Source organism: Oryzias latipes, chromosome 7 (genome assembly GCF_002234675.1).
Source record: "Oryzias latipes chromosome 7, ASM223467v1".
NCBI classification, from domain to species: domain Eukaryota; kingdom Metazoa; phylum Chordata; class Actinopteri; order Beloniformes; family Adrianichthyidae; genus Oryzias; species Oryzias latipes.
In genome coordinates this window covers 10971612-11544308 of record NC_019865.2, presented here as the reverse complement: position 1 = coordinate 11544308, position 572697 = coordinate 10971612, and the positions used below count along the sequence as shown (strand labels likewise).

General features: G+C 38.9%; 27 protein-coding genes, 2 long non-coding RNA genes and 1 other non-coding gene across 64 annotated transcripts; 17 read left to right on the top strand and 13 right to left on the bottom strand.

The window, feature by feature from the left end:
• Nucleotides 1–288: 288 nt before the first annotated feature.
• Nucleotides 289–4191, top strand: LOC101161606 (prostaglandin E synthase 3). Its single transcript, XM_004085123.4, has 8 exons — nucleotides 289–473; nucleotides 1278–1391; nucleotides 1508–1577; nucleotides 1655–1753; nucleotides 2006–2095; nucleotides 2189–2245; nucleotides 2392–2419; nucleotides 3348–4191. Coding segments are annotated over exons 1-8 (480 nt in total). The 5' UTR covers nucleotides 289–471; the 3' UTR covers nucleotides 3368–4191.
• Nucleotides 4192–6421: 2230 nt separating this feature from the next.
• Nucleotides 6422–9760, top strand: LOC101161368 (lens fiber major intrinsic protein). The gene is made up of 4 exons (XM_004085122.3): nucleotides 6422–7133; nucleotides 7393–7557; nucleotides 7665–7745; nucleotides 7839–9760. The coding sequence occupies exons 1-4, from the start codon at nucleotides 6774–6776 to the stop codon at nucleotides 8022–8024; spliced, it is 792 nt and encodes a 263-aa protein (XP_004085170.1). The 5' UTR covers nucleotides 6422–6773; the 3' UTR covers nucleotides 8025–9760.
• A 526-nt stretch (nucleotides 9761–10286) lies between these two features.
• LOC101162184 (signal transducer and activator of transcription 5B-like) lies at nucleotides 10287–45048 on the bottom strand. Its single transcript, XM_023956571.1, has 20 exons — nucleotides 44520–45048; nucleotides 31246–31393; nucleotides 29653–29794; nucleotides 28809–28889; nucleotides 27828–27987; nucleotides 26796–26896; nucleotides 23282–23430; nucleotides 22392–22508; nucleotides 22122–22289; nucleotides 16807–16894; nucleotides 16603–16725; nucleotides 15946–16038; nucleotides 15038–15241; nucleotides 14876–14970; nucleotides 14654–14787; nucleotides 13712–13861; nucleotides 13510–13570; nucleotides 12101–12181; nucleotides 11897–11947; nucleotides 10287–11795 (listed from the first exon to the last, which is right to left on the bottom strand). Exons 2-20 carry the CDS (start codon nucleotides 31377–31379, stop codon nucleotides 11756–11758), a joined length of 2172 nt encoding a protein of 723 aa, XP_023812339.1. The 5' UTR covers nucleotides 31380–31393; nucleotides 44520–45048; the 3' UTR covers nucleotides 10287–11755.
• On the top strand, nucleotides 36651–38141 carry LOC111947654. Its single transcript, XR_002873522.1, has 2 exons — nucleotides 36651–37066; nucleotides 37425–38141. It is a non-coding gene; the product is annotated as an uncharacterized LOC111947654 (long non-coding RNA).
• A 9712-nt stretch (nucleotides 45049–54760) lies between the features above and the next one.
• fignl2 (fidgetin like 2) lies at nucleotides 54761–70382 on the bottom strand. Of its 4 annotated transcripts, XM_020704627.2 has the most exons (5): nucleotides 70261–70367; nucleotides 69260–69310; nucleotides 68980–69120; nucleotides 63754–63807; nucleotides 54761–59771 (listed from the first exon to the last, which is right to left on the bottom strand). In XM_020704627.2, the coding sequence occupies exons 3-5, from the start codon at nucleotides 69002–69004 to the stop codon at nucleotides 57727–57729; spliced, it is 2124 nt and encodes a 707-aa protein (XP_020560286.1). In that variant the 5' UTR covers nucleotides 69005–69120; nucleotides 69260–69310; nucleotides 70261–70367; the 3' UTR covers nucleotides 54761–57726. The 4 variants fall into 4 exon arrangements, with proteins under 4 accessions (XP_020560286.1, XP_011475348.1, XP_004070474.1 ...); XM_011477046.3 differs by lacking the exon at nucleotides 69260–69310 and having other exon boundaries at nucleotides 70261–70382; XM_004070426.4 differs by lacking the exons at nucleotides 63754–63807; nucleotides 69260–69310 and having other exon boundaries at nucleotides 70261–70382.
• A 44525-nt stretch (nucleotides 70383–114907) lies between these two features.
• LOC110015303 lies at nucleotides 114908–116591 on the top strand. Its single transcript, XR_002873481.1, has 3 exons — nucleotides 114908–114998; nucleotides 115239–115391; nucleotides 115499–116591. It is a non-coding gene; the product is annotated as an uncharacterized LOC110015303 (long non-coding RNA).
• A 1680-nt stretch (nucleotides 116592–118271) lies between these two features.
• LOC101168288 (sodium channel protein type 8 subunit alpha) lies at nucleotides 118272–163365 on the bottom strand. Of its 5 annotated transcripts, none has more exons than XM_023956567.1 (27): nucleotides 163165–163365; nucleotides 160466–160799; nucleotides 157032–157150; nucleotides 155643–155732; nucleotides 154766–154894; nucleotides 153409–153500; nucleotides 149427–149648; nucleotides 149195–149258; nucleotides 148919–149060; nucleotides 146670–146876; nucleotides 146301–146582; nucleotides 145436–145750; nucleotides 143871–144006; nucleotides 143409–143647; nucleotides 139020–139193; nucleotides 138478–138834; nucleotides 137913–138386; nucleotides 137188–137305; nucleotides 136405–136559; nucleotides 135295–135468; nucleotides 131135–131257; nucleotides 124913–125197; nucleotides 124493–124546; nucleotides 124036–124173; nucleotides 123833–123937; nucleotides 123446–123716; nucleotides 118272–123364 (listed from the first exon to the last, which is right to left on the bottom strand). In XM_023956567.1, the coding sequence occupies exons 2-27, from the start codon at nucleotides 160742–160744 to the stop codon at nucleotides 122205–122207; spliced, it is 5904 nt and encodes a 1967-aa protein (XP_023812335.1). In that variant the 5' UTR covers nucleotides 160745–160799; nucleotides 163165–163365; the 3' UTR covers nucleotides 118272–122204. The 5 variants fall into 5 exon arrangements, with proteins under 5 accessions (XP_023812335.1, XP_023812337.1, XP_023812333.1 ...); XM_023956569.1 differs by having other exon boundaries at nucleotides 145469–145750; nucleotides 163165–163364; XM_023956565.1 differs by lacking the exon at nucleotides 153409–153500 and adding an exon at nucleotides 153112–153203 and having other exon boundaries at nucleotides 163165–163364.
• A 471-nt stretch (nucleotides 163366–163836) lies between these two features.
• Nucleotides 163837–168062, top strand: LOC101163815 (transmembrane protease serine 11D). Of its 3 annotated transcripts, XM_020704625.1 has the most exons (6): nucleotides 163855–163982; nucleotides 164986–165074; nucleotides 166201–166286; nucleotides 166378–166478; nucleotides 167551–167693; nucleotides 167795–168062. In XM_020704625.1, exons 1-6 carry the CDS (start codon nucleotides 163913–163915, stop codon nucleotides 168044–168046), a joined length of 741 nt encoding a protein of 246 aa, XP_020560284.1. In that variant the 5' UTR covers nucleotides 163855–163912; the 3' UTR covers nucleotides 168047–168062. The 3 variants fall into 3 exon arrangements, with proteins under 3 accessions (XP_020560283.1, XP_020560284.1, XP_004070473.3); XM_004070425.4 differs by having other exon boundaries at nucleotides 164986–165169; nucleotides 166201–166478; XM_020704624.1 differs by lacking the exon at nucleotides 164986–165074 and having other exon boundaries at nucleotides 163837–163982; nucleotides 166201–166478.
• An 803-nt stretch (nucleotides 168063–168865) lies between these two features.
• LOC101163572 (disco-interacting protein 2 homolog B-A) lies at nucleotides 168866–216845 on the bottom strand. 4 transcript variants are annotated; one of them, XM_020704621.2, is made up of 40 exons: nucleotides 216580–216845; nucleotides 195490–195561; nucleotides 192318–192473; nucleotides 192094–192219; nucleotides 191243–191473; nucleotides 191028–191156; nucleotides 190727–190738; nucleotides 190255–190374; nucleotides 189794–189991; nucleotides 189609–189700; nucleotides 189419–189529; nucleotides 189068–189191; nucleotides 188809–188918; nucleotides 188066–188168; nucleotides 187892–187956; nucleotides 184168–184261; nucleotides 183899–184018; nucleotides 183714–183828; nucleotides 183424–183563; nucleotides 183157–183293; nucleotides 182787–182867; nucleotides 182192–182319; nucleotides 181992–182106; nucleotides 181584–181785; nucleotides 180247–180359; nucleotides 179299–179322; nucleotides 178175–178255; nucleotides 177933–178056; nucleotides 177673–177794; nucleotides 177264–177375; nucleotides 176796–176905; nucleotides 175713–175843; nucleotides 175457–175625; nucleotides 174927–175097; nucleotides 174719–174780; nucleotides 174535–174592; nucleotides 174382–174456; nucleotides 174011–174185; nucleotides 172896–173019; nucleotides 168866–172819 (listed from the first exon to the last, which is right to left on the bottom strand). In XM_020704621.2, the coding sequence occupies exons 1-40, from the start codon at nucleotides 216662–216664 to the stop codon at nucleotides 172567–172569; spliced, it is 4770 nt and encodes a 1589-aa protein (XP_020560280.1). In that variant the 5' UTR covers nucleotides 216665–216845; the 3' UTR covers nucleotides 168866–172566. The 4 variants fall into 4 exon arrangements, with proteins under 4 accessions (XP_020560280.1, XP_020560281.1, XP_011475347.1 ...); XM_020704622.2 differs by lacking the exon at nucleotides 190727–190738; XM_011477045.3 differs by lacking the exon at nucleotides 179299–179322 and having other exon boundaries at nucleotides 172567–172819.
• Nucleotides 216846–218865: 2020 nt separating this feature from the next.
• atf7 (activating transcription factor 7) lies at nucleotides 218866–236915 on the bottom strand. Its single transcript, XM_011477044.3, has 12 exons — nucleotides 236844–236915; nucleotides 228978–229049; nucleotides 226832–226928; nucleotides 226570–226682; nucleotides 226057–226224; nucleotides 225833–225981; nucleotides 224583–224670; nucleotides 224376–224495; nucleotides 223534–223683; nucleotides 223155–223343; nucleotides 222787–222892; nucleotides 218866–221606 (listed from the first exon to the last, which is right to left on the bottom strand). Exons 2-12 carry the CDS (start codon nucleotides 229023–229025, stop codon nucleotides 221374–221376), a joined length of 1461 nt encoding a protein of 486 aa, XP_011475346.1. The 5' UTR covers nucleotides 229026–229049; nucleotides 236844–236915; the 3' UTR covers nucleotides 218866–221373.
• A 2194-nt stretch (nucleotides 236916–239109) lies between these two features.
• Nucleotides 239110–244248, bottom strand: asb8 (ankyrin repeat and SOCS box containing 8). Of its 3 annotated transcripts, none has more exons than XM_011477043.3 (4): nucleotides 244143–244248; nucleotides 242514–242690; nucleotides 242318–242422; nucleotides 239110–241233 (listed from the first exon to the last, which is right to left on the bottom strand). In XM_011477043.3, the coding sequence occupies exons 2-4, from the start codon at nucleotides 242640–242642 to the stop codon at nucleotides 240598–240600; spliced, it is 870 nt and encodes a 289-aa protein (XP_011475345.1). In that variant the 5' UTR covers nucleotides 242643–242690; nucleotides 244143–244248; the 3' UTR covers nucleotides 239110–240597. The 3 variants fall into 3 exon arrangements, with proteins under 3 accessions (XP_011475345.1, XP_004070471.1, XP_020560279.1); XM_004070423.4 differs by lacking the exon at nucleotides 244143–244248 and adding an exon at nucleotides 243959–244078; XM_020704620.2 differs by lacking the exon at nucleotides 244143–244248 and having other exon boundaries at nucleotides 242326–242422; nucleotides 242514–242663.
• Nucleotides 244249–245240: 992 nt separating this feature from the next.
• larp4 (La ribonucleoprotein domain family member 4) lies at nucleotides 245241–260068 on the bottom strand. Of its 4 annotated transcripts, none has more exons than XM_020704619.2 (17): nucleotides 259527–260068; nucleotides 256827–256944; nucleotides 256510–256662; nucleotides 255371–255449; nucleotides 255116–255252; nucleotides 254928–255031; nucleotides 252808–252918; nucleotides 252650–252703; nucleotides 252355–252564; nucleotides 251258–251361; nucleotides 250991–251032; nucleotides 249479–249691; nucleotides 248703–248757; nucleotides 248439–248594; nucleotides 248224–248363; nucleotides 247930–248125; nucleotides 245241–247774 (listed from the first exon to the last, which is right to left on the bottom strand). In XM_020704619.2, the coding sequence occupies exons 1-17, from the start codon at nucleotides 259641–259643 to the stop codon at nucleotides 247382–247384; spliced, it is 2382 nt and encodes a 793-aa protein (XP_020560278.1). In that variant the 5' UTR covers nucleotides 259644–260068; the 3' UTR covers nucleotides 245241–247381. The 4 variants fall into 4 exon arrangements, with proteins under 4 accessions (XP_020560278.1, XP_011475342.1, XP_011475343.1 ...); XM_011477040.3 differs by having other exon boundaries at nucleotides 248439–248597; nucleotides 259527–260067; XM_011477041.3 differs by having other exon boundaries at nucleotides 247930–248122; nucleotides 248439–248597; nucleotides 259527–260067.
• A 1258-nt stretch (nucleotides 260069–261326) lies between these two features.
• LOC101163079 (ATP-dependent 6-phosphofructokinase, muscle type) lies at nucleotides 261327–271375 on the bottom strand. The gene is made up of 22 exons (XM_004070422.4): nucleotides 271195–271375; nucleotides 270238–270311; nucleotides 270029–270106; nucleotides 268279–268468; nucleotides 267991–268156; nucleotides 267758–267802; nucleotides 267353–267461; nucleotides 267168–267263; nucleotides 267010–267102; nucleotides 266793–266918; nucleotides 266618–266682; nucleotides 266272–266335; nucleotides 266020–266166; nucleotides 265538–265608; nucleotides 265367–265454; nucleotides 265058–265210; nucleotides 264811–264975; nucleotides 264553–264614; nucleotides 262610–262721; nucleotides 262410–262509; nucleotides 261757–261862; nucleotides 261327–261665 (listed from the first exon to the last, which is right to left on the bottom strand). The coding sequence occupies exons 1-22, from the start codon at nucleotides 271283–271285 to the stop codon at nucleotides 261524–261526; spliced, it is 2343 nt and encodes a 780-aa protein (XP_004070470.1). The 5' UTR covers nucleotides 271286–271375; the 3' UTR covers nucleotides 261327–261523.
• Nucleotides 271376–272832: 1457 nt separating this feature from the next.
• LOC101162837 lies at nucleotides 272833–279143 on the bottom strand. Of its 6 annotated transcripts, none has more exons than XM_020704617.2 (14): nucleotides 279028–279136; nucleotides 278598–278671; nucleotides 278214–278445; nucleotides 277646–278120; nucleotides 277323–277441; nucleotides 277179–277230; nucleotides 276563–276711; nucleotides 276400–276454; nucleotides 276204–276283; nucleotides 276045–276122; nucleotides 275016–275129; nucleotides 274651–274936; nucleotides 274371–274573; nucleotides 272833–273028 (listed from the first exon to the last, which is right to left on the bottom strand). In XM_020704617.2, the coding sequence occupies exons 2-14, from the start codon at nucleotides 278657–278659 to the stop codon at nucleotides 272960–272962; spliced, it is 1974 nt and encodes a 657-aa protein (XP_020560276.1). In that variant the 5' UTR covers nucleotides 278660–278671; nucleotides 279028–279136; the 3' UTR covers nucleotides 272833–272959. The 6 variants fall into 6 exon arrangements, with proteins under 6 accessions (XP_020560276.1, XP_011475341.1, XP_023812329.1 ...); XM_011477039.3 differs by having other exon boundaries at nucleotides 272858–273028; nucleotides 279057–279143; XM_023956561.1 differs by having other exon boundaries at nucleotides 272858–273028; nucleotides 277856–278120; nucleotides 279057–279143.
• Nucleotides 279144–280100: 957 nt separating this feature from the next.
• def6 (DEF6, guanine nucleotide exchange factor) lies at nucleotides 280101–289535 on the top strand. Its single transcript, XM_004070420.4, has 11 exons — nucleotides 280101–280289; nucleotides 282595–282735; nucleotides 282831–283016; nucleotides 283621–283848; nucleotides 283946–284092; nucleotides 285870–285978; nucleotides 286057–286355; nucleotides 286431–286597; nucleotides 286885–287083; nucleotides 288248–288338; nucleotides 288670–289535. The coding sequence occupies exons 1-11, from the start codon at nucleotides 280194–280196 to the stop codon at nucleotides 288864–288866; spliced, it is 1860 nt and encodes a 619-aa protein (XP_004070468.1). The 5' UTR covers nucleotides 280101–280193; the 3' UTR covers nucleotides 288867–289535.
• Nucleotides 289536–292657: 3122 nt separating this feature from the next.
• ppard (peroxisome proliferator activated receptor delta) lies at nucleotides 292658–303628 on the top strand. Of its 4 annotated transcripts, none has more exons than XM_023956217.1 (8): nucleotides 292658–293037; nucleotides 294539–294921; nucleotides 295024–295175; nucleotides 295282–295420; nucleotides 296527–296729; nucleotides 297319–297525; nucleotides 297768–298011; nucleotides 302334–302822. In XM_023956217.1, the coding sequence occupies exons 2-8, from the start codon at nucleotides 294561–294563 to the stop codon at nucleotides 302579–302581; spliced, it is 1554 nt and encodes a 517-aa protein (XP_023811985.1). In that variant the 5' UTR covers nucleotides 292658–293037; nucleotides 294539–294560; the 3' UTR covers nucleotides 302582–302822.
• LOC110015347 (E3 ubiquitin-protein ligase makorin-1) lies at nucleotides 302857–308312 on the top strand. Of its 2 annotated transcripts, none has more exons than XM_020704615.2 (8): nucleotides 302857–304402; nucleotides 305216–305344; nucleotides 305423–305667; nucleotides 305742–305812; nucleotides 305891–306141; nucleotides 306211–306318; nucleotides 307309–307408; nucleotides 307505–308312. In XM_020704615.2, the coding sequence occupies exons 1-8, from the start codon at nucleotides 304371–304373 to the stop codon at nucleotides 307634–307636; spliced, it is 1068 nt and encodes a 355-aa protein (XP_020560274.1). In that variant the 5' UTR covers nucleotides 302857–304370; the 3' UTR covers nucleotides 307637–308312. The 2 variants fall into 2 exon arrangements, with proteins under 2 accessions (XP_020560274.1, XP_020560275.1); XM_020704616.2 differs by having other exon boundaries at nucleotides 304203–304402; nucleotides 305742–305809.
• A 406-nt stretch (nucleotides 308313–308718) lies between these two features.
• Nucleotides 308719–312656, top strand: fance (Fanconi anemia complementation group E). 2 transcript variants are annotated; one of them, XM_004070417.4, is made up of 10 exons: nucleotides 308724–309056; nucleotides 309597–310149; nucleotides 310221–310268; nucleotides 310356–310412; nucleotides 310486–310629; nucleotides 310702–310825; nucleotides 311802–311877; nucleotides 311950–312016; nucleotides 312112–312237; nucleotides 312341–312656. In XM_004070417.4, the coding sequence occupies exons 1-10, from the start codon at nucleotides 308839–308841 to the stop codon at nucleotides 312437–312439; spliced, it is 1512 nt and encodes a 503-aa protein (XP_004070465.1). In that variant the 5' UTR covers nucleotides 308724–308838; the 3' UTR covers nucleotides 312440–312656. The 2 variants fall into 2 exon arrangements, with proteins under 2 accessions (XP_011475340.1, XP_004070465.1); XM_011477038.3 differs by lacking the exon at nucleotides 312341–312656 and having other exon boundaries at nucleotides 308719–309056; nucleotides 311802–311869; nucleotides 312112–312226.
• Nucleotides 312657–314736: 2080 nt separating this feature from the next.
• On the top strand, nucleotides 314737–317508 carry rpl10a (ribosomal protein L10a). The gene is made up of 6 exons (XM_004070416.4): nucleotides 314737–314829; nucleotides 316098–316169; nucleotides 316249–316329; nucleotides 316825–316973; nucleotides 317052–317224; nucleotides 317293–317508. The coding sequence occupies exons 1-6, from the start codon at nucleotides 314825–314827 to the stop codon at nucleotides 317461–317463; spliced, it is 651 nt and encodes a 216-aa protein (XP_004070464.1). The 5' UTR covers nucleotides 314737–314824; the 3' UTR covers nucleotides 317464–317508.
• A 1344-nt stretch (nucleotides 317509–318852) lies between these two features.
• Nucleotides 318853–322813, top strand: LOC105354359 (protein MRVI1-like). Its single transcript, XM_011477037.3, has 13 exons — nucleotides 318853–319580; nucleotides 319659–319722; nucleotides 319794–319866; nucleotides 319946–319973; nucleotides 320077–320217; nucleotides 320687–320818; nucleotides 320927–321086; nucleotides 321157–321194; nucleotides 321268–321318; nucleotides 321392–321504; nucleotides 321584–321706; nucleotides 322183–322296; nucleotides 322370–322813. The coding sequence occupies exons 1-13, from the start codon at nucleotides 319569–319571 to the stop codon at nucleotides 322512–322514; spliced, it is 1194 nt and encodes a 397-aa protein (XP_011475339.1). The 5' UTR covers nucleotides 318853–319568; the 3' UTR covers nucleotides 322515–322813.
• On the bottom strand, nucleotides 322652–330955 carry c7h1orf106 (chromosome 7 C1orf106 homolog). Its single transcript, XM_023956559.1, has 10 exons — nucleotides 330642–330955; nucleotides 327118–327206; nucleotides 325651–325784; nucleotides 325409–325531; nucleotides 325093–325327; nucleotides 324958–325011; nucleotides 324407–324632; nucleotides 324077–324226; nucleotides 323372–323996; nucleotides 322652–323302 (listed from the first exon to the last, which is right to left on the bottom strand). Exons 2-10 carry the CDS (start codon nucleotides 327179–327181, stop codon nucleotides 323210–323212), a joined length of 1704 nt encoding a protein of 567 aa, XP_023812327.1. The 5' UTR covers nucleotides 327182–327206; nucleotides 330642–330955; the 3' UTR covers nucleotides 322652–323209.
• Nucleotides 330956–331398: 443 nt separating this feature from the next.
• On the bottom strand, nucleotides 331399–334851 carry LOC101161402 (protein FAM107B-like). 3 transcript variants are annotated; one of them, XM_020704614.2, is made up of 5 exons: nucleotides 334525–334851; nucleotides 333382–333409; nucleotides 332902–333052; nucleotides 332649–332798; nucleotides 331399–332529 (listed from the first exon to the last, which is right to left on the bottom strand). In XM_020704614.2, the coding sequence occupies exons 1-5, from the start codon at nucleotides 334546–334548 to the stop codon at nucleotides 332454–332456; spliced, it is 429 nt and encodes a 142-aa protein (XP_020560273.1). In that variant the 5' UTR covers nucleotides 334549–334851; the 3' UTR covers nucleotides 331399–332453. The 3 variants fall into 3 exon arrangements, with proteins under 3 accessions (XP_020560273.1, XP_020560272.1, XP_004070463.1); XM_020704613.2 differs by having other exon boundaries at nucleotides 332654–332798; nucleotides 334525–334823; XM_004070415.4 differs by having other exon boundaries at nucleotides 332654–332798; nucleotides 332902–333010; nucleotides 334525–334815.
• A 1935-nt stretch (nucleotides 334852–336786) lies between these two features.
• LOC111947703 lies at nucleotides 336787–337105 on the top strand. Its single transcript, XR_002873595.1, has one exon.
• A 2843-nt stretch (nucleotides 337106–339948) lies between these two features.
• On the top strand, nucleotides 339949–357903 carry smc5 (structural maintenance of chromosomes 5). The gene is made up of 24 exons (XM_011477036.3): nucleotides 339949–340151; nucleotides 341099–341240; nucleotides 342269–342321; nucleotides 342477–342639; nucleotides 342719–342853; nucleotides 342966–343106; nucleotides 343200–343361; nucleotides 346469–346540; nucleotides 347267–347522; nucleotides 347645–347799; nucleotides 347965–348078; nucleotides 348229–348323; nucleotides 353334–353466; nucleotides 353777–353950; nucleotides 354097–354266; nucleotides 354353–354476; nucleotides 354580–354702; nucleotides 354809–354934; nucleotides 355061–355156; nucleotides 355235–355339; nucleotides 355424–355543; nucleotides 355690–355869; nucleotides 357384–357479; nucleotides 357594–357903. Exons 1-24 carry the CDS (start codon nucleotides 340003–340005, stop codon nucleotides 357726–357728), a joined length of 3219 nt encoding a protein of 1072 aa, XP_011475338.2. The 5' UTR covers nucleotides 339949–340002; the 3' UTR covers nucleotides 357729–357903.
• A 3191-nt stretch (nucleotides 357904–361094) lies between these two features.
• Nucleotides 361095–373477, top strand: kiaa1324 (KIAA1324 ortholog). Its single transcript, XM_023956558.1, has 22 exons — nucleotides 361095–361236; nucleotides 363177–363297; nucleotides 363366–363546; nucleotides 363629–363776; nucleotides 363852–363932; nucleotides 364015–364120; nucleotides 364208–364357; nucleotides 364576–364664; nucleotides 364777–364954; nucleotides 365358–365489; nucleotides 365706–365796; nucleotides 365944–366049; nucleotides 366193–366330; nucleotides 367055–367318; nucleotides 368647–368823; nucleotides 368904–369054; nucleotides 370242–370335; nucleotides 370433–370534; nucleotides 370655–370781; nucleotides 371113–371291; nucleotides 372532–372697; nucleotides 372796–373477. The coding sequence occupies exons 1-22, from the start codon at nucleotides 361135–361137 to the stop codon at nucleotides 372883–372885; spliced, it is 2973 nt and encodes a 990-aa protein (XP_023812326.1). The 5' UTR covers nucleotides 361095–361134; the 3' UTR covers nucleotides 372886–373477.
• A 779-nt stretch (nucleotides 373478–374256) lies between these two features.
• LOC101160731 (mitogen-activated protein kinase 14A) lies at nucleotides 374257–392254 on the top strand. 2 transcript variants are annotated; one of them, XM_023956557.1, is made up of 12 exons: nucleotides 374257–374630; nucleotides 376833–376962; nucleotides 377078–377136; nucleotides 381389–381500; nucleotides 383111–383140; nucleotides 383380–383427; nucleotides 383542–383656; nucleotides 383745–383816; nucleotides 385123–385202; nucleotides 386438–386516; nucleotides 386636–386809; nucleotides 391088–392254. In XM_023956557.1, the coding sequence occupies exons 1-12, from the start codon at nucleotides 374512–374514 to the stop codon at nucleotides 391150–391152; spliced, it is 1083 nt and encodes a 360-aa protein (XP_023812325.1). In that variant the 5' UTR covers nucleotides 374257–374511; the 3' UTR covers nucleotides 391153–392254. The 2 variants fall into 2 exon arrangements, with proteins under 2 accessions (XP_023812325.1, XP_004070460.1); XM_004070412.4 differs by lacking the exon at nucleotides 385123–385202 and adding an exon at nucleotides 384675–384754 and having other exon boundaries at nucleotides 374258–374630; nucleotides 391088–392132.
• A 432-nt stretch (nucleotides 392255–392686) lies between these two features.
• On the top strand, nucleotides 392687–406989 carry srpk1 (SRSF protein kinase 1). 3 transcript variants are annotated; one of them, XM_004070684.4, is made up of 16 exons: nucleotides 392687–392785; nucleotides 393373–393427; nucleotides 394996–395123; nucleotides 395241–395349; nucleotides 395499–395586; nucleotides 396263–396350; nucleotides 396767–396873; nucleotides 397677–397842; nucleotides 397926–397951; nucleotides 398043–398265; nucleotides 399721–400098; nucleotides 400246–400346; nucleotides 400611–400718; nucleotides 401600–401669; nucleotides 404025–404117; nucleotides 405647–406989. In XM_004070684.4, exons 1-16 carry the CDS (start codon nucleotides 392773–392775, stop codon nucleotides 405829–405831), a joined length of 1938 nt encoding a protein of 645 aa, XP_004070732.1. In that variant the 5' UTR covers nucleotides 392687–392772; the 3' UTR covers nucleotides 405832–406989. The 3 variants fall into 3 exon arrangements, with proteins under 3 accessions (XP_004070732.1, XP_011475336.1, XP_020560268.1); XM_011477034.3 differs by lacking the exon at nucleotides 404025–404117 and adding an exon at nucleotides 402682–402774; XM_020704609.2 differs by lacking the exons at nucleotides 392687–392785; nucleotides 404025–404117 and adding exons at nucleotides 392835–393081; nucleotides 402682–402774.
• On the bottom strand, nucleotides 406259–409097 carry lhfpl5 (LHFPL tetraspan subfamily member 5). The gene is made up of 2 exons (XM_020704610.2): nucleotides 408470–409097; nucleotides 406259–407542 (listed from the first exon to the last, which is right to left on the bottom strand). Exons 1-2 carry the CDS (start codon nucleotides 408876–408878, stop codon nucleotides 407091–407093), a joined length of 861 nt encoding a protein of 286 aa, XP_020560269.1. The 5' UTR covers nucleotides 408879–409097; the 3' UTR covers nucleotides 406259–407090.
• Nucleotides 409098–430811: 21714 nt separating this feature from the next.
• Nucleotides 430812–525272, top strand: LOC101166794 (copine-5). 2 transcript variants are annotated; one of them, XM_020704604.2, is made up of 21 exons: nucleotides 430813–431476; nucleotides 446595–446635; nucleotides 447445–447491; nucleotides 461889–461992; nucleotides 463023–463062; nucleotides 464651–464665; nucleotides 464819–464895; nucleotides 480679–480742; nucleotides 486681–486784; nucleotides 487985–488089; nucleotides 490552–490593; nucleotides 490738–490813; nucleotides 493573–493626; nucleotides 494155–494216; nucleotides 510663–510709; nucleotides 511835–512016; nucleotides 514191–514318; nucleotides 516817–516919; nucleotides 520485–520542; nucleotides 521078–521151; nucleotides 522094–525272. In XM_020704604.2, the coding sequence occupies exons 1-21, from the start codon at nucleotides 431367–431369 to the stop codon at nucleotides 522280–522282; spliced, it is 1722 nt and encodes a 573-aa protein (XP_020560263.1). In that variant the 5' UTR covers nucleotides 430813–431366; the 3' UTR covers nucleotides 522283–525272. The 2 variants fall into 2 exon arrangements, with proteins under 2 accessions (XP_004070731.1, XP_020560263.1); XM_004070683.4 differs by lacking the exon at nucleotides 464651–464665 and having other exon boundaries at nucleotides 430812–431476.
• Nucleotides 525273–544270: 18998 nt separating this feature from the next.
• Nucleotides 544271–550386, bottom strand: dclre1b (DNA cross-link repair 1B). 2 transcript variants are annotated; one of them, XM_011477032.3, is made up of 5 exons: nucleotides 550300–550386; nucleotides 549823–550111; nucleotides 549159–549324; nucleotides 548539–548721; nucleotides 544271–546582 (listed from the first exon to the last, which is right to left on the bottom strand). In XM_011477032.3, the coding sequence occupies exons 2-5, from the start codon at nucleotides 550018–550020 to the stop codon at nucleotides 545381–545383; spliced, it is 1749 nt and encodes a 582-aa protein (XP_011475334.1). In that variant the 5' UTR covers nucleotides 550021–550111; nucleotides 550300–550386; the 3' UTR covers nucleotides 544271–545380. The 2 variants fall into 2 exon arrangements, with proteins under 2 accessions (XP_011475334.1, XP_004070730.1); XM_004070682.4 differs by having other exon boundaries at nucleotides 549823–550320.
• Nucleotides 550387–572697: the final 22311 nt, after the last annotated feature.

The window sequence follows — 572697 nt, the reverse complement described above, 5'->3', positions numbered from 1 at the left end:
ATGAAAAAATAGCATTCAAAAACATAAATCAACATGGTAAATTACAAAAACATCACGATATCAAAACTTCATACTTCCATAAATCTAAAGCAATCTAATTTTATTTATTTATTTATTTGTTTTCGATTAAAATCACATTTCAGCTGTTCAGATTGCTTGTCTTTGAATAATTATCGATTATACATTTGGCTGTAGTTATAGAATGGCACTAATGGGGGCGCTGTTCAGTTAAAAGCACTGGGAACGTTCGCATTCTAGAATCATCCACTGTACCCACGTACCAGCCAGGAGGGCGACGTGTAACGTCACAAGGAAGTGTGGAAAACACGCGATGTTTGGAGAAATACCAGCGCTTATGTGGTTAACCCTGAGTTAAGTCTCAGTTACCATTTTTGCCGGGCTTTATTAATAGTTAACACAGTAATTTATTTTGGGTTACGACGAGTGAGACCAATTACCTAAACGGTGAAAATGTAAGTTTTGATTTCAGTGTGTTTGGCTTGTTAAATCGGTAGTTAATACGCGTCAAGTCTTGAAGTGGGATATACCAACTAGCTAACATGAGCGAAGTAAGCTAGCACACGAGTTAGCCTCAGTTCAGCTACTTTAGTGAAAGGTTAACCTAAAAGACAGCGTGTGTAGTTCAAATCCCCACACTTGTTTTATTTTTTTATTTTGCATGAATGGCAGCCTTTATTTCTTTAAAGTAACCCCCTTTGTTTCCGTTTTAAAATTAGCGTAGTAATTGTTAGCCGCTAAGCTAATATTAACCAACATGACTAGTAGGATAAAGTTAGCATTGTAAGGCATGGTGTCCTGCTCGCCTCGCTAGTGTGATAAGATTAATTCGTCTCACATTATGGTCGTTCTGGTTCATTTTCTTATGTTTATTATAAAGCCATTAATGTATATCTGTTTCATCCGTCAAATATTTTTTCTCTTTAAGTTATTCAGTTATGCATAACCGATACAAAAGTAGCAGGTAAATCGCCTTAGTACGTTCTTTGATTGTGACTTAAAAGTTCCACAGTTTGAAGACCTAGTATTTAAATAAATGATGATGCAGAGTGCATAGGTGTACACTCTTTAAAAAAAAAATAGAGGAAATATTTGGACTTTTAATTGTCTTTTGGGCTGGCTTTTGCACCAGACTCTGTCAATTTTGTTCATGTGCTGCAACTTTCTAATACCGTATTTTGAATCATAATATTGAAATCCTCTATGTGAACCTAGTTATGTTGTTAGGATTCATAAATCATTGTACATCTTGTTTCCAGGCATCATGCAGCTGCTAAATGGTATGACAGACGAGACTCTGTGTTTGTAGAGTTCTGTGTGGAAGACAGTAAAGATGTGCAAGTAAAATTTGCCAAGACTAAAGTTGATTTTAGGTAAGTTTTTCTCCTGACCTTGTTTCCTACAGATATTGTAAGAAAAGCCTTTAGCCGAATGCCCATAATGATAACTGGTTGCTGTAATTGTGACCTTTTGTCTTCCTATTCTGTAGCTGTACTAGTGGAACCGATAATATCACACATCAAAATACAGTGGAGCTTTTCGGAGTGATTGTTCCAGAGGTCAGTTTGTCTCCTGCAGGTGATATTTTTCTGTTGGTTCTGATCTAAACTGTCATTAAATTATTTTTAACACACAGGAATCCAAATACAGACGCACCGATAGATCTGTGTTGTGTTGTCTACGAAAAGAAGAGGTTGGGAAGTCATGGCCAAGGCTCACCAAAGACAAAGCAAAAGTAAGCTAAAATTTTAAGAAACCCTCATGTCTGTCCATAGGCATTTTAAATCTGACCAACTAAACAGTAACATCTGTTTTTAAATCGGAAAACAATAAGTTTTGAGTCGTTTTATGGGTCATATTATTGCATTGTAAGAAGACTGACCAAATGGTCAACTAAAGACAATATTTGTACCATAAATTACATTAGAGTTGTCAGGTTTAGAGGTGGAATTATATTTTAAATAAACTGTTTTTTTGCTTTTTCAAGTGCAACTGGCTAAGTGTGGATTTCATTAACTGGAAAGACTGGGAAGAGGACTCGGATGAAGATTTGTCAAGTTTTGACAAATTCTCAGATGTAAGTGTATTGATGTTTTAATAGTATTATAAATTATGTGCAGATATATTGTGTTTAACAAAACCATGTACTTTTGTGGGTTTTTTTTCCCAGATGATGAACACCATGGGTGGGGATGATCTACCTGATTTAGATGGAGCAGAGGAAGAGGTATCCCTTTGAAGATCAATCAGTTCCTCTGTTAAATTCAGCATTGGGTTAATTTTGGTATTTGGTTTTGTCTTGGATCAGGCAAACTTTGACCTTTTGTGTTGTTTAAAAACTGTTGGGTTTTTTGTTTTGTTTTTGTCTTTCAGCATGATTCAGCAGACAGTGATGATGAAAGTAAGTAAAGCATTAAAAGTAACTTTATTTTTAAATCATGTAGTCACTTGCTGAAGTGGCAAAAGTTTTAACGTTACAAGAAGTGCAATAAGAGATTACTTAAAAATTATAATTGTTCAAGTATAACATTTAAGGGAAAGTTATGGTTGCCCCAAAACTAGTAGTTCACTTGCCATAACTACCAGAAGTTCTATCTTTGGCTAAAAGACGCTTGCTTTTTCTCCTTTAGTATAACTTCTAATCTGAACATTATAATGCACAGTGCTAAAAAAGTGATTCGAAACTCTTTATTAAAGGTAAATTGATCTAAAATCCTGTGTAATAATGAAAGACTGAATGTTAGACATGGTTTACATCTGTAGCAGTTGGAAAAACTTGATCATAGTAGATAAACTAGAAGCGTTTGTCAAAACAGCTTTAGGGAAAATGCGTCATGCAGTTAAATTTACTCTACCAGGTTCTGCCTTTATATGATTGGCACAAACCGAAAACTAATAAAAATAATGCCAGTGACAAGTATTGTCTTTATCGTACTTCTTTTAATTTTCTTTGCTATTTATAAATCATGCAAAGCTTTATTTAAAAAAATGAACAAGTTATTGCCAATTGTCTGATAAAAGAGGCAATATTTGCCCTTATTCTGTTGTGTAATATTACAAATTGAATAGTATTTACAATAACACACTAACTCTAAAACCATACCAGAAAATGGGGTTTTAATGGTCACTGTTTTGTTGGTTATCATTGTAAAATGTTTCACAGGTCGACAGTACCGTTTCTTGAAATAAACATGGGTTGATATGCCTGCAAAAATGATTCAGGGCCTTACATTTGAATACTTGAATCATATTGTTTAAGCTTTCAGATATACATATCAATCTTTTGCTATTCTACCTGATGCATTTATTGTCTTTGGTTTCTCTCCTAGAAATGCCAGACCTTGAATAGACAAACATGGAGGTGATCTCAGCGCAAGTGAATTTGTTGGGGAGTGTAGACCTGACTTGTAGCCACTTTGAAGAATTTCTCCACGCAGTTCCAAAGTGAAACACCTCAAGGGAGTAACGGAGAGTGACTATTGGATACAGACTTGCACAGACATCCATAGAAACATACAACGCTGTGCTCTGCTGTTTGTTCTGCATGGACGGTTATGTTCAAATGAAAATGTTATTGTTCCTTGACTCGAATGACTTTACTGGGATGTGCTGATGTCTTACACCTCACTGTTTTTGTTTGCTTTTTCAATGTCAGGTGATGTAATAAATGTTGTGATTTCTAATGAAAAAGAAAACCACACTCAATGACCTTTTTTCCAAAAAAAATGTTTTTAGATCCCTAAATTCCATCCCTAAATGTTTGTTTTTGTATACTGCACTTGTTTTAATTTAAAGGGGACAATTTTTCTTTCAGCAAACTTTTTGGTGTATCCTGAACATCAGATAGTAATTAACTTCATTTTCAGTAATAAGTATTCTTGTCAAATTAACCTGTTTGGTTTTGGCAGTACATTCTTTTTTGGCATATTCCCTCCTCACCCCGGCAACCACAATTCAAATTACAACACAATGGATTCGATAAAGACTTTCCTTATTCCTAATAAAAGTGAGAACTTGTAGAAAATATCAAGGCGTACCCATACGGCTAATAAATGTTTGTCACCAGATTTATGCTGTGGATGCTTGTGTGTTTGATTCAAAGTGTCGGAAACACTTCTGTTGTTTGCAGTGAGACTGAGAACAGATTTCTAATAAACTTTACCATTAAAGAAACTTCTAGTTTGTTCTTTTTCATCTCAAAATTCAAATTCTTTCTTTGAATCTGAACTTTTTAACAGAACTGCATTTTAAGTTCAAGTTGAGAAGCTGGTAACTTTGACAATGCCTGAGGTCTGCGTAGAGTGCAGGCTTTGTAATCTGTCATGTTTTAAAACATTTTGAAGCTTTTTATTAATAGACTTTAGTAAAGTTGTGCTGAAGGATATTAGGTCTGACATGGAAATGATGTGAAATGTCTGGATCTCTGCTGATCTGAGGGCTTCTTGTCAGTGTAGGGTTTTTCAGAAGCGTCTCATTTCTTCTATGCTTTCACAGGGAGCATAAAAGGGAAATAAAACCCTGAAATTCCCCTTTGATTCATGCAACCTCTGTAATCGAACTCAGAACATGCAACATTTTCACATAATGGCCGCTTTAATTGAAACCTCTTGTGTAATGAGCATCACAACTCTGCATCGTCTTCACGGTTATGAGATCGGGTGTCAAAGCTAGTCACAAAAGATGAACTAAATTAGCACATTCATTTTGCATTTTAATGCACATTTGAAGTTATTAAGAGTTTTTAGCCAGAATTTAGTTCTGTACACTTAGACATCCAGAATTGCCAAAATAAATTGTTCCTAAATTGATAAATTATTGGTGTAAAATTGCCAAAATGAAAAAATGAAAAAAAAAAAAACAGTGAAAACTTTACCCATTTTCTCAGTAAAACATTTCTACTTCAATAGGAAGTCTTGTACCCCCTTGTGTTCTGCAGTGCATGTTTTCAGCATGTGCAAGAACATCTAATCCACGGGGAGATGCTTAGAGCCTGCATGTTATGAATGTGTCAGCAGTCTGGATTTAGATAGCAGGAAAACCCGAAGCAAGCAGCTTTTTAACACCCATCTCTGTCAAACTAAATTGTAGGCTTATATGTACAATAGATGGCTTTTGAAGTCACGAGGACGGCATAATGCTCGTCACAATAGAGACGCACCAACGGCCGAACTAATAGTGTTCAAATCACATCAATAAAGTTAGTTTTGTCAGTAAAGTTTTGTCTCCAGAAATTTACTTTTAAAGAGATAAATAAGTTAGATAAAAAAGGTTAAAACCTTTTGTAAATTACAGATCTTGTTTTTCTTTAACTTTTGCTTTCACTTTAGCACTCCTGACCTTTTTTTTTTCTTTTTTTTTTTTTTTTTTTGCATGAAGCAAAAAAATAGATGTTGATCCTGCCAGATAAAAAAAAAGGGAAATGACAGATTCAACATTGACAGCAAGTTCACAGATCATAGAAACTAACAGAAACAGTAACCGCCATCGCTTTTGTTTCAGTGCATGAAAAGACCAAAGCTGGTGAGCTCAGCATAAACCTTTCAGAGAGCTGTGGCAATCCCTGTGGCTGCTCCTGTCAGCATGATGCTCCAGTGCCGTTGCTCAATGCCAGGCCTGCTCTCCCATCTTCCTCTGTAACCGTGGGCTTTCCACTGCATTATTCCTGCCAAGCCTCCAAACCCACCCAGAATGTACAGTATCTATCCTGTACTCCCTGTTTGTCACAACCTAAGCACAAGAGGAGTAGCTCAGATAGAAGAGCTTTAAAGATCAGGGGGTTTGATTTAGGAAAATGCTAATTATGAATCACAATCGATGGAATAGGACAAACGGGAGTGTTTTGGCGTCATTGGTATCTGTGGGAAAGTTTGTTGTGTCTCACTTTAATCTGCACACGATCTGTCAACCACATGCTACAGTTTTTTTTCTCCTCAACAGAAGGAAACATAGAACTGTCTAAAAGGGGAAGTTTCATTTTCAGACCTGTTTCCTTTTGATGACTAAACAAGATTCTCAGTTCCCTAACCTGTTACATCTCCCCACAGAAATTCAACAAGAATTAAAGGAAAAAATATTTTTCAAAATATATTTAAACAATACTACGGAGGAAAATGCAACTAAAGCTAATGTCTCTATCCATAATTTTTGTTTTGCTTTTTCACTGTTGCTCTTTTCGAGTGGACCAAAGGAACAATTTGAAGGTTTATCTCACAATTCTGTTGCTTTTTTGCTTCCACAGCACATTTGTCTTTATTTAATACTCTTTTAAACACAGAGAGAGGTGAAGGCAGGAGAAGGGTTAAATTACTTTGTTTTGATTTGATGCATTGTGCACTGACCCCACCCCTGGGCTCTGTGGCACCATAGTGGTTCTGGGGTGTTATAAAAAGGCCTTTGAGCCCCCTCTGCTCTGATAAAGAGGCTGAATGTCTGCAGGACATGCTAAACATTTGTTTATTCATGTTCCTTGACTGAAAAACCAGCGTGGCTGACACATAGATGCACAGAGACTGGCGTTCTGCTCCACGCAGGAGCTTTCTATGACAGAAATCACAGAGTTTTAGGCTTGTTGAGCAGCTTTATGTTTTAACATTAAGCTTTAGACAAATTGTTTGAGTTGATTTTATGTTATTTGCTTTGTAGAAAAAGTTATTTGGTGGGGAAACGCCTCCTCCTTGTAGTTGCTACCTTCTTTTTTCTGTCCATTTTCTTTTTACCCTCCATTTTGTAGAAGTAACTTTTGACCTTGTGCCGCAATGTGGGAGTTCAGGTCAATGTCCTTCTGGCGGGCAGTGTTTGCGGAGTTCTACGGCACCATGTTCTTTGTATTCTTTGGGCTGGGGGCAGCTCTCCGCTGGACCACAGGGCCCCATAACGTTCTTCATGTCGCCTTTTGCTTTGGGCTGGCAGCCGCCACCTTCATCCAGTCCATCGGTCACATCAGCGGAGGACACATCAACCCAGCCGTGACCTTTGCCTATCTGATCGGATCGCAGATGTCCCTTTTCCGTGCTTTCTTCTACATTGTGGCCCAGTGTCTCGGTGCACTGGCTGGTGCCGCTGTGCTGTACGGAGTCACGCCGAACAACATGAGGGGAAACCTGGCACTGAACACAGTAAGACAGATTAACTTAATCTATCCAATATTAGAATCTTACAATTGTCTTGTATTAATGTCTGTGCAACTTAGTGTCTTTGTAAAGTTAGTTGCCAATAAGTTAAGTAATTTATATAAATATGGTGGGAGAGGCAGTGAATAAACTCTGAAAAGCAGAATGAAAACGCTGCTGGAAAAACAGCATTTCAACTCTCCGATCCAAGTCTGTGAATTTACGAGCTCCCCCTTTTCCCTCTGATTTCTCTTTTTCATCCCAGCTGCAGCCAGGTGTCAGCCTGGGCATGGCTACAACAATAGAGATTTTTCTGACGCTCCAGCTGGTTGTCTGCGTCTTTGCTGTGACAGATGAGAGGCGCAATGGGCGCCTCGGCTCAGCAGCTCTGGCAATTGGCTTCTCTGTACTTATAGGGCATCTTCTTGGGGTAAGAGACAATCAAAGTGCAGAAATTTGGAGCTATTCTTGTTTTATGTGCAGTTGTCATCAATTCTTTTTGCCTTTTCCCAAAAATGTCCTCATTCTACTACTCAGATGTACTATACTGGAGCTGGAATGAACCCGGCGAGGTCTTTTGCCCCTGCTGTTCTGATTAGGAATTTTGTTAACCACTGGGTAAGATCTGCTATTTTACACTAAATATAAGCAGAAATCATCAATAAACTGTTGTCATGGAGTAAACATGTCACTGCCCCCTATCTTCTTCAGGTATACTGGGTGGGACCAATGATTGGTGCTGCTATAGGGGCCCTGCTGTATGACTTTTTGCTGTTCCCACGCATGCGTGGCCTCGCTGAGAGACTCGCCACCCTGAAGGGTGCCCAACCCGCAGAGCCTGAGGGCCAGCAGGAAACCAGAGGAGAGCCCATTGAGCTGAAAACACAGGCTCTATAAGCCCACAGGAGGTTTTCTGACACCCCATCCTGCACCCATCATCTCTCCTTCTGCACCCTCAGTTCTTCGCCCATCCTCGTGCCTTACACAGTTTTCACACACATACCTTCCTCCCATTCCTCACACTAACACAGATCTCAATCATCTTTGCTCTTCTACTTTTTTCTGGACCTGCAGTAATGGGATGCCCATCTTTCTTTAAATTCCTCGTTACACAGTCTCCTCTCAACCTGTAAATGGAGGATGAGGTTGAAGAAACTTGCCACTGAGGAATGCATGCTGGGAACTCTGACGTAGGGAGTCGATCACTCCAGGCTGACCAGGTGGCTAAAACTGTACAGGACGGGGCCAATCCTCCCATCGCTCCTTCCCTTTATCTTTCTCTTTATGTTTTTTTTCTTCTATTTTGTAGTCTGCTGGGAGTGAAGCTACATTAGAACAGTGGACTTCTGCATGCTTTTCCATTTTGATCCCGTGTGATCTCTCCAACTTTGTGTTTCATGACCTTTGGGTAAATTTCGTGTGTCGGTTTTGTATTTTACAGGGATTCATTTAGCTTGTATCTTTTTCTTTAGGTTTAAGTGAGCATGCATGCGCGTTTGATGGAGAGTGAGAGCAGCTGAGTGTGCCTGCATGTCTGCGCGGCTGGGTGACTGAATACTTTTTATTTTATTTTATTGATGATTTTTAAATTTAATCATTGCATTGCCACAATCTTTTTTTTTTTACTTTTTGTTTTAGTTATTTTGCAAGCTTCTTTAGTAAAATATTCTCATGTGTTCTTAACCTCACTGGACATGTAAAAGCTCAATGCAAAAAAGAAAGAAAAAAAAGTTTTTATGTTTGAAATAAGCCCACTTTTGTTTCTTATAGAAAGAATTTTAGCCGTCATACTAATACCAGGTCAAGAAGATCCCTTCATACCAGTTTTGAACGCACTACTGCTTGGCTTCTTTCAGAGTGTAGTTTAGTTTTTTTCATAAATGCAATAAGGTGACAAAATGGGATGGAAATCTCTCCTCTGGATTTGGGCTCTTAATGACCACTTGTGCTGAATTTGTCTCTTTTTCTGTTGCGATCTTTACATAACTCAAAAGTAACTCCCCTTCTTGTCATTGCGTTCACCGTCTCTGTTCAGTTTGTCCTTCTTTTGTACCCTCCTACTGAAATCTTCCAGCAAAAGCTGCTTGCCGGTAATCACACAACCTGCTGCTGCGTGTACAAGTAAAAGGGTTGGAGATTTCATCTTTGCTTTTCACATTAAAAAAAGACTAAATGGGCTCTTGCCTTGCAATATGAAGAGTAAAGGATTCTCTAGTAGGGCTAAATAATATTAATTAGATATTAATATTTGAAATTAGAAAACAAACACACATCAGATCTATTCTGAGTTCAGTATTCCATTGTCATTGTTGAAAGTTGTATCATTGCACCCAAACATCTGTTATAAGTGGGAATCTGTAGTTTATATCCATATTTTGATAACTTTTCAAGTATTTTTGTTAGATTGTGATTTTGAAAAAATTCCAACTTTTCTTTTTTTTCCATCAAAGCTTTAGAGCAGCAAGTTCATGTACAGGTGTGTAATAGCTGGTTTGCTTTTCTTTCTGCGTGCCTGACATGGAAAAAAAGCTGTTTAAAGAAACAATGTTTCCTCGCTGGATTGTGTTGTTTGACATGACTGAAGAGTCTCTTTACTTCAACTCGAGGTTAAAAATAAAAGAGTGCAAAAGGTGTGTTGGCTTCTTCCTGGCATTAGCTAACAGCTGATGCATTTTTTTCCCCGAGTTGTTGCTTTAAGGTCAAAGATGATTTTCAATGCAAAACATTTCCAGCTTCAAGATTTGAGGTCAGGGTTTGGTGGCTAAATTCCTTGGAGCGTTTACTCTTGTGAGGAGGTCTTTCCCCATCAGTCTACATATCCAAAATGTAACTTTAAGCTCCATCTCTTCCTTTTGCTGTCCTTTAGGCAGCCTTGTTGTGCTGTTATGAAGGAACATTTCCCTTCTGTTGGAATAACCATATTAAGGCAAACAAAAAAACGGTTACTTTTTTTAATCTCCACAGAGGCGGTTTATAAACCAGAATTATAAGCTGATTCTCATTCTTTTATCTCTGCATCTTTCAGTGTGACTTCCTCAGATTTGGATTTTAAAATGTTTTTGAAAAGCTTTTGATGTACTTGTTTTCAAAATAAAATTTTGACTGTGGATATTTATTAACTGGATGTAAAAGGGTAGTATATGATGCAATCCATGAGAATGTCTTGCCTGACAGGTTTAATAGATTGCTGAAAGGATTATGTAAGTAATGCCAGTCACATTTATATGCCTTCATGCACCTCACAGATGCTCCAAAACATTTTACAGTCACTTTAAAGATATAAGGGGTTTACACATCAATGTGCATGAAGTGCACTGACCAATTTAACATATCATATGACTAGCTGGATCATTTACAGAAATAAAAAAATTGTGCTGATTAGATTTCATTTTTTGGTTGTTTAAAATGTGTATAAAGTGCACCACAACCTGGATAAGAGTGGATTTTATATTCACAACCCAAAAACTAACATTTCCATAAACCAATCTGAATTTTTTTGTTTTTTGCATCGCGGTTAATTGTTACATTTTTTGTGGTACTGTAGTAACATAGCAGTTACTTATCATGAACTGACAAAAACCAAACAAAGCATGCATGCAATATAGAACATTCCACAAGCTGCGACACTGTTAACATGCACAGCACTGTAGGTGGTGCAAAGCCACTGTTTTTTGTACATGACAAAAAAAAATCTGCTTTTCTTATGTATTCAGATGCAGATGATCAAGTCAACTAAAGGTAAAGAACATTTATTCCACTTAATAACAAATAGCATAATATCCCTGTACACCCATCTAAGAATGAAGCTTTGAGCATGTACACTGACTTGATTTTTGAGCTAATTTTGTCTTTCACATATCCTTTTTCAGTCTTTTGTTTGTGTTTGTGGTAAAGATCATTAGAGTGAAAATAAAAACCTTAACAAGTGACATTTTACTTATAGGAATACAACAGAAACAACAGGAAAAAATAAACCTAGGATAATCACGTAGAGACAAAATATGATAAAACAAAATAAAGGAGTTTTTATTCTGACCCATTCCAACATCTGTGCTACACTTGCTTCTTACTGAAATAAAACTGTCCATCACTGTTGTGTTTTTTTCCCCAGACAAAAGTGATGCAAAAATCCCTTTGTTCCCAAGGGTTGCAACATGCCACATTAATGAAGAAACCAAATTTACCATTAAATTTTGGTCGACTGGCATGACTGAACTTAAGTATGACTGAACATACAACAAGCTCTTTATGTAGAAAGGAAAATTTTAAAATCAAAAAAGTACCAGGAAAACACAACTGTACCTTACTACCCAGAAACAACGAAGACAAAACATGTATGCAGAAGACGTTCCCGAATGCGGTACAGTATTGTATTTGTTTAACTGAATACAAGTTAAAAGAAAATGATTAAAATTGTCCCCACTCTGTTGTCTAAAGACCTTGTCTTCAAAGGCCACATCATAAGTGCACAGTAAGGTGTCTTTGAAATTATTTCCTGCATTCATGTTGCACCATCTTACTGTATTCAGACCCAGAAAGCTTGTTTTTTGTTTTTGTGTTTTTTAAAACAGATCAAGCTCTAGATGTAAGTTGTCCACAGTCCAGACTTGAGGAGATCAGCCTCCTGTTTAGTCTTCCAACATATCCATTGTAGCGCCATTTGGAGGGCTAGAAGAAAAAACACATTCATCACATTCATAGGGTCAGGACTAAACTTTCAAATATGACAATTAACTTTCTTGCACAAATATTCAGAGAAAAAAACTTACACGCTCAGCACAAATTCCTCAAAATCTTGATACAGTGGGTCCAAATCTGGTCTAAAAGAAACAAAAAGGATCACACTGTTGCCAAAAACACCTTTTAAGATGAACTAAAGCATGTTCAAATGACCAGATGTGGGCTTAATAATTCCCAATTGACAATTCACAGCATTGAATAATGACAGAAAAAAAGGTAGAGTCAAGACTTACAAGTCAAGAATGGGTTCAGGATCTGTAATTATTGGAGTAACCGGATTAATCGGAAAAAGGGGAGGGGCAGCAGTTGCTTCCCTGCAATACATAAAAATGTGGAAAAAATAGAAATAATTAAGTGAGATAAAAAGAAAGACCAAATTTATTATATTTTCCAGGTTTCCACATGATGCACAGAAGGCTGACATTCACACATTGGAAGGGGTGGAAATTGAAAATGATCTACCTGTAAATATCTGGGTGTGTGGGTTGATGAAAAGCTGCCATTTACCGCTCACATTGACTATTGTTAACAAAGTGAAAGGCACTCCTGGGTTTCTATTATGCTGCATTCACATCAGACGCAATTAGCGTAGATTTTCCATGTTTAGTCAACGTACAGATGCGATCTGAGGTCCTGCTGGGTGATTTGGGCCTCGGCAGTGGCGCAGCGAAATCAGGGACTCAGCTTTGGGTATGTGACATTTTCAGTGACTCGATCAAAGGGTAGAAAAATTAATCTAATATGGCTGCTCAAGGAGAGGATTTCCATCCTGAACGCCAATCCATTTTCTTAACCCGCTGGGGCTGTGGGGTTGCTGGAGACTGTCCCAGTTACTGTTGGGCAAAGGCGGGATACACACTGGACAGGTCACCAACAATCGAGCCCGTTACAACCGTACCCGCGGGAGGGCCAGCAGGAGTGAGGTGCACCAGTAGAGACTTTGAAGGATCTAGTGAACCCAGACATGGCCACGTGCTTGCCGGCGCCTCTGCAGAGCTCCTCAAACATATCAACCCAAACTACTCGCTCAACATCATCCATGTTTTCCATAATGTGGAAATGAATGAAGTCCAGAAAAATGTTGGTAGTTGCTCTGTGGCCGGGGTGTCAAGGCGTGAATTTGATGCGCAAATCATGTCTGGTATGAATGCAGCATAACAGAAACAAATCTTGTCTGAACACAGAGTGTGAGGAATAGGCTTGTTCAGTGCACCTTCCTCACAATTTATGGACTATAGAGACATTCCTTATATGAACGTTGACTCTTCAGCTTTCCCTGGTCTGGACACAGTTTATCACAGTGGCCTGCGTTTTATCACAAACCTCTCTTACACAAACTATCACTGCAAATTGTATTCTCTGCTCTTTTGGTCTTCATTCAAAGTCAGGCAACAGAGACACTGGCTAATCTTCACCTAAAAGGCGATTCTTGGTAAACTGCCTGTTGTTCACCCTCTTCACTGGATAATTTTAAAACAATTAAATTCATCCTTTAAAATTGATCAAAAAAGGTATTACAGATTATTTTACAGTTTTTTGGACCCACGTGACAATATCACACACATCACAACACATTTAGCAAGTTGTGACTGTTAATTGATGAACTTAAAATTTATTTTTTATATTATACATTGCTACTTACGAGCCAACTTTAGTATGAAGAGTTGCAGGCAGGTAGCCATCAGAAGGAGGTACAAGAGGCCCTGGTGAAATACATGCAAATAAACAGTTAAATCATACAGTTTTTGGGAAAATTATAAATGTAAAATGTAGCTATTTAGTGTCAATTAATACAATTTCAAACTAAATCATATACACATAATGTCTTACATGCAAGGTCTCACCTGTGTAGAACTTTCCGAAAGCCTCATCCTTCCCTACATTAGGGTACAGGTATAAAATCTCATTGATGTCCCTGATGCGGTCAGCAAGGCTCCGGATCTCAAGATCCTTTTTGCTGAAAGGCTGGATATTTTGGACTTTCTGTCCACCGGCTAGAAGTAAAAACAAATTGAAAATCAAATGAAAAAACAGGAAGAGGTCTGCTGTAAATTCCTCACACGACCTCAACACTAAACAGGTGGTAATGGACATAAGAGATTCTATTTTTTCTCTTCTTCTCAAAGGGCTGTCCTAGAGAAAACAGTTGGAGGAACAAGAAAAAAAGATAATGGGAAGTTCATACTTTTTCTTAGAAATTGGACTTTAATTCCAAAGTGTAAGTATTTTTGACCTCAGAATATTGAATTTCTTAGGTTCTTGAAACATTTAGAATATTTTGTATATATTGCTGAATTTAAAGCTAAAAGATTTAGACCAGATCTTTAAACAGATCCACTCTGAAAATGGTGTGTTCAGTTTTTTAAATATGTTGTTGTGACATTTTTCTCATGATGGAACCACAACTCAGAGGCCAATTTCTAATGAATACTGCTGATCTGCAGAAACTGTCTTAGAAGACGACACAGGTTTTTAGATTTTGGCTAAAAACAGCATAATCATAAATAAAAGACCACTGGGAATGCTATAAAGTAGATTAAAAACGATTGGATTGGTAATACTCTAAAACTAAAAGGCTAAACAAGGCTAAACAAAAAAGTTTGATGGTGTAATTTTTTTGGATGACTAACTTATCAATTCATTTCATTCTCACATATTTTTTTAAGTGATTACGTTTTGTTTTCTTTTCTTTAAAACATCTTTAAAACATCTGATATGTAAAACATTTTTAGGTCAGCACAGCCCAGACTGCGGAGAAAGTCATAGAACTAGTTTTCAGTCCTTACTTTCACAGGCAGAAACATAAGCGATGGTGATGCCTCCAATCTCAGAGTCACTGAAGCGAAGCAGGAATGTTCCATTGGGGCGGTCAGCAAGTATCATGTGTAAATGGTGCTTCCCAATGAAACCAAATATCAGCCTAGAAAAACAAACATCATAGAAAACAGTTCTTATTGACTCTCACAAGATTCAAGTTCTATTTTTAAAAAGTAAGGACTAACTCCCACCCTTCACTCCAGTAGGGCCTCAGATGTTTCTTTGACAGCTCAGTCACTCCTTCAAACCACTGCCAGAAAGTGAATGATCTACCAGGAAGAACCTCCTATAAATGGATAGACTATAAGTTTTGACTTTCACAGTTTGTTTATGCCAGAGAAAATATTTCATACCTTGTTGAACTGGGCCCAAGAAACCATCATTTCACTAAAGTCTCCATTAAAATCCGGTTTGTCAAATATCTTCTGGGCCAGAAAGTGCTGGTTAAACTTGTCCAGATTGTGCTGTGTGTTGACCTCTGAGGTAAATTTACAGTTGAGTGTTTGGCACATTTCTCTCCAGGAGACGGAGTCTGGCACTGCAAAAGGCACTCGGTCCTAAAAATGACAATGTCACAACATTACATTTGCTTATTTAAATAGCAATAGAAAGATTGAAAGCTACACTGAAAAAAAAACAGACAGGAAAAAATAAAACTAAATTACAACAAAAAAAAAAAATTGAGATGAAGAGGATTATTTTAAGGTAGCATGAAAATGTGAACACATTTGTGCATAAATGATGACGATCCAAAAACTAAAACTGTAGTAAAAGAAAAAAAAAAGGAAAGATTTAAAGTTAATAGTTTTGTAAGGAATGGAGAAAAATGAAGATTAAAAATTAATTAAAATAATTTAAAAAATACAATAAATGAAATGCACTCAAAGAACATAAACTAAGACGTAAAATCAAGGTAAAAAAAAAAAAACTGAACAAATTGCGTTTTTAGCCTTCCCTATATAAATCTCCGCAATTAATGATTTCCTCAAATGAGCTCTCTTTGTGGGTTCTAGGAATTAAGAAGTACACTTGCCCTAAAAGATCAAATGGTTTCTGTAAATTTTACTTTTTATTTTGTTACAATGAAACAGGAAATCAATGGCTGTGAAGGGTTTCAGACATATTTGAAATTTAGGCTGGCCATTTTAATTCCTAGACATTAAAGAAATAAAGTGAAAATAATCTTGCTGTGCTCAAAAAAGGGAAGAGACCTCACGTGTAAATAAAAAAACATGTAAATAAAAAATAAATCAAACCATACCGGTCTGGCAAATGCACAGTCCCACAGAATGGTGGCCAGAGCGTTACTATCTTGACTGCCATGAACAGTGATGACCACTGGCAGAGAGATCATCTGCAGTGAAAAATACAAAAAGTTGATGTCTTTAAACAAAATTACAAGAAATTTTAAAAGACAACAATGACGCAAATAATTGTTAACACTTTACAATAGGAGGCCCTTAATGAGTGTTAAATAATGCTCAATTAACACAATTAAGCATAAATTAACTATTTAAGTGTTAAAAGACACAATTACGTATTACTTTGTTATTCTGATCATTTACAACCAACTGTTAATATGCTGCTGTTTTCAATAGTCCTCTATGACAAACTTGAAGCCTTAAAACATATTTAGGCAGGGCTGCACAATATGAGAAAAAATTTGCAATGTGCAATCAAAGACTAATATGAGCAACAATTAAGGAAAGTATAGTTCTACTTTTTTTTTATATATATATAATGGTTTCTCTGTCTAAGCATGTGTGTAAAAATTTAAGGTAACCATTTGCTATATTCCATCTTTTGCATATATTGCAAAGGCTGATTTTGCGATGACGATACATTTGCAATTTATTGTGCAGGCCTACCACTAAGTGCCAGGATGTAGTTTGAGACTAAACCACATTTGGAGCCAAACCTGTATCTGGTATGAAGTATCGCAGCCAACGTAGGTGATCTCAGTGGAGAACAGGATTGCAAATTTCTCCTCTGTCACAGATTCAGATCCCTTTCTGTCTGCTCGCTTTATTTTCCTGACAGACTGTTGAACCAAAGGTTAAAGTGAAATTTAACAGGTAGTCAAAAGAAATGTCAAGTTTGGAAGTGACAACAGAGCACTTACCATGTTTCTAAAGGTGGCACATGTTGTTTTGTTGCCTGGGTGTTTCTCCAGGATGGACTGGTTGTTGATTAGTTCTGCAACAGTGTCACTGCAGGTAACATGCTTTGTTATTTTCTCTTTTAAAACCTTGTTTTCAGTTAGTCACATTATGCATATATACAGAAACTTTACTGCCGACGCATTCTGTCTAAGGTGGTCTTCTGAATGTTCATAGGAATACAAGCCATAAAGAACCATTAAAAAAAGGCTTTAACAGCAAACTCTAGAGAAGTCCAGATCAAAGAATAGACATAGCTTGGATAAAATGGTATTTAGTCGGTGATCTCCTGACTTTCTGAAAGTCAGGTTCATAATAACATAAATTTGTTGGCATTAACAATTAAAGCCCTAAAGAAGAATCCTGTTCAGACAGACAAGCAAACATGTCAGTGACTTATTTACATTAATAAGAGCATGTCAAAATATTCATGAAAACAGCATTTGGTGTCCTTAAAGAAAATTGTGTTTTAGGTGTTAACATGCTAACATGTTTTAGTGGCAATTTTCTCATGATGTAGGACAAACAAAAAAGAAAGTTAAACTTAAAATTGCTGTGATATAGAAATTGCAATGGGAAGGCCAAACTCTCCCTGCTCCGCTCCATTCTGAAATAGCCGCTTGTAGACAAATAGATCCATTAACTTCTTTGTTTTCCTCATCAGAGCTAGCATCTGGCTCAAAACTGTACGCCTGGATAGCTTCAGTACTGCTCTTCATTTGTGTTGCACCGCTATAGTTAGCTTGGGGTTGTGAGGGGCTGTATGTTAGCGGGAGAGAGCATGAACAAAGGGATTATGGGAAATAAGCAGAGGCTTACTCTGCGCCAACAGTCCCGGTGTGGGTACCAGATGTTCTCGGGTTGCCGGATATTCTCGGGGTCCTTCGGGGTCCTTCGACCAATGATTATGAGGTTCCATTTGTGCCAAAAATCTGTTTTTGTGTCCACTGTCTATGTCTTTGGTCGTCTCACTTTGTCGTCAGGACTTAGCAACCGTTGCTACTGTCGTTAGCTACTGTCGATAGCTATTGTCGTTAGCTACTGTCGTTAGCTACGGTGTTTGCTACTGTCGTTAGCTACGACGTTTCCCCGTGTTTTGTCGTGAGATGTTCTCGTTTTTCAAATTTTGCCAAAGTCGTCAGAAAAGTCCTTTGTAAGGCCGGTAAATTTTTTCCTGTACTACCACGGAACGAAAAAGAAATGTTTATCAAAGCAGACGTCAGGGTTAACCATGACAACACGTTTTTAAGATGAACTTTATTTTGATATTCCCTCAAACGCGTATTGCCAGAAAGGGGGGGGGGGGGCATGCATACAACGCTTGAAACGAAAACAAAGTGGCGCATTACCACACCACCTGATCTGGAGGCGAACTACTTCTATTTAACGCGGAGAATGACACATAATAAATATGAAAATTTTACCAAGACTATTTATGAATGTGCTGTGTTCTGATCATGAAAAACGTGGTTGATTTATTAATAATAAAATTACAAACACATTGGTGTTGATTTAATGTATTTGTTCAGAAATAAACCCTCAAGTCATTAGTCCATGGCAATATTTATTTTTTTGCCGCTGAACGATTTACGGGGGCCTTGCAAGGAGGCCTTTAAAATGTCTTTGATGAGTTACCTTCTCAAATTTTAGTGGGTCGAGTCACTAATTATGAATATAACAGTCGAAAACTGTTTGGTTTTTGAGCTTTTCTTTTTAATCTATTTATGTGACCATGAGATGGCGCACTCGGGACCACATAAGGCTCTTATTAGCCCGTCTGATCCTCGTTTATCCATCAGATTTGTAACAACATATTTTATAAAGATCAGTCATTTTTCAAAATAATTTGAAATAATAGTTTCATCACAAGATTAAATTAAAGCCATACTCTAAATAACTTTAAACGGGAACGTGAAACCGTTGTACGCTGCACCCCCCCCCCCCCCCCCTTTCTGGCAGTGCGCGTTTGCAGGATTGTCAATAAAGGTTTTTTTTTTTTTAAGTGTTTTGTTCCGTGATAATACGGGAAACAATTTATCGACCGTACAAAAGACTTCTCTGACGACTTTTGCAAAATTTGAAATACAGCAAGATCTAAGGACACGACATGGTGAAAGAACGTAGCAAACGACACTAGCAACGGTTGCTAAGGATCTTCCTGACGACACGTGAAACGACGTAGCAGACGACACTAGCAACGGTTGCTAAGGATCTTCCTGACGACACGTGAAACGACGTAGCTAACGACACTAGCAACGGTTGCTAAGGATCTTCCTGACGACATGGTGAGACGACGTAGCAAACGACACTAGCAACGGTTGCTAAGGATCTTCCTGACGCCGTAGTTAGACGACATGGGATAAGGACAATGACAAAGATAAAGTTTAAGGATAAAGCAAGCATATACATCACAAAGTTAATACAAAGTAATAATCAAAGAATCATGGGCATGCAGAAGATATTGCTTAGTCGTTCAATAGACATAGACAATGAGCCCAAAGCATAGACAGTGGACGCAAAAACACGATCAGTAGACATAGACAATGGTCCAAAGACATAACAGTAGACGCAAAAACACATTTTGATATTTTTGGCACAAATGGAACCTCATAAATGATGACGTCACACTATTTGATTGGCTGTAAGTTGCCACGTATGAGGTTCCATTTGTGCCAAAAATATCAAAATGTGTTTTTGCGTCTACTGTTATGTCTTTGGTCCATTGTCTATGTCCACTGATCGTGTTTTTGCGTCCACTGTCTATGCTTTGGGCTCATTGTCTATGTCTATTGAACGAGTTCATTTTACATTGGTTTATGTCTATGTATTACTAAGCAATATCTTCTGCATGCCCATGATTCTTTGATTATTACTTTGTATTAACTTTGTGATGTATATGCTTGCTTTATCCTTAAACTTTATCTTTGTCATTGTCCTTATCCCATGTCGTCTAACTACGGCGTCAGGAAGATCCTTAGCAACCGTTGCTAGTGTCGTTTGCTACGTCGTCTCGCCATGTCGTCAGGAAGATCCTTAGCAACCGTTGCTAGTGTCGTTAGCTACGTCGTTTCACGTGTCGTCAGGAAGATCCTTAGCAACCGTTGCTAGTGTCGTTTGCTACGTTCTTTCACCATGTCGTGTCCTTAGATCTTGCTGTATTTCAAATTTTGCAAAGGTCGTCAGAGAAGTCTTTTGTACGGTCGATAAATTGTTTCCCGTATTATCACGGAACAAAACACTTTAAAAAAAAAAAAAACTTTATTGACAATCCTGCAAACGCGCACTGCCAGAAAGGGGGGGGGGGGGTGCAGCGTACAACGGTTTCACGTTCCCGTTTAAAGTTATTTAGAGTATGGCTTTAATTTAATCTTGTGATGAAACTATTATTTCAAATTATTTTGAAAAATGACTGATCTTTATAAAATATGTTGTTACAAATCTGATGGATAAACGAGGATCAGACGGGCTAATAAGAGCCTTATGTGGTCCCGAGTGCGCCATCTCATGGTCACATAAATAGATTAAAAAGAAAAGCTCAAAAACCAGTCAGTTTTCGACTGTTATATTCATAATTAGTGACTCGACCCACTAAAATTTGAGAAGGTAACTCATCAAAGATATTTTAAAGGCCTCCTTGCAAGGCCCCCGTAAATCGTTCAGCGGCAAAAAAATAAATATTGCCATGGACTAATGACTTGAGGGTTTATTTCTGAACAAATACATTAAATCAACACCAATGTGTTTGTAATTTTATTATTAATAAATCAACCACGTTTTTCATGATCAGAACACAGCACATTCATAAATAGTCTTGGTAAAATGTTCATATTTATTATGTGTCATTCTCCGCGTTAAATAGAAGTAGTTCGCCTCCAGATCAGGTGGTGGCGGTAATGCGCCACTTTGTTTTCGTTTCAAGCGTTGTATGCAAGCCCCCCCCCCCCCCCCCCCCCCTTTCTGGCAATACGCGTTTGAGGGAATATCAAAATAAAGTTCATCTTAAAAACGTGTTGTCATGGTTAACCCTGACGTCTGCTTTGATAAACATTTCTTTTTCGTTCCGTGGTAGCACAGGAAAAAATTTACCGGCCTTACAAAGGACTTTTCTGACGACTTTGGCAAAATTTGAAAAACGAGAACATCTAACGACAAAACACGGGGAAACGTCGTAGCTAACGACAGCAGCAAACACCCTAGCTAACGACAGTAGCTAACGACAATAGCTATCGACAGTAGCTATCGACAGTAGCTATCGACAGTAGCAACAGTTGCTAAGTCCTGACGACAAAGTGAGACGACCAAAGACATAGACAGTGGACACAAAAACAGATTTTTGGCACAAATGGAACCTCATAGCCACGACCAATGAGTTAACGTCGCTAAGTTTTTTTTAAACTTTATTGACAATTGCGGTATCATACATTAACAATGACATTAACGTTAACAACGAACAATAACAATGTAATGAATATTGCTTCGAAGATCAGTCACCATTGCCAAACATAACATATTAACATAGAAAATAAAGAATAGAGGGGGAAAAAAGAAACTATGAACATAACACACAAATAAATAAAAACATAAGTAAAATAAAATAAAGGAACATAGAAAAAATCTAAATAGTCTAATACTAGTTAAGTTAGGGGTACTCTTGAAGTTTGTAATTCGGAACAAAACTAAGCAATTTCAAGCCATTCTTCTTTTTCATATAATGAAGTGATTGAAAGTAAAAACAGAGCTCTTTATTAAATGTTATAAAAAGTGGTTTGGTCTTCAAAACTTGACCTCACCAAGATGGCGGTGCTCTCCTCCCATGAGGAACCACGTGATGTCTCCTCTAGTGAAATAACTCATTGGAAGGACCCCGAAGGACCCCGAGAACATCCGGCAACCCGAGAACATCCGGTACCCACACCGGCCACAACTCACATGTGAGTTTTTACTGAACCACTGCAACTCTGCAGAACTTATGTCCTGTTAAACAACATCTTTAATTTTAACTTTGCCTAAATCCTAACTAAAAGACAACTGGGAATGCTTTTTCAATAGATCAAAAATTATTGGAGTGGGACTGTAATTGTTGACTTTTTTACAATAAAAGGTTAACAAAATAAATAATAGTTAGTATCTGTGAAGTATTTTTTGTTCATCAAAGGATTTTTTTTAAGATGGATTTACGTGTCTTCATTTGCAAGCTAACCACAATAATTAATCTCTGTGTTCAAACGATAATAATTATTAAAAGCCATAAATCAGAAAAATTCATGTTCTGCCTTACCTGTGTAAATTTCCCAGATTTTTGGCTTGTAGCTCATTGACAATTTGCGCTTTTATCACAACAGGCTTTCCGGGCATCACCTTCTCCCCCAACAGACATCTCACAGTGGTGGAGAATTTGGACTGAGTCTTAATGACCTGAGGAGGTTGTTTTTCCACAACCAGAGAGCTGACAGAGTTTCATTGATGAGAAAAGACTTTCTCCAAAAGGCAGAGTCATGAGTGTGGAAACTTTTATTTTAAGTTTTCAGTGAGCGTGAGTCTATATTACCTGTCAATCAGAGAATGCAGAAGAGTTTCCAGCTGTAACTTGCAGGCTGGAATTGGTGTTCCAACCAGCATATACTCTTGTCTCAGTCTCTCATTAATCCCGAGTAGCTGCTCAGACCTAATTAAGAGTAAAAAGCAAAAAGACGTACAGAATACGACAATTAGAATCTATCAAATGTTACTACGCTGACACTATTTGAAAAAAGCAAAAAAGTAATAAGTACAGATTAGTAGTTTGAATAATGAATACTTGAGTGTTGTTAAAACAACTGTTTAAACTGTCTAACAGTGTCTCCACTTTCTGAGGATTCTCAGGAAGACCCATCGGGAGCTGCTGACTGTCTTCTATCGCTGCTCCATTGAAAGTGAGCTGACATATTGCATCTCCGGGTGGTTCTCCAGCTGCACCACAGCACACAAAAAGGCACTGCAGAGGGTCATTAACACCGCCCGAAAAATCCCTTCCCTCCCTGAAGGACCTCTACAACACCCGCCGTCTAAAGAGGGCATGCAGCCTCTTGAGGGATTGGACACACCCAGGACACCGGGTCTGATTCAGAGTGCTGCGAGCACGGACAGACTAAGGGACAGTTAGTTAATTGACGCAAAACACTAACACCCGGTCATTTGTAACAATTTGTTTTTTTAGATGAATTTTTAGTTACTTCTTTTTCTTTTCTGTAAATGCACTGATATGGGACAGATTCTCAATGTCATACTTTGTACAAAGTTTCACTGTGCAGTGACAATTAAGATGTATCTTTATCTTTATAAACTAAACTTTAGGAGAACATAAGCAAGGAATCTTAAGCAAAGAAAATTACTTGCATTGAATAAAATAACAATTAACTATGTGAAAACAGTAAAACAGCAGTAAGAGGTACATCTCACCACATCTGTAGGGGAAGCAGGTTAGAATCAAAGGGAAATCCTATCACTGCCTTGTGCTGTGAATACTTCCACTCCTGTAAGCTTCCTAAATAGTCCCTTTGGCAATTTTGTAGATCAGACACACATGAATCCAGGCACCTGGCACGTCTCTGCAATGACAAGCATCAAGACACATTACACACATTAGTAGAAACGACAGAAGAATTTACTGGATAAGAATAGTTATGTATAATTCCAGATCATAAAAAGAATAAAAGGAAAAGTATACTACAATGCAATTATTCTATTTAAAAAAATATGCATGCATTTTAATACAAGTAGTGCCTTTCTGATTAAGATTTAGTATTTACCGTATTTTTCGTAATATAAGTTGTAGTTTTTTGCATAGATTGGACAAGGGTGCGACTTATACTCAGGAGAGCCCTATGGCCGCATTTACACTGCATGGTTCAAGTGACCCAATTCCGATTTTTTCCTCTCATGTGGCACAGATCGGATATGACCGGTGAACGTGTAAGCAGGACAAAAGCGCGTGGATTCCGATTTTCTCAGATCGGATACAGGCCTCATTCATATGTGGAAATAAATCGGATATGAATCGGATACGTGCATTTGTGTGTGCCATGTAAGCGAGAGAGCACATAAGGATAAGCTGACTATCCGTTCTTTTTCCTCTCCTGCGCATCCCCGTCCAGCCTCATCCAGGAGCGCCCAAGGCAACACCTCCTTTCGTCGCTGCGTTGCCTCCATGACAACCGCAGTCACACACAAAAAAAAAAACAGAACAAAAGGGGAGGGTTTCACCATGCTAAACGTTTGCAGTTTGGACCAACACGCATCTTCAAAATGTGCTTTTATTACAATTATTATTGTTATTAAGGGCCTTCTCGCACATAATTTTTTAAATCTGTGCGGTCAGGGCTCAGGTCCGCGGAAGGCGGAAATGCTGCTACGTTACGGTTACGTAGTCCTCAGAACGTCTACGTTTGATAGTTTCAGCATTGTATAGTGTGAATGCAAAAATCGGATACGGGTCACTTTTAAAAGATGGTGTAAGCGGGTCATCAAAAAAATCGGATGTAGTCAGAAAATCGGATTTGGGCATCAAGACCTGGGGCCTCATTTATAAAACTTTGCGTAGGATTTGCGTCAAAAGTGGCGTACGGATGAAACATAGGACGTGCGTACGCACAGAAATATTCGGATTTATAAAACCGTGCGCACGCACATCCTACGCATATTTCCCTTAATAAATCACAACCAATTCTAAATGCAGCGCAGCTTTTGCGGCTTCATGAAACGCCCATAGTTGCCCATAAATAGTCCGTGAAACGCCCACAAATGAATATTCATTGATTGCGAAACCATGGCAAACACAGAGAAGAAATGAAAAAAACGTTACTTCACTCAATGTGAAGTAGAATTTATCGTTGGCGAGGTGGAAAAGAGGAGAAAAGTGTTGTTTGGAGGGCACAGTGTGGGCATTACTAATGGCAAAAAGGCACGTGAGTGGCAAACGGTGGCAGATGCCGTAAATGCTGTAGCCTCACAACCTCGGACCGTGGTTAAATAAAAAAGAAATGGTCGGACATCAAAGTCGAGGCAAAAAAACGTCTGGCGCTGCATCGCCAGAGTGTGTCTGCCACGGGGGGGACACCGGAGCTGACCCCTCTTGATGAGAGACAAGCGGCAAGAATTGGGGAATCCCTTAGTGGAGTGGTGACTGAGGCGCAGGGGGACGCCGACGCGCCAGATGCACCGGGTGACACACCCCCAAAAGCCTGCAGAGGTCCAACAGGACGGCTCGAGGAAGTCGGAACCGGCTCATAAGCCAGTCGTCCTCGTTTGCCAGCACGTCTTCTTGCTGTCTAAAGATGCGTTCACTCCGAATCCTTCCATTTGACACATCTTCTAAGAGCGCAAGATCAGCCATTGTGCGTCATTACGCATTGTGATGGGGCATTTTATTTCCATCCATTTAATTGCATCTGACAAGCTACAGATGTAGCTTGTCAGATGCAATTAAAGGTAATAATCGACGTGGAAATGGGAAATTGTTCAGCGCAAATGTAATTTCTTGTTGTTTTCTGAATGGTTGAGACTCACGCCATACATTGTTTTATCAAAAATAAAACAAACTAAAGGCATATGCATGAATACCATAATTCTGTAGCTTATGAAGACATGTTTTACTATGTAAACAACTTTCCCTAGTGGACAATTAATGCATCTCTCTCTATCTATTCATCTGTCTGTCTGATTGCACCTATATCTGCTCCGCCAGACGGACACATTGACGGGAATATCAGTTTTGTACATTATTTCGTTCTGTTAACTATATTATTTATGAGGATGAATTGCACAAAATGCCAATATTGCAGAACATATTTCACTTTTCTTTTTGCAAATAAGTGTTCATTTGAATTTATGTTGTAATTTTCGTTTGAATTTTTTTGTTTGTTTCACTGCTGATCGATCAAACGGGTGTTCATGTAGGCTGTTAATTGTAAGACTTGCTTTGTGAAGTCTTCATGTTATTTATGAGAGGCAGTATTGTCATTTTCACTTTCACGTGTTTGTTCCATCTGCCGACGGTGTCGCCGTTTCTCATTTCACCCGTTTTTGTGCGTACGCCTGGGTCAGAGCTTGCGTGAAGGACCGCACATTTTCCCGTCAAGTTTGCTTTTTATTAATCTCAACTATTGCGTAGAGTGGCGTACGCCTTCTTTTGTGCGTACGCAACGTTTATAAATGAGGCCCCTGCAGTGTAAATGCGGCCTATATGTGATTTTTTATAAAAACACAAATAGGCTCAAATATTTGTTATTGCTCTTTAGCAGTTTTTCCCACTAACAACCACTAAAGGGGACTGTAGGCATGTGTATCAGTATTTACTGACAGCAAAACCAAAGAAGTGCTGTCCAAAACAAACATGGAGGAGAATCTGATTGTTCTCCTCCTAAACTTTGTTTCTCTTGTTTTTATTTTTTCTTTCCTTGGGTTAATGCGGGACAGCAAGTCGTCAAACTGGGATACAAGGACATGGTGGTACCTCCTTAAAAAAACAACCAAAAAAATGGAATGATGTCATGAACCCCGACATGGAGACATGCTTAGGGTGGCAGTGGCTCACGTGGTTGAGCAGGTCAGCCAATTATTGAAGGATCAGCGGATTGATCCCACTCCCCCCCCCAGTCAACTGTTGTGTCCTCGGGCAAGACACTTCACCCTCCCTGCCTCCAGTGTGGCTCCACTGGTGTGTGAATGTGTATGAATGTCATGGTGATGGTCAGAGCGGCCTTAGACGCTACGGTCTCGCCACTGTCAGTTTGCCCCTGGGCAGCTGTAGCTACAGCAGTAGAACACTTTTGAGACAATTTTTAAAGGATTTATGAGTAGCATAAAAGCCACACCTGTTCCACACAGCTAAAACTGCTGTTTTTTTAAATTTGTTGTGAAAAAATTCTCTTATTTTTTCAGAAATCTGAATAAATAGTGGTAGACAGATGCTCACTGTTATCAATTGATCTATGTCATACTCCAGCTTCATGATGTGCTGTTTGACTATCACCGACTTCTTGATGTCCTCCGGGTCTCCTTTCTCTCGAATCTTTTCTGTTAAAGAAAACAGAAAGATTGTTGCATGTTAGTTAGCGTTTAATGTTGCATTTCCTGAAATCAAAAAGAAAACTTCTGGCATTTTTGTAAAGGTTTCTTTTGGGGGGGGGGGGGGGGGGGGGGGGAATAAAAAAAACAACATTTTTCTTTGGTTTGTTGCACAAGGGTGAGAGGTATTTTTAAAAGGATTTTTTTTAAGTTTACTAATTACTAATAAATACCATGAACAATTAGTCCAGTGAAACTTCCAGAAACCTCTGTAAACAAAATAAGCAATGTCCAAACATAAAGGAGTTAAATAACAAATATAGAAATATGATTATTGATAGATATGTACATATCATCAATAAACTGTAATATATCTGTAAATATTTATAAATATAAATTTGAATCGTGTGGGGGTGCATTTGGGAGCGTTTGGATTAAGATTTAAAAGCAACCCAATGAGTGTTTTTACAGGAGAATGTGTGTTTCCATGTGTTTATGTCTTTCTGTGTACATTTATATACAGTGAGGTCAATAAGTATTTGATCACCCTGTGATTTAGCAAGTTCTCCCACTTAGAAAACATGGAGGGGTCTAAAATTTTCCTCATAGGGCATTTCCACAGTGAGAGACAGAATCTGAAGAAACATTCAGAAATCACGCTGTACGATTTTTTAAAAACAATTTGCTGGTGCATAAATGCACCAAAATGCTACAAAATACACATTGAATATCCTAACTTTATCACGCGCATGCTCCTTTTTCAAACAGAGTCTTTTGGAACAAGGCCAAGTAACATTGGTGTCTCCCTTTTAGAGTCAGGGAACTGAATTGGCCAGCCTGCTGTCCAGATCCTTTACTTTTGGAGAATATTCTGTGCATCATTAAATGCAAATTATTTAAAAAACAACCAAGTTTGAAACAAGAAATGGAGTAGATTTACTTTCTATGGTTTCGAGGTTTTGTCTCTCCCAGTTGAGCTCCTCTTGATGCTGATGTGTTGCCTGTCTGAGGTTCATGAGCTCGGACACCTTGTGTTCCAGGAATGTAATGTCTTTATTGTTGTAGGTCTGAACTTGAAAGGTGAAATTTGAAGGATCTGCCTAAAAACATATAGCAGAAATAAATTAGTTTTATAAACATCATCATGCTGGTTAGTCTTGTTTTTCCACTTCAAGTTTCTTTTTTCTTTCAAGAAAGTGTGTGAAAGGCAGACATCAATGTAAACATGACTATTTCGTTTGTAGCATAGCAATAAAAGTGTTGGGCGGAGCATTTTAACAACTAAAGCATTTCTTACTTTTTATTAATAACAGAAAGATATATAATGCATGAAATCATAAGCAGAATCGAAACGCAGAAATGAAGCAAATTCCTGTTTGCATTTAAATCACCTGTTTAGGAAGGCTGACGCAGAAAAGTTGCAGTACTTATAAATGTGGGCAGGGTCACAGTGACAGCGCTGAGTGAATGGACCCTTAACTTATGGCCCCATAGGGGAAAAAAGCTCATTGTAAGAACAGATTGTCATTCAAGCCCAATTTTTTTTTTTCAAATCCCAAAAATGCAAACAGATAAAGCATTTATTGCTGTCAACCCCCCCCCCCCCCCCCCCCCTGTGAATATTCAGTTTAAGAGATTTTAAATTTGCAGATTAAAAAAATGATACTCTCTTTATACTTTTAGAAAGCCAAGCCAGGAAAAAATATATTCCTAGATTTTTTAAACAAGCAGGAACACCAAAGTAAAAAAAATCAAAATTACCTTTTGCTCATAAATAATCAAGTATGAACACATATGTGCAAAACATGGATTTGCCAACTTGATTGTGGGTATTTACTGTTTGTAAAAAACGCTTGGAATCCTGACAATCATGTGTTTCTTTACCATAAAAACACAAAACAAAATGTTAAAAGAAGCTTACCGAATTGATCAATTCTCTCTCTTTCCTCAGTGTGTCCCTCACCAGTACTACAAACTGGAGAGCATTGGACGAATAGTTACCCTGAAATAGAAAAACACAACATATTTTAAATATCACCTGATTAACACAACATTATTCACTTTTTCAGAGCTGGTCGGTTCAATTCAGAATTTTAAGAAGTACATTCAAAAATATTTAATTCGTTGTTCGTGGTCTGATTTAGTTTCCTCTGTAGTTTTTGTACTTTTTTGACCACCGTGCTAATACTACAGGAGTTCAAACATTCTGATTTCATCCTTCTTAATGTAATTTTTTTGTATTTGTCTCTTTGTGTTCAGTTAGTTAAACTCAAAATGGCATTTACAAACATCTGCATAGATTCTGTCCCAAAACATGGCCTACACCCAAACATTTAAATAGGGATACAATGGAGCGTTTGTACTTGTACCAGTGCGGCCCACACCCAAGGCAAACACTCATTTTATAGTCAGTTGTGTATAAATATTAGATTTTTTTTCCTTTCAATATTCATCCTGATTAATCCTAAATAAATCAGGATGCTATTGGTTAGAAATGAACAAACAGGTAATCCGTTTGTTCAATGTTTGGATTAAAGACCGCAACTTTTCCCATATTTTCCTCATTACTGTTGTAGAATTTATGCAAATCCTCCTTGTATCCGCCATTTCTCCATATGTAGCAGCATTTTCTATATAATTGAAATCCCAGTTTGTTTGTTTTTTGTTCTGTTTCTGAGGGAAGGAAGTACAATTCAACAGCAAACCTCAAGCTGACACAGGGATAACAGTAAAAGTGTCTAATTCTAGAAACTCTAGAAACGTACCATATGCCTGGCAACCTGTATCAGCTTTATCCTTTCCACCACATTGAGTAGATGAGCAATATTCTGAAACTCCCTCCTGGTTTGGTCCATAAGCTCACGGGCATTATTCTCCAGCTCCGGCCTTGTCAATGAGTAGTCCTCCCTGCGTTCACACACGTGTTCACACAAACACACACATATTTAAACATATGTAGATCTGGAAATACGAATGCTTAAAATAGGTTTTATATTTCAAAAGCAATAGTCCACACGTTAAAAAATGACATCTTTTTCAAAAGTTATTTACAAGTGTGGATAGGAGGAACAGCTGTTCGGGGAACAGCTTTTTCCCAGAAGCTGTGAGACTGCTAAACTCTGAAAGAGCTTTGTAGCTTTAATGTTTACCCTCTAGATGTCTAAAAGCCTTTCTCCAGAGCATTCACCCCTGATCTTGCCATAAATATGGACATTAAGGGGGTTTGAGTGTTTTTGGCTTTTGTTAATTTTTAATTCCTTGCCCAAAAGTGAAACGTAAAGCACTTTCCAAACATTCATTTAATTTTAAATTACGGTAAATGAATCAATAAATGGTAGCTGGCATTTTTGCAAAAAGGTTTTTAACAAACTCAATATGATGTGTTTTTAATAAACCATCTCCAAATTGCAAATCTTGTACACTTTTTTTCCCCACTGACTAGGGAAATCTAAGCCGGCACATTGGTAATAATTAGAGATTTTGAATTTTGGTTTGATAAATATAGTCATTTTTTTTAAATTGTTATACAACTGCGAATATGCAAATAGAAAAATTAAACAAATTCTGTGTTTTGTTTTTTTGACAAGAATTTATTTAAAAAAACAAGAAATAAACGTTTTTTTTGGTATTTTATCCAGTGTAAAAAAAACGACTAGCGCTATCTTTTTATATTTGCTTTCATATAAAAAGAACATTAAACCCTTTTTTTATATCGTCTTGGGTCAGTTATGATCAATCTTATAAAAAAAAATTTCAAAATCTGCTTAATTGGTTGAGCAGACATTTATTGGGTTGAAAAGCAAATTTTTTTTTAAAATGAAATGAACATGTAATGCAGATAAAGGATTTGTAGTTCCTGCTGTTGGCCCTGAAATCTTCTTTCTTTTCCTTTTCTAAAATGAGCCCAGTAGCTTTATATGTTTCTTGTTTTCCTGTCTATGTGAAATGAGCCTTCTCTAAGAAACCCACAACGTTTCTTCTCATTGTTGACAAGTCACTTCCTCTTCATGGAGTACAGTTTCGAGTTGCATTTCCTGATACAGCAACAGTGTTCAGCAACAGTGATTTCTCTCAAGGATTTTAAAGCCAGTGTGGTTATATTAATCATGTTGACATCAGTTCATTAGTTCATAAGGCTGTTCAAGGCTCTGCATGCGGTTTTGGATTTTGCCTCAAACATGAATTTGTTAAATCTCGGAAAACATTGTAAAGCACTGTGCACTACATGAGATTGGACCTTAGTGTTAGATTGACATTTTTTATTTAAAAACGGGCAATTAAAAAAATATGGTAATACACACACACATACACACACATATACATTTGTTTAAATATGCATGCAAAGATGTTTGTCTTACCATCTCTGGTTCTCAATCCATTCAGCAGCGTAAAACCGGGCCTCAATGGGGAAAGTGTTTGGCGGATACAGTGAGTGGACTGTATCGCTTGGCAGGACGTGTATAATTTGTGCAATTTTTGCCCACTGAGCCATGATGTTGTAAAGAGCTGTAAACAAAACACAGACTTTTGTCAGTTTTGCAGACAAAGAAAATTATGCTTCAGTCATTTTATGTTTATTTAAGCCAGTACCACACCTAGGGATACTACATGGTGGTGTACATCAAAATATATTGCTGGATTGGCCGTCACGTGTCATATGACGTGACACATGTGCGCCATTGCTATGCATTGAGTCTTGCCGCATGACGCAAACAGGTATGCAATGAATCATAAAAGGGGGTGCAATGTTTAGCAATCAACGACAAAAACTATGACAAGAAATAATCCAATCGAGAGGAGTCACCTTTCACAGGTTAGTGATCACATTTCAATAGAGAGAAATCCAGCTGGGAACTCTGAAGTGGGTGCTAGTTTGGTTCATCAATGTATATTTTTATTCATATTTAGTATCTCAAAATTTGACAAACTTGCTGTTTAAGATTGTAATGCAGGAGTAATATTCATTACTTTTACAAAAGGCTTTTTAACTGAAGTCTGTCTATTAGACAAGTTTACAGCTAGGCTAAACTCTAATAACTAAGCAATACCACTTTACTGGTAATTTACACACCTGTATCAAAGATAAAATTGCAGTTAACGGACTAGTTAATGGAAAATCGTTAATTCATTTATTTTGTTTGATTAATATATAAAGAGATTAAATTTACCTATGTTTGTTGGTTAAAACACATAATTGCATTTTATAAAAATATCCTCAAATGTTCTACAGATTCATCACAGCCCAAACTTACTATAAAACTCCATAAGATGCAATATTTTCATAAACTCATTAACTGGATTGTTTTGATAAGTGAGTCAACATTGGACCAAAAATTGAAAGAAAATAAAAAAGTTTTCCATGCTTATTTTTCTAGCATCTTATGAGGTTCTGCAATCGTTTGTTTTATAAATTGCAGTGTTTATTCTATTTTTATAGGTTGGATTGTAAAGAATCGTTCCAGAGAATTATCATGTGAGACGTGTATATGTTCTGGCAAGTGCTCCATCTCATAGATTTCCAGAGGCCCTTCCCACTCAAAGATCGTGGCAGACTCCAGCAACCATCAGATACAGTAATTGCCATCCTGTTTTCAGCAGAACATCACCTACGACGTGCATCATATTAGACATTTACACACATCAATGCTGCAAAAGCACACACAGCTTCAACAGTACACCTGTGAAGGAATGGCCAGGAGAGAAACCCTGTAGCAGACAGGACACAACGCAGATCCACAATATAGCCAAAGTTTAATGTCTCGAGAGGACAAAACAAAAAAAAAAAAAACAGGTCAGGTACAAAGACGCTTAGGCACAGAGCACAGAAAAGCCACACCTAAAATAGGGACCTAATGAGGATTTCATGCAGCTGTGACTCTCACAGGAGGCCTCAGAGTGGAGAAGGCCTCCAGGAGAAGCCACAGCCTGTCACATTTTATGACAACACCAAGCTAATTATTTTAAAAGGCCTAATAAAACATCTGATTTGAATGTAATTGTTAATTGTAACGGAGATATATTTGTATTTGTATGTAATGCAATAATAATAAAAGATGGTAGTTTCGTATTAATTTTACTATGAAAGAGTATTACAAGGTGTTGATTACCTAGTTTTATTTGGATGCGTGGTAGAGGGAGTTTTCTTTTTCTTTTTTTAATAAGAAAAGGGCCTTGTTGCTCAACTTTGCCAAGTTTATCACCCATTCATCCTACTACATTTCAACAACCTCCCTCCTTTCAAAATCAATAATTTTCCAAGCTTTCGAGCAATTCTTTGGAAAAATTGTTAAGAAATAAGGGAGCAAGCCTTATTTTTTTGGTCGTTTCCTGCCTGTCCCAAACAGGAACAGTATGTTCTGTTGACATGACTCAATGCATAGTAATGGTGCCAGTGCGCGCACGTCAATGAGTGTAGCAGCAAATAGCCAAAGGCCATTCAAGGAAAATATATGTATTAATGTCATTAATTTGTAGTATAACTAGTTTGAAAGAGTTAAGCCAGCAAACTATTGCTTTCCACTCTTAATTTATAATTATCCTCCATAACTGATTCACATATAAAAACATATTTTACTCTTCTTCCTCCCTAAAAAATGTCGGTAACGCTTTCTTTTACAGTACAGTACTTACAGTGTACCGTCCTTTTGCCCTTGGGGTAGTTATGCTGCATTCAAGTGCGCTGGGAATTTGCAACTATGCTCGCCCAACCTACTTAACAAAAACACACACTAAATATTTAGCCTTGTTGTTTTACATATTTTCCTGACATTATATATTAAAACAAGTTCACGTTTAGAACAATATTTAAAAAAAGTTAAGTTTTGAATAGTTTATTATCATGTTTAAATGAGGATAATAATTGATTAGTTTCAAGCATTACAGTCAAAGCAATAAAGAATTCACAGAGATTTATCAAACTCATTACAGAAATGATTAAATAAGTAAAATATACTTTGTACTTTATAAAAGTCTTTATGCTTTTTATGTTCATTTGACCTTGTATTGTGATTTTTCTTGCAGTTACAAACCCTGAAGAAGTCCGGCACCGTTACCAAACTCTGCTGAAGGAATTTTGACGGACAAAAAGCACGACCCTCAGGCCAATAATGTGTTTTTTGGAATGCTGTTGAGAACTTAAAACAAATTTCATTGTGATGACATTTTGTATGCTGCAGAAGTGTATAATTAAAGATTGTTGTTTTCACTGCTGTCTTGTTTCTCTTTAATTTGTCTCATGTTACAAGAAGTAATCAGGCCAGAATATGTTGTTACAATGCAGTTACTTTACCCTTACCAACAAGTTAGCATTGTGTCGTTTGGTGAGGTCAGAAGACCAAGTGTCTATGTACACTGTATAGGAAGGTAATACGTGAACATACCCAGCATTTACTACTGAAAGTACCATGTAGTTGAGTGGAAATAGGGCTGACATTCTTTTACAGCCCAGTTTCAGTGTACTTAAGGGGTAAGTACCAAGTAATATTCAAGTGAACATACCCAGTGGTCCCCACCTGCCTGAAAACCGCCACCATCATTCCAATACCCAAATCATCCACAGTGACAGGTCTGAATGACTATCGGCCGGTTGCCCTGACACCGATAGTCATGAAATGTTTCGAAAAACTGGTCATGACACGCATCACAGAATCCATCGATATCACCAAGGACCGGCACCAATATGCATACAGGTCAAACCGATCCACAGAGGACGCCATCTCCTCTGTGGTCCACACAACCCTCACCCACCTAGAGAACAAGAACGCATACGTTCGCCTGCTCTTCGTGGACTTCACATCAGCTTTTAACACCATCATCCCGCATACCCTCACCCAGAAACTACACACACTAGGACTGAACCCCACTCTGTGCAACTGGGTCTTGGACTTCCTGACAGACAGACCACAGTCTGTAAAAATCCGCAACGTCTCCTCCTCCCCGATCACCCTCAGCACGGGCTCCCCCCAGGGCTGTGTGCTGAGCCCCCTCCTGTTCACCCTGCTCACGCACGACTGCACAGCGAGTCACCCTAGCTGTTTGATCGTGAAGTTTGCAGATGACACAGCTGTGGTTGGACGCATCTCCAACAACGATGAGTCCGACTACAGGCAGGAGGTGGAACATCTGGAGAGCTGGTGCAGAGACAACAACCTCTGCATCAATGGGAAGAAGACCAAGGAGATGATCATGGATTTCAGGAAGGACAGATGCCCCCCTCCCCCCATTCACATCGGAGGGGACGCGGTGGAAGTGGTTTCCAGCTTCAGGTACCTGGGCGTGCACATCTCCAGCGACCTCACCTGGAGCACCAACACCTCCTGCCTGGTCAAGAAGGCACACCAGCGCCTTTATTTCCTGAGGAGGCTCAGGCGTGCTGGGATGGGGATCTCAGTGCTGACCTCCTTCTACAGGTGTGTGGTGGAGAGCGTCATGACCTCCTGCATCACTGTCTGGCACGGCAGCTGCTCTGCAGCAGAGAGGAAAGCTCTGGAAAGAGTGACAAAAGCTGCACAGAGGACTGTGAGCTGCAGCCTGCCGTCCACCACTGACATCTATAAGACCAGATGCAGGAAACGGGCCTCCCGCATCCAGAAAGACCCCACTCACCCCTCACACCCTCTGTTCTCCCTGCTCCCCTCAGGGAGGAGACTGAGGAGCATAAAGAGCAGGACCACCAGACTGAGGAACAGTTTCTTTCCTGAAGCAGTCAGACTGCTGAACTCCGGTTGATCACTGCACCCCCCCCCCCCCCCCCACTCTCCATGGACAACAAGCTAATTCCCAAGTGCAATATCACAGGGCTGTGCAATACTTAACATAACATACTGTGCAATTGAAAAATACTTCTGTGCAATACTCCGTAACAGTCTGATATCACATTGATATTATTATTGATACTATATTTATTTATGTCTGAATGTAAACGGCTGGCCCGGGACCAGAGAGCCTAATTTCGTTTTATCATGATAAAATGACAATAAAGTTTCCTGATCCTGATCCAGTATTTAGTAATGAAAGTACCATGTAGTTGAGTGGAAATAGGGCTGACTTTCTTTTACAGTACAGTTTCAGTGTACTTAAGGGGTAGTTTCTGTGGTAAATTTATGGTAAATACTATTAAACATACGAGTGCAGACTTAAATTCAAGGTTCTTTATTTGTACTTACCTTGCACATACATGTGGTAAGGACCATAAAAGACACCTTTGCACAACATGTAAATACCCAGTAAGAATATTATAAATACCCAGTATGTACCACATAGGTATGAACCAAATAGTACCACATAAATACACAGTATGTACAGAGTAGACACAAAAAAGTACCATGTAAGTACTCAGTAAATTCCATCAAAAGTACCACTTAAGTACCCAGTAGTTACACAATAAGTACCATGTAAGTACCACTTAAGTACACTGTAAGTACTGTACTGTAAAAGAAAGCGTTACCAAAATGTCTTTTGATGTTTTTCTGTTGTGTGATGTTTTAGTTTCCAGTGCTTCATCTCCCATCCAACATCACAGACAGACGGATCATCTAAACTAGACCTTTCCCCAAATATTCATGCAATTTTGATTTAAACTTACTAGTCTGTGTTTCTTTTATCTGCATCTTTATAAAAATTTACAAAATACAAAAAAAGAAAATGGTTTAAAAGTATTTATCATTAAAAAGCTAATTTTATTCATGCATGCAAGAAAATGAAAAAGGTTGAACCAACAAAATGAACAGATGATTTGCTCATTTCTTGTTACTTAAATGCTCTTGTAACCCCCGTTACAAATACACTCAGTAATAATAGAGCATTTTACAATGATATAAAAAGGTCAATAAATATTAATAAACAACATGATAAAAACAGCTAAAAGTTGTGAGGATAAAAATATAAATAGTATTAACATTAATAATTTATAGGTTTTATTACTATTTTTGTTTAAAAAGAGAAATTGTTTTTGTTGTCGATAAAGTTTAAAGTTTTTCAAGAGCCCTCCCCAACCTGTGCGTTGCGTAGCGGAGAGATAGGCCTGTTTAGGGCAGAGACAGCAAGCACGCGCAGCAGAGTAGCCATTAGCTGAAAAACTACGGTGAAAAACTAAAATAACGGTGCAAACCTGTTGTCAAGCCAGACCGGAAGAGGGGTGTGAGCCAAATAAGATTTTATGCCATTACCAGACGAGTTTTGGTGAGTTTTGTTTTGTATTTTGCCTACTTTTGTGGCGTGGGTTTTGCCGTGATGAGGCGAGCCCAGTTGAGACCAATTTAAGTTGTGAAAAGATGACAAAACAGTACTTTTGAGATATTTATAATTTTCTTTGACACTTCGAAACATGAATGTATTTTATTTGATGTATTTTGGGTATATTTTGTGTGAAAAGAAGCTAATTTTGCAAGTAGAGTTGGATGTATGAAAAAGAAAAAAGAGCAGCCGCCATTTTAAGTTTCTAAAGAGTCACGTAGCCTTCTAGTGCGGCTCCGCTTTCATTTTGGAGTGGTTTTATTTTGCATATGGACTAAAATTATTTTTATGGCCTGTCCTGCAGGCCAGGTTTTTGAGTCCCCCCGAGAGTAATTGGGAGACGGTTCCGGACCGGATCGTTCTGGACTTCTCCTGATCCATGGATGGCGAGCCTACCCAAGGAGCACGATAATCCGGACTGCCTGTAGAGCATCACGTGGTCCTTTACTTTTCCTCACTACTACAAAATCTCTGCCAAGGTCGCGGTAGGAGATTGAACACTAACTGTGGATCCAATATACTTTAAAGGAGCACTACCAAAACTGGATACGTCTGCTAACAAACTTTAAAGGATTTTGCTAAGCAATTGGACATTTAGAAAAACAGTTCTTTGTTTGCTTTGCATATTGAATTGTCTTTTGTTTGATATCTGATATTTTGTAACTTTAAAGGATACTTTTGGTGTAAATTTAAAGTGACAAAACTGATTTACAAAAAAGTGAAAAGGGTAATTATAGTGAACTCAAAAGAAAGCTTAAACTAAATTTAAGTTAAATAAATTTAGTTCTGTAACTAAAATCCCTTTAAAACAAATGACCGGTCATCTTTAATTAAAATAGATTGAAACTGAAATTAACTTGAACAAAACCTTTTATTTGAACTTTAACAGAAAAAGTAAAGGAAGAAACAACATAAAGGGTGTTGAAAAGGTGTCTTAACATTACTTAAGAACCAAATTTGTATGTTTATTGTTGTTTGTCAATTGTTCAGTAAACTGCCGGCTTTTTCCATTCTACCTTTTTATTGACTCTTGGCTCTTTTATTCAATACACACCACTCCGTGCGAACCTATATTTGGTCCAGTAGCCTGACTACCTCTGCCTAATAGCATAGGTGCTACACTCTGCTCAACCATTTGTTGGAGAATATTGCTCATCAATGTAATTTTAAAAAATGAATACACGTAAAAAAACTGAAAGAAATGAAATACATACTTTGTCATTATTGCTAAACAGGTTCTAAACTCGAAAAAAAGTTCTATCCCTTTACACTGAGGTTTTTAAACAGTTAAGAGGAAATGACACTACGTGGCAAGTCTCCACTGAAAGTAATTTCACATGTTTATTTGTCAACATCAGACAGAAAGATAGCATTGAAATGACAGATTAATTGACAGTACAAATGAAAAGTGTGACTGTGGCCGTCTGGAAGTGGAAGCAGAAAATTAGTTCTAAAGAGCTGCAGGCTTTTTTTTTTTTTTTTTAAAAAAACAACCAGGGGGAGTTTCAAAAGGCATGATTGTTGCAAGTTCTCTTTTGATCATTTTTAAATGCATTTATTTAAACTCTCACAACAGAAACTAGAACCTTCCTTGAATGTAAAAGCGTATGTTTTGGTCCCATGAAATGGAGAAACTGTTTCTTTCTAGAGAAATATTCCACTGCTTGAGTTTTTAATCAACTCCAAGGTCATCTGGACCCGACGGGTATATGCAATTGCTCCAGCCACTCTGAAACAGCAGAGTGGACAGGTGGAGCTAGTATGCTCATTATCATGGCACTTGGCTGCACTTGCCTCGCTGATGCTAAAGTACTTTCAGAAGTTTCAATATAGTCAGTCCCATTAGCTGTCACACATCTAGGTATGTATATTAAAGCAGGTATGCTCTCTGCATCTCACCCATCCCTTGGGTGAGCAATAAGCTCCAGGTTGGCTACCCTGGCCATCTCGACCCAAAGGCTCTGCTCCCAGCTTTATCATATTATCATATCGCATTATTAATTAACATTCTGCTTGAATCTTTGTGAACGCTTACCTCAAATGCAGTATCAACGTTTAAACATAGAAGCTTTTGGCTTTTCTATTAACATTTTATTTTCAGTTGAAAGATAATGTGTTTATTGCCATCCAAGGTTCAAGGACTTAACCTTTAAAAGACATAATAAAGTCATGATATGTATGTCATAACATTCCTTATGCAAGGCTGTGCAACTCCATGAACACATGGAAAGATGTAGGGTTTTGTGGGCACATGTCTAGACTGCTGAGTCAGTTTTCTTAGCCAACAGCTGGATCCGCCCCTCACCTCAGGAGAAAACTTAAGTGTTTTATCAGTTTTTCTTGCATGTTAACACTGAAATGCTGGTCGTTTATAGATTTTACAGCATTAGGCGTTTTACAAAACTATGCTTATGTTCTTTTAATAAGAGCTCTGTCTGCTGTAGTCAACTGTCCATTCAGTCATGATATTATTACATGAAAAAAGGAAAACTTCACATAATTCATCATCATCATCTCCTGCAGAGGTACGAGGTCCTGTCCCTATCTGTGGAACCATATACAGTGTATCACTGGACTGCCTGCCCCCTGCCCCCTCGTGTTCCAAATAGGAAGTACCAAGAAGCTAAAATCCCATAGACCTCTATTTAGAAATAAACAGTTATTACTCAGTCATTCTGAGTAATAACCATTCCTACTCTGACACCTTTTTTTTCACCTTTTCATGCTAATCCTACGTTTTTCGTTATATTTTTTCTTTATCGCAAGTCATTCAAGCTATAAACTAACCAATCTGATGCCTCAGTAAAAGCATGTGGTGCCCCCTGGTCCCCCACCTCAAACATTTGATTGACAGATTCTCAGTGGAAGGGGTGTGGACTTCGAACAAGCTTACTCGTAATAGAAACGTGACTCGGATCGACTTGGACCAATGACTGTCGACTGGCTCCAAATGTTGGCGCCAGTTATGAGGAAAATGGTGTCTGTATTAGCTTCATTTCCCTGGAGCTGGAGGTAAGGCATTTTCTATGGATGACGCCACACCATCTTTATTTACAGTCTTTGCATAGAACCGAGAACTTGAGCCGTTTTTTTTACATTGCATCACATAATTACACAAAATCATGTCTGCATGACAAGACAGAGAGAAAGGCCTAGTCTTTTACAAAAAACAAAAAAGGGTAAACTATTTAAATCAAAGGAGGTTAACATGGTCCTATATATTCTTTTCATTTTCATGGAAACATAAAAACAGTGAACATGTTTGCACACTACACTAAAATTGTTGCAAAAATAATCCAGTTTATTAGTACTTAAGTATTTGTTACTTTTTCAAATTCTCACGTCTGTGAACTAACTAATAAAAACGCTCAACAAGTTTTGTTTTGTGTAAGATTGGTGCCGTAACATGCTTTGAATAAATGCACAGGGACAAATATATTTGCAAACCTATAGCAGATCTCACAAAAAGTGTCTTTGTGCTGCATTCCTGTTGCTCTGCAGAGCTTCAGTTTGCTGGTGTTTGTAAAGTAGGCCTTTTTTTATTGTAACCTATGTTTAACAGCCGTGCCCCATTCAGTATTAATATAATATATGTCCAAAAATATCTGTAGGTGGCTTATTATGGCTGTGTTTCTGTTAAGACTGGTCTGTTCACTTTTGAAAAGTAAAATGCAGAGTAAAAAATGTTGAATTAGCAGATGTTGAGAAAAAAGGAATAATTTCATTCTAGAAATTGCTCTTCAAAAGCTGGAGATCAATGGCTTTTTCAGTAGTCCTGCACTTAGGTTCACACTGCTAACCGGTAACATTAGGAGTACGGTAACAACGTGTTTGCATTACAAGCAGTTAGAAAGCAGAGTTTCTGTGAAACAGAACTGCTTAGCTGAGAACTTTCTTGCTGAGAACTGAAAACTTTCAGCAACGCATGATACCAGTTTAGTGGTTGTAGAACCAGATCTGTCAAGTTGTATCTTTGATTTTAATCTTTTGTCATTAAGTGACTTAAATGTCTGAGGGTCACACAGCATTAACCTCTTTAGACCTGACGTCTACATACGAGGACATCACATTGTGGGTTTTAGTTCACTGTAGTTAATTCTGATTACCTGCGGCCCTGTGACTATGAAAGAAAAAAGGCATATCAAGACTTTATTTACTTATCAGTTTTATTCAAGAATAACTATGAAAAGGCTGAATGACGTCACTGCAAATTGCCCTCCACAAGTCTTGATTAGCCAGTTTTCACTGTTTATGTTGGAGGTGTTCTCTATAAAAAAAAAAAAAACAGAAGAGCATTGTTCAATTCTTGTCGTTCTAAGTCACCTGACTTCCAAAGAAAACTCATGATTACTCACAATTGAAGAAAGCTCTCATTTATAATGGCAGTAACAAGCTTAACATATCACAAAATTATGACTTTAACCTTAAACAAGAAAATCATCCAGATGAACGTGAACGTATTTCCTCCTCGTCTCTGTCTGTGGAGCTGATGCAGCAAATGCTTAATTCCTATAAAATTAGATAACAGTGAATGTGTAAATGTTTGCCAATGGTCTACTTATTTTTGTATAGTTTTCTAAAGGTGTAACATGTATTCGCAACAATTTGAGCAGCTGGAGAAAATTAAGAGGAGAAAAGAAGTAAAGGAAGACTATTTGTTGACTTTGGCTTTATGGTGTACCACAATGGCTTTGCAGAAAAGCTGGTTTTTATGTGCTAACAATTTAACTGCCAGAGGAGCTGAAGGGTTTCTTTTTTTTTCTCTCATACAGCAAACACATTCCTTGTCTCCTAAAGTCAATGATAACACAGAGCCTTTTTAAAACCAAAGAAGCGTCAGGATTCCTATTAGTGCTTTTTCATTCCACTCAGTTTAAGGTGTTTGACCCCACCCAAGAGTAATCAATGTAACAATAAATGTTTGAAATTAAAATCTGGAAAAAGTTTATGAACATTAGTGATGCAGCACACATGGTACTGTTTTAAATTTAGATAAAACATCTACAAGTCATGTTGTTCACCTGAGGCTGCATTTCTGTATTTATTTTTTTTGTCGCTGCACGGTTAAGTCTTACATGTCTGCAGCAATAACCCAGAGGCCTGTCAACATTTGTTTTCCCAGCCATGTATCCTCACAAAAAAAACAACCAAATAAGAAACCCACAATTTTCCACACATTCTGTCTCCTTCTCCGTCTTCTATTCTGAACAACTCAAGCGTTGCATGCCAAACAAAATGTTCTTAACTTCCTTTTAAGACTCAATACTTACATAGTTCTTATTGAAACAAAAACATGTAAGCAACTTATTTGAAAAAATGTATTTACAAACAAAATTGATAACATTTTCTGTAATGCAAGATGTGTAGCATTAATAACCTTATCACTATAATAAAGCAAAGGTCTTTCATGGTTCAGACATCTGTCACTTTTCTCACAAGTCTCACTGCAGCTTCATCTCAACTTACCTGTAACATGACCGCAGGAACACTGGTTTCATTTAAACTTGCACTCAGTTTTCCAAAGGTTTATGAGACTTCCCTTAAGATACAGCAGTTAAAACAAAGCTTTGACAGTAACAAAAATCCCTTTTTGACATGTTAAAAAGCTGCACGGCCCCTTATATAGCTATGTGGGTTTAGTGTTCTTGTAGTGTTGCAGAATGCTTTATACAGCTTTTACTACAGTGACCCTGAACTCCATGTCACACCAACAAATCATTGCAAAAACAGCAAAATAAAAAAGTATTTAAAAAAACATGTACAATGTCCCATAGAACGAACCTTTTCCAGTTTCTGCAAAAAAATAAAAATAAATAAACATTTTGGAAATCAAGTAATTTCCAGGAATTAAATGAGAAGTTAAAAAATGAAACACGAAACCAGAAAAGATAGGTACATCACTGATTGGATGATGACATTTTTCCATTTTATCAGAACGTTGTTTGGCATGAAATGAAAGTAAAAATTCTCTGTACTAATCAACCTTTTTAGTAAGCTGATATTAAAGATGCATTTGAAAGAGCTCAAAGTTAAAATTAACATCATCCAATCAGCAATGTCCTATAGTTCCTACCTTTTCTGGTTTCTTATTGTGTTTTGTCTTTGACGTTTTGTTTTAATTTCAGGTCATTACTTTTGTTTTCTAAAGTGCTTCATTTTTATTTTATTTTATTTATTTGGAATTTTGTTTTGTTTTTTAATTTTTGCTTTGTTCTGCAATATATTTTTGACTTGAGTGATTTGTTGGTGTGATTTATTCTTAAGGGCCACCGTACTTTACTGTACTTTACATGTTCTTCTGTTTCAAATTAGTTCTCCACATTGTAAATTAAGGCACCAAAACATTTTTAGGGAGAGAAAAAATTCCTGAGCTAATCTTTGTTTTTAACAAATAATTAATTAATAATGATGTATTTTATTAGACTGAAAGACTGTTTTTTTATTTGAATGTTATATTTTAAGTGACAAAGGATTGACCTTTTGACCCCTCCCTGATGGTTTTCTGCAGACACTCCACACCAGACACCTCACATTACCTACAATAATTCTCTGTATAACATACATTGTTGTTATTGATCCTTCAATAAATGTTGTCGATTTTATAACTTGTTTTTTCTTCATTTTGGTTAGCTCAATCTCCTCTCAAATAAAAGGCAGCGACACAACAGAGAGTTTGTTAAATGTCCAAAACCTGGATGTGATTGAACTAGATTAGGAGAGACAGCAGAGAGACACTTCCTCCTTCCTCTTCATGGTGGGTGAGAAGAGCAGCTGCCATGGGAACTCAGTGGCTCTTTCCACAACCACTTCGGAAGCTTATTATAAACAATTATTGTGCACTGAAAGCTGCTGGAAGGGTGGAGGATTTTAAAAAGTGCATCTTCTCTTATCCACCCCCACCCCCCAATCTCTGTTTGTGATCTGGGCGTGTTTTGGCCATGGTGTTGCTGCATTTCATGATGTTGCCAATATAAGTGAATGAGAGGCTTTCATAACTCTGATGAAGGGAGTGACACGCAGAAAGCTGGCACAAGTGTACACGGAGTTTGTTTACCAAAAAGTGCGACAACCTATCGGGCGCAACCACGCAAAAATCGGGATTTTGTTGTGCGTTAAATTATAAATGAAGATTAAAGCTGCATTCATGTGGAACAAATGGGTATAAATGGTTTGACGTGAGGCCAATATTCATTACGTTCCAAATACGATCATAATAAATGTATTATATTTACTTTGAGTTTAAAATATGGATTTGAGAAAAATGAAACTAAACGTGGCAAAAAAAGAGGGTGGGTGTTTGAGGCCCACGTGAAAACCTTATTTTTACAGCTTTGGAGAAACGCAGCCTCTCTGTTCATCACCTCTGTTCCACATAAAAAAAATAACCCTAAGAACTTACCTTTTTCCAAACACGGACTTAAAGCGTTCAAAGTGTCCAATCGCCTCTTCCTCTTCAGGTTTTTGGTTCTCTGCCTGCGCGAAGAGCCTACTACTGAAGACGTCCTGCCTCCATCTCTCACTTTTTACGCAGTTCTCCTCAAAGCTGAACTCTTATGTCGGGGGGGAAAAAACGTCCACAGTCCACGAGCTGTTCTCTGCTTTTACTTTTTGTGAAGACGCTGGGCTCGGCTCACTTCCCCGTTACGCGATGTGCCATGAGCAGCAGGAGCCGCGCATCATGTTATTTCCTGCCTTCAAGTCCACACATGACTGAGGCGCCGTGGGTCGTACCCAAACATCAGGGCGCTGTGTGGTAACAGTGAAACAGTGTGACGGCAGAAGTTTGCAGCTGGAGTCGCATTAAGGCGTATTTTTGACCCGATTGTCCAACCAGAACTATAAATCGTCTAAAAATATTTAACTGTGGGAATAGGAAGCCGCTCGTTTGGGCTATGAAATCTTGAAGTTGCTCTCTACTTTGGGAACAATGAGTTCAGATGAATGCCTTGGGCTGGTAGACTTCCACGGAACAGGTCGTGGGCGGAGCAATGATGAGTCATTTTACTAGACGCAGTGAGTTCCAGTAAAACACATGATAGCATATCTGCGCAGACCAGTGCCTTCAGCAGAGACGCGCACAAACGGCACCGGAGCCGAGGGCCACGCAACCAGCGTAAAACAGCGTTTAACTGCTGCAACTTTTGCAACCCTGCTGCGCCACGGTTCTCTGAGATTACGCAAAGAGATTCAAGAAGGAACCAATATGATCATAGTTTAATTAACACGAAAATGCAGGATGAAAGCCTGAAAAGAATTGCGCTGAAAAACAGCACATTATGGCACAATACATACTCTTTTTGACCATAATAAAAATACTAGGCTGTAAAGATGAATCCACTCAATGAATTTGATCCATGAATGCATTCATCAATCTGTCTGTAGGAAGTTAATCAAATTGAAATTCAAAAGGAAATTAATTGATTATATTGGAAAATGCCATTTGGATTGAGGCATGGTAGGTTTTCCTTACTCTAAAGTAAAAACGACCAAGTGCATCACAGTAGACAACACTCACATGATGGCAGCAAAAAATGATCAAGTCATCATTCCAGTCCAATGTGTGGAAACACTTTGAATTTTGCAAAGACCTGACCATACAGTTCATACAATTTTGATGTGGAAAAACAACAGGAAACTAAGTGTCAATGGATTTGCCATTATTTCTTTTTTACTTGTTGGTTGGTACACATATTTAATGTATACTTAATCATCTTGCAAGAAATACAAGAATTCTGGAAAACTTCACCTGCACTGTGCGCAGGTATGTATCTCTGAGTCACACTGGTTGAATTTTTGGCTAAAGATATCCTGGATCCATTTTAGAGCAGTGAATCGTTTTAGCAGCCACAAGATGTGAATCGAATCTTTGTAAAATTGTTCCCCCCCTCCCTATAAAAAATGTGCTTCATTTTACATGTATTTTGCCTTCATTTGACAGTTTTTCCTTACTTTTGATTACATTTTTTAATTCAAGCTGAATTTAGTAGAAATCTCCCGGCGTCTCATTAACTTAACATTCCACAACTGAATAAATATTTACATGTTACCTAAAGACACCTTCAGCTGCCTGATGACATCTGTGTTCACAAATATTTACTTTGGTTTATAACAGCCAGCATTTTTCTTTAACATTCAACCACAAAAACAAAAAGAAAGCCTGAGATTAACTAAAGCTTTTCTTTGTTCTTCTGCAAACTCAGTTAAACCCAAAGCAAAAAGCTGAAGCTTTGATCCATGTTACAATGTTTGGGTTGTGGATGAATGGTGTGCGTGTTGTGGTTGTTCTGTGCAGTCCACAGAAGACTGCAAAATTGTCTTTGAGAGGCCAAACATGTAAGAAGGAACCTTCAGAAAAGCATGTCTACAGCTCACAAACAGCTCATCTTTCCTTTCTCTTCAATTTCTCTGAACCTGTCTAACACTAGGCCACACCTGCAGGTGATAACTTTCAACAAAAATAAGACATTTTTAAAATACCATTTGATAATTTACTGTTAATCTATTTCCTCAAACAAAAATAATCACCTTCACTTAAAGACCCACCTGCAACACCGGCTGCCACAAGATCAATACAGGTTTCCCTTAACAGTGAGTATAAAACTTTTCAAGTCCGACCCCAATCATCTTTTGATCTATTCTAAAAGCCTTCCCAGTGGTCTTTTAGTTATAAACACATTGTGGTTTTTGTACCCCCCCCCCCCCCCCAAATAAAAAAAGTGTTTTTTTGGGCACAGTTTCTGCAAAGCAGCAGGGGTTTATTGGAAATGTGAGTCTTGGCCGCAAATGTGGGCACTGAGTAAGCCTGCCTCATTTTCCTCATCATCTGTTTATAGCAACCCTCATAGTTTTTTTTTATGTTTATAACATTTAAAAAGTCAGTACTATTGAGGCAAAACTCCTACAGGACCCTCGACTGGATTAAGGCTATGCATTAATTAAAGTTAGGGTTATAGTTGTGTTGCAAAAAAAAAGACTTAAATTTTGTATGTTTGTACTGTAGTGTTTTACTGACATCAGGTTTCTGTTTGTGCCAATGAGTTCCCAATAACCAGCAGGCAAACGCAGTCAAAACAAGGACCGAAAACCAGAAGATCATGTCTGGATATGACGCTCGGTGATGCAAGCAGAGTGACACAAACAATAGTTTTGCACTGAGTGAGGGTCAGTGCAGTTGTTAAGTAGACAGTAGCCGCGTTTACATGGGCAAAAGTAATCGGAATGAACGCCTGATCGGAAAGAAAATGCGTCATGTAAACGCGCCGTTCGGAATACTCTGCCCCGATCAGACTCATTCGGATCAGAATTTCTTTCCGATCGAGATAGGTGGGTTATATCGATCGTTTATCCGATCGTGGAGCATGTAAACGGTCATTCCGATCGTGTGTCACTGCTGCTCTGGTTTACGTCATGCATAGAAGGTGTTTCGCTGTGAGAAAGCTTTGGAGCTCATACGGGACCGACCAGCTGCTCTGCGGACGCCCCGTGAAAAGCGCCGCTCCGCTCTCGCCCCGCTGGCTCTCCCCTCTCTTACACCCCTCACGGGGGAGATTCGGAGGAGGAGCGCTTCGTGCCCCCTGACGCTCACTCGGTCCACTGGCACCCGAGTGAGCAGAGCAGCTGGATTAATAATTTTGTGTCGGGGGGGGGGGCTTTTTTACGTGTGCGTTTTGTTGTTTTCTTATGTGTGGGAGAATTCAGACTGCGAGCCGTCCCGCCGCTCTGGGTTAGCGGCTGCAGGACTCAGGAGGAACCGTGTTCGAACAGAGCTCGGGCCGCTAGCTCACAGAGTGGCTTTGGGGCGGTCTGTGTGAACTTTCAGAGCAGAAATAAATGTCGCTCAGTCCTTAGAAAGCTGCAGATTGCTGCGTTTCTTGCACGGTCCTGGATTTTGTGTCCATCCATCAGGCTAATGATGTTAGCCCGTGTTAGTCTGTCCTAAGCTTTCGTCCAGCTTAATTCTTCCACAAAAAAAGCACTGACCACACAGATTAAATATAACGATGAGCGAACAGGCAATTCATAATATTCATGACATTAATAAAAGCACGTTTGGAAGATCGTCTCGTATGTTACCGAGCTGCTGCATAAATGTCTGTGGAAGCGGTTTGTTTACAACGGGACCTATATCCGCATCCGGGTGATTTTTACACTACTGCGCATGCCCAAATGATTCATTCCGAACGAGAGTGTGAGCCATGGGAACGTTTGTTCTAATCGGAAAAAGGTTTTCTGTGCCCATGTGCACGGGTGAATTTTAACCCGACCATTGATCCGATCAATATATTCTGCCCATGTAACCGCGGCTAGTGAGTGATTGCAAATGAAAGTCAGGTGTGTGGCATACAGAAACTATGCGCTGGGGTTGCTGGGAGATGAAGTGCATTTAGAACTCTGGAGACGGTTCCCGCTGATGACCAGAGGGGGAGACAGAGTTCTGACAGCAGGACATGAATTTGGGCGGGTTTGGGGTCTGTTTAGAAGTTTTTATTCCTCATTAAAATACTTTTCGGCAAGTGATGTGAAATCAGGGGAGGCACATGAGACAGTACTAAACACGTCATCGTCCTCACCATCATGAGCAACATAAATAAAATAAATATGTATCCACTAATCTGTTCTATAAATGCAATTTATCTGTATCATTTCAATCCTTATTTTCCATCAAATCTGTGTATGTTGCATATTTCTTGTTCAGTTATGGTGCAGGCTTCAAGTGTGAAGCAGCACACAAAACGCAGCCTCACGGCAGATCTCGTGATCCTATGTAAACTGAGTTGAATTCATGCCTTTAGTTTACTCAGTGTATGCTGATAATGTAATGCTTTATTGTTTTCTAATACACTGTTGACACTTTCTACACCCTTCTATACCCTTACTTTCCATTTAATAGTAAATATATTTCATCATCATCCTTCATTTATAAAGCACCTTCCACCACCAGCCACAGAGGCACAAAGTGCTGTACACAGGGAGAACAAAACATTGTACAATCATAAAGCATAAAAGAATAAAAAGCATTAAACCAAATTCAAACAGAGTTTAAAACCAGCATAGTAACAGGGCTTGGCTGATGCTAAAGCGCTGAAATGGAAGAACAATTGTTTTTTAAAACCCTCTAGTTGCGTGACCTCTATAATTGTTGTTGGCAACTGATTCCATAGTTTAGGAGACAACACAACAAAAGCACGCCCCCCCCTGAAACGTATGTTTGGTTCTGGGAACCATTAACTCAAACTGGTCAGTGGAGTGTAAGGACTTTAGGGAGGAATATTTTAAAAGCAGACTGAAGAGGTAAGAAGGTGTTGTACCTACCAGGGCTCAACGGTAAGGATCAGGGTTTTAATAAAAAGCAAATATTGCACTGGCAGCCAGTTCAAAGAGAACAAGATCGGCGTTATGTGGTCAAACTTCTTTGCCCCACAAATAAATCTGGCTGCTACATTTTGGACCAGCTGCAGCCCGGCGATTGAAGCCTTGCCCAGCATTCAAAGAACTGCAATAATTTGGTCTGGACAACACAAAGGCATGGGTGACCATTTCAAGGTTAATTTTTGATATAAAAGACTTAATCCTATCCAAATGTCGCATCTGAAAAAAGAAGGACACAGCATAAAAGTCGCAGCGTTTATTTGGAGGTCGAGCTTCAGACCTGCATTAAGTTTCACACCCAGGTTCGTGATCACAGACTGTTCAAAAGGGGCAAGAGAAAGGAGATCAAGAAAATGATCTTTTTGACCACTAGGGGTAAACACAATTACCTCAGTTTTCATTTGGGCCAACAAAGTTGGCTGGCATTTGAGGTGTAACTTCCGCAAGGCCGACAATTATTGTGTTAATAGTTGGGTCGGATCCCTTAGAGGTGTCAACAATAGTGAAGGTGATACCACTGTAGCTTGTTGTGAGCAAAAATAGCGACAGTCAATTAAGAGGCATAACAGGTTTCATAAAAAAGACTTTGCATCATAAACATCAAGGCTGCAGGCCTCTGGCGGGTTGAACAGGAAATAGGCTTTAGAAAATGAATAGATGTTGCAACAACATCCATCTTTTCTGTTTTAGACTACAACAGGATTTCTGTGTGGCAAAGTAAAGGTAATATTTGTTGAAAATGGTTTTATGTTGCTTTTTTTCTTTTGTTATTGGTAAGAGATACTGTCATGACCCAGCTGATAACTCAAATTCAATGTAGCAGGGAAACAAGAGCCAAGCAGCTAAATAAATTGATACATTGGAGAACTGTCTGTGCCCCATACACCGCCCAGTTCCAGAGAAGGAGAAGACCATGGAGAAGCAGATTAAATCATCTCCTTTCTAGCACCAACCCACTGCTTATTGTACGCACCACAAACAGCCAAAAGGTATTGGATCTACCTTCTGTTCACAGCCCCCTCACTCATGGTGAGGAAATTTACACCCAAGATTCCCCAGAAATTTTCTTTTCTGCAAAAAATAATTGAGAAGCACTGGCCTAAGCAAAGGAGAGTGTTATCCCATATACGACCACCAGATGTCAGTGTTGATCAGCCTATGTGACCTAATCGACCATCATTTCTGTAGCTCCACCTTTTTTTAACATGGTTTTATTTTTCCAGGATGTTTTTTTAACAATCTAGACTTTTAAAAACATTTCATAACATCGTTTATATTCGTTATTATATTTCATTCAGTTATTCATAAAATCACTTGGAACTTTTTAACACTTCTGCAAAAATGTCCAAGTAGAAATGAAATACCCCCAAAAATATCCTCAAATATGTAGCATTTTATGCCCATATTGATTTTTTTTTTTTTGTAACAATGTTTCATTTTTTGGATTCTCCACGTGGATTGGCCATATAAGTAAAAATTGTAGGTTTTGCACAGAACCCGTTCTGCTTGTTCAGGGGTCTGTTTGAAATTAGCTGTTATCATAGCAGCACCACACATGATAATCCACAGACTACCCATCAAGAAGTAAATCTAACTTTGAAGATGAATTGCTTGTTACCCTTTTTGATCTTAGCTGGACAGCATGTGTCTGCTGCTGCACTCAATGGGACACCTACACTTTAATTACTTGTGGGCATCTGTTAATTCTCCTGTCTATCTATTTACTGTTTGTTTATTTTATGATCACATTTAAGCCATCTGAGACGGGGCAGGCCAAGCCATTCTGCAAGGACATTCCACCTGTCAGATCCAATTTCCCGTGAGTTTTGAGGGACTGAAGCAGAAACAATGAAGCTCAGTTTTGTTTTTCTATTTGTTCCCTCCCAGGGCGTTTTTATTGTGCTTTTGACTTTTTTTGTTGCTTTATGAAAATGTTACAAATATGTTTTTTTATTTATCGAACACAAAAAAGACTAACTTAAAACGATATTTTTTATATTTAAGATTTTGGCTATTTTCTCAAAAGCAGAAAACATATATTTACGACACAAAAGAGCGTGTTTCTGCATTCAGTCAGCAGCAGTGGCTCCTTCTGTCATATTACCCCTCTTTCAAGGACAGAAGTTGCAGACGAATATGGAAAGCGTTTTGACTGAGTGATGTAATGTCTGACAGGAGTTTAAAACCTAACATACTATTCAAAAAAACAATTTTTTTCCATAGGAATTCTCTTCATTGGTCACAATTTGGTCAAAACCGGAATCCTTATTATGGAGTTTAAATTGGTTTTTGCTGCATTTCCACTCCATACTGCCCTGTCACCAGTACGGACCCACACCGAAGGTTTTCAACATCTGGAACCAATACAGATGTGCTGGCTATCTGTAGGACCAGGGGATTGGAGGTTGTAGGCTGAGTAAGGGGAGGGTGAGGGGCTGGGCTGGTTGCTACTTTGGCCCTGGGGGTCTGTGTGTCCCTGACTTCAAAATAAACTTGATTGCTAACAGCTGGCAGTCCTAACTCACCCAGTGTCAGAGCTCTCCTCTGATGTCAACCTTGTCAGTATCAAGGCCCACACAATGGAAGGCCAAAGGTAGCGACGAGGACTGTGTCGGCACTGGAATGAGATTCAGAGGGTGACCTTTTTCTCTATGAAGGTTGTTACCATAAATAACTTCTAAGATATTGTTGAGGCACCTCTGAATGAAGCACTCACTATTGAAGTGCAGCACCAAGATCAAATATTTAAACTGAATGACTGTTTATCACGTTGATAAGTGTTCTGCTGCTTTCAATAAGGTATTTTATGCTGGCTGATAGTGTTTTTAAAACCTGGTACAAAGCCAGCTGTTCTTCTATGTTTTTTTAAACAAACAGTCTATGCAAAAAAAGCCAAAAACCCTTTGAGCAGTAAGAGTAAAATCTTCAATAAATGATCTCACAAAATTGTAAGACATTAAAAAGTACACAAGTGAACATGCAGCTATTAGTGGAACTTGGCACAAAAATGGAAAAAAAGCAGCATGAAACAGGATGATGATATGTTTACTAAAGGGACACGGAGACAAGCAGCAGGTGAAGTAATTACAGCCTGAGTCAGGTGTGAACAGCTGACAGGACAAACGTCAACAAGGGGCAAAGTGAAAGAAGGTGAACATCAGCTGAAATGACTAAAGAGAGAAATGTAAACCACACAAAAAAATATAAAAAACATGAAAAAAGCAATAAGGAATCATTAGTGGAGAAAATTACAAAAATAAATTAAACAGGTTAAAGTTTGAGACAGTTTAGGGACTCCTTATTTTCTAGGTGGCAACAAAAATAAATGACTGCAGTTCAGTTTCACCCATCAGGATGTTGTCAGACCTGCAGAGTCTTTCTTAAAGTTTTTTTCTAGTAATCATAAGTTTACTTTTTGGTATTGTCTATGACGTTTTGATACTAAGCAGTTTCAAAATATGTCCACAAACTTCTAAATTAATATACTCTATGAAGAATATTGAATTGCTGTTGTTCTTTAAAAAAAACAACTGTGTCTATGTGTTTCCCTCTGTTAAATATTGTATATTTGAGTTTTATTCAAAATCATTAACAGTTGTGGATCTGTTGACTTGCTGACTTGTTAGAATTTGGCGCACACACGTTGATCCTAACAGTGAGCTGTATTGGAAAAGGCATTCTGCATGATGGGACACTATTCTGTAATCCTTGTGAGAAGTTGCTGCTTTAAAAGGGAAACCTTAGCCTGGGACACTGATGATAAAAGACCTCTGTAGATACATTTCCCATCTGGAACCCCTGATCAGTCTTGCTAAACCTTTATCAAGCCTCAGCCCAGAGCTGAAGATGGACCTCACTACATGTGTCTGTGGGGTCAGTGGGTGGTCTGTGGCTTCAGGTGGGGTCATGGATTCATTATCAACCCCACGTCTGTCAAAGTCAGCAAAGAATTGGTAAAGCATGTCTGCTAAATTGCTGTTGTTCTCTCCAGGTGGTTCCTTGTTGGGGCTGGAGTTGGTTGAATGTCTTGCTTTACATGTTTTGGATTTTCATTTAAATTGACAGTCTCAGCCTTATTCTCGATTCTCTTGGGTCTATCTATCTATCTATCTATCTATCTATCTATCTATCTATCTATGCCCCCCATTTTTACATTTAGTCTTCTTTTTAGATTTTCGTAGTATCAGCCACAGCAGTTAATATAAGAAAAAAAAACTTTTAATAAATTTCTAAAGAAAGTATAGGTCCTAAGGTCACAGAAGTAAAACACATAACAATTGAAGCATTTTGCTTTGTCACTGATGCTATAAAGTAAGAGTTAATAGATTTCTTACATTGCAATAATGAATACAATAACATTTTGTTTTTCAATCTGTAACTGTGGTTGATAAGTAGTCCAGCTTTCATCCATTTCTGTGCCACAAATCTGAGTTCTTCTGCTGATTTTCACCGTAAAATATTAATACGATTATATAATCTATTTATATAATCTTATATAAATGAGATTATCAAAAAGCGAAGGTACAAATGGGTATTATTTGACAGCCTGCAATGAAAAAGCTTTAGTATTAACATTCAGGATTATTTTTCTTTAAAAATCATCAAACTGCTAAGATATCAGAGGAGCAAAAACATTACAACCTAAAAATGCACTTCTTTATTAAGATTTACAGTTCATGTCAGTTGTTTTTGAAGTTTTTGAAAAATGTGCAGAAAGGACTGAAATAGCAGCGAGCAGCAGCAGACTGTTGTTTACTGACAGTGACAGCGATGAAGGACCTCTGCGCTCCAGTGCTCCTGCAGCCTCAGGGGTGTGCTAGTGCAGCTTCTGTTGCAGGTCCGGATGCTTCAGCACACAAATGCGCATTTAATTGCGTAGTTTAAAAAGTATTTCCAAACGTGCACAAAACCATCTTCGTCTTTTTTTTCATGTTCAAATAGTGTTTTGCCTCTTTCTTATTTTTCAGTCCTCAGGGAGATATTAAAAAATGTAAAATACAAGCTCAGCTTTAACAGCATCAAAGTGAATCCAGTAAAACTTGCTTTTAGACTTGTTTCATCTGCTGATCATATAGTTTAGCCCATTAAATGTCAGATAAACCAAAACATATTGATTATATCTGGTTAGTTGCACAATAAAAGCAGTCTCATTCGTTTAAGTGGTTGAGACAAATGATACCACAAAGCAAGGCAACAAATACAAAAATTTGACCAAATATCATCTCAGTGTCAGCCCTAGTAACCATGCAAAGAAAGTAAAAGAAGCAGTTGCAATGCAATATTGACCAATTTTGTTTAATATTGTGTGATACTCTTCTTTTAAAATACAGTCTTTTCTGAGGTAGACTATTACAGTTCAGGAACATTATTATTATCCATTTTAAATCAGACATCAAAAAAGACATGAAATAAATACTTTCATGTACAATATGCCACAAAAATGAGGTAGAAATGGTTAAAGGAAAATGTACAAGAACCAAAAACAGACCTACTGTGGTAACAGATCAGCAAAATAAAAGCTTCTTTTGTTGGACAAACTGAGATGAGAAAAAAGTTATGATGGATAAATTTGCCACAGCTCAAAGTCTACATTGTTTTGATTTTGTAAAAAAAAAAAAAACATAATCTGTTATATTTGGGTGTTACTGTCAGTTGTGGGGGTTGGTCTGTAATCTGTAAATGTGTTCTCAATTTCGGAGAGAGCGATCAGCATGCACGCTGGGGGTCACTGATTGATCTTGCTGTATGGCATGGCCGAAGCAACCAGCTGGTAAGGGAAGGCTGCGCTGCGATATAGGATTGCCGGACATCAATCAGCCCACTTCCACTCCAAAGGAATCGGTAAAAGGGGAAAAAGAAAGAGGGGGTGGGGAGAAGATACAGCGCCACATGGTAACTGAGGCCAGTGGCCAGGGGCAATCCAATCTAATGAGATTGCATTGGGGAGAGAGGAAAAGAGAAAAAGACTGATGAGGCTGGGCGGAAGGGATAGACAGATGGAGGAAAGAATGGTCGGAAATATTACATCATGGCGTTTGTACCTTTTTAGGGCCGTGGCAACAGCAAACACAAGTACTCTGTGCCGGTAAAACCAGTGACTGGGGTTTTCCTGCTCGTTAAAACTGAACCAAGCAGCAGCTGCAGAAGATGACATATTTCTGGATTGTCAACTTGTTGGCTATGTCGTCAATGTGCACCCACAGGCAGCGTTAATGTAGGTATAACAACGCAGATATCACAAGAACTACAGTTGATGTCTATTTTGGTGTAATTTTGTGCTTAAATCATCCAGTGGAAGTCCACGAGTACAACTGTGTGTGACATATTTTTAAATAACATTTTGCCAATAAGTCTTAGGAGAGCAGACATGTTTGTACAGGACAAGTAAACACCAGAAAAATAAACATTTACGAGATGAGTAAGCAGTTTGTCCAACAAAAAAGTATATTTTGCATTTCCTACATTGCTTTTCATAAAGACAACCAATACTTCACCATAATCTACAATAAAGGGCAAAGGAACAGAAAAAATGTATTTATATATTCATACATAATAATACATGGATCTATGGCATCAAATATCCTTTAAAATACCTGAATTACATTCAATGTTAACTCTTTGTAGCATATTCAAGTTTCTCTCTTGAGGTACGAGCCCAGCTGCAGTGGGTATCACAAGACTGTCAGTTATTCCCTTGCTGCCTATCTCGCTCTGCACCACTCTCTTCTAAGACCCTAAGATTACATACATTCTTTATTTCATATTTCTGAGGTAAAGAAATTCTTCCTGAGCATTTCAAATGAGACTACATACTAGAAAACAAAAAAGAAGTGAAAGGAGAAAACATTTTGTGGGAGGAGCTGCAAGTGTTGACGCTGACTTTTGCTTTTGTTTCTCAGGAAAGCTGACGGGGATGGGGAATGTCAAAAATAAAGCCCATTGAACGTGAAGTGTAAGTGCAAGGCTGTTGGTGAGACAAGTTTTTATAACCAAACTACGTTCACACCGGGCATGTGTGGTGTGTTCAAGTATGGGCATTCTAGAACACGCTTAGTGTTCATCGTTGACTTTCGCTACCTGATACTACCGCATTTACCTACAGTTGGAAGAGGCTTGGTGCAAAACGTCGAAGTGGTGTAAATCTCGTGAATCTCGCTCCAGGCTTTTTCTTTCACAGTTCTGTTCCTGTAAATGAAAGACTTGGTGTCATATAATTCCTTGCCGAATTATAAATTTCCTCCACGATCAATTTTCAAATGGTTTTAAAAAATATGTCTCTCATAAGTAACTACCAAATCTAAGTCCCTGATTGGTCAAAGTTCAATTGGTTTACCTTTCAATGCAGGTTCAAAGTACAATGCAGGTACTTAGAGCTCAAACACGGAGCTAATAACATGAATGCATGAGCACAAGAGTTTTCAGTGCGGAAGCCCAAAACACCCACATGCATAAACTTTTCATTCAAAGCTGTTGATCAGACACGCATTTCTGAGCCCAGAGTGAACGTAGCATAATTAAAAATGTATGTAAAATTAACTGAAAACTAGAATGGAGCTCAATGAGGATTTTAATATTATGCACTTGCTTAATTGAGATATTGAGGAGCAGTAGTATTGGGATTTGGTGAGAAGCTATTAAGAAAACTGTGATTTGGAGGCCCGCTTGCTCTTGAAAAACTAAACAGTACTTCAGATTTTGCATTTGGCTCCAAAGGTTTTTGGTAAAAATTTGATAGTGTTTCTCATCCAAAGCCCTTTAATCTGAACGGTTAGTCACAAACCAGGGACTAAACATGGTATCAGGATAACAAATACGTAGACTGGTGATTTAAAGGATCCTAAAAGCAACAGGAAGTTGGATTTTTTAACACATATTATCCATAATCCTTGATCCACATACCACGCAACCAATATTTGATTTTGTCCTAGACTGAGGCTGAACAGGATCTTTGTGGGTACCCAGACATTTTTACCGACATGAATCCCACTCAACAAAGAATACTATCCATTATCTTTGGGAAATTTATATTGCAAGTTTTTTGAGTGGGAAAAAAAAGTACATTGTGGCAAATTTCTGCCAGTAAAACAACTCTGTCAGCACTCCCATATCACAGAGCTTTTCTGTGGTTTTTGGCTGCATATTCTGCAATATAAAACAACCATAAAACATTCCCGGGTTTACTATGTAAAAGCAAAGACAGGGTCCTGGTACAGTCTGAGTAGACTGACTGGCTGCTTTCAGTGGCTATACATTTTGCTCCACTCTATACAACTGTCTAATTCTTTTGAGGTGATATCTGGCCGCACCTTACGGAAGGCATTCTCAAAGTCTGTGAAGTCTGGGGGTTTTGGGGAGGTGGTGAGGCTGCGGAGGCCTCTCGTCGGGGAGGAAGCCGACGTGAGCGCCTGCTGGCTGAGCTGCAACAGTTCCCACACTGAGAAGCCCTCTGTGCGCTGCAGCACAGTGCTCAGCTCTCTCTCGTTCAAGCTCAGGCCTTGGGGGTTCAGCGCCTGCAGCAACACCTGTCGGCGCATACCCACATCCGGCAGGCCAACGTGGTATCTTTTTGCGAAGCTTCGATGTATCGCATCTTGCAGTAGATCTGGCCTTCCAGTAGCACAAACAAGAATCAACAGACCAGTGGTGCCTATCTGAGCTTTCTCCAGCATTGTCAGCAATACCTGCCTCAGCTCCTCCTCCTCCTCCATGGCTTCCACTTGACTGAGCAGCACCACTGATGGCTGCTGCGCCTCTGCCACCTGCAGCAGAGAATGTAGTATATGTTCTGCCTCATGCTTCCCTTTAGAGGCCAGCATGGCTCCACTCACACGGTAAAATGAGGCACCCAACTGTGAGGCTAGTGAACGAGTCAGAGTTGTTTTACCCCCTCCTCTGGGGCCGAACAGCAGGACGGTTTTTGGTGGCTGCAGTACTGGACTAGGCCTCAGCACAGGCCACAGCAGGTCCTCCTCCAGGGCAGCTTTAACATGGCTTAGCCCAACCAGCTCGCCCCAGCCCAGTGCCGGACTGGGGTCCAGTAACTCCCCACGAACAAACTCCAGCAGACGAGGATCTGGACTTTTCAAGGTATCCACAGTCGGGGTACATAATGAAGGGCGTTTGAGTGCTTGAGAGCGGTGCTGCTGTTGGGTGAAGGCCTGTTCTGCCACAACATTATCCCCTGTGATGCCTGCTGGAGGACTGTACTCACCTCCTGCCCCAAACTGAGGAGAAACAAGGGGCTGGGAGGAGGGTTTGCTGGGTTTGAAGCTTTGGGAGTCTGTGCTGCTTGAACCGCTAAAGCCGTTCCCTCTGCAATCTCCTTTATCATTCACACTGTAGGGGGAGTGCCCTCCGGCCTTTAAGGGGTCATAGCTGTATTTCCTGTACCGGGACCTGTCCCCGCTGTCTTCCTCTTCCACAGTCATCTCAAATGCTTTTCTCTTCAATGTTCCTCCAGACTCAGAAGCACTCAGGTTGGTGCTCTGATAACTATAAGTGCCTCCTACCAATGTGGGCCTTGGGGGAACAGGGGTAGGGGCTGGCAGACTGGATGGAAGATAAGTTGCAGAGGGGTGGCTGTAACTTGCGCCAAGGCTTGTTTGGGGAGGGTATGTGCTAGGAGAGTAGTTGTAGACCGGTGTGGAAGGGCTGTAGCTAGGCACCAGGGTGGGTGTGGATTGCAGAGTGTGAAGGGACGCAGGGGGAAGTGCTGTATTGGGTTGCGAACAGAAACCGGATGTGAGGTAGGTACCATTGTAACTGGAGGGATACTCGCTGGAACCACTGCAAGAGCTGCTGCCACTGTAGCCAGAGTCCGATAGGTTACTGTTCACTACTGACACACTGCTAACACCAGGTTGACCTGCAGATGTGGCTACAGTCTTGGAGCCTGAGAGGCTCTCATGGCTTCCTGGGGGAATCAATGAATAGGAGGCATCAGTGCTGTGCGTGAGTGGCCAAGGCTCCAGCTCAGTCTTCTGGCCGTTTAGACCCCCGAAGGCCCCTGGCTCTGTGTAAGTGCTCACAGCAGGAGTCCGGTCATACGGTGAGTCGAGCACGCCTGCGTACTTCTCGGCGTAGCGCTTTAACAGGTTGGAGGCTGTAAGGGCAGATATGTCATCATTGGCCCAGGCATAATTGTAGGAGCTGCGATTTCGCCCAGAGAACAGTTCAGACTTGTGGGCTGGAGAGGAGGTGGTGGAGGATACGTCCAGGTGCTGCTCAGGCCACTGGCTGAGGGGCTGGGCATGCTCTGGGTTCCAGTGCATCTTTAACAGACCTGGAAAAAAAACACAGAAGAAATTAAGTTACTGTATTTTTCTTGTGAAAAGTGTGTCAAAAAGTTAAGCAAACCCTTCTGTCTTCTACTTTATTTTTTTAGTTAGTTTTGATGCAAAAACTTCTCTAAAGCTACGTTCACACTGGGTATGTGACACGCGTTCAAGAATATGCTAAATGAGCATTCTTAAACATGCATTTAGCCTATGGGGTTCACACTGGACAAGTAGGGGGGGACTTCTTTTTTTCTTGGTCCAGGCTTTTTCTTTCAAAGTTCTATTCCAATATTTGAAAGGATTGGTGACAAATGGTTAGGACTTCCTTATATTGAAAGGAGCACCATCCATATGTCACCACCAAACCAGAGACCCTGATTGCTCAAAGTTTGACCCGGTTTAACTACAATGTGCATTATCTAGCTGCTCGTTTTTTATGTAGAGCCAAAAGCGGTCGAAGAAAATGCTAGTTGTGAGTATGAGAGTTTTGAAGACGCATTTACGCACGCTTACATAGACTTTTTATTGAAAGTGGTCCTTTGAACTCTGTGCCAAGGGCAGTAAGAACATTGCTTCTGTGTTTGGCAACCAGAGTCATTGGAGTTCGTAAACATCACAAATTTAACATAAAACCACTTTGTTACAAAAAAATAAAAAATATAAGGCAAAATTTCAGCCTTTACACTTGTGGCAGCCTTTATAAGGCACGTGACATCATTTATGTATTCCAAACAAATAATTTTCCATTTTTTTGTGTATATTCTGTCACTTCATGAACTATTCTCTTCAGGTGGTTAAAAAGATTGTCAATCACAGCAACAGAAGAGAGTCAAGTTTCCCAAAGTCGGACAAAAAAACAAAGAAAGCTGCAAAAATAAGAGTGAAAGCAGATCAGGGGGACGTGTGTTGTTTTGTAGTTTCCTAGCTTGTGTTGGCACAGCGATAAGGTCCCTCTAGTAGGAGCATCTGCTGTTCTCCCAGAGGAGCTATTGTTATCTCCCTCTACATGTTGCACTGAATGCCTGGTTTCTCCGCCCTCCACCCCCATCAAACACCCACCCACCGTACACCAGTGCTCCAAAGGTCCCGTGACTTGCTGGACACAGCAAGGGAGGGAGAAGCAAATTGTGTGTGTAGGTGTGTGTGTGTGTGTGTGTGTGTGCAGACAGTGGTGTGGTGAGAGGGCAAGAACAAGGGGGGGACTGGAAATGCAGCATAGTGAGCTATTCATCAGCACAATCTCCTATGGAACATTGGGAAAATGGAATGTCTGTTCATCTGGCTGAGTTCAGCACTGCTCCAGGTCTGATTGATCATCACCAACTTATCAGGACAGAAAACAGATTTCAAAAAAGAAAATACTTCACAAATCTGTTTGTTCCTCCATGATTGTTCATCCAAAGATCTTATTTTCCAGTAAAAGTGCATTTCATAAAGTCTTCAAATACATATTTATGTATTGCACTTTATTACAGTTATGGAGGCCTCTATTTTCCAAAAAACAATGCTTCTTTCCCAGGCATTAGCTTGACATTCCACACATAGCTCGGCATTATTGAACTGTCATGACTTACCCTGAGGTGAAGACTACTCCAGCCAGTAACATGGAGGTAAAAAGGAATATAGCAAAAGCCGTCATTGCTTTCTCTCCGTCAGCAGACGCCTGATGATTCATTATTCATGGCTGTCTGTGTGTGTGGAGCCAGGATTCTTATTGCCATTTAAATCAAATATCCGCTGCCTAAAATTGTGCTGTGCCTCTCACGCTCTCTGGCTCACTCCTAAACTTTGGCTTCTTTCTTTCCAAACCTCCTCGTGTGTGTTTTCAGATTACATCTGTTGTTTATTCAGTCAGATGAGACCAGCAGACCAGATGGCCTCTGGATTATCATGTCCTTCATATTAAAATGCGCTGCTTTAAATTCCCAGTGGCTAAACCAGTTCAAGAATTTCCCTAAGTTTGAACCAGCCCACACAGTCACATGCACACACCAATTAACATTCTCACATCTTTTTCGTTTGCAGCTTTACAAACACGCTAAAGACACACCCAGATTAACACATATTTTTTGTGGTGTGACTTGCAGGTCTTTGTCCGGGCTGCAGAAACCATATATGTCCTGCAGGCCCTTCCCATCTGCAGCCCAACCAGTTTGTGAGCAGCTCCAATAATGGGGCCTGTGTGTGACAGAGATGGATGAGAGCCCAGGGGAGCTCATAAAACCTGCAGTTGGGAGGGAAGGATGGAACAAGGCAGGGATGGAGGGAAGGAGAGGAAAGAGAGGACAGCAGGCACCCCGTCCTTCCTGAGCAGACTGGTGCAGACATTAGAGGACTCTGTGAGGCAGGTTAACTGCTGTCCACTCCATCAGAGAAACACTAATTCAGAAGGGCAAACTATCCCCCAGACCAATGTAATGATCAGCTGTCCATACATGAAGAGCCAATTCACTGCTAAACCTGAAGTTATAGCTTTTGAGGCCTTTTAAATACGGGCCAAAACGGATTATTCCTGGGAATGTTCAGAAGAGTAAGTGATGAAGCGCTTTTGATTCCTGATAAAAACAGCAGCATTGCAGCAGAGCTCCAAATAATTAGATCTTGCCTTCTGTTGTTTGTTGGTTTTTAGAGCAGTAGCACTCTGCAATAAACTGAGCAAGCTGTTATCTACAATTCTGCCTAAGTCAGAGTCATCATGTGGATTAATTCACTGAAGGGACAGGAAGAAAGCTAAGATTAGAAGCAGGAAATCAGGACAATGTGAGTGTGCTGTGGCTAATGCTGAACACATCATATCTACCACTATATATGCTTTAGTTAAACGCTAAATTGTAAATCGTTCCAGACGGAAAGACAATAAAAGCACCAAATCCAAGAACTTTGCAATCCAATTATAACAGAAGCAATGCTTCGTGATAAAATTTCTAGATTTCTTTCCCTCTCAGTACCGTGACATTTTACTTTCCTGCAACTGTCCTTTAAAGTCCATCATGTTTTATAACAGAATACAGATTTTTAACATTTTAAAATTTGAAAATCATTGTCTTTAGTTTAGTTTCTTTGTAACTTCTTGTCGGCGATAGTTACTGAACAGAAAGTGGTCTGCAAATAAATTAATTTCAGGTCATCCATTCTGGAAATCTGCAGCAAATTTCATTGTGAACAAAAATGCGTCCAAGTTTTACTCTTTGTGTTTCTGTGTTTTCACGTGCACAGGAGAGACAGATGTTCTTCTACTGACCACCTTACAGTCTGTGCGGCCATTGTAGTGGACACCCATCCACCAGACGTGCGCTGCTCGGTCAATCCAGTTGGCCCTGAGACAAAGCCTAAAGGATCCTATTGTCAGGGGCCTGTCTAATTATGGAAATCTTATTAATCTATTCAGCAGCAGTCCAGTGCCAGCTTTTGTGTCAGCCTGGGATTTATTGAGGGACCTGTGTGAGCTGCATCCCATTGTAGGAGTGTGTGATGAAGACCGTGGCACAGCTTCCTTCACCAGCTTTTCTTCAAAGAGGCTTTAAATTTAAATTTTGTTCAATTATATCTTGTAGGGGAATCTGAGTCCTGCTCTAAATTGCTCATTTCTGTTCCCTAAAAAGGCTTTACTGCTTGAATGAAACTCAAACAACTTTTGGCCCATAAAGGCTGGTATTACTGTTCTCTGTGTTGTGGTTTCCTATAAAAGAAATACTAGTGGGTGAGGTGAAACATTATCCTGGCAGGAAACCCTGAGATGGAAGACTCCAGAGCTGTTTCACAGCTCCCTTGAGGTTGCTTTCCCTTTCTCTCTTCCCGGCACTTTTGTTTTTCCTGCCCTAAGGAACAAAACGGACACGGATGCAACAAGCCTTCAGGGACGATGTGCTATTAAACCCTGCCGATTGGGACGGTGGGCTGCTTGTAAACAAGAGCAATGTGGATCAATCCAACCATGGTTAAGCTTTAACCTCTTCTACCTTCAGAAAGAAAAATACAAAAACTCACTCTGTGTCGTTAATGTCTGCACAGAAACCAATCGGGAACTGCACAGATGTAGATCTGAAACACAGGTAAAACTTTGTTTCCATCCAATAACATGAATGCAAAATTATTCAGAAAAAATGGCTACAAATGGCTGAAGAAAATTCAAGAAAAACATCTAGAATGCCTTCAGTTGAAAATCATGTGAGGCCACTCCACTCATTCAACAGGATTTTAAACAGGAAACAACCTTTTTGTTGTTTTGAGTGCCGGCCAACAGAACTGAAGACGGGACAGTATGAAGGGATTTTTTTTAAGAATGTCACTCCGGCTGTTGGGACTGTCCATCGGTAGCAGAATTTAGACACTTCAGGAATAACCACTTTAACGAAAAACACCCATAAGCATTGGGGTTAAAAGACGAAACAGACGGCAAAACAGGCTGCAGAATGGGGAGATATGAGGTTAAGGTGGCAGGGGATAGCCAAAATGGTTAATTTGGTAATCAGCCCATCAGTCACGTTTACAAGTGAGCAAACAGTTACTGAATGAAGCTTAATGGTTCTGTGTACACGGAGCAAATTGTGGCTGCGTCAGTTTCCAAGAAAACCAAGCCAATCATTTCCAAGTTGTGAGAAAGACTGAATCTTTATTTATTCTAAAAAGGTAAACTGTCAGATTTGTTGGGGTAAATTGAGTGTATTGTACATAAGATTTCAGCTTTATGTTTACAACCACCAAAATTATGAATTTATTTTTGGTTTTCTACTGGAGATGAAAAGTTGTTGTGTTGCACCCCCAAAGTGCTTCTCAGTGTGTGTCTACAAACAACAAACTGCATGTATGCTCTGTTAATGGTGTATAATGGCCTGTTAACTGGTATAGAAGAGGCACAAAAGAGCCCTTTGAGAAAATTGCTTTATGAGCGTAGATCATTTCACAAAAAACAGATTTTTATTCATGTTTGTATCTTTCTTTCTGCCATCTTTAAATGACAACCGTCCAGCTGGGTTTTTCTCATCAACCAGCGTGCTCACATCAGTGGAAAACTTTGGTTTCTTCCAATTAATGGGGAAAAATATGAATCTAGAAAATATAAAACTTTGCTGTTGACATTTATCGGCACAAGGGCATTGAATCCTTCCCTCTTATGTTCACCATGATTTATGACAGTAATCAAACAGGACATTCTTTCTGGACTGTATGCCACTGTATACTTTAAGATGGTTGTAAAAACATCTGTGAGCAGCCAAACACATTTTACAGCAAGGCTGGCAGATATAACAAGCACATTCCCTACTTTTAGCACAAAACACACATTTTAGTTTAGCTTTCACACAATTTAAATGTTCCCATTTAGTAGATCCTATCAGTTATACTCAATGTTTGTTTTATACATGAACATTTTTACTGTTTTGATGTATATTTTCCCCCTGCAGATGCAAAAAAAGTGTACAGTCAAGAAGACAGGAATGATGAGCACACTGGACCACAGGGATCATCTTCTATCAGCCATGTAGAATTTGCCATCGCTAAGCAACATTATTATAAATCTGCATTAGTCATGGGTCTGCTACCCCTCAAAGGAAAAACAATACCACGCTCCCCATCCTTCTTACTGGCTCATCTGGTCTCTCTTTCATGGCCCTAAAACGATGTAATAACAGAAGAGTGCAGGAGTTGTGCTGAAGAGTTTTCACACCTGCTGCCCGGAGCACGAGCAGACACAGCTCTTTCAAAAATGCTTCGACGGTCCAGTCCCGGGGGAAACCAGCCCATCTCCTGCAGTGGCATTGAGAGATGTCCTCTGTGTGTGTGTCTTCCTCTGCCTGCCTCTCTACCTCTGCTTTTTTCCTGTGGATAGAGCAATCTGTACTCCATGTATCACAACGACAGTTAGACTTATTCTATGTTTTGTCTCATCCTCCTCAGGGAATGTTTTAGGCCAGCTGTCAGAAAGGTTTATGTCTGCGCATGGAGCTAAAGCTATTCAACCAAAAAGACAAGCTCACAAAACTGCACAGGATTTCAAAATGACATTTCATATGATGTATGAACGCCATAAATTTGATTATGCAGCCAAGTAATTTTGCTGAACAAATAATCAGCTTCACTGCAGCTTATCAATTTGTAGACAAAGCTGCAAAACACGTCTTGTCATTTGTTAAACAGATTAGTCTTGAGCTTTGAGAGCACAAACATAAAGTTTGATCTGAGTCTTTTCTGGGCACTCTCTAAAACTAAAGAGCCTCCGGAATAATTGCTGGATGCGTCACTTCGTGCTCGTAATTTTAGAAACAACTACCCATCCCCCGTTCCTGCCTTCGCACATCCACAAATGGCAGAAGCCTGTCCGGCCCCTGAGCCGCCCCCCTTCCCTTTAAGAAAAACAGGGTCCCTATTTTCTGTGACTGCAGGCTGGCTTTGGGTCATTGTGTCCACTAATATATCAAAGAACAGCTGTCCTAAGGCTCTGTGATGACCAATCACTCCTTCCATCTGTCTCATCTAACAAATCTCTCCCTCTTTGCCTTTATCTTCTGTCTCTATTTCTGCATTTCTCTACCATACTTCCACCCGGTAGGTTTCTAAAGCTTTCCCCAATCTTGACCAAGTCTTAGGTTTAACAGACTTTTTTTCAGTTTGTCTGTTCATTTGTTTAGCAACTGCATGTGTAAATTGGAGAAAGTACATTACAAACAAAGACTCAAAAATGTCTCTCCAAATGTACCACTACACACACCTAATAGCATTAAAGTATTTCTCAAGTGCACTCATTTACTAATTAGTGTTGCTTGTGTGAAAAACATGGTAAAGCTGGATTGTGCTGCTTCAGGAATCCAGTGAAGTGCTGCCATCTAAATGAGCCTCACCACCCTGCCTCTTAATTGGACGCTTAATGGGAACGGAGGTCTTTTTAATGAGCTGATAAACCCCTTTGAGAGGCAGAGCGGTTGGGCCGTGGACACACACCGGGGTCTGAGTGCTCAACCTTTTTCTCTTGTGGACACATGCAAACACACATTTATGTCCACACACACACACACACACACACTGGAGGTTAATTAGAACCCATTCACGCCCACACTAATGATCCCAGTTCTTATTCACATGCGCTTTAGCGGGCTGTGTGTTTACTCAAGGACCACACAAGGCCCTACACCGCGCCACTTATACCACTCTGCCAACAATAGTGGTAGATGCTGCCACAGCTCTACAGTCTGCTCCTTTAAGGCCAGAATGAAAATCTATTTTTTCTCTACACAAACTGCTTCATGACTTAGCAGAGCCGTTTTATAAAGACACTCACACAAAACAGGAGGAGAGAAAGGAGAGGGGTCAGTCAGAGGAGAGCCATAAAAACTGCCAGATCTGGACTCTTGTGTGTAGTAGTTCTGTGTGAGTATGTGTGTATGTGTGCTGTTTTGAAAGAAAAGGTATCGTTACACCGACGGGGGCCCCCCCAGCAACAAGAGTTAGGGCACTCTTGGGCTGGCGGCCTGGGACTGATTTAAGAGTGTGTTTGAAGTGCAGATTACAGATTCTTTGCACCAAATCCCTCCAGGAGTATTCATGGCCCTTGGAATCTTTCTCAGGTTTCTTCTCAGCTCCGGCCACAGCCCCTCACCTCAGCTTGAGGTACTCCGGACTGACCAGAGACCGTAAGCAAGGCTGGACATGCCAAGGAATAATGAGAAAGAATTGCTGAATCAGGACTACAGGCAACAGAGCATGCCAAAGGAGAATCTTCCAGGTGAAAACAGGAACGTGTTTCTGATCTGATTCTCCAAACATCTTCATAACAGTCCATCCACATGAGAAAAACGTCTCAGTCTGTCAAAAATTAGCAAGCAGGAATTCTCCCATGGAGGATTCCAACATGAAGGTGGGAATCTTCACATGTCCAGCACATAGGCTGAGTCCTTCACGGCTGGGCTGCACTCGTTAGACTCATGACTACAGTCTTTAACTAGAGGACAGTGAGTTGTAGTGTCACCAGTAAGCAAGTTTGTGTGTCACTAGTCTGAGAATCAACAGCCTGCCTGCCTCACACTACTGTGTGTACTCGGACTGTCTGCAAACACACACTAGCAGGTTATTCTGAAATGCTCCAAGCCCTATAAAACCTCTGCAAAAACAGAGTAACACTGTACACAAAGAACGAGAAACCGCTGAACACAGAGAACCGGCGCTGCCGGTCCTGATCTCACAAGATAATCACTGACAAAGGCTAGTTTGTAGTGTTCTGAAAGATTTCCATTAAGGGCCGTTGAAGGCATTCTAACTATTCCTCCACTGGTTTGTGACATTCTTAGACGTGCAGTCCACTACTCCAGCAGCACCAATCGCTTCCATTTAGAATGGACCAGCAGGGAGCAGGGAGCTGATGGAACAACTCACTGGCCTTACAGGGAGGAAGCACGTGCATGCAGGTTCTTTCAAAATAAAGATTGCCACAATTAATTTAATGACCAAAAACATTTTGGACAATCAAATTTAGGGAAAACCCCAAACAGTAGAAAAAAGTTTCGTGATAGCAGGTTCTTAAAACACCAGTGATGACTTTGAAACTCAAGTTTTTATCATGTACTGCTCAGCAACTGCAATAATACAATTAAATGTTAGTAATACATTCCTAATAATCCCGAAATATGCATTTAACTTACTTTCTTAATATTTCTTGCAACTGTCATCCCAATAATGCTCCTTTGAGATTAGTTAAAGAGTTGGGGAAAAAAAGATTCTTGAAGCAGGGGCCACAGAGGCAACCCCATGCTGGCCTGCAAACAATGCTGTTTTGGTGAGCTAGAACACTGGACCCCAATGAAAGCTGGTGGGAGGGAGCATAGGCAGGCGTCCAGCACTGGAAATGTCAGTTATTAGGTCAACTTTGCAGAGAACAGAAGAAGAAAGGAAGGATTTGGGCAGTCCTTTGCTGCCTTGCTCATAGACATGACGCTGGCATTGTTGAGTCCTTCAATCCTGTTCTGTTGCTTTTCTGGCCTGCATTTGTGTTTGTTACCTAAACACACGGACAACACCAATGACTTTGGCAATTCCACTCTGTTGCAGAAGAAGCTGTCAAACTTAAGGTAGTTTTTTAGTTACCGTTGCAACTTTCATTCTGTTTACAAATTACAAAACATCCTTTTCTGCTTATTTTTGCAATGGGGGCTTATTGATTCAGGCAAAGTCCAAGTGAGAGTCTGTGGTGTGTGCTGCAGAAAAACACAGATGTGTTTTACTCACTATAAGGGACAATAGGACTCAGCATTCTGCGGAGCTGGTCTCAGTAAGGAGGAATGCTGCTTCATGAACGCCAGCTAAGATCAGCGCAGGTCCGACTGTAGTCCATCACTGGCATGAGCTTGCATGGACAACATAACAGCCCTGAGACGGAGGAAAGAAGACAGAAGAAGTTGAAGCAGTTACTGGATGCTGCACAACATTTAGACCAGCACATGTCAGCCGGTCACCTCAGACAAGCTCAGAGCAGATCAGAACCAGTGTCAGAGAGTTGCAGACCAACCTGAGAGCCACATCAGAGTAGCAAAAAACGGAATTCAGTCACGCACGCAGCCTGCCAAATTCAAACACACAAGGGCATTCATTAGAAGCAGGCATTAAGCTGATTGTGAAGCCACGTCCAGCTCCTAAAGAGGGCTTTCTAAATCTGCCTCACAAAAAGACCCATGCATACCACTGCTCTGTGAGCTGCTGCAATAAAGACTGCATTCTTATGACACCAAATACTTTTAAAGGTGTGCATGCAAAATGCAAAAGTTCATCTAACAACTACAAATTATTCTATAACAGGCAGATGCATCATGCAATTTTTTAGTGAAGAAAATACTACTTTTCAAAACAAACCTATTTTTGAGGGCAATGAAAAAAATTGAATTCTGATTCGAGCAGGAGATGTCTCATTTTAATGATGTGTGAAATAAATATTTGTCAAATCTTTCCGATTTTGTTAAATACCACTACAAAAACATTAATTCACAGTGTTCACGCATTAAAAGGTCAGATTTTTCCAAATGATTTGGACTATTGTTATGCTCCACCACCAAGCAAGGTAAAAAATACAATTTGTCAATTATTATCAAACTTTTTAATACCACAGATGTTCTTCAATCAGATGACCATTAAAGGTCTGCTTGGGACAAGCTGCCAATTTGCATTGTAGCATGCAGATGAAGACAACATTACGCAATGACCACACGGTCGTCTCTGCGCACCAACAGGCTTCATGTTTACCACTCACCCTCCACCCTTACTCCGAACTGACAGGCAACTTTAAACAGCAGAATAACAACCCCAACTCCTGAGGGGGAATAAGCCCACTGTTTCCAGTGAAAACGGGCCATTAGATCCGGATCACAGTTCGGAAATGTTTAGTGGTCGGTGGCCAGAGAGGAGCGCCGCTCTCTGACGCGCTCCGTTCCGGTCATTCTCCAACTTCAGCCGCGCCAGGTCAGGCATCGGGGAGTGCAGTGACAGCAGAGCCGCGCGCGCACGCAGCAGCCTTACCTGTTCATGCCTGCATGTCCTCCATCTGATCTGAAAGCGCGAGGATAATCCCTGGAGCAGAAGAGACCCGTGCGCGCACTGCTTTGCTTTTTTCCACATATGGGACACAATTCTGCTCTCCCTCCCTCCTTCTCCCCCCCCAACCTGACCAGTGACAACAGAGTGAGCACTCAGCTCCCCTCCCCCATGGATCTCCCATCCCCCTCTCTCTCCCTCCCCTCCCTCCTCCTCCTCTCTTTATGTTAAAAATATTTAAGTAGGAAAAGGGAGAGGGCGTAAAGAGAGGGTGGGGGGACTGACCAATCATCCTGTGCAGAAAAGAGAGGAGGGCTTTTTTTTTAATGCCTGGACTCAGTGCAGACGGAGTTCTGGTTGAGAGCAAAGGACCAGTGCAAGTTTGGTTTGGCCTGGGAGGATTAAAATAGATAAACAGAGCACAGATTGAGGTGAAGACACAGAAAAATCTAATTTCTCTTATGGCTGCATGAAACCGCGGACCAGGTTGCCTGTAAAAACATGATCAATCTGCAGTTTGTTTCAAATTGGAAAGTAATTATAATGCCTAACAAACTACCAAGAAAAATGTCACCATACCAGTCATATTTCCCTGTTAGTCAACTCACCTCCATTTAGGAGTCTTTCAAAAAAAATGTTTGACAGATAACCGCTTTTTTGCACTTTAAAAACAGGTTTTTGCATTTAAAAACAATTCTTGGTTTCTTCATATTTTCATGCAAGTTCTGTCGAGCTCATTCAGTCTTCTGCAAAGGTCCAAAAGAACCATTTAATATGCTGGCCCTAGGAGCAAAACACACAAACAAATCCCTCAAAACTAAAACAAATTAAAGACCAATTTCAATGAAAATTGTGTTTTTCTGGTTTTTCATATGTTGCATGCCTGAGTATTTCATTATTCCAATAGTGAATCAGGAGCATACAAGAAAAAAAATCTAAATTGCTTGTAGTTGTCACATAGAAACGACAATTGTGCCACAACCAATCGACTCGGCTCCGTTCTGATGCATCCACTTGCTTCAGAATAGATCCATCTACATCTCTATTTTCTTCATCAGAACTGGTAACTGGTTTATAGTTAAAATGAACAGCTGGATAGCTCCTATAGTGCTCACAATTTTTGTTGTACCTGTAATGTTACGGGCCGTACACACCGGGACGAATATCGGTGCACGTTATTCGCCAGCGTTTTTCAACACGTTTTTTGTGTTCACACCCAAGCGATTTTCGCTGACGATGAGCCGAGTGAACATGCAAATTCATTCCCTGACATTAGATGGCGCTTAATGTAGAAGAGAAATACCCCTGTACACAAGGTGGCGCTGCTTCTTAAACTCGCTTTTCACTCAGAAGAAGAGTGCAAGTATTTACGCGATTGTCAGAATCATACAAAGAAAACATGAATGTTTCAAGCACCAGTAGCACCTGCTCCAGTACCAACGAGACCATCAACTCTACATCCATCTTGCCATGCATCTTCTTCGTCTTATTTCTTCAAGGCAGTGTAGACGCTAGTTGGCGTCTATCTTCTCCGCCGTTACGTATGTGTGCTCAGCAAGACAGTTTTGTGTTTGAGTGTTCTACTGTAACTTCAGAAGCTCCAGACACATGTGCAAAAGCTCCATTCTCATTGGTGGTATAGTTTTTGACGCGGCGCGTCAAACCAAAAAAACGAACCCGAGGCGTTTTTAAAAAAATCACGCTTTTTCGCGTCGGTGTGCACACTCACATTGGTGCCCTTTGTTTAGTCACGAGGCGTTAAACGTCGGCGAATATCGCGCGCGAAATTCGTCCAGGTTTGGGGTTGTGAGGGGCTGTAAGCAAGCAGGAGTGCATGTAAACAGGCAAGGGTAAGTCTGGGCGGGCTTTCTTCATACCGACAGCTCTGCCTACAAGTCAGAGGCAAATTTCTAATGACCTCCTGCCGCTCTGCAGAAACTACGTACTAGAAAGCAACGCAGCACAATGGCTAAAAACTGCATAATAATAATTAAAAGACCACTGAGAACACTTTCACAAAAGAGGATCAGAGAGGAATTTTAAGAGTTTTTGTAAATTAAAAAAAATCCTTGTTTTTGAAATAACCACTCTAGTTTTTGGCGTTAAAAAACACTTTTTTCATTTTTTTTCACAAATTTTCACGGACGTTTTGTGCAGCTCATTCCAACTTCTGCAAAAGTACAACAGAACCATTTGTTACAGACACCCTGAGAACCACCCAGAGAAATCCAATTTGGCAAATGTTGAAGTGGTTCTGATGTTCATAAAAAAACACCACCAGTGTTTCAAAAATATGAAAGATATTAAGAGGCCATCCTTCCCAGATATGATGATGTGTCTGCCTTTAGCACCTCTCAAGTCTTAAGGCCCGTTCACACCGGGACGAGTTTAACGCCTCGTGACTAAACAAAGGGCACCAATGAGAGTGTGCACACCGACGCGAAAAAACGCCACGCGTCAAAGCGTCAAAAAAAAAAAAACGCCTCGGGTTCGTTTTTTTTTTTTTTTTTTTTTTTTTTTTTTTTTTTAACTTGTCGTGTCCAACAGCTAGGCAAACAGATGAGAGCTGAGGGCCTCTTGTGTTGGACATATTTTATTTTAACAAGAGGGGTTATTAATCTTCAGACAAACCAAAGGTATGTCTGAATAAACCCCTTTTGTAATTGAGGCCAAACTTTATTAATTTCAATCATGTTTGAATATCTTTGGTGTTGGACCGGACGGAAAAGGAAAGAGGGGAAGAAGAGAGAGGGACGTTAGAGAGAGGGGGGGGTAGGAGGGTGATAATAGGAGGGGAAGGGGGGTAAGACCATGAAGCAGCATAGAGCAGACAGGTTTACTGGTTGTTTATCACTACGGTAAGGTTCAAATGTAGTACAAAAAGGGCGGGGCCTGTTCACACACACTCAAATATTATCAACACACCTGCTAGCTGCAAAAATGTCCACATGTCAACATGTACACAAAACAGATAGTGTTCACGAACGTGTGAAATCTTTCATTCATTCAATCATGCAAACTATTAGTGCAAAGGTGAGCTAATACCTGTCCTCAAGTGAGTGTTTATGTTCTTCTAAAATGGATGGTGGAATGTGAAAAGAAGGAGGAGAAGCGCCCAGCCACCCCCACACCCAGACCCCCGCCGCAGCAGCAGCGGCAGCCGCAGCCGGAATTCCCCCAACGCCATACGGGAACAGGCAGGGAACAACCGCCCCCCGGGCGACCAAGACCGCCACCCAGGCCAGGGCCAGCAGGACCGCCGCGAGGCCCCCAGAGCCAGAGAGCAGGGAGGCGCGGAGGGAAAGAGAGCGCCCCCCCAGCCCAGCCAGGAAAGCAGCCCCCCCGCCGCGCCGGAAGAGCCCAACGCAGGGCCCCACCGGAGAGGGACGCCCACAGCCCCAGACGAGCACCCCACCACCACCCAGGAGTTCCGGGCATCCCCCCGCCCCGACCCCAGGTACGAGCCAGGTACCCAAGGGAGACCCGCTCCGCACTCCAGGCAGCCACCCACCCGGCCCACGGTTGGTCCAGGTAGGAGCAAGGCAGGGGCCCGCCGCCCCCGCCGGGGAGGGGGGAACCCCGGGGAAAAAAGGGCGGCCCACAAGGGGTGTTATAAATATGGCCCGACCAGGCTCGGCCATGTTGGAAGTTTGGCGGGGCCCAGCGCCCAGGGGCAAGGACCAGGACCCACCCCCCAGGGACACGAACACCCCCGGCTCAGGTGTAATATGAACCCCCTCACCGTGCGGAGAGAGCACCGCCGGGCCCAGGGAGCCGGCACCCAAGGGACACGGCCGCCATCGCCAATGGGCCCGCACCCCCCCACCAGGGAAGGGGTAGGGGACAGATGGACCCAGGTCCTACCTTCCTTGTAAAATGTGTGTGCGTGTATGGGTGTTTGAGAGGGTGTTTGTGTGCATGTGTGTGTGTTTATGTTTGAATGTATATATTGAAGGGGGAGGGGTGTGTGTACTAAGGGGGGTGCAGTTAAAATTGGCGAGTAGGGCACTAAGGGGACATCTCCTGATTACTCACAGTGATGTCCCCTCACCCTCCACACCAAGGGGCCCTAAATGTCTAAGGTGCGGTTAAAATTGGCGGGTAGGGTGCCAGGAGGACATCTGCTGCTTGCTTGCAGTGATGTCCAAGCACCCCCCCTACCATGGACCCTACATGTCTAAGGTGCAAATAAAACCGAAAGAGGGGGGGCCCACTCCATACGGCAACTATAGAAGGGGGGCCACTGCCAAGTAGCCCCCCCCCAAGGCGCATCGCAGGCTAGACCCCCCACCCCCTCACCCAAATATGAGGTTATATGAGGAAGGGGGTAAGTTGGGGACAGCTGGTAGACTGTCCCCCGGTGGTCAAACAGCCGTCCCCCAGCCCCCCCCCCCCCCCCCCCCCCCCCAGCAAAGGGGCCAGGGCCACCCAGCCCAGGGGCCCCACCCCCGGAGGCGCCAACACCCCAGGCCCGGCACCACCCACCCCACACAGAGAGAGAGAGGAGCCAGAAAGCGTCGCCCCCCCCCCCCACGGAGCAAGCCCAGGCTTGCTCCGTGGAATCCAGGAATCAGGAATCCCTGAAATTCTATGACACCAAGTCTTTCAAGTCACCAAGTCTTTCATATATCAGAATAGAGCTGTGAGAATAAAAGCCTGCAGCTTTGTGAGATTTGCAAGATTTGCACCGCTTTGACATTTCGCAGCAAGTCTCTTTCAACTGTAGGTGGCAGACAAGCTCTAGTAAACAGTAGCTAAAGAAAAAAAAAGATCCTCTATGCTCGTCCAGTTTCAACACCCTGGGCTATCCTAGGCACTTTAACATTGGGAGTTGGGTCATCTAGACCCACTAGACAGTGCGCTGAACCTTTTTTCTTCAATGATTTGTGATCTTCACTGGTGTCCATGGATTACATGAAATCTTTCCACCTTTATCCACCTTTGTCATGGTAGGGAGAACACGTCAATGTAAGGGTGGGGTCATCTAAGATAGCAGAAGGTTAAAGAAAGCGGCAGTTCCTTTTTTGCTTAATTTTGTTGTAATTTCCAGAAATTACGTTTGTTTTCCAAAAAAGTTTTATTTTCATTTCATTTTAATTTTGTGAAGTTCCGCTTTTGTTTCTGACATTTTGTTTTGATTTTTAAAATATGACATGGTTTTTATTATTTGTTTTAATTGTTGTTGTGAACTTTAATATGTTATTTGCATTGAGTGATTTGTTGGTGTCATTTGGATTTCACGGCCACCGTAAGATGGTTTTATGTCAGAAAGTATCTTAAGCTTCAGATCAGATCAATTTTACAAAACAGAGAACCAGTTTGATGCAGGATTGCACTTAAAGCAATGTTCCTCCAGTTTTAACAAGTAGGAAAATGTTGTTTAGGTTACTTATGAACTAGCCCAAGGCTTTCAGATTCCTTTATAGGCATGATTTCTTTAACAAAAACTAAACAAATGACACAAAATGGGATTTAAAAAAAGTCAAAATATTTTTCTAATAGGGTTCTTAGAACAAGAGTTTTTAATTTCTTCAGATTCTCAATTTAGCATCAAAATAATGTTAAGCAAAAAAATGTTTTTAAAATACCAAAAATATTTATTTTTCTTAGATTAGTCGTAATTTAAACCGGAGTTTTTGCACAAATTTTAAGCCAAAACATCAAAGAAATTTATGACAATTTTCTTTTGCAACAAATGAAAAACCATTTTGACTACTCCGGGAAAAATGTGAGCATCTGAAATTATGGGTAAGAAACAAGCAGCAGAAGCCAAAACTTTACAGGAGGTTCATTAAAATATACCCCCACTTACACTCTTTAAAATGTAATTTCCATGTGCTTTAAAGTGACAATTGACACCAATCTTTTTTATTTATTTTTTTAATCGGTGTCTTGATTTTTCCCAGCCAAGTGACAATAAGTGTTTTGTTTTTTTCTACAGTTTGTTGCAGCTTTTTTAAAGTGAAAAATCTCAATCTCATCCCTGCTCAGACCCTCCACGAAGGAGGGTCCGGGCCCAGTTCAGTTTAGTCTGTTTAGTTAGTTCAATTTAGAATTTTCCCAATAACTCTGTGTATTCATGATCCTCATGATTTTATTTTTACTTCACAATTACCGGTACAAATTGAGACGTGTTGTTGTGCTTTTGACTATATAAATACAATTTAATTGAATTGAATTGAAAACATATTTTTAACATGAATCCATTGTAGAGTATTTTAAAGAGAAATGTTGGCAAATCTGTAAAGAATCCTAAGACTGTAAAGAAGATATATATTGTGAACCAGGACAAGATTGTCACTTACAATGACAAACAAAATCAGTGTTACAAAGGCCTTGCAAAGTCTGTTTTTGACTTCACAGAAATGCAGCCTCTATAGTGAAGCTGCACAGAAGAGGGAGGATAAACATTTAAAGCTACTTTGAGTTACCAAAATGACAAATGAATAAAAATAAGACTAAAGAAAAGTTAAGTTAAAAACAGAAGAAGGGTAAAAGAAAAAAATTAGAAATTAAAGGTCTTTGTACCATTAAGTGAATCAAATTGTTGCTATATGACAGCAGATCTTGTATTTACGTCACCCTTAGGTTGTAGAATCCTCATGATTATTTGCTCTTTCGGTTTCATTTACTGGCTTTTGACACGCAGCTGTCAGGCTGTTTTAAGCTCCACACTGTGGGCCAAATGGCTCAGTCATCTCCTCCTGTTACACAGAGCCAGTTATCGAGTCAGGCTTCCATTTTGCCCTGTCACACAAGTATACCAATTACATACACACAAGCTAAATATACGCAAAGATGTTAGACACTCAGCGTCAGCCGGCTGGCTGGAAATAGAGTGATCAAATGTCAGGTCTCCAGAGCATTTCCCTCACTTTTTCACATGACACCAGTGCAGAGTTAGCCAAGTGCAATGTTGATTTTATTTAGTATTATCACTAGTTTTATAAGCATCATTAACAAGCATGACATAGGAACCATCTCAGTAACAGAAATTGCAAAAAATATTACCAGAAAAAAGGATTACAATGTATAAAGTTCTATGTATAAAATTTAAATAACACAATCAATCCATTCAACAGACATAAAAAGCAGCTAGCCTTATGTAAAAACAATAAGGTAACACAGACTACTACTTTATTAGTTTTGAGTAATTTTAAAATCCGTCACATCTGTTTTTGTCATACGAGTTTAATATTTTCCCAAAATTTCAATTAAATATTTTTGATTAATTTGTTTATTAAAAATTAATGAACTAAATATGAAGTAGGATGCAAATAATGTGTTTAATCTGATGGAAGACATGTGGTTTGAGCTATTTTAGGAAATGCTCCAATAGTCAGTGACATGGCTTAAAACAGAATGTAGGGCAATAAAGCCACTGAAGGAAATTCCACAACTCATTAGCGAAGATAGAAAACTTAACACACCCAGTGAGTCCCAGTTCAGAACCACAATTAGAATCCTTGATGTTTTCCCTAATATGGGATCTTCAACAGATTCGCTAATGGCGTCTCTGTGGGGGGGTTAGATGAGGGCACGGTTGAGTAGGGATGTTGAAAGCAGACAACTGGCGCTCTCTCTATCACTCTTTTGCCTTATTAGTGCTGAGGCAGCAGTGTGTGGACGCAGGCAGCATGCTGAGCCCAGCACTACTGCAGCACAAAGACCTCAGGGCCTCAGGAGTCAAAGAGAGCCGAAAACTAAGAAAAACAAGAGTGAAAGACAGTTTCAATGATCTCGTTCTGCCAGAACAGCCAACTTCTTATATCACAAGTGAGTCTGACAGGCTGTAATCTACTTACAATCATAAATGAAAATGTGCCTGAACACCGGTGACAGGCCAGGTCCTCAAAGATGATTTAATGCAGGGCGTACCTGGGCAAAAGAGGCTCAGGGGCAACATCGGTACATTAGGGTTTACAGTCAACAAAAGACATGGGAAGCAGACAAACGAGCTACAATAGCTGAAAAATGTCCCTTAAAAAGAGTTCAGGTCAACACAGTGATGTTTAATCTGATATTCTAGTTTATGTAAGCTCAACAGCTCCATTCAGCGGCCTGTTTGCCTGTGTTTTGCAATGATTAATCAGGGTTGTGATGATGTTTGCATCAGGCAAAATGAAAAAAACAGGTAGTGAAGTAGTTTTAGATTCCCACTACAATCATCATTTGATCTATTTTCAAAGCGTTCCCAGGGGTCTTTTAGTTATGATTATGCTGTTTTTTGCTAAAACCAAAAAATTCAGTAGCGTTTTCTGGGACATAGTTTCTTCAGAGCGGCAGTAGTTTATTAGAAATTCACCTCTGAGTTGTGGGCGGGACTTTTGGTGGGGAGTAGGCCTGCCCTCATTTTCCAACATCACTTAGTTTATATTCTCTCCCGCTAACATATAGCCCCCCCCAACCCCAACACAAGATTGGCAGTGAGTGCAACAAAAATGGCGAGAAATATCTGAGCCATCAAGCCAATCAATTTTTGAACCAGATGCCAGCTCAAACGAGAAAAACAAATATATACATGTATGTGGTCGGCTACAAGTAGATGGGTCAGAATGGAGTAGAGCAGGGAGGTTGTGGCCCTCCGATTGTAGTTCACCCAACAACTACGAGGTCTTTCAAACTGTATTTTTTTTAATTTTCTTTATTAGCTAAATAAAGAAATACTCAGAAACACAGTTTTAATCTTAGCTTTGTTTATGAATATCCTCCATCAGGAGAAAAATGTCAAAGTTAAAATACCCAAAACACGATTTTCATGGAGTGGGTCTTTAAGCTACAGGATAAAGACAGATGAGAGCTCCTGCATGCAGTCATAGTTTGATAAGTCAGGAACTTCATACTGTGATTGTTGATTAAACTGTTTTTAACAGTTTAACTTAAACACTCAAAACTCCCTCAAAAAAGGATTTAACCAAAGCAAAAGCTGAACAATCAATCTAAAATGTGTTTGGATCATCCCACTCATCTTCTGTTGTGTCGTCGCCCCATTCTCATGTATTCCCAGGGGAATCACTGGAAACTGCCAGATTGCATTTGAATCCAGTTTCATTCATGACATGGAACATTAAATCATGAAGCTCTAACTACAAACTACAAAACCTGAGATAAGAACAATAATCGTATTTAGAATTTTCATTTCAAGAAAAAGAAAATTCTAGTTTTTTCGAGCTAAAAACATTTTACCAGTAAAAAACTTTCTTGACAAGAATATTTTTCTTTCAAGACGAAGTAAGACAGTTTTTGTTGAAACACAGGTCTTTTTTATTTGTATTTTCTTAAGATTCAGTTACTGCAGTATAGGAGAAGTAGTGGACTTTTTGCTCAGACAACAGTCTTCATGAAAAACATTGTGAAAATCTAACCTGTTAAATTAAAGCCTCCACTTTTTAGAAGGCCAGGAGATGCTGGACAAACTTTACTGGCTTTGAACAGCATCTAGATGACTTTTTTTTACTGATAGAGAAGATTGAAAAAGAAGTGACTTTTTCACATAGCTGACTTAGATAAAAAATGGGAATTTCAACTTAATTTCACATTTGCAAACATGAACTAAATTTATGACATCTATAAAAATACATTATAATTGTAATACTGTTCATTTTAATTATATTTACCGGTATGTCTAATTTATTGTTTTAACTGTGTGTTTTTTATTGTGGTGGTGCCTTTCGGCACAGGTCTCCCTTGAAAAAGAGATTTTATCTCAAAGGGACTTCCTGGTAAAATAAAGGTTAAATACAAATAACATAAATAAAAACATAAAAAAGTATGGTAAATTATCTTGTGAGATGGTGCATCCAAAGACAATTTGGTCTTTATTTTTAAATTAGACGACTATAAATAGAGCAAACATCAGGGTTGAGAGTTTATATTCAACAGGACATACAATCACTTTAATTAGCCAAAGGTTTTGCATTTGTTTCTATCCATGATTGGACGTTTTTTTTTGTCGCGTTAATCATTTCCAGGCATCCAAGACGTTGTCTAATTTACCCCGAGGAGGGATTGCTGGGGCTTCGGCCAAAATTAGGGGCAGCAAGAGAAATTTTACCCCAGGTCCAGTTGTCTTAAAAAGGACTGACTGAGCAGTGGAGGAGGGACAAAGATTATGTGTGTGAGAGAGAGAGAGACAGGCAGGGAGGTTGGTGTGGGTCAGCGGGATTATTAGTGGGAGGTTCAGCTGTTTATTATTCCAATTCTATCTCTAACAGCTGAAAATTGGAGAATTAGGTGGCAGCCCTGAGCAACCTGGGGGATCAATGCGGAAGGGTTAAACCCTGTGGCAGTTCTCCTCACTTTGACAGCACTCTGAGATCCTGACACAGCAGAAGCACTCACACACCACAGAGGTCATTCATAAAACTTAACAGACACATCAGATTTACCGCTCTGAAGTGATAAGACACTTACAGACTTCACAGGTCACTGAACAGCTTCACACTTTGAATTTGGGTGAGCCTTTGAAAAACATAAGGGTATGTTGGTGGTTGCTAAAAGCTTCAACGTTGAAGCTGGAGCCACTGCACAAGTGTGTGAGCCAAAATCACAAAACTCATGCAACTCCTTATGAAGCATTGACAAAGTAACCTCTAGTTTTTAAAATGTTTAGGGAAAGTAGTTTTTGAACCATCAACAGTTTTTATACTTGCTGAGACACTGGGTTGTTGACTCAGAATCCATGTGGAATTCATGTGGACTTTCTCCATTTCATGCATGAATGGCATGAACATAGAATGTCAGCGGGTCTGTGGATATGTTCACGCATGCTGGTAATCTGGAAAAGGACAAACAGCGCGGAGAAGTGGGAAAGCTGACCTTTCCACATCATCCAGGCATGCGACTTGAAGGCATGGAAACAGAAGTTTGGACACACAGAGGTCAGATTTAGACTTTGAATAAACTCATCTTGGAGTTTTTGATGATAACCTGACAATGCTGAACAGGCATGTTTTAGTGTCCCCTGCAGGCTCAAGCAGCTGAGACAGGATCATATTTAATAAAGATGTAAGACGTAAAACTACTTTAAAAATAACTCACTTAAAGAACCACTCCAATGAAAATAGTGTTTTTGGTTTTTTAACATGTTCTTGTGGCATTTTTTCATAATATAAGAAGAATATTAAGCTTGTAATTGCATCTCTTAGTATTTCTTTATTCAAATCGTGGCGAATCAGGAGCGGATGAAAAAGAGCAGTTGGAAAAAGCTTGTAGCTGTGTCGTACAAACTACAATCGGCAGACCACAAGCTCCCTGCTCCACTCCATTCTGATGCATCCACTTATAGACAACTAGATCCATGTCAGTCTTTGTTTTTCCTCGTCTGAGCTGACATCTGGCTCAAAACTGTATGAACTACTGCCATTCTGCAGAAACTATGTCCTAAGAACAACACATTTTTTTCGGCTATAAACTGCATATTCATAATTCAAAGACAACTGGGAACACTTTGAAAATAGATCAAAAAATGATCGGAGTGGGACTTTACATCAGTCCTTATTGAATCAGTTCTGTGCAGGATGTTTGGAACCATCATGTCCATCATCAAGATAAGATCTCTGTGTTTAGCCCTATTTCAATGTTTACATCAAACAAAATGAGACAAAATATATAAACACACAGCATTACTAGAAATCATGTATATCCTGATTCAGCAACACACTACTGAGATCTTATTTTAAAGTCTACAATAGATTATAAGCACCTTGTAACTCCTTTTTACTTTTATTTTGTTTCCGGGTTGTGCTTTCAAGGTTGATTTGCACCCAGCACTCTTCCCCATGTTGTTTTGAAACTCTTCACAGCACGGAAAATGTCTGATGACCTCACTGCTCAAAGGACATGCAAAATGGAAAAAACTGTATATTTTTAGTTTCGTTAAAGAAACTTCTAAAATCTTTGACCTAGGAGATTGTGGTCATAATTTTACCTTTAAATATAAGTGTGTGTGTGTCTGTGTTTTGGGAAACACAATCTCCATTTTCACCTTGAAAATACAAAGACACGCTTTAACAAAATTAGGAAATTATTTACATAAATCTGTAATGAGATATGAAAAGGGCAGCGTTTCTCTGTGTACCACGAAGCTGGTCAAAAAATGATGTGCGGCAAAACAGAGAGCTGCTTACAAAGCTAATTTGCCCACTAATGTTATAAGTCACTGTCATTAATTTACAAAATGCTTACTTAATGAAGGCTATTGCCTTAAATAAGGGCACGCATGTGTTCAGTATAATTAAATCAGCTTGAAACTGCAACATTTCAATAGTATTTGAAGTATTTTTTTAGCATATTTAAACTTTTAGCTATAAAAGAAAAGGATTAATCACACACAAAATAATGGCATTTACGAAGAGTCCACGTGTGTCAAACTGACAAAAGAATGAAAAGATGTTTTAAGAGCATCCCTAATTTCATCATCTTTTTCTTAAAAAATAATACATGCACATGTCACCAGAGCAAAGTGGGTGACGTGTAATAATTTATTGGCTCCATCAAAACACGAAGAGGTCAATTACAGCGTCCCAATCAATAAATCTGAATGCCCATTTATTACATCATAAAATAAATGTCTTAAATTTTTTAAAAGGAAATGTACATTAGGATTTGACTAGGTTTAAAACTGAGGAAACATCATCAGAACACATTGCAGTGCAAACATAACATGATTTCAGACTGCAGCAGTAATGTGTAAAAAACTACACCTAAGGAGGGAAGACAAAGCAAGGCAACGATCATAAAGAGGAATTTATTTTTACTCATCAGTTTTTGGCAGGAACATAAAGACATCTTCCAACAACTTACTTTATTATAACGGAAAAAATATTTTTCAAAAGTGGAAAAACAAACATATTAATCTAGTTATTTAGGTATAAATCCAGACTAAGATTTTATTTTTACAGAATAGAGAATGAACAAATGTCAACAAATTTACAAACTGATTTCATACTCAACAGGCCTTTTAAAACAAATTAAAAATTGAAGTTCATGACAACACATGTATTTTTGTGTTTGTTTGTTTGTTCACCACAAAACATTCTTTTAACTACTTTATGTTTTTTGTTCTGTGTTTTTGTACATGAAGCATGAAGGATGCAGCAGGACAAATGTTCACCAAGATGAACTCCAAAGAACAGAATTTCCATGAACATAGTTTAGAGAAATGTTCTTTCATTTATATCACTCTGTTCAACATGACAAGCAGTCTCAGCAAATCTAAGGGTGTATTCAGACTGTGAAAACCGTTTGGTCCGGATCGGGTCCTGAACCTTGGGTTTGGTCATCTGCTGCTCCATTCCTACTGTGTTGTTCTGTTCCAAGGACAGATTGTATTCAGACTAAGGAATCTCAGGGCAAACTGAAGCTCAGTCAGATTGAAAACAAACTGTGACAGAGGGCGGTTCCTGGTCTAGGACCAGGGTCCTCTTGGGTGTTTTCAGACTGAAAATATTTTCAGATCATTGGGGGAAATTAACTCTAGTTGGCGCAACCCTTGTGATATCCTAGGCACTTTACCATTGGGAGGTGGGTCATCTAGACCCACTAGACAGTGCGCTGAACCTTTTTTCTTCAATGATTTGTGATCTTCACTGGTGTCCATGGATTACATGAAATCTTTCCACCTTTATCCACCTTTGTCAGGGTAGGGAGAACACGTCAATGTAAGGGTGGGGTCATCTAAGATAGCACTTAAAATGGACCAAATGTGTCCAGTCAGAATACACCGTAAATACAGACATTGCAGCGTAAGGGTGTTAAAAAAAAGTGCTTTACCTGACATTGACAGAGATGTTTAAAATGTTTAAAAATGAACAAACCTCGACAGGACTTCCATATCTTAGACTGAAGTCTAAACTGTGCTGGGCTGTCTGAAACTTTGTTCTCTTATATTATTTGAAAGATTTAATTTACAGAATCTGAAAAAAATAAAAAATAAAAGTGTACATTTTTTACTATATTTGTTATTTGTATTTTGTTTTATAAAAATACAGTTGAACTTTTTACATGACATATCATTTTAGTTTGTTTGACTTTACAGCTGTTTGGCCAGGTATGCTATGAAAATATTATTTAACTTGATCTCACTGTTTTCCTTTTCTTATTGATAATGACCAATGGGATGAAAGTCTGACCAGTGCTTTTTTTGTTAATGAAAATGTCTTGAACTAGATGGTAAAACTAAAAAAGACTGCTGACATGCAGCTTTACTCAAACAGCGAGTAAGGAAGTGTTAAAAATGTCTTTATCATAAAAGCACAATATAATCACACGGAGAAGCCAACGCCGGTGTGCTGCTCCCTGCTGAGTTTGCCACGCACACAAAGACTAATCACTCAAGCCCAGCCAGCCAGCACATGTGCATTACATTAGATTTCAGTGCGTTTAGCTAAACCTTTTTGTTCAAAGTGACATCCAGGTTTATTGCAACTGGGGGCAAAGTGGGCTTGGGTGTCCCAAGAACACATTAACTGTCAAACCAGGGAGTTGAGAAGGAACTGACTTTTGGCTGTTCGACCCACTGAAATTTTTTAATTGTGGTTGTGTTGTTTTAACATTATGACTGTTTATCACTGGCTTGGAAAAAAAGGACAAACTGTCAGGTTTTTGAGTTTGAACTTGTTGCCACTTTGTCATTGCTTACAAAAGAAATTTAAACAGAAAACACCTTCTGGCAATTAAAACTTGCTTCAGATGCTTTTTTTCCCTTTAATTACATATTTGTGCAGATGGACACATGAAATGCTAATCAGTTCTAACACAGCAAATGGGATTTCCATGAGCATGGTCAGCTGTTTTTGCCTACAACTTCATATTATACTCTTTTAAACTGGCAAAAACAAGTAATGCCCTAATCCAGCAGCTGGGGCTGATTTCACTTTGAATCTTGACTGATAACTTAGTGGCCGGGATAGGCTCCGGCAACCCCGTGACCCCGAAAGGGAATAAACGGTTAAGAAGATGAATGAATCTTGACTGATAGTAACTCAATCTTTGGACCGTTTTTGTGCAGTTTTTTTAACCAAACTTATTGTTTGTGAGCCACACAGAAAATATGTACTTTTATACACTAAAGGGACTATTCCCAATTCTTAAGGTTTCAGTTTACTGACATTCCTTCTTACAAATGTTTTGTGGAATGATTATTCCAATGAATAAATTGGGTTTAGGAAGTCATGATAAACTTTGGTTTTAGATGGAAACCAAAATTTATTTTCAGTTTTCATTCAAAGTTTATCATGACCAAATTACTCATGATAAACTTTGACTTCATCACGACTTCCTCTGCTGACTTTACATCCTTTGGTGGAGGAAAAGGCACAAAATTAAAATATACATGGATAAAAATAAGAAGGTTTTTACCATAAGGGTGACTTAATACAGCATATTTCCGAAAGCCTGTGTGACTGTAAAACGTGGAAAAATTAAAAATAAGCTTAACACAGAGAAAAAGAGTCATCAGAAAAAGTAAAATATAATTATGAAGATAATTCTTTATATATAGCTTTGACATTTTCTTTAAATTAGTCTTTTTAGCTCAGATGTGGCATAAGCTGTAGGAAAGGAAATTGGTTTCCCCATGATGTGATTGTCACAGATCCCATAGTTCTCATTGGTCCATTGGGCCTTCTATTTTCTCCTTCATCAACAGAAGTTAGGGAGCTAATGGCTATTCTCCACTCCTTATTAAACCTTTTCACTCAGTCCTAACTCATGCCCACCGTTCAAGGAACCAAGGGCAACAGAGCAGGGTAGGACTCACCAGGGTGTCTTTTTTTAAAGTGGCCAGCCCGTTAGGGAAGACCTGGATAAATAAGGAGCCTGTAAAAGCTGCCTGTTGTCCTCCTAATCCTAGCTATGGTCCTGTCACCATTGACAACGCTAACCTAAACAATGGTCTCTTTCATGATTCGCTGTCTTTACCGACATAGTGACACAGTGACAATAGAAGAAGACACTTAAGGAATGGGCAAAGTTTGCCTGCGATTGCACATGTGACTCCCCCACAATTGAAACGGGAGGCAGATTTCAAACAGCTGCACAAAACAAGAAACAGATATCAGAAAATGGTCGTGAAATCCAACTGTCGTGGCTTTAATAATGAATTCAAGAAACAGACGATTAAGGGGGGGGGGGGGGGGGGGCACTTGTGGCAGACCAAAAAGGAAAGCTGGGCTTCAGCATCTGGTCCAACAAAAAAATAATTTCCCTCCTATGAGATCACTTTTTCTCACCTTGCTTTTTACTCTTCTTTCAACACATTTGCTGACCAACAGAAAAGGAAGATGAATGCTTTTACTTTAGATGCCAAGCCCCCCCCCCCCCCCCTCCCTTTTTTCTCATCTTCTTCAATCCCGATTTCACATTAAAGTTGTAATAGAATACAACCCTGCAAGGCACAATTCCCACGCAGGTTGGCCATGTTATATGAATGAGGTTCGGTAAAATGCCAATATTTATGCACATACATTCCCATTTTGAGGCTTTCTCATTATGGCATCTTCTTCCAGACCAAAACCAATGCAGCTGTCATTTATTACATGGAATTATTCTAAGTAATACACACACCAGCATGCACACACTGTTTCTGCAGCATTTTCATATCGACAGCTGAATGCAGAATCATTACAATACTGATCAACCGAGGAAAGTTGTCCCACATTTGTGTTGCTTAGCACTAAATGCACAGACCTGCACAAATCTGGAGGGATTATTTCACTTTTGAATCAAATAAGATTGCATTATTTATACCAATTTAGACTAAAAGAATTTAAGATTCTGTCTTAACCTTGTTACTAGAGACAAATATACTCTCTGTCTATTCAGTAAAATGGACACAACAGAGAAAATGCAAAGTTTTGGCTTACAGAAAAACACGTTTTATAAAGCCAGACAAAAAAAGTACTTTTTTTGGGTGCCTTGCAGCTTTTTCAAAAGCCATCGACTAGTTTAAAATAATAAATAATCACAGCTATACAAAGGACAACCGTGAATAAAAATTGACATATTATAAAGAAAGTGATGAAATAAAAACAAACAAACGGCTTGGTTTTCTGTTACTCTATGTTAACTACACAGGTATGTACGCACACCATCCACCCACCAAGGTATTGAAAAAACATTTTTTGAGGTCATCTGTCAAAGAACCAGGCTGTGACCATTTGGCATCCAGAAGAGGTGTCTCTGAAGGACACCATCCCTCCAATCCTGTGCTCTAACTCAATAGCTCTGACAGGCCAGTGGTATCCCGGTGTGTGCCAGCTCAGTAATCTCTGTGTAATTGAGTTCCCAATCAGCCTTTCATCAATAATGCATCTGGGTCGAACAGTAGAAGGGGAGACCACCCCATTGTGGTCCGGTCCCTGACGGAAGGAGACAGGACCTTGCTCCAACTGAGTCCATAGAGATCGGTTTAGCACTGGAGCTGGTTTCAGTTCCTCCTCAAGCATGAGCTTTCTTTCCTACTGTGACTGGAGAGATGCCTGAAGGTTTGCAGTGTTGATAGTTAAAACAATCACTTAGATAAAAAACAATTTTTAAAGTTCAATTAAACATAGTTACACCAATTCATCCCATTGAGACAAGCCTTAAGAAAAGGTGACATGACTAATAGCAGACACACTGAGACACACAAGGAACACTGGGGGTTAAAGTGGATCTTCTTCAAAATAAAGCCTGTCCATTAAAAAAAAAAACACCTTCAGTGTTTTCCTACATTCACTTTTCAACAGTTATATGAGCATCCTCCTCAATTAGTGACTAAGATATGCTCCTCCAAGGTTAAACTGTACAGCTGTGTGAATGATTTTCAATTACACAGCCACTGAAGCCTCCAACAGCTCTGTGGCTTCAGTGGGTCATTCATAACACCCACTTATAGGCCATCGCACATATCCCACTCCAAATGCATGGTAGTATTTGCTTTATTAAGTATTATTTATACAGTACTTGATTTGATTTTATGGCATGAATGCATGTATTATTGAAAAGATGCTGAATATTTTCCAACACTTTGACATAATATATTGTTATACACAGGAATCCATTTTGTAGAATTAATTGAGCTCAGTCAATTGGTTTAAAAATGCATCAAAAATCCTTTACAATGATCTACAGCATCCTACATCTTGGTTACATCATGTTGTGTTGTCCCTTTACCCTTGGGTCTGCCAGATTAATGGCTCATTAAAGTACCTATTACATTAAGCTGGCCCATTCAGCGAGTGCATGCTGCACACTCCTGAGCAAATAAATCACTTCATGAAAATATGAATCAATCTCAATAAGGGACTGAACATAACCTGTCAGATGTTAGTCCATGACAAAGGTTTACACAGAGAGCAGCAAATTAATGTCACTCAAAACGGACATACTAATAGCTTTGCAAGTATTGAGTTCATTGGCTCATCAAAGCTTTGAGTCTACGGAACTCAGGGAAAGTGGACAATCCTGGTAAATAAATGGTATCCATCAATTTTAACAACCAAAATGCTGTGTCTGTCACTGAGACAACTTAATGGCTTTTCACTCCTCGCGTTGAGTGAAAGTCACTAAATTCCTCCAAACCACGCTGCTTGCCCAAACATTTCAGAAAATGAATTGTGCCCCGTTTAATAGCGTTACACTGTAAGTTCAGGAAAATTCTGTGAATTGCAGTCATGGGAAAGCTATAGAGTTCCTTCTCACCAGGACACACAACAACAGTGTTTCCAGCTGGAGGTTAATTCAATCCCAGTGTGTTCCATTTTAAGGCTGCTGTCAGGCTCAGGTCTGCAGTGTGACATTGTGAGCGAGAGGTAATTACATTTTGGTCCAGTTCGGCAACTCAGCGTCTATTCAGAGCGTACGGTCAGTGCCCTCCTCCTACAGACCACTACCACCAAAGGGGTGTCCGTCTCTGGGCACAGAGCTGCAGACAAAAACTGCACTGCAACATTCCCAACGCATCGCTCAGGTTTAATCGTTCTTTTGAAAAACAAGTTCAAAAAAGCTTGTTTTTCTCTTAGAATCTTCCATCATCCACACAAAAAGTGCTTTGCTAGTTTTTTATATATATAAAGCAAATGTACAAAAAAATTAAAAGCTATTTCATGATAATGATGCCTTCAAGATAGAGCAGCCTTCAGGCAGCCATGTTTAAATTTTGTTTTTGGTGTTTTCAACGTGTTCTTGCAGCCTTTTTCTAATGATGGAGAACATAAATAAATCAAATTAGGATTAAAATTGTGTTTCTGAATATTTCTTTATTTAAAATAGGATAAATCAGGGGCAGGCGTAAAAAGCAGTTGAAAAAAGCTTGAAGCTGTGACATACTAACGACAATTGGCAGGCCACAAGCTCCCTGCTCCGCTCCATTCTGAATTCTGATGCATCCATTTGCATATAAACAGATCCATGAACGTCTTTGTTTTCCTTGTTCGAGCTGGTATCTGGCTCAAAACTGCACAGCTTTATAGTTTTGATATTGCTCACCATTTCGTGTTACACCGCTAAGTTTAGGTTGGGGCTGTGAGGGGCTGTAAGCTAGCGGGAGAGAGTGTAAACAAAGGGATGATGGAAAAAGGGTGCAGACTTAGTCCCCACCAATGGTCCCACCCACAACTCAGAACTGAATTTCTACAGATTTTGCCTAAAAAAAGCATAATCATAACTAAAAGTCCACTGGGAATACTTTGAAAATCGATCAAAATATGATCAGAGTGGGACTTGAAAACATCAAGTGAGCAAATCTATATCAACATAAGTAATATTGTACAGAAACTTCTGTCTCTTCAGTCTGTTATCTTTTTTCTAAAGACCGTTTTTACAAATAAAAATCATTGAAGTCAACAACAAGAAATCCAAGTTTTTGTAGTTTTCCCCAGTTTCTGTCACTCCACCTAACTTTGTGGCACATTTTACAGCATTGCTGATATTCATATGTGCTCATGTTGTACTTGTCCACTTTGTACTATTGATCAGGCTCTGGTGAAACTTGTGACTAAAGCTTAGTCCTATCCCAGCAGAATAAATCACAGTATTGACCCCGTGGTTATCAATAAAGGTAATGACAAACATCTGGCCCCACCTTTAATGGAATCGACAGAGCCTTCCTGGCAGCGGCCCAGCATTGGCCATACATAGATTACCTTGATCTTTCCTGTGGGAACCCACTCTTAATATGCAAATGAAACAGGAGAAAAGCAATCGCCGTCAAAGCTAAGCAGTGCTGCTATTGAGCTGGGAGCTGAAAATCTCCATAAACACTGTAGGAAATACCTTTGAATGTCTGCTGACAAAAAGATTGTTGAGACTGACAAAGATTTATTCTGTCAAGGAGCTGTGGCACATAGTATCTGTGTCAATTGAGGAATAAGTGAGGAGATCAAATCAATTGTAGCTCCTCTGAGATCCAGAGGTGCTGAGCTGGACTCCTGGAGGCTCGAGCCTGCAACGACAGCAGTCCTGTGAAAGACTTGGGTGTGTCGGGCTGTGATTCAAACCATGCCTTCTTATTTCAAGGCCATGGAAGTATGATGCTGATACACAATCATAAAAAACTGATCAACTCTGACAGGACTGTGGCTTTCACATGTTGGATTACTTTGTTTTTCACAAAAAATTGGGTCAAAATAAAATGATTAAGACTATGGCTCTGTCCAAATTCCCTCACTACTCCCTAAAGAATATATAGTGCGGGACTATCCAGTGCCTAGATTTTAAAGTAATTTGGACACATGTTCACTATTTTTTCCTTTTCTAATTGATTGGTAAAATGACGTCACTATGGTGGCCCAGATGTGTAAATCCCATAAAAAAAAATCAATCAACGCAAAGACTTATTAAAGATCACAACAACAATTTAAAAAGCAAAACAAATAATAAAAAAGCAAAATTTTATTTTAGTAATCAAAACAACATTCCAGAAACCAAAACACAATTCCAAAAATACATAAAAATGAAATGTTTTGCAAAACTAAAGTCATTTTCAGAAATAAAAATGAAATGTTAAAAAAGCAAACAATGGAATTCTGTCTTAGTTTCTGAAATGTAATTTTTGTTTTTTCATTATTTGTTCTGCTTTTTTAATTGGCATTGCGATCTTTAAAAATGTTTTTGCATCAATGGATTTGCAACGATTTGCTGAATGATTTGCCCTTCAGGGCCACCCTCCATACATCACCTAATTCCTGAAGTAAAAACCTAATATGAAAACTTCATGAAAACTATTTAAACATCTTCTGTGTTCTGATAAGTGTTTTTAGAATAAATCATCCAAGTTGTTATTTGCATAGATTTGTTTTAAATGTGCTCAAATGCAATGCATTATGGTCTATATTCGTGAGTATCGATGAACACCATAGTTTTCTTTCCATAGACACCTCTGTAAAAGTTTCCAGTGCACTGGATTTGGGAATTGTAGATTTGGACACCCCAACGCAACACCCCCTACATAGTGCACTAAGTAGTGAGTAGTGAACGAATTCAGACATAACCTGAAACTCTGGTCTTTGCCGCACATGAAAAGATAAAAACCCTAAACAGATTAAATAAGATAGTAATGTTTTGCATCAATTGTTGAATTCATTATGGTAGTAAATTTGTGCTCCTCTGTAAAACACTGCAGAAACCAGGCATGCTAATAAATATTTTTCTTCATTACCTCATGATTTGGTGTGCTAAATAACAAAAAGTTACACACAGATGTAGAGCTTTTTGTAAATGAAAATGGCTTCAACTTTATGGATTTGACACAAGGGGAAAAAGACAGCGTGCCTTAAAACACATGAAGGACACTGAACAATCACCAACTGGATCTTAACTGAAGTTAAGATGAGACACGAGCCAGTGAAATTTTATCAAGCGCTCATAAAATTCAGTCATGTGTCCCCAGGTTTCCATCATCATTTCAGTATGGTCCCCACCTCATTTAGCAGATGTGCAGCAGCCAAATGGATGAGTGACTAATAAAAAAAAAGGATGCAAACAAAAATGTGAAGGTTTACTGGAAGAATTTTATCACAGGAGGATGTGGTGTGTGGGTGCAATCACATGTGATGAAGAGCTGTGTTGGTGTAAAGGAGACACATTGACGACACTCTCTTTTACTCTGAAAGACGACAACAACAAAGCCTCAGAGGGAGTCACCAGGAAAGAGGATGAGAACTTTGAACGCAAGCAATTCCAAAATCTATAGTGACTGTTTAATTAATAAAAAAGAAAAATACACTGGCAGAACATCTGTGAAGTACAGTGCTGAACCCCAGAAGACTGATTTAATATAAATCATGACACACTATTTATTTGTGGGCATTTTGACCAAATAATTTCACAAACACCTTTGCCAACAACAAACAAAGTTGTATAAATAATTTAAATAAATGCTAACATTAAGTTATTGAGAATGTATGTGCATAGTTATTGACTAAAATATTATTTATAAAACTTTTTAAAACAACAGGAATCAGGGAAATGAAACAAAGATTGGGTTGCATCGTAAAAACAGATTTCTATTTTCTATTTTCATTTCTGTTTTTTAATCGGTGGGAAACAGTTTCCCACCGATTGTTTCCTCCTATTTGAAAAACAAAATATTTTGAAGTAAATGTCTAAAATGCTTTACTCCTTTGTTTCATAAGTACTGTTCATTTGTCCTGCAGGCCCAACGTTCAGAGCTAGTTTCATAGTAAACATGTTTTCTTCAGAATTGCACATAAACCCATCCTACTCCACACCTTCCCGCTTCTTGTCAATCCTGTTACTGCAAGGATTTGTTCTGTTGGCCTTATAAAGGATCGGTCCTGCAAGAGAAAGAATCCACTTGATTAGCTAGACAGCAGTTTAATGGGATTGTCAGACGGTCCACTATAAATCAGCTTTTGTGATTAAATGGGGGGCTGCTGTAAAAGTTGCCTGTCCTCAAATCAATAACTATTGAATGTTTTCGTTTTGTTCGAGGAAAAGCATAAAATAAAAACAATATACAGAAATGGGGGGGGGGGGGGGGTGAAAGAAGAAATAAACAAAGCGAAATCTTCAGTGGGTTAATGACCCCGCCTGCATATGGAGTTGAAAAGCAGTGCTGGTTATACGCTTACTGGCAGGGTGAGGGAAAGAGCAGGGAGCCACTCAGCCTGGAGACAGAAAGGGGAGAGAAAGAAGATTTGTCTGTGGAGTTAAGAACAAAGCATCAGGGAATAATTTCGACATTAAGTAAGAGCAAATGGACTTAAGCAGAAGCGGATGTGCAGCCATAATTGGACAGATACTGTAAAAGCTTCAGAAGGAACCGCAGACAACACTGTGCTTGCTTACATGAGGGAAAACAAACAAAACTGTCACAATTGAAATGCGTCTCTCATTATGAGCTGAGAGAAAGCTGGATTTTGAATTTGAGCTTAGGGTCCCACTCCGATCATTTTTTGATCTATTGCAAAAGCATTCTCAGTGGTGTTGTAATTATGATGATTCTGTTTTTAGCCAAAATTCAAAAAACTGTTGTTTTCAAGGACATAGTTTCTGCAGAACAGCAGGAGTTCAATAAAAATTCACCTCCGATTTGTGGGTGGGACTGCTGGCATGGAGTGAGCCTGTCTTCCTTTCCCATCATCCCCCTGTTCACACTCTCTTCCGCTAGCTTACAGCCCCTCACAACCCCAACCTAACCTTAGTGGTGCAACAACATTGGCGAGCAATATTAGACCAGTCCAGCCGTACTGTTTTGATCCCGATGCCAGCTCAGACGAGGAAAACAAAGATGTACATGGATCTACTCATCTACAAATGGTTGCATTAGAATGGAGCACAGCAGGGAGTTTGTGGCCAGCCCAGCATATATTCTGCGTTACAAGTAAACTGTTTATCAAACATTTTTTGGTTTGCTACTGATTTACAATGATTTGAATAAAAAAATACTCAGACAGAAATGTAATTTTAAGTTCAATTTTATTTTCTATGCATGTCCTCTATCATCAGAAAAATGCCAAACGAACATGTTAAAAATATCAAAAACACAATTTTCATTGTAGCAGGTCTTTAAAAATTAGGATGGAAGCAAGCAGTGGCAAAGCTAGAATGTTACGCAGGAGGGGGGGACAGGAGACTTTAGAAGAGTGGCAGAACCGTTGTTCCTCTCAGCTCATGTGCAGTAACAGCGCAATTACACCGACTGGGCGAAACTCGGAATTCTTCAGATCCAATTAATACATTTACCCATTAATACTATCAATCCATGGCATTTAGATCTGTCAAGACTGTTTTCTTGAAACATGAGCTTTTCAAAAATAAGAATTTCCTCTTGTCATTGCATGGAAACATTGTATTGATGATTTCTTGATCTTTGTCAATTCACATCCAAATGACAAAAATCTGTTGCAGTCAATTGACCATCAACAAGACTTGGATTTTCTACATGAACATCAACCAATAAGCATCACTGAGACAGTGGTGTTTATGGTTTGCTGCCCCGTTAAACAGGGAGTGTTTTGAATAAAGAGCTGAAAGAAATTTGAATATTTTGGAGAACGCTGAGAGCCATTTCTTCTCCAGAAACAGAGGTTATCCATTAGAACAGTCCGACAACAAATCAAATCCACATGTGCGCCCAACAATCTCGTGCAGCTCTGGCGTAAACCTGGCGGCCAGCTGTGCATCTGTGGCCCTGCTCTGTATCTTGGGTGCTGCATGCAGTGCTGAGCTCTGACTCACCCCTCCACTTCACACATCACATCAGATCAGAGGGTTAGGAGAGCGTTCCAGGTCCTACCAGCCCGCTCTACATTCCTGCTGCTTTGATACTAAGCGGGCTCCCCCATGTCTGTCCATCATCATTGCCCCCCCACACCACCACCACCACCAAACCTTCTTTAATCCCCCCCAAGCTCTCACATACACACACACCTCTGCTCCCAATCCTCCCCCAGCTTGGAGGAATTCCCCAGCTTTCTGGACAATGTTTCATTTTTTTTCACAGGCCACATCTTTGATAGCTTAATGGCCCCCACAAAAGGAAAACAACAGAGTGAAGAGATGGAGAGTCTTCTGGAGTGTTTGTGGGAGTCTGTTTAGCGCACGGACACAGTGAAAGAAGCAACGGTCTGAGTAGAAAAGGAAATTAATGAAACGTTTTCATCTGAGCTCCTAAAATGCAGCTGTCACAGCTGCAGTTCAGAACACAGGGACAAGAAACATTTTAAGCATTGATCAATAAAGAGGAAAAAAGCCTTTCACACAGTGAAGAAATATGCATGAAGATGCACTGAATTTTGTGTCCCTGTTCACCTCAATGAGCCAGCAGCTCTGCTTTTTGTCACCACCTTTCATTCTGACGACAACACAAAAGTGCAGGCTGTGTATGTGGCCCTCTGCACTTTGAAGGTCTGTTCATTTTCTACAATGAAGACTTGGGACAATTAGAAGGTCAGTGAAACCACAGATTTCCCACCTGACAACCTCTGAATTTAAGTTTTTCCCCTTACATAAACGAGCAGAGATGAGGATTTTTCCTCATTCTACACTCATAAAAAAGCAGCTGCCTTTGCATAAACACACAACAGTCTTCAAACGGAAAACTTGAGCTAAAAAAAACACTTCTGTACTATTTGTTGGTAGGATTACTTTAACTTCACCTGTTAAAAACAAAGGAAAAAAACAAGTCCAGATGAGGGCTATGAAAACAGACTTTGACGGCATCCACAATGTTGCACAATGGAGCTTTGAAACTGAGTTGAAACAGAAAATAAAGCATTTCTCACATTTAATGTCGGGTATTTCCAACATTGCGTGAATATTTTTCAAAGTCACAGAATTGTTGCCAAACCAGCTTCTGTGCTTGCAGGCAGTTCGAAAAGGTGTTTGACAGCACAACAGCTGCAAGTTTTTAAAACATTTTTTTTTAAAGATAGTCCATTTCTAACCTGTTATTTACATCCTTGTCATGGCTACTCATCTGTCATTAAAGATCACGCGATCAGAGGATCAGGATGCCAGTGGAGCAACTTTTCCATCAACCTTCTGACAATGCCATCATTTCAGAACTGAAATCATTGTTTTTCAGGTCTCCAAAGAATTATTTTTGGCGAGGAAAGCTTAGTCGTCTGGGGACTAAGCAAAAAATGCAATGTGAAAGAATGATCCTAATTAATAACAGTTAGTTATTTGGCAGACACTTATTTAAAGAAACTTTCCAAAATAGGTGCATAACGAGCAAAACTGCGTCAGACATTTCAGAAGAAGGTGTGTGAAGCTGCACGAGTAAACCTGAGTAATTAATCCGTCAACCAAATCAGTCTTTACATTAAACAATCTGTATGACCATGTTCGTTTTTCATCAAATCAATTAATCCGTTTATGCTTTTTTAGGCAAAAATCTGCTTTTGGTTAGTTTTAATTAAAATAATTTCATGCAACATAATGAAAGCTCCATGCTTGTTTGGTTTATTTAACTAAAAACAGATATTCTCAACCAGACTAAATTGGATTTGGATGGAAAAATGAAAAATAAATTGATATTTGAGCTAATTGTCTTGAACTGCGTTTGGTGAAAGTGTAAATTTGTAAATGGATATAATTTGATTCAGTATTTTGACATTAACACTAAGCCCCAAAAAGACGAGCTTTTATTTTTTGTATCTCAAATCTGAGTTTGACCTTTGACACCTGGATAACCCATTGCAATCAAATTACAACGAAGCAAACAAAGACATTTTCGCTAAGGTGATGAATAAGCGACTGGGGATTCAACTACATAAACTTGAATCATCACTTTAGGAGTCTGCTAAAACTGAAGTCAGCTTTCTTTGATGAAGCACGTTTATCAAAGAAAATAAACCCTTTTGAGAAGGTTATGTTGAGCTGTGCAGTAAGCGTGGAGCAGCAGCATCCAGACCAAGGTGTCCCTAGGAAATGTATTTAGAGGCGATCTATTGCTGACCACTGACCTTCAGGTGTCATTCGAGAGAGAAGCCCATGATGCTGCTTTTATGGTTACCCCACACCCACTGTTTCTGTCCGCCTCTTGCTGTAATAACACGGCTTATGGTCATTTGAAGTTATTGGACGGTTTTGTGACGACAGCAGTCTTTGACTGTTCACAGAGTCAGATGGCCAGTGAAGAGACGGCTAACCCTGAGAGCCAGACTGTGAGCTCCACCATGTAGGAGAAGAACGAGGTAAAGATTATGGAGGATGAGGAGAGAGTGAGGGTTAATCTCAGGTGCTGTGTGCAGGTTTTAATAAAGATGGTCAGTAAGGTTGTGATATGGGATAATTGCTTCTGCAGTTGTCACAGATGGTGCTGGTTGATCTGTTAGCTAAGGGCTGGCCACAGCTCTGTCAAGGACATTTTTACTGCTCTGATCTCCTTATCTCAGCTTCCCAATGTCAATGAGTACGAGCACTGTGGAGGTCCCACTTTACGGTTGTCCGTTCCTTGTATTTTATTTGCTTTGCAACTTGGACTTCATGAAAGCTTAATAAAAAATATATATACATATATTATTAAAGTGTGCATTATCAGCTCAAAAGCAGAGGCTATTTAGGTCTAAAGCAGTGCCACAGGCCAATTAAATGCAGAACAGAATTTGTGTCTTTTAGCAAAAATGTAATTAATACTACTATTCAATTACTTTACCATAGTAAAATGTTTTCTATTGTTTATCTGTGTTTTACAGAAAGAGTTTCATATTTATGGTTACAATGCTAGGAGCTTTATTTGACCCGGATTTATCATTTAAGCTTGTTTAAAATGCTGCAGCTAGATTTACAGCAGTAACTAGCAGAAGAGATCACATCACTCCTGTGTTAGTTTCACTTCACTGGCTCCCAGTTGAATCTAGAATTAGGTTCAAAATCCTCCTGCTAACCTATTAGGCCTTTAATGGTATGATCCCATCCTATATTAAAGATCTCACAGCAACTTACCAACCAAACTGAACACGTCACTCTCAAAATGCAGGTCTACTCCACAGTTGGAGGTAGAGCGTTTAGCCACCAAGCCCTGTTCTATGGAATAAGCTCCCAGCTCATGTAAGAGAGGCCGACACAGTTTTTGCATTCAAAGTCAGGCTTAAAACATTCCTCTTTGGACAGGCTTATTGCCAGACTAGCTCATAATCAGAGAATATTTAACTTATTGCTCCCCCTACCTCACCTACTGTAAGGAAGTTTGGGAGAATAATTATAATTTCCATTACATCCATTATGAATATTTCTCCTCAGAGAGAAGATTGTTTTATAACATAAAATATTCCCCCTGCTTAGATTAATACTATATTTTATTATTATTGTTGTGCTAAAATGTAATTTGTCTATTATTGTTGTTATTATTGTCATCCCCCTCCCCCCATGAGGGAACGAGAGTGATTCCAGATTCCAGTTGGCTCATCTTGGCTCCTGTCCTTGGTCATGGACCTCGTCCCCCGCCCCCAGCCGTCCCCCAACCCCATCTGCATGAAGCCAATCTGCTACACCACATGTGTCAAAATCAAGGCCCGCGGGCCAAATGTGGCCCTCCATGTCATTTTATGTGGCCCGCGAGAGCATAAAACTTTTTAATTTCTTGGGATTAAAAATAATAATTGGTGTAGTTATTCATATCTTGGGGGAATCAGACTTAAACTATTGGATTGGGCAACTATACATTAGGCCTTAAACACTGTCTATATAACTTAACTTGACAGAATCAAATTTAAAAGAATTTATGCTAAAGTAACAGGCAAACATATGTTTTCTATGCAACAGTAATTGTCACTTTGAAATTTTTTAGTAAAGAAATAATGAGTTTTTTAACATTAAGGAGTAGTTACATTTATTTTTCATTACATTTAGTAAGATGTATAAGTTATATCTGGCCCTTTGAGGACAACCGCCATGCTGAAGTGGCCCTCGGTGAAAATGAATTTGACACCCCTGTGCTACACTATTCAAACGTGTAGTTGTAGAGTTAGATGAGATAATTCTTCTGTAAGAGTTCTGGTACATCGTCTGTCCGTCCTGGGAGAGGACCCCTCCTTCATGTGGACATCCCTGAGGTTTCTTCTAATTTTCCCCCTGGAATCTGTTTTTTAGGAGTCTTTCCTAACCGAGAATGGGGGTCTAAGGGCACGGATGCCCAGTTTAGTATAGTATATAGTATATAGTATATAGTATATAGTTTATAGTGTTTAGTTTAGTTTGGTTTAGTAATCAGCTATTGTATTTTATGACTGATTTTATGTTTGTACAATTAATGAAGCCCGTTAAGACAACTGTGTGGTGATTGGGCTATATAAATAAAACTGAATTGAATTTATTAACATGTTAAACAGAAAACCGAAAGACAAAAATAAAAAAATATATATAACCTGTGTTAAAACAATCTAGCAAATGTTTAATGGGGTTTCAAACCCATTTCATACAAAAATACACAAAATAAATGAATGAATGAATGAATGAATGAATGAATGAATGAATGAATGAATGAATGAATGAATGAATGAATGAATGAATCTTTTTTTGTCAATAGCACTTTACAACTCCAAAGGGTTTTAAAATAAGAAGAGAGACAAAAATAATTTTAAAATGGGAGGATAAGAGCAGAACTGTATTTAAAAAAACATAAAATTACAAAAAGCAATAAGTAACAAAAAAGACTGATAAGAATTTAATTTTCAATTCAATTTTCAATAGTTAATATAGGATGTTATGATGGTGTTAGTTTGTAATTAGTTTTAGTTTCACTCCATTTATTAATTAAGCTTCACATTTCAGAACTTCAGCATTCATTTGTTGAGGGGGAGCCAGTTTAGCTCGTGCTGGTTTGCGGCGCCTTCCGTCCGTGAAACCCGGGTTCGACTCCAGGCTGCTCCCTGTTCCCTTCTCTACCTCTGCCGGTTCTAAGCCCGGTTAGAGAAGGTTGCGTCAGGAAGGGCATCCGGCGTAAAACATTGCCAAATTTGCCATGCGACTTGTTCGCTGTGGCGACCCCAGATGGGAGAAGCCGAAAGTGGAAGAAGAAAAAGCGCCACTAACTACAGAGTATTGAAGTTTTTAGTTGACGTTTAAAACTGTTTAGGTCTGATGTTGTGCAGTTCTGCAGGAATTTCATTCCATAATTTCATTCCATAACGGTCAATCCAGTGTTTCTCTGATGTGACCTGCATGGGGACATGAAGCAAATTCTGGTTGGCAGACCTTAATGCTCTAAAACTTAAAACAAAACAAAAAACCTTCTATTTAAAGTTTTAAAGAAAAAAAAAGCAATTATGCAAAACAAATCTACATGAATGTCTAAAATCATTTGAGACAACCCCCAAAAAGCCTTATGATTTCCAGATTAAATCACATTTGAAAAAAAAAACTATTTTAGTCAATTGCAGGTTCCAACAAGCAAGTTTTATTGGACAGGGTTCACTTTTGCAACAAAAACAAACTTCTGTCTGGTTTCAGAGTATTTTTTTTGTCTCTCTGGTCAGGTTTAAAACATATATGAGTTCATTTTTAACTATTTATTACTTGGATTATGTCTTGCTTTGAAATTTCCTACAAACAGAAGCATGGTCTTTACTGTTGGATGTCAGCTCTGCATGTGTTCCAACATCTGTCAGGCCACTTGCACATTTTTGAAGGCTAAGTGAAGACGGTGACCACCACAGAATCAAACAACACAGTACAAACTCCTGGTTTACATGAGCCCACTACTTAACGTTTCTTCAATAAAGGCTTCAGACAAAATCTTACAACTTTAATTTTCCAAAAACATTTATAATCTATTTGTTCCTTTTGATCCATGATTTAAAGGTTGTCAATCTCACGTGGTAAATAAATGTGATGAAAGAATCATGAAGGTCCCAAAAAATCCTTTTCCTGGACACTAAGAAGAACTGCTACTTTCAAATATTTAAAAAAATTGCTACGTTTTTGCAAATGCAAATTAACTCAGTCCATGACAACAATAAATATATAGACATGCAGAAACTCAAAAGATGCATGAGTGACAGAGAGCAGCAGCAGAATGATAGAGGTCTGTGTTTGCCTCTCATCAGAGCTATTCCATCGGCTGCCCTGTCAGAACACGCCCTGATGGTCTCTCAAGGCAGAGAATAGGCTGTCATAACATCACGCCTGGAGGGGCCATCGGATCAGCTAGACAGCACCGAGAGGTGTTAGACACACACACACACAGGGCCTGTCAGCATGCGAATCTCTGTGGTTATAGCCATGGAGTATGGAGTACAACCATGCTGACAGACAACCATCATTCAGGGGCCTGAGTCTGTTTCTGTGGTTTTTTTCCCCCCTCTTTCCCTCTTTTGTTTTCCTCCTGGCTCTGAGAGAGGGCCAGCAAAGAGGGGAGCACCTCTGACAGCTCTACTTAAATATTTATGCTGACTGTGAAAACACAAGAATGTTATCTCCAACAACTGACTCAGCCACTCACACAAAGAATTTGCTTCTTACATCCCTCCTCATTTTTCTTGAACTAGTTAAGAAGGAATGGAGAAAGGAAACTAGGATGGGATGACTACAAATGTGAGCCGCGCCTTTCACCGGATCTGTGAAATGCTGACTGTAATGAAACGACTGCAAATGTGTCACAACACCCATAAAACTTTTATAATATACCTTCCAGACTCCACCCACAAACAAACACACCCACAATGATCTATACATTTCACATAATTTAGATATAAGCTGTTAAACTTGTTGGAGCGTGCCGCACCCTCCAACCAGATTCTGGATGAAGCCATGCTGTTCGCAGCTGTCACATCTCAGGCAAAGCACTTCCCACTGAAGGTGCCAGTGACTGGATCACCTTTTAACTTTGATTTCCAATCCCTCAGCAGATACAGGCAATTAGCTGTCGTGACACGACACTAGTCCTGCCACTGCCCTGCTGCTCTCCCAACCAATCCCACCTTTACAGCTTCTGCACACACCCGATCCAGATAATCAGAAGAAAGGAACAGCAAGGACACCTGGAAAACAAGAGAAAAAGTCCTTGAGGCCTGGGATTGTCCATCTCTGCTATTAGGCCAGAAGAAACAAACAAGAATCAAAAAGTGATAAATTCCCACTCTAATAATCTTTTGATCTATTTTAAAGCATTCCCACTAGTCTTTTGATTATGATTATGCTGTTTTTAGCTAAAATCAAAACCCCATATGGTTTTGTAGGACATAGTTTCTGCAGAGCAGTTTATTAGAAATTCACCTCCGAGTTGTGGCGCAGAGTAAGCCTGCCCGCGCTTCCCATCATCACGTTTACACGCTCTCCCCATGCTTACAGTCCCTCATACCCCTAGCCTAACATTACCAGAGTAGGGAGCTTTAGACCTTTCGATTGCTGCACCTAGGTCACTGCAACAAGTTTTTTTTAACCGTCATTTTTTCATCTTCTCCTGATTCACAATGATTTGAATGAAGAAAAACTGAAAAAACAATTTTAATCTTGATTTCCTTTATAGAAGTCCTCCATGAGAAAATGCCACAAGAACATGTTAAAAACACCATAACACGCTTTTCCTCAGAGTAGGTCTTGAAAAGCTGAATGTTGCCTATGACGCAGAGGGTTTGTGTATGAAAGTTTTTGCTTTGTCATTCTGTCACACACTGACGAGCCAAGAGTCCTGAAGAAAACGTCTACGGCTGACAAAAATAATAAATTGCAATCTGACCAATCAATTGAAGACAAGCTGAACCCTCTTAAGTCCTTAAGTATGAGAGGCTTTAGAAAAAAAAATCAATTTGCAATTTACATCAGACTGTTAAGAGAACAGACAGAATCAAGCTTAGTCACACTGAGCTTTGGCTTGAACACAATCATAGATTTAGACTTCACGTGTCACATGGCAAAAGTAATTGCACCGGGGTTGAGTAAGTGATGATGACACTAACTTCAACAGTTTGAAATCCTGGAGGCATGACCACAAAGTTGTAACTCATTAAGATTAGGAGAAATTGAACGTAAATGAGATGAAAGATCCTGATATTTCTTGAGCTTTGGAGTATTTTGTTGATGCAACTGAGCTCATGTGTGGTGAAATCGGAGCTCACGTAAGGCCATCTGAGGAGTGAACAGGGAGGTTTTCTGTATGTAGACGATGACGAGCATTGACCAAACAATTTCCCTCCTGAGTCAGTCTAACTCCCAAAGCAAAAAGCTCAAGTAAAAAGGTTTCAACATATTCACGCAAACACACAGTGCAGAGCTTGAGCAGAAAGTTATCAGGACAACAGTGGCAGAAGGAGGTGAATGAACAGTCATGGTTTCAACTTTGTTTTGTTTTCTAGTGGACACTGAAAGAGACGGCTGAAAAAAGAGCAGGATTGAAGGGTTAAACGCTGGCAAAAGTGGGGAAGGGACAAAAGACCTATTGTACGGGACAGAAGTGTCCCCGGAAAGGAGGGGAGAGAAAAGAAAGACATCCATGGCTGGTCCTCTGGACCCATTGTAGGCAAAGGGGAGTGCAGCCACGCATGACAGATGTCCCTGGCCATTGTTTCCCCCGCAGCCTCCCATGTGCGTCCTTCTCTCGCTCTGGAATTCCATGAGACGACCACCGTCTGTGAAAGTTTTTCATCACGTTTCATTTCTCTACAACAGCCGTCCTCAATGGTGCCTGTGTACCACGACACTCTGCGATTTTCATGAAGGGGTCTCGCCGCAGTCCCCATGGTTTTACTTCCCATCAGCCTTTTACAGACTAGACTCACCAACATTTATAAACATTTGTGCACATGCTGAACTGCAGTTGAATGCTGCACGCTAAGGTAACACCCCTCTTCCATTGGACTTGAAGCAGTGATGTAGTAACAGACACTAAAGCTTCAACTCAAGGGCTTTTTGCAACAAAAAGAAAAGCAGTAAGCTATTTTTTTCAAAGAATTAGCTTTTTACGTATTCAGCAGCTCACCATGTGGCAGACCCACAGAGGCGGCTCGTCGGGCTGTCAGTCACAGCAACATTGTGCGAGTGTGAAGTGAAGGCAACAATGGCCCTGTCTGGTTAATGGGTGAGAGAAATCCTTCATTTCTACATCTTACTACCACAGTTTCTATTATCTGTCCTTTTTTTCCCATCTTGGGCTCAACCACATTCTACCAACACTCGTTCAGTCAGAGTCCAATCAGTTTCCCCACCCCCGCCCGCCCATGGGCCTTCAATTTAAACACACACACACACACACACACACACACACACACACACACCGTCACATTCCAATGCATAAGCATGAGAGAGAGAGACGAGCGCGGTGGAAAATCTGTTTGAAAGCAATGAATGTTTACCAGGTGGATCAATGACCGGCTGTTAAATCATTTGCTGAATTCTAAGAGCGCTGGGATGGAGCTGCTGCACCAGGAATACTCTGTCTGAAGCCCAGCTACCTCCACCCTAAACTAAAACCTGCATCAGCACAAACAACTCCAACAGCACACCAGGAAAGACAAATCCACATCAGAAACAATGCATGAGTGTCTCTGGCCATCTTAGAAACTGTTCAGAGTCTGAACTTTTGAAATTTTGTTTTGTTAGAAGAAAATTTAAATAACTTATTGACATTCCTTAAGTGCTATGACAAGTGTAAACTCAGTAATGTTTTCCTACTTTTATAAAAATGTGAATTAAAGCATTCCACTTTTAAACTAATTTCTTAGACATTAAGAACATTAGCACCAACCAGAAAAAAAGGTTTACATGGTCATAAATACATTGCAAATCATTAGGTAATAAAATGTTTTGTAACTGCGATTAATTTTAAAATAAAGTAGGTGCTTTTTGACCAGTTTAGTCCTGAAAATGGGATGCCAGCTTAAAGTCCTACTCCAATCATCTTTTGATCCATTTAAAAAGCGTTCCCAGTGGTATTTTAATATGATTATGTTATTTATAGCAAAAATTTTAAATAAAAATAAAACAAAACTGTTGTTTTTTTTGGTAATAGTTTCTGCAGAGCAGCAGAAGTTGATCAGAAAGTAGCCTCAGAGTTGTGCCCTTGGCCTGGAGAAAGCCCACCCTCCCTTCCCATCCTCCCTTTGTTTACTCTTCTTCTGCTAGCTTACAGCCCCTCACAATCCCAACCTAAAATTACCGGTGTACCAAAAATGGTAAGAAATATCAAAAATATCCAGCTGTACCAATTTGAGCACGATGTCAGCTCAGACAAAGAAAATGAAGATGCACACGGATCTATTTGTCTGCAATTGGATGCATCAGAATGGAGCCGAGCAGGGAGCTTGTGGCCCACAGAATGTAGTTTGTACGTAACAACTGACGTCTTTTTCAAATAACTTTTTTTCCTCTGCTCCTGATTCATCACAATTTGAATAAAGAACTACTCAGAAATGTAATTTCCATCTTAAATGTTCAATATTTGTCCGCCATCATGAGAAAAATACTACAACATGTAAAAAAAAAATTCCTCAGAGTGGGTCTTTAAATTTAACCAAAATGCAACGTTTTGTAATTTGTTTTTTTTATATTTATTTTTTATCGTAAAGCACCAAATGACAACCAAGGTTGTGTAAAAATACAAGAAAAAAGCAAGAAACATCAACAAGATGTTGGAAACCGTCACAGTAGTTGGTGCTGAAAGCTCAGACATAAACCTGGGATTCAAACAATGATCATTTATTCTTTATGCACAATCATTACACAAACCCGAATGAGTAAGAGGAGGTCTGTAAAAAAAAACAACATGTAAATAAGAGCATGCACACTGTCCCATGTTCCAATGTTGTGTTCATGCCACCCAGCAGCCCTGCACTGTTGAAGCAGAGCAGTGCTGTTTCCCTGACCGTGGGTAAGCTGGGCACTCCTACTCTCCAAACCACAAGAGGCAATTATGAGAAACCTTCGATGCAAAAGCTTTAAAGACGAGTGGATAATCTTCTTGACTGGATTTAGGACTAATCTGCCATTTCTGTTCCCCAAACCAAATCACAATGGGATACATATAGGGCTTATGCTCCCATATGATGATTTTGAAAACACAGACACAACAGTGCCTCACGGGGTTACAAAGGGACAACTCTAAAGGGTTTAGGAAAATATTATGTAATAATATTGGGAAAAGTACATTTTGTTTTTTGTTTTTTTGATTTAGCTGACATTGATCATGTCTTAGTTTGGTGATATTCTATTCCAAATATTTCTTTGGGACACATGAAATCCATAAAATCTTTCTGCAGCTTCTCTTCCAATGAAAGAATTGAATCAGTTAGTTCAAAAGAGGCCCAAGTCCAAGAGGTTTGTTTTTCCAGGAAATGAATTTAATTGCATAGCTTAAAGGGAGGCTACACCAAATGATTAATACTTTACCCAGATTTAGCACCAGTTCATAGCTTACAAATGTTATAATTAGAAGCACCTCACTTTTATAATATCAGACGACTAGCAAACCACAGTCTCTGGACTTGGGCCCTTCTTGAATTAAACAGGGGCGCTGCCATATTGGATAACTAGTGCTGCCATCTATGGGATAAAGCAAAACCCATGCAAGAGAGGCCCAAGTCCAGGAATTTTGCACTTAATGCATTTTAAATGTCATGCATGGTCAATTATTACAACAGACTTTTTTGCAACATATAACATCTCTGTTTTGAAAAATTGTGGACTTGGGCCCCTTTTGAACAAACTGATTCAATTGTCCAGAAACAAGCATCTAGTAAACGGAGGCGGGGATGTTTTGACACCTGAAGCCGCTGCATTACCATATTTTTCTGTCTTTAGCAATAAGTCCTATCATTGGTAGGAAATGCGAGAACAAGTCACACCTTTCTTGCTGCAACATGTAGCATTTACGCTGTCATCCTGAGGTTTGTGTCCATCTCAAAAGAAAGCAGGGACAAACCCACAGAGCTAATGACAGGGAGCAAACACCAACTCAAAGATTATGCCTGGACGTCTGTCAGCAGGAGCTGCAAGGCTCTGAAAGCACTTTGTCCACATGCAGAGAAATATGTGTTACAAGCCCACATTTACACACCTGTGAAACACACACACACACACACACTATGGGAGATGGTGTGTGTTCTGATACAGGTGGCTGTCAGTTTAAACCTCACGCTCTAACAGCACTACCTCCTCATTCCATTGCCACTCCTCTCTGCCACACACTTACAATCCCATTACCTTTTACAGATTAGCTCTGGCCTGAGCCAGAACCTGCCCACACACACACAAACATATCGATCCGACATCTGAACCAGCTAAGACCAGAAGCATCTGATTCACAGCCACAACATAATTAGAGCTGGAAATATAGTTCAAGTCTGAAAAGAAAAAAAAATCAAACCATTAACCATGAGGTCACCATGTCTACAAACCTCAAACATGTAAACAGCAAGTATTGTAGATTTTTAACCACAACTCCCTCCAGAGTATAAACCCACGCAGCCAAAAAATGCAAAATAAAGCTCCACTTTAGGGAGAAATTTGTTTAGCAAAATACAGGAACAAGAACAAACATTTTATCTTTAAGGGAAACCATAATAAAAGAATAGATAACAATAATAGACCGTAACTACCGTAACACACTGATGCTTATTTAGCTTCATAAAACATAGGAGGACTGGTTATGTGTATAATTGTTCGACATATGAGCAGTTACACACATTACCATAGCAGAAAGAACAAGCTAACAAGTCAACTGAACTCTTTATATCAGTTCAAATAATTAAATCTGTGAATTCTTCATCATCTGTGTCGCTTTAGAACAATTCTGTTAAGCCTGGCATAATGCTACATTCACACCTGGCTCGGAAATGCTCACTCGAGCGACCCCTTTCATGAAAAGTCTATGTAAAGGCACGTCTACGTGTTTCTGGCTTACGGGTTCAAAACCTCCGTGTTAACATGTCACTATAAAGTCGGTTTTTGGGCTCTACATACAAAAAGCGCAGCAATTGAGCACACGTTAAAATTTAAACCTCTTAAATTTTGACCAATCAGGTACTGGGATTTTGTAGGGACATGTAGGTAGCTTCTTTTTCAAAACACAGACGTGCCAACCTGTTGGAAATCAAACGTGGAGGAGAAATGAAGAGTTGTAGTTTGTACAGGGAGCTACAAACAACAGGAATTTGACAACACCAAGTCTTTCAGATTTCGGAATAGATCTGTGAAAGAAAGAGCCTGGAGCAAGATTCACAAGATTTGCAGCGCATCAACATTTTGCACCAAGCCTCTTCTAGGTGCACCTGGTAACGATACAATATTCAATCTGGTAGCGATGGGACAGTGTGAACACCATATGCTAAAACCACGTTCAAGGATGTCCGTTAAGCACGTTCTTGAATGCACCATGCATGCTTGATGTGTAGCATCTGACTGAGCAGTCCTTTGTTGCTGTCAGTATTTATTGTTATTTATTAATTTATTTTTTCAAATTACATACAAGTCGCACCCGTGGCAAGACTATCCAAAATTGTGACTAATACTTTATTTAAAAATAACTTTATTAAAAATAAGAAAAAAAGGGGAAAACCCAAGCAGGATGAAAATGCCTAATCATTTTGCTGCCAAAAAATAAATGAACTAACTCCTTCATTTCAAAGGAATAAACTGCATTTAGACCACCTTTGTTCAGTGATGTTTTTCTGACTATGAATGCCAAAGCTTTGTACTTCTCATTTCCAAACAGACCACAAGCAAATAAAAATCCCCATTTATCCTCAACTCAGTAAAGTCTCACACATATTCTAAGCTGCAGAACTTTGCAGAGCTTTCCTTTGTTTTTCTGCTCCCTGCCCCCACCACCAGACTCTCCGTCCTCTTCGGCCCATGCCCAAGCATCCATGCCCCGAGTACGCTCGCTGGAGCACAAGGCTTTGCAAGACAGAGGCCCATTCAAGAGGCTGCCCCCAGATGCTTACCAAACAGTCCTCCAGGCTACAGCAGGGAGCAGAGGGAACCGAGAGGGGAGATAGGAATCTGATAGCCCGTCATTAACAGCCCAAATAAATGAAAGAAAAGTCTCACACTAAACCACTGCTCTCACCCTCATAGTTTATTGTTGGAAACGTTTCTGTTTTGTCTCCTGTGGGGTTTTATAGACATGTTTCAACTGAGATGGAAAGGTTTTGCTGCAGCTAAACTTTCTAATGTGTAGCATCCTGTTATTCACAGGGAAACCCCAAGTGAGAAATTATGTGTGTGGAGGCCCCTCAATGTACCTCAGAAAAAGGATGTGGAACCTGTCTACACTAAAAATGATGTCCTAACATAAAGGAATTTAGGAGACAAAAATGGAAATATGATCATTGATAGATATGTACAAATACATAAATAAATTGTGTTACAGTTGTAAATATTAATGAATATAAATGTAAATTGTGTGGGAATGCATTTGATTCTAAGATGTAACCCTTGTGCTATCCTAGGCACTTTAGCATTGGGAGTTGGGTCATCTAGACCCACTAGACAGTGCTCTGAACCTTTTTTCTTCAACGGTTTGTGATCTTCACTGGTGTCAATGGATTACATAAAATCTTTCCACCTTTATCCACCTTTGTCATGGTAGGGAGAACACGTCAATGTGAGGGTGGGGTCAGATAAGATAGCACAAGGGTTAAAAGAAACCAAATGACATTTTATAGATGAGAATGAGTGTCGGATGTTTCCATGTGTACATTTACCAATACGTGTAAATATGTAACTGATTGTGCACTCGTTAAAGAGGGAACAGGACTATAACAGATAGTGAGTGTGGTAATAACTTTGGTCGAGGGCCCAGCAGTCTTTACTTCCTCTCAATCCCGATGAGATATTTGTTGTAATTTTAAATTTTGCCCTACATTTCCTTTTAAAGTATGTCTGAAATAAAGTACTATCATTAAACTCTTTGTTATATAAAATTTAATGTCAGAATGAATTTTCTTTTCATTATCTTACTTGGCATATACAGTAAAACATAACAGGAAAGGCTTCTTAAAATTAATAAATATATAAATTAAATTATATTCTTTGCCAAATATATTTTCTCTTTATGGCCTGGAAGTGTCACAGTGGAAAGAGATCAATGAAATATTAATACAGCAATCAGCATCAAGAAGCAGCATAGGAGGGATGGAAGCGAAACCCTCTGATCCCTCAACTAGATACCTCAGTTTGTCTCGTATCCCTTTTTTTTATTGAATGTACAAAGATTTGTATTCAAAGCAGTAGAAGCATGCAGGGAATGCAAGTTTATCTACAAATTGAACACATTCCCTAGGAAAACTAATCTCTGTGCCTTACCAGCATGCAAGAGATGAGATGATCACATTTGCTTTTTCAAAAAAGTCCTCAACTCATTTTTTCATCAAATATATGATTTACCATAGTTCATGTTCTATACAAACCAGGACTCATTGCAAATGCACAAACATAAAATGGCACAGTTGGAAAGGGAGGACCCAAAATGATTTCGATTGTACCAAAAACAAGTGAGTCTGCATTTTTTTTTAATTAAAAGCTCACTCTCATGTTGCGTTTTAAAATCTAAGGAGCTAAATTAAGCCTTGTTAAAATGCCAGTTTGTTAAAATATAACATTTTAAAAATGTAAATCCTGCCCTGGAGAAGGTCAAGAAGGGTCACTGTTGAGCTGACGGGGGCTCTTCAGCATGAAAGAGCAGGAAATTTGATTGAATCTTTAGTCGAGCCTGACATCTGGTGGTCAATGCTTACAAGTTCAAGTAAAACATCTCTGAAGACCAATCCACAACAAAAATGTGATTATATTTATCTGCTCAAACAGTTTTACAGTGTTTGGGTTTCTTTATCTTCTTGCCTTTGTTGGACGTTTACATATAAAATCTGACCTCAAAAATGGAAAATTCATTATTTAGAGTCAACAGGGAAATGTGAACTTAGGGAACATCCACTCTGGGTATGAAAACATTGTTAATTGTAATACTGTAAACACATTAATTCTGACTTTTGAGAATTATAGCAATAATTTTATTAACTCATCCAGTGTCAAAAGCTCATTTTATCGTCATAAAACTAGGAAAGGTTCTCACTGGCAAACAGATAGAGACAAGCATTGATGTTCATTCACACCAGCAGGCAGGTCTGATCTTTCAGAGCATGAGCATGTTAGGGAGAAATGTGAAAAACGTGAACTTCTGCTTTAGTATCATTTGTTTCAGACCACAACCCGGAAGAGGATGGATGGATGGATGGATGGATGGATGGATGGATTTATTTCAGAAGCACAACAAAGCCAGAGAAATGTATTTCTTCAATTTCAATGTGGAAAAAGTCACAGAAAACAAAGTGTATTGATGACAAAACAAGTTTAAGGTCATATTATGATTCTTTTTGTCTAAAAAAAAAGAGCTTACATTTAACATTCAGCCCAGCTGTTACACATTTCTCAGGATCAATGGCAACTAGACACCACAAATATTTTGAAACGCAGGCTGTCATTCTGTAAGGTTTCAACCCTAAACAGTCCAAACACTGGCGGAAGAGTTACAGAATCTTAATTACAGTCTTCCAATTTTGTTTTTATCTGCTTTCACTTCACCTTTACCATCTGGTAATTTAATAATAGTAAAAAGCTACTATTCAATTAATTGCAGAAATAGAAAAAAAGATAATAGAATAGTAAAAATTGGTTTGAGCTCAGCAACTAGTTTTTATGTGAAAAGAAAATGTAGGTTTTATGGTACAGATTAAGCAAATTAAAACACACTTAATTTTGATGGGATATTTATTCTTTTTTATTTAAAAGCTTTATTTCAAGCAATCAAGTAAAAATAATACACAAAAACAATATAATCAGTGGTTATACATTCATACACTGCTGTATTAAACTTTGGATAATTAGAAATAAAATTAATTATTGCTTGAAAGGGAGTGGAAGGGAGTGAATTTATATAATCCCACCCCGTTCTACCGTAACTATTTTATTACAAGATTTATCATTATCCGGTTCCTAACTTTTAATCAGACAGAATTAAGAATCCTCAGGTATCAATAAAGCACATGACAAAGATGAATTACTGAATCATTATGTAAAAATAGACATGACTATTTTAGAAATCAACATAACAATTGCAGATCAGTTACCTAAAATATTGGCAGATTATATTCATTAGAAAAATCATGTACATAATTAAAAAATAATACTATATCAGTACAAATTGAAAGCGTTTGTAAAACAAAGTTCCTTGGAGTCATTATTGACTATCTACTTAGTTGGAAACAATGTTGAATAGTTGAATATATAATAATAAAAAAATCTAATCTGTTATCAGGATAATCCACAAAACCAAAGGGAGGTAAAACATTCCTGCACTTTTTATATTCAACCTTATTTCTACCACATTTCCAACATTGTAGTGGAATATGGGAAAATATATGAAAAACACAATCGATGCAGTCTTTAAAATTAAAATAAGAGTATTAAAAAATGTATAAAGTTGGTTTTCGTGACCTACAAATGCACCATTTAAAGAACTCAGCTCCATTAAAATTTGTCGAGTTATTTCTCTTCCTTTTCAATGCTGCCCAACTCTAATGGCTCAGGAGACAGAGGACGCTGGACAACTCCACTCATTTTAACTTTTTTTTATTTTCAACAAAGAATGGATGAGAGCTTGATAACCTTGAAATAAAACAGAAAATAATTAAACAGATATCATAAATGTTTGTCAGAATTGTACTGTTATTTTAAATTTTTGCAAATATTGTGCCATTTAACTATTTCACTTGTTGAATAATGTTCCCACAAATATCAGACTATAAATGAAATTGAAATAAACATACCAATGGCGTCACCGAAGTCATCCAAGCATTGAAATGTTTGTTGCTCAGCTCACCATGAATGCCAGACAAATCCCCCACCTGCACACTGTCACCTATTTAAATACCTCTTCCCATCTACCTGCCTGGTAGATTAGGATTCACGTTTTCCTTATACTGCCCCCTGCAGCTATGGAGTTGATCCTACCTGGAACAATCCTCCAAATCAATGTTCAGGAGCAAAATAAAGAAAATAGACAATAGGGCAGAATACACATTATTAACACCTCCCACTTGACCTCCTAGTTATTAAACTCAAAGGAGGTCACAACTATCTCAGGTCCTGGTTACAAACTTTTTCTGCTCTTCAACAGGAAGCAACACTATCACCCGTCTAACATCTCTATGCAAGACTGTAGCAGGGAAAGACGCTTTTCTGGATGCATTTGACAGCTGGTTTGAAACTGTCTGCTTATGCGGGGCTGGATAGCTAGGGAAGGTTTTCACAATTACATCTCTTACAATTCCCTTTTCATCGGCATTAACCTTGATTACTCTGCACAACTTATACTGACTCCTGCATTTTGGTCAGCAAGCCAAATCACATCTCCAACACTCACAATTCGATGCTGGTTCAATTGTGGATACTGTGCGTGTAAGAATGCTGGGATTTTTATTCTGCGCCTTTAAAAGTAGTTAGCCCTCAGATCACACCAATTTTTTTAAAAGAAAGGAGGAAGATTAGAACGTGAGAGGTATTTTTAGATTTGATTCATGCAGAGCAAGAACAAATGTAAATTGGAGATGTCCTTCTGTTTTTAGAACAAAACTTTGGAATTGTTTTGTTGAAGATCTAAAATTAGTTAATACTGTAAAAAAAATTGGATTACTGTTAAAATATCAAAATACTGGCCAATACTAGTGAAATTTATTTATGTATTAGTGAACGTGTATGCATGAAATTGCATGTGTAAATATATCATTTATCTATGCACATGTGTACATTATATACAGTTCACATGTATGTATGTAAGTTTTTATTATTTTATTTTTTCATTTTAACCTGCTATGAGATTTATTTAGGCTCTTTGCACCTGCTGATCTGACCAGGAACTGTTCTGCACACAGAAAAATATTCTAGTATTCTGTCAAACAGACACATTTTAGCATGAATGGGGAAGTAATGGCACAATAATGCCACACATGCCTGCAAAAATTGTATTTGGAAGACAAAATTTATTTTGTTGCAGCGTCCTAATCAAAATCTAAACTTCAGGCCTTTTGAAATTGTGTTCTTGCCAGACAAATGTTAACCTAAGAACAGAAAATTCAATAGAAAAAAAAAATGAAAATGAACGTGATGTTTTCCACATGATGTGATGTCACAGAAAATGACAGTCTAAATCTTCTGAGTAGTGGTGACGTTCAGAAGTTTTCCAACTCTTTGAAATTCGGTAAAAGGTAAGTCACCTTTCGTCACTGAAAGACAAGCATTTTCAGAAGTGAGTAACAGTTTAAGAGTCACAGTTTTGGCATCAGAATGACGACTCCTCACACCTGCTGCTGTCTGAGTAAGTGTGAGGGGGCTCCTACCTTTGACTTTTGAAGAGAATAACGACCAGTCCGGCTCACACCGCTGCAGTAATGAGAGAAAGGGTCATCAGCTGCAGGAGCTAACCTGTGTCAGAGGAGGTCCCTGCTGTCTTTATAAAGACTCAGAGAAAAGCATTTTCTGCAGATTTTTCCACTCACAGCTCATCTCAGGGTGTCATTTTAAAGTGTTTGGAGACTTGATACACTGCATGTGCACCAGAACTGCCAACAGCGGAGAGAGGGGTTAAGTTTTCCACAGGTACGTTCAATATTTAATCCCAGACTTTTGTTTGACTTCTTCATTTGAAATGACAGATTAAATGTTGTCTTCATGGTCTTGTGACTAGGTGATCTGAAGATGAAGATGATCATGTGGTGTACACTGCTTCTATTTCTTTGTTCAAGCACAAAAGAGATGGTTTTGGATCAAACCCAGCCGTCCAGGTATTGTTCTTTTTCATTCATTTTTTAAATAAAATTATTTAATTTTCTGCATGACGGAGCAGAGAAGAAATAAAAAACTTCCGTGAAACTCCCTTCTTCCTATCTAGTTTTATTAGTGGATTTTTTTTCTTAATCTGTAATAAATAATAGTTTGATTGTCATTTCATGTGGTGTTGAACAATGTGCTCAGCATTTAAAGCTGTTCAACTATTCACTGCTAAACACAGCTTTCTCCTTTAGGGGTCTGAGAGTAGAGATGAAAAACAAACAAAACATCTTCCGGAACCTCAAAAGACACACAGACGGGATGTTCACCAGTGACTTGACCAACTATCTTGATAAAATGAAAGCTAAAAATTTTGTGGAGTGGCTGGCCGCTATCAAACAGCAAGAGTAAGCACAGAAAGAAATGTTGTACTTAATCCAAAAAGAGGCTGGAATGGAGGACTAAAAAGTTGAAGTTACATTTTCATTTTTTCACTTTTTTTTTTATTTTACAGATGCCAGGAGAAAGGAATCGAAACTGCAGAGAATGTATAACGATGATTCAACTAACATGATTTTCCCCCAAAATCCACATGTTTAACTTTCAATTGAATATGGAATTGTTTTAAATGTGGGAATAATTTGTTTTGGAGGTCGCTACTATAATCACCATAATTTGACCTTTAAGCAAACACACACAATGGTAATGCAATAAAATGAAAGTTTTTTTTGCTTGTTTGTTATATCTTCTTTCCTTAATGTTGAAATAAATGATTATTTGCACTGAAAAGGATCACCTTTAAATATCATTTTATTGTCATTTCTCTTGCTGTGGCACAGATTTTTGTATGCAATAAAAAAATTTATTGAAACATGTGCTGTGAATGTATAATTCGGACCACATGTGGGCGCTGTTGCTTTGCTTATTCTAGTGATACACAATGAGTAATACATTATTTGAAGACGTAAAGCAGATTATGGGTGAAAATATGATTTGTTTGTTTTAAAATATAATTTGAAGTCCAAATTAAAATTCAATGTTTGAAATTGACCCTCAGAGAGAAGGTTATATCGTTTGTTTGTTTGTTAAAGAGTCTGTGCATTTGGGATTTCTGGATTATTTTTCATTTTGAAAAGAAAGCTAAAAAAACAACAAACAAGAAGAAGGACTGAAAGCTATTAAGCCTCTGACTATGATGGAGAACTACCTTGCTCTCCCTCCTCTGTCACTCTCTGGGGAAAGAAAGGAAACAGTGGAGGAAGGAAACAAACAGTAAACACTAAAAACTCCCAGAATTCAAGAGGGCTGAACAGATAGTTGACTCCCCATCCTTGTGGCTACAATTTCAGCTTATTTTTGTTTTTACAAGGCTGTTGAAAAACAGAACAGAAAGAAATTGATAGTAAAATATAGAAAAAGGTAGAATGGAGATCGATTGTAGAGAAATATTGGAGAACTATGCATGTTTTTTCTCGAATCTGCTTGTTTTGGCCTAAATAAGTCAGATAAATTGCCTCATAGTGGCTCTAAATGTTATCCTCATAGAAACAACATGCTAAGTGGCAGCTCATTTCAGGGAGGAGGGAGGAGGTGGTGGAGAAAAGCTCACAGAGGAGGAGGAGATTGACAGGCGTGTGTAGGTGTGGCACTTTAAAATTTCATTTCTGCACGCTGGATGTATTTTTAGTTCATGTCTTTGTTTTGTTATTTTCGTGTTGAATTCTACTTCCGTTCAGCGACGTCCCGCTGAAGCCCCACCCAGAGTTCTCTGAGTTGTTCCCAGGATGGTCGCCCTTCTGCTTCCTCCTCCAGCACCAAGGACAGCTCCTCTGCGCGGGGATCAGCGCTGCTCCCGGGGTTCGATCCCGCAGCGACACAAATACGGCTTCTTTCTGCACCCGTAAAAGACACAGGCACCCAACTCACCGAGGCTGGTGGCCAAACTGGGAGTATGCTGCTGACTCAGCCTCGACTGCTGCATTAATTTATCTGCACTGCAGTGCTCAAATACCCCCCCTCCCTCCCTGTCTGAACTCCCTTTCTCTCTTCCTCAAAGACAACCACTGCAATCCCACACAAACATCCTGCTTTTACATTCGAGACAGAGGCTCCATAATCTAGAAGGAGTGCCCATATGTGTGGAAAAACCATAACAGGGAGTTTTAGGGGGGTGGGGGTTATAAGGATATTAAAGGAGAAAGACACTGAGGGGTGCGGGGGCTGGACTCAGAGCTGAAGCGTCCACGTGATTTCTGGGAGATACAAGCCAGGAAAACCGTTTATTTTAAGGTCACAATAAAAGAATGAAAAACATGAGAATGAAATACAAACTGCACTATAGCTGTGTTTGTCTGAAATCATCATCCATTCTTCTCAAAATATGTATTTCACTTGAAGACAAACTCCAGTTAAAGTAGTGTTTTTGTTGTTTTTTAACCTTTTTTTGTTGCATTTTTAACATGGATATTTATAAACAAAATTACAGCTTAAACTACATCTCTGAGTATTTCTCTATTCAAATCATTGTGAATGAGGAAAAAGCGAAAAAATGCCGTTTGAAAATGCTTGGAGTTGTTACAGACACCTACAATCAGCAGGCCACAGGCTTCCTTTTCCGCTCCATTCTGATGCCATTTGCAGACAAACAAATCCATTTATATCTTCGTTTTCCTCATTTAATTACGCTGTAATCAGGCTCAAAGCAGCTGGGTAGCTCCCATATTGCTCGCCATTTTTGTTGCACCAGTAATGTTAAATTTGGGTTGAGAGGCTGGCCCAACCACCCCCAACTCAGAAGCGAAGCTCTGCTGAACTCCTGCAGCTCTGCAGAGACTATGCCCAAGAAAACAGTATAATAGTAATAAAAGACCACAGGGAACAATTTGAAAATACATCAAAAAATGAGTGGAGTGAAACTTTTGAAATTATTTGTTTCCTATTGTGTTACATTTGGGAAACTGGTTGCATCTTTCCTAAAAACCGTCCAGACAGCCGGGTCCTCTGCACACATAATGAGAAGCACTAACTTCATAGTGGGCCTCTAATCGTGGTATCTTTTAGTGCACATGGACTGGATAGAGTAATGATGGAGCCACACACTCTCATGCCTGTGAGCAGAATTACACTCAGAGCTCTTAACAAATTAAATAAGTCCACTACATTTGAAAGTCTTCCTTTCAAAACCACTCTGCTCCATTTCACAGGATGTTTTCTGAATCCAGCACCACAGAAAGCAAAGAAAACACTTTTATTTTGGCTTCATTTAGAAACATAAAACGGCACACAGGTTGTAACTGGAAGGCTGCTTTATTAGTAATAAAAATTTTCGTGCTCAAATGAAGACAATCTTTCATGTATTCTAAACCAAGAGTCCAAGTGGTTGTGCAACACACCATCATATTGTACTGTATATCCCCTTTCATCGCATGTGTCAAATGATAGCGGTTTGAAAAGCAATTTTTTAAATTTTAGCAAAGAAAAAAAAAACGGACATGATAAAACATGCTTTTCAAAAAAAGGAAAAAAGTTTGCATTAATTATACAAAAATAAATTTCAGATGGAAACAGAAATTTTGCAGAAATCAAATTAAAATATAAAAGGCAAGCTGCTATTTCACAAGCCAAGTGGGTGGCACACAAAGCACTAAGAACAGTACAGTTTTGAGCTAGCTGTTTTTTCTGTCAACATCACACACGGTTGAGTACTAAAATGAAGTTGGGTGTCTGGACAATCCATCAGCAGTATTTCTAAAACGACATCCCTGATAAATTTTGTTCTTCACCATGAATCCCCGCCCTCTGCGGTCCAAAAACAGGGTTTTTATTATTCAGCATGGAGATTGACATCCAAATTTCCAGGAAAAGGAGGAAAAAAGGCACATGCCATTGAGTGGATCACTAGAAAAAAAAAACATTCAAGAAAAGATTTGTGAGGATGACAACATGATTGAATGTGAGCTGAGCTGTAATGGCACTGATGTGTGGATATGGGGGTTGGGAGTCCCTGGGGCAGGTATCATTTGGATGGAGCGGTGAGCCACACCAGCTGACATTCTTCTGGAAGAGGTCACCAGTCGGGATGGTGGGCAGTGTACAGAGTCGCTTTGCGTTTGTGACTTGTGGGTGTGTCCTGCATACTCGGGAGGTGAGTAAAATGATAGTTTGGTGAGAGATGTGCTGGTAACTTTGTCCTTTCAGTCATGATCAGGCTACATCCAGTAACATTGCAAATGAGCTATTTCCAAACATAGAAGAGTGCTGGAAACAACCAGTATTAGACATCCACTGAACGTGTTGCACATAAATCAAAAGTGACAGTGTTCTTCTGCTTTACGTATATACATATTGACATATATGTATACATGTATATATCTTTTGTATTATATAATATCTATATTTCATTCAGTTTTCGTCAACAAAGTGAAAAGTGTCTCAAAAAATCCAAAAAGTAACGAATGTGACAAAGGGAATCGCTGGAAGCCATTCTATAATATTGTTATAGTTCATCTGTTGATTATTGGTAGCAACATTTTTAAAATTCCATATTTACAAAAAAAACACAACAAAGCATGCTGATCAAATAAAACAATATAATACAATATTTATAGAATCTCTCAAAAAGTTCATTCTTTTTCAGCGATTGTGCCATTTACATCATAGCCTGCACTGTACATTTATGTGAGTTTTTTTCCCTTTTTTTATTTTTTATGTTTTTGGTTGTTTTTTTTCAAGTGAATGTTATATTTCTAAAATGCGTCATCCAAAATGAAAAATGAGTCAGTTAGAAGAAGACAGGAATCATTCCTCTGGTGGTTCTGGTCAGGAATGTGTTTTGGTTTCAGGTGCAGCAACCAAACTGATTCAGAGGCCTCATACTGTAAACAGAACTCAGTCTTAGTTCAGGGGGTTCTGGTACAGGCAGTGTTAAACACACCAAATGGCAGAAGAGGTGTGACGATGGACGCCAAATTTATCTGTGGTCATCCAGTAATAACAGGCCCGTCCCTACTGCAGGGATCTTTTTTTTTTTATATAAATGGCAGAACATCTAGAGTGGCAGTTGTGTCTCATTAATCACTTGTCAAAGACTCGGTTTGTTTTTCTATTTATGAAAAAAAGAACTTTTTGCAGCTAATTTTTAATAACATATAGCTGCTTTAATGTGAGGTCTGCTGATGATTTTTTTCGGCAGGTGTTAGCTTTTTGAACCACAATCTGAAGCTTTTTTTTATACATAAAGGAGGTGATAACACTTGGAAGCCTGCAAGTGTGTGAAGGATGGTGCAAACCTGGGTCCATGATCACACAGTGTTTAAGAGGTCCCACAAAAGCACACAGATACACCGACGACAATGGGACTTTCAGCACTCTGACTCAGACCAAAGCACTGTTCGTAATCGTTTCTATTTTTGTCATTATGGCAGTTTGACAGAATCCCAAAGAGAAGGCTTCTGTTGATGTATTGGTCCACATTTGTTTCTTTTCTCCAAGAAAAAAACAGACAGAAGCCATGTGGCTACACTCTAAACCAGCCTTTCTGTCATTCCACCTTCACTTCATGCGAGGTACAATAAGGCATGTCCTTGTGGTAGTTCTCTGCTAACTCTGCTGAATGACATGCGTCAGTCTCACTGATCATGAACCTTTTTTAAATTGTTGCATCACCAAGACATCGGTGAAGGAGTTAAGAGATTCTTCTCTAAATTAACGGCCTAAGGTACTAAATCTTGGGGAAATCATAAAAATACAAAAAAAAAAAAAAATTTATGATATGACTTCAGTCTGTTTTTAAATGAAAAAAATCCCTTCCTTCACAAACACCAAGGAGGAAAACAGGGAACATTAGAGCCACATCTTTGTCCTATGTGCAGGAACTCCAGCAGGACCACTGAGCACATTGGACCCTTACCAGTACCAGATATGGATTCCTTGGCGTGAAAATATCTCCTGACCTTGTTGCTGAGACAGGGACCTCGAGTGCATAAGAAAACTGGCAGTCCCTAGTTTGGTTCAGGCGCACAGGCATGACCTTCCAAAACTGTGCACCCTCAACATGAGGATTTTACCCCTTTCACTTATTCTGGCACTCAGCACTCTTTCTATACTGCCGACGTTGAAGAGCAGCAAAAAAAAACAACGTGTTTTTAGTTAATCTGACTGTGATTGTGCATTTCAATATTTCCTTTCATCCAGTTTAATTATGCGCCGATTCAATAGACAAAATTCTAAAGGAACGAGATCAGTAAAAATATCAAATCCCTAATTTTTCCAAATATCATAATCCAAAATCTTTTTTTTTTTACGGTTCTGTAATTTCACCAGTGGACAGTCTCAAAACCTGTAGTCGAGCCACTGCAGTGGTCTGAGAATAAGTGTCTTGTGGATTATGATTAATCATGCATGATTCCTGATCACAACATGCCTTCATGCAAGTCATTTCTATGCATTTAACAAGCACAATAATTATTATTTATCAGGAACTCTGCCTGAGAAGTTTCCATCAGCCCAAATCAAAACATTGATTGATGACACATACCCCCTTCACCGTGAAAGCCCAAGTAGAAAATGTCTTTTTTTCTGGGGTAGTGTAGCAAAAACAAAAAGAATGACAGACTATAGTGACATGGGCTGAATGCTATCTTTTTTGCTGCTCAAATAATGTAACGATGCAGGTAAACTCTGCACAAACAGACAAGACCACTCTACAGTTCTGAGATTCTCCTTCCCTCTCTGGTTTGTTCCTCGTTGCTAAGCTTCATTAATGTTGGGTTCTTTCTTGCTGAAGGTGGTGAACGTTGATCTACAGACCATCATTTAGACTGCTAAGCCAGTTCTGTTGAGATCTGCGTGATCCAGCCCTGCAGCTCTTGCAAGATTGGCTGCAGGGTTCCACACGTGGTGATGGCAGGTACTTTACAATGGTCCAATCATATAGCAGTGTTTTCTGTGGCATTTGGTCCCCGAAAAGTGTGTGAACACACAGCAAGTCATGGTTTAGTATCGATTTCTCTTGGTTTCTATTAAGCAAACGTTTTTTTCAGTAAACTGACGCATTTAGTTGAACTGTCCTTGAGAAAATCGAAAAACACATAGCTTCCTTACTATTTTGAGTTTGAAAACGTTTTAGTGTGTTTGTTTGTTTTTTCCTCCAAATGAGTTTTCTACATTTGTTGGGTGCTTTCCCTCAGAGTCTCATCTCATGGTTTTGGAGTCACTGAATCCTAACATTTGGATTCCCACTCGTCTTTTTGGTTTTTGTCCTTCTCTTTCTTGGCCCACTCCTCTTTGCTTTTGTCCTGCTTCTCCTTGTCCGGTTTGGTCACACTGTCGTAGGATGGGAGAGATGCTGTGGACGGTGTGCTCTCCTTCTTGTCTTGGTTGGTCCCACCATTTTCCAGCATATTGTTAGATAAAATGTGGCGCTTAAAGATGATGCCACGCCTGATAAGGTGGGCACGGTAGGCATTCTGTATGATTTTGGCAGAGACATCCTCCTGTTTGCGCCGGAGGGTGGTGGTGATAGGTTCATACGACACTTTGGAGGGGTTTGCTGCCACAAAACGCTCTTCCATCTGGCCCCTCAGCATGTCCAACTCACCACTATCACCCAGCACACGCTTTGTGAAAGCGAACAGGATGTCCAGGCAGTGAATGCGATCACCACTCACCATGGGCATGTCCATGGCAATTAGTTCTATGGTGTTGGGCTTTGGCACACGAAGTGGGTGCTCCAAAGCATCAGCAAAGTCAGACAGCTTGGCAAATGTGATGAATTGAGAGGCAGTGGGGTCAAACTTCTCCCAGATCTCATAGAAAGTCTCAAAGTCATCCTCACTTAGTGGGTCAGCACTTTCCTCTGTGGCCACACTGAAGTTCTCCAAGATGATGGCAATGTACATGTTAACCACAATCAGGAAAGAAATGATGATATACATGACGAAAAAGAAGATTCCCACTGAAGGGTTCCCACAGTCACCCTTCACCGTAGTACCAGGGTTCTCCAGGTTGGGATCGCAGTCTGGCGGGTAGTTGAGGATTGGCAGCAGCAAACCGTCCCAGCCGGCCGACGTGGTGATCATGAACAGGATGATCATGCTGTTGCCAAAGGTCTCAAAGTTGTACATGTCATCAATACCTGCGCTATGCTTTACATAGCCGAAGTTAGACATCCCAAAGATGGAGAAGATGAACATGACCAGAAAGAGCAGCAGGCCAATGTTGAACAGAGCTGGCAGTGACATCATCAAGGCAAAGAGTAAAGTCCGGATGCCTTTGGCTCCTTTGATCAGACGAAGGATTCGGCCGATACGAGCCAATCGGATCACTCTGAACAGGGTTGGTGACACAAAGTACTTCTCAATTAGGTCAGCCAGAAACATGCCTATAGGAAGGAAGGACAGGATAACATGTATTTACTTGGCAGAGAAAACATGATCTAATCAATCGCTCCTTCTCCACTCACCAACAATGGAAAGGATCACCACCACCACATCAAATATGTTCCATCCATTGGTAAAGTAATAGTGCCGCAGAGCAAAGAGCTTCAGCAAAAACTCTGTAGTGAAGACGACGATAAAGATAAAGTTGACCCAGTAGAGGACATTTTCTGTTTCATCGGACTGGTCATCTGTTTCCACCATCATAGTGACCATGTTGAGGCAAATCAGGATCATAATGGAGATGTCAAAGACCTGCTGCGTCACAAAGTCAAACACCATTCCCTGAATCTTGTTCTGCAAGGTGAAAAATAAAACACATGGTGGAATAAAAAGTTATAGAGACCCTAATTTTCACAATAATATCCACACTTGGACGAAAGCAGTGAGTAGGACAAAAAGAAAAAGAGGACCTGTGGCCGTGGGATAGGTTTTTGTGGTTTTTTAGATCCAAGTTTTTTCATAGCGTTGTAGTACTTCTTCTGTTCCTCTGTCATGAAGATATCCTGACCACCAAAGTAAAGGGACAAAGACAAACCTGGTTACAATCCGCTTCAAAATATAAAAAGGATATGACAAAAATCTGCGTGTGGGGGGGAAAGCGTAGGTCTCTTATCTTTTTCTTCTGCTGGTTGAAGTTGTCGATGATCACACCAATGAAGAGGTTTAGAGTAAAGAAGGACCCAAATATAATAAAGACCACAAAGTAGATATACATGTAGATGTTGATTTCATATTTGGGTTGCTGTTCCACCTTAAAGGAAGGAAATATATGCATAATTAAAGTTTGATTTAACAAAAGTAATTTCAAGAAATCTTTTTGCATGGATGTAAATGTACTTTTCACACCCTTGTCAATTGGCAGGCTTAGTTTGTCAATAAGAAAACACCGGAGCTCACCGAGATAATTGGGACTAATGACTGAAATATATATTATACTAATTCAAAGCAATTTGCTTAATCCAAGGCGAATAAGATGTGTATATCAAAATAATCATTTTCTCTCAAAGGCCATTTCTTGTAATCTGACACAAAGAGACACAGTTAGTATTTCAATAAAGTAGTCTAAATACCCCTCTGGAATCCACTGCAGCATACATGATGTCCATCCAGCCTTTGAAGGTGGCCTTTCAAAAGAAACATACATTTATGAAAACATTTACACACATTTATAAAGCAATAGAGAGAAAAAGCTGTAACAAGTTTTATCCTCAGAGTAGTCAAACCGAAATTGATGAATGTCCTGAGATGCAACTGGTGCATGGAAAGGAATAAGTGTGTATGAAAGAAATATGGACAAGCACATTTACACAAAAAATCAACACACAGAATGCATTTGCTATACAGCTGTGAAAGCAAAAAACAAATGACATTAACAAAAAGCCCAAGAAAAAGGACATTTAAGAGTAAAAAAGAAACGTTATGCAGAGTAAAATAAGAGAAGAGAATGAGTTAGAGAGAAACAGGACACAAAGGAGGAGTGACTCTCTCACCACTTGCAAAAGAGCAAGGTAGCCGGCGCCCACATTGTCAAAGTTGATCTTGACGTTCCTCCACCTGATATCAGTGTTGTTTTCTTCCATGACTCCAATACATTGTGACTTGTTGTTGACTATCTCAATATCCAGGTATTCCTCTGACGTATCATTGAAACAGTACCCGTACTTGCCCGCAAACATGTTGACCCCCATGATGCTGAAAATCAGCCAAAAGATGAGGCAAACCAGCAACACATTCATAATGGAAGGGATGGCACCAACCAAGGCGTTGACTACCACCTAGACCAGACCAGGAGAGAGAGGATATAAGATGTGTGAGAACCACAAAAAAACACCTGTTCACCCCACCCCCCCCTCCCCTCAGATAAGACACTGCATACTGTTATGGCATTACACTTGACGCAGCCAAAATGACTATTTAGTGCAGCTAGCTTGAATAGCACTTTAAATAAACAAGTAAAAAGGTGCAAAGTGAAGTATGGGCAACTGAAGGCAAGGAGAGTTGCATCAGCCTGAGACTAATTAGAGCAGCAGTGAAGTGAATCTGAGATGTTCTTTGATCCATAGAAGAATGCAGCTGGAACTGCATTAGAGACACTCAGGCACACATTTTTATACACACAAAGGCAACACAGACAGGCAGTAACAAACTGCACCAATCTGCATAAAAGTGGACAGGGAATTGGTGAGGTCTAATGTCTAAATTGTATTTTTAAGGCATCTCTTGTGCCACATGGTCTTATAGTTTTAGTTCAATAATCTCTACACCACCCAAGTAAATCTGTTGTGAAACTCATGACGCATGTCCAAAGATGTTGTAAAATAAATCCTATATGTAAAGCACGAAATTGCATGTTTGTGTGAAGACAAACCGTCTGTGTGCCATTTAAGGCGCTATACAAATAATATGTATTATTATTATTTTACTGCATGTATTTATATGATTTCCTGTTGAATTATACATTCAACACAATGCCAATTGCTTTTTCTACTGTTTGTTTTGTAACTTCATTCACATGCACAATCAATCATATCACTTCCCAGTATACAACTGCTGCAGATCTTGAACAGCTAATCTTCAGATGGATTGTTCATATTTCCACATACAGTACAAAAACTTTAAGTTTATTCTGTATTATTAAATCAACTTCACTTTTCAAATTTTGTCATTCCCAATAATAGTTTTTACACATGAAAATTAACATTTTTTTTTCTTGGATATATACTAATTAACCTAAAATTAAAAGATTATTCTAGTGAAAAATAGATTTGCACTTATTATAACTCAAAGTATAGCCATCAATATATTTATACTGCAAAAAAAATGTTTGAACTGTAAACTGATACCTAATTAAGTGTTTGCCATAGCACTATGAAGTGTCAACTCAAACCACCCCAACTTAGACAATGAAAGTTTATAAAATTCCTCCTCTCCATTCACAGTTCAAGTTAAACAAAAAAATTCCCACATCCACCCAAAAGTCTTTTAATGCAATGCAACTTAGATTTACCTGCAGATCTATTAGCTCAGCACATAATGCGCCGCTCACTACAAGTGTTAGGCAAGCTGACCAGCAGACAGCTGAACATGCACGTCTTTGGCAGACTTGTTTTGTGGAGCCATATTCCCCCCTCATTACAAACAGGCAGGGATTCCAGAGCAGCATTCTCTCAGCATGTGCATGAACCTCACAGACCGTTAAACATAAAATCAATGTGTAAAACCTACAGAATAAAAAACAAAAAAGGAAAAAAGAAATATCCAAAAAGTACATTCAGATTTTTCACACTGATGCTAGTGCACTTGCTGAGAAAATGGCTCTTTCTCTGATCTGATGCACAATTTAACTGCTTTCAAAATTTCAAGTGTAAAGAAATAAACCATGCTGTCTAGAAAGCATTCTCGAAAAGAGGGAAAATGGCTTTCAAAAATGCATATAGTGCATTGGCAGTTTTAATACATGCGTGTTACATGATTTGTGCAATCTCAAGAAACCGCTCAAATCAATATATAAATAAATTGAGAAATTTGTGGATAGAGAGATAGCAGGCAGCAGAAGAGTTATAGTTTTTGTAAATAGTTGACATGACACCATTACCTGATTGGTATGTTAGGCCTAAATAAATCTACTGGGATTCTAAGGACTCACACACTTGGACAAAAGCTTTATAGAATGTATATTATTTAATACTACTGCTGAAATTCTTTTTCATATATCTCAGTTTTGCTTGGTCTGTCAGCAAAAAAGGAAAAGGCTGAAAATTGGTGCTGGCGTTTTTTTATTGGAACACACTAAAACTGAAGGTATAGGGATGCGCCATGAGAACAAAAATACTCTAAAAACATCAAAGCACAAACTCAGAACAGCCTTTAATGCTTGTCGACTTGGTCAGATTTAAGGTGCACAACTCTGAACAGGTAAGCAGAATTTGAACTATGCCACTTTAGTTCCTGCCCTTCTCAGCAAATGTAAACAACACGTTGTAATAATTCTGATGCCATCTCTCTTTTCATATATTTCTCCACTCATTTATTTATTGTTTTGACTTGATTTTACCATTTCAACTTAAAACAAAAATGATAGGCTAGTTAATGAACCTATGAATCGCATTTTTATAAAAAGAAAAAGAAAAATTAAAAACGGATACAGCAGTCTCAATTTTGTTCAAAAGGCATTACTGGGCCACCTTCACCTCTCTTACCCACAATTATAAAAGACAGAGCACACTGTTAACTAATTAAATGTGAAACTTTAAAATACAAATTATGGTCCTAGTCAGGTGACAAAATTAGACCACCTAAGATAAATGCCACTAGAAATATTAAAGTAGGTTAATGGATATTTGACGAACATTAAAAATGCAGAAGCAGTGTGTAAACTAAATTATTCCCTTTAGCAAAAAATTAAAGAGGGTAACAAGCAATGAGGTGTCTTCAAATAAATCTACTTGAAAGACATCACTAAGTCCGTCATATTTTGAGTCAAATTTTTGTAGTGTCAAGGTCAAGTGGCTCTGAACTCCAGACATGGGAGTGACATTTGCTTAAGTAACTTTTATTTTAAAATAGTATCCTTAGGGTAGTCATTTCTACTTTTACATGAGTAAATTCAGAATGAAGAACCAATTCTCTTGTTCAGCTATATTGGGTTACATTTGTCTAATCATTTTTATGTTTGTCTTATTTATTCTCCTTATTAGTGAAAGCCTTAGTGTTGTCAAAAAAAACTTTATCCTTGCATGATTCCATAGGTTTAGGCAATAAATCAGTTGCTACACACAAACTAGTGCTTATCACTTAAGTAATACCATCACCATTCAGTTAGTTTTTTTAAAATTTATTTAGATAACTAGTTTTTATTGTTCTAGATTAAAATTCATTTAATTATGCTTTAAATTGAGTATATTTTATGTCTATTCTACACACCTGTGCTCAAAACATAATGAAACACTGCAAAGCAGGGCTAAAAGGGTTAAGAGGAAATCCATGAACAACTACTAGAAGGCTGCAGTGTGGATTTACTGTGCCTACAATGCCTCACATTTACAACAAGAAAGAAACAAGTAAAAGATTCAGCTAGGTATTTTTATCAGGGTTTTGGATGTTATCTAATAAGTGAAAAAAAATTACATATGCACATTGCTCAAGTCTTTACAGGTTTCGTGTCTCTTTGGAATGAGTCTCAGGTGAAATCTTGAGTCTCTGTCTAATTGAGGCACAATTCAAGTTAAAACCAGGAGCTCTTGTTACCACTCAGTAAAATAGGAACTGTTCTGTTTTTTCTGTGTTCCAGAGGCAAATGTGAGATTTAAGCATAACAAAGTTGAGTGAAATTCATTTATAACAAAGAACAAAAGCAATCTAGAAAACCTTTGGTAGGCGAGTAATAAAACTAAGAGTTTTACAGTAACCTATTTGCAGGATAGACTTCTACCAGAACATTATGCTTCTGAAACCAAAGCTAAGTTGTCCCTAAACTGATCGTCTTGATGGCTCTTCATTCATCAACAAACAAAACAAAAACCAACAGATCATTTAAACTTAATCTTTGTGCATTAAATGATTACTGTGAGTTTAGTCATTTTAATCACGAGGCGCTTTGTTTTTATTGCACTACTTCTGCATTTAGTGAGAGTTTCGTGAAATAAAAATTTGCAAAGATTTTTCACCATAGCTTGTATTTCAGTCATTTTGAGACCTGATCAGGACCATTTTTAAAATATTGTTTTGTTCTTTTCCTGAACATCCTCTGCATTTCTAGAATGTGTACCTGCTTTTGTAAATGAATGGTTACATTCACCAGAACTTTTTCATGGCATTAATAGTCAATCTAGGCAAATGTGCCTAACTTACCAACCCCAAAAATGACAAAACAATAATTGAAAAAAATTCTAAACTTGAACATTTAAAGGAAACAAAAGTTGTGATCTCAGCCATAATACATATCCAGGGCCTAAAGACACTGATGTCTGCTCATGTGCAACAGCATCATATTTTAGTCACTGGATATCCAGCATGAATGAGATTTCCACTAAGCCAAATGGAAAAAATGTTATCTGGTACAAAGCAATCAGCCCTCTAGATGATGTTTTCAGTCATTCTGTCATTTTTGGGAAAAGAAAAAGGTTTTCTATAGCTGAGAGTTTGTGAGCTGCAGTGCTAGTCAAGCTACGGGCCACCACCCACCCAGAACTTCAAGTCAGTGCATTACATGGCCCACTGTTGTCTCCCACTTTTACCTTCTGCGGTAGATAAAAGGCAACAGAAAGCCGGGCCTGCTGTATGGGCGACAGTATGTGGTGCCATGACATGACAGCCGGAATGCTTTGTGTGAAATGGCAGCCTATTATATATTTGCTAAGCTTCTGCCTGCAGCCCTTAAAGGAAAGTAATCAAATCAGGGCCTGGGGGGGGGGGTTATGAAAATGTAAAAACATTTACAAAAAAAGTCTGCTTCCAGAATGAACTGATAGCAGATGAGTTGGTTTATTGGAATCCTTAGCCTGATCGTGACAAAAGCTTAACAAATACTTTAACCCAAAGCCACAACACTGCTATAGTGTGTGGTTATGCCTCAGTCCCTGATGCAGACAGATCCTGGACAAACAAGAGAGTGTGTTGACCCTTCAACGGTCCAGACCAGCTGAACAGAGTCGAGGTGAAGTGAGTAGTGGAGGGATAAGGGGATGTGAAGGTAAAGCAAAGAGAGGAAGGGTGGGAGGTGCACATTAATGCGCACGTGGGGCAGGGTGGGGGCAGTTTGGTGGAGAAGAGAATTTTGAATTTTAGGAGATCAGTTTAAGAGGATTAGAAAATGGGGGCAAGAGGTCAGAAGGATTAGAAAGAGAAAGAGACACAGGAAACTTGGGGTGACAACAACCAGGTGCAACCTAATGCTACCACAAGTCACAGAGGCAACCAATCAGATGTCCATAATTTAAGATGAGGAGGCTCAAGCAACCACAGTAACAGCGGCAGCAAATCATTTTGGCTCTCTTAATAGGATTTCGTCATGGTGGTTTGCTAACCGACCCGCCTGGAGAGTTTTGATGTGACCAACCATGCAGTGGTTTAGGTGTCCTGCAGTTCCCTGGTTCCTGCTGGTTGTTCTCAATGCCAGATGCATTGTGGGATGAGGTGAACTGGGGAGGGAGGAGGTTATGAGAACAGGGGGGGGGGGGCATGTGGAGGGGAGGGGGGGCTCTCATTGAAAGCAGTGGTTGATTGGACTGTTTTGAATGCTCTATGAAATGGCGTGTATAATTTGGTTAGCTTTGTCCAATTTCCCAATCACTTTAGCCAATCAAGAAGAAACCAATAAACTTGTTAACAGTTACTTTGTGATGAGGCAGCTTTGTAGTACATGTTTCTTTGTCTTTGATTAACATTTAATCAATTTGAAAGTGAACTTTAGTGTCTCTTTAAGAAATTCAATTGAAATGCTTGATACTCTGCCGGCAATGCAACTTTGATGTCACTTTTTTCCCAGTCTCCCAGCTGCATCATGACTTGTTCTTTAGTTCTAACAAAAGCATGGTACAGGTTTGCGCATGTAAAGATTTTTTTTGGGGGGAGGCTTTCACTTAATGACTTAAAATCAATCCCCCATTAACATTTTTTTTTTAGTTGTCTTTCTTTTCAAATCAGTTCTAGCATGCTTTAAAAACTGTTGAATGGGCATGCGGAAGGATCAGCTGCTTAGCTTTGGATCTTACCCTCATCCCTTCAAAACGTGACAAGGCTCTGAGGGGTCTCAAGGCCCTTAGTGTCCTGAGTGATTTAATGGGCCCTAGATCGGAGTAGCCCAGCGCATTAGCTACAAGGCTGACTATAGACACCTACACAAAAACAGAGAAGCAAAAGAGGTTCCAAACTGTTAGAGGTGAGAAGATTCACTACGGAAGAGAGACGGCCCTGGTATAGACGAAGAGTTGCTTGACATACACACATAAATCTTTGCATGTATATGCATGTATAATATTGCATTTATACATGTATATACACTGAGAGAGAAGGTCATTGTTTAGTATAGGTTTTATGTGCGTAGTATTTTTTAGTTGCAGTAGGTCAGAGGGATTGTTTGTCTGTTATTATGGGGCAGCTGACAAGACGTGAAAAGTCCATTGTACCTGCAAAAAAATTTGAGGTTGAGAAAAAGAGAGAATATAAAGACATGAGACCCAAAGAGAGAGTAAATTAGGCAGAAGAGAGTGCTACATGATTTAGATACATGTGAAAGGATTGGAAGAGCAAAGGAGGAGGATTTGGGTAGGAGGGAAGGAGATAGGTTATCCTGTGGAATCTGATAAAAACCCAACAGACTTGAGAGCCTTACCCTTGGCCCCTCTAACACTGTCTCTCCATGTCGCTCTTGGGCTGAAGCATAAAATCCCATATAATTTAAGACAGACAAACTAATGGAACCTAAGAGAAAGAATACAAGTAAACATGTGCAATTGTGTCATTTTGCCATTTCTTTGTCAGACATCAAAATCAACTTGTTACACAATGTTTAAGGTCAAGTAGGAGAGCCACAGTCACATGGACCACACACAAGAAAACAGGGATGAGGTTAAGGGCATTTAGTTATTGGCACTGGATGGCACTGAAAGGACAAAAAATACACAGAGTACAGTCAGGTTACACACGATTAACAATGGTTAACAATCACGGCACATAATCTGAAAAACTGGTGCAGCCCCTCATCATGTCCAGCAGCACCCAAAAATGTTATAACGGCAGCCAAGTAACACTCGACTGTAGGTTATTGTGGCGTGTCTTTCTTAAACTGTTATCTCAAGAACTTAGTTCTAAGTTTGTCTAATTTTTAAAACTATTACTTAAATTAGAAAGAAGTTAGCCAAGGTGACAAGGGTGTCAGTTCAAGGCTGTTTAGCTGATACAGGTTTCACACTACTGCACTGTTTACCATAAAGGAAATGGACAGTGGGCTGTGTGGTCAATAGGCCATACTGATGTTCTTTGAGGAATAGTCAAGGACTGTTTAAGCCTAATGAAATCTTTGTGAGATAACATTAAAAACTACACAGGAATGCATTTTGTTAAAGGAAAACACAAACAGCTAACGGGCTCAAATCTCAGGAAGGGAACACTCTGGATGGTGTTATGGACCTTTCTGTAATTTCCTTGGTCTGGATGCTGGAGGTACTGAAACAGGGGGAGTGCCAGTTTATTACAAATAAGGAAAATATCAACAATAAACACATGTGAAAGCACCTTCAACCAGCCACTGACATCAACTGGTCAAATTCACCGCAAAAGGTACACAACATCCAAAGCTTACCGAACCATGAAGGAAGGTCTGTACCAGGCAAAATCTTCATTTTGACTCATAAAAATGGAAAACGAATCACAAAGAATTCTGAAGCAGAAAAAAATACTGATTTGGAATCCGTTGTAAAATGATTGTCTAAATACTGGGCATGAGTCAGAGGATGTGTGGATATTTCACTGACTTTTGTTTCTTTACTCTTTGAAAGAGTTTCTCTGAAATTGTTAAACCTAATTCACTAACAAATTGGTTTCAATTTTTAAACACAGTAAAATAAAGATTTTGCCTTGATCTAAACTCAAATGTTTGGGGTAATTGTCACCTTTAGCCTGACCCTTTGGAGGGACCCCCTTTGGGGTGCCTGGCCTCTGCCCCCCGTAGGGCCAGGTAGCAGCCTCAGTGTGTCAACGTCCCTCTCACAGAGCTCTGCAACGCAAGGCCAATGACATCTGTGGCTGTGATCCCATGATGACGACAGCACAAGCCAAACAGAAAAAAAACAAACTAAAAACAAAGCAAAAAACACAACAAAACAATGACAATAATCTGAGAGGAAAAGAAAGATGAATGAAGTGTGAAGTCCTCAGACTTGATGCTTACCTAAACTAAACACTCCATCCTAAACTGAACTTCTTTTTTAACATGAAGGATTCTGAAGCATTTAAATACCCAGTATTTCACTGGTTTCTAAATACCTGGTTGATGTTGGAATGATGCTATTGCCCTAGCATGCTGCTTAAGTACTGAACTTTGCTTACTATCTCCTGACATGATAAACACATGATAAAATACAAACAAAGTTTTGTTTTGGAATTAAAGGAAACACAAATCAAGCAGAAAACAGAAAGACGCAGTGACAGGGAAATGAGGAGGAACAAACTCAGACGAGGTGTCACACTCAGAAAAATACAAGCCGGTCTAATGATGGTGCCCCCACCCCCAACCATTTTTTAATCCCACAATGCAGAACAGCGGAGGAACAGTCAGGCCAGAGCACAGCCCAGGCTCATTGAGGATCTTTAGTTTTAATGAAGGGGGAGAGCTAGTGAAGACCAAACTTACCACAGGCTGCCTGTCACCCACCATCATTACATCTCAGCACACTGTTACCACATTCCTCGGGTTACATTTCCAACACTTTCAAGATGGCAATGATGAAGGAGGGGTAAAGAGGGACGGAGGGATATCAGTCATTATAATGTGCTCACAGCTTGGGAGGCAGGTTTGCCAGCACTGCCCCAAGTGTTCGGCTAGACAGCACATCAACAGGTAGGAATTCTGCAGTTGCAATAACCATGATCAGAACAGTATGGGATTAATATATTCATATAGAAATATTCAAATTCAAGTTGCAAGGATGCTGTACTGCTAGAAATGTATTAACATTGGCAATGATTCTGCATTTAAGAGTTATTTTAACAAGAAAAAGTCACTAAACTCTGTGTTTAGTATCTTTTGAATGCTATAAAAGCAATATTGAGGAAGGAGGAGCTTAAACTGAACCAACATGGGGTCTTCTAGCCATTGATAGGAAGGGGTCCACTCACAGACATTGGCTGAGGTGTTGCACACTGCGGAGAAGTGGTTAGTTTCAAGAGAAGGTCAGAAATCAGGGAATGTCTTATCCTATTCACTGGAGCCAGTCAGTGCATATATGAAGGTGATGTTGATCCAGTGTTTGGAAGATCTTTTAGGTCTATATGAGTCAAGCAAAATCAAAGGCTCTGAAAATGTATACATTTTAAAGTTTCTTTTTACTTATATGTATTTGGACAGAGTCCCAACAGTTGTCTCAGTCCCATCTCTGTCGGCCGGTGTTGAAGTAAAATAATACTAATGTTTTCACATGACACAGCCTGTGCCATGTGAGGCAGTAAGAGAGTAAGATAAGACATCCTTGTTCTGGACTTTCCGTCTTGACTGACCCAAGGAGCAGAACAGTACAGTACACAGAAAGAGAGGACAGAGGAACATATCAAACATTTTACAGGTTGGATCCACAGGCAGAAACACATCTGGTACAAATTATTGTTCTGAGTATTTCATCAGTATGGTACGTTAACCAATAACTTTGTCCTATATGGCTTTAAATGCTCTGGGTTCAGTTTTGAATAATGTAATACCATTTTATCTTAAATAAATTGAAATCTAAAAGTGGAGAAACAGAAACAATCCGTTTCCAAGCATCTGATGGTACTTTAGGAACTGTTGCTAAATATAGTTGCATTAGGTGACAAAGATATGCAAGGACTTGATATGAACAGAGAGTAATACATCTTGTAATGATAACAGCCCTTGGAGTTCAGTAAATAAAACAAAAGCTCTGTTTTAAAGATCAAACCTTCTCACCTAATGCAACCCATTATTTATATATCCTGACTTTTAAATCCTTAACACATCCAATAGACAACATGTAAAGAAAACTCAAATATAGAATTAAAAAATTCATGAAAACATAGCTTGGAGGTTTATACTTTATAATGAAGTAAACAATTATTCAAATTGCTGTTGGAGCAGGATGTGTTGAGGACTACATAACTACTCTAGTTCTTTACATGTGGAACAAACAAGAGCTTGACTTACATCCACAATGAAGAAGTCCAGCCAACACCAGGCGTTGGTGAAGTACTTGACAAAACCATACGCAACCCACTTCAGCAACATCTCCAGGATAAAGATGTAGGTGAAGACCCTGTCAGCATACTCCAAAATGATTTTAATGGTCTTCCTCTGCTCAACATACACATCTTCAAAAGCCTGCGGAGGGACAAAGCACAGGCCATTTACAAAAAGCGAGCAAATTCCACAAAGCAATTTATGATCCCACAAATTAAATCACACTGAGCACAGGAGGTAGCTGACCAGTAGCAGTGACTTATGGATGCAGCTGTTCTCATAATAAGTTTAAATTAACAACTTCTAATAACAAAAAATACATCAGTTACTGCTCTTATTAAGGAAGAGTGAGATATTCTATAAAACATGCTTTCATTTACTTCTACGAATAAACCAATTCTTTAATCAATGGTACAGCCTGTTAAAGACCAACTTCAACCATCTATTGAGCTATTTTAAAAGCTTTCCTAGTGGTCTCTTGATCATGAAATAGCAGTTTTTAAACCAAAATGTAAAAAATTGTGTTGTTTCTTTGGAACATAGTTTCTACACAGCGTCAGTAGAAATTCACCACTGAGTTGTGAGCGGGACCGCTGGGGCAGAGAAACCCAGCCCCCCCACCCCCTTCCCTGTTGCTGAGGGCTCAAGGCAGGGAGCTTGTGGCCCGCCCAGCATTTATTTTCTACTTAACAAATAAGCTCTTCTCAAATGGCATTTTTGTCTGCTGCTGATTCACAATCATTTGAATAAAGAAATACACACAGAAATGCATTTTGAGCTAAATTTTCTTAATATTTGTCTTTCATCATGAGAAAATGCCAAAAGAACATGTTAAAAACACCAGAGCCCAATTAAATCACCAGCATCCAGGTCCTCTTCAAACTCAACAGACGGCCTCATTGATTCATCTCTTTTATCACACAAGATCTCTGAAACCTCTTTAACTTTAAAATGTTATGATACATATAACTTAGTGAGGAAAGAAAATAAACCCAACTATTAACTAAGATTTAAACATGCTATTGCTGCAAAATCTGCTTCTAGACAGACTGCCAAAACAAACACAGTTACTCTTACCAGAGCTCCGCTACTGAGGAGGATCATGAAGATGATCATGGTCTCAAACCAGTTGTGTTCCACAATCAAGTAGCAAGTTTTTCTCAGGAACCACCAGGTCTTCCCCCAGCCAATAGTAATGTCTACATCACAGCACTTATATTTGGCAACACAAGCTAAAGAAAGAGAGGGAAATAAATACGATTCAGAAACACAACATTACCTATAACCTTAGTCCCTGTTTTAAATCTAAATGGTTGTTGCATGTATCTATTTTTCTAACTAATTAGTCAACAGGATTGTGTATTTTGGTTACTAGTACTCTTTAAAATCTTACATTTATTTGGTTGCAGAACGTATGACTAAGTGGGTTTCTAATATCAAAGGAAATATCCAAAGCTCAGGGAAAGTGATGTTACATATAGATTTTGTTAGTTAGCTAGTTTTCTTTCTAGTATTCTCATTCCTCATAATTCAATTTCATATGCTACTGGAGAAAAAAAACCCTGTTAGACAGAAACTATGCGTTTTTAAAATTTTTAAAGATATTAAGTTAAATAAAAGACTTATATTTTCCTTTAATTAAGGAATTTAAGCTGTTTTATTTATTGGATAAAAAATATATTAAAAATACTTGGATTTTATTGTAATTGTATAACATTAGATGTGCAGCCAGTCTCACAAACAGCTTCCATGCATTAGTGATCCTACATGAAGAAATAATTGTGTTATTTCCACACAGCCCAAAGGAGTCTGGGTGTTATGGGGTGGAGGTAATCAATCCAGCTGGAGGAGTGGACTCACCATCTGTCCAACATGGTTCTGGTTCCATGTATTCCTCCACTGCCTCCACTACCACCACTTCTTCCACATCTGGCTTGATGTCAATGGTGCTACCCTCAGAAGAACTGGTTTCATCCAACTGTTCAGAGGCAGATGAATGAGTGAACATGCAGGATACACATTAGCACACATTGCATGAACAGTCAGGCAGAAAGTTACAGTTTAATAGTTGACCTTAAATCATCATGTCCTCTGGGACCAGTAAGGAAACATACGATTCATGTTATTTTCTAATGGTATTTGCTGGGACTTTCAGTGGGAAAAAAAAGTTTGCGCCAAAAACTGTTCTTACTCTGATGTACTTTACAGCAATCACAAGTATCATATTACATGTACATGATGGCTGAAATGGAATATCAAATGACAGATCATTTGCACTAGAAGTCTACTAAATGCATTTCATCAGAAAGCATACAGTATGTCAGTGGGCATTCATTCTTCCAGCCAGTCTGAATGATTTAAGTATCTCTACAGGGTAATGGAGATACATTAGTATCCAAGCATGCCAGAGAAAAAAACACACATGCATAGTTTTACTGTTTGGAAAGAAACTGCAGAGTGTCAGGGAATTACAAACAGAATCAAAATGGAACAAAAACTTTGAGGTAAGTGCTAAGTGGTGATAAAGTCAGAGTGAATTGTACATAATGTATTTTTATGTCGGCTGAAAATTTGTCATGTCTGACCTCTTTGCTGTTCTCAATGTCAGATTCACTGCTGAAGTCTTCTGTGTTGAGGTTCTCGAAGTCAGATTCTCCCACGGCTATGGGCACGCAGACCGTCAGGTTTGGGTTGTGGATGAATGACATGTGGTCCTCATCAATCATATACTTGCCCACACTGCTACCAATACCACTGGTTGTGCCGTTGCCGTTTTTGGCATAGTCTAGGTCACGGTTGATGTCTACCCCAGTGTGATTAGCAATGCAATTTGGCTTTTCTTTATACATGTCGTCTAAAGGCTTCTGCTCATCTTCCATTGGAGATCTTCTTAGAAGACTTGCCACCAGGATGCGCATCTTCGCCTTTATCCAAGCAATGCCCTTCTTGATGCGCATGACGGAAATCTGAAGGTTGTTGGGCTCACCATCGTCATCAGTTGCAGCCAAGTTGTCAGCGCTGAATGAGCTCAGCAGCAAGGCAAGGAACAAGTTCAACACCTTCAAATACACAAACAAAAGATTTATAACTTTTTAACTGCGAATTCTTCAAGATTTAACATTCTACTAGCTTCCCAGCTTGGACACTTACCACAAGGTTGCCAATGACCATAACCATCATGAAGACAATAAGACACATTGCTTGGCCAGCAACCTCCATACAGTCCCACATGGTCTCAATCCATTCACCGCACAACACCCGGAAGACGATCAGGAATGAGTGGAAGAAGTCATTCATGTGCCAGCGGGGTAGCACACAGTTCTCATTGATTTTACAAACACAGTCTTTGTAGCTCTTTCCAAAAAGCTGCATGCCCACTACAGCAAAGATGAAGACAATGATGGCCAGCACCAGAGTCAAGTTTCCCAAGGCGCCCACAGAGTTACCAATGATCTTGATCAGCATGTTGAGGGTGGGCCATGACTTAGCCAGCTTGAACACCCTCAGCTAAAGAGATGAGTGAAAAAATAGAGGTGACATGGTTAATCACCAAACGTTCTCTTAACTGTTCTATGTTTGAGATATAATTTGATTTTGAAAACTGTTTTAACAAAAGCTCAATTAACTTTGACTTAAAGATACAAGATGTGCATATTTATTTGTTCTGAAAAACAGACTACACAAATACTTGCCAATCGGAATGATCGCAGAACAGAAAGGCCCTCAACATCAGCCAGAGCCAGCTCCACCAAACTCAGCGTCACAATAAATCCATCAAAACAGTTCCATGCTTCCTGGAAGTAATAGTAGGGATCCATGGCCACAAGCTTGAGAAACATCTCACCCGCAAAGATCCCAGTGAACACCTGGAGACAGAGATTATCCAAAAATATTGGTTTACCCACAACAACATGCTGCACAGGATGCCCAGTCTGAAATGTGGCAGTGAAAAAACACAGACCCATGTTAAAGAAAGAAATCTTGTTAAGTGATATCTTCATTCAGTAAGATCTGAAGAGAATTAATATATAGTATGTTGTCCCTGCCCTGCCTATGCAGCTATTAAGCTGCCATGTTTCATCATGTTGCTTTAGTTTAGGCTTGTGCTTTCTTTGCATATTTCTTACTCATGCTAACTGTACAATATGAATGTAACTGTCTTCTCAGACTCCTAATACTGGCATGTCCAAAGTTAGGCTAGTGGGCTAAATGCGACTCGCATTAAAAATAATATTCTTGTCATAAAATCAATATCATGCAGCGTCAAACCCTTTCTAAGAACTGTGTATTATTTCTTGATTGTGATTTGCTACAGTAGGGTTTAACATTAAATCGATTTCTATTCCTAGGATCGAACGACATGGATTTGTTTGAGAAAGAATCAGATCAAATCGACCAATACCATTAAGAAATGTTTCAAAATGAGATAAACCAAAAATCGAATTGAAATAGGAAAATACCATATGTATTGAGACACTGTATGTTTATTTTACTATAATTTTAAAAAATAAAAATAAAGAAGTGCATCACAGTAAACAACACAAATGTGATGGCAGCAAAAAGCCATCGCAAATTGTTAGGAGACATCTTCTCTAAAGAAAATAGGTACTAGTCTTCTTTACAATTTGTATTAAAAGGTTACTTTAATTTATATTTCACCTGTTGTGTGTCTGTTTTTGTAGCAATTTGACTAAGGTAGCAGATCCAACAAACTTCTTTGTGTAGTAGAGACAACAGGTATCAAGAACTAATATTAAGTGGCAGCGGTTTTTAATGTTCTTTAAGGGTTTTCATATTAGCTCGTGCTGGTTTGCGGCGCCTTCCATCCGTGAAACCCGAGTTCGACTCCGGGCTGCTCCCTGTTCCCTTCTCTACCTCTGCCGGTTCCAAGCCCGGTTTGAGAAGGTTGCGTCAGGAAGGGCATCCGGCGTAAAACATTGCCAAATCTACCATGCGACTTGTTCGCTGTGGCGACCCCTGATGGGAGAAGCCGAAAGTGGAAGGAAGGGTTTTCATATTTGCTTGATATCACACTTTAACTGCTTTATCCTATAATGCTTCTTTTGTCAGTTTGTTTTTCATAGGATTGATTCAATGGGGGACATCTAAGAATATAAGATATAGTAAACTTGAATGCTGCAGCATGCTGTCAGAGACTAAATTTGAAATTGGAAGTTTGTTTGTGTCTCTTTATAATTATGCAACATTTGCAACAACCAAAAAATGCATATGTGAGGGCAAAAACGGAGCTAAACATGCGGTTGCATAAATGAGAAATCACATCTTTACCAATGTAAAATTGCTTGTTTGCTGTTTTTTTTAAATTTATCTCTGGATTTACCTCTGGATCTCCCCAGACAGTTTTTAAGAGCATACTACGGTAACTTGTGGATCCCCATACTAACTTCTGTAGTTGAACTGAATGGTCACTGTGTGGAGAACGCTCAGATTAATGTTTATTTCTTCTCTGACAGAATTGCCATATAGATTTTAACATTGGGATAATCTAGGTCAAAATCACCAATCAGTGGTAATCTGATATATCCCCAGGATCAAAATATTTCTTTTAAGATGAAAATGTGGGGTTAATTATTAATTAGAGAAGACAATAGCAAATTCCAGAGGTCCTGACACTAACGCCAATGAAACCTTGTGGGATCAGTTTCTTTAATGTGTTGAGAATGACCAAAGGTTTACTCACAATGACAAATACAGTTTGAAAGGATCTAATCTGATAACATTATGTTTCTTTGGACTCAATGATGAAATATTTTTATACTTTTTTTTTCCAGGACAAAAGGCATTTATTGTATGTTGTATGCCATTAAAATTCCAAACTATAAACTATACTAAAAAAAACAAAATCATTCATTGCAAATTGCATGCTGGTGTTTTACTTCTCACCTTTGTAAGTTCAAAAACATATTTTTCTAAATTCACTGTAGTACTTGTGGGACATTCATTGTATTATAAACTAAATAAATAAAATAAAATAATGCATTATTCTGTTTAAATAGGTATAAAATTCTTATCAGAGACCATATGTAACAAATGCTCCAGTACTAGTACAGACAAGGGGGGTCATTGTGCTCTAGCCTGCAAAGATCCCTAATAATTTATGTTATTATAAAAAAATAAGTAGATAGTCACAGTAATATATACTGTTACATAAACAAGCCTTCAGCTCACATGCAGATCAGTTTTATTATGGTACTAGGACATTTTACTGAAGTCCAAGTCCACTACCTCGTGGTAGAGTGTCCGCCCTGTGACTTGAAGGTCATGAGATCAAATCCAGGCCATGTCATTCCAAAGGCTCTAAAAATGGGACCCATTGCCTCCCTGCTTGACACTCAGCATTGAGTGGTTGGATTGGGGGGGGTTAACCACCAAATGGTTCCTGAGCGTCCCAGGGGATTGGTGAAATGTGGAGAACAAATTTCACATACCTAGTTGTGTGACAGATAATGGGACTAAAATGTTAAACTTAAGTCCACTCTGATTTTGGCAATTTTTCCACAGCTCTGAATTTAAAGGGGTCTCTATCATACAAAATCATTTTTTTTGAGCTTTTAAGTGTATTATAATGTTCATTCCTCTCTAGAAACCACCCCAAAGCAGTATTTGGATCCATTTACGCATTTCTGAGCATTCCTCTTAAAACCTGCACTCTGAGCACCAGCCCCTCCCAATCCATGAAAACAAGCCGGTTCTCACATTTTGACGTAGACCAGTGAGAACAGCCCCTTCCAGGAAGAGTCAGAGTTAGTTGATTTAATATAGAATGTAAACATGGCTAAAACCAAACTTTGCCTGTGTCAAGACAATTTTACTATATGACTGTGTCAATTTTTCAGGGAAACCGACATGAATGTTAAGTTACCACATACTCAAGTTACTACATACTTGTTTACTTTATTGCGAGATAAGTTTTTAACAAACTAAAAATCATTTTCTTGAGATAAGTTATTATCTAGTTGTTGAAATGAACTGAAAAAAATATTAGATACAGTTGTTCTCCTTTGATAAAAATGATTAAACAGAAATAAATCTTTTGATATAACAAACTGATGAATTGTGTTACATTCGTCTATGCAAAAGACTAAATTGCATTGATATCAATTCTTTTTAACTTGTGTAAAAGTAAAAAAAATAACAAACCTCTATGAATATTTTTATCTGTGCTAAGTCTTCTATTGTTAAAAAAGTACATGTATGTTTATTATTTTGATAAAAGGTAAAACAAGCAAAAACAAAAGCATTTAGATCTTAGAAATGACTGTGCCAGGAATAAACAAGTAACTTTAAAAACCCACTCAGATGAAAATCAGGTTCTTAGTATATTTAAAATGTTTCTGTTGCATTCTTCTAGTGATGGTGGACATATGTAAAAAAAAAAAAAAATTTAGCTTAAAGCAGCATTTCTGAGTATTTCTTTATTCTAATTATTGAGAAACAGAAGCCGTCTTTTTTTGGATAAAATTTGCATAGTCATAATTTATAAAACTGTGGGAATGCTTTTACAATAGATCAAAAGATGATCGGAGTGGAACTTTAAGTTAGTTGGAAGCAACTTTCACCACACCTGATAGCTCAGCTTTGGAGTCCTGAAATTTACAATCTGTCTGCAAATTTTCAGGCATCTAACTAGACCTCTTTTTTAAACATGGAGCTGATATTCTTTATGCTTTAAAAACAAATGAAACAAAGAAATCACATTTTGGAAAGAGAGTGTGTTGTGAATTTTAAGCCAGAATTCAGGCACCATTTTAAAGATGTTTATTGATGATGAAGTATTAACACAGGCCTCCCTCCACTCAGCCAATCAGCAGAGAAGAAAGCTGGTTCCTGAAGCTGCACTCATGCAGGGAAAGAAAGGGAAAATGTGTGTATGCGGGGGAAATAAAACACTTTAAGTCCCTTTCAAGTCTGAAAAGGAGATGAAAGTGCTGTCAATGATTGTCCAAAAATAACATCCCTTTTCTGAGCTCAAAGGAAACAGAACAATTCTTCAGGTGTAAATCTGATTTGGCTGTAAAAAAAAAAAAAAGGTAACAGAAAAAATGAAAAGTACCACTCACCAGATTACCCACAGAGAGCATATTTTCAAAGTCAGTAGTCATGGGGTAATGCTCCATTGCCATGAAGAGGGTGTTGAGGACAATACAGATAGTGATGGCCAGGTCCACGAAAGGATCCATGACTATGAGGTTTACAATCTCCTTGATCTTAATCCACAAGGGGCAGCATTCCCAGATCAGGAATGTGTTAGAAAATTTATACCAGCATGGCGGACACTTTCGCTGAGACTCCTCCAGCTCTGAAGACACAACGCGGATCACACATCAAGACCAAACATAAGTGTGTGCAAAGGCATAGTGCATGCAATGCCTTATATGATAGAAAACTTGTATGCATTGTATGTATCTGGTACCATTGGATATGCAAAGCAGATAAGCAGGAAATTCATGTCAAGCTATTCAAACAATGAGAGCAGCCCTAGTTTAAGAATAATGAGAGCAGGTGGGTAAAAGTGGCAGTACCCTCCACTAGTGTGTTGGTAATGACGCTCATGACACTGTTGGCCCGCTCTTTCCGCCCAAAGGAGGTATTGAGCTGGTCCACAGACACCATCAGGGAGCCCGACAGCTTCTTCTTCACCTCAACCTCAGTAGTTGGCTGTCAGGAGGAGAGGAAGAATCAAGCACCCATGGAGAGGACATGAACACCATCCCACATACCCACCGGTGGCTGGCGGAGGGAAGTGCACCACAGCATTGGCAGGCTAAGTAATAGAGGATCCGATTTTGGGGGAAGTTTCACTCTTTTTGATATCAATGCTGGTTTGAAGGATAATTTGTATTTTTCGTGAGTGTGTGTGTGATGTAAATGCATGCAGATATCAGCCAAAGTGTGAGCAGTGATCTAGGGCTATTTGACCTAATTGTTTTTGAATATAAATGCTCATCCCAATTTGATAAGAAATGGGCTGGAATTTATTGTGTGAGTAGAACTGTTTCTGCATGAATGCATTATTGGTCATGTCATGCAAGAATGGAAGCTTTGTTGCCATTGCAATATAATCATTAGGTTGTTTTTTTATTGTTTCCCAAATCTGGCCATTTTAGTGTCACTTGCAAATAAATTCTAACATACCCTCCTTCTTTGAAACCATATAACTTATATTGCAACCACCAAGTAAAGAGAATTGTGAAGAGATCATATCGAGGCACGTAGTTCAGATCCATCCAATTGTCATGCATGTGCATGCTCCAAGTCAAAGAAAAGAAGAGGAAAATTACAGTCAACATACCCACTGTCTATGTCATGCTCATTCTAATCTGGAGTTCAAATCTACCATGCTAACTAGAGTAAGACAAGACTAATTTACTACTGTTGACCAGGGACAGTTGAAAGACAGTGAAAGGTAAGGACAGACAAGGACAGCAGCCCTCTTTTGTGTCTCAAAACATTTCAAGATGGCCTTACAGGATGGTTTGTGTGTTACTTTAATATCTGCTCTGATATGCTCTCAGAGGGAACTGACAAAAGCAGTTTGTTTCCTCCTCCTTCTACTGCAGATCTACCCACACACAGCAGAGGACCTGAACGCCTGGAGGAATACATCTCCACGCCGGAGCCTGTTGGCTCATCATTACCAACTGTTTGACAGCAAAGTCGTGTGTTAAAAAGAAAAATTGATCAATCTGTTGAATATTTTTTCTAAATCTAATATCTCAGTGATAGAGCAGCAGATTGAAAAAACATGTTGCTGATAAACGTATGATGGGTTAAATTGATATTTACATATTCAACACTGATCCCTTTATTCAACCAACAAAACTGACTGGAATTCACTAACAGAACCAGCTCTAGTGACCTATGAAAAACAGCTAAATTCCTACGCTATGGTTTAATCTAACTTCTCCATCCTTTGCCTACTGTTGGAAGGCAGCATTCACTGCGAGGGCTGGGGGAGGGGTGGCACGAGCGCTTAGCCAAGAGATACATACGGACTTGCAAAGATGACAGAACAGAGGAAAGAGCCAGAGAGAAACGGACGAGAGGGGGCCCATGCCTAGATAGGTCTACTCACTGACTTCCTTACACTGTCATCAGTAGCTGCCTTATCTATTTTCACCTCAGGCAGAAGTCGTCCACCGGGCCCAGTGCCGATAAGTGACACCACTCCGTTGCAGTCCACTGTGCTGTTCCTCTTTCCATGGAAGCCAGTGTAGCTGTTCCGTCGGTAGGGGCTAAACAGGGAACCACGCCGCTCTTCGCATTCTTCAACCGTGCTGTGTTCATCGTCTGCAAATTCGTTCTCCGAGCCCACATCCTTGCTTCGGCCCTTGAAACTAAAGATGCTGCTCTTGCTGTTGTGGCGGGAGAGGAATGGGGAGCCAGGAATGCTAAGGAGGGACTGGAGAAAAGAGACAAAAGTACTTGAGGGGAGGCGTTCACCTGTCTGATGCACTTTTCCTCTTACAAAATGACAAACAAATAGTCTAAAACCATAAGGTGTTTGTCATCAGTTCTTGAAGTTAAAATAAAATGCAGGATATAGGAGCTCAAGCTTGACTCAAACAAACCTGCAGGATTGCTCTATCTTAAATATTTATATTTTTACTGTAAATAATTCAAAGCTTGGACATGTCCTTCAATATCTTCAGCCACTGTGTTCTCCTCTGTGTGTGCATTTTGCAAAACTGCACAGTAAGTTCTAAATGTTCACTTTTTCTTGACTGGATCTTCTGTTGAAGGTTATTTTGTTCTTTTTTGTCAACAAGAAATATCAAACATTCTATATACAGGGGTCACATCGCTGTATTACAATCACCTTTTGCAGTTTCACAGATTTTTTGGTTTAACCTATCATGCTTTTTTTTAACAGTGCATTGTGTTCTGAAACCTGATTGGCTGTGGACCATTGTCAATCAATCTCCTCCACAAATCAAGAATTATTTTCCTACCTGGTTCATGATGGAAGACTTTCGACCCAGGCGATTGTCAGGAAAACGGAAGCGGCTCCTTTTGCTTCCATCATCAGACTCGGATTTGACAAACTTCTCGCTGTCCCCCTTCTCCTTCTCCTGCTCTTTCTGTCGCCACTTCTTCTTACGGTTTCGCCGTTCTTTGGCACTCTTAGAACTAAGTTTTGACATCTCTGACGAACTGCAAGACAGATGCCCCCCTCCATCGTCCTCTACTGCATCCTCTGACACTGTACCAGCAGATGTTGCCATGGCAGCAGCCTACAAAGAAAACAGAACCTGAGTGAAGCCTGAAAAATGAGAAACACAAGTCAGTAATCACTTTGGTTTCCAAAACAGAGTGTGAACCTGGGCATCCTCTTGATTTTTCTTTAGCTGCTCCAGCATAGCCTTGAACTCTTCCTCTTTCTGCAGGGCCTCTTCCATGGTGGCCTGGTTCTGCTCCTCATAAGCCATGGCTACAACAGCCAGAATTAGGTTGACTAGGTAGAATGAGCCCACAAAGATCACCAAGACGAAGAAGATCATGTAGGTCTTCCCTGCTGCCCTCAAAGTCTGGAAAGAGAAGCCGGAGCACCAAAGGAGGGAGACAATTTAGCTCACTGCAAAACCTAACAAGCAGCATCATCAGTGGATTTACGCTGCATCTCTTTTCTGAACTTCAGATGAAAAACGTGACTTTGTGTGGAATTACTTAAAATAATGTGGCAAAGTAAATGAATAACTCCATGCCTAAAAACAAGAAAACTCAATGATTTAAATAATCTAGTAGTTGACAAATATAACCTAAAACAAAAAACTAAATTTGGTTTTTATGATTAAAGGTTTCTTTTTACTTTATTTATACCATGGTGCGGGTTGAGTACTCAATTCTGATTGGCTGCTGGGTGTGGATTAAAGTGATAATCTACAGGGCTAATGCAGGCCTAAAAAAGAAGTTCCAGTCACATTACTTAAATGTTTTAGATCACTACACTGGATTCTTTAAAACTAAATTTAGCTTTATCATCTGGTCAAAAACAAGCGGTAAGAGGGAGACTTTCTGTCTGATCTGATGCTTTATTTAATCCATCGTGGCGATCAGCATATGTATCTCTTTTCTTTGCCTCTACAGTCGAGGTCGGTGCTGGTTCAGCGGCGTGTTGTCATGTTACCGTGACGATCATCAGATCGCCCAAAATCTCTGTCTGAAACGTTAATATTTTATCCTTTCTGTCTTATACTAATCCTGTATTTCAAAAACATTGAAATATAAACAATCAAAAACATAACCTAAATTAAGAATGTGAATTTAAACAGTAAAACTAAAATAAGGGCAATCCACAACTCTGTCTAAAACAGCACAAAGATAAGCAGCAAGATGACGGTCAAGTCATTCCTTTTGACTACACAAATGTACACCACAGGTGGGAGTTATCAGTCCATAGGAGCATGTGGCTGAAAACAGTAAACTGAAGACATGGGAGTGTCAATTTATGAAAGTAAAACTCAAACACTGTGTAGCTCTACAAACACAGGTCTGGCTATCAACAGTATGTCAAATGTCTATGAGAGTCAGAACAGATTAGCCTCCAGACCACTAGATAATTAGGAATTAATAATTATTGAAAATCCAGACGCTTTTGTTTCTGGTTTTAGCACTGATTTTAATTTTTTATACCTTTTGGGAAAGATCATAATGACTTGTTTTTCCAGGTCTACTTTGACCATACAAACAAGTTCTTCCACTACATGATTTCAATGATCAAATACAGGAATCTCTTAAAGGGGCTGTGGATCTAAACACTGATAAAATGTGTGCATGTGTCCAAGACTGCTGTGCTTTAATAAATAGTTGAAGAACTGTGATGTTTCCACTTGAGCAAATGCATAACACTTCTTTCCAACTGTCAAAGAAAATAACCTTTGTAGTGGTTTTTGTTATTAGAAGAAAAAAGAATAGAGAATCTGAGAAGCATTAACTGTTGAAACTAACTTTTTTAACATGCATTAGTTTTAATTTTTACAGCTCTGCACATGCAGTTAAGCCCGAAATTATTCATATCTGCCGCAAATTATGACTAAATGTTACTTTTATGCAAAGTTGCAATTTCTTTTGCTTGGAAATGACATAGGAGTCTCCCATATGGACATAGGGTGATGTAGAAGAGGCATCATTGCAAAAAATATAAATAGTTTTTCTTTACATTTAAACAGGTGACATGTCCAAACTTTTCCGGGGGGATGAATAATTGACAGTTATTTTTAAGTACACCTGTCACTTAAGGGTTTATCCACAATTGGTAAGAATTATTTAAATGATGACTTTGGAATTGAACTTTTCTCATGCACTTCTTTTCTAAGTTTTGTTTGTAGTGAATCTGCTCTTAAAACAAAGGCAGCAGAATAGAATTACGTGTGCACTATGACAGTATTGACTGTTAACTGCTAAACCATACATTTTTATTTATACTAGTCATTGTCATGAACACATACAAGCTTATATTACCAGGATGTTGACTATTAACCAGCACACACAAATCCTAAGAAAACTGTAGGTACCAAATGCATGTTTTAAATGGTTAAAGAAGCCGGGCTTGTTGACATTTCTGCTTTACCAGCATATAAAGGTTTTCCCAGAAGTCCTGTGTCATGAGTCGGAACAAAGCAAGGAAGGCCCAGCCAAAGCTGTCAAAGCTGGTGTAGCCATAGTTTGGATTCCTCCCAGCTTTCATGCATGTGTAGCCCTCAGGGCAGCGGCTACAAGGGGAAGACAGACAGGGAGAAAAACACCATATAAGTACTTTAGACATATAAACGCCATCTAACTAGTCTTTAAGCAAACTAAAAGGCTTTTATTTTATAATCAATGCATTTGGGGAGAGGCGGCTCACCCAGAGTCTGAGCTGTTTCCACAGAGTAGGGGGTCGAGCTGACCATGCAGTTTGTAAAAATTGGCTGCAGAAAATTAATAATAATTTAACAATCATCCCATTAATATTCTTTCAAAGGTTTTTGTTATAAAATCTAAATGTCTTTTAAAAACATTTTTTTTTCTATCCCTATATATTTTTGCTTGTATAACACATTTATATTTTGCATTTGAATGTATCAATCTGTACTTACTATCGTTATTGATGTACTCATCCCAGTCAAAGCCCTTGCTGCCATTGTTCAGGTACGTTTCATTCAAATTAATTGGCCAGAATACACACTTTTGGCGCAGGTTGCCCATGAAGAGCTGGAGACCAATTAGGGCAAAGACACTCAAGCAGAAGACAGTCAGGATCATCACATCCGAAAGCTTCTTCACAGACTGGATCAGGGCACCAACGATGGTCTTTAGGCCTGGTCACACACGTACACGCACATAAACAGAATCAAGGAGGTCACAGGCTCTTCTTAACTATTAAATAAATAATACTCATCCATACATTAATACTGAGAAACAATCGATTTATTTCACATTAAGCAACAATTAACTGACTTTGAACTGGAATGTACTAGAAAAAATGTATAGTCTTAAATCAGATTTCACATATATTTGAGTGTTTTTTCTTATGAAAAAGGTCAAATTCCTCTGAATTATGATTACTATTGTTGTATTTTTGGGGGTTTGTGTAGTCATATTTTTAGCACAAAACCAACAAATTATTTACAAAGCATCTCCAGAAACAACTAACAGAAAATACTTTGAAGCCTTCCCACTCTTTTTCGATATTATTCACATTAAACTTAAATGAGGAAAGTTTACATCAGAGGCCTGAATGACTGAATCTGTGCAAAAAGAGGGGGAAGACTATGGAAAAGTGGGAGGAAATCTATAAAGAAGAGAGCACAGCAGCACGACAAGGGGCCATGAGAGGGACAGAGGCACAGGCAAGGGGACTGAAAAATACATGCAGGTCATTTAAACTCCAAGGCTGAACAGGAGCAATTCAATGCCAGAGCCTTTGCAGGCACTTTCTTGAACTGTCTTGTTTAAGGCGCCAATAGGAAAGCACTGACAGCTCCTACCACGACCCTGCTAACTGTCTCTTTCCAGGGTTTCCTAAATACACAGCAACTTTACCTTGAAAGCAAAAAAATATAATCCTCTGGAAGAATTTGTATGGGTCACATGGGAATTCAAATGTAAAGGAAGGATGACCCTTTTTTTCTGCTCAACCTCTACAAATACAATGAGCTTTATCAGACCATCCAGCATCTTTAAGAGACTTTAATTTAGGATCAAATTCAGTTTTCTATTTTAAAGATATTTCAGTTATTTTGCTTTGATAATTCCCCTATAAAAATGTTTTTTCTTTATTAAACATTGGTTAAAAAATACCATAAAAATTTAATTCACAAAAAAAAAAAACGTCCTTTTGACCAAGTAAATTAGGCCCTATACAATATTTAAACTAGAACCCATATCATCATCATAGTTTACATTTGAATCTTTAAAATGGTTTTTAATACTTTGGAGTTTAGAGAAAAAGATCTAGGCAACCTGGTGCCTCCAACTGCTAACAGCTTTCCACTGTCTGGACTCAGAACTGTCCAATGATAAGGTCTTCCTGACGCATTTCCCTCTGAAAATAGCGACACACTGCTGCCACGTAGCAGAGAATAACAACAAGTGGCACTGACATTTCCTGACTTCGGGGCTTTTGTATCGACACTGACAGTGGAAGCATATACTGTGATCAAAAAAACTGTTACCAAGAAGGAGGGTCTAAGGGCATGGATGCCCAGTTTAGCTTAGTCTGGGTAGTTTAGTTTAGCCATTACCTATCGAATTTTATCACTTCATTTTTATTATGATTTCATGTTCATTATGATTTCATGTTATTATACAATTACCAGTATACCAACTACTGTTGTAATATTGGGCTATATAAATAAATTTGAATTGAATTGAATTAAAAGAGATCAGACAGAAAGGTTTTTAGGGAACATGGCTACTGAGTGCTCATGACTCAGCAATGAAATTATTAAGACTATCAACGCCAAAAGTAAATACGTGTAAAGGTTTGATTCAGTGTCCTTCACATTAGTGACACCTTCCTCTATAAGCTGCTTTCTTTAGTTGGAATTTTTGTATCAATTGTTATATTGTAAAGCAAATATTTATAGGTATTTAAAGCTATGCAATGATGAAAGACTAGCAACCTGTCCAGGCTGTACCCCAACTTTACCCAGCAGCAGCTGGGATAGGCTCCAGCGACCCAGTTACCCCTTTTTAAGCCAGTTCAGAAAATGGAGGAATAGAACTGTAATTGGGTTTACAAAATCTTTCTTCTGCCGCTTTTGTTCTAAAACTTAATTTCAGTTAAAAGTTCATTATAGTGTAGATTTTTGTTTTTCTCATCAAGAAACATCTTGAAGAAGCTCTAATAATCCTTTGGTGTTGGTCTGACAGGCACATGTGTCCAATGCTGCTCCCTGTAGTGATTCTCATCACTTCTGAATAGGACTTTTTGTCAGACATCCCAGTCCCACCATAAACTGTAAAATATTTTGTTTAAAGTAGATATCTATGGGAGAAATACCATGTCAAGGATTTTTTGGAAGAAATAACCTACACAGACAGACCAGGTTTAAATGTTGTTCTTATAAGTGTGTTTTAAAAAACTTTTTTTTTTGTTTAGAGTTGAATATGCTTCATGCTTTTTATGTTTTCTATTGATCTCCAAAAGGAACAGTCTTTGGTAAATTAATAACCAGCAGCTTACCAAGGCTCCATATTTTTGCCTAAATCTAAAGTAAATTTTTGGCAGACAAACAATGAGCTCTGTTTATAGAACCTATTCAGCTTATTGAAACTGGCCGCACAACAGCAACAGAGTTTTGTTTGAACAGAGCAGATTGGTGTTTGCAGTCTTTAGGCTGAGCTAACGTGGCTATTCAACACCTTCACTGAACAAAATATTCAACTGCGACTTAAAGACACCCCCATGATTCCAAATATGAGCTCTTCGTGAATAAAGACTTTCATCTGATGTAGCAAAAAATGTGGCATCAGTTCATGGAAGTCAACTGTAGCTGCTATTTGCATAAATGCAACATCTGTTTGACATTACTGATCAACAAATGTTTGCATCCACACTTTATGCTGTGTCAACACATTTTCTAAGACATTTGTCATTCTGTTAGGTCACAGAAAAAGAAAAAAAAGAAAAAAAAAATAATCAGTCAAACTGAAAAAGGGGGGCAAATCAAACTTTCAATGCCATTTGTCAGCCAAGCTCTTAATAGGCTATAATTATAAAAGCAAGTGACCGAAAGCATCATGCAGCATAAGAGATATGTTCACAAGCTAGGCTTGGCAGTCTTCATATGTTTATAGATATTATTTTACTATTCCTCTAACAGAAATCCTGGTTTTCCAAATTCAGTCTCTTAGATAACATGGGCAACAATAATAAAGCATCAATAGGGATTGATAAGAAATCCAGATGCTGATTTAATTTTTATATTTATGGGATTTTTATTTATGTGATATTTTATTTATGGAAATTTGAGTATTACTAAAGCTAATAAAATAATTGTTTTAATACTTGATGTTAACAGAGACACAGTTGCTGACAAACCTTATAATAAGAATGCTACAGCTTAAGAAGAAAGGTAGATAGGCCTAAAGGAGACTGCAAAGCCTATCAAAAATGTATTAGTACCATTTTTGATATTTGTTGTAGGTAAATCAAATCAAAAAATGGTTTTCTCCAATTTTTTTCTTACTACTCAAATCATAACTGTAATCATAATATTAGTGAAGTAGAAAAGAAAGGGTGAGAGGATCAGCCTTAGTGTTTAAACTGAGTCTCACCTGGAATGACAGAGATAGTTTTCAATGCTCGGAGAACTCTGAACGTTCTCAGCGCAGATACATTGCCCAGGTCCACAAACTCTGTTATATATCTGAAATAGGGGAAGGATCACACACAGAACAAACACGATGACAAAAACCACACACGCCAAGAGCACAACACCACCGAACCGGGAGGAGACGACGCCACTCACAGAGCCTGTCCACGGAGGAGAAGGGTGGAAGGTAAAAGGAAAGAAAGACACGCACACCTAACACCGACCCCGCCCCACCGCCCCCCACCCCATCCTGTCTTACCTGGAATTACAGAAATAGTTTTCAATGCCCTCAACACCCTGAACGTGCGCAGAGCTGAGACATTGCCTAGGTTTACAAACTCTGTTATATACCTGCAGGATCAGACCACAGTTACAACAGCTCATTATTCACAGACAAATGCTGAGAATGTGAGTTTACAAGCAAACAGGCTTTGTGATAAATCAATAAACACCAACATGATGGTTTTGCGAGAAACTAATCACTGGGAGCGGGTCTCCAGGTCTGTAAGAAGACAGACATATCAGCATTAACTACTTGATGTTATGCAAAGAACAGGGGGTAGCTGGGGCTTCAACCTGGAAGTTGCAGACTCCAGAGAGTTGGAAGGTGAGAGAGAAGCACATGGAGATGGGGAAAAAAAATCTGATAAATGACACTGTGGTGGGGGGGTGACAAAGAGGGGGGGAGGTAGAGGCTGGTCTCAATTCCAGAGAAGAATCAGAAGAGTTTTAAATCAATGGAGGAGATGTGACATTCAGACAGAAAGATCATCAGCAAACTTTCACTAAAACATCCACTTCTTTGCCCATTCTCCTTTTTAGAGTTTTTAAAGACCCACTCTGTTTAAAATTGTGTTTTTGCTGTTTTTTAACATTTTATTGTGTCACTCTTCAAATGATGAAGGACATATATTGAGAAAATTAAGCTCAACATTGCATTTCTGAGTATTTCTTTATTTAAATAGTTATAAATCAGCAGCCGATGAAAAAAAAAATGCCATTTAAAAAAGATTGTATTTGTTACATAGAAAATACAGTCATAAGTTCCTTCTGCTCTGCTCCATGCTGATGCATACTTGTAGATGACTGGATCCATGTACGTCTTTGTTTTCCTCGTTTGGGCTGGCATTTGGTTCTAAACTGTACGGCTGGATCTCTCTGATATTGCTCACATTTTTGTTGCACCGGTAATGTTAGGTTGGGGGTGTGAGGGGCTGTAAGCTAGCAGGAGAGAGTATGCAAACAAAAAAAGTTCTCTACAATGGGGAGGGGAAGGGGGGCGGGATTGCTCTACGCAAACGGTCCCGGCCACAACTCAGAAGCAAATTTGTAATGAATGACTGCCGTTCTACAGAAACAATGTTCTACAAAAAACGACTTTTTTTTTTTGGTTCTAAATCATAATTAAATGACTACTGGAAATGGTTTTAAAGTAGATAAAAAGATGACTGGAGTGGGTCTTTAAGAACTTTTTCTATTTCACTTTAGAATCTGTTTCTAGCTCAATGCACTGAAACATCGACCTTTATGCCCATCCATCACTGTCGCGTTCACTGACTCTTTCATTTAATTCTATTTGGACATATACAGCTGGTTTAACCAAGAAAAGAACTTACGCCATTGAAATGACCATGAAATCCAGCCAGTTCCAGGGATCTCTTAGGAATGTAAAATCATCTATACAGAATCCACGGGCAGTGATTTTTACAAGAGACTCAAATGTATAAATTCCTGTGAATGTGTACCTGGAAGACAGAGAGCGGTGAGAGAATCAGCTTATGTTCATTAACTGCTGCAACACTTACAGAAATTACATGCTAATAGCAATAAAATGCATAAATGGCCAAGCAAAATAAAATAAAAAAAACATGTTAATTACTTAATAATTGATGATTTTCATATAATTAAACTGCACTAATAATGAGCGTCTATTCAAACTGATGGAAAAGAATCCGAATAGCACATTTAATCAGAAGCCAAAGTAGGCATCAACATGTTTTAATTTAAATGTCAACATGATAACAGTCCCTAACTGTCAAAACTAATAAGCTTATGTCGTCTAGGAGCTAAATTGGATTTAGTACATGATAAAAAACTGATATGGGGGTTGAAATGAAGACATTTTGAAAAACGTCTATATGGAGCAGCTACATTCTCTGAATAGTACAACTTTCTCCCAATTACTTTTGCTAATCCTTTTTATTTTTTTCTAAAAAAAAAAAAGATGTTTATTCCAATTTGTTAATTCTAGTATTATCAGAGTCCTCCACACTGAAGTTTTTAGTCAACGTTTCTTTGTGGTCCTATTTTTAAAAGTGCTGTTGTTTCAGAAATCTTTGAGCAGTAATTTCAATAAAACAATCATCGTTATTCTAATTACACTTTAGACAACATTTATATCTGCACCATAAATATATCAAAATGGGGAAACAGATGCTGAAATGAATAGCATGATTTTTCTGACATAAGTGAGAATAATAAATGAATACTTACTCTACTTGTTTTGACCATTCGGGGGGATCACTAAAGGTCATGAATATACAGTTGGTCAAAATAGTACACATAATGATCATGCTGAAAAGAGTGGGAAGTAAGTTAAGGAAAATATGACAAATATCTCAAAGATAATGTCAAATCCTAACAACAAAAGCTCTACAGTGTGAATTCCTGTATTATGGTTCATTTAGCTATAAAAGCCTTTAACCTGCAGAAAGCTCTCACCACAAGAAGCGTATGCGTGCGTCCCACCAGGGCCATTATTTCACACATAAAATATTCAGACGGTGTGGTAAGGCTAGGGTATAATGCAGACAATGTTTTATAGATGCAAAAAGGAAAAAACTTGCAGAAAATGTTGAGTCATCCAAATTTCTGATGCAAACATTGAGCATTTAAATGTATTTAGGTATCCAGTTCCTCTTAAGTACGCTGTTATTGTGACTCTGTGTCACAATAAAACACTACTTGTTTACATTATTTGTGGCTGACAGTTACTGTACATAGAAATACATTTTATTTGATCATTTTTTCAACAGTAAAAGTATTTTCTTTTACTAACTCTTACTAACTAACTAAAAAGTAGGATTTCAAATCACAAATTTCGTCATAAATGCACAATAGAATAGAAAGTCTTCTGTGCTGACGTGACCCATCAGTGAAGGCTTGTTTTGCAGCCTGTACATAGAAATATTTAAAGAATAGACACATATTTGCAGCGTTTGTTTGTTCTCTGATGGATGCTCTCTTGGGCTGATCCTAAAAATACAAAGAACATATGCTCTAAATTCAATAAGGATCTTTTCAAATTACTTTAACCTTTTGTCTTCTTTGGAAGCACCTTTGCAACTCTTGTCAAGTTGCATGGTATGTGATGACAGACTTTGACAGAGTCACGCAGCCTTTGACGAGTTACTTTGTGAATGTACTTGTCTTTTCTTTAAATAAAAATATATTGCGTCTGTGTTATGAAATCATAAATATTTTTCTCTGTGTGGTCAAATGTAGATTCGCCCACCATGTGGGTGCTGTGCACATTCTTAAAAATTCTTTATCTCCTCCTAAATCTTCTCTTACAGCTCTAATAAAAAAGGGGTGCAGCCTCTCAGTCTGGGTACCTGGCTGGATTGCACTAATAATGGGGGTTCTGAGAGCTTGCTTTACTGTTAGGCATGACTCATCATTTGTTGCCGGCCTTTTCCTTGCAGTAATAAAATGGCTACTGCTGGGTACATGAAAACATTTGGATGTTCCACCCTGAACCTCTAAAGCAGTGACAGCCACTAGAAAGATCAGCATAAAGACAGAACATATCATCATGAATAATGCACGGGAACAGGAAATCCTCTTGTAGCTGCTGCTAACAGGACCCATTTCAAAGGATATGAATGTATCAAAATTTTAATAGCTAGTTGCCTAATCGGATTGAAAGGACTTATGAAGTACAAGGCAGGTGTGGCACTAAAACGGAAGATTGTCTTCCCTCTATTTAGCACTATAAATGTCTGTGGAGAGAAGAAGAGGAGAAAGAGAAGAATTATTCAGTTGTCAGACCAAAAAAAGCCACAAAATTTGTCAAAACATTTGTGCCTTTTTGCTCAAAAGTCTTATCTTTATGTAGAATACTTGCTAACAAGTGAGAACATCTGCCCATTTCACCCAATGAAATCAACCTGACCCATCACATCAGGATGTTTCTGATGCTTTCGTTTTGGTTCCAGTCTCTCAGAGCCGTTCTAACCAACACCACCGCAGATTCGGAGGAAGGGAACGAGCCAGAGGAAAACGCCAGCCCCTTTCAGTAACCTCATAATTGTTTAAATAAAACATGCCGATGAAACTTTAATGAAACTGTGCATTTGCACAAGTGATATGGACGTGTGTGCTTTTAACAAGGCACCCTTCACTACATTAAGCCCTGCAGAGCCACCAACAGGGGAGTCAGGAGGGAATGGAAGGAGGAGGAAAGAGGAAAAGCAGGAGGTTCGGGCGCCATTCTCCCAAATAGGTAGTAAAATGTGGCAAAAATGAGGGGCATGAGAACATAAAGATTGTGTCCTCACACTAATGAGATATAGCTGACTCACAATCTTAATGTGATAGAAAAACAAGATCCATTTCAGATTAATAAAGTGATATAAATCATTAGAAAAAAATGATTACAATGACAGATCTGTCAGTAGACCAATTCTGAGAAAAAACGTCATGATCAGATAAAATGATACAAGCAAGCACCAAAACACCGAGAAACCTGACCCTAAGATGCGTGCAGAAGGCACAAAAATGATCTGCCTGTCCCGCCATCCATTTAATCTAAAAAAACACACCCAAAAAAAGCTGCTTTACATGTCTATTTTTTATAACGCATGACTTGACTGCTGCAAAGCTACTGAAAATTTCATAATCAAGAGCTGAGCAAACGAGGAGAGCAGGGAAAAGGAGACGCTGAGAGAAACAGGGGAGATGCAGAGCAAGTGAAGCAGGCGAGCAGGCAGCAACTGTGGCAGCAGCAGCAGGCGGAGCAGAAGCAGGGCGGAGGGAGCCGGGGAGCCGGTGCAGAAGATGCTGGAGAGGGGGATGGGAGGGGGGGGCCGGAGAGCTCTGAGGCTTGGAGCGGCAGAGAAGCAGCATGTGCATCAGTGAGGGTCGTCTCAAACGTTTAGTGAGCCCTCTCCTCGCAACCCCCCCCCGCAGTTAACCGTAGATGGACTGCATTTAATGGCTCCGTTCCTTGACACTCACTCCCTCAGTCAACCCTGCTAACCAGCAAATGCACGTCTCCCTTTCTTGGCCATTTTACAATACTGCAAGCATATTTTATCCTAAATTAATGTCTGCTTTTTCATACTTAAACAAATGCTAACTCGAGACACCCTGAGTGACTGCTAACTGCAACAACAGAGCAAGAATATGTCCCCCATTTCATCCATGCCCTAACGTCATTTCATAGCCCGTCCATGTTCTGCCTCTCCTTGAAAATAGGGTTTTGATGGCCTCGTGGCCAGGGAGGCACAGCTCCAAGCGCCAGCTCGAAGGGGAGAACAGGCGCTGCGTCATCAGCCAGCCGGTCTTCCAACCCCTCTGTCTGAATGTTGGAATTTGAAAAGATAAGAAAAGAACACCCCCCCCCCCCCTTTCAGACCTTTTTCCCCACCTTCCTGCAAAGAAGTAGAGCCTGTCAGCTGTCAGTGACAAAGACACCCACATCTACCATCAAGGTCACCACCTGATCTGACGTCAGTGCTGCTGAGATCCCTAGCAACTTCTGCTCCCCTTGGCATTGGAATGAGAGTAGATTGAAGGCCATAAATAGACTCAGCTGAAGACAATAGCTGACAGATCCTCGAAAAAACATGAACCCGAAAGGATTGGTTTGCATGGCAATGTAGCCTTATGGAAACGTAATGAACATCAGCAGTCCCACAAATTCTGGACATGTTTGTCACGTGCCATCAGAGGCATGTCTCCTCCTTGTGTGCTGGACTGGTAGGTTACATAAGAGCAGCGTTTACTCTGAGGTACATGACAGAGACAGACGGAGAAGGCGATACAGACATACAGCACACTTAACACTTAATACCAGCACTCAACACTAACATTGGTCTCTAATCACATGATTACATCCTTTATTTTCAAGTAGATTTTACAAAACAACACACATTCATTCTTAGACTTATTGATTACTTTATTTCTGATTGTGGCCCACATTTTTTCCATAAGTCTCTTAAAAATAGACAGGAAACATATTAGCACGGTGGATTTCAAACGTACAACTGTCCACTTTCCATCTTACGACAAGATCAGTCATTTTAAGGAATAATGACGACAACATTCTAGAATGACAATAACAGAGATTTTAAAATAGACTCTTCAATTTCAGGAAGCTTAGTTTCTTCAGGATCTTTGCTTTAATCTTTTTTAGCTCATGGAAGAAATATCTCCCTTATTTTTGCAAACTTCCTTCAGAGACATGCTATTACAGGCAAAGCATGAAACAAATATGATCTCCTCTGTCATTCATGGTTTCCTGATGATATTCAGAGCTCCTCAAGGTCACACCTGGCTGTCCTCACATAGAGATTCAGAAAAGACAGGAAGTCCAAAGAGAGACACGACCCTTTTATGACAACCACGGTCCTCCTTGCTGCTGCTGCTGCTTCTCTTGTCTGCCACAGATTAGGTTTTGAACAATTAAGAAAATCAACCATGTGGAACAATAGTCTTTCCACGGTAACTGCCTCTAACCTTTCCCTAAAGTCCTCCAAACACATAAGAGACACTGCAACAACCCCTTTCACATCATCTCTCACGTTCCCTGAAGGTCCTCAAAGAATAAAACCATCATAATTAGGAGATGCCATCTAATTATAATATTCAAATAACTGCAAACATCTTCTACCTGGAAGTCAACCAGCTCAAACTAAATGTCTTCCCTTTTTTCTGACTACGTATGACTCACTGTGACGTTATGAAGCCTTTAATCAAGAGACCTCTGCGTGAAACTGACATTTATGGTTTACTGGAACGATCAAACTGGACTGCTGATCAATCTAATCAAATGAGGATCACAAGAACATCCGGTTACAGTTGATAAAGAAGCTGCTAAATTATAACTGGTTCTGTATAAGTTGGAAAGTTCCTTGATCCGAAACTTTCTAATTTGTTATAGGCACGAAGCAACAGATCCAACATGCTAAATTGTAGATAAATTTGTTTCTTGCAAACCTTTTAAACTTATTGGTTTCCTCCTTCAGAAAATTTTACGTGTATCAAACAGTGTTTGGATAAAATACTCAACCTAGTGTCTTTTTAAAACTCACTTTTTGAGTATGCATGTAGAAGGGATCCAAATCATCCAGTGGTACCGCCACCATTCCTTTAGGGATGTCTCCATAGATGTAGGGAAGGCTCTTCCCAGCCTCCAGGTCGCTGTTGGGTCTCGGCTTGTTCTCGTCATCATCATCTCTGTAGCTGCTGTCCTGCTTGGGCGGCTTCCTGTTTTTCTCCTCTTTGATGCGCTGCTCAAGGAAAACCAAAGATTCCTTGGTAAACCTCTTGAAGCTATCAGGTCCTGGCGGTGCGAGAAGGGGTGCAGCCATGTTTTCATCCTGCAGCTACTTGGTCATTAGGTTTGTACCATCCACAGAAGCAGTTCTGCAAGAAGCAGCAGAAATACATAATGAAATATCACTTTGCAGTTCATGTTTACCTCTAAAAGTATAAACTTAAACCCAATTGTGGGACAAATAAACCATTGCATCCCTACTGCAAACCGTATGTTTATGTTAAAAGCGTCTTGTGCTAAATTTAAGAAGGATTTATTATTTAATGTTTTATTACATTACACCCGGCTTGGTTTAAGCCGACTGAAAGGTTTCTTTTTATTGTTACTCCGTTTAAAAAAAGGAATTTTCTAAACTTTTAGTTTTTTGTTGATGTTGCTGTTTTGCAATACACAAAAATCATATATTGAAACAAAACTGTGAGCCAAAAATCAAGGTTTGAACTGAACTGTGGGGAAAGTGAATCATTGCATTGCTACAAACTAATCAATGCAAACCAAATTTGAAAATTTGTGACATTCAGATGTAAGACATTAGTACAAGTAATGAACATAATTTAAATAATTGTGCCTTGTTTAAAAAAACACATTTTTCCGATGCTTTTAGTCAGTAAAGGGTTGTCAGAAGCAGGAGAAAAATGTGACCAATTATGGTCATTTATAAAGAGAGACTAAAAGGAAGCTCTCCAATGAATACTTGTTTAAGTTTCCACTCTTTTTTTTTTACAGTAACAGAAAAAGCCTTTTAAACAAAAGAAAACTGTAAAGCTGCAGAGGTGGAACCATGTAAGCAAAAGAACATGTCAATTGATGGGGAAAAGAGCTGAGCCATGCCTAGAAATAAACGTTGGAGTTTTGTGTTCTTTAAACCCATTTTCTTTCCACAAGCACCTTTATTTTCCACTCATTGGAGATGAAGAGGAACTAGGTGGACCTGAATCACCAGGCCCGTCGCTCCCCTCCTCCCCTGTTGCATAACACCCTGTAATTGCAAGTGCTCGACGTGTGAAGCTGATATCACCCAGGAAAGACTCCGTGTGTGCACGAACGCACGCGCAAACACTCCCAAACACGCGCAGAAAACATGCCCTCTGCGAGCCAGGACGCGCGCTTTAAAATGGACACAGGAACCTTCTGCTGCACTGCTGACGCTGTCCGCTTCAGCACCGCGCAGAGCACGTGCGTGCCCGCGTGAATGCGTGCGCACAGGGGGAGAAATCCAAAGCACTTTCTCCTTAGAAAAGTAGTCATGCTTAGGCTTGGCGCCGAACGGTATAGAGTTCAGGCCATCCGTTTATATTTCAAACCCTAATCGTGATTACAGCAGTCATCATGCAGTGTCTCTTCTGCAGGATGGATCTAAGTTTCATTCGGATCAAACCAATCAGGTTTACACTGTGGTAAACATGCAAACACATTTAGGGAGGGAAAAGATGACAGCGACAGTGGGGTTTATGTGTCCCATGATTAAAGCCCATGAAAGGAAAACGAAACGTCCTGTTCCGCCTTCCTTGGTGAGGATCTGTTGGTTATGCTGCGCAGAGAAGTGGCCTGTTCCAACCAATTTGGCCAAAGCATCACTGCTGCAGTGGGTGGTTCACTCCATGGTGAAAATGTTTACGCTTTCAACAGAGATTTATCGACGTTTTATGGTCAACATCGACTATTCTCAATAGTAAGTGCTATATGGGGATTTTTTTCCCCCCTGTAAATTCCGGTGCGTCTTTGCTCGTGCGGGATCTGCACCACACCCGTGAAGAAGCCATGAACGCAGGCAAATCAATGTGTGTGCAAAAATACAAGCCCGGCTATGAATCTATGTAGCACAGGTTAATATAGATGTTTTTTTTTAAATTAGCACATGCAGCCGCAACAACTAGGAGGATTGATGGCGCTGTCAAGATCACCTGGAGGAAAGCAAATGTGATGAAGATCATGGATACTCACACGGCGTCAGCCCATTTATGAAGCCTTGCGTTTGCACTTCATTATTCCCGAATAAAATCCAACCAAAAAAATCAAACTGATGATAAACCAGTCGAGTTTTTTTTGCGGGGGGAGGTAGGTAGGTGGGTGGGTGGGGGCGAGTTCCAGGTCTGGAACAGACAGACGTCGGCGCACTGCCTGGACCCTTTAATGTTGCGTTTTACTCCCCAATCTAAGCTCGCGGGACTCAAAGCCTCCCGATCATAAAATCCTTGCACTCGACATAAACGGGTTGGTAAATTAAGAATCCACCCCCCCACGGGCAATTCCGTTCAGGAGATGCTCGGGGAGCGCAGACACCCGGTGCAATCCCGCTCAAGGAAAATGAGAGAAAAGAGAGAGAGGGGAGGGGGGGCAGTTCTGCGACATTTAGGCTACACAAAATCCCGGCTAAACACCCCCCACCCCCACTACCGACCACTGGCGTACCCTCGCGCTTTCCACAAACGTCTAGAAATGAAGGGTACTCACTTTGTTGGTCTTACAGTAATTCCTGGGGGCAGTCATAGGACTGCAGATGTGGAGAAGATTGGGGAGAAACTGCGGTTGTCGCCATATTGTTGCTGCTGTCTTCCCCTTCAGTGCGCGCAGCTTCCCTGCATAATTGATGACTCTCGGCAGAATCAATGTGAGGGAGTGTCTGCAAGTGGGTTTTTTTCGTGAATTAGAAAAAAATGAAATCGGCCTGAAAGCAAAACGAGTTCCTCCAGGACGGGGCTCGGGATATAAGATCAAAAAGAGAGAGAGAGAGAGAGAGGGGGGGGGGGGGGTCCCCAATAAACGCGTTCTGGCCGCGTTTAGTTTAGTGACCGGATCTAACGGGAGCCAGTGGTTTACCAGAAAACAGCTAACATAGGCAACAAAAAATATATAATAATAATACATGTATACAAACAACAAATTATGGCAAATTATGTAAAAACAACAGCGGGTATCAAGTCGACAAAATAGGAGGATGCAATTCAAGAAAACCTTTTTTAAAATCCACAAAACTTCATAAATTAACCGATAAATTTGGATTAATTGACAAAATGTTGTTTTTAGTCTATATACCAACTAAAATGTCGACGTAATTACTTTTTCATCGATTATTTTTAAGGGGAATAATATTCGTTAGCTATTTTAAACTCGGCGGAAAAAAACTAGCTTGACCTGCGAATGACGTCACTAGCCGGAAGTTTTGTTTGTTTTAAACGTGTTCAAAAAAGTTTCAAAGTAAATGGAGTTCAACGCTGTCGTGATGTTTCTGAGCGTGTGGTGTGTTACTGCGCCAGCCTCTACACAACACAGTAAGTGTCTCAGTGGACGGGGGGCAACAGTTGCTGTACATTAATGATTATTAAGTTATTTTTCTACTTTCATATTTGACAGTAACCCCTTAGAAATAGAACACTAACGGTCTGTTAATATAAACAATACTTTGCCATTGAACTTTATGGACATTTGCTTAACATTTTTTGAGTTTTTATCTTAAATAATTTCTAATATTGGATTCGATTGGATCATAATTGATATTGGAATTGGTTTATTTCAAGTTATCCAAACAAAAGTAAAACTAAAGAAGACAAACAGAAAAATATATCTAAAAATTAGGATGAAGAGAAGAGTCGGGAATTGATTGATTGGAAAATATTTATCATCCTACACATACATTCACATACACATTAATATAAATTAATTCTAATTTCCCTTAACCATAAATAGACAATTCATTGAGTTTATGACACATTTAAACCATGAAATATTAAGTTTGTCAGTTGTTTTTATGTGTATATGCATATTTTATGTGTATTAGCACAACAAGAACATGTGTGTGTGTTTTCTTTCAAAAGTACAATTGTTATTTAAGTATACAGAAGTTTGCCTATTAATTTGGGCTACATATTGAAAGTATTTTTTAAATTACTTTAAATAATAACAAAGTGTCCAGGATACACATTTGAATTGATACGCCATCCTATGATTGTTATTTCATTTTAGAACCCTAATAAAGAAAAGCAACTAAATGTTTGTGCACCTCATTTGGTAATTTGAGAATGTTTTGATAGAAAATTATTCTTCTGACATTTGCAACTGACAAAAAAACGCGTTTAAACTTATTGGGTTGTTTTCTGTTTTCTGTTTTGATTCCATGAAAAAACTTTATAGTAAAAAATCTACACTAAATCTAAACAAAAAACAAATGACAGAATGACACCAATTAAAGGTTAAGTTTAAATTAAGGTGTAAATCTTTAGCCGCCACTTCAAAATTCCTACAAAAAGCCTGACATGTTTGTTTGCTCCTGTCCAGGTTGTGGACAGCGACCCCTTGTCGGACCCCCTGGCATGTCCCGCATAGTGGGTGGTCGAGAGGCTGTAGAGGGGGCATGGCCTTGGCAGGTCAGCATCCAGATAAATTCAAAGCATCACTGCGGCGGAACAATCCTTGACTCCCACTGGGTGCTCACAGCGTCACATTGCTTCAGCAAATACCTGTAAGAATAAGAAGCCCACCTGCCTCTCGTACTCGCAAATAGCAATTTTGTGCATGTCACTTTTTTCAGTACACAATTTTTGACAAACTAGAAAAAAGACAGCAGCAGAACTTGTGCAGTCAGCTCATCTAAAGTGTGCGCGAGCATCTGTGCAGTCAGAATTATAACCAGATTTAACTTTTAAATTCAGATTTTGTGTTTCACATACATGTAAATATAGTAAAATATATAGTAAAAAGACCCAATCCGGTCATCTTTTGATCTATTTTAAAAGCATTTCGAGTTGTCTTTTAATTATGATTGTGCTGTTTATAGGTAAAATTAAAAAATTAAAAAAAATAATTTTCTAGGACATAATTTCTGCAGAATGGCAGAAGTTCATTAGAAATTTCCCTCCGAGTTGTGGGCAGGTTCGTTGTGTTCAGTAAGTTTACGTCCATTTCCCATCATCCCTTTATTTACCCTCTCTCCCATTGGCTTGCAGCCCCCCATACTGTACCTCAACCTAACACTACCATTACAAAAAATGGCAAACAATATCAGAGCTATCCAGCCGTACATTCTAAGCCAGATACCAGTTTGGACGAGGAAAACAAGACATGTAGATCTAGTCGTCTGCAAGTGGATGCATCAGAATGGAGCTCCTGATTCACAACAATTTGAACAAAGAATTACTCAGAAACTCGACTTTGAGCTATATTTTCTTTCTATATTTTCTCCATTATGAGAAAAATGCTACAAGAACATGTTTAAAACACAATAAACACAATTTCTTTTTATAAAAGTTTGCCTTTTATCCCAAAAAAGTGTAAAAGTGTACATGTGCAAAGTGAAGATAGTCTGTATGAGTCGTTTAGAGTAGTGCAGTTTTCTGTTCAGAAACAGCTGAGGTAAAATGGCGTGTTGTGATGAGGTAAGGATGTTGCAAATTGTGGGGCATCTGGATTGAAATCTCTCAGATGTGAGGTTTGTTTAGGTTTTCTGGGTAAGTGGAGAGAAAGCCAGAATTCAACGGACTCTTCTGTGTTCAGACAGATCTTCAGAAGTCATGTTCGTGTGGTGGCAGGACTACGTGTGTGGTCAGATCCAGGAGCTCATTCTCAGATCCGCTACATCAGTGAGATGAAAATGCACGAGGACTATGATGACTTCACATCTGACAGCGATATTATGCTGCTTCGTCTCCGCTCTCCCTTCAACTTTACCAGCCACGTCCAGCCCGCCTGCACTCCTTACAGTGTGACCCATGAGTTCGTCCTCAACTTCACCCACTGCTTCATTACTGGGTGGGGGAGCTCTTACTACAAAGGTTGGTGCAAGTGACCACTGATTCTGCTGTATCTCATGCATACGGATAGAGGAATCACAACTTTGTGACCCCAGCAATCATTTTAAAGGGACAGCCAAGGCAGGAAGGGTTAAGGGCTATACCATGTATTTACTGGGAAAACATTTAGCAGAAATATGAAGAGAAAAAAGTATTTTATGAAGCCTTAATCACTGTTAAATTATTGATATCCTATTTTTTTCCCAAGTAAAATATCAGTTAAAGTGTTTTTCTTCCAGATACAGAGCATCTGGCCCAAACATGATTTATTCATGACGCAATAACATAGAAAGGCTGTCATCTTGATGGTTCATTTTAGAAGGACAACCCCTGTTAGTAATTCATGACTTTTACCAACAGTTTTAGTCATGTAGAAATCCATCACAGCAAGGACTGCCTGCCTGGCTAGTCGTTCTGACACATGAGATTGATTTAGAATAAATTAAGTCAAATATTTAAAACATGTATAAAATGAAGTGTCTTAAATGAAAAGTAATTAATCATAATCACTCAGTTATTGATTCCTCTCTGTTTACACCCCCTTACGCTAGTTTACAGCCCCCCACACAATCCCAATCTAACATTAGCAGTACAACAAAAATGGCGAGCAATATTGAAGCTATCCAGCGCAGTTTAGAGCCATTTTTCCATCAGCTCTTATTGCTTGCCATTTTTGTTGCACTAATAATGTTCGCTAGGGTGTGTGGGGCTGTAAGCCAGTGGGAGAACATAAACAGACAGCTCTCAGCAATAAAGAAGGAAAGAGGGGCGGGGTTGATCCATGCTTACAGTCCTGCCCACAACTCAGAGACATATTTCTACCACTACTGCCGCTCTGCAGAAACTATCTCCTAAAAAACCATAGGTATATAAAATTTCGTCTCAAAACTGCATAATCATACTTAAAACCACTGGAACACTTTTAAAACTGATCAAAAGATTAGCTAAATGGGTCTTTAAGCACAATTTGAGCAGTCCTGTAAGGTTTTTTTCTGTGTTTCATAAAGCTTCGGAAGTCAAACTAATTGATCAGAGCTCTTGTTTCTGGACTCAGGCAGACTGATGAACAATCTGCAGGAGGCTGAGGTGGAGCTTATTGAACGACGAAGGTGCAACCAGTTCACATGGTATGACGGCTTCATTACTGAAAACATGCTCTGTGCGGGCCTGGAAAGTGGAGCCGCAGATTCCTGCCAGGTACACACATCCTTTTCCGTTTTTTTGGGGTTTTGAGAAAGCCTTTTACACCTGCACCGTTTAATGCCAGTAACAGGCTGCTGATGCTTGTGCCTGTTCAGGGTGACAGTGGAGGAGCCCTGCAGTGTTACAGTGAGAGTGATGACAGGTTTTATGTGGTGGGAGTGACAAGTTTTGGAGAGGAGTGTGGACTTCCTCGCAGACCTGGGGTGTACTCGCGAATCAGCAGGTTTGCGGACTGGCTCAAGGCGGTTCAGGCACAGGCAGCTGCTGCAACTGCACACAGACTGAGAGTAGCACTGATCTCACCTCTGCTGAGCACAGTTCTGATGCTGCTTTCAAATCAGCAATAAAGAACTGAAGACCAGATGGTTGAACGCTGTTGTTTTCCACACAACCATACATTTATAGTTTATGCAAATGTCTATTCTTTGATCACGTATGTGAAGATTCACAGTCTACCAGGTCATGCTATGACAGGACTCTTTTCTTCAGAGGTCATAGACTTTAAGGCCCTACTCCAATCATATTTACATCTATTCTAAAAGCAATCCCCAGTGGTCTTTTAACAAGGATTATACCATTTTTAGCCAAAATTTAAAAAAGAAAACTGTCATTTTCTAGGAAATAGTTTCTGCAGAGCGCCAGAAGTTCACCTTTGAGTTGTGGGCGGGACTGTTGGCGTAGCCTGCCCATACTTCTAGACATTCATTTGTTTAAACTTTCTCCAGCTAGCCTACAGGCCTTCCCAACCTCTTAAACTTAAAAGTTGAAGTATTATTCTTAACCTATGCTTTCAATGAGAACAGTAGAAAAGAAAGCTGGGGTTATTTTGTCAGCAAAAGTAAACAAATGGTTGTATCCACCATGTTCTTTGCAACAATAAATGTTTTTAAAGAAAGCACAGTAATTATTCACTGATGTGAGAAATAGCCTCTTTGTGTGTGTGTGTGTGTGTGTGTGTGTGTGTGTTTTAGTGGTATAGTCCATGTGAGATCTTTATGTTGTGATGAGTAACTACTTTTTCAGTTTTTCAAACAATCGGTGTCAAAGAAGAAACTGATCTGTGACACTACCAAAATGATGTTGCATTTTTTTGGAGATGAAGTTCAAACACTGCCCCCTGGTGGAAAGAGGCATCAGGTTCAGAGGAAGAAAAGAAAAAGCAGAAATTCTGACAAAGGATTTCTTTTTATTTGACATAACATTTGACATTAGTTGACACATCCAATGACAGTGTGACAGTGTTGTCGTCAAGACAGGATATCGCACCATTGTCGAGTCCAGAGTGACTTTGTTGCAGTTTGGAGATGCATAGCGAACAGACAGTTGCAGAGGTATAAACTGTGGCCCTTGAGTTATTGTGTCTGTGAGAAAGCTTCCTTCGTCATTACCTCACATTTACGGGTATTTTTGTGCTTAGAAAACAGCAGAGGTTTGAAGGTTTCTCACATCACAAGTTCAAAACTGAAGTTAAAGGTAGGATATGTTTGGTTGTCACGGTTTCCTGCTCAAGAGACTTTTTACCATATAAGGCTGATTAGGAGTTATTTAAGATTCAAGGGGATGAGAATCGAGGAAAAGAATTCTTTTCACACAAAACAAAAGCCATCCAGGAAGAAACCTTTTCTGTAGATGACATTGGAGGACAAAATCTGTCAACAGTCCATTATTGAATAGCACCAATGTCTGTTAAAAAAGGCTCAAAAGCCAAGATGAAATTAGAAAACTTTATTAAAAGTGAAGTGAAACGGTAGCGACAAAGCAATTACCACACGGCTAACTTACTGGCTCGCATACAAGTCCTCAGTGTTTTCCACTGAACGACAAACGGCTTCCAAATGAAGCCAGCCGTTTGCCAGAGTTGTGCAGCTCCAAATGCAAATTACATCAGGAAAATATTGATGAGAATCCTATAAAATATATTAAATACTAATCCTGCATGGGGAGAATACAATACAGTGGAGGCGACATAAAAAACGGGAAGTAATACAAAAAGAAAAAAGGGTCTTGATATTTTCTGGTTCTTACAAAACACAAAGCTCGTTTCACCATAAAAAGCCAAATGTCTGTCAAACTGAGAGCCTGCATGCCCACATGTATTCCCTTATGGACACACACATACATAAAATGATTTGGAGAAAGTGCAAATTGATTTTGCCCCACTAACCTCTTTAGCAAAAGGATGCGGAAAATAAACATGCAAAAAAATTGTGTCAAGTATGAAAAATCTGTCAAGTTTTTATCTATAGACTCCATTTCCATGTACAGTCACACTAGTAATACAGTATTTACATTGTTTTACCCTCATTTCTTTTATTGTACTGCCTTTTCAAGTGGATTTGAGTTTTTTTTCTACTTCACAGGTTTCTCATCGATTGTTCCTCGTGTATCTTTTTGTTTTCAGTGTTAGATATCCAGAAGGACACGGAAAATGTTCAAATCAAAAACATGAGACAACTTAAAACTTAAACGTAAGACACATTTTGAATCTTAGGTTTAAAGTTGAGTTTGAACTTTGTGTTTAATTTCTCAAACATTCAAAGTGAAGAGTTTGAAATGGCAATATAAGTTCCACAAGTTAAATAAGGCAAAGTTCTCTCCTCACTTATTTAATTTCTTTTTTTTTTTTTTTAATCAACAGATCATAACCATGAATGTCTTCAAGGTGAAAGGCACTGACCTGCCTTCTTTTGATACGAGTACTGCAAAGTTATGAAACTTAACAATAGAAACTCTGTACAGTCTGAAATCTAGCAGGTTTTTTTTTTTGAAGATGGTCAATCATAAAGAAACTTCAGGTCCACATACTTCTACTTTGTCCTTTGAAGATATTCACAGATTTATGCTGAATTTGTGCTAACCTTTATGTTCACGAACATCAACATGGAATGCCAGCGGCGCTGACAGGTTGTGCCTCTCATAAAAGTCCGATGCAGTTACAGAGGTGTGCATAGGATCTGCAGGAGAAGAAACGCCTACGAAATGTTTCTCATAACCAACAAGGATGGTTTACTGACACACAGTGCCGCTTTGAATGCGTCTCCAGAAATGTAGGGCCGTTTACGTTGATCCATCTGAATGTTAAAACGGGGAAAATTACGTGATCATGATGCTTGTTTTTGACATCTAAAACAAGGAACAGTCCAGCTGCAAACTGTTTGCACTTTCAAGGTTTATGATCTCTAACAAGCAACTATGTGTTTTCAGAATGATGGTCACACAGAGACTAATCTGACACTGGAATATGACGAAAACAGATTTTCTTTGGTCCTCTTTACACCTGATATTAACATGCATCTTCAGTGATTCCAATGTTACCGTGCAGTTCAGGTCTGCAGATAGGATCCCATCAAAATGTGAATGAGGTGGAGTTAGCAGATGCTGGATGACTCATTTACATAAAACCTAACGCTCTCTAAGAACTAATGCTGTAAACACAATAAAACTAAAACTTTGAGTTTTAGTCCCCCCAAAACAAGCTGCTGGTTCTTAAATCTTCTCTTACAGCAGTTTTTTTTTTCTACACAATAAATACTTTACCTGGTGAATTGATGGGGTTTCTTACTTATCTGCTGCCTAATAAATAATGCAGTAGAGCCTCACGCAGAGGACTTAAATTAGACATGTAACTATTAGAAACCATAGTATCACATTTTAGGGATTTATCAAAAGAAGTGTGCAAACCCACTGATGCAGACATGTTTGTTGAATTGGTGTGCATAAAGTTTTTCTCTTTGAATAGAATCACAGAGGAGCATGTTGATGTCCAGGTGTAACCAGAGGCTTTAACCAGCTGGGTTGATTAGAACATTTTTAAAAATTAAAACGTAGAAACTTGCAAAATGTCCATTAAAAAGAAAAACTGCCCTAATTACCATCGTCCAGGTGGGTCAAATTACACCAGGTATTCATTTCTGACTAGCCAACAGCTGATCCAGTGCTGCAACCAATTCATACTGATGTTTTTTCCCCATTTGTTTCTTCTTATTAGCTTACTAGTAGAAATCAATTGCACTCTCAATTAGTAACATGCACACCTGCAGATCCTCGTATGATAAAGTTATTATCACTACCACAATCATACATTCTAACTAACTCAGCAACTTCTATTTGCACCAAAAACAAGGAATCCGTTTTGTCTTTACTCTCTAGGTTTGGATGTGCTTGAGTCCCACAGCAAGTAAGGATTATTTTTTTTAAGATTGTTTCTCAAAAGTGTGAATGTTGACACCAAGTCTTCTGACAATTACAGTATCTGACTGGAGGTGAGAACCACTGTGCACCTGGTAGGAAGATAAAGTCAGGACCGCCACTGTGGGCCTGTGGTCGCTGGTGGCACTTTAATACTGATGTGGATTTCCTTTTGTGAAAGCAGCAGAGGAGGTGGGAGGGATGAGAGGGGCAGAGGGTGGAATCGGATGGACGAGGGCATTAAGTGCAAGGGAAGCAAGAAGTTCCAGTGCGCAACCCTGCCCTTCAGAACTGAAATGAAACTAAAAACACTAAGTTATTGGGGTCAGGATGAAGAAAAGGGGATTTAGGGGGGGTTTCCTTTTGGAAAAACAAGTCTTTAAAAACATGCTCAGGACAGCTGATGTAGAAGTGGAATGGATTTCTTCAACTTGCAGGTTTTGTCTAATCTCAAGCCGTTATAGAGCCTGGAGTGCAGCAATCGAGTGGGTGGAAGCAAAGAAGGAACAATTTTTGAGAGGGAAGCATGTCGTGAAAGTCCTCACATTCCAACGCGGTGTGGTCTCACCGTGTGTTGGAGGCGTAACATCAGCGGTGTGACTCTTCAGACCCCCGTGCCTCTCCCCTCGTCTGTTTTCAGAGCTCGGCTCAGCTTTCTGCATCAGTTTCTGAAATGTGTTCACATGTTGTAGGCCACGTAAATGGGGTCCAGTTGGTCCGCCAGGAAGGAGTCTCGCAGGTGCATTCTCTGCTTCTCCCCCCTGGAGTTGATGGGGATCACACCGGGGTCCACGATGACCACCACCCCCACAATGAGATGGTGCTCCTCCAGGACCACGTTGGTTACAAGCGGCACCAGGTCCAACGCTTCCTGCTCTGACCCACTCAGCTCTGCCACCACCACCAGCAGGTTGGTCCATGTAAACACAGCACTGCAGGGAAGAAGTGTCTGGTCAGGCTCACTGTTTGAATGAAGTGAGAGAGAGAGAAAAAGGAGAAGACTCTGACCTCTCAGCAATGCTGCGGTGGGCTCGGGACACAGAAGTCTCAATATCAATGGGGTGGTAACGCAAACCCCTCAACTCCAACGTTTCATCCAGAGAGCCCACCACAAACAAGGCATCATGGCGATCTGGAGCAGGAGAGAGAACAGGTTTTACTACAGTGAGGAGAGTAGTGAAAATTTACATAACTACTGATCCCATTAAAAGGCTGCTCTTTACACCTTTATGTTCATTTTATAGGAAAAAGCAAGGGAAGAAAGATCAGCTGTTTTTATTCCCATTTCATAAAATTTAGGGAAGAAAATTCATGGAATCATATTAGCATACAAGACAGCTTCTACCCCCTTTTAGCATCATGCTTCCCCTGCACTACTGCACCTGAACCCAGTTATTTACATCAAACCTACTATATTAAAGTTCCACTCCAATCGTCTTTGTAAAAAGTGTTCCCAGTGGTCTTTTAATTATGATGATGCCATTTTTAGCCAAAATCCAAAAGCCTGTGTCGTTTTCTAGGACACACTTTCTGCAGAGCTGCAACAATTTATTAGAAATTTAACTTTAATTGTAAGCAGAACTGTTGGCCATGAGTAAGTCCTTCCACACTTCCCATCATTCATCTGTTTACGTGCTCCCCCGCTAGCTTACAGCCCCTCACACCTCAAGATAACATTACCAGTGTAACAGAAATGGCGACACTGCAGCTATCCAGCCGTACAGTTTTGAGCCAGATGTCAGCTCAGACAAGGAAAACAAAGACGTACATGGATCTATTTGTCTGCAAGAGAATCATCCATCAGAATGGAGCAGAGCAGAGAGCTTGTGGGCCGCCGACTGGAACTTTTACGACACATTTACAAGCTTTTGCCAACAGCCTATTCTCATGTGTTCTGATTCACAGGGATTTGACCGAAGAAATACTCAGAACTGCAATTTTAAGCTTAATTTTCATTTTATATATGTATATGTGTGTCCTCCGTCCTTAGAACAATACCACAAGAACATATTGAAAAACAAAGTTTTCATCAGAGTGGGTTCTTCATATTTATGAATTTGCTTATTTAATAAAGTTTTGATTAGTTGCAGTTTGAGCTCAGCATCCACTGAGCATGCTCCTACCTCCACTTGCATCCAGCAGCTCCGTTCTCTTGATGAAGCCCAGATACCCGGTTCTGGCCCACAGAGTCTGGGGATCTCCAAAGCTGAGTTTGGTATTGAAGTGGTCCGCCTGCAGGCTCTCCTCCCCATAGATGGTGTAGTAGCCGCTGGCGTTGTGAGGGGAGTTCACCCAGATCTGAATGAAAACGCAATTGAATGTTTTTCAAAATCTCATTTCCTTTTCTTAGACCAATGAAGAAAAGGAGAAAATGACAAAAGTTTTTAAATAAACAGAAATAATAAGAACTTTCCGGATTTAGCCTCAACTGGTAAAAGGAAGGGCATAAAGCTAACTCTGAACAGTAACAGCGTGATCCGGTGTCTCCACTCACCTCCCCCAGGTGTGAATCTCCCAGTGGACCTTTGGTTTCTGGGTTGACTATGATGACCCTGACTCCAGGCAGAATCTAAGAGAACAAAATCGGATGAGATCTTATTCTAAAGTTCAACCCAAACACTTTAACAAATTACAAAGTGATTCTTACAGTGCCTGACTCCATAAGTGGAATACTCTGTGGTGCCCCCCTTTCCACTAGCCTCACCCTGAGGGAAGACAAACACAACATATTGCTATCAAGGCGACCAGTTTGATCTGAGTGAAGAATATTTTTCTTTTGACCAGTCAAACCATGTAACAAGCACCTGTGCTCGTTCAGCTTTTGTTCATACCTGTCATGACGCAAGGACTTCATATCCACATAGACAGTGGAGGGGTCCGGTCCAGCTGTGCCCTGGAAGACCAGACAGGAAACATTAGAATGAAAAAGTAACTTAGAGCTGCTCCACTAATTTTGAACCTTAACAGGTTTCAGTTAAAGCATTTGTGTGGAAACAAAGCAAACACTTGGGTGACGGTTCACCGCCGTCTTAAACTAACCTGCAGGCAGATGGCCAGGTTGACCCTGGAGCCGAAGGCGGTGCTGACCGCCCGCGGCGACAAGCCGAGATCTTTAAAGAGTTTGGAGAAAGACTGAGAAAGAGCCAGGCGAGGTCGCTCCTCTGCGATGACCACGCAGCTCCGTACGCAGGACAGATTCAGACCTCGTGTCTGCAGACAAACAGCCAACTATTTGGTGAAACTGGACCTCACAGGAGAATTAAAGGACCTGGCTAAATGCACATTTTGATTCAAAATGCTTTATACCCATTCATTAATTACACTTAATATGGGCTGATGTTTTTTTAATGTTGTTTGAGTTTAATGTTTAAGGTTCTGAGGAAAAAAGCCAATGTCTTAAATGATTTTACCACATAATCTTACTTAAAGAATCCTTGGCAAAGCATCAAACAGGTTCTCATTATTCATGTTTTAATAAGTCTTTTGAAAAACAAAATCCCAAAGCAGCTTCTGAAGCTAATTTTAGACAGAGAACCACATGTGGCAGACTGTGTAAGAGCAACTCTGACCTTGAGCATCTCCGTCTGGGTACCCAGGCCTTTAGTGCAGAGCTCCATGACCGAATAGGAGCAGAAGGTGTCTCTGATCTTGTACTGACTGAGCGTGCTCAACCACACCGCCAGCGAGCTCTCCAGCTCCATGGGAGGAATAAGGATGGACTGGTGACCTGAGTAGACACTGAACACAAACAGAAACACCCACAAATATTTACAGGAGCCACAAGTTATAAGGAAAACTCTTTTTATTTTTTTTGTGATGAGCTACCTAGAGAGGCACCACAGGACAAAGCCCAGGCCACAGTAGGGGTCCAAGCAGATGGCTATTTGACGTGATGAGTAAAGCTCACACTGCAGCTTAATGGAGCGGCAGAGAGTGCTGACGGCTGCATGAGACATCTGAAGAGAACACAAAGCACGACAAGAATGAGCTGTTTAACCCTTTTTAAGTACAGATGACTAAATCTCTTTGGCTACACCACCCTCTCTCTCTCTTGTTGTAAATAAATATTTAGGCCATCTGACAAACAGCTAGAAGGTAAGATTTGGGTCCGGCAACAGGATAGTGACCTAAGCAAATCCAATGGCTAAAAAGTAAAGGGACAATGGTTTAAAAATGACCCGTTCAAAAAAAAATTTAAAAAAATAAGCCTTTCATACATAAAGAAATAATCTTGCTTTTGCCTGGTTTTCACATTTTATCTGCCCAGAACACTCAATAAAACATTCAAATTCTAACAAAAATGACCTCCATTAATATAACAAACTTAAATATGTTTTTGTTTCGGAAAAAGGCCTTTTGAGTTACATATTAAAGTGGGCAGCTGTTTTTGACTGTTTTGGTCATTTTTGAGCCTTGGAAGCAAGAAAAAAAATGTTTTTAATCAGAATTAGGAAATTAGGAACCCCATAAATTTATTTATTACAAAGACGTACTTTAAAATTGACAGTTTGCATTTTGAGTTTTACAAAATAACAGGCAAATATTTGTTGAGATTTATTTTTTATCAGCTAATTCCAGAAATCTCTTATCGTTGGAAAAATTTCATTTTAACTTTTGTCAAAATAGTTGGATGGAATTAATACACACAGTAACACACACAAAACTGTTTAAAAAGGTTTTGGCAATGTGCAAAAAAAAAAGTCAACTGTTAAAAAAACAAATTTAAATACTAAACCGTAGATGAACTGTACGGCAGCAGGGGCCTTTTTAAAAGACGTCATTCAATATGAAAGATTTCCCTTTAACTGCCTGATTTAGCCAAAATAAAAAACCTGTGTCATCAACTCTGAGTTTGATATTTTAAGGAGTTCTGGGTAAACAATGGGATACGCTAGCTTCATAATTTACCTTGACTCCAGTCAGCATCCCTGTAGTGGAAACGCTGAAATCCAAGTAGGCCAGCATCTCTGCTGTGGGGGGTTTGTAGATTTGCGGGGGCCTTTTCCTGGGGAGATCATCTGGGAAAACAGTCAAGAACAATCTTCTTAAAACAATTATAATCCAATAACTTCCTTTCAGGAGGATTTTGAACTTAGTGACTGTGATGGGAAGGATGACCAAAACTAAAACACTATAATAAAATCATAAACCCCACCATCACATTATTTACTAATAGATACGTGTTCTTATCTATTCACTAATAGATAAGTGTTGCTTTCTTACTTTCTAAAAGACCTGAGACACCTAGTGGCCCAAAACATAAACTTTTCAGAGGTAAACTGGCTGATATTTAGATTTAGATTCTTCGGAACAAGAATGTATTTGACAGTTCACTTCTTACAAAGAACTTGCCTAGTTTTCTAAAAGCAGCGGTACCTGTGTCTATGATTGTTGGCCACGTCTTGACGTTGACGCTGGCAGCTGCCTCTCTGGACCTGAGGATCCTCATGAGAGGCTGAGTAGTGAGGATGCAGGCTGCTTTACTCACCTGCAACACAAATATCTTCTTAACAACCATGCACTGACTTGGCAGGTATTACCACAAACTACCTTCAATAGCTTAACAGTGAGCCAACATTAAAAAGCTATATATGACATAAGACGAGGTAATTAGATTGAATTCATTTTAAATGAATTCTCGGTTGGGCTCTCGGAAAAATCGGATCCATCAGCCAGCTAGCTATGATGACGAAAAACCTTGGTTTAAAGCACTGTAGAGGAATTTATGTGATACTTTTAGATCACACAAATACTTTTACTTTCTTTCTATGCATGGTGAACTCACATCGATGATCATTCGAACAGTGGGAAGAGTAGCAGCCAGATTCTGAGGGTGGGGCGGCCTCACTGTCACAGGGATGACCCCAGCATAGAGGCAGCCATAGAAGGCAGCTATCAGGTCAATACCTGAGGTTAGAAGACACACACAAAAAAAACATTAGAAATATAAAATATATAACATAAAATGAACATTATTTAGCAAATTCTTCTCTTTTTAATAGAAATAAATGAGAAAAATATAGTTTAGCAAATGTGTGCGCTTACCTGGGGGATAAAGCAGCACCACGTTGTCTCCTGTGTTAAGACCTCCTCTTTCCATCAGGGTTGCTGTGATTTTCTCAGCTCTCTTGTGAAGCTGTGCGCAGGTGGCTGTGCACACTGGCACCCCCTACAGGAAATTAAGTGGAGGTACAGACCAATTTATCCAAAACCAAGTCAGAATTGCAACGGCATTGACTTAGAAACGTTTACAGAATAAAAATGAATCTGAGAGGCTGAGTCTGTACCTTGGCATTAAGCAGCACATAAAGGACATGATCGGGATCAGTTTGGGCTCGCCATTGCAGCGCTTCAGACAGGAACTGGTGCTGAAGAAGCAAAGGAATGAGATGAGTCATAAATATTTAATACATTTTTGATTGAAAGGCTGATTTCTAAACAAGAGTTTGAGTAAAACACTTAAAACAAAAACAGTAAAAAAACATTTTTTATAGAAAACCTCAACTACATTAAATAAACGCCAAAATGACAATTTCAGACAAATAGAGAAAAGGGGAAAAACATTTTACAGCATGTCAAAAATATTCCAGGATGTCTTTCATATCTCACACAAATACATAGAAGATCACAAAAGAGCAGAGAACAGAGAGACCCAGAGAATCAATTCAAGAGTCATGGAGGGATATTTGTAACTGGAAAAAAGGGCATTGAAGCCTCTGTTTAAAGCCAACAAGAGCAAAGAGTCAAGAAAACTTTAGGGAGCTGCAGAATTTATCATTTGATGCATAATACCAAGATTATTTAAATATAAATGCTTCAGAGGAATATAGTTTTGAAGTATAAAATGTATTTGTTTTCTTAAAAAATGGGGGGCAGAAAGTAGAGAAAACAGGACAGAATATGTAAGCCGACAGTTTCTTTACAGGCAGAAAACAGGTGAACATCAGGCAGTAAAGAAAAAGAAAAAGAAAAAGAAAAAGAAAAAGAAAAAGAAAAAGAAGAAGAAGGGATAGATGAAGGAAGAGCAGCCTTGCTGACACATTTGAAAGCACAAGTCAGTTATCCTCCGTTTCTCCCACTCGCTCAGCCAAACATGTGGTGCTCTGAATCAGGGGGGGGGATCACAAAGGTGACACTCTTGACCGCTCATCAAGCCATGCTACAGGAGGAAGAATCACAGCAAAGACAGCAGGCAGAGGTGCACACGAGTAGAAAAATGCTCTTTTTTTCAGTCCTGCCAGTTACGTTTTGCCTAATTTGTCCATCAGGCTTGGTTCATGTGAACAGTACATGTGTGGACCCCTGCTGTCAAAGGAGCCGCCCTCAACAGTCATCTCGCCATACGCTGCAGAAGCACATGTGACCGACGGAAGCGGCATAAGCACAGGTAGGGGCCAAACTTTAGCCTTACCATCATGGTGGGCCACATACAGAGCTAAAGCCCAAATCAAGTAGAACAACAAGAGAGTTTTCAGAAGACATCAGCATGCATGGAAGCTTCACACCATGTCTAACTTAGCAAACACACTCAAAGCATTAAAACTGACCAGTTTATTTAAAGACCCACTCTGATGATGATCCTGTTTTTGGGGTTCTTAACACGTTCTTGTAGCATTTTTAGATAATGGAAGACATATATAAAGAAAATTAAGCTTAAATGGGCATTTCGAAGTATTTCTTTATTCAAATCGTTGTGAGTCAGGAGCGGATGAAAAAAATGCAGTAGGAAAAAGATTGTAGCAGTGACATAGACGCAACAGTCGGCAGACCACAAGCTTTCTGCTCCGCTCCATTCTGATGCATCCAACTGTAGCCGGGTTTCCTTCACACCAACAGTCCCGCCCACAACTCAGAGGGGAATTTCTAATGAACTGCTGCTCTGCAGAAACAATGTCCTTTTTGGTTTGCCTAAAAATGACATAATCGTGAGTAAAAACTATTGGGAACGCTTTTACAATAGATCCAAAGATAATCGGAGAGGGTCTTTAAACAGATCAGCGTATTTAGGAGGTTTAAAACTGTAGTTATCTCTCTTACTGTTTTGTTTATTCGCACATTAGCTTCATTTCATTATAAAACACAATTTTAACGTACTTTTTAATTAAGCTTAAGAAGAAAGTAAAGTATTCCTCTGCTCTAGTGATCCCTCCAGATTAACTATAAAGACCAAAAATTGGCCTAATAAAAACAACAACAATATAAAAGTAAATCAGAACAGTTTTAAAGGGTCAATGTCTTTGTTGAAAATTCTTAATCTTACAAAATTAACTGTTGAACAAGTCAATCTTACTAAAATGATGGATCATTTTCCTGTTCAAAGGCGCCACATCCTCTGATTAGACACAATGCAGTGTGGTACCTTTCGAATCAGATCCTGGTCTTCCACCGTACCCAGCTCTCTGCCGATCGCCTGGGCGATCCTCTTTCCTGCCACCAAGTTCCCCACCAGCATGGAAGCAGGGCCGACATCCACTGAGCAGGAAAAAAAAAAAAGATTACAAATAATGCAATTTAGTGAAGAAAATAAACACCCTCAGTTCTTTTTAACAAACTGAGCCTTTGCTGTGTTTTTGTTTAGGATCATCAAAAGTGAATAGAAGAATATAAAGAGCAATTCTTAAGTTTTTTCTTTTTATCTAATAAAGCAGTGCTCTCCAACCCTGGAACACTGTCCAGCAGGTTTTCCATGTTGCCCTGCTAATGCGCACCTGATTCAGCTCATCTTCAGGCTCTGCAGCAGCCTGGCAATGACAGTCATCAAAAGGAGGTGTGTTTGGGCAGGGTCGCATTGAAAAAATGCAGGACAGTGTAGCAGAGGACCAGGGTTGGGAAACACTAATAAAGAATAAACTGCAGCAGTTTGGTATACAAATGAGTTGTCGCACAAAAATAATATTCCTGCCATAAATCTCACAAGATGCCTTTCAGAGCAGAGAGTGTGTGTGTATGTGCATGTGTGTGTGGGTGTGCGTGGGTGTGTGTGTGATGAGCCTGAGACAACCATTGTTCATTAACAATGCAGTTCCATCACATATTTAAAAATATATTTAATAAAAAATCCCTCAATATTTGACATTAAAAATAAATCTTTTCACATAACATCACAGACTTTTTGAACAACATAGCCAAACACTCAGAGAAGGTGACACTAGAACAACGTTTATACCTCAAAACCCAGAAAAGTTCCGTTCTTATTCTGTACTGAAGGACAACAGCTGAAAGTGATGCTACTTAGGAGGCTTTCAAAAGACTCATTTAGTAATCTGGAATCAAGGTTTGTGTCTTTGTCAAAACATTTTGTTTTTGGAGCAAAACCTGGTTCAACACAAGCATGAGGGAAACAGAAAGCACCTGTGAGGTTTCATCAGGCTTCATTACATCAGACTTTAGGTTGAACTTTTTCCTCTTAAACCGGTTTAACAAGGTTACCCGAGTAAACACACCGTTCAGAACAAAACCTTCGTTGTTCCCAACGGCAAAACAATCTGAGCAGACACTCCACCTCACTCTGAAGGTTTCCAGATGTTCGGACAGCTCAACAGCTGCTTGGGCAACGATAACTGGAGCTTGCAGCTATATATTATATGTATTTTTTAAATTGATTTTTTTCCCGTTTTTCCCTCAACTTTATTGATATTTTAATATTTAAAGCGAAAGAAAAATGCTGCTGCAGATTTTGTATTTATCAGGGCTTACCTGGTTGTTTCTGGCGGGGTTTGGGCATGTTTGTGACACAGGTGTGTGGGCACATTAAAATGTTGCAGGGGTGCAAATTTCCATCCAAAAAGTTCTGCTTGGTTTCATAAATCTGGATTCCTCCCAGGGGAGTCTTTGGGAGGGTGTTGGCTGGGACAAGAGCAAGGCAGTAAAGGCCAACCTGGTGGATGCTGTCAATGGCCTTTCAGAGGAAATAGTACATATAATATATAAATACATGGAAGCTAAATAAACAGAACAACACATTCTTTTTTTTACTATTTTACTTTACATTTGCATGAGATATATAATAAACTGGAATAAAAAAATATTCCAAAACTCAAACATGAGATCCAAACTGTGCTTTGATTGACTAAAAAGAAGGCTTTTCTAAATAATTTCACTTACCTGGAGAACTCGACTCATCCACTGGAAGCTGTCTTCCTCGCTAGCGTCAGGCCTCTGCTCTGCCACAATCACTATCCTCTCATCATAAAACACTGTCACTGAGAAGACAGCAATCCTGCAAAGATTGAATGGATTTTACTCACTGGCGACTAAAATTTTTATTTTATTTTAAGGAGTGCCTTCCTTTGACCGTTTCATACCTTCCTCTGTAAACTGTTTTCACAGGCTCTACTGCCAAAGCTGTGGCCACCAGGTCATCTGCACTATGGCGGCGCCCACTTACAGTCAGCAGGCCTTCGTTTTTCCCAACAACAAATACAAGGCTTCCCTGTGGAGGAAAAATCAAGTGAGACTCCCCAAAGTTTGCATGCATCTAGTATTTAAAAAAAAAAAACTTTTTGTACCAAGTGATTCTTATTTTTTTGTCTTTAAGTTAGAAAAAATTAGCAAAGCAAATTGTATAATGTGATCTAAATAAAGAGATGAAAATCTTTTAACATCTGCAATTGCTTCTTATTTTCAAAAAGCATTTATCTGAACTTGCTTGAAAAAAAATCTGCAAAAAAACATTGACTAGATTTTCTTGTTGAAATTTCTCAAACTGAAGCTTTTTCCCCAAATATGTAAAGAAATAATGTAACTCTTACTGTAGCTACTACATTTCTAACTATTTTCTGCACGTGTGTATATTTCTGTCATTTTACCTGAAGATTATTTGACCTGAAAGTCTCTTTAGGATGATCTGAAACTACTAACACCAAAAAAAGAAAGGAATGAGTAACCAGGTCTTCTTACCGGTCCCACAAATCCGAGCAAACCCGTCCGAGTAAAGGGAACTTCACCAATAGGTGCTCCCGCCTGGTTCACAGGAATCACCTTCAGAAAAAGTTATTCAGTTTAGTAAAATTACGCTGATTGGATATTTATAGAATAGTTCATTACCTAAAAATGTTGACAGGTTAAAAGACTATAAGATGATGAACAGGGACAACGTTCTTTCAGTGTCTAAAATAAATATGTCAGAGAATAATCGGCATGTGAAATGAGCGGAGTCACTAAGATAGTCTAATAACAAAAAACAGATTCTGATTCAAAATGTAGTATGCATTGTTCTTTTAGAAGAAAATAGACTAGGAAGTGATGTACACATTAAACATCAGCGAACCTCAAAAGTGTTTTTAGTGACACCAGGAAGGCCGTAGTACATGGTGCCTCCAGCACGAGAGTTGATCACAATCTCTCCAATCTCATCTGTCTTGCAGAGCTGCGGAGAGCCGTCTGGTTTCACAATGCACATCAGAGCTGGAACAGACGATTATTGTTACACATGTGAGGGAAAACATTTGTCTAGCATTATTTAAGAAACAGGGCTGCTACTACATGGCAACACAAAAAAAGAAAAGAAAAGAGAATGAAAGCTTTGGCGTCTAACCTCCAGGCATAATATGGCCCACATCCTGCACTGTCAGAGCAGAGTTCTTGTCTTCTGTGTTGACCCTGATCACCCCATGACTCAGGCCTCCCATAGACAGGATGGCCCTCGCTGGCAGGGGAGCTCCCCGTGCACCAGGTCTGCAAAGCCAAAGTAAACAGTTACAAACTGTCAGGAAAAGTTCAAATTAATTGGACCCGATAATCTGGTGTCCATTATGTCAAATATTTTTCGCCGTTTGGAAGGCTGGAAGCCTCCTCCCAAAACAAGCATTCATTTAGATATGGTACCTGCGTATTGCCACGGTCAGGGCCTCGGGGGAGGTGGCACACGGACAAAAGACTTCAGGCTTGAGGCCAAGAGGTTGGAAAACATTCAAGAAGGCGTCACAAGATGACACAGACCCTTAAAAAACAGAAATAATGAGTAAAAACATTCAAAATAACAATTAAAACAGTCAAAAAGTTTTACTCACATGGGTTAGCTCCATCCGCCACTATAAGCATGCGAATAGAGGACAAGTTGGAGTCTTTTTGGTCCTTGTTGGCCATCATGGCCCAGTGGAGATCACGGCACTTCACCAAGGCTACACGTGCTATCAAACGGCAAAGCAGCATGTTAAACATGTGAACATGTTTGAAATGTGGTGTGGCTCATAAACATTTCAATTCATTCTCACTTTTAACTGAAACTTAAAAGGCAAAAAAGATCAAGCAGTAAAAAGAAAAGGGTAGTAAGTCAAACCTTTGTGAATGTGAACCCTCTGCACCCAAGACATGGGACAGGCCTTCATGACAGCGTACGGCACAGCGATGGTGTGAATTCTGTTCATTACACTCTACATACAAAAAAAAAGACATCAAATCGTTTTGTAAGAGGCATATTGAGTCATTTATTCTGTGAGTGTCGCTATGTCATCTTTGATAGATACATGTTGATCAGCTGACTTCAGACAGGTGTGCTTCTGCCAGAAGGGCAAAAGGTTTTTGCAGTAAAGAAAAGGCTGTTGCAGTAAGAAATGGATGAATGAAAGTAGATTCCGGGTCGATCATATCAATAAAATTATCTGTGACTTGAATCGGGGTGCATTTTACTCGACTGTATAGGAAAACCACAGTTCGGTCCGCTCAGCCAGGTCAATCTGGCGTCACACACCAGTAGCTTCAAGACTTAGCTCCAACAGGGCTCCAGACTGCGACTAAATGGTCGCATTTTGCGATCAAAATTTGAGAGTGTGCGACTGAATTTTACATCCAGTTGCACATGAGCTACCAGTAAATTTGCCTCCCCCACCCTTCGTATTTTTTATACATTAAACATGGAAGGGGCACGTCAATGATCAATGAAATGAGAGATGAAATCATCAATGAGACACAAGTGCACACGCACGCAGACAGACACACACACTCGCACACATACTCATGAGACGCGAGCACACACGAGCACACGCTCGCGTTTCATTGAGTGATGTCTGTCTGTAAGGCGGCCACTGCGTGTGAGAAGAATAGGGAAAGTCACTATAAGTGGCTAAATGCGTGGAAAGGGGAGGGGCCTAGAGATAATCGAGCGCACATAAACATCTGTGGGAAGGAAACGGAGACAAATATCATCACAACCTGATATGTGCGTCTGAGCTATGAGGAACCGAACTATTGATTCATTCTTCCGACCTGCGGCTAGTGTACCAGTGCCAGACTCTACAGCAGGGGTCTCAAACTCGCGAAGCAAACCACGGTTCTCATGCCCAGCTGTTACGGCAGCACATCGCTCCCGCGGGAGATGGTCAGCTGAGGAGCATAAATGTCCCACACCTACATGCGTGACAGCTAACGGGGCTCTGACATTAAACACGTGTGAGCGACAACACGATTTCGTCTAAGACACACTTAAAACACGTGGGGAAAATGCAACGATAGACGTGTTTGAGATGAACCAGCGCCGCGCCTGGATCGTTGGGGAGACCAGACCGGGGGGGGGGGGGGGGGGGGGGGGGGGGGGGCATGAAGGCGCAGCTAAAGCGAGACTGAAGGAGAACAGGAAGTTGTTGTCCTTAAAATTCAATTTAGTTTTAATATGCCTCTCTCCCTAAGTATGATCTGTGATATTACATCTTTTATATTTTTTTAAATGTTTTGTAATGGATGTAGCCTTTTTTTAATCAGTTGGTATTTTAAATTATTTTAATTGATCACTGAACTACAAAAACCCATCACGACACATGTCCCATAATGCATTGTTTTGTAGTCTGTGGGGCAGCTTTCAGTCAGTTTTTCCAGCTGTGTTCGCTCAGGTTGGCGCCTTGCTCCCACCCCTTTCACCCCTTTTGATTGACAGGAGATGATGGAGCAAAAACAAAAATATACGTCTCACACCAGGTGATCTGTGCAGCGTTGCGTCCATCTGGGTGATCTCAAATAGGCTCCGTGCACGAAAGTAAGGAGTTCTACTTCCGCCGCCTTGAGTGTGAGGCCGACCATTTCCGGCTTGCGACTTCTATAGCAGCGACACAGCAGATTTTGATTGCGAAAGATGGTATATTTCACCCGTTTTCTACAAACAAGGTCTCCCGAAAATCGACGTGAACGACATCTACGGGATTGTCGACCAGTGCGTGGTTACGGGCAAAATATCGTGTCGAAAATACCGAAAAGGAAATGTGTCCCGTTGTAAACAAACCTTTGCTGTCACATTTATGCAGCAGCTCGGTAACATACGAGGCGATCTTCCAAACGTGCTTTTATTAATTTTATGATTATGAAGTGCCTGTTCGCTCTCATTTTATATTTAATCCTTGTGGTCAGTGCTTTTTTTGTGGAAGAAGAACAGAACTGAAGAACAACCCAGTTAGGAGAGGCTAACAACAACACGGGCTAACAACATACATCAGCCTTTATTTGTCGGGGCACAATTAGAAGCACAATTCCATGTGTCGTGATTTTTTGAACAGTTTCTAAGGACTGAGCAGCATTTCTGCTCTGAAAAGCTCACACACTGCCCCGTGACGGCTGTGTAAGCTGGCCGCTCGAGCTCTGCTCTGTCCTCGCGAGTCTGGCAGCCGCTAACCCAGAGCGGCGGCTCGGCTCGCAGTCCGAATTCTCACACATAACAAAACGCACACGTAACAAAGCACCCTCCCCTCAAACACATTAATAAATCCAGCTGCTCTGCTCATTCAGAGAGGTTCACTCGGTCCACTGGCTCCGGAGCCCGAACGCAGAGCTCGGATGCCGGGTCCAGACGTCAGTGAGCACGCACCCCCCCCCCCCGCATCTCCCTCGTGAGGGGTGAAAGAGACGGGAGACCCAGCGGGGCGAGAGCTGAGCGGGGCTTTACGCGGGGCGTCCGCAGAGCCGCTGGTCGGTCCCGTATGAGCTCACAAGCTTTCTCTCAGCGAAACACCGTCTATGCATGACGTAACCCAGATCAATAGTGACACACGATCGGAATGACCGTTTACAGGAACAACGATCGGTATACCCAGCTATCTCGATCGGAAAGAAATTTTGATCCGAACGAGTCTGACCGGGGCAAAGTATTCCGAACGGCGTGTTTACATGACGCATTTTCTTTCCGATTGCTGCAAATACGAAACACGACTCGTCTTGCTTGGGGTGAAGTCCTCCCGCCGTGTTCACCATCCATTCGGCTCTCACCGACACATCTACTGGAAAGCTATGAAAGCTTATATTAGTACTGTTGTACTTTGACAAATTCGCACACGGGTACACAACAGTGTTGTGATGTCATTGTCACGCGTTGAAACACCAAACGCCTCTCTTTTACCCGAAATCCGCTCCTTTTTACTCAAAACTAGCAACTCAACAAAACTCCCCACAACAATAACACGACCAACAGGAAGTTGTCGGCCTCACACTCGAAACACGGAAGTTAACCGGAAGTTCTGTCGTGCACGTAGTCTATTATTGTGCATCTTGGCTGCACCTATTTGGTGTCGCCAACATGAATTTCCATCCCCTAATGTTTACATACATTTAAGTATTGTTTGAAACTGTGAAATGACCGAGAGGTTACTACGGTAATCACTTTGTTACTAAGCACTTTTTGTTTATTCTAAATGTATGGTATTTTGTTTACTATTTGTACTGTGATGACAGCGATGGTGCTGTCAGTTTACCTTGTTGTTGCATCTTCAAAAGTGCAGAATAAAATGTGACACTGAATTTGAAACAACACATTGTAATTTCTGCATATATTATTAAAGTATTTATTAGTAATACAGTGGAAATTAGTAGATCAGGTTAGCATGTTGATTTTCAGTATGCGCCCCTAAAATTTTCAGTTGGGGGCCACAGTGCTCCTAGTGAAAAAATTTAGTCTGGAGCCCTGTCCAATAATTAGTAGTCAAAAACCTAAAGCGCAGGCCTCTAAATTGTTATAAAATTACAATTTCCATTTTTAAAACAAAGATTACTTTTGAACATTTATCAAAATTGGTTTCCATTCTTACCGTTAGGACCCCGTGCCATAAACCCATGTCCTTCTTGCAGTCCAACACATTGACCAGATTCTCCCCTGCAACAGGAAACACAACCGTGTGAATGTCCTGCCCTCGTTTCAACATCATCCCATCACAGTCAAAAGAGCAGAAGGCAGAGAGGTGCTGGTGTGTTTTTTTATTGACCTTCACTGTAGTTGCAGGCTTGAGTCAGTGCTTGACAGTGGGTCAACATAGAGATTTTGGACACAGCCACTCCCATCACGGTTCCCTCCTTACTCGTTTTGTACTTCACGGGAAACGGGCAGATACACAGATGTCAACGGGACAGAAAAACACATGTTCTTCCAACAACAGCTGAAGGCGTTTTTAGTTTAACAAAATATCCCTTTATTTTTCTGCTCTACAAACTTAGTTTGTTTCACAAATAAAAAAAGATAGCCAATTGAATTTAACCCCATATTAACCCACAAATGCATCAAACCACTTCAGCTCTAAAATTACCTTCATTTAGCATTTAGCATTTACATGACAGCAAAAACATAAGTCATTTCTTTTCATAGATGGAAATAAATCCAGGTGTCAAGGGGTTAAATACATTTGACTCTTAATAAATCTTGATTTATTTGCCAATGTCATTTTGAAATACTAGTGGTTTCAACATCACAGAAGTGGAACTTCCTTTTAAAATGACTGCATTCTTAAAAAAATGACAATATTTCTTTTCTCTAGAAAAAAATTTGATTAGATAAAGATTTGAACAGAGTTTTTTTTATCATGCAAGTAAAAATCCTTTCAATTAGGTTCTATTTTTTTTTAAATCAAACCCTTTGGGCTTTAAATAACTAATATAAAGCCAGAATTTACCAATATGAAAAACAACTGCAGTTAAAAACTACTTAAACTTGAAACGTAACTAATGTAAATACCTCTATGTAGGCAGTATCTGTGTTGGCAGTGGGGATGTGAGGCTGCCAGTCTTTGGAGGGCTTGGTCAGGTATTTTGTGTCAGTCACAACCCATTTCATTCTCGGCCATCCTGGAACAAAACAAATACACTAATGAACAAAAATGTAAACTTGAAGTTCAAGTTTTAGATTTGGTGAGCAGAAAATGTTCTTTTCACAATAATTGTTCAAGATAATCAGAAAGGAAAAAGATTTAAAAAATCTAAAGAAGCTTGCTGACCTTTGAACTGTATGATCTCTCCATTCTGTGTCTTTGGCAGCCCCTTAAGGCAAACTTCACTGGTCAGAGCCAAACTAACACCACAACTACCCAATAAGAAGCCAATCTGCTGACTGCCTGCATCCTGAGGACAGACAGAAGGTTTAGGAGAATGAAATATATCAGTAGACGTGCAAAACCAATTTTAAAACCATTTAGATTAGATTTGCTTTTACTGTCATTATCCATTGTATTTTTTGTTGGTTCATGAAAATCCTATCCAATGAAATGTAATATAAGAAAGTTTGAATTCTTTAATAACCATTAATGTACTAAGGATATCCAGTTATTGTCAAGGTTGAATCTCCTCACCTGCCGTGACAGTGGGACCTCAATGGGCACAGGGATGACCTCTGCTAACAAACAACCATAGAATGCAATCCAAAACATGCCAGGATCACTGTTTGGATAGACCAAGGCCACCTACAAGACAGAAATCCTTGTTTCGGTGTTTCTAAACACATCATACATTACTCATACATCAAGAGTCTCAAACTCTTACTCGATCTCCAGGTTGTAGGACGGGCTCAGCCTTGGTGCCCAGTTTATTCAATAGCGTGTAAGCCAACTTTAGACTTCGACTCCACAGTTTTCCTGCAGACACGAGGAAAGAACAGCTCTTCTATGGTACTGATGGTGTTTTACCACAAAATGAAATGAGACGTCGTGTTTCTATACATTGCTCACCATATGTGAGGGTGTAGAGGGGTTTGCCAGTAATATCCAGGGCAGTTAGGGCCGGGCTCTTTGCTTGGGTGGCCCCCCATCGGGCAAGGGCTGCCTGCAGGGCGGGAGGCCAGTTACTGACCACCCCAAGGGGCTCCCCCTTCACCGGTATGATTTGACGTCCTTCTGGTTTTGGGGTGTTGGGGTCTAGCTGAGGAACTACGCATGAAAAAGACTGAGATCAGCAGTGAATCTAATCTCATCAGTCATCCATGAGTAGTTTATTGGACTTGTCTTTTTGTTTTTTTTGCCTGCCATTAAATAAGATAAACACAGTTCATATTCCGTTTGCTTTGTTAGCATCTTTGTAAGCAAAACATGAGTATCAGCAACGACCTAAATACCAGAATGGACAAAACAAAGAATGCCGGTAGCACATTGGGAAATTACGGCTCAAGGATGACAGATCTAAGAGGGCTAACCTTCAACAATTTCCTCAGAGTCGTCGAGGAAGAATTCACTGAGTGGTGGTCTTTTGGGCCGTTTGAGTGTGTTCAGCAGCTGCTGGATCTTGGTGGACACCCTGCTGCTGACAGGCACGCCTGGACAAACACCAACAGCAGACACTGACATAAACATCCACAAAAAAACACACACAAAAATACTGGCGCACACACATCATCACTACTCCAGCACAAACCTCAGCGCTCTCACACACTCTCACAAAGACTGAATCATACGCGCTAGCACAGTCAGGAACGAGATCAGCAACAGGAAGGAGTCGAAAGGGGAAATTGGATAAGAGGACACAGACTGCGATGTTCAGGAAAAATCAAACAGAAGTTTTCTAGAGCTAAGCCTACGACACCAAACAAACAGAGAAAGAGGCTCTAAAGCAAGCTGCTGTGGGGGCTCTCCAGCACCCCTCCCATGCCCAGATTCGATGTATATTACCTTTTCTCTTTCCTTTTTTTTAAATGAAAGGCAAGACAGGGACAGGTTTAATGGACCCAAAAGAAAAAACACAAAATATCTCATTAGCAGTAATCACCACAGGGAAATGACGAAAAAAAGTGCATTTTTCTCTGATTTCTGCTCATTGGATCAGGTTTGTCACTGCAGTGCTGTTGAACAGAAGATAAATCCACAACAAGTAAAACATGCAAATAACTTGACCTCTAAATAAGAAGGAAGAACCAGACACTAGTAACATGTAGCCTCTATATTTTTACACATTTAGCCTTTGTAGCTTTACCATCAGCGGTATCCAGCATGCTAGAGCGGCTCTGACCGCGGCTCATTCCTCTGACTGGGGGAGGAATGTCCACTCTGGTTCCTCTTTCTTGTGGAGTTGAGGATGTCACATCAGGGGGAACGCTATTTTCTGTTAGACGGGATACAGCATCAAGATAAAACTTCACAATATTACTTGGACTTATTAGGAAAGAGTGAGATTCAGTCAATCATTACCCATGCGTGTGTGTGCCAGCACGTCAGCTAACAAGGAAACAGCAGGCTGAGGTTGGGGCTGGGTCTTGGGCTCTCCATGGGAGAGGGTGGACGACGCTGAAGAGGATGTGGACGAACTCTGGACGGAGCGGCTGATCCAGTATTCAGGGCTCTGGAGGCTCTGCGCTAGTGCTGCACTGAGAGCTGCTTTTCTGCGAAGTGAACCCTCATCCTCTGATGCAGAGGACGTGTCTGAAAAAGATGGCCGGCCTGAATTTAGAATTCTGACTCTGAAAATCCTTTCGGCTGAAATGATTTGACAGATTTTTATGCTCATGACCCATTTCTAATGAAAACAGTGTTTTTAACATTCTTGTAGCAGTTTTGTGATGACATATATAAAGAAAATTAAGCTCAAAGTCACATTTCTGAGTATTTCTTTATTCAAATCGTTGTGAATCAGGAGCAGATAAAACTCTTCCATTGGAAAAAGAGCGTATTTGTGATGCAGAAAATAAGCTTCCTGCTCTGAGCCCTCAGCAGAGGGGAAGTGGGGGCGGGATTGGTCTTTCCCGGCGGTCCCGCCCACAACTCAGAGGCAAATTTCAAATAAACTACTGCTGTTCTGCAAAAACAATGTCCTTATAAACAACAAAAGTTTTGGGAATGTTGGCTTAAAACCGCATAATAATGATTAAAAACCACTGGGAACACTTTTACAATAGATCAAAAGATGATCAGTGGGTCTTCACGTGTCCATTATTGCTCACTTATATCCATTTTGCAGGAACTCTTGAGCTGAATAAAGAGAATGTTTTGTCCTTTTGGGTCTCATTATTATCATTCCATTCAGCAGAAGATCTAAAGTTTACCTGGAGGTGTGCAGTTTTCTATGGGAGACTGGACAAATGCTGAGCGTCTCTTGGTTGGCATGGGTAATGCCATTTTCTCTTCTTTGTGTTTGGCGAGGGCTGCTTGTACAGCTTCTGTATGAATGTCTATTTTAACACCAGGAATAGACACAAAGTTACTTAGGGTTAGGATTTTTAGACTTTGTGGTTGTGTGTCTATAGAGCGCATTATAGCATTACCACACCTGATCTATATCTCTCATCCCTGGCCCCTCCACTGCGGTGTGAACGATGGTTTCTGGTAGGTGTAGAGGTGGAGGGCCCCGGGGCCTCTGGGCTTGGGGTGAGTGCGGCACTACGACTTGGGGTAAGCTGTACGTCTGGTAGAGAAAGATCAACATCTGGAGAGAAAAAAAGATGCGAAAAGGTGCGTACAAGCTTAGAAAAGCACAAAATGTGAGAAAAACGTCGCTTTACAGAATGACATCATTCATGGAACTACATGGAAGTGTAGAGTTTACACAATTCTCAGAAAATCCTTAAATTGCATCTAACTGCAGATCTTCCTGAACCTACACGTTTGTTAAAGTGGGTTATATTCAAGCGAGTTTTATTTTAGTCAAGTGTCTTTTCTCCCTGAGGCGTGTGGAGTCCCTGTAGATGAGATGGCTTTGAGGCATGGAGGGATCTGAGCAGATGAGTGCAGGCAGAACATTACCTGGAGGGTTTTAACACTTAGGAGTTGACAGACACCCCAGGGTCAAAAACCAAGAAATGTAAAGAGCATTTCTGGACATTGGAAGCAGCGCTGACGGTCCAATTCAATTCAACTGGTGTTTAAAATGAGGCCTTCACACTGTATTCCAGAAGTGGCTTTATTTATTATGTTTTTGCTTTACCTCCAAGACTTGTGATAAATCATTTAAGTCTTTTTTTCGTGCACTTACCTGTAGATTGCCGGCCTGAGGCACATTTGTTTCTGAAAATAACTAAATGACGCTTCCAAGTAAAAAGTGTGGAATCACCCTTTATCCCACTAAAAAAACAAAGTCTTCACATCAGTACATTTTATGTTGGATGTTTCTGGTTGAATTCAAGGCAGATTTTGTGGGATGAGTGAAGCCGAGGGGGTTAATGGTGAAGAGTTTTACAAGATGAGATATTTAAGAGAAGCAAGCAGGTGCAGCCTTTGACACACAAAAACTCTGTGGTGGAGCTGGTTTATCAGCTGTATGGTGTGGACAAGAGAGGAGATCCCCAAAGCTGAAGGTGATTACCGTCCTGTGGTCATCGTCACAGATAGAAACTAAAAGTCCAGCAGGCAGACTAAAAGGTCAACGCTGCCTTCAGGTGGACAAAATCAGGAAGAGCCTAAAAGTGCAAAGCCTGTGGTGCGGCTGTGTGTGCATATGTTTTTTTTTTATGTGGCAGGAAAATGCCTGCATTGTATGTTTATAATTGTGAACATGCTTATCCCTTCCTCTTATTTTTAACCTTTTGGGAATAGCTACAGTGGCCCTGAAGTGCAAATCTCATCAACACATCTCTCAACGCAAAAACATTTTAAAGATCATGGCAACTAAAAAGGCAAAACGAAAAATTACCAAAGAAAATGTTACATTTTAGAAATCCAAACCACTTCTGGAAACCAAAACCTAGTTCCAAAGGAAACAAAACACAATTCTAAAAAAAAAAAAAACAAATTAAAAAGGAAACATTTGGAAAAACAAAATTAATTTCCAGAAAACAAAATGAAATGTCAAAAAATAAAATAAATAAGCAACTGCAAAAGGTAAGTATTATAGGACATCACGGATGGGACGAGGATGTTTGTTCCCCTTTTCATCTGGAGGTTTTTTGGCTGGTAATATCTTCCAACAGAAGGTATTTCCTAAAGCTTCAGGCCAAAGGTTTGGTCCTTGCTTATCCAGCTCTTTATCACAATTTGGGCAAAACATCTTTCTGCTTTCCTTCTTCAAAACTTAAAACGTCATCATCCAATCAGTGATGTCCCATAATATCTAGTTTTTCACGTTTCTTTGTCTAATTTTATAAGATTTAGTTTTTAATTTAGGAAATTGCTTTGGTTTTTTCGAAATGTTTTTCCTTTTTTTTTTTTTTTTTTTTACATTTTGTTTTCTGAAAATTTGTTCCGATTTCAAAATGTCATGTTTTTTTAAAATTATTTTTTGTTTTTTTATTGTTGTTGTGATCTTTAATATGTTTTTGCATTAAGTGATTTGCACTTCAGGGCCACCGTACATAGCAAACAGAAATGCCTGAGAAATTGGCAGCAATTTAATGTTATAACTACCATTTGACTTTGTTGTTTGCAAAATGTTTACTTGTTTTAAATTACATTATATACTTTTATTTTAAGCTTAAAAAAAAGAGTTCATGAAAGATTTTAGTGATTTTCCCAATAAACAAAAACAATTCACTGAGATTGTTTTAATGTGGTTTTAGGTTCATTGTGTTAATACCACATTAGAACAGAACAAAAACCTGTAGAGTCACATAGGTTATGTTGTGCTGAGAAAAGTTATACCAATGAGGCCACAGTAACAGTTTTTAAGGTGAAAATAAAACCTAAAAATAGACACCAACAGCCAAATATATCCTTAAGTCCCTGGAGCTGAGCAGTCTACGCTGACATTTTCACATTCAAGGAATGCAGCTTTTGACAACAGAAAGGAAAACAGAAAGCAGGTAACTGTCCTCCACCATGACAAATATCCTACAAACCCTGCTGTTGCCTTTAGTTGTAATCATGCAATCGTCATGTGGTAGCACAGTCAGAAATAGGCCAAGGTCAAAGCAGAAGAAAAGGAAGTTTTAGAGTTGTTCTTTAGAAAATGGTCTGCAGTGACGCATGGAGATTGTTTTTTGTCACGCTGCTGTTAGTGTGGTGCAACGCAAAAAAGCAGAACCCCATTGTGCCAGGAAGATGATTAGGGACAAAAACACCTGGTTCTAAACCAGTTTAGAAGAGACCAGCTACAAATCGAACAAGTAAACATAAAGACTGTATACTTTTTAAAGAAAAAAAACTAAGCTCAGTACGTTTTCAAAATCAAAAAGAGAAATTGGAAAAGGACATTGGAGTTTCATTGTTAAAACTCACCTTGTATGCAATTCACGTTTTGTCCACTAGAGGGCCACAGCAAGCCAGAAAATAGGAATTTTTGCCCTGTACAGTACCTTTTTGTAAAGCTTTGTTCTCCAACACATGATAACTTCTAGTTTACTTGATTTATTAGATATATCAAACTAGTCATAGATAAGTATTTATAACTTTTCTTTTGTTGAGCAACTTTTTAGAATTTTAGTTGCAACTTAAGGAATAAGGTGAAGCAGGAAGAACTGCAGGACCATAAGGTCCAGAAGATGTAGAGAGAGCAGAAAAGCTGGTCTTACTTGGCAAAAGGGAGATGTAGGAGGCCAACAGCTTGGCTCTCTTCTTCTCATAGCCCTTCTGCGTGATGTCACCTAGGAGAAAGGACAGCAACACCACACTGTTATGTTAGTCATAATTACCACACAAACACCAGCAGACAGCGGTGCACTCACACGGCTCTGCTCTGACGAACACACTCTCTGCTTGGCTAATATCTTCGAGAGAAATGAGTCACATTCATAATCCTCTTTGAAATAAATCTTTCGAGCTCCACATTTTATCATATAATCTAATTAGAAGTACTGAGGAAGCTAATGCAATTGTTTAGCCTTCGCTAAGGAACGTGATTATAAAAACATAAACCTTCCCTGATTATGAAACCCAAGGAGTTTCTTCAGCTGTGTGTGTGTGTGTGTGTGTATATATGACTGAATATATTCAGGAGCTGCTATCTATTTTCTCCAGCTCTACTCTCTTTTTCCATCAAACAGCCCTTCCTCTTTTGGCCTTGGAATGGGGGGGGGGCTTGCAGGCATGAAAAAGTCCACCCGTCGGCTACCCCTAAAACACACATTCTGCTTGTGTAGCAAACATCCATACATGACACACCCTAAACAGTTAACTAGCATTCACACACACTCCCCTTTTACAAACAAATCAGCTTAATACTTCAATCTTCCACACGGTTAAACGGTTTTCTTAGAAACCACTGATGACAAGCTATGCAGTTGGTCAAAGGCCCGGCATGGCTTCAATCGTTTGTCACCTATGAAACGTTGAGCAGTGAAGAGGAGACCCTCGTCCAACACAGCAAGTGGAGAAAGAGCAGAATCTATTTTAAAGAGGGTAGAGGTCAAAGTTAGAGTTCAAGCGAGAAGTGACAAACTGCTGTGAACAGCTGGACTCTCATCAAAGGCAAAAAAACCAACACAGATTTGAACAGAGGTGAAACAATTGGAGAGGATGAATGCCGAAGTTCAGCAGGCAGAAATGGAGGGAGTTCGCCTGCATAAACTGACACTGGGTTAGGAGTCCAAGATAGTGTTTGTTGCGTCTCAGAGCTTTCTCACACTCCGGTCACCCATCTACTAGTGTGGGATTTGCCTGGATAAACAAAAGAATGAGAGGGGAAGCTCCTCCTGCTTGAAGTTTGCAGAGCGAGGGATTTTCTAAAGGCTTTATAACTTTGAAGCTATAAAGTATGGAGAACAAAAATGAGCATTCACAGAGAACGTAGAAGAAACAAAAGAACTGAGGCAAAAGTGGGGTATGAACTGTAAAATGCCCTTGTAAAAAATGTTTCAAATCAAGCCGGTTGACAGAAGTGGACTGAAGCATCATTGTTGCAGTAGGAAGGGTTAGGGCAAGCCCGGGTTTGCTGGGCTGTGGGGGAGGAAGAGGAGCATGGAAGGGGAAAAGAGAGGGTGGTCATTAACACAGACAGAAGACAGTTTGTGTGTTGGCACAAAAACAGGCACTGGTTGGCACAATCAAACTGTCTCTGTAGCTGACAGCGGCCATAATGAGGCTGAATGACCCCAGACTGAAAGACGTATTGAAACAGCTGGTGCAAAACTGAAGGAAAGTTTCATGTTTAACTGGAAGAATGCAGTGTTTTGGATATGTGCATGAGCAAAACAGTACAGTAACTGTGTGTGCATGTAATCTGAGGTCAGGGGACAGGATATGAGCATTACCCCACCCTGTGAGTGCACTGCCAAAACCTTTTCCCTGTGTCTATCTAGACAGAGGAATGTGCTGATTGGAAAACACCGCGTTAATAAAGAGGGCCAACTGGCCAAAAGAGTGGAGTGACAGGCCAAGAAAAATCCCCCAAGGTGCAGAAAGCCTGTCCGTTTGTAGCTGTGTGCAAATCTAAGTGTGCAGAGGTTACAAGGTGAAAAAAGACTCAATAAAAGATAAGAAATCATTAAACACAGCAGCATTACAGTCTTACCTCCATGACATTTGTATTTTGAATGAAAAATGTTTTGCTACATAATCATTTCTAACTTTTTCTCTGTTTTACACCAAATACTTTTCTGAGTATCAAGTTTGGGATTTTGTTTTAACGATCTAATGCAAAAACCTACGGTGGCCGACAGGGCTCACACTACATACAAATGGAAAAACGCAACGGCATTACCCGAAGCGCGACGAAATTACCCGAAGCACAACGGCATTAAGAGACAGCGCAGCGGCATTACCCGAAGCACGACGACATAACCGCAGCATTAGCATTAAGCTCAGCACAACGGAAGTGAGGACTTTTTTTTCCGGGGGAAAAATAAAAGCCTGGCAGATTCAAACTATTCGGTACGACAGAATTTTAGGGCCACCAAAAAAAGTAAAATTATGAAATTTTAAACCGTAAATTTATGAGAAAAAAATTGTATTTTTACAAGATTAAAGTGGAAGTGAGCATACAGGGCAGCAGCAGCAACAAGTGAACGCTGCAAAGCAGCAGAGCAGACCGACTAAACTTAGTTGAACAGGTGAGCTGAATGTTTATTGATAACGTTCCAAATGTCTGGAAGTTTAGTTGCTTGATTTTTGATTTATTAATGTTTTATTTTTTGATGGGTGGTTTGCAGGATCTCTGCAGGCGATGAAGCTTACGGCGACAGTTATGGAGTGTGCGCGCGCTGTGTGTGTGCGTGGGTGCGTGTGTGTGTGTTGGAGACCCCGCGTGCATGTGTGAGAGCACGGGCGAAAGAGGGGGGTGAGAGCGCGGAGCGGGAGAGTTTGCGTCTATATTGTGTGATCGAGGACTGAGAACCTTAATAAAAAGATGGTGTCCCTCCCCAGAAGAAGTATTTTGTCTTATTAACTCGCTCTAGAGGCTGAGGATCCGAACGGGAAAGTGAACCCCAAACGAGGATCCGTCTTCGGCCCTGGAGAAAATCTCCCCTGCGTTTCCGACCACAGTCAGAAAGAAAAAAAGAGAAGTCATCGCGCAGGTTCAACAGTGTCCCTGCAGCTGTCCACCTGAATTCTTTCTTCCTCCATTAAAGATCAGATCTCTACGTTTGTGTGACACTTCTACGTGATATTTGGACAAGATTAGGGTGTATTCTTACTAGATTACTTACAAATACGTTTGTCTAAAAAAATAAATGTACTCAGCTCTCCACAGTGACATCTGTATCTAACGCTCTTTGTCTTTTTTTTTATTAAGACTTTTAAGTCGTAAATTTACTAGGAAAAAACTCGTAAATTTACAACTTTTTATCTCGTGAATTTACGATTTAAAACATTTACAAGAAAAAAGTCATCGATTATGTGGAGCCTTTTCTGAAGTTTTTTTCCCGGATAGGTTTAAAAAAAACAATGAGATTCTGAACCTTTTGGCGACTCAAAATCAGATAATTTTCAGTGTAAACCGGTTTTCCGGAGTTCGGTGTCAGTAAAGCGGAGTTTCATATATAAAATAAGGAGCTCAGAGACACATTTGGGTGTAGAGAACCGCTGCAGCCTTTATTTTCCTTTTCATTCACATAACCTGAAGTTCATCTGTCACCTTACGACATGAACCTGTCATCCGAACACCAATGCAGAAGTAAACAGTCTTACATACGCCCCCTCCTGCAGATGAAATGTCCCGTTATAACATATAACAATAAAGAGGAATGATCTTTAATGGAGGAAGAAAGAATTCAGGTGGACAGCTGCAGGGACACTGTTGAACCTGCGCGATGACTTCTCTTTTTTTCTTTCTGACTGTGGTCGGAAACGCAGGGGAGATTTTCTCCAGGGCCGAAGACGGATCCTCGTTTGGGGTTCACTTTCCCGTTCGGATCCTCAGCCTCTAGAGCGAGTTAATAAGACAAAATACTTCTTCTGGGGAGGGACACCATCTTTTTATTAAGGTTCTCAGTCTCGATCACACAATATAGACGCAAACTCTCCCGCTCCGCGCTCTCACCCCCCTCTTTCGCCCGTGCTCTCACACATGCACGCGGGGTCTCCAACACACACACACGCACCCACGCACACACACAGCGCGCGCACACTCCATAACTGTCGCCGTAAGCTTCATCGCCTGCAGAGATCCTGCAAACCACCCATCAAAAAATAAAACATTAATAAATCAAAAATCAAGCAACTAAACTTCCAGACATTTGGAACGTTATCAATAAACATTCAGCTCACCTGTTCAACTAAGTTTAGTCGGTCTGCTCTGCTGCTTTGCAGCGTTCACTTGTTGCTGCTGCTGCCCTGTATGCTCACTTCCACTTTAATCTTGTAAAAATACAATTTTTTTCTCATAAATTTACGGTTTAAAATTTCATAATTTTACTTTTTTTGGTGGCCCTAAAATTCTGTCGTACCGAATAGTTTGAATCTGCCAGGCTTTTATTTTTCCCCCAGAAAAAAAAGTCCTCACTTCCGTTGTGCTGAGCTTAATGCTAATGCTGCGGTTATGTCGTCGTGCTTCGGGTAATGCCGCTGCGCTGTCTCTTAATGCCGTTGTGCTTCGGGTAATTTCGTCGCTCTTCGGGTAATGCCGTTGCGTTTTTCCATTTGTATGTAGTGTGAGCCCTGTCGGCCACCGTAAAAACCAAAAGAATAATAAACCCAACAGGACTTTAGACAAATAAAGTAACCCAGAATCATAAAGAGATGTTTTGACTGGAAAGTTGAGTTGTATTCCTAAATCTAACCTAAAGTTGGCTTTCAAAATGGTTTCAGGGTTAAGTAGAATGTATTCATGTCAAGCAGTTTCTAACTTTATAACCCTGGAAACAGGGCCACTTATGGGCAATAACTTTAAACACCCACTTCAATGAAAATTGTGTTTTTTGGTGATGTGAAAATGTTTTTGTAGCATTTTTATAATTAGGAACGACATATATAAAGAAAATCAAGCTTAAAATTGCCATCCATCTGGTTCCGCTCACTGAGGTCTTTGTTGCGGGGGCAAGCAAAGATACACTTCCTCCAGCGTGTTCTGGGTCCTCCCTGGAACACCCCAGAACACCTCCCCAGGGAGGCGACCAGGAGGCATCCAGACCAGATGTCCAAGCCACCTCAACTGGCTCCTATTGATTTGGAGGAGCAGCAGCTCTACTCCGAGCTCTCTCTCACTGATCAAGCTTCTCAGCCTATTGCTATTTCACCTTGATCTACCACAACGCCCCCCCCCACCACCCCCCCCCCCCCCGAAACTCTAAGCAACTGAACGACTGCTGCTCTGCAGAAACTATGTCTGAGAAAACAATAGGGCTAGCATCACCAATAACTTCCAGAATCGATTTGATTCAATTCACCAGAGCATGGATCGGTTTGATTCACAATTTTAAATTATATTTTGAATTTACAGTCTGGAAAAAGAAATATATAAAAGATTGATCTCTACTTTTATGGGTCGAGTATTGATTTATTAAGCTCGGTTCAATTAATTGATTCTATAAACCCAGTCCTAAAAAAACAATGCAGGTTTTTACGATTTTGGCTCAAAATGGCATAGTGATAACTAAAAGACCACTGGGAACACTTTGAAAATAGATCAAAATGTGATAGGAGCTGGTCTTTAAGATCGCTGATAAAGTATCTTTATGTATAGGATACAGATTACAATATTTAGAAAAAAGGGAATTAAAAATTGAATTAGATGTTTGCATTTCACAGCAAAACCCAAAAAGTCAATGTTCTAACTACTCTAACATGATTTCTTTTACATACTAAAGTGGATGAACTGTCCATTTTTATAAACAGATTCCTTTGTTTCTTTAAAAAACAAAAAACAATATTGAGTAAAACAAGGAGACAGAAAAAGCTGGGACATGTCATGGTTGCTTTAGGAGGCAAGCGAGTGTCAGGACAACACACACACCAACACACTATACAACCAATGGTGCTGGTCATTGGAAAGTACAACACTGCTGCCACGTTTATGCCGTTTGAGAACTATAGGAATCCATCCAGCCCTCACATAATTGTCAATACAAAAATACAAAAAGTCCGTTTTTTTCTTTCCTGTTGAGGGTCATGTGACGGTATGAAGTCATCCAAACGTATATCAGGAAGTTAAAGTCAGGAGTCATGCTGCCACTTTGAGTCATGACAAAAAGTAACTTAAATCTTAGAAAATTGGTCACACACAAGGCTACTCATTCTTGAGGATTACGTATCAAATTTTAATACGATACTGGAGTGTTAGACTTTTTTTTTTCTTGTCTCTGGAGTTTATTTTTAATTTCAGATCACAATACATTTTGCAAACAAAAATATATACAGGAAATGTTAATATATACAAATGAAAATTAGGTTTGTTGTTCATAAAAGGTTTTCACATACAAATTAAAGGAGGACACAAAAAGGCAGAAAGAAAACTGTAGTCACCTCCCTTTTTGCATGTGCATTTATACAACCCCCATCTTTCACAGCTAGTAATTACACAGTGCAGTTTATCAAGTGACACAACTGCCACCCACAATTTCCGTCTCACGCTGAATAAGTTCTGCTGTCTGCTCACATCTGGGCAGACGGGCCTTGAACACAGAGGTGTATGTTTGGTCAAGCACCTGCAGTCGTACCAATACATGCACAAATACACACCCATCGACAAAACTAGTTCAGCAACTGCCAAAACAAAAAAACATTTTAAGTTTCCTCACTCGCATGGTCATCACAAAACCGTGAGACATCTGCACTCCAGTCTGCTTTAAACACTTCAAACCACTGAGGTCTTTACAAGAAAATGATAGTGACAAAACACAGCCCAACCATGAAAAAGCCACACGCATAGTGCTACAGTACACACAGCGGCAGAAAGGAGGAACTAACGTCACCCACAAGATCTTATTTATAGAGAGCAGAAACACAGCAACAATGGGCAGGCAGTGCTGGGAATGAAGGTAAACGGCTTTTTGCAAGAAATGCAAATAAAGAGACAGACACCGATGCTTTTAAAGGCTCTCTGTGATTGGGTAAAGCAAATGTAAGTGGGAGAGTATGCATCTTTGAAAAAAACGGACTAGTTTAAAACTAAAACTAAATAAGTATTTCTTTTTGCACAGGAAAGCCTAATTTGTTTGCACTGAAGTATTAAGAATACACCTTTAAGGAGGTTGAATGATAAAAAAAAAAAAGGGAAAAATAATGATTATTGTATTTCTGGTAAAGAAATAATTTGAGATTATAAACAATATTACTCTCAAACATTTTAAAGCTTTTTTGTGGACATTTTAACAGTATAGAGCATGGATGGCAGCTCAAGAGACAAATAATTTTCCCATTAGGCCAAAACCTTGTTTTTGTCTAAATGAGGTTTCAAGTATAGGTTCATAAACCATCTACATCCTCTAACAATGCTTTGACATTTAAAACTAGTCTCAAAGTTCTACTGAAAAACCAGCAAGGCCCCATGTGGGATTTTTTAAAGTATCTCTGAACAGACGTTTTCATATTTCAATTGCCCCAAAACAGCAGCAAACACAAATACAAACTCTCTCCTATTCACCACTGTTCAGTAATATTTCAAAAAGACACAGCGGTGTAACATACGTGGGAAGAACCGTCACGCCATCCTATAATGGTGCAATACACAAAATACAACAAAGCAAGAAAAAAGCAACAGGGCGGCTGTGTGAATCTGAGAACGGCACAGATATGAAAAACACAAAGATCTGAAGGTCTATGGAGAAGAAAACGTTTCTGTCGAATAAACTGTAGGTTAGGTCTGTAAATCAGCATATCATCCTCCTCAGGGGGGATACCTCGCAATTTGAGAAATTCAACTGGATTCACCAGAGCCTGGTCAATTCAATTTAATTCAATTCAATTTAGAATTTACACAGTTTACACCTTTAGACATATTTGCATAGAAATACAGTGAGGTCAATAAGTATTTGATCACCCTGTGATTTAGCAAGTTCTCCCACTTAGAAAACATGGAGGGGTCTAAAATTTTCCTCATAGGTGCATTTCCACAGCGAGAGACAAAATCTGAAGAAACATACAGAAATCACGTTGTACAATTTTTTAAAACAATTTATTTGTGTATTACTGTGACAAATGGCGACTGGAGTGATGGATTAATGATCAGCTTGGAGAAGCTTCTCTGCAGTCACTATTCGACTGAGGGTAGAAACGCTCACAGAGGAAGCTTTTAATTTCGTTTTATGAAACGCCGTCATCTTTCCATCCGGGCGAGTATTATGGTGTCGCAGCGACTTCCAACGGATTAGAATGAAAAGATGTTCATCTTCCGCTCATGCTGCAGTAAAAAGATTGCCGACAAACACCTCCAGCCCAGCCACATCACCAACATGGACGAGGTGCCGCTGACTTTCGACATCCCGGTGCGTCACACTGTCCAGAAGCACGGGAGCAGCGTGGTAGGATACGCACAACGGGGCACAGCTTTTATTGTTGTGGAAGGCAGTGCCGGGGGAGAGTTACGGCCCAATTTGTGAATGAATTGTAGAAGCTTGGGCTAACGTGTCTGCTTGCACTGCTTTCAAGGGGCTGAAAAGCCGGCATCATTAATGAGGAGCCGCGCGGCAACAAGACGGACTCTGACAACGACTAAATGGAACCTGCCGTGTTTGATAGAAATTTAGCCCAGCTGTTCATTTCAGATACAAAAGATGAAGACTTTGATGGATTTTTGGATGCTGATTGATGATTGAAAAAATGAAAAATAAATCCCGACCAACTTAATTTTGCTCCCGCTACCTTTTTTAAACCACACTAGCATGCTTGTTTTACTGGAATGTGTTAACATGCCCGCGCCCCAACACCGGTGCGCCTTTTGTATGTAATAAATACCGAAAAATCACCCATAACTGAGACTGCGCCCCATAACCCAGTGCGCTCTATGGTCGTGAAAATACGGAAAGCTTGGATCGATTCAGATCGATTAATCGATTTTATCAACCCAGACCTAGCTTATACCAACTAATATTTCAGAAACTTTAACAATTATGAGTTTAAGCCCAATAAACAAATGTTCTCATAAAATACTGGAATATCCTATTGGAAGTGACAGTCAATTTTAAAATTTAAGCAGCACCAAGTCAAGGACATCATGTCAGGGTCACAGGAAAGGTCACTCACACAAAAATTAAACACAATCAACCGTAAACTACCTTTCGGGAAAAACATGTACTCTATACAATATTTCTACTTTTGAGGGTAAATATTTATAAATCGATACAAACATTTATGCTATTATTATACTTTGATTTTATGACAACAATGGCTGACCACAGCCTTTACAAAACAGGTTGTCAAAAAACAACCTGTCAGTTTACCCGTCCCCAACTTTTTGCTGCCAACATTTATACTTTTTTAAATAAAAAGCAATAATGTTTATTTTCTTTCATCAAAACAATGTACAGACAGCTACCACTCCTTATCGTCAACATAACTGCAGAGAGGGATCTGTTCATGAAAGCCTAACCACATGATTCGAAATGCCCATAGCTGTTTAAGTCAGGGGTTTGCCTTCTGGGTTCCAACAAAATGTCATAGCTCTCTTTTCGCTTTTGCACCTTGAAAAGGATTAAGCAGAGTTGCTGTTTGGTTTCTTCTACTTCCATCTGATTTACATGAACATTCAAAGAGTGTTAAATACCATTAAAGGGAGGGAAGCTGACTGAAACAGATGTAAGTTGAACTAAACACACAGTGCTAATGTGGAAACTGATAAGGCTTCAGCCTAAATGTACAGCGTAAGTTCATCAGTGGCTTGTTAAGGAGGATAAATACATTTAAATTCAATGAGCAATAGTTAATAGTTTACCGGAAATTCTTGTAGACTTTGTTGTAGACTCCAGAATGATTAACAAAATCAATATTATAATATCACAACAAATCCATTAGAGGCATTCAAGACACACAATCTGTTTGGTCTAAAGCTAACAGAGCACAGCTCTCTGCCTGCATTTCCCTCTGCAGAACTGTCAGCTTCCACTCGCAATCATTAAACAGCCTGTCGTTGGAAGAGCGCCCTTTCACTTCTATGAAAATAAAGGCTTTGCTTATATGAGTCACTCAACAAGGTAAGCCACCGGTGGCATGTGTCACTTCCCATGGAAGAGGTGCAATGTTAAGAGTACAATAATTATAATCCTCAGATTAAACGTAAAACCACAGACATCTGCTTTCCTCCTTAAGTGAAACCTTGAGTTTATCAAAGCTTTTCCTTTAAAGACACACTCCGATGAAAATTGTGTTTTTTACATGTTTTTGTGGCATTTTTCTGATAAGGGACATCTATATTAAAAAAAATAAGCTTTAAATTGCATTTCTAAGCATTTCATAATTTGAATTTTTGTGAAACAGATGAAAAAAATGCAGTTTGAAAAAGCTTGTATTTGTCACATTGCAAATATGCTAGGCAGGCCACAAGTTAGCTGCTCCACTTTATTCCCATGCGTCCAGTTGTAGATGACTAGGTCTATATGTGTGCTGTGTGGGAATGGGACTTTAACAACGTCTTACAGATACATAAGCAACAAAACTGGTCAATGAAAATAAAATCTTGACATTGGAAACTTGGAATTTTAGTAGATGTACTGCAATTTCATCTTACCCATAGTGTGATATGCAAAGAAACGCGTCCTTTTCATACAGCTCAGTTTTGTAAAGGCTAACTCATTTTAGGAAAATGTACTTAGACAACAAAGTTTCTTTTTAATTAGGCTAGACTTAAATGCAAGACTTCATAAATACCAGTAACTTCCCAGCAGTGTTGCTATAACTAAGAAACATCAGGAACATTATAAACATGAAGCTCTGACTAATCTAAAGGAGTAAAAGGTTTTCTGCAATTCTAGCATGTCTTTCTTGGATTTTTTTCAAGACAAACCCATAAACATTGATGTAAAATGTTGGTTCAACACTCAGAATGATTCAGAATGACTCACATCATGTTTGTAGGCAATCCTTTGACATTACCTTTACATGACTCAAGTGAACAAATGAAACCACGGCAGTTCTCTACAAGGAGAATCTAAATATTAATCAAATTCTGAGGACAAGAAATACACTAACTTGCATACAGCCCAGTGCTGCAGCCACACCCATTGAATGTGCTTTCAAGGCCTTTGTTCTACTTCTTTCTTTGGGGAGTTGAGTTAAAGGGGTCCATGACTACAAGCCGAGCTCTAACACAATGTGTCTGAGGGGCCAAGAAGGGAGAAACACATCAGCCTGTTGAGGAGGGTTTCCTGAGGACTTTTATTCACTGGGAAATTCTGATAACTCACTGGCTCTCTGCAAGACTGAGGAAGGGAACTTTTCAAATGCAAGGCACTTTGCCAAAATAAAACACCTAGAAAAGAAAATGGTTCACCGAGCAACACAGAGAAAATAGCTGACCTTTAGGAAACTTTGATTGTACGCTTGCAGCAGAAATGCTTTTGCCGTGATCTCTGGTTTCCCATCAGCCTTTCCCGTGACGCAAGCTTCAATTTGCACATACAGAAAGTGACCAGCAGCTGACAAAATACCTCCAATTCTTTACACCCACTTAAAAGGCTGCAGTGGTCAGCAGTGGGCTATCAGCTGAAGAGCGCATGACCTAGGTGGTCTAAATACCAGTACGTTGTTACAATGTTTATAAAAAAACCACATAGGTTTGCAGTTCTTGTCATGTTTAAAAAAAAAAAAAACAGTCCACTTTAGGCAGACAACATGGAACCTTATGTCCCCTCAGACAGAATATCACTGTGGTTCTTTATAAAACCTCTGATCTGATGACTGAAAAGACAATCCTGGACAGGGGTGTCCCAACCTTTTGCTAAAAGAGGGACAGATTTGAGGTGAGGCGAAAATAAGTAAGTGCCAAACAATTCTTATTTTTTTTTGCAATGGGATACTTTTCATGTCTTTACATGGAGCAGAATTTTATCCAATTAAATTAATGAACTTACTGTGAATTACATTTTTGAAGACCAGAAATAAAATAAATTAAAAGGTCTGTCTGAAAAAAAATCTTTTATTAATATTACATCTGAGTTTATATGAAATATTACACATCAGTCACTTCTAAATTTCTAACATGAAACTTCTAAATGTAAATCACGTGGAGAGGAAACTAAACCAAATAGTGATGTTATTCAGAAGTACAAACCCCTGTGGCTTTGATGACAAAAAAAGTCTGTTTTTCTCGTTTGGCCCTTAAAGCTCTAAAGGTCAAGTAGCCACAGGCTTATAACGGCTTATACCATAATCTAGCCAATCACAATCAAGACATTGTAGCTCTGTGTGTGGGTCCTGCATATTATTGATTTTAGGCCGGTAGAAATTTGAACATGGGCTGCATTCGGCCAACAGGCCGGACTTTGGACATGCCAGGTCTAAAGGATTCATTCATTAATCTTCTAAACCAGTTTAGTCCATTTAGGGGTTGCGAGGCTACTGGAGCCTATCCCGGCGACCTGTGGACGAAGGCAGGTGACCTTCTGGACAGGTTGCCAGTCTGTTGCAGGGCCACAAACCACACACCCATGCACTCACATTCACACCTTTTCCCCCCCAATTAAACCTATGTAGCATGTTTTTTGGACGGTGGGAGGACACCGGAGTCCCCGGAGAAAACCTACGCATGAACAGGGAGAACATGCAAACTCCACACAGAAAAGTTCCCCATTGGTGTTCTGTTTCAGGTCCCCCAGCCAGGACTTGCTGCGAGGCAAGAGCGCCAACCACCGCGCCCCTGTGCAGCCAGATGGTCTAAAACATCCGATTACAATAAGCAGAAGTACCTTATGAAGCAACATACCAAAGGTTCAAAAGATTTCTTTAAAAAAAAATGAAATCATTTAACCGTAACTGACAATGGTGTCTGAACTTTTATTTTTATTAAAAAATGCTCTTATTAGATTTGTTTCACTAAGAGTTCCTTTAAGGATTTAAGACAAAAACTGTTTATCCAAACTTCATAGTGCCCTCTAGAGAAGTCTGCACATCAAGCCAACTTACCAAGTGATGAGCTAAAAGATTATGACTGGTGTTGAGGATTGTTGCCATGCAGTGAATCGGAAAAAAGAAATTAAAAACAAAAAACAGAAAAAGACCTACAACGCTCTCTGATTTCATTCTCTAACATCTGGCACACTTCTTACACATTTCTCAGCAGGTCAAACAGCAAACTGACCGAAGGAGGACAGCTCCAAACAGGCTGGAGTGTGTTACATGTACCCTAGGGTAACACTGACCTATATGTAAGAACAAGCCTGTCAGTCAGTGAGGTCTTTGTCAAATACGCACAAAGGCATCACAGTTCATCTGAAATGATTATTGAACTTTTGTTTGAAGGAGATATTAGCTTTCTTTTTCTTATGCATGGGAGCAAATTGATCTTACTAGCTATGTCTATTTATATGCCTAACAGCATTCTTGTGTGTTAGTATAGTTATGTGATCCCCTGGAAAATGAATATAGACTGCTGGTAGATTAAAACAGCACTGCTTCAAATCTCTAAAAGGCAATTCTATGTTAAAATGTGCTGTTTAGAAACACCCTTTCCATGATTCAATTCACTTCTATATGCTTCTTTATTACTTCTTCAAAAGTAAATTTGATTTCAAATCATTTCAATGTCACCCATCAGAAAGTGAAATGAGGTGAAATGTCATCCCTGAGGATGAAAACTGTGTCTAGACAAACATGCCTGATCATCAGTCAGAGACATGATGCTTCAGAGGGCAGAACAGGTGGATGAGAGTTTGACATCATCAAATCTGGAGCCATTTGGTGCCTTTTGATGACTAAAAGCTGTGATCCGTCTTCCACCGTTGATGGATTAAACAGGTTCTCTCACTTTGCAGTGGATGGATTTGTCCTGAAGCGGGGAACACGCCTCATTCAGTGACTCAGAGGTGAATACGGGATCCATGCAAGCCTCGACTATAAACATGTCTTTTTTTTTTTGTTAAACATTGATTTTTAACAAGAGCATGAACTTGACATCAGTTACTAAACCATGGCCTTTTAAGTATTGAGACAACTATTCTTGTAGAGAAGAACATTAAAAATCATGTTTTCATTTTTCAGAACACAATAGAGCTGCCAAATTTCTAAACCAATTGAAATTCCATTCCTAAGTTCAAATCACTTCACATCACTACTGATAAACTGAAAGATGGTGGACTTTGAATCTATTACACAATGTTTGGTGCAGATTTAGTTATACGTTCCTGGGATCTTGCTATGCAACACAATTTTTGTTTAAAAAAAATAGCCTCTACTTAATAACATTCATGACTAATGAATTCAAAACTGGACAAATCATCACCAATCAAACTTGACTGCTGTTTAAAAAACAACAACATGAGTTTCCTACAAATGTGGTTAATAATATAAACATAAAAGAAAAGAAAAAAGGACTCAAATGCAAACTCAGCTTTAAATTTTGAAGGAAAAGAAACACGTTTAAAAAAAACAACATAAAAAATGGACCTGTGCTTTCTCAAAACATAAAAGAACAAATACTTGAAAGATAAATGAAAATCCAAGATCCAAGAATCCAAGAAATGTCGAATATCTAAACTGTGTCATTTGCTTCACCTATAAGTTAAATTGATTTCCATCTAAACAAGTACAATCTGCTTCTCTTTAAAAAAGATGATTGCAACTCTAGTAGTAGTTGGTCAACTTCTTATATCTTTTCCAAGTATCTTTGCCCTTCCTGGTTACCTAGATCAGGTGTGGCAAGTTAACCAGAAACTGCAAGGACAAAGATGTTTGGAACAGAAGACAGCTGTTAGACTATGTCTGCTTATTCTTTAGAGCTAAGCTGCATTTAAAAACAAATAATGGTAACAATTAGCCTCATCAGTAAGTGAAGATTACAGTCACCTACACTGGCTTCACATTGGGGTGAAGAGAGCACCGAATAGGTTGTGTTTGCCTCATTGGTAGAGAAAGTGGCTGCTTCAAATTGTAATTTACAGTCATTTTTGAAGCATTTCTTGAAATTCATAAACACCTGTGCACAACAAATCAGAGGAGTAAAGGAAAAAACAGCCAAGTGCGCCGCCTACAAGTTATCTGATCTCCTATTAATAAAAAAAAAATTAATTACATAATAGACATACAGCTAAAATCAAATCTGAAATATTTCGGTCCATAATTTGATGGTAAATGGTATATACTTTTACAGCGCTTACCTACCTTCTTAGATGGTCTAAAGCGCGTTGCAGTCATAGTCCCTTTCACCCACGCATACACATTCACACACTGATGGTGGAACCAATCTATAACCACCAGGAGCAGTGTCTTGCCCAAGGACACTTGGACTCACGAGTGGGCAAGGCAGGAATGGAACCTGCAATCTTTTGATCAGAAGTCAACCGCTCTGGTCCATGTCCACCACATCTAGGAACCGACCATTAGTCATGTCCCTAACTTAAATCTTGAAAATCTAAGTGTTACCAACAGTTATTTACAAAAAATGAGATCAGAGAACAAAAGTGAGTTAGAAAATGTGGTCTGGCTGTCTCCAGTTGTCTTATTTGCTTGACTATTTCATTTTTCTCCTTCTTTGTTGCTTTTTCACCCCGACAACAAAAACTACAGTCCAGAAAAGCTTCCCAGTTTTTAATGCTTTCCTTGGTTTGCTTTTACCTCCACATCTTTTTGGAAAAACAACTTGATGGAATGAACAGCTGAGAGAATATCATTTGTGTTATCTAAAGCTTCTTACTGCAACATTGCAGAACAGCACTCTGAAGCTTGTTACGCGCCTGTCCTGTTTATTAACTGTAATCTATCTCCTGTTACTTCTGCTGCAGTTTCATTCATATGAGCGTAATTCTCAAATGTGGATGAGACTTTTCTAGTGTTTTTTTTTTCCATGATATAGACAGAGGAACGCCATCTAAACATGTCATCAGGCTTTATCCTACTTACATTTGCTGACGACTGAGGTCAAGAAAAAGGACGACTAAAAGCGTCCAGGTCCACATTAGAGCTGTCATGCTCTACTGCAGACCCTTACCCTCCACAAACACATACATGCAGGCTACTTCTGCTGCATCTAAATGAGGGATCTTGCAAAGAAGCCACTGACAGTCACAAGGAGTATCTCTACAAACAGCAACAGTACTATATGTGAAAATAGACTGAAGTGCTCCAGCCTTCTCTTCTATTTATCTTTATTTTTATTTCTTCATCCTCAAGACTTGGATCTCGGATTGGAAGTAAATGCCAAATAAATGTATTTCACCAAGTATATTAAACAAAATCTGTGCAGAATTAACTAATATGGTAGGATCTCAACCAAGTATGTTTGGAACAAAAACTCTCAAGTCCAACCAAGTACTCACAAATGTAGAGAAGAAATCCCAAGCAAAGGTTAATAATCGTCATCTTCTCATGTGTGACTGATCACCTGCCCCTGCTGCCTTTTCATTCCAACATGCAAACAAAGACTGGGTTAGCTAAATAGCAGCACATCTCCTGGCCACTGTGGCTCAGACCCGTTGAATGGTCCTCATTGTGTCCCAATGTGTTTTTTACTGGCCATTTTGCAGGACTCTTCTCTTACCCAACCAATGCAGAAACAGACATTTCCACCTGGTTTGTCAGACAAACAGATAAATAAATAGATAAAAGAGGCAATGGAGGCACGGATCCATCAGTAAAAAGACATGGACTGTTTGCACTAAAAGCCTAAAGTACAAAGCAAAAACAATTTTCTTGTTTTTCACTGCACTCAATGCTTCACAGAAGAAATAAAAAGAACTGAACTGACAAGCCAGGTTCTCTTACAGGCAGATAACTCAGGAACATGTCGAACAAGAAGATCAAAACTAATTTGCTTTAAAAATAAAAACATTTATACCTAAATGGCCACATATTTTTCAGCCACATCTTTAAATATTTATTTAAAGTAGTTTCAAGGATGTCAAGTGACTCCAATATACATCTTGTGTTGTATGCTCCTTATAGGCGTCTGAGCGTTTTCTGAAACCACAACAAAGTTTTGCAATTCCAAGCAATTTCCATTCTGGACACCAATTGAATTAAGTAGAAACAGTATTCTTATTAAAGGTGGTATAAAACTTATTTTAAGTTTCAAAGTCATTAAACTTAGAAAACCTAAAGTAACATAACAGACAGGTGATGGATGTCAGTCCCGTCAAAATCCTAATTCCTTCAGAACCACTGTACGGCAAAACGCAGGACTCCCATTAAATCATTTAGTTGTTTTTTGTGCTTTCCAGAGAGGACTAAGGTTACAAACATGATGTATTTAGCAAAAACTGTATAGATGCTTGCAAGTTTGTGCATACCAGCTTATGTTATAGGTGTAATAAAATATTTAATTTAATAATAATTTTTTGAAGAAAACCACAACACTTAGATTTTCAGGGAAGACCCTCCTTTTAGGTCCCAATCTGAAGATAATGAAGTGTTTGCTGTCAGAGCCGCCCCCCCCCCAAGGTTGTGGAGTGACCTTCCTGCTTCTTCTTAGGTCACCTCAGTTGTTATGCAACACTCTTTAATTATTTCTTCTTCTAAAAAAACTAAAAAATAAACATTTAAAAGTTTGTTTTTTATTCTTTTTTATTTTTCAGATTTTCTGTTGTTGCGATTGGTTTACTGTACCGTTGTTCAAAAGCTTAGATCAACCGACGTGGTCGATTTTTCTCATGAAGCATTTTTGTAAGACGGGCTTCATAAATACAGAGCGTATATAAATAAAGTTACCACAGACAGCTCATGAGAGTTTACTGCGTAAAGCTAAACGAACAACAAAAAAACATCTCTGACTTTCCATTTCTGAGACAGAGAGGGTTGCCCTTCTGTGGGGATCTGAGTGATGGAAAGGGTCTCAATCTGAAATGTTCTAAAATAGCTTAATAAATGTTTAAAACACGAGTTCTGTTATAAAGTTGTTTAACTTAGTTTTTTTTTTCTTTTAGAAAAACAGCTGATTATATCAGAGAGCAAATGAAAACAATATTTAAACAAACTTATGTTGAGCTATTATTGTATGACAGAGCTGTTAAACTGGACAACTGTCCTCAGCTCCTTATATATGAACAAGAGAGAAATAAACTTACCAGAATAAGACATTTCATTGTAGTGAAAGATGCTAACTTTTCCCCTACTTACAGTTTTTTCAACCCTGCCCTGTCCACTCTTATGTAAGCTACAATGTAAATGGAATTTTCAATAAGGATGGGCTATATGTCGGTGCCAGTATCGGCTGATATTTGCACAATTTCGGTTTATCGGTCTAATATTAAAGACATCTACTGATATTGTTTTCAGATACACTTTGTTTTTTTAATGTTCCTGGCAATGGGAAGCTCATGGTATGTTTACAGTCATAGTCTGTAATTGACTGTTTCCAGATATATTTTAGTTTTGAGTGGGATTCATGTTCTTCCTGATGGATCCCTGGCAATGGGAAGCTTATGGTTTATACTCATGTTCAATAGTCAATAATTGGTCTAAATGTTTCAAAGAAATACTTGTTCCTTTGAGTTTTTTGCTATAGGTCAAACACAATGTAATTGAATAGCAAAAAGAAAAGTTTTGCATTTCTTAAAAAGAAACACAAAGTAAATGTAAACATTGTGTTATTCCATGCACTTAAATTTAAGTATCGGCAAATACAAAATTACAAAATACAAAACAGTTGCAGGGAAAATATCGGTTATCGGTATCGGCCTGAAAAAAATTATATTTAGCCGTCTCTAATTTTACACTGTTACATAAAAATATAGTTCAAAAGGTCATCCATCTGCTGTCATTATGATACGGTTTACTGTAAATATCAGGCTTTCATGTCAGTTCAAATGTTATCAGGTCTGAGTTTTACAGTTCCGTAACATCATCTTCCACTTCCATGTCAAAGTCTGGTCAGAAACAATGAGCAGGGCCTTTACAGCTTTAACTGAACATTTTGAAGACTCCTCTAAGGCCACTTGGAGGAGGTGAATGCCCATTTCACAGCCACACTGACAAAGGGAGCAGCGAGCCTCAAACACTGGTGTCAATCAAGCAGTGAATGAACTTTCCTCCAGCTAGACCATTTCAAATGTGTACTTAACCGTGCTGCTCTTGGGCCAGCAGTCAATATTTGAGTACACATTTAGTGTTCTGTGATCATATAAGACCCGAGGACCTTTGAGTTTGCAAGAACTGCTTCCCACTTTCTATACAAATTGTGGGATTGGAACCGGTGGAGGTGAGCAGGCCTGACATCACTGTTGTTGTGGGTTGGAAATTTAACAAAGACAGCTAAAGCAAATGAAAGCATAAATATAATTTTTAAATAACATTTTAGAAACTCCAAGCAAATTTTAAATTGGTACTAAAAGTTACGTTTAAGATCCTTTAAGAAACCTGAATGTAAAGGAATGTTTACCAACACATCTGTATTTAGCAAAAAATGTTATTTCTGTATTTGATCCAGGCAGCCGTGGTGCGGAAGAGCGGTCAACCTCTGTTCTGAAGGTCACAGGCTTGGTTCCCGCTCTGCCCACCCATGTGCAAAGTGCTCTTCAGCAAGACACCAAATCCCATATTACATCTGGTAGTCATAGGTTGCCACCAATGTTTAGCAGCAGAGCTGCCACGAGTGTGTGATTGTGTGTGATTGTGCGTGTGAGAGTAAAGGTAGTAAAGCACTATACAGGTTTACGCCATTTACCATCCAATGTATTCCCCAAGAAATTTGTATATTTTTCAAGTTTGCATATAAAAAATTGACCAAAAATGTTTCCCAAATCCGAACATGTTCAGTCTCTTTGGGATTAACCATTTCAAATGAGACGTTCAACATATGAGAACGTATGACACAATGTATACTTCTGTTAATACACAAAAGCAAAAAGGGGAACGGTTTTATAGATGAAGTATACCAAACTTGGCATATCCCCAAAAAATATCATTTTGTTTGTCATTATGTTTTTCTAATTTATTCCAGTTGATCATTTCAAAAACTGGTTTGTCTGTCTGCAACTTAATTAACCTAAACTGCTCTGTTGGTTTGTGCATTTCACATTTAGGACAAATCTAACTCCCAACTCAAAAAATATAGTGTAAACGTTTGTTTTAGAGTCAAGATTAACAGTATTTTTATTTATCTAAACTGACAAAAACATTCAGAATAATGCATCTTATAACATAAAATAAACAAATCTGATTCCAAACTACTGATCATTAAATGATTGACCTATTTCCAAAACAGTAAGTAGACATTCTGCTATAAACCGTTTTGAAAGGGACTTTTGTTACATTGCTGACGTTCTTAGAGTGCTTCCTTCTAAAGAATGAAGACAATATTTACCTGCTGGTATAGAAAACAATATGCATATGCATTTACACATAAAATAAACTAATCTGGTTTGACACAACTGATCATAGAAAGACTGAACTGAGATTGCCTGGGGCCATGAAACCAGGCTAAACCAGAACCTAAACCAAAGAAAAAGCACATCGAATTGTGGTTCGAAAGTTAGATAAACATATAATTGTGGTAATGATAGGCTCCCTCTCAAGTTTATAGGACGTTTTGATTACAACGTCAGTGTATTTCACAACACTGCGTGAGAAGCTGGATCTCCGTGTTGCACCTTAGCACAGATGACTGTAGGCCTGAAGTAGTTTCATGTCAACACTCGTCACAATGACTCACACTTTTACAGCAACACAACATGTCTAAAGCGGAAACTTAGGCACAGACACGCCGTGTCAGCAGCTAGTAATGGCCAACACAACGGTTACTTCTCTCTCTAACGTAAACACAAGTCCTGATGAAGACCTTTTCGCCTTTTGGTCATCCGAGCAGCAAGTTAAGAAGCTCCACGCGAGATTAAATCAATAAAAAAAAGTACATTAGGTTTGGCTCCATACTTGTAGAAGAAAACCCGTTGTTTGATTGAGAAATCACAAGGTTGAAAGCTACTCTCTTTCATGCCCTGCTAGCTCACATGCCCACATCCTGTTAGCAGAAACAAGCTAGCTGGCACAGCCTATTTTTCTAAAGGGGGGTCTCTGTCAACCAACACAAAAAAGGAGACGATTAACTAGTGAAATCATCGTTGCTCGTCTGTCCAAACATCTCAGACATTCGCAGCTAGCAGGAAAAAAAATCTTCACTAGCATCCCAGCCAACCCCCCTCCCCTTTCTTTACCTTCAGACAGCTCCAGATCCAACTCCGCCAACTGGTCTCTAACCTCCTTTGGCAGGGCGGACAAATCCACCCCGCGGTCTGCCATGACTTCGCTGAGATACGCCCGGACGGGCTTGTTGGAAAGAAACCGTTGTGTTGCAGGGAAATGTACAAAAGAAAAATAAAGCCCCTCCCTCAAGACACAAAACAAGCATCAGAACGGGAGAGACGGTCCATCCGTGAGACTGGCCCTTCCGCCATAATGGTGGAAACTCACCAAAGGCAATGTGAGGTCACGTGACCGCCTCTACCTCGCCTTCCTCTTAGCGTGACCACATCGAAAGTAGCGCTCCCCCTGGCGGCGAAATCGCAAAACGCACTACATTTAACAGGTAAAGGAAAATAAACTCTTACTTTAATAATGATTTTCTATTTATTTATTTAAATACTTAATAAGCAATGAAGAGGCTTAAAAACCTCCACCTCCTTGGGAAGTCGTCATATCCCAATCTATCCCACCATCTCCATTCACAGTTTGGTTTGCTACAGTGCAGGGGCAGGAGACATCCGGAACCATATTATAGCAGACATGTACTCTCTCAGTCTCTCCCCTCAGACAAAACACAAGTAAGTTTTTTTTTCTCTCTTTGTAGGCTAGATCTAGAAGATCTTTAGAAGATCTAGTCAGCAATGTTTTTCTGAAGTAAACCGATAGCCATGACAAACGGAGATCCCCAGGGTTCATTCCTGGGACAACTGCTATTCAACCTTTACATGTCTCTTCGTATCAAATCATAGAAAGAATTTTTCCCAACGTACTGATGCCGAAGAATTACATAAACAATTTCCTTGGATTCACGATCATAGTCAAGATCATAACTAAAATAGACTTTTAGTACCTCAAATGGCAAAACACAGATGTCTTTAGTCCAGATAGGATTTAAGGAAACTACTTTATAATTTTATCTTCAGCGAGTGGGATTATTGCAACAGTCCTTTCGCCAGTTTGGTCTTCCAAAAACACTAATTGCAGTTCGTGTAGATTGCTGCCAAAAAAATGTAAACTAGTACCAGGAGAACTGAACACGTCTCTCCCATTCTTAAACTCTCTCAAACGTAACCAGGCAAAAATCTGCAGGACACTAAGGGTTGTATATAAATTACTAAATGGTTTTGAAGTTAAAACTACACGTTTGATTTCCTTCCAATTTACATGAACCCAGCATGACTCTGAAAGGAAAAAGTAAGATAAGACCTCAGATTAGAAGCGGACAGCGTGAAGCTGCTTTTAGCTACTACACTGCTCACAGACTAAATCAGCTTTTCTGTGACCTTAAATGTGCCAATTTTAGTCTAAGCAGAAACTATACTGATTTTCTGCTTCAGTGTCGGATGGGTTTCCATGTTTTAACGTCCGTCTATGTGCAGCCGCTTCTACTTTTTATTATTTTATGTTTTAAGAGAGAACAGACCTTAAAATATTTAACTGTTAGGCATTTAGTTAATTCTTTATTAAATTTGATTTACAAGAAAAGGCGTGGGCCTTTTTCTTTCTTTTTTAAACTAGAAATAATAAGTAGTAAACATGACACTCAAGGTGCTATGATTAGCCCATAAAAAGCCAAGGTGAACTTTTGTTATTGACCAAATACTTTTGTCTGTCCCATTATACAAAACATTCTTTAAAAATCATTCAGTGTAATTTCCTGGATTCTTTCTTACATCTTGTCTCTCACAGTTAAAGTGCATGCACATCGCAGACCTCTCTCATCTTTTCAAGTGTGACAACTTGCAGAATCTGTGACTGGCTGGTGTTTACCCGCAGTACATGGAGGTGGCCTCGTTAGTGTTTGATCATTTTTTGTCACAAAACCATGTGGCAAGGTTTCTACTTATACTCTTAATGAAGACTTTTCTTGTTTGGCAAATCTTTATAAACCTGTTCCCTATAAGTACTTTCTGCAACTACTACTGCAGCTTCAGCAGTTTGAACCACCGCTACATGAAACTTTATCATGTTTTCTTGCCACGAAGCCAAAAAAGCAGACTAAGGACATTCCTAAATTCAGGTAGTGTAGAAAACTGTGAAACACATTTAAAGAGGTTCAAACTATGATCAGGAACCTTCTTGCAAGGTACTTAAAAGTCTTTCTATGAAATGGCTAAAAAACACACTAAACCATAGTTTGATAGCATTTAAAGCAAGCCTGAAAAGGATTTTTTAAATAAAAACATTAAAAATTATTCTAAAATGTCTCTAAAAACTTGCTTTTGTCATTGAGAGTGCAGTTAAAACAAAGCAACATGTTTTCCATCAAGATGTAGTTTCTTTAATTAAAACTGCAGCATTGTAAATGTTCATTGTATTTCACTTGAACATGCATGGAAAAGTAAATGTATTCATATAGTACATATATGTACAGTACACAGTACTCTGAAGTCAAACAAGTAAGGGGAGTGTGAAAAATTGTTGATTTGTTATGAGCAGCAACTTTTACATTTTGTAGCATTTTTCATTGACCTGCTCTTTTAAGGTCTGGCCTGAAATGAATATTGCCCATCCACCAATTATAAAATAAGTTAAGCAAGGCAGCAAGTTGAAATTCATCATATTAAAAGGTGTGATCTGATTATATTTTTATAAAAGGTACATATTTTTTTCTTCAGAGAAAACAAACAAACATCTAATAGAAAAAAAAAACTCTGTTACAGAGATTAGTTTATGTTCTTCAGTACAGTTAAAACTCTATGAGAAAGATATATGACAGTTGAAGAAGCGCAGAAAGACAAAAAAAAAAAAGACATACAAAGGTGCCTATGACAGAATTACACAAATACGTAAATGTTGAATATAAATTGAACTCTCATTCCATATGAGCAATAGTTTATATGGGACTGCCAGCTAAATATAGTGCCAGCAAAGTACAACAAAATGCTGGGGTCACCGCTGGGACTTTACAGTTAGAGATCGAGTTGAAGGTATTTAAGCTGCTAAACAAATGTCCAAATATGAAGACGGTACAAAACAAAGTGAAAAAGACTAGGATACATCCGAAACAGAGCAAGAGGGCAGGGAAGCTGCAACATAATCATACAGCTCTCTTTGCTTTAGTGCACACAGACATAACCTCCCGACAATAGACAATGTTCTACTTTAGCAATTACAAATTGCAAATATGGGATCATATTTGATAAAGGTATGCCATAAATGTTCAGGAAAAACAAAATCTAACCACTTGCCTCAACAACAACAAAAAACAACACTATAATATCCGGGTTTTTTTTATATCAGTAAATCTTATTAAAATCTGCTACAAGTATTTTTGTCCTTTCATTTTTTTTAAATCTAGAAAATGTTTTTTCCTCTGTTTCTCCACCAGGTGACAGACAAGGACTGTGTTAAAAATACAGAGTTGAGGAATCCTTTCTGAGAATTTTGTCTTTTGCTTCCTTACAGCTAAAAAAAAAGACAAAAATTATATTTTCAAAGTTTTTTGTATTCAAATATAGTAATTATTTATTAACGACCGCTGTCATTTTTAAGGCAAAAAAAAATATTTGAGGAAAAAAAAAATCAAATTTATGTGTGACAATCTCACAGTGCAAGGTAGAGGCAGTTTTGTATTGCTGTGTGACCGTGTTATTATAACCACTGAATGACCAGTTCATAGCCACTACTGTCCCACAACACAGAAGCGGTGCTCTTTGGAGATCTGTTCTGGTGTCAATATGGCTTTTTTTGGTTTAGTTTTTGTAAAGAGTGAAACCAAGAGGCTCATTCTAGTGAAGCAGCAAAGACGTGCAGCCATCCTGAGACAGGTTAACAGTTACTGTTATATGAAGACCAGCTCAACAGAGAAACACAATTGTGAGAATTGAAAAAGACAAACAAACAGCTGAACAGCGTGCCCAGTTTTTGTTTAGGCTACTAGTTAGAGATGGATGAGTCGCATTTCCCCTTAGGTTTGGTTAAAAATAGCGATTTGAAGTCACAATCAAACGCACTTTAAAATCGGTGGGCTGAACAGAACACCCGATTAGAAAAGAGCCATGCCGAGCACCCAGACAGAAAAGCGTCAGATTGAGAGAAGGTATATTGCCAAGTTCTGGTGCACATAAATATACAATCACACACACACACACATACACACACACAGTTGTTAAAACATTTTATCCTAAATGGTTGTAAATGAGGTAAGCTTTCCATCATGAAGTGTAACCATTCGTAAGAAGCCAAAATGGGTATAAGAGTTGAGCATCTCGTGCACTCAAGCATCCTTCATCCACAGACATACAGAAATGTTTCTGAGAGTCCGGACACTTTGTGGCTGTCATCATGGCTAAACAGTTCAGGAGCACAAGGCACTATTCCCTGCTTAAAACAGTATGGGTGTCGCTTCAGCTTTGAGCTGACCAGGGTTGGTTATGTAACATGTTTCAAGCTGTGCAAAAGCAGAATTTGTGTTTGAATGGGAAGTTTATCACGGCAAATAACTTGACGCAATCCCTTAATGAGGAGTCATTCCACAAGGGAGGTTTGGAGAGGGAAGGAGGAAGGCTCAGGGCACGGATACTGGAGTCCAGCCCCTGTAGTCTGTGGCAAAATGAACAGGAAGGTCTCTTTTAAAGTCTCAGTCCATTACCAGAAGGCTGCTGCTGAGCTCCAGGCTACAGCACAACGGCTCCGCAGGAGGGATGAACAGAGGGAAGAATGACAAGGGGAATAGTGGGATGTGAAATTTGGACTTAAATCTGGGGGGAGTCTTTTCTACCGGTGACTGACGAACACAGCATTGGCCACTGTGGCAGTGCTCATCATCTGGCGGCAGACTGCGACTGTGCAGCCATAATTACATGAGAGGGTCCACTCTCAACCCTCTGTTGTTGACCCATTCCTGCCAAAACAGACATTGCCATGGCTTCAGCTGCTGCCCTTGAGCTCAGGCCGTTTTGCCCTGCAGAGGGGCTGGGTGCCAAAGAACTGTGCTGAATCACTGGGGCTGGGGATCCAGTAGGCTCTGAAGTGTCTCTTATGCCATCTTCTGCAGCTATAATGAGAGAAAAAGAACATAAAAATACATTCATTCCATTCTAGTAATTATGGTCCAATGGTAAAATGAACATTTGCTAATTCAGTATTGATTATTTTACCCTTAAAAAATGAAAATGGGAAAACGTCATTTTGATTTTGAACAGAACAATGAGTAAAGCCTTTACTTGAAATATTTTACAAGTTGGTCCACAGTTACCAGGAGACTGAAAAACTGACCACTGAGAACAACAAAGACAGGTGAATGAACACAACAACTACACAAAAGTGTAACTCATCAAAATGTATTACGCTTAAATCTACAAAGCTTATCGAACATCTTCCTTTTCCAGTTTTTGGGATGTGAATTCATGCAGCTAGTAGGAAAGAATGCAGCAAAATGTTCATGTATTCCAGTTTCTTTAGGAGTAATGAGGAGCAGAGACGTGAGCCTTCGGTGATTCACACAAATGATGGAGCTGTAGAGTGCATTCAGACAGGTTACAGTACAGTTTGCCAACCTTTTATTTAGCTTCCATTGAAAACTATACATTGTTTTGCCAGTTTTCGAGTAGTCTTGAGCAATAAGTTTGAAGCTTTTGCCTGTTTTGTCATTAAGTTTTAGGTGCCGTCCTTGTACTTCATCATTTTCAGAGGATTCAAAAATACTCTCATCGTTCCACTATATATTCCACAGACGTAAGAAGGAGAAATGTTTTAGATAAAAAAACAAGCAAACTGGAAATGAACATCAGGAAAACTGAAAGATTCCAAGAAAGTTTGGCTTGTTGGAAAAAAACCTGTTCTTCTTGACTTTTTCATCAGTGTGCAATGGTGTGTTGTAGGGACAAACACCTCATCAGAACCTGCTATTGCAGTAAAAACTGCTTGAAGGCAGCAACACAATCGTATAAATAAACGTTTATCAGATTAAAAACTTTAGGGGCAAACAGGAATCCTTGTGTGCAGAAGGAATTACACAATGACTTTTACGCATGCACTACTCCATTGCTTCCGTGCTCCCATCAGCAGTGAGAATACACCCGGAAAAAATCCACAAAGTTATGTTTGGCCTTCAGAGCCCTCAGAACTGTTTGGTCTCGCTCTGCCTCATAACAAAATTCCTGGTCAAGCCTCCTCTCGCTCTAAATTTAACCATCCGAGTAGAAAGATGTGCAGTGTATGAGCGGGGGGCTCACCTAAGTAGGCATTCTTCTTTTGCAGGGTGGTTACAGGACAGTCCTTGTGTGCCAGCAACAGCTGCTTCAAATGAGCCACCTCGTTCCGTAACAGAGAAACCTCATTCTGAGAAGAAGATACAGGAGGATGATCAAATATTTATACTTCCTAGAATGTTTCGAAGTGTATAACAAATAGTCAAGTAACTCAGGAGGCCTTGCCATACGATTTTACAGGACTGACTCTAAATAAGATACAAATCTTTAAAATCCCACAGAACCTTCATTTAGCTTTATCTGGAAACATCTCTTAAACTTCCAAAACTAGTTGGAAGTTTGTGAGATGTGAGACTGCATTGATCTCTGTCACCCACTCCAAGCCCACTCACCGACAGCGAGACGTTTAGAGTGCTGAGCTCCTCTGCCTTCTTCTCCAGGGAACTGACCCACAGTTTGCGTTTCTGTCTGCAGCGAGACGCCGCCGCCCTGTTCCTCTCCAGGAAGCGCTGCCTTCGCTCATCTGGATCATCATCCGCTGTCCGCCGTCGACGCCCACCTGTGGGCTGTGCTGGAGATACCTGGAGAGAAGAGGGCATGGGTTCAACAGGAAACAATGAGGCGTAGGAGGCGGGTGAAGGAGAAACTAGAAAGAAAAGGGAAGCATGAGTCATTGTTTGATTAGTTATTAGTTGTTAAAGCCACCTCAGTACAAGAAATCTTCCAGGAAGTTCAATGTTTATTTTGGCAAACGAACACAATTTTTTGTACCTGAGGTTGTGCAGGAGATGGAGCATCAGGGTGTTGAACCAGCAGCTGGCTTTGCTCCATCTTTTGAGGTACCATGGCACTGTTACCCATTGCCATGACGCCCATATTTTGTCCTAAAGGGCTTTGCTGGGACAGCGCAGCCTTTAAACGCTACAGAAAAACCAATAAAAGATCAATACCTAAAATAACAATTAAAGTATCATTCAAATTCTTAACCAACAGTTTAAAAAAAGTGTTAAAAAAAGAAAAGTAAGCATTTATTAAAGCTCCTTTTAGACTAAAAACTTTTCTTACTATGTTGCAGTTCCAGTTTAGCAAACTCATGTGACATTGTAATCATTCTCCATCTTTTTGTATCTATGTCAGTTCTGGAGGCTTTACTTGTCCCGGAACAAACTTTCTGATGATTCTGCTAAAAAAGTTATGATGCTGCTTTGTAAAAGAGAATTATTCAGCAGGAAATAGATGAGCGATAACATCTCACGGTGGAAGTGAAGCCATGAAACCTCGGAATCTTCAACCAGTGCCTCTAGCGATTTTTTTGGTTTAAGGAGGTATCGACCAAAGCAGATCGTCGGCTGGTTTTATTACTATAAACAGTGACTACACTCATTCAGAGTGATCTGAAATATAGCAGGAAACCCATTTTCCTTTTTTGTGTGTTTAGCTCTATGTATGCATTGTGGTTTAATAAAAAGCAGAGCAGAAAAGAAAAAAAACGGGTTACTGCAGTCATGTCATATGATGAACAAACTAAGCCAGAGCAGACAAAGTTCTGAAGGCAAACGGAGACGAAAAGAACGAATAAAAAGATAAAAATAGACAGCTAATCTAATGCTGACCATCTTGGCCTCTGAGTGGTTGCTGTAGCCAGAGGGGGAGTTCGAGCCGCTGCTGCTGCCTCCCAGAGGGGGACCAGGGATACCGGGAATGTTGGGCACCATACACATTGGTCGGGCCAGCTGGATGCATAAATAAATACATACAGGTTCAAACCTAAACAACTTTTTGAAATAAGAAGTTGAGTTGCAGCACACTGCAGGCCTTACGTTAATGACAGAGGGCACAGGTCCAGGGAGCACAGGCACTGCCTGACCGCCGGGCAGCATCATCATTGGGTAATGACTAGTCGGCGAGCTGGCAAACAGAAGACCAGCGGCGGATTACTCACATTTGAATCCATTTGCAACAAAAACCCTGAAACACACCAGCTTTAATAACAGTTTGGAAATATATTGTAGGTGAATCTGAAACATCTACGAGTCTTCATCTAAAAACGATCACTGCTGCGTCTTTTTGCACTTTCTGAGAAGAGAGTAGTGTTTGGAGTGTCTATACTACAAGCATGTGTTGATGTTTCAACACAGCCACACAAGAGGAACCAGCAGTTACGTAACAACGAACAATATTGTTGGTTAAACCTATCAAAGGTAACTTTGATAAATTTAGCAAACCACTGTAAAATGCTGCTGGTGTTCTAACTGCTGTAGTCATATTAAAAAAAAAAAAACCTGGTTAAACCTGGAGAAAACCAGAGTTCTGATGGATCAAACAGAAAGACGCCAAACATTTAGTTGTTTCAGCCCAATGCATTATCATTTTTACCACTGTTGTCTCTAACACAAAACCTGATAAAATACGTATAACATCTTTTGGCAAAACAATAATGAAAAGAACTTGTAAACAACAGCTGATATACTGAACTTTGAAAAAAATAAATAAAAACTGAACAACAAATGCAGGCATCTTGCTGATTACTCCTTTAAGGTTGTGGTTTAATTCCTGAAGGAAAAAAAAAACTTTTTTTAAACAGTGGTGATGAAACGGGATCTGATTGGTTATCTTTACTACGGCCAACACAGAGCTGAGGCCTTTTCTTCCTGAGCCTGATAAGGATTTTGTTGTTACCCGAGTATTTTATCTCTGGATACTGTAACTTACAGCAAGCCCTCAGCTGATCAGTTTTTTTTCAAAAAGGCTTTCCGACTGCCGATTTATGCCCTCGACTAGACGCCATCGTAGACACTGTCTGCTTTTGAAGCTGATTGTGGTTCTGCTTATTTTTGGGAGAGGAAAGAAAATGTGCTAAATTTCAAAAATAAATGTTCCTTAAATACAGCAAATGTTAAGTCTGAGACGTTTATTTCGTCCTGATGCTGTTCCTGTTTGCTGGAACAGGAACAGCTGATGCTGTTTGCTCTTGGAGGCAACCATCTACAGATGCTTTATGTGTTAAAACCCAACAGACATGCCGAAGAGAGAATTTGACGCAGGTCCAATGACCAATGATATAACTCACCCCAAAGTGCGATTTGAAGGTGGCGCCTGTGTAATGACAGAAGTCGGTGACGGCATGGTGGGCTGAAGAGCATCAAAGCCTAAGTGTAGTGGAAGAGAACCTGGTCGCACAATGGCTGGGGTGGGGGCCGAATTCCTCGGTGGCATGTCCTGAGAGATAAGTGTTGGTTACACAGGTAAAGAAACTTCTTGTTGGTTCATCCAAAAGTGACATTTGTTAATTACCTTTCCCGTCACTATAGGGTCTTGGCTGCTGTCTGACATCCCAGATATCGATTCGGGGCTTCCTGGAGGCGAGGAATCGACCTCCACAGGCGCCTCCTCCTCCTTCACCTTCACATCTGACGGCGTCTGCAGGCTCATGTCCAAAGCCACGGAGTTGGCAGCTGGAAGCTGGACAAAAGACAACATAAACCTTTTTCAAGAACAAACTGCCATTTATCAGGATAACACAACAGTCCCCATCTTTATTTCAACACTCAGTTATTTTAATATAGTCATTTTTACAAGTTGCAGCAATTGCTGAAATTCTCATCTGGTATTAGGTGTGCAAGGCAGGAATTTCAAGCTGTAGTTTTTATTTTATTAAATCAGCACTTTGGGTAAGAAAAGAGGGAAGTAAGAGAAGTCCCATCTATAGAGCAAAAGCAGAAAACTTCCCTGGTTTCTGAAAACATTCATACACTCAAATATGCTTATGAACACAATGTTATCACCCCACCCCCCGAGCTTTCTTACAGAGTTCTTTGCCCTCTTTTCGTCATCGTCTTGGTCAAAAGAGCTGGCCAGCTCATTAAACAGACCAACTTCCTCACAGTTCTTAAGGAAGCGAGTGGGTGTGGGTGTCTGGTCTGAGGAGGAGAACAAAGCCATGACAACAAGAAGATGAAAATCTAAAGCGCACTTGTTTCACACTCTGCCTTCAGAGTAAAAAGCCATGTAGCTGATACTAGGGTATGATGGGAGGGAGCATCCACCAGCATGGCCAAGTGAACAGTACCTGCTATAATGACAGAGTCTGTCCTGGCTGGTCCAAATTTTAATGTCATCTCATGTTTGTGTTTGTGTACTGCCAAGTGGTCCTCATTGGTAAACCTCTGGAGAAAAGCAACAACATAAAGAACGTGTCATTGTTTAGCCAACAGGTACTGTATGCATAGCATCAACTCATATTAAAAAAGGAAACCTAATAAAACTGCAAAATAAAAAACCAAACAACACAAAAAAAGGTGTTTTCTTGAATTTGCTGATTATTGCCCTTGTGGATACATTCTGAATTTGTGTTGATCATTAAACTAGCATTAAATTACAAAATAATGAATACTGGCTATCAAATAACTCACCAACAACCCTGTAAGGATGTTTTTTAAATGCAGATTCACTTTAATCATTATTAATGTGAGACTCTATACAGCTATTGAAAAACACTAAAGAACACAAAACAAAACAAAAAAGGCCTTGACCGCCATTTTTCTCAAACATTTTTGGTGAGAAGCTGAAATGTGATTTCCTCAGAGATTTATTAGCAATAAAGCGCGACTCTGGCATCAGCCTTTTCACCATTCACAGCAGCCTATTTTAGTCAGGAGAGTGAAGTGGAAACAGTCAAGTGTCAGGAGCCTTATTTTTAGCATCGGCGAAAAAAGAACCCCATCACTAATACAACTACATGTGGCGTCTGTCTCTTTCTTCTGATCAAAGCAACTAGATCTTGTGAAGGAAACTATCTCTAACTAATCTCCCCTTCTCAGATAATGGTAGCTAAGATTACACAACCACCAACGGTAAATACTGGGCATCATATTTATGGGGGGCTGCTGTTGTTGACTTGGTATAAGGAAAATCCCCAGCAGAGTCAATCATTCTGTTCTATTGTGGGCATTATTTAGACTTATCTGGTAGGCAACCATTGCCTTTAAAGGGCAACGGGGAAAGTTAATATTTTTGAAATGGTGCTATTTAAGGGATGTGAGAGGCAACCAGAACACGTTATAACATTTTGCTGTTATTTTTAATCTATTGTGCTAAAGATTGTTTTTTTTAAAACATCGACTAAACATTTTTTTTTAAAAAAAAAGCGTTGAGGTTTTTTTTTTTAAATAATAGTCTAATAATAGTGTAATTACAGAAGATTTTTCGCAAAGAACTTAGAAAAAAATAATAAAATAATGAAAAGGTACGTTGCCAAAAAGGTGGCAAAAGTTTGCATTTCACAAAGGAAGGCGATCTGCTGTTTGAGGAACAGCCAGAGTAAAGTTTAGTGCAACACTACAACAACCGACATGTTTAGTTTGACACTCAAACAACACAACCCACAAGCCCCCAGCTGCACGCCCGACTCTCACCAACCTCACTTTGTTCTGAAAAACTCTCATCCTGCTGCTTGAGATGTTGACTAAATGAATAATGGAAGCTACACTTTAAAAATGTATCAAAAATATAAATGTATACACATCACAGGAGAGAAAACGCAGAAACCTTTTGACTCCTTCAAGTTCAGAGGAGAAAATAAACTCATTTTATTTATCAATCGTGCATCTTTGAAAACTTTACATGACTTTTGTTCAGTTACCACCCAAAATACAACAGATCAATTTTAGTCCAAAAATGTTGAAAGTAAAAAAACTCCAGTGTGTGCTCCCAAAAGGACGACAAGCATCAGAGCCAAGCGTGCAAAACATCAGGGATGGAATTTCCTGTGTTGCACGATTGTAAGTGCTAAATGATACATTTTGAAATAATTTCTTCTCTTCCGTTCAATCTCTTCTTCATATGGCATGTAAGCGGCATACGAGTGCTCTAATAGGTTTTTAGCTGAGTCACGGCTGCAGCTGAAACTTGTATCTGCAAGCGCCACAAGTCAGCAATGACAGGTTGAAACAAAAACTGCTCTGATTACTCACTGGAGCTTTCAGTGAGTCACTGCTCAAGGAGACATCATTTACATGTAAATCCTGTCTACTACTCTGGTATCTCACAAAAAGGTATTTAAACTTAACTTAACATCTTGTTAGGAACAGATTTACTACATATTTGAGAGGCGTAATGATTTTACCAGTAGAGAAGCTTGAGAAAGAACAAAAAAAGAATAAATCAACATGCATGCAACTAAAAAGCCCTAGAGAAGGTGAAGGACTCCGACTCACCTGTCCACAACCAGGAGCGCCGCACACGAAAGGCTTCTCATCTCCCATTTTTGCAAAGACCTTGCAATGTAACTGTGGCGGAAGAGAAGAGTAGAACATGGTTTGAGCTGGAGAGGTGGCAAATGCCCAAAACAACAAAACAGGGATGCTGCGGCTTGTAGTCTTCAGTCTGAGCAGGAAGCTGTGTGCTATTTAAAAATAACCCTGGCACAGAGGAAAACATGCACAGTGGTGGCGAGAAGAAGTTTCCCTGGGGATACTTCCTTCAGACACGGGGGGGCCCTCTGTTGTCCAATTAGAAGCTACGTATGGCAGAAGTCACCCGCTACCATTCACTAAAACCCATCTTATTTACCCAGTTCACTTTCGATACCTTCTTCTCTCTCCCACTCCACACCTCTCCATCGGTTTGCAGTCTTCCACTGTGCAGCCCTTCTTTAGCCCCTCCTGCTATGATTCTGCTCCTTCTCTCAGCTGACTGTTTCACTGTTTCAGGCTTATCTGCCTCGTTGGAGGAGCCTGATCTCACCCATATGATCATAAAGCAGTACCACCTAACTAAAAAGAAAAGAAAAAAAAAACATTTTCTTGAATCTTACTTTAAAGTCCAAACTTGGACTTTCAAAAATAAGTCATCCAAAGATAAAAAAAAAAAAACTGGTGGAAAAGTAAAAAGAAAAAAGTAGAAAAGAACTAAATGGAAATATGGACACAAAATAAAAATTGCACTAAAGATAAACAGCATAAAAGCAGCATAAAGATGATAACATATGCAAATGACTCACTCTGTCTGTTATCATGTGAACACAAATGAATCACGTTTGGGAAATTGAAATGGCTGCTGAAGAACAAGTCAGCGTTGGGGATCTTTTGGTTTTGATTCTTCCTCTCTCCTTACTCATCCAGATGCCCCCCCCCCCTTAATCACACCTGTGTGCTCCCTTTGTCCCGTGCCACTTCATGGGTTTTAGCCTGGTTCCAACACGCAGAATTCTTTCAGACAACCACATTCACACAGCGCCACTACCACGATTTGTCTGCTAATATGAAACGCTCAAAACCCAACAAACACACCAAACAGCGTCCTGTTGACAGCTAACTGAATTTATCAACTACACGCTTGCCTTTGTTTTCATCCAAACCACACATTGGCAGTAAAAAAAGCCGCTCAATTCCACAAATAATTCAGCGAGATATTACAATTTGAACACTCTACAAACTTGCCACAGTTTATTAAAACATACTTTTTAATATGATGAAGCTCAATTAAAACATGTGCAAAAGGTGGACGATGCTCTGGTGATTCTAGACTATGAAACTTGTGGTTTTGACTATAATTTATCTCCTGTTTGTCAGCTATTTTTTGAATAATCAGTCAAACAACTACGGTATTTTCTGGAGTACAAGTTGTAAGACCCAAAAACTGCCATGATCAAAAGAATAAATTGAACAAAAAAAACTCTATAAGAGTAGGAATTCTGCTTTTTAAAGTCTGTGATTTTACTTAAAGAGAACACATTGAGAACACAGTAAAATAACTTGGTGTAAAAAAATTCTCTCCATTATGTAATATTAAAGAGGAAACATGGCTGTTCTATGCAAATGATACTCAGAGGCTGTAGTCAGAGACCAGCGATCTTTGACACTGTGGGTTTGTAAAAGTTAGCTTTCAGATGTCAAAAGGGAATTACAGCAGCAGGAAATACGGCCAATCTTACATTCATTAAAGGCAAATATTTGGGCTTCTTTTTCCAGAAAATGAGGAGTCAGGTGTTAAAGGCTGTAAACGAAAAGAATAAAGAAAAATAAAGGTCAAGTTCTTCAGAAGAGCCACAAAAGTATTGAGTAACTTCATCAAGTCATGTAGTGTTAAAGAAGTTGAACAAGTTAAGTGTTTGGCTGCTGACCAACCCTGTGGCATGTTCCGAACCAACAGACAAAGCCAACATGCTAAGCCTGTTCCATCTGGGGACCTCAACTACTGCAGCAGAAATGACAACAAAGACTGATTTTTGCCGTCCTTGGGTAAGTCCACCGTGTTTTTGACAGACTGCTGGCGAAAATATACATAGTTCAAACTTGAGGAAGAATGTGGTTTCAGGTACTGACATCAGAAGCTGCTGCTGCAGATTCCCAGCTCAGCCATCTCACCTGCCTCCTTCAGAACACAGTGTCTGCTTGGCTTACGTTACAGAAACTCAATACTGTACATCCGTTTAACAAAATGCATTCTAAATGCGAAGATGCTTTTATTTATCAAATAGTGAAGAAATTCTTATGACAAAACTGCAAACTGTAGAAATAACATTTTAATGCACTTGTTTTATAATAATTGGGGTTGGCTAATTATCAGATAGTCCTACGTTTCCTTCAGAGATTTTTATTGGAACTTAACCATCAATTGTGTTTATTTCTATGATATTGCATAGTAATGTGTTTGTGTGTGTCATGTGACCCTGCGACAGACTGGCGACCTTCGCCCAAAAGTAGCTGGGATTGGCTCCAGCAGCACCGTGACCCCCAAAGGGATTCAGCGGGTTTAGAAAATAGATAAATAATTATAAAATGATGGACATAAAAGGATCACTTTGCTGATATAAAATAGGGCAAGGTTTAAAAAAAAATTAAATATCAAATTGATCTTTTTTTCAGACAAGAAATATTGATTCATCAAATGTATGAATTGATTACTTTCTAAGCCTTTTTTTAAATGAAAAAACTTCTTTAGTTTGTGTTTTCTTGCAAAAAGATATAATTTAATTTAAGAGTCCCCCATTTCATCATTAATTACGTAAAATATGTTTTTCATAACCAAATAAACTATGTTTAAAAAGAACTAATTATAAAAAGGCTAGATTTCTATCTAGATAACTCATCCAATTGAACTGTAAACTTGCAAACAAATAGGTCTATTATCTTGACTGTGATCCGCAGCCATAATCTGAAAGCAAATCAAACCTTTTGTTAAACTGAGTTTTTTGTCTTCTTGTCTTGTTGATGACCCATAGCAGAAATGACAGAGAATGACTTTCTTCTTCAGTTTGTTACAACCCAAAAAGTACTTTCACTAGGCTTTCTCCACCCGCTGCACAGCTGGACAAAAGTACATGTTAAGACAAAGCGGAAAGTCTGCAAAAGTAAGTCATTAAAGTTAAATCAAGGACTTGCTGAAGAAGGGGGAGAAAGCGGGTGTGGTGGGGGTAAACATGAATGTTTTACTACTCTCGGCGGGCCAGATGTGACGTCTTCCATCTGTTACGCAATGCTGTTGCACAGACAGCCCAGCAATCACCAACATGACTCAAGCGTGTCGTGTTTGAAAGCAAAAAGTGTTGAATGAATAGAAACCTCTCTGGTGCATTTAGATTCTAAACAAGAAAGTTTGACATTTTGGAGAAGAAATGCCCAACAAGAAATAATACCTAACCGTCAGAATCCTTTTGTCTTCCACCTCCATAACTTGAACTTTCATCATGGAAACCCTTTCAAAAGTTCAATACCCCTGCAAAAGGTGGGGTTAAATGATATTACCGACTCCTCCCACACTAACCTCTCACTTCACACCACTCCTGAAGGGGACAGATCATTTATTTCTTTGGCCAGAAGTAAATGTCTGAAAGTTTTCCCAGTGTTGAAGTCAGTCCACCCCCCCTTTCTTGTTTAGCTAAGCCAACGCGTGATTACTGAAGCCTTGTCCTTTTACATGACACTTTGTTATTACACAACTTCCTAATGGACCTGCATCTTGCATCTGTCAAGTTTAAAGAAGAAAAGTCTGCCTCCCATTTGGAGATCAGCAGAACAGTGCAACTTGCAGGCCTCCCAAACTCTGAGCAAAGGCAACAGGTTAGTGGCAGGAGCCTCACACAGTCCTCCAAATCCACTGGGTCTATTTGTGCAGACGTGTGTCCGCGAAGAAGATACTCCATCTAGCTCGTTATACCAAGGGTGTGGACTGAGAGGGAAAATAGACACATCTGGCATCAGGGTAGGAACAGATTTCAAGAGTTTACATCTTACTAAGGATTTCCTAAACATTAACTCAGCTGGCTGGCACCAACATCCAACGAATAGCTTGATTTGTTTGTACGTTCTCCCATATTCTGCAGATGAAAAGGGCCTTAAAAACACGTTTAAAAAGTCCAAAGCAGTGTTTGTAGGGGGTTAAACAGAAAAATCCTTAAAACTACTTCTGAAAATCCAGCAACACCAAAAACTCAATTCAAAGCTTATTCACAGACACGCTGCCCTCAATTTCCATTCTGGACTGTCAGGTGTATCACACTGGCAGTAATCTCTGGGAGTAATTTAAGAATTGAGGTGTCAAACTTCGCTGTACCATATTAAATCCTCCATGCTAACTTATCAAGATTGTTACATAAGTTCACATGCACATGAGCAATAATAAACCACATCATTGTATTTCTCCACACTTTGACCCGTGATGCCACCAAAGCACTCAAAGTCAGTTGATTTCTCTTCAAATGACTGAGATTCTGCCACAGTGCCACCATTAACTAGGATTTCTCAGACTCAGCAGGTGTAAGGGAACAAGTCCCAGCTATAATCAGCCACAGCCACGCAGTGTTTGATGCAGCTTGCTAGGAAACTGACTAAACAAACTGTATTAATAGCCCCCAGTGCAGTCGTGACGCTGGAATCTCAGGCTTAAATTGCCAGCAAGTAGGGGAGACCCCACGAAAAGGAAAACTAGACGGACAGGACAGACAAAATGTGATTAACAAAAAAAATGTTTAAACATGGCGTTCACTGTCATTTCGACTTTAGTGGACCTTCATCCTTTTCCTATCAAATATAAAATATGACCATGTTGGTGAAGAATCCAGTTTTTGTAGCAAACTCTACACAAGTAGATGCATTAATATGCTTTTAGAACTTTGCATCTGAACAGCAACTCTGCTGTGCAGCAGAATGTAATATGTGCTTTACGTCTATTTAAATAAAACACTATAAAACTTCATAGACAAAAATAAATAAACCAAAACTACAAACCCATTATTTATTCAAACAAATTCCATTTTTCTTTTTAAAGTGCCACTATGATTATCTAATGATCATTATAAAAGCGTTCCCGGTGGTCTTCTAATTATAATTATGACTTTTTTAGGCAAAAAAAACCCCCAAAAAACTGCTGTAGCTTTCTAGAACCAAGTTTCAGCAGAGCAGCAGGAGTTCATCAGAAATGTGTCTCCGAGATGTGAGCGGGACTGTTGGCGCAAAGTAAACTTATGCTCATCCCTTTGTTTACACTCTCTCTCCTGCTAGCTTACAGCCCCTCACTACCCCAACCTAACATTAGCAGTGCAACAAAATCAGTGAGCAATATCGGAGCTATCCAGCCGTACAGTTTTGAGCCAGATGCGAGCTCCGACGAGGAAAACAAAGACGTTCGTGGATCTATTGGTCTCCAAGTGGATGCATCGGAATGGAGCAGAGAAGGAAGCTTGTGGCTGGCGATTGAAGATTCTACGTCACAACTACAAGGTTTTACCGGCAACATTTTTCCGTCTGCTCCTGATTCACCGCCATTTTAATAGAGAACTACTCAGAAATGATATTTTAAGCTGAATTTTCTTTATATACGTCCTCCATCATGGGAAAATGCTAATAGAACACATCACACCAAAAACATGATTTTCATTGGAGTGGGTCTTGTTCCTCAACTAAAGCATTACCTATTTGTTGCATAACCTGTATATAGGGTTGTAACGCTGAAACAATGAAACAATTTATCCAACCAAATCGATCCATCTGAGGAAAGTTTTTAATGGCATCGAATCAACCTATACCATTGAAAAAAAACTTTTCAAAATAAAATAAATTGATTAGAATTGATATTGGAAAATACCACTTGGATTTAGACATGGTAGGAATATTTTACTACAATGTAAAAACGACCAAGTGACATCACAGCAGACAACATACGTGATGGAAGCAAAAAAGATCAATCCATCATTACAGTCAATTGTGTGAATTTTGCAAAGAAATGTGAACGCAGTGTGGTAAAATGTTCTAATAATGTTTATAATAATAATATTTATATAATGATGTCATTCAGATGCAGCTCCTGCAGTATAGAAGTTAACGATCGCATACAAAAAAAGAGTCATGAATCTAGACACAGAGACATGCTTATCGATGCTTATGTAGAGCTCTTTAAAATAAATAAACTTAATCTCTCAAAAATCATCTGTATCTCTCGTGCATTATAAACAAGATATACAGTCAAAGCCTTCACATAGTGATGAGTCTAGAAACTTCAGACAGTAGTTTCTCCACATGCAATAGGAGCATCTGGTTTATAAACACATTTTTGGACAAGCACTGACCATTAAATTTGACGCGCGTCAAAAAAAGCAGCGGAGGTGAAATTGACAAATTCGGTGTGAATGCAGATTGGCAAATTTGTTCCTAAAAGTTGGACTTTCCTCTTAAAGTTTGACTTATACTCCAGAGCAACTTATATATGCTTTTTGTTTTCTTTATTGTGCATGTTTTGACTCCAGAAAATACAGTGATTCTTTAATTACAATTTAATTTACACTTGATTATCTTGCAAGAAAGACATGGAATCTGGAAAACTTTGCCTGCACTGTCACACACATTGAGGTTTTGGCTAAAGATGTCCTGGATCAATTTTCGGTCAGTGAATTGGATTGTTTAAATTAACCAATATCAACAATGAATCGTATCGTCAAATCATGATATGAATGGAACTGTTGCTTAAATGAATTGTTACACCCCATAGGTGTTTATAAATACAGCTAGTGCCCTGGAAAAAGGGAACACGTTATAGGTAACATAAATGTGATTTTTTTTTTGTTCCAGGCAGCTGAAGGCCTGTCACTTGCTTTAAACCTGTCATTTGTCAGAGAGGGTCAGGATGTCTGGCTGGACAGGAACTTTCTCTGGTGTCACACTTCTCCAACCCTGGAATGTAGTACAACTCTGCCAAATACACAACCTACATTCCGAGTGAAGGTGTTGACATGAACAGGGATATATAGATCGCCCGTTGAGCTCCGATTGCATTACTACGGATATTTATACTATTTTGGAAACTTTGAGATCTTCTAATTTCTGAGTATTTGTTGCAATATTTGTATTGTTTCCCCTAAAATCCAAAAAGTTGGAGGGTTGCAGGACAGATGTGGACATTCGCATCAACAACACAAGTGCTCGTTCTTTTTTAAATTCTTCCAGACAACGCTAACTGAGGTGAAGAGTTTTCTTTTTTTAGGCTCCATTACCTTCTGGGCGCAGACTTGGTCCTGCCTTTTCCCGTAACAAGACCGCCTTTACTTCGCAACAATTGGCCCACGCCGCGTCAATCAGCGAGAAGTCGCGCGCGTGCAGCTACTGACGCTGTCAATAACAGTCGTCGGAGAATTCTCATTGGTCGAAACAACGAAATCAACTTTTTGGATCCACGCAAAACTAATGGCTAACTGCTGTTGCTAGCGTTCACAACAGGCCGAAAGCACATTAAAAATGGGTAATAACAGCACAACAAACGATGTCTGCGCTATCAACAAACACACGCACACAAAAGTGTAGCTATGACACAAGTTTACCAGGACATTTGAAGTTTGTGTTGGGTGAGTCAAGTCACTCTCTGTCGTAAACGGATAGCAGTTAGTTAGCGGACTGACAATTCAGAAGCGAGAGAGTTAGTTGGTCCGAATGAAACGTTGTAGGTGCCAACAGTTTGACAATCACACAGAGGTCCAATTCCACAGTAACAAGCAAAGCTACGAGTCAAACTAACGCCAACTTTGTGATAACTTGCCCCGGCAAACTCATCTTTAATGTTTTTAGGCGTAAATAAAGTGTTTACAAACTCACCCTTGCGCCCCTCTCTCTGACTCCCCTCTCTCTCCTCTCTTGGAATTTGACACTCCCCTTGACGGACAGTTATCGCGAGATTTCACTCGGGTTCCAGTTTAGTGATTTTTTTTTTTTTTTTTTTTTTTTTATTGAACTTTTCAAAGACAAAAATACAAACTCCCGCAGAGGATGAACACACCACAAAATACAAAAACACTAAGGGGGTAAAAAAATACTCTCAGTCATAAACATAAAGTGTTAAAAACACTTACAAAAAATAAAATAATAAATAACAGGAGCCAAATGATAACACAGGATGGAAACTAGAATAAAAGCCACAAGGAAATTTGTTTAGATATTTTTTTAACACCTACTGAGGATTGTAATCTTTTCAGTGAGGAATAATATAATTTAAAATCGTTAATAAAACCTGGGAAGGAGGGCTTGGAACCTCTCCACTTGCAACAGTGGATGTGGTATTTTCCTAAAAGTAAGATGATATTAATGATATTTGAGAAAGAATCATCAATATTTTCCATAAACAGCAAGACATCAGAAATACCAAAAGGGGGAATGTTAAGTTTTAAATTAATCCAATTCCTTATTTGAGTCCAGAATTCCTTAGAGTAATCGCATGAAAAAAACAAATGTTCCAGCGTTTCCTCATTGGAGTTACAAAAAATGCAAGATTCCACGTCAAATTTAAATCTGCTTCGAAGAAAATCGGAGACAGGATAATATTTATTTATTATTTTGAAATGAGTTTCTTTTATTTTGGGCAGAACAGGCCATTTAATGTACTTTGAGTGTGCTTTAACTAACAGAGATTGGCTGTTGGAATAAGAGAATGATCTAAAAGAGGCTCGATTATGGACATGATAAATTCTATCTTTTAAACAGTTGTTCAAAAGATTGTTATTTAGTTACAAATCTAAGAAATTACATCCATTTATCTGTAATTTTGGTAATGAGATAATTGTTCTATGAGGAGTGAAAACAGTGTTCTTTATTAAATGAATCAAAGCAGCAGGAATAGCTCGACATACTTTTTTAAATTCTTTAAGGCTGCAGGTGAGACTGTATTTATCTATAAACGAAGAAAAAGTCAATAAATTACCGTCATTGTCAGTTAAATCTGTAACAAAGAGAATGTTCCTGTCAAACCAATCCTGTTTGAATATAGATTTCCTACCAACTAATACTGTTCTGTTATTCCATAATGTTGATCCATGAGGGGTAAAATTGTGATTAAATATCATTTTCCAAAACTGAAGAACCTGTTTATGGAAGTTGGACAAAATGAATGGAATCTTATTTACTTCAAAATCACATTTCAAAAGGAAGTCTATGCCTCCTAAATGTTTAAAGATGGACCTTGGAATATGAAACCACATGGAGTTACTATCAACCAGAAGAGCTTTTAAAAAATTAATTCTGAAAGTACCGACCATAGCTTCAAAATCTAGAGCCTTGATGCCACCATTATCATAACTTTTGACCAGTTGGGAACGTTTGATATCCAGTTTAGTGATACAATGCATTTATGCTGAGAAAACTGCGGATTAGCACAGTTAGAAAATGTCTTACATACAAAATGTATATCTAAAAGGCAGCAAAAAAATAATAATTTATGGCTACAAAAAGAAATAAATGAATTTCAAATGAGTGAATAAAAAAAGATGTGAGGACAACATTAGTTCCAGCTGTTGGATTCCAGTGGGAAAATATTGAAGAATTGGAACTTGAAAAATAAATTTCAATTACATTTTAAAAGTAGTTTTCTAAAGTAATCAAAGTGATTTCTTAAACTTTATTACATATGTTTAAGGCAGTGATACAAATCTTTTAGCTGTGAGTATTCTACCTTTAATTGTAAGGATTTCCAACTATTTTTTTTTTCATTTTGAAACAAAAAAAAGGAGGGGGGGGACTAAAGTTTTACAACCTGCTGATGTACGAAACGATTTTAATCACTGTTGATTTGTAAACGGAAACCCAACTTTTTGCCCTCCAAACGCAACTTAAATTGATTAAAATGTATATTTAAAAAATATATGCCTTTTAATTGACAACTCAATGGTCAGTTTATGTGGAACTGATTCGCATGTAAGAACACAACTTCTATTTTATTTTATTATTCTGCTTGGGCATTTTGAATATTGACAGATGTTTCTCAATGTAAAAATTTCCTTTTTTAAGCAGATTTCTTTAGAGTTAGACGCATAATCTTTCTACCAAATTCACCCAATGCATTGATCAAAAGTTCCTGGACTTTCCTCATCTCATTTGGCCACTTCTTTTATTTATTTAACATTTAAACATGTGAACAAAAATTATTTTGACCTTTGCACAAGATACAGCATGAAGATGATGTCTGAACAAAAACAAAACATCCCCCAAGCATAATTGTTAAAAACGAATAAATAAGTTCCTTAAAACATTGCATTTATTAGTCCAAGCAAAATATTTTTAATAGAGCATTGTAAAATAAAATAAAAAAAATTTCTGGGCTTTCTTTAAAAAAAAAAATTTTAAATGAGAAAAAAAAGATATAATATTGCACAATTTCAAACAATTGTAAATTCTCATGCAGTTTAAAAAACAAGGATAGAGAGCCCCCTACTGGGTGAATTGAGAATGAAGACGCTGAGATGCAAAGACATGAAGAAATGTATTTTAAAATAATCACAATTTGCAAGCTTATGTCTCTTTCAAGCACAGTTAGTGGGCATGCCATTCTGTGGTTATTACATATAAATTCATATTTAACACAAAGCACTTTCCATTTTTGAACATTGAGTTTTTTTCAGACCTAACACATTTTTTTCACCTTAATGATAAAGCAAAATAAAAACACCATAAGCCCTCCCAGCAACCACAATCCCACATTTTCATTAAACATAACTTCAGATGTGACTTATACGTCACAGACATGTCACTTTCATCAGTGATGGAAATTTTCAGAAGACTGACTGGCACATTTTGCTAAACTAAATAGATTAATTGGCAAATTGTCTTTACTTAAAATTAATTAATATTGCTTATTATCCCTAATCCCTCCCCCGTCCTTTTTTTGTACTTTGACATCTTTTACTTACTTGACGTATTATAAAAAGTATTTTTCTTACATTGTTTTGTTCACACCACTAGAGAAATGACAAAACTTAAACCAAAATGTTAGTCAGCCTGCATCTTGTTGGCAATTTTTCTTAAGTACGACCTTAAGTAAAACATCAAACTGGCTTCCATAACCACCTTTCAACCCATAGGTTTTAGATTTCTGTTCCAATTCCCCTATTCCAAAGCAAGGACATTTTTACAATTGACAAATGTATATTTTAACTGACAATTGGGGTAACAAACTGGTGTTTAGTAAAGTTTTGGTTTCACATGATTTTGTCCTATGGAGCTGGAGTTTTGGACCCGTCTTGCCTCATCCGGACGTCCTCCTATAGCGAAGCTGAACAGTTCCTTTATGGTCATACGTCCCTTAAAAAGAGTGTCACAGTGGATAGTACAAAGCTATCCACCCAGGATTATTATTCGCAACACTGATCAAAAATGCTCACATGTGCAACTACTTAATCAGTGACAAAATAACTAAGGGAGTCTTTTGATTCTTCCCACATGAATAGATTACAAAATAATGTAATAAACGGGGGCACTGCCAGACAAAATCCTATAATTTAGTTATTTGCTTTTTGATAAAGCTGAGTGATGAGTCGTCCAGTCATTGACCACTTAATCTCAGAGCACCAATGAGATTTAATTGTCAATCTCTCAAAAGTAGATATTCCTTGATGGTCTCTGGTAGAGGAAGCTCTTTCACAGCAGTAGGGAGGAACTGTGCGCCCAGACTCTGGCGTACAGCACAGCGTGCCAGAGAACGAAGCGTTGGAACTTGAGCCACCATGTTGGACAGCCTAGCTAGCAGCTGGGGATCTTTACTTAGCTCCCTGGGTAGGGTGCCATCAGCTCGTCGGATCTCAAAACGCCCTGCTGCTCGACACAACAGCTCCAAGCACTCTTCCTCCTGCTCAGTGCCCAGACCTCTGGCCAGGAGGGCAACCAGTCGCGAGATAGGGGTCTGACCCTTCAAGTTGGTCACATGGATCTGAGCTCCGTAGTCTAAAAGTACCTTGACACTCTCAAGGTTGCCTTTCATTGCTGCCCAGCTCAAAGGCGTGTCGTTGTTGTAGTCACGAGCATTTGGACAGGCCCCGCTTTCCAGCAGTGCCCGCACGCACTCAGGGTTATCTTTAAATGCGGCCCAGTGAAGTGGAGTGTCCTTGTTCCCGTCCAGAGCATTTGGCTGAGCCCCATACTCCAACAGCAGCTCAACACAGTTTTCATCCTTCTCTGCAGCATAGTGCAGTGCTGTGCGGTTATAGCCATCCAAAGCATTCACCTGATGAAACACACTGTTAGATACACCCTACTAAAGGAAATGAACAACTTTTATCACATATTGTTTGGGATTTCTGTCTAACTGCAAAACAAAGAGAAAATGATAAAATATCCACAAAATTTTATATTTAAAAAAATTCACATAACATATTTTCAACCAGAAATCAATCTAGGGAAGATTGATTCGGGTTTCCACAAAATTACAATTACAATAATGTCAAAAAAGGTTTTCTAAAATGAACAAAAGTAATTGATGTATTTGTACCTACTTAAACTTTTAGATGTTTAGGATAACATGTTGCAAAGCAAAATTGTTGACAAACTCATCTATAACTTAAAAAAAGTCTGAAATAAATTTATGGATTCAGATTTCTAGAATAAATAACTTGCCAAAATAATCTGTAAAAAGAAAAACAGTAGTTTTCTTTCAAATGTCGACATTTAGCTAAAACATTTTTATATTTTCTTCAGAATGAAGTCTATTTATCTTACCATAAACATTCCATCTCTTATCAGCAAAAAACAGGCAGTTAGAAAACGTTCTGCCGTTTTTATATCTGATGTATTGGTGGCTGGTGAAATAGGTCTGTTTTAACACAGGATTCCCTTATGGCTTCCCTGTGAACCTTCTGCTAGTCTGACACTGGTTTGTGAGCATGGTTTTATCAGGTCACTACCATTTTTGACACTGTGGATTTCTGTATAACCAATGATAAAAGCTTTTTGATACATAGGATTCATTATTTGGATTAGAATTAAAACTGTATAAAAAGCAGTGGGCCGAAAGATTTGTAACCTCCTGTGGGCTTAAGAATTTCTAATAATAGGGTGTTTTGCCATAAAATGCAGCATTATGGCAGGTGAACAAGTGGTCAATATAAACAGTTAAAAATACTTGCCTAATATCAGAGGTTAGATTAGAACAAGAACGCTAGGAAAAGCTTGCAACTTATTAGCCAACACAAATTTCCCTGCTATGCTTGCAAACCCTTTGCAAAAATAGTATGGCATTGTTTAAGGCTAAAAATGAAGAATATCATAAAGAATGTGTATAAGAAACTCCTTTTTTTCCATTTTTACTATACCTCTGCACCTTTGTCCAAAAGCAGCTCCACACAGTCAGCATCAGCAACCATACAGGCACAGTGAAGCGGCTTGAGGGTGCCATGCATCCGGTTCACATCCGCCCCCTTATGCACACAGAGGATGTCGTTTTTAGGGATTGCATTCAATACACTGTTACTTCCAAATATTTCTGGGTGCTGAACTGAGCGGGTGTACCTTACGAATAAGATCCTCCACATTGTCGTGGGGGAAAGAGCGGATGGCGGCAATGGTGCGGATCAGTCTCTCAGACAAGGAGTATTTACTTTGAATGCTCTGCATGATGTACCACATAGTAGAGCTCATATGTGACAGAGGACCATGGCACCAGTGACAGGTTGTCACTGCAGCACACTAAAAGAGTTTCAAGATGTGGTTAAAGGTGGTAAACATAACTGACTGAAACTCATTTTAAAACATTTGTTGTGACAGTTTTATATAAATATTTGACATCTATTTGGCTGTAGCTTAGCTGAGAAACAGTTCAGATTTAAAGTCCAAGTCCAATCATCTTTTGATCTATTGTAAAAGCATTTCCACCAAACTTTCTTTGAATTATGATTGCTGTTTTATATATATATGGGGCTCAGTCAGTGCAGAGCAGCGGTGGTTCATCAGGTATTCACCTCTGAGTTGTGGGTGGGACCAATGGCGTGGTGTAAGCCTGCCCACACATCCTATTATCCCTTTGTTTACAGTCTCTCCTGCTACCTTAGAGCCTCTCACACCCCCAACCTAACATTACCGGTGCTTACAGTTTTGAGCCAGATGCCAGCTCGAATGAAGAAAACAAAGACGTTAATGGATCCACTCATCTACAAATGGATGCATCAGAATCGAGCGGAGCAGGAAACCTGTGACTCACCACTGCAGCGCTGATATTACATCTAAAAGTGCAACGGCCTTTTTCGTCTTCTCTTGATTCACAACGATTTGAATAAATACTCAGAAATGCTATTTTAAGCTTAATTTGGTTTATACATATCCTCCATCATAAGAAAAATGCCACAAGAATGTGTTTAAAAAAACTATTTTCATTGAAGTGGGTCTTTATAACGCTTATCTTTTGATGATATCCATCTGAACATATACTTAAATGGAGTACGTTATTAATTTAGCATTCAAATAGGCTGGTCTCAAATGGTAAAGTGGTGTCAAAAGCACATTCACTTACAGGTCATTAACTGGTTTTGACAAATTTATCTAATCTTACTGAACGTCATATTTTCTGAAAACTAGGTGTCAGTAATTATTAAGAAGCAGAAAATAACAAGCAATTTACAAGCTAGTAGTGTCAGTGCCACACACCAAACGGCTAATTGTTACAATATACTAATATTGCACACATATATTTCGTATTAGTCTAAACAAAAGAAAAAAAAACAAAAAGTGTCACAGCCAGACTCTTCACTGAGGGTCTGGATATGATAGCTAAATAAATGCATAGAAGCAGGTTCAGAGCTAGCTAGTCGCAAGCTAGCGTTAGCATCAAAAATGCAAACAACAATCGAGAGCTGTAAGCGTAAAAAAATCTAGTGACAATACTTTTGACACTCGTGAGTACTTTTTGAAAATATTTTCACACTTGCTATTAACGAAATGCATCTAATACCATAGCATACCGTTTAAAAGATCTAGACGTGTATGTCTGCCAGGCTATCGTACGGAATGTCGGCTGAGCGCTTCCACATAAACACGGAGCGTCATGACGTCACAGGACAGGGTTAACGGACGCTTTTGTTTTGAAAATGGAGATTTTTGTCAACACGGCGGAGCAAAACTGGAATTCTCACACCGGGTACTTACCCTGTTCAAAAGGGTTTGACGTGTGTCGGCTCTGCTCAAGTGGCACGAATGCCTTAAATACAAGAGACGGCATGTTCTAAATGCAGACGAGACAGCCGACTCGCGTGGAAATAATCTAAACTAAAGGGTACAATTATCGCTTGCAGTTGCAGTAAGCCGATCTACAACCACAGCCTATAAAAGGCCACACAAGTAGTTATTCTATATAGAACAATGATTAATATTTGGAAAATTAGCTATTCATTAGAAAACAAAACTACTTAGTCTACATTTACGCCAAGAACCCAACGAGAGCCTCAAAGTCCCACGTTACATTGAAAAATACAGCCATGTTTTTGTGGCTATTCATTTATAAAATGTAACTTAATTATTTATAATTAGTAAACCATAACATTACATTTTTCTATAAAACATATTTAACTTTCCCCTTTGACAGCGGCACGTGCAAGTTCCTTTCAAAAAACTGTCAAATGTGATCCTTCTGCTGCAGATTTACTTGAAGTTAAAATGCAAAAAAAAAAAAAAAGTTGCATTTTTTTTTATCACAATGTTAGAAAAAAAGGTCTGTGTGTACCGACATCAGTTTTCTCCATTTAATATAACATAAAAGAGTACAACATTGGTGTAGAATCACTTATCTGTATACATTTACATGTATACAGTAAACAAACTACTAGACACTTTTATTCAACAAAATAAAAATGATAAAACACTGACTGCGGGTTGATTCTTTTAACATTTTTTTTCTAAAGGTACATTCTAAATATAAATACCTGATCAACTAAAACAAATTACCCAAAACTCAAAACCCATTACTCATTTAAATAACTAGCATTTTATTTAAAACCCAAAGAGCTTCAATAAAGGAATGAATAAAAGGAATGAACATTTGGCTTTGGATTTTTTTTTTTACATATAGGAAAATTTAGATCTGAAGATGTCAGGCTAGTTTCAGTTAAAAAGAAAAGCATTCAATTTCTAGAAGAAAAAAAACACTTCAGCATTTTTTTAAAGTCTTCTGCAAGAAAAACAAGAATAAAATCCTTTCAATGTATATAGAAAACTGAGAGTAAGCAAAACAAATATTGAGACAAGACAGCCAAATCAAAATAATTTATTTTGGTGACAATTCATACAGTTCTAAGATTGCGTCTCCAACACTTGGTTGATCCAGTACTACATTTCCTGATGCCACCCAAACCAAATCAACAGAAGAGAACCCAAACATATTGCAGTGGGGGAAGCAATTCTTGTAATTATTTGCAAGCCTGTCAACATCAACCATAAGCTTCTAAAATTATTTCACATTAATGTTGAGTATATCTTTTTTTTTCCTTTTGAAAAACAAGTTAGTGCATTTCTTTAATTATACTAAACCACTAGCTGCTCATACTCATTAATGAAAATAAAACAGAAAAAAAAGCCCCAGTGATTGGATACACATTTACTGCATTATTAAACCCAAAGTCAATTCATCAAGTATTTTCTCATAGCTGACATGTCAATCAGTATGTAAAAATCATACACAGGATTTTATTTTGCCAATGCAATTTCACACAACGTTGGGGAAACCAGCCTACCAAGATTGGGAGAAAAGCGTTATGCATTAGAATTAAAATAAATACATTTTTAAAACCAATACATACAGTGAGTCAGACTTCAAATTCTAAGTCAATTGTTTTTTTTTTTTCAAAATTAAAAAAAGAAAAAGAAAATAAACCAAGCAAAAACCACCCTAAAACAATTCACAAACAATCTGATGTTTACCTGGTCTCAAAAGGCGTTTTTTTGCAAATTCAGAACTCTAACAATTACATTCTCCCACACATTTCTAGTGACGGGTTATTATCATACAGCATAGGCTACTACACTTCTACAGCTTCTCAAAAATCCAGTTTCACTGAGCAAAAAATTTCCCCAAAGATTAGATTATTTAGCATACCTCAAAGAAAAAAAACAAAAGCGCTCTATGATCCCAGGCGGCTGGCACATTCCTTAGAACGAGACGTTTTTTTCTCTCTCAACCTGCCCGCCTGATTTGCTGTTTATCATTTTTGAACTAAGAACTCTTCGGTTGGTTTTTTGGCAGGAGCCAGTTATGAACAGTTCACAGATATAAGCATAACCTGGATATCCTGTGATGATATACAAAAGTGAGACCTTTTCTGAACCATCACTCAAACCAAAACGATCCAATCTTAGCATCAACCTACACATTTTTAATCATTAAACATAATTCTACTATCCAAACATGTAAACAAGAGAACCTGACTGATTATCAAACATGAACAAAATTCTGAATCCGATGCAGTGGTTAGACCCGAAGCAGTTCTGATAAACATAAAACGGAACATGAAAAACTTTGGACCAGGAGAAAAAGGTTCACAGTGGCGAACAGGCCAGTGAGCCCCAAACAAAAAAAAAAAAAAAAAAAGAAAAACAAAAAAATCAGATTCCAACAAAAAACACACGGAGGACCCTGGGGCTTTGTTTCTGCCGTCTAACCTGATCACATTTGAGCATATTATAGATCAAAACACCACTGTCAAAGGCTTTTCCCCCCCTATAAGGGCCGATGTCCAGATCCAGGACAATGCCTCAGAATCTCTGCTGTAAAAATCAAAATCAACTTCAGTGCAACAGCACATTGTAGCACTTCAATCATTTTGCTTAACAATCGATGCATACAGACATCAGTCAACTCTTCAGTCACACTCGCAAATTTAGGCTAAAAAAAAAAAAAAGAAAGAAAAATCTTGATGTCTTGTTACGTTAGTGATATCTTTGTTTATGTACATGACATATATGCATGGTCTTGTCATTTTAGTGCATATTGTTCTTGCAGACCAACATCTATTTATTAAAAAATAAAAAAGGTAGAGGGCCATTCACTTGGCCCAGTATCCCACCTTTCCCATTCGGAGCATAAATGACCCATCTCTTCAAAACCCACTTAAATTCCTTTAAGCATAATTCTGGAGGCAAACGGGATGCGCGTTTCCTTTAAACTGCTTGTCAACGCTTCTCAGGTTTCATTTTTGCTCCTAAAATCCTGGATGCCGCAGTCACTTTGAAAGCTTTTCTTTGGATAAGTTCCAGGTGGAAAGGTGGCTACCACAATGTTGTTGCTTTTGTTATTCATTTTTCTAGAATTACATATATATTTATATATATATCCATGTATATATATACATATATATATATACACTCGTACAACTTTTTTTTCAATTAACCAGTTTTTACTTTGGCGATACCGGTGGGATGTTCTGCTCTTTGCCAGTGTGCCTGTGGCTCCCATGAGGGGAGCCACGACGGGCTGGAGGCGGGCGCCGCTGGTCCCGGAACTTAAGGCCTCCCGTGCCCCTGGGACCATTGCTGCGGTAGTAACCTTGAGAGTCACGTTCGCGTGGTTGTCTGCTCTCTTTGCATTCCCATCCCCCCTCCCTGTCCGGAGCCTTCTCCTGCTTGTCCACGGGGTTACTGCTGGAGCCGGGCTCGTCGGCCTTGTTGACACGCAACTCACGCAACGGCTGACCTGAAGCGGTGCCAGAGGAAGATGGAGCAGGGGCTGCAGGGGGCGGGTCCTTGGGCGGCCGCTGGCACACTTCAGCGTAGCTGAGTTTCCGGGGTTCCTAAGGCAAGGTGTTTTAGGGGGAAAAATAAACACATTTTAGTTCAATATTATTCATATTTTACAGAGCTTCTGCAACCTTCAACACTTAAAGAGCCATTTGGACCAATTTCTCACTAACTGAGACCCAATAGGAGACCAGGTAACCAGACTTACCTGTGCAGGTGGGACAGGTGCAGGAGACGGAGTGTTGGTCGTCCCTGACGTGGGAGTCGCAGACGGCTGAGCTCTGGAGTTCAGCCCAGGCTGCGTGGAGGAGGGCTTGAAAGGAGCCTGAACAGATGTGCGTGCAGCTGCTTTGGAAACCGTGAGCTCTGCTCGCTCAGCCTTCATCTCATGACTAGTGACACTGCTGGAAGAGACATTTTTAAATACAATTAGACAGACGAATCACAGCATTTCAATGCCACACAAAAAAAAAAAAAACCTGAATTATTAGGACAAACATACGTGGGTGCTGGCGGTCCAGGTGCTTGGATGGCAGATTTTGGAGCCGCCAGGGCAGGACTTGAGCAAGCCACAGCTTCTTCTGTGCCTGGGACGTGGCTTGAAGTTGCGCTTACAGTCGTTTCTTTATTGGTTTGTTCTGCCTAGAAAAGATGGAATAATTACACTTTTGTAGTCCTAACCCAGACAGCTGTTCATCCGCCAACTAAATTTCTTACCTTGTCCCGGTACAAACCACGTACAACATCCGACATTCGGTTTTCTAGCACTGGCTCCCCCTGCGTGCTGACAACACAGCCAGGAAGAGGGGGGAAGTTGGTGGCAGCCAAGTCAAACTTGGGTGGAGATACTTTCACTTCAGCTAAGGGAGCGGGCTTCTGGGAAAAAAAGAAAGCCAAATTTGAAGATTAACCAAATGTGATAAGGATTTAGTAATTTTAAATAAACCATAACCTTTATACTGGTGTAACATTCATATTTACCATGATGCGCTCATCCTCTCGCCTCCTGCGTGGTCCTCTGTAGGTTGTACTCCGTCTGAAACGTACAAAAAAAATCTGTCAGGGATTCTGGATCAGCAGTTTTACACACAAAGAAAAGATAACATTATTGCAGATTCCTGAATTTCTTTTTTTTTTTTTTAGCATTTCTATGGTTCTGTTTTAGAATATTGATGCATCTGCTTATTCCTCATGCACTTTAAAGTCCTGGGAAAACACAGAGTTTCAAAGAAATATCCCTACAGTGTCAGAGCATCATTTTGTTTCATTTTATTTAGTATTAAAATCAAAAGCCTTTAAAAACCCACTCAGATCTTTTAGCATTTTTCTGATGGACAAAAAAAAAATTAAGCTTAAAATTGCATTTCTGAGTATTTCTTTATTCTGATCGTAGTGAATCAGGAGCAGACGAGAAAAAAAAAACACGTTTGCAAAAACTTGTACCTGTGACGTAGAAAATGAGCTGTAAGCTAGCAGGAGGGCACATGGGTGATAGGAAGTGGAGGCGGGCTTGCTCAGCACCAAAAGTCCGGCTCAATAATCGGGCAAGTTTCTAATGAACTACTGCCGCTCTGCAGAAACTGTGTCCTAGAAAAGGACGTATTTGATTTTGGCTAAAAACGCCATAATCATAATTAAGAGACCACTGGCAACACTTTTACAATAAACGAAAAAATGATTGGAGTGGGACTGTAAGAGCAGCCAAGATGAAAGACCAGACATATTGATGGGATTTACAACAGGCAAACAAAGTTTACCTTCCACGTCCGGCACCCCCACTGTCGTCACTGGGATCCAGGGACGCGACGGGATGCAGGAATGCAGAGCTGAGCTCTGTGGCGGTAATGACTGGGTTGGTGGCGACAGCAGCAGCAGGAGCAGGGGACTGTGTGCTGCGCAGAGCAGTCACAGTGTCGGGCGTTAAGGATGCTGGGCACACCTCGCTCCTCATCTGGGGCTTCATGTGGCTTCTAGTTCAATAGGCAGAGACAACAGCAGACATGTTCACATTTCATTTAAAAAATTAAGACCTGAGGACAATGTGGCTCCCGGTGTTTCCCATTGAAGATGAAGCAACTTCAACACGAGTTACACTTTTTACATTAGCAAAAAGCTTCAGAAACTGAATACAATTTTCCAATAATTCTTTTTAATTTACAAAGAGTAAACACCCTGGCCTTTTATTGACTTAAATAATGTTTTAACTTTTTGACAGCCATACATTTACTTAGACATGATAACAATAGTTGTGTGTTGTTTTTTTCTAAATAAAAGTACAACTTTAGGTGAAAACTAATGTAAAAAGTTTAAAAAAAATAAATCAAAAACCCTTATAAAAGCCCCACCTGACAACAGGGCTAACGGTAAATAAATCGAATGCACCCAAGGTGTCCAGAGTGGTGATTGAACAGAAAGGCACCCAGTGTATACATTTAAAGGAAACACCAGAAAAAAATCTTTGACACTGCGTACAAAAAAAAGACAGCATGCTGTGTCCTCATAATCAACACAGGCATGCAGAGGATTCAGAGAGGACATCTGAGCCCACGTTTGAAGCAGTGGAGACTGCAATTATAAACCTTAGGACTGCACAATGTTCAAGTAGGGCCTGGCCAAGTTTCAGACAAAATCCAGTTAAAGATTTACAGGTTTGTGTTCTTCAAATCAATCTTTGACCCTCAGATCTCATAATCTGAACGCTCATTGGGATGGAAGTGGAGCGACTGACTTTGGAAAGACAGAGAGACAGAGAGCAAAGATTAGAGGAGGAAAAGAGGAGAGCCAAAGCCAATTACTTCAAACCCATTTTCCCTCTATGCGCATCATGATCTCATCATCGGGTCTGTCTGGCATATTTTTTAGGTTTTCCCTGACTGCAAAAGCAAGTCATCGGTCGCTCGAGTGCCCCTTTTAGTCTGACGCATTTCTCCATCACTGCAAATAAACCACAAGGTGTTCAGTTTTTACGGTTAATAATGAAAAAAATGGAGAGAACAAACATCATGGATGGTTAGTAGTGATGGGAAGAACTGGCTAAGATGGAGAAAGCAAAACAAAAAGATGTCTTTAGAGCTGAAAAAGCCTTGACTGGTAAAGGGAAACTACTCTGAATAAAACAGCAGCAAACTTGTATTAAATGCATTAAGCAAAGAGTTTGTTAAATGGAACCAAACAAATCTCACTGGCAAAGTTTTGATTTAGTCATTTAGCTGCTGATTATGTTCAGAGATGGGAAGCGATGATCTGATTGTGCAGTAAAGTAGTGGTACCTGAAGGCATTTATAACATTCTTTCTTGAATAAAGAGGGACGCTGTGGGGACAGTAAGAAAACACGGAGTGAAATGCAGTTCTGGGGTGGCGGGGGTTACTTTATCTCAAGGTTGAGGATGAGCTCAAATCCACAGTTCAACTTCATGCAAACAGTGACACAGGCGGTAAATAATATTCTGCGATTGACTATGCTTATGTCAACAGCAGGCTCTGGTTCAAGTCTAAACCACAAAAAGTCAAATCAAAGAAACCCGGAGGAACGTACCGATTTCTGTTGAAAGGACGAGTGATGTTGAGAGAAGTGGAGCTCGGTTTATAGTGTCCAGGAGAGCTGAATCCATTAACAAAGCTGCTGTTGGGGAACGGTGCCTGCTCAAGGACAAAAAGACAACAATCATGTATTATTTTAGACTAGTGCCGCCTTTTACTTTCTGAATCCAACAAGTGTCTTTTTACTTTTTCTGGATAAAATGATGCAGATCTGGAGCTGATAGATACAAAACATATGAATTATGTAAGTTAACACTTTCTTATTAAACCCATTAAAAGACCCATTCCAATGAAAACTGTGTTTTTGCTGTTTTTAACATGCTCTTGTGGCATTTTTTCATGAAAGAAAATGATGCTCAAGACTGCCTTTCTGGGTATTTCTATATTCTGATAGTTGTGAATCAAGCGCAAGGGAGCCAGTTTAGCTCGTGCTGGTTTGCGGCGACTTCCGTCCGTGAAATCCAGGTTCGACTCCGGGCTGCTCCCTGTTCCCTTCTCTACCTCTGCCGGTTCCAAGCCCGGTTTGAGAAGGTTGCGTCAGGAAGGGCATCCGGCATAAAACATTGCCAAATTTACCATGCGACCTGTTCGCTGTGGCGACCCCTGATGGGAGAAGCCGAAAGTGGAAGTGTGAATCAAGCGCAAACAAAAAACTATTTGAAAAAGAGCATAATTGTGACATAGAAAACACTGGGTGGGCCACATGCTCCCAGCTCTCAGTAATAAGAAAGGGGGGGTAAATTTCTAATGAACTCCTGCCGCTCTGCAGAAACTGTCCCACAAAACGGCCCAATCACAATCAAAAGACCACTTGGACCAGTTTTAGAATAGATCAAAAAATGATTGAAGTGGGTCATTAAAATGGTTGACTTCCCAGCTAATGACCAAATTAAAAGGCAAAGAAGCAATTTTAATAAAATAAAATTCTGAGAATATCTGCAAAAAAAAAAACACCCTGAGACTTAAAAACCCAATTAAATGCAGAAAAAGTTCTTAATTACTATTAAAAAATAGATGGCATATAGAAAGGCATTGTTCCAAATAGAAATCCATATGCATGTGCATCTATTTTGTGTCCATCGTCATTCTTACCAAAGGAGTTTCAAAGTAAGGTGCAGGTGAAGGTGTCCAGGTAGGGGGCACGATGCCATAGACGGGGTACTGCTGCTGGGGGTACACGGGCTGCATGTACAGCGGAGTGCTGTACTGGGACTGGCTCTGTGACTGCTGAGTATACAGGCTGCTGTCCATGCTACGGTAGCCATTCTTTGCGAAAAAAGTGTTGATGGCCTTTATCCTGGCCTTTAAATAAGGAAGAAAGAAAAAATAGACGGTAAGAATTTAAGAAAATACAGAATTTAAAACAGATGGATGAAATCTAGCTCACCATGATAGGCTTTCCCTGAAATGTCTTGACTTCCTCTCTTAGGTATTTGTATGCCTAGAAAAACAAAAACGGGTCATTGTTGATTAGTCACAGTGATGCACGTTCAAAGTAAACACTCAATAGCAATGAAGGAGAAGGTGACGTTTTATTAGTGCTACCTGTTGAGCGTCGGTGTCCGACTGGAATGTGATGTACCAGTTGTTGTTGTGTGCAAACTCAACACTTATCACCTTCGGACAGTTGTCGTTTTTGAACAATGATTCCACTTCCTGTGCATGACACATAAAGAACCATTTGACTTCAGGTAAAAACGGCCATTTATGAGGATTTCTACCTAAAGACACCTTTTAGTGCTTGGCCATCAACAAATGCTCTAAACATAATATAGTTATTACAATACTTGAACATGTAAACAGAAAGGTTTGTGTGTATGCAACAAATTAACTAGATTTGATACCATTAACGACCCACTCTGATCATCTCTTGATCTATTTCTGTGACCTTTTAATTATAGTTATGCCATTTTTAGCCAAAAATCAATAAACATGTCGTTTTCTAAGACAGTTTCAGCAGAGCAGCAGGTGTTTGTTAGAAATTCACCTCCGAGTTGTGGAGCAACCCTGCCCCCTTTTCCTCTCCCTGTTGCTGAAAGATCTCCATCCCGCTAGCTTACTGTCTCTCACATCACTAACCAAACATTACTGGTGCAGCTAAAATGGCGAGCAGTAATGAAGCTACCGTATTTTCCGGACTATAAGTCGCACCGGAGTATAAGTCGCACCAGCCCAAAAATGCATTATAAAGTAGAAAAAAACACAGATAAGTCGCACTGGACTATAAGTCGCATTTTAACTTTCACAACCTTATATGACACAATCATAGCAGACTGTTTATCTAATAATTTCACAGTAATTTTTTCTCAAACTTATTTATTTATTCTTTTCATGAAGCATCATTGGCTAACTAATACTCTGTTTTCATCCTGTATTTGTAGAAACAGTTTTCACTTTTATTGCATTTCTGAATCTATGAAATCATTGGAAAATAGAATATTATGTTGTTAGCCTTCAAGATCTTACTGTAAAAAAAAGTTTGCTGATTCTCTGAGTCACTTAACATACTCTTAACACTTAACATACCTCATACATCAAATTAACCCAGAAACATCATCTCTGTTCCTCACAAATGAACATAACAGGAGGGTTAACAATGTATTTATTTCAATTTATTTCTAATATAAGTCGCTGCGGAGTATAAGTCGCACCCCTTGCCAAACTATGAAAAAAAGTGCGACTTATAGTCCGGAAAATACGGTATACAGGAGTACAGTTTTGACTGATACGGATCTATTTGTCTGCAAATGGATGCATCAGAATGGAGTGGAGCAGGGTGCTTGTGGCCTGCCCACTGTATTTTCTACATAACAAATACACACTTCTTCGAACGGCATTTTTTTCTGGCAACTTGATTCACAACAATTCGAAAGAAACATTCAGAAATTTAATTTTTGGCTTAATGTTCTTTATAGATTTCCCCCATCAGAAAAATGACATCGGGCGGCCGTGGTGCAGTGGTAGGGCAGTCGACCCATGATCTTAAGATTACAGGTTCAATTCCCGCCTTGCACACCCATGAGTCGAAGTGTCCTTGGGCAAGGCACTGAACCCCACCTTGCCTCTGGCGCCAGTGTTCGGCAGCGGGACCGCCACCAGTGTGTGAATGTGTGTGTTACTGGGTGAATGGGTCTGTGACTGTATAGCGCCTTTGGGCCTTGTAGGTAGAAAAGCGCCACATAAGTATACGCCATTTACCATTGTCTACTGGTTTGAGGCATAGATGAAATGGTTAAATAAGAAAAGGTTTGAGTTAATATATTGCGAAATCCGTTAAAATCATTTTTGACAAAGGTATCGTTCAGAAACTGGTGTCAAATTTATTTTTTTATTTTTTCCAATTAAAATCTATTAATAACAGCCAGCCCTATGAACAGTCAGAGTTTTTAACCTTTAGTTAGCAGACATTCAATTATTCCAACAAGGTCAGGGCAACCAACTGCTGTTACCAAAATAAACTGGAAGAAAAACAGCATGCAGTCTAAAAGCCATAATGAGACAGCCAAAGTGCAGAAGGGTACAGTGTAGTTCCACGAAACAACATGGTTGTTGCTAAGATTGAATAAACATAAATTCAATGTCTTGTTTTTTAAAATATGCAGATACAAATCTTATAAATTTGTACCAACTTTCAAAATTAAGCTCCAACACTCAGTGCGCATTACCTCAACAGGCGTGGTTTCAGGGACTTCTCTCAGGATGATGATGCACCGCCTGTGGTTAGGACGTACTTTCTCCCCCTTCTCATCGACCTGCACCATGGGGGAGGCTGAGGGGTAAAAGCATAAGCATAAACAAGGATGTATAAAAATAGTACTATTCAGTGGTGCCCGCATGTAAAGCTTTAACTTACATCTCAGCACATCCAGGATCAAGTCTATGTCGGTTGTGAGGACTTTGATGCCCTCCATGCTGGCTATAGTCCAAATGGGGACAAACTGATCACTGTCCATCTGGGACATGAGGTACAAATCCTTAGAGAGGTTCTCTCTGAGGCGTAAAAGCAAAAAAAAAAAAAAAAAAACATCAGCTTAATTCATGTGGTTGAATTATCAAATGTGCTGTCCACATTATACATCTAAAAAAGTTTCTCACATTTGATTCTTACCTTGAGAAATAAAACTCCAGCTCTTTCTTCAAAGACTCTCGTAGATTTTCAGAGGAGACGGGTTCTTCACTTTTATAATCTACAGTCAAGAAAATGTGATGTAATAAGTTAAAAACTATATATTACACCGATACCTTTATAATTATTCTAAAAGCAGTTAAGCACGGATTTTATTTAAACCAATCTCAGTGGATGCTATCTTCTCAGTGGCTCAACAGAGGAGGCTAAAAGTAACAAACAAAAAAATTCATTTTAATATCTAATTAGGTTTTGTTAACAGAGAGGACCCAAACTGCCTTGAAACAAGTCATTCAGTCATTAAACAGCTGCTGCTGGTAACATTTCCCTTTATTAAAATGTTCGTGTACTGCTTGTGCCTTTTTTAACACTTACTTGGTGAGTTTTTAAATCTAAACCTAAGGGGAAAAAACGGAATGCAACCAAGAAAAAATATATTTTCATTTAATTTAGGAATCTCAATATATGAATGTGTTTGATGGTGTATTTTATAATGTACATTTAAAAAAAAACGGAAATAAACAATATGTTTGATTTGAACAAAAAAAGTTAAAACACACTTAACTTGGTTGTGTAACAGTTTGGGTTCAATGACAGGATTTTAGAAAATATAGTAAAACAAAAGTAATGCCTCAAATAAAGTAACTTATTTAGAAGCTTTTGGATGCGCCTTTTTGGAAAAGACAAACCTCAAAAGGAACAAGAACAGTTTTCTAATTAATTTCTTTGTAAGGATTTATATTTAATGAATAAGTTTCACTAAGTTTAAACCGTCAGTCATTTGTCCATTTAAACCTGACAAATGCCTAGAAGTACAAGAGTTGTCGTGTATGAAAAAGAAAAAGAGATTTTAAAAACTTAGATCAAAGTTTGCCTTCAAAGTGAAAACCTAACTGATCAATTATGCATTACTTAACTTTAGTAACCAGTTTGATTTGAAAGGATAACAGAATCAAAGACAATCAGAAGTCAGAACATGTGATCAGGTCAAAATCAGGTGATCACATTTGAAAATTCTTACAGTAAACGAAGTTGACCCTTTGAAACAGCAATAGTTTGACACAATTCAAATTCACTAAAACAAAACAATGTACTGTTCAGGTGCACGTTATGAGACCAACCTGAAGTTGTGGACTCGTCAGGGGAAAAGCCCAACTCTTGAGGGTCCAGTCCATTCACAGCAACCTCAGCCGTCACCGTGGAGCCGCCATCTTCTGGGGCCATAAATCCCTCCGTGTACTGCTTGCACCCACCAGGTGAAGGCTCAGAATAACCTTTAAACAAAGTTACATACAGTTTTAAAAAAAAACACAGGAGGTTAAAAAAAGACAACAGAGGTCTTACAGTAACAAATATTTCAAAGCTCATACAATACCATAAAAAACCCTACAAACTGACTTAAAACTGTGTCTTGCAGTTGACGGAAAAGATTTCTCACCCTCATTAATATCAGAAGTGGGCCAATCTGGGCCACTGTTAACAGCCTCACTGGGGGGCACAGGCATCTCCTGCCAAACTTTGGCATTTGGGTTCAAACCGGCACCCTTCGAGGTGACCTTCAACAAAAGAAAAAAAAAAAACACAGCATCAGACAAGAAACAACTCCTATCTGTGCTGATAGCACAGAGACGCTCACATTCCAGGATGAAAAAGCAGTTTGATAAAAACACAAACAGTCTGAAAAGGTGCAGCAATCATTTGGGAGAAGGTTTCAAGTTTCATTTGGGTCTAAGGTGGATCAGTTCTAAGACAAAAAAAACATTTCTTCCTCATTCAACAAATTTCAAGAACCAGGAACTGAGAATTTTAACAATGATGCTATGCAGAAAGTGAATGATATTAATAATTTGAAATAACACTTTTAGGATGAAAATATGAGATGCAACAACTTTTCTGCATGCTTGGCTTTTGCTTTATCATGTCTGTTGACAGAAAAGCACTGGCTTTATAATACCAGATAAAAGAAAGAGAAAAAAACAGACATATGAAGCCAGATGGCAGCATTTTAACTTTTTAAAATAAAGCAAAAACCACATATGTTTATTTTAAAACCTAAACTTTAAATCCCTTTTAGAATTAAGAATTGTAAAAGGTACAATCCATCCAACGTACCATATTGTGCTAACTAGTCACAAATCTGCAATGAATTCTAACCTAAAATAGGTCACAGATGATATTGCAGCACACACATATGATCTGAACCGAATATATTTTTAGTGGCTTTACATATAGAATGTATGGGTGTATAAATAATGTATGGTAAAGTTGTGCAAGGTACCATAGTTTTTGGAGTACAAGTCACATTTTGTTGTAGTTGTATACTTTGGCCAGGTTTGTGACTTATACACAAACAACTTTTATATTCTGGTGCAACTTGGAAAAAAAAAAGAAAACAACAACAGCTAGAGGGCACTGTAGGTGCGTGCATCCGTATTTACTGCTGACAGCAATATAGAACAAGAAGCACTGCTTAGTCTTATGCCGGGCTTGGCGGTGTTGTTCCGAAGTGACAAAGAGGAGGAATGTAAAAGAGTTTATGGTTGCCTTAATAATTGTTTATATGTTGCACCAACATACTGGTTTCCTCCCATGTTTCATGAAGCTAAATAAGCAATAATGTACCAAGATAGTACAGCTTGCATAAATGCAGTCTATTATTGTTATCTACTCTGTTATGATTTGACTTTCGAGATGGAATGTAACCTTCATCTTCTTCCCATATTGTTTAATAAAGTGCAACATATATGATTTATTTTCTTTATTATTACTTTACGTTTCTAGGCTGCTGTTATTTATACTCTGGAGATTTTCTTTCTGCTTTTTCTTTTATTTTTAGGGAACTCAGAAAAAAAGGCTTATGAATAAAATAGGACTTTAAAAAGCAGCAAAGTGAAAAAATAGACATTTGGAGGACAAAAAGTATTTTAAGTTGCAAAGAAATACTTAAAATGCAAAAAGAAATCATGCAAGACTATTATTTTTGACCATTGCAGCCTACAACACAAACAACCAGTTAAAGTGGGTCGACTTACAAACTATTAACTATTCAAACCATTCAACTATTCATCTTAGATGAATAGTTTGTACACCATTTTAAACCATGTAAATATAAATACTCAGCATTTTATTATTTTCCACAATTGCCGACTATTATTTTTTCGCCCTTTTAAAATGGAAGAATCAAATTATTATTATTACTTTGGGTTATAGCCATTTTTGACCTAATGAGTAATGGTTGACTGTTTCCCAGTAACCTTGAAACGCCAGTAACTGTCACATTTAGCAGCTTCCTATTTTGACAATGTCACTGCCACCTGCCAATGACCCAGCGCCCTCACGCTGAAACCGTCCAAAACTAAACAGCTTCTATCAGCCTCAAGTTACTTCCAAGGACCCGCCAGCAGGAAGTGATGCATCCAGCTGATGGGCTTCAGAGTCATTCATATAAGCATGAACATGTGTATTCGCCGTGTAATTTGACACATGACAGCAAAGCACGCATGAGTCCAGCAGGCCGTGATGAACCAAGTAGTGTCAGCTGACTGCTTTGCAAGGCACAGGGCAGGCCAGATATTTGCAACGCATGCGCCTGCGAAGTTGGCTGTCGTCGAGATTAGCTAACATAACCTTACAGTAGTTCCACATCATTCATTCGACTGGTAAAAAGAAGGCCCCAGTAAATGAAAGCGGTTGAAAACGTGTCATGACCCTCACTATACGGAGGCACATAAATTATTCTACAGCTGTAACGAAGCTTATCTATTCAAGCTAATGATTACTCAGCAAACTAATGAACGTGCTGGCTAGCAGGGGCAGAGCCAATGCTAACGACCAGTGGGCAAACATACCTGCTTAAACAGGCTGCTAGCGTTAAGTGCCACCGTGGTTAGCCTTTTTGGACTGTTGTCATAACACAAACAACATGTGATTAAGCTTAGTCACTGTGCGATAACGCAAAACCTCAGAAAACCATGGTCAAGCTGAAAGCTATAAATCAACAGTTTTTTTTCGTTTGAGTTTTGTTGCTGCCTAATAAATTTCACTCATCCGCAGAGGGGGTTGAACTGCGCAAACAGGTATTCGCTGAGCATAAGTCACTTAGCTAGCTAACTAGCTAGCAACATAAGGCCTCACTTACCATGCCGCCTGTCCCTCCCTCGCTCCCCAACGGAGCCTCGTCCTTCGCACCGGTCTTCGGTCCGGGATCAGCCTCCTCCTGCAGCAGCGGCGGCTCTCCGCTCTGGTCTGAACTCATCAGCCGCTCCTCACTCACTTCCACCCCGTCGTGTTCTCCCAACCCCGCCTGCCACCACCTCTTTCAAACACCGGCTGTGTTCAGCAGTCAGTTGGCTTGTCTACTACTCGGTGGGATCGGTCGGCAGCACACTTACCTAGCTTCCTCGCTAGCTAGCCGCCTAGCGACCTAGCGCGCTATGAACTAACGACGCGCTAACGACAGTTAGCTCAATGAATCAAGTGCTCAACGAGATACTAATGCTCTAAGCGATGCCAAACCATGTCTCTACTCAGATAACAGACACCGCTTGCGTTTCACCGAGCATTATACTGCACACCGGCTGCGTGAGGCGCATTCCTAACCGGGCGACCAGAGCGGACACTGGGGACAAGCACCTTTCCTCAGCGCAGGCACACACGTCCGCCGACGTCCCGAGTGTCACCGCGAATTCTCTGTGACCTTTGAGGTTCCATTTCCGGTTCCACTTCCTGTAGTTTTTACCTAATTGATGTCTTTTTTAATTCACGATTTTATCTCTCTGCCAAAAAATCAGCAAAGAAGGCTTCAATAATTTAAGATAATATTTTCATTTCATTTTAAAACGAAATGTTACTTATGTCTTTTTTTTAAATAATCACCATAAGTGTTTTCTGAAGGCCATTCCACATCACATTAATAAAGTAGTTTTATTTAAAAAAAAAAGAAACACAAAAGTCATGTTTTTTTTGCTTTGTTGTAATTTTCCTTTTTGTTTCAAATGAGATGAAGCAATAATGAAAGGAGGCTAGTGATGTAATCAGTTCCACTTTTATGAAACACCTCAGATGTAATCAGGAACAAATGATATAGAGATAGAGGAAAAAAACATTCGCAATTTGAAGGATTCCTGAGCTACTGACAATAAATAGTTTTAAATATTTATTCTCTGCAACAAATATGATTGGAGATAAATAAGAAGTTCACCTGCCATTTTTGATGCAATAATTTTGGAAGTTTTTGACTTACAAGTGTTGGTTATTATTAAAAATGTCTGTCTTGTTCTCCTTCTGACCGACACTGAGGTGAAGGTTTAATGCTGTGAGGGGAGACGGGATTATATCTTTGATGGCTTAGAATTTATCTCCTCATCCTAACTTCTGTTTACAAAATCCACAGAAGAATCCTCTCCCTGTTAACGGGTGAAAAGGGGAGTCTTACACAAAGTGTCAGTTGTGTCTGAAATTCTCCAGGGAAACAGATTTTTTGAAACATGTCCTAAGAGAGAAAATAAAGGCCAGTTTGCAACTTTACAACCAAACTTCACATTACAAAAACCAGAAAAAAAAACTTTACATTTTAGATTGATCTCAATTTACACGGTTTTAAGGGCACAACAATGGTCTTAAAAGTTCCTTCTTAATACAAAGGGTTTATGATTGTTAAAAAATATACAATATTTAAATTCTTGTGTGTAACAAGGATCCTAAAATTTGATCAGTACTGCAAAAATCTGCAGGCTGTTTTTTTTTATATGAAAGAGAACAAGATATCAGGTAAACATGATGGATAACACTTAACAATTTCTGCAGACCCTAGTTCTTATTTGGCCTTTTTTTTAAAATAATTTCTTACCCAAAATGAATTGGAACATTTTCTGAGATCACGGTTGACTTGTTTGAAATTGTTTTCATTTTTTGTGTGCAAAAAATATAAAAAATAACCACACATAATAACCAAATTTATTGACAGCAAACAGTATTTTCCTAATTAATATTTCATTACTTTTTTCCTGCCAGTTGGTCCTGTTTTTGATAATTATTTTGCTAATTCTACTGGATGGAAAAGAGTGACAGCACAAGAAAAGAGTGTTTTAGATACTTTTATCATTTATATGGAGAGGTTTTGCTCAGCTATGGGCTCTATTTCTTCAAAGAACCCGTCTTGTTGACCACGTGCTCCAAGTTAGCATGTTCAGATGTGTCCAGTTTGATGTCATATTTGGCTAGGATCTTCATGATGGGTCTGATTTTTAGCCACCACTGTGTCTTTGGGATCCGGTGCCTGCAGAGAAAAACAAAAGAGCGCACGAAAAATCATAATTGACCTGAAATTCTCCCTGGAGAATTCTATTATTTGAAGCTGTTCATCTTACTCAAAATCTGTGTCTGCTTTTAGGTCAGCAAGAGGCTGGAAGTTGAGAGCCCTCTTCCTCATGCCCAAAACACAGGCGGAGTCTGGTGTGTTGGCAAAGATACGACCTAGCAGAACAAATGTGTGAGCAGTGATGTCACATTGCTGCACACACATCAACATAGCTATGTAAAAATAGAAAAAAAGCAACAGTGGAACAGTGCCAGCCATTATGTCTATCAGATGAAATGATAACCACGTCTGTGAGAAAAGTTATTTTATACAGCACTTTTCCCCAGTCACAAAGGGATGAACAACACAAACCCCATAATAGAGAAAAAAAGAAAATTTAATAAAGATAAAGGCAAAACTATAAATACATATAAACATAAAGAGCACTCTGGAGTTTGGGAGCCTTCAGCTTGAAATCCTCAATTCCTTCTAACTTTAAAATGTGTGTGAAGGACAACCAAAAAAAAAAAACATCTTCAGAAAGTTTGTGGGGTCTAAGAATCTCAGTAAGAGGGACCTGCACATGTTAACTTCTAAAATTAAAACGTTATATTTGAAACAATGCGCTGGTAGACAGTGGAGCTCTGCTAAATCTGGAGTAATGCTTGTTGCTCTTTTGCAGGTTAAAGACGTGCAGCAGATGCATTTGACATGTGACCATACCATGCCTGTAGCACTCCTTGAGCTTCTCAGTCAACCATAAAACAGACTTGGCACCCATCTTTGTGGCAAAGTTCCTGTCGAAGGGTGTTGGAGTACCACCCTTCAGTCAGCCAAGCACACGCAGGTTAACACAAATGCAATCTTGAAAAAACTAGATGAAGAAATGTTGAGTGGATTAGAGCAGAAAATGGAGATCCTACCTGCTGCATGTGTCCCAGGACATTTTTACGGCAGTCAAAGACGCCTTTGCCTTCCTCTGAGTAAAGGCTGAAGATGAAGTCAGTCGTGTAGTTGGAATTGCAGTTTTCATTCCTTTTTCAAGAACAGTCATATATTATTCAGGTGTCACATTACTGGAAAATCTGACACAATTATAAAGATCCCAGGCAAGTTTCAATAGTAGGAAATAATGAGGTTTTCCAATTAAACACTGAGCAAAAAAAACTGAAGCAGCAAAGCAAAGTTTAGTCTATGGTGTTTATGGTCTTTTCTTGTTTTCCAAGTGTTATTAAAAATGCAAAAATTTTATTATCAGTAATCTGTTGTTTGTTCATTTTTCCTTCTTGAAAAAAATAAGGAATGTTGTCATTTGATCGTCCTAATGTCATCCTGGCGACAGTGGCTCAGGTGGTTGAGCGGGTCGTCCAATGATCGAAGGGTTGGCGGTTCGATTCCCCGCTCCCACCAGCCAAATGTCGTTGTGTCCTTGGGCATGACACTTCACCCTCCTTGCCTCCAGTGTGGCTCCACTGGTGTGTGAATGTGTATGAATGATCCCGGTGATGGTCAGAGGGGCCGTAGGCGCGAAATGGCAGCCACGCCTCTGTCAGTCTGCCCCAGGGCAGCTGTGGCTACAACCATAGCTTACCATCACCAAGTATGAATGAGGAGTGAATGAATAATGGCCACAATGTAAGTGCTTTGAGCGTCTGGAAAAGCGCAGATAAATCCAAGATTAAAAAAAAAATCCTGATAAAAAAAAAACTCCACTTCATGCCACAGAAATGTTTATTCTGGTTGTCAATAGTTTAATGCTAGTGATGACGACTGATAAGAAAATATGCAATAGTCTGATAAATTAAACAAGTTTTAAAAATGAATCACAATGTGGAATTTCATTAAAGCATTAGGGAATAGCAAATGTGTCATGATGTGTTGTTTGTTAGGGAGGGAGCATCCCCTTGTGCGATTACATTTTTTTAATATTCTTTCAATCGAGGTGAGTAAATTGATGATGCTGTAGAGCAAATTTCATTAGGCACTGTATTTATGACACACTCATTCACTAAAAAATGTTCTTTTAAAACTTGGAGGTGACAGATTCAATCAGCTTTTAATTAGGAAAAAAAAATTGTTTTCATAAAAAAAAAATTCACAGTCTGCCATTTCCAAATGCAGATGTTTATGTGAACATAAACAACTTTGGAGTAGATGCACTTTTCCTCCTTCACTGCCTGGGATTTTTGAGTCAGTTGTTGAACCGAATTTTTGCTAGACCGTTTGAGTTCTTTCCTTTAGCAAAAGAAAATCTTAACTGTTTTTTTGTGCACAAAAAAACACCTTAAACATAGGCTGCACATGTCCTATGCAGAAGACTAGAAAAACCCAAAGATGACAGTGAAACTAGTCTTTGACAGATTCAAGTAAAAGACAAACTGATAATATGAAAAGAATCAAAGCGGATTCAGTTTAATTTCTGTTTACTTTGTTTAGGGTTAGTTTTCTCTTTGGTGACACCTTCTTCCTCAGCACAATGCTGTTATTGTAGCTTTGAACAGGAGCAAAATAGTTATTATCAAACTGTCAGAGATGTAAGAGGACTCATCCTTGTCGTTTATGTGGCACATAAACGGCATAAATGTGACAGAACTCCTCCAATGTAGTTCATATTTTTGAGGCATGTCAAATTTAGATAAAACATTTTTTTGTCTTGCAGTACCAGAATTGATTAAAATGCAAGTTTTTTTCATATGCTGTCGTCAGATGGTAACATTTATTTTGAAATCAAAGTTATGGGTCTACTGCAGCGCTGAAAATCAGTCCTTTAACTGGCATCATGGATTCTCACAAGTTTGTCTTTCAGGTATTATAAACACTCAATCTGTTTTATAGTATTTTATTTTATTTTTTCAACAAAACCCACCTGAGAATCAGTCCTCTCTTTACAGTCGTCTTCATCTTTTCCAAAAGATGCTCCACATTTGCCTGTGGGCCAATTTCACAGCGTGCATACTCAAAACATGTTACTTAAAGTGATCTGCTGAAAACAAGCATTACACAGACCCCCAGCATAAGTTCATTGCATGATTGTTCCCTTGTTTTTTTGAGCCAATTGTACAAATTTAGACCATTTAGTCTTAGATAAAATACAATTCTAACGGAATCACAGCACTCTGCTCACCTCCAGATCTCTGATGGTAAATTTCTCCTCAAAGATGTAGGCAGCATCAGCCCCTGCGGCCAGACCTGCCATGGTGGCCAAGTAACCACAATATCCACCCATCGTCTCAACGATGAAGACTCTGCGCTTTGTACCAGCCGCAGACTGCTTGATTCTGTCACATGTCTGCAAAAAAGTGCAACAAAATACAACATCATCAGCTTGTAAGGTATGTGTGAAGGTGGGAATTTCCTTTAAAGAAACTAACAGATGTTATGGTGTTGAGGGCAGTGTCAGCGCCGATGCTGAAGTCGGATCCTGGGACGTTGTTGGAGACCGTAGCAGGGATGACCACGATGGGAATACACACCTCCTCGTATTTCTCTCTTGCCTGAACCAACTCCAGGCCTCCAACATAGGCCTACAACATCCATGGAAAAAGGCAGGCAGAGACTTTGTTTATAGAAATAAAGAAAGGGTGTTAAACTTTCATTGTACTATGTCCTCTGAGACAGTTGTTTACAAAACCTACAACTTGGATAAAATATCAAACCAAAACAAAAAACTGCAGTCTTACTTCAAATCCACCAATGATCACCAAAGCATGAATGTTGTATTTAGCAATGTTCAGGCTGACTTCTTCCATCATTTTTCCTGGAAGAGTTCTTAAGGAAGCCCAGAGACACAAAATTAGACCTTTTGTGTTTGTATATTTTATATTTGACTGGAAATTACTGTTTTTTTTTACCTTTTAGTGCCAAGCATTGAACCGCCCATCCCAGTCCAGCCGGACACTGAAGTCCATGTGATAGGTTCAATCTGCAGAATCAAAAATAACTTGTAAAAACTGTAAACACTAAAGCACCACATTTGTATCTAAAATGTAAAAAACACATTTTTACTGTGTTTTCTCCTAATAGTTTTTTTTAACAGGTCCCTCAACTCAGATCATGTTCTAACACATGTAATGTATAACTAATGAAAGAAAGCAATTTCCTATTTATTGTCTGCAGTGTAACACATAATCCCTGCTTGCATGCATTGCAGACAAAATAGAATTTACAAGAATCAAAAAAAAGGTAGCTTGGCAGCCATCTTTCAAGAGTCTAAACACAGAGTTTGAAGAGACCTTCAATTAAAGTAGCATTTACAACTGCCATCACACATTTCTTTCTTCATAATTTTTTCTGATATAACCATCATTTTTGCAAAATGATGGAGTGCAGTCACCTGTCCATGTGCCAGTCCATCAAAACCATCATGGACAGCTAGCATGGAGTGACCCTGGATGATTCCCATCTTCACAGCTGAGCGGACCGCAGCGTTCATGCCAGCGCAGGGAGCTCCAATGTTCATAACCGCCACATTGATGTTGCTCTGCCATCAGTAAAGACAACTGAGGACTCATTTGAAAGCTTAAAATGCTCATCTCAGGTGTTTTTTTTCTTCTGAAAAAGCAATGATAAAACGGAAGATGCAAACCTTGACATCTGGGGGATTTATGTGAGCCAGAAGCTTGTATGTGTTCCAGTTATTCTCAAAACTCCTGCACATCACACATGAATGAGCAGAACAGGTTAAAATGAACATTAGTTTTCTTCTGTGTATATGGAAAGTATACACACATATTTCAAATTTGTCTTATATTTTGATGGCAACTACCTGATCAATCTCAAAATCTGTGTTTTTTTTTATTCTTTCACTTGGTCTGCAAATACTATTAATAAAAAGTAGCTGATCCATGCAACAACAAAAATAAAACGGCTTCAAATTTCACTCATGGAGCATTAAATTAATAGAATAAAACACTTTAGATAACAATCCCTACCTCCCTCTGAGCTTGATGGCGTCTTCAAATTTGCCTTGAGCCATGGCGGCCGTCACGTCTTTTGTCTACCAGACAAAATGTTTTTTAAATTGTGAAGCAGAGAAAATAATGTTTAACTCTAACGTCTTAGCACTGAAAGACTCAAAGCATAAAGTGGGAAAATATAGGGACATACCACTTGCACACACTCCATAAGAGGTAATCTGACTGCTTGGTTTCCAGACAGGCTGACCACACAGGCAGGAGTGTCTGGAGTGGCCTCCAGCAAGGCCATCACTGCCTCTACTCCCATCCTGCTGCCCTGCAGGGCGCAGATACACACAGGTCGCAAGGTACGTGGAGCAACAAGGAAAAAAACAGGCAGCAAATTTGACATCTTCTGAGATGATTACCAAGATTCTGTCAAAGGCAGAGGGTGTTCCACCTCTCTGTACATGTCCAAGAACAGTTGTACGCGTGTCGAAGCCAAGCCTGTCTGTCACCAACTAGAAGGGAAGAAGAACAGGTTAGAAATGTGTCTGTGTGGCAACAATTCAACAGGAAAACAAACCTTTTTGATTTGGTCAGAAGTGATGGGTTTGCCATCTCTAGAAATGGCCCCCTCAGCGACGATGATCACATTCAAACGAGAACCTCGACTCCTTTGCTAGAATTAACCAAAAGGCGTAAGATTTTCCACTAGTGTGTCTATAGAGTAAGTTCAGGAAGTCCATATGTGAATAGAAGCAAACCCACATCCATCAGCCTCCTGCACAAATGGTCCTCCCAGCCCTCATCGGGAGGCATCTCCGGAATGAAAACCCAGTCTGCACCACAGGCCAGAGCTGATACAAGAGCCAGGTAACTGCAGGAGTGAACAGATGCTAATTTAACTCGGTAAACCTCTGTGTGCCTTCTTGTCACCAGCCATGGATACATTCATGATTATTGTGACACACAAGCCTATAGTTCTGAAAAGTTCACAATCAGGCTTAGATTTTTAAACAAATAAGTCAAACTTTCTTCCAATCAATTCCCTCCCCTCTAATCAACTCCCCTATTGGAGAATAGACTGGCCGTAATCGCTAACAAAGCTAAAACACACATTATTTGGAGCAGTGACATACCTGCATGTACATACATTGAACACATAGAACTCACCCACAGTGTCTGCCCATCACTTCCAGGATGAATGTTCTCTGGTGGCTGTCAGTGAACACAGCTTTCAGTTATAAAGTTATAAGGTTTATCAGTGATCTATAAAGCAATTAATTCAATAAAGACCCTGAGCAGCAATTTGGTTTTTAACAGAAATGTTGTGCATCTCATTTTTAAAATTTACTCCCTTTGCAGCAAACTTTGTGTGTCAGATTGGTTGTGCGTCGCTGTCACACCTTTGTGCAGTTGTGGTGATAGCATCGACCACCTCAATGATGCGATGAAGGGCGGAGTCAGTGCCAATGGTCATGTCAGTACCACAAAAGTCATTGTCTATAGAACCAACCATGCCGACAATGTTCAGGTGGGAAGATTTCTTGGCTTCTTCTGCTGATATTTTACCTACAAGTTTAAAAAACAGTATAAAATGTAAAAATGGAACTCTATTACTGCTAGTTAACATCTGGTTTCTGATGGGAGGTAGAAGAAATGTAAAGGTAGTATTCTGCAATCTGATTGTTTACCAGCTCGGACAAGGTCAGCCAGCAGGCCGCTCCATTCCGTCCTGAACTCATTGGCTCCTGTCAGACTGCCGTCTCCTCCAATCACACACAGATTGGTAATGCCCAGCTTCACCAGGTTGCAGGCTGCTTTCATGCGACCCTCCCTGGTTCGGAAGTCTTTGCAGCGAGCGCTGCCGATGACAGTGCCACCCTTACATAGGAATGCAGAGAGGGGGAAGAATTGGTTTCTGCTGAGCAAACATTTTTTCTGTTTGAACCAACTAAAGATTATCAATCAAAGAATAGAATTCCTCATAAAACTGCAGGAACTCATCAACAATCCTTTTTGAATCTAGTCCTGTGCCATCTGTCCATAATCAACCCTGATTTCTATAACAGCTCTCTTTCTAATCTCTATTTATCTCTATGTCTATTTATACAACACAAGTGAAGGGAAATGTAAAACACTTGTTTTTGTGTGTTTTTTTTGCCTTCGTACCTTTACTTTCAAGTCAATATTAAATGTCATAACCAAAAAAAGAGCATCCATTTATCAGTTGGATAAAAGCTGTAAACAGCAAGAATAACAAAACAAACTAAAGTTGTGGTTTTAACTAAAGTTATTTGTGTAAACAGCTTAAAAATAACACTATAACCTACAGTCTGCTCTCCTCATGTAATCCCCCCACCTTTTTTCCTATCATTGTACCTGTACTTGTTGCAATGACAATAAAGACTAATTCTATTTTTGTTTTCTAACTATAAAAGTGCAACACCAAGAATTTGTGACAATATTAAAACATAAAAATAAACGGTTTGGTTCTTGTCTACATGGACGACTATAAAGAAGTCAATACTTCCTTTCTGACTGAGCATTATAACTCTTGTTTTGTTTTCTGCTCTTAGCTCTTTACTGTTTCATTCCACAGCACTGAAAAACTCTACTCTGTCCCTATTGGGGTCACACTAGATATAATCTCACTAAAGAAATGGTTGAAGAATAACTTTGATGAAAATCTGCTTTTTGTGTCTTAAATATGTTTTTGCAGCATTTTTTTCATGATGGAGGATGTATATAAAGAAAATAAGCTTAGAGTTGCATTTCTGAGTATTTATTTATTGAAATTGTGAAACAGGAGCAGACAAAAAAATGCTGAAAAAGCTTGTAGGTGTGACATCGAACCTATAATGGCACACCGCAAGCTGCTTGCTTTGCTCCATTCCAATGCATCCTTCCACAGACAACTAGATCAACGTACATCTTCCTTTTCCTCATCTGAGCTGCATCTGGCTCAAAAACTGTACGGCTGGATAACTGCAATAGTGCTCGCCATAGCTGCACCTCTACTGTTAGTTTGGGGTTGTGAGGGGCTGTGAAGGAGTGTAAACAAAAGGATGACTGGAAACGGAGGCCGTCGCTCTGAAGAGCATAACAGATTTTTTGATTTTGCCTAAAAATGGCATAATCATAAATAAAAGACCACTGGGGACACTTTTATAGATCAAAATATGACCAGAGTGGGACTTTCAATTATGTAAATATAAAAATTTGAGATTGGCGTTTTTGCTCAAATAGCACTGTTTTTTTGTTTTTTTTTATTTTTAGATGAATTGGGTGCATTGGTGAGATAAACATTCCGGATTTTGGGTTTGTGTCTTATGTAACGCCAGGACCAGACCCAATGGATTCCTACAATTTTGGGGAGTAATTTTATTTACTGTATGTATAAATTTTCTAAAAACGTCCTTTGATCAGAACCTCATCACTCACCAGCTGCAGCATCATAGAAACACTCTCCCAAGAGGCCGAGCAGATATTTTCTCCTCCATCCACAAGACCCTGGTACCCCTACAGCATAAATACACAACTGTTTGCCCAAATTCTTCCACACACACAAATGACACACTTCATGAGGGCTGTAAAGCCTTTTATGAGATATTAAGATGGGCAGAGAGCAGTCATCTGCACCCAGCCCCTACCTCATGAACAAAGTAGACTTTAGCTCCGGTGTAAAGACCGACTCTGACTGTTGCTCTGACTGCAGCATTCATACCTATGAGAAACAAACTGCGATGACGGCTCCATTTTAGACAAGTCAAGCCTGATTGTCTTTGAAACGTGCTGTCAGACAGCTGCAAACTGTCAGACCCCATCTTAACCTTTTAAGAAGCTTGGCCTACGTGTTGGCTTCAGATAAGACATAAATAGCCGTGTGGAAAAAGACAGGAGCAGGGTTTAGGGTTCTGTATGTCTCGTGTATGTTCTTGCCCCCTGATGCCAGTACAGTAAAGGCCACTGTGAGAGTTTCTGTTGTGACGAGCCGGCATGCTGCGGCTCTTGTTTCAGACAGCAGCTGTGTATTTGTGAGCGCTTCTTCTGCCCATACCAGAAAAAGGTCATCATCACTAAAATTAGCCCCAAAGAAGAAAAATAAGGCACACAAGAAGCCGATCAACAGAGAGGGCTGAAGGCTGGTTTGGAAAGGAAGCTTTAACGGCCCTGTAAATAAAATAAAAAAATTGACTTTTTTTTTTAATGAGCTAAGCATCATGCAGCGTTATCCGAGCTAAGCAGAAACGTAAACATATTTTAAAAAATACTTTTATTTTGAAATGTCCTTGTCTAAAGTCACTTTTTAGACTTTTTTTTGCTGAAGATTTCTAACAACAAGCATGCATTGCCCACTGATGTTCCAGTAAAGCCAGATTGTCATTTGTTTGCATGCTCATGACTTATTCAGGATTACTCTGAACTGCTCTGACGTCTGTGCCTCCTGATCTTCAGGTGTTGTGAATGCAAAAAGAAACTTTAGTGACCCAACTAAACAATCCTGGTTTGCAATCCGGCAACAAAGAAAAAGATGCTTCCAAATACTATTTTCCCTTTTTGCAAAATACAGGAAAATTTTAAATTGAAAATGTTTCCCTTCTGCTCACCTTGGGCATCTCCACCTGAAGTCAGCACAGCAATGGACTTTCCTAGGCCCATCTTTGTGGGATCCCTGGTGGGATGAAGAACCTTGGACATGTTTAGACGAGGCAAATATCTGACGAGGGGGAAAAGCCAGAAGACCAGGGTGCTGTTACCTCAAGCTAGGCTCCGTAAGAGTTGAAGGAGAAGGCTTATAGACTAGTGTCCCTGCTGTCTCCTCCCACCAAGACCTCCACTCATTCACCTCTACTAAATATATCAGGATCAGTGGCCACCTGTGGTAAATAGAACCAGAACACACTGCACTCTGTGATGATGAAGCATGAAACAGAAATGCACCTTTGATTATTTTATTTCCTCTCAATACATTTCTGCAATATAAATAAATGTGAAATCCAAGTTGCTATACTTGCAAACTGCAGGCCAGAGAGCACCTTTTTAAAACAACTTCCAGCCTTAAAGTGAGAGATAATTAGAAAAACTCGGTGACCTTTCAGAGCATACCTGTTGTGTAAATCTGATAGAAAAACATCAAATGAGCTCAGAGTCTTAAATATCAGGACAGTTTTCATGAGGACCAAATCAGACAAGAAATAAAACTGTACTTGTATGATTATATTGAAAAACCAATTTTATTGTACCTTACCTGAATATTGAGGTGAACTTGGATAGTTTGGAAGATCTTGGTGCAACTATTGCAAACCAGATGTGTGGGTGGATCCAAAAATTCAGACCAGAGAACGTAATCCTCCCGCTGACTTTCCCGTCTGTCCTTGTCCTCTGGTGGCAGCAGTGGATGATTTTCTCTCTTCTGTCCAAAGCGGTGGAATAAACTTGGATTCCCTACAACGAATTCAGGATGTCTGCATTTGTTCCCAAAATGTGACCAGTGATATTTGCACTGTCTCAGATGGAAAGGCGACTGTTGTAGTGATGAAAAAAAAAGAAGCAAACCAACATTTCCAAAAGTACACAGTCACTGATAAAAATGCTTTGTTTTATCTGTTGCTCTGCAACAGACTGGTGACCTGCTCAGGGTGGGTTCAAAACAATTTGTCAATATTTGGGCTAAAGAGATGCTGGAAATTATTCAGTAAGTCGTTTCCTCCCAGTATAAACATGTTCAGTGAGTTTAAAAGAATTTCCTCTTTGGTGCACAGAGCATAAAAATAAAAGTTTCATTTAAAATCAAATACCTGGCTTTGGCATGATTTGACACGGTGGTCCAGCTTCTACAGCTTCCAGAAAATAAAAGGCCTGAACCCTGCATGGCTTAAAGATGATCTGAGGTATGCAAGACAACCTTCTGTATTTTGTGTCATGCAACATCCCCTCAGCAGTCTTTTATTTCAGAAGACCCCAGGACTAAACTCACCAGTACACATCATTTCTTACGGATTGTCTCAACAAAATTCTACTTTGGCCATTCAATAATGAGTTATATCAACAGAAATCTGAATGGCTTGACCTAAAATGAGTGGAGAGATGAACCACGCTGGTACCTTGACACCTCCAAACAACCACAGTGAGGGAATCTTTAAGCAATAAAATTAATGTTGTAGAAACTGTCTGATTATGATCAGGCAAAGTCAAAAAAAATAAACAGACTAAAACAGCTGGGAGAAATAAGGAATTCACACACATCAGTGGCACACATTTATTACAAACTTTAAACTGTACAAATTCTCATTTATTTCTATTATTTAATAACCAAAATATTATACATGTAGGCTTTTTTAAAAGTACAAATAACAAATTGTGTTTTAATCATCATTCGTTCAGCGGAGAGCAGCATTGAGATGAAATGTACAATGGATCCAAGCGTATTGGAAGAAATTCCTGCAAAGCAAAAGAAGAAAAAGCGTGATTACATGAATGCACGTTTGTGGACAGACAACTTTTTGGTACACACTCGGGTGACAGATACACTCCCACTCAGGCTATTCCCAGTGTTTTTTTGTTTTGTTTTTTAAATCATGATTGTAATGTTGTCAGCCTAAATCCAAAAACTTGTCTTTTTCTAGGACATAGTTTCTGCAGAGCGGAAGGAAGTCTCTAGAAATTTGCCTCGAGTTGTGGGCAGGACTGTTGGCATGGAGCAACCCCAACCCCCTTTCCCTTCCCAAACCCATTGTGTAGCAGAGCAGTGAGCTTTTGGCCCGCAGATTTTCTTCGTCACAAATATCTTTTTCAATATATCCGTTTCAAACGTCATTTTTTCTTCTGCTCCTGATTCACAACAATTTAAACAAAGAAAAACTAAGAAATGCAATTTTGAGCTTAACTTTCTTTATTTCTGTCCTCCATTATCAGAAAAATGGTACAGGAACATGCTTAAAACATTTAAAAAATTGGATTCTCATCGGAGTGGGTCTTTAAGATTGTAATTTCAGATTAGGTTTTAGCATTTGTTAAAAAAATAGGATTAAAAAATAAAAAGAATACTAAAACAAGGACAGATTGAGTGTATGTTATGATTTACATTAACTAGCACATCTTGTTTTTTTGGGGTGTGTGGAATTTAAGTCCCTTGCTTAAGAATGAAAACTATTGTGATATGTTGGGAATGACAGGTTTAGGCATTGGTAACATTCATAGACCTATGTAGACTAGACAGGTGATCTTTGGCGTTACCCATTGGATTCTGCAGGACAAAACTTATGAGGAAGTGGGCCAGGCACGTAAACCGGAGTAATCCCCCCCACAAATTGTAATGAATAAAAAAAAGGAAAAACCAAACAAAAACAATTCACATCAAAACTATCCTTTACTACATTTACATATGTAGAAACAGATAACTCAAGTTTTTTACCGAGGTGGTTGATAAGAAACTGCTCCCTTTAGGGCCCGCCTTTTGGGGTCTTTTGAGGAATTACAACGTTTAGCACTTTCTAATTTGTGTCAAACACTGGGACGGAAGGTGGGGGCTTTTTAAAAAATAAAAATCAAAGATTCAAAACCTTAGATGTTTTTATGCCTTTGCAAAAGATTTAGGCATTGGGTGAGAGTGAATGTTAATCTAGATCATAATTTATCCACAGAAATATTAAATAATAGAAGGAAATATAAAAACTAAGGGTTTAGTAAAACAACCGTTTTCTTTTATATAAAAATGAGAAACAATGGTCACATGAGATTAACTTCAGTAAGATTCAGCTGTTGCAGTCTGTTGCGTACTCACAGTGGATTCTTTAAAGTGCAAGAGCACGGCCAAGGGGTTTTCACAGCGAGGCCGAGGTGGAGGACACCCGTTGTTGGATGGGAGAGACAAAGAGATGAAGAAGGCAACCTCCTCATCCAATCGCAGCTCCTCCAGAGGAGGAAACCGCTTACGCAGCAATGCCACTGCAGAACTCCGAGAACAAGGTTTCTGTGCAATCAGGTCTGTGACCAAGAAGGAGAGAGGATATTTAAAAAGGTGACAAATCAAGAAGAACTGCAGAAAGTGAGGTCAGAGGTACCTTTCTGCATACGCTGAGCAGAGGGGATGATATGATGAATAGGTTCAGGCCCCACTGACGGTTCACTGTGTTCTTCTGGCTCATTCTGTGGTTCTAAAACTGGACCCTGCTGATCCTTCTGATCCCAGCTTTCAGTGTCGTCAAAACGTGAGACTCTGAACAGCTTTTTACCAGTTGACATAAAAATGACAGACTCCCTGGGCGGTTCTGGCAGGAGCGTCTCCCGCGTCTCTTCTTCCTCATTGCTGGCTCCTCTTGTTAGCTTTTCTTCAAAGAGAACTTTTTTCTGACAAAATAAAAGTGGTTTTAATTCTAGACGCTTAAAATAAAAATAGGCCAACTGAGTGACAAATTTGATTCCTTACAGATGAGGCTTGAATGGGGAGCTGCTTTTCACCGGTTTTTGCATCTAGGACTTCGGTCTCCACATTTACAGTTTGGACATCTTCAGCATCACAAAATAATCTTTGGACAATTTCCTGCAAAAAAATAACAACCGTCGTTATTATAACCAAGACTTTTTTTTCTGGTTGGAAAAGTAGTGAAAAAAAAAATAAAACATTCTAAACTTGAATATGTTACTCATTGCTGTTACTTTTTTTTTTTAAGAGTGCTATATAAATGAACTTTTCTCTTCCCTTCTGACACTGTTGGCCATTTTCCTGCAAACTATTTTATCCTAGTAAAGATTTCAAGCCTTATTTTTAGACATTCAAGATGTTTTACCAGGTTTGACTTTGTTTTAACTTATCTTTGCTCTACACCTTACCAAGTTTTTTCTCAAAATCACTACGGTTTCTTTTTTTCTATCTCATTAGGAGCTGGGATTTAGTAAAAAGGAAATTATTTTTTAAAAGAAGCCAAAATCCTACATACTCTTGACAATAGAAAAATTATTTCATACTCTGATATTATTTTAAAGCTTCATAAATGGTCATAATTTAGACTGACATTCATGTTTATTATTTTGCAAACAAAAAGTTCTAAAATAAGTACTGGTTTTCAGATTTATGAGAATTTGTTAATATTTTGTTCATATTTTGTTTTGAAAGTCATTTCCATTTCTTACACTGGTTTTTTGTCACTGTAATCAATATGAACTATGACTAGATACAGAACACCTCAAAAAATACAAACCATTTGCTTAGAACTTGCAAAGAATTCCTTATTATTGGGCTGTATGACATTCAATTTAAAATAATTCAATCTAACATTTAGCTAGTTGTTCATTATTGAATGCTTGTGTGGAACACCTCGTTTCTAAATGTTGATCTCTTGTTATAAGATTTTTTGTTAAGGACAAGGTACTTATTAATGCATGGAAGATCGACTTTACTACCTTCTAGAGATTTGTTTTTCTTATTTTTAGTGTTCTTTCCCTGTTTTTAGGCTACCTCTTTTTGCAGTTTGCTTTTGCAGCTCTCAAATCCAGGAGTTTTGTGCAGTGAGCGCTGGGCTGACGGATGCCACTTCTGAAAACAGAACCAAAGTAAGACTGAAGCAGTAGCTCTGAGAAACAAAGTGCAGCTTTTTAGAAGTGCAATAATACAAACCATAGCAGACATGGGTTGATAGGAGGGGTTGGGGACTCTCTGTGGAGTCCATTTTGTCTGTGGAGTCTTTTTGAGTGCAGCTGCAAAGAATATACATGTATATTTAGAAAAAAAAAGAAAAGAAAAAAAAGAGTTGGATAATTTTTAAAATGAAAAAGGCCAATTATATTTATTTGCAAAGCCAGCTACATCTCACCCACTGGACCTCCAGTTATCTCTACAGGGGTTTTTCCAACTGGTACCCTCTGGGCCTTAAAAAAAAAAAAAGCAATGCTGGATCAGAACTTTCCTCAGTAACTCAGAACCTTTCTGTAAACTTAGAAACAGAAAAAAGGGGGAAAAACATCATTCTGTCATACTGTATAAATAGATGTCCCTCTGCCAGGAGGACAGACTGAATTTCTAGGTGTGGCACCCACGGGCGCCCCAGCCGTCACACCGTCAGTCAGTAGGATGCATTGCAGTCCAGCAGTATCTGGTGAGAAATGCCCTGGCCTCACTAACCCTGCTGGAGCACACATGCAGGTTAGGCAAGGAGTCGGTTATTTACAATACATTTACATCAAAACGGCAAAACTAAATGTTAAAAATCATTTGAGGGCAAAACACTTTCTGCATGTCTGATCACTTATCTACACCGTAAACATCAGCATTTTCAATAAAGTTGCCAAACCAAAAAATATTTTTTAAGCAATAGTTTCAGACAGGAAAAAACTAGTTTCAGTTCCAGCTCTGCAAATTAGGTCAATCTCCATCATTCCAACCAATCAAATATTTCTCATGAATACTTAAAATATTTTTTACTTTCAATGTTGCCATCAACCTTCTTAACCATTCAAGAAGTTGTTTTGGCAGTTTGAATTTTGCCATTTCTAAAACAGACCGAGTCTAGGCATAAAGTCTGATTACTCATTTGTGTAACACAGTGAACCAACTGCAGCTGTTCATTTTCATCTTCTTCAGTGTAACGCAGACCTGATGAAGGCGCAGGTTTTTGTTTACTCTTCAGGACGGACACCCGCTGAGGCTGCAAATGTCAGAAATTAAGAAACATTTCCAGTCAAAAAGGAACTATTAGGTGTTCTTTTGTTTGCATTGCTGGGATTCAAATGAACTCACCTGATAGCTGTAAGGTCTGGATTGCAGACTTGAAGGCGCCCGACTGGAAACATCTATCCCCTCATTTCGAAGGATGCTGAGCAGAGCTGAAGGATCTGACTGAAAGTTGTCCTTTTTTTCTAAAATATATGCAATACCATTAGAAAACATGATGGAGTAATAAATAAGGTTCTTTGTCAACAGGCAGAAAGGAGCATAAAAATAAAACATAACCTATTCTTGTTCACCAGTACCAATTTACAGTCTACAAAAGTAGCATGGTTCGAGCAGATGAATACAAATATGCAATCCTAATTGTATGATCAGCATACAGTCATCCTCACCGTTTGGAGGTTTCTGCATGACTATGGGTTCAGAATTCTGAACGGTTTGTGAATTTGTGGACGTTTCTTTGAGACTGAGCAGTTTCATGTTTCCCAACCTCAACTCTGCACTAAGAGCAGACTGAACAGACGGACAGTCTGCCTTCCCACTCGTGGAGCTAGAAGAAACGTTGGCGAAGGCAACCACTTTTTTCAATGTGTTGGACGGACCCGACTGTCCAGGCAGGTGAGATTCTTTTTTGGCAGCTTTCCCATGATACTTCCGCACATCTTCAGTGGAATCCCAGGTGCTGCTCAGTGCAGCTCGATGTTTAGTGTGTTTGACATTCAATATTCTGCTTTCAGGCTTGTTAGCATGAGTCTTTGTTGAAGCAGCCACAGAAAGTTGACTTTTGCTTTCAATTTTTGTGTTTTTTGGCTGAGACAAATTGAATGGTATGGGCCGGGTACATGGCTTTTTCTTCTTAGCTTTCCCCTTGAAAGAGAGATAAAAAAATATATTACAAACTAAGGTGTGTATTGTAAGTGATAAAGTTTAATTACCATAGAAGAGGATGTAGTTACTTACAGCTAAAGGTTTTTCTTCCCACCTGTGGTGGGACTGCTTGAAGTGTGAAGGCATCTGAAGACGGAGGGACTTGGCCAATACAGGAAGCTTGCTTATACCTGCCTGTACAGGTGCTTTTTGACCCGATTCTGACGGATCTTTGTTCTCAGTATCTTTGTTTAAAAGATGGGAGGGCGCCAGAGGTTTATTGAGCTTCTGGTCCACCTGTCTTTTGTTATGTTCATTCTTTACTCTATGAAGAAACAATAAAAATAAAATAGATCCTGTAAAAACACTAATAAGGTTCTGTCTAGGCTAAGACAGATGTGTATACTCCTCATCAGATAACTGAAGAGCTCAGAGAATGATGTTTGGTGGGTTTGGGAAACTAGATAATTATCTTACCTTTCAAAGTCACTGCGGATTTTGTTTTGACTTTGCTGTCCAAGGACAGGAGAAAAATCCATGATGATGAACACCTGAAAGCATTAAAGGGCATATCATATGGGCAGAGCAATGAGGCAAAAACACAACACAGACAAACAAGGCAGGCGTACAAACAAACATTCGGTAACGTTAATTCAACAACGTCATTACTTTAGAGCTTAAGATAATAAACGGGACAGCAAACAAATCTATAAACTCGATTCCGCCAAACAAAAAACGTAGGATACTCATTTTTAAACACATGATTGGATAAAAGCGTAATAGCCGAGTAACAGTCCGAGGCTAGTATTGACTCTTGCTAATATAGACACAAACTTTTCAGAACACAACGGGGGCTCTTAACTTCAAAAATATTTAGCTACAACTTAAAGTACTTTAACGCAGTTACCTTCAATTAAAGTTGAGATTTAAAGATACCTCGTTCAACTCGTTCTTGCCACAAAAGTGACACCAACTTCCGGAATTTTCAGAAGTTTTAAAAAATGCGCCCTGTCATTGGTCACATTATGAAGCTATTTCAACCAATCGTAGCTCATTCTGGTTGAGATTCTGGTCTTAGCCAATCAACAACGAGTTTCCATAAACAGCTCCATGGTAACCGTGAACACGTTTTTTTGTGTTTCTGTTCGTTTGTTCAAAGGTTTTTTTTATTATTCGCACACAGATGAGTAAAACATATTAGTTTTCAAACAAAATGTTTGCAATGTGTTTTCAAAAAATAAGAAAATAGAAGGAGAGAAAGAATTTACTCTAAAAAACCTTGGCGGCAAAAACAATTACGCCCATATCAGTAGTGAGTAAATGGTAATTATATTGTTCCCTAAAGTTTAAATACATTGTAAAAACAAAAAATTAACAGACTGTTGGTCAAAAACTAAAATTTCTGTTTTTTTAGAAGTCAAAATGCGTTGCTTCCTCTTTTGAGTATGTAGTCACTTAAAATTACAAACTAAGTGGCAAGTATGACCCCCCCCCCCCCCCCCCCCAAAAAAAACATAACCAAAAAAATGCATTAGTTACACGAACAGATAAATAATCTAACAGTTTTATTGCCTTTTTATTCCATTTTCAGAAAAGATGATATAAAACACATCTTTGGATAAAAAAAAAAAAGATAGGGCTCATTTAAAAAACAACATTTAGAAATGAAAGACTTTCTTACAATGATGAAACCATTAAGAACCAAATATGTTTTTCTTTGCAAACATGCTACTTCATCACAATAATGTATAGCTAAAAACCTACGCGGCATATTTATTGATCAACTTATTCATTTATATATGTGTTGTAAAATTTGCTGTGAGTGTTTTTGTTTTTCCTGTTTTCCAAACCTGGGAGCGTCCATGAATGAGCAAAACCAGAAAAAGTGTCTCCTTATCAGTAACTGCTGACTGCCAGCAGGTGTCGCTGCCAGCTGGGCAATAAATCTAATATCCAATTGCAGACAGGGCAGAGCATGTGTGCGTCTTGCCGTCACCCTGGGGCCCGTGTCAACAGCAGAGGGAGGAAGAAGAGTCACAGAGGAGGAAATCAGAAAATAACGCTGCTGCAGACATGGACCTGCGCTCTGAGCTGCTTAAGTCCATCTGGTATGGTTTCTCAGCTCTGGATCTGGAGAAGAGTGGGAAGGTGTCAAAGTCCCAGCTGAAGGTGAGTGAAGGACCCTCTACTTGAAAAGATGGAGTCAGAGATGACACTTCTGTTCCAGTCAGACTTTTACTTGTGATGCGGCATTTCCTTTCTGCATTTTGATTCAGTTTTACGCGCAATGTCTAAGAAAAATCCAACAATTTGATGTGTTCATCCAACCAATAAATACTTTATGGTTTACTCTATGTATTTTTTAACCTCTTCAGGAGATTATTGCATAAACAGTTTTTTTTGGTAATTAAATTTTAGTGTGAATCTGTTTAACTTTACAAACCACAACAACAAGGAACACATTTCTTCCTTATACTTGGGGTTAAATGCTTACACTGCTGAAAAAAAGCACAATATCCGCCTCTGTCTAGCAAGACCGAGAGTGACAGTTTGCTCTCGTCTGTACAAGAATGGGAGCCCTCATCTCCAGGCTGTGCTCACATTGGTCCTCGATGTGCCATCTTGTAGTGCAAAGAGACCTCTGGCACTGGAGAGCAGCCTGTTGAATAGAGTGTGCTCACAGCATGTGCGTCAAAAGACCATTGTTACAGAGGGAGCCAGGACAAAGTGGAAACATGGTTGTTGGCTCTTGCCGCAGGCCTGCAACAAAGCCAATGTAGTCTTTTTTTAAATTTTTTGTTGATCTCGCTGTTATGTCACATGTTCTTAACTTGACTCCCTTTCCAGCCACCGCCATGCTGCTACAATGTTCTGGCTGGTACCTCTGGGTCACACCAAGTCGGCCTCATGACTGAGCTTATCCCCGCTGAGCACTTGTTTCATTCCCTTGTGTGCAGGTGCTGCGTTCTCTAGAGGCACTCGGGCACAAAAAAGCAGCCTGTGTGCTGCAGCTTCAAAAAGTGACAGATGTAGAGAGCACAGGGGATGGGAGACAGGATGTGGTTATGGCTCAATATGCAGAGTAGGTGCCTGATAAGTTGCTGCAGATATTAAGATGTTGCACCGTCTCAGGAAAAGTATGTTTAAGAAAAAAAGGAAAGGTATTTAAAAAAGCTACTAAAATCTGAATGAATCTCCAAAATTGAACCCAAACATCAAAGACATGCTAACTTAGTATAACAGAGTAAAAATATTATTTTACAAAAATGTTTTGCATAAAATACCTGAGAGACTACATGTTGCTAAACCATGTAAAAATTGTAAAAAACGAAAATAGAAGTGTTGCTACTTACAAAAAGTTGCAGGTTATGACACTTTCTGCTGCAGATAGTGATAGAAAACAATGTCATTTCTGACAAATCTGAGAAATACATTCATTTTAATTCCCTTTCCAATGGAATTGATGCAGTCTTTTACTCAATTTTGCTGACCATTGGCACTTCTCTGAAAGTTTTACATATCGTTTTGTATAAATTGGATGAATACAAGCAATACCTGCTCCCAGTTACAGAAGCCAAAACTGTACTATAGTGTGGCAACCAGCTGCCCAACACAGCAACCGTCCTCTTGTGCCCACAGAAATTCACAATAATAGGAAACGATGTGGTTTGTTGCTCAACAAGATGATGACTTTTAATTTATAAATACTCACGTAATCATAATTTGCAAAGGCTTTTCACTTGTGGTTGGTAGCAAGCTAATTTTTAACAAATGAAAACCTTAAAGAAAAATCATTAAAACTGTGAAACTGGCATTTATAAACCCTAACAAAAGCCCTTAACTGTATTTGTTTCATGTAATAATGACTCTAGATGACAATAGAACAGTTGTTTAACTGTCCTTCCTATTGAATTTGTTGAACGTATGACTTTAAAAATACATTGAATGCATTAAGAAGTTACAACAAAAATCATGGCAATAACCTTTTTATAACTATAAGGTTAAAGTCACATTAGATTTCTGGTTGTGTGAAATTTGTTCTCCGCATTTGACTCATCCCCTGTAGGAGGTGAGCTGCACACCCAGCCGTGCTCAGGACACATTTGATGGTTTAATCCCCCACAATCAAACACCTTATTGCTGGGTGTAAATCAGGGAAGCATTGCGTCCCATTTTTAGGAGTCTTTGGTTTGATAACATGGATTTTAACCCCTGACCTTACAGTCTCATAAAGTCTTTATAATAGCATGCAAAAGACGTGAATCTTATACAGATAAAATCTCCTTTTAACGTTGATTTTGTTATCTTTTGGTTGCAATGCAAGATTAAATCTGACAGTGATTATAACTTAAAATCTTTAACATGTGGACATTGCATTTTAAAAATCACCAAGATCATTTAAATGTATTTACCTTTCTGGAGGAATTCTAACTTTCCCTTTGTATGTACTTTTCCCATATTGCTGTGCTTTTAGGTTTTGTCTCACAACCTTTGCACAGTCCTGAGTATCCCACATGATCCCGTTGCCTTAGAGGAGCACTTCAGAGATGATGATGACGGTCCAGTTTCCAGTCAGGGTTATATGCCTTACCTCAACAAGTACATCCTGGATAAGGTGATTTAAGGAAAAACCTTTTCTTCTTTCTGCCTCTGAAACTTCAGAGTAATGCTTTGTAAGCTGTTTTAATTCCTTAATTATTTTTGCTGTAGGTTGTGGAGGGGTCTTTTCAAAAGGAAAACGTGGATGAGCTCTGTTGGACTCTTACAGCAAAGAAAAACTATCAGCCCAAAAAAAATAGCTCCTTTGTTCTGCCAGATAAAGATGCTTTTCGGCTGTGGTGCCTTTTTAATTTTCTCTCTGAAGACAAATACCCGTTAGTAATGGTTCCTGATGAGGTGAGTTGGACTCAATTCTGAGTGTATTGACACAATTTTACTTTTATACAGTTTTATTTGGTGATTTTTCCTGACGCCTTAACTTTTCGTCACCTAAAATAACCAGGCCAGCGTGCTCCACCAGTAAACTTAGCTCATTGTCAGGATGGAACAAAGTGCTCTTTTCATACGCTGCTGTGGGCTTGTTTCTCATTTGCAAGCTCTCGATTTGGTTTCCTGTTGTGTAGTTTTCACCAATGCTGCCAGGAGAGAGCCCTACATTATACAGGTTGCATGGTTTCCCTTATAAAAATAGATGTATATTTGTATTTTGGTGTATTTTTAACATAGTAAACAAATAAAAGTGTAGTGTGACTTCTTCTTACTAATGCAAGTTTAACAAAAAAGTGATTTGTTGTTTGCTTTAAAATAAAAATAAAAGAGATATTTAAATTTATAATTTTAAGCCACTCTTCCTTTGAGCATTTATCTGGAGAAACATAAATAACATGCATGTCAGAAATAGCTTCAGAGACTGAAGTAAAAAGAAAAAAGGTTACTTCCTCTCTGCTCGTACAACAAATTTGGCTTAAGAAATGTTAAGTCTCACTCCTTCCCCTTGCAGGTGGAATATCTCCTGAAAAAGATGTGCACAGCCATGAGCATCGAGTTCTGTGGTGTGGAGTTAGAAGACTTCTTCTCTCAGGACTCAGTGCAACAAAGCGGCATAACTGTCTGGACTTTTCTGGAAATGATGAACTCTGGAAAGATAACTCGTGGTATTGAAATGGGTATTATCAGCATGGCTATAGAGGAGGTGTACAGGGAAATAGTCGGCGATGTTCTCAAAGAGGTGGGAAACCATTAAGTTTGCAAATTCATTTCTAGCAGATTCTTTGTGTATTGATGACAGCGTGTGTGTGTGTCGGTGTTGATTTGGATACATACAGGGTTATTTGTGGAAAAAAGGGCAACTGAGACGAAACTGGAAGGAACGCTGGTTCACCCTTAGACCCAGCAACTTGTCCTACTATACCGGAGAGGACCGCAAGGATTGTCAAGGCAATATCGCCCTGGATGGGAACTGCTGCGTGGAGGTAAGCTGGTCATGATTCAATTCATACTAAATAAGACGTTTCTTGTAAATCGTGAAAAATACAAAACTCATTCCCTAAAAAGGTTTTAAAGGAGTGACTTTTGGCAGGTGGGCGGGGATTCCTCCAATGTCTCACTTGATGAACTCAAGACGGTTCAATACTAACATGCTAACAGGAACTCACTCATTATTCATCTTTGTGTTTCAGTTTAAAAAGACATCAATAAAATTGCAGTAATAATCACTTTAGCTTAACAATCCTTTACATTCATTTAAGAGGGAGACTAAATTTACTTTATGATGTTACATCCATCCATTTTCTATACCTGCTTATTCCTGGGGATGCTGCACTGCAAAAACAGGCGCCTTAGAAACAAGTCACAAGTCAAGTCATTTTCTTTAAGTAAGCAAATAAATAAATAAAAGTGGGGTAAGAAAAATGGTCTTCTTATATTAAGAAAAAAATATTGGTCACTAAGACATTTTTTTTTTAATTGAAATTTTTTTGCTTTTGAAAAACTTACTTGATAAGATCATTTTTCTTGCAAAACATAATGTAAGACATCTTTTTTCTTGAAATAAATGTCTTTTTACTTTTTTAAGAATCAGTTTTTGCATTGTGGAGCATTTTTTCAACTTCCTTTGGGGCAAAGGTGGGGAACCCCCTGCATATAGTTCAACAGTCCCTGCCAGGACCACGGAAATTTAGAAATGACGTATTTAGCTAACAAGCATGTTTTGTGATTGTGGGAGGAGCTTGAGTGTGTGGAGATAACATGTGGAGAACACGTTAAATTCCACGCAGTAAAGATTTGAACCAGAGCCTTCTCCCTGTGAAGCAAGAATGCTTCATATACACCTTCCAGTCCCAAATGTAGACACCCAAGGGCCAATGTTGCTTTTGATTTATCAAGAGTTTCTGCACTTCTCTGCACTTACTTACTAAACCTGTATTGAGTTTGGTCCTGTAGCAGCACAGTTACAAGTAATGGTTCCAGCTGAACACAAATGATTTATTTCATCCAGATGTGCTAATTTGCAAGTCCCATTACTTCAATCTCTGATGTTACTGTACTTTTTCATTCAGCCTACACAAATTAGTTCAATTTTAAGATATTTTTTTTCCACTGTTCTTTATGTCTTTTTAATGCATGCTGTCTAAAACTGACTTGTTCTGTACACACAGAAAAGTTGAAAGATTTAAATCGAACACCCTCACTAACACCCTACATGAGCTGTCAATTCTGCTCCCTAAATACAGGAATTTCCTCTAATTCTTTGCACTTCTTTAACTTTAGTGGTTTGCTAGAAAAAAATAAAAAACACCGGTAATCTGAAACTTAATGTTGAAATGTGCTACTCTTATCACTTCCTGTATTTTATACTTGGACGTAGTTAATAAATTCACAGATAAAGGATTACCTTAAATTTTGCATGTGTTTATGTAAATTAAATAATACTGTTTTGTCAAGATAAAAAAACCCGTTTTTTTAGACAAAAACTCAACCCTTTTGTGACCAAATGTAATTACTTCTTTATTGCTAAATGATTAAACTACCTGCAGAATACAGGAAATGCTTTAGTTACATTTGTAAACATCAGATTTTGAAAAATTGTCACCTCAGAAAAAGAAAAATGCATCACATTTACAATTCTTAAAAGTATTTTGTTGCCGGGTTCTTACTTCTGTATGCAGATATGGATGAAACGAATGTAAATTTAATTTAAGGATGATGCATATGTCATGAACATATGCTGCTTTTTACTCGTTCGATCAGGTGCTGCCAGACCGGGATGGAAAGAGGTGCATGTTTTGTCTAAAAACACTCTCCAAGACTTATGAAATGAGCGCTTCAGACACCAAACAACGACAGGAATGGACAGCAGGTGAGAGGAGAATAATGCTCAAACCAGTCTTTAATGTTGCATTTTTTCTTTGAGAAATTAACATAAACGTTTCCTCAGCTATTCAGACAGCCATCCGGCTGCATGTGGAAGGGAAAAAGTCTTTGCACAAAGACCTCAAGCAGAAGCGAAGGGAACAACGGGAGCAGCGTGAAAAGAGAAAGCAAGCCAAGGAGGAGGAGCTGCAGCGGCTTCGGGCTTTGCAGGAAGAACGGGAACGCAAACTTGCAGAGCTGGAACTCCTAAAGGAGGCCCAGAAGCAGGCCCAGAGTCTCCTGGAAAAAGATGAACAACGGAGGCGCCAGCAGCATGAACAGCTCCAGCAAGCTCTTGAAGTTCAGCTTCGAGAGGCGGAGGAGGTGAGCGTGGAGGCAAAGAAATGATAAAACCAAGCAATAAAGCAAACAGTTAAGCCTTTTTCTGTGCGTTTTCAGGCCAGAGTCAGCATGCAGGCAGAAATGGCACTGAAGGAGGAGGAAGCAGAAAGGCAGCGGAAGAGGATCCAGGAACTAGAAGAGATGCAGAAACGTTTGGAGGAGGCTCTGCAGCAGGAGATCAAAGCTAGGCTAGATGAGGAGGCTTTTCGCTACGCTCAGGCTGGGTAAATGTTTCACATTACTTTAAAAGGAACACGATTTCCAGCAGAATAGCGTGTCAGGCTGACAGTCAAACTGCACTTTTGTGTGCAGAAAGGAGATATCAACTGATCTTGTGCTGTGTTCCTGAGGAAGTTGAACAGAGGAAGTTGTATAGTGTTGATGCTGTGACACAGACCCATCTGACAGTTTTTTCAGCTAAAATAAATGAACCGATAAACAGATCAAAGATGGAAACGGATGACAAGACAGATGATCCTCTTTTAAGAAGCGTTAACTTGTGTTGCTTCAGGTTGCTGGCTGAGGAGGAGGACAAGATGAAGGCCCTGATGTCCCTTCAAGAGGAGCAGGAAGAATACATTTTGAAAACAGAAAGGGAGAAGCAGGAGCTTAAGCAGGAAATGGAGGCCAAATCTCGATCTCTGGAGGAGGCGCAGAGGCAGCTGGAGGAGGTCCGCGCAAATCGGCACAGGGTCGACCAGGACGTAGTGGTACGTTTATATAGAAAGACAACAGAGGGGGTGGGGTGGGGGGGGCATGGATTCCAGTAGGATGGAATGCTAGCAAAGCAATTTAAGTAAAAACACAAAATAGATCAATAGGAATAAATGCACATCAATTGAGTTGTTAAGCAAATGCTTTTATAGAGAGTGACTTACCTGTGAGGATTTGCTTCTGATCAGCTAAATGCATACGTCTATGAGTAAAAAGGGGTAACACCTGGAATATTTCTGTGCCAGCCAATTTATGCAAACTTTTAACCCTGACAACATGATTTTAGTTTATAATTTACTTTGTCATTTATTGTGACAGTTAAAACACAGCTGAAAGACAGAACTCTTTGTATTAATAGACTTCATGACTGACTATGTTTAAAAGACATAGATTTCTGTCAGGACAAAATTACAACAGTTTTTAACGTTCTTTTAGAGTTTAGCTTTATTAATTTTACCCTTAACTTTGTTTTTTGGTTGACCCAACGTGTTATTTTTGAAAATGTGCTCTGGTTTACACAACTCCAGCTATCTTTTGACCTATTTTCAAAATGTTTCCAGTGGTCTTTCAATTATGTTTTAGCCAAAACTTTAAAAAAAACTGTGTCATTTTCTAGGAGATAGTTTCTGCAGAGCAGATGGAATTCATCAGAAATGTGTCCTTTGAGTTGTGGGCGGGACTGTTGGCGCACAGTAAGCCCGCCCCCACATCCTGACATCCTTCTGTTTACATGCTCTCCCACTAGCCAAAATAACATTAACAATGCAACAAAGATGGTGAGCAATGTTGGAGCAATCCAGACGGACAGATTTGAGCGAGATTCCAGCTCGGGAGAAAACAGATGTACATAGATGTATTTGTCTGCAAGTGAATGCATCAGAATGCAGAAGTGCAGGGAGCATTTTTCAGCTGCAAATTTTTGTCTGTGCCTGATCCATAACCAATTAAAAACATGAAATACTTGGAAATACAATTTTAAGTTTAATTTTCTTAATATATGTCCTCTACCATCAGAAAATGCTACAAGAACTTGTTAAAACCATGATTTTCATTGGAGCGGGTCTTTAAGAAAGAGGCCCAGCGAAGCTTTTTGCAATTTTGCATATGTTTGTTCTTTGCAAAGAAAACATTTAATCCAGGCTCTTTTTCTTCTCTTCCAGGCCGCCCAAAGAAAGCTTCGGCAGGCAAGTACCAATGTTAAACACTGGAATGTCCAGATGAACAGACTGATGCGGCCAATCGGGCCTGGTGGTAAGAGCCTAATTCATATGAAAGAGTGACACAGTCAGGCAAAAAGAAGGGATGCAGTTTGCATAAACTACTTTACATTTTGTATTTGGTTAACCTATAGAAAAACTCTGAAAATTCTCAGAATGGTCTGATGACAAAACCTAGTGAGGCTGCAATTAGTATCTTATGCTCAAACACGTCATTTTTTAGCTTTAAATAGAATTGAAGATGCTTTTTCCATATTAGACAATTTCTATATTAAAACCGTTCTTGCGTGACACATAAATAAAATGTCAACTTTTTAATGCCTAAATTGTTTTTTTAATGTTCTTTCTTTTTGTTCCCCTTGCAGAGAAGCGACCATCTTTGGGATCCTCTTACTCAAGCTTTCAAATTCCAACGCAGAGAGATCCTGGGCTTCGTCTTAGAAGGAGGTCCGATTCAGAGAACCAGGACGAGGAACGCAAGGAAAATGTTGAGAAAAGAGCTGGGAATGATTTAGAAAAACGGAATTCGCATTGCTCGAACGGAGACATGAACATCCCCTGAAAGATGACTCAGATAGGCCGCTCGCTTTGCCCCGGATGAGGTTTTTTTTTCAACAGGAAGGCCAAGAGACAGTTGTCTTAACACGTGACTGTTTTGAAAGCAGTGGGATGTCTACTTGAAACTAAATTTACAACTCCGCCTTTTCATGTTGAATTTACTGACCACTTCACATTAACAAACATCACTTTCAGACATTTTATAGACCATTTGCAGGTTTCCTGCTAAATGAATACTTTGATTACTCGCTGTGTGGCTGTTTTTCTTTTTTAACAAAAGTAAATACTGCTGTGGACAAAAGAACAGTATTTTGCTCCAGTTGGGGAAATACTGATGCCTGGTTTCTTATGCATATAGTATTTAGAGTTGTGGTTGTAGCTTTGTGATGAGCGTTAACTCAGTATCAGTTGTTTTTCCACCGTTTTACTCCTCACAAACAGGAAAGAGAAAGCTAGAGGGGAGATAACTTCCTGTCAGTAGGTCACATGACTTTATTGTAAATAAAAAGTGAATTGATGCTAAAACTGTACTTAATTGCCATGACTGAGTTAATTATGTGCTGTGTGAAATGTAACATTTTACTGAAATAGTATTAGGACACAATGAAAAAAAGTATTTTTCTAATGTACTTAAAAACTGATGAAATAAAAGTCAGCTGAAGTCACAGTTGAAGACGTTTCCTGTCACATGAGTCAATGTGTAACTTGCACTTAAGTTTTAGTTTGAGTCTGATACTCTTGTGGGAGTCGGCACCACTGACTCATTTGAACCAAATACAACCGAGGCAAACAGAGACATCACTTGACAATCTGTGCAAATTACATGCTGCCTGAACTTATTTTGAATTCATTAAATAAGTCTTTGTTTGAAGAGTATAGAAGCCTGTTTCTGTCGTTCTCAAGGAAAAAGAAAACTCTGTTAACTTCAAATTATATCTTTAACATCTTAAAGTTACAACTTAACCCTTTGATACCCATGAATGCATCAAATCATTTCAGCTCCTCCTTTCTCTTTCGGCTTTTCCCATCAGGGGTCGCCACAGCGAATCATCGTAAGCCTAGGTAAGCTCCTAAATTACCTTAAAAGCAAAAACACAAGTGATTTTTTTTCATCATTGGAAATAAATGCATGGGGTCAGTGGGTGAGAGTGGCAGAGACAAGCCTCCATGAGGTTTTTTTGTCTTTTTTTCTCAGTGACTTAGTTCTGTTTAATGCAACTCCCTGTAAATAACTGCAATTCAATTATACATGCGGACTTTAGGCAGATACTTGTTTTTTTACAAAAACTAAAAGAAAAAGTAGTCAGACTCCTATTTGTTAAAAACTGACACTCTAGGGGTGTATGATGATTAAAAAACTAGCTAAATATATATTTTTTAAGTAGTGAGGATATTTTTAAACCTAGGATTTTAAACAGATCATCACAATCGTGGGTTTGTGTGTAACTTTTTTGTTGATATTGCTGGCAGTGATTAAACATAAAGAGGTCCTGTTAACGCAGTGTACTTTCAGCAAACTCACTAAACCAGCATTAATAAAAAAAAGAAATCTCTTAGATCCTAGTTTTTAGCTGCATATTGGCCTGGCTGTAACTCCTGGAACAAAGTGTTCTGAGACATGCCAGAGTCCTGCAGAAGAAAAAGAAAATCTCCCTCACTCTGAAAGCAAAAGTTCACATTTCATTTGTCACACACAGACGTAGAAGACACTCTTCAAAGTTATAATCTAAAAAGATGCTTTTTTTGCCCTCATCAGTCTGCAAACATTCATCAACAGATGTCCACAATTTTGAGTTAAACACTTGGTGCAACATGTCGGAAAATGCTTGGAACTGGCTGTGACAGTTTGAGTAATTGAAAAGATTATGAAAACTTTTTTGTGTGTGTTTTACGGCTGCAAAGTTTGCAAAACCTTTACAGGAATAAGCTCCTATCACTGCAAAATATGTTTTATTGGAATCAGAATTGGTTTACTTCAAATAATCAAAACTAACAGAAAACTAAAGAAAACAAATCTTTCTCAAGGTTGGACGTGCTTTTTGATCAGAGATACTCTTCTGCAGACCTCAGTTGTAACCAGTGGTTATTTGAGTTACTGTTGCCTTTCTATCAGTTGGAGCCAGTCTGCTCATTCTCCTCAGACCTCTGACACCAACAAAACATTTCCACCCACAGAACTGCTGCTCACTGGATATTTTCTCTTTTTCAGACCATTCTCTGTAAACCCTAGAGATGGTTGTGGGTGAAATTCCCTCCAACTATTCTGAAATACTCACCAACAACCATGCCAAAGTCACTTAAATCACCTTTCTTCTCCTTTGTGATGCTCAGTTTGAACTGCAGCAGAGCATCTTGACCATGTCTACATGCCTAAATGTCTAGAGTTGCTGCCATGTCATTGGCTGATTAGAAAGTTTACATCCATACACATGTAAATGAAGCCATTATTATTACTCCTAATCATAAATAGACATATTTGCATATTGGCGAAGCTGGAATTCTTTATATGTGGGGTTGGAAGGGGGACATAGGACTTTGGAAGGGGGACAAATGAGAACAGCAAAATGGAAGGCCAATTCCAATGAAAGGACTGTTTTTCAAACAGTTTTATTATTGAGGAGTTCTCCAAAAATAAGAATTTCCTTTTGACATAGCAAAGAAACAGCTGAGATTTAGAGTAAGGCCAGGGTGCTGACGTCCCAGATTGGCCGGCGTACACAATACAGAGGTGTAGCAAATAATTTGAGGGGCTCAAGATTTTATCCAAAAAATATTGCTTTTGTTATTTTTTAATACTTAAACGGTCTATTCCATGCTATTCTTAAGCTTTTTTTAAATAGTAAACTATACCCGCACACTAAAAAAAATATTTTTATTAAATACTATTAGATTTTCTGAGTTCTTTTCAAGCCCCGAAGTAAGATTCCTCACTCTCTGAGGCGCCGGCTTTCGCTCCAGGTGGGTGGTGCCCATTTCATGATGTTAACTTAGAGCCGGCCTCTGCAGCGTGTCTGTCCAAACTTTTGCAAAGATGGATGTATATTTGTGCTTTTTTTTTTTAACCAAACACCGCTATTTCAGTGGAGAAAGTGTGTGAGTGTGTGTTAGCCTGGGGGCGGTTCTGGCAGTGCAAACTCTTCCTGGAAGGGGCTGTTCTCGCTGTCAGCTCGGTAGACCCCACTCGTTTCCGTGGATTGGGAAGGGATGGTGCTCACAGCACAGGCTTTTAGAGGAATACTCAGAAATGTGTGAAAGGATCAAAATACCACTTTGGGGTTTTTCTTTATTAGAGGAATGAATAATATAATACACTTAAAAGCTCATAAGATGGAATTTGCATGATATAGGCCCTTTAAAGAAGTTAATAGTGATGGTTTCTTAATATTTGTCAATTATGATACTAATATTGACTTAAAAATTGGAGGGGGAAAGCTTTTCACTGGGGGGCTGCTGCCCCCCCCCCCCTTACCCCCTTGTAGCTCCGGCTGTGTATTTGCACTTACAGTACACAACACATTGAATCCAATAATAGTTAAATTTGTTAAATAGAATTAATTATATGAATTATTTAACTCAGATACGAGTTAATGCATGTATAATAACTGTGAAAACTTTAGATCCAGTTGGATATATTACCTCTTTAAATAATTTCCCATTTAGCAAAACTGTTTGTTGAATTTTTGATTCATTCCTATGGCTAAAGCCTCTCCACTGTGAGGGTCCTGTGGGGGTCCGCGGGTGTTTTTTTCTGGGGGATGTGAACGTCTGCGTCCTGACATGTGACAAGGAAGAAGGAGGCGGGGGAGGAGGCAGTCAGTCAGCGAAGCAAATCAAAGGAAAGCATTAGGCAAAGTTAAAGCTAAGCCAGGGACTGTGGCAGAGACAGGGAGCTCGACTTTGCGTTTTTCGTGTGTGATAATATAAAAAACAAACCAGCTTTGTTTTCCTCACCACTAAAGATGGGCTGTTTAAAAGCCCGCGTGAAGGCCTAAATGTTGAAGTTTTGGTTACTTAGCATTCTGACGTCGTTAGCCCTCGTTTCTCGCCTCCCCCGCTGGTGTTTTAGTTTGTCAACAGCAGAATAAACCCGGACTGGACTCTCTCTCTTTTTTTTTTGCCACCTCTTAATTCTATGTCCTCGTAACGTAAACTTGTGTGAGCTCGCGGCAGGGAAGGTAAGCTAACTGTAGCTAGCTGTTTAAACACACACACACGCACGGGAATGTTGGTTAGCTACGCTACAGCTATACTCAGTCAACATCAAGGTTAGTAGCCAACTAGCTCAGCTGAGTTAGCTGACTGAGCCGAAGCTCTTCGACTAGTTTGGGTTGTCTGGCCCAACAAAGTTCGTACAATTTGAAAGATAAAAGTGTTTGACGGCAGCTTTTTCTGTGACTCGGTGTTATTTTTCCCCCCGTTTCTCGAGCGCTTGGATCCAGTTTAAGTCATGTAAAAGTGTCACACAATGATCCCCAGAGTTAGTTAGCAGACACTTCCGAGAACCAGCGTGACAGGTTGATGGCTCGACCTGTTTCAACAGCCAGACCAGGGTTTTATTGTTTAAAATAATTGGAGGGGAAGCTAAGTCTGCATTGCGTACTACCTTTAGACACTGCAGTGAGGTCACTCGCGTTGAAAGTTCATTCTAAGCATTTGCTGTTTGTGCAAGCTATTAACTACATGCAGTACTGGGTTTATCCACCAGGTGGTAAAAATATGACTGCCTCCCCTAGCAATCAGTGTTGCACAGTGTGTACATAGTTCAGGCACCCTTTCCCCTCCAATCAAGGACCAAATACACAGTCACGAATCTGATGTAAAAAAAAAGGTGTTGCTCAGAAAAATCAGATCTATTTAAATAAATTTTCTCTAGATATTTAGTTCTGGACTGTTATTTGGAAGTCTTTGCTTTATAACTTGGAGCTGAGATTTAAATAATTAGATTTTGCAAAGAAAATAAAAGCACAAATAGGCGATTGTGAGAATGAGCAAACACAATGGTTGTTTTGCATCAAAAAAAGCTTTATTTTTAGTTTCCTTTTATAGTATAAAATGATATACTCAAAATTTTGTGTAGATGTAAAAAAAAAAAAAAAACTTCAATCGATATGAGATTTTTTTGCACATACTTTATCAAGATGGTATACTTTAGTATTTTCTCAAAATGAGGCCTTTCAGAGTGTTGACTGTTTGGGGCTTTTTGTCTCCTTCAGCTGCTCCACACATCCTGGTAATCCAGACATGAATGCTGTCCACGTGTATCATGTTGTAAGCTTATTATTATCCAGGACGTTCATTGGGTGTTCCAACAAAGTAGCTGCTATTGACCGACTCAGAGGCGCAGAAAGATTATTCAGTATTCTCTTTTTAGTCATAACCAAGCTAGTCCAAAAATAAGTTACCCAATATGTTTTCACCAGAAAACCTTACTGCCTACACAAAAACGCTGCTCGTATGAATAACGGACTTTCATGGAATTGTTTTGACTATGCTGCATGTTTTGATAGGCTGGAGTCAGACGTTAACCACCCACGCCAGTTTGTTCAGTGAAAATTCATATACAGAGCCCTTTGAGGACACTAAAAGTTCAGGCTGCTTTTGCATTTGGTCAAAATACTAACAAATGTCTTTTTTTAAATAAAATCACAGTATATTTAAGATTTTATTTTTCCTCAGAAGGTGACGCTATGATGGCTACATGACAGGAGCTGAGTCAGCTTCAACAGGAACCATGGACGGGTTTCAGCATTCTGCGGCTAAACAGCCTGAAGGAGTAAATGGCTATTTCGAGCCCGCGTCCCCCCAGGACACGGCCGATGTTCGGTGGAAACACCCAGAGGGAGAGTCTGCGGGCTCTGACAGCTGTGGGGAGACAAGTGGATTTGAGCTGACAGACGTGCAGGAGTTAAAAACCAGGGAAAGTGATGACGAGGAGGGGAACGAGGAAGCACCTCCTTCTAAAAGCCCTAAAAGGGACCCGAAGAAAAGAGAGGGGGAATGCCAAGATCAGGAGAATAATCAAAATAAACAAAACAACAATGCATCCTCTAGCTACACAGGTAAAAGAAACTGACTTTGTGACTAGAAATAGAGTCCTCAGATTTTTACATAAACTCTTAAAGCATACTTACTGACATGTGTGTTGTTATTTTCCCATGTAGACTTGTCCCATACGTCATCGCCCTCGCTGTCAGAACAGCTGCGTCTTGGCAGAGAAGACAATGCAGGCTCTGGCATCAGCGTGGAGTGTAAGGTCTGTGGGGACAAGGCCTCGGGCTTCCACTACGGCGTCCATGCTTGCGAGGGTTGTAAGGTAAGATAGATTCTGTTTCACTGCAGAACATCTCAGCTTAAGACAGAAAAAAAAGTTGTTTTCTAATACAAGTTGTTGAAGTAGCTTTGCTTTGTTTGGAAAACAGGGCTTTTTCCGGCGGACCGTACGAATGAAACTGGAATATGAGCGCTGTGAGCGTTCATGCAAGATTCAGAAGAAAAATCGTAACAAGTGCCAATATTGTCGCTTCCAGAAGTGCCTGTCTTTGGGAATGTCCCACGATGGTGAGATTAACCGCTTCCCCAATTACAAAAAAAAAAGACAATACATTGTTGCATCCTTTATCGCGGGAACACGTTCTAAAAATAGCCCACAATATGTGAAATCTGCACAGTAGTCATCTTTGTTTTGCAGTAATTATAGATGTTTTAAGGCAGTTTAAACCCCTCACTACACAAACAGACATAAATATTTTCACGCTTTCCTCTTTTGTTAAACTCTCAAAGTTCAAACCTTTCCAGTATGATGGAATGAAAACAACGATCTGCTCTTCTTTGAAGATCTATGTAAATGTGGCAAACTGAGCGCATTCTGTACAGGAGACAGAGGAAATTGATTGACAGGGTCTACAGCCAATCAGGATGCAGAACACAATGCGCTGTTACAGGGGAAAAAAACACGCAAAGTCGCACAGAAAGAAATCTGCACGACCGCGAAAGATGATCCACAATAGAACGAGGGAACACATTAAGTATGAAGCTGTTTTTAATTCTAATTTAAAAGCTTTTGGTCATTATTATTACAAAAAGCAAAGTCTATTTCTGAATGTGGGTCATTTTCAACAGTTCCCTTTAAAACAGAGTAGGGCAGGTTTATTTGAATGGTATAGTTTAAAAACAAAGTAATTTAAAGGGCTAAACATGAGCAAAAAGACAAATGAGAAGCATAAAAATCCCAGTTCAAACAGTAAAATCAAAAATTATTAAGTATGTTTAAAAATATTAAGTATCTTTAAAACAAGATTAGAAATGTGCAGATTAAAGACTGCCAACTGTCATAGAAAGAAAGGTTTTTAGGCTGGACTCGAACATTTTCTGACTCAAGGTTTGTCTAACATCATAAATAAGGAAGACTGCTCCAGATTGAAACATTGCTTTACCATATTTAGTCCTGAATCTGAACAGGTTCTGAAGTTAAAGTCAGTTCCTCTTAGGTAACAGAGCTTCTCAGAATCCCAGCTGGTTCATGTAGGACCAACATGTCAGATGAAAACCTCTTAACCATGAAAAGAACAAGCACAAGCAGTCTACTTTTTAACAACAAAATAAGACATCCTTGGTCAAATGTTTTTTAGGTCTAATCTGAAACACCTTTTTGTGCATTTTTGCAGCAATCCGATATGGGCGTATGCCTGAGGCGGAGAGGAAGAAGCTGGTGGCGGGCCTGCTTGCGGAGGAAATGAACCTCAGCAAACCAGGTGGCTCAGACCTGAAGACCTTGGCCAAACAAGTCAACACTGCCTACCAAAAGAATCTCAGCATGACCAAGAAGAAGGCTCGCAGCATCCTGACGGGCAAAACCAGCAGCACCTCAGTATGTGATCCAGACTTGGATGGAATCTGACCTTGTGTATATATAACAAACGCAATTCAGTAACGGCAAAATATTCCTTTGACGTTTTTCTTTATTTTTTTTTCCAATCTTTTGTTTACAGTGCAGTGTTTTATTACTGCATGACTGCACATTAGAAGAAAATCAAGTGGTACATAATGTCACAACATTGTGAATACTTTTACACCTGCAATATCTGAGTTTTAATTGACTTTTTCTATATTTTCAGAAGAATGTCTTAACTTTAAAGAAAAGCAGATCTTTCTTCTGAACGTATATAAAAATCTCAAAACAAGATGTGTAATCTAAGATGTATGTGATGTTTTATAGATGTAAGAATCAAAATCTAAAAGTATACAGATAATACAACACACAAAAGGTGTAGAGTAAAAGTTTTAAGTAATGCACAGAGTATTTTTTTATGGTAGTGCAGAAGTATTTAAGAAATCTCTGGTAGATAAAAAAAACTAAAACTGAAGTCTATTGTTTAGTATGGAACATTTTTGGCTCTTTGAAATGGCGCTACCTACTGTATGTTTATTTTTCTGTCTCTCTGTTTCTCTCCCATCAGCCTTTTGTAATCTACGATGTGGAAACTCTATGGAAAGCAGAAAGTGGTTTAGTTTGGAGTCAGTTAGTTCCAGGTGCACCTCTGACCAAGGAGATTGGAGTTCATGTGTTCTACCGGTGTCAGTGCACCACGGTGGAGACCGTGCGGGAGCTCACTGAGTTTGCCAAGTGCATTCCTGGGTTTGTGGACCTCTATCTTAATGACCAGGTAAGGCGCTTTGTTGAGCGAAAAATGTTTTTCTAAATCACTTTCCTAGACCTTTTTACTTCAGCACAGTGCTTTTAGCTCATCAACTTGATTTTTTTTCTTTCTTCAAATATCAGAGCGTAATTGGGTCACTTAAATCCTGTCCTGGAGTTATCAAACATGTAGAACTTGCTGGGCTGGGATTCCTGTGGACCAGGATTGATCAAAGCAATGGCTGATACCATCATCTGTGCTCTCTGCAGGTGACTCTGCTCAAATACGGTGTTCACGAGGCTATTTTTGCCATGCTGCCATCTCTCATGAACAAAGATGGACTTCTGGTTGCTAATGGTAAAGGCTTTGTCACAAGAGAGTTTCTGCGTAGCTTAAGGAAGCCCTTCAGTGAAATCATGGAGCCCAAGTTCGAGTTTGCTGTCAAGTTCAACGCTCTGGAGTTGGATGACAGTGACCTGGCCTTGTTTGTTGCTGCCATCATTCTCTGTGGAGGTGAGAGGGATGTCTTTGGTCGCGTTACATTTCACAACACTTCTGCTGACATTTTTGTTCGTATCTTATGGTTGATGTGATCTTAGATGCCAACTCTGGTGTAATTTGTTTGAGTTTATTAACCCCTGACAAGCATTTATATTATTAAAATAAGTAAGTAAGTGCCAATAAATCTTCTACTTTTTGACTCAGTTAAAAACAACAGTTTGTAGGATCAACTGGTTTTCTCAGTTTGTTTTGTTTCAGTGGTTCACTGCAAACAAGTTTTCGTTGTTGGCAGTTTTACAAGTTTTAGACAAAGCTGAATGTGTGACTCTCCCCTGCTATGCTGGTTCACCTTAGCCCTGTTTTGTTATAGGACTAAAGGCCAGTTGCTGTTTCCAGAACCGACAAATAGCCTGATTGCTAATGATTACTTTCCCATCTGACTTCCTCAAACTGCCTCTTAGATTTACACATGTTGCTATTGAAGTGTCGGGATTCTCTTGCTCCTTTTTTTTTGTAGCAAACAATATTAGGTCAACGGGAGGTCAGCAGAGTTTGCTGATTTCAGAGCATGCTCTCCGGGATTACAATGCAAAATCAAGTTTACTAGTTAATTTTATAATCTGAACTGGTTGTTAAAAATGTCACGCTCTCCACTTTAAATCAAGCATTGAAGCTCTTGTTACTATCCCCATGGGACTTTTTGTTTTTAAGAGTTTATTCAGACTGGACACATTTGGTCCACTTTAAGGGAACCACAGTTTGTTTCCCCTGATAATCCGGAACAAATTTCTAGTCTGAAAACATCCAACTGGACTCGGCACCAGGAACCGCCCTGCAGCACGTCTGTCTTTCTTTTGTTGTTTTGACCCCCCTCGTAGTTCCTGGCCAATGACTGACAAGATCTGTTTTTTTTAAACTTGTCCTGTCCAACACCTGAGCAAACAGATAAGAGCTGAAGGCTGTTTGTGCTGGACAGATTTTACTATTACACTAAGGGGTTGTGCATCTTCTGATAGCCAACGTGTACATTTGTGAGTGTGTGTGTGTGTGTGTATATATATATATATATATATATATATATATATATATATATATATATATATATATATATATATATATATATATATATATATATATTCCTATTTTTTTTTGTAACCCTTGTGCTATCCTAGGCACTTTAACATTGGGAGTTGGGTCATCTAGACCCACTAGACAGTGCTCTGAACCTTTTTTCTTCAATGATTTATGATCTTCACTGGTGTCCATATGAGCCTTTTACAACGATTACTTATGAGTCCACTTTCTTCTGAGGAAAAAAAAATGTTCATCATTCATTCATTCATTCATTCATTTTCTATACCGTTTTTCCCTTTCGGGGTCACGGGGCTGCTGGAGCCTATCCCGGCCACTTGTCGGCGAAGGCAGGGGACACCCTGGACAGGTCGCCAGTCTGTCGCAGGGTAGAGTGTCCACAATTACACACCCATTTGCTCTCACACGTACACCTATGGACAATTTAGATTAACCAATTAACCTATGAAGCATGTTTTTGGACAGTGGGAGGAAGCCGGAGTCCCCGGAGGGAACCCACGCATGCACGGGGAAAACATGCAAACTCCACACAGATAGGTCCCCCATTGATGTTCTGGTTCATGTCCCCCAGCTTGAACCAGGGGCCTTCTTGCTGTGAGGCAAGAGCGCTAACCACTGCGCCACCGTGTAGCCCCAAAAAAATAAATAAAATAGAATGTTGATGGGTTAATAAAAAAAATGCATTTAAATAACTTTTTTTGGCAAAAATTGTTATGACACAATGCATTGTGGTCTATATTTGCCAAACTAGTGAGCATCGATGCACACTGGTTTTTCGCAGAGAAATTTCTAGGGCACTCGATTTTGGAATTGTAGATTCGGACAGCACTACAAAAGGGCGAATGCGCTATATTGTGCACTATGTAGTGAGTAGGGAAGGAATTTGGACAGAACCTAAAATAAGCGGAAGATATCTGATGCGTCCATCAATAAGCCTGTTGGTTAGGAGCGAGGGATAAAGCAGACAGGGAGCAGTGTGACAGTGTGAAAGTGCAGGTGGGGGTGCAGAGGAAAGCACCCCCACCATGGATCCAGGACCCAGGAGCCCCCCCATCATTAGGGGGACCAGATCCTCCCCAGCCCGATCGGCCAAACCAGGAGAGAAGGGGCAGGAGACACACGGACCCCGGAGTACCACCGCCAAAAGGACCCATGCAGCCCGAGCGAGGGAGGCCCCATACCCACCCGGCCAGGTGCAAAGAAGGGCCCCCCTGCGGGGGTCCCCTGGCACTACTGAGCACGGGTAACCCTGGCGTCTGGGCCCCAAGGCCACAGAGCAGGTGCGCTCAGCCGTACTGGATGGCAGCTATTGGGGCCACTATGCCCTGGACACAGAAACGTTAACTAAAGATGGATCCAGGACCCAGGAGCCCCCCACCAACCTGCCGGAATCTCGTCACTGCAGGCCAGAGCAGGCCCAGGCGCCTGACCCGGGCGGACCAACTCGGCCAGGCTTGCGGTGCTGGGGGTGGGCGGGTGGTTACTATGTGGTGACGGGGGACAGGGGGGGGCAACCAGAAGAATGTGTGTGAGTGTGAGAGTACATGGGTTGGGACAGGTCTGGGGGCCACCTCACCTCTGCAGGATGGGGAGGGCACCATGTGTGTGGGGGGGGGGGGGGGGGGGTAGGGGTGTAGCTGTGGTTGTGACTGGTGAGATCTTTAGTCACATGGTTTTGTTTACAAGCTTTGGTCCGTAACAGAATGAACCGCTTGATGCCAGTCTGAATACAGACCAAATGCAAGGTTTGGGACTCGATCCAGAACAAAGGATTTTCCCCAGTCTCAAAACCCCCTAAATATAGAGGAAAAAGTGAATTATTGAGGATTTTCAGGGCGTATTTGTTTTATTTTCAGCTTTAATTCCATTCTTTCTTGTCTGATTATATTTCTGAATTTCAGTTCAGGTGTTTTCTCATACTGAGCTGTTGGCTTTTCAAATTCATCATCCAAACTGGACACTTAAGTTTAACATGTGGTTTGTATTTGACTTCAACTTCATTTAGAAATCATACTCAATGTTTATATATTTTCACTTCAGGCTCAAATATTTCACAAATTCAGTTCATGTAGTTACTCACACACAAATATATGGGCGGCAGTGGCTCAGGCGGTTGAGCAGGTTGTCCAATGATCGTAGGGTCGGCGGTTCGATCCCCGCTCCTCCTAGCCAACCGTTGTTGCAAGACACTTCACCCTCCTTGCCTCCAGCACAGCTCCACTGGTGCGTGAATGTGTATGAATGTCCCGGTGATGGTCAGAGGGGCTATAGGCGCGAACTGGCAGCCACGCCTCTGTCAGTCTGCCCCAGGGCAACTGTGGGGCAACTGTAGCTTACCATCACCAAGCATGAATGAGGAGTGAATGAAAAATGGACACAATGTAAGCGCTTTGAGTGTCTGGAAAAGCACAGATAAATCTAATCCATTATTATTACATATTTTTTTGTTGTTGTTGTGTTTCCCTTTTAAGGCTCATATTTGATAGCTGACATACTTTACCATAATTATTCATTATGTTGGCAGTTTCAAGGACATTTACTGTTTTAAATGAAGTCAAAAATGTTTAAATAACACTAACAGATTTTTATTTTAACTACCTGATTCTGCTGTGTTGAGATGAGCTGCTTTTAAAGGTAAAAGACAAAGTACTAGACAATATTGCCGTTCTTCCAAGTCTTGATTTCTTGTTTTTTTGTTTTGTTTTCTTTTAATTTAATGAATAAAACTATTTATCCCATCTTTTTTCAGCAAAAAACATATTCTGTTTTTAATGTTCTTAGGTTCCAATAGAACATAAGCTGATCCAGAATGTTTTAGTAAAATATCATCTGGACCATAAAACGTCTTTATGTGGCCATTAAAAAAAAACTTGATTAATACAGCACTTTTACCATCTTATGTCTGATGGTTTGTTCATTTATTTGTTATGACAGTGCTGCCTGTCTTTATAAACCACTGATTTTAAGTGTAAACTCCAATTCAGAATTTCAGTGCTGCTCTGCATTTGGTTTTAGTTTTTGTACTGTTTATTCAAGACAACATCATCTTGAGCAATGAAGGAACACATACTTATATTATTTGATCTTTCTTAATGCTTCATTTAAAAAAACAGTCTGCCTAAATTGTTATGTATTATTGGAAAAAGTGTTGGTGTTGTGTTATAACTAATGGTTGTCCTGCTTTTCGCTGAAGATCCTCTTTAATCCCTTTGTCTCAACTCTTCTTTTGGTGTTTTTCACAGATCGTCCCGGGCTAATGAATGTGAAGCAGGTGGAACAGAGTCAGGATAACATTCTCCAGGCCCTGGACCTCCACCTCCAAGCAAACCATTCTGACTCTCTCTACCTCTTTCCCAAGCTTCTTCAGAAGATGGCTGACCTCCGACAGTTGGTTACAGAAAACGCTCAGCTTGTCCAAAAGATTAAAAAAACTGAATCGGAGACCTCGCTCCACCCTCTACTACAGGAGATCTACAAAGACATGTATTAAATATCTCCAGCACAAACTAATTTCAGCAATACTGTTACAGACTGAATCTAAAGGTATAATTCTACACTGCATCTGGGTTAGGCACTCTTCCAAGTATGGGCATGGTTTTTAACACAGATGAAGCAAATTATCCTGGCAGGGCTAGCAATCACAACGTCAGTGTTACCTTCAGAAAAAGCAATGGGAGCATGTGTTTGTGTGTGTGTGTGTGTGTGTGTGTGTGTGTGTGTGTGTGTGTGTGTGTGTGTGTGTGTGTGTGGGTGTGTGTGTGTGTGTGTGTGTGTGTGTGTGTGTGTGTGTGTGAGAGAGAGAGAGAGTGAGGAGCATCTGGAATCATTTCCAGCAAGCCTTAGTTTCCCACAACGGTCACTTAACAGGAAGAGTGATATGTTTTCTTGCTGAAGCTTCTCTTGTTTCATCCACATAGCAAAGCTGGCCCCAGAGCAGCTTTGTAGAGAGAATGTCTTCTCAGCTGTGTGTTCTGCGGCAAATGGAAAACATGATCAGGTTCCTTTACCTATGGCTTCAAGTAGTTCAAATGAAACACATGTCAATTTATTTCTTGCACAAGTGATTGTAATTGTTTCAAGACTTCATGGCGCTGAAGATGCACAGATTTATTTGTTTACATCGTCATCTCTCTCATCAATGACCACCACTTTGCCATTTGGTTTCAAGAACACAAACTGGGCTGGCTCCAGCATTGTAGAGCTCTCTGGGTGCAAATGTCAGTGCAATACCTTTTCCATTTGTCAATAAATATAAGATGCAAATTATTTAGATTTTTTTTTTCAAGCCTATTTAAGTATGGAGTTGTTTTTTTACTTATGTTCTCTCAAACTGACACTATTGTCAAATGAACTTTGGAAAACAAAACTGAACAGCTTGTTTGATTTGACTTAATTTTTGTATTTTAAGCAAAATCTAGTCGTTACTAATTATCATGAATGTTTAAATATAAAATGAAAAAGCAAACTGTGCTCCAAGCATGTGTATTTAATGTTAAACAGCTACCTAAACCAACAAGCAATCAAAAAAAAAAAAAAATTCCCAAAGGGACGTCTGGACTCTTCAGTACGTTAAACCTTTTCCATGATCTTGACAACAATCTAAACAGCTGTGATTTAACTTAAGGCTGTTAGTCTTTTTTGTGTTTGATTTGTAGAAAAACATTCATGTTGATAGATTTTGAAGGGTTATCTTTTTTGTAGAATAGACATCTGTTATAAATATACCTTTGTTGTGCAAAAGGTAAATGGTGCCTGCTTTAAAAGAAAATATTGTGTTTGAAAATACATCTTTCAATGCCCCTTCCTTTCCCCCCGCTATATTTTGAAATTATTTTTCTACAGGACTTGATATATTTCAAAAATTCATATTGAGCATCAAGGACTGTAGTGAGCTTTGCTTGTATGGAAACCTGTAAAACGAAGATTTAAAAAAAAAAAGTTAAGTTTGACATTTGCAACCAAAAAACATTCATTCTTGGGAGTGAAAACGTATTTCTCTGACATGTAAACTATGTGAATTCTGATACGTCTTCCATGTAGCCCTCATTAGAAAGATTACATCCCTTTATGTAAAATGCAGTTTTTGTTTTTATTTGGAGTATGACTGTAAAACGTCCTTGTATGACTGACAGCTGTGTGGGCCAATAGGATCTTACGCTTGTTACGTTAAAGCGGAAGTGTTGTGACGTCGCGTTGATTGGTCAGCAAATCCAGCTGACTGTTATTTAGGAAGGACTGGGAGGAAGTTTTAGTTTGGCGGCTAGCTCAAAACAGGGAGGATGGAGTCGGCTCGAAATGGTGCCGTTTGTAGGTAAGCAAGCTAGCGAGTTGTGATGGAGGAGACATTTTTCGAAAAGACAGCAACACTTTTGAACTTTTTACGTTCTGTTAGCTTGTTTTATGTTGGCAAATCTCATACCCAATGGCAGTTGGTGTCCAGAGCAGATGCACAGCAGCATGAAAACAAAAAAATACAATTAACAATATAAAGATACGATCTTCGCTATTAGCTGTCTTTTAGGTGAAAGCATTTTTCAAATTGGTATTCAAACACGTAATTAATGAAGATATTGGGATACAAACCCCAGTTTGTATATTAGTTTTATTTAAATTAATTTTTGCGTGAATTGGTGTAAGGATAAAACAAACAAACAAAAAAATAAGTTACTTGAAATATTAAATGGCTTGGAGAAATCCTTGGTTTGCGAACTTGTTTCTCCCCCTAAAATGTAAACAAACACGAACGCATTGGAATGTTTTTACGTCGGTTGATGAGGACCATCATGCATTGCGGCATTCATTCCTTTGAAATTAACAATACGGGACAATCGTGGCCTAGTGGTTGCTCACGTGGAGCCTTGGCTAGAAAGTTGGTGGTTCAAGTTCCATTCGCAACCGGACTGAATCAGAAAATTTCTGCACATCACTTTGTTTTGGGTGGAGCTGATCAGTGGCTATAAGTTGATATGGAGTGAAGCTGAGCAGCTTCCAGCTGTAAATGTGAACAGACTGGTATTAACTAATGTGTCATCCTCAGTCATTGGGCTTTCCTTGTCAAAGAATGAATGTCAAAAATATGAGGCCTGGTTTAACTTTTTTTTTTTTTAAATGTAAATTCCTTTAGACATTTCCTTAAAGGCACCTGTCGCTATGGGCCAAGATGCATCTACCGTCACGAATGGCCAGTCATGCCACCATCCCAGATATGCAGGTATTTTCAGAAAGGCAACTGCTGGTATGGTGACCGATGCAGGTAAACAGAATCTTTTTTCTCTCTCTCATATAAATAACAAATAGAACTACTTGTCTTATTCATTTTTTTTGCTTTTAGGTATCTCCATGTACTTCTGCCCAACATGGACCCAACTTTAACATCTAGAAGGAGTTCAGTGCCGGCCGTCTCCTCCTCCTCCAGTGTTGCTTCCGCTTCACTTGAACGAAGTGGGTCGGAACCAGCACTCCCACAGAACGCTGCTTCCATGCAGGAATTCAGCGCGCCTGAGTCAACGTCTAATCTCTCAAACCGTCAGCCTATTCACCGCTTACCAGAAAATATATCAGAGGAGCAGTCACACGGTGAATTTTTAAAAAATGTTTATTTTCTGCACACTTTTTTTAAATTGAAAACATGCTTTTTATTTGTTTTGCAGAAACCGGTTTTGCGATTACTCAGAGCTCAGAAGTTTCACATGCAAGTGCAAGTCATGGCAGGGCTAAGGTTGTAAGTTTGTTCAACTCACAGGTCATGGTTACTTGTATGTTTGTCCCTAAAGAGTTTCTGCTGATTTCTTGTGTTCAGGTAGAAGAGTCGTCTCAGGAGCAACTCAATGAGGCTGCTGGCACCTCCAGTGACAGTAGTGAAGTGGAGGAAATTGAGGCCATTCTGCAGAGTAAAGACATGACTTGTGGCATCTGTATGGATAAGGTGTATGAGAGAACGGATGCAAGAGAACGTGTTTTTGGCATCTTGCCAAACTGCAATCATTCCTTCTGTCTGCAATGCATCTTGACTTGGAGGAAAACAAAAGGATTTGGGTCGGATGTTGTAAGGTAGGTTTAAGTTTGGAAATTACTTAACCTATCATCATCTGTCTTTATCTCTATTGTCTTGTTTTTCAGGGCATGCCCACAGTGCAGAGTAAAGTCTGCTTTTTATGTGCCAAACAAATACTGGGTTGAAGGACAAGCAAAGGAAAGTGTTATTTCTGCATTTAAGAAGAAGTGCAGGTGAGGATACATGTTGGTGAAGCTCTGGCAGTTTTTTTTTTTTTTTCGCTTAACATTCCCCCACCCCTACATAAAAATGAGTGGAATTCATCTCATTTGTCAATTTATATTTTTAGCATGTCAAAACAAATATACCAACATACCCTGTTTTGGATTTTGTACAACTAAAGTCAGAGATTTTTACAAGAAATTCCTGTCCATCTGTTTACACTCTTCTCCAGCGTATTACAGCCTCACATCCCCAACCTAACATTTTTTTAATGATCTCTTTCTTTCATCCAAATTTGATCACTAAAAAAAAAAATATATATATATATATATATATATATATATATATATATATATATATATATATATATATATATATATATATATATATATATATATATATATATATATATATATATATATATATATATATATACACACACACACACACACACATTTTTTTATTTTATTTTTTTTTTAACTTTGCATGTACAATTGAAGTCTTGTACAAAATGTGTAACTCATTGGCTGTGTCCGAAATCCTTCACTACTCGCTATATAGTGTGACCTGCAATTTGTAGTGCTGTCTGAATCTACAATTTCAAAATTGGGTATTCCAGAAGTCTCTGCGATAGACCAGTGTAGTCATATATAGACCACAATGCATTGTGCTTGAAAGATTCTTGCGAAAAATTCAATTTCGATGTTTTGTTTTGTTTTTTAAATAAACAAAGGTTTTCATCTTCAGAACTCAATGGATTCAATGGTCGTCGCAAAATGCTCTTATTGGATTTTTTTTCCCCCATGATATCATATTCGCTGTTTGGAAAAAAAAAAAAGGAAGTGAGCATGGTGTCCAAATTGCTATTAAAATCCAGGGCACTAGATAATCCTGCACTATAGTTTTTGAGTAGTTGGGGATTAGGGTGGGAATTCAGACAGCCATAGATTCTTCCTTGGAGCTTTTAATGATTTCATCTTTTTTTTTCGGTGGGGATCCAGTAAGAAAAGATGCTGCTTCTATGACCGATACGGATACTGTCCCTTCAAAACGGAGTGCCTTTATCGGCATGTTAAAAAATCAAATCCTCTCCCATTTTTGGTAAGTGCGTTGGTAATCCCATTGTAGTTGTATCACTCTGGATGTTGATTTAATATTGCCGTTACTTTCTCCTTCATTCTTTTCTCTCACCTATAGTATCTGTCTGACGATGAAGATGATGACGGTCAAGATCTCCTAAGTCTTTTCATAATGATGTCCCTTCTTGGTGCTGATGAGGATTCAGATGATGACTTTCCGTTTTACGTGACTGGAGAGTTTGGGTTTTGAAGATCTTGGCTGTGTCGATCTTTATTTCGTAGGAACTTGTGCTAAAACACAAGAAGTTTCTAGAATATCAGGGATGTTTGTTGTTCTGGGTTCTTAGTGTTTGAGGGTTTTTGATAGTCTCAAACAGCAGCAAGATATTCTAATCGCCTTTCTTTTGACCAGATTTCAAACGTTTCAACTGCAGTTTAACTGTTCTGTGACTCTACTCAATAGTCAATTCTTCACACCTTTGAATCTTGTATTTTTGTTTAGTTTTCTTTTTTTTAATCCCTGATCTTGTTGGTCTGTTTTTTTTCTAAGTGCAGTTAATTTTGCTTTCCTACATCTTTAGTCCTACAGGCATATTGCAGCCCCCCCCTGCTCTCTCCGCCATGTTAGTATGAATTTGTGACCCACTTGGTTGGATATTTTTTTTAAATATGCTGAGGTTGTTTTAATTGCCTAAAGGAAACTGTGTACTGTATCCACTTGGATGTCAATATAGAATATGTGGTTGAAGTGATTACAGTGACTTGTAAAGTTTCGGAAGAAGCGTAAAATTATTTTAATTCCTTTTTTAACCAGTTGTACTTGTACACAAAAAATAAAAGTTTTCACACTGTGTCTCACTTAAAAGATGTTGAGCTTCTTATTTCCACAGCTGTCTCAGGGGACAAAGTATGAGTAACTTAATTTATTTTTTGTAAGAACACTTGTGATAAAGTAATTTAGTGTAGAAAATGTAGTTTTAAGAATATTGTACACTCTTGGGGAGGTTGGTGGTTGCAGGCTCACATCTCTACAGAACCTGTAGACATCCATGACCCAGGGGCCTGCAGTTCGGAATCAGGCCGACTTCGCTCACCTGGGGTGGTCAATGCAGACTAGAATCTCCAATAAGAACAATCCCACCACCATAGCGCACACATCAACAGATATTACTCTATGTCCATCTGACTTAATTTATTTGGGTGACTTGGTGTTTAATTACTTTTCCGCTTAAATATATCACCGCAAAAAACCTCCTTGCTGGTGAAGGTGACGTCGCCAATAATGGCAATAAATGTCAGGAAAGGTTTTTGCAACGCGTTTTTTTGTCAGTAGGGGGCAGTGTGCGCTCACGGTTGGTTGAGTCTGCGACATTAAAACGCGAAGAAATTCCGAAAGTGGCGGTTCTCGCAGGCACTAAGCCCTTAACGTAACGACGGGATAAAACGAGTACTATGAGACCAGACCCTGCGATGCTTCTAGATGGTTTTGACGGACAGTCGAAGCTGCTGCTTCGGGCGCTGATGTCCGGTACGTCGGGGACTCGCAGGGCGCTGACTGTATTTCAAAGACTTCGGCGGGCGAGCTCCAACTTCTCTTTAGGAAGCTTCGTGGAAACTCTATGTCGAGACAAAATAAGCTGTTTGGAAGATGAGTCTGGGCAACTTGAAATGTAAGTGCGCAGATTTGACTTTCTATTCTGCGAAAAATTAGTTATTTTCCCATTGACACTTGTGGAGATGCGCGTTTTCTATTTGTCAAATGTCAATTCTTTATGCTTTTGGATTTGAATGTTTCAATTAAAAAAATGTGTAATTTTAAAAGTTGACTTGCTTTAAAAAAATGGTGTGGAGGTGCGCCATCCGTTCGGTGTGAGTTGGAGTTCTACGGTTTCCATGGAAACGGTAGTAATTCATCCAGGGATTCTGAGGTGGTTTGTTCAGATCTCAGATCACTTTGATTTAAAAATACAACTTTTGAAAATTTTATTTAGTTTTTTAGTTTGAATTTCATCTTTTGCTTGTATTTTAATTCTATACTATACTATACTATATTATACTATACTATACTATACTATACTATACTGCATTATGCTCAGATTTGAAGCACAAAAAGCTCTAATACCTATTCTATTCTATTCTATTCTATTCTATTGTATACAAAGTTTCAATCAAATTTTGATACCTAATCTTTTTCTTTTCTTTTTTTTTAGTAAACCAATTGTGTGGCTGTTTCCAACATCCTTCAGACAAAACTTGCTGTCTTTTCTTTATTTGGTTCAACCTCATCTTCCCGAGAGCGCCGTCCTCCCTTTGCTAAAATGCCTCGTCCAGGAAACTGGCACCAGCCCGTGGGTCACTGCCCTGGTGAAACAGCTGGAAGTCAGGTCTGGGACTCACCGGGAACAGCCTCTGTGCACCAATAGATGCACTCAAAGGCTGAAGGAACTCTCAAAACGCTTGGTGGGTTCTGGTGAGGTCAGAGGTTGGGCCACATACTTTAGCAGTCCAAGAACAAGTTCAGAACTGAAGGATGTGCCTGATGTATCTGAGCTGGGGACTCAAAGGAAAAGAAGGGGCAGTTTCATCCATCTGGACTCAGACAGTGAAGAAACACAACAACACAGTAAACGAAGAAAAACGGAGGATGAGTGTGCTGATAAAGGAGAGGGTGTAAAAGCAATGATGCCAGTTGTGACTGAAAGTGTTCCCGCTTTAATTCCTCCACCAGAAAAGGCCTGTGAGGCTCTACCCGAAGACATGAAGGTCAGTAAAGTTTTCTGGACTGCAGGTTTACGAGGTTTCAGCGACAAACCTGCTGTTTTCTGTTCATTCAGGTCTCATATCTCCAAATAAAAGAGTTACTACAAAGCCAGGCAGATGTGGTAGGACATTCTATTTCTTCTAGATGGAACAGTAAAGTCTGGGTGTCCCTGCCTGCTTCGCCTCTGTAATGTTGTTTATTCTCCCAGTGGGACCAAAATGCAACAAATTTATTCAAAGTTCTGAACAACTGTGACCTTCGCCAAGTGAGTCGTCACAGCAAAACACCTTTTCTTTGACCATGCGGTTGTCACCTCACATGCTACTACCTCTGTTCAGGTTGAGGTGTTTTGTACCAGACTGAAGTTTCCTGAGTTACCTGAACACATCCTACCTAAGCTGTGCGGCAGCCTTTTGTCGCTCTCTCCTGACCTGAGCTACAGCACCGCAACTTCCCTCATCAGGCATCTTCTGCTGGAGAAGGTACGAGGCCAAAGGTCCTAAGGTTGCAAACTTGCTTTGTGTTTGGTACTGATGTTTACCGTCACTTCACAGGTCCTTGCGCTGTCAGAACCAGCCTCTAGATGTTTGGTAATGGCGGTCACCTCACTTTGTGACCGCTACCCCAGATCCACGTGCCATGCTTTGATTGGACCAGTGCTTGATGATAAAAACATAGGTGAGACATAAATGCTGTTACTCTGTTGCAAAAACGGTGATAATATTCTATCATTCATGTTCGGTGGAACTTGTAAAATTGTTTCAAAGCAACAATAATGCTTTTTAAAAAGAAAATCACAATACAATACATTACAATACATTAATACAAATTCCTAACCCCTCAAATGATCCCTCTGCAAAATGGAAAAAAACGGTACACAAAGCTTCACACTACACTTTAACTCTATTTATTACTGTGGTTCCTGTATTTTATTATTGTGTCTTGTATTTTTTAAATGTCTGCATGCCTTGTGCTGCTTTTTGATGTTTCGTTTTTATTTTGTTATTGCCCTTTGCACTGCTGCTGTTGGAACAATCTAACTGCTGCTGGCAATAAAGTCTATTCTATTCTAATCTATTCTAGACTCCGTCCTACAAGCTCCCATTGAAAACTTTCACACCAGTTCAGAACACCATCTTCACCAAAGACTGTCATCACTAACTCATCCACTTACTGTTCTCAGCACTGTTGTCCCTTTAAACTGCCACTTTAACCATGTCATTGCTCTTTTGCACTGTTTAGATTACTTATTCTTCTTATTTTTACTGTCATTTGATCTATTTCGTTTATGTTGTTTATTTATTATTTTATATTTGCACTGTGGGGTGAGAGATCAGCAATTTCATCTGTGCTGTATGTCTTGTGCATGCAGCACACTTGACAATAAAGCTGACTTTGACTTTGACTAATATGAATAAGATGGTTTTAGCCCTCAGTTTATTTCCAACTAAAAAAATTGAATAAAAAAATAGTTATGTCTTTTCTTTTATGTTGATGCTAAATTGAAGTAATTTTGGAGCAGATGTGGTTTGATGCATATTTTCATCAGTAGGTATAAAACGTTTAAATCAAAACAACTTTTACTGGAAATTTGGTTCCATATGTGTCTCTAAAATCATCTGATCTGCTTGTGTGAACTTGGCTTTGTGTTCAGGGAGCCCACAGGTGGAGCTGCTGAACAGACTGATAGAGGGCTGTCTTGAATCTCACTACAAACTGCTGGTGCTTCAGTAAGATAGAGATGGCATACTTACATGAAATTTAAAGAAATACATTTGATTAAATGTACCATTATATTTCAGGTTGACATTCAAGGTTGAATGGAGTGAGGCGGTGCTCTCCATTATCCACAGCTTGCTAGATTCTGAGGTAACCAGATTTTCTTTCTTCAAAAAGCAGAAAAAGTTTGCTTCTTACATTATTTACTAATCTCACTTTTACTTTTGATGTTGTGTTCCCCCCAGCCTTTCCTAAATGCAGACGTTTTCACACAGTTCACTGAACAGCTCGTCACTCAGGGTCCTTCATTCACCAAGTCTGTGAAGTTTGCAAAAATGATGTTCACAGCTCTTACCAAATATGGCAGTCTTGTAAGCTTGTTAGATTTTTCTCCTTGTATGACATCAAAACATAAAAGGAAAATTAATTTTTTTAATTGATTCTCTGTGTGTAAAAAGTATAATGTTCTTCCAGGTGAATGCTGCGCATAAACACTCCCTGTCTGCTTGCCTGATGTCAAATGAGACGTTCCTGAAGAAATCTCTTCTATCTGCTTTGAAACGAATCACATGAGGAGTCTGACATTAAACCTTTTACATCACTTAAGCAGAAATTGTGTTTTTGTAAAAGTTGATTGTGATGTGGGAATTTCTCAGTTTGTCTTTAGTTATCTAAAAAAAAATCTATGGCAGTGAAATAACTAAGTAAACTTTTGACATAATTTAATTGAATGCAAATGTTGCTTTATTTGATATTCACACATTAAAGGTATCTGTTTACAAAAGTGCAATTTTTGCCTCCTCTTCCACTGTTTTTAGTCATGTTAGCAACACAATTTTGTATTTTATGAATCAACAGCTTCATATGTGTCATCTGTAGGATGCATAATGTAACGATGCTATAACAACATAACAACATTTTAGCCTCTACACCCGTGACTGTAAAACAGAATAAATAAACGGAAAAAATATTTTGTTAAAGAACGTTAATATGAAATTCATTCTTTCAAATTCAATAGCGATTACTCAAATTACTTATAGTTTAGTATAAAAATAGTGGTTCACTTCTTTGTCTAAAATTCAAAATACCTAAAATATGTATTGCCATTCACGATGTTTTCACAGACGTTATGGGTGTGTGGCACTATTAGGACAAAAAGATGTTGAGTTCTGTTCCTTGAGCAAATTTTAAAAAGATATTTATCTTTCTTTATCTTTTATAAAGAAAATATTAAAGCACAAGATTATTCAAGTAACTGCCCTAGTGGTTAGCGCTCTCGCCTCACAGCAAGAAGACCCCCGGTTCAAGTCCCGGCTGGGGGACCTGAACCAGAACATCAATGGGGGGCCTTTCTGTGTGGAGTTTGCATGTTCTCCCTGTGCATGCATGGGTTTCCCACTGTCCAAAAACATGCTTCATAGGTTAATTGGTTAATGTAAATTGTCCCCATAGGTGTGAATGTGTGGGTGTGTGATTCTGGACACTCTACCCTGCGACAGACTGGCGACCTGTCCAGGGTGTCCCCTGCCTTCGCCCACAAGTGGTGGGATAGGCTCCGGCAGCCCCATGACCCTGAAAGGGAATAAACGTAAGAAGATGAATGAATACCACCTTCATGCCATATGATGCTAATTCACAATTTACTTTTAATCAAGAATTTCACTTAATTCAGCAACATCTTGAACAAATTTTTTTTTTTAATATACAGTAATTAGAAATAAATGTAACCATGAAGGGGTTAAGTGATAAAAAAACAGGGACAAAATTAAAAGCGGTATTAGGCAAAAAAAGATGCAGGACAAAACCATCTGTTGCTTTAAGTTGGGGATAGAACTAAATAAAGACTAATAATTATAATAGTGGATTGGATTTATCTGCACTTTTTCAGACGCTCAAAGCGCTTACAATGTGTCCATTATTCATTGGTACTCTCCCTCCTTCTTTTTACATTCCATCATCCACTTTAGAAGAACATAAAGATCCACTCGAGCACAGGTGCTGTCTCACCTTTGCACAGATAGTTTGAGTGATTAAATTAAATATTTCACATGGGTCGGTCCGAATGTATGTGTGTGTGTCCATCAGTTGTATTGTGTACATGTTGACATGTTTTGTATGTGGGCATTTTTTGAGTCAACAGGTATTTTTGTGACATTTTGTTACAGATATGAGTAAGATGAATAGAGTTTAGCCTAAATTACAAAAGGGATTTATTTGAATATACACCTAGTGTGTCAAAAGTTTCATAACCCATATTGTAACAGTAAAATATGTCCAACACAAGAGGCTTTCAGCTCTCATCTGGCTGCTCAGCTGTTGGACAGGACAAGTTTTTTAAAAAAAGAAAAAGTTGGGGATAGAACTTTAATATTTTTAATTATGATCCATTAAAAAATAAAACTTCAAACGTTGTACAAAAAAGTAAAATTAAAAGTAAAAAAAATGCTATTCTTGCACTGAAATGTTGATGCTTCAATTTCATTGTACAACGGACAATGACAATAAAGCAAATCTCTCTAATCTCAAATATGGTAATATATTTGTGAGCGGCTTTGCAGTCACAAAAGCAGGATATCCGGCTGAATGTTTAATTTCAGTGATGAAGAGTTTAAAAGGATAAATAAAATAAATCCCCACTGACTTTGTTTAGGACTATTTTGATAGGCCCATGCTTGTTTTTATTGTACAGTACGATTCAAACAGAACATGTAATTTTCAAAATGTTGTTCTGGTAATCCTAATAAAGAAATACTTTTTTTAAAACGTAAAACAATTTAAAACACCGATATATTTTATTACACAAATACAATCTATAACTTGGAGTACATTCACAGAAAAAGTAATTTACAAATAAAGTTTATTTAAAAAAAAACGCATGCGCCGCTGCCTTCATTATTACGCAACTTCCGCTGCTACTTCCTTTCCAGCTTAGCAAGTCGGCAGAGACTATCGGCAAAAATGAGGTAGGATATGATTTAACCATTTAAAACCAGAAATTATTGTATTTTATTCTATGAAACATACATTTAATCTTGCAAAACCCCCAAGTTTAAGATTTCTGACCAATGGTTCAATTTTAACTTGCATTATTAGACTTTGTACAGGGTAAAAGTCGGGCATGGGCCAAAACTGCGCTGGCATCGTCATGGCTGGGCCAGATTTTAGAGCCATAATCCACTGCCATCCATAGATTTAATCTATTTTTATTTCAATAATCAAACATTTGGCGATAGGACCAATTGTCTCTCGAGACATTTACACTGCAATTACTTAATTTTTGACGCATCATGCATTGCTCTTTAGTAAATGGGAGCAGTGACCAGGAGCGGCTAGATTGTTATGTTCAGGGGTGCTCAACCCCTAGTAATAGGCATTCAATATTTATTAAACCATGAGTCTATATCAGATTTAAAAATTAAATTAGTACATTTATCACTTGTAGTGCCTATTTCCCTTGGAGTTTGTGTATTATTAAAGTGGCTTCATCATGGTTCCTTGTTCAGCTTTCAGGACCAAACCTGCAGACGATTTTCACTATTTTTAAACCACATTTTAAAACTTTTCTGTGCTACCCACTTTGTTTTTGTTGGAATGCTTGGATTAACTTTAAATGTTAGGCTGTGTCCAAATTCCCACCCTATTCCCCAATTACTCAAACTATAACGTGCGAGACTATGTAACGTAGTGCCCTGGAATTTAAAACAATTTGGACACCACGCTCACTACTTTATCTTATTTTGTTTTAAACAGCGAGTATGACGTAATCGATGTCAGAGTGATAATCTAATTCATATGAGCGTTTAGCGCAAACCATTTGAGTCCACTTAGTTCTGAAGACTAAAATGTTGGGTATTACGAAACATACGTTTAGATTAAATTTTTTCTCTCCAAAAAATTGTTCAAACGCAATTCATTGTGGTCTATATTGCCCAATCTAGTGAACATCGAAGGACATTGTTTTTTTTTGCAGAGACTTCTGGGAAATTTCTAGGGCACTCAATTTTGGAATTGTAGATTCGGACAACATTATCAAAGGTTGAACGCGCTTTATAGTGAGTAGTGAAGAAATTTGGACAAAGCCATAGTCTTTTATATATTAATAAGGATATACGTACTTTATATTATGTGGTTTAGGCATGCTACAGCTGCAGAGGCAGAGATGATGTGATATAATTAATATGAAATATCTGAAGCTCAATTTGTAAAACCAGGTTTGTTAACTGCTTTTCAGCAAAGTTTCCAGAGATACGCTTTATGAAGCGGTGAAGGAGGTCCTGCAGGGCTCTGTCGCCAAGCCAAGGAAGTAAGCACATGCAAGGGAAATGTGACTAATAACAAAATGGACATGAAATGCTTGACATCTGAATGTCTGTTTTTTGTAGGTTTACGGAGAGTGTGGAGCTGCAGATCAGTCTCAAAAACTATGATCCCCAGAAGGACAAGCGTTTCTCTGGCACCGTCAGGTTCGACCTTTTACTGTCTCACCCAACCTTTTCCATGTTTTTTTCAAATCCCGTCTGAGGATCTGATTTATTGGGACATCCAATTAATTAGATAAAAGTAGACCAGATGGGACACGAACAGACATGGAGAAGTACTTTGGGTAGTCTGGCTGAACCACACGGTCCTGGCTGTTGTAGGTGAAGCAGACGGACCCCTACCCTGGGTCTTAAAACATGAGGGAAGGCTGGTAGGTGCACATCCTCAAGCCGAAAAATTGTACTTAATAAAACCCAAGAAGTCAGATGATCACCGGCCACTTTGGTGGTGTGGGTAAGATGATTTCTTTGTACTATAACATCATGGAGGTGTCATTTGGAAAAGCCATATTGGCAGTTTAGTTTTAAAACACGCTGTGACTTGTATGTGGAACAGTCTGTACATCAATGGAATTAGTTATTCAGGGAGATCTGTTTGCAATCATTGTAAACTGTCTTGGGTTGCCGTTTGTTGCACAGGCTGAAGACTCTGCCCAGGCCCAAGTTCTCTGTGTGTGTCCTGGGAGACCAGCAGCACTGTGACGAGGCCAAAGCCGCTGACATGCCCCACATGGACATCGAGGCTTTGAAGAAACTCAACAAAAACAAAAAGATGGTCAAGAAGCTTGGTAGAGACTTTTCAGGATGATCAATCAGATGCCTCTGTTACTGCGGGTAGTCTTTTAACTTTTTACTTTTTCTTACAGCCAAGAAGTATGACGCCTTCCTGGCCTCAGAGTCTCTCATCAAGCAGATCCCTCGAATCTTGGGTCCTGGGCTGAACAAGGCTGGCAAGTTCCCTTCCCTGCTCACTCACAATGAGAACCTGAACACAAAGGTCGATGAGGTCAAATCCACCATCAAGTTCCAGATGAAGAAGGTGTGTTTCCGTTTTTATGTCAGTGCATTTGGATCACTTGTCGGTGACGATGCGGTTGCGTGTTGTAGGTGCTCTGCCTGGCTGTAGCTGTCGGACACGTGAAGATGACGGAGGACGAGCTCGTTTACAACATCCACTTGGCAGTCAACTTCCTGGTGTCTCTGCTGAAGAAAAACTGGCAGAATGTCCGTGCCCTTTACATCAAGAGTACCATGGGCAAACCCCAGCGCCTTTATTAAAGAAGAATTTTCTACTAATAAATGTGGAGAATCTCCCAAATTCAAGTGTGTCCTGAGTGTTTCTGTGCTGGAATAAAGCTTCACAAATAATGTTCTCAGTTGGTATTGGAGGAATCACAAAAAACAGCATTTCAAATCAGTGAATTTCATCTAGTGAGTTAATAAATACTTATGTTTAAGAATGTTTTTGGTCTTGATGAAATAAAAACGTACCAGATGCTTAGATCATTAAGGTATTTAATGAAGCAATCTGGAACACCTGTTAATTAATGTACATCTGATTGTCTTAGTACTGTGAAAAAACTTTGTCCTTTTTTTAATTTAAGGAAGTGATAAAGTTTGTCTCTTAATGGCAGCTCCATTTGTCCGATTTTGAAAAAAGTGGATGTGACAAATACAACCATTACTAATAGGATAATACTTTCTAGGTTGGTGATGCATGGAATAAAAATCTGTACTCTTAATTCTCTTTATATAAGCTCGGAAAGTTTATCTACAATAGCTTGGGATATTTTTTCCCATTAGGTTGCCCAATTATGTCAATGCAGCTTTGGAAAGCACCTTTCAAAGTGCTGCATTTAAGAACTAAACACCATTCAAACTGAATCTTCTCAATATTAAGACAACGCAAGTTACTGTTGACAGACGGAAAAGTAAGCTTAGACCGGAACCATGATCTTTACAGATGATGAAATATACAGATGGAGGTTTGCTGTGGAAGGAGAGGAATCAAGATCAGTTCCAGCAAAATATCTGTAAATGGGAGCGACTGAGACAACAGAGCGTAGAGGACTTGAAAGTTCCATCATTTGATCTATTCTCAAAGCGCCCCCAGTAGTTATTTAATTATGATTATGCCGCCTTTTGCCAAAATAAAAAAAGAAAAGTCATTTTGTAGGACAAAGTTTCGGCAGGATGAAATAGTACCAAACTAGAGAAACAGAACTGGTCCTGATTCAAAGCGATTCAAACAAAGAAATACTCAGAAATGAAATTTTAGGATAATTTTCTTTAAAAATGCCGTAAGAACATATTAAAACCCAATTTACATTGGAGTGGGTCTTTAAGTACTAAGCGTCAACAGTTCAGAGTAACAGTGAGGGAAAGAGGTAAAGAGGCTTGTTAGAACATGTGAAGAGAGGTTTCAAATGTGACGTGTGAAAAAATGTCAGGAAACATGAAAGGAAAGTTGAAGAAGACGGTGGTTTAGAGTTCATCCAGTCAGGACATGGCACAGCAGGGTATGTTGGAAAACAAGTAGGAATGGAGTGGCCACCCCTGATATAGAGACGCTGGTTCTGAAAAAGTGACAGGAGGTCGCAGAGCTGAAGATGTTTCGGTTCCCTTTGGGAGTGACAAGATACATAGGTTCAGGAATGAAAACATCAGAGGAAGTGTTAGATGTTTTAGAGATAAATGCAAGGGAGATGGATGGAACACAGTGAGAAAAGAGACAGTGATCATGTTGGTAAAAGGATGCTGAGTTTGAAGAGGCCTGAGAAAAACCAAAGAGGAGGTTTATAGATGTAGTGAAGGAGGTCGCTGTGCGACCCTTAAAGAGAGCAGCTGAAAGACAAAGAAGATTCTCACAGAAAAACTTTAATAAGTAAACTCTTATTGTGTTATTATTATGAACTAAATTAAATAATGACTCCATGAGTTCTTAAGGTGACAGTACATAATGGATGCAGGCAATAGCAGTTGTAATGTTCGGGTTAAATCTTGTTTTTAGGATTAAAAAAAAGGTAATTTTATTGTATTTTTTATAGACTTTAAGGGAAATATGAATTAATATAAAGAAAATAAAAGCAGAAGAGATTATATTGGACCTCCCACTGCTGAATGTTTACTGTAGTGGAGCACCGTTTCCCATGAGCCTCTTGTGTTAGTTCCTCTGCTCTGGTTTGACTGTGGATCTCTTAATGAGATTATCTATTCTCAGGACAGAAGAAAGACAGAGAGGAAGCAGTGAACCCACAACATTCTGGTTCATTTCATCTGAAAGAAAAAGGCTGCTTCTCATTTTGACGAGTAACTGAAGTATTTAGTTATCCTGTACGGACTTTCTTTGGAGTTTTCTGGTGTGACCGGTGGATGACGCACTGATGAGCCTTAAGGTGATTCCAATAATCTTCCAGCCGCTGTACCCGCTCCTGTACATGTGAATATTAACAGCTGGGGCACATTGTTTTCAGCCTGACAGAGAGTTAAGGTGCCGCAAACTCTCCATCGAACCAGACAGTGATGACAGCCAAGAAGGTAACAACTATTTCAACAAACATTAACTGTTGTTTCACCTACATTCAGACCTGATTCATGGTTCTTAACAGATGTAAGCAGAGAGGAGACGCCTCTACCGGGCTGGAATGAGTTGTCTATCATAGAGCGTGTTGGCCTCAACAGGTGCTGGATAAAATAGCTATCTTAATTTCATTCATTTGTGGGCTTTTCTTAAGATTTGAAATCACTTGTTTTCCCACAGTGTGGAAATGTCAGAGAAGGATCTGGAGGTACGTGCTGCTCTTTAGACTAGGCGTGTTAAAGGTTCTTCCTTTTTGTTTTAGTGTCATCTTAGAGGATGCCGCTGACAGGTTTGAGCTGTTTTTGTCCCAGGTGGCATTCTCTCAGATCGCCCTGGCTTTCCGCTGTGATCAGTACACTCTAAAGCAGAGGCTTCAGGCAGAGGAGCATGCCCGCAACCTGGCAGAGGAGAACATTCAGCTTGAGCTGAGCAGGGGGAGGGAGACCCTGGAGGTAAACACCATCCTGAGATTTCCATGCTCAGTTACATTGCAGCTCATTTTCCTGATGTAACAGATTTTTCAACAATTAACAGAGAATATAATCAGGAGAGTTTTAGATGCGTGGAAGCTCTTTGCATACATGTATTTTGACTTTTTAAAATACTAGCTGTACCTCAGTATCTCTTGATTAAGAAGATTTCTTTTATTGTACAACTGTAGAATTGATTTATAATTAAATACAAATTTAAAAAGTAAAAAAATGTTTTTTATCCTTTAAAGATTGATGTTTTATTGCATTAGCAGTTGTTATTCTTATCATAGAGCGACTTTATTATTCCACACACAGATAAAAAAAATTAATCTTGTAATAAAAATAACTTTTTCTTTTGTTACAAGACAAAAATGTGAATCTCATGACTAGCTATTCTTGGTCTTCATGATGCTAGAGGAGGTAAGATCCACGGTCTATGTGTTCACAGATGCTGAAGGGCCTCTGCCTGGACAGCAAACGCAGCACAATACTGCAAAAGCTGCAGTTGTCTCTGGACATCCTTGGGGGGACAGTGGAGCGAATCTCCAACACGGCAGAGGTGCTCGGTGCTGTGCACCAGGTATAACTATGACCAAATGATATGACATTACGCAATATTAAACTGTTACTGCATGTACACGCATGTTAAAGTGACTATTATTTAATGGCATGTATCTGTCCTGGCCAGGAGGCTCGGATGAGTCGAGCAGTGGAGCTCATGGTGGCTCACGTGGAGAGTCTGAGGAGGCGTCATGACAAAAATGTAGCAGAACTGGAAGAAATGAAGAAGATGATGCAGCAGCATCCAAGCTCCTACAGAAATAGCATCAATCCAACCACTTCCCCAGGTATAGTTTGTCTTTTTAATTATTTGCATCGTTCAGCTGCACCTTTCTGACTTTGGCCTTCTTGTTGCAGAGCCAGAGGAAAGCGACAAGATGAAAAACTCCAAAGAAGTATGCCTTTATCACAGTTTCATGGTATCTGATTTCCTCCTTACTTCATAATTCTGTTTTATTTTTCCATCAGGGCGTTTTACGTCGGCGGATCAGCGCATCAATCATGTCCTGCCAGAGTCAGGTGGAGTTTTTTGCCCTCTGTGTTTTTTCCACACGGCTCCATCCTTCAACTTGAAAGAACTTCTTCATTTCAGGAGAAAAAGAAGAAAGACCCAAGAAAGCGAGGCTTTTCTGGTAAAAAGCTCACGCCTTCATGCTCGTCTCCATCCCTGATACTGGAGTCCACCCGTGTCACTAAAGAGGACAGGTATTGCGCAGAAAACAGCCCCACAGCTGTTTTAAAGTGTTTTATTTGCATGCTTAAAAGAAACTTTATTACGTGTCAGGCAACCTAATCAAGATCTTCCAGAAGCGTCAGCTCCCACATCCACTCTGGAACCTCCTCCTGCCCCCAAACTTGAGGTTTCCCCATCAGTGCAAGTGATCCCCAAAACAACACAGAGCAAAAAGTAAGGACCTTGATCGAAAGAACAATATAACTACAAATGATTAAAAAAGCCACAATAACAGCCATTTTCCTAAATATTTTACAAGAAAAGTTTGTAAATATATTTTTCAATATTTTTATATTTTGTGGCTGAATTTTTTTTTTGATTCTTCTTGTAAAAATGTTTTTTTTAGGTCAACAAGAAGAAAATCTTGTCAAGACAAATTCTTACTCTAATATTATTAATAGTAAAAGTGATTATTTTAAGGCAGGTAATTTGTACTCTTTTAAGTTTTCTTTTTTTGTATCAGTAGTTTGACTTTCACTTGTACTCATCATGGTAAATATTGTTTTCTATATGTATGTATAAGTGATAAATTTCGTTTTGGTTTCAACATGGCCAGAATAATCACTTATTTTCCCTTGGAAGACACCACAGTCTGAAAAAAAGCCACCGGGATCCCTTTTTTAACCTGTTAAAGTGCTTTTTTATTTCAGTGTTTCACTGGATTCTTTACGACTCCGACACAAAGGCAAAGACGAGCGGTTCAGCAGAGGAAGAGAAAAGAAAGCTGCCAGCATCCTCAGGCAAATTGCTATTTATGCAAACAGGTCAGAATTTTTAGAATGATAAATTCTTTTTTTTCTTGTTTTTGTCTGAACACTTTTTATTGACTTTGTTTAGGTATGGATCCCTGTGCTGGCAACACCCCCTGACTCTTAGGCTGTATCGCTGCCGATGGACGCATCCATGTTTGAACCTGTTGGTGCTTTTCTGTGTCATAATGACGATTCTTTTCTTGTGGAAGCTTTATGATGACGATCCATGATAAGATGTTCTTCTGCAAAAGATTGCTGTGGATATGTTGTCTTTGTGCACGATGATGAAAGGAAGCAATACTTCTGGCTGTTGACATGCTTTTATCCTTCTCTTTGTGACAAGAATTCAACAAATGCAACCTTTGCCTCTGTTACTTTTTTTTATAAATATACAAAAATATGAAAACAGTTACAATCAAGTAGTTAGTAAGAAAACACCACACTGCAGTGAGAACATTCATCAACCATATTTAAAGGCCTTAGGGGTTAATTGTTAAAAGTTAATGACAAGCATTACAATTGCTTCACGTCAAATACAAAAAAAGACACTTTTTACTTACAGAAAAAAGCTATTTAAAAATTTAATTACCTGTCTATACTGAAAGGTAAATGTTTAAATAATAAATATAATAAAAAATAATATTAATTAGTGGAAAATCTAACTGACAACTATCTGGTGACTTAAATGTGCAAAATGTGTGCCAGCCACAAAGGAACTACAAAAAAATTAAGTCTACGGTCCATAAACACATGTTCATGAGATTGCATGAGGCTCTAACTTGACTATCAATTAGTATTTTTAAATAAAACTGGTAGAGCACCTTACTTTGAGTTTTAAGTTATTTTCTGCATTGCATTAGCACACAGTCTCACAGAGAGTTCAAATAAATGCAGGGATAAATAAACCGGAATGTGGAGGCGTTAGTCACACCTGGCTCACAATTTCTGCATCCTCAGCCACAAACCACTGCACCGGGGTCCCGTCCTGAGCTCTCTGGAGGATCAAGTTGCCTGAACCCTGTGAAAGCACCATCATATAAATGTTCTCATAATCACAAGCAGGATTTTCCACGTGTGAGGTACCAACCTGGTTAAATGGAGGCAGGTGGGGTGAGGTGGGGCTTGTGACACCCGGGGGGATCTGCTTGTCTCCATTGCTCAGCCATAACTTCTGCAGCTTATTTCTTTGATGCCAGGACTTCAGCTCCTCTGACACAATCTCCCGTGGCATCAACCTGATGGCGTGGTGAGGGTACTCCTTCAGTGAGGGGGTCCTCACTACCCTGGTGTACGGTGGAGGGGGCTTAAGGATCCTCCTTGGCGACGTTGCTCCTTTTTGTTGGCCATGAATCGCAGGAGAGCTGAATAGGGAGCACTTCCCCGTGTCTAGGGCTTGCAGAGATTGCTGGCTGTCCTCTAGCGTGGCCATTCCACGTCCCGGGCTGGAAAGAGCCTGGTTGGTCTTCTTCTGTGCTCCAAAGTGGAATCCATAAGGGGGGGGATAGAGCTTAGGGATCTCAGTTGGTTTGGTTCTCACAGGAGAGCCAATTTGAGAGGAAAAGGATTGATCTGAGCTGCAGTCCTTGAAAGAAGACTGCTGAGGTGAGGACTCTGGAGAGTGCACTCTGAAATCAGCCGTGCAGAACTGCTGAGGCGGCCTGATCCATCCACGACTGTTCTCAGGACCAGCGGACTGCTTTGTTTTGGGAAGTCTAAAAAGATGGGTTAAGTAAATCCAAGTTAAACCACAGCACATACATACCGTTACGCTCCTCGTCTGGAAATTACTCACCTAAAAGACTGGGAGTATTGTCGGCGTACGAGCAGCTCTGGAGTGGAGGGGGCGCTGGTGGCGTGATTGTGACGCAGAGCCGAGTTCCTAACAAACTGAGTGAGAGGGATCCGACAGCTTTCTTGAGTCACCGGTGTTCCAGTGGGACTACTGCACAGGAGAAAACCCGAGCAACAACATGAAGAAACAGAAGAAACAATGTAAAACTAGTTTAAAATTCTAAAAATAACCAACAATATAAACTTTGACACATCTATCACGTTTTTATTCCTAAACATTATCTGACAAAATCCATCAGCTGTTGCATCTGACATAGCTTCTGCCCCCTACCTGGACCTGCTTCTGCTGCTGGACTCAGGTTTTGTGGCCTTATGGTAGGGCTGGTCCAGACTGGACTCCTTCCATGGGGAGTTCTGGACGGGAGAGCGTTCGTACTCCACCCTGAGCTGACTTGAGGGCTGCGGGGAGGATGGCAGGGGTTTCTCTGACAGTTGGAGGGGGTCTGAGCAGGAATTGTTCAACACAGGAGGTGAGAGGGGGCTTGATGAATCCACATCTATGCAGAGTCAAAGAGAACATTAATAAAATAGCAAGTAAAGAAACCTAAGACAGAATGTAGTGCTTTATTTATATAAAAAGTAAAGATGGAATCTTTTCTATTTGCATTTTTTGGCTGTTTTTTAATGTATTTTTTTTCAGCTTTTCTGTAATAATAATAATAAATAATAATAATAATAATACATTTTATTTAAACGGCGCCTTCCTGGGCACTCAAGGTCGCCTAACAGTGCAAAAGTTACCCCCATTGTAGAGGATTCAGATTTGTTTATGTAAAGTCTTGGGTGGGTAACTTTATAAGTTTGCATCCCATTTTAACTCACCGTCATCCAGAGCCACCACATCAGAGAGCGAGCTGTCATCAGACATGCAAAGATCTGCAGAAATCAAACATAGAATGAGTCAAGTCCACCTTGTGGTGCACCGATCAGCTTGGAGGGGGCAGTCGTGTCACTAACCTTTATTTTGGCTGCTTGAGGTGGAGACACAGGGGGAGTTGCATTCACTCTTGATCCTGTGCTGGAACACGGCCTCCTGCAGATCCTTCACTTTCTTTTCCTCCCTCTTACACTGCAGGAGTCGATTCTTCTTCTGTGGTTTGCTGAGGTTCTCCTCCAAGGAGAGCTTGCGGGCTGCCACATAAATCTGCTGCTGAAGAGCCAAGTCTGTTTCCAGTGCTTGCAACTCAGAGTCCTGGAATCAAAACAAAACCTTGTATTTAGTATCAGGATAACTCACTTTTTGCATAAACAGTGAAATGTGAAAAATCCACACCTGCAGATTATTTTGCATCAAACATTCATCCAACTTAAACGAAGCTCCAATCCTCCTTCGAACCCTTGGAGCCTTCTCATTGGGCGTCAGAGGATATTCTGAGGGCAGTTTGCCCGTCAGCTCCTGGAGGGAAAGACATAACAGACTCTTACAAATAAGCCCAAAGTACTCCCAATGATTCTGGTTAAGTTGTTGTGATTCATCAAAGGAACTGTTTCTTGATGGCCCCATGATTAACTCACTGCCTCCCTGATGCAGAGTTTTCGCAGCTCCAGCAGGCAGAGCTCCAGACGATCCTCCAGAGACTGGTGCTTCAGCTTCAGAGCTCTGGTGTGAGGGCTCAGGTCCTTCAACGGAGATGTGGGGCTATCTGGACCTACAAAAAAATCAGTTGCATTTTTTTCAGCAAAAAAAAAAAAAGGCAATTTGATTCCAAAAACAGTCCTCTGGAATTCATTAACTAATACCTTTTGTTCCAGTGTGAACTGAGCTGTGATTCCTGTAGTGGTGACTCAATAATAGTTTCAGTGGAGGTTACCTTTACTTCCTGATTTCGAAATTTGGACCTGTTTGTAGAATACGCACTAACCATTTCTGAATCACACATTTTTAAGGTTTGTTTTTAACACATAGAAAACTTTTGTTATTTTATCGATTATTATTTTAATAGTTTTAGTCTCTACAGTCCTATATGTGTTCTTTATTGTTTTTCTTAATGATCTTTAGTATTTGCATTCTTTGTAGGATTTTCTTATAGGTTTTCACTGTTGTAAAGCAATTTGTTTCCCTGACGGTGGTGTAATAGAAATAATTCATTTTCTATCAAAGAGAAAACAAATATATTAAGTGTTTAGGCTACAAAAAAGGACAAATATCACTTTTATTTAATCAAAATGCTGGCTTTTTCACAAATATTGTTTGCAAAATGTATTGAAAAATCATTCACTTCTCATCATCTTTGAAGCTTTTTTGTCCCCTTGGTCTTTTAATGTATGATTTTAAACATTTTATTTATGAATTTATGATTTTTTGTTAAAATAAAAAAACACTCATTTTCTAAGACATCGTTTCAGCAGAGCTGCAGTAGTTGTTTAGAAATTCACCTCTGAGTTGTGGACGGGACCACTGGCACGGAGCAACCCTGCCCCCCTCCCTTCCCTGTTACTGAGAGCTCTCTGTTTATGCGCTCTCCCCGCTAGCTTACAGCATCTCACACCCCCAACCTAACATTAGCGGTGCAACAAAAATGGAAGAAAGAAAGCTAAGAAAGAAAGGAGCTTGTAGCCTGACCGTCATATTTTTTACATCACAAATACGATCTATTTCCTGATTCACTATGATTTAAATAAAGAAATACTCATAAATGCTAGTTTAAGCTTTTTTCTCTCAATATATATGTCCTCCATCATGAAAAAATGCTACATGAACATGTTAAAAACACCATTTAAATTGGAGTGGATCATTAGGTCCTGAGTGCTTAACTAAGTCAGTGTGTAATTAAAGCATAATAATCTCAACATAAAAGAGGCTTTTAAGTTTTTGTACATAAAACTGTTAAAAACAACTTGTACTTTTTAAGTAAATTATCATTATAGGAGCACTTTATACATATCTAAATGTATTATTGTTTTGATGTTGATGAACAGACCCAACAATAAAAGTCTAATATTCAGATTCACTATCATTTTCTTTGTGAGTGTTTTTCTTACCAGATTGCAACATGATCCCACTGTCAGTGTCACTGATCTCCTCTTTACCCTCCATAGTCGTCATCTTGCTCTCTGGATTTTGCAATAACCTGTTTTAATAAACAAAGTTCATTCAGATGATCAGAATGAAGCAGATCTCTCATACGAATTCGTCTTCTGTCTCTGTTTTCCTGCCACATGGCTTCATTCACTCTCCCACTGGTGTTTTACTTAACAAAAGTGAATGAGTGGCGGGTGCTCTTTTTACACCCTCACCCATGCAGTTCTCTATCTCCCTCCTCCTCCCTCTTCTCCTTCACTCTCCCATGCTTAATCACAAAAGAGGCAGACCCCTGCAGTTGACTCGGCACATGTGCAGGGGTTAATCTGAATTGTGGTGCCATGGTGACGAAGCATGGAGTGGGCTGGCTAGGAAAGCGTGTCGCCATGAGGCGTGTCAGAGGGCATTTAAAGGGCCCAGACCCTGAAAAAGCAAGCAGATGGCAGCAGGAATTGCCCCGCTCGTGGACTGCACCTGTTCTCGCTGTGCACCCCTCCCTTAGTTCCTATTCAACCAGTGTCTAAAAAAACTCTCTGGGGGCTTTGAAGTGGAAGAATGTCTCAATGAGCTTATCCATGCAGCATCACACAACAAGGCCCCTGCTGAAATCCTGCTCAACCCTTCCCATTTTTCTTCCACACTAAACACAAGTCATGCTCGAGGCCCTTGCAGCATTCATGCTTTTCAGAAAACATGTGACTGAAAAAACAGAGCAGCAGATGATAAACAGTAACAACAAACTAAATGTTTCATTTAGAGATCATATGAGGCTAAAAAGGGACAAATGTAGAAATAATTTGTTTCTCAGATTAAAAAAAAAAACTTTTTAAATGATGTTTTATCCTCAATGTCCTGCCACCACCCTATATTTATACTGACCATCAGCCAATACAAGACTACAAAATAAAAGACTGTCATAAACGTTTGGAGGAGCTTTTACGTCAACATAAAGCTAGTAAACAAAACCCATGTTAGCAGAAAGGAAGTGTTTCTAGTCAAGATAAGAAGGGTGTGGGGACCACATTGAGACAGACATCACATCAGACAATAACAATGTGTCATCAAAGCTTCAGTGTGTAATCCTCTGCTCCTGTCTCAACTGCTGTGCTTGGAGATTGATATCAGGCCTTTTCCTGTTGGGATGAGGAAGACCCAGCATCTATGTGAATGAGAACATTCTCTAAAAGCATGTTTTTCCATATCCCATAGGTCTGACCTATTCAGCACAGTAACTCATGTGAACTGACTCAGCTATGAGCAGCCAGGAACACAATGAAGCAGACAGCTCGAGTCTGTAAAACAACACTGCAACAAAGGCCCTACATCCAACAAGTGACCTCAGTAACTGCAGCGTGCTCAGTATGTGCTGACAGCTCAGGCTTTAGCCGCGTTGTTGTGCGTTGATAGACGGTGAGAGGTGAAGACAGGAGCATGTGTGTGCCTGTGGCCTTCCCTGCCTGCAGACACATGGCTCCATGTTGCAGCACTCTAAGAACGTCGTCAGGAATCTAGGATGGTAACAAGACACAGGCAGGGTAATGTGGGACTTACCCACTTACACCCCATAACTGTCTGAGGACTTTCACAAGAGTCTGTGGTTGCAGATCTAGGCTGAGTGAGTGGGTGGGTTTGGGTTAAGCTCATTTAGAGCTGCAGAGTTTTGCCAAAAAATGTGAATGCCATTTTTCAAGGGTTTTCTTAGAACCTGGGTCCAAGGGAATTCTGTTCTGTTAAGGAAAACAAGAGTTTTTGTTTGATTGAGTGTGACAAGAAGAGTAGAACATGTCCTGAGGAAAACTAGCCCTAATAGGACTGTCTCCATCCAGCAGATCTGACAGATGCAGCATGTGAACACCATTACCTACAAACATGAAGGAGATCTAACCGTACCACCCATCCTCACAGTTCACTGGACCGTGTATCCGTAACATCTGCGGAAGTTGATGTTTATGGTAGGAGATCATGATGTGGCTTTACTGTCTCCAAGACTTCCACCACCACCCTTTCCCATGAGCACTTGGAGTTGCGTACTCCTGGATTACGGCCACCACCACCGTGCTCATTACCACTGTGGTTGGCCCTGGAATTACCGATGGGGACCAGAAACAGTGAAGGCTGCCTGCTCAAACCCTGTAATTAAGATTCTCATGTGAACGCTGATACTATGGAAGAACCCAAATGACTTTACAGCATGCCTTATTTAAGAGCCTGATGAAAAGCCAAAATCCATTCAGCAAAAAGGATCCTCTCTGAATGCAACAGAAGAGAAAAGTGTATCGACACAGAGCAGCAGCAGCAGGAGGAGATGGGATGAAAAAAAAGAGGTATTAGATTACAAAGGGCGTCACTAGGACAAGCTCATTTCCCTAGGATGAAGTGCTGGATCCTGATACAGTCTAAAGCAAAACATAAAGAGAAGACTCCTAAGCTAATGTGCACAGGCATTCTCTGCAGCACTCCAAGGTCCCTTTCTCTTGTCTCAGCCAGCACTGATCCAGATCAATTTGACTAAGAGAACCTTAGTCTTCCAGAGACATCTGTGAAATCTCATCAAGCGTCAAGCTAAGTACTGTCCCAACACAAGAGGAAAGATCTAGATCTAGATAGATCTAGATATCTAGATAGATAGTCTTTATTGTCATTGCAACATTTTACAACAAGATTAAGGTGCAAAAATAGTCAAATAGTAACAATAAAATCAAAATAAATGGTATAAAAACAATATAAAATACAGCAGACATAACCCACACACGCGTGAACATTCTGTCATAAATGAAAGATGTAAGATCGAGGCAATCTCCCTCTAATTTATAGTTGATTCCTAAATCATCTCAGACCACTTTTTTTTATTCTCCACAAGAGAATTTAACAGGTAAACACAGAGGTGTTGCCATTTGCACAACAGCGTCCCATCACACCTCTACACGTGGATTCAGTGAGATTGTGTTTATTGTAGTGCCGGAACAACAATAGCTACCAACTGCCCCATTGCCCCACAAAAAGTAAAAGCTACACAATTCACTTTAAGGAAGCTGATTAGACAAAACTAAAACCCATCTCACAACAGCAGTATTATATACAGCAGTATAGCATCTGGATGCTTCATCTGTCTGTAAATGTAGAATCAAAATGAAATTAAGCCTTACAAGAAAATGTTATATTTAACTTTTAATAAATTTACACGCAGGATACATCACTGTGCAACATTTAATTCAGCCAAAAACATTTACATAAAGTACATTGGTACATAAAACTACTGATTCATGTTGACCTTGACATATTTTATACCTTAGATTTATGCAAAAATATGCAAAAATTAATTTAAAATATTTTAAATGACTTTCAACTAAAATCGGTGCCATTTCCTTGAGTCCCTGACAAGAGCATCTTTAATTTAACGATTGGCAAATGTTTCTGCTTTTAATTCGTTCCCATTGCTGCCTTTAAATAATCTGTTAATCACCAGAGAGCCGTCTTTACGTACCTTTTACTTTGTGTCTTTCTCCTCTACAGCATCATTTCTGAAGCCGCTGAAGTTGAACAGACTTTCTCCGGTCAGATGTTAGCGGAGCGCCTGGGACATCTGTTTCAGAAAATTCCACTTTGAAGAGGGGTGGATTCAATAAAAACACAGTCCCACTGAACAGACAAAACTTTAAAAAACTACATCTAAGTACATTTATTTTACTCTTTTTAGCTTTTATATTTGATTCAAGGGTTGCAAGCCTAGAGTCCCTGTGATAACGGTTCTTGTTTGGTGCTGTTCCTGGCGGACTCCCCCACATTCGGTAATGGTTTCGTCTGACGCTTGTGCCTTTTCAAAGACGCTGTGCGTCTGTTGACACAGCACACGACTCGCTGAGGAGGGGAAAAATACACAAAGGGAGGGAGGAGGGTGCAAAACAGACACAACTTTATTTAAAAAATGAAAAATAAAGAATTAGAATTAGAATTAAGATGGCAAATGTATACAAGATGCAATCACCCCGACCATTCGTTTTTCTGTGAATCCACTGCCAAAAAAATAAATAAAATAAAATAATCCAGGAAAGCCCTTACACAAAAAGTTTGGTGAAAGTACACTGTAACATTTGCCAATATTTAAAAATAATAGAATATTTTATTTGAATGACAATGTGTGATTTTTGTACATAGCAAACATGTCATTTCCTATTTATTATATTTGTTTTTCGTCCAGGTGTTTAAAATAACAAAATTACCTTATCAGAAAAAAAGAAAAAAACATGCAGACTTTTTTATTTATTTTATAATTCCACATCTGTTGAGTTAAACATGATACACTTTTCATGGGTTGAGCTTAAACATTTCAGGACATATATGCATAAGCTTTTTTTGTACATCATATTCAAGGTTTATGATAAATTCACAAATTTACCTCCAAAGAGCAATTTTTAAATACTTTTTATGCCAATTCTTGAATGCTCTTTTTTGATTGAGAAAGTGATAGAACAGTCTAAACATTACTTAAACTGAGAGTCCAGCCTCAGCCAGTGCGTTCTGTGACTGTCCAAAATGTCTGCAGTGCCTTAATCAGACCTTTGGGTATTCCTAGCCCTCCTGAAAAGGCTCCACCAGATGGCCTGTCCTTTTTTCTCTTCGACCCGTGATGGAATGAAAAGATTAGCTAATTAAACAAAGTCCCATATCCGTGTGAAAGACCTGCGAGAGTCCGCAGAGAGAGGACTTGCCTGCAAATCAATCCCCAATGCTTTGAATTGTGTCCAGCACAAGACATTGGTGAAAGCCAACATGTCTTTTTTTTTCAAAGCAACACTTAAATGCTTGAAATGAAAAGGTTACAAGAGATCACCTCAACAAACTTGGAGATGCGGTTGGTTATGTTTGATAAAAGACAGTTCTGTTGGCAATCACATGAAATAAAATCAGACTTGGATGATTACAGCCCTTTTATAAGCAGTAACAATGTCTTTTAATCCAAGAATGCCAGAGGGCAAATCAAAACTTGCAAAAGATTACAATCATTCAGCAACCATAAAAATAATAATTAAAAAAAACATTCATCCTTACAGCATTGTTTCCTGTCTCCAGAAAAAATGAGCACTTCTTTTTCTCTCTAGAAACAGTTTAGGAATCCAGCTCAAAGTAGACTTGTGATTTTGGTTTATGCATGCATACACCCATAATAAAAAAAAGAGTTGTTCTTTGTTAATGTGTCTTGTAGTAGGCATTCAACATAAATATTTAGGGCCACTATGGTGAGAGTATGCACACACAGATGGAACGCTTCACGGCTGATCAAACGTCTGCGTGCGCCTCAGATTGTCCCTGACACGGACAAACTCTGGGATCTTCTGCTGGTTCTCCCGTTGTCTGATCTCCTCCTGCTCATACTGAGAAAAGAGAGGCCACATCAGTCTGTTAGCTCCATATCTAAGCAATTAATAAAATCTGAAATGTACTTTTCAATAATGACTGATTTTTGAAAGTTCTCTAAGTTGTTTAAATATACCTGACCTCCTGCAGCTTTTGCTGCCTCTTGCGGAGCTCCATCTCTAGATCTGACGGCCCCTGTCGTGCCATCTCCTCCTCCTTGTGCCGCTCCAGTCTGCGCTGCTCCAACACTCGTTTCAGCTCTGGTTTCTCCTCCAGCAGGAGGCCCCTGAATGATCAGAGGCACAGTTACACTGAGATACACACCGAACACACAGAACTTGAAACTCTTCTCTGTAAATGCAGTTACTGTACTGTTTGTCTCTCTGTACCGTTTATGGCTAAGCAGCAGTTCTCTGTGTAGGTTTTGGTAGCTTGGTGCCTCTGCTGAGGAACCGCTGAGTTTCCTTGCTTGAGCAGGTTCAGCATTGCTGCAGTCCGCTGCAGAGTTATGGGACAGAGTCAGAAGGTCAGCAGGGATCTCTGAGGAACACACAAAAAACCCTCTAGACCATTACTCTATCCTTCTAATCTGATGAAATCTAAATTGAACATTTTTATGGCGAAACTTACGTCTAATTAAAAAATAATACCAATTTTTAAAAATATGTCAGTACAAAAAAGTCAATTTAATAGGCCCAGTCAGGCACTCGTCCGTTTAATTAAAAGATTGATCCATCTTCTGTTAACACTACTTGATTACTCAAATGTTTGATTTCTATGAATAATAACATTTTTGAATTCCTTAAAACTTTCCTTCCTAATTCCTCACTTCTAATCTTTTTCCTTTCACACACAGAGTTTTTGGTTACCTTTTTTGTTTTGTCCAAATCCTGGTTTCTGTGAGTTTAATTTGACAGAGAAAGAGAAATACCAGTCAGTACGTTCACATGTCAGTTATTTTGCAGTCCTCAAAAACATGTATGATGGAAGTTCTAAAACAGCTTTGTCTGTTGTGATCTCTCTCAGACTGCACACGGGTTATAATTGGATGAAGGCTATAACCGTTAGTGCCTGCTGCTTTTCTCAGAGGTGAACTGTACTCTCAAAGGTTACGCAAGAGATCCACCAACCAGTGAGTAATGCTACCAAGTTAGGTTTGTCCACAACTGATAACAAAATAAAAGAGGTATAGACTCCTTCTTATAAGGAAAATGGAAAGTCATTTAATTCCACTTCTAACATAATAACCCGTGATGATGGCTTGATGTCCTCGTGTTACCCAGAAAGACAGAGATGACTTACAACTCCCCTGAAACTGGATAACCTGGAAAAAGGGGGTCTATTGAGCATGGAGCAGATGGCAGGCTTTGCTTTGAAAGACCAAGTTTCTGTCCTACAGCTGACTGTTCTGATCTTCAGGCTTGGTCTCTGGGGATTGTTCTTTTTAATGTTCCTGTCACAGACTCACGTTAAATCCTGTTCTCTGCCGGACCCCTGCGGGGAGCCTGAGCTGACATATAAACCTGTCAGGATGTGCGACCTGGCAGAAGTCATTGTACATTTCTGCATAAACTCTATGTGATTTAAAAACATCTGTACTCTGCTCAATGACTCAAAGTCTGAAAGGTCACTGAATCCTTGAGTCTCCTTTCAGAAAGAAAAATTTGGGAAATTTCATAGCCTGGAGGAATATATTTGAGGTTCTGATCCCGTTAGTTCATAAGTATTTTTCCTTTATGGTTTATCGGTCACAAGTCTGAGGACTCAAATCATACTTGTAGAGAAAAGGTGACAGAACAACTCATTTTTATAATTGTTTTAACCTATTGACCTTTTTGATATTCACCCTATCTCTCACATCACATTCCATTCTGTTGGAGCCAACAACTAACAGTGATATATAACATTACTGGGCTGAACAAGAGCCTAATGACAGATTTGGCAGACACGATCAAGACCTGTGGCTCATCACAGAGGCAGCAGAGAAAGAAAAAACACACATATGAACTCACTTTTTTTACAGCTGACCCCTCCATGGCAAGATGGTGGAGTTTTCCTGCGTTTATCAAGCTCCTGTATTCCTGATTTAATCCATTCTTGAATGAATCAGACGTCCTCACTCAGTCACCCCGTTGCCTGCGTCTTCATTTCATCCAAGGCAAACATATTCTTGTTGATGAGGGATCCACAGGCTTGAAATGGCACCTAGCAATTGTTAGTAGTGGTAGTAGACTCCGAAATCCCATTACGCCATTCAAGATTACTTCACAACCCCCCACAAGGCCTTAGGATGTTAGATTAGTAAATTGTTGTTGACGCAAATGCAGCTCAAAACCAATCAGTGTTCTCTTCTGCCAAGCAACCCATTCTGCTGTTTGCAGAACTGGATTTTTTGTGTTTGAACACTTTTAGTTTTTAACAGAAAAGCAAATGTTAAATGTGAAAAATTGCAGCACGTAACATTTAAAATATGAGCTCTATTTATATGATTGTAAACACAAATGATAAGAAAGTTACACAAGGAAACATAGCTAAATGGATACATTATGTTTGAAGTGGCTAACATCCAGTCATTTTTATTGCTTTAAGGTTCTACACAGCAAAAAAGAGAACTCATATGAAACAAAGCAAAGAGACCCCTGTAGAACTCCGAGTGAAAATAAGCACACTTGTTTTTTAAGAATACATGTTCATTTTAAAATTTGCTCTTAAAGTTGTTTTATTGAATTTGTTTAGGATGGGGAAACTACTTTTAATTGTTTGTGTATGACTTTTTTCCCCACCATTTATAAAAGGAAGACTAATGTGTTTGAGATAATATTGTCATGCTCCAAAACCTAAGTCTGCTCCTCTTAAGAAATGAAGAACAGGGTGGATGTTTTCCCTCAGAATATTTTTGAGGAGTGGCTAATTAATTTTAACTATTCAAAAATTGATAAATGTTTTGGTCCTGAAGCTTAATACCATTTAATTGCCATCAAAAATTTTCACCATTGTGATGGAACAGTAAAATATTGTAATCATTTACATTAAATGAAACAAAAGAAACACCTGTTATGTTGTTTAGTCTTAGCAAGTTTTTAATTTTGTTTTATTTTTGAAATGGTTTACTTAAAGCAATGAAATAAGAATAATACACAAAAACAATACGATCATCAGTTATACATTCATACAATGACGAACCAAACTTAGGATAATTAGACTTGTTAAAAAATATTGCTTGAAAGAGAGTGGAAGGAAGCGAACTTACACAATCCCACCCCTGTTCTAACGTAACCATTTTATTACATGATTTTTCATTATCCGGTTCTTGGCTTTTATCACACAAATGTAAGAATCCTGAAGCATCAATAAAGCACATGACAAAGATGAAATACTTAAATTATTATGTAAAAAATAACTTTTAGAAATCAACATGGCAAATGCAGTTCATTTATCCAAAATATATGCAAAATACTATATCAGTAAAATAGACATAAAACTGTTTCAAAACCTTCATAGCAAATTTGGATCAAGTATCAAAAATTTAAATATGTGCATAATTATGTTACATTAGGAAATATCAACAATCCATTTTCAATTTTTGGAGCAAGTGCAGTTATATCATTAGAAATCAATCAATTTAATCATTTCAATAATTGATTAAGCATTTTTATTTATATATTTTATTTCTTATAATAAGGTAATGCTGTGAAGTAAAATAAAAAAGGTCCATATTCTGTCGAATGACCAAGTTTTTAAAAGGTTTTAAAACATAATGAATTCAAAATGGAATCACTCAGGTTAAGACAACTATTTCATACTTTACCTAATTAAAATAAAAGCATTTTGAATCATTGTATGCAATATGACAAACTATTTATTGATTTAAAAAAAATGGGGCAAAAAACATCAAGTATGAGTAAAGTGTTTTTTTATAACTAACACAGTGTACATTTCCTGTTTGTATGTCGTCAGCAATTTAATTTAATTTAAATTAACTTAAATGTATTTATTTTATTTTATTTTAAGTATAACAAATGTTTAAACTTGAATCTTGACTGTTACCACAAAGCGTTTTTTACGCGAGTGTTTTCATCTTTTTGTCCAGAAAAACTGTTTTTTGACAATAACCCCCAGACCGTATAATAGTATTTATTCAATAAAACAATAACATTCTCATTGACTGTCCCTGATGGCCGCATGAGGGCGACATGGTGCCTGTCAGTATCCCATGATTCCTAGCGGCAGTAGTTTTTAAACCGGATCCGGAAAAACAACTTCATAGTCTGTCTGCGTGTGTGAGCGAGAGCGATTGTCTGAGTGAATGTGTGAAAGCATGTGTGTTTTATTTATTTATTTTAATGTAAAAACCTACACACTGATCTTATTTGATCTGGTCAGAGTTTGGCTCTGCTCCGACCGGAAATGATAGGAAACGCGCTGGCGAGCCCCCGCGGCCATGAGACGCCGGCGACCAAAATCGAAAGGGCCGCCACGCTTCGTGCTGTGGTCAGAGATGATGAATTGATCAGATATACTAGTTCTTTGTGAGCTTGCGGTTCGCCTCAGGTTTCACGCAGGACAATGAGTATAGAGGCGATTCTGATCTAACCACAGCCCGGGAGCAACGTGGAACTGCAATCGTGTTGGATTGTTGAAACCGGTTCTCGCCATCGGGCACCGTACCCTTTCGGCCACCGTACCCACGTTCTCTACTTGTATTTTTCAAAAATTCTAGTAATCTAAGTTAAAAAAAAGTTCTGTATGTACTGGCAAGGGTACGGTCCAAGAAGTATTGGAACACAACTAAAAAAAAAAAATCCCACTAGAGGTTAATAATGTACTAGAAATCAGGAAATGGAACTGTATAAACTACCGAATGCGAAAAAGTCTTGACTACTGAAGATTTGGTTTATCCTATAATGATCTATAACCTAGTGATTGAAAAACCAAAGCGTTCTGAACCGATAAGAATCAAATTAAATTCAAATGGTTTATTTGACACAAAAATAGTGACATCTATTGACCAAGCAAGTCATGAAAGAGTCATGTGTTTAGTTATGTGCAGGAATGAAACTTTTATGATTTACAAAATCTGTGTCTTTCATACATAATCATAATTCAGTTGCCACATGGTGATATTTCATGCATACAATATTGTAAAGCAAATACTGTTTGATTGCAAGATTAGTTCAATAAATAACAACTTTCATAAAAGAAATAGAACAGTAAAATGCTTGTGCTACTGCTAATATATCCACACATTCAGTCTGTCTGTGCTAAATGTGTGGATAAAAGAATTTATATGAAAAAATGTCAGGTTTTTCAATCAATTTCTGATTGCAAATGTCAGTAAACTAAAATTTCTTCTGTATTTTCCCTTTGTTTGTAAAGGAATGTGACCACAGAAACAATGCTAGCAAAGACTCCTCCATTTGTATAGTGATGGGAATTCTGCTTCCTCTTACAGAGAATGGTTCCGTCTGGCTTGGCTCACCTGAAACAGCAGACCTTTTCAGCTCCCAATCAGCTCTTCAGATTGTTTTGTTGCTTTAATTAATTTAATATGAACAATAATATAAAATTATACACAAAATGAATTGTTCTTGCTAAAAAAGTGTTTTTATTAAAATGTGCTTTATATGAACATGCTTTTGTTTGTTAACTGCTGATGTAAGAAATAAATTATAAAATAGAAAAAACTACACTCCTACTCAAAACTATCTAATGTTTGGACTTTTTCATTTTAAACAAATTTAAAGTGAAAAAACAGAAAACATAACAGCCACAACACAAAATATAAATTTAAATGTGCAAAACAAGAAAAACAAGATTTTAATCATTCATAGTGAAAGTTGGCATTTAAAATGCCTAAGTGTCTCAGTTTCAGTCAGTGATGATGTGCTCTGGTTTTAAGATTCTCTCAGTTCTCAGGTGCGGGTTGCATTTAGAGCCGGTTATAGATGGAATTCTTTTCTTGCTCTTGATTCTCCATGTTTTGCTTGCTTTCCTGTTGTCAGACTCATTACTACTCTCTCAACGGCAAAGCCACAAACACAGAATGAGTTATGTCTCTCTTTAAGAACGGGCATGTTCATAGGCTGCTCTGAATTCAAAACTGCTGCGAATGGTGGAGAAGTGATGAAATGGAGATTTATTTGGAAAGTCACCTGATCAAATGCAACTATTATTTATTATAGTATTTATTAAGTATAATAAATACCTCTCTAGAAACAAGTTATGTGCCACAGTCTTTTAAATATGTAGTTGTGAAACCTATTCTAAAAAAGCTCAATTTAGATCCCGGCAATCTGGCCTGCAATAGTCCAATATCAAATCTCCCCTTTATAATAAAGTAAAGAAGAAAAAAAATCTCCCCTTTGTTTCAAAAATCATAGAATGAGTGGTAGTTAAGCAGCTTTACCGCCACCTACAGGACAATAGTCAATTTGAAGATTTTCAGTCAGGGTTCAAACTACACCACAACACTGAAATTGCACTATATAGAGTCTCTAATGACTTATTATTGGCCTCAGAAAAGGAACTACTGTCTATTCTGGTCCTGTTAGACCTCAGTGCAGGCTTTGACACTATCAACCACAGTATTTTACTCCAAAGATTAGAGTATGACATAGAGATCAGAGGATTTGCCCTCCAGTGGTTTGAATCCTATTTATTCGATAGGGACCAGTTTGTTAATGTAAATGGACAGTCCTCTCATGGAACTCGAGTTAGCTACGGAGTCCCACAGGGCTCAGTTCTAGGACCCTTCCCCTTTATGCTTTATACGCTGCCCACTATTGATTGTCACTGTTATGCGGATCATACACAGTTGTATTTATTTGGAGGTAGAGCCTTTAGCCATCAAGCCCCTGTTCTATGGGATAAGCTCCCAGTTCATGTAAGAGAGGCCAACACAGTTTCTACATTCCAAGTTAGGCTTAAAACATTCCTCTTTATTTCCAGGCAAGTAATAGAGAATATTTATCTTATTATTAACATGTTTGAATTAAACTTAAAAACAACAACAATTAGTTGCTGGTGGGCTGCTCCAGATCCTGCACCACACACACTTCAAGACATAATCTGATCCCATTGCAACAACAAAAATAGTTGTCTTTTACAAATATCTTTTTAAAATTGTGTTTATTTATTAATTTAACAGGGTTAAATAAAAAATAAAAAAACAGTGCCCTTTTTTGGGGCTTGGAGGAGGTTGCACTAGTATAAAATTAATAACTGTGAGAGAGTTTGTTTAATGTAAACAGTTTAAATATGTACAGGTGTTTCTATTTAGTACAGAATGTTTCAAATACTGGTTACTTTATTTCTCAGTATAAAAGAGTAAAACATTTTTTTGGGGGGGGGTGGGGCACTGTTTAGAATCTTACGTCATCAAATGTGGACACACGTGACCTATCTTCACCAATCATCTTTCAGCTTTGCCTCGGGAAAGCGCGGCAGGGCAAACTGTTCTTCCCATCACTAGTATATCAGTGTCTGTTGACATGGCTGAGCCTAGTAAGAAGCAGCGGCTCAGCCACCATAACAACAGTTCACAGACTCCTTCCAAGGCCTTCTATAAGACCAGGGATGTCGATGAAGCTCATCCGTTTGTGGAGGGCTCCATTCTGCGCATCACCATGAAAAACTTCCTGTAAGTTCCACCTCCTTTTCACTAGTCACACTAGTTAAGCTAGCTATGCTAACGCCAAACTACCGTAAAAGCTTAGCCTCTACATTTGCTCTGACAAGCTGACATATGATATGTTTTACTGAAGCGTGTTTTGGTTTACCGATGTTGTAGAAGAGGAATAAAGTCAGTAAGCTGGGCTGTTTTTGCTCCGTTAACGTAGAACTCATCAGTTGTGTATGTTATGTATTTTAATTCTAAACGACTTCAACTTTAGAAAAATGAAAACTCTTTTGTCAGGTTCGGATATGATGTAGTCTACCAGTAATTGTTATTCTTACGTCTTTAAACTCAAATGTATTTTTTCGTCTTTTTTTAATTTACAAAATTTGGAAAATATTAAAAGCAAAGAGCCAATGTCACATTTGTGTCTGAGAGTTTGACAACCCAAAACTGAAAGTGCCAATTTAATGTCATCTGAATTATTTTCAGTGATGTTAACTGAAATCTTCCAACATCCTTAAATTGTCATAATATTCAATAAAGGGAAAAAAACATCACATGATTTGCAACAAGAATGACAGAATCTACAGAATAGATGAAAAGTGCATTAATATAGTGTAAAACACAGTTCTCTACACTTCATTGCATTTCTGCATCATCTTTGAACAGTATTAGAAAATGTGAGATTCAGTCTTCAGTAACATTCAGTGTACTAGTGTCAAGCATGAGTTTTACAGTTCCACAAACCACATAAACAGGTTTCTACGAGTACCTTTATGTATGTTTATTGTGTTAAAATCGCGTTGTGTGTCACTGTGCTTTAATCTTCTTCTCGTATCATTAATTTAATTGAATTGTTGAAAAACAGATAAAACCCGTAATGTTGATGTTTTTTGTTTGAAGAATTAAAGTGTGACTTTCCTGCATGTGGCTGGAAAATGACCGGTGTCTTCGCTGTACTTTGGCAGGACCTATGACTACTCTGTGGTGTGTCCTGGACCAAATCTGAACATGATTGTTGGTGCAAATGGAACTGGCAAGTCCAGCATTGTTTGTGCCATCTGTCTGGGCCTGGCTGGAAAGACCGCTGTTCTGGGGAGAGGAGATAAGGTAAATGTACTGTTGGGATTTATTTAGTTGAAGTGTGTTGATGAGATTCTCTATAAAAGATCAGAGTAACTGGTAGATTTTGACAGAAGCCTTAACCTTGAACAGTTCAGCAATGTTGCATCCCATGACTCACTTAAACTTTGGCCAAATATTTACTTGTTGTGAGGAAACTGATCATTCTAAACAGGACTGTAGATAAAAATAAGGTTAAGGTCGTACCCTTCAGTTTGCTGCACACAGAAACGAATGAATAATGACTCAGAGACAAAACTTATCTTTTGTGGAAGTTTTACTTCGTACAAACACGAAGGGGACAGACAGATGAATATAGTGCATTCAAAGTCTGAACACCGAAGCTCAGAGAGATGGTCTTGGTATAAGAACCCTGCATTTGCATATTCAGAAGATCATACACTGGACAGTGGTGTGAAAATCACGGCCACAGGTTGTTGCAGGCGAGATGCTCGAAGGTCAAGAAGCTTCAAGTGTCACAAACAGCACAAACACCAGCACACACAAAAAGGAAAAAGGGAGGATGAGGAATGCTATGAGAAAACAGTCTTGGTTGTGCTTTCTTCAAATGTAATATAATTTTGAGATGATAATACATGCTTAGTGACTTAAGTTTAAACCATTAGTGTAATAAAAGTTAAAGGCAGTTTCTAACTATTCTTCACACTTGTCCTTATCAATTAAATATGCTTCCAACTTATGTTTGTTATAGATTTTAAGTTCACTCAAATACAACAGGGACATTACAGAAATAAAACGAAATGGCACATAGACGTTTTTTACCCCTTATTTTGAGTTCAATGATACAAACAAAGCAAAAACATGTACCGGTAGGACAAACCTAAACCTATAAATCACTTAACAAACAAGGGGGTGTTGCAATGTTCAATACACAGAAAAGGACAAAAAGGGAAAAAAGGAGAGAAAAAAGCACAGAAATGTATACATTTTTGGAAAAAAGTTAGAATTGCTGCAAGGACTTTAAACAGGTTTGACTTCCTTTACCTTTTTTTCAGGTTGGGCTTTATGTGAAGCGTGGCTGCCATAAAGGGTCCATTGAGATTGAATTGTAAGTTATGTGAAATAATTTCCACAAAGTCACTCATTCTTTTAAAAACAGACATTTCAGCCACAGTTGTTTTATAGAAAAAGCTTACAGCTCCTTAACATTGGTGCCCTTAAACATACTTATTTTTTGTAACTGTCTCTGTTCTGTTGTTGAAGGTACAAAACAGGAGGTAACATAGTCATTAACAGGGAGATCCATGTGGAAAATAATCAGTCCCTTTGGATGCTGAATGGGAAACACTGCAACCAGAAAACGGTAGAAGAGGAGGTCAAGGCTCTGCAAATTCAAGTCGGCAACCTCTGCCAGTTTCTTCCTCAGGTATGTGTTTGTGAAAGTGCCAAGGGTTTAATAGACAGAAAACTGCTCAAGTTCCTTCATGTTGTGTTTTTCCCAACAGGAAAAAGTTGGTGAGTTTGCCAAAATGTCTAAGATCGAGTTGTTGGAGGCAACTGAGAAGTCTGTGGGACCCCCAGAGATGTACGAGTACCACTGTGAGCTCAAAAACTTCCGCAACAAGGAAAGAGAATTGGAGGTAATAGTTAAAGCTTTATGGTTTATTTTTTGTACTTTTGTTTTCTGGGTTTTGAGCAAAACTGTTTTCTGAGGGTTTCGTCGGTTTTTGAGATTCTAATATTTCATTGTAGAATGTTGTAAAGGAGAAGGCAAACTTCTTGGAGAAGGCCAAACAACGAAATGAGAGGTACAAGCATGATGTCAACCGTTATTATGAAAAGAAGAGACATCTGGATGTCATTGAGCTTCTGGAGAAGAAGAAACCATGGGTTGTAAGTGTGTCACTTTGGTTTAACAAGAAGGAGACAAACAAACAAACAAACAAACGGGGCATCTTTCCTGTTTCTGTTTCCTCCTGGCAACAGGAGTACGAGACTACCCGTAAGGAACTTGAGGGTGTCAGAAGGGAGCGAGAGGAGACCAAAAGACAGCTTTCTGCCCTACGACAGGCCCAAACTCCCATGCTAAGAAAAATTCAGGACATTGATGACCAGCTGAAGCCCACTGAGGCACAGATGAAGACCAAGGTAGAGAGACGGTGCTGCATTCTGCTCAAGACATACAGAAGCTGACATGTATTTATGAGATGTTGTCAACTGTTGTCCTAACACACAGCAGGTCAGGGAAAGTATTTGAAAGTCAGCGATTCTGCAAAGTGTCCCATTTAAAAAGGTGAGAGAGGTCTGTAATGTTTACCACAGTCAGTCTCTCTGGGATCTCACCATGCTGTGATTGCACCAAATAGGGCTGCAGGGTATGAGAAAATCTGTGATGTACGTTATTAGTGATCAATATTCCAATGACGAATGACTTGCGATACAGAACAAATCCTGCAACGTCATTTCCATTTCATTTCATCAGTTTTATTGAAATAAAAGTCAATATAACTAAAATTTTACTCCAAATGACCCTCGTCTACATAAGAACCAGGCATCTCACATTATAACAGTTGACCAATTCGATTGGTCAACTGTTATAATGGATCCGTTTCCCACAGAAAGTAAAACACAGGGAGCTGCAGCATTTGTTTTTAGAAATCCCAGTGTTTCCAGTGAATGGCATCATTTCACTCATTGTTAAAGTTTGTGAAGAGATGTTCCTTTTATTGTAACCTCTGTCATTTAATGCGTTCCAATGAGATCTATTTCACGAGGGGCCACAAAACGAGCAAATATGTTGTAAATAACCAGCAGTTAATCCACTTGTCCAATAGATTTTTGTCAGCAAACAACTTTTCTTCTCATCTCGATCAGCATGTCTTTGGGCTAAAGCTGCATGTTTATTTTGGCACATTTGAGACATTTTTGTTTGCCAATTACTCATTACATATTATTCATAGTGGTAAAGTCTTTGAAAGCAAACAAATCTGTCCAGGTGCCATTAAAAGAACTGTTTCTTCAGGAACTACAATTTTTTCTAAATTATCTATCGTTGTCCTACCTGGGTCGAAACATTGTTGGGATTACACGCGACGGGAGTGGTTGCGGTGACGCAGGACGATAGTCTCATAGAACTTTACTCAGAAAATGTCTACATTTAGATTTTTTTTAACCTAATACTCAGCCCGTTAGTTTTTTATGAACCTTTTCTGTTTTCTGCTTGCCAATCGTAGTCGTCGGCACAGGGGAGCCGCTCCAGGGACGAGCAGCTCCCCTGGTTCCGATCCGCTTCTGGTTCAGACCTGCTCACGAAAAATACAACAGCTGGTCAACATACGACCTGGAGAGGTTGTGCATGATCAGGCTTTTATTCACTTCTCATTTAACCTCATTCAACATGTTCTGTCTTTTTTTAGAAGAGATTCCCATCCCATAACTGACTGTAGTCCACGTTCACAGCTGCAGACACGCCCCCTCCGCGCGTTCACGCTGCTCTCTTCCTCCTGCCCGCTCGCACATCCCAACGGTGTTAAAGGCACCACGTCAATCTTAGAACCGTGATAGTTATTTTACAAACTCACAGAGAGCCGGGATGAAAGAGCTGCATGGGGCTCCGGAGCTCTAAGTGATCGCTCCAAAATGATACACGCTGTAACTCTTACCGTAATTCCAACGGATTCTCACGCAGGGAAAAGCTGTTTTTCTCCATATCAGAACCAGCAGGTTAACGTAAACACTTCACTAAGGTAAAGTGCTGTGTATCAGCACAAAGCTGCCTTGCTCAGCTTCAGAATCCGTTGAAATTATGTCATTTAAGTGAAGAATAATGGTAAATGGAAGAACATCAACACTGGAGCTAAAGCTTTGGTGTTAAAGGGTTAACATCCTCTCTATCTTGTGCTGATACGACTGACACATGATACGTGAGTTACAAAACAAATGGCAGCTAAACATTGAACAGTGTCGCCAGCTTCCTGCAGGTTCTGGTGTCTGGTGGTGTAAATGGGTCATAAAATGACAAAGCTCAGAAACTCGAGTCTGTTCAGCATCAGATGCACTTTTTTGTTTTCACATTCTTTCTTCAAAGTTGAATTGTACCAATGATGAACATTACAGACCAAACTCATCTTTTTAAGTGGAGCATCAATGAATCACTTTTTAAAAAAAAAAAAAAAAAGAGGAGCATCAATGAATCAGGGCTGCATGGTGGTGCAGTGGTCAGCAGTCTTGCCTCACAGCAAGAAGGCCCCTGGTTCAAGTCCCGGCTGGGGGGACCCTAACCAGAACATCAATGGGGGACCTTTCTGTGTGGAGTTTGCACTTCCTCCCACTGTCCAAAAACATGCTTCGTAGGTTAATTGGTCACTCCAAATTGTCCATAGGTGTGAATGTGAGAGTGGCAAGGCAAGGCAAGGCAAGTTTATTTGTATAGGACAATTCGTACACAAAGTAATTCAAGGTGCTTCACAAAACAGAAAAATGCATTAAAATCACAATACATCATAGAAATAATCAACGTAAAATTTACTTTAAAAGAAAAGGAAAAAAAATTGAAAATTGATTTAAAAATAAAGGAAGGAAAGGAAAGAAAAGTGCAGATAGGACCTTTCAGTCATATACACGGCTAAATTTTAAGTCTAGATTTGAACATGAACACAGAAGAGGCCTGTCTTACGACTTCAGGGACGCTGTTCCAGATTTTAGCAGCAGAATATTGACAGCTGATTCCCCTTGTTTAGTTCTGACTCTGGGAATCAACAGGTGGCCGGCCCCTGAGGTCCTCAGAGTACGAGATGGTTCATATGGCACTAACATGTCAGAGATGTACTTTGGTGCTCGGCCTTGGAGAGACTTGTACACAAGCAGAGCTGCTTTGAAGTCTATTCTTTGAGGTACAGGGAGCCAGTGCAGAGACCTGAGCACAGGAGTGCATGGGTGTGTGATATGTGTGACCCTGCGACAGACTGTCGACATGTCCAGAGTGTTCCCTGCCTTTGCCCATAAGTGGCCGGGAAAGGGTCCGGCAGCCCCGTGACCCCGAAAGGGATAAATGGAAGAAAAAGAATGAATGAATCAATGACTGGCTTTTGCCCCACTGCAACTGTCTCTTTAAAAAAACACCCACCTGCAGTCAAAGTCTAAAATATTTTATCTTTTAATTAAATCCTACCGGTTTTCTTATAAGTTTATTTTTCATAAATGCTTGAGAAATATAATTTTCTCAAGATTCATGAGATGTTTTTGATGTTTTTCAGACTGCAGCTATCAAAGAAGCCTCTTTAAAGTGCAAACAGAAACAGGATCAGCTGGACCGAAAACACAAAGAGGTGAGAGGTTTTTGTTCTGTTCTGTTCTGGGCCCCCCTATGCCAGGCCCTGGTCTGGGAGGCGGATGTGATTGCCCGGCGGGAAGTTGTTCTCTATCTGCTGCAGCGGCGGACGTCTTAGTGTGGGAATGGCTTGGTACTCTCCCTCCTTCTTTTTAGATTTCATCATCCACTTTAGAAGAACATAAAGATCCACTCGAGCACAGGTGCTGTCTCACCTTTGCACAGATAGTTTGAGTGATTAAATGAAACATTTCACATGGGTTGGTCCGAATGCATAAGTGTGTGACCGTCAGTTGTATTGTGTACATGTTGACATATCTTGTATGTGGGCATTTTTGGAGGCATTTGGGTGTGTGTGTGGACAGCCCCCCCCCCCCTTGGATTTGTTGCCTTATGCTGCTTCGCGGTTCTATTCCCCTCCTATTTAACGCCCCCCCATGCCTCTCTCTTCATCCCTTCTTTTCTTTTCCGTCTGGTCCAACAGATATGAGTAAGATGAATAAAGTTTAGCCTAAATAACAAAAGAGGTTTATATAAAGGTACACTTAGTGTGTCAACTGTTTCATAAACCCCATTGTAGCAGTAAAATATGTCCAACACAAGAGGCTTTCAGCTCTCATCTGTAAAAAACAAAACAAAAAACGATGCATATTTTTTGGCAGAACAAGCGTAATAAAAAAACAAAAAACTCCCAGAAGAACTTAGCTTACTCCCTTCTGTGCAGGTAGATGACATCAAACAAGCGTTGAGACTGAAGCAGATGGAAGAAGAGGACCACCAGAAACGAATCAGTAATACGAGGCGGGCCATTGATGACCTAAAAGCAGAGTTGGCCAAAGTGGCTGACCAACCAGACGTAGCGCCACAGATTAATGCCGTCAACCTGGAGCTGAGGCAGATCCAAGAGGAGAAAGCCAAGATCGAAGGAGAGAAGGCGGATTTGCGTAGGGAGAAGGACAACCTCATAGCTGAGTCCAGAAGTAAGTCTGCAGGAAACGTCAAACAAATGCGATGTCCCAGCCCGTTTGCGCCGTGTTTTCCATGTTGAACCATCATAAACAAGTTTAGCAGAATGTTGGATAAAAACGTTTTTGTTCTGTAGCATTGGAAAAGAAACTGAACGACATGAACAATATGATGAATGTGAAGGAGGAGAAGCTGCGAGGACGTCACAGGGACACATACACTGCCCTTCAGTGGCTGCGGCAGAACAAAAGCCTCTTCCAGGGGGAGGTCCATGAACCCATTATGCTGGTGGTGAGTTCCACAGAAAAGGATGACTTTTTTGATTTGTTAAGACTCCAAACATGTGAACACAGAATAAAGAGTAAATGTGACACAACTGTCCTTTTTGTTTCTGGCAGTGATGATGTCAGGATTGTCTTGTACCATTTTTGACGAATGTCCTGCTTTTACCTTCAGATCAACGTGAAGGATAATCGCTTCGCTAAATATGTGGAGAACCACATCGCATTCCAGGACCTGCGTGCGTTTGTCTTCCAGAGGAAAGATGACATGGAAAAGTTCATGACTGAGGTCAGGGGGGTCCTTGATGTCATATAGAAATGCAGTTTGACAACAGTTGGTAGCAAACGGTGAAAGGAAAACCTCCATAAACTGGTCTTTGTAAGCCTGTTGACCTCCTGCAGTTGTTCAGTTTATTACTTTTTCCCGTTTGCTCATCAGGTCCGCGACAAGATGAACTTAAAAGTGAACTCTATTTCTGCTCCAGAGGAGTCTTGTTCTAAGCGCCCGCCTTCAAGGAATATTGAGTCTCTGAGGTAAGTGAAGATGTCTTTGATCACTGAAATGACTATAAAAAAAAAAAAAAAAGTGATCTCTGTTTTACTGTTGTGGTGAATAACAGTTATCGAATATTCCACATTTTATTTTAAAATCACATAAAGAGATCAACTAGGACAGGAAAAAATGATCTTTGTGTTTGTTAATATCTATTTGGGTAAACTTTCTGCATTTGCAATGCCACAGGTTAGTTTATTTAGTCACACGGCAAATTAAACATGACATGGGTACTTGTGTGTCTTCTGGCCTTGAGTTGTTTCACTATATTCAAATGTTAGGACCGTATGTTTCCATATCAAGTGGCGGCTTATTTGGCTGCAGTGATGCAAATGATGGCTCACATTTCAGACTCATTTTTCTGAGTATTCCTTTAGACCAGATACTTTAGTACATTTTAAGGACATCCAATCTAAGTACAGTAGGTGTTGGTTTGTCCTTCTAGATTTATATGGAATATTGTGATCACAAGTGATTCAAAAGGTTTTCTTTAAATGTAAAGTAATGTTTCTGCACAATCTGGAATGATCATGTTTCAAGTCCCACTCCAATAATCTGTTGATCTATTTTCTTTTTTTTTTTTTTTTTTTTTTTTTTTTTTTTTTAACTTGTCCTGTCCAACAGCTGGGCAGTCAGATGAGAGCTGAGGGCCTCTTGGGTTGGACATATTTTACTTTAACAAGAGGGGTTATTAATCTTCAGACAAACCAAAGGTATGTCTGAATAAACCCCTTTTGTAATTGAGGCCAAACTTTATTAATTTCAAACATGTCTGAAAATCTTTGGTGTTGGACCGGACGGAAAAGGAAAGAGGGGAAGAAGAGAGAGGGACGTTAGAGAGAGGGGGGGGTAGGGGGTGATAATAGAAGGGGAAGGGGGATAAGACCATGAAGCAGCATAAAGCAACAAGTTTACTGGTTGTTAATCATTATGGTAAGGTTTAAATGTAAAAAAAAAAGGGCGGAGCCTGTCCACACACACACTCAAATGTTATAAACACACCTGTTAGTTGCAAAAATGTCCACCTGTCGACATGTACACAAAACAGATAGTGTTCACACGCATACTTATGCCTTAAAACCAACTAGTGTGAAATATTTCAGTCATTCAGTCTGTTGAGCTAACACCTGTGGTCAGGTGAGTGTTTATGTTCTTCTAAAATGGAGGGTGGAACGTGAAAAGAAGGAGGGAGAGTGCCCAGCCATCCCCACCCCAAGACCCCCACCGCACCAGCAGCGGCAGCCGGAATCCCCCCAACGCCACACGGGAACCGGCAGGGAACAACCGCCGCCCGGGCGACCAAGCCCGCCACCCAGGCCAGGGCCAGCAGGGCCGCCGCAAGGCCCCCAGAGCCAGAGAGCAGGGAGGCACGGAGGGAAAGAGAGCGCCGCCCCAGCCCAACCAGGAGAGCAGCCCCCCCGCCGCGCCGGGAGAACCCAACGCAGGGCCCCACCGGAGAAGGACGCCCACAGCCCCAGACGAGCACCCCACCACCACCCAGGAGTTCCGGGCATCTCCCCGCCCCAACCCCAGGTACGAGCCAGGACCCCCCCAAGGGAGACCCGCTCCGCACTCCAGGCAGCCATCCGCCCGGCCCACGGTTGGTCCAGGGAGGAGCGAGGCAGGGGCCCGCCGCCCCCGCCCAGGAGGGGGGAACCCCGGGGAAAAAAGAGGGCCCACAAGGGGTGTTGTAAATATGGCCCGACCAGGCTCGGCCACAGTTGGAAATTTGGCAGGGCCCAGCACTCAGGAGCAAGGACCAGAACCCACCCCCCAGGGACACAAACACCCCCGGCTCAGATATAATGTGAACCCCCCCACCGTGCGGAGAGAGCACCGCCGGGCCCAGGAAGCCGGCACCCCGGGGACACGGCCGCCGTTGCAAAGGGGCCCGTACCCCCCACCAGGGAAGAGGCAGGGGACAGATGGTCCTAGGTCCCACCTTCCTTGCAAAATGTGTGTGCGTGTATGTGTGTTTGAGAGAGTGTGTGTGTGCATGTGTGTGTGTTTATGTTGGGATGTATATATTGAGGGGGGGAGGGGTGTATGTACTAAGGGGGGTGCAGTTAAAATTGGCGGGTAGGGCACTAAGGGCACATCTCCTGATTACTCACAGTGACGTCCCCTCACCCTCCCCACCAAGGGGCCCTAAACGTCTAAGGTGCGGTTAAAATTGGCGGGTAGGGTGCTAGGAGGACATCTGCTGCTTGCTGGCAGTGATGTCCAAGCACCCCCCCTACCAAGGGCCCTACATGTTTAAGGTGCAAATAAAACCGAAAGAGGGGGGGCCCACTCCATACGGCAACCATAGGAGGGGGGCCACTGCCTAGTAAACCCCCCCCAAGGCTCATCGCAGGCTAAGCCCCCCACCCCCTCACCCTATTATGAGGTTATATGAGGAAGGGGGCAAGTTGGGGACAGCTGATAGACTGTCCCCCGGTGGTCAAACAGCTGTCCCCCGCCCCCCCCCCCCCCCCCCGCCCCCAACAAGGGGGCCAGGCCCACCCAGCCCAGGGGCCCCACCCCCCCCACACAGAGAGAGAGGAGCCAGAAAGCGTTGGCCCCCCCCCGGAGCAAGCCCAGGCCCCCACCCCCAAACGCCGGCCCTAGAAGAGCTCTGGTCAGGCCTCGACGGGACCGAGGCAGCCAACCGGCCGGGGAAACCGCCGATGGCCTCAGCGGAGACCCCGACCCGTCAACCCCCCCTGCCCCGTACCAATAGTGGCCCCCATCCCTCCCCCAGAATGCCCCCCCACAGGACAGGGCCGACAAGACCCCCCACCCCACCCCCCCCCAGACCCCGCAGCCGAAGCGGATGACACCCAGAGCGACCGGGGGCCCCAAGAGGGTTGTCCCGTCCCGCCCCAGAGCCAGGGAAGGGCCGATCCCAGCCCCAGGTGTAGATGGGAAGCCCATCCAGCGCCGCTGGGCCCCCCCCCCGAGCAGCGCCCCCCGCCAACCCCCCCCAGCACAGGCAAACGGACCACCCCCCAAGCCAAGCCAGACCACCACCCCACCCCCCCACCACGCACCCCCACACCCAAGCCCAGAGGACCACGCAGCGCCCCAGCCTGCCCCACCCAGGCGCCGGACCCGACCCCCCGACCAACGGAGCCCCCACCACCCCCCGCCAGGCCCCGGAGGCCCCGACCCCCACCCCGGCCTACGGCAGAAGGGCAAGGAGCAGCGACGACCAGGCCCCCCCCACCCCCTAAGTCATGGAGTTAGCCATGGGAGACCAGAGAGACTGAATTCTTTCAAAGTTACTTGAACTTTGGGCTGACATTTTTTCCAAGCTGATATGATCAAGCAGCAGATTTCTGTGTTGACTTATATTTATATTTTTCTTGCTTTTTCAATTTATTAAAATAGTTTTTTTAGCAATGCAAAGAGTTATGAAAATGATAGAGCCTAATCCTCCTTCAACATCGATGGCACTCATGTCACCAAGCACACAAAGTGACGGTGAAGCTGTGATTGAAACCTTAAGCCAGACTGATAAATCGGCACATACCTGCTGCCAGAGAGCCTGGACAGGCGTGCAGAACCACAGTGCATGCATGTAATTATCGGGTAGATTACTTTCACAGTGCTGACAAATGTCTGAGTTGCTGAGACCCATCTTGAACATCCTCTGTCCAGTGTAGTAAATTCTGTGTAGAGTTTTGAAATGGATTAGCTGCAGATTTGGACTTTTTGTCATTTTAAAGGTGTTTAGACAAAGTTCTGACCAAAAGCTTTCATCTGTGCTGATGCTCAAATCCGCATCCCATTTTGTTGTCGGAAGTGAAATATTGTTATCTAAATTACATAAAAGTTTGTATATTTTGGAGAGAGTTTTATTCATTGAGAAATTGATCAGAGTGGTAACTACATCTGGTAGCTTTAAATCGTTGTCTCTGTATTTAAACTTTTTAGTAATAATTGATTTAAGTTGCTGATATTCCAAGAAGTTATATATTCCATGTTTGTCTTGAAGTTCCTGGGGAGTTATGAATCTTCTATCAATAATTATATGCTCTAGTTGTTTTATGCCCCCTGCTTCCCAAGCTGGGAAATGGATAATTTTTTTGTTTATGAGGATGTCTGGGTTGTTCCAGATGGGTGTCATTTTGCACGGTTGAATTGATGATTTTGATATTTTGAGAAATTCCCACCAGGCTGTTAAAGTGGCATTTATATTAATACTAAATAAACAATCCTGTTTTTTAACTATTTGGCTGATATATGGAAGATCTGACAGGTTGATCTTCCCACATAACGCCTGTTCCAAGTCTAACCATGAGTTGGTTTCTGGATTATTTTTAACCATTTTAAGATGTATTGTAATCTATTTGCAAGAAAGTAATTGTGGAAGTTAGGTAATTCTAATCCTCCACAGCTTTTTGCAGATTTTAAAGTTGTTGTGAAATGTTGATCTATTTTCATGATTGTGCCGCTTTTGGCAATATTGGAGCTATCCAGCCGTACAAGAACATGTTAAAAACACAATTTTGGGTCTTTTGAATCAGTGTATGTGCCTCCATGGTGATCACACGAAATCTTAGAAAGCAGTCAAACCATACATTTGCAGCTGGAGCTCAATTGCTTCATCTTTTACAGGCTCAGTACATCACACAAACCTTAGTGTTTAATTTACAAATTGATCCGTGTGATAATTTAGTTAGTTGAACAAAAATCAACTGGCCAAAAATTAGCTTGAAATACTTATTTAGTCAAAGCTGAGTTTAGATTTAGAATACAAGGTATTCTTCAGAGATTAAACAGTTTTATATAAAATTAAAAACATGATAAAAACCAATTTTCTAAATGGTCTTAGATTCTAATGCCCTAAAATGTAACTTTAGGTTGGCATGTTAGCAATAGTAACTTCCTCACTTGACAACAACAGCCTCTAGCTGTATCATAGGACCTTTCTTTTGTTTGTAAAAACTGCAGCACCTTCATTTCACTCGTAAATACACATTGATGTTATTATTTGACATTTGCAGGCGTTTCGGCTTTTTCTCTTACCTTCGGGAGATGTTTGACGCCCCTGATGACGTGATGAGTTACCTGTGTCACCAATACAAGGTGCACGATGTGCCAGTGGGCAACGAAACAACCAAAGCTATGATCAAAACGGTAAGTTTCTGCCATCCTTGGAGCAGGAAACGGATCATTTTAACTTGAAATGAAGACTTTTTTAGAGATTTAGTCTAAAGAATTTCGCCTTTTTTTAAAGCTTTAAATCCCACATGACATTATACACTTTCATGGCAGTAAATTGCATTTTTTTTAAAGAATACTTTTTTTGAATGATTATATTCATATTTCTTTCATTTTTTAGAGTTTTATAAACTCGAATTAAAAATTAGCTTTGAAAGATCATCTAACGGTTTCTGATAATTTACAGTTTTTTACCCTTAACCTTGCACTGCCTTGAATTTCCCAGGTGATCGAGGAGCCGTACCTGAAGGTGTTATACACAACAGAGGAGAGGTACACAGTTAGAAGGTCCATATATTCCAACAAGATCAGCACTAGTAATTCTGCAGTGCACCCCTCCCAGTACCTCTCTTTCACTGTGGATGCTGAAGAAAAGCGGATGCTGGAACAGAATTTAAAGGTTGGATAAATTGTGTTCTTTACCGGTGTTTTAAGAAGTATTGCCTCCCTCTTTTTAGTGTTTTGGAACTTGAAAGACAGATGATGCGTTTGGCTGTTCTGGAGTAAGTAAGTCACATTGCAGTTGTTTGTCTTTGCTCCAACCAGCGCTGTGGTGTGATGCTTAAAGAAACTGATGATAGGCTGAAAGCCCTGCAGAAAGAAGCTGCCATGCGAGACCGTCGCGACAATGAACTGTTGGCAGAAAAGAAGCGTCTGTCTGAACTTAAGGGGAAGAAGAGGCAGCTGGAGCAGAAAATCAGTACCAAACAGGACAGGTAAGCCTGTCTTACAGGTACAAAAGTCTGGCATGGACTTTGAAAATATTTTAAGTTTGTTTGTATTTTTTAATTTTTGCATTTAGTCTGAAGCAGATGGAGAACAGTGTTATTGATCTAAACAAAGTTGAAGAAGAAACTAAAAAGAAAATTGCAGCTGTCAATCATCAGAAGGTGACCATTGTCTCTGCATTTATGGCCCAAATGAAGGTACGGACAATTAAACTTTATTGGAACCAAACTGCAATTTAAAAAAAAAAAAGATCCTCATTGATCCTGAAGCTCAATAACTTAATGTTGTTTTTTTCTGCAGCTGAGAGCCAAGCTCTCCATGGAGAAAGTGCATCTGGCTTTTGAGACGCTGGGACTGATGGCAGAAAAGTCCAAACTGGAGAATGATTGCAGAGGAAGTGCGACCGAGCTGAAGGCCATCGATGTAAATGTTTTTCTCGCACACCACTGACACACTTTTAAATTGTAAGCTGGTTCTGCTCTCACAACATTTCACAGAACCCCCCCCCCCTTCACATGTTTTGTTGCAGCAAAAGTGCAGCCGCCTGGAGCAGAGGAAGATCCAGCTGACGGAACAGTGCAAAGGCATGTTGAAGAAGGCAAAGGCCATCTGCAAGATGCAAAATGATTCCTCGTTACCTGAAGACCTGCGCAATGTTAGTGCCCATTCTGCTGTCCTGTCCTTTACAGTGAAGCTTGTTCAGCTTCCATTGCTTCTATCAAGACATTCTGCAGAAGGTGTGTCCAAAAGTTTCAGGTGAATTTCTTTGTTGTCATTGCAGGCTTTTAGCAAGCTGCCCAACACACTGGACGAGGTTGATGCCATGCTAAATGAGGAGCGGTCCAGAGCCGAGTGCTTCACTGGCCTCAGTGAAAATGTGAGTGCATGACACTCGCTTGCACAGACTGTAAAGTAGTGCTGAACATGTATGATTTTTTTTCCCCCATTTCTGAAGGTTGTTGACGAGTATAACAGGAGGGAGCTGGAGATCAAGAATCTGGAGAAGGAATTTGAAGAGAAGACTGCTGCCCTCAATGCCTACAAACAGAATATATCAGAGGTGCAGAGATCTCACATTCCCCTAGTAATTGTAGTGATATGATTCTGTTTATTTTCTGTTAAAATGCATGTCTGTGTGCGACAGGCTAAGGAGCGCTGGCTGAACCCTTTAAAGAATCTTGTTGAACAGATAAACAACAAGTTCAGCGAATTTTTCCGCTCCATGCAATGTGCAGGAGAGGTTGATCTGCACTCAGAGAATGAGGTAAACCACGATGCACTACTTTAAAAAAAAAGATTAGTAACCCAGCATGCTACAGTTCCCTGAATTTAAGTGTGACTATTTTTCACAGAATTAATTTTTGTTTTATTTCAAAATGAAAAAATGATTGCTCCACTGTCTTTACATAGGAAGAGTATGACAAATACGGGATTCGCATTCGGGTCAAGTTCCACAGCAGCACGCAGCTGCACGAGCTGACGGCTCACCACCAGAGCGGAGGAGAGCGCAGCGTCTCCACTATGCTTTACCTCATGGCTTTGCAGGAGCTCAACCGCTGTCCGTTCAGAGTGGTGGATGAAATCAACCAGGTATACTTCAAGAGCAACGCTGTTGACACCAATCCGGCCAACCCCCTCTTTAAGAGAAAGAGTTCATGATGAAACACGGATGTTTTACTTCAAATTGAATGAGTTTCAATGGGGTTTCAAAATGCCTGTCTTGAACTACACTTACTGGCCACTTTCTTAGGCACCTTGCTAGTACCGGGTTTGACCCCCTTTTGCCTTCAGAACTGCTTTAATCCTTGGTGGCATCGATTCAACAAAGTACTGGAAACATTCCTCAGAGAGTTTGGTCCATATTGACACGATAGCATCAGACAGTAGCTGCAGATTTGTTGGCTGAACATCCATGATGCCAATCTCCTGTTCATCCACATCCCAAAAGTGATCAATTGGGTTGAGATCTGGTGACTGTGGAGGTCATTTGAGTCCAGTGAGTTTATTGAGTTTATTGTCATGTTCAATAAACCAATCTGAGCTGATACCAGCTTTATGACACAGCGCCTTATCCTATTGGAAGTAGCCATCAGAAGATGGTACACTGTGGTCATAAAGGGATGGACACGGTCAGCAACAATACTCAGTTTTCATGGAGTTGTAACAATGCTCAATTGGTACTAAGGGGCCCAAAGTGTGCCACGAAAATGTCCCCTACACCATTACACCACCAGCCTGAACTGTTGATACAAGGCGGGCGGGGGGGGGGGAATCCAAATTCTGACCCTACCATCCGAATGTTGCAGCAAAAATGGAGACTCATCAGACCAGGCAATGTTTTTCTAATCTATCGTCCATTTTTGGTGAGCCTGTGTGAACTGTTGCCTCAGTTTCCTGCTCTTAGCTGACAGGAGTGGCACTCGGTGTCGTCTTTTGTTGCTGTAGTCCATCTGCCTCAAGGTTGGACGTGTTGTGTGTTCAGACCTCAGTTGTAACCAGTGGTTATTTGAGCTACTGTTGCCTTTTCATCAGCTGGTACCAGTCTGGGTATTCTCCTCTGACCTCTGTCATCAACAAGGCATTTCCATCCACAGAACTGACACTCACTGGTTATTTTCTCTTTTTCAGACCATTCTCTGTAAATCCTAGAGATGGTTATTGGTGAAAGTTTAGCAGTATCTGAAATCCTCAGACCAGCCCGTCTGTCACCAACAGCCACGCCACGTTCAAAGTGACTTAAATCCCCTTTTTTCCCCATTCTGATACTCTGTTTGAACTGCAGCAGATCATCTTGACCACATCTGCATGCCTAAATGCACTAAGTTGCTGATATGTGATTGGCTGATATGAAATTTGCGTTATCGAGCAGTTGGACAGGTGTGCCTAAAAAAGTGACCAGCGAGTGTATGTCATGGTTTTCTACAAGTATAGTTTTTTTGTCTCTCGATTCTCACAGCTTATAAACAAACTCCATACTTGTCTTGCTTGTGACTCTGTCTGTTGACATTTTTCCTCTCTAGACATCTTAAAGAATGTGTTTTGCTTTTCAGTTGGATCACACTGGTTAACTCATAAATGTGTGTTGGGTCCTTTTTTGTGTGTAGGGAATGGATCCCATAAATGAGAGGAGGGTGTTTGACATTGTCGTTCGCACTGCTTGCAAAGAAACAACTTCTCAGTACTTCTTCATCACACCAAAAGTATGTTTTGTTTTTTTTTCACAGACACACATCTACTTTTTTGTTTGTGGGGAAAAAAGGGAAATCTTACTCTTGATTTATTCTGAACTCAATGTTCCTTTTTTTTTTTAACAGCTGCTCCAAAATCTTCAGTATGCAGAGGAGATGACTGTTCTTTGTGTCCATAACGGCCCTGAGATGCTTCCTCCCACTGAATGGAACAAAAACGCTTTCATTAGACGACGTCTTCAGAGGAAAGCTCAGGCCTAAATACTTCTGGCCAAAAACAGAACAGACTTTGACATTCATTACATGCATCTAAAATCTATTTGGATAAACAGTCTTGTCATTTTTAAAACTGTATTGTTTAAAAGAACTGTATTTTCGTATGTGTTCTTCCTTTTGCACCTTTTGGTTTTTGTTCAACACTGAAAAAATGTTTTGATAAAACCCCAGAGATTTTTTTTTTTCTCCTTTCAATAAAAGCTGCTGTTTATTGTTTCCTATCAAAGATTTTTACTAAAGAAAAAAACAAAAGTGGTGAAAACAAGAAAATAATTAATTTCCAAGTTCTGAAGCTGCAGGTCTTCAAAGCTTTCTTCTTGCTGCAGTAAAACTTGCTGGAGATGTCGAGCTGAACTAATCCTGTTCAGATGAACAGAATCTATCGATTTTCCGGTAAGTACTTCCATGAGTCATTTTAGGGAAGCATGACCAACTCCATACTATCAGTTAGGTACTGCACTGCAAAAACAAGCCCTTAAGAAACGGGTAAACATCCTAACCCCATTGCTAGATTTTCCTTAAATAGCAAATAAAAAATGTAATAGTAAGAAAAATTGACAAATTACTATTTTAGAAAAAAATTACAGGTTTCCTCAAACTAAGATTATTTTGCAATCAAAAAACTTGAGATAAAAATTTTTCTTGCAAGACAGAAGTAAGACATATTTTTAAACAAGGGTGTTATACTTTCTTAAGAGTTTGTTTTTGGAGTGTCAGATCTATTGGCCAGACTTGTATGTTTTAGTTTTCGCTGCCATTACTGGCAGAACTGTACCTGAATGTAAGTTTGCATGTTTTTCCACAGGTCCAGGCTCATAGGTCTAATTCTGAACAAATTCTGAGCTCATAATTTCACAAAGAGATGTTACATTTTTCCCAACAAAAGGTTTCAATGAACATTGTAACATATTCTAACAAATATTTTTCATTGCACCGTTAATAATCTCTTTTGTTAAAGAAGTGATGCAAAAGGCACTGAAAGCCGCTTTATTTCCAGATTCCTGAGGTCCACAGATGTCTGAGGGCTAAAGGAAGTCACTGTGGAAAACCTTTCTAGAGAACATCCTTTCTAAATAAAAACGTGTGTACATAAATATTTTATCCTAAAATAATTTGGAGATATACATATTTGTTCAGTTTAGTAAATTATGTAAACTGATCTTTACCTGGCCATCAACTGACTTTTTGTATGGAGGACCTTTTTGGATCCACCCATATCCTAATGTCTTTTTCCTACTCCTCTTGCTTCTCGACATTTTTCCTGTTTGATAAACAAACATGGTTACAAACCCGAGACAGCGTTGAAGTAACACCACATCCAAAACATACCTGTGCTCAGAGATTGTCTCCTCCTGGAACAGAATTTGGTTTGTACTCCAGAATAGGTCTTTGTGGTCGTAGGTCGACTTTAGATGAAGACTGTTAGCTGAAGCCTAAGTTGGAGAAAACGTTCAAACTTATGTATGTCCTCCCATTTTGGACACTTTGTGATTTACCTGAGATCCACAGCTTATTGCGCCCCTTCGGGTGCTGGGCAGAGTGGCTGCATGATAGAGACGATTCCAGGATTCAACAAGCCTTAACACAACAAAACAAGTGTTTACCAATAAAAACACAACAGACATCCAATAAGCACATCTTTTTTATTCTTTTTCAACATCATCTGTCTGTAATGATTGATCTTTAACATGTGAACAGACTCTGTCTGCAGCTGAAATAAAAAAACAACAACAAACATTTACCCTTTAATAAAAAAACAAAAATGGTAAAAAATGATATGCACCTTAAAGGGTTTCCTCTCTTTCCAGAACTGGTTTAATCTATATAGACATCGTCTATGTGTTTCTTTGTTTGGCTTTTTGCTCATGTGCTCATAGAAAACACTATCAAGTAACAGGACAACATCCTGCTTTTGGTCTAACTTTTTTACCACTGTGTTTACTAGTTTCTAATTTCTGTAGTAGTTGTCATGCAACCATTATAGCCACAAGACGATGTTCAAACACTGAGATTGGAGAGGATCCTGTACATTAAAAAGTAAAATAAACAAGCACACATCAAAATATGCAATCTGATCTCAATTTCAAATAGAACTTTTAACATATTTCTTGCTTAATAATCATTGATGATGAAAAATAAGATTTTTCCATGCTTATGAAGACGTTAGTACATTGAAACATGGGCCAGGCTACCTTTGTGTAATGAAAAATTCTAGGAAATTTTAAAACTCAAGTAACTGAAGAAGGTTGTGCGATACAAATTAAGAAAATTATGTTAATTTAGCAAATCCCAGGGCAGAAAAGAAAGATGACAAAATAGCAGAGGTGAGAAAGAGCTTAACAATATGCTTCTCTAATGTTAAAGGGAAAATTTACTTGATAATGTTTGTAGATTACACACACCAGCAATGGGTGTAACAACAATATATATGGTTCTGAACCAAGCTCAAGTTGTTTGCTGAGATGATACCAGGAGAGGATCTCCAACGAGGTTTGCTATAAATGTTTGTAGATGGAGGGGAAACAGAAGAGGAAATGCAGATGGTGGTTTGAAAGAGGGTATGGTGCAGGTGACAACTCAAATAAAAGGAAGTGGAAACCCATTATGAAAACTTGGATCAGAAAAAGGAAACATGGTAGAGTTATCCTCTCTTATCAACCATCTTAAAGTAAGAAGGCACATATGTAGCCATCTCCTAACCTCAGGTTGCACATGACAACCAAAAACAATATTAAGCAACAACAAATAAAATTATATTTTTTTATGTCTAACAGTCCCTTTTTTTTGGTCCCTCGATGTTCAATTGGGATTTTATTAAATTAATATTTAGTTTTTTGTATTATTTTATTACCACAAAATGATTACAAGAATCTCTGTCTTGTAATGTGTTTTATTTTATTTTTTCTGATCTACAATTGAAAGCTCTATTCATGAAATAAATTAGCAATACAATGCTGTTTAGAATATATTATTGCAAGCTTTCTTCATTGAAATAAATCATGAGACATTACTACTTTATTTTAAACTACTAGTAGTGAAAAGAACCCGCCTGCTGTTTTTTTTTTTACTGTCATTCAATTGTACATAATTCTAACATTTTTTAAAAGTTGTTAATTATAATTAGTTTGATAGGAAATACACTAGTTTTTTGTGGAAAAGATACATCATCTTTTGTGATTTAAAGAGTTTAAATGTATCTATGTGGCGGAAGAAAACACTTGAAAAGAGCAAGTCACACTACTGAAAAAGTAAAACATTAGAGCCAATCAGATTGCCCCCTTCCCACTTTCTTAGGCAGAAGCCACGCCCCCACCAGCCCGGCAGGCTGCTCCCACTGCACCTGAGGGCCCAGGTAATGTCTCCATCACAGGAGCTCTGACGGCGCGCGACCATGCAGCGACTGCTGACTGCCCCGCGCCTCCGCGCTGCCGGTGTCGTTGTCCTATGGCTGGTTTTGACACAAGCGTCTGGAGACTTACCCATATGCAAGGAGGTGAGGTCACACCTGTGCTCTCTGATCTGTGTTAGGAGGAGCATGAGGAGGAAAATGTTGCGTTAGGATTATGCGTCATTTGAGTGTGTAAATTCAATACTACTGGAAGTGCTGAATTGAATTTGGTGACTGCAAACGTAAGATGGTTTCAGTCTTTTTGCCTCTTGGCTGTGTGTGCACTATGCAGGCCTAGAAGTAAAACTCAAGGAAGCAACTTTTTCTTTAATGGGGTAATTTTTTCCTAATATTTTAAGGAAAACAACGTTTTTTAAAGCCACACTTTTGGGGAGACAAATATTCCTGACTGCAGCTGTTTCTATTTTAGATAAAATAATAATTCTGAGTTGTTGTTTTTTTTAAAGAAAAACTGTAAATTGTGTGTTCTTTATAAGGGCATCTTAAAATAAAAAATAAAAAAAAGATGTGCATTCATAATAAACAATGCCTGAATTGATTTCCAGTTATCAAAAGCTAGAGTTGTTGCTTTAAAGTAGATAATAAATTATGGTAACTTTAGAGCCAAAGTGGTTTGATGCACACTTGCATGGGTGTCAAAGGGGTCAAGGTTTCTTCAACATATATATTCATATAGCTGGAGGTGTAATCACATCCTGTTTCCATCTGTGCGGTTATGACTATTAGACCCTTTTTTCAACCTGTAACTATAGCATGACTCTGTGTGGCGTCCTCACTCACCTATATCTGAGTCCAGTTTGCATAACAGCAGTATAACCTTTTGATAAAACCCAAACTTCCCTTTTTATCAGATAACCCTGAACCTGAACTGTCCTGCAAGGTTTTATTGTGTTTCAGTGGACTAACAAAGCTTACCACAGCGCCCTAGAAGGTGAGCGTTTCCTTGACAATAATTTGGTCATGAGGCCTCGTTGCCTTGGTTTCCTCATGTTTGTTTAAAGAAGGCGATTAAGCCATGGGACATCTCCAATTTGATGCATTTTAACATTAGAGCATCCCATTCAACCCTGTGTTCAGCCCTCTGCACGGCTAATGTAGGCACTGTTGGAAAAAAAGCAGTAATAGAAGTGCTCCTGCTGCTGTGTTTCTGTTAACTATTAATCCTGAAAGGCTCAGATTGGTCTGATAAATGAACCATCTGGGGAAAAAACACCCTGCTTTTCAGTCAAGTCTTCACATCACTCACTAGTGAAAAACATGGCGAGTTGAAACCTTTATTATACTAACACCAATTTTCTAAAATTCTTCCCTTTATGTTAGAATATTAATCCTTAATTGTAAAAGTCTGCAGATGCTTCTTTTTCAGCTTAATAAAAATGCTCCTGAAGTCTAGCAGAGTATATCTTTGATAAGGGAGAAAAGTTGAAAAGGCTTCCATGGCAAACATTTGCCTCACCTTTTGTTTGTTCAAAAGGGCTGGCCTGGTTATAGAATAGAGATACAGAGGTCTTTCTTGACCTAGTGATCTGTTTTCACCAGCAATAACAGCATCTTTAGGTTTTTGGTTGGTGCGACCGAAACATGAGGGCTTTTAGTAGGGATGCCACAATTATTAACTGAACCCGAACCGTGTGTTACACCATCCCTGCTGCATACCAGTATGTTTACCTTGAAAGTAAAAAAAAAACAAAAAAACCCTGCTAAATTTAGGAAGAATATATTATTGTTTTATTACATAGTATAAGCAAACGTATTGTATTGTCAGTTTTTTTTGTATTTTTTTGTGGTTGAAATTTCACATCTGGTGATTCATCAAACCTCAGATCTTGTGTTTCTGTGAGCAGTGAGAAATGTTCATCAGTTTTAACACAAAAGTAATTTTTTTCAATGCAACATTTTATTTGCAATAACTGATTTTATTTTCTTCCCGTTTATTTTAACAGCATGTTTTAAGGCTTGTATTTCACATTAAGAGCTTTACTATCCAGGCGTGTGAATCTCACAGATGTGATTTCCTCCTGCAGTCTGATTACCACTTTGAGTACACAGAGTGTGACAGGCTTGGGACAAGATGGAGGGTGGCGGTTCCCAACAAACCCGACACGTGCACAGCTCTACCAGATCCAGTCAAAGGCACTCAGTGCAGTAAGTCTACAGCTTTTTTCATGAGGAGTGTGTGCCTTTTCTTCTCAGTTTTTGCTTTCGTTTTTTAGCCTTTTCCTGTGGTGAGGGTGAGTTCCTTGACATGCAGTCGCAGCAGTGCCAAAAGTGTTCGGCAGGAACCTACTCTCTGGGTACGGGTGTGGCATTTGATGAGTGGGACAGCCTCCCAACTGGATTTATCACTCAGGGGGTGATGGTGAATGAGGGAAAAACCCTTACTGACTGCTCTAAGTAAGAATCAACTGTCCCAAAAGCCCATTGTTTGTTTATCAGGGCTTCTGAAACTTCCTCTGTTGACTCTTTGTTTTTGCAGCTCCACCTGGACACCAAAGGGAGATTATGCGGCCTCTAACACAGACGAGTGTACTGCAACCCTGTCTTATGCTGTGGGCCTGAAAAAACCAGGAACTGTGACCTTTGAATATTTCCACCCAGACAGAAACCTTTACTTTGAGTTCTTTGTAAGTGCTGCTGTCGCTTCAATGTGTTTGGCATATTTTGGAAAGATTTGGTAAATGTGTGACTTCATCCTCCAGGTTCAAAATGACCAATGCCAATCAGCAGAATCAGAAAGCCGCTGGATAAAGGTCTCAGAGAAGGACTGGAACCAGTACACGGTGCAGCACTTCATCCATCCATGTTAATGTAATGTCGTCATTATTTCTAAAAATTTTTAATTTGTTCTCAACGATGGCCCAGGTTGATCTGACCAGTGGGAACAATGTGCTTTACTGGAGAACCACCTCATATGCTCTCCAGGGTGCTGCTGTCAAACCTGTGCTTTTAAGAAACATCCAGGTCTCAGGTACAGTGTTCCCTTCCCAGATGTCTCTTTGTTATTGATTAAATTATTATAATTAAATTAAATTATTGATGTCTGCTTTTCTTCCAGGGGTGGCATACACTTCTGAGTGTTTCCATTGTAAACCTGGCACCCACAGCGCGAAGGCAGGATCTGCACGCTGCACCCCCTGCCCTGCTGATACCTATTCCAACAAGGGTGCCACTGTTTGCCATCAGTGTGAAAAAGACAAATACTCTGGTATGTCTGTTTGCACTTTTCATCCTCTGTCAACAAACTGCAACCATGCCCCTCAGGAAATACTTGTGCATTCACAGCCGTTACGCATCTGCATGCAGTTACGCTTGTACAAATACATAAACGGACACACACAGCACCTATAACTTTCAGGTAAAATGCACATTTCTCTGCACAAATATCAGCTTTAGTTGTCACCTGTTTTTTGTAAATATTTTCAGAACCTGGATCTGGAAGCTGCAAGGAAAGACCAGCTTGTACACACAGTGACTACTTCTACACTCACACTCCTTGTGACTCGGAGGGAAAGGTAATTAAAAACAAAAGAGAAGACCAGGAAATACGAGCAAAACCACGCTTCGTCTTCAGAAATATAAGCTGTTGACTGAAGAAGTGATGTTTAGTTTGGTGTGTCCCCCTAGAACCAGCTTATGTACAAATGGATTGAACCTAAGATCTGCAGTGAGACTGCTGAGGGGGCTGTAAAGCTACCAGCGTCAGGAGAGAAGCAAACCTGCCCGCCGTGTAATCCGGGCTTCTTTGTCTCCAACTCGTCATCGTGCGAGCCATGCGGCAGCGATTCCCACTCAAATGGAACAGGTGCTTTAGCCTCTTTTTTTTCTTTTGAATTTAGGAAATGCTTCTTTGTGGTCAAAATGTAAAAGCTGAAGTCTTGAAAATGCAATGGCATCAATTGCTATTACAAGACATGAAGTGTGGTTCTAAAGCTAACAGAAGCAGTGAAGGCAAAAAAAAAAAGTAAGCTTTCTGGAGATGTTAATGATTTGATGTCATCCATCCATCCATCCATCCATCCATCCATCCATCCATCCATCCATCCATCCATCCATCCATCCATCCATCCATCCATCCATCCATCCATCCATCCAGATAGTAAAATCCAGCATAACAATATGAACAGTTATTTACAGTTAGTTATGGCTCAACAAAACTTGCAGTATAACCTGAATAGTACTAACACTTTCACATTCTTAAATCCCAGTGTGTGTCAAATGTCCTGCTGGCACAGAGCCGCTGATAGGTTTTGAATACAAGTGGTGGAACACAATGCCGACCAACATGAGGAGCTCTGTCCTCGGTCAAGAGTACAGCAGTGATCCCAACAGAAGTACAGGTGAGAGCTAAACATATTAAATTTCTATCTGCCCCAATACTACAATATAGTTAAAACAAGACCTAACAGATGACAAAAATTTCCGTGCTTATTGTTATTAAGTATTATGGTAAGTAGTACATCTGTAAGAGTGTGTGTTTACTGCTATAGTTGGATGACTTACTAGCTGTTTAATTCCATTGGGATTGTTCTCATTTTTATTATTTGTGATGAAAGCATGGGAGGTGGCTGGAGAATATGTTTACACCACCCCAGGGTATCATGACACTGACTACTTGATGCTCACGCTCACTGTTCCGGGATACAGGTGACCCAAGTTCATTTTTATATGAATAAAATGTTTTTCTTTTTTTAATCAACAAATGATGTTTGTCTAAGACTTCAACCTGAACCAGTTTAAAAGCACATCTGAGATCAGAATTTCCAATTTATTAAATTGTTTTCTTGCTTACAGGATTCCTCAGTTTAATAATAAAGGCAGTGAAAGAGGGGAACTGTCCCGCATCTCTTTTGTCTTTGAGACCATGTGTACAACTGACTGCAAGTTTTACTTCCTGGCGGTAAGTTAAAACTGTTTCAACATAATTTTACCATTTAATTTCAACTTTTTATGTCATGTAAATGCAGTTTTTCCACCTTTAAATATATTAGAAATAAAGTTTGATAGTGTAAAAGAATACAAGCTGCCAGTCTTTCTCTGCAGGGCTATAGTGAGTGGAATAACTATGTGGTGGAGCAGTGGAAAGGTAGCAGCCGGAAGCAATCTTACTCCTATGTGATCCAGAGCAACAGGACCATCAGCTTTAGTTGGGCTTTGCAACGGACAGAGGAGTTATCCATGGTGAGGCATGTCACGAGTAGATTTTTTCCTTTGTGTAGCATTTCCTTGAGAATATTGAAAATTATTTTTCAAACAACAAATTTCAAATTCTTTCAGTGACACATCCCTCTCATTTAAGTGTAAAGTTCAGATCTTTAGTGGAATTATTGAAATGTGATATATGGGTATCTGTCAGTGTCATGTTTCATCTTGGCACAGATAACTGGAAAGTCTAACCACATAGAAAAAAATAAATGATGCTTCACTTTTTTCAAATCTGTGCATATTTGCAAGATTATTTTTTAAATCTCATTTTCAGTACTAATATGAAGTCTGACTAAATCAAAACAAATGATAAAAAACTATTTGTCTTCTTTTTGTTTATAAAAACTGTTTATAAATGAGCTAACTTTTTATTGGCCTGTTTAAAATAATTATATGAATATTACAGACTATGTGTGATTGCATTGGTAATAAAAAATAAGGGTCAAAGTTAATTACTGTTTCAAATTTTATAGGTTATTGATGGTGCAAATTTAGCTTTTGTGGCTCCTTGTTTCCTTCAAAAAATGTTATTTTAAACACTGCACTTTAGATGGCAGTCTTGAGCTACAAGATTTTATTTCACTGTCGTACACTTCATGCTTTAGTAACCAAGTTAAACCATAAACTCTGATTTTTCTTTATCTTGAAGAGGCAGCTACAGTTTGAACACACAACCTCACAGTGCTTTCTTTTCTCCCAGAACAAGACGTACAACTCTGACTTTGCCAAGATATACTCAGTCCACATCACCAATGTAGTCGGAGGCGTGGCCTCTCAGTGTCGCCGCTGTGCTCTGACATCTGTGGGGACAGACTCCGCCTGTGTTCTCTGTCCACCAGGACACTTCATGGTCAGTGAGACGGGAGCATGCAAGAGCTGCCCACCAAACTCTATCACCAAGGCCAGTCAGCCAGTTGGAGAGGAAGCTTGTGTTCGTTGTGGACCAAATACAAGGAGAAACAAGGTAAGAGAGCAATATCTGCTAAGGAAGTCCAGATAACACTTTTACCACCCTCTCAATGAAATGATAGAGCACATTGAAAACATATTTTCAAAACATTGAATGTAGTACTCACCCAAGGCAATATAATTATTTTCTTTTTTCTTTTTTCGGGGGTCAGGTTGTTTAAGGGTTGAAGGTTTTTTATTGGCAGTTGTATCATGTCAATCCATGGTTTTCTATATGAGAAAAACACACACACACACACACACACACACACACACACACATATATATATATATATATATATATATAGAGTGAAATATAATAGTTTCCTTTTTTTATTTTTTATTTTACTAAAAATCGAGAATAGTATATCTTCTTTAAAACCACTAATAGGTTCAGTAAACACAGTTTATTTGGGAATCATTTTTACAGATAAAGACACAGTATTGTCCACGCATTCTGTTTAGTACATTTGAATACGATGGAGTTTGATCAAAAAAAGTAAGTTAAAAAAAACTATTAAACATTGTTTTTAAAGCCCCACTCTGATTTTAAATAAAAGTGTTTTTGGTGTTTTTACGTGTAGTATTTTTCTCAGCATGGAGGACATATAGAAAATTAAGCTTAAATAGGCATTTTTCTGAGTATTTATTTTTAAAAATCAATGGGAATCAGGAGCTGACGCAAAAATGGTGTTGGAAAAAAATGTAGGTGTGACATAGAAGCTACAATGACAAGCCACAAGCTCCATTCTGATGCATCTACTTATAGATGATATAGATGATGTAGTTCCATGTATGCCTTCGTTTTCCTCGTTCGTTCTGGCATCTGGATCAAAACCTACACAGCTGGATAGCTCCAATATTGCTTTCCATTTTTGTTGCACCGGTAATGTTAGGTTGAGGTTGTGAGGGGCTGTATACTAGTGGGAAAGAGTGGAAGCCATAGGTGGAAACATATAGATGATGGGAAGCGGGGCGGGCTTATTCCATGGCAGCAGACCTGCCCACAACTCAGTGGTAAATTTTTAAGAAGATTTGTCCTAGAATGCGACACCGGTTTTTAGATTTTTGGCTAGAAACGGCATAATCATAATTAAAGGCCACTGGGAACGCTTTTACAATAGTTTAAAAGGTGATCGGAGTGAGACTTTAGGGGTTTTATAACACACTGCCTTATATAAGTTAATATGAACCCAAAACAACATGACTGCTTTTGTAAAGTGATTAAACCCAGTAAGTCATCTGCACATAAATTCTACCATCTGTCTAATTTGGGATTTTCCACAGGCAGACCATTCCTTGAAAGCAGAGTAAGATGTGCCCCTGCTTATTCTCATTTTGCAGGCTCACACAGCTTGTGTCAGTGACTGTAAAGTGGATGTTAAGACAACAGAAGGGACCAGGCTGCACTACAACTTCTCCCCACTGTCCAATGTCACCGAATTCTACAGCAGCCCAAGCTTCACCAGCAAAGGCCTGCGCTATTTCCACCGTTTTAGCCTGGGTCTGTGTGGGGCAGAGGTAAAAAAAGACATTAAAATACTCCTTTAACACTAAATCTGTTTAGTGTGCATACTATATTATATGTGTACCTCTCACAGAACAAAGTGCCCGCCTCTTGTGTGGACAACGTAACAGAGAATGAGAGAACAGTCAAAGGTTACATCTGTCAGTCCACTTTGGTTCCCTCGGACCTCAGGGCTCAGAAAATGGTGTCAGGTCAACCTTTCCTCATCGGGGACTCCCTTGTTGGTATGGATTGAAACCGCTATGATTACACTTTTTAATTATCCCTGGCCTCCTGAGAACACTTATTGTGCATTTACTCATAGGAGTTTATTAGCAACACAATCAGTTCATTAGCTTACAAACCAGTTTTTCCTACTTTTAGAGGAAAATGTGTCTATTTTTAATGAAAAGCGTAACAAGTTTACGTGAGAAGGTTTAATATTACAACCACTTGTGCATTGTGCAGCAACATTCAATTTGTCTTAATTACATTTCTTGAATGCACAAACAGAGAGCAGTGAAAATAAAGAAAGAGAAAAATTTTAAGCGGAGGAGAATACAGTTCAGGTGTCAGAAAATATGTTTAAAATAAATCAAAAACACTGCATTTACTCACCCTCACTGCAATTAATCTATTAGACATACCTAAAGTAGATATTCAAAAACTGCCCTTGTGTCTGACTCAAGCAGAGAGAAGGTTTTTGAGCAAAAAGGTGGTATTTTCTGTGTTCCTTTGAAAGGTAGATGCTCTTAACGTTTAAAGCTGACTCGGAAAAGGTCACCAGTCCACACGCAGACAGACAAGCACACACACACACACACACTCACATTTACTCCTGTTGGACAGTTTAGAGTCAACAACCAACTTATGAAGAATGTTTTTGGACTGTAGAAGGAAGCTGAAGAAAACCCACACATGCACTCATAGAGCATGCAAGCCAGCCTGGATTTGAACCAGGGTCCTCTTGCTGGGAGGCAAAGAGCTAACCACCTGCTCCTTAGTTTTCATGACTAGAAAATAAAGTAATACACATCAACCAGTTTTTAAAGCTAGACTGTAAACACTTTGATTTTAGCATGGGAGTTCATGGGAAATTGCCCCCTACCTCCACTTTAAGGAACTTCCGGGTTATCAGAAGATGGTTATCAGAAGATGAAGACTTCACTGAAAGTCAGATAAATCCACTTAAAGTTATAAATAATTGGTTGTAAGTTGTAATTTAAATATCATTTAAATAAAAAACAATAAATGAGTTATTTCCGAGTCAGTTTTTTAACAGTTAAAATTTCTTATTCTAATTTACAGACAAGATGATTTACACATAAGTAGTGATTATGGTATTGCTGGATTGTTTGTAAGGAAAATATGATGGTGATGATGAAGTTTGTTTCTGGTGTGTAGTAAAACTGTAAATCTTTTGATCACAAAGGTGTTTCCACTGAGACGACCCTGCTTGGGATCTCTTCCCCAGCATGGTTGTTTCCATCAGCATCCGAACTTCCAGATGTTATATTCTATTACCGGTAAATAATTGCTGTGTCATTTTGTATTATGAAAAGTTTAAAAAGTAACTGCATGATGGAGAACTTTTTTTTTAAACACAATCATAATTTTTTTTAGGTCCAGTGACATAACTCAGGCTTGTAAACAGGGGAGGTCAGCCACGATCAGACTCAGATGCAACCCTGCAATAGCAGCTAAAGACTTCATCCATTTACCAAGGTATACTACAAACAAGTTCACCTGGCTTTAGATGATTTATTGAGACAATTTTATTGTGTAATATAGCTTCACTTTGCACCAGCTCAAAAAGCCTGAAATGATTCTTTCCTGACTTCACAGTAACTGCTCCGAAGGGACATGTGATGGCTGTACTTTCCATTTCTTGTGGGAGAGCCAGCATGCGTGCCCTCACTGCACCAAAAACCATTACAAAGAAATTGTCAGTGCTTGCATCCAAGGAATACAGGTTAGTGTTGCATAACTGTGAAACATGCAGACTCCTCTCCTCTCCTCTCCTCTCCTCTCCTCTCCTCTCCTCTCCTCTCCTCTCCTCTCCTCTCCTCTCCTCTCCTCTCCTCTCCTCTCCTCTCCTCTCCTCTCCTCTCCTCTCCTCTCCTCTCCTCTCCTCTTCTTTCCTCTCCTCTCCTCTCCTCTCCTCTCCTCTCCTCTCCTCTCCTCTCCTCTCCTCTTACCTTACCTTAATTGAATTTAAACTTTACCTGAATAAATCACATTAAAAATCTCAAAGTTTGGCAAAAGTTCACTCATGTGGAAAATCTGCTTCATGTGCTCTCCAGAAAACCACTTACATGTGGCAGCAGCCTCTGCAGTGTAATGGAGGAGTCTCACTACCAGGACAAAAAGTCAGCGCTTGTGTGAGTCTGGATTTTTGGCTTAAGTTTGGTGTTACGACTGGAACCATCGGTGCCCTGCTTCTCGTCAGCATCAGCTGTTATTTTTGGAAGAAAACTCGCAAGTGAGACATTACCTTCTGTTTCATTTTTCTGTATCTTTGCTCACAAGTGACAGATCGTGTGAGTCTGTCAGACCTGGGAATGCTGAAAAAACAAAAAGCACACTCAGTATTAAATGTTTTAGATTATAAGACAGAAAATGTGAGTATGAAAATGTTGAATATTTAAACACACCACAGTTCCATTTTCAGCTTTCCTCAGACTTGTTGCCAGCTATTCTGGTCTGGATGGTCTGCTGATCGAAGAATTCCAGCTTGACCTTTTTATAACTCAGCTATGATGAATTAACCATGACGTCAGAAAATTTGTTTACTTGTGAGATCAGCAGCTTGAGCTTTTCCAAAGTCCAAGTAATGCCTGGAATAACACACAAAATGCAGAAAGCTTGGGAAAAAAAGGTTGCTGATGAGAGAAAAGATGAGAATTTTGCCAGCTTTTCTTTCTTTGGTTATTAAAGAGAACGTGTAGATCCTAAAAAAATAAAATGCATCAGCTTTTAAGGCTGGTCAGAACACAGTAGTAACATAAATGGAGTTGAATATTTCACTGAGACATGGTCAGGGCACATTGGAACATATTTAGCTGTTGCCAGGCTACAAATGCAAGCAGCTCCATGCATTTACGGCTGTTTATGGAGTGTCTCACCACACCTCTTCCTCCACCTCTACATCTCTAACTTTAAACATTGACTTTATATTGTTTTAGAATAACTACCTCCAAAAATAGGAACGTATTAATTTGGGGAAAAAAACAGTAGCAAAAGATAAATATGTTTGGCAGGAGTTTTATTGGAATGGAAATATTTTTTTCTTAGTTTATGTAAGAGTAGTAGTTGTATTACCCCTATATGTTTGCATTTTTGTATCAGATAGAAAACAGAAACACACTTATGTAAAAAAAAAAAGCTCCCCTGAAAAGGATTAAAAACAATTCAACCATATGTTAAATTAAGCTGATTTTCATTCTTATATATATATATATATATATATATATATATATATATATATATATATATATATATATATATATATATATATATATATATATATATATATATATATATATATATACAGTATATACAGTATTACATTAGTTCATTTCAAGTAATTCTTGTGACTATTGTGGGGTTTTTCTTTTATAAAATGGAGGAGATGCCAATCATTTCATTCTCGATTGTAAATATATTTTTAAGTCAATGTGTCAGGTTCGTTATGACTTCATCATGCTATTCCTCCTCTGCAGACTGCAGTACAGGTACTCGAAGTTGATGATGAGCTCCGGAGGCAAAGAGTGTGAGCTGCCCACTGCAGACAGCTGTGCAATAATGGAGGGAGAAGATGCAGAGGATGACCTCATATACTTAACCAAGAAATCCCTCTTCAGCAAAATTAAATCTTTTTCCCGAGAGGTCAGCAGCTCAATAACTGCCCTCAACATCAAACACTGATGTTAGTCTTTTCATTGGTTTGGTTGGTATTCTCATGCTTTCTGAAATTATGTTTGCAGAGGACATCTGATGGGTTTGACTCGGTTCCCCTCAAGTTCTCATCTTCTCGCCATCAACAAGCTGAAGATGAGGACTCTGATGATGCTTAAGTCAGAAGATGATCACAATGATAAATTTGCAAAAGTCTGGAAGTTTTATTTTGCATCTCAAGACACCTTTCACAACTGTGTTGAAGTCTGAAAAATATCTAAATTATGTATTATATAAGTTACCAAAGATTATAGTCTTTTTGAGAGTTAATTGAAAGAATAAAAGTTTATTTAGTATTTCTCATATGCTAGAGTGCCACCTTGAATGCTGATATGGAAAGTGTCTTTATGGGTTTCTACAATTTTTTAGACCTATGATGATTTATTTCTCTAACATAAGTTAACAATAGAGGACTTTCATTATTGTGATTTCACACAACCTTGATTTGCAGACTTTTATTTCCAATTTTTCTTATTACTGCTGTTTTTTTAAATCTGGTTACCGTACTGTGTTTATTTGGTAAGGTTTCATATTTGATAGAAAGTTAACGCAGCGACTGTGGCAACATGTATGTTTTTCTTTTTGACTGTTCATTACTTTAACATTAAAATATGTTTTACAGTTTAACGTTTTTAAGTTGGAGTGTTTACAGTGTGCAAACATGTACTGCCTATGTGGTAGATAAATAAATACTGGTACTTGATACCAAAACGTGATGATGGCTTCACTTAAGATCAAATGCAAAGTTGATTTTAACTCTAAACTAACAGGTGTAGTCTAATACATTTGCTAAACAGGATCAAACAAAAGCGCAGTGCCGTCATTGACAGAAAAAAATAAAAATAAATAAATAAAAATTTCAATGACAAAATAATGAGAATAAAGAATATATTGGGAGAAATAAATGTAATTTGCTTTTGCCCTTTGTAAAGTCATTTTTGGTGGTTTTACATTACTTTGTAACCCCTTGTGCTATCCTAGGCATTTTCCCATTCGGAGTTGGGTCATCTAGACCCACTAGACAGTGCTCTGAACCTTTTTTCTTCAATGATTTGTGATCTTCATTGGTGTCCATGGATTACATGAAATCTTTCCACCTTTATCCACCTTTGTCTTGGTAGGGAGAACACGTCAATGTAAGGGTGGGGTCATCTAAGATAGCACAAGTGTTAAATTTAAAATTCAAACCATTTATGTTTTTATTTTACTATAATTTCAATTGTCAATGCCAATTTTAATGTGCCAAATATATTTAATCATGGCCTTTAGCATATAGTATAACTTTTGTTTTCTTTTAATGCACCATTTTGACCATATTCTTCATAAATATGATTTATTTAATTTTTTAATTAGTCTGCCATTTCAATACATCTCAACGTGAGGGCAAAACCAAATCCGCTCCCTAGTGGCAGAAATGATTATGACATGCCGTTATAAGCAGAATTTTTTAGTTGAAGTTAATCTCGCGAGAAGAGAAGAAAATCTCGGGAGCTGTCCTTAAACTAAAGGAAGACCAAGCGGGACCCAAGTGTGTTCACTGCAGACGGTGATTCTGCAACTTTTTCGAAAGCGAAATTTGTTTTTTTGTTGTTGTTTAGGTTGCATTGAGATAACTTTTACTTATAGTTTATAGTTTGCGGCTTACTTCACTCACCTGACTGAAGGAAAAGTTTAGGGCTCGGAGCAGCTACTTTAGAGCAGAAAGTCGGTCGGTTGGTGAGGTCGGGGCAGTTGTTTCTGCAGGAATGTCGCAGAAAGAAAGACCCAATTTTTACCGACAGGAGGTCAACAAGACAATATGGGAAGTCCCGGATCGGTACCAAAACCTGTCCCCGGTGGGCTCTGGGGCTTACGGATCGGTTTGGTGAGTAACTCTAACTTCAAGTTAGTTACGTACTGGGTGTACTCGCCTAACTTCGCCTCCATTCATTTAAACGAGGCCTTAACTGCTGAGGCTAAAGTTGGATTAGCTTGTTCAGACTGTGGGCTAACAAGGTGGAGCCTCGGTGTGTCTTTGAACAAGAAAACTTTTTTTTTTAAGTAGAAAAAAAATAAACTAGCAATACAAAATGCATTGGTTAAGTTGTCACATCATTGATTTACATGAAGACCAGTCCAAAACTATATTCTAAACAACTTTGCCTAGTTGAAGTTGACCAGAGACTGAGTTCAGCAGCACGGGTTCTTAGGTATTATTAATATATTTTATGATTTCATTACAGAGAACCTTGGAAGTGAAAATATAGCCCATGTCCTATTATTCCATTTTATTTTTAGGAGTTTATAGTGACCTCAAACCTTATTTCATGTAGTAAATAAATAGCTATATTGCAAAAAAAATAAAATAATTAGCACTAGATTTATTAATACATTTGATGATTTTTAAAAATACAAATTCCACTTGGCAGAATTTTTATTTTTTGTGCAGATTGTAACAGTTGTGTGTAATCTATAAGAAAATCATCAACTCTCGCATTTTTATATTTACGGTAATGGAAAAGGTCTTATTTTTATGTATTTAAATATTTTTTTTTGCCTTTTTATGATACGTCTTTACAGTTGTGGATTCTGTTACGAGAACCAGCTTTTAATTTGATTTTTGATTTGATTTGAAAGGGTTTATTTCAAGCAATCAAATAGAAATAATACACAAAAACAATACAATCAGCAGTTATACATTCATACAATAACTAATCAAACTTAGGATAATTAGACATATTAATAAATATTTTTTTTTATATTTAGGTGGATTTGTTTTTTAATTGATTCAGTAATTAAATGGGTGGTTCCTGTGTTATCGTGATGGCAAAGGCAGAGGTTCACTGGGTTTAATGAGCAGATGTTTGTTTTGCAAATGGAAGCAAACAGCTGTGTTGTTGCTAGGCAGTGGGACAATCTGTTGCTGGTCAGATTAGTTTAAATGTTGAACTCAAACAGCACATTGCCATATATATTCATAATGTTGTGTGTAATTGCTTAATGCATACAGAAAAGTAAAGGTTTCTTTTAATTACAACTGCAGTCCATTCCCTAAATTGGCTGATTTATAGCATGCATATGTAGGTGGAATATTGTGTCAATGGAAAGCTTCTCATAAAGTTTGCCATGTTTGGTTCATGCATCATTACTTCTGCAAAAAGGATTCTGCCACGTCATGTTTGCTGAAGACACAAACATTCTAAGTCACATTATTTAGGCAGTTCCTTTTTAACATGACTGTACTACGTACTTTATACAGTCAGAATACATTTGACCACTTAAGTTATTATTAAACCAATCAAAAAGGATGTTTTCAGTACACATGTTAGACTTCTTTAAATTATTTTCCTGTTTATTTACTTAATACTTGGCTGGATCTCCTTTTGCATGATTTGCTGCATTAATGCGCTGTTGCTTGAAGCATTGAATTGTTGTAACCAATGTCTAAATAGTTGCTTTAATAGTTGCTTTTAGCTCATCTGCATTCTTGGGTCTGGTCCCTCTTGTTTTCCAGTTGATAACAGCCTGTACATTTTCTACAGGTCAGGCCAGTTTTTTGACCAAAGAAGAACAGTTACATCATGGTCACTCAACCAGGTTTTAGGTTTTGGGCAGGTGCCAAGTCTTGCTGGAAAGAAAAATTTGCATCTCTTGGTTGTTTCTGCATTGACTGTGGACTTTAGAAACACAGAAGACCAACATCAGCAGATCTCATAGCTCCTCTAATCCTCACCATCTATGGAAGCTTCATATTAGACTTCAAGCTACTTTAATTTTGTTTCTCCGGGATCTTGATGTCCAAATAAAATGGAAAAATTGATCTAAGAAGAGGACTTTTTGGTTTTGAGCAACAGTCCTGTTCTGTTTCTCCTTATTGGTATTGTTGTCTCTGGTTCAGGAGTGATTTGACGCGAGGAATGCAGCTCATGTCTGGGATTCAACTGTCTGATGGCTCTGCTCAGCTTCAGTCTACTCTTTGTGATGTTGTCCTAAATTCTTGAATGGAATTTGCTTGACAGTCCTCTAAAGTCTGCCAATGAGGCACCTCTTCCTACAACACCTGATGGTTCTTTTCTGTCTTTAACAGTTCGGCCTACGATACAAAGACGGGTTTAAAGGTTGCTGTGAAAAAGCTTTCTCGACCATTTCAGTCCATCATCCATGCCAAGAGAACCTACAGAGAGCTGCGCCTGCTCAAACACATGAAGCATGAAAATGTAAGTGGAATTTTCTTTGTTTGCAAAAAAAATGTGTTGTACTTTTCTGAAACATGCTTTTCAAAATCCAATCTGTAGCTTATTGAAACTTAATTTCCATCTTTTTGTGTGTCAGGTTATTGGGCTCTTGGATGTCTTCACCCCTGCCACTTCTCTAAAGGAATTCACGGACGTGTAAGTTAACTTTGTTCGTTTACTTTAGTGTCAAAGTTTCCTTTCTGTCCTTTTGGCTCACTGTAGCTACAAGTGTGGAAGATTAAACAGCCTTGGGTTTCTCACAAGCGGACATCTCTAACCGTGCCTGGAAAATAAAAGGAATCGAGCCATCAGACTAAACACTCTAACGCTCTGTATTTTCTTTGTCGGTTTGGTTTGTTTTTAACTCACACTCTGTCTTCGACAAGTGCTGTTTCATCACCAACTTCCTTCCTTATGCTGACTGAATTCTTGCTCTGTGAAAGCTTTGTGTAGCTTCACTGCTACTTGTAGATATTTTTGTGTGTGTTGAACGCTCAAAATAGGACGGAAAACAGGAAAACAATAATCAACTTCTCTGTTTTAATGTGTGAAGGATCAGACTGCTTCTCTTCAAGAGTTCAAATACCAGACTTGACTTTAGTGCATATCTGGCAGAAAAATCGGTCTCAGCTGAATGCACAAAGCCACTCCCATTCAGTATTTACACACGTCTGTAGTACTCACTGTTCTGAAGATATGTGCTTTGACACGGTTACGGTTATTTAATTTTATCCAAATAATTTAATAATTAAGGGTTTTTGTAAATATTTAGTACTTGTTGGGCGATCAGGCTTTCCCCAGGAATTTGTTTTGTTGACACGGTTTGTCACTTCAATCTGAACTGCCATTGCTTTAGTTTTGAGATGATCCCCCAACATAGACTTATTAGTCAAAGAAGGCAAAAAAACATCAAGACTGGTGATATAACAAAAATTATTTATTTTCCCCCTCTCCAAAGCATTTGGGTTATGATGTCTCTCTGCCTCTGCACTCGGCTCCAGCCTTCAATGCATCTTATCTGGGCTATCGCAGAGTTGACTGCTTTGATTGTTATCTCAGGGTACTGCAGAGCTGCAGGTTGTGTTTGTGAATAGATGCAAAAGCTCAAAATCTTACCAAGTAATTCTCTGAAAGAATGGCTTTAATATGAAACATTATTTCTGATATAGAATGACTTGTTTTTGTCAATGTGTTAGTAGCTGATTTATTTTCTGATGAAAACATTATTATTATATATTAATGTAATTATTTTATTTTCTTATTTCAGGGGAAAAAATTCTAGATTTATAATTTCTAACTTGTAAAACAAGTAATTCTGTTTTAATAAAATGTTTACCTTTTAAGTTATTGTCTTAAATGAAACATTACTGAATGTTATTTCCTAGAAATGATTCAAATATACTTGGTAAAGTTGAGTTTTGCAGTGTGTGAACGGGTCTGAGGATAATCTGTGTGCTGCAGCAGCAGATAAGAGGATTCTGTTCTGTTAGTGTAAAACTTTCCCTTATAGGAAGTGGGTGAAGAGGGAAGCGTCCATAACTGAAAAGGAAATTTTAGATTTGCGCAATTATCTTTATGCTAATTTTTCTGTTTCTTGTTGCCTCTTTGCTGCTTTCCACCCATAAGTAATATACATTCAGTTAAACAGATTTTGCTATAAAGCAGCCTTAAGAGGACATCTCATGTTATCGTGACTTAGACGTGTGAAAGGGGGCAGCTTCAGGCGGTGTGTTTATGTGGGAAGGCATCTTAAGAAGTAAACGTGAGTAAAGCCTCTCCAAAGTGTCATAGATGACCTAAGGCTCACTGTGATGCCAAGTGTGGAAAAGGTCTCTGACATGACAGCTGGTGCTCATGTGCAGAGCAGCTCGCTGATAGTCTTTCCCCTGCTTCCGACCAGCAATTCTTCTTTCAAAGGAACATCTGCGTTCTTTTTTTCTATTTCTTTTTGATCAATTTTTGCACAGTTGGAAAAAGATAAATGAAACTAAAAATGAACTTAAGGAAATGCCGGTGGAACCTTCATATCTGGTACAAAAAACCCAACAACTTTAGGCTATAAAAAAAGAAGTCTAACATATAACTGTTACCTATTCCTATGTGGGGATGCAGCATTTTGATATGGATAGCCTTCATAAAAATAAGAATGGAATTGAGATTACAGTAAAGCAAGATTTTGTTTTTTTCTTCTTTAGTTTGAATAAAACAAGAAATTTTACAATACCGGTACTTTATTTTTTGGAAAATTGATATCCAATAGAAAAGTTGTTTGTTTTTAAATACAATTCTAAACTGACAATAACGTGGCTGATCTTTGATCTGATCTTTGTTGTTAACCCTTCCCAGATTGGGACACACACACACACACACACCCACACACACACACACACACACACAAAAAACCTGCTATACCTTCATTACTCTCAGATCCATGCTTTATGTCTGTGTTGAAAGTTAGACTGACCACATGGATTCACAGATAGTTCGTCAGACTCCCGGCTAATTAGCTTCATAACACTTCTTGATTTAAGGAGCAGCTGTCTGGTAAAACTGGTCATGTGACCATGCATGGTGATGACAGCATACGGCAAGTATTCAATTTACCAGAAGGAACAACACTTTTCAAGATCCACTCTGATAAAAATCGGGTTTGTGGTGTTTTTAACATGTTCTTGTGACATTTTTGTCATGATGAAGGACATGTATGAAGAAAAGTAAGCTTAAAATGGGATTTCTTAGTATTTCTTTATACAAATCTCTGTGAGTCAGGAGCAGAGAAAAAAAAACACTTGAAAAATGTTGTAGGTGTGTCGTAGAAGCTACAGTCGGCAGGGCACAAGCTCTCTGCTCCGCTCCATTCTGATGCATCCACCTTTAGTTGACTAGATCCTTTTTCATTTTCCTCTCTGAGCTGGCATCTGGTTCCAGGCTGTACGGCTGGATAGCTGCAATTTTGCTCGCCAATTTATAATGTTGTAATGTTAGGTTGGTGTTGTGATGGGCTGTAAGCTAGCGGTAGAGCAGGTAAACTGATGGATGATGGTAATTGGGGGCGGGGCTGCTCCTTGCCAGTTCTCTTGCCCACAAATCAAAGGGGAATTTCTAATGAACTCCTGCTGCTCTGCAGAAACTATGTCTCCGAAAATGACACGGGCTTTTTGATTTTTGGCTAAAAATAGCATAAGCCTCATTAAAAGACCACTGGGAACGCTTTTACAATAGGTTAAAAAATGATTGAAGTTGGACTTCATCATGCAATTATGTGACCAGATCTTTATTGATCTATTCATCTCAAACATATTTTACAAGTTCTGTGACATTTTTCTTCTAAATGAAATCTCTTAGTTTTGTACAAAACGGAAAGCAAAACTGAAAGATTTCTCCTCTTTAGGCAATGATGACAGTTACCTAATGCTTACTATCTGCACCTGAGGACAATGTTGTGCACAATCTGAAGAGTTTTTTTGTTATTTTACTCCTGTGAGCTACAGATATAAAATGCTTTAAACACGGCATGACACTATATTGAGGTTTTTAAGCTAATAACTTCTTCATGATGTGAGAAACTATCTTATGTCTGTGGGTAATCTAGGAAAAACGCTTGTATATATATTCTGTGGGAGTATGTTTTTTAATATTTTTATCCAGCAGTTCTGGTGATTTGAATGTATCACCAGGAACATACCTGTGCATTAAAATGCTGAAAGTCAGTCATCCAAAAGCAAATGCACTGCTTGTTGTTGGAGGTTCTGGTTAGCTGTGTGGACCCTACCTGCTATAGGTCACATGTATAGAGTTATCTAGACACAAACTTGGTCTGAAGAGTAGTATGATGGAAAAAAAACCCCATCCATATGACCCAAGATCTAAAAATAAATTTCAAACATCCTCCCCAGTTTCTATAAAAGAGAGGGAACCGTTACTATATAGGCACTTTTTCCCCCCAGGTTGGCTGATCTGTGAAGCATGTCTGTGTCCCTCTCCGTTGCTTAAAAATTCAGCATGACCAGGTGCTATTTTTACACGGCTGGTACTGTGTGGGAATAGAATAGTATTCATGAAGTAGGAATTTATTGAGCTGCAGGCGGACAGAGGAGCACTACCAGGCTGCTCTTTTAGTTTCCTGCTCTGCCATTGACTGCAAGTGCTCTCCAGGCAATTCAAACTGCCCTGGGATTAGAATGGAATTTTCCACTGAGTCTCTACCATTCAACTTATTTCTAAGGTGTTTATCGGCCTTTCAGTGTCTCTAGAAGGAAATAAAAGTGACAGAGTATCTGCATAACTAGTTGAAATTAGAAAACTGAGTCATCTATTAAAACAATTAGGCTTACAATGTTTTTGAAATAAAATTCAAACGTTTTTGCAAAATGTCTGTTTTTCTGACACTAGTTTTCTGTTTTAACAGGTATTTTGTTAATCACCTTATGGGGGCAGATCTCAACAACATCGTGAAATGTCAGAAACTCACAGACGACCATGTGCAGTTCCTCATATATCAGATCCTCCGAGGATTAAAAGTAAGGTTTTTCCTTTGGTCAAAAATATCTTTGCTTATTAATGTGTATACATTTGGATAAGAAGATACATTTTCAAATATCTTCTTGACTTTTTATTTTTGCTTGTATTTGTCTATAGAAGCCAAATAGTGACATGTTTGTACATATTTTAACACCAGCAATTGAAAAGTGTCTAACAACTTCCTTAAAAGTGGGCACAGATGAACATTTAGATAATATTTTCATATGCAGGAACTGACAGAAATCTTTGTTGTATTAAGTTGATACACAACATACCTTCTTCAACTACCTTTGAGGAAGTAATCTTATTGTAATCCCACAAATTGATCAAAAATATTTCCCCTCTGCTTTAAATCTTATGAATCCAGGGTAAAAAATCCAATGAAAATGTGGAAGAAAATGTTTTTTTATTGCCTGTCTTCACGTTTATGTGTTAGTTGTGTTTATTTATTAGCTAACTTTTCAAACTAACGAGCCAAAGTATTCAGAAAGCTTATCAAGTAGTTTTGCTACATTTCTTCTAACCCATAGATCTGCAACCTTTAATACTAAAAGAGCTATTTGGTCCAGTTTCCTATAGATTTTCAAAACAAATTCAGGCGTCATGGATTTTTACAAAAATTGAAGTGAAAAGGTGTTTTCATTTTTATTATATTACTTTTAACTGCAGCACACACAAGTTACTTTCAAAATAAAATACATCTTGTCAATTAAGATCCTCTGCTGCAGCAGATTTACTTGCAATTATACTTTAAGAACTTTGCCTCTGAACATCAACTAAACATAAGGTAATAATGAATTTAAACTTATTCTAATAATTAACCCTTTTACCATCATTTTATTAAGTTGTCTCACTTGTGTGTGTTTTGGAGGAATGGTAAAAAATTTCGATGCCTCTGGATTTAGAGTAATGTCACTAGTAGTAAATAAAAAAATAAAAAAACTCATGAAAGATCACCTCAGTTTAAAAATAAAAAATGACAAAACATAAGTAACAAACATAGTATTTGTTCAGATTATTTGTTAGCATTTTTCTCCAAAGAGCTGCATGTGGCTCCGGATGGTCGGGTTGCAGACCTCTTACCTAACCCTTATGTTGTCAGCCAAGCAGACGGCTGCTCTCCAATCTGGAACATTTAAAACGAATAAATGAACGCTGATGCATTAAAATGCTACTCAGTTGTTTCAGTTTACAAAGCCTCAATATTAGAACTACTTTTCAAGCTTCAATGGCTTTTATATTGTAATTCCTGCCTTCATTGTAGCGATTTGAGATTTTACCCAAAATATAAAGCGCATTCTAAATAAAATGTATTATTATTATTATTATTATATTCCTGAAGATTTAAAAAATGGTAAAATGGGCTTGATCAAATCCTTAGGCAGGAGTTTTTCTTTTGAAAGGAGTGGACAGATTTTAGAGAGGTGTCCATTTTTTTATCCAGCCTGTAGAAATAAGCTTGGCAAACTTTTCTTGGAGCTGTCTGGATTGGATTTATCAAAAAATGGTTTGAATATGTGATTTTCTTAATCTAATTGGGTTTTGTGTTAGATGTGTTCTAATGTTTTTCTCAATAAATACTGACATCCAAATCTGTGCTTCTCTGCAGTACATCCACTCAGCAGACATCATTCACAGAGTAAGTGCTGACACTGAGTTAATTACTAATGTCTTTATGGCCAGTGTAGGGACAAAAATGTCCAGCTTGATGGATGTCTCCCACAAGAAACGCTTCTTAGTCAAGCTTGTACATAAACTAAGATAAAGTTTTTCTGTTTTTTTTTATTCCAGTTGAGGGAATTACCTTTTTTTAGTTTTTAAGAAAGAGGGCTGATTATCTGTCAGTGCCTATGACTTTAATTCGTTTCCTCTCCACAGGATTTAAAACCCAGTAACTTGGCAGTAAATGAGGACTGTGAGCTGAAGGTCAGTGGATTGTTTTTTTATTTTTTACTTTCAGCAACACTTCCTCAAACCGGAGAGATAACCAACATCTTTAGTAGCCAAAACTGTAATTTTTAACTCTGATGTCTCACTCAGATTTTGGACTTTGGTTTGGCACGGCTCACCGACGACGAGATGACTGGCTATGTAGCCACCCGCTGGTACCGAGCCCCAGAGATCATGTTGAACTGGATGCACTACAACATGACAGGTATGTGTTCAAAAAGGCCTTAGTGTTTCTAAGAAGAAGATTTTTGTCAACAGATTGTAATGGTTGTGTTGCTTCTTTGTTTTTTCAGTGGATATTTGGTCAGTCGGGTGTATAATGGCAGAACTTCTAACTGGACGAACTCTGTTTCCTGGCACAGACCGTATCCTTGAAATGAGAGTGCAAAGCTGGATGCCATCTCTGTTCATGATTCTAATGTCCAAAAGTGACTCACAGCTGCCCCTCTGTACATAAAAGAATGTTCGGACTTGATTGAGGACTGCTGGAGGTAAAAATGAGCTTTAGAAATGGAAGGAAATATTTTTTTTTGTTGACTAAACCTGGATAACATGTTAAAGGCAGCCTAGTTTGCTTGTGTCATGAAATGTCACCAGAAATGTTTTTTATTTTCCACACTCTGATGCTTAGATTGCCATAACCCTTGATTCATTTTCTCTTACTTGATTGGCAGGTTGGTTAGACATTTGTATCAGTGCACAGTGGAAAACAGGTGTGATAAATATTTTGACACACTAAAGCTCTGTTGTTACTGTTCTGTAACTGATTTCTGCTGTCCGCAAAGAACAGTAGAAGATCCTTAGAGTCACAGGAAAACCTGCTCTTCTCCTTAATAATGAAAGGGCCTGGGGTGAATGCATTCCTGTTAGGCTACTACATACAAGTTTACACTCCTCTCCAGCTTGACTATCTTCAGGGATGTTTACTCTTCTACTGTGTCGGTGTACATTATTGCCACACATCTGCTCTATTTTAGCACTGTTGCAAACTCTCCATTCTTGGAGTAGCTGGTGTTTTTTTTTTTTACTTTCAAACAAGCTGTAAGCTTTTTCTTGTTGATTTTTAAGAAAGCTGGCTTAAGACGTTCTCAAAAGAGTCTTCGGGCAAGAGTGAAGTCTAAGTGAAAAATGGCAAAATATCCCAAATGCTGTCTAGGTGATGCACCTTTCAGAAGGAAATGTTCCTCCATGCCGTGTGGTCTTCCTTGAACATGTGCTTGTAGACATTGATCAGTTGAAGTTAATCATGATGCTCGTCGGAACTCCAGGGCCAGAGCTCTTGATGAAAATATCTTCAGAGTCTGTGAGTCCACAAATGCAAGGATTTTCTGATCTGTCGATGTGCTGTGCAACCGTTTGATTGGCTGCTTTCTCACTTCAAGCATGTTTCCAACCTTCAGGCTTGCATTTTGAAGACTTGCTTTGTTCTCCTCTTTTAAAGGAGTGAATTAAGTGTTTGCTACGACGTTGTTGTGACACAACTGTTGTCCTTTGTCCTGCCCTCTTCTTGATTTGTCTGTTTGTCGCCCTTCTCTGCCACATAAAGTCTGACGATCGGAGCTTGCTTTTCAGCAGTGCACATGCAGACACACAAGGTTAGCTTGAGGAAAAAAAAATCATCTTATCCAGCTCTGCTCTGTCGCTATACTCCCCTTGACACAAGCCTCAAAGATATAAACCAGCTTCAGCAGATAATGCGTCTGACAGGAACTCCCCCAGCAGCTCTAATAAGCAGGATGCCCAGCCACGAGGTGAGCGCGACTCCCACATAGATAGAGCAACTGGGTGAAGAAGTAAGGTTCGACATTCTGCACAGTTCAGCATTTATTTGCTGTGATCACCATTGAGGATCTTGGCGTTAAAGTCCATTTTGAACACAATGTACTCCTGTGCACTTATGCACTCCTCACCTTCCCTGCTATTCACTAATAAAACACTAATATGGATGTTGTCTACAATATTTTTGCTAACAAAACTTTTATAGGCTATATAAATTGGTGGGGTTTGTTTGGGACTTCCTTTTTTTTTTTGCTTGTGACTACAGTCGGATAACTAGATATTCTTTTCACCTCTACTTTGCGTTATGCTTCATGTCTTTGTAACATTTTATGTGCTTTTTGTAACATAAGGTCCTATTGGTTTGACATTTTTGTAAATGTATATAGATTACAGCCTGTTAAATAGTTTTCAATTGTTGAAAGTAAACTGCATGCTTCTCTTTCCATGAGAGCGGAGTATCATTTCCTATTCCCATTTAAGTCCAAATTACAATAAATGATTTTACTTCTTTTCTGATAAAAGAAAACTCCTTGCTCAATAATTAATTTTTTACAAAAGTTCCTGTTTTACCAAACAGAAGTAGAAAGTGCTGTCTGGAAAAAAAATAGATAAATAAATAAAAAAAACAAGTTTGTACTTTGAGGAAAATCTAACAGCAATTGCTGAGGTGTTGGGGTAGGGGGCTTGTAGCCCACCCAGCATATTATCAGCGTCACAAATAAGCTCTTTTGGAAACTGCATTTTTGTCTGCACCTCATTCACAACAATTAGAATAAAGAAATACACAGAAATGCAATTTTACATGTAATTTTCTCAATATCTGTCTTCCATCATCAGAAAAGTACCACAAAAAGAAGTTAAAAACACCAACAAAACTCATGGAATATTGGAACATCAAAATGCATTTTTAAATAAACATTTAACCTCACACATTTTGGAGCAATTAACCATTTTATGTTAGTCAAAGAGGAAGACGAGGAGGATTGTAGTAGAACAATGAAGGACAATTTTCCTTCAGTATAAATTGAACTCATTATTGTTACGCACGATAATTTTAACAGCCTTTTTGTTCCTGACTTGCAGTCAGAAGTATAGCAGTGCTGGAGAAATGTGGGTGATAGTTTAGTTCTTTATTGGAAAAGAAGTCAAATGGCATAAACCTTTAAGTTTGTCTTCATTAATGGTTCTGTGTTGTCATATTTTCCAGGCCAGGACCTACATCAGCTCTTTGCCTCACATGGCCAAGAGAAACTTTGCGGATGTATTCATCGGTGCTAACCCGCTTGGTAAGACAAGTTTACATTGGAACAAAACAGACTATTTACTTAAACTTATATTTATTTATGTACTGGTCACTATTTTGGTTTACATTTCCTTTTTTTTTCCATTTTCATTTTTGATAAAGCTGTCGACCTCTTGGAGAAAATGTTGGTTCTGGATACAGACAGAAGAATAACAGCAGCCGAGGCCCTGGAGCACCCCTACTTTGCCCAGTACCATGATCCAGATGATGAGCCGGAAGCTGAGCCTTATGACCAGAGCTTTGAGAGCCGGGATCTCAATATTAAGGAGTGGAAACGTAAGACATATTGCTTTGAATTTGTCAACTCATAAACCCAGAACTATTGTTAGATTTTCTGCTCTAGAAATCCCCAAAGAAAAAAAACTTTAAAAATATATATTTATAAGGACATTAAATGGTTAAAACTGTTGTAACTATAAAAATGGATAAATGTTTGCGTTTACATGTTTGAGGATGAAACAGTGTGACACTAAAGATCCTCTCATCCAATTTGCTTAAATATATTTTATCTATGTTTCAACTGATCCCACCTGCCAGTGAAATGATTAATATGATCCTGTTTTTTTTCCACATCTTGAAGTTAGATTCCCCAAAGCCATAACAAGTCACTGTTAACATAACCTAGTCCCACAGACTTCAGATAAATCACGGTGATTGTCATCAAGCCAGATGAAGCACTACAACCAACAAACTAGTAGAAATTATATAACGGTTTATTTATGTTATAATCGGATTACAGCGATATGCAGATTCATCAAACCTTACTTTGAATTTAATCTGCTAACTAAAATATAAGCTGATTAAATCTGATCTTAGTGTTCTAATTACTTTGACTGTAGTTTGATTATTTCTTATGTAATCTGATTACACGTAATGTATAAGTTTACCATAAATTTAATTACATGACATGGATTTAAAAGTGACATTAATTCTTTATTTATGGGTGTTGCATGTTATTTAGTGGTTAAAGTAATATTGAGTACTATTTAAGTAAGGGTTAATGGACGATGAAGTGTGCATTATCAGAAATGAATGCACGCAGTGGAAGCCTGAACCATCTGATGCAAAGTTGAGTGCGTTCATTTGATAAAAGACCAGGGGTGGCGAACAAGTTTGACACCAAGAGCCAAAGTTTTTAACTGTCAGAGTCGAAGAGTCACAGCACACACTGACCTGCCAAGACGTACACACACAAACGCGCAATTAAAGCCATATTATTGTCCATAACGCTCTCCTCTCCCTACAATACAACATCAAGGATCCAGAAAGTAACCAGCAACTACCCTGGAGGTCAGACACCCCGTCCACAGACACAGGCACCTCTCTCTCATCTCATATACACACACACACACTCTCTCTCTATCTCACTCTTTTCTCTGCCTCTCTCTGACACACACAACAACTCAGTGACATGCAGTGAGGTTGATGGCTGGTGAGGCACGGACTCCTCTGAAGTCAGATTTACGGTTGTAAAAACGGAATATTTCACCGTTCATCCAAAAGTATTTAACTGGTAATTCTTTATATCTTATCGACATTCCTCTTTCAATGACCCTTACACCAACAAATACACAAACATCTGGACAGAGCATCCTTCTGGTGTCTGAGTAATTCATATTCACAATAAACAGATTAAATACATTACATTTCAGATGAGTGTAGCATAAATTTAATTTGAACCTTCAGTAAAAAAAATACTTTTATAACTTTTCTTTTTCTTTTTTATTTAAAAACTAAAGATTGACTATTTGCATGAAAAACTGATAATTGATGGAACATTAAAATATTCACACAAGCATGCTCAGTCAGGTGTCTTTTCCAAACTACATTTCAGAATTTCTTACCTTGCTGCAGTGATGGATGATGATCTCAGTGGGACTTCTGGCATCTCTTGTTTCTAGTAATCCTCTGCAGATCAGGTTTATATTCAGTTGTAGCCTCTCTGAGCAGTTCCTTTACGTGAGTGTCAGTCAGAACAGACCGATGCTTTGATTTCATGTGTTTCAAGGTAATAAACAGGGACTGGCAGACATATAATGAGGAGAACGTCGACAACAGCTTGAGAGCAGCTCTTTTACACACGGGTTTTTTTCTTCGTTGGCACAGTTCTCCAAAACGTAACGGGACCTTTTTTGAAAAGAGATTTCAGCTCAATCATCTCTGGTTCACTCGCTGCCTCATCAGTGACAAGCGGAGATCTCAGGCAGTCAGTCTGCATTAAAGGATCGATGAGAAAAGTGATCTGCAGTCGTTTCTGCTGCAGGTCCTCAAACCACAAAGTAAAGTTTCCGTCCAGTTGCACAAGCAGTGTCACGTTCTGCGCTTTATTCATTTTGATTGCAGCCTTCTGCTGTGAGCTCCGCAAAGCAGGAAAGTGAAACAGATTGTCGTTTTGAATGTGCACTTAGAAAAGCTTCAACATGTTAATAAAGGAGACAATTTGTGTCAGATCAGGAAGGGTTTTGAATTTTCCCCGGGATACGTTTTGTTCTTTTCTGCCATGAAGTATTTTACTGCTTCCCAAAGCTCATAATAATAAACATAGTGACTTGCCATTCCATTCAGTAAAAAAGTAAGAATCTTCCCATTCTTCCAGAAATGTCCTGTGTTTATCTTTATACTCTGAATTTCTCCATTTTCACCATGAAAATGGCATTGGTCGCAACCCGCGCAAATGACTGGTGGTCATTTGTGTGTCGGGAGCAGCATCAAAACACACACACTGCCAAATTACTTTTATTATTATGTATCATTTATTTTTAATACCCTCTGATGGATTTGAGTGTGGTTTAAGAGGGAAAAACTATGAAATGGGGCACAGTATGTAGAAAATATGATGAGACGCAAAGAGCCGCATGCCTATTGGCCGAGAGCCGCGTGTTCGCCATCCCTGTATTAGACACTTCGCAGGCCATTATCCCCCTTATATCATGATTACTTACAAAAGAAACAAATGTTCAATCAGTTTTTAAACAATTTTTCGTGTTGTTTTTTGGCTGAGGTAACTTTTTTTAACAAAAAGCGGACTAATTACGTGCCGTCTAGCCGGCTGTAGCGGCAAAGGAAAGTGATATCTATGCTGATGCTCACGATAGATTAAATATGTGCAGTGATATGGAACATTTAAAATATGGGACCGGAACTTCTTTTTTAGGTGTGCAGGTATCACTGTGGATTATCAGTTTTTAATCCACACCCATCAGCCAAAAATGTTTTTACTTTACAGAATAAACTATGGTTTAGAATCGAGTATTCACCTGGACCATGGTATAATAACGTAGTGTAAATCATAACAAGGACAGATTAATAATAATGTCAGTGTTATCACCCAGTAAGAAAGCTCATTGCAACATTATTATTGTCTCTATCTCCAAAGCTGATATGAAATTTAATATTTTGAAGATTGTAGGTTTATTTAGCATTTTATAAAGAAAGGTTTCTTTTAATTGTTCAGCTTTTGTTATATATTTCCAGCACGTTTTGGCAAATTTAAAATGAACAAATTTTAGGAATGAGTTTTTGTGTCTGCTGCACATATGCCTCTTACATCACCACAAAACTAACTTATTTACACCAACTTAGTGGAAAACTTGGACCTGTTTAGATAAAAGCTGATATACTGGTAGGAATGGAAGGAAGACACAAACAAATCTCTTCCTCAGCCTCTCACTGTTTTTAGTTTGATTACAGTCAGGCTTGTACTGGTCGGATTACACAAATATGTCATGGAAAATGTCGAAATAGATTTCTAGACCAAAATGGGGAACTCATTGGCAACAGTCAATCAACAGCTGTCCAAAGGAGGATCAGCAAAGTTTAGCTTTAAACCACAATCTTGTTTCAGTTCAATGAGTTCCTCTTACTCCCGTAAAGGCATGTCCTTTCTAACAACACAGGCTGATCTGTATGCTGTATATTTTTACCCAGTCAAAGCATTCTGTGAAGACTGAAGAGAAATAAATGACCATATCTCCCCAAATGTGTGAAAAATCTCAACATCTTCATAGTCTTCCTTCTATATAAAAGCTTGATTGCCTTTTTAAATGCTGGTGAAACGGTCTTTGATTACAACAGACTTATCCTGAGTTATTATTTTTGGTAAACTAATAATCTAAAACTGAGGTTTTTTTTTACTTGTGAAAAACTTGGTCTACATTGAAGACATTTATATTTAGGGATGGAAAAACCTCTCAAAACATTAGCCTCTTACATCAGCACAATCCTTTGGATTTATGTAATAGTGGGCCGTGGCATAATAAAGCTTGAAAAACAATTGTGTGTGTGTGTGTGTATATATATGTATATATATGTATATATATGTATGTATGTATGTATGTATGTATGTATGTATGTGTGTATGTGTGTATGTGTGTATATATATGTATATATATATGTATGTGTGTGATATATGTGTATGTACAGTACAGACCAAAAGTTTGGACACACCTTCCCATTCATTTGAATGAGAAGGTGTGTCCACACTTTTGGTCTGTACCGTATACATTTACCGGTAATCACATGTTTATTACTAAAATATTTTCTTTTTTATTGTAGGATTAACCTATGAGGAGCTGTGCAGCTTTGAGCCGCCTGTCTTTAACGAGGACGACATGGAGTGATGAGATGAGCAAACTACTTTAAACGTGACATGTGCATTAAATGTTAAACTTTCAGGCATACGCCAAACTTTATCATATTTTTTAGTCTTTGTACTTTCAGAGGAGGCTATCAGTGATTTAAATGTGATGAAATGTGATGTGATGAATATAAATACAGCAAATCCTATAAGAGCTATCATTTTTCTTATTTAAGAACCACTAATGTTGATGGTCTTATGCATGGAAATGTCACATTTTTTGCCAAAGTCTAAAATAAGTTTATATTCCTGAAATATTTTTAACATTTAGACTTTGAGAACTTATCACTGTGACACTGAGATGCTGAAACTTATTGACCTGTAGATGTGCTACTTCCTGTTCCCGTCGTGTAATGGATGAATAAGCTTTAGCTTTAGAAATAAGCTTGTTCGCCCCCTTCTCAACCAAATCTGTCACACACACACAGTTGGTAATATTTTAAATAAAAAATAATCACTTTAAAAATGTTCATTTAATGCAGATGTAGATTTATGGGTTCTATTGTTTTAGAAATTAGAAAAATGCAGTAAAAACCTTTTCTTTGCCGTTTCCGGCTATAAGTGCACAACTGTTGACCTAAAACATTTATTTATTTAAATCTATTTTTTTTAAAGGTTAGAAGATTAGATTTTCTGTGAATGACTTGCTGGATACAAAAAGGTCAGAGCCCCTTTTCTCTGTGACAAGCAAAAGAAACGATATGCCGTATTTTTTTTTAAGACCATGGTTATAATGAAATGACCATAAGCTTGGAAATGAAAATGTTTAACTCGTGTTGGTTTACAGAGTTTTCAGTATTGTTATAACCAACGGAAATAACCATACTCCTGATCTGTGTAAAAGAGGAATTTCTATTTATAGTATGTGAGGGTGGTATTTATAAGGATCCATTTTTTTCCAGTCCTGTAAGACAACTGCAAAAATCTTCAGTCCTGTAACAAAAATAAAGACTAAGAGATTTATTGGGTGTCTCCTTATTTGTGAAATAATCCCTGCTTGTATTATTTGGTATAACAAAGTAATGCACGCTGGTATTTTTTTAATGAACAGTGACTTTGGTAAAATAAAGTAAGTTGTATTGAAATGACTTGGTCGTTCCAGGTGCCTTCATTCTCAACTTATGTATTCATGCAAAATAGGCTTTTTTTGGTAACATAAATGAATTGAGTCTTGCATGAAACTCTGCCTTTGACTCATAAGATATAAGAAAAAAATAACGTTGGAAATAATTAATATTTTTTAGTCTACTCTTTTAGCTTGTGATGCAAACAATGCATAAGATAAAATAAAGATACTTTATTGATTCCAGCTTGGGAAATTCAAATTGGTTTGTTGCAGCGACTGTTCAGGCTCAATGCAAACAAACAATGATTAATACTGCTTTACTGAAGCCAACGTGCACATTTATCATATCTATATACTAATAAAAAAGTGACTGTTAATTCGTAATTCCTCCGTAAACGCCATGCAAAAGCCACCTTGACGCACAGGTGGTGAAAACACTGGAAAAGCTCTTGCTTGAGCAGAACGATCTAACGCGCATGCGTGGTACATTCGATCACTGGTGGTGTAGCTAAGGGCTAGGCTACAAATCCAGTCGACATGGAGAGGAAAGGTAAGTCATTTTCTTTAACATTTACGTCCCGTGAGCTAAGTTAGTCCGTCTGTGTCGACTGCGAAGGCATTTTGGTGTTTGCTGTTTCGTATGTTAAATTTCGGCACGCTGCGTAGTGAGATAAGTGGTTTAAGTCTCTATGCGTCTGTCACGCATTTGAGCTTGACTACGCTAGCTCAATGGACATTAGCTTTAGCTTGTGAATGAGGCATATCAGGATTAGCGCAGTATGTTTAGCTTTGTCGCTGAACAGAACCTGAACACGAACACTACACTTCATGTATGGTGTTAAACAGGTGTTGACATTAGAGTTTCTACAACGAATTGATGCTAATCTTTTTTTTAAGCGGCCGCTGGTCTAATTAGCTTATGTTACGGTTACTTAATTGCTGTACGATTTAAACCTTCGTGTTAAATTAACACTGTTAACAGTAAACAATAACAACGCCTTATTGGTAATTTCATTGTGTAATAATAAGCCTTTTCTATAGCATGATAAATATTTTTGTGAGTGTCACACACTAGGTGTAGATTTTAAAGCCATCCATCCAAACAATCATAGCGTCATTTCTTTCTGGCATTATCAGTTCTAGCACTCCAGGCAAGGAAAAAGAGGGGTAAAGCAAAGAAGACCAACAAAAAGTAAGTTTTTTTTCTAACATTTTAATATTTATTTTTTAATATTCTACCTGTCACAGCATAGTCTGGGTTTAAAAACGGGGTACTGTCACGAGATAGTATATTTACACCTACATGTAATTATGATTATGGTTAAGTCATAATCTAGAGATTAACATGTCTTCTGTACATTTTTGTGGTTTTTTTGTAGCTCTAATGTCCGATTGAGCTGCATAAAACCACCAGCAGTTTAAAAAAAAATCAAGATGCATAAGCCTTAAAGCTTGAAGTTTTTTTATCCTTTTTTACTATGAAAATATATAATTTATGGAAAAATTACAATGGTAAAACACTAATCCATAGAACTGATAGTTTTGGTGTACTTAATCTACCAATGATTGCACCAGCGGCATCCTCTGAAGTGTTGCATAACTGCCTGTGCTATATTTAAAACACGAGTCTAAAGAAGCCCACATCAGCCCACTGAAGCATGGTGTTTCACTGCAAACCCATAGAAATACTCCTCCAAGTGTAATCCTCATGGAGGGCATAGCAGTCAAGAGGTTAGAATAATGTGATAATCGCAGCATTGTATGTTCAACCCATCCATGGATATTTGCCATCTTGTATAGATGAGTAACAGGGCTTTGCTACGTTTAAGATATAAGATTAGATAAGCCTTTATTGTCACTGTCTACTGGACAATGGCATTGAAGAAGTCACCATCACAGTGCAAAAGACCTAAACTAACAAGGTATAATATAAAATGCACAAATGTCAATATGTACAATGTGTACAGAGTGTACCTAGGACATGTGCAAATATGCAAAATAAGTAATGGGCAAATATAAAAATGTCCGTAATTATTTGCAGAGTGATATGTACAGATATAAACATGTCAGATGTGCAAAAACTGCATGGAGGTAGGGAAGTGTTTGACAAGTTTACATGGAATAAATACTTAAATAGGCAGATATGCATATACACATATATAAAAATGTGCATTGGCAAGTGATGTACAAATTTTATCTGTGCATTTTGGAGTTGAGCATGGTTATTGCTCTGGGAGAGAAGCTATTTTTGATTGGATGCTAATGAGCAAAAGAAACAAACCCAAATGACTTGCCAGCTTTAGTTTAATTCTTCATTGCATATTTTACAATGAGTGGATGTAAAAATTACATGTATAGGATTGTCATGAGACTTATTTCAAAATCAAATCCCTCCGTTTGTACATAAATATTTAAAAGTTGGGGAAAAACAGTTTTTTCTTTGTTAGAATATATATTGAGTTGAGTCAGTAATTAGATTTTAGAAAATCTCCAAACATTACCCATCTGCTATTCTGCTTGACAGCGGGTGTCAGGAGTTCTTGTCCTTTTTTTTCTGTTAGTGTGGGGGCTGGAGCATATCATAACTGTTGTCAGTCAGGAGAAAGGTTACACCATGAACAGGTTGAAAGCTTTTTGTGCTTTGTGTTCCCAGGGGTACTTTTTTGAACTTGGTTCAAAATAAACAAGTGTACAAGAGTGAAAGATGAGATGGATATTTGAGAGTTTCTTTATGTGAAATGTGCCATTACTCTTTATCAGACAGCCGCCCAATCACAGAGCTCGACATCAACCTCAGCAAGAACCTTCGCCTCAGGAACCAGAAGAAACAGAGGAGATCCTTGGTTCTGATGATGAGGAGCAGGAGGACCCCAATGACTACTGCAAAGGTTAGTTTACTTTAGTGTCTGTCCTCCGTATCGAACATCTTAAACAAAAGTGCAAAAATCTGTCTTATATTGTTGGTGTTAAACTGTAAGGTCACTGTCTCTATTCCTTTCATCCAGGTGGCTACCATCACGTTAAAGTAGGAGACCTTTATAATGGAAAATATCACGTAATCCGTAAACTGGGTTGGGGACACTTTTCTACGGTGTGGCTTGCCTGGGATATCCAGTATGTAAAAACCCATAAACTGCATATTCTAAGGCATTTTACTTGTTTTGTTTAGACTTTTTGTGAATCGAATTTAAAGCAGAACTTGTTTTATCATAGATTCCTGTGTGTTGCTTGTTTGAAAATGAGGTCTTTCTCTATGATTTCAGGGTAAAGAGATTTGTTGCAATGAAGGTTGTAAAAAGCGCTGAGCACTACACGGAGACAGCGGTGGATGAGATCAAGCTTCTTAAATCTGTATGTTTATGAGGGAACTGTCTATACTGTGTTTTACTTTAGAATTTCTCTTTAACTACAAAACTCTTGATTATTTAAATAATGTTTACATCATGCAACAGTGACGGTGTCAAACATTAATTTTTTAACTCCAAAAGAAATGGAATAACCACCCTCACTAGATTTGATGTTTATTGTATTTTTTTTAAAGTCCCTTCAGTTGTATGACACCCTATATTTAAAAAAAGTGGCATCCAAATTTTTCTTTTTTTCTGTTAGCCTTCCTAAAAAAACCCAGAGCACATCTTGTGCAGAAATTTTAAAACTCACGAAAATAAAGTGATATCCATAATCTTTATTACTTTTGTTGGCTTCAAAGTTATTATAAGGTCCACCAAAACTTAAAATAATGAAATTGCCCTTACAAGGACTTACATAATCACTCTGGCATAATGCAGGACTTTACATTTTGCATAAAGAGCCGCTTTAAGGCTGACAAAAGCTCAGCTGCATGATTATCCTTCAGAAAGGGAAAGTGCTTGTAATGAGGTACTACTACTTATTTTCTTTAGCCATTAGAAGCAGCAACCCCACCCAGACAAAAGCTTAGGCATGGAAATATATGCACAGAATCAGGTAAATCCTGTTTTATTAATAACTTTCTTAATTGTTTTTCTTTTCTTTTTCTTTGTTCCAGGTTAGAAACTCAGATCCTGATGATCCAAATCGTGAGATGGTGGTTCAGTTACTCGATGACTTTAAGATCTCTGGTGTCAATGGAACTCGTATCCCTCACGCTCATATATCAGTGACACTTCCTCCTGTTTTTTCTTTTATCGCTCTTGTTTTGAACAGTTGTATTACTTTATAAGGCCAAGTCTGTTTCTAAAAAGAGTTAAGCGGTTAAGTTCTTGTTCAAAAAGGCTTGAAATGAGTACTAACACAGTAAAGAACAGATGACAGGTGTGGTAAATCTTTTTTTTTTTTTTTTGTCATTTAAGCCAAACTCTAGCTATCTCAACACTCCGGCTTAGTCAAATCTCTCACAGGCGTAGCTGACGCTGAAATACGAGTGTCTCCACAATATAAATAATGCTCTGTCGTGTCAGGAGAATGACCACACGTTCCCTAAATAGTTTTCTTCTTGTAGGTTTTCAGTTGGTTTTCATGTTCTTGTTATGTCTTAACTGCTGATCTTCAGATGTCTGTATGGTGTTTGAGGTGTTGGGCCATCACTTATTAAAATGGATAATAAAGTCCAATTACCAAGGGCTGCCCCTTGCTTGTGTGAAGAGCATCATAAAACAGGTAATATAAGATGGCGGTATCACCTTTTCTTTACAGATGGTACATAGCAACGGTTCAGTTGCAATTTACATTCTGCTGACACCTTTTTTTCCAGACTGCATGAGATGTAATAATAATGTTGGGCAGATTTAGCAATTAAGTAGCAGATCAAATGCAACTATTAGAGTTTGCACTGAGGAAATCTGCTACAGTGCAATAAATAATGGATTCAGTCTGTATAAATTCAAAGCCATGTTTTTCTTAAATGCCTCTTGATACTTGAGCTTCAGTTGCTATCAAAGCATCTGCCTTTTTATTTTAAAATAAAGACGTAATTTGCAAGGAGTTCAAACTAGTGTTAACATAAATTGCCTTGGCTTAAAGAATTCATTTGAAGTTGGAGAACTAAAACGTTGAGCTGAGGAATCTAAAATTGCTTTTGTATCGTTGAAGTTCTTCCACTTCATGGTAAATATTTTTGATTTGTTTCAGCAAAGTAAAATACTTAACGCTGCCCTAGAGCTGAATATTATCACTGGTATTTGGTTGCAAAATGCTTAGATATACTTTATTAATTCTGTGAGGGAATTTATTGATCTACAGGAGCCAGATAAAAACAACAGATGACTCAAAGTAAAACAGGTTACACACAGGAAAATAGAAAGCAAATTAGCAATCTCAGATAATAAAAGTTGACACCCTGGGATTCAGACAAAATCAAGGAAAATGATTCAATCTGTTTTTTGTAGCTGTGAGGTACAATGGCTTGGAAATGGATTTAATTCCCGTTGGAAAATGACATTCTACGTGCATTTACTTTGTAGGTACTTCAAGGGCTGGACTACCTTCACTCAAAGTGCCAGATCATCCACACCGACATCAAACCGGAGAACATCCTGATGACTGTTGATGAGCCTTATGTGCGAAAGCTTGCAGCAGAAGCTACAGAATGGCAGCGTACCGGGGCGCCTCCTCCCTCTGGTTCTGCGAGTATGAGACACGCCCATAACTGCAATACACACCTGTAAACACAGCTTCAATTGGTTTATACTCTTATTGTGTTTTCTTTACAGTTAGCACTGCACCAGCTCCAAAACAGGTACTTGAGTAAGAATGTACTGCTCAGATTTTCTTTTGTTAAAAGGAGAATTTTTTGTCAAATGTCCCCAATTCTTCTTTTTAATTTCCAGATGGTAAAAATGTCAAAGAACAAAAAGAAAAAGTTGAAAAAGAAACAAAAGCGCCAAGCAGAGCTGCTGGAAAAGTGCATCATGGACCTGGAGGAGATGGAGAAGACCACAGAAACGCGAGAGGATGATGACGAAGAGGAGGAACCTCAATCTCCAAAGGGACGAGTCTGTGCTCCTCTCAGACAGGTGTCTTTACAGGATCTAGGAAATGAGGAACCAAACGGTAAGAAGTGTTGGTTCTCAGCTCAGGTTTTCACTTGTGCCTTTTCACATAGGTTTTGTGTTGGCCTGCACAATAAATTGCGAATGTATCGTTATCGCAACATCAAGCTGTGCAATATGCATAACACAAAAGACAACAAAAATTTCACTAAATGGTTACCTTAAATGTGCTAAAACAATCTTCTGGCAGCTTGAAGTATTTAACGGATGAAATAAATCCATTTATGCATTTGACCAATGGGATGCACACCTTCACGTTGTTGACCAATCAGATGGAGCTCTTTTACGTTAGATGTTCACCTCCTATCCAGACTAGGGTCATTTAGAGTATAATTTAAGTTATTTTGACTCTTATTTAAATTAATCTGTTGCAGATAAATGGACGTTATGTATTTAGTTGTTTTACTATTTGTTCATGTATCGCAAGTTGTATCGTCATCGCAACATTGATCATTAATATTACATATCGCTAGTTTTCCTCATATTGTGCAGCCCCAGTTTTTGGGTATACCCATTGCATTTTCAAACCGTTAATAAATCTTAGCCACTGGTCACTAATATTTATTGACAAGCCATGTTCTGAATTTCTATTATATCAGGAGTGAAATAAATGTATCTTGTGTTCACTGGTGTAAAATGTTTTTTCAAAGTGATTCTTTGAGTCTTTGGGGCATCTGGCTGTGGATAAGTAGATTATCAAATAATTCTTGGATGTCTTATATTGGAATTTAACTTAAAAAAAGGCAATTCCTCCTGCTCATAATTAAAACACCACTCGGAACGTTTTTTTCTTTGTTTTGTTTTGCAATGTTTTCTTCTTTGGCTGAAGCTTTGGATGCTCATTTTCTTTAGGTTAATACAATTTCAAATTTGTAGCACTGCTGCCTTTAGTGCAGCGATTTAGGCTTCATTTTTGCATTTGAACTTGTTTTATTGCAGATCTCAATTACCACCAGATAATGAATTTTGGGATGATTTCTGGGTGATTGGGTCTGTAGCTGTGAGTGGTTAAAATAAACGTTGTGATGGTTTATGCGCGATGTTTAGGATGAACTAAATTTATACATCTCATGTCAAACATTTATGGATGCATCAGGTTTATTCAATCTATCATCCTGTCTTACTTTCAGTAATTTTTTTCTGGCTAACACTTTCTTGTTGCCCTGAGAAAATTCCACTGTGGGCAGTTCTGCAACAGAACCCTTCAATTTTATTATAGTTTTAGTGCATTAACTGTTGCTGCCTAGTAAAAAAAAATTGCTATCCTAGACTTTCATTTTTTTCTTTAGATTTATATTTTGTGCTAAATTCACTTTACTGTAACCATTTATTTCTAAGATGAAGCAGTATTTAACAACCAGTTTCAGTGCTACTTTTGTTTTGGTTGTTTGTCTCCAGTATAAATCCAATTCTGGTTTATTATCATCATTTTCTTTTATTTTCCTATCATTTTCAGAGGGCAGCATGAATGAAGATCACAAGAGGGTGGGACCAGAACCAGAGGAGCTTCCAGATGCCAACTGCAATGGGCATGTAGAGGTTGAGCGGAGAAAACCCCAGTGGAGAAACGAAGACCAACACAACGGCAATGCAGAGTCTCCAGAAGGCCAACGTGTCGAGTGCCCCGTCTATCATTTGTGCAATGGTGTGGATTCCACAGATTTTAATGAACCAGACACTGAGACTGACAGCAGAGGAGCCCGGCGCCTGGATGTTACTGAAAGGCAGCTTTCTGTTGGCTTGGAAGAAGGAGAGCTGGAACACAGCATTTTGGAGGAGGAGGAAGAAGAGAAGGCCGACTGTTTTTACCGAAGACAGGAAAGCATGAGAAACGGTGAGTCAGCAAAATAGTTGGATGGAGAAAGTTACGCAAAGGGAGTTCCTTGTCTTTGAAAGTTGAACAAAGACTTCTTGGTATTGAAGTATTGATTGTTGGAGTTAATCCGCGATCACCTCTGCTCTCTTTTCTGCTGTGATGTAGACAAGTTAACAGCCGGATCCCTTCTCATCAACCCTCTTGAGCCAGTCAATGCAGACAAGATCAAGGTCAAGATTGCTGATTTGGGAAACGCCTGCTGGGTGGTGAGTACTCCGCTGATGACCTGAGAGATTTCCTCATTGCTGCTAAGGCCACACATGTTTTGCTTGACATTCAAAATCTTCGTTTTTCCGCCTTTAGAAGGCCCGTTGAGTCTGCTTTAAGAAAGACCGACTAATGCAAGAGTATCTTTTAAGCGTGTGCTGACCAAAGGGAGACAACATGTATAGGGGTTTCTCGTGGATCAGAGCATGGTTTTGTAGGCTGAAGATTTGTTTGTGAGAGTTTTGTCTTTTCGTCTCTACTAGCACAAGCACTTTACAGAAGATATCCAGACCCGGCAGTACCGTTCTTTAGAGGTGCTCATTGGTTCTGGATACAGCACACCAGCCGACATATGGAGCACAGCCTGCATGGTGAGAGTGACAGCTTTTTAACCACATTCACTGGTGTAACGCTGCTGACCTACATCCAAGGCTCCTTCTATCACCGTTCTGTCTTTTAGAGACTAAAGAAAACCTTCTGTTGAAATAATGCAGTTGAGATGTATTCCTTTTTCTCCAATAAGACTTATGCAGCACGTCAGAATGTAGGCTGCTAGGTGAAGCTTTTAGAGTTGTCTAAAAATGAATCATGGTTGGAAAAATCGGTTGGAAAAAAAAGTGTCACATTAGTAGTAAATGTGCGTAAATGAGAGACGCAACTGTTCTGAATAGACTCAAATTATTTTTATAGTGGTCCCTCGTTTATTGTAAAAATAACCTGCAAAGTATTCAGTTTTTTAAACAAAAATAATAGATGTTTTTAAGTAGTAAAATCCCTCATTACACACTTTATACACTTTTCTCAGACAGATGTGAACATTTTCACACTTTTTGTTGAAACTCTCCCAAGTTCCAACCTTAATAGAAAAATAAATCCAGTTTTATAAAAAAGATCCGCTCGGGATAAAAGATTTATGTAACTTTAGAAAGCCGAACACAATATTGACAGCACAGGAGACACGACACAGAGGAGATTGACAATTGTCTACAACCAATCAGAACGCAGAACACAATGTGCTGATAAAAAAAAAAGCATGCAAAAAATTTGCAAAGCTTTGAGGCCGTGAAAGGTGAACTGTCTTATAGCGAGGAGCCACTGTATATTTTATTTAATACAGTCACGACATTGCTCGTTGTCTTTTATAATAAAATCCATGGGCCGATAAGAGAATCACAATTCAGTGTAATTAAAAATATCTTTATCAAATCTGTAGAGTTGACCGATGACTTCCTGCATGCTTTTGTTTCTGCAGGCCTTTGAGCTTGCCACAGGAGACTATTTGTTTGAGCCACATTCTGGAGAAGACTATTCCAGGGATGAAGGTACCGCTTTATTTACTCACTATTGATAACTGTCACAAAGACCCTTAAATTATTAATGAGAAACTTTGAGTCTGAACTCACACTTGTAGCATTTTCCTCAAGCAGCTTTGCTCACCTGGTGAGTTGCATGTCTCTGTGTAGACAGTAGATTTTTGTGTGTGTAAAATCCTTAATGATAAATTGAGTTTAGTCTAACTTTTGTTGTCAGGCATATTATTTGAAACCATTTAGAAATGTTTAATTGGAACCGTTTTCATCAGTTCCAGTACAATAATTGACTTCTTAGGTACATAAAGCTAAAATCTCTTTATTTGAAAAATATATTAATGAAATTATCTTAATTGTTATTTTATGACTATATGGATTTGTTGTTTTTACTATAATAGTACAGGTTACAGAAGCTATGCTTAGTTGATCATAATGTTGATACTTAAATGTTTTGCTCTATTAATATATTGTTCTTAAATGATATTTAGTATCAAATGAATGTTATGTGATGATGAATATTCCTGGGTTTATTTCCTTCTTTCTCAAAGTTCCGTTTAGTCTCACTTGACACGGGCACAGTGTTTTTACCTTCTTACTCTTCTTTTTCTCTCATCGCTAACCTTCTATTTTCCTTCTTACTGTCTTTGAGTTAACGTGTCTTTGCTGCTTTGCGTGGTGTTTCCGTTGTGCGGGGATTCTGCCCCGGCATGTCAGGCATGTGCTGAAGCTTCAGGCAGTTGGGAACTTGTTTTTTACTTGCAGCAAATGAAGCGAATGGAGTACCGATCACAGCTATCCTTGACTTGGTTTCTGTGTGATGCTGTGAAAGCTGTTTTGACTGTTGTTATCAGATTGACTTGATATTCTTCATATTTTCTAAAGTTATGAACACGCCCTTTTTATTTTTATACATCTAAAAATAACGCTTTCCATGCATTTGTTTTCCATCAATAACGTTGCATCATTACCATCATCTCCTGTTTTCCTTTCCTCTTTCTGCTCTTCTGATTTGCCTCATTTCCAGACCATCTTGCTCTCATGATTGAGTTGCTTGGTAAAATCCCTCGACACTATGCACTGAGTGGGAAATACTCACAGGAATACTTCACCAAAAGAGGTACGCCATCCCTCTGTCTGTGGCTCGCTCGGGTAAAGGTGGACAGGAGGTTGAAGTAACTAGGGGCCTCACGGCACATCTAACCCATGAGTGGAGAGCATAGCCATCATTGATTCAGATGTCAGCGGATCTTCCAAAGATTTTTCTATAAGCTGCTAACACAACACATCCACACTTAAAGCTTAGGTAAATAAAACATTTGTTACTGTGGTGACTCTTGTAGAATATCTCAAAGCCCTATTTAGCAGAGGTCACAGATGTGATTCAAATATCTTTTAATTAAACTGCAAAAAACCCACCATAACTTCAAAACCTTGTCAACATGTTCTTGTGGTTCATGATGCAGGACATGTATAACAAAAACTAAGCTTAAAATTGCATTTCAGAGTATTTCTTAATTCAAATCTTTGTGAAGAACCAGACAGATAAAAGCAGTTGGAAAAATACTGTAGGAGTGACGTAGAAGCTACAGTCAGCTGGCCACAAGCTCCCTGCTCCACTCCATTCCAATGTATTCTCTTGTAGAAGATGTACGTCTTCATCTTCCTCGTCTGAGCTGGTATCCGGCCCAAACTTTACGGCTGGATAGCTCCAACATTGCTCACCATTTTTATTGCACTGGTAATGTTAATGTTGGGGGGACTGTAAGCTAGTAAGATAGCGTGTAAACAGATGGATGATGGGAAATGAGGCCGGGGTTACTTCGAGCCACCATTCAGAGGCAAATTTCTAATGAACTACTGCCGCTCTGCAGAAAGTTAGCCCTGGATTATGGCTGAAAACGACATAATCGTAGTTAAAAAACCACTGGAAAGGCTTTTACAACAGATCAAAAGATGATCAACTTTAAAAACCTTTTTCATTTAATAATTTAATGTCTTTTTTTGGGTCCCACACCAACACTGTTGCACACAATTGAGAAGCAAATAAACAGCTGAAAAGATGCACCTTAGACTTGGACAGCAGACCTGTCACAATACATAGTTATGCAATATTTGTATTTGAACATTGTGTTCCTGAAAATGTTTCACAAATTCTCAATTCCGAGCTCAAAAAGGCCAAGGAGCCCTCATTGTCTCCTTGATGTTCTTGAATTTCAATGACATGTGCTGCCAGGGGAACTCCTGTCTCTCAATCCCCCATCCACCCCCCCGAGCGGGCCCGTGACTGAGAAACAGTCTGACCAGTTTGTTGTGTCCTGTTTGTGTTGTGTGTCCCCCCCCATGTCCCTGCAACTGTCTGCTGTGTAGACCATATAGCGCTGATCATTGAGCTGCTGGGAAGTGTCCCACGCAAACTTATAATGACCGGCAAATATTCCAAGGACTTTTTCACCAAGAAAGGTAAAAAGTTTGTGTCAGAGACTACATTCTTATTCTTGGCTAGACTCCTGTCATACCAGTATGTAGACATTGACCATTTTAAAAACAGTTGCTCTCTGCTGTATTTATGTAACTGTACTAATGTTGCATCAGAGATGGTTTTGCAGACGTGTGTTGCAAATGCCGTCACAACTGTTAAAGAAGGTCTTGTTGGTGACTATCACTGTTCACGATAAACGGCACTACAGCTGTGTCTAAATTGGAGGCCTGCGTTCTTCCTGGGCTGCATTTGAAGGCTGCTTACGTCACAGCGCAGCGACAAGTGCTGGCCAAATTCAACGACTCCTTCAAATGCGGCCAACGAATACGGCCTTCTTTTTCCTGATTTTAGGATTTGTCTGGTGTATCTTTCTATGCTGTCCATATCCCAAGATGCATTGCAGCCGAACCTGGAAATTTATTGACACCCATTGGCGGACTGTGCAGCGGGACCTGAAGTTGGAAATAATTTCACCTTTTTATAATTGCACCTCTATGATTAAAAGTTGGATCAAATGTGCCAGGAACATTTTGAGCTCCATGCCTGGTTCACTACTTATCTCTGTTCGTGACTCACGGTTGCTAGGCGACAGGACATTCGCCGATATAACGGCTAGACTCGTCCAAATTTACAGCTGTTGACATCCGCTGGATGAAAGATCCGGTCAACTTCCCCCAAGAAGGCTGCGGCCATTGAAGGATGCAGCCCTCCAATTTGGACACGCACTATGTCAAAGTGTTACTGTCAAAACCCTGAATCCCTTTGATTCTGACAACTCAATGTGATTACTGATTTATTTGTTAAACTTCAAATTTTAAATAAACATTGTTTGATTATTTCAGTTTTACCATAACTGGTGACTTAAACTAAACTAAGTTGGAACTTTTAAAGTTAACTTGTAAAACTTTACAGTATAAAAACAATAAGACTTTGCCTGAAATAAGTTCAAGAACTACTTTAAAGAAAACTGATGAAAACATCAATTACATTTTGAATAATCAATGTTTTAAAGTAAAACCTAAATGTAATTTTCTCTAAAAATTTTTTTTTTATTAAAATGTGTTTTTTTTGTTTTGCTGCCATAAATGAGTCAGAACAGAAAATTAGATTCAGAATAATTCAAAGTAAGAGAAAGAAGCAAAGATGAGTCCAGCAGCCCAACATAATTTATTATCTAGGGAACTCCTTGATCTGCTCTACTCACCTGGTTTTGGATAAATTTATACTGTAATTGGAACTGCAAAGATAGGAGTGATTGTTGCAAACATCACATGTGAGTGTAGATTCATGTTTTATGGAATATTAACTTCCTTAAATTGACAGGATAACAGGTGGTTTTCTCCTTTTGCATCAAAGTAATGGGGTAGAGGCAATTTATTTCTTTGTCCACTTCTCTAAATGATCTATTACAAAGCAAAAAACCTCAAAACATTTCAATGTTTGAATCAAGTGATGCCTCCAACACTGTACGGGGCTTTGAGAAAACGTCCTGTTTTGGGTTTGTCTGCAGGTGATTTGAAACACATCACAAAGCTGAAGCCGTGGGGTCTGCTAGAGGTTCTGGTTGACAAGTATGAGTGGCCCCGTGAAGAAGCAGAGTCCTTCACTGACTTCCTCCTTCCCATGCTGGAGATGGTCCCAGAGAAAAGAGCCACGGCTGCGGAGTGCTTACGCCACCCTTGGATCGCCCTCTAGTGGACAACTCCAGCTCCTGTTCTTCCCCCACTTCCTCAAAAGACTGCAACAGATCACTTTTCACTTTGGGCATATCTGATGACTATTTATTTCTCCTTTTGTTGTCATTTCTACTATTCTACTCTGTTATTGATCTAAAACTTTTGTGTTTGTTTGCTTTGTACTTGTTAGTTTTTTCTCTTTGTGTCATGTCAGGAATCCAATGAATTATTTTTTTCTCTATTTGTCATTCTGTTAGTTCAAGCTGCTGTTCTGTACGGCCCACTCAACCAAGCAAACTTGTCATTGTACTGCTAGTGACTCATCCTTGTTTGTTACAATTCTGCACTAAAACTCAAACAAATCAAGGATATGTAGCCTCTAACTTTAGTCCCCTTCATCAGGACTCATTTTTTGCTCACCTACTTTCAAAAGTGCTGTTTTTTTCTTTTTATTTAAGTCCTATAAGGTATGTGTTTTGTATTTGTAAAGGGGGTTAAGGGAGTTGCACACTGGGCTGACTTTGACGCTGACTGTAACATAACATCCACTGCATTTCTCCAGCTGGGTTCTTTAGAGACTTGGTGACAGTTTTTCATGAAGTAGGTCATATTTAGGTAGAACACCTTTATTTTGTGGATAGTTGATGATGAATTAGATAATTTTTATTGGAGGCTGGTTTTCTCATACACTTCATTCAATTTAGAATAGTGTTTCAATGACTTAAAAAGAAATTAGAAGCCCAACCTAACAGAGAAAAGTGGAAATAAACTGTATATATCTGTACCAAAGAGTTTGCCTTTATGTATATTACAGTTATGTACAGTTTTTAACAAATCTTATATCTTAGCTAAAACTATTTAGCTGGGTAGCTGTGTTTTAATGAAGCGTATGGCAGAAATGCTTGAGATCAGTTGTACGTATGGTCAGCTGTTGAACAATGTCACCAAATCTTTTTTTTTTTTTTGTGTTTTTTAAAAGAACCAGGTGTTGAGATCTGAGTGTTAAGTAATGGTGTTCCCAAACTGGTCATATCAAAGTAATCTGTGTTATCTGTTCTGACCTAAAAGTGAAAAGTTTACTTCACATCAGTGTCACATTCGAGAACATAGACTTTGTGTGAGCTGTGGATACAACGTTGTACAAGACACCATACAATAAAGCAGATCTTCATGAGCATTTAATGGCTGTTTGTTTTCCTAATACAGAATTTTTTTTACCACTTAAACCTGAGATATCCGAAGCTTCACACTGGAATCCATCTGTACGTTATGGGTTCTCTACAAAAAGCAAGAAAAAAAGTAAAAAATAATTAATTTCATGTCACCAATCGTTTTTTGCGTGTCACCAATTGTGACAATTTTAGAAATATCAACATGCAAAAAGCAGAAAAGCATCAAATCTTGAAATTGCATTTTTTTCTCATGCCTTTTTACGTTTTGCATGAGTTTGAGGTGAGAAGGCTCTACAGCCATCTTCCCAGTGCAGCCTTTACCTGCTCCATCCAACTCAAAGTCATCTGGCAGCAGTTGATCCTGCCGGTTGCCGAGGGTGAAGGACAGCAGAGCCAGGAGGACAGAGTCTAGAATGCTGATGATGGCCAGAATGTAGGCCCAGCGCACCGTGCAGTTTCCTAGGCTGTACTTATCTGTCCTCTGGCCACACATCCTCTTTACCTCGGGAGCATCCCAGCCGTCAGGGTAGATCATGCAGCCTATTACCATTAATACTCCTGCAGCAAAAAGTGACACAATAGTACTTTGATAAATAAAAATGGAGAATTTTTAGAGCCTCCAGTTTTAAATAGAGCATTGTGCACCCCCAATAAACTGCAGATTATGTTGCTTAGAGACGCTTTGAGGAAGAGATTAAATCTTGTTCCATCTGGTAATGTTTCCCTTTTGTGTGTGTTTTTTTTTTTTTTTTTTTTTTTTTTTTTTTTTTAGAACTTCTGTCAATAAAACGTGAGAAGCAATTACATTAGCACAAGCTCTATGGACACATTTTTCTTATGAGAGTTGGCCAGTTTCAGATCAGTTAACATCACAGCGACACCTGATCTGGTCATGGGTAATTATTCCACCATCAGAGGTGTCAACGTCTGGCCTGACACCAGATCCCTCACTTGCTTCAGTTAGGAGCAGGACATTTGATACTTCACACCTGAAGCCAGACAGGTGTGAAGGCGACTTATGAGATAATGACTCCTTCATTAACTTTTTGATTAAAAAATGTGTTTAAACAGAATTAAACTAAATCTTTTCATAAAAATATTTAGTAAATTTAAATCCTAGACTCTCAGTTTACTCCTTAACTTTTCAAGAGTTGCCCTGAACATAGTTCTACTTTATCTGTACCTTAATAATAATCATTGAAAAACTAACACAAAAGTTGATTTATTAACTAAAAAAGAAAATGCGTAAAAACAAAATATGTTCACATATTTGATAAACTGAGATTGTTTTGTAAATTAAAATTAATGTAATTTTGATTAATCCTTAAATAATAAACTCAGCCCAGAAAATACTGTTACTAATCCTTAATGGATTAATGTTTTTTAATTGTAGCTTGAGTTTTCCTCAGGTCACTTGTTTTTTTTTCATTGACAGGGATGTTAAACAGGGGAAGGTTTGAAACCGAAAAGCTGCAGCCTCCTGACCTGAGGCCAGCTGCATCCACGCACAGATCTTGTAGACATTTCCTGCGTTGCAGAAGAAGAACAAGCTGAAGGCCACCATGGTGCCCACCACCAGCAGCATGGAACATCCCACCATGAACATCGCGGTCCTGAACGCCGGGGAGGGGATCGAGTTGAAGTCCAGCATGCTGCCCTTACATGTGAGCTCCGAGGTCAGCGCGTTGCCGATGCAGTAGTGGAAGAGGCCGAAGTAGCCGGCCTGCGGGGTGTTGACGCTGTCCCCGATCCAGTAGGGCTGGATGAAGACCACAATGGTGATGATGACGAAGCAGATGGTGAACACAGCCCACATGACGCCGATGGCCCTGGAGTTTCTCACATAGTTGGTGTGGTAGATTTTGGCGGCTTCCTGGGCGGGAAGCAGATCCATGTTCTAAGTAGAAACCGGAAAGTCCAGGAAAATACTTTTAAAAACGCCAACAAACTCTTGAACGTCAGTAAAAGCGTGCTGTCCTTAGCTCTCGATCCGTTCTCTCTGAATAAAGATGTTCAGCACCTTGGACAGCGTCGCATCTCAACAGCCAGTGACAGCGCACTTATGTCAGACTCACGGCTCACGGACAGCAGACATACTCCTTGTGTGTGTAAGATACTCACTTGCTGAGCAGGTAACCCTAGAGGTGGACACGAATACAAAATTAACAACAGCAATTATCAGAAAATTCAGCAATTTCTCTATTTTTGGCTCAACGTTAAAATGCATGAAAAATTGTGGGAATTGGTTTCAAGATAAAAAAAACCTTATCAGTAAAAAAATAACGTTATCTAAACTTGTCTTACATATTTGTAATTTATTATTGTAGCGTTTAATTTTCGCACATTTGCTGTGCCACTATTATAGATAAGCATCAGAAGCTGCGTGCATGTGGAAAAACCAAACTCACTCTTTTTGCTTTTGTATATAAGAACGTATAAGGTCCAGATAGTTTTTTTTAAATGAATTAAATTAAAATAAAGAGGACTTTACTTTTCATCAAACTATAAAATAGTAAATATTTTTTACAGCTATTCACTTTTCCCCATTTTAAGGCCAGGGTAGGAAATCCTCTAAAGCTTAAAGACCCATTCTGATAAAAAACGTGTTTTAACATGTTCTTGTCGCATTTTCCTGATGATGGAGGACAAATATAAAGAAAATTAGGCTTAAAATCTCATTTTTCAGTATATCTTTATTTCAATTGTTGAGAATCAGTAGCAGACAAAAAAAAAATGAAGCTAGAAAAAGATCTTCTTTGGGATGTAGAAAACACTGGGTGTGCCATAAGTTCTCTGCTCTGCTCCATTCTGATGCATCCCCTTGTATACAAATAGATCCATGTAAGTTTTTGATTTCCTCATCTGAGCTGGCATCTGGCTCCAAACTGTACAGTTAAATAGCTCCAACATTGCTCGCCATTTTTGTTGCACCTCTAATGTGAGGTTGGGGGTGTGAGGGGCTGTAAGCTAGCGGGAGAGAGTGTGAACAAAGGGATCATGGAAAATGAGCAGAAGCTTACTTCTGCAACAACAGACCCGCCGACAACTCAGAGGCCAATTTCTGATGAACTCCTGCAGCTCTGCAAAAACTATCTTAGAAAACAACATACGTTATTGATTTTGGCCACAAACGACATAATCAGAATTAAAAGACCACTGGGAACGCTTTGATCAGAGAGTCCTGAATGATTTGGAGCTGTTCTGTATTTGCTGAACTTTATCATAACCAGCAATCACTTACAAGGAGTTATTTTTCTACTTTGTATTGTTAGTGTCAGTTCCGCTCATGTAAGGAAACTTTTTTTTACAAACAAATTATACATGCATACATTTTCTTTTGTCAAGTTCTAATTACCGGTAAAAGGAAAAAGTTAAATATGCTGTTGCCCTAAGTATAACTTGCTCCTTTTATGGCTTTTGAAAAACTGTAACTTGCTTATTCAGTGTCCTTTTGAAATGATGCTCTGAGGTTTTTTTAATGTTCTTAGTTTACGTCAGAATAAAAATTCCTGTCATGTGCTATAGAGAGAAATACACAAAAACACCAAAGAAGACGATGTCAGGTCAGACATTATCCAGAAAAGCTACAGGGTCAGGCCTTTGTTGATTAAATTCTTCTTTAAGCATTCTGCTTTTCACAGAAATCCCTTTTACCTTCCCTTCTGCACTCTAAATAGCTCATTCATCCACCAACACAAACAATTCACTTTTGAACTGTCTGTCCACTTTGACCTTTTTTTCACTCAAAACACAGAAAAGGGCTGTCCATGCAGAAAACAAAATCACTATGGTCAATAACTGTTGATCATTTCTATAATTCAATCTGCTGTGACATTCAACAACACTTTCCATAACTCAAACGAGGCTGCTGTCTCTGAGTAATTTGCACTTTTTTGGCAGTCAATTCAAGCTGACTTCCATTATACCTGCACTGAACCATTTATTGCTGTAATGTCAGCAGTTACGCTGTCAACAGATTTCTCACACTAAGATTGTTTCCGTTGGAGAGAAAATACACTGCTTTCGTCCCACAGCTGTCTGGGATGTGTCACTGAGCTCAGCAGCTTCACAATCCTCTGTCAAACTTGATTTATGTTCAGACTTTGTGTCCTGTTGAGTTCTTTTAGTTAATAACACCACATGTTTCACCTGAAACATTTATTCCAAATCCCAAACAGATTGTGAAATGAGCTTTTTACTGTCAGTCACTTTTAGAGTTACTTTCTTAATTAATTGGCTTTCTGTCTTAAATTTTAAGGTAACTGTGTATTAATGCGGCTGCACGGTGGTTGCTCTGGCACGGTTTCCTTGTGCATGTGTGGGTCCTCTCTAGGCACTCTGGCTTACCCCCCAAAGTCCCAAATCATGCTGCATAAGTTAACTATTGATTCAAAATTGTCACTAAATGTGATTGTGTGTGTGTGTGGCCCTACAACAGACTTGACCATCTGTCCCACTCTCATCCAATATTACCCAGGACAAGTCAGGTGACCCCACAACCCCAAAAGGGGTTCAGCAGGTGAAGAAGATGGATGGATGGATGGTTGGATGTGCGTGTTATTGGTACATTTAACTAACATTTGTAGTAAGGGATAGGATCTTGTCCTCTCCTAAATCAAATCAACTTTTACATTTGGGATGATTCTCGATTATTTCAGTGCTAAACAGAGTGCTGCATGGATTGTCTCTTCAGCAGATGCAGAATTACAGTCAGTTTTTTTTCTTTCACCCAAGAGTCTTTCTTCCCAATTTCCTCTTATCATATGTTTCATCATCCCAGCAAATAAGTTCTTCTTCTATCAATCCCTCCTTTTCTCTCCAATGTGTACTAAAAATTGATGCAATCTGTTGGTTTTTCTAATTTGGAAACCATTGATTTGCTGGATACTTTTTGGGAGCAATAATTTTATAACTGCATAAAAATATACTGGCAGTGGTTAGCCTTCTTGCATCACAGCAAACAATCATGACCATGAACAATTATGATTGTGTACCCTGTGATGGACTGGAAACCTGTCCGGGGCATTCCCTGCCTTCACCCAACAGAAGCTGGGACAGGCTCTGGCAGCCCAGTGACCCAGAAAAGGGACATAGTGGGTTAAGAAAATGGATGGATGGAAGGCAGAATATTATTAATCCTTTTATGCTTTATCTAATTGAAATTAACTAAGCTGCTGGTTGCCACTGTGCCTTGAAGGGACTTTTGTTGTGAAGTAGAGAAATAAACAGAACTGAACTTGTGTGATAAAGCAGTCTGAAGGCTGGGCTGCTGAAAATCATTTAAAGTGTAGCATTTGATTGTATGAAATGTGAGATACAAAGCAAAAACAAATGCATAAAAACAATACAGTTTTAGTTGAGCTGATATGACGTTAAAATGGAAGCCCACATTGACACAAGGGAATGAAACTGTCTTTTAAACTTTTCAAGCCATTTTGGCTTCACTGCAACACTCAACTATAGTATCCCCCGACTCACACATGTATCCAAGGGTGACAGAATTTTTTAATATCTTTTTCCTTTAGAATCGTCTGTCAAAAGCAGTTTCAGCTATTAGAACAGCAGTAATATAATTACCTTATCATGCTGAGGAAATCTTCAATCAAAAAAGAGCCTTTCTTTGCCAGTTGAGACTTTTTCATTGTTTGTGTAGGCTTTGCCCCCCCCCCCCCCCCCCTTCCTTCCCCTGCTGCCTGTCACTCCAAAGGATAATAACTCCTTCTCTGCTTTGAAGCAGCAGGTGATGCTCTGTTTAAACAAAATAATCATTTTTCTTTCAGCAAATATATGGCTCCAAAGCCGAAGATAATGGCTAACAAAATACAAAAGGCTGGAAATGGTCCAATCAGTGGCCAGCAGATAGTACCCATGAAGATCAGACATTTATGTGGAACTGAATGCCACTCAGAGATAGCACTGAAATATTGTTTTTTGACAACCTCTTTCTATGTTAACAAATGTGTTCTTTGCTGTGAACAGTTCAGACCAGTTCAGTATTTTTTACACACTGAGACCAAATTTGACTTTTAAGAAAACAATCTGACTTTGTTTTTGGGATAAAATGATACAAAGAACTGAACCTAGGCATTTTATTTTACATTAGGTGTGGGTAATGGAAAACGACTAATTTGTTTTCTTGGTTTTGTTATTGATTGAAATGTTAATATTTGATATCAGTACTTGATGATGATCTGGTCTCACCTTTTTCTTCTTAGACAAAACATGTCTAAAAGGACTAGAACCTGTACTAGACTAACCATAAACATTTGTTTTTGTGTTTCATGCACTCTCTCAGCCACATATAAATAATATGCCGGCTATATGTGTGTTATTTTGGAATTGTAATAAATGTGTAAAGTAGTTCAAAAAAAGACTTTTAAAATTGCATTTCTTAGGATTTCTTTCTTCAAATTGTGGTTAATCAGGAGATTAAAAAATACTGTTTGAAAAAGGTTGTAGGTGTGACGTAGAAAATACAAAGGGCAGAACTTTCTCCACTTTATTCAGATGTATCCACTTATAGACGACTAGATCCATGTATGTCTTTGTTTTCCTCTTCTAAACTGGAATGTGGCTCAAATTATGTTAGGTTGGGGGTGTGAGAGGCTGTAAGCTAGTGGGAGCAAGTGTAATCAGATCACTCTCAGCAGTGGCAAGGGGAGAGGGGTCAGGATTGTTTCACGCTAACGGTCCCGCCCAAAACTCAGAAGCAAATTTCTATTCAACTACAGCTACTCTGCAGAAACTATGTTGTAGGAAACGACACAAGTTTTTAAATTTGGCTAAAACTTGAACACTTTTAGGAAAGTTTAAAAGATGATCGGAGTGGGACTTTAAATGTTTCTTTCCTTTTGTTTTTTCTTCTACTTTTGCTCAATCTCTGCCAAGTTCCAAGCTTCTTAGCAATCATCATCTGCACCATGTCCTCCATCAGCAACCAAACATGGGGTTTATGCCAGCCATCTGCTGCTGAGTCAGAGCTGTTCCCTGCTGTTCCCTGAATCTCAAAGACTGTAACACTGTAAGACTTTGACATTCTTCCCCTCAAAGAAAAAAGAACTTCAGAAAAAATAATAATTTATTGAAATGTTAACTGTATGTAATGTATATTTGTCTATTGTCAGTCACACAAAGATGCCCTCTTTACCTCCACACATACTTCAAAAAAGTTCCATTCTCGAATTCATGATGTAGCTACAATCCTGTAAACGTCCAGCTGCTTTAGAAGGCTTGGCAAATAAGTGGACCCAGTGAAACAATACACAGCCAACTAGCAGCTGCAGCAAGTACAACAAGGCTTGACAGGAAGGATAAATGTTTCCAGAAGAACGTTCTGATCAAGGAGGGTTTACAGCCAAAAACCTTGAAGTGGATTTCTCCACAGCCGACATCTGGAGGCCTGTCAAAAAACTATCTCAGTTCAAGCTTTCATGATGTTTCTGCAATTGAATGAGTTTTAAATATTCAACGAGATTCATTTACATTTGAGAATTTCACTCGAAAAACTAATATGTGTCTTAAAAAATGAAAGAAAAATAAGAAAATAAAACACAGTCAACATTTCACTTCTTTCGTTGCAACAGATGGAAATCCAGAACATCCATTCTACAAATCTTAATTTACGAAAGACATACTGAGTATTTGCATTAAAGCGGTGTTGAAGGGACAAACTTGTACGTAATTACTGATAATCATGTCAGCCTAGAGGACTTCTGTTTTAATTTTGCACACTGACACCTGAAGACATTCAGAGTGCTGGAACCATAATTATGGAAATGATGATCAACAAGCCAACACCATCAACTCCAGAAGTGATTAGTTCCTAGTTTGTGTCCAAATGAATTTATCAGTTGTTGCATTGTGCAATAAAATGAAATTGTCACTTTTTTGCCCATCAAATGCTTTATATTTAATATAAAAGTTCAGTTTGCATGCACCATGAGCAAAAAGACCCCACAAAATACATTTGTTCTAAAAATGTACGTCCTGCTGTTTTGTACAGACCTGTTTATGGAGGTAATTCCAAAAGGAAATTATGTAAGATGTAAAAATCTGCATAATTAACTTGTATGAATGGATTCAGCTACAAGCCATGAAAACTGCTCTGGTTCTTTGCAATAAGTAAGCTCTGCTTCCTTATTTCATCATATGTCTCTCCGTAATCCAGTATGAGGCATGTGAGCTGCTTCAAGATGGCCTGTGGCACTTCTAATAACCTTGTCAGCTCTATTTCGTTTATTGCCAGCTTTCATCAAACGACCAACATGCTTGTGCCTTTGGAGTGCCGGTGCAGCAGGAAGAGGAGTACATCATGATTCTTTTTGGAAGTGGCAGATTCTTTGTTACCCTCAATTTACACAACCCCACATCCTTCTTGTCACTTCATGCCTGTTTGCATACGACTTCAAATATTTAAATGAATAACCAACAGGATGATGTGTTATATTCCCACTTTACATGCTGTGGAAAATTAAACATGATTTTGTCTGAATACAGACTCTTTATTTCGACTCAGGCCTGGTAGAGTCAGTTGATGAAGAGAATAACAAACTTTAGTGAGTCATCCACTTGATATTCTGTTTAATAAACCTCTCTAATTAGTATGCTGGGATGTTACAGAGAAGCAAACTGTTGTAAGTGTATTTCTGTCTGCTACTATTTTCTCATTTTTTTCTCATTTTACTGGTGCTATGTGTGCTGTGATGTCCCTCTGAAGGCCTGTTTGTGCTGTAACAGTAACCTTCACCCTTTGTGTTGCGGCTTTTTTTCTCCCTGCAGCAACAACATACGAAGATAATGAGTTTTGTGAGTCCGGTGCGTTTGTTTTTAATGGCTGCTGCTGACACAAAAACACAGACCAGCGTCCGTTCCTTTATGGCACCAGCTTGAAGTCATGAGGCCTGACCCCTTGCTAATGTTGCCTCTCCTTCATTAGGCCAGGTCGGCTTCACAGATGCTTGCAATGCCAGATCCAAGACACGTTTTCTCTCTGTCCATCACCCTATGGATGACAGGAAGAAAGGGTAGTGAGTTAAATAAGATCCCATCTTATTTTAATCTTATTATTTCAGACATGTGACCTGGTTTGAGGAAAGAAATGAGGGTCTTGGAGCTTTTTCTTGCAGAAGAAAAACAAAAAAATGCACTGAAATATGCAAATCTTGGAATTAGTTATGGGAAACACAAATAATAGTTTGTAAAACAATTCAAAATGAGTTACTTCGATGAACAATGATAGATGATTCAGGCTCGACCAACAGAGGGCAGTATGTCTCACTGCCTTTTTTTCGATAGAGAATGCACAGATGATATTTTCTGCCTTTTCTTCTTTCATAAATCACTGCCAACAGAAACACAAAAGAAGAAAAGTCTTCCCTCAGATATTTGCATTTATACCTTCACACTGACTCTCATAAAAAATGGCAGTTCTGTTTAAAAATCACTGTGGACTAAACTTTCTCTGTTTTTTTTTTTTTAAATTGATTCAAAGCAGGGTATTCCTCTGTTTGTTTGTTTGTTTTTTTGGTTGTTGAATAGAATTTCTTTTCTCTTTTTAAATACCTAACGCTCCTTTTTTAAAACAAAAACCTTTTTCAAAAGTAATTTCCATTCTGCCTCTTTCACTTTCTCTGATTTAGACAAGTGTTTGTGTGTTCATTCCCTAAACCTAATTCAGATTCACTTTGTTTATGAAATTGATGCTAAGCGTGTTGACAGGATATCAAGTGTAAGAGAAGGTCATCACTCCAGTTTCATGACAGGCTGCATCCTCAGTGAAAATACTGTCTCTTTCTCCCTGCATAGTTATCAGTGCAATGAAATCTCTGAGAAATGCTGCACAGATATTAAATAAGGGCACAGTTATGCAAGCACATGCATGGCAAGGTGGCATCTTTATATCAGGGGAGAATATTTTTCTTTCCTGTCTTCTCCTGACTCACTGGGGTGCCAAGACCTGAAACTCTGCACTTTCTGTGGATTTACTGTCACCCATTTCTGTACCGTGAGGCTGTAAAGAGAAATAGAACCATGTATAAATGCAAAGGTGCATTGTCACTTAAAACACCACTGCTACTGATTTCTGCTAGTATTCATCAAGTGAAAAAAATACCGTACTCAAATACAAACAGAACTAAAATAGTAAAAAAAAAAGGATAAATGGATTTTCAGTGTCTTGCTCATGGACCCAAAGACACTTCAACACATGGCAGGCAAGGTGGGCATCGAACCTGCAATAGTCTGATAAGAGGTTGACCGCCCGATCTCTGCTTCCACCGATCCAACCGTTGGGGTTGGTTAATCGTGTCACCCCAAATTGCTGCTTTAGGCAGTAAGGCAGGAATGCGCTAAATGTCAAAGAAGCTATCCGGTACACCAGGAAACAACATAAATTTAGGTAAAGCCAAACAACCAGCTAAAGTAAAATGAGCTTTAGTGTTCCAACATAAAAAGTTGACTTTTGTAAAGTCATTGAAGGGGTTGGTTTTTCAGTAAAATAACAGTGAAAACAAGATAATCAAGTGTTTCTGTCTCCTCTTGTGTGACCCTAAGATGTAAATGATTGTGTGAACGAATATTCGAAAAAAAAACATGTATGATGGAGATGTTTAAAGAACTAATCAGCTGGGATCAACTTAAATGAAAAACCTGAAGAGCACTCAAGTTTTTATTTCTTGTTGATGCTTCAACCAGTTTTTCAGAAAACATTTTCATAGATGCGACATTTTAAGTTTTTTTTTGGTGTCATATTTACATTGTGGTGTTTTATTTTGGCATACGTTTGTTGTGGTGCAACATTTGCTTCGTTGCTGATTATTCTCTGAATTTCTTTCACTTTGGTTTTGCTCTTTATGGACTTGGAGCAGCAGTTGTGTTCAGAATGAGAAACATAATAATTACGGTTTAGATGTGCACCAACAAGAAATCAATATGTTGTTAGAAATCGAAATCAGTGTTTTCTTTCAATTTTAATCATCTGACATGTGTGTTGGGTTTTTCATTATTATCTAAAAAAACGTCTTTCTATTTTAATTGTTGTGTCTTTTGTTGTGTTTGTTCTATGGTGAGACAGAATAGAGCAAAGCAAAAACTCCATAATCTGTGGTCAGTTTCTTTCAGCTTCAGCCTCCTGAATGAACAAAGGCTGCATACAGTTAAATCCTCTTTGGAACAGGGTCAAACAACGTGATCTGTGTTGCTTGTGTCTTTTTCGCTCAGGCGAATGTCATCACACAAACATCATCTACATGATGAAACTGTGAGTGTTGATGATGCCAGCTCACGTAAACCGGTACAGCTGCAACAAGCTTCAAAGGAAAGCGCCGTGAGGAGATGTCTTATTTCCACATCTCAATCTGGGCAACTTTTGAAGCCGCTGTGTTCTACAAAATTGTATTCTCTCGGGATTAAAAGTTTTGTGAATTGATTTATCGCAGTAATTGTAGTGCAGGCACACACACAAAAAAGGGGAGAACAGAAAACCTCCTTCACATCACTGCTAATGTCGCCTTAAGAGGTTCCCTCTAAACCACAAAAGAAAGGAGAGGCACTCCATCACAGCTACTTCACTGTGGCATCAAGACAATGTGAATGAACAGCTCCTAAGAAAACTAAAGAAAACTCACAAAAACAGAATAGGTGTTGAGCATGAATGATCATATTGATCAGTTTCATTCATCACAAAGAGCTCAATAGCAGGAAATGTGTAATTGTCAGTAACCTGAATCTTTTGAAATGAAATAATTTAGCCTAAAAGTAAAAACTAAACAAAGTTTAACCCTGCAAAGCCTACTACATCAAATAATTGGCAGAAAATTTAAAGTTTTGAAGAATTAAGATGCTTTTTAAACCCTTTGATGAAGTTGTTAATTTTAATGAGATGTATGTGATCAATTATATGTTGGGTAATTTGGTAAGTTTTTTCCTCAAAAATGTTAGTTTGAGATGCTAAAATATTGACTTTAGTGTTCAGAAAAAAAAGTACCTTATTACTGTCTCAAGTTTGACCCACACTTAACATTGTGTTGCTGTATAAAGAATTCATTACAGCAAGTAGTCTTTTTAAAAAAATGAGTAACTATTGATAAGTTCTCAGGGCTGGGCAATATGGCCAAAAACACAAAATCTCCAATTTTTTAACACCGAATTTGATTTCTGATATTATCCTTCCCCCCCCCTTACTTTACTGTCTTTAACAAAAATGACAAATGACAAAATACATTTAACAATTTTTTTTTATTACATTTCCTTCAGAATTTGGACTGAGCACAAAGTGCAATTAAATACAAGCTGTAAAAACATTTGTAAAACATCAGGGCAGATTTTTTGTTAGCTACCGTGAACTTGAGCATCTCGTTGAAAGCTACTTCTCACACTCCACAGAGCGTCTCTGTTTCGGGTGTTGAAACACATTTGGTGTACTCCCACTTTTGGCAGCTACAGCCTTGAAGCAGATTTTGCAGTTAGCTGTTTATTTGCTCCAAGTCTGATTTCACAAAACCAAACCAGTTCCATAGAACTGAAGAAACTCTTCCTGTTTTGGGAACGAGCTACTCTTTGCTAGCTGCCATTAAATAATATTTATTTTGGGAAAATGGTGATTTTATTTTCCCAGCACTCCATTGTTGGGAGTAAGGTCAACACTCCCGTTTCTTGCATTGACCTTACTCCGAACAATGGAGTGCTGGGAAAATAAAATCACAATTTTCCCAAAATAAATATTCTTAACAATTGCTAATCTATTGATAAAATGGATGTATCACTCAGCCCTACCAGGTTTTGAATATTAGCATAACTTTTTCTGCCAAAAGTTTTTTTGAGATTTCATTGAGGGAAAATGAAATCTCATCACACATTTTGAACTTTCTGCCATTTTTAAGTGAGCAGAAAAAGCTCCTCTACTGCCCCCAGTGGAATGAAGATGAACTACATGACAGAGAACACGGACCAAGTTGTGCACACAGTGTTTATAAATCTGGTAAGTTTTAATGTTAATGAAATAGGGGGACTCAAAAACGAATGTATAAAATATGATACAAATGCTTATGTAAAGTTAAACATAGCATAGTCCCCTTCTTCTACACATTTGACTATAGAATATTTTAGGAGAGCAAGATCAGCACTTCCACAGGGACATACCAGAGCCAAGTTGTGAGGAAAGGCTCAAATTTTTGAAAGCTGTTAGCATCGGCAGACCCTACTGCCTCCTGTCCGCTGATGCAGTTTTCTTGTCTGCCTCTAAAAACGTCTTTGCTACTAAAAGCTACTTTGAGGCTGCAGATGTGCACCGCCATTTAAAATGACACGACAAAGAAAATCGCAAGACTAAATCCCGCTCTGGGCATCTTCTGGCTGTGATGGCTGCACCAGAGGGCATATGCACAGGGATAGAGAAAGTGTATGTTTTGGTGGTGGTGGTGGTGTGTGTATGTGTGTGTGTGTGTGTGTGTGGGGGGGGGGGGGGGGGGGTGTCATTGGGTAGGCAGAATATCCTCATTATCTAGATTTGAGAGCCACAAGGGCCAGCTTGCACAGAGGGTGTAGAATCCCATTAATCACACTGTCACACATACAGGGCCACTCCTGAGACAGGAGTTCACACCATCACAGGCTGATGCTCTGCATACAATGACCAGACACTCAGGCGCTCAGATACAGGGCAAAAGGCTATTCTGGCTCTTTGTGCCTCTTCTTTGAGGAAGATCAATCTTGATAATATCCAGGGATGCGCGCTGTAACGTGGTTTACCCAGTCAGGGGGTGCTTCCCTGCACCTGCATTGGGAAAATCCTCGCTGTGTCTCCTCAACAAGCTTTTGCAGAGGGAACAGTGTCTGCTGAGAGTCGCATTCAGCCAAAGTACACACCTCACAGCTGTGTATTAGTGCATGGGGGATAAACCCAATGATTTGCATGGAAATTGTTTTGGAAAACAATGTGATGAAATCCCTGCAACCTAAAAGGGAAATCAAACAAAAAAATTCTGCCTCTTTGGGGGTCTGTAGCTGTTAAGACCAAACTCATTGGGGTTAAAAACGAAGTCAAACAAGTCCTTTTGTGTTGGAAAGAAACAAGTTACAGCTGTGCTGCTCACACTACTAATATATGTGCTTTAATAAGAATCTTAATCATATCTTTCTTTAAAGATGCGTGGCAGATACTCTGAGTTTCAGTCAACATAAGCTAAATTGCTTGCTGAGGTAGACTGATTAGTGAGTGTGATGCTGCTGAAGAGGAAGCTAGAATAGAAAATATGGATGGTGCTGACCGCTGGAGTTCAGCAGATGAACAGACGTTAAATTTCTCTCTGCCTCCCTGTCTCTAAGGTAACACAATTCATTTTCTTTTATTGATTGACACTGGACAGCGTGACTTTTACGGTTCATGCTTGCAGGCGTCGATAATGAGGGAATATCTTCAGCTTCTGAAAATAAACTGCTGCTCAGAGAAAGAAACACTGGCGAGTGTGTCTGTTTCATCTTTTTATATTTGTGCCAACCCGCCTAAAAATAACGAGTGTATTTGCTCACAGTCTGTGGAGAACATTCGAGGGCTTGTTTGGGGTTATGTGTAGTCACTTGTGGTGTGCCAACAGTACAGTGATATAATGTGTGCGCCGTGGCACGTCTGCTTTTGTGAGGATCAATCAGTTTGGCAGAAGGAAACATTTTGGCAGGTCTTCAGCTTTTGAGGTTTCACGGGTAAAATTAAATATAATTATAGAAACAGCAAGAAGTGATTTAATCGAGTATGTCACACAGTTCAGTGGACACTGTTATTTAAACCCGCCAGATGATTTTATTTGTCCCTCTGAGCTGGGCATTTGTCTAAAAGGGAGTGAACCCTGCAGCTCAAAGGTTTGGTTTCTTGACAATCTGAGGAAAATTTCGTTCTCCTCTGTAGTTAGTAGCTTCTTTAAAGCACTTTTTTAACCTTTATGGTTGCACAAGGATGCCAGGAAAGCAGAGTATGAGCAGCTGACTTGCTGATGGAGAATAAATTAACAAAGTGCTTTTAAATCAGAAAAGGAGTGAAAACGTTGAGTGGTTTTTTGCAGGAAGAAGTTCTTTGAGCAGAAATATTGCTTTAAAAGTTTCTCTTTAGAACATCTAAAAACACTGCAGCTTTGTTCTCCATTTTAAAAACTTTATGCCTATTCATTCCTTTTGATGTTCTGACTCATTTTTTTCTGTAACACACTTTTTGCTAAAAAATATTGTCCCCAATATGCTGGAGCATTTTTACTTTTGTGGATAATTACATTTGTGCTGAGAGACTGGTTCAGACCTGTTCCACCACTGCAATCTAAGCCTACTGACCTATTCAACCTAACTGCAGGCATTTGCCTCCTATTATCTGCAATTTACTGGGCTGCTTTATCAATTTTACATGTTAGAATTACTAAAGCTGGTGTACTTTTAAAAAAAGGCATTACTTAGAATTGGAATGGTTTAACTCAGAGCAAATTGGTAACAATTAAACAGAAACGTCAGTCAAAGCTGGAGAATCTCGAATTTAAGGTTTTTTAGGGCTTTCATAAAATTTGGAGAAATGTGGTGTAGATACAACAAGCTATTCATCAGCCTAACTCATACCTGGGTTTATGTCAGGACATCTGTTCTGACTGGAAGCTTTCATCTTTGGCTCAAAGGTCCTTAAATCTTGTTTAAAAAAAACAACAATAAATTGCAAAGACATTGCAGTGTGGAGTTTGCTGCAGAGTCCAATTTATTCTTGACTTATTAATGGACTTTACAAACACAAACAAGATTCTGGTTTTTATTTTCAACCATCATTCTGATGCAATGCCTTTCATCTGGATTGCACAGACATGACCACAAATCAGATCAGATCACAAGTGACTGTGCTACATGGCATGCTGATTTGACTGGGTCTCTCTTCTTACTTCAGTAGTTTGTAAAAAAAAAAGAAAGAAGAAAAAGTTAAAAAAAATTCAATATCTAAAGATGAAACAGGAGCTCATCCCAACTTCTATTTTACATGTGACCACATCCGTGGCAGCAGACGTAACCATGTGTGACAAAAACTGGAGCCCACTGGGTCAAAAACAGGTGATGCACCAGACCAAGGCACCACGATGAACTGCTGCTGGATGATAACCGCTAATTAGAGATTTTCTTCTGCTCAAGGGGTTGTCTTATGATTAAGGGAGCCCAATGAATATGTATTGAGTTGAGCACACAGATGATATGATGTAGGTCAGGCTACCGGTGGATGAAATGTTCAATGTGTGGAGAGGCAGGGACATTCTCTGTAACTACACTTCTCCAGATTATATCGCTAACAAGTTTGGTGTTCAAAGTAAGGTGATCTATGCAGCTGAAGAGACTTAAATTACCACTCTGGGGATTGCTTCTGTCGGTTCAAGATTAACATTTGAATACATACGCTGTGCGTATTGACGCTGGCTCTGCACAGAATTTAAAACAGTGCCCAGAAATTGTCCTACTTTCACATGGATATCTGAAAAGCATTTCAAGTTGACTTGTTTGTAAATTTTATTCATAAATTAAGAAGAAACTTTAAATATTAAAATCAATGCGTTTCCTGCTAAATGTGTCGGAAAACAGATGCAGATGCCATACAAAGAAAAGGAAGGTTGAGAAGCTGCACAATTCTGATTATCCCAAAAATGTCACAGAGGAATATGGAAGAGTTTATCCTAATGCATGTATGTGTCAGTTATTTATTGAACTTGCCTATCACTGTGCAGCTGATGCTTTGAAGTGCTTCATGATTACAAGCAGCTTGTCATTTCTGTGCGAGGAAACAGTCAGAGAATTTGCATAGTGTGAAGCAGACTGATGGTGTTGGAAATGTGTTGAGCTGAAGCAAAACCTTTACGGCTACCTGGGAGGTGTCGACCCTCGTGTGGAAGAAGTGAAAAGTCTTCAATAATAAAAGAAGGGTCCACTTGACTGCTTTAGTACTTTGATGGAATCAACGTGGATGAATGAAAATCTACACAGATATGGCAGCAAAAATAACAAATAACACTTTTTAAATAGAAAAAAGCTAAAAACTATTTTGTACCGTCAAAAATCCTCAAAACATGAATATTTGTGTTAGGGTGAAGGAACTGTTGAGAACCCCCCCCCCCCCCACACCACAAAACAAAAAAATTGTATCTGAAAGAAAAAAAGGATGAAAGAGTTAAAAGAGTAGAAAGGTCAACTCTGAGAAATGCTTTCCTCTGACTACTTTGGAATGGTTATCGATCTCCAAAACCATGTGAGGAGATACATTTTAAAGCTGGGGCAGTTGAAGCAACAGCTCCATTGACTTCTGTTTGTGTTTTATGTAGAAAAAAAATGAAGTAATGTAAGTGAAATGTAGATAAGTTATTTCAAAAGCATCTCAAAAGTTCACAGAGAGCTGAACAATTTGATGGTTGAATAATTTAGTTGAAAATATTCTAAAGTCATGGCAACCAAAACTTTTGGAGCCATTCACTTTCATAGGGAAAAAATTGCTGCAATTTTGCCCAGAAAATAAAAGTTCCTGAAAAAAATGGCTTAAGAAAGCAACTAATGTCCTTAATGAGCTGAACAATTTTTTAGCTTTATGTTTAAAATTGGCTTAAGTTTACTAAAGATATGAATGGAAAAAATATGTACAAAAGATTAGAAAAGAACAAAAGGTTAATAGCTAAGTATAATCAAATGAATACATTTTTCAAAACAGAGAACAATACTTTGGTTGCTATATAAAAACAGAAAAATACATTTAGACATAAACACGATTAACTGAGGTTTTTAAAAAGTTGTAACCTCACTCGGTTGACTTTCACTCTTTATTTTACAACCACAGAAATTGGCAAATAGGTGAAAGAACTGGAGCTTTAAAGATCACAAGTCAACCGTTAACCTGGTTTAATGCTAAACCTGATAACTTACAACTTAATTAAAAGTTTGTTTTGGATATGAAGTTGATTTAGAAAAAGGGGGAGGAAATGCTGGCTGTCACACAGCTGAGTCTTCCTCCCTCCAGTCACACATGCCTCATCAACAGATCCGTCAGAGGATATGAGAAATACCCCCTCCATTATTTTTCTTTTATTAAAATGTGCAATCCTCACTTTCCAACCATCGGGAATATTGCAGCATGACACAAATCCTGCATGCTTGACAGCTCTCAATAAATCCTATAAATAGTTTCTTTTATTTAAAAAAAAATATTTGAATGAATTAAACTGTGACACTACGAAAGAAAATGACACCAGTGGACTCTGAACACAGTGTTTGAGATTTTCAACATGTTATTGCCGGAGAACATCAGACATTTAAACTACAAAAGGATTTTGTAAATTCCCCAGTTGCTCTCAGGGAAATTCTAAAAAAGCAGGTAACAACCTCCAATACATCGACTTCACCCAAAGGATTGTCCCCTATTTTATGGGACAGTGAATCTGACTCAACATAATGAACTCCCTGTCAAGGAGGTAAAACAAGGCTGTTTCATGTCACTGGAGAAAAAAATCTTGGTGTTGTAGAGATGGTGGCGACATTCAATTTGTGGAGTTTAATCGATGAAGCAGCTGAGTGCCTGCTGCCACGACGGTGCTACACTTGCATGCATAACAAAACGAAAAAGAAGCCCTGCTCTGTGATCCCATCTGCAGTGGTCACATCTCGTCTTCTCTGTGTCACACGGAAGATAAATGAGCCAGAATCTGCCACTCTTCCTTCCCTGCAGGCAAAGTGACACCGCCTCACCACAGTGCAGCTCAGTTGGACACTGTAGTGGAACACCCAAAGCACCAAGCACCATTTCTCAGCTCAGCTCAGCTGCTGATTTGTCCTTGAATGAGGGAGTGGATATCCACATGGGGATGTTCCCAACACGCAGGGATTTAAAGCCTCCTGTTTCAGAAGCTGAGAAAAGGGATTGGATCATTCGAGCAAAAAGAAAACCAGACCCAGTCAGAGCATCAACACTAATCAAAGAGTAACAAGAGCATTGTAGACTTGGAGGTGTTAAACATCTTAAACGAGACAGTATCTTCCGAGACAAACACAAACTAATATCTTTCAAATCTATTACAATACAGATGTTCCTATTATATACATATGCCCTTAGAATTCACTTTTCCTTTTAAGCATGTGACTTTGTTTAAAATGTTTTTTCTTTTAAATGATTCACTATACTTCCACAAAGGGAGATGAGTCTTTTTTTTTAATGAGCTAAAGCAACCACTCGTATGTCACCTTATTGACAAAAAAAAAGGTCTGGCACTTACTTAAGCTATAAATGAACTGCAAATCTTTGTTGCTAGGCTCACACTCATTTCAGTCCACTGCAAATGGGAATCAATCACAAATATATAATGAATTGGTCACACATGGTTTATTTACAAAATGACAAGAGAGTTGATACTTTACTTTTAAGCCTTTTTTTGGACTTGTTCCTGCAAAAATGTCAACAATTTCAAAAAAAGATATGGCACTCTGCTGATGACATTTGAAAATAGTATTCAGAATTGTGGAAAAGAAAAGTAAAAACATGTCTCAATGTGTTGATTTAATCATAGAAAAATTGTTGAGACATAATCTTACTCACAGGAACAGCTAAATACTCCAATGAAAATCATGTTTTGGGTGTTTTTAACATGCTCCTGTGGCATTTTTCTCATGATGGAGGACATGTAAACGGCAAATATTGCTTAAATTGGATTTCTGAATCTTTATTAATTCAAATCGCAGTGAATCAGGGCCAGACAAAAAATATGCAATTGGAAAAACCCTGTATGACGTGGAACAGACCACAAGCTCCCTGCTCCTCTCCATTCTGATGCATCCACTTGCAGACAAATAGATCCATGTACATATTTGTTTTCTTCATCTGAGTTGGAATCTGGCTTATAACTGTACGTCTGGATAGGTACATTATTGCTCTCGATTTTTGTTTCCCCAGTAATGTTAGGTTGGGGTTGTGAGGGGCTGTAAGCTAGTGGGAAAGTGTTAAATACAGAACATTTTCATTGTTTGTTTTTCCTGTTTCCTCTGTAAAGGTGTTCTTTGAGCTGAGTGAAAACACCTGGTGGAGGCCTGACAAGCTGTCCAACCAGGCCCCAGAGCCTGCCACTGGACAGCATAAAAGCTCCTGAGGATCTCTGCAAAGATGGTTCTCTCCTTCTTAGTCCACTTTGGAAATGCTTATGTCCAGTGCAGGCACGGCCCCTGTGTGGTGGATGTTTGTGGACAGGTAAGACATGTCCACAAACTCTTCATGTAGCTTATCCTGTTGTGGACAATATTCTCTTGGTGCCGCCTTTTGTATGTGTTGATTCCGTTTTAATACGGAAGTGCTGAGACTTTATTTTTCTTGTTTTTTTTTAGAGATTTAGGCTGTGCTGTTATGTTTCATCACTTAGCTCAACCTTGGTTCCTACCTCCCCTCCTCCCTTTTTGTTAAAACCATAAGATCATCCATTGTGTGCCTTGTGTTACGGTCCCATCCAGCCCTAGACCTACACTTGTGTGGATGTAACAGAGCATGCAAGCAGATGGATGATGGGAAATGGGGCAGGTCTTACTCCTGCTGCTCTGCACAAACTGTGTTAGAAAACGAATATATATATAAAAAACGCCCCTCTCACCCTCCGCGGGTGGTTTCTCCTCCAAGCTCGGGTCCTCTACCAGAGGCCTGGGAGCTTGAGGGTCCTGCGCAGTATCTTAGCTGTTCCTAGCACTGCGCTTTTTCTGGACTGAGAGGTCTGAGGTCTTTCCCGGTATCTGTTGTAGCCACTCCTCCAGCTTGGGGGTTACTGCCCCGAGTACTCCAATTACCACAGGCACCACTGTCACCTTCACTTTCCATGCTTCCTCCAGTTCTTCTCTGAGTCCCTGGTATTTCTCCAGTTTCTCATGTTCCTTCTTCCTGATGTTCCCATCGCTTGGTACTGCCACATCCACCACAACGGCTTTCCTCTGTTCTTTATCCACCACTACAATGTCTGGTTGGTTCGCCATTAACATCCTATCAGTCTGGATCTGGAAGTCCCACAGATCCAGACAGACAGATAGATAGATAGATAGATAGATAGATAGATAGATAGATAGATGGATGTAGATATATATATATATATATATATATATATATAGATATATGTATGTATATTTAAAAATGGCATATCATAATTGAAAGACCACTTGGAACACCTTGGAAATGGATAAAAAGATGATTGGAGTTGCCACTCTTTTGGTCTGGCAATAGAAATATTTTGGTGGTGGATGACATTTGTTCAAAATGTCTTAGAAATGAATTAAAAGTCACCAGTAACTTTTGTTCTCAGTCAAAAGAAAATATGAATTTTGTTTCCCGTATTTCTTTCTTGCAACATTTCGAGTATTTTGCCTCACGGATGTTCACTTCAAAGTAGATGCATGGAATGTTTCCAGGCTGCATTGAAAAATAGAGATTAGACTTTCCAGAGTGCTTTGTCTTTATTGTGAGCTCTTTCACCGGTTGCCAGCAGCACAACTGCAAATATGTTTCCTTTCCTCTCTCGCAGAATGTTTTGCTGTTTAGTTCCAAGGAAGGAAACTTGTGTGCTTTCCTGTTTCCTTCTAAAGAAAATGTAATGCTACTGCCGGAGAAAAATTCATTCATTTTCAAGTGTCAAGGTTCCTCTGGTGGTTTTCCAGCTGAAAGCGAAGGACACTTCCTGCTTGTGCTGTCACTGTAATAAGGAGCTCCATCTTCACAAATCCCTTTTACCATGAGGATTAGTGTAGATTAAATGAATTCAGAAGTCAACGATTCATGAGAAGGGGTTTTATTTTTCATTTTAAGTAACATTCAGTGCTGCACAAGTTGTTAATATAGAAAGGCATTTACCATCTGCTCAATTGACAGCAGCTTTTGACTTTGGGAGGGGTCAAATATAGGGTTTAAACTACAACAAATTTTAAATGTTAGATTTTGATTCACCTTTGGGGATTATGAAAATATTAATAGTGATGGTAATAGCATTACTAACTTGTATTTGTAATGTTTTACATTACAGGTTAAGTTATTTATTACTTTAATGCATTAGTAACTTGTTACTCTCATACAGGTATAAATACTATTCTCAAACCCTGGTAATTTTACATTTTTTTGTGTGTGTCTTTTTATTTTTTTAAAAGCAGTTTGGTCTGAGGCAAAGATCCAAACAGTAATTCATAGTAACTGGTTTTGGTGACAGTGATATAACACTCGCGCCTCACATCGAGAAAGCCCTGTTCGAATCCTGGCTGGGAACCTTCTTGTATGTTCTTACTGTACATGTGTGGGTTTTCTCCGGGCCCTCCGCTGTCCAAAGACATGCTTCATTAGTCAATTGGTTACTCTAAAGCAGCAGGTGTCAAAATCTGGACCTCAAGGGCTGGCCTCCGGCTGGTTTTCCAGAAATCCTGCCTTGTCTGCTGCTGATAAGGATCAGCTGTGCTTAGCCGATATGAAGCTTCAATGGCAGGTTGGTTGGAAAACATGTTGAACACTGGCCCTCAAGGTCTAGATTCTAACACCCTTGCTCTCAAGTGTCCCTAGGAGTGTGTGTGGGGGGGCAGGTGGGTGTGTGGGTGTGCCAGGACAGACTCCAGCATCCCCATGATCCAGACAGACATGGATAAAGTGGGTTAAGAAAATAGATGGATGGATGGATTGATGGTTTTGTTGGTTGCACAACTTATCTTGGACAACAACCCCCATGTTTTGTCTGATGCCTTTAAGTAATAGCTGTTAACAAAAAAATTGCAATGTTTGGTGGACTCAGCTTCAAGATGTGAAAATATTGGTTTCATTGGTGGGTAGAAGCTGTTGGAAAAAATATACATATTAGACAATTTCCAACTGTGCTCCTCAGGATCTTTGCGGTGGCTGAAAATCACTGGCTATTTGGACCAGTGTCAGCTGGTTCCAACAGGCTTGGTGATCATATCCGAAAAGGTCCACGCATTCATTCGTGCATGCGTACAAACCTCCACTGCCCCTGAGACGCTTCATTTGACCATAATCAGTCTTTCCACAGCTATAGGAAGCGGGCTGACAGTGGGTAGGAAGAGGGAAGAGGGCCAGTGGCTCAGCAGGCTCCATAAAGCAGTGCACCAAAGAGCTTAAAAAATCAGTCCACCTGTGGCCACCGCCGGGCCTAATTACAGAGTCAACCTGAATAATGATAAATCAGTTTGCTTTTAGGTCCAAAATATATGCATGCCGCTCCAGTAGAAGTCCACGTCTGATTGGATCCCAGCAACAATGTTAGAACCACACACTGTATATACTTTACATCATGTTTATAGGATGATTCTGTTTTTGCAGGCAAATCAGGGGCAGGATTTCTAAAACTGGAGCAGTTCCGCGCAATTTGCGTCTATGTTTTATTGAATGTGCTCACAGTTTCCATGGGGAGCCCGGTAGTTGGAGATAAAAACGTCATTTTATGAAGGCGGAGAGTTATGCTGTGGCTCCCTCGTGAACTAGTGCGCATAGTTGCCAAATATGTCATTCCTGCATGCGCCAACAAATGTCTACGAAAGTTAAAATGGAGTGTTATTACATACTCTGAGATTTACTAGCTGTTATCATTAATATTATCAAACAATTCCTGATCTTTTTGGAAAAAAGGGCTCCATCAAAAGCAAGACTATGAGGAGCTGTCCAGGTGCTGAAAGCGCACAAGGCAGCATCTCAGTTAATTAGAAGGCTCGTGTCTGCAGGCTCTGCATGGTGTAATTTTTATACAGGCTAAAAATAAATCAGTTCGTTGCTCTTGATCTTAGGATTTTATTTGAACACCCAAAATTGGCGTTAATTGGAGTCAGATGGGCGCGTGTCGATGAAAACTATAAAAGGAGAAATGGTTCCTCAGAATTTGGCACTTTTAGCAGCCTTTAAGCTGGAATCAAAACACTTCGAAGCCCTTCCGGCTTTTCATGCCCTTTGAGCTCTTTTTGTCTGTCAAATGCTCTTCAGGCTAATTTGGTCTAAAATAACGATCCGTTCGCCATGTAGATCAATAGCCTGAAACTACATCAGAAGTCAGTCACAGTTGGAGAATGCGGACAGGAGGGGTGGAGTTCCCTGCGTTTACTTTTCAAAGCTCTTCTGGCTCAGATATAGCAGAAGCTCACTCTTTCCCCGAAAACCAGAAGCGCAGGCGCTGAAGCGTCCTGACTCCTGACACGCGGTCCTGATTGAGTAAAGTCCCTCATCTCTCTGCTGCAGCCTTTAATTGAACTTTACATGCTGTTGCTTGCTCGTCGGGCAGCATCTGGGAGCTTTGTCTGGACCGCGCACTGCGCTCAGGTTCTCCACCCTCTACTCATTTGGTTCTGAAGGACTCACGCGACCAGTGGAGCTGGACCAGGCTTTCCTGCAGATATGGAGGGAGACGTTATGGAAAAAGTCGAAGCCACAGCCACAGTCGCTGACTTTGACCCCGACAGTGGAAGCATTCCGGCCACCAAAGTGGAAATCACAGTGTCCTGCAGGTGAGTGCACGCCGGCGCTGGGAATGCTGTCTGCGCCAGTATTAGCTGAAACCCGCGCGTTATGGTCAAACACAGTAATATGCGTTTGAAGATTTACATAGAAAATGTGAAGTTACAATTTAACAGACATTTGGACGGTGAAACCAAAGCAGATAAAACCTTTGATTTTATTATCTTTTGCTGCAAAGCACATTTAATCACCACTGCAGAATACATTTTAGACAAAATTGATCTGAAAAACTATTGTAGATTGCAGAAAAATGAACAAGTTGACACCGTTGGAAGGATAATAAACCTATTGGAAATAAAAGACGAAAAAGCAAAGGTAACTTAAATTCATTCATTAATTCGGCTTTTACGCATTTCTATTCGGTAAATTCCTCACATTTGTTTTTTGGAGCTTCTTTCATTCACCGCCAGGCTTATTGTAACACCGTGTGGTGCTTCTCGCGCGTGTCACATCCACTTTGTGTACCACGGGAGATGTCGACCGTCCGTGAGTTAATTGGCGGACAGGAGTGGTCCCCTCCTCCCCCCCGACAGGCGCAGGGACGTTGGCGTGGCTCGCTATAGGGACATTCAGCCGAACCCCTCGAAGAATCACTTGAAGAATCCCACTGAGAGCCGCGAGTTGCTTTGGGTGGGGCATTGGATGACCGACACCTTTCAGCTCCAGAGAGAAGAGGATCAGCAGTTCTCTGCAGACTTACAGGCTTAGCAGTTTTAATTATTGTTTCACCTGGGAGATGGTGTTTATTCCAGCTTCCATGGTCTTCACAGCTGTGTCTCGTTCTGATTATCAGTGTTATACCTTTTGCTACACAGAAACATCACATGGAGATATTTTTTAGCCAAACACTACATTTTTGATATTCCTAAAAATTCCAGTTTGTTTCATTGCGCTCCATGACCTAACAGATGATCAACTGTCCTTTGCTTATTAGTTTCTTACTTGCACGGAGGACAGTGAAACCCCATCAAGTCAGAGGACTTCAACAGCCATTTTAAAAAAAATCGAAGTCCCACTCCGATCATCCTTTGATCGATTGTATTAACATTATCAGTCTTTTATAGTCCCCGCCCAAAAAAGTGTCATTTTCTAGTACATAGTTTCTGCAGAGCGGTAGTAGCTCGTGATAAATTAACTTCCTCGTCGTGGGATGCATTAAGCCTTCCCTCCTTTCCCAACATCCCTTTGTTTACACTCTCTCCTGCTAGTTTACAGCCCCAATCTAACAACAGAAGTGGAAAAAAAATGGCGATCATTGTTGGAGCTATCCATCCATATAATTTTGATTCAGATCTACATGGATCTAGTCGTCTACAAGTTGATGCATCAAAATGCAGCAGTACCGGTACATGGAACTTGTGGCCCACCCAGTGTATATTCTATGTCACAAGTAAGCTTTTTTCAAAAAGCCTTTTCTCTGTCTGCTCCTGATTCATAGTGATTTGAATAAAGAAATACCCGTAAATACAATTTTATGCTAAAATTTATTTATACAAGTCCTTCATATTGAGAATATCTCAAGAACATGTTAAAACACAATTTTACATTGGAGTGGGTCTTTAAAAAATGTAAACTTTTAAGCGTTTACTATTTGAGCTTGATTTAAGTCTAGTTCTTTTTTAAAGATGGATTTTTTTTATTTTTTTTATTTTTTAGAGGAAGTGTGTTGGAGTCTGGTGTGTGAAGCTGACATGAACCCTGTACGAATTTGTATCCATTGTGATTCATGCGTTACAGTTGGAGGCACCAGTGGGGTGCTGTGCCTTTAGGCACACAGAAGTAGCACCCCTCTCCCACAATCCCAATCCTTAGACTTTCAAACCATAAACCAGAATGCCTCCAGGTGCAGTTGACGTGCTGCTTTTCTGTCTGCCGTTCATTTCTTTCAAAACAGAAAAGTTGCTCCTGGTCAAGGTTTGAAACAGAAAAAGGAGGAAGGTGCCATTGCTTGCTCTTTGGGTGTAAAATGATGTCTGTTTTACATTTAAAGATTTTAAAGGCTCGTCTTTTGCAACGATTGTTGCAGTCTGATCACGATCTGGACGATCCCCAGCAACACTTATCTGGAGTTGTGCATTTATTCAATAGAGACGTAGAAATGGAGGGTATTATAACTCAGGGTCCACCTGACTGTGTAATTGATTTAGCAAGTCTGAGCGCTCTGAGATTACAGCTTATTCGTGCCGTGAAGCCCTACAGGCATTTTCATAACCCACTGCCAATATTTTAGCATCCCCCCCCCAACTCTCACACATACACCCACACACACAACAACTGGTGGACTCTTATCAAAACAAGTGCATCTTACTGTGATAGCATGGCTGTGATTAGTTTTTCTCTCAGGTGGGTCAGGGAGCGGTACGATCTTTCAGGCTTGGGGGGGCTGCACTCTGCCTAAGCGATAAGATGGCTCTTCTCACATAAGTGGCCCCTTTTCTTACATCTGTCTCACTGAGCAAATTCCTGTGAATTCAGTTCAGTGAGTTGGGGTTAGTGGCCCCCCTGGTGTTTCACATTCTTCACCCTATACCTCTTAAGTGAAGCTAATGAATGGCTTCATTATTTAATATTTGAGCAGCTCAGATGAAAGTTTAATGAATTGTCTATGTGGTTTGCCATGTCATCTTTTAATTATGAGTGAAGTAGTAAATGTGAATCCAACCGGATTGTAAAAATGTAGTTTCTTTATCTCAGCTTAGCAGACGCTCTCAGGATTGAGGAATGGCTTTGGGGGGGACTGGGACTCCATGCAGGCTGCAAAGAGTCTTTTTAGTTATGATTGTCAGAAAGAAAAGTGATGAAAACCAAGGAAATGCTAAAAGATCGACAATGTTTTATTTGAAACACAGCTTACCTTTTAATCTTTAAATTCATTTCCAGTCTTCACAGAATCTGGTAGAAGGTGATGATGATGAGAAGGCTGGTGGATACTGCTTGAGATAGAGAGATAGATATAGATATATCTATCTCTCTCTCTATATATCTTTATGTACATATATATATATCTATATATCTATATGTGTATATATATATATATATATATAGAGATAGAGATAGAGATATAATGTGAAGAACACAGGTTGATTCAGCAACACTTGTTTTATTGGAGCATTCACTACAGCCCTGTTGTTCAAACTGACAGTAGCTGACAAAGCCTCCCTCCCTCCCACTGCATACAGCTTCACACCTGATAGCTTGACCATGAAACTGCATTGGTGATTTCACTGGCATGAGGTAGTGTTTTTTTTATGTCCATCTCCTGCTGGTTGATGCTGCTTTGAGGTCCCCTGTGATTCTGTTTGTGGTAGATTGGTCAGAGGGGCATTGCATTGAATCTCTGTATTCCGTTTTACCCCATAACTAGACTTGTTCTTTACAAGGCCAGTCTGCCCAGAGCAATCCATTAGCTGGAAACCGGAGAGGCTCCCTGGTTGCAATTCCCTGCTGTGGAATGAGCACTTGTGGCATGTTTTCTTCATCTGCTGTCTTTGTGAAACAATCCCAGCATCTGAAAAGAAGCCTATAATGTAATTATTGGGACAATTAGGATGTGTAGCATTGCTGCTTGATGTGTGAAGAGAAAAGCTTGAGCAAACAGAGTTGTATATCCAACCTTATTTATTTAGGTGTGTTGTTCTAATGTAATAGTGTGTAGTTTTTATCCCACATTCACACCGGACCTGTGAACGTGAAGAACATGCTAAACGTGGCTTCACATAGGACTGGGTTTTATTTGTGCTTTTTACATACGGTTGTAGGTACACTTGTTGCATTCTCAGTCAATAAATTATAGCTGCTGGTCTATAATATTTATTGACAAGTCATGTTCGGAATTTGTATTGCATCAGGTCCAAAATAAGCTTGTGTTCATTGATGGGTAATGCTTGTGATTTTGTTTACACCGGGCAAGTGTCACCAGTTAAAGAACGCACTGTACACAGGTTCTTAAATGCATTTTTAGCATATGGTCGCTGTTAATACTCGATTGTAGCTCATGTCGGCCACCTACAGTTGGAAGAGGCCTGGTGCGAAATATTGAATCGGTGTAAATCTTGTGAATCCTGCAGCAGGCCTTTTCTTTTACAGCTCTATTCTGATATATAAAAGACTTGGTTTCATAAAATATCAGCCAGACACAAACAGCAATTATTCTTCCTTCATGATCAATTTCCAACTGGTTGGTACTTCCATGAATTAAAAGAGACGCCATCCATACATCACTACCAAATCCAAGTCCCTGATATGGTCAAAGTTCGACCTGGTTTAACTTTAAATACACGCTCAAAGGTTGCGTTTTTTATTTATTGAGACCAAATGAAAGAGTTGCGTAACGACAAGTGAACGCGAAACTTTTGAAGACGGAAGCCTTAATATGCATACAAGTCCATTTAGAGTTTTCATTGGAAGTGATCGCTTGAACAGGCATTGTCAAGGGTGGTGTGAACACTCATAACGCCTTCATTCAGTCTGACACTGACTAGATTTATCCAGCTGAAACATCCTTTTGTTTTACCCTGTTAGGCAGCAAAATCTGACTTCAGCTAGTTTGCATTGTGTAAGAGCATCCAATATTAATGAAAGAGCTCTCTGAGAAAGATAAAAATATCAAATTGCAGAGTGACCTGCGGGGTGGGCTCTTAGCTGTTATCTCACAGGTCGGCTCAAGTTTGTGAATGAGACGTCTTTTCTGTTCTGAGGGTCACGGATCTGTGGCATTAAGATGTCAAATCTAAGCACATGTGTTTGTTTGGGGCGCTTTTATGAATTAAACCCTTAAAGGCTGATAAAAACTGCGGGCATTACTGCCACAATAAATCTAAATTGACATATCAACAGGTACTCACTTTAATGCATGGTTGGAACATTAACCTTAACAACGATATATGCATTTATATAATCTATGATGTTTTTGGATCTATAAAAAGTTACATGCATTCGCTTCTGTATCTAAACATGCTCAATGATAAAATGAAATTAATTGATTTATAAGCCTTTTCTAAAGTGTTTTTTTCTTTTACAATATTGACATATTGTGAAGAAACTGGATTCTCTAGAAAGGACTGTATTGTATTAGTTCATAACCCCGTCAGTTTCTTGCACACAGAAATACTGAATAATGACTCAGAGACAAAACTTATCTTTTGTAGATTTACTCCGCACAAAGACCACAGATTTGTACGCAGGGTTACAGACAGATGAACACGGTGCATTCAAAGTCCGAACAACGGGGTTCAGAAAAAGGCCTGGCATATATACCTTGCATTTGCATATTCAGAACCTCATTCGATGGATCATGAAGTGGAAAAACCCACCCACAGACTGTTGCAGGCTAGATGCTCGAAGGTCAGAGCACCTAAAGTGTCAGATCTCTCTGAGGTTATCACAAACATTTGCCAGAACGCATACACCAGAACACACAAAGATGAAAAGGGAGGATGTTTAAGGAATGTTTGCGAGACAATAGTCTTGGTTGTGCTTTGTTTGGAGTGTAATATAATTTTGAGATGATAATACATAGTGAATCAAGGTTAAGCCATTAATGTGATAAAAGGTAAAAGTTAGTTTAATAAAATGTAAAGGGAGTTTCTAACTATTCTGTTTCTAATCACTCCTAACACATATAGTTGTGCAAGACCAAATTTAAAATTAAAATAATCAAAAGCAGTTTCTACTTTTTGATTTGACTAACTATAAATTATTTTACCAATTTGGCGGAGGTTCCAAAAAACAGTTTACTGTTGTTCAGATGTGGTTAGAAGTCCTAAAGACCGAAGGCTTGGAGAAATCCCAGTCATTGATCCTGTGAACAAAAGAGCATAAGTTAAGAGTTGGTTCCGGAGCGAGTCAAAAGCCTGGCCAGAGAAGTGGGCTTTATACCCCACAGTTAAGCTGAAGGACTGGCGGGTTTTAGCTGGTCTAAAATACAGTTGAATGAAGTGAGTTCATGGGTTGCAAGTGCACCAGAATCCCCCATCCACAACAGAAATTAAACAGCAGAAGATGAAAAAAGGGCAGCAGAGGAATTCTCCCAATTGGTACACCTCTACTTGATTAAATCTGGATGAAGAAAGGGTGAACTTTGAAATAAATCCCCCATTAATTGTGTTTATTTTAGTTTCTAATCCATGGCAACACAAGGGCTGTATGGTTGCACAGCTGTAATTGGAGGTTATCTTATTGCATGAAAAAATTAATCAACGTGCACTCTTTACAAAAACGGTTCACGCGGCAATTCTGAAAGATGTGCGAGTGTGGGGATATTTTACACTTCAGGAAATATGGGACACAGTGTGGCTGATCTTCTATGAACATTCTCAACACTGTTGCATATTTTGTTGGTCTTTCATTTGCTGGCAGTCATGACTGAAAGGAAACACAAGCAGCTGACTGTCAGTTTTTGTCATTTCCGTGGACTGGTTGAAGCTAGGACTATTCTCTGTGGTACAATGGGGAGGATATTTCATAGTCTTGCCGAGGCAATGCTGTCTGTCTGGATGACAGTTTCTCTTAATGCTACATGGATGTGTCTGGACCCAAAAGAGTAAGCAATTTACTTTTAATGCAGGAAAATGTAAGTATGTATCATATAATGGAAAGCACAAACTGGGAAGCAAATATGATAGAAGTGCACAAACTAGATTTTTTTTTCTATTCAATTGTCCAGTAATTGGTTGACCCGATTTTTAGTTTCATTGTCTATATGATATGGCAGCACATTATCTTCTCATAAAATATCTATATATATACACACACACCAACCAAGCTTTTTAAAAGAACTAAATAAAATAACCATCCCACATGCCAAGCTTGAATTTCAAAACCATTATATGTTCAATTTTGATGTCCCAGTATAATTGTAGATTATGTGACTTGGTTTTAGTTATTTATTTCTTTGAAGCTTTTCTGCAAACTGACATGTTTACGTTGGTTCTTGTTGCTCCAATATCAAACAGGTTTTGTAGGGATTTTGGAACCAGCGTAAGAAAAGCATTTTAATTTGTTTAAATGGCTCATTTGTCATTTAAAGTGGTGTGTCCCATTCCACATTGATGAGTTACAGAAATGAATTGACCCCTACATAGAAAACGTAGCTGCCACAATCAAACTGAACACCACTCCCTTTTTGTAACCCAAAACCAGAAAGTGGCACATTAGAAAAGTTCCAGGTTGACCTATTTCAACACTACAAAAACAAAATATTAAGAAAGTAAGAAGACTTTTGTTTCAATTAACAATGGTCTTCTTTTGTGTCAAGAAAAAAAAATTCTTATCAAAGTTTTTCAATAGCAAGATCACTTTGAGAAAATCTGTTGGTGACTAGATTACTTTCTTAAAAGAAAAAGTCTTGGTAGGACCATTTTTCCTACCAATTTTTTTCTTGTATCTTTTTTTTTTCTTATTTAAACATTTTTTTTCTTTAAAAAAATTAACTTTATTTTTAGGGGGCCTTTTTCTTGCAGTGTAACATGTTTTTATGATGTTGGGGATGCACTACTACGTCTTTTCAGGTAAATCAAATAAATCAGTGCTCTGAAAAGCAACATACTTGAAGGTGTTGGTTTCAATAGTTTTTTTTTTTTTTGCACTAAGCTTTTACCAACATATCAAAAACAGCTTTACTTTTAGAGCAAAGGTTTGGGTTCTGGAACGCTATAGCTGAAAGAAGAAATTGATCAGGCTGAGCTTTAAAAACATACTTTATCCAAATAGTTTCTTGGACAATAATAAAAATTTAATCGAAAAAAAAAAGTAAAGAGTGTCTTAAAAGCAAAATAACAGAAATAAATATAAAAAAATCTCTACATAACAGAAATGAAGAGAACAAAAGGTGACAAGAGGATCTACTGAGGAGCAACTGAAAGCAAGCTGTTATCAAAGCAACAAGAGGAAACTGAGTTGATTGAAACTGAAACCAGGTGTGACAGTTGAAAGGAAGAAGCTAAAATGGAGAGAGGATAGTTTCCATACCCCCCCCCCCCCCCAAAAAAAAAAAAAGCTAAAATCCTCTCTCTTACATTGAATATATCCTTTACCACAATCAATAAAACAATTTACTTCTGTTTGACCATTCTATCAGCCCACCTTAACAGTGCTGAGCCTGATGATTTCTTATTTTGTCCAAATCCATGCAGTCACATTTTAGTTCTTTTTCTTTCTTGACTTGTTTTTATCGTTTCAAATTCATGGTATGTGTGAGCTGATGGATGTATTTCTGCAGCTGATTATGCTTATATAGTGTAGAACTCAATAGTGTTGTCAGTTATCTCTGCAGTACATGGATAGTGTTGGTCTGTCTTCAAAGGTATTTGCAGCTTATGTGTTTTCAGATGGAACGGAGGGACGAAGGAAAATTGCTTTAAATTCACAGCTGAATGAGAGCAGGTCTCCAGGATTAGAAAAGCCACATCCAATCCATGTGGGTTTTTCCCCTCAGGTTCAAAAAACAAAACAAAACCAAAAAAAATCCCCACTCCCCCTGAGCTGTCACAGAATGTAATTAGCACTGATATTGCTCCTGAGTCAGACACTAGTTTCACACCCAAAACCTGTCCGGAATGGGAAGTCAGTGTGTGCGTGCACAGACATTTATTATCCCAGCAAAAGGGCGGGTTTTGTGACTGAAGTTTGGTGTCTGCCTGTGAGATGGCTGCCTGGGGAGTGCTCTGCAGCAGGTATTGTCATCCTGGAGAGATCCCAGGTTGAAGCTGAATAATTAAAGAGATGAGCAGAAGAAGACATCTGGTGGAATCCTGGTGAAAGTCATGGTTCTCCTATGATAAAATGACCGGGCTGTGCCCAGAATTTTAAAGGCAGTTGTGGCACAGATACGTAAACCTTTTTTGTTTTTTAAAGCACAGACAAATTCATACCAAAAAATGTAGTGTACTGGAACCACTCTCTTTAACAATTTTTTATTCAATAAATGAGTATTTTCATGTTTTCTTAATACAAGGATTTTTTGGTACAAAAATCCTCCTTAAAGAAAGAAAGATATTATCTTTATAATGTGTTACTCCATCCAGGGCTGAGCTAACCTCTGCAAAAGCACGTTCTTCCTCTGCTGAGCTTTTGGAGAGTCTGACCCCTAAAAAAGGCTTAAGGGTGTATAAGGTAAAAAGCAGCCTGCTGACCACTCACAGCGTGTGTAAAGACAATGTCTGTCCCTGGTTGAAGGAGAGGAGGCCACAGGGCAAAGAAAGATAGTGGCTTGCTGGAGTAAAACTCAAAATGAAAACCATCATTCACCCTCTCCTCCAAGCCATCTCCATCGCCTGTACTGTAACATAAAGAGTTTTCATTCTGTAACCCAACCAGACACATGTCTATTAATTCTGCATTTGTGTAGTTCCTGTGAGCAGCAATGAGCCTGAAAGTCACTGGAAAGTCAGATTCCCAATTATTATAAACCACTTTTCCCTGAATTAGATGCAAATTCCCATGACTTTGACATAGTTAAAGTGCAGAAATTGAGGATTTCCTGTCCAAAAATTCCTCTGTATTACTAATCACAGACTTACCTCTTTTTATGCTGTACGTTAGTAACTATTAAGAAAGGTGTAAATGTTATTTTCTATTTTTGCAAAGTTAAATTGAATTTTGTCATTTGTAATTTCATTTTTGATGTGTTAGTGCCCTGCATGCTGCTTTAACAATAATTAATATTGAAATTAATTAAGGACGTTATTGCACTCAGTTTTAGCAAAGGTTGAAAAGATCAAAGGAAAATAAACAGTTTTATTAATTAACTCAAAATAAGATGATCCCTGTAATGGAAAATGCCTAGAAAGAAGTTGGAGAATTTTAATAAGGTGGAAGTATAAAGTTATGTATATTTAATTACACTTGTCCTACTTTTAATAAACTTTCTCTTCAAATTTTACTGTATGAGACTCTGGATAATGATTCTCTCATACTAATAGGTTTGGACAGAATTAACATTTGAAATGTGCTGTTGTTGAAACAGAAATATTAACAGAGGTGTCTCTGCCCTCCTGCTGTGCAGATGTGTGCTCTCTGACCATAATTAGGCAGAAAACTCTTGTGTTGGTTGACAAATCTACCACATTAGGATTCTTTTATGGAAAAAAAGGTTGTTCTGTGAGAGCAAACAAAGAAACCTGAACAAGTTGCCATAAACCATGTGGGAGAGGGAGGTTATGGAAATGCACAAACATATTGCAGCAGTAAAGTTGCTGCCAGACAGTAACAGGTGGCTACAAAGAGGCAGTTAGTCATGGATGGCTTTGTTATCTTCAATAGTAATTGCTCTGACAATCTTTCAACTGTCAAGACAGCCCAAGGCTAATACCCAATGAGACCGCATCTGTCATTTCCTCTTGTAAGCCCATGACAGAAGATTTTTATGTCCAGGAATGCAGAATTACATGCACATGACTGATGTCATGCTGCTTGAATTCTGTCCTAAACTCATCTATATTCATTGAAATCTGGCCATCCCTAAAAGGAAATAAATTTATTGTCTAATAATTTCAAGTTATTTATTGATGCTGCTTACAGTCAGGAACTGGGAGACATGTCTGCACATATGCTTTTGCAATAAATTACTGTAATACTTTTAAGGAAACCATCAAGAAAGCACTGAGGATCAGCAATAAACAGCAATGCATTAACGAAAAGGAGGAACACACCAAATATTGGAAGAAATTAACTAAATCATGGAAAACTTGTCTTTTGTTTCAAACATTATGCATGATCAGGTTTGCTATTTTTAACCTGTTCAAAGTCTGGATTTCTTCATCTCTAAACCGCATTTTCCAGCTTTTTCAACTGTTGTTTTAAACTGCCCCTCTATTTTAGACATAGATAATTGAACATTTGCACTCAAATAAAAAAAGGTTTTTTATATTTGTGATGGAAAATTACTGCAAGTTTCAAGAAAAATTTCTTATGTTTTCAACCATTAACTATTTTTTAGATTTGTTATATTTGGGAAAAAAGCTTTTTTTAAATGTCATCTGCTGTTGCACATCATTAGCTGGATCTTTACTGAATTGCTGCCAACCTGTGTCTTTCTTTTCACCTGCAGAATATTTACTGCTTTTCTTTTTTACTCTTAAACTGTAAACTCTGTCAGGAAGACATACTATATGAAACATGATACTGTTGAGTTCAAGACCGAAACTTATATTACAAAAATAAAATGTCTTGCAACAAACACAACAAAGAAGCACAGTTGGACAGAAAACCAACAATAAAAATTGAGTCTAATTATAATTGTTCATGAAATATTAAGCTTTTGATGTGCCAAGATTTTCTGAAAGAAAATATTTGTTAAGCAGAAGGGGTCTGACTAATCAGAGCTCAGCTTTGATCTTTATAGACCCATTCTAATGAAAACTGTATTTTGGATGATTTTAACATTTTCCATTTTCTGATGATTGAGGACATGCATAAAATAAATTAAGATTGAAACTGCTTTACTGAGTTTTTCTTTATTCAAACCAGGCAAATTTCTGATGAACTCTTGCTCCTCTGCAGAAACTTTGTCCTTGAAAACAACACAGGTTTTTGGATTTTGGCTAAAAATGGCATAATCATAATTAAAAGACCACTTGGGACACTGAAAATAGATTAAATGATGATTGTAGTGGGGCTCTAATGTTAAAACCAGAAAACCAGGTTCAACAAAAGACTATTACCTTTAGGATACCTACGAGCATCCAGTCCGAGAGTGGCTAATATCAGCTTGTTTTGTTTTCTTTGTTGGTCTTTTTTTTTTTAACACAGATTCAAGAAGCGTCTATTAAAAAACCTAAAGTTGGTCCAAACCGCTGCTGCCTGATTCTCAACTTTGATCAAGACAGTTTATCTGCTCAATTCAATTATCAGGTCTCTTCGCTGTTTTCTTCTCCCCTCAACTTCCCAGATTATCTTGACAGGTTTGCTTTCTGTTTTCAAAGTAAAAAAAAAAAAAAACACAAACCGTTGCTATGCTCGGAATAATCTAGCAAACTACAGACTAAACAAAGGTTTTGTAAAAATACCCTGAAAACACCTCTGCTTGTGGGGTTAGGGCCTATGACTGCACAGTCCATTAACTAAATATTTTCCCGCCACATTCCTTAAAAATAATGTGCTTATGAGGCATTCTAAGAGCACAAGCAAACAAAGAAACCAAAACGTTTAGTATTTTCAGCATTAATGAAGATTTTAAAACTAAAGCCATGTCTTATTTTTGTTCATATTTGTTTGGTCTACTCCACAGAAAATGTTTTGGTAAAATTGTTGTTCCATTATATTCTGCTATTGATTTACACAGTACTGCAACACATCTGTGCTTTATACTCTGTGCCCTGAAAATAAGAAATGTTTGAAATTTGCACAAAATTCAGTGAGGTTACTATATTTCATCATTCCTTTTGTTGTTGTGTGATACACAGGCAGCTCCGTCTTTTTTCCTACAATGACATTAGATGACACATAAAATTGATGTAAACAAACAGCATTCCTCAGCATCAAAAGATATCTTCCTGATTTATGTCTTGCTGTTGACAGCCCTAAATAAATGTCTGCAAGCAGCCTAATAGACACCGTCAGGACAAAAACAAGCATCTCAAAATTTTCAACTCTTGTGTGTTTTTAGCTGACGCTTGGTGAAAACAAATGACTTATAGCAGCGCTAAAGTGGATTTTATTTCTTAAGGGAATATTTTTAGTCCTCCTCTTTGCCTATAGTCGAAGGTAAAGGGTAGTTAAAGGGCAAAGAAACACAAAAGAAATAAGGTCTTAACTTCTCCTCTTAAAGCAGACATTTATTTCTGCATTTGAAAAGGGCAGTCCATCCTTTTTCCAATTGGAGACCACGCCCTTAGGATGCTGTCACAGCAGGCTGTTTGGTTTGGAACAGAATCTGTTTCCGTTAATAAGTTTCCTTTTAGACAAGTGATCAAGTCATTCTAACCTCTAATATGGACCAAACATCAAACCAGTTTTGAGGTTAACCTGATGGTGAAATCTGGAATGATTTAACAATATACGAATGGACAGATTGTCCGATAGATCAAAAAGTAGAGAGAAACCAAAGAAAGTATGTCTCAAGCTACGGTCGAACTAGCTTCAGCAACGCGCGTTCAAGCGACCACTTTCAATCAATGTCCATGTAAATAACCATACATGTGCTAATAAATGCACTTTGCAAGTTAAACCAGGTCAAAGTTTGACCAGTCAGAGTCTCTGCTTTTAGTGCAATGAGAGCTGTCAAAAGAACAAACAGCTGTCCACACAAAAAGTGAAGGTTCTCTTCTTTTATATCTTTTTATACATTGCAGCACCATAGGAGCCATTCAACAAAAAAGAGAGAGAGGGGGGGGGGGGCTCTTTTATAGGTGGTTGGCTCCACCTTTTCCCTAAACCAACCCAATTACTAATCAAAGTCAACATATCCTTCAAACGTATTTTACCTGTAACAACTTCACCAAAAATATGCTTCCCAGTTTACAGCAAGTTTCTAACAAAAATAAAAAACAAAAGGAAAACATTCTGAATTTAAAACAAGCCTATCAAAGTAGAGCAGAACAGTAGATGGGTCCACTGCACTTCCTGGATTCAGGCAGTGCTCCAAGGAACCAGGAAGTGAACAAAAAACAATGAGAGCAACTAAAATCAACTACAAAACCAAAATGAATTGCAATAGATGTCATCTTGTTAAACCCTTACACAGTGGCAGACATGTGCTCTGTCCCAAGAGCTCAAGGTGAGTTAAGGGTTTGCGTCTTTTAAATGCATATTTTTGAGATTGTCAATAAATGTTCTGCTTTATCCAGGCAACGTCTTGAAGTTGAGTGCTAACTTCTGGACTTCGTCTTCTTTCTTAAAACACTTTGCCACTCATTCAAGTGGCTTCATTAGTAATTTGGTTTGTTTTGTCGTTCCTTTTCCCCCAAAATCTTCTCACAAAATTTTATGTTGAAGTAACTCAGGTGCTTTGTGTTTGTTATTGTCCTCAGTGTTTTTTTTTTTAAGAACTTAATTTTTTTAGTTTTTCTATCCAGATCTTCTTCTTAGACCTTCTGTTTTTTTGAAATGTTACAGGTTTTGTTTGTTGTCCCAAGTCAGGGCATTCGGGTCCTCAGCCACTTGCAGAGGGCGCTTGTCAGTGTGTGATAGTGAAAAAAGGAGGATTTTCCTTTTTTCTAATTTATTTTCCTCGTAATCAGTGCTTGTTCTGATAAATCCCCCCAAAGCTGCTGCAACTGCACAGCCTTTAATGCTAGTTTGGTTTGTTAAAATATGAAAACAGAACTAACCAAGTCAAATAGTGACATTTTTCAGTTTCCCCCGCTCATTTAACTGAAATCCAATGAACTATATTTCTCACTCTCAAGTGCTTCTCAGGAGATCTCTTCACCATAAAAGAAGTGGGAAGCCATCATCTGCAAGAATATCATGTACTGAAACCCCTTAAACTCCTTCTGTGCCTTGAAATTTTATCCATTGAAAGAATTTGTGACCAAGGGAGCCCTGCTGGAGTCCAACACAGTAGAAATATGTCTGAGTTGCTACAGGCAAAAACTAAGCTGTGTCTAGTTGAAGATGGATTTAATGGGCTGTAACAAGGTTTTCCAATACTAAACACTTTTAAAGTACCTCTAACAACACACAGAGGACACAGAGGAGGGGAGACTTCTCCAAGTCACGGAAGTCTGAGTGGGCAAACTTTCCAACACCCTCAAGGAAGGAAAGCATAAACTCAAAACATTATACATCAAAACATTTGTGGCACATTTAAGAGGATTTAGTGTGTGCTGGCAGTTTAGTCTGTCTACACATATGTACCTGATTTTAAATTGAAGTTCAAGGACTGCAATAATTAATTTTAGCGTCATTTAAATTTGCATGAAGTAGAAAATTCATTTAGTATCTATCATCCTGTCTGTGTAAATGCATTCTCTGCCTCTAATAGGCTTATTGTTTTGCACTTACAAATGAAACCTCAAGGGTTTCTTGATTTAAATGTGATTTTCAATTTCTTTGTGGTAAAAAAAAAAGAAAAACTCTCTCCCACAGTTGTCAAGTTGCAATCCCAGCTTTATTAGAAAAAGAAAAGGATCTTCGATTTTGATACATCATTGTTTTCATGTTTTACAGGAACCTTCTGGACAGAGACACTTTCTCCAAATCGGATCCCAGTGAGTGTTAAGTTTTTCACAATAAACCCCCCTCCATGTTTTTGCTGCAGGAATTACTAAAGCGCACGTTGTTTTTTTCTCCATTAAACTTCCTCCCCTTTTATTTCTGCTGAGCTCAACTTTGATTCAGTTTACTCTGCTGTTTTAAAGTGTTTCTTCAATAAATGCATATCATTTGCACAGTAATGTGACAACCTTTCCTTGCTGCGAGCTAAAGCACCATAATGCATGCAGGATATAAACCCCATCCCTTGAATACAAATGGGTGTATTCTGAAAGGAGACACTGGGAAATGCCATAAAGGCTTTATTTATTTTTTTTTGTGGTTATATTCCCTCCTGAATAGAGAATGGAAATGCCATTTCAGATTTTAAAAAAGAGGATTCAAGCCTTTTGTATAAATCAGCTAAGGGAAAAAATCAAATTCATCCTTCTTTATGTGTCTGAAGCTGAACCTCAAGTTGTATGACACGTCACATCACCTTCAATCATGTCGGCTGTGAAATCAAACAGGAAGCAGGAGAAACGGATCATTAAGAAGTTGTGGGATTTTTGTGGCTTACAGAAGATTGTGCCGCAGGAGCCCTCTGTCTTTTTTTAGAGCTTTGTTCTGTGCATGTGCTTGTCATTCTGTGGATCATCATGCTTGGCATCTTATTCGCCAGGGTGTGAAAGGATAATTAATGATGGATGTTAGCAAAGAATGAACAAAGCAAACATCATTTGTGGGTGCAGGTTACTTAACTGAAATTGTTCAGTGACAGTGTGGTGTCTCTCCTTTTCTCCTCCTTTCTTCCTTTGCATCTCAGTGGTGGTGCTGTACACCCAGGGTGTGGAATCCAAACAGTGGAGAGAGGTAAGAGATCACTGCAGTTCATCACATTTCAGTCGACTCCTCTTATTTTCATGGCAGCTTCACAAAGTCCTGTTCACTCAGTCACAGGTAAATATAGTTTCCCAGTCATTTGTACCCCATTGATCCTGCGATCAGCTCTGCTCTATGTGATTGACTGACTGATTAAGGTGGGACTTCTGCGCCTGAGTCCCCTCTAGCTGTTGGAATTAGTGCTTTAATTAGAACATTGAGGCCACAAATGCTGGCAGAAGTTGATGCATTCCAAAGGTCCTTGTGGAATTTTTAAGTGTGCTTGCACTCCAAATGAACGGAAAAAAATGGGAAAATGCCAACTTGAATTATATTAACTGTCATATTACATTCCCACCCACCATCTCTGCCTCTTTCTTCTCATCTAAAGCAACCCAAATGTTCTTTGTGATCATGATCAAACCTTTACAGATTTAAAAGATGCTTTCATGGTCACAGGGCTTCAGTTGACTCATGACACCAATTTTGATGCCATCTTTTTGTTGCTGTTGCACATCGTTATTATGAACGATGTGCAACAGAAAAAGGGGGACAACCAGCACATCTACAGGGGAATTCAGTCACCCTCTATATTTTGATTGTTTTGGAGTGATAAAAATGTGGAAAAATTACATCAACACATACATCCTCAAACAGTTGCCTCAGGAAACCCTTAACTGTTTTATGTAGTTTTTCTATTTTCTATTTCAACAGTGAATTCAATTCAGTTTTATTTATATCCCAATTTTTCAACAGGCTTCACTAACTGTACAAAACATAAAATCAGTAAAATGATGGGGCCTATTGAGCCAGAATATAACAGAACATTTTAGTTCATGTAAATTATTGTCAAAAGCTGGAAGCAGAAGGCAGAGCTTTTACCAGGTTACTTTTTCATTTCTTTTTTACATTTTCAATTTTTGTGTTTTAGGGCTTCCATGTTCAAAACTATTGTGTTCACATTACTATGCAAATTTTCTATGGCTGTGGATCCAAATGCAGCATGTTCATTGACCAGAAGGTTTGACAGTAGTCAAGCACAACTATAAGTGCATGAAGGTAAGGCAAGGCTGGGGCAGGTGGTAGGAAATTAGAGTCAGTCAAATCAGAGTCAGGCAAACAGAAGATCAGGTCCGGATAGGAATGGTCGGTAATGTAGGGTGACGGGACCAAACAGTACTTCCTGCTTAAGTCTCAGATCAGTGATTATCAATTAGGTTTCAGTTGGGTGGCATCCGGGGGACTACGTGCTGAGGTGGCTGGTAGATGTAGTGAGTCAGTAAACTGGTGATGGCTCCCAGCGGTGACCAGAGGGGGAGACAAAGCCTGACTCCCGACACTCTGTTTTGGGGCTCTACGTGCAAAACACACGGTCGTTAAACGCACATTGACTGTTAAACCAGGTTTAAACTTTGACTAATCAGGACCTTGGATTTGGTGGTGACGTATGGATGGCGTCCCTTTTCATGAATGGAAGTGCCAACCATTGATATTAGCGGAGACATTAATAATTGCAGTTTATGCCTGGCTGGAATTATATGACACAAAGTCTTTCATATTGGAGTGGAAATGTGAAAAGAAAAACCTAGAGCAAGATTTGCACCGCTTCAGCATTTTACACCAAGCCTCTTTTAACTGTAGGTGGCAGACATGGGCATCAAGAGTAGAAAAGCAAAAAGAAGAAGAAGAAGCCCCTCCCAGTTTGTCCAGTGTGAACACCATATGCTAAACCCTAAGCAGGCGTTCAAAAATGTGCTTTTAACACATTCTTAAACTTGCGTCACATGCCTGTTGTTAATGTAGCATAACCATATCTTTTTTATTCTCTTCACTCACACCAACAACCCTCATGTGCACCTTCTTTTCATCAACCATGAATCTCCTCTTTGGTCTTCTTCTAAGTCTCTTTTCTGGTAGCTCCAACCTTAATAACCTTTTACCAGCACAATTATTGTCCCTTTTCTGAAGGTGTGCAAACCATCTCAACCGGCTTGCATTCATTTGTGTCCATAACATCAACCGTGGATTGATTTCTTGATTCCATCCATCCTCACTACTCCCAAAGATAATCTCAATATCTTTATCTCTGCTACCTCCAGCTCTGCTTTCTGTCTCTTCTCAGAGTCTCTAGTCTAAGCCAACACCATGGAGGCTCTCACCGCAGTCTTCTACACCTTTCTTTTCATTCTTCGTGACACTCTTTTGTCACACATCACACCTGAAACCCTTTTCCACGTGTTCCAACTTGCTCATTCACAGTCAGATACTCTGTCCTGCTGTGGCTATCCTTCATTCCTCTCCTTTCCAGAGCAAACTTCCATCTCTCTAGATGTTCCTCCACCTGCTCCCTGTTCCCTTGTGTTCACTACAGATCCCACTGTCACCTGCAAACATCATGGTCCACAGATGTTCCTGTCTAACATCATTTGTCAGTCTGTCCATCTCCACAAAAACTAGAAGCTCAAACATGATCCTTGGTGCCGTCCCACCTTCACCTCCACCTCTGTCAGACCTATACTGCACATCTTAGCATTCTTTAACAAAGCCAGAGCTCTTCTTTCTGTAGCCTGTAATAGATGTCTCCTCTGTACTTCTCTAGAAGCATCCACAAAGAAAATATGGCATCTGTGGCTCTCTTACTCTACATGAAACCATTCTGTTCCTCCCAAATGTTCATTTATGACCTCAGGCTAGCTTCCAATACTCTTTCCAACTTCATTGTGTGACTCATCAGCTTCATTCCTCTGTCATTTCCACAACTTCCACAAATTTCAACAACACCACCTTCACATCGCTCCTTATGTTGCACTCTTGAAAGAGATGAGGAGGCCGCTTGATAGAATTCAGTTGTTTATTAGTCCACCGACATGAAAAGGCAACTGCACTTCCTTTTTCGTTTTTAGCTCACCAGCCACGGACCCTGTTAACGTGCTGGTCTTTCTCAGAAAAACTCTCTCTCTTCTCAGAATTTTGCAAGCGCCACCTAGTGGCGTCTTAAAGATGCACAACATGCAAGGTGTTTTGCACAATTAACAAAACAAAACTGTTGTGGGGAGCTTAGCTTCCACATTATCTTGTCCAACTTATAAATAAAAAAATCTCTATTTCCCACACTCTCCCCTCAAAATTGTAATGTCGCCTCGACATTCTAAAATATCTGAGAAAAAAAATGTAAACATCAATTATCAACAGTCCACATATGGAAACAACGTATTACATGAAAGCAGGGTCACACTATGTAGGAGTCAGGAACATTAGTGTAAATCAAGATGCTAACTGGTTACAGTCCACAATACAGCATGTATCTCCTTTTTTTCCATGCTGCATGTCTGTAGAAGATGCCTTTGTGCACGATGACAGTCTCCTACACCAACCACCAACAGAGGGTATCTGCATCTTTCCTGAGAGTAAGGCACTCAACATAGAAATAACCTACCAGTGTAACCCACATGTGGCTCTTTTGCCTGGTAATCAAACATACTAAAATCTTTTTTTTTTCTAAACATAACAAATATTGGTCAATATTAGAATAAGTTTAACATTACAACTATTCATTAACTTAATGTTTTTTTTTTTCTTTAACATAGCCTATTTGTTACACTTCATTTTTACACTTAAACATATGAAGTGCTAGGCAGACCTAATTTATCATAGGTAAACACTTGTCTTTTTTTTCTTTGTCGGAAAGGATACTGTTTCACAGAGTTGTAGGGAGGATCTTCCTGGTCACTGGAACTGGACTCAAACGGCACCTCTGCCTGGACCTCATCTTTCTCAGCTGGGTCACCTGGAGCCATTGCATCATCAGGCTCCAGTGGTCCTGCATCTTCATCTGAGTCGCTGTTCTCACTCTCTTGACTTCTTTTGTTGTAGGGGTGAAACACTGGCGCTTCAGCTCTGAGTTGAAGGCGGCTGCGTGTATCCCTTCCAGCTGGCAGTCCGCTAATCGCACGCCAGCACTCTTCATCCTCTTCTTCATCAGCTGAGCTCTCTCGAGTGTTCACCTGATGTTCTTGAGTGTATCTTTTCTTTCTCATTTTTTCTTGTTGAGAGTCTTCTGTGTCCAGCGGGAGAAAGTCACATGGCAAGAGTAAATTTCTGTGCATTACCCGGGTGCGTCCTTTGCCATTTTCAGGTTTAATTTCATACACTGGGGTGTCTTGGTGCTTCCTTTGGGTTACTACATGAACTCGATGTTCCCAGAATGATCTTAGTTTTCCTGGCCCTCCTTTTTCTGTTAGGTTTCTAACAAGCACTCTGGAGCCAGGAAGCAATTCTGCACCATATGTCCTTCTGTCGTACAGGGCTTTTCCTCTCATGGCTTCCTTTTGAGCTGACTTTGAGGCTAGCCTATAAGCTTCAGCCATTTTAGCTCTCCATTTTTCTGCGTAGTCCTGTTGAGATGAACTCTGTTCTCTGGTTTCTAGACCAAACATTAGATCGATTGGGAGCTTTGGGCTGCGGCCGAACAAAAGGTAATAGGGTGCATATCCCGTTGCCTCACTCCTGGTGCAGTTATAGGAATGAACCACCTTGGCAAGAGACGACTTCCAATCAGCCTTGTCTGCTTCTGGCAGGTTTCTGAGCATAGCCAACAAAGTGCGGTTAAACCGCTCCACCTGCCCATTTCCTTGTGGGTGGTAGGGAGTTGTTCTGGACCCCTGGACACCACTATACTCCTGTAACTTTGCAAACAGTTTATTTTGGAACTCTTTTCCCTGATCGTGGTGGAGACGGGTGGGGAACCCAAACCTGAGTGCAAAGTCTCCAAAGATCTTCTCAGCGGCAGTGTGGGCGGCTTTGTTGCGGCAGGGGTAGGCTTGAGCAAAACGTGTAAAATGGTCCATTAAAACCAGAATATACTCATAACCGCCTTTGCATCTTTCCAGATGCAGGAAGTCCACAGAGACTAGCTCAAAGGGGTAGGTGGTGATGATGTTAGTCAAAGGGGCTCTTGTGGGCCTGTTGGGACGCTTGTTTTTTAAACAGCTGCACACCTTTGTGATGTAATGTGTTACATCTTTCTGCATGTTAGCCCAGTAAAATCGCTCTCTGATTAGATTCATGACTCTCTCCACCCCTAAGTGACCCATCTTTTCGTGAAGCTCCTTATAAACTAGCTTGTGATACTTCTGAGGCAACAGCAGCTGGGTGCGGGATGCAGTCTGTCTGTAAATTAGCCCATCCTCACCTTTTTTTAGTTTGTGTTTTTCTCTAAATAATGCTGCAACTTTGCTATTAAGACGTTTTCCACTTTTTGGCCATTGATTTGACTCCACATAGCGCACAACATCTCCTAGGACTGCATCTTCTTCTTGAGCCCTTCTCAAGACTGTTTTTGGAAGTTCAGCAATGGAAGTGACTGCTTGCTCTGTTTCACTGATGAGAGAAGAAATGGTCACTGGACAAAGCCATGGCTCGTTATTTTGAGACTTTACACTGACCGCCTGCACCACACACTGTATTACATCTGGGTGAACATCCTGTATGCATTTGCTCATATACTGCTCCATATCTAGTGGCATTCGTGAGAGGCCATCTGCATCCCTGTTTGCTTTTCCGGGCCGGTACTTAATCACAAACTGAAAATCGGCTAACTCCGCAACCCACCTCTGTGTTGTGGCATTTAACTTCGCCGTGGAGAGCACATAGGTGAGAGGATTATTGTCTGTATAAACTGTAAATGGTGGGGAATAATACAGAAAATCCCTAAACCTCTCACTTATGGCCCATTTCAGTGCAAGGAATTCCAACTTCCCAGAATGGAGGTGATAATTTTTCTCTGGGGCAGTTAGACTTCTGGAGCCGTACGCTATCACCACAAGTTTTCCATTTTGTCGCTGGTATAGCACCGCTCCTAGCCCTTCTTGGGAAGCATCACAGTGGACAATAAATGGCTCCTCAAAGTCTGGGTAACCCAACACTGGAGGCTGGGAGAGAAAGTCAATGAGTTGGCACAAAACTCTCTGATGTTCAGAAGACCAGTTGATTTTGTGTGATGAGGCCAACTGCCCAAAGTTACTTTGTTTCTTGGGTTTTTGTTTTATTGTGCCCATTTTGTCATTACTCAGGAGGTCATATAAAGGCTTTGCTATTCGGGAGAAGTTAGGTATATAACTGCGGTAATATGAAACAAAACCTAACAGCTTCCTTAACTCTCCTACTGTTGTGGGCTGATTGTGTTTCAGGGCTTGCACAGGGGCAACATCTGCAGGGTCCATAGTATAGCCTTCTTCTGTGACTAACTTGCCAAGAAAACGTACCTTTTTTTTGAAAACCTCACATTTACGAGGAGTCAACTTCACTCCGTGGCTTTTGTATCGGTGTAGGACGTCTCTTAGATCCCGCAGATGATCATCAAAAGTCTGTGAATGAACAAGATTATCATCGAGGTAAGGCAGACAGATATCATCCCTCAACCCCCACAAACACTCCTCCATTGATCTCTGGAATGCTGCTGGAGCTGAGGACAAACCGAAGGGAATTCTTACCCATTCGAAGAGACCCCAGGGCGTAATAAATGCAGTGAGGGGACGGCTGGATTCTTCCAGGAAGCCCTGGTGATATGCCTTGCCTTGATCGAGGACTGAGAACCAGGCACTTCCCTTCAGACTGTTTAACATGTCCTGTATGCGGGGAATAGGGTGGCGATCGGGTATTGACTTTTTGTTTAGCTCCCTGAAGTCACAGCACAGGCGAAGGCCCCCATCTTTTTTCCGCACACAGACAATGGGACTTGAGTAAGATGACTTTGATTTGGTTATCCAACCCCTGTTTAACAGATCTTCCAAGTATTCTTTTACTTCTTTATGAAGTGGCTTGGGGACTGAAATGTATGTCTTTTTAACAGGGGTGGGGTCGTTCAGTCTTATTTTCAACTGCAGAGAGGGAATTGTACCTACATCATACTCATCACGTGCAAAAGCATCTCTCTCCTCCCTTAAAAGCTGTTTGACTTTGTCTTTCTCGGCTGGAGAAAGGTGATCCAGGGGAACCGGAGGTTCCCAGGCGTCCACCGGCTCCTTTTCAGTGAGGTCTGTTTCTTTGCCTTCTCCGTTTTCCGCCTTTGAGTTTACTGTGTTTGTCCCAACCTGCCCTACCGTAGTGGGTCTCATTTCTGCAGGGTAGATGACCTTGAGTCTTTGCGTTTGCCCAAAAATGGTTTTACCTGGCAGCCGAATGTCATAAGTTGTACTGTTTGTAATTGGAATCGTTACTGCTGCCCGTTTTCCTCTTTTTAACCTTACTACCCCCTTCTGCACCTGTAACCCCTCTGGTAATTGAGTGTGTTGGCTCGGCTCAAACAGTACATCCTGTGCGTCTGTAAGGGTGCCAGTTCGGACAAAACACTTTACTGTTTTAGTTTGGCCAGCAGGAACAGTCACTGTGTCACAACCCAATTTTACAATGCCTTCTCCCAAGCCATCCTCTCCATTTTGCATCACTTTTAAGAAAACTTCAGTCTTTTTACAATCAAAGGAAAAGGCGGTGCTGACTGCATCACTGATTGCATCAGGAGGTTCTATGCCCATCTTAAGGACCTGTTCAATCACATTAAATCCAATTATGGGTTGCTCCGCCACTCCCACTCCGGATGCCACTAACACTGGGACAAGCAGCTCGATTTTCGAACAAGTGTCTGTTGGAAGTTTAAAAGTAACCTCCACCCACCCGGAAAATGGAATTGGTGTCTGGTTTACTGCCCTCCCATCCAACATATCTGGACCAACTAACTCTATTAGATCCCTGACTGTTGTGTTTGGCATGTTGCGTTGTCTCCAAGTCTCATTTATGAGGCAGACCTGCGATCCTGTGTCCCACAAAGCTTTTGTTTCCACATCATTAAGTGAGCAGGAAATCACATATTTTTTCCCAATCAGGTTGAGAAGCTGTGATCTGCGATTTGGGGACAGTAGATTGACACTAATGGTTTCTTTATCCGGAGTTGACTCTGTTTTAGCTGCCAACCTTGCCTCTAATTTCTGAATGCTGTCTGTTACTAGCTGGTAAAGCTCTTGTGTCTCAGCTTGTGTAGGTCTGGTGATGACAGTGCTAGCAGCCATGTTTACTGGCCCTTTACCTTGTGTTTTTCCAGATCTACAGTCCCGTGACAAATGGCCACTCCTCCCACATTTGAAACAGTGGTCGCATTGCTCTCCATTGTTTGCAGCCTGACAGCTCTTGCACCCTCTTTTCCTGTTGGTTCTGAAATGAAAAGGGGCTCGGGGAGACTCACGAATGGCTTTCTTTATCTCTTCCATTTCCCCTTTAAGCTGTGTTACCATGTCAAGAAGCTCTGATTCCGTGCGTGTTGCATTTGGCATTTCAGGCGTTTTACCTTTTGTCATTGTAGGACATGGTCGGCTACTCACACTGGCCACTGCCGTCTCTGGACCTGCTTGGGCTTCCACTCTGACTTCTTTGACCCTGGGTTCTCTGACGTGCTTTTTGAACTTTTGCTTTCTTTCCCATTCAAGACTAGCAGCTGCATTTATTTTGGCTATCAGGTGCTCATCAGTAACAGCTGGATCCTCCAAGTAGCGCTTTAGTTGATATTTTATATCAGCACTTAACAGTCCAGTTTCCACAGCCCTCAGGAACTTTCTCTGAATCAACTCGGGGCTGTACTGTTCTTCTGCACCAGGCTCTTTTGATGCTAGCAACAGTCTTTCTTTTAATTCAATGGCCCGAAACAAAAAGTTCTGTGGTGACTCATTACATTCTTGGGTGAGATTGATCAAGCAATTGTAAAGATCAGTGGAACTGTCCTCTTTATAATGTCCACGCAGGATTGTCTGCAACTGTGAGAGGGTGAGGTCTGACTTTATCTCCAGCATATCACGCAAGCTGAGACCAGGACTCACTGCTCTGACAACCGCTTCAATGATATCAGCCTCACTGTGATTTTTCTTTAAACCCATGTCAATCTGGTGGATGAGGTTTGAATAAGACAATTTGTCCTTTTGTCCCCGCTCTCCGATCTGGCCATTAATCCGAAACTCTTTTCTAATGCTCACTTCAGGCAGAGTAGGAGCTGGGGGGACCACGTGCTGCGTCAGACTCGGGTGACTTTGTGCTTGGCCTGCCCCTCTCATTGTTAATTTGGCCATTTCTGCTTCAATCCGCTTAGTTGACTCTACGAAACTTTCCTGCAGAACCGCATATTGCTTTTGTAAACTCAAAAGAGCTTCAGCATGATCATGACTTGTGTCTGCGGTTTGAAGCTGCGGTGGCGGGGAAGGCTGCAGCGTGGCTGGCTTAGCCTCATTAGCATAGCTGATTAGCTTAAGCAGAAAAGCGCACGTGGTATCCTCCTCTTCGCTTTCAACAATTTTTTCTACTTCTTCACTTATCAATCTTATCAGCGTGTGCTTTTTGGATAACAGTCCCGGGTCGATCTTCGCAAAAGAGCATACCTTCTGTAGCTGCTCAGGCTGTAGCTGCACCAAGGCTTCACTTAGCTTGTCCTGTAGCTGCTCCAACTCCATCGTGCTCCTTTCCCTTCGGTCCGACTCACAGGCTGTCCATGCACCGCTGAACCATCCTCTGCTACCAAATTTTGTTGCACTCTTGAAAGAGATGAGGAGGCCGCTTGATAGAATTCAGTTGTTTATTAGTCCACCGACATGAAAAGGCAACTGCACTTCCTTTTTCGTTTTTAGCTCACCAGCCACGGACCCTGTTAACGTGCTGTTCTTTCTCAGAAAAACTCTCTCTCTTCTCAGAATTTTGCAAGCGCCACCTAGTGGCGTCTTAAAGATGCACAACATGCAAGGTGTTTTGCACAATTAACAAAACAAAACTGTTGTGGGGAGCTTAGCTTCCACATTATCTTGTCCAACTTATAAATAAAAAAATCTCTATTTCCCACACTTATCTTCCTGTATTCCTGTCTCAGAACATTTAGAACAAATACGTCAAAAAAGAAGGAAAACGTGACCCAGAAGAAACAGAAACAGCAGCTAAATGTGAGTAAAATGAAGAAATACTAACAGCTGGGATCCCCACAAAGCCAAAAATACCAGACATGAGTCAGTTTGCAGAATGTTTGAAGCAGCAGCATAGCCCCTAGGAGCAGAGAGTGAGTGATATGTCATGAATCAATCTTCAGTCCTAAGCATAGCTGCCTGTTTCAAGAGAAATAAAATGTTTATCAATGGTTTTGAAAACCCTGGTCTGGAACTCTCAGAGACCAGAAGAATGGAACCCAACATGCAAAATCAGAGTGTTAGTGCTCAGGGTTGGAAAAGGAGAAGTCTAATGGCTCCAGTCCTCACAATATTCACAAGCTCCTCTTAAAACTGCAGCATGGCAAAGCAAATACAGAAACAATTTAGCCTAAGAAGTGTGCTTACTTGTTATGTAACGAAACTCATGCATTTTTAAGACTTTGGGAATGGGCTCTAAGGACTCTGGTCATGCAGTTTAACAGTCTGCTTTAATGCCAGTAAATCTGCCCATTCCATTTCCAATGAAAATAATAAAAGATTTTAAGAAATGCATACATGTTTTTTTTTTAAAGTTGCAACTCAAACATAATTTAATAAGTAAACCATTAAAAAATACTAACTTATTTGTTGTTGGTGAATAGATTTACACATTTGTCTTTGAAAAAACAAACGTGTTGCTGTAGCTTAGAAAGAAGCTCAGCAAGAATAATAAACTATCCATTAATTCTAAAGCTATGAAGACAAAGAGGTGTTCATTTATCCAATTCCATTGGAGTTGCTGTATTTTTGGGGTGATGTACAAATGTGCTGACTGTGTTTGCTGTGCTTGAGATTTCATACTGGGAAGAAAATGCTCACTTTCTCTTTATTAACAAGCTTACCAACCAAAATACATGAAGGCTCTGAAGCGGAGGTGCTGGCAGGTGACGTGTCAGCTGTCAGCATGTTAACCCAGAACAATCAATGTCAAGCTTAGCAATGGAAATCATAAAAAAAATGAGTGTGCAATGTAGAAACAGATGAGTACAAAGCAGTTTAAGCCTGGATGAACCTAATCTAATGTAAAGAATGTATCTGTATGATTTTAACCATCATGTTTAAGTGGGAAAATCGCCCTGAAAAAAAACCAACAAAACAAAACACCTGTTAGACCCACTCTAATGAAAATTGCGTTTTTGGTGTTTTTAACACGTTCTTGTAGCATTTTTCTGACGATAGAGGTTATAAATAAAGAAAATTAAGGTTAAAATTGCATTTCTGAGTATTATTTTATTCGTTGGGAATTAGGAGCAGATGAAAAAATGACGCCGGACAAATCTTGTAGCAGTAGAACACAAGCTCCCTGCTCTGCTCCATTCTGATGCATCCACTAGTAGACAAACAGATCCATGAAGGTCTTTGTTTTCCTCATCTGAGCTGACATCTGACTCAAAACTGTACTTCTGGATAGCTCCAGTATTGCTTGCCATTTTTGTTGCAGCGATAATGTGAGGTAGGAGTTGTGAGGGACTGTAAGCTAGCTGAAGAGAGTGTAAACAAAGGGATGATGGGAAATGAGACCAGGCTAACTTTGCGCCTGTAGTTCTGCCCAGTGCTCAGAAGTGGTTTCTAATGAGCTAGTGCCATTCTGCAGAAACTGTCAGAAAAAACAAAACAGGTTTTCTGGTTTTGACAAAAAAAAAAGGCTAAATCGTCATTAAAAGACCCCTGGGAACTCTCTTAAAATAGATTAAAAGATTATTTGAGTAGGACTGATGGCATCATTTACAATAGCTAAAGTCACAAACCAAACACAACTACCAGTAAACGGTTATGTCAGGAGGGGAAGCAAGCTTCTTTTCATGTCAACTGTCAGTTTTACTTCTTAAAAGAGGAAATAATTTACAGATTGAGACGCAAACAGGCTAGAAGCAGCACTCTCAGACAAAACTCACATCTGTCAGTGCTGGTTGCAGTGCCCTTCCTCAATAGCAGAAAGTGTTGGTAAAGCCTAAATTTTTCTGTGGTGTCTTCAGAGCTGATGTTAGCTGGCTAAGCAATGGAGTCAAGCTGTGGAGCGCTGATAAAGCTGAGCGCCACTTCTGCCTCTCTGTCTGGTAATGCATTCTGGTTGTCCTGGGAGTGGATATGGCTGGTTGAAGTGCCCTTCACTGTGCCATCAACAGTATTAATCCGTTCACTCTTTTACGGATCAAACTCACCCTCTGTTTTTTTTTTGTCTCATACACATTCTCTATTGTACAAAGACGATTTAGTTAAGGACACATTCAATTCTCCGCTTCAAGTCCAACTCCTCTGAGTATCCATGTGTTACTGCATACTTATATTTGTCAGAAAAAAAACAAACATTGTAAAATCTTTAATAAAAAAAAAGTTTACATTTCTTTCCAGTTATTCACACCGCCATTCATTCCCTCACCTAAGCAGCTGACACCATCTAAACTCTGGATTCACATAAAGCCTAAGCTTTCCTCTTCAGACTCCTAGGCTGTAATCTATTACTGAGATGCATTTTCCAGCACTAGAGCTCACACTTTTTCTCGTTAGTGTTATCAAAAGGGGATGGAGTGCAGACCCACTGTGCCCAGATCTTCGTTAAGATATCTTACGTTTGTATTCCCCTGCAACCTTGGTTTATGGCTCAGCCATTTACTTGCCAAGGTAGGAGGTATGCAGGGAGATGAGGGCTGTGCTTTCCTTGCATGGCTGAGCAGTGCTTTGGTGATCATTTCAGCCTTTGCTGAGGCCTGGAACAAAAGGGAATTTGCTACAGACCACCCGCTGGAACACTCAGCATCTTCCCTTAAAAAATAGGCTTCAGTTTCCACAGGAGATTTCAGCTGGAATTAGGACCTTCCATTCTCTGACAGTAGAAAGAGCTGATGCAGCTCTTCACACAAGTCTTCATCATAAATTGATTTGGACAATGATATCCAACAGCATTCTACACATTGGGGTGACGGTTATATTACTTTCATATTTTTCACCAGTTTGTGAATTTGCAATTCTCAATCTTTATTCTTCCAGTATGCCACCTCATTGCTATTATTATTACTTTATTTGTGATAACAGTTTAATGTAGAATATTTTATTTATGAGGTTTAACACCAACTCTAAAAACTTTGAATTATTCATTTTATTACAAATAATGTTGTGGAAAATAAAAATGTGGAAATTTTAATATAACGAAATGATCTATTTAGTCCATCCATGAGCACACTAACAATATATTCCTAATCTACGTAATGAAAGTTTTCTTTTCAAAGTCAGCATTTTTTCTGTTTACCTTTCTCTTATTATTTTCCAGGGTCTATTTTGAAGTGTCAGGCAAGAAGACGGTTGTGTGAATGTAGCATCAATTAAATGAAACTTTGAAAAAGGCACTCAGTAAAATCAGCATCTGCAGTTATGTTGTTTATGACAGATAGCATAAGTTTGGGTCAGAGAAGGTGGAGACGTCTTAATAAAATGTAATCTCAGCAGACTCCACAAACTCATGCAGTTGTCCACTGATGATCAACAAGATGGAGCGACGCTCTGCACATGCACAACTGCACTGTGTGTCGACTGAAAGTTACGGTGGCCCTGAAGTGCAAATAACACAAAGAAATCACTCAACATTAAAAATGTTGTAACCCTTGTGCTATCATAGGCACTTTAACATTGGGAGTTGGGTCATCTAGACCCACTAGACAGTGCTCTGAACCTTTTTTCTTCAATGATTTGTGATCTTCACTGGTGTCCATGGATTACATGAAATCTTTCCACCTTTTTCCACCTTTGTCATGGTAGGGAGAACACGTCAATGTAAGGGTGGGGTCATCTAAGATAGCACAAGGGTTGACCCTTGTGCTATCTTAGATGACCCCACATCACATCGGCCGTTAATAAAGCACAACACATTTTAACAAAAAATATTGCATTTTAGAAATCAAAGCAAAAATTCCAAAAAATTAAATGAAATAAAAATGAAACATTTTGGAAAACAAAAGTAATTTCCAGGAAACAAAATGTAATGTTAAAAACAAGACACAATAAGAAAATGGAAAAGGTATAGGCATTATGTGACATGATTGGGTGATGTTTGAGTTTTTTCAAATGTCTTCAAAGTCTGCATACTTAAAAAAGTTGTATTCATATTCATTATCACTTCATGTAAATAATGGACAAACATCATCATCCAATCAGCAATGTCCCATAGTTCCTACCCTTTTCTGGTAGGTACTTTGGGGCATTGTATTTTGGTTTCTGAAAAGTTTATTTTGATTTCTAAAATGCAATGTTTTTTTAAGATGTATGTTTTTCTTTTTAATCTGTCACTGTGATCTTTAATCGGGTTTTGTTTATTTGTTGGTGTGATTTGCACTCCAGGGCCACCGTAAAAAAGCTCTGCTGTAATACCTTTCTTGTCTTTCTCTTTCTCTTGGTACTGATCCAGTTTGGCAGAACAGAGGTGATAAAAAACACACTGAACCCAGACTTTGTCAGGAAGTACATCCTGGACTACTTCTTTGAGGAGAAGCAGAATCTGCGCTTTGACGTGTGAGTTATTCTGTTTGATCTAAGTCCCTGAGGACACATACTGAGGTGTCTGTGTGTGTGGATCAGAAGAACTGCCCCCTTATAGTCTTCCAATCTTTTTTATTTTTTACGTTAGGTGACTTTTTCATCAGTCTCCCGTGTCCCCTTTATGTCTTTTCATCCCTGTTCCTGCCTTTCATTTTCTTTCTGTTTGCCTTTTTTCCCCCCATTTCCTCCTCCTTGTAAGTGGCTCATATCTCTCCTGAGGAATTATTCATTGGTGCTGTGTGTCAGAAGTCATTTATATTAGGAAGGGGAAGTGGTATAAGTGGTAGAAATATTTCATATCAATGTTTTATCCTTAATCTGCTGCAAAGCAAATGTCTGAAATGCAGTTCCACAAGCCCCTTGTTCCACCTTTCTCTGCTGAAAAAGGCCAGACAAGGGAGGGGGTCAGGAAGGTGCAGCTTCAATTCAATTTCTCCCTGCACAAACTCAGTGTAATTCTCTACTCTTCACATCTTCCAGTAGGTGGAAAGAAAAATCTATACCCCTCAAGCATGAAGTCTCTAGCGGACTTAGCAGGTGCATCCAGAGCTGAGGTGGAGGTCTCAGAGGGTTTTTAGACTCTTAATGAATTCATTCAACATGCTTTTATGATGCAACACCGGAACAGGAAAGGAGAGAGCGGATCCCCTTGCAATTAGTGTTACTCATTTACATCTTTATTTTATCACAGAGTTGGGAGCTTGGGTGCGCTCAGGTTTAATTACTTTTACATCAAGTTTGTCTTCTGAAAACTTTGTCTGCATTGATGAGCAGTTTCAATATGTCCCCCCTGGTGGTGTATCAAAATTGCATCCATAAACTATAGAATAATTTACTTGGCAAACTGTCAGATTACTGCTGACCCATTTTTCACTGAACACCTCCTATTTGCCCCTCTGAGGTAATATCACCTCTCAGGCAATTTCCTTCAGTCGGGATATTTGTGGTGTATTCGTTTTTGTTGCCCACACATCAGCTTTTGTGGTTTCTTTTGTGATTTCAGATATGATATTGATTCTAAAAGTCCAGATCTGGGAAAACATGTAAGTATCTTTTTATTAATTTTCATTTTTCATTTTATCATATGCAGATGAGGAATTCAGCTTAATCTCTGAATTATCAGTGCATGCCTCTGGTGTTTCGGTTCTATGCAAATCAAAGATTGTAGCACGGAGTTGTTCAACATTATTTCAAGTTAAAATAGGTTGATTAAACTGACAAAATCTCAGTTTTTCCTTAGCAGCAATGGACTTTTTTTAGGGAGTCCTTCTTGCCCCAGAGTAATGGTAATAAAGGTTTGATTTGCATATGCTTTACCCTCACTATCAAAGGTTTTCAGCATATTTCCCCGTCTTGTATGTAGTTTTCAAATTTTATTCCCAATACCTGACACAGTTTTTCACACCAGTGTGAATGCATTTTTTCCTAATGGCATTCTGTTTCAACAAATACGCTGCTTCATTGTAAAGTAGGGGTGAAACGATTAATCAATTAATCGATGAATCGATTTATATTCCTATTATCCAACCAGATCCATCTGTCTGAGGGTAGTTATTAATCAAATCGACCTATAACATTTTAAAAGAAATACATCAATTATAACTGATATTTGAAAATACCATTTGGATTAAGAAATTGTAGGTTTATTTGACTATAACATAAAAATGACCTAGGACCATCACAGCAGACAACAACGTGATGGCAGCAAAAAATGCTCAAGCTATCGTTCCAGTCCAATGTGTGGAAACACATCTGAATCTTTGCAAAGACATGTGACCATACAGTGTGGTAGAATGTTCTAATAATGTTCCATTTGTATTATTTTGATGTGGAAAAACAACAGTCGTCTGAACTTTCTGAATCTAAAATGTGAATGGATTTGCCATTAATTGTTGTTTACTTGTTTGTTTGTACACATATTTAATTTACACTTGATTATCCTTCAAGAAATGCAAGGAATCTGGAAAACTTCACCTGCACTGTGCAGGTATTTATCTCTTGAGTCACACTGGTTGAATTTTTGGCTAAAGATCTCCTTGATCAGATTATTCAAAAAAAGAAAAAAAACTAATATTGACTATGAATCGTATCGTCCACCACAAATTAAGATCTTGTTTGAATCGTTGTTAAAATGAATCGTTACACCCCTATTGTAAAGCATACATCCCTAAAAGCGTCTCATCAGAGTGGATGTATGCTTCAGATATGCTGAAAGCTTTGATTAAAAAAACATGCAGTGTGGGTCTAATTTACTGACTTGGTTTGCATATGACCAAATCTCTTATTTGATGTCATTTATTGCCTGTTATCCTCATTTTGTGATGATTTTTTTTTTTATAATTGTGTCTTTGCATTGGGTTGCTCATGCTTCTGCCTCCATCACGTTTGCTCTCTTGCACATTTTGACTTTACTTTTCTCCTCCTTTGAGACTACCACTCTGTCATTCCTTCTGTGTGAATCTGCGCTTTCACAAATCCACTTTTGTCCGTCTTTCCTTCTCATGGGTGATGACAGTCTGGTATTTGAGTCAAGTGTCTTTTGTTCCATGATATGCTCTGTTGTGTCACTGCTGCTGCCTGGTCTTTCTCTGCCTTCTTTTCTCTCTCTTACCTTCTCCTCCTTCCTGGAAGCCCACCGACTTGAACGTACGTGCTTGCCTCAGACGTCATAATATATAACTGTACAATGCATATACCAGTGTTGAAGTCCTCACTGACTCACCTTGTTGCCCTCCTGTGATCCACTTGAATGGCCCTGTCTTCTCTCCATCCTACTTTATGCCCTCCTTCCCATGGCAGGATTTCCTGGGTCAGGTTTACTGCACACTGGGAGAGATTGTGGGCTCACCTGCCAGTCGTTTGGAGAAACCGCTTGGGTGGGTGTCCATTTTTCTTTTGCATTTGCCCTGAAGCTTTGACTGTTTAACCCTTAGTAACAACTGCCCTTATGGGTGGATATGGGCTGTTTGCGGGAGAAAAAAGGGGCAAATGTGTGTGTGGCATGCAGGTGGCTAGCACGAAACCTGGTGAGCCTGTAAGGGAAAAATATTCATGTACCTTTTTTGCTACAGGCATTCTGCACTTGCGACAGGCGTAAGGGCAAGTTGGTGAGATGCAGGATTGTTAAACTAATTTTAGAATTTTTCATTTTTTCACCTCCCCCGTATCCTGCGCAATGCACATGAGGCTTAGTGCAATTCAAGTGATAAGTGCGCTGTTAGAAAAAGAATACATGAGACAATCAGAGAATAATTTGTCTGTGTCCTATGGGCATCTCACAAGCACCCAAATATCACGTGCACAGCCTAAGCATGCAGCATTGTGCACGGTAAGTAGGAGCCAGTGTGCACACCTCACTAGGGTCTGGATGTTGCTTAAAAGGCACAGTGTGACAGCATCACCCCTACGTGTAGTTTAAACTATCCTCACAAATGTTTCACGATGCACTTATTGCACAATAACAGTACGTTCCATTTTTATGGGGTGGACGCACGAGCCTCACGGGAACTCCAATACACACCTGCGCGCCTCTAAAGATGCAGCCCCTCCTCTCTATAATCCTCTACTGGCCCGGACAACCCAAAAACCTGCAGCACCCGTACGAGGGTTGACCCATGTGAGCTTTATGTACAGTGAGAAGAAGGAAAGTCACTCAGTGAGCGAACAAATTCAAGTTTGCAAGCACAATTTTCTGATATTATTAAAAGATAAAAATTCCATTCATTCTAGAGGAGATGAGATCACGAGGAGCATGTCTTCCCCAGCAGTTGTACATATTGGATATTATTTTGCAAGATTAGGTCCAGATGCTTGAATGGTAGTGGGCAATTGAACATGACCAAAGACTCTCTTAATTCATGGAGCCTGTTCAGCACATAAAATATATTGAAGTCAGCACAGGACACACAGTGCTATAAGCTTTACTTTGATGTAAATTGGGAGTTACGATACTTTGAAGCTACAAATCTGTGGCTGGCTCGACGTGTTGTGTCTTTTTTGAGAGTGAGAGTGGCTTAAGAGCACAGGGCTTTTGTATTTCTTGCTGTGAACAGCATGACTTTGTTGTTGACCATGAACTCTGCCAAGGACTTGTGGTCTTGATTATAGAGGTTTCTTCATGTGGAATATGAATGAAAAGGAGGCTGTGCTCACCAGCATGCAAGAAAGTGGACTTTAAAGGAAGCTGGCATTATCAGCTGTGCCAAGCAGACAACATGGTAAATAGTATTGATTCTGCAGCATCAACAAGGCACCTTGATAACTGCTAAGAGCGTCAAGGCTGACTTTTTTAGTTCGCATTTCACACCAGATTGTATGAAAAGTCAAATTCTTTAGTTACTTTTGAAAGAAACATGAGCGGCCGTGGTGCAGCAGTAGGGCGGTCGACCCATGATCATAATATTGCAGGTTCGATTCCCGCCTTGCACGCCCATGTGTCGAAGTGTCCTTGGGCAAGACACTGAACCCCGCCTTGCCTCTGGTGGTAGGTTGGCGCCAGTGTTCGGCAGCGTAGCCGCCATCAGTGTGTGAATGTGTGTGTGCATGGGTGAATGGGACTGTGACTGTAAAGCGCTTTGGGCCTTCGAAAGAGGGTAGAAAGCGCTATATAAGTAAACGCCATTTACCATGAATAAACTGTAATTTTATGTTGCTCTTATGCAGCAGATTAATTTAATTATAAAATACACTTTCCTTTCAAATTGCCTGCAGTAACAATCACGTGTTCTTCTCACCCTGTGAGACAGACAATTGCCCATGGAGCCCCTTGCTCTATTTCTTTGTCATGCATCTTTTCTTTGACAGAGCCTCTCCGCATGTGACTTTGAGCTGCGCTTTGCAGAGACTGAGGAAATCTGTTAGTCATGCTTAAATATGCTTTCCAAAGGCACACTGCATCAAATGACCTGCTTAAAAGGCACATCAGTGCCCGTTTCACTCTTTTCCACAGCTCATCTTTCATTTATTCCTCTTTTCTTCTATCAACCAGATTTTTTTTTTTTTTTTGCTTGACCTCTTTTCTCCTCACTGTACTCCAAGCTACACTGAACCTCCATCTCTGTGTCTTTCATGGTGTCCATTGGGGCTGCACAGTGTGTTGTGTTGATGTCAACACTGGAATTGGATCAAATCTAAAAGTCTTTGGATCATGCAATGCTTCTCTTATTATTATGTGACTCATTGAAAAAACATTATATTTTCTTCAACTGATGAATGCAAAAAAAGTCTTAAAGACAACCTTGTTATAAACAAATGCAACCTAAACTGTAGAATTCCATAGGAGGTGATTTAGTGACAGTTTCAAAACCTGCCTCAACATAAACAGAACTGGCTGTCACTGCCAACTTTGTAGAATTAATTTGATCCATAAGGTCACTGCTCCATTTTATTTCTAAATCAACCTAATTTGAATTATTCATTTAGCCAATTTGCATTCCTAAGGCCAATTTGCTTGGTGATGAAAATGAATTTTTTATAAAACTAGTGATTTAAATTTAAAATTACAAATGCTTACCAAAACAAAGAACTAATTGTTCTTGACTATTAGTTCTATTAGTTGACTAAAAAGCACATTTTTGTCTGAAAAAAAGATAATAAAAACATCACATAATCCAGTTTCCAAACTGTTTGAGTTTGTCTAAACAAACACATAATTTGATTGGTAAAATCATGCTTGGTAATCCTTTTCCCAAACCTGATACTGAAAAGGTTGATTTATGCTTAAATTGAGTTGATTTAGATTATTTCCAGAAGAGGTGTGATAGTATTGCGTCACTGTGGGCTGTGACAGAAATCTCCATGTACAGTATCCTCATTCTAAGTGATGCCCATTTTCACTTTCTGGCATATCCACTCAGGGGTTGCCACAGCGAGTTAGCTTTCACTGATTTGCACAGGTGGTTTTGGCTGAGATTTTTAACGTCGGATGCCCTTCCTGACACAACTCTGAATTTTGACCCAGACTTGGGCCCTCTTATGGCTACATAGTTAGGCAGTAGTGCAAAGGGTTTTGCCTAAGGGCCCGCACTGGATGAAGCTCATTCCACCCTCTGGTTTCAGATGCGCCAGTCCTACATGCACCCAACTGAGCCATCCAGCCTTTATTTTACCAGGTGGATCAGTTGAAAACAAATATTCATTTACAATGGTGACCTGGTAAGAAGACCCAGCAAAAGTAAAACCAGGAAAATAGACAAGAAGAACAATGCACATTAATTCATAACAAACACACAGAATCAAACAATGTGGGCATTGACATTAAAAGAGCAGCTTCTAACTGAAGCCCCATTTTATTTGTGTTTTATACCCTCCATGTGGGACTTGACTGTTTCAAAATAACGTAAGGCTGTGTTTTAAAATATTTGATCTTGCATCACATTTCTCCAAGAAGACCTGGCAGCAGACAACAATGTCCAGAACTGGATGTCCTCCTGTATTGCTGGAAAAATACTTTATTTTAAATGACGACCCTAACAGTTACTGCTTTACCTGATTTAAGCTTTATTAAAAAGTTTTTTCTACAATTCTCAACACTATTGGGTTATGGTTAGGGTAAGTTTTATAATTTCTGCTTGCAGCTAATGATGTCAGGCGCCATCTTGTCTGCAGTCAGGTCCCTCTCCATTTTTTTTTTGCTTTCTGACTTTTGGAAAATGTCTTTTCTCTCATCACAAGGGTTTTGTTTGAGCCAGCCAATAGAAATTACGCAAGCCTGTGGTGATTTTTAAAGTTTATTATGTTTTACCCTAACCCTAGCTTGAGGTGGTTGACAACACAAAAATGTTGGAAGCTTTTTTGTGAACATCAGCAAAGTAATGTGGTTAAAGGCTCCAGACGGCTCAGAACTGGATGCAAAATAAAGACGAGATGAGAGTTTTTTTTTTCTTCCTGAACCAGGAACTTCATCTGTAGCAGGGATGTTGGTTCTGACACGTAAAGAAAACCTGTGCTTTGCAAAGTCTGTCACATAAGCTAAACAACGGATCAATTCTGGCAACTGACTAAACAAACTGATAAAAAAACAAAAAACTTTTGGGTCCTTCAGATATATCCTAAATTGACCACAGCATGTTATGAAACTAGCTGCACAAATGGAAAGAAACTACAACTTTGATTGTTAGTTTTACTCATGCAGAAAAAAAGATTTTGCATGCTTGAGAAATCTCATTTCTTTTCCCAAATGTTTGTTACACGTGTTGATCCAAAATAAGGGAGAAAGTCCATCAGGTTTTCATCTTTGATCACCAGTGTCATCCTGTCTTGAAATAAAACGTCATCTAAAACTCAAAACAATAAAGTAAATTTATTGCCATGAAGCTGAAACAAATCCCTCCAGATCATGTTAAATAAACACATTTAAGTAATTAAACGTTTTTCTAAAACATTTACTTAAGTATGTATAACAATAGTGATTACAAAAGGAAGGCATTAGCTGTCATCTTAAAGAGGCCTTTGCTATTCATAAATCTCGGATGCCCATTTACAAAAATAATTGTCAAGTGTTGTTCTGCAATGACAACCATTATTTACAAATGGAAGACTGTTATGACAATTATCAGTCTCCTCTAAAATGGAAATCCCAGTAGATTTTTCTGAAGCACAGATGGTAAAACAAGCAATTAAATCAAAGTCCTTAAACCCAGACAACAGGCGTTGGCTTGCATGTTAAATCATTTGATAATTCAACTACCATACTAAAATAAAATGACTATATTTATTAAACATAATGACATCACTCGAGTTTAAAGCACTGCATTCAAAAAAGTAAAATCACAAGACAACGAGGAGTGTAACAGGCTTCGATCAAGCAGCAGACGCTGGTCAATCTTGAATGGACGTTGCCGACCAATTATGTAGTCATTTCAGAGTCGAAGTAAATTCCTGTCATGAGATATCTTTAGGGAGCTCAGAATCTAAAGCAAACTTTTAAAGAACTACCCCAATGAAAATCATGTTTTTGGGGTTATTAACATGTTCTTGTAGCATATTTCTCATGATGCAGGGAATGTATAAAGAAAATTAGGCTCAAAATTGCATTTCTGAGTATTTCTTTGTTCAAATAATTGTAAATAATGGCCAGACAAAAAAAATGCAACTGTAGTTGTAATTTAGAAGCAAGATCCATGTATGTTATCTGAGCTGAGATACTGTCGCACCGGTAAGATTGGGGTTGTGAGCGGCTGTAAGCTATTGGAAGGGAGTGAAAACAAAGAATAGGAATGGGGGCTTACTCCGTGCCAACATTCCTGTCCACAACTTAGATAGAGGTAAATTTCTAATGAACATCTGCTGCTCTACAGAAGTGTTTCCTTCAAAACAACTGTTTTTTGATTTTGGCTAAAAACGACGTTCATAACTGAAACACCACTGGGAATGCTCGTACAATGGATCAAGAGATGATCGGAGTGGGTCTTTAGGAAATGAGAAACATCTTTCATAAAAATATGTCATAACATTTGACTGAAAATAATTTCTCCACATTGTTGTTGTTTGTAGCTACTGTAGCATTTTGCATGCTAAGCTTAGTTACACACTCTGTTCGTGTGTTTTAGATTTTTAGTCTTGCGAATGCTACATGCCGGGCTTGTGTGGGTGTTGGTGAGCTGTAGAGAGCATCAATGTCAGGAACTTATAGACTAATAACCGTTTCTCCTCTTTAAAAGGTCAGTAACACTCATCACTGCTGACAGCCAGACCTCTGGTGCATCTAAGTAGTGGTTTGCTACAAAAGAATGTTTTTCTTATATTAAACCTTTTAAAATAAAAGCAATAGGACTTTGATGAGTGTGTAAACTCTCCTCGTGCTTCATAACTCTCTCCTTATATAAATATTTACTCAATCTGTTTGTTTAATGTGCTGTGGGAGTTGATCTGAGGAATTTATTTGCCATCACAGAGATATTTTTTTTAACTGACTTCATTGTTCTGGAGATAAAAAGCCAACTGGCTTTTCTTAATTGCCTTTATTAAAATAAAAATGCATACCAGTAGAAGGTATGCAAGTTATCGAAGGAAATCATTGACACAGTGCAAACTTTTCTGTTTATGTAGCAATCTGTTTTTTAACAAGACATGTGTGATTGTAATGATGGAGGAGAGAATGGAGAGTAATGTGGCCCATAAAAAAACATGTTTTTCAGAAGATCTAAACAGCTGTAATGTAGCTGGTGATAACCAGCAGCAAAAAGAGCCTGATGCAGTTGTTTATGGGTAACATGAAAATGACATTCATTGAATAAATGGCAGTAACCTTTTTTTGTGAATTATATCGCACACTGGAGCATATGAACGCTGCACAACATTAGCATGTTAAACCTATTATCTCAATGTGACTGTGCCCCCTTTGCTTGAGGCTGAAAATGAGCAAATTCACGGTAACTGTTGTGGGTGGGCTGACTACACCCTTGGGAGACAGTGAAAGGAGGAAATGTTTATTTTTCTGAAGAAAAATCATAATAATAATGCATGGGGAAAAACAGTTTAGCGAAGTAGAAAAATAATGAAATAAAAACCAAAACTTGCATCAAATACTTACCTGAACTATTTCCACCATTAGGAGAAGACTCGTTTGTCAAAAGAGCTAATGATCTGTTCCCTTGTTCCTTTTATATGTACAAAGTGTTAATGGAATAGGGAGAAAATGGTTTTGCTTGATTTGTTTGCTTTCGGTCATTTCAATGGCAGCCTTTTGTAACTTGTTGTACAGGCAGTATTAATAGGTTGGTCACATTTTGATTTATACATCAAATGTAATCTCTTGTGCAGTGGGACTGCTTTGTTAAAATTAAACCTTCAGGATGCACAAACGAAATGGCTGTACTTTCAAAAGTATGACCTGTACGATCAAAGGGAAGCTTTGCACGATTGTAGTTCCGCATTGAAGGCAAAGAAAAGTTATAATTGCCCAGAATTATCCTGAAAGCAATGGTTCATTTGTTGAAAAACACAAACAACATCTATTATTACTAAAAGGGTTTCGTTTTTTTATCCGTTTATTAACCAAGGAAAGGTCAAAGTTGTTTATTCAAAATTCAAATAGTAAATATGGCCAAAAAACATTCTGGTATCAACTGAGTTCACTGCTGGAGCAAAAAAAAAAAAAACACATTCTGCTTGACGTTATTTCTCATATTGGGCTTTTTGTGTTGGTTTTATAAAACAGCTTGAAGGTTTTTGAATGCTGAACATTTTTTATTTCATGTTCACTTTTAAAGCATCTAAAACTTGACAGGCATTGAAGGCGAGCAGCTGTTGACGTTTGTGAGCTGTAAATGACCTCTATGGCTTCAAACAGAGATTTAGTGAAGGGGCTGCCAATGCTTTAAAGGAATAAAATGAGGAGCTGTTCTCCTTGACTCAGAAAGCTTGACTCCAAAAAGTAAGAGTGCATAAGTGATGCTGAAATGAATTTTAAAGACTAAATAATAAATACTGTGGGTACAAGACTCCCGTGCACGTTTTTAAAGAGACGCTAACGGCAAATGTATCACTTCTACCTCAGAGACTCGCGGTTCTTTAAAGTAGTTGGTTAATGTAGTTAACAGAGAGATGGGGAGCAACGCAGCTGCTCTTCATCTGAGATAAAACGAACTACAGATTTAAATAATGAGTGGGTGTAAAAGGAGTTCAATTTTAGTGCATCTGAAGCTCCACCACCATTCAAGGACAGCCAAAAGTTTTCAAAACTGGAAGCAGAAAATGTGGTGTTTTTGATCAATATCTGTTTAATCTTCTTTAAATGTGTTTTTTAAATAAGTTAAATATGTGACGATGATCCACACAGCCAAAAAAGAAAAAAAGCATGGGTTGTCTTGATTCTTAAGTTATATCAAGATAAAACATTTTTGTTGTTTCTGTAAGTAAAAACACTGCTGCCACAGTTATTGAGGGTCATTCTTGGTAAAATTGACTGGTGTCTCGTAAATGTAAATGTCTCGTATATTTGTTTTTTCTAAATAGTGGACTAGCTTATCATTGGCATGGATGTACCTTAGGATCCCCTCTTTCAGAAAAGCATGTTAGGCACTGCATGTTGGCACAGTGGTTAGCGCGCTTGCCTCACACCAGGAAAGGCCCTGCTTCGAATTCCATCTGGGACCTTCCTGTGTGGAGTTGGCATGTTCCCCCCTTCATGCTCATACAGTCCAAAAACCTGCTTCATAGGTTAATTAGTTGCTCTCAAGTGCCCCTTAGTGTGATTGTGGGACCCTGTGTCAGACTGGCAACCTGTCCAGGGTGTACCCAGACTTTTCCCGACAGTAGTTGGGACAGGCTCCAGCAACCCTGTGACCCCAAAAAGATACAGCAGGCTATGGACTTATATTTGTGTTCTGTTGGTACACCTCAAGTTTAAAGACTGCATTGTATGCCCTAACAGCCCATATTGTTGAGACTGTGGCAAATAGAAATTGTTATTTTTGTAACAATTGAGTATATGGCCGCCATCTTTACAAATGGCCGTCATTTTGTATTTTTCTTGTAGCTAACGTGCTTTTCTGAAAAAGGGGGTCCTAAGGTACATTCATGCCAAATTTGGTGCTTGAAACACAACGTGCACGTTTTGTCTAAAATATTAATCGAACCAGCTCCGCTGAAAATAAGACCTCTGACTGAATCTGCTGGGATATCCACTCTTGTCAAAAGTTATCTGACTTAAATGTTTTTCTATTTCTAGTATTTCTTCTCACAAAACAATCCAATCAGTAGTTTTGTAGAACAATATTGTTGCCAAATTGTTTGGAAATAACCTACAAATCCTTCACAGATTGATGGACAGGAATTGCTTTTCTACGGCATAATAAGAGATGAAGACAAAAGTGATTATTTTCCAGCAAAATCGATCTGGAAAAATAAAATAAAAAATGACCAGGTCTGGGGTTGTGTGGCTTATCCCAAACACTATTCTCATTCTGCGTTCACAAACAGTTGATTGAAATCAATAAACTGATAACTTTTATTTTTTTAATAAGACCTTATACATTTTAATGTATATTAAAATAATGTTTTCGCCTGTTATGGTAAAATAGGAGAAAAGAAGTCAGGATTTGTTTTGTCCTCATTGTTTGGAGTTAAAACAAAGTTAACAAAAAAAAAAAATGTCAGGAAAGAAAGAAAAAGCTGATTTTCTATGGATCAGAGACTCTTTGATTACCGTTTTCTGTTCTTTATTTCACGTTAAAAAAAAGGCCAGCAGTCCAACATACAGATATCTGTCACAACACACTCCTCTGTCAGAAAAAACTGAGTCCCTGACAATCTTCCTTGACAAATCCATCTAGCTTCACCACAAAAGTCCACTGCAGCTGGTTGCATCATTAAGTCTGTTACATTCATCTGTTTTTAATATTCTGAACCAAGAGTTGCCAGTGTGTCTTGTCACTAACTAACTTGGATGCTACTCAGGACTAAGTAGGAACAGATAATTGATTAATGGCAGTTCTATCCCTTATATGTCTTTCTCTAAATCTAAACTAATCCCAGACATTCAGAAGAACCAAATTACAAGTGATGATTTTTTTTAGTATATGAGGTTCTTTAGTGTGAAATTAGAAGTATAGTTGTGCATGTAAACTTGGTGTAAAAGTGGTAAACCAGTTATCTAATTGATGGACCGTGTTGTGTTTTATTGTGTTTTGATGCTCCCTAAGGATGCTTTCCTTTAGGCATCAGTAAATTCTGCTACCTCAGTAAATCTTAATTTGAGCTTCAAGGATGAACCCAGAACCCCCTGACTCCAGCAATTATTCCTACTTAGAACACGAACAACCTAAACCCCACTGAGTGTGTACAAGCCCCTTCTAGCTGGGGTTTGCTTTTTAATTCTCAGTTATTTTTGCTTTTTGCTGTTTAGTCTGTGACATTGATGTCCCTTAAAATAAAGAACCATGTTTTCTTCTGTCAAAACAAAAATGCAAATCATCAAGCGAGAACAGCCCCTTTCAAAGTGTTGGTTTCCAAAATGCTGCAGATAATAAGGCAGCAGGTTTTAGCATCCCTGTTAATTGAAGCCTTAGCAGCAAGAAATGGAAGAAAATATTAATTTGTGTCAAAGCCAGATGTTCAACCTGCTGGAAAGCAAGGGGGGGAGGCTTGCAAAGCAATGACTCAGTGATCAGCATCCATTTCTTCATCCTATGCTATGTTGGTGAGGACAGCCAAATTCAATATGAATTGATTTACCTGTGTTCAACTTAAAGAGTGTAGGGTAAAGCAGTTCTGTAGAGATGCAAATAACTTTTAGTGTATAACAGAATGGAGCTCCTAAGAAAGGGAAACGTCTGCTAAAGGAAAGTCTACATGTTTTGTCAATTTTTTCAGAATCATGTATGTCAGCTGAGTTGGCGTGAACTGCCTGTTTTAGTTTGAAGATTTTCTGCAGAAACGTGTCTTGCTGATTGACAGCCTCTCCTAATCTCTCTCGCAGTCAAAACAAGCTTGCAGGTGGCTGATGAAAGCTCCATTTATTTAGAATCCCCAGAAATCAAACAGCAGTAGTAATTAAAACTGTGTTGTAATTTATGTAATCAAAATGTCAACACTGGGTGAGCTGCATTACAACACACTCACAAAGCATCCGACATTTAATGGATCTTACATGTAATGTAGGTGTGACTCCATTAACGAGGATTTATCTAATCACTGAGGTTATGTTAATGGTCATTGCTCCACTGTTCTACCTTATTTTACGTGTCATGTAACTCACATGTGGTGTATGCAAAACAAAAAAAAGATAGTGATCGAATCAAAGACAGTGCTTAGTTGCACACTGATATATTTTCAACCAGACCTCAAAAAAGGGCAAACATTTTTCCTTCTGGCTATTGTTTGTATGTGCTAAATTTTATTTTTGCATTGCTTTCACCCTGTTTACTTGCTTTGTGCTGATTTGAACAAGGATTTAAAGAGCTTTGCACAGTTTGCCTATAGCTACCACCTTAAAACACTATCTGATTTTACAAAACAAGGCTCAAGCGTCTCTGCTCTCTGATATATTCTGGTGTCATTTAGAAATGGATTATGCACTTTTTACCCTTTTTCTTTTTTCTAAATCCTGACAAGGTGAAGGATTATCAATGCTTATCTGGGTGTGTAGATCAGAGGGATTAGTAGTTTAATCCCATTTGAACCCACATAGTTTCTGGCAACCTTGTCTAATGCTGCTCAACTGTGATTTGCCTGCTTTCCCAACTGTTTACAGAGGTAAAAAGCCAGAATGTGTCTCCCTGTCCTCTCGAGCCTTGACTAAAACAAGCCAGTTAGATTTTGTTAGTTTATCCCAGATCTCATTTATACCTATTTACTGAATTTTCTGATATGGAAAAAATATACTTTCTTTTGTCCAATTAAAGAAATTGATTGTTCTCTAGCTAATTTAATGAAGTGCTTTCTTTTTTTTCTCGCCTCTTCAAAGACAAGTTTAAAGAGCTTCGTGAAAACTAACACTCCACCATGATGCTTAGGTCGTTTAATCTCAAGAGAACAATTGAATCCCAACCCCGAAATAACTGCAGTATGGAAGAAAAAAAAGCTTTGTGCTGGACTCACTCTTTGGCCTCACTCCTGTATGCATGACACATTCTTCTGGTGTTAAATATCAAGACCATTCTTCATCTTAATGACCTGACTGTGAGCAGCATCCACAATGACTTCCTTCTGTCTTCTGAAAGTTAAGTCGGCCACGCCCCAGACAGAAGAAGCTCTTCAGCTCAGCACTGATAGGTAACTGAGAGTACATGCAGGCTTTATTCACAGCTACTACTTTCCAAACAAAAAGGCTAAAAATTGACTTTGAATATACGTAATATAACATATCTGTACTAAAAACTTTCAGTTGTAGCATTATGCTGCTATATCAGAGGACCCTCTTGTCTGTCTCTATTTTGTTTTCTTAATGAAATTTGTTTAATAATGGAATTTTTTTTAAGAGATGTCGCCCACACAATACAAATCTGTTTGATAAAATGAGGTCTGTCGAGGTTTGCACCAGGACTGTGCTGCACAGTGTTTGCAGGAGCCTGTAAGTGACTGTATGAATTATGGAGAATAGGAATGGTGCTGATTATGAAAGTTCCTTAGCATATGGTCATGCCCTCTGCTCATCTGCAGTGCTTTGAGTGGAGCACATGAACATCACTCTGGAAGCACAGAAATCATGGCAGATAACAGATTCTTAAAGCTACGATCATGGTGCCCTTGGCAACGCACGTTCAAGTGACCATGTCCAATGAAAAGTCTATGTAAATGCTTGTAAATGTGTGTTTCGGACTTCTGTGCCCCTATGCAATTTCTACGACCATTTTCGTGCTCTACGTCCAAAACGTGGCCATTGATCACATGTTGACAGTTAAACCAGGTCACATTTTGACCAACCAGGTACTTAGGTTTGGTAGTGATGTAAGGATGGCATCCCTTTTTATTAATAGAAAACCCAACCGTTAGAAAATTGATCATGGAGAAGAAATTAATAACTGCGATTTGTGCCAGGCCAGGATTACAGTAAATTACACCATTCTTCCCCTACCCCTACGGGATCTCCCTACCCCTTCATTTAGCCCTCCAAACAGAGAGTTATAGAAAAGTAGTGTCCTCTAATTCAGACATCAATCCTACTCGATGACATCCTCAAAAGTCGCCTCTCATTCACATTAGCGAGTACCTGCCAGCGGTCAGAAAATGCCTAACGTCAGTTTCATAACTTTAAAAAGTCATGCTAAAACGAAAGGTCACTACTTGCATATAAATGTAAACTTCTGTGCTTCAGAGCACACCCACATGAAGAAGTATGTTTCTCCTCCGTGGCAAAGTGAGACGCGGATTACCCTTGCGGCAGAGGGATACAGAGCCCTCCGCCACAAGGGTTTCACCTTCAGAAAACTATTTCGGACACCCATCTCCATCCAAATGCACCTACAATTGGAGGGATAGGGGAAATCCGCCCTTATAGGAGAATTCAGTAAAGGCTAGTTTTAGTTAGAAACAAACAAAATACACAACTTAAACACTAAAAACAGTCATAGTATTTGTTGCACAAGTTGCATGGAGGTTACACAATACTGCAGAATGGGGGAGCCATGCAGCTTTATTTTGTCATGTGGTGAAGCACCTGAAAACATTTCAGTTTACTCTTTCAGAAATGACTGACAATCGAAGAGTTAATATCACTCTCATTTCAGTTCAAAGCGCCGCAGGTACCCTTTACATTTGCTCCATCAGTTTGTGTGTATTCTCGACGCCATGCTCAAAACACAAATAATTCAGAGGAGCTTTAAACTTTACCTGCCTTCCTATCTACAGCAGAAGTGAGAATGGGAGGTGTGCACCTGGAGCTCATATTTGACCATTCACCGGGTCTAATTTCCCTCTTTGATAGGAGCGGCAGTCATTGCTGTGACCTTAGGGAGATAATTTGACCAGGGAAGTGTGCAGGGTTTACTATAGCCTCATTGGTGAACATTTTACTGGCTCTTTAAAGCATCATCAAGCTGCACAGCAACAGCTTTGGAGTGAAACATCAATAATTCAAGGGTAGTTAATTCACCTTGAAACTGGTCTCCCCAGACCTCGAAGATAAAGCCAGAGAATTAAGTGTGCCTGCCTTCGGAGTACAATGGCTTCATTCCGCATTTAGCCTCATAAAGACAGCGTTGCTGTTACAGCTGATTGCTTTGGTTGCCAAGCTTGTATTGAGTTGCTGATCAACGTTAGTATTTTAGAAAAAAAAGTATTTGCTTTTAGGCAGCTCTGCCGCACAAACAATCATCTTAGGAGGCTGTTGGAAGCACCTAAAAAATGCATTCATTTACTATGCAAGTGAATCAGAAGGAGAAAAGACACTCTATCTGCAAACATGCCTCCATTTCAAAGCTGAAATTTCACTTATTCTACTTTTAGGCCCTGCTAGAATTGAATGTTAGCCTTGTGTGTGTGCTGCAGACACAGCCTGCTTCTAGTTTTGTGTGAGAGAATCCAAAATAAAGAACAGTCAGTTCAGCTGTCACAGCTTGATGAGGATTTGCAGCAGGTTTGACCTTCTGATGATTAGTCTCCTGCTAAGGCCCCATCGGACGTTGCATGTAATTTCATTCTTTATGGGAAAAATTGACAGGAGTGTCGGCAGTTGGAGTGCCGCTGCATGATCGGAAAACTGATAGATCTTTTTTTGTGTATTTTGAAAGGAATTTTCCTGCTGTTCCTTGCATCAGTGAATGTTAAGGATATGTCAAAAGAAAACAATTATGCTTCAAAAATATAGAAAAATAATATTTAATGCAATGCTTGCAGTTTTTTTAGTCGAATTGGTGGACTGCAGAAACAAAAAAAAAGAAACAGGAAAAAAAACAATTTACATTAGAGTTATAAAATCATTGGTACATTTTGTACAACAAATGAGTACAGCTTAATTATTTTGAAGTTTATAGGTGTTTTATGGATGGTATGTTTATTTAAATTCAATTCAATTCAATTTTATTTGTATAGCCCAAATTCACAACAACAGTCGTCTCAATGGGCTTCTTATCGGTAATTGTAAAGTGAACATACAATCAAAAAGGATCATAAATGAATTGAATTCACTAGGATAAAACTAAACTTTTACTAAACAGACTAAACTAAACTGGGCATCCCTGCCCTTAGACCCTCCTTCGCGGTAAGGAAAAACTCCCAAAAATAAACGGATTCCGGAATTAACTTATCTAACTCTACAACTACATATTTAAAGTCCAGCAGACAAGCTTCATCCAGATGAAATTGGGTTACAGCTGTGGGTGCCGGAGACGGGATCCACAGCCAGGTGTAGGAGCAGTAGTAGAGGCGAGCCAGAAACGAGGTACACGATCAGGTACAGAAGCACGGATGAGCCAACTGGAATCTGGAAGCACTCCCACTCCCCAGGATGGGAGAGGGAAGAGAACAAGAATCGCACTGCACCAAACACAGGCATGGAGAACTAAAAGATAAATAAATGATTAAGAATAGAGAAGAGAAAGAGGGTAGAAGTAGATGAGAAAAGAGGTCAGAACCCCAGTGCACCATAGTTACCCCAGCTTCAAACTTCTAGCAGCCTACTAACAACTTTATTGTTATTGTTAAGTTTAATTTAAAGAAATTAACAGTAAGGTAAATATTCCCTGAACACTAGCTAGTCTGACAATAAGCCTGTCCAAAGAGGAATGTTTTAAGTCTAACTTTGAATGTAGAAACTGTGTCGGCCTCTCTTACATGAGCTAGAGGGCTTATTCCATAAAACAGGGGCTTGATGGCTAAAGGCTCTACCTCCAACTGTGCTTTTATAAATTCTGGTAACCACAAGCAGTCCTGCATTTTGCGAGCAAAGTGTTGTGTTTGGTTGGTAAGGCACTATGAGGTCTTTAATATAGGATGGGGCCATGCCATGTAAAGCCTTATAGGTTATAATGCTTTGTGTGTGCATACAAATTGTTTTAAACATCCTTAAAAACTTTTTTTCTGACTTTCTTTGTATTACATTGATCTTCTTTGATGGAAGTTTATTGTAGAATGCAAAGGCTGATAAAGTAGACGTATGTTTGAGAAATCCCATCATAATGTCCCTTTTTCATGACTTATGGAATTTTCAAAATCTTTTATGATGCAAGCTCGATCCTACGGTGGTGCAAGGAAAGTGACTGATGTGTTTGTTTTTACAGAGGCATACCTGGGAAGACCTGCGGAACCATAATCCTGTCTGCGGAAGAGCTGGGAAACTGCAGAGTATGTCTAAAGAATTTTACCACTTTGTGTAACTCAGTGTAATTTCTTTACACTGTTTCAAAAATATTTTAACGGGTGTTACTTTGCAAGGCATATCAGACTCTAACTGAACCAGAAAAATGCATGTTTGGAGATGGTTACAAGCCTGCTGAGTTGGAGTGGGATTTTTATTGTACGTACTTGCTGTCTGCGAGATATATTGCATCATAAACGTCCCCATTAAAGGAGGAGGATACGCTGCGTTACCACGCAATTGTTTTTTGCCATTTGGAAATTGTGTTCACAGCGAATACGAAATAAGCCTCAATGGCTCTTTAATGAAGCCTCCTTCTTTTCAGTCACTAAATCAGGCATTTGTCGTGATATGGGCTGTGGTAAAACACATTTCTGCTTTAACGTACAAATGCAGATAGTAAATAATCACGTATTGAGCTGACAGCGCTGCAGCGTGCTGCAGTAAGACTTATAGTTGACAACAATGGACTTTTGTTTTATGTGAAACAAATACATTTATGCGTTTCAGACAAATTGCCCACTGATTGTTTGAATGTGTCAATTTCATACAGAATTACTGGTGCCACAGAGGTTTTTCTTAACTTTGGTGAAGTTTTCTACTTTTAAACATCTGTGCTGCCGATTAAAGGCACCTGATTGCCAGTGCTGATTCTTCCCCGCTGAAGTAAAGTGTAGGTGTTGAAAGTCATAGAAGGGCTGCTGTGAGTCATCAGGTGGATGGCATATGCAGCAATAGCAGTCAGAAGCAGAAGTGCAAAGCACCACTCTTGGAAATCATTAAGTTATATGAATGCAAATGATCATTACTCTTGCAAATGTTGTTTTCTGTTTTCTTCCCCACTAAAGTTAATTAGAGATAGAATGATACGGGAAATCAATTTAACCCTGAAGACAGCACCACCTGAGGAATGAGAAAAGACTAAAAAGTGAAAAGAGAGGCAGAAAAGTAGTTAAATGGGAACATCTGAGAATTATGAATGTTTTGAGTTGCTCCCATCCATTTAAATGGTGTTAATTCTCAAATCCACCTGTGACTAATAAATGGAGACAGCCGAGTTGCTGTTTGCTTGGAGTAAACACAGCAACTTGTTTGGGGAAAGGGAGATAAGTAGAGGGAGAACTGACATGGAAGTTTTGGAGGGTCGGCTATCGCCCTTTTGGTGAATTTGCCAGGTATCATTAGACTGAGCAGCAGTCTCTGCATGGTTCAAAGGCTTCCTCTTGGCTGTCATTATCTCTGGCATATATGACTGCTGAGCAGTGCCTGGCTCACTTTCAGATCTTCCTCTTGGTCTTCCTGCAGCTCTGGGTGATCCATATAAGCTACTTTACATGTGGGAGCTGGAAACCATGGTGCATATCTGTGCTGAACTCAAATTGAGAAAGATTTATATGCACAGCAAAAAAAAAAAAAAAAAAAGAAAAGTTATTTTTTCCGCAATTGGTAGATTCTACAAAAAATTATATCATTTTATCTGTAGCTCTTTGGTTAAAAATACCAAGAAAGGAAAAGTGTGATAAAAGTATGCATTACATTTAGGAGTGAGGGGGAAAAAATGGATACTGTGAAATATAACGATATTTTATTTGGTGATACTGGAGTTGATTTCAAATGCTGCCAAAACCATTTTTAATTATTTAGAAGCAAACATGAAGTTCAGCATCTTTTTTTTGTGTTCGCTTAAACCTCCAACCACTAGTTGCCAGCACACCAAGCCTCAACAGTTGAATGTCCCAAAATACAAACCTTTTGGAATTATTAAAAAAAAAAGGTTAAAACCAAATATTATGTTCCCAGGCTATATTTCCAGAGATTGTAAAATATTTGTAATCCTTCTTCCAGACAAAATAGACAAACTTTGCAGTAATTTGATCTTCTTCTTAGCCACATTTATTTATTCATAAACAAAGAGTCCTAAAAAAAGCCACATTTGGAAATGTTCAAAAAAATCATTACTATATATCAAATTATATGTGTGAGGAATTACACAATATGTTTATAGAGTTTTCCTAAATGGAAAATACTCTTCGGCACATCATAACTTTTCTTGGATTCTTATTCTACTTGTTTTTGTCTACAATTTCATTCATTTTAATTCATAAAAAAGGAAAAAAGAAAAAAAAATCTTGTGAGAACCATCTTGGGGTAGACGTTTACTCATTGGTGTTGTGGTTGTTGTTACACAACTCAATGAAACTCGTTTTTTAACTAAAAAAAGCAGATTGTTAGAGATTGTTTGTTGCTTCCTTGGTCGTTCAATCCAGTTGCCATTTCCTAAATTCAGTAAGCACATTCACATTCACAGCAATGCTGGAAATATATAGCAATTCATTTTTAAAATCTTTATAGGTTAAGGCACATTTTAAGCTTTTTTTTATTTCTAAAAAACATTTTGTTGTGGAAACCAAACAATGTTGAGTGTTGAAAAAGTACTTCATAATATATCAAAAAGAAAGTCACTTGAAAATTGCCTGGGTAAAAGCAATTCATATGAGATGCAGTCTAAAATGTATATTATACTATTTAGTTTGTGTAAGGTGTGTTAGTATACAGACAAAGTTTATTAAAGTCATACTCCTGAAATATTGTGATATATTTGGGATAATATGGGATGTCATATGGTGTCATGTGTATCGTGATTTCATATCACGAGACTCTTGGCAATACACAGCCCTAATAACATCCATCTTAGTTTACTATTGACTCAGCTGTAATTGCAACAGATATTTTTGTTTCCATGGTGAAAGCTTCTAAAAACCCATAGTATGAACTGCTTTGGTTCATTTGATTTTTTTTTTTTTTTTGCTTTCTTTGCATAAGAGAAAACTGAATGTCACAGTGACAAAGGAAAATCCCGCCCCAATGCTTGCCTTCATAATGAACAAACACTAGAATGAATGGAGTCGTGCTTGAATGTATTCAAAGGAGCTGTGCAAACGTCGGGCTGGTATAATCCCTTGGCACACGTTTCATTCAATGATTCATTACAGTTTGCATTTTTGACCATGTCAAAGACATTTTATGCAGCACCAACTCAGGTATTGTCTGCCCTGCTTTGTGTCTGTGCTCTGTTTCGTACCTCCTGCAGAGCCATCTTGGTACAGAAACACAAGCTGTGGCCCAAGTTTCCCTGCTGCTGCTGAACATCAGCCGCTGAAATTAATGTTCTCCCTTTTCCCCCCTTAATGAGAGAACACCGTTCGGCTGCAAGTCTTATCTGTGCATAATGAAGACGTAAAGTACCATGTTGCCATGATGGTGTATTTGTGAAGGCTAAGCCACAGCTGTGCAGAACAGTTATAGGGGACACTTTAAAGGCTTTGGCAACTGACAACTTGATTGTAATGTCATATTATTTGTTTGATACAGCCAAAAAGATGGCTTGAGTTATTAGATTTTCTTGAGGGAAAGCAGTCCACATTTTGGATATAATAACGGGCAATGTGAGGCTATATGACTTCTGATCTGCATTCAGCTGGAAAAATACAATTTCCCATTGACACCCCCCCACCTTTATTACATACTGATTAGAAGCAGAGGAGATAAGTGAAAATGACAGCTAGAATGAAAGTAGATATGCAGCTTTAGAATTAGAATCTTCTTCCAGTTTGAAATCTTCTGTCAGAAATTACTTTAAAAAAATGAATAAAAAGAAAACTCAGTTAAAAACAAAAGTAGCTCGATGGCACTTTGGAGCTGTGTATGCATTCAGCTCATAGAGTGATGTGATGGAGGTCAGTGTTAGGTAGGTCACAAGTGTGTTGCCACACTAATATGGGTCAAAGCAATCAATGGAGGTCATGCTCACTACACTGCTGATTCAGATCCAATAACAGTTCTACTTTTAAAAGACTGACCGATGGAAATTGTGTTTTTGGTGTTTTTAGCATGTTTTGTGGCATTTTTCTCACAATGGATGACATACAAAAAGTAGGGGTGGGCGGATTGATCTGAGTATTGATTGTGATGAGTTTCGATTGTATTGATACCAAGGTGAAGTATTGATACTAGGATGATGAGATCGACACTCGTATAGTAAAGAGCTTGACTTTCTTTACGGACCTCGTGCTACCGCAGCATCTGTCTATCCTCAAGGGTTTTCAGATTGGGCAAAAAACTGCCCAATTTAAGCAATAGCCTGCCTGATTTAAGTGAAAAACTGCCCAATCCGGCAACACTGTCTGTTTACGTAAACGGTGCACATCCCCCCGCTCTGAGTCATTGTATCTATGGCAATCACCGTTCGCCAATGCCATAGATCCGATGACTCAGGGCTACTCGGACCAATCACTGTCGACTGGTTTCAACATGGCTGCACCTGTATCAGGAAGTACTGGTGAGGGAATTTGCCTCATTTAGCGAGAGCCAGAGGTAAGGCATTTTCTGTGGGTGACGACTCAATTCGTCCATCATTTTTACAGCCTATGCTCACACCTTGCCCCCCCCTTGCTGCTTCATCGGGCAGTGAGAGATTCATTAAAGAGCTACATATATGCACTAATGGCAGGTTTGTTGTGTTCTTTACATTTTTGTATTTACTGGTACTTAAACCACCAAATGGTTCCTGAGTGGCTGTGTCTGCAGCTCACTGCTCCCCTAGCGGTCAAATGCGGAGAATAAATGTCACAGACCTAGGTGTGTGACAACTAATGACACTTTGACTTAACTTTATTACATTTTTTTTTACTACTGAATCTGTAATTATTTGATATTGGATCAATAACCAAATTCCCAGTATCGCCTACTCCTTATAAAAAGAGAACTGAGCTTAAAATTGCATTTCTGACTATTTTATTAATACTGTGGTGAATCAGGAGCAGAAAAAAACATTGGAAAAACCATGTAGATGTGACATCCAAGACAAACTATTATGCCACAAGCTCCTTGCTCCACTTCATTCTGATGCGTCTGCTTGCAGACAAATAGGTCTATTAACATCTTCGTTTTCCTTGTCTGAGCTGGCATCTGACTCAAACCTGGACGGCTGGATAGCTCCAATATTGCTCGTTTTTGTCTCACCGGTAATGTTAGCTTGGGGTTGTGATGAGCTGTAAGCTAGCAGGAGTGAGTGCAAACAGATAGATGATGGGAAAGGGACGGGCTAACTCTGTGCCAACAGTATCCAATTTCTAATGAACACTGCTGCTCTGCAGAAACACTGTTCTAGAAAGCAATACTGTGTTTTTCATTTTTGCATAAAAAAGCATTATCATAATTAAAAGGCCACTGAAAATGATTAGTTTGGGACTTTAGATACTTTAAGTCTTTTCAATATCCTGTTCATCCAACTGTCCTGTTACTAAACTACTGTACTTGCTCAAATCTGTGGCATGATTTGCATGTGCTTCAAAAAAGGCTAAAGGCAAACTCCAAACAGTTGCTTCTCGGTACGACTCCAGGAATATGGACTGTTGAATAGGACTCAAAGGAACTTTCTGGAATTGAGAACATTAATTGGCCTGGACAGACGTTTGTTGCAGCACCAATCATTAGAAAGATTTCTAAAGTAGTATAATTAAAGGTTTTGCCAGTCTGTCTCATGGACCACTCGATTCAGTCTATATATTTGTTTATTTCTCAACTCCTCTTTAGTTTGTAGGGTTTACAGTCTTTCACTCTCTTTAAATATTGTGCCTCTGCTTGTAAATGTTCTAAGCAAAATGGGTATTTTACATGCAGCAGTTGCATCCAAGGAAAAGCCATTTTCAGATTTTGGACACTAGTGCAGTTGCTTTGACCTGCTCTTATTTAGAGTCTGTCATCTTTATTTTCCACTTTCTTGTGCTTCACTGCTTTTATTTAGTACCCAGGGACAGGATGTAATAACAAAGCATGAGCCAAACAGAGACATCTTGGCTTGCTTCATGGTTTTTGGCAGCTCTACTTCTTTGACTGTTTTTTTTGTTTTATTTTATTTTGCAGGATTACGCCACCATGCAGTTTTGTGCAAACAAGCTGGACAAGAAGGACTTTTTTGGAAAGTCCGATCCCTTTATGGTTTTCTATAGAAGCAACGAGGATGGAACGTAAGTTTTTCTCTTTGTTCTTTAGTTCAGTGGGCTTCTCTTTACTCACACAAGATTTAATCAGCTTGCAAACAGCTCCCGTCATCAATGTTTAATGTGAAATTGGTCCTTAAGCAAAATAAAAGACTAACTTAGTGACCTGTCATAAAACCCTGCCACCAATCATTCAGGATTGAAGAGTCAAAGAGGAGAACCCACAAAACAAGTAACAGTGTTGGATGGTCTTAGATGATAAAAGTCCTCCCTATGTCTCCTGCTGGTCTTTTGGACAATCTCCTAATGTTTTGTGGAGTGATCACTGCAAACATCAGTTGTGAGTGTTGGATTACTGTAACTTTATGCTATCTCAAGTCAGTTTCCTTCATATATCTGAAATTCTCTAAATGTTTTGGAAGTGTCAACTTTTAAAACTATTTTATGAACTTTGGAAAATCCAGGTGTGTGACTGTGCCCTTTAGTTGGATTTGTTTGATCTCCATGGTTGTTTCTTGGTTTAATCTCTATTAATAAAATTTGCTTTTCCCTGTCTTCATCGAGTCAAACATCCTCAGCATCTTTGTGTGTCTGGTTTTCAGTTTTGTCAGATCGTTGTCAGGAACTTGTGGAGTAAGACTCGAAAGTGCAGGAGCCTGAGCATGTGACTAGAACTTTAAACTTAAAAAAACCCAAGAAAACATGACTTTGCTCATACAAACTAAAAGCTTAATCCTGACATCTACAGGTGTTCAGATGTTGGTTCTTTAAAATCCCAGGAGATCAGTGTTTCCGTAAAAACCTAAATGACAGTGTCTGATACCAACAACATGCCATTATCAAAGTCCCTTTAACCTCCTTTTACTCCACTTGGTTTTAATCAAAGATGGGGAACCCCATTCCTCAAGGGCTGGTGTGCTTGCAAGTTTTTTCAGATCTCTTTGCTCTGCTCAAGACTGAGTATCTGGATCATGTGTGTCCAGTCAATTAGAGAGTGCCAGAGCAGGAGATGTTGGAAAACAAGCAGGAAACGGGCCCTCGGTCCTCACCCTTGGTTTAAACTTTCACCAGTCATCTGGTTTAAATGTATGTGCCTGAATGTTATGAGTTGATGCCAAATAATTTATTGATTTTTTGTGTTATGTCAAGCAAATGAACAGGTGTCCTGTGACTCTATGGGTATTTTTGTTTTGCAGCCACGTGAATTGTTGTTGTTTCCTGCTCCAGGTTCACTATCTGTCACAAAACAGAAGTGGTGAAGAACACTCTGAACCCAATGTGGCAGCCCTTCTCCATTCCTGTCAGGGCACTTTGCAATGGAGACTATGACCGGCAAGTGATGTTTTTCTGTTGGGTATTTTTTACTATGTCAGTCAGGTCTGTTTAAAAAAAATGGCATAGTTGCTTCAAATTTTGCAATAATTAATTTTGTTCTGTTCTTTAATCTGCTGCCGAATTTATAATTATTGCAGATTGCATGACCACATGGCAACCTCCCCTGCTGTTCATTAATTTACCCACAAGCTCATAAAAAAAAAAAAATCTGGTTCCTGATTGGCACCTACATCTTTGCTCACATCTGCCTCTCCTCAGAATTCAGGCACCTGAGGAACAGGAGGACTTTTGGCAAGAAAATAATTTACAAGATGACAAATGATGCCAGTGTCGTGGGAAAGATTTTTTTTAACAGGTTCCATTAATTTTGACAGTTGTTGGGTTCCTGTGTGTGTATGTACATGTGATGAAGCATGGGAAGAGTGTTGACCCAAGCAGTCATGAGAGCGCAGGCGAGCACGTTAAACCGTGCCCTCTCCACCACACCAGGTGCCAACAGAGATTCCCTGCTCGCAGTTCGTCTCTCAGCTTACCTGCCCAGAGAAGCTAATTGGGTCAGACAGATGGAGCAGAAGCATGAAAGATGCCTGATTCCCTTTGAGGATGTTGATGGCGAGAGAAATCCACAAAATAAGGGTGTCTCCATTTCTGTTGTGAAATGTATAGTTTGCTTTGCTTGCAAATTCTTTTTTTTAACCTCTGCATCTGAAGAGGTACAGGAATCTTAAAATTTGCATTGTTGTAAAATGTTGGGTTCATTGACCAATAATGTATTTAATTTTAACTTGCAGTATTTACATTGACAGAAAAAAGGGGTTGTCATTTCCCTCTATTTCTCTTCTTTTTTCTTCTTGTCCATGTAAATGAAATGATGAAAATGATTGGTTTATTTAGCCTCCCTACTCTCAGCAATCATCTTTCTGCAGATTGGATTTGAGAAAACTCTTGTAATCATATGGCTTTGTGATCAGAAAGAAAAATCTCCTATATCCACTGAAAAACCCCCTCTGGGAGTGGATCTGATTTGAGGGTTGAGAGCAAAAAGAAAAAAACGAAATATGTATTTTTTTTATATTAAGCTGTCTGAGACATTATTCTGGTATCTGATGATGATTTTAACGTGGACTTCAGATGTTTTCTCATTTTGAAAACATGTGGCACAGATGTTAACATAGGTTCTGTGCCTGTTTGTCTTGTCAGGATTGTGATGTTTTTTTCAGACTTAAACTGCATATTTGCTGGTTATGCATTAAAAAAAAGCTTTTTTTTTTCATAGTTAACGAAATCAAATTCTTGCCCCAGGTGAATCATGTCTCAAACAACATCAACAGAATGAGTTCAGGTCAGAAAAACAGCAAAAAAGCCCAAACATCCAGCCTGCTCCTCTTTCTGACACATGATTGACTGAAACGTATTAGGAGCTTTTGCTTATGCTTTTGCCTCCAATTAAGGACATAAAAAGAAACATTACCAAAATGTTGTGATTTTTTTTAAATGAATTTTATTTTTAAATAATTTGTTTTTTTGTCCACCTGTGTCTCCTCTGTGGGAGTTGAGATTGTTTGCACATCAATTAATATGAAGTGCATTTAATGTTTTTAATGATATTGTTATTGTTCACAGTGATAAAACATAAAACTGGTAGCTCTCTGTTTTTGCCATTATACTCTTAACTGGAGATAAGAAACATTTCTCAATGTTGCCACATTTTCATAACAAAGTTGGTGTTTTTAATGTGGAAAGCTTGAAGTTTGCTCTATATGACAGATTCCACACCAACACAATCATTCAACACAAAAACATGTTAAAGATCACTATGACAATTTAAAAAAGCAAAACGAAAGACTAAACTGGAAAAGGTAGGTACAATTGGACATCACTGATTGGATGATGATGTTTGTCCATCATTCCAGCTAAAAGGTATTGCTCTGTACTAATCACAAAAATTTTATAAATATGCAAACACTGAAGTTGGATTTGAAAAACATAAATGTCCAAACTCAAGCAACATCATCCAATCAGCGATGTCCCATTGTACCTACCATTTCTGTTTTTGTGTTAAGTTTAAACATTTCAATTTGACTTCTGGAAATTATTTTTTGTTTTCCAAAAAAATTCATTTTTAGTTTTTTTTATTGTTCTTTGGTTTCTGGAATTTTGTTTAGATTTCTAAAATGTAATGTTTTATCTTAATTAATTTATTTTGCTTTAATTGTCATTGTGGACTTTAAAATGCTTCTGCACTGAATTATTAGTTGGCGTGATTTGCACTTGAGGGCCACCGTAGTTTCCCTTCATGAACTATTAAATGAACTCTGACTGCCTCTTTTGGTCTTGATTAATTCTTGAGAGGGTTTTTCTGCTCAACAACATGCCTTTTAATATACAAATATATATATATATTTTTTTAGGAATGTGCTTAAAGAAACTGATTTCTTCTGTTCTTTTGTGCCGTACAGGACGATCAAGGTGGAAGTCTATGACTGGGACAGAGATGGAAGGTAATGATTCTCAGAATATACAGCTATGAAGTGATCATAAGAAAAATGTGTGAAGCTCCTGTCATGTGCTTTTGTCAGTTGGCTGTTCTTCCATTCTTCTGTGCTAACCGTATCTGAATGAACTTTAACGCCTCTCCTCACCAGCCACGATTTCATCGGTGAATTCTCCACAAGCTACAAAGAGCTGTGCCGGGGTCAGAGTGAGTCTAATGTGTACGAGGTGGGTGTGAATGAAGGCATTCAAAACCATCCCTCTGTTTTGCCTCGGAGCAGTAAATGTTGTTAATCAGTGAATCCTTTTGCTCATTAAATTTTTAGTTTTTCACTGTCTTTGCTTTAACTGGGTGAAACAGAATTCCCACTGAAATGAAAGCCTGACCTATTTTTTGTCTGTGCCATAAAAACTGTGTCTATTCACTCAGTACCGCTTTTGGTCATGGCAAATAAAACACATCAGGCATAGTGTGACTGGAAAGGCCTCTGTGCCATCAATGAATGTAGTGCCAAAGCAAGAATGCATCTTTTGAAAAACTCCAGTTTCTGAAAAAGATATTGTCTTTTGTCTCAAATTCGCTTTTTTTATGAGGAAACTTTTGTTTGAGATAAATAACCAGCTAATATCATCCATCTTAACTGACCTGTGATAAATATTCTGACAGGTTAGACAGTGCAGCTCATCAATTGACAAATTATTACTGTACTCAGGTCAAAAATATTAACTGTAAAACCTTGATTCAACTAATTCCATACTGAATACACATGGATTTATTAAGAATAAAAAAAGGTTTAGCTATTTTCTGCTTAGAAAAACACTACGTATCACATTGCATTATATTTTGAATAATTTATACTGTAGGTGAAAGAAAAAAGTTGGACCTATAAAAAGAGTTGGTATGTCAAAGGAGGGTGAGGTTGGATAGAGATGAAGCAGAAATAGTGTGCTGTATTCAGAAATGCCCTTTCACTCTACTGACACAGCAGAGGAAGTAAATGTATTACCCTTCACCAAACCCTTCTTTAGTTTAATAAGAAAAGGAAGCATCAGTTTCTCTGTGGCTTCTTTGACAGGTCAGTCACATCAAATCACATCCAGGATGTGGACGGGAGCCACATAAAGCCTTCTTTTCACTGCCGAAAAAGAAAGACTTTGAATAAGTAACAAGATGCAGCGTTCAGCTTTCTCTATACTTGACCTCACGTGCACAAAGCCTGCAAATAGTAATTTGCCGCTGTAACTGCCATGATGGTTTTGAACTCGGAGAAGGAATGAGTGATAGTGCTATGAGGCACAATCTTTTTAGGAAGAGTGGGGTAGCTTTGGACACCAACGATGCAGAGTGGGGGAGCAGAGGATGGGTAGAACGGAAGAGAACGGAATACCTTTTACTTTATTATACAACACAGTTTCCTCCGGGCCGATGCTTTATATTTGAGGACAGAAATGTAGAGCACAGATGTTTGACCTTGCTTACTGTTACGTTCATGTCTTCTTTATTTTTCTTGCTCAAAAATTTATGATGTAACTTCTTACAAAAACAATAACAAAATGTTTTAAGCTCTCCACTGTATTTATTTGGTTGCTTTTGCGTTTCTGATGCTTGTGACCATCTATCTTCCAAACTCGATCCTGTTTTGAAGTAAATTATTGCTAGTCTATCTCAGCTACTCTTGGGTAGGGTAGGTAGGATGCACTAGGGACAGGTTTATTGGAAACAAATTATATCAGTACAACTATACACTCCATCACATCTATGAAAGATGTGCTGCAAAACAGAGTAATGATCTTGATAAATAAGCTTCTTCAAAACCTGAAGCCTTCTGCCCATCTTCAAGCTAGAACAAGTATTGACCTTTTTTTATGAAAGTCATCCCTCTGATTTTGGTATTTTGCCAAAGGTCTCTTAAGGGTTCATAAAAAAGTGCTAATGTGAAGAAAAAGAAGATCTGGAGACAAACTGAGGTTCTCATCTGGCTTCTCCATAGTTTACACAGGAGGTTCTCAACCTTATATTCAACAATGTAACCCCTGTGAAATAATTTTTCTGCATAAGTTTAAAGAACTTCCCTGAAATGTAAAAAATAAAGTACATTATAAGTACATTATTTAGGTTATGAACCAATTTGGATGTTTTTGTTTTGGGATTTTCAACAATTTTTTTTATTTTAATCTGAAGTGCACCTTATTCTGAATGTATGTATGAAAATGACATGAAACCTCTTATAGAAATTGCAATCAGGCTGTTTACACTTCTACAAAATTTTATTTGCATCAGAAACAACTAGTTGGTTTTATTTAACAAGAAAAATGACATGTGTTGCCGACCACTTGTTTGCCTGAAATGCATCCAGGTGGTGTCGGAAGGATCATTAGTATTCAGAATCTTTTTGATGGGTACAGCAGGACGAATCAAGTTATTTTAAAAGCAGGACCCTTATCTTTGCAGTGGGTTTGCGGAAGCGGGTCACAGTGAGCAAATTGAAGTAGCTTTTAAAAGATGCTTACTTGTCTTTTTAAGTGGACCAGTAGTCCTGCTGTTGTCTCTACATGCCGGTGAGTGTTCAAGAAACTCCTGTTTTGGCTGGCAAATGGATGAGATTTATTCAGGTATTGGAAAACGAGCAGGAAACCATCCACAAAAATTGCAAATTATTTTTTTCTGCAGTTCTCATTCTGTTGTTCACAGGGTGAAATGTGTGTCCAGTGTTTGGCCATCCCTTCAAACAGTAGTGGTAGAATCAGAGTAAGGGATTAAAAAAACTCCCCCCTGAATAAGCTCCGTCTTGCTGAGAATGTGTGATCAATGGCATCTCATTTTCACCAAGTGCAATTCTTGGTTTCCTCCCTTTACTCCATTACCCTTAAGACATGGAAAGGAAGGACAAAGATGTTTTTATTACTTGCCTAGAGGTGGATGAAAAGGATTGTGCTTCAAGTTAACATTGTCATTATCCTTTGTTTTTATTCTGCATTCATGCCAGGTGGTGAACGCAAAGAAGAAACTAAAGAAAAAGAGATACATCAACTCTGGGACGGTGAGACTACGATCTAAGATAAGAGGAAAATCTGGTGCACTTCTGTTCCCACCCCTTTGGCTTTTTGTGTTCATTAGGACGTTTCCACAAATTGAACGTCATAAAGCAGTTCAGCTTTGTTAATGTTTTTGTTCCATTCTAAGTCTCAGAGCTCATGCATTAGATGGTGAATCAAAGAGGATGGGTCGTCCTTCTTTTGACCTATGATGGGTGGAATATCCAGTCTGTAAAGATGCATTGAAGGGCACTTGGCTATCCTTTAATGTGGTAATTCTTGTTAAAATGAGTCCTGGCTTTGTTGCTGATGATGCTGGGACTGTAATTAAATTCTGTAAGTAGTTATCCGTCATGCTAATCTTCCGTCAATCGGCGGCCACGCTGATGTCCGCTTATTGTCTTCCTGATATGTTGCACGGTGGTGATTAGCCCAGCGATCAGTGTTAATGTGTATTCTGCTGGAACTTATTGTATTTAATTATCAAGAATGAGTTAATCTTTTGGAACCCGCTTTTTTTTTCTTTTTCCCAGGTGTCCCTGCTGTCATTTAGCGTGGAGTCTGAGCACACCTTCCTCGATTACATTAAAGGCGGGTGAGTATTATAATCTTCACAAACATACACAACACTGGTTTTTTGCCCTGCTCCTCGGGGCAATAACATGAAGGACCATACAAGAACTCATAATAAATTACGTTGATCTCTATGCTATTTGGGAGTAAAACGGAAGTGAACAAGATTTTTAAAGGATTTGTGATGTTAATGAGCTATGTTTGGGTAAATGTATGCCAGAAAACCAATCACTGCTTCAAGCAACATATTCACATGTGCCCTGAAATATGCCTGAACAAGAGCTGTAATTATTTATTTTTTGCTCATTTAGGATTCCTGTGTCAGCACATTAAACACACAGCTGCGATGTCTTGGATGAATGCTCTGAAAAGCTGATAAAAAACCAACCAGAAAAAGACAGTTTTACTCTCAGCTCAAGATGACAAATCAGTAAAAAGAGATGCCCTTCTTTTTAATCTCCATGAATATGTCCCTATTAGTTATGCCCTTGTCTCTTCTATTTGGTGCTTTTGCATTTTACCCTCTCTAACAAGGACAGACTGAACATTTGCATCCGAATTCACCGTTTATGGATCTATCATATGATACTCCTTCAAGGGGATCAAAAACCCTCCTTTTAAAAAAAATAAATAATACAATCCAACATTTAAGTTTTTTTGTCCCCACATTACCAATACTATGTAGCTCAGTATGAGTGAGAAGATGCCTGAGGAATGGAGGAGAAGCGTTCTGGTCCCGATCTTTAAAAACAAGGGTGACATGCAGAACTGCAGCAACTATAGAGGAATAAAGTTGATGAGCCACACAATGAAGCTGTGGGAAAGAGTAGTGGAAGCCAGGCTTAGGAAGAAGGTGGAGATCTGTGAGCAGCAGTATGGTTTCATGCCCCGTAAGAGCACCACTGATGCCATTTTTGCTTTGAGAATGTTGATGGAAAAGTACAGAGAAGGTCAGAAGGAGCTGCATTGTGTGTTCGTAGATTTAGAGAAGGCGTATGACAGGGTGCCGAGGGAGGAGCTGTGGTACTGTATGAGGTCGTCTGGAGTGGCAGAGAAGTATGTCAGAGTAGTTCAGGACATGTATGAGAGAAGTATGACGGTGGTGAGATGTGCTGTAGGTCAGACAGAGGAGTTCAAGGTGGAGGTGGGACTACACCAAGGATCAGCTTTGAGTCCTTTTTTGTTTGCTATGCTGATGGACAGGCTGACAGACGAGGTAAGACAGGAATCTCCCTGGACAATGATGTTTGCGGATGACATTGTAATTTGCAGTGAGAGTAGAGAGCAGGTGGAGCAACAGCTAGAGAGGTGGAGGTTTGCTCTGGAAAGAAGAGGTATGAAGGTCAGTCGTAGTAAGACAGAATACATGTGTCTGAACGAGAGGGATCAAGGTAGAAGCGTTAGGTTACAGGGGACTGAGGTGAAGAAGGTGCAGGAGTTTAAGTACTTGGGGTCAACAGTTCAGTGTGATGGGGATTGTGGAAAAGAGGTGAAGAGGCGAGTGCAGGCAGGTTGGAGCGGTTGGAGGAAAGTGTCAGGAGTGTTGTGTGACAGAAGAGTGCCAGCAAGACTCAAAGGAAAGGTGTACAAGACAGTGGTGAGACCAGCTCTGCTCTATGGGTTAGAGACGGTAGCAGTGAGACAGAGACAAGAGGCTGAGATGGAGGTAGCAGAGATGAAGATGTTGAGGTTCTCCTTAGGAGTGACCAGGTTAGACAGGATAAGGAACGAGTACATCAGAGGGACGGCTCATGTTGCCTGTGTTAGCGACAAAGTCAGAGAAGCCAGACTGAGATGGTTTGGACATGTTCAGAGGAGGGATAGTGGATATATTGGTAGAAGGATGTTGGAGATGGAGCTGCCTGGCCGGAGGGCAAGAGGATGGCCAAAGAGGAGATATATGGATGTCTTAACAGAGGACATGAAGTTGGCTAACGTTAGGGTAGAAGATGTTCATGATAGAGTGAGGTGGAAAAGGATGATTCGCTGTGGCGACCCCTGATGGGAAAAGCCGAAAGAGAAAGAAGATGTAGCTCAGTATTTGACATTTATACTTACAAAACAGCCATCAAAAACAGATGAATACATTTCATTCTGCCTCACAAAAATCTGGTATTTTTTTTAACCTTTTACAGTCAAATTGGGTCTCAAGATATCTCCAACCTTCATCTTACAATCTATAAATCTTTAAAGAGGCCTAAGCTCCCTGTTGCTACAAAAACAGAAAAATATTTTCTTGAACTTGTGTTGGATAAAGGTCAGTGCACTTTCAGGTTAGAGAAGCAGGGAAGGGGCAGATGAGGGACAAAAAAAGTCTACCTGAAAGCAACATATGTGACTTTTAAGCCTTAATCTTGTTTATTACATTAGTGCTGCTGTCACAGAAATCCTGTTTGATAAGGCCACTAATGTAAGGCCTGTGTTTTGGACTTAATGCTGGTCATGTTCAACCTGGAAAAGTCTTATTTCTTCTAGTAATGATCTGGAACTCAGCTTTTTATGGACCACAATGAACATTTGCACAGTTTTCTGACTCACCCCTCGATGTGAGCGCGATGTTGTTCTTGGAAAAACATTAACTTTGAAGCAGTGAGTAGTGTTGGAAGGAAAGACCTGCAATCGAGGGCACTAGATACTCTCGCACTATGTAGTTCTTTTTTTAAGTATTTAGGGAGGGAATTTGGACTTAGCCACATTCTTCTGTTTTTAACAGTATGGGCAAACTAAGACCCTTAAGGTTTGCTTGACTTGAGTTTATCAATACTATGGAATTTACAACATTCCAATTTGTATGAACATAATTCAAACAATATTCTCAGTACATTCCCTGGAAATACAATTTTACAACCCACAAACAACAACAAAAAATGTATAATTTTCAGCAGCACTTAAAAGGATGTTTTCTGTTGCTTTTTAAAGACTCAAACTTTTTCAATAATCTTTGAATAAAGCATTATTATTGTTATTATTAATCTTGTACTAATTAAGAAGTTGTCAATGGCATTTTTTTAAGTACATGCAGGCCCTAAAATAACAGTAATACTTTGTAAATAAAACACAAAGTTGTAGGGAAAAAACATAAAAAGAAAAAACTATTAAAAAAATCATCTATTGTCGCAATCCATAATTGCATAATCTACTTTTAAATTGAAAATAGCTGGTAACCTAAACGACTTTATCAAAATAGTTTCTCCTAATTCTGGTCAACTTGTTTGTGTCGGTGGATTTGTGCTTTGTGTTGATAACAAGCATAGGTTCCCTTTGCGGTTTAAAATGACTTACTTTCAGCACAGAGGGATTAGAAAAGTATTTGTCTGTCAACGATTTTGTGAGTTGTTCCCTTTAAAAAAGACAATAGAGGTCTGTGATGTTCACCATAGATACACTTCAACTGTGAGAAACAGAATGTCATAAAAGGAATCCAGGAGATCACTTTGTATGGGATCCTATGATCAACATCATGAACAACTTGCAGGATCACCGACTGCCAGAAGCTTTTTCTTTGAATGTCTGCATTTAAACAAGGGCACTTTTTGTAAATTTACTAAAATTAGGATTGTTTTTAGCTTGGGAGCCAGTTTAGCTCGTGCTGGTTTGCGGCGCCTTCCATCCGTGAAACCAGGGTTCGACTCCGGGCTGCTCCCTGTTCCCTTCTCTACCTCTGCCGGTTCCAAGCCCGGTTTGAGAAGGTTGCGTCAGGAAGGGCATCCGGCGTAAAACATTGCCAAATTTAACATGCGACTTGTTCGCTGTGGCGACCCCTGATGGGAGAAGCCGAAAGTGGAAGAGTCTGCATTTAAACATGGTGTTAAATTGTCAGCTACAGAAATATATTTAGCACTGATATGTGTAGTGCAGTTTAGAGATGACAAAACCAAGTGGCTTTATGGCAGAAAGGTTCCAGTTCTAAGATTGTCTTAACTTTTTTAGAGAGTAAACACATGGACAATGAAAAGAGGGAGTCCACAACTGAAAGTGCTTTGAAATGAATGTTTATGGTGAAATGTAAAAAGATGTGAGAGCTTAATTAAGGCCATTCAGAATGTCGCATATGGAAACATTTCTCTGTGGATCAGCAGCTGCCCTAATGGCTGCGTGTCCCAGATCTGTCCTGTTCAGATAACACAAACAGCAGATATGCTGTCCCCTCCCACACACACGCACACATGCATGCACGAGCATCCACTCATTCCATGTTCTTCATTTTCTATATTTGTTTATTTTTGATTTAATTAATCCTTAAGAGAGTTCAAAACTTTAAGGAAAAAAGGCAGATAAACAATTAATTATCCAAGTTCACTGTAACCTACATAAGATAGTGTTGGTTGATGCCAACGTATAATAGGCAAAGCTAAAGTGAAGTGACAAAAATAACTAAAGAAAAAAATACATTTTTCTTGCTTCTTCTAGAACACATTTTTTGTGAATAAAAATACTTTTTTTTTTCTCAACAGATAAATACTTTTATAAGATGAATTTCTGTTTAACAAACATAAAAATCAAAAGCGGCAAAGATATTTTTTTATGTTAAAATAAAATGTTTTGCAAAATTTTTTTTTTTACAAAAAAATGTTTTGCATGAAAAACTTTCTTTTTGGTTGCTTTTTTGTCTTTATTGTCGTTAAAAGCCAAATACTGTGCTCTCATATTAGCTCTGCTTCATTTCCACTGACACATTTATTCCTATAAATTAAACACGCTTTGTGAAAGACGATGTGCTGCCTCGAAAAAAATCAATAAAGACACAGCTAGTTTCACAATACCACACTGAAATATGTATTATACACGATGTCCCTGTAGGGTATGGTTATTTTTTAAGCATTGTCTATGCTTCAAAACATACCAAATCTCAAAGAATCTGTAGTTTCATTCAGGCTGAAATACAAATGATCACTGTAGCTGCTAGAATTATGCAGCAATTATTGTTACTTGTTCCATTTTGGGACATAATTATGGCTGTTGGCAGTGGTGCTCAAGACAGATTATCAAAGTATATATTATGTTGGTTTTGTGAGAGATGGATAGTGTGAGGATTTATCCACTAAAGAGCTTCAACTCACAAACTACACAATCAGACAAGACATGAATTTTTCTTTTATAACTTTCTTTTAATCAGTCAAAGAAGTTGTATTTTTCTACCAAAAAAACAGCAAACATTTTCTCATTTGCTTTGATTCTAGGATGCATGCATTAAGTGTGAGACCTCCTCTTTTGTTACTGATATGATGGATGATAAAAGTTGAAGGCAGAGAGTCTTTCTTAAGACCATTGTTGTGAATAATTCATGTCTTTGAAAGGTTCATGTCTTTGTCCTGTTTTCTTCCCCATCATTCCTTTTGAAAAAATATTTTAAATGATAGATTTTTTTGGGTTGAAATGAATGAATAGGAGTTAGGAAAACGTATCTTTATAAAAATATATACTAGCAGTAAAATAACAACAACACAGCTGTACTGTACCTGATTGTGATAGATTGGAGAATAATTGTACATTTTTGTTCATGTTAATTAGTCTTGAAAGCCAATCTGACTTTTATTCATCATCAGGGCCATATTATATACAGTATATACATTGAGATCCATCTATAAGCCAAAACGTAGAAGAAATCTGTTTAAAACGAAAACTGTTGACATGGCAAAAGTAATCCAGGACTATATATAGTGGAAAGTTGGACATCATTCTGTTTTTGATTCAATGCAAACCTCAACCACAGCATTTAGCATTGTAATTAGTAACACTAGGTGTTCCTGGATGTACTTGTAGGTATATTACCTCTGTAACTCTTCTTTTCCTGCTGCACTGGTGTGTGAAAGGCACTGTCACATTATGCTGCTCATTCATCATAGTTATAGAAGTAGGTATAAAAGACAAAACTTTGAAGAAATTGTGTGAAAAGTCGATGTGCTGTTCTTTGAGATCCCATAAGAGTTTAACTGCAGTCCTCCAGAGCTGATGTCATGCTTGTTTTTATGTTTTTATTTAATTCTTGTAGCTTCTTATTGATAGACACATATGATCTAGGTAACCAGGAGCAAGTACAGCAGGGACGTTTGAATTACCAGCCAGTCACCTGAGCTTGAAACCATTATGTTTGATCCCCCTTTCAGTAATGCATCCAAAATTATATAAACACGGTTATCTTCTATACTGACTCCTCTAACTTACCAACATAGGGCTAACACCAAAAATGCATTAGATTAGAAGTTGCTCAGATCTCTGTGTTGCTGTGTTTATCCTGCAATGACGGACTATTTCTAAACAGCTTTTGATTGAGAAACAATTAAACCAAGCCCTCTGCACATATAGCTAAAGGGATTCTTGCTCTAATGAAGAAGTCAGTGTTGTGGATGAGCTGGATATCAAAACATTTTGCAGCCAGTTCAAATCATTTGATCACATGTTTTGTCGCACATGAATGAGGAAAAGGAGATTGTGGATACGTCTGGTTTGATGTAGTGTGAAAGGAAAGGAACTACTCTCAAGGGAATCTAATGCCAGAGTGAAAAGAGTGAGAACAACGAAACATGGTGAATGTCAACTGACCTTTTTCACACCTCTGTGTCAACATTTATAATTCTTTTGAGGTCTGACTGTACGGGTAAATAAAATGCACAATTCTTTTTCATTTCCTCTCTTTAAAGAGCTTAAAAATTGTTACCATGCCTAAAAAAACAATCACATACAACAAATTTGCACACACAGCCTAATAAATCCTTTAATCAATTCTGAGAATTTTTTTTTAAGCATAAAAAAATGATTCGTGCTAAAAAGAGTTCCAGTTTGGTTCTTTCTTTTATAGTACAGGGCTCTGATGGGGTTTGGTCCTGATGATGGTGCAAACATGAATTTACACACACACTGTTTAGTTGTGTTGAGTGCTTCTCATGACGGATCAATTATATTGAAGTTTTCTGAGCACTGCTTTCCAACGTTTGACCCACATACTCAACACAAATGTTATCTGGTTTCAGCAGCTAAGATGACACAGTCAATAAATGCTGAAAGTTGCTGAAATAAACATTTAAATGACGGATTACATGTTAGTAAAAATATTGGCAGTCACGGTTACACAAAAAGGCAACAATAAACCCCTTTAACCCAACAAGTAAATTTAAAAGGCAAAATCTCATTTTCTCTCTTTTACCCTTCAGTCTGCCTGACAACTGTGTATGTGAAGACGATGCATCAGCTTTATTTATTAACATGAAGGAATCCACAAAGAAATAGTGCAGAGTAAGTCTGACAATCTTCAGTAAAGAGGTTTGAGTCTCCCTCATCTTTTTTGAAAGCTGTTTTTCAAAATGCAGTTTCCAAAATTTGATGATAACTTGAAATTATGGTAAAGGAAATTCAAGTGATGTTGAACTTATTTTATCAAAGATTTTGCTTTGTAAAAAATATTTTACTCGGATGTTTTGATATAGATCTATTTATATTTAACACATACATTTTTGTGAAACAGAATGCCTTTTGGGGTTTGTTTTGAAATGAAATGCTGCCCATCCAGCTAACTGCAAAAACCTCTTCTGAGACCCAACATTGATATTTTACACCTGTGTTAGTAATTCATCCCCCTTTTAGTTTTTTTTACTAGGCTGAAGTAGGAAAGCAATTTCTTTATCTGCCTGACTATTGTGCAGCGGCTGGTTTCATAATGAGGGTTTTTTTTCTTTCTTAAAATTTTATTAACTTTGAAATGGTGCTTAAATATAGTCAAATAGTGGTGATTAAAGTGGAATAGTCACACAATGCCCTGACTCATAGAGCTCTATGAAAGATTTATATTCCATTAAATTTAATCTGCACCACAATTGGCCTGGTATTGATTCTTCTGTGTGAAAACTTATATTAAGGTTTAATCATCTCACCTGAAAATAACCTGTTCTTGGGAAATAGGATAAACTGATGATGTATTTTTCAGTATTTGATTTAGCTTAACCTTGTGGTTTCACCATATAGGACGTAATCATTACTTGGTTTAATTAGTTGTTTATGGATCCAGTAACTAAGTGTCTGTGTAGGGGCATTTTCTTTCTTAAACAGTTGTTTTTTCTTGTAGAACTGAGATGGCGGAGACTTAAAAAATGTTTTTTAGTTATGTGTGACCCTGCTCGCATTTGTGGTTTTAGATTTTTCTTTCTGACAAGGGGCCACTGGTGGTTTTGCTCATGTTTGAGCTGGTTTGGTACAAGAGGCAGAGAAGCTCACTTTGAATTAGTGTATGACACAGTTTTTCACCAAAAGCCTTGAAAAGGGGAAATGGTCATGACAGATTTCTGAACTGTGGGTCTCCCTGGTCTAAATCTGTCTGACCTTTACTTCACTTTGATGTCCAGCCACTTTAGCAGCTGTGTTCCATCCAAATGTATGGCAAGTAAGGATCATCTAAACTTCCTACTTTCCCTTTAAAATCTGTTCTTGTTATGTATGTCATGTTTTCTCTACATTTAAGAAAATAACAAAATATGTTTGGCTACTAATCTCTGTAAAAAGGAAATGTAAGATACTAACAGACTTTATTTTCATCTTGATTATTCTAAATTATGACTATTTGCCATTAGAGCCTTTAAAAATAATTTGTAGAAGTATTCTGATGACAAATTGAAAAAAATAAAACCTTTTGATTTATAAGCATGATAAATATTAGGAGCTTTAACATCCTTCCAACCTTCCATTTCAAATGTTTTATATTCTTTTTTTCATGATCTTTTGATCTGTATATGTATATATATATATATATATATATATATATATATATATACATACATATATATACATACATACATACATACATACATACATACATACATACATACATACATACATACATACATACATACATACAACGCCCCTCCCACCCTCCGCGGGTGGTTTCTCCTCCAAGCTCGGGTCCTCTACCAGAGGCCTGGGAGCTTGAGGGTCCTGCGCAGTATCTTAGCTGTTCCTAGCACTGCGCTTTTCTGGACTGAGAGGTCTGAGGTCTTTCCAGGTATCTGTTGTAGCCACTCCTCCAGCTTGGGGGTTACTGCCCCGAGTGCTCCAATTACCACAGGCACCACTGTCACCTTCACTTTCCAGGCTTTCTCCAGTTCTTCTCTGAGTCCCTGGTATTTCTCCAGTTTCTCATGTTCCTTCTTCCTGATGTTCCCATCGCTTGGCACTGCCACATCCACCACAACGGCTTTCCTCTGTTCTTTATCCACCACTACAATGTCTGGTTGGTTTGCCATTACCATCCTATCAGTCTGGATCTGGAAGTCCCACAGGATCTTTGCCCTCTCATTCTCTACCACCTTCGGAGGTGTTTCCCATTTTGACCTTGGGGTTTCCAGTTCATATTCTGCACACATGTTCCTGTATATTATTCCAGCCACTTGATTGTGGCGCTCCATGTATGCTTTACCTGCCAGCATCTTACATCCTGCAGTTATGTGCTGGATTGTTTCAGGCGCCTCTTTGCACAGCCTACACCTTGGGTCTTGTCTGGTGTGGTAGATCTGAGCCTCTATCGCTCTGGTGCTCAGGGCTTGTTCCTGAGCTGCCAGGATGAGCGCTTCAGTACTGTCCTGTAGGCCAGCCCTTTCTAGCCATTGGTAGGACTTCTTGATATCAGCCACTTCAGTTATGGTCCGGTGGTACATCCCATGCAGGGGTTTGTCCCCCCATGAGGATCTGTCCTCCAGCACTGTGTCCTCTGCTCTCCATTGCCTGAGACATTCACTGAGCACACTGTCATTTGGGGCCTTGAGCTTGATGTACTCATGCATCTTGGATGTTTCATCCTGGATAGTGGCTTCTACACTCACTAGTCCTCGGCCTCCTTCCTTGCGGCTAGTATACAGTCTCAGTGTGCTGGATTTGGGATGGAACCCTCCATGCATGGTGAGGAGCTTTCGTGTTTTAACATCCGTGGTCTGTATCTCTTCCTTTGGCCATCTTATTATTCCTGCAGGGTATCTGATAACTGGCAGTGCGTAGCTGTTTATTGCCCGGGTCTTATTTTTGCCATTGAGCTGGCTTCTCGGGACTTGCCTTACTCGTTGGAGGTATTTAGCTGTTGCAGCTTTCCTTGTTGCCTGCTCCAGGTTGCCATTTGCCTGGGGAATTCCAAGGTACTTGTAACTGTCCTCGATGTCTGTTATTGTTCCTTCTGGGAGTGAGACCCCTCCTGTGTGGACTACCTTGCCTCTCTTTGTCACCATCCGGCTGCATTTCTCGAGCCCGAATGACATCCCAATGTCAGTACTGTAGATCCTGGTGGTGTGGATCAGGGAGTCAATGTCACGCTCGCTCTTAGCATATAGCTTGATGTCATCCATGTAGAGGAGGTGACTGATGTTGGCCCCATTTCTGAGTCGGTATCCATAGCCAGTCTTGTTGATTATTTGGCTGAGGGGGTTCAGACCTATGCAGAACAGCAGTGGGGACAGAGTATCACCTTGGTATATCCCACATTTGATGGACACTTGTGCAAGTGGCTTCCCATTGGCTTCAAAGGTGGTTTTCCACAGCTTCATCGAGTTTCCTATGAAGGCTCTTAGTCCTGTTGATGTTGTACAGCTCCAAGCATTCAGTGATCCATGTGTGTGGCATTGAGTCATAGGCCTTCTTGTAATCAATCCAGGCTGTGCACAGGTTGGTGTGTCGTGACTTGCAGTCTTGGGCGACTGTTCTGTCGACCAGGAGTTGGTGTTTGGCTCCTCTGGAGTCTCTACCAATGCCCTTCTGTGTGTTACTCATGAATTGATCCATGTGCCTGTTTATCTTGGTTGCAATGATGCCTGACATGAGCTTCCATGTTGTGGACAGACAGGTTATTGGCCGGTAGTTGAATGGGATTGCACCCTTTGAGGGATCCTTCTGGATCAGGATCGTTCGCCCTTCCGTTAGCCATTCGGGGTGAGTCCCATCTCTAAGCAGCTGGTTCATTTGTGCTGCCAGGCGCTCGTGGAGTGCGGTAAGCTTCTTTAGCCAGTAGGCATGTATCATGTCAGGGCCCGGTGCTGTCCAGTTCTTCATACCTGAGACTCTTTCTTGGATGTCAGCCACTGTGATGGTTACTGGATTCTGTTCAGGGAGGTTGCTATGTTCTTTTCTCAGAGAGACCAGCCACTGGGCATTGCTGTTATGTGCTGTCTCTTTCTCCCATATACTTTTCCAGTACTGTTCAGTTTCCAGCCTTGGTGGGTCTGCTCGGCTGTTTTGACCCTGCCACTGAGCGTACACTTTTGCAGGTTGAGTTGCGAAGAGCCTGTTTATTCGTCTGGCTTCATTGTCTCTTGTGTACCTCTTTAGGCGGCTGCTCAAGGCTAGGAGCCTTTGTTTGGCAGTTTCCAGTGCTTCAGGTATGGACATCTGGCTGTATCTCTTAGGTACTTGCTTTCTCATTGTACCTCTTTGAGCCTCTGTCAGCTTACTCACATCCTTCCGAGTTGCCTTGATTTTGGCCTCTAACCGTTGCTTCCATGGTGGGTACTGTTTTCTTCCATGGTTGCTCTTATAGCCAAGCATCTCAAGGATCACTGCTGCTGAAGTGTAAACCAGTTCATTGGTTTCTGTGATGGTTGTGGTAGGAATTGCCCTCAATGCTTCATTCACAATATATATACACATATATATAAATATATATATATATATATATATATATATATATATATATATATATATACACATAAAATGTTTAATAACCATTTTTCTTTTACAATCATGACTGATTTGTATTGATCCATATGTGGTGACCCAGATGAGTGAGAGAAAACGAAAAAAGAACAATAAAGTTGATGAGTTGACGTTTTCTCAACATATCTGTAATTAAAGGTGAAAAGGTTTTTGGGAACCTATTACTGAAAGCACAACAATTAATTTGTATAATAACTTGAATATTGATGCCAAAAACAATCAACCCCGGATGACTGTGTGAAATGAAAAAAAATAATAATTCTGCTTTCAGAACTAATGTCCAATTTACAAAAGAATATGCAATACAAAAACACAAACATCCCACTATTGATTTTGTAATCAAAAGAGGTAAAATACAAACTCTAATCCCTAATTGTCTGCACATGGATATGCAAAACAGGCAATACTAAGCTATTAGTCAACATTATTTCACATTGATTTCCTTTTCTCAAAGTCATTTGCTCAGCTCCTTGAAAAGATCCACTTTACACTTTGTATAAATACAAACCAAAAGAAAATTTGGCACACAGGAAATTTCCACTTTTATTTTTTATGATACATTTTCACTGAGATCAGATTGTGTCAGCTGAACTCTGACTTCTATATCATTGAGCCATCTTGGGAATCATAAAAAGACAGAAAATGAAAAATAGAGCCAGAAGGACCATCAAAACACTGTCAGGCTCCGAACAATGATTTTTACCAGACTAACTAAAAAAATCGGAGAAAGACTGATGTTCTTTAAAGTTTTTATTTGGAATTTTTTTCCTTTTCCTTTCTGAAAGTCGAGTTCTAAAAATGGTAATTTATTTTTGTTTTTATTCCTACTGCTGTTGTTTTGTTCATGCAGATACAATGTAAAGCCTTGTTTAAAAGGTAATGAGACATACGAGAAATATGAGATGCAGAACTGATTCCTTTATGTCCGCACCTTTAATCTAGTTCTGCATTTTTCTTTTTCATGAATGTTTTCTTCTTTAGCTTTCAGACAGGTAACCTGGTTCTTGCATTAAGAATAATTTAGTGCACACATGCTGTGACTGCAAAACAGACCTAAATAAGTTGTTCCATCACACAAACATGTTTGGCACTTGAAAATCTGAGTAAAAATGCTTAGCTGGTTGGAAAAATGCAATACAGCCGGACATAATCTTGCAGTATGGAAAATTACAACAAATTACAAGCTTTGAAAGTGAAAAAAGTAGATTGAAAAAAAATATATATATATAGATATAAAAATAAAATTTTAATAGTGCAGAGTGAGTTTCTTGCTCGCTCTTGCTAGTAAAAAAGAAATCTTGCTCTTTCAGGAACATTATCACAACAAAGAATCATGTTTGTATGAAATTACTAGACTGTTTTATTTCTTCATTTATTTTTTATTACAAGCATGAATGAAAAAAAACTAATTCCAGCTCGGTTGGAAGTGGCTCTCAGTGGGTTCAAACTACAGTTTTCTTTCTTGCCCAATTAAAAAGAGAAAATAGGAAATGAAAAATTGCATTGAAAACTATAAAATAAATTTATTTAGCACAGTAACAAAGGCAGAGTTGGTCGTGTCAGTACTTTGATCAGACTTGAACATTTCTGTGTCTAAAGTTGACTGGATGAAGCTACTGAAATAATCAAAGAAGTCACAATGTACAATGGAAAAAAACAAAATAAAACCTGGAAAAAGGTTGCTTGAAGCCAAGACGTCATACTCTAAAACATAGAATTAATAGGGTGTTGGCGATTCTTTTGACGGTGGTTTTCTAAATTGTCCCTTTGAGTAGTTTGTTGTAGTTTGTCTGCCTGTGTATGGCCCTGTGAAGGACTGGTGATTTGTCCAGGGTGTACTCTGTCTTTGCCCTAAAGAAGCTGGGATTGGCTCTATGAACCCCATGTTACCCTGCAGAGGACAAACCTGGAATGTAAGATGGATGGATGGGCTTATGTGTCACAGAGATCTCTCAGTTTTTTGGGTTTAGTGGGGTGTAACGATTAATCGACTCAATGAACAGATTTATATTCCTATGCTTCAATCAGATCGATCTGAGGCAAGTTGTTAATCACAGCGGACAACACGTATGTGATGGCAGCAAAAAATAATCAAGCCATCATTACAGTCCAATGTGTGGAAACACTTGGTGGTAGAATGTTCTAATAACGTTCCTTTTGGATTCTTTTGATGTGGAAAAACAACCTTGGACTGAACTTTGACACTAAAATGTGTACTATTCAGTCTTGTTTACTTGTTTGTTTGTACACACATTTAATATACAGTTGAATATCTTGCAAGAAATTTAAGAAATCAGGAAAACTTCACCTGCACTGTTCAGTACCCAGTTGTTTATATCTGAGTTATACTGGTTGGCTAAAGATGTCCTGAATCGACTTTAGGTCAGTGAATCGGATCGTTCAAAATGAACCAATATTGACTGAATTGAATCGTCAACTAGAAATTATGATATGAATCAAAGTGTTGTTAAAATGAATCATTTAGGGTTTAGCATTGATTGAGATTGGTAGTATTGATGGCATGAACATGTGCATGTTCAGACCATCAGCTGCTCTTAAATAGTGATGATCTCTGTCTTCCAAACTGAAGCTGCTTCAACAAAAAAAGAGCCTGGGGCTCTTCAGAACCACTGACAATAAAAAGGAAAACTTTCAAGCTAAGTTTGAATCAAAGCATGATGTTTGGATGATACATCCATGTTTTGGGTTTTCTAAAATAACCTTTCGAATTGAGAACTCTTAGATAAGATTTTAAATCCTCATAGGTTTCGTTGAAAGCTAAGAATTTTTTTGCAAGATCTTTTGCCAATTCTCATCAAAACTTACTTAAAACATAGAGCTTGAAGGACTGCCGTGTATTTTACTTATTCAAATTCATATAAACAAATATGTTGCAGTATTATATAACAAATTATGTCTTCATAGAAAGAGACTTTGCACAGCAATGCAAATTTAAGAAAGTGTCACTTCAAGCACAAAATCCTTTAAGGGGTTGTAACAACTGACAGTGTGGGAAAAATGTTCAAATGTAAAAATGGAAATCTATCAAAATACTAATTAAAACAATTATTTAACAAGATTGCTCATGATCCAAGAGTTTCAATTACAATGTCCCTTTTATTTTAAAGTTCTCCAAGAAGCTGTGGCAAGCAGCTGTGTGGGTATTTGTACATAAACAGATTTTTGAGGACTATTAATTAAAACAGACAAACAGAAACGCTGAAAGTTATTTGTTGTGTCCCTGAATAAAGCATATTTTTCTGCTGTTAGAATTCACTGGCGCATTTAATGCGATTCTCATATTTAGTTACAGAAAACAGAAGATGTTTGGATAAATAGAAAAAACATTAGGAGAGTATAATTAAGGTTTACCAGCCTTAAAAGCTTGCGCTAAGTAGCCTAATTATAAAACACTAATAAATCAGATAAATTTCAGTCTTTATTATGAGAAAAACATTTTTTGTTCAATTTAAATATAAAATAGATAAATAAAAAGCTGGATAAACAATGTTATGAATAGTTTGACTTACAGAGGAACAGATAAATCTAATATTCACCTAGTCTCTCTCTGCCAGGTTTACTTTTTTTTTGTTAGAACTTAATCTCTAAACTTTTTTTTCCACTGAAAGATTCAAAACTAGATCCAGAAAATCAGTGCTGACTTTCAAATCAGGCTGCATGACAACATAACTATTCCCTCAGCGAAGCAGCGCAGCTCAATGCTGATTAATGAGCTGAGGTCAGTGTCTGCAGGAGGAAGCCACCATTATCTCTAACACTGTGTGAATTTCTGAATGGAGATGGAATCAGGAAGAAGCAATCAGTGTTAATAACAATGAAAGGGCACACACTTCCTAAGTCTCCTTTCCGCTTTTCAATTGTCTCTGTGACAAAATAGGTAAACCCAACTTAGCTACTTTTTGAGTTTGTGATTATGAAAAAAAAAAGAAGGGGTTTCCATAAATTACAAGTCTTCTTTAGCTTTGACATGCTTTGTGGATCACATTTTCCAGATGATCTCACAAAAGCAACTTCATCTGACAAAAGCGGTGACAACAAGGCGTGTGGAGGACGGAGTGTGGAGATCACAGGCTTGAAAAAGCTGCTGTATGAAAGCAGTAAAGCAATCTTTTTTATTTTTATTTTTTTCTCAGCCACAATGCTGTCAAAGTCACCTGTAAATAAGTGGGTTGTGATTAACTGGTGGGCATGTGTGTGACAGTCATGGGTTTGCATGCTTGATATTCAGTTTGTGGCATTTTCTGTTGAATATTTAAAAGCAGATTAAGTCAAGCACTCCTTCATACTCAGTCACACTCTTCTATGTTGACTTGTGCAAAGCTAATCTCCTTCAGTCATTATTTGAACCACAAAAACTGTGTGGTAATGTGCTTATCTGCAGAGAAATACGCCCTCTTGGGTTTTCCATCTCATGTTTTGATACGTGATGCTACATAAAAGTGCTGCAAAAATGATGCTAAACTCTTCCAAAGGTTTGATAGCTTTCATGCAAAATGTTATAAATGTAAATGAACATTTGTCCTTTAGCCATTATAAATTGCACACATGTAGAACTTTGCCTTAAAAGAGTTCATAAGTGACTGTTTCTGTGTGGAAGTAGCAGTGGAACAGTGTAACAAAGAAGAATAATGAACACGATTCTGTGTGCTTTTGTCAGATCAGAGATCTAACGGAGAACATACGGAAACCTGGGAGAGCTTCATTAAACTTTGGTGCTGAAGCTCCCTGCCTCTCTTTTGTTAACATTTTCCCTGTTCATTTGTTTCAGAACTCAGATTCACTTCACAGTGGCCATTGATTTCACTGCATCAAATGGTGAGTGCCGTTTTCCTGCTCTGCCCTCATTTGTCTTCAGAGGTATGATTGTGCCATTTTTGCATCAGTCAAAAAAAACTTGAGTTTTCTTTGTTCTTGTGATATTTGTCAATGTTTTTTTTAAATACTTATTTTTTCCTCATGTTATTGCACTGATGGAAAACACCGACATGTGCATTTTATTTCAAACAAAGCATAAGTGATGGAGGGAATATGGAAAAACAACTCAAATAATCTATTATTGAAAAAGGAGATGCATTACATTGTCATGGAGTGTTGTAGTTCAAAATTTAAAGCACTTTTACCTCCTGCTTTGCAGCAGAGAATAAGAATGCTTTAAACTTATTCTAATTAAAAACCACTCTGACAGTAGATTAAACCATTTACCATAATTTTACTCATTTATCTGATATGTTAAATCTTATATGACAAACTAAAACTAATCAACTAAAAGAAAAAAAAAATTGTTGAAATTGTTAATATTTTTCTTCAAAAACATAGAGCGATAACGGAGGGATGGAAAAATTCCCATGTGATTCCCGAGCCTCATGTTGCAAGCCCCTGTTCTAGTCCATACCGTATTTCTATATGTTAAAAAATGCCTCCCACTGACAGTGCAGAAAAAAACCCTCCACTTTTTGTTGAAATGTTTTAAGGTTTTAAGGTTATTCATGGTCACAGAAAAGGACTCATAAGATGTAAATGTGACATTTAGATAATGCTGTTCCCCCTCTGAAACTTCTATCTGAACCATAATTTACCCCAGCTGGTAAACAGCCGTACCAGATTAACGTTTTGAAGATTTTTTTAAAGTTTACTTGAGGAAGTATCTGTTCGTGTAGCTGTACAGCTTCATCACGGGAAACCCAAACAACCTCAGTCAACTGCATTAAAGGAGCAGATTGGGTCTTTTTGCATAACATAAAACAGATCCTTATATATTAAAAAATAGGGTGGTTGTGCGTTGTTTATGTGCAGAAAATGTTTATATAAAGTCCAGCCTCAGCTTAGATTTAAGGCCTCCGGTTCAGTTTTGCTTCCTCCTTCCTTTCCCCTGATGCAGCTGTCAGCACTCTCCGTCTGTTGGATTGCATCACTGACTCTTGATTTCTCTTGTCTTGAAAGGAAATCCGTCACAATCCACTTCTCTGCACTACATGAACCCATATCAGATGAACGCCTATGCCATGGCCCTGAAGGCTGTCGGAGAGATCATTCAGGACTATGACAGTGATAAGATGTTTCCAGCCCTGGGATTTGGTGCTAAACTGCCACCTGATGGAAGGGTGTCTCACGAGTTTCCATTGGTAGGTAAACCCCTGAGTTCCTCTGTGCTCTGAGATTGAAGTTCAGGAAGTCAATCAGCACGAAAAAGACTTTGGACCTCACAGTGCAGCTGATTTTTGAGGGCCTGTAACAGAGTAAGCACATGCTTATAAGCATGGAAAATTACACCTCTACCATGCATAATTCAAAGTGTAATCATTTTCCTTTTATTATGGAAATAAGTTTCTTTGAGGCAGAAACCCTCAGCCAAGTTTATGAGGAATGTCTGCAGAGCATGCCTGCATCATCCCATGAATCAATTTAAAAATCGCAAATTAAGATTCATCCTACCATTTAATTAAAGCCTCGTTCATTTGTGCTGTAATTATTATAAGCCTTAATAGTGAAGTTACAGCCCAGGGTGTTTATTAATTATACCTCCTACATTAATTTAGAAATTGGTCAACAAAGAAACATTAAAAACAGTTAGAAGACATTTTAGAAGAATTTCATTGAGTGGTTCAGTCAAAGTCCCGTCTAAATGAACACGCATTCAGGTTTAACCCTGACTAAGAATTTGATAGGATCTACATGGAAAAAAAGGAGCAAAATCTCCAAATCTGAGATTATTAAACTTCTTGTGTCTTTATTACACAGATTCTAGGCTGCTAAAATGCTTAAACAAAGTAAAGAATGAAGGGTCTAAAAAAGGACGTAAAGGTGGATTTTATTTTTCTTTATGTTTTTTTTATACCCTCTAAGTACTTTGAAAACATTATGTCTATCTGAAAATTATTTTTTAAATGGGTTTTATTTATGTTTTAGGCAAATAAAATCAACTTAATAGTGGCAAGTTATAGGCAAATATTGACTAAGGGTTTCCAATCATCAAAGGATTCTTATAAATAATAAGAATTGTGTAATTATTTTTTGGTTCTCAATTAAAAATTTAGATTTAAAATAAATGAAAAAATTGCACCAGTATGCTTGTATGAGAAACTACAGTCTCTGCATCCACTCACCCCATTCACAGTGCAATGGCCTATGACAGCCTCAGTCCAGATGACCAGAGGGATAGGGTGACTCTGTTTTTGCAAAGTCTTAAAATATGAGAAACATTTACAGCAAAATTAAAAGTTAAATTGCTTTTCTTTCTGAAGATGGTTCATTCTTTTGGGACTTTGGGTTTGATCTGTCATCAGAGTGCAGTGTAGAAAAATTCATTGCTGTCAAAAGGCATTAAAAACTGCAGAGTTCAGTAGATGTGATGGGCTCGCAGCTTCTGTGGATCTAGTGTTCCACAGAATAAAACATCTAGTGATCCACAGTCTGCTGCTTAAAATGACATTTGATTGATGTGGTATGGCAGGGTTGCTGGACCATATGTTCATATCAAATAGTGTAAACTATTCCTGTGGAAGCACTCAGCACAGTGTTAAACTGTAAAACACATCCTGCATCTTGAAGTGTCGCCACATTAACTGTGCAGTTGCTCAGAACCATAATTTTGTCAAGATTTCCTGGATTGTAAAAAATAAATCAAGTGGTCAATTTCTGGGTTTCTTTTTTATTCCCTCATACAACATTTTCCTTAATGTTTTTTGTGTTGTTTTGTTAGATTAAGTCTGTATTTTTCAGGAATAAAAAAAACACATCAGTTTCCAAGATTTCCTTTAACATTTACCATTTTGGGGTTTTATGTAAAAATTATTGTGATTGCATGCTTTAAGTTTTAATTCTGTGTATTTCTTTTGTTTTTTCTTCAATCACACAAACGTGTGTTGATGTTTTCCTTACAAAGTATATTTCTTTAGGACCGGCTGTACCAATAAGAGAGAGGACTATCTCCAAATTATTTCTACTTTTTGCCTGTAAATGCAATATAAAAATATTCGTAATATGGATTTTATAAAAACTTTTATACATTATTTGGTGAAAAGAAAATAAATCACTGAAATACCATGCAAGTAAATGACTTGAAGTGTTTGTTTTTTGTACTTTTTGACTGGAAACATAAGCACAACTTTAGCGCCCCTTAAACTTTATTAAATACCAAAACTATTTTTAGCCCCATAGTTTTCCCCCAAATTAGAAACTATTGTCTTTTTTATCGTAAACAAGGTAAAACAAAATGATCTTAATGCAGAAACTGAATGTGATTTTCTGATGTGTTAGGATGCACTAGTTGTATTTCAAAGTTGTGTATGTTTTTCAGAATGGCAACGTTGAGAACCCGTACTGTAACGGCATGGAGGGGATCCTTGAAGCTTACCATCAAAGCCTTAAGTTAGTTCAGCTGTATGGACCCACCAACTTTGCTCCTGTCGTAAATCATGTGGCCAGGTATACAAACACAACCCCCCTGTTTTGTTGCATTCACAGTCATTTTACACTGTTACCTTTCCTGTGGAGGTGCGACCTCTGAACACAGCCTCACCATCAAAGCTTAGAAAGTAACAAACAGATGAAGAGAAACAAAGTTATTCTGTTTGGCTGAGACACTGGAAGTATAAACCAGGTTTTTGTAGAGGAAAATATTTAAAATATCTAATATATTCCAGCAAATTGAAAACACAGAACAGCAAAAGCAAGTCCAGCTAGTGTCTAGAAGAAAAGATTAGCCTTTTTTCAGTGTTAGTTTCAACACTGAAATCAGATTTTTTTTTTATTGTTTTGGGCAGCAATCATTTTCTCTCCTCTGTAGAGAGATGAAGCCAGTAATTTGAGCAAATAAAAAAAAAGAAGAAACAAATGCACAAACCAAAAATTTAAGATTTAAAAGAAAAGAGTGTTAAGATTAACAAATGAATACAATTTAAATGAACATATCTTGGCAAATTACTGTTTCCAGGCCCAAGTGTGTACTTAACCAGTGTGTGCAGTACAGCACATTATCAGAGATGAGTCAAACAGTGCCTTTTAACAGCAGAGGTAAATTACACTTACTGGCCACTTTAATAGGTACATCTTTCTGGTACCGGGTTGGACCTCCTTTTGCCTTCAGAACTGCTTTAATCCTTGGTGGCATAGATTCAACAAGGTACTGGAAACATTCCTCAGAGAGTTTAGTCCATATTGACACAATAGCATCAGACAGTTGCTGCAGATTTGTCGGCTGCACTTCCATGATACCAATCTCCCGTTCCACCACATCCCAAAGGTGCTCTAGTAGGGGGAAATCTGGTGACTGTGGAGGTCATTTGAGTCCAGTGAGTTTATTGTCATGCTCAAGAAACCAATTTGAGCTGATACCAGCTTTATGACATGGGGGCGTTATCCCGCTGGAGGTAGCCATCAGAAGATGGTACACTGTGGTCATAAAGGGATGGACACGGTCAGCAACAATACTCAGGTTGGCTGTGGTATTGTAACAATACTCAGTACTAAGGGGCCTAAAGTGGGCCACGAAAATGTCCTCTACACCATTACACCACCCACCACCAGCCTGAGCCCTTGAAACAAGGCGGAGGGGGATCCAAATTCTGACCCTACCATCCGAATGTTGCAGCAGAAATGGAGACTCATCAGATCAGGCAATGTTTTTCTAATCTATCGTCCATTTTTGGTGAGCCTGTGTGAACTGTTGCCTCAGTTTCCTGTTCTTAGCTGACAAGAGTGGCACTCGGTGTCGTCTTTTGTTGCTGTAGTCCATCTGCCTCAAGGTTGGACGTGTTGTGCGTTCAGAGATGCTCTTCGGCAGACCTCAGTTGTAACCGCTGGTTATTGAGTTACGTACGCCTTTCTATCAGCTGGAACCAGTCTAGCAATTCACCTCTGACCTCTGGCATCAACAAGGAATTTCCATCCACAGAACTGACACTCACTGGATATTTTCTCTTTTTCAGACCATTCTCTGTAAATCCTAGAGAAGGTTGTGGGTGAAAGTCCCAGTAGATTAGCAGTGTCTGAAATACTCTGACCAGCCTTTCTGGCCCCAAAACCACATTCAGAGTCACTTCAATCGCCTTCCTCTCCATTCTGACACTCTGTTTGAACTGCTACAGATTGTTATGACCATGTCTACATGCCTAAATGAGTTGCTGCCATGTGATTGGCTAATAAAGTGGCCAGTGAGTGTAGTTAATACTTTTGAGAAAAGTACAAATGTTGTATTTTGGAGTGACTCTCATTTAAATTTGAAAGTCATTCAGGCATTTAAAATCGGACTAATTAGCATATCAAAGGTTTGATGTTGAGGCTTGGACTGATATTGGTGGAGGTCCGTCACTGTCAGGCAGGTGAAGAAGACAAATGCCTCTTTAATCTGCACAGCAGCATTCATAGCTCCAGCTGCTGTCACTACGGGGCACGCTCTTTGATTAAAATGTCGGAGCTTCTTCGTCAAATCCATCCAGCTGGGGGGCGAAACAAAAGGCTCACCTGTGACCTGTCCTTGACTTACTGGATGATCCTCATTTTTTTTTTCTGTTGTGGCTCATCAGCCGTGGTCAAATAACTGCGATGCAATCTATAATGTTCTAAAATAGCTGCACTTGCATAAACAGTCTCATAAATTATTCATTGCCGGCGATGGACAAGAGAAACTAGGCCACACTCACTGTAGTGTCGCTGAAAGGGTTCTGGGCTGACCTGAGATTTCGAGTTCTATACTGCATATTTTACTACCTGTTACTCAACCACTACTACATGTTCACATTATCCATTTATAGAAGAGTTTCTTTTTTATTTTAAAGAGTGCAGCTTTTAGATATTAAGTAATCTCTCTGAGTTCTGGAAGGAACCATGAAAAACAGCCTTTTTTTTAAACCTTTTCAGCTGAATTGTTCTAACATGGACTCTTTCACCTCAACCACTCTGGGCTGATGGTTTCTTTGACCCAGGTATGCGGCTGCAGTGGAGGATGGATCTCAATACTTTATCCTGCTCATCATCACTGATGGAGTAATATCAGACATGGCTCAGACCAAGGAGGCCATAGTGAATGTAAGTTCTGCTTCAGCACTGGCAGCACATCACTGAACTCTCCCTCATTTGCTGAATTTCAGATGATTTTGTATTTTATTTTGTTCAACAGCTCCTTGACTCTTTCTTAATTTGAGGATTATGAAATGAGTGGTTGAGCAGATTTGTGGAATTATGGAATGTTTTCAGCTCCACTTGTCTAGCCCAACCCCTCAACCCTCCATGCTTTGTTGGTTTGTCCAGTGTTTTACCTTCACTCTGAGAACTTCAAGTGGCTCAGCGAAAATGAACTTAACTCTGGTTAATTGGTTTACATTAACAAAGGCATATTTTTTCTTTTTTTTTTTAAATTAAATATTCTTTGGTTGCTTAATTTGTATGTTGTATCTTTTTTTTACGTTTGGGTCCTGACAAAACTGCAGCTCTTGGAGTGACAGTGAGGTGGTAAGACTTTCATTTTGTGCTTCCTCGGCTTCAACCTGGTAGATCTTCGCAGCAGAATAATGCTTTGACCCACAGCAGACTGGGTTTAAAGGGAATTTGCGACTGTTAATCAAACCAATTGAACAGCCACACCTTCCTTTTAAGATCTTGTCTGCTGCTCTGCTCTGCTGAACTTGGGAACTGGCTTCTTCATCTCTGTCTGCTCAACAGAATCCTGGACGTCCTGCTTTGCCTTTTCGTTCAATCCCCGTGAAAATGATAAATCACAAGCAACACGCTATCCTGTCTGGTTTTGTTGCTGTCTTGTGTTTGGAGAGCTGTTTTAAACACATGACCTCTCATAATGTAGCAAGTTCTTTTAATGAGTTAATAGTATTGCATATTTTTAATCCACTAATCTTAAATCCATCTTCACCTACTAATATTTTCAAATCTCATGTCAGGGTAAAAACATCCTGTACTTTATCCATTTCAATCCTTTCCTTTAAGCTCAAAATTGAATTCTTGGATTTTAAATCATAAAAGTGGATATCTTTTCGACCTGAAAGGCCAAACCATAAATCAATTTGTTTCTGGCTATTCGATTATATTTGCAATTTGGCGTTCCAAGAAAACACAGGATGTCCTTGGTCAGACTCACCTCTATGATCTGCAGAATGTTCAAATATTTGTGTATTTTTACTGCTTGTTGTATTTCCCTTTTAGTTGAACTGGTGTGTTGGTTGACACAGAGTCGTGTGACAGAGTAAACTGATCCACAAATGTTTTCTTCTTACCAAAGTCAGTTTACTATAGACATGGTTAAGCATGACTTTAAAAAATGTTTTTAAATGTAAAAAGAACATTTACTGTTTGATAAAAACTAGCCCATTAAATCATGTACTTATTTAGGAGGTGCCCTCTTCACAAGCTGTGTCACCTGTGGGTTTTAAATTTGTTCACAAAATCTAAATGAAACCTTTTTCTTTTTTTGTAAATTTATATTCTGTTAAGTAAAAAAATAACATTGATGCCAAGAAAAATGTAAAGATATATTTTTATTTAAAAGAATAGCCTAAATCAAAATACTGCTACACTGGCAGAGTCTTCATACTTTTGGGAAACATATAAAAATATTGCACACTAACCACCATATGGCTAGGCTCACATCACCCTCAGCAACGATCGATCAAGCGACCGTGCACAATGAAAACTTTATGTATATGCGCGTTTTGGGCTTCTAGGTTCAAAGCTCTTGCATTCATGTGTTGCTATGCATGTTTTTAAGTCTGTTTTTAGCTTTTGAACGCACGTTGAAGTTAAACTAGCTGAACTTTGACCAATTAGGAACTTAGATTTAGTAGTGACGCATGGGTAGTGTTCTTTTCAATTCACTAAAGTGTCCAGATCAGAGAGGAGAAATTAATAATTGCGGTTTGTGCCCAGCCGGAATTATTTGACGCCAAGTCTTTCGTGTATCGGTATAGAGCTGGGAAACAAAGAGCCTGAAGCAAGATTCACGATATTTGCACCACTTAGACACTTCGCAACAAGCTTGTTCCAGATGCTGATACATGCACTAGTATTCCGTAGCGACAGTCCAGTGTGAACACCACATGCTAAAGGTGCGTTCAAGAACCGGCGTTCAGTGCATTCTTGCAACACATGCCTGGCATGAACGTAGCATCAGTGGTAACAGAAGTTTGGAAAGCCAACACTGCTGTGTTTTCATTTTCCAAGCAAAGCATCTACAATTTATATAGCATCACCCACGGCCGCATGTCTACAATTTAATCACTTTTGTTTGCAAAAAGCGTCTGAGGTGTGATGTTGATCTTATTATTTCTGATTCAATAAATGAAAAACAAATGGAATGTTTTTAGATCTGGAGAGTGTCGTAAAATCTCCTGATCAGAGCTGGCTTGTCTTCTGTGTCACTGTGGCTACACGTTCTGAGGGTGAGAGTACAAGTTCGCGCAGATGATGGAGTCTTCTCCCCTGAGCCACTTTATAGGACACACAAAGTAACAAATGGTGTAGACTGAATAATTCAGCTCTCAAAGCCAAATCTGTTCTGGCAATTATGGGTGCTGAATGTGTTTGTGATCTAGTAAGCTGGAAAATGGGTAAAAACCAAAGTGTATTTTTTTTCTTGTGAGACGCCTCAAGGAATGAATGAAAGGGAGGGAAAGATAAATTTGGAGAAAAGATGGTGGAAGGGAAATTGATGAGACTACAAAGGGGACGGTCCTTTTCTATTTACTCCTATCTGTGACAGGCTCTTTACACACGGGAGGTTTTTCCAGCAAAGCTGACCTACTTTTACCCTGTAAATGCATTTCAAAACCAGCCCATATCATTCATTCATGCCAAAGCTTTTTACATTCTGCACGAGTGCCGCCATCTGAATTCATGGTGCATAGGATCATCTTCAAGCGTTCAGAAGAGGATCATTATTGAACTTTCACATGCAGATATGATATTTGCTTACAGCCACAACTCTTAATTAATGCGGTTTAAAATGTGTTTGCATGCAGGAGTTGTGTGATTTAACACTGAAGGATATGTGTTGGATTTCTGTGAAAAGTTTTAGGAAACGTGGACTGTGGAACAAATGTCACCATCTTCTGGAAATAAAATAAAATAAATAACTATGCAGGAATAGTTTTGAGTATGTGAAAAAAAAGGTTCTCATTTTTTGTTTTTAAAGAAAAGTTTTCCTTTGAATTTGGAAACTGAGTTTTTTCATGGACATGTTTGTTTGTCTTTTCTTTACATTCTTCTATTTTCATTGTTTTATCCTCTGCAACTTATCTCTCTGTTTAGTTTTTTTCAAAATGAATTTCTGTATACCATATTTAATTCATTAGAAGATAAAACCTAAAGTATTCTGTAAAGTCGCTGACAAGCTGGCAAAGGCCTTCAAACATGTCGACTGTGTTTAGCGGTTAGTCAAAGTGTTTTGCAACACGCAGGCTTCTTCATCAAAACCTCTCAGCTGACTAGAATACTTTTTTGTTGCTTTTATACTGTTCGTGTTCTCTGGATGGTTCTGGCAGGCTATTGATAACTCAGAGATTTGCTTTGAAGAAAAACAGCAGATGTTTAAAAAGAAAACCTATTCAAATGTGGACTGACTGTTGTCTCTCTTGCGTGTTAACAGGCAGCTAAACTTCCTATGTCGATCATCATTGTTGGCGTCGGCCAAGCTGAGTTTGATGGTGAGATTACAAGACAATTGTGTTTTTTTGGATATGACGTGTAAACCCATATTACTATTTTTTTTTAAACTTTGTAAAATCTTTGAACACTTCAAAGACCCACTCTGGTGAAAATCATGTTTTTGATGTTTTTATGATGCTCTTGTGACGTTTTGTGAGGATGGAGGACATGTAATTAAAAAAATCAAGCTGGCATCTGGCTCAGAAATGTACAGCTGGATGGCTCTAATATTTCCACAACTCAGAGGTGAAGCTCTAATGAACTACTGCCATTCTGCAGAAAGGATATCCTAGAAAGCGACAGTTTTTTGATTTGGGGTAAAAACAGCATAATCATAATTAAAAACCCACTGGGAACGCATTTACATGAGATCAAAAGATGAATGGAGTGGGACTTTAAGTTAATTTTTGTATTAGTTTATTGGATAAAAACAATTTCCCGATTGTTACCGTCTTGATCGACCCGAAATTTCCGTTGAACAAATGAGATATAAAGGAATAATTGATTTGATGAGGATTTTTTTTTCCACTGTAGCAATGGTTGAGCTGGATGGGGACGACGTCAGAATTTCCTCACGGGGAAAGTTAGCAGAGAGAGACATAGTACAGGTGAGAAATGTGTGGTATTGTTTCCTCACATCCTTTCATCGTAAGACTACAACAGCACATGCAAAGGCACAATACATTACAAATTTCCTCTTTGGTCCATCAGGCTCCTTGACTTTACATGTAATATCAAAGCCCAGTGCACATTGTCATGACAGTAACTGTATGCATTTATCACATATGGAGCTTTTTCTTTTTTGGTCTTTTCTTAGTCTATAATTGGCATGGGGGCTAATGTAAAAAAGATGAAATTCTTCTTCTAAAAGTTTCCTTTCTTTAGAATTTGCATTTATATTCAGCTTTTATTCCATATTTACTCACATTTTTTGATTAACATATGATTTTTGACGGTGAAGGCTCTTAGTCATCAGGGAGGTGTGGTCTTGAAGTTGTCATAGCAACTGGACTGAAATTCATCTTCCTTGAAAAGTTTTGCCTCTTATACAAGTGGCTTCATCAGACTGAAGAAGCGGCAAAACATTTCAAAGAAGATTTTAAGTCTTTTTGCTATGATTCAGCTTCAAGATAAGATTTTTGACTAAAAAAAAGTATTTTTTTGTACATAAAGTTATTTTATGAAAGACCCACAGCTTTCTTTGCTTAGTTTTTATTGAATAAGCACTGATGTGTTTTCATATGATGATAAAATGTTGTAAGACCGACTTTTTTTGGTACTTTTTGCTAAATGAATTACCTGCCGAGGCTCAGATAATTTCGAAAACAGTTTAATGTGAATTATAAAAAAGCATGATAACATTAGTTCATAAGTTTGGACACTGGTTTGTGTGGACACAGTTGAGAAGTGTTACTGTTGTGGGGAAAAATCAGACAAATAGGCTTCTTTCAGCATGACTCAACAGAAACCCACAACTGAGTGAAATACAGAGCAAGAGCTCCATACATAATTTAAAGAGAATGATTCATTTATTTTGTGTGTTGTAACAGTTTGTACCGTTCAGAGACTACATGGACCGCACAGGTAACCACGTGCTGAGCATGGCACGGCTGGCAAAAGACGTTCTGGCTGAGATCCCTGACCAGCTGATCTCCTACATGAAGAGCAGAGCCATCAAACCCAACCCCGTCCCTCCACCTTACTCAACCTGCAACAACCCAGAGACCACCCCCCTCTGAGTCCCATCTCCACACAGCTTTGGAAGCAACGTCTGTTCTTTGAAGGGCAAAAGGAAGCTCTGTCTCTGCCCATTGGGGAAGTGAGTTCTGGCAGATCCAGAAAGGATCCATTTGGGTTTAAACAGACAGACTGCTGTGAAACCTGATGATGGATAGTTTTTTTCTGTTCCATGAGAGTTTAAGGAGGAGAGCTCAGAAAAGAGATGAGATGAAGGTAGATGGTAATTGCTCTCTGAACTGTCAGAGATTTAATGGATAGCAGCAATGGAGGATGGCCTGATTAAAGGCGTAAATATATTAGGATGTTGCATTCTGTATGATTTGTTGCACCTTTTTGTTTAACTAGAACATTTCGTGCATACTAGTTTATTTAAATAGTCTTACCCTGCAGTTTTACATCTTATATTTTGTGCCATGTGTAAACTGTCCCCATTTCTACTTTGATAAGTGTGATATATAAGCATGTAACTGACCTGTCCAACAAACTCATTTTCACTCATGGAAACGTTTGAGTGTAAGCCGCAGTGTAGGTGAGTGCCATACTGAGTTTTCTTATCAGGATTCATAGGAACAAAATGCACTAATCACTGTACAAAAAATAAAAAAGCACAGTGGTCATGACCTTGATAAACTCAAAACCCTGTTTTTTAAAAAGCCCAACTAAAATGAAAAATCTGGAATGGACAAGATAGTTTCTTCAACATGGCTTTAACTCGCTTTTTTTAATCAGGAAGAAATGTTTACACAAAATATACTAAAGTTATTTGCTAAGGATGATTGTACTTGTCAGAAATTAGAAAAAAAAAAACAGCTTTGTTTACATAAAAACAGAAATATAAAAAAATACAGTTCTTTTTCATTGTGAAAATAAAACCCAGGAGGTATATTGTGGTTACAAGAGATGCATACATGATTTTAATGTACCGTACATTGTTGTTGGGTTCTTTCTTTATCCCTTCTTGTTTGTTTATATTTATTATTTTAAGTTAAGCATATGTCAGTAAACCTGTACATTTGACAAAGTTAAAAGTAATATTATTTGTTATAAAATGTTTCATTTTAAATATAAAACTTTTTGGGGCTTTGTTCCATAATAATGGCAAAAGTAAATTTTTTATTACATAATTTATTTATTTGTAAATGCTTATTTACTTGTATAGTTGTTAATTTTAGGTAAACTGGGGCAAAACTAAATTATGCACTAAACTATTTGTTTGAAGTTTACACAAAAATAATAAGTTTGTTGCGTATTTTATTTTTATTGATCAGATCCTAAAATGCTTTTAACGGTAAAAACATCTATTTTTTGACTGACTTGAATTCTGTCCAACTCACTGGAATCTTTTTTATTTTACAGTTTAGTATTTGCGCATTTCTTTAGTCCTTCATTTGAGACAGAGCAAACATCTGGTGTCATCTCAACACAACAAACAATCTCATCACAAGCTTCTCTCATTCAAGCCACTCAATTCTCAATCCAGCAGTGCCTACTGTATTGAAACATATCCAAATTCAGTTTGCAGGTCTCATGTTCTAAATTATGCGAGTGTCTCCAGATTTGGGCCGTCGCAGCAACTGCAGTTTATGCAGCAGTCTGTCTGCACCGCTGTCGTTTTACCACCATACTTTTTATAAACATTCACCTACACCTTTTCAAATGATGACAGCTCAACGTGTCACCGAGCCTTTTTGAAAAGCATATAAGGTCAAGACTTGTTTACAATTCAGCTGCGGTTGGTTACATTGTCTCCAGGATATGTTTTTTTTATTTTTATTAGTTTTTTAATATTTTGTTTCTGTGAATTTTATGTTGATTGTTTTCATTTTATGAGTTGATTAACTTTGTTTGTATTTTTTAGTGCATATTTTACACTTCCATTAAATGTGGTAATGCAAAGGTCACAGAGAGTTCTGCAGAGAACCTGTCCAAAGGTACTGAACATGCAGACCCTCTCAGAACCCTTTTTGTAGTTAGAAATGTCATCAACAAATACATCTCTGGTATAGAGGACAAGATTTGTTTTTCTGTCAGCAGAACTATTCTGCGTTTAGATGGAAGCTCTCAAGCTTAGTTGGGTAATGCTTCGAAATTCAAATGTACCCATAAAAAAAGCCATTCATTTTAAGAGAATATATAATTTTTCTCTAAATAGATGCTAGTGTTTAGGTGAATTACTTACTTTTTATCATTCAGTTACGTTTTTGCACTTTGCTTTTTAGCTGGTGTGAATTCAACTTGATCTATGGCTTTTAGTTTGTCTGCATGAAAAAAGCAAATCTAGAAAAAAAGGAACGCTTTGACAAAGGATCAATTCCAAAAAACAGCTTTTACCACCCATTCTTCTAAGGTTCAGAAAAATGATTTTATTTTTCTTTAAGATTTTTGGTTTGCTACATCCTCATAGGGTGACAAAAACATTTTTATGGACACATAATGGAACTTATGCAATTGCAAAACAGGAGAATAATTTGTATTTTTAGCAGCAGAATGGTTTATTTTTTTCTAGTGTAAATGAATTTGATTTCAAATGAGCCTGAACTCTAAATATGTACATACGTATGACGAATGTTCAGGGCCAACATGTGTTCAGCTGTTTATCTTTAGCCTTTATAGACTATGTGCATGTTTGTGCCAAAACACCAGAGGTCAGGTAGTTTGATTTCTCCAGATTAGTGCATCTGCCACATGCTTCAGTTTTAGCTAGGGTGGAATTTGGAGTTAACTGCCACTTTGAGCATGTTTCATCTCTGCATTTCTTTCCATTCTGTTCCTAAGAGACACAAACTGTATGGGTTCGTATTGCTACTGCTCCTGTTTTATCCCAGGTTGTTTACATACCTCTCTTGGACTCTGACTTGCATGCTGAATAATTTCCAAACCAAGGGTTGGACCCGATATTGTCCTCTTAACTGTGGTTTGTGAAATGCTATGTAATGGATTGCCTTAATTGATGATTAATAAAATATTGATTACTTTGGCAGAATTCAAAGTGGGTTTTAACTGTGTCCCTGTTTAGCAAACATCATTTACACACGCTGCAACAACCTTTTAAGTCAATGGTAAAACAGTTTTCAAATGAATAGAAACTATGCTGGGAAGCATCCACAGGAGACAAGGCAGGTTCATTTGCATGGCATAATTCGCACCAGGTAATTTAAAGAATGTAAAGTGCTTTACAGAAGAAAAATAAACCAAGAACACACACTACACTATAAATAGTACAAAATCAGTAAAATCACAAGTTAAAAATTCCTTCAACATTAGAAAGTAGTTCGGAGTGAGGATGTAAATCTATTCTGCTCTGCTTTAAATCTTTTTCTAAAGTTAGGTTCACACTGCCGTTGTTCACATGCGCATTTAAGTGGCCACTCCCAATGAAAGGTTTAAACACGTGATTTGGGCTTCTGCGTTCAAAACTCTCAATACGTAGCTATGCAAGTTTTTATGATCGTTTTCGGGCTCTACATAAAAAATCGTGTGGCCATTAAATGTGCGTTGTGAGTTAAACAGGTGAAACTTTGACCAGCAGGGACTGGTGGTGACATATGGATATGGGCATAATCCGAATTGATTCCCTACCCCTACATTTATCCCTCCAAGCGAAGAGAGACAGAAAAAAATTACTGTTTTCAAATTTGGATGTTACTACCGATAGCTGACGCCATCAGTAGTCGCCAGTCGTCTGCATTGGTGCGTAGCTGCCAGTGCTCAGAAAAGGTAAACTGGTAATTGGGTCAAATGCAGAGAAGAATTTCCCCGTTGTGTGATAAATAAAGTATCAATTATTGTTATTAATTATAATTATTATTATTAAAATACATAACAGTTTTACAACTTTAAAAAGTCTTGCAAAAACAAAAACTCTATACTTAAATTTAGTGTGCTTCAGAGCATTCACACATGTAGAAATTCGTTTCTCTTCTATGCCTCAGCGCGATTCGGATCACATACCGGCAGAGGGATAGCTAGCCAAGCTCAGTCGCAACAGTTCCACCCTAAAAAAAAACCTTTCGAACACCATTATAGCTGTAACCCTTGTGCTATCCAGTGTGAGCACCATGAGGTAAATGCGCATTGAATATGCGTCAAATGGCTGGTGTTTTTGAAACTCGACACCTGAAAAAATGTCAATTTAAAAAAAAATACTCATTAGCCCAGCTGTGTTCCCTAACTCAAACTGATGTTTGAAAGGGAACATATTTGGATGGTGATGGTCCTTCAGAATTACCTGTGTATCAAAAAATAGAGTATTTTCTTGTTTTATTAGTTTACACATTTACCAACTGTTGTTTACCAATCCACATCCCCTTTGACTGGCAGAAGCTTCATTAAATTGTTAGGTTCTCATCTGTTCCTCTTCTGAGATTCTGCTCAGACCTTTGAAGAGCAAACGTCAAGTTTTTCTCGAGTCTAAATAATAAATAACAAGAACAACAGAACCATGAACAAAATAATTTAAAGTTGGGCAACCTTTACTATCAGTAAGCAAAGAACAGGAGACATTAGATTGTATGAATTTACAAACAAATATGTAGAAGTTAAAGTGGAATAGTTAGAGAATGTTTGCAGATATTATCTTGATGTGGTTGGAATCTGTGAAGTTTTGCTCTGCCAGATTTTATGCTCTCTACCTAAAGTCACTCAAACGCATTTATACTTGAATAATTGTGTTGGACGTTTAAAATGTATTTATGTACGCCATTAGTGTTTTCTTGTTGGTCTTAAAGTCCTGACTTGGATAAATATTGTTTTTTTTTTTTTTTTTTTTTTTTTTGTAAAACCAGATAATAGATTGTTTAATTTTTTTTTTAAATCACAGTGCATTTTTGCTATCATAGCAGTAAAATTGATTATCTCTGTTTTTGGTTCTCCCTTTTATTACCAGCAGACAAACATTAATCCTCCAAAGATAGATTAAACTGTTGTTATTTTCTGTGATGAATGCACACAGGAAAGAGCTTCATTTCTGTGGTTTAAAGCAGCTTCAGATACCACATTGACTAAATAAACCTTTTAAACTATGTGACGATCCCTGACAGTCCACCAAGCTTAGACTCTGCTTAGTGACATCAGTCAACATCACTATCTTTTTGCTGCTACACAACACACCAACTGGAGATTATTTTTCCTTTTCTATGAGCAGATCTTCAGTGAATCTATTTTCATTCTCAGTCCCGCTGGGTTGCATATTTTATCTCTTTGCAAAAAACTCCACTTTTCCTGCAGCTACGTCTTTGTGTGGAGTGAATCTGAAGGCATGTGGCTAAATGTATATTTTTTGATGGCGAGAGACTACGTCTCTCAGCTGACCAGGGAACGCCTCGAGGAGCTGGAGGAAGTGGCTGGGGTGAGGGAAGTCTGGGCATCTTTGCTTAGACTGCTACCCCTGCGACCCGGTCCAGGATAAGCGGAGGAAGGTGGATGGATGGCATGTCTTCACTATTGCTAATCTATTTTCTACATTGTATATTTTGTCAGAGTGTATGTGAATTTTGGTGATTTTTTTTGTTTGTTTTATCTCTGTGGAAATACTGTTTAAATATTTGCTAAAAAATTTCAAGCTCTAGAATGTGAGTTAGAGGTTGTGTGGCCCTGCGGCGAACTGGTAACCTATCCAAGGTGTATCCCATCCTTTCCCAACAGTAGGTATAGGCTCCAGCAACATTGTGACCCTAAAAGGGATTCATTGGGTTTAGAAAATAAGATGACTTGATATGGATAGATGGATATTTAAGCTCTGTAATCTCTAAAGTTAGAGTTAAGCAAAACTTAGTATGTAAAAAATTCGTATTTAAGACACATGCCATTCCTATTCAGGCAATAAAACTGTTTTTGACATACTTCATATTTAATGTATTCATTGGGTCATGTACTGTATGTATAAGTACAAATATGTATATTTATCATTAAGATCCATCATTTACATGTGTACTTTGATGTTTATATATGAATATGCATCTCTCTTAATTTATTTTTCAATCAAATCATGAATAATTATCTTAAGTTTAATATATCTGTGTATAGATGTATATCTCTTTTGTTGGTATTTAGTATTTTTGTTTTTGTTTTGATTACTTGAAATAAAGCTGTTCCAAATCCAAACTTTCAAAGCTGAAAGGTGGAAAGTGATAGTTCTATGAATGTAAAACGGTTAATGAAGATAAGTTTTCAGCAGTTTTATACAGTTTAAAGATAATTTGTCTCATTTTCTTGTGATGTATTCTTGGAAAATGAATTGTTCTTTAGAGGGATAGCACTGCTATTTGCATTAGAAATCAAATTAAAAATAATAATGATAATTTTAATAATAAATGTTATTTGAACTGCAGTTTATTTCTTGAAGACAATATCTAAGTGCTACATGAAGGCCAAAAGTTAAAGATGTTTATAATTTGAAGGAGTAGTTCTTCCACATTTACTCACTCCCACATTTCCAGACTCGGAGGACAGAGAGCCAGTACCCCTGGCTGTCACTGTGACAGGAACCAGCCCTTTAAACACATGGAAAATCCGGAACAGGGTTCCCTCAAATGTCATGTGCCACAGCCTTTCTTAAATGTAAAAAAAAAAAATGGATACGCTGTCATACAAGTGAAACATTTTTCAAGCATATGCCAACAATCCAACCACTGGGGAGGTCTGACAGGCTTCACTGCAACACCATCCATCCTACCTTCAGTGGTGATCTGTTGACAGCCTCGCTGAGCCCATCTTCCACTGCATTTCAAAAGTTCCACCTCCCGTCTTACAGGTGAATAACTATTTTCTCACAGTACTCATCCATAAACCTACAAATACTTTAATAAATATTGTTGTATCATGTTGTGTTGCATTTGTTGGAGAGGGATCGGACGGTTAAAAAACTACTGATATTACACTTCATTGCAAGCTCCAGTTTTCTTTTCAATGTACTTGAACTGTATCTTTTTCCTGGTGTCCTCTCTCAGCGCATTCTCCTAAGAGACGTGTTTTTCTCCCCTTAATTAGATGCTCTGCTTACAAATCAAGATGTCCACCTGGGGAGAAGCAGGCAGCCACTGGAGACATAAATTACCAGCCAAAGAGAGCCGACGCCTCCCTTTCCCACCCACAGGCTGCTTGAACAATACCCACCAAATGGCAGCCAGGAAGAAAACGGTCAGCTAATGACATACAATTACATCCTGCTTGTGCTGAAATATAAAAATTTCCTTTATGCTCTGTGAATGCAAAAGCTCTGAGATGAGAGTTCTGCTCAGAAGTCAGCGCTCTGAAGTTAAGTTATGGAGCAAAAATAGTTGTTTCAAAAACCTTTGATCGTATAATAAAATAAAAAGGAAAACAGTTTCCCAAAGATATCTAAAGATAACTATGTGATTTTTTTATTGCTACAAAAGACTAAATTGTAACAATGACAAGTTTAGATATTGCAAGGAGGGAGTCAGTTTTCTATTGCATAAACCTGTTTTAGTTTATTTTTCTTTTTTTTTATTCATGGTTCTTTGTTCTTTTTCCAGTTTAATGTGATACTTTTCTTGCAATTACTTCTCATCTATACAGTAAATTTTGTTGTTCCTTTTTTGAAGATAACATTAGGTATCACACAATTTAGATTTAGCAGTAGAAGCCATTTTCTTTTTTTCTTTTTTTAATTTCTTCTTTGACTTTGATCCAATCATCTTTAAAAATCAAGAATTTTTTTTTTTTATCTTAAAGTAGGAACTTTTTACTGCATTAAAACAATCTAAAATTCCAAATTTTAATTAGGATTTTTGCAATAACCTTTGTTTTTTAATAGATAACTGCACCCTGCTGAAATCAACAGTTTTACAGGATCCCTTGTGTGATTTTTATTTTTTTATCTTCTCTGCAGTCTTTGGAGGGATCTTTGCTTCTCTGTCTGTAATCATAGATGAAGGTGGACTACACTTCCAGTTCTAACCTGTAAACTCACAGTAAGTGTGGCTCAGCTCTGGAGGTGCTGTCCAATTAAAACCTTGATGTCTTCCAGCAGCAAGGTCAGCTTCCTCTGAACAACGTCCATCAACCTTTAGGTCAACTGAAAATAATTAGCCATTTATTTTGAGATAAGGACTCAAAGCAAGGGATCGTTTAAACTCCCACCGTGCACTTGTTATCGCGCTTACCTTTTAAGCTTTCTTCTCTACTGTTCAGAATGAACTCCTCTCCTCTCCCCTCATGGCCACAGCACAGGTCTCAGTGAGCAGCACCCACTCACCAACACAATTCGCTCTGTACCCATGTATTGGCAATAAATCATCATTAGGCTGCCCATAAAGAATGATATTATTGGAAGAAGTGAATTTGCTGGGCACTGAAATGCAGCCACAGTGGAGCACTTTCCCATTACTGCCTCTATCAGATAAGGTGCTGAGAATTGGTTGGCTTGGGAAAGCTGTCCTAGCCAAAAATAATTGTGATGAATCAGCTTCGTTAGGAAGTTAGACTAAGTAAGAAGTCATAGAAACACCCTAATCTTTGTACCTGCTCATTAAAAAGACATTGTGAGTGTTTTTGACCTGGAGATGTGTACAATTTGTTTTAGTTATGAATTTCAATATGCAAAAAACAAACATCAGTGTACTGAGAGCTTTTACAGCATTTTACAGTGCTGGTGTGTCCGTGCAGCGAGGTCTATGATGCATTTAACCAAAGGAGCCTTATTTACTGTTTGTTGCTTTCTGGAACAAATGTTTCCTCATAAATATTCATTCTCATTACACAGAAAAACAAAACTAAATTGAACCTGTCTGAGCTATTTTAGTGCTTTAATTTGAGTTGTTTATGCCTGTACATAAAAAAACACAGAAAATGTAAATAATCCAGACTCAAATATTGAACTAATAAGTTTTAGTTATCTGTTAACCTAATACTCACTATTTACACTTTTTTTTAGAAGTAAAGGTTTAAAAGGAAATTTTGTGTGGAATGACATCAACATTTCAGATTTAAATCCTATGCCAGATTTTTCTTTTTACCTTCCCAGACAATCCATACAAATCTTTAGATGTTTTTGACGACAAATCAGCTTTTGTCTTTTTTCCTGCGGTTTTTGTTGATCGATCGATAAAAACTTGCACTTCTGAGAGAATCAGATCTATGTCAGCGATGTATTTCATTATATCAGAAACAAACAGATAACAAACATGCTTTGTTCTCTTTAAATCAAAATGTTGTTGCATCTCTGAGTGCTGCCAAAAGCAGACAGAATTATCCCCCCCTTGGTCTGTGTCATTTAGCAGTGAACTCAGAAGTGCTCTCAGTGCTCGCCCTGGCCAGGCTGTCATGTAGTAAAAGGTTTTGGAGCATTTGGATAAATAAGGTTGCAGCAGGTTGGAGCTTCATGTTTGGTCGGCAGTCTGTTATTTCTTTTTCATCTGTATCATCCTTTGTTTAGAGTTTTTCCCCTTTAACTTCGTATGGGATGCCAAATTTTTAGCTAATTAAAATTGGCTCACAAATTCATCAGATATACGGTGGTCAAATTTTTGCAGACTGGCTGCATTTAAAAAAATATATATTTATAGGTTTGACTGATAAACAAGAAAAAAGCTACATGCCTTGTTTTGAATCAGGCTGATTTCAATGCTAAAAGAAATATAAGAGCTAAAAACATATATTACTATTAATGTAAATCCCAATTTTAATATGTAAAAGTTAAATGTTAAATCTGCATTTGAAATGACATTCAATAGCCTTTTAAACTAATTGCAGAACCATATTTGTAAATGAAAACTTAAATATTCACTCCACAAGTTTAACTGTTAAACAGATGGATAGAGTACTTTATTGGTCCTGAAAGAAATAGCATATCCATCCATTGCTCCAAACATACACAATAGATTGAATATGAGGATCATAAAAGGATATTACAAATATTAAAAGTAATGAAAAGTCATGAAAACATAATAATGTCGATCAAACTCACTAAAAGCAGCATAAAAAAACAAAAGTATAAAAGTAGTAAAAGCAGTAGAAGCAGTAGACCGTTCAGTGACTCCTCCTCATGCCCCCTCCCCTCCTAGCTGCATTGAACAGTAAACCAAAATGGTAAACATAAATATAAAAGCGAAAAAATGGGTCTAAAATGTTGTGTAATAAATCTTATTGTAAAATTATGCATTCACACAATTGTAAGTTAGAAAAGCTCAATCTAAAACTAAATGTAAATGTTTATATTTAGATGTTTGAATTAGTATTTGAACAAATACTTTAAGTTTGCATTTCTATTTAGCATTTAGATCACATATTTCAAATGTATATTATATAAAAATATATATGATGTGTATTTTCAATTATATTTTTGTCTTTAGATCTACATATAAATTAAACATTTAGATGAACATTTTTGTTATCAAATTCTGCCTAGTATTGTTTGGTATTTATAATCAGCCACGATGCAACCATTTTATTAATAATTTCTGCCTTAATGTGATGAAAATGTAGCAAAATATTGGCTAAATCTGTTTAACTGTCAGTTGATTTTAACCATCTGACCTATTGAGTTTAGTGCCAATAACCTAGAGGCACTTTTGAAGTCTTTTTTTTGGTGAAGTAAATCGTGAAGGGACGATGCTAACAGGTGGGGACGGAAAAGTAGTGGCTGAAAGAGAAATGTGGTGAGAGAGATTGGCCTAGGACTGGGAAGTAAAGGGGATTAGATGGAGGGAAAACAAGTGTAGCCAGGAGGTGAGAGTGGAGGAGTTGAGTAGGAGTGAGGATTAGAAGATGGAGCAACAGTGAAGCAGGGCTCTATGAGTCATCCATCAGTAACTGGATCTGGCCCTGTGGAGGACAGAGACTTCCTACCACGGGATCAGGAGGGGTTTTCAGCAAGAGCCATGACTGGGGTTTTTTCAAAAGACACAATAAACATAAAAAAAGTAGTATACGGTTGAATGAAGGATCTCCTGATATTATGGAACTTAAATTAATGAATATTCAATTCTCAAAACTTAGTGATGACAGCTTATAAAAAAAAATCTATTTTTAATGATATTATGTACAGAAAAAAAGTCTGAATTTCAGAAACGCGGCTACAACTCTGAAAATAATGAGTTTGGCAGCTTTCACATCTGCTCCCCAAATCCTTCTTTTCTGCCTTCTCCCCATTTAACAGAGCTGTTTCCTCATCCCGCGTACGCCTGCACATCCGTGTGTATTTACAGTCTCAGAGGACACACAAACACATGCACTGCAGGGTGTGTGTGTGCCCCTGCACGGAGAAACACTGGCAACAGAGACAGCGGTAGACTGGGTGCAAAAAGATAACAGTTTGTGCTGTTGTATGGGTGTGACACAGCTGAGCTTCATCCTTCTAACTCACTACAGCACTTTTAGAGAGAGTCTCTAAAAGTGTAGAAACCACAGCTTCATTGTTGTCTGTCCCACAGCACTGACAGACCTGTGCTGCTCATCTGATGTCACCTGCGCTGAGCACCGAGACGCTTCTAGTCACCCACACAGTTCTGCTTGAAAGGCAGTGACTTTAAAAGCCACAGAAAGCTGGCAGACTCAGCATTTTGAGACAGAAAAGTGGATCTGGAGAAAGAAATAAGGTTTTGTCTAGGTTCATGTAAGCCGTTCCTTTGCTCACAAGTTTAGCCTCCTGATGAGTCCTGACTCACTTTAGGTTTCCTGTCAAGTTGGTTCTTTAGTGCTACTTTCTTTGTGTGAGGAGGTCCTTAACCAGAAAAACGGAATTAAAGCTCATTCTGGATTTTATTTAAAATAGCAATTTTTGAAAAACATGTAGATTCAAATATGTCATAAAATGGTGAACACTGTTGAGTACGGTGGCCATGAAGTGCAAATCACACTAATAAATCACTCAATGCAAGAACATACTAAAGATCACAATAAAAAAGCTTAACAAATAGTATAAAAAACATTACATTTTACTATTTAAAGCAAAATTCCAGAAACCAAAACACAGCTCCAACAAATGAAACAAAATAAATATGAAACGATTTGGAAAACAAAAATAATTTCCAGAAATCAAAAGGAAGTGTTAAAAAATGAAACACAAGAAGAAACCAGAAAAGGTAGGTACTATGGGATGTCACTGATTGGAGACTGCTGCTCTGTACTACTAATAAAAAACTTATATGGCATTAAATATGCATTTAAAAAAACCTCAAAGTTCAAAAACCAAATATCATCACTTAAACAGTGATGTCCCACAGCATCTACTGTACCTTTTGTGGTTTTTTATCATGTCTAATTTTTTTATGTTTCATTTTGAATTAATTGAACAATTTGGATTGCTATTAAATAACTTTTGGTTTCTGAAATGCTTCACTCTTCTTTAGTTCCATTTTTGATTTCCAGAATTTTCTTTTCTTTTTTTTAATTCATACTTGTTATGCTTTTTTAATTGTTGCTGTGATTTTTAATATGTTTTTGCATTGAGTAATTTGTTGATGTGATTTGCACTTCAGGGCCACCGTACTTTCGGTGTCACTTGCTGTGTAGCATGTAACATTTTTTTTCAGAACCACATGATAAATATAAAAAGAAACAAGAATTTGGTTTTAGGAATTTCCAAAGCAGATGTCTGGTTATTAAAAATGTTTAATAAAGCAAAATATAAACTTAGGCAGATATGTATACACCATATATATTTTTATGGTTGCAAAATGTAAAAGATGTTTCATCAATTTACAGAAGGTTGTCAAACTTTAGTGTTTGGTTGTTCAAAACTGGGAAACTATTTTTCACATAGCAGTCAGAATAAATTAAGTAAAAATGTCTCCCTGATGTGTCACCACTTTTTCTCCCTAATCGGTACTTGACCCAAAGTAAGGAGCAAATTCTTCAGCAGTCCGAACCAAAGCTCCTTTGGAAAAAAAAAACAGATAGAGAAACCAAAAGAGACAAATTAGTCCACAGTCCTTCCAGTGATGAAATTTGTCAACTTCAGTACAAAGAGTAAAATTGAGAGTAAATTAATAGTAAAATTGGGATGTACTTTGACAAAGCAGCTACAGTCAACACAATCCCCTCATAAAACGTGCTCAGCTCCATGAACCGTTGTCAACTCAAGGGTACATCAAGTGAAACATTCATGAAGCTTTTGTGCCTTTACCAACAGAAGGGGAGTGAGCATTAAAGGCACATTAATCCCACTTTGACTGTGCTGTGCAGAACGTGCTGAAGTCTTGTTTTGCAAGGTTTAAAGACATCACAAGGTTAAGTTGCTGATTCTCGAAAAATGGTTGCTTTCCTACGAACCTCTGGTTTTAATGTTAGAGATTTTGTTTTGTGTTTTTCTTCCCAAGCTTTTTAAATAATACATTTTAAGGAAGTGTTAAAGCCTTGGTTCTATGTTTTTCTTGACATCTTTCTTGATCATTTCTGTTTGGGTTCATCCAACATTCTATCTTTGAATCAATACACAATAAAATACAAATAAATATAAGACATCAAAAACCTACATTTAGTTGACTGAAAAGGTAACACCTACAAATGAAGTAAAATGAACAGGGAAACATTTATTTTTATTTTTTAAATATACCTTTATTTAATCAGCTAATCTATTAAAAATATGTTCTTATTTAAAATAACGACCTGGGAAAAAGTAAAACAAAGTGTTTGTTTTAGGAAATGAGTTGGCTAAAACTACTGCATTTGAGAATGGAAAGGTGAAGAAAACTATGGCTTAGATGTCAAACCATGTGCGGGTTTGACCAGATTGTTAAAGGTTTTTGGAAAATGAGTCATAAAGGCATAAAAAAACAGAATCAGAGCAGAGAATATTTTAAAGATCAGGGACCTGAATCAAAAATCTTATGCTATCTTTTTGTTTATCCTTAAACTAAAAATTACATAAAAGCGAAACAAAACACTAATTTCCGTAGAACCGTAAATCTCATTAACAGAAAAAAATAAAAGTAAAACAAATTATATTTAAATTAAAAATACAACTTTATTTTTGGGAACGTTTTTTCACAATAGTACGTAGTGAAAATTTCAACGATGCAAACACTAAAAATAGGGACTCTTAACGTTGGCACAATGACAGGGAAAGGCAGAGAGCTGGCAGACATGATGGAGAGAAGGAAGGTAGATGTACTGTGTGTGCAGGAGACAAGGTGGAAGGGCAGCAAGGCACGTAGTATTGGAGGAGGATACAAACTGTTCTATCATGGTGTTGATAGGAAGAGAAACGGGGTAGGTGTGATTCTGAAGGGGGAGTTTGTAAACAGTGTTCTAGAGGTGAAAAGAGTCTCAGACAGGATGATGAGCCTAAAGTTAGAAATCGAAGGGGTGATGGTGAATGTAGTCAGTGGGTATGCGCCACAGGTTGGCTGTGAGTTAGAAGTGAAGGAGAGATTCTGGAGTGAGTTGGATGAGGTCATAGAGAGTTTCCCCAGAGGAGAGAGAGTTGTTATTGGAGCAGACTTTAATGGGCATGTTGGTGAGGGCAATAGAGGTGATGAGGAGGTGATGGGCAGGTTTGGTGTGAAGGAAAGGAATCTGGAGGGACAGATGGTGGTGGACTTTGCGAAGAGGATGGAAATGGCTGTAGTCAACACTTACTTCCAGAAGAGAGAGGAACATAGAGTGACATACAGAAGTGGAGGTAGGAGTACTCAGGTGGACTACATCCTATGTAGACGAGGTCATTTGAGAGAGGTTAATGACTGCAAAGTGGTGGTAGGAGAGAGTGTAGCCAGACAGCACCGCATGGTGGTGTGTAAGATGACTCTGGAGGTCAGGAAGAAGAAGAGAGGGAAAACAGAAAAGAAGACCAAGTGGTGGAAGCTACAGAATGAAGAAACTTGTGAGGAATTTAGGCAGAAGTTGAGACAGGTCCTGGGTGGTCAGGATGAGCTTCCAGAGGACTGGGAAACTACAGCAGAAATTATCAGGGAAACAGGTAGGAAGGTGCTAGGTGTGTCATCTGGAAAGAGGAAAGACGGTAAAGACACTTGGTGGTGGAATGAGGAAGTACAGGAATGCGTCCAGAGGAAGAGGTTGGCTAAAAGGAAGTGGGATGTAGAAAGGACTGAGGAAGGTAGACAGAAGTACAAGGAAGCGCAGCGTAGAGTGAAGAGAGAGGTGGCAAAGGCCAAACATAAAGCTTACGATGAGCTTTATGACAGGTTAGACACAAAGGAAGGAGAGAAGGACTTGTACAGGCTAGCCAGACAGAGAGACAGAGATGGGAAGGACGTGCAACAGATAAGGGTGATTAAGGACAGAGATGGAAAGGTGCTAACAACCCAAGAGAGTGTACAGAAAAGATGGAAGGAGTATTTTGAGGAGCTGATGAACGAGGAAAATGACAGGGAAAGAAGGGAGGAAGATGTGGTTGTTGTGGAGCAGGAAGTAGCAGAGATTGGAAAGGATGAGGTTAGGAAGGCGCTGAAAAGGATGAAGAGCGGAAAGGCCGTTGGTCCTGATGACCTACCTGTGGAGGTATGGAAGTGCTTAGGAGAGACAGCAGTGGAATTTCTAACGAGGTTGTTCAATAGGATTTTAGAGAGTGAGAAGATGCCTGAGGAATGGAGGAGAAGCGTTCTGGTCCCGATCTTTAAAAACAAGGGTGACATGCAGAACTGCAGCAACTATAGAGGAATAAAGTTGATGAGCCACACAATGAAGCTGTGGGAAAGAGTAGTGGAAGCCAGGCTTAGGAAGAAGGTGGAGATTTGTGAGCAGCAGTATGGTTTCATGCCCCGTAAGAGCACCACTGATGCCATTTTTGCTTTGAGAATGTTGATGGAAAAGTACAGAGAAGGTCAGAAGGAGCTGCATTGTGTGTTCGTAGATTTAGAGAAGGCGTATGACAGGGTGCCGAGGGAGGAGCTGTGGTACTGTATGAGGTCGTCTGGAGTGGCAGAAAAGTATGTCAGAGTAGTTCAGGACATGTATGAGAGAAGTATGACGGTGGTGAGATGTGCTGTAGGTCAGACAGAGGAGTTCAAGGTGGAGGTGGGACTACACCAAGGATCAGCTTTGAGTCCTTTTTTGTTTGCTATGCTGATGGACAGGCTGACAGACGAGGTAAGACAGGAATCTCCCTGGACAATGATGTTTGCGGATGACATTGTAATTTGCAGTGAGAGTAGAGAGCAGGTGGAGGAACAGCTAGAGAGGTGGAGGTTTGCTCTGGAAAGAAGAGGTATGAAGGTCAGTCGTAATAAGACAGAATACATGTGTCTGAACGAGAGGGATCAAGGTAGAAGCGTTAGGCTACAGGGGGCTGAGGTGAAGAAGGTGCAGGAGTTTAAGTACTTGGGGTCAACAGTTCAGTGTGATGGGGATTGTGGAAAAGAGGTGAAGAGGCGAGTGCAGGCAGGTTGGAGCGGGTGGAGGAAAGTGTCAGGAGTGTTGTGTGACAGAAGAGTGCCAGCAAGACTCAAAGGAAAGGTGTACAAGACAGTGGTGAGACCAGCTCTGCTCTATGGGTTAGAGACGGTAGCAGTGAGACAGAGACAAGAGGCTGAGATGGAGGTAGCAGAGATGAAGATGTTGAGGTTCTCCTTAGGAGTGACCAGGTTAGACAGGATAAGGAACGAGTACATCAGAGGGACGGCTCATGTTGCCTGTGTTAGCGACAAAGTCAGAGAAGCCAGACTGAGATGGTTTGGACATGTTCAGAGGAGGAATAGTGGATATATTGGTAGAAGGATGTTGGAGATGGAGCTGCCTGGCCGGAGGGCAAGAGGACGGCCAAAGAGGAGATATATGGATGTCTTAACAGAGGACATGAAGTTGGCTAACGTTAGGGTAGAAGATGTTCATGATAGAGTGAGGTGGAAAAGGATGATTCGCTGTGGCGACCCCTGATGGGAAAAGCCGAAAGAGAAAGAAACACTGACACAAATGTAAAACCGGTCCCGCCTAAATTAAACTTGGAAAAAAGAAATGCAAATTTGGAAAAGTTCCAAGAAAATGCGAAAACTTCCAAAATAGAAAAATGTCCAAATGTTTTCAATCTCTGAACTTACAGAAAATGGAGACAGAGAAAAATAATTAAAAGTGGTCTGTGTAAGACCCTAATATAAAGGTAGAAATTGACTATAGCGCATAAGAATAAACCATTTTTTTTTGTCTATCAGAAGAGAGTCTGGAGCCCTGAAGTCAGGAGAGCTGGTGAGAGCTGGTTTGAAGAAAGTAAAGACGAAGATCTTATTTAGCTCACCAGTTCTCTCTTCTTCCCTGTGGCACATGGAGGACAGGGCCCTCACTATGCTTTTCCTTAAACTTGCATTTTTTTTAAATAATACTGTGATATATCTAACGCAAAAAGTCACAGTAAAATATTGATTTAAAGAAAGAGTTTAGTGGCTTTTTGAGGTTATAGAATCCTCTGAGACTCTTGGTGAGAGGGCTTGGCCTTGCAGGTGGTATAGTGTCCTCATGATTTCCACTTTGAAGTAATGGCGTGTGTGAGAAATCCATTATTTTAGGGCTAGTAACCTGCTGGGATGTTGTGGGGCTTTGTGACACTTCATTAACTTTCATTTCCTGCCTGTATTTCATCATCTTTTTCTTTACGATTTCATTGTATTACTGTGCACTGTCTTACATAACAATAGAAAGCACAGTTTGTGCTACATATGCAGGAATGCTAAAGAAATTGTATTGAAGACCCATCAAATCCGGATCATACTTCAACCCAACACACAAGATTGTCCCAATCGCTGGAAGGTAGGATTGCAAATGGCTGTAATCTGAGCCCAGTATCAACGTATAAATGCAATCCATCCATGTGTTCTTGTCCACAAATATAATTTTCTCAATGCCCCACAGAGCAGATTACATCCTTATGATGCCAGGGAAGATGGAATACCTCTAACTTGATAACTTCTGCTGTGTGATGGAGTCCTGTGGCACTCCAATGAAAGGGAACAAATCCAGTAAAACCCAGATAAAACAACAACAGAAAAGCCTTCCCTGCCGTTGGCTTTCATAATGTCAGAAAACAGGAACAACAGACCAAAAAGCTTCTGGACACTTGAAACCTTTCATTTTCCTGCTCAAAAAACATGTAATGCAGTATGATCCACAACAAGTTTGGAATACTGGTGTGTGTTAAATAGAATTTTTTCTGAAATTTTAGTGCAGTGTAGCATTGGTTCAGTCAATTTACCCCTGTGCTTAACCTAAAAGTAAGCTTTTATTATATTTTTAAATCTATATTTCAGTTCTGAGCATCTGCAGCACAATCTGCGATGAAGCAAGCCATTTATTCTTTATGAACACAGGAGGAACTCATGAGACTCCTGCTGGCAGCTCATGTCAACCTACTGATGCCACAACATACTGAGGCCTCTAAACGCCACCCAGAAATGACTTATTGAAACATTTTATTAAAGTGCAAACTAAATTTGGATTAGTTCAAATTAGTAGATTTGGATCAGTTTATACTTGTTTTGTTCTTTGTCTTTTTATACTTGTTTTGTTCTTTGTCTTTATTGAAATGTCTTCAGCATACAATGTAATCCACAGGTTCTGTGAGGTTCTGGTCTTTCACACCCTTTTGTAGGATAAAGTTTCAAATTATAAAACTAGAATTTCCCTTTTTGCAGAAAAAAATCATGGAAAAACAAAGTACTACAGAGATAGTTATGCAGATCTGCAGGAGCAACAGCTGTTTTTGCTCAGCACCACCCCATTACAGCAGGCATTTGCTGGCAAACAACAGTGTCTGAATATGAGAACCACTTAATTAGGTCGGAGCTTGCTCTCATTTCTAAAAGCACAAAGGGGGGTGGTCCTTTTGAGACTCAGTGTTTTTGCATGGCCTTTGTGATATTCAATTTTTTAACCCATATTTGAGATGAAAAACAAGGAAATTTGTTCATATATGCAGTGTTCAGCTTTAGAGTGAAAAAAAAATAAAAATGCACAAAAAAAATCCAATTGAATGAGAGGGCAAAAAGGGATTTTTACTATTGAACTACTGCCATCTTGTGGAATATAAAACAGCACTGCAGCAGAAACAAATCAGACTTTAAAGAAGCCATTACCTAAATCTTTATGTTTGGAGCCGTTTATTGATGCATTATACCCACATTGCTGAGTTTTTAGGAGCTACTAAAATATGTGCTAAATGTAACTTTCTTTAGACAGCTTACGCACAGGATATTTTTAAATGTATGGAAAAGCTAAATATTATAGAGTAGACATCCTCAACAATACTTTATATATCACTTTTCTATACATGTATGTGTCCCTAGTTGAAGAAAAAAAAGTTATGAAATGTTTGTATTTTTTATGAGTTCCTAAACACTCAACTTTGTGGGTGTGGTGTGTCTGTAACAGGGGCCAATATGACATATAAAAATTTAGGAATTCTGTTCTTCACATCTGCTTAAATTCCTCCATAGCACGGGTGGGCAAACTTTTTGACCTGGGGGCTTTAGAACAAGGGGTTCTAAAATGTGACAGTAGGAGCACATGCATGGAGTGTTTTGATAATTCATATAAATTTTTGGTCATTTCAAATACATAAGGTGGAATCTGGGCCAAAAGTTTAGTAAAAAATTCATATGTATCTTTTGGAACAGAACGTTTTGGAGTTTTAATTTCAAAACTTGTGGCCTTTGTTTACATTTTAGTTCCAATTGCACCAATGGATTGAAATTTAGAGTAAGGCTGCATTCGTGTGGTGTTGGAATGATAGGAAAAATGACTTCTAGTCTCAGAAAACACACACCAACGACAGAAAAACAACAAATCTTCCAACACCACATGAACTTTCTACACCTAAAAGGTCAATTAATTTGTATTGCACAAGAATTACAAAGAAAGAGAACAGTAATAAGATATATCAAAATAATTTATCCCATTAAATAGTTTAACGAGCTAAATCTGGCCCCTTGGCCGTAGCCCACCCCTGCTCTATAGTCTGTCTGGTTCATTACTTAAAAGAAAACATAACTAATACTAAAATAATTTATAGAAAATAGGTTTACTTTCAAAGACAAAAGGGTTCCACGCACCTGGTTTGCCCATGGTGCACAGTTGTGAAACTAAAATCTTTGCAACACAAGAAGCTCTCAGCTTCTATTTGTTCAGCTGCTTTTTTCTCTTCTATTTGTTCTGTCCAGCAGCTGAACAAATAGAAGAGAAAAAAAAGAAAATAGTCATGAAAATGAACATGAAATATATTAAAACCTGTTGTTTTATCATATTTTTCAATTCTATTGCAAACTTTTTATTATTTTCTTTTGAAATTCAGTTTGTAAAAAATAATATGATGGTTGTGTGTGATTTTAGTGTCTGCCACCACAAAATGTGTTTAAACTCTTTATGTTGTATGTCGCTAGATTGCAATGTACTATAAAATCCAGAACTCCACCTAATTTAGCATCACATTGAATGGAAAAACCACAGAAGAATAGTTCTTCAGATAATTGGAAATAAAGTCAGGCATGAGAAGTTGATATTAGAACAGACATGTCACAAGTCCAAGCGTAGAAAGCTGTCAAACCAAATCTGACATTTCAAAAAGTGTGATATATACTGGCTGCCAGCTCTGTTGAAAAGAATATGAAGTACATGTATCTATATTCTAAGATGGTAACAGTGTTATAGGGTCAAAGCCACAGAATACAGTCAGCGTCCAGCAGTGCGGGACCCATTTTGGAGCCTTTGTGGGTCCATTTTGATTCTGAAATTTTTGATCTGAAAGAATCATTTTGCCGTCATATCCTTTCCAGTAGTTATTTTGAGTTTTCAGGCTTTGTGAAATTTCTTATGAATGAAACTTTTAGAGCTTTCTGGCACTTTAGTTTTTGGTGCTTCTCATTTCCATTTGGTCTTCCAGTTTTTTAAGCAGGTCCTTCAGCTCTTGGATTGCAGAATCTGTCTATGCAGAAGCTAAAGTTTTAAGCTCAGATGGTGATTTTGATTCTGGAGTTTTTTAAGTCAAAGAACCTATTCTACTGTTGTATTCTCCAAAATGAAAACTTTCTGCCTTGAAGGCTTCAAGAGCTTTTTTCACGCTCTATCAAATTTGGACAGTTTCACACTTCTTTGGCTTTTCTGTTGTTTCAGCATATTCTGCTCATCTTTAAGCTGTTTGAGCTGATCTTCCAGCCTGACTATTGCAGATGCCTGACAGAGAGAGTCTAGGACTTTTTTTTAAATCTATAACGGGTTTTCTTGTTGAAGTTCTTGAATTTTATACTAAGAATTGTAATTTTATTCTCAAATGAAAATTGGTTAGTTTGAACGAATATTTCTCTAAATCCAGTCCAGAATAAAGCCTATGACTGACGTTCACCTGAAAGCAAAGGAAGACCCCTCCAGTTCTAATGCATGGGTGTGATGGAAGATTAGAAACTAATGAATCAAGACAGAATAAATGGAAAAAAATTAACGATCATGATAAAACCGACTTTTTTACCATCATCTTTCAGAGTAAAAAAAAATAAAAACACTTCTTTCTAAAAAATAAATACAGTGGATGACAATGTTTAAAGACCCAATTTGATCTTTTTTTGACCTATTTAGAAGTTTAGACCTGTTTAGACTTTTAATTATGCCATTTTTAGACAAAAAGTAGACTCCCCATCATCCCTTTGTTCTTGCTCCAGTTTACAGCCCCCCACACCCCCAAACTACCATTGCTGGTGCAACAAAAACAGCGAGCAATGTTGGAGCTATTCACCTGTACAGTTTTGAGCCAGATGCAGTTCGGACGAGGAAAACAAAGACATGCATGGATATTTGTCTGCAAGTTGCATCAGAATGCTACGGAGCAAGGAGCTTGTGGCCCGCTGACTCTGGCACTTATGTCACTTTCAAAGGCTTTTTCCAACAGCCATTTTTTGCCTGCGCCTGATTAACAATTTTTGGATAAAGAAATAAACACATTTTAAGCTTCATTGTTCATACATGTCCTCCTATCATGAGTAAAATGCTACAAGAACATGTTTAAAACGGCAAAAACACAATTTTCTTTGGAGTGGGTCTTCAAAGGTACCTGGAATTTGAGTTCAACACAACAGCACAAAATCACAAAGATGTAATCTACAACTTTATTGTGCAGGTTTTAATGGTGCTGATATATAAATACTGTATTATGGATGTGATTCTGGTTACTTAAGTTGTTTACTGCAACTACAAAGAAAATTTGAATGAAAACCAGAAGGTGCAACAATGTTGTAAAGCTCGAATGTAATTCCATTCAGAGTATGTTTGTGTACTTCCATTCCTCTGGTTCACATATTTAGTACAAATCATGTGAAAAATTAATATAAAAACACAACACATAGGAATTGCAGGATTAGATTCATGAGGCAATAATTTGATTACAACTTTTTAAGTTAATTAATACTGTTAACTATTAAAGGGATTACCACAAAATTATAGCAAACCTTTAGTGTTGATAATGAAACAAAAGCTACAACATGACTAAGTTGAAGGCAATACCACAGTTAGCACAGTCAAACAGTAACACATTTAGGTGTGAACAACACTGTTCTAGCTTTAATGCAATTAAATGACAATGTAAGTGCAAAGAAAAAAAAAATTCATAGGTTGGATTTTTAACTCAGAATGGCTTTCCAACTTACAAAATAAATAAAATAATAAAGCTTTTATTACATTTTACAATCAGAAAGACAAAAGAAAAGATGAAACTTAAAGGTTTATACAAAAAAAGGTGAAAACTGTAAGATTTGACAAAGATGTATCTGTATCCTGCAGATCAACCTTGAGGTGAGGACAATGGATGAGAGGAGCTGGGTCTCCTCAACAGCTGCAGGGTCAAGCTGTGCATGACTCAGAGAGAAGGAAGGCTTGATGCAGTAAGTCCACACAGACCACAGGGAAGCTGCCTTCAACTTCATACATTACTACTTAAAATTGTGCTCATTATTTTGACCACATCTGTTTTTTTAGGCTTTTTTTTGCTACAAAAACTAAAATTGCTTCTTAATTATTCAACAAAGAAACTCTTTATGCAGCATGTTTTATAGCCAGGATCAGACAAAGGTGCAACTCCAGAAAACTAAAATCAAAAATCAAACAATTATGGTAAAAAAGTAAAGCTTTAAGGTGCACTTTTCAACTCAAGAGACACAAAAGGGTTTTAAACAGAAGGCAACATAAAATGCTCAATCACAGTATTTGTTAGAGATCATCCTCTTCTGAATATTTCAAAGGGGAGAAGGAGAACATCTTGATGAAGCTCTGAGACAAGAGGCCTGTGTGCCTCAGGTCTTTCTCTGTGAAGGGGAGACATTCCAGAAGCCTGTTCTCAAGTTTCTCTATCTGCTCACGCAGGCCCGTGGAGGAGCTGGACGAAGTGCAGGAGGTGCCATCATGGCTGCTATGAAACAAAATCACAGAGTCATTCCCACTGTGCAAGCTCAGGTTATCCACATCTGACAGTGCTGGGCTGCTCTGAACAGCTTTATGTCCTCTTTTGTAGCTAAAGACTTTAGATTTAGCTTTAAATTGGTGTTTCGTGATGGGGAGAGACTTCAAGCTGACATTGGTGCTGGCAGAAATCTCAGTTTGAGCAGCATTGCTTTGAGTGAATTCACAGAGAGGCACAGACTTTGCCATCACCGTGTCTTCAGACACTGTGTGAACAACACTGAGGTTCCATGAATCTTCAGCTCCTTCAGTGCTTACGTCAGGGATGAGTCTTATGCTCGGATCCAACACGACACAGTCAGAGTCTCTTTCGCTACTTTCCGAGTCCATTTCCCCTTCAGAACCAGTCTTCTCCAAGCTATCTGCCTCCCAGATGTCTTGACAAGCCTGCCTGGATCCCTTCAACGGAGAATCGAAGACCACTCCTCTGGGAGTTGGGGCTCTGAGGTGTGTGCGGCGAAGGAAGGTGTTTGTTGAAGAGCTGAGCTCTCTCTCGGGCTGTCTTAACATGTAGTGCCGCACTGATTCGGGTATAAATATTTCACAACACTTTTTGTGCGGCACTAGTGCCAGCAGACTTCCAGGTAAGTGATTTCTTACAATGGGTATGAGGGACATTGGCTTAAGTGTAGAGACAAAATCCACAACCTCCTGGTAGGAGGAGTGGTCCGAATAAGGAACTACATGAACACTGGGGTGGTAGGAGATCAGGGGTCTGCTGGTGGGCAAAATTGCCAAAGTGGGCTGTTCATTGTTCCAGTCCTGCAACGATGCAGAGGTAATCTCTGAATGATCCACAACTCTGAAGCGGCCGGTGCCTTGCTCAGTGGTGAAGACGTCTGGCAGCTCCAAAACTTTGAGGGTTTCCATTCTGTCATAACTCACCTCAACCCAGGTTTGAAACTCTTTGGCAAGCTCCAAAAGAAGGGACTCCTTACCCAGAGTATACAGGCCTACAAAAAGAGTAAAAACAATGTCGATTTAATACTGCAAGTACATACTGGAGCGGGTGGGTGGATTTAGGTTTGCCCTCCTTTACATTTTGTTGTATTAACTTTAAAAGGAAAAATGGTCTTTGATTTGTAATGAAGCATTAACATGACCCGATGGTTAATGTCTGGATTTAATAGAGCACGCTGGGGTGCAGATATATATGGTTTAGAGAGAACTCTCTCCTGCTGAGGAGAGTAAATGATGCTTCCAGTGAACACAGTGTGGAAGGCGAGTCTGTTAAGCAGAAGAACTTAGAGCTACAAATTAAGAGGCAGCAGAATGCTCCTACTGTCACAATTATATTATAAATAAAGTTAAAAGGACAAGTATCGTGTTTGCTGAGCTTGTTATGCACAATATTAACTTTTAAATGGTGTGTTGCACTTACCCACACATGATTAACGCCCACTTCAATGAAAACTATGTTTGATGTTTTTAACGTGTTCTTGTAGCATTTTTTTCTGATGATGGAGGGCATGTATAATCAAAGTTAAGCTCAAAATTCCATTTCTGAGTATTTTTTTGTTCAAATTGTCGTCAATCAGGAGCAGAGGAAAAAGGCATCTGACAGTAAAAATGCCGGAAAAAGGCTGTGACATTGGTGCTACAATCGGTGAACCACGAGCTCCCTGCTCCGCTCCATTCTGATGCATCCACCCGTAGACGACTAGGTCCACGTACGCCTTTGTTTTCCTCGTCTGAGCTGCTATCTCGCTCAAAACTGTACGGCTGGATAGCTGCAATATTTCTCGCCATTTTTTTTGCATTACCAATGTTATGTTGGGGTTGTAAGAGGCTGTAAGCTAGCGGGAGAGCATGTAAACGGATGGATGATGGGAAAAGGGGATTGGTTCACTCAATTACTTCAATTTCTAATGAACTACTGTTGCTCTGCGGAAACTATTTCCTAGAAAACAACACAGGATTTTTGATTCTGGCTAGAAAAGGACAATCATAATTAACAACAATTGTCAGGACCACTGGGAATATTTCTTACAATAGATCAAAAGATGATTGGAGTGGTACCATAACCAATATTATCTTCATGCTTCTGGGAGTGTGACATTGAATTTAAATTTAGGTTTGTATTTAATAGCGAAATCCGTCATTACAATTGAATCTTTTGATTAAATTACATATTTCCCTATTTACATACGACATACTGAATTGTAGGCACAATTAATCGCAAATTTATCTTTATCGCGATTTCAAGCTGCGCAACATCCAAAAAAAGTTGGAAAAAATCGCAATAAATGGTAAACCTTAAATGTGCTAAAACAATCTTATGGCAACTTGAACTATTTAATGAATTGAATAAATGCCTTTATGCATTTGACCAATCAGATGGAGCTTTTATTTATATGTGGCTCTCCGAATTAGACAAGGGTAATTTGGAGAATAATTTAAGGTATTTTGACTCTTATTTAAATACATTTTTGCAGTGAATTGGAAACGTTTTTGTTGTTTTTGGTATTTGTTCAAGTTATATCGTCATCGCAATATTGATCACTAATATCGCATATCGCAGGTTTCCTAATATCGTGCAGCCCTACTGAATTGGTTTGTTTTTTGTCTGCTGCCAATTTTCAGCAAGCACAATTAAAGGTTTATCACCATGATGTCAAAAGTTGCTGTGAAAAATATAAAACATCTCAATCCCCCAAACACGTCAGTTATATTGTTCCATACCTGTAAACTTGCATAAATATGCATAAAATATTCAAATCTCACTTTCTGGAAGCATCTGATGATGATTAGTGTGAAGTTTTATCAAAACTGTTTTCAGATGGGGTGTTTGTTGTAAGCAGCAGCTGTCAGCAATGCAGAGCTTTCTGATACACATTCCTATTCACATTATGCCTGTTATTAGTTTGGTTGGACAGCAGGGGAAAAAGGTTTGGTTTGCATGAACTCACCTATCACGACATTGTGGTCAGGATGGCTGCGGATGATCTCCTTGATTTGTTGAGTTGCTTTCTGCCTAGAAGGCAGCGTGCGGTTGGGGTCACAGTTGGTATCATCCAGGTACAGAACGTCTATAGTAATGTTGTTCTTCAAACATGGCTCACGGAGCATTGAAGGGGAATATCTGAAGTCACCTGAAATGAAGAACATCCAGACTAAAGGTTAATCTTCTTAGTAGGACTGAACAATAAATCGCAAATTTATCGTTATCGCGATATCAAGCTGTGCAATTTCCATATCGCAAAAGTTGGCGAAAATTGCAATAAATGCTTATTTTCAGTGTGCTAAAACAATCTATTAGCAGCTCGAAGTATTTAACAAATCAAATAAATCCCTTTATGCATTTGACCATTTAGGTGGACACCCTCCCCGTTGTTGACTAATCGGGTGGAGCCCTTTTATATTAGATGTTCGCCTCCTATGTAGGCAAGGGTCATTTGGAGTGTAATTTAATATACGTTGACTCATATTTATCACTGATATCGCACAGATTGCAAGTTCTCCTTATATCGTGCTGCCCTACTTCTTAGTATTGCATTAAACCGAATAACTGACAGAAGAAGCAGCTGACCTGTGTACAGGATTGAGCCAAAGTAGCCCTGGAACAGAAACATGACAGCGCCTGGACAGTGGTTTGCATCGATCAGGGTGACCGTGAGCGTCTCCTTGCCTATGTCATCCAATGGGAGCAGGTTCTGTTCCCCGATCTCCAGAGGATGAATCCATTGCTCTTTAACCTGAGCACACAAACAAAAACACATTTATTCAAACAGTTGTCAAATATTCATGGGGAAAGTATTTAGATATGTGTCTTCTTTGTATTTTTCATGCCCCATTGATGCATACAGACAAAAAAAGATATATATTTTTAACGTGTATTTGCATTGACCTATTTCTAAAAATAATAGTTTATTAAAAAAAAATACTGTATGCATCAGAAACTTTATTACACTGACAATCTCCACACTTCAGTTTCTGAATTCAAACCAAAAACTTAACTGATAATTCAAATAAATCTCATCTCCATGTTTTAGTTTTTGACTGATAAGTTACACGAACGGGGGCAGACAAATATGTTTCTTTCTTTCTGTTCACTTAGTTTCATACGACCTTCTATAAGATATTTTGTTTTTCTTGATTTATAGAAATTCAAATAAATAATTGAAAACAACAAAAACAAACACTGTAAACCACCAGATGTTCATCATTGGAGGTTTAAGGCAACATGCTTTCACCTTCAGCTTGAGGTGGAGCAGTTTGGCGGTGACCGGGGAGCAGTAGATGGGCCGGCCGCTCCAGGTGGAGGTCAGACCCACCGTGTGGTCCGCGTGCATGTGAGACAGGAAGAACAGCCGCGCGCTCGGACACTTCCGCACGTGCCAGAAGTCTACGGCCAGAGGAGTGTGAGGTATGATCTTCCCGTTGGAGGACATCTCCCATGCTTTCAGAGCAGCGGGTTCTGTTTAGGATGAAAGCGAACTCCACAGAGAAGCGGACGGGTCTGACAGTGTTGTGAAGTGGAACCTGGGGAACAAACAACGGCAGGGTCGGTGTGAGCTGGAGGCCGCCGACTCTCCCGCTGTTTGTAGGCGAATCCACAATTGTTCCCCGCTAGAGCGAAGCTGTCGATCCGAGCTGGAGGCGTCCTCCGCGGCCTGCCAGCGCTAGAGTCACGGCGTTAGCTTACCGCGCCATTTCTGCTTTCAATTTACCTTTCAACGCCTCTTCCTCAACTCGCCTCTTCTTCTATGTTTTTTTTTTTGGCTCCACTTCTTGCACATTTTTTGTTGTGCGCCCCCACAGCTGTGGTGGAAAAATTGATGATTACGTTTCCTTCTTGCATAAAAAAGTGCCATTAACTTGATATTTTTCATCCATCATTCAAACTGATATTCAATAACAAATCTCTTTGCTATTTGAAAAGAGCTTTTGAAATTGAGAGTTCAGTTTCTAAACATAAAGGACATCAGGGAATTTGTCAAAAAAATAAATAAAATAACAAAATGCACTTACAGATGTATAGAAAACCACGCCACAAATACCTATATTCTTTCTTATATCGTATAATCTGTTGCAAAAATCAAATGTTTCTTTTTTTGAGTTTAGTTTTTTACAACTTAAAACAAAAGCAAATTTCTTGATGAAATGCAATAAAAATGGGTTTGTTCTGAATATTTGTTTGAATGAACAATTTCCCCTCGTCAGTAGACTCTTCAGAGGAATTGTGCATTTTGTACAATATTGTCCTGTCACCTTTTTAATTTGTGTTAAGGTGATTTGTCAAGGGAACTGAATGCACGGAGCACCGGCTGTTCGATTGAAGGTTTTTAGTAAATCTGATGATTATTTAGTTATATTTAGCCCCAGCAGGTCCGGTTTACAACACATTTTGAATGTCTGCTCCCATTATGGTTTAAATAATGCTAATAAAAAGGCTGTGCTATTCTGTGGTACCAAAGATGAGGTGACATAGACTGTTCTGTTCAATTAAAAGCTAAATCTAATAAATTGTCAGCAAATAAAATTACGTGCTTGACAGTTAGAAGTAAAAGTCTTCTGGCCATTGAAATAAACATTTGAAAAACTAATGATCAAGGGTTTAAATATTTGTTCTATTAAAGTGCTCTAGCTGTGATGGAAAAAAATCAAAACATAATCTTAGGGAATAAAAAACTTACTTGCAAGGGTTTTTACTCATTTAGAATGCATTTCTTTTGTTTTTTAAGTAATGAGACATTTAATTTTGTTTTCAATAAGCCATCTTTCTCTTTTGTATGTTTTATAATTACATGTGGTGGCACACATCCACATGGGTTTGCTTTGGATGTTTATGTAAACAAACACAAAAAAGGCTGTAATTGATTTAAAACTACGTGATATAGCAAACAAGTAACCTAAAATCGATCAAGTTAATTTGTTTTTGTTCACCTTAATGTATTAAACATTAAATCCAGTATGTTTCTTAATTAGTTTATTTAATCCAAACATCACACTAGATTTTTTCCTTCAATTTTAGGCCTTTTTCAACTTTCCACAAGATGGCAGTATGAGTGAGGCGAAATAGAGACAAAAGCCAGTGTCGTCATGAAGGGTTTTCCCATCAAACACAAGACAATAAACCTCACACTTGAGGAAAAAAATGCTTCTATGAAAAATATTTATTATTTATAAGACCCCATAAAATCCAGTGTTGTATAATCTTCATGTAAGGTGCATCATAATGTATTTATATCTTCTGAAAGGGGCATCTGTAAATTAAAGCAATGCCATTTAAAAAAACAGCAAACACCCCCCTATTTCTATCATTTGGATCACATTACAGGATTTTACCTGGGACTGCACTGTGTTCCTTATCACACGGTATGTGACCTTTCTTGTGCATCTCGAGAAGCTCTTTAATCACTGCCTGCTTTGCAGTATCCCTCCCCTCTTTGACACTCAAACAGTGTCTGTGCAGGACCTCAACGGACTGCTTTGACTCTCTTTGGTTTTAAAACATAGATGCAGTTTTGATCGTGGTAAATAAATAAACCCCTAAATAAATCTTTCTATATTTTGTGGGTGCATTGTTGCTTATCAGTGTTTATACTCCAGTAGCTGGACTACTCTGTGCCAGCAGTCTGTCTGTGGTTCTTGCTGACACAGGTTTGTCTTTCCATCAGGCTTCTCCTTTATCTTGCCTTCATGTGTTTCCTTCCGCCTGAGGCGCCAACTCAGCAGTTTGGGACTGGGACCCATCCTCCAGATGTGTTCCAATATCTTTATCGCTTCATCCTAAATAATAGCTCTGACACACCTGTCTATGGTCTCCTTCTTGCTGTATGAAAGCTGAGCTTTAATACCCTCATGTCCTGTAGGAAGCTTTTTTTGTCCTGATATCAATAGCCTCTTTCTTTTTTTAGCCAAGCTGGTATATGAAAGGGATATCAGGTGACAGCTACAGTATGCACACATGTATCCATACACACTCTCTTCAGTTTTTTTCTGCCCTTTGCATTTGCCATATTGCCCTCTATCCGTTCATCCCTGTCAACTGTGATCATTGTTACTCTCTTAAGGAACAAGTTTTTTATCACTAGCTAAAAAGTGTCTTGTCCATTTACAGCATTGACGCCAGCTTTGTTGTGGCATGAGTAGATCATTTCTGCACTTTTGAGCGTGTACTTGGATCCACTGTTTGTGATATCTGTCTGAACTTTGTCAAACCTTTTGTGCCATCTGCAATTATAGGTTTGTGAGTGGTGGTTGAGTTATTATCCACAGGCTGAATTGTTTGTTTTTTTAATAGTTCAGGATCTGTTTGCTACGGTGGCCCTGAAGTGCAAATCACACCAACAAATCACTGAATGCATAATATAATAAAGATCCCAGCGACAATTACAAAAGCAAAACAAATAATTAAAAAACAACATAACATTTTAGAAATCTACGACGGAGTATTAGGGCCACCAAAAAAAAAAAAAAAAATTTAGAGCCACCAAAAAAAAAAAGTAAAATTACGAAATTTTATCTCGTAAATTTAGGAGATAAAAACTCGTAATTTTAGGAGATTACAGTGGAAGTGAGCATGCAGAGCAGCAGGTGAACGCCGTGCAGCCGCAGAGAAGACCGACTAAACTTTGTTGAACAGGTGAGCTGAATGTTTATTGATAACGTTACAAATGTCTGGAAGGTCATTTGTTTGATTTACGATTCATTAAAGTTTTATTTATTGATGGTTGGTTTGCAGGATCTCTGCAGCCCGATGAAGCCGTCGTCGGTGTCCCTGCAGCTGTTCGCTTGAATCCTTTCTTCACCAAAGACAAGACTCTACGTCTGTGTGACGCTTCCGTCACACAAAAGGAGGAGCACTTTTTTGGCATTTTCAAGGTTCCAAAGCTAATATAAAACACTATTTTCATTCCTCTTTATTGTTTTATGCTGAAACGGGACATTTCCTCTGCAGGAAGGGGCGTTTGTAACACTGTTTACTTCCGCATTGGTGTTGGGATGACAGGTTCATGACGTAATGAGACAAATGAACTTCAGGATATGTGAATGAAAAGGAGAATAAAGGCTGCAGCGATCATCTGCACCCAAACGTGTCTCTGAGCTCCTTATTTTATATATTAAACTCCGCTTTACTGACACTGAACCCCGGAAAGACTGCTACATGGAAAATAATCTGATTTTGAGTCGCCAAAAGGTTCAGAATCTCTTTGTTTTAAACCTATAATAATCCGGAAATGAAGCTTCACAAAAGGCTCCACATACTTCATCTTCAAGCTAGGCTCCAATAAACGGACAACTTCGGTGTTTTTTCCTTAATCTACGACTTTTTTCTCGTAAATTTATGAGATTTTAAGTCGTAAATTTATGAGATAAAAAGTCGTAAATTTACGAGTTTTTATCTCCTAAATTTACGAGATAAAATCTCGTAATTTTTCTTTTTTTTTTTTTTGATGGCTCTAATTTTTTTTTTTTGGTGGCCCTAATACTCCGTCGTAGAAATCAACCCAAAGTTCCAGAAACCAAAAAACAATTCCAGAAAAATGACACAAAACAAAAATGAAAGGTTTAAGAATACAAATTTTTAGAAATCAAAATGAAACACAATAAGACAACTGAAAAGGTACTGTAGATACTAAAGGGCATTGCTGACTGGACGATGGTGTTTGATTTTTGACGTTTGGGTGTTTTAAATGTGTCTTCAATGTCTGACTACTAATCAAAATCATGTGATTAGCATTTCCAGTATCGCTTCATGCCAAATAATGTTCGATTCAAATGATTGGCAAACATCATCAGCGAATCATATCAAATCTTATTTCGTTTTAATTTTTTTTTACATTTCATTTTGATTTCCGGAAATTCCTTTTGTTTTCTGAAAATGTTCTCTTTTTTTTAGTCAGTTTAGAGTTTAGTCTTTCTAGTTGTATGGCATCAAGGTAATATTCTGTCAATCAGTAACTTCTGCTTGGATCTTCCTATTTAAACTCTAACCCTTTTTCTAGGCACATGTCACACATTGACCTTTGTGTTTGATCATATGGCTGTTTTTTGTTTTTCTTGGAAGATCCTGGAACTTCTAGGTTTTTCCAACTTATTACCCCCTTTTAGGGAGGTCGTTTATGATCAAGTCATGGGTTTGTCATGGCAGGTAAGCAGGATCAATCTGGGCTGTGTTCACAGAGTAGATGGTTTCAATTACCTCTACAAACACACAGACGTGCACACAGTCACACACATGTACAAATGGCAGCACATCAGACACTGTCTGTCTGTATTTCATCATTCTCGTGACAATGATTAAAAGCAGGGTGAGAAATTTATGTGTCAATCGAAATTCGCAGAGATCATAAGAAGGAATTGACTTTGCTGTCATGTTGTCTTGAAGAAAAAGAGCTCTCAGACAGCAGCAGAGATGCTGTGAAAGCAGATGGCTGCACAGTCTGGGATCTTCCACTGCTGTCATCGAAGGCACAACTCCAAATCCTTCATATACACTTGAACTGAACTCAGTGAGCTGTTGTGATGATACTCACTTAACCAAACTAATAAACGTTTGCTGGAAGAAGTGGAAGGATTTGTTGGGATGAAGTACTTTGACATTTCTGGCACTTCTTTGGTGGTCCGACAAGCTTTTGTCATTCCTTTGAAACCTCTCATCACTGCCATCTGTTTTTATCGATCCCATGGGAATAAAGAACAGTATGGGCTATCCTCCTGTGCACTCCATCAAAGTCACCCGCATTACTCTGTTGGAGGTGATGGCAGCATACACTTTATACATCCCCCAGTGAGGATGTAGCAGTGCTGCAAACAAACTCCTGCAGAAGTATTAATAGATGGTTGGAGAGGTGAAAATCTCCTTCTCTCGAGGGACCAAAAGCAAACAAGCAGCTTAAAACAAGCTGGTAAAGACATTCATCCACACTTTGGCACACAGTCACTTGTCCCATCTGCCTTTTCCTTTTTTGTCCCACATTTTTTCCTCCGCACTCCATCTGTAGTCATGTTTTTTTCTTCTTCTCTGCACTCATCCCCATGGGTTCTCTCTTTCTGTGCTCTTGTTTGTCAGTTTTGAAATGTCTGCACTCCTCTACCAACCCACAGTGCAGCAGCATGTCGGCTGCCTGTTTACAGTCTGAAGTGACTACCCTCCTTTTCTGACACTGGTAACAAGTTTAGCATCGTAGATGGAGAGGCGGCTGTTTCCTCTGCCACAAGCCATGATGAGGCGCAGTGTTGTGGATTACAAAAGCTCTGTGATTACTTTCTGTCAGCGAGAGTTAGATTAGAGACATGAGGCTTTCTGGAGCTCAGTGGTGTTGGATATCTAGAGATTAGCTTTTGTGCTGGTGAAAAACTATGCTTTTTGAAAATTCCAATTTTTTTTAAGATTTCTTCCTGTAGGATGCAGGATTCAGGGATGAATAAAAACAAAGAGAATGATTGAATTTTCTCAGAGGTGTCATCCTTGGAAACATCATGAGAGCTAAAGAGTGGGAATGGAGACGGTTCCTCCTGTTTATATGCAGAGCTTTTGTGCAGAGTCAATTTATCATCCAGAGTAGACTGTAATGAAAACATCTGCAACTTGTCCTCTGAGAAGGTAAACACATTTATATCAACAACAAGCCTTTATGAGACGTGCTGATGATACGCGCTGTTTTCTTTAGTGATGTATTTTTTAATGGTGTGTTTTTTATTTTATTTAGTTTTTAATTAAAACTAGAGATACATATTTATACTTTGCTGTACAAAGGGGTCAAATGAGATTTGTACCAGAGGGGAATTAATCAATGTCACTGCACTGACTCATGTTTACTGCATTTCATTTTATTTAAAAATATTAATTAATCTAAATACTTCCTGGTAAAGCCTTCAGTGATAAGTCAAACACATTGCTCTAAAAAATTAAAACAATCTTCATTTTTCAATATTCTCTAATGCATGTTCTATACATTTTCAGTTATCTGACAGCGAGCTAAATACACAGTCGAGCAGAACATCAAAGAGTTTGCCATTCTACTTTTCCATTTAAGTTCTGGGAAACCACGTTCACAGTCTCAGTTGGTTGGTGTAACATACCCTGAATTGGTTTGCCGCCGTAATGATATTTTTTCAATTTCTTGCATATTATTAGATTTAAATCGAAACAAGATTTCATAGGAGGGCCCCAGCATATTAATCCAGTTGTCTGGTGCACATAAAATACCAAAGGGAACTAAATGCAAAGAGAAAACAATTGTATTCGATGCCTAAAATATCTCTTAAAAGTTTGATTGAAAAAAACACAACATAATTTTTTCTGGACAGGAAAAATTAGTGGTGCATTGAAAATATTAGGGGGAACATGAGCACTGTGAATGAAGCCCAAAGCAAAGACCATAACATTTGTGTTTTCTCGATGCCACTACTGTTGTTTTTGCACTAACTTTGTACAAACGGCTGATAAAGTCTGTACAGCAAACCCTGAACCCCAAACTATAATAAAATGAGATAAATAATTGAACTTAGAAATGATTTTTAGAGTGCCAAGTATGCTTCAGTGCACAAATGAGCAAGTAAAAGTCTCCTGTGCCGATGATTTAAAGTGCTTCAGTGTGCCTTTGTGGAGCAGTATTGCAGGGTCTGTATTTGCTGCAGAAGAACCACTTGCAGTATTATCATCGCAGCCACAGTGCTGCATTCAGAGTTTATCTGTGCTTGCTGCAGCCCTGTCCACACATTCCCACTCATTCTGTTTAGCATGGGTTGGCAGGGCATGCTCAGTTGTATTTTTTGGTGATTAGGTACCACAAGTTTTTGTTCTTTGCTGCTTAAGCTAACCTTAAAGTAACTGTCTGTCTTGTTTACGCCTGTTAAAGGCTGGCTGCTAAAGAGGAAAACACATAAAAATACTTTGCTTTTGATGGAAATGAAGCAGCAGTGGCTGTGTAAACGCAAACGCACAAAATAAAACAGGCCTGAAGCTTAATTAAGTGTTTTCCTGTGAAAATTGCTCAGAAAAAAATCCAGATTCCAGTATGTTGATATGTGAAAAGCTGCAAGGAACAATTCTTCATTAGCCCAGTCATTATGTCCACTCTACCACAGTATTTTATTGCAGCACCCTGCAGTTCCAGCTGCACTCATTTACAGTAAATTTAAACTTGCTTATAAGAGGGTTTCCTTAATCAATAAAATGTCTTTTATGTCAACAGACTCTAAAGCAGGTGACAGTTTTGTTTAATCAATCACATATACAGCTGTGAAGTCAGAGGGTATTAAATTAAAGCCTCATAGGCTCTCAGGATTCAGGGGCTTTTATTTCAAATGTTTTGCTTCACTACAGGCAAGTCTGAGGCTTGCAATCACCTAAAAGCAATGTCCGTAAATGTCAGATAAAAGATCAGCTTCCATCACTTTGATAGCCATTTTATATCTGATCCCTTAAGGACTCAGAGGCTTGAGATGTTTTCATGGGAACATCCACAACAAGTCAGCAAGTCACCTCTGCCCTGCATGTGGGAGTCTGCCATGTGCAACACAGTCTTTTTTTATTTATTTTTTATTCAAGGCTAAAAAAAAAAAAAGAACAGCGCCCCCCCCCAAAAAAAAAAAAATCCCCAATTATAAAAGAAATATATCTTTCAATAAGAAAAAAATCTGCTAATGAGAAAAAGAATTATCAAAGAATTCTCATAAAAAAATTCTATTCACTAAGATATGTTTTTAATTCCACTTTGGCAATATTTTGAGCTATTTTGAAAGCGTTCCCAGTGGTCTTTATGCTAGGATTTTGCTCGAATAAAAAAAAAAAAAGTTGTTTTCCAGGACGTAGTTTCTGCAGAGCGGCAGTAGTTTATTACAAATCCCATAATCCATCTGTCTCCCATGTACCTCACAAAATTGCTTTGACATCAGTAAACGCAACCAGATTTAATCTAAGTATTAAGTGCAGTCATTTTTTTGACAAAACATTGAGACATTTAAAGTTCCACTTCTATCATCTTTTCATTTGTAGTAAAAGTGTTCCCAATGGTGTTTTAATTATGATTATGCTGTTTTTTGGCCAAATCAAAAATACCTGTTGACTTTTGCTACATAGTTTCTGCAGAGCGGCAGGAGTTCATCAGAAATTTGCCTCTGAGTTGTGCGAGGGAACTTTTGGCGCAGAATAAGCTTGCACTCATTTCGCGTCTTTGTTTACAGTCTCGCTAGCTTTCAGTCCCAACTTCACATTTCTGGTGCAACAAAAATGGTGAGCAATATTGGAGCTATCCATCTGTACAGTTTTGAGTCAGATGCAGCAGGATTAGGCAGACGGGTCTTTAAACCGACATTATTTTCCCATTGAAAGTTTTTCTGGAAAAGATCAATTTTCTTGCAAGACCGAAATTAAGAACTTTCCTTGAATTTTTTTTTTTTTTAGTACGCTGTATTTATCCCACGAAGGGAAATTCTTTCTCCGCATTTGACCCATCCCCTTGGGGAGCGGTGAGCTGCAGCTGAACCGCGCTCGGGAGGCGGTAGCGTTAAGGGTCTTGCCTAAGGACCCTCACTGGGTGATGTTAATTGCTCGCCATTGATATGGTAATTGCCCCCAGTACCATTGCTCATTCCCCTCCGGGAATCGAACCCTGGTTTCCTGCATGGTAGCTTCCCACCTTACCAACCGAGCTACCAGGCCAAAAAAAATGTTTTGTTTTATTGCTTTAAGATTTAATTTTAGCATTGAAAGCGCTGTCCCACCTTTTCCAGTCATTTTGGGGGCATTCATAGTGAATTGACACTTTATATGAGCTAAGCGTGAACCAAAATAATTTTTACCTTTGCTTTTTTTGCTTAAAGTCTCTCATTTTCACTTTCTTGGCTTTTTGGATGGACTTTTTCCGTGCTTGCTGCAGAGAATTCACTCAGCGCTTTAGGAAAATGGTTGGAATTATTTATGCAGTTCCAGTTGTGCTAAAAGAAAAAACTTTTATGGGTCCTAGTCACTTTTCCCAGGATGATACTGCTCGTGTTCTTCCTTATTTAGATGTTTTATCTCTTCTTTCTTGAGGACGTTTCTTTGTCAGCCATCCTTTTCTCACTTGTGTTGTACTAACAAATAAAGCCTTAAAATCTTATTTTCAAATAATCAATCTAATTGATAATAGGATTAAGGTTAAAATACGCAAGAACAATTTCAGATTTTCTTTTCTTTTCTGCTGCTAAGATGGTATGATATTTAGAAAACCTTGCACAAATGACCAAAGGGGAAACACTCCAGTAAACATCTGTTTGCTTCATCGCAGGAGTCTGGATATAAAATGCTCCTTTATCTCCTCTGTCACACTCTGCCAGGGCACCTGTCTGATGCCAGTATTTAATGCTTATAGATGGCCTACTCTGCATCAATTACAGCCACTGGAGAAAATGAATGCACATGTTATGGCTGTGGAAGACTAAGAGAGCTTACATGACAATTTTAAAGGTCATTTTAAAAAAATGGTCATCTGACATCAGGAGGAGAGAGACTAAATTCAATTCCAAGGAGTTATCCTGTTAACCTACAAGCACAGATGGAGTAGGGGAGCTCTTTCTTTGCTTTGTCTATTTAAACAAAAAAAAATGTACTATCTTTGTGTCTTAAACTCAGCTTAGTTTAGTTTGAACTGTTCTAATTTTAAAGGTATTTTGACCAAAGTCTGTCCGCTTCTCTCATATGTCTGTTTATGTTCACCTCTCCCCTCTCTCTGCTCATAAAAAAGGGAGGACGATTTTCTTTATTTTATCTGCTTATGCATACGGACGGTGTTGTCTGGCTGCACCAGAATGACTGCCTGTGTGAGAAAGAACACATTTCACAAGTAACTTCAGACATCGTGCCTCACAACATGACCAGAAATAAATGTGTTAAACCTTATGAGTCGTGAATCTTGCCATAAAATCCTTGTGTTTTTAAACAGTATTTTAAGGTGAGATGATAAATACTCATTGGTTGAAAACATAACAGCAGGCTGCACAAGTCAAGAAGAAGGAAAATCCCAGCCTCACTGTTCCAGATCAAGTGTGTTTAGTTAGGTTAATGTATATGTTTAAATCCACCCAAAGGCACGAGTGGTTAACAGTCATTAAAGCAACATGCATAAAAAAAGAAGCAGAGAGGAAGCGACAGAAAGAAAACAAATCTCTAAAAAGCAGCAAAAAATGTTTTTTCTAAAATCCTCAAAGAACTTAACATCAGACGGAGCTTTAATTATGATGACTGTTATAATCCTAATTCAATCCAGATAATTCCAATTAAGGCAGAATATCTCAATTGTAGACTAATGTTCTAGTGACCAGCAGATCACATTGAGATGTTTTTGAAACAAGTTTTAATCTACTCCTTATTTCTGACTTTTTGATCACCTTTTGGTCACAAATGTACTATAAGACAGTGGGTTACATTTTACCTCCTTTTTGGTTCTTTGGTAGTTAATAACAACCTTGCTATAAAGAGTGTTCTGTTCCTGTTTCCAGGCTGTCCACACCTCATCAATACACATTATTCAACTAAGGCTGTATTCAGACTGAAAAAATCCTTAGGTCCGGTCTGAGTCCACTTAATTTGGTCTGAATCGAGTCTTGAACCTTGCAGTTGGGCTCTGTATTCATACTGCCGTCAAGCGGACTTTCCTATTCCGGACTAAAACTTGTAAACAAAACCACGTGACTGAAGATCTCTTGTTCAGGTTTTATGAGGGTTGGGCAAAGCAACTAGAGGCAGAAATTATGGAAGTCTTGAACTTTTAGTTCATTTAAACTTTATATTTCGCTGACCAATTTTGAACGTCTATATAAACATCAGGCTTTTTACTTGTTTTTTTGGCCTGGTTGAGGCAAGAATACAACTAAGAAGGTACGCTGATAAGTGTTTATGACATATAGATTATAGGGGAAAACAGTGTGAAGCAATTTTTATCACATTAAAAATTGTTTTAATGACCCTGCATTCATCCGACCGCATTTCAATGAGTTGCTGTGTCAAATTGTGATTTTATTGCATTGGGTTAAGAGAATTCTGTTAAGGAACTACAAGGTAGCTTTTGGGGTGACATCACAGCAGCGCCGGGCGCGTGTCGCTTAACAAGACACAGAAAAGCAAGTAAGAAGCATTTTCAGTGGTGTTAAAATTTTAACAAGTCAACAGTTGGACTCTTTTTTTTCTGTTTGATAACACAACAATTGTTGCTTTACATTTTTCCGTGGCTCATTTGTTGCCTCATTCCTACTCTATTTATCCCGGCTATGGTGGCTGTTTTGCTTGAGTTTGTCGGCTCAGAGGACGGATTGTATTCAGACTGAGGATTCTCAGAGCGAACTGAAGCTCAGTCCGGTTGGAAATGAACCTAGACCACCACCTCAAAAGATGGGTCCGAGAGCGGTTCCTGGTCCTGGACCAGAGTCCGCTTGGGTGTGTTCAGACTGATTTATTTTTCCAGATTATCAGGGGAAACTAACTCTGGTTCACTTTAAACAACCAAATGTGTCCAGTCTGAATACACCTAAAAAACAAGAATACTTTGACTTTATATTTCAAACCACTTAGAGCAGACACATCGGTAAAAGACCTTCACATGATGGCCTCTGAGGCTTGACCAGTTATGGACTCATTAGAACACAATCAGGAACAGACAAAAAGTAATTCAGAGATGAATAAATGAGCTGAATCATGTAATAAATTCAGCACTGACGTAATATAATATTATTATTATTGAATTTCTGCATGAAACCTGCATTTTCATGAGTTGTAATGATGGATTAGATTAATTTATTGTAAAATAAAAAAACAACAACTTTGTTTTTGTGTAATAGTTTAAGTAATATGTTCATTCATAGACCTCCAGGGTTTAAAAATGTAAAAACAAAAGTCGAATTTTACAGTAACTGCAGCTCATTACTGCTACAGATTCTAAACAGAGCCCTCAGTTTTTATTGAGGTGCTGCAGTCCTGTTCTAAAATAAACAGGCTATGTAAAATTAATGAGCTGTTTTGAATATTCAGCTGTCAGGAAGAGCCAGAAATCAGAGAGTGGAAGTGAAACGGGAAGTTTTATCAATCTTACAAGTTACAAGATGCAGTTTCAGCAAAATGAAAACAAAAAATAGTCTAAAATCAAGGTTTTTCTTTGTGAAAAGATGAGGTGAAGTCAGACGATGTAATTTATTTTCAAAACAATGAAATAATCAGCCAGTCTTGATCTGCTGCCAGTGCATCTGTGTCAGCTTACCGAGTTATTGTCAGCAGACTACAGCGGTCCCATAAACACTTAATGAGGCTGAGTTGCAGCAGAGTCTTTGGCAGGGAGCTGCACACGCCTTGGAACTTTGTTGGAGTGAATTAATTTTAAACAGTATCCAGTCTCTGTTTCTGGCTATTTTTAGCATCTTCCTGAGAAAAGGCTGCATCGACCAAATGTCCATGGCTCAGACACCTAAGATGCGAAAATGTAAAAAAAACCACAAAAACAATTTATTTCCTGCAGTTACCTATTTCCGATTAGACAAAAATCTATTTTCACTCCATCTAGTTTACCAAAGTCAATTCCTGTGAAGCCAACGTTTATTTGAATGCAACTACTCTGTGTTTTTACTCCTTAATTACTAAACTACACATTCAACCTTAATGATACAGCAATTTGCCCCCAGGACAATGCTAAACTGTGGTCTTTTCCAGTTTGGAATTGGCCGTTAATGGAAAGTCTTAAATAACATTCTGGTTATTTGAATAGATTACAAGCCATTGGAGCCCTTCTCATTACAATCAAGCTAGAATTTCAGTGTATTCTGTTCTATTATTTATTTTTTAATCCGAATATTAACAAAACAAAAACATGCAGCAAAGTAAACATTTAAGACTTAGCACCTTATTTCATTTCACCATGTTTCATCGTCTTGACTGTTGCACAATTCTTCAAAAAATTTTGAGCAATCATGCAGTCGCTGTCTGAGAGTGAAAGCGCGAAAAAAAAGCTTTGTAGAAAAAAAAACTCTCAAAATGAAGATGGTATTTGTAGATGTTGATGCAGGATTATTGAGCAGAAATGTCTCAGATTCAAATCTGTTTCTGACAGTGCCCCCACCCCCCCTCCAACCAGATACTTAATTCAGCTCCAGTCAGTATACCACAGAGAAATCCCTCAATCCCATTTCACACCACTCTACTCATTAAGGAGTGCTTGTGCAATTAATGTCTCAAAGAAGCAAGTCCAGGAGGGAAAACTGCAATCGCTCCTAATCATCATGCTGTCTTTGCTTCAATGTTTCTTGAGGGCTGTTCTTATTTTTTTATTTTATTTCACACTGGAAGAGCACAGCAGCAGGAGAGCACAAAGTTGGAGGAACAACAAAAGATCATTTTATTTTTATTAAATATTTTATGACACTTTACAAAGTGAGAATTTATTTATTTTTTAATTCTTTTTTATCTTTTGACTGCTTTCTAAATCCTTTTTTCACTGCAGCAGTAACCTTTGGTGTCCCCTTGATTTTGATGTGTCAGACTTTTACACTGAAGAGATGTTGACCTGCCAGCCATTGATTGCAGCAAAGGGAAACTCGATCTCATATTCATTATCCTCCCATTGTCATGCGAGTCCAGTATGTTGATGGCGGCCTATTTTGAGAGTAAGTGGGCGTTTATTATTAATGTAATCGTGAGCACCCTTTATGCATGAATGTGGATTCACCACAGCTATTAGGTTTTTTTTTGTTTGGCAAAACAAAACAAAAAAACTTTGGCAAATGGAAAACTCCACCTTTCCCTAATATTTTTCTGAATTTTTCCTATACATATTGTTCATTTGTGCCTCACATATCAATAAAAAAAAAAACTTTGAAGTAAATAGGATTACAAACAGAAGGGTATATTCTTGAACTCCAGAGCAAAAAAGAAATCATCCAAAAAGGTTACCCTTAAACAAAAATCAATTTTAGTGTACTTCAAGTGAACTTGAAGTAGTATACTTGAAGTATACTTGAAGTTGACTTTTTATTTGCTATTGTAAACTTAAAATGTTGCAATTTAATGTACATGGTCTATACTTACTATACTTACTCAAGTATACTTAATCAAATAAATTTCAACTTTTTGGGGTATATAATATTGAGTTGCCACAGAAACAACTTATCTATAGACTTATCAGATTGTGACTCAATCTGCATATTTTTGTTGCTAACATTGCCTGACATTTTATTAAAGTTTAGGGATATGAAGGATAAATGTGTTGCATGGTTGTATACATCCCTTGGACTCCTCTTTACTCCCCAGTAAGAGAGTTGATGTAGAACTTTTTTTTTTTTTTGGGGGGGGGGGCTTTTTGGGAAATACTTTCAAATAAAGTGAAAGGAGCTTTGAAAATTTCTGATGGATTTCTTGAATCCACCTTTATCCTAGCACTCTTAGGATAAAGGTGGTGAAGTGCTCTGCATTTTATCGGCATGAGATTTTGATTTTGAGATTTTGTTTTTCACACTTATAATTTTGCACCAATGTAAGTCTGAGCACTAAACATCATTTCATTTCTTTATCCTCTATGAAGTAAAGCCTGGATGCTCACATAGAGAGCCCTGCTTTGTGTGTGTATGGGAGGGGGGGGGTATTTGACAGATAGTGTGGGTGTGATTTAATTCAGACTATTAAACCACACACACACAAAAAAATCTGAAAGGCCTATCAGGAATGTATGAAGTAAAGAGAAACTGTCATTAAACTGACAGTAGTGATGAAATAAGTCATTCTGACCTAAACTGCTTTGCCTCTTGTTGACAGCATGCCAGGCTCTTACATTAAAGCCCCATCATATTTTTTTTAGCTTCCTCAAGTCAAATGGAGGCTTATGCCAAACCCATGGAAAAATTCAAAAGATAAGGTTAAAAACAACAATAGTAGAATTCTTGGTCACACATCAGACCAGAAACCTTCCTCCACATTTTCTAAGCTTGCACACACCTCATCACTTCTTTTCCACACTCTGTTGCTCTGGAGTGTTGACCCGAGGTGCCTAAAGTCCTGTTTTATGTTCTGAATTCTGAACAGTAAGAGAAAATGCGTAAATGGAAAGCATTCGAGACAGCTGCATATGGGCCATCCACACCTACACATATTCCACAGAGAGAATGTCACCACAGGTTCACCCTCAGGTCAGGCCAATGCTCACAGAAAATAACATCTTAATGCATGCAGGTCTTATTTTACATTTTAAATATTTAAGTGCATGACAAAAAGAAAACTAAACAAGTACAGTTTCTTTAGAAGTTCCAAGAAAAAGTGTGTTTTGGTGAAAACAAATGCTAAAGCTTGACTAAAATGAACCACAGGGATTTCCAAAACTATGTTCTAAACAACTGAGAGCAAAGTTGTTGGGTCTTAACACAGTTATGTTTTGTGAAAACTAAACTTATCACCTTATTGTGCACTCTGTTAATTACTATTACCTTCACTAATTACAGCGTGCTCCAAAATGCACTTGAATGTAACTCAATACCATCAAATACAGATAAGCTGAAGTAATAAATGTTGACACTGAAGATTAAGATTTTTTGAACCAGCAGCTGCAGGAAACTCCCCTAGATTTCAAAGGTGAACTGGAAGGGGAAAAATTTGTTTGAATTATAAAAATTTAAATTGTAAAACGTTTAATGTGTGATATAGCCAAAAGAAAATTTGCATAGCCATAGTTTAAAAAGATATTAATGATATTAATGTTTTTTTATTTTCTTCTACTTAATCTAATATATTTATTTTAACTGTAACTAAGAATGGTGCATACTGTTACTAGGAGAATGGAGTCTGGAATGTTGTTTAATTTTCTGCCAGAAAATTTTAACACTACATAAAATGCAACTTATTTATAATATGTTAGAAAAAATGTACACATATAACAAATTACTAATGTTAAACTTGTGAATGATGGATTTATAACCACAAATATAAAAATGAGGAAATGTTTTGCTTGATGATGCTTATTAAATTGAAGCAAACTATAACTAAAGCAGTAATAATTAAATGTTTGGGAGGTGGGGGAATGATCCGCTTTGATTTATTTATTTTCTCTGCTGTCTGAGAACCAAACACATGAGATGTAAATGATCAAAATGTACCATTCTGGAGTTTTGTGTTTAAGCGGTCTTCACCTGTTAAATGTAGCCTGCAGTCAGTCTGACTTTTGTTGTGAAAGGTTATGTCCGGTGAGAAATCAGTATGCAGAGACGGGGAGTTCCTGATGTCCTGCCCTTGGGTAAAGGCCCATGCACCACACTGAATCCTCTAAAGAGAATTGATAAAGGACCTTGGGATGTATTATTCATGTTTATATTTGGTGAAGTAATAAAAGGCACTTCCAAAGCTAAATGTCACCTCAGTTTGTGAACACTAATGTGAGTATGGTGAGCTGTGGTGCAGCTGTAAGGTTTAAGGATCAAGTATCAAAGCCAGTGGGAGATGCAGAGGGAGATGCTTGGACAAAAGATCAAAGAATTTTAAAAAATTCCACCTCAACCCAGGGATTATCTGTATCCAGTGTACGTGAATTTATAATATTTTAAGGACCCTTGCTGGTACAAGCCTTGACAACATTGGATATTTATACAAATTCATGCATTTTCTAAGTACCTGGTTCATTTGGAGCCAGAATGTAAATTGAAGTTAGGCTAAAGTTTGGATTAGGTGTCTATTGGAGACTGTTAAGGCTAGGGTTATGGTTAAGGTAAGGCTATAAAGATGTGACGGTTAATAAGATGTCCTCACAGGAATAACTAACTTGAAGGTGTGATGTTTTCATCTTTTATCATATCTAAAACGATCTCTCTCCTCTTGGCAGTGCTCTAGCAGTGTGCAATGTCACAGAGGGTTTTGTGAATGATAATAACAAAATGAATGAGGGCACTATAACACAGTGATAACGCATGGTGTGTTCTGATTTAAACGGTTCCCTCGAGGGCCTGGGAGGAGATAAAACTGTGCTAATCTTTATTATCGCTGTCAGGTAGAAATACGGTTCAAAAACACCTACAGACCATAAAGAACCTGCAGTGTATACATGACTTCTCGCCCAGTCATGACTATTGCACCCCTGCGACAGTAAACCGAATGAAACTGGAATAGAAAACGGATGAAATGCTGAAGAAAACAAACAACTGTTGCAGTGACAGTGCTACTCATCAATAAATATTCACAAAATGAGACCAACTGAGGAAAGTCTTCCTCCCTCCAGATCCTATGGGGTAATTAGAGATTACAGTTAGCAATACATGATGCTGTAGGGATATTGGATGTCATGGTTTAACACTTAATTAGTTAATAAAAAGACTTAAAGTATTACATTTTTTAAAATTAATAAATAAAATTTTTTAAAGTCCTACTCCAATCTCTTGTAAATACGTTGCTGGTCTTTTAATTATAATTATGCTGTTTTTTGCCAAAAAAAACTGTGTCGTTTTCTAGGACATAGTTTCCAGAGACCCGCAGGAGCTCATCAGAACTTCACCTCTGTGATGTGGGCGAGACTGTTGTCATGGAGTAAGGCTTCTCTAATATCCCATCATCCCTTTGTTTACTTGCCTTCCCTCACAACTTCAAACTAGCATTATGGGTACAAAAAAATGGTGAGCAATATTGGAGCTATCCAGACGTTCAATTTTTAGCCAGAAGTCAGGTCAGATGAGGGAAACAAAGTTGTACATGTATCTATTTATCTGCAAGTGGATGCATCAGAATGGAGCGGAGCAGGGATCTTGTTGCCTGTTGATTGTAGTTTGTATGTAGAAAACAAGCTTTTTTTAACAGCATTTTGTGTCTGCTCCTCATTCACAATGAATAAAGAAATACTAAGAAAAGGCAGTTGTCATCTTAATTTTCCTCGAATTTGTCCTCCATCATGAGGAAATTGCTACGAGTTCATGTTAAAAACTCCAAAAACAAACAATATTTATTGAATCGGGTCTTTAAGCCTCCAATATATTTACACAATACTTTATTAAAAAATATGTATTTTGAAAAATGCACAGAATGAATGGGGCCAAGTGAAATTCATTAGTCATTCATCAAAAACTTATTCTAGTTCTTTCCATCTCTTTCTTCTTGTTATCTTAAAGGGGCTTAATTAATAATTTCTGAAAGGCACATTAAAAAAATGACTCCACAAATGCAGAAAAGAAAGAGACATGCACTAAGAATATGACCTGTCCCTGTAAGTTCGTTTAGCACATCTGAATCAAACATTAGGCAAGGTCAGAGAATTGGACAGCCAAAAATGAATTTAAAAATATCTTACTTAATTAATTCATGCAACAAAATTCAAAAGAAATAAACTAAATGAAGTTCAGAGGCAGTCAATCATTCTTACTTTAATTATAATGAATGCATCCTGACTTTAGAATTTAGTGGTTGAAGGAGTCTTTTCAAGCCAACAGAGTTTAGCTTGATGGAAATACTACAGTATTTCATTTAGCAAAGTAGTGATTTATAAATGCACTGAGGAAAGTCAAAATTAGCATCCAGATAAAGAGAAAAAGAAGAATGTACATCTGGCTGCCACACAACTCTTTAGGAGGCTTTTATATTGTGAGACAAAATCTGTCTTCGGGTGTTGCTCTGTATTTGTGTGGCTATAGCAGATCTGACCCATCCCTGTATGCCACATGTAAATGAGGCAGCTTAGAGCCTCCGGTTGCAGGCTGAGAAGCCTCTGTGCGTTCAGTTGTCATACAAAATGAGTTCTTGAACATGAATATGCTAATAAGAGAAAGGTGCCACCGGGTGCTACACATTGCTGTAACACCTCAGCTGTAGTAGCTCTGAGTCATCTAGCAGTTTGTCCGCTGCCATTATTGACAGTAATTCCTCTGAGGCCTGAAGCGTCCTTAACGCATTTCAGCCAATCGTTGTGAATGATCAACTCTGTTGTTGTCTATGAGAAATTAACAGTGGTTACTTTAGTAATCTCCTAAAAATGTCACTACTAAGTTAAGAAACTCTTGTGTAATTCCATAGAAATACCCTCTCATGTCACACTTTTTTTTTTACCACTTACCCTCATTTCCTGTCTTAAAATTCAACAGCTATTTTTATAACCTTTCTATTTCATAATCATACTCAAACATCCAAAGTCTATCTTCTGAGTTTTTGTACTAACACAGTTTAACCCCAAACGCCCAAATCCTAACTTAAGTTATTTATTTATGTACTGGTCTCTTTAATACTGTGTAAACTTACATTGTTTGCCCAGGTATAAAAAAACTGAATTTGTTTGCAGCCACAGCTCACAGCCCTGGGTTAAAGGGATTTGTGGCACACAGAGAAAATGCACTCCCAGTGCGCATATGTGTGTGTGTGTTTTTGTATGGGTACTTTCCTCCCTCTAACCTCTAACATCCAGCTTGACCTGAGCACCATTAATAAAAGCTTTATGTAATTGTTTGAATCTGTGCGGCTGATGATATCGCTAAATCTTTTCCCCTGCTGGAAATTTTTTGAATCCATTAGGTCCTGCAGCAGTATCTGTTGCCATAGGAACAAACTTTTTACTTCCCAAGTGTGTACAGAGGATGATTAAGGGTGCATACATTGGTGGATAAAGAATGCATTTTGCTCAAACTCCAAAATTCAATCAAGAGCTTTTCTGTAGCTTTCGTATCCACCTTCGTATCACAAAGTTTGTAGAGAAAAAAAAAGGTACATTCTGTGAAACTCACTGGAACCAAAAAGATACGTCGAAGCTGCTTATCAGTTTATCAGTCTGTGAACAAATCAGCTAAATCCATGTCAGGCGTGTGTCAAACAAAAGCATGGATCTATGAGCCGAAGCCGTGATGGATGGTTTAGATTAATGACGGCATTTGATGGATGACATTCGAATGGATGCGGACTCGTTTGATTGCACAGACGTTTGCAAGTTTCTGTGAGGATGGAGAAGGCCAGTGTAGTTGAGGGAGACGATCAATAACGGAAGGGGAATTGAAGAATAGGTGGAAAATGGATGATGTATGGATGAAAAGATTAAAAACGGGCTAAATGAGTTGTCAATAAAAGTACTTGATAACATCTAACAAGGTCAAGAGGGTGTGATGTTTCAGTTTCTTCACTTAAATTATCATGAAACTGTCAATGTCTGGTGACGTTCTTTGACAAACTGTAAATCTGTTTGACCAATTTTCCTTTACATACAAAAAGAACCAAAGTTTTCTTTAAAAATTAAATTACTTTGTTCAATGCATTTCATAATTTTTCTTTTCTTTCGAATTTATAGCCCACCAACAGAGCTGTTTGTAATGCAGATGTCCTTTTCTTTTTCTTTTTTTTTGTCTGATTCCTTCCAGCTTCCACACACAAACAAGAAAAAGGCCACAGTTCTGCTGTCACTCTCTTTGTCATTTTGGACATCCATTTATGCATCCATCTCCAACTCACAGCATCATCCTTTGCACATCTGGCATCAGTGCATTTCCAGACTTTTTTTTGCAAGTTTCTACTGCGTGCATTATCCACATTGAGAGCTTGAGGGCTGGAATTGTTCCTTAATAAACTATTCCACCTTATCACAGAATTCAAAAGAAGAGAAACTCACAGTGGCACTTTAAACTCAATTTTCTGTTTGTTTTTCACAAAGTGCAGAGATTTACAATGCCATAAAAAAGCGACAGGCGATGAATGCATCTATGAGTGAACCCAATTTTCTCAGCTTCACCACCTTGGCTTATTTAAACCTAAAGTGTTTATTTTCTTTCAAGTATTACACATAGCTGTACCATTTCCCAAGGTTGCGAATGATATAAATGGGTTTCTAAAGTACCAACATGTAAATTGTACCTGCCAGTTTGAGAAAATGATTTTCTTTGTAGTGATTTGTTATTGATGGATCATTTTTCAAAAGTTTCAGTTTAACCTTGCATGTCTTCTTCTGAAGACTCCAATCTGTGCATCTTCAGATTTGCAAAATCAGTGTAGCAGCAAGCCTTACATCACAGTGCAGACAGGATGTACCATTATGGCATGTTTATTTTTTATTTTTACATGTTCCCCCAAAGCTTGTTATTTGTCACACAAGCCTGTCTTGAGGGCTTTATAATTTTACCATGCTGGCTGCACATTTCCTTTATGTAATGCTGAAAGGCAAGAAGTCACCAGAGCATGCTATCACTCAATCTCATTCTTTGCTCCAATCTCATTCAGGGTCAAAGGGTCTGCTTGAGCCCACCCTGATAGTTTTAGATGAAAAGTAGAGTACAACACAAGCTGATGACAAAGTGAGTTTATGTGTTTGATTATAAAATATTTCTGAAACATTGAAATGTGGTTGTTGAAGGACCTAAATGCATGAGAAGGGGGCAGGCTCGGCAGATAATTAACAGTGTTGGAACAAAATTGCTACAAAAGTTATGTATTATTACTATTAAAAGCAAGTTATAAACTATTTTGTACACTTCTGTGTTACAACAGACTTGCAGCTCAACAACAAAGATGCAAGATCACGAGGCTTTGGAGGTTAAAAAAATACCCCCGATTAAATACTTTTACTTGCTAGGTGGGTCATTTGAGACCTTTTGTTTAAAATTATGTGGACCTAAATTACAGATACACATTTTCTGTTAGCTGTTAGAGACCCCAACACTTCCATTTAAATGTTGTTTTCCTTTTTGTGTGTTTAGACTAAGCTGTCTGTTCTGCTGTTGTAAGATTGGTGCAGTCATTTTAGTCTGCTTTCATGCAGTAGTACATTTTTAGCACACAGGCTTCAGATGATGTTTCCCGTTTTTCTTTTTTTAAAGAAGCCATTTTTTGCTTCCAGTAGTGCTTTAAAGAAAATGTTACTTGTTGTCCTTAATATCACTCATATCCTTCACATGTCACGATTGAACTCTTTAGTTTGCTTTTTCAGTGATATTTCTTGGTTTTAGTCGTATTGTTTTGATTTATCCCCTGTCAGTCACACAAAAGTTAGACTAACTATCCACAGCTGTTTTTTGTATTTTTGTTAATTGCCCTCACCATAAAAAGTGTCTGGTTTTCAGTTCATCTCAGTCAGGTCATCTGTTTTATCACCCTTCTGGTTCTCTTTCATTCTTTCAATGCAGATGTATTTCCTTTTTTTCTTCTTTTCTTTTCTGTTTTAGATTAA

Coding starts and splice junctions, on each gene's coding strand:
- LOC101161606 (XM_004085123.4), top strand. Junction 1,578..1,654: donor TCGGAGTGATTGTTCCAGAG/GTCAGTTTGTCT, acceptor TTTAACACACAG/GAATCCAAATACAGACGCAC. Junction 2,096..2,188: donor GTTTTGACAAATTCTCAGAT/GTAAGTGTATTG, acceptor TTTTTTTCCCAG/ATGATGAACACCATGGGTGG.
- LOC101168288 (XM_023956567.1), bottom strand. CDS start 160,744: ATGGCTGCACCCCTTCTCGCACCGCCAGGACCTGATAGCTTCAAGAGG. Junction 155,733..157,031: donor ATTAAAATTTTGATACATTC/ATATCCTTTGAA, acceptor CTTACTTCCCAC/TCTTTTCAGCATGATCATTA. Junction 149,061..149,194: donor GGAAACAGCTCAGACTCTGG/GTGAGCCGCCTC, acceptor TTCCCCTTGTAG/CCGCTGCCCTGAGGGCTACA.
- LOC101162184 (XM_023956571.1), bottom strand. CDS start 31,379: ATGGCTCAGTGGGCAAAAATTGCACAAATTATACACGTCCTGCCAAGC. Junction 29,795..31,245: donor TGGATTGAGAACCAGAGATG/GTAAGACAAACA, acceptor GTGTGAACGCAG/GGAGGACTACTCATTGACAA. Junction 11,948..12,100: donor CCTGAACCCATTCTTGACTT/GTAAGTCTTGAC, acceptor TGTTTCTTTTAG/ACCAGATTTGGACCCACTGT.
- rpl10a (XM_004070416.4), top strand. Junction 316,330..316,824: donor CGTTTCTCTGGCACCGTCAG/GTTCGACCTTTT, acceptor TTTGTTGCACAG/GCTGAAGACTCTGCCCAGGC. Junction 316,974..317,051: donor AAAGATGGTCAAGAAGCTTG/GTAGAGACTTTT, acceptor TTTTTCTTACAG/CCAAGAAGTATGACGCCTTC.
- LOC101162837 (XM_011477039.3), bottom strand. CDS start 278,659: ATGGATTTTTCTCCTGTCCTTGGACAGCAAAGTCAAAACAAAATCCGC. Junction 278,121..278,213: donor GGGAAGAAAAACCTTTAGCT/GTAAGTAACTAC, acceptor CTCTCTTTCAAG/GGGAAAGCTAAGAAGAAAAA. Junction 275,130..276,044: donor AAAGCAAACTGCAAAAAGAG/GTAGCCTAAAAA, acceptor ATTTTTTTGCAG/GAAATTGTCCAAAGATTATT.
- lhfpl5 (XM_020704610.2), bottom strand. CDS start 408,878: ATGGATCTGCTTCCCGCCCAGGAAGCCGCCAAAATCTACCACACCAAC. Junction 407,543..408,469: donor GTGGATGCAGCTGGCCTCAG/GTCAGGAGGCTG, acceptor TTTTTGCTGCAG/GAGTATTAATGGTAATAGGC.
- def6 (XM_004070420.4), top strand. CDS start 280,194: ATGGACCTGCGCTCTGAGCTGCTTAAGTCCATCTGGTATGGTTTCTCA. Junction 283,849..283,945: donor TCGGCGATGTTCTCAAAGAG/GTGGGAAACCAT, acceptor GGATACATACAG/GGTTATTTGTGGAAAAAAGG. Junction 288,339..288,669: donor GCGGCCAATCGGGCCTGGTG/GTAAGAGCCTAA, acceptor TTCCCCTTGCAG/AGAAGCGACCATCTTTGGGA.
- smc5 (XM_011477036.3), top strand. CDS start 340,003: ATGGCTGAGCCTAGTAAGAAGCAGCGGCTCAGCCACCATAACAACAGT. Junction 340,152..341,098: donor ATCACCATGAAAAACTTCCT/GTAAGTTCCACC, acceptor GTACTTTGGCAG/GACCTATGACTACTCTGTGG. Junction 354,935..355,060: donor TACCTGAAGACCTGCGCAAT/GTTAGTGCCCAT, acceptor TTGTCATTGCAG/GCTTTTAGCAAGCTGCCCAA.
- LOC101163079 (XM_004070422.4), bottom strand. CDS start 271,285: ATGTCCAAGGTTCTTCATCCCACCAGGGATCCCACAAAGATGGGCCTA. Junction 270,107..270,237: donor AAGTCTACTTTGTTCATGAG/GTAGGGGCTGGG, acceptor TTTATGCTGTAG/GGGTACCAGGGTCTTGTGGA. Junction 265,455..265,537: donor TCAATGCTTGGCACTAAAAG/GTAAAAAAAAAC, acceptor GGCTTCCTTAAG/AACTCTTCCAGGAAAAATGA.
- LOC105354359 (XM_011477037.3), top strand. Junction 319,723..319,793: donor CAGTGATGACAGCCAAGAAG/GTAACAACTATT, acceptor GGTTCTTAACAG/ATGTAAGCAGAGAGGAGACG. Junction 320,819..320,926: donor TGCTCGGTGCTGTGCACCAG/GTATAACTATGA, acceptor TGTCCTGGCCAG/GAGGCTCGGATGAGTCGAGC.
- kiaa1324 (XM_023956558.1), top strand. CDS start 361,135: ATGCAGCGACTGCTGACTGCCCCGCGCCTCCGCGCTGCCGGTGTCGTT. Junction 363,933..364,014: donor AGGACTGGAACCAGTACACG/GTGCAGCACTTC, acceptor ACGATGGCCCAG/GTTGATCTGACCAGTGGGAA. Junction 367,319..368,646: donor CAAATACAAGGAGAAACAAG/GTAAGAGAGCAA, acceptor CTCATTTTGCAG/GCTCACACAGCTTGTGTCAG.
- LOC101163572 (XM_020704621.2), bottom strand. CDS start 216,664: ATGGCAGACCGCGGGGTGGATTTGTCCGCCCTGCCAAAGGAGGTTAGA. Junction 179,323..180,246: donor ACCAGGATCTGATTCGAAAG/GTACCACACTGC, acceptor TTTGGGCTTTAG/CTCTGTATGTGGCCCACCAT. Junction 172,820..172,895: donor CACCGCAGCATTGCTGAGAG/GTCAGAGTCTTC, acceptor TCTTCCCTGCAG/TGCTGTGTTTACATGGACCA.
- dclre1b (XM_011477032.3), bottom strand. CDS start 550,020: ATGTCCTCCAACGGGAAGATCATACCTCACACTCCTCTGGCCGTAGAC. Junction 548,722..549,158: donor TGGCTCAATCCTGTACACAG/GTCAGCTGCTTC, acceptor TCTTCATTTCAG/GTGACTTCAGATATTCCCCT. Junction 546,583..548,538: donor TGACCACAATGTCGTGATAG/GTGAGTTCATGC, acceptor CTCTTTTTGTAG/GCCTGTATACTCTGGGTAAG.
- LOC101166794 (XM_020704604.2), top strand. CDS start 431,367: ATGGAGGGAGACGTTATGGAAAAAGTCGAAGCCACAGCCACAGTCGCT. Junction 464,896..480,678: donor CGTTTGGAGAAACCGCTTGG/GTGGGTGTCCAT, acceptor TTGTTTTTACAG/AGGCATACCTGGGAAGACCT. Junction 480,743..486,680: donor AAGAGCTGGGAAACTGCAGA/GTATGTCTAAAG, acceptor TTTATTTTGCAG/GATTACGCCACCATGCAGTT.
- srpk1 (XM_004070684.4), top strand. Junction 401,670..404,024: donor AGACTATTCCAGGGATGAAG/GTACCGCTTTAT, acceptor TCTGCTGTGTAG/ACCATATAGCGCTGATCATT. Junction 404,118..405,646: donor GGACTTTTTCACCAAGAAAG/GTAAAAAGTTTG, acceptor GTTTGTCTGCAG/GTGATTTGAAACACATCACA.
- ppard (XM_023956217.1), top strand. CDS start 294,561: ATGACAGGAGCTGAGTCAGCTTCAACAGGAACCATGGACGGGTTTCAG. Junction 297,526..297,767: donor ACCTCTATCTTAATGACCAG/GTAAGGCGCTTT, acceptor TGCTCTCTGCAG/GTGACTCTGCTCAAATACGG. Junction 298,012..302,333: donor TGCCATCATTCTCTGTGGAG/GTGAGAGGGATG, acceptor TGTTTTTCACAG/ATCGTCCCGGGCTAATGAAT.
- atf7 (XM_011477044.3), bottom strand. CDS start 229,025: ATGGGAGATGAGAAGCCTTTCGTGTGCGGCGCTCCTGGTTGTGGACAG. Junction 226,225..226,569: donor AAAAGAGGGCAAAGAACTCT/GTAAGAAAGCTC, acceptor TCTTTTGTCCAG/CTTCCAGCTGCCAACTCCGT. Junction 221,607..222,786: donor AAAGAAGAATGCCTACTTAG/GTGAGCCCCCCG, acceptor CTCTCATTATAG/CTGCAGAAGATGGCATAAGA.
- fance (XM_004070417.4), top strand. CDS start 308,839: ATGAGACCAGACCCTGCGATGCTTCTAGATGGTTTTGACGGACAGTCG. Junction 310,269..310,355: donor TACAAAGCCAGGCAGATGTG/GTAGGACATTCT, acceptor TTATTCTCCCAG/TGGGACCAAAATGCAACAAA. Junction 310,630..310,701: donor GGCATCTTCTGCTGGAGAAG/GTACGAGGCCAA, acceptor GTCACTTCACAG/GTCCTTGCGCTGTCAGAACC.
- LOC101160731 (XM_023956557.1), top strand. CDS start 374,512: ATGTCGCAGAAAGAAAGACCCAATTTTTACCGACAGGAGGTCAACAAG. Junction 383,657..383,744: donor GATGCACTACAACATGACAG/GTATGTGTTCAA, acceptor TTGTTTTTTCAG/TGGATATTTGGTCAGTCGGG. Junction 383,817..385,122: donor TCTGTTTCCTGGCACAGACC/GTATCCTTGAAA, acceptor CAAGCCTCAAAG/ATATAAACCAGCTTCAGCAG.
- LOC101161402 (XM_020704613.2), bottom strand. CDS start 334,548: ATGGAGGGGTCAGCTGTAAAAAAA. Junction 333,410..334,524: donor AGGGGTCAGCTGTAAAAAAA/GTGAGTTCATAT, acceptor TTAAACTCACAG/AAACCAGGATTTGGACAAAA. Junction 332,799..332,901: donor CTGCTGCTTAGCCATAAACG/GTACAGAGAGAC, acceptor CTGATCATTCAG/GGGCCTCCTGCTGGAGGAGA.
- LOC101161368 (XM_004085122.3), top strand. CDS start 6,774: ATGTGGGAGTTCAGGTCAATGTCCTTCTGGCGGGCAGTGTTTGCGGAG. Junction 7,558..7,664: donor TTATAGGGCATCTTCTTGGG/GTAAGAGACAAT, acceptor TCTACTACTCAG/ATGTACTATACTGGAGCTGG. Junction 7,746..7,838: donor GGAATTTTGTTAACCACTGG/GTAAGATCTGCT, acceptor TATCTTCTTCAG/GTATACTGGGTGGGACCAAT.
- c7h1orf106 (XM_023956559.1), bottom strand. CDS start 327,181: ATGACGACTATGGAGGGTAAAGAGGAGATCAGTGACACTGACAGTGGG. Junction 324,633..324,957: donor TGTGGTGGCTCTGGATGACG/GTGAGTTAAAAT, acceptor GACTCTGCATAG/ATGTGGATTCATCAAGCCCC. Junction 323,303..323,371: donor ACCTGCCTCCATTTAACCAG/GTTGGTACCTCA, acceptor GTGCTTTCACAG/GGTTCAGGCAACTTGATCCT.
- LOC110015347 (XM_020704615.2), top strand. CDS start 304,371: ATGGAGTCGGCTCGAAATGGTGCCGTTTGTAG. Junction 305,345..305,422: donor TGGTATGGTGACCGATGCAG/GTAAACAGAATC, acceptor TTTTGCTTTTAG/GTATCTCCATGTACTTCTGC. Junction 305,668..305,741: donor ATCAGAGGAGCAGTCACACG/GTGAATTTTTAA, acceptor TTTGTTTTGCAG/AAACCGGTTTTGCGATTACT.
- LOC101163815 (XM_004070425.4), top strand. CDS start 163,913: ATGGAGTTCAACGCTGTCGTGATGTTTCTGAGCGTGTGGTGTGTTACT. Junction 165,170..166,200: donor CATTGCTTCAGCAAATACCT/GTAAGAATAAGA, acceptor TTCTGTGTTCAG/ACAGATCTTCAGAAGTCATG. Junction 166,479..167,550: donor GGGGAGCTCTTACTACAAAG/GTTGGTGCAAGT, acceptor TTCTGGACTCAG/GCAGACTGATGAACAATCTG.
- asb8 (XM_011477043.3), bottom strand. CDS start 242,642: ATGAGCTCTACTATGTGGTACATCATGCAGAGCATTCAAAGTAAATAC. Junction 242,423..242,513: donor TGGAGGATCTTATTCGTAAG/GTACACCCGCTC, acceptor TGTGTGCATAAG/GGGGCGGATGTGAACCGGAT. Junction 241,234..242,317: donor TTTTGGACAAAGGTGCAGAG/GTATAGTAAAAA, acceptor GTGTTTCATCAG/GTGAATGCTTTGGATGGCTA.
- larp4 (XM_011477040.3), bottom strand. CDS start 259,643: ATGAGTTCAGACCAGAGCGGAGAGCCGCCGCTGCTGCAGGAGGAGGCT. Junction 255,253..255,370: donor CTGGAGTTTTATTTCTCAAG/GTAAGAATCAAA, acceptor TTTACGCCTCAG/AGAGAACCTCTCTAAGGATT. Junction 251,362..252,354: donor CTTACTTTGAAACTCCTTTG/GTAAGAATGACG, acceptor GTCCTTGAGCAG/GCACCGTTCCCCAACAGCAG.
- fignl2 (XM_011477046.3), bottom strand. CDS start 69,004: ATGCTGAGTCCTATTGTCCCTTATA. Junction 63,808..68,979: donor GAGTCCTATTGTCCCTTATA/GTGAGTAAAACA, acceptor CCTGTGTTTCAG/ATCTACATCTGTGCAGTTCC. Junction 59,772..63,753: donor GCAGACATTAACGACACAGA/GTGAGTTTTTGT, acceptor TTTTTTTTCCAG/GTCTGTTAAAGATGCACTGG.